The sequence below is a fragment of the Urocitellus parryii genome, chromosome 6, assembly GCF_045843805.1.
Source record: "Urocitellus parryii isolate mUroPar1 chromosome 6, mUroPar1.hap1, whole genome shotgun sequence".
In the NCBI taxonomy this organism is placed as follows: domain Eukaryota; kingdom Metazoa; phylum Chordata; class Mammalia; order Rodentia; family Sciuridae; genus Urocitellus; species Urocitellus parryii.
In genome coordinates, this window is record NC_135536.1 from 14,189,235 (window position 1) to 14,765,950 (window position 576,716).

The 576,716-nt window shown below is 45.1% G+C and overlaps 3 protein-coding genes across 9 annotated transcripts; 2 read left to right on the top strand and 1 right to left on the bottom strand.

The window, feature by feature from the left end:
- The first annotated feature begins 9,747 nt into the window (after positions 1-9,747).
- Rps6ka5 (ribosomal protein S6 kinase A5) lies at positions 9,748-183,893 on the top strand. The gene is made up of 17 exons (XM_026394225.2): positions 9,748-10,182; positions 70,088-70,159; positions 95,873-96,091; positions 126,525-126,640; positions 130,151-130,258; positions 143,976-144,059; positions 146,437-146,540; positions 159,617-159,767; positions 162,732-162,893; positions 164,024-164,149; positions 164,494-164,627; positions 165,314-165,407; positions 168,151-168,321; positions 173,337-173,528; positions 178,666-178,825; positions 180,436-180,599; positions 183,113-183,893. Exons 1-17 carry the CDS (start codon positions 9,780-9,782, stop codon positions 183,350-183,352), a joined length of 2,700 nt encoding a protein of 899 aa, XP_026250010.1. The 5' UTR covers positions 9,748-9,779; the 3' UTR covers positions 183,353-183,893.
- A 35,706-nt stretch (positions 183,894-219,599) lies between these two features.
- On the top strand, positions 219,600-451,764 carry Ttc7b (tetratricopeptide repeat domain 7B). Of its 7 annotated transcripts, XM_026394208.2 has the most exons (22): positions 219,600-219,782; positions 241,085-241,239; positions 245,921-246,089; positions 276,859-276,989; positions 293,204-293,325; positions 321,937-322,015; positions 327,120-327,292; positions 335,169-335,232; positions 338,895-339,032; positions 355,644-355,727; positions 356,654-356,758; positions 358,537-358,654; positions 360,715-360,772; positions 365,990-366,062; positions 368,752-368,912; positions 390,093-390,209; positions 396,915-397,012; positions 401,244-401,408; positions 403,570-403,620; positions 412,253-412,393; positions 421,682-421,884; positions 450,798-451,107. In XM_026394208.2, exons 1-22 carry the CDS (start codon positions 219,662-219,664, stop codon positions 451,017-451,019), a joined length of 2,748 nt encoding a protein of 915 aa, XP_026249993.1. In that variant the 5' UTR covers positions 219,600-219,661; the 3' UTR covers positions 451,020-451,107. The 7 variants fall into 7 exon arrangements, with proteins under 7 accessions (XP_026249993.1, XP_026249994.2, XP_026249996.1 ...); XM_026394209.2 differs by lacking the exon at positions 421,682-421,884 and having other exon boundaries at positions 450,798-451,764; XM_026394211.2 differs by lacking the exon at positions 403,570-403,620.
- Positions 451,765-537,609: 85,845 nt separating this feature from the next.
- Calm1 (calmodulin 1) lies at positions 537,610-548,534 on the bottom strand. The gene is made up of 6 exons (XM_026394204.2): positions 548,310-548,534; positions 545,601-545,631; positions 544,367-544,510; positions 541,863-541,969; positions 541,325-541,460; positions 537,610-541,152 (listed from the first exon to the last, which is right to left on the bottom strand). Exons 1-6 carry the CDS (start codon positions 548,310-548,312, stop codon positions 541,124-541,126), a joined length of 450 nt encoding a protein of 149 aa, XP_026249989.1. The 5' UTR covers positions 548,313-548,534; the 3' UTR covers positions 537,610-541,123.
- Between the last annotated feature and the right edge of the window lie 28,182 nt (positions 548,535-576,716).

Below are 576,716 nucleotides of genomic sequence, written 5' to 3' on the forward strand. Positions count from 1 at the left end.
TTTTTATTTATTTATTTTTATGTGGTGCTGAGGATCGAACCCAGGGCCTTGCACGTGCTAGGCGAGCGCTCTACCACTGAGCCACAACCCCAGCCCCTCATTTTGCATTTTCTATTGCTGTGTATCAAATGACCACAACTAAGTATCTTAAAACAACACTCATTTATTTTATTTTTCATTGTTTTTGGTACCAGGGGTTGAACCTAGGAGCATTCGGCCACTGAGCCCCGTCCTCAGCCCTATCTTATATTTTATTTAGAGATAGGGTCTCACTGAGTTGCTGAGTACCTCACCATTGCTGAGGCTGGCTTTGAACTCACAATCCTCCTGCCTCAGTGCCCCAAGCTGCTGAGATTACAGGTGTGTGCCACCGCACCTGGCACAACACTCATTTATGACTTCCCAGTTCTGTGAGTCAGGACTTCTCACAGCTCAGGCTCTGCTCACAATCTCACGAAGCTGACATCAAGGTGGTTGACAGGGCTCTTACCTGAAGGTTCTGGAGAAGAGCCTCCTCCAGACGCATTCAGGTGTTTGGGTATATTTGGGTGCTCACTGCTGAAGGGCCGAGGTCCTTGTTATCTTGCTGATCATTGGCAAGGGGTTGCTCCTGGCTCCTGGAGGCCGCTCTCAGGGCCTTTCTGTGTGGCCCCTCCCATCTTCTAAGCCAACAGCAGGCTCTGGAATTGAAGACTTTTTTGTGCTTCAGATCTCTGGGAATTCGTTTACTCTATCAATTGGAGACAACTCTTAACTGTTGTGATAAAGTTAGGCCTACTCAGAAAAATCTCCCAATCTTCAAGTCAAATAATTAGTAACTTAATCATATCTCCAAAATCCTTCTTGCCACTTAATGTAAGGATAACAACTGAGGACAAAGCTAATGAGGAGGGCCATCTCATCATTCTACCACATTACTCAAGAAAAGTGACTCTTATTGGGCTGGGGATGTGGCTCAAGCAGTAGCGCGCTCGCCTGGCATGCGTGCGGCCCGGGTTCGATCCTCAGCACCACATACCAACAAAGATGTTGTGTCTGCCGAGAACTAGAAAATAAATATTAAAAATTCTCTCTCTCTCTCCTCTTTAAAAAAAAGAAAAGTGACTCTTATTTTTATAGAGGATGCATTTTGATATAAAAGCACAGAAAAGTACAAAGAGGAACTTGTTTGAAGTGCACCAAATCTCACTTCCTGGTAGCAGTGGTCCACATTTGGAATATATCATCTGAATGGATCCCTGCGTGTAGAAACAGAGCAGGAAGATCAATCAATGATGGTGGGGTTTTACTCAATTATTTTTAAGTAAAATTAAGTTTAATGATACATAAAAAAAGAAACTAAAGGAGAATGAAAAAAAATCACTGTACCCCAGTTGAATGTCTCTATGCTACAAAAATTCTTAAAATATTTACTTTAAAGAAAAACTACTACAGATATCATCAAGAAGTTGGCATCACATTTGCTTAAAAATGTTGCAATTCATGCACTTCTTTCTTTCTTTTTGGCACTGGGGATTGAACCCAGGGGTGCTTAACCACTGAGCCACATCCCTAGCTGTTTTATATTTTGTTTAGAGACAGGGTCTAGCTAAGTTGCTTAGGGCCTCAGTAAGTTGCTGAGGCTGTCTTTGAACTTGCCATCCTCCTGCCTCAGCCTTCCAAGCTGCTGGGATCATAAGCATGTGCCACTGCACCGGCTTAGGCATTTCATTTTTAAGAGTGGGATTATTTCCCAGCCAGTAAAGATAGGTAAATGTATATGCTTAGAAGTCCTTCCACTGCCCTTTCTCCTCACTTCTCAATTTTTGTTTAGTATATAATTATTCTTACAGTCTAAGAGCTCTTAATGTGTACATTTTTAAAAACCATAAGTCCCACAGCTCTTTTGTCCTCGTTCTATATTTAAAACAAATCAAAACCCACCTTCAGTATTTTCTTGGAATCTTCCTCCCTCCTCATGATTTCTATATTCTGGTTTCTCTCTTGGTTGACTGGTTTCAGATAAAGAACTTTCCCCAAGCTTTTGAAACCCTGAGTTCATTCATGCTCAGGTAGGTCTGTCAACAGCCTTTACGCTTCAGGGACCCCTCGGCAGAGCAGTGGTGAACCACACCACAGCTTGCTTATGGGGCTGTGCTTTCACACTGCCTCCAGTCTCACTTAGGTCTCACTTAGGTCTCTCCTACTGATCTGTTCTGAGGCTTCTTCAGGAATCCCAATTCAGATGCATATTGGATCACGTTGTTTATCCTCCTTAACTACTGACTTTTGTAGTTGTTTTTATTTCTGTGTTCTATTGTGTTTTCACTTGTTTATTCTGGTTTCAGTAGAGTCTAAAATGGCTTCCTGCCACTTGGTTTCTTTCTTCTTAACATTGTTGTTCTAGAATTTCTTATTTGTACCCCTTCTCTTTGAGTTTTTTTTTTTAATTTCAGAAAGAGATAGCTTTGTAATTTCTCTGATGCAATGGAGAATTATTTGTTAAATAGCACAGGAAGTGCGACTCCTCCTTAGTATAGTGGTGAGTATCCCCGCCTGTCACACGGGAGACCGGGGTTCGATTGCCTGACAGGGAGGCACAAAAACACCTTTCTCAGCCTGACTTTCCCATAGCTGTGCAAGTGACTTCCCTGGTCACCAAGGCAGTGCATGCATATTGGGGTTACCTTTACCTTTTCTATAAGTTGTACCAAAACATCCACTTATGTTCTTTAATTTGTACCATTCCTTCAAATAAAGAAATTTGGTACCCCCCAAAAAATAATAATAAATAAATAAATAAATAAATAAATAAATAAATAAATAAATAGCAGAGGAAAAGGTAGAGGCAGCAACACCTTTACTTAGGTGTACTTCCAACTCTGTTTCTCTCCAGGAGAGAATGCCTCAGATTCTCAGGCACTGGTGCTGAGGGGTTACCCGGGTCCCTCACAAAGCCCAAGGCTCTCTGCGTTCTGGTCTAGCAATGGCCTCACCCTTACATCTGTAGAAGAGCTTGGGTTGGGGGCCAGGACCCAGACCACAGAAATAAATAACTGCCTGTCGGGTTTCTTCCTGATTTTGATCTTCCCTGTTATCATATGGATTCTTTTTTTTTTATTGTTGGTTGTTCAAAATATTACATAGTTCTTGATATATCATATTTCACACTTTGATTCAAGTGGGTTATGAACTCCCATTTTTACCCCGTATACAGATTGCAGAATCACATCAGTTACACTTCCATTGATTTACATATTGCCATACTAGTGTCTGTTGTATTCTGCTGCCTTTCCTATCCTCTACTATCCCCCCTCCCCTCCCTCATATGGATTCTTTACAGAAACACTACCTGTTTCTCTTGGGAAGCCCTTTGGAGCTAAACTAAGTCATCTGAGTATCATGTCCACAATTTTTGCCTTATCCACATATCACCCCTATTAAAACGAATATTCTTTATATCAACTTCCAATTTTCATTTATTTGAAAAGGAAGTATATCATGTCACAAATGGAAAATCAGTAACGCTTGCCATAAACAGAAAGTAACTGTTAAAATAAATGCAACTAACACAAAACAATAGAATGTTCTAGCTGGATACATTGTCTGCTGGGAGCTAAGTCTGAGGTCTTATTTTTCTTGCTAGAAATAAAGATCCTTACAAATTGGAGAAAAGCTAAAGGTTACTGGCATCAAACAGACTTTCCTCTTGATGTAATCAAATTAAAGGACAGCTAAACTAAAAAGAATCACTTTTTTTTAAAAAAATTGTTGCTTAATATAGCTGATCAACTGTCCAGGCACCACCTCGTCTTGTGGCATACAAGCCCCCTTGGGAAACACCACCCCAAACCAAGAATCAATGATTTGGTTCCTGATGACTGACAATAATAACATCTAAGGAAATACATTTCCTGCTCTCGGCTCTCGGCATTTTACCAGTTTTACAGTATCTGGTAGGCATATTTCATGCTTTGTGGTTTGAGGTTCTGAGAGTTTCCTTGTTTCATTAAAAAATGGGGCTTTTCTTTTTAAGCTTTGCTTTTTGTGTTGCTTCCAAAGATTTCAAAGGAGGTGAAAGGAAGAGCGAGATGTCTTTCCTGCCTTCCCGGGGGTATGCAGTATGAGTGATGTGTCCCGGTGCCCTGGGTGTCCCAGGTTCGAAGAGGTGGAGCCACTTTTCATACTGGAGTCTCCTGATGCAGCCTCGCGCTCAAGACCAGCCACCTTTGAAAGGTTTCCCCGGATTGCAGGTACTCTCTGAGGTGGCAGAAGGCAGAGTGAGAAAACTGCTTTCTGGACAGCTTTCCTTCACGTCTGCGAACTCAGGTGCGGTGCACCTTCCCAACATCCTGACATCAGCGCAGTGGGAGCCTGAAAACGTTCACAGTGGATAGATGTCTTCACCAAGGGTGAACTTGACACCCCTTAACTGTGTTGGTCTCCACATGCTGCAGCAAGTCCCTGAAACTTAATGAATCCATGTCACACGGCGAAGGTTTTCTGACAGCCTCAAAACAGTATCAAGATATGGATACGGCAGTGTTTGAGTTTTTGAAAGGTGTTCTTTCTTGTCTGAGTATACATTGAGTGTCTTATAGAGCTACTTAAAGGGGGAGGGAATGGTGTGCTGGGCCTCTGGCGTTTCCCAGGTCTTGTACATCCAAAGGTGAGGAGCTCACATTGCCTGAAAGATGAGATTTCTCAAGTCTGAGTGGCTCCCAGCCATCCAGGCCCCTCCCGCTCTGCTCAGCCCCAACCCCAAAGAAGGGGGTGCAGTCAAGGATCAGCAAGGCTACAGAGAAGGGGGTCACAGCCACAGACCACAGCCCGAGGGGCTGAGCAGAGACGCCTACTCTGACACGAGCTAGAGGAAGTCAGTTTCTGAGAGGAACAAACATATTTTCAGTTTTTTTTTTTCTTTTCCTCTGTTACTCTCCTCAGTCTTACCAGAAACCTGGTTTTCCCCTGGACAACCTCCTTTTCCCAGGCCTGTTGCCTCTACTTGTCCATCGCTCAGGGCTGGGGGGAAGTCATGACTTCCTCAGTTCCAGTTGTGACATCCAAACCTTGGTTCACTGTCTGATCCGCCATCATTTTCCTCCCTTGATGCCACACATCCCCTCTCACCACTCGTTGGCTAAATCGCCACCCATCTATTTTATTTGGTGTTTTGGTCTCAGGTCTATAATTTTTCTTTCTTACCTTATCTAGCACTGTCGCTGCCTCTGATAGGTTGCTGGTTTTTCAAAATTTCAACTGGCTCTTATTTACCATCCACTGCTCTAATGGCTGTACAACAGAGTTGGGCATTGTAAGCTTGGCTGTCCCTTACACTCATTTGGGAGCTTAAAAAAAAAAAAAACAAAGTCTACACCCCACCCCAGGTTAATTAAATTACACTTTCCCTTTCCCTTCTTTCCTTCTCTCTGCCTTCACCCCCTTTCACAGGCCAGGTGGGAATTCCATTGTGCAGCTGAAGTTGGAAACTTAGCTCTGCTAGCTCCAGCTTCTGGCCTCCATCTCTTCCCCCAGGCTAGCCTTTCCTTTTAGATTAAATGCCTGCTCAGCCCACTTGGGCCTCAGGGTCATTGGTTTCAACCAGGTGGTTGCCCAGCTGCTAATCTCCAGCCCCCAGGGGAAAACCTAAATTGCTAGAGAAAGGCACTTACCAATCCTGATTCCGCTTTCTAACTTCACTTGAGCCCCCAGAGGTAGTAGCAATTATCCAAGCTGGCTCACTGTATTTATTTCCCCAGTGGCTATTCCAAACTGTTTCCACTACCTTCCAATCTCTTTCCATCTCCCTATTGCTCAGCACAATGCTTGCATCTGTGAAGAAATTCCTCCTATATATGTGCACACTTGGTGCTCACAGGGCTTTTTTTTTTTAATCTGCTTTACTATGCTTATTAAGTTTTGTGACTCTTCTGTAATTTTAAAACTACTTGAAAATGAAAAGCAAAATAAAAATAGCAAAACCAGGAAACTTCCTGGATCCCTCCAGCCAGGACCTTCTTAACTTTACTTCTAGGCAAACTTCTTGAAACAAAGATGTCTACACACACCTATCACCCAGGGCACCATGTTGGCAAATCGTTTAGATCTTTCCAGACCCTATCTAAATTGACCTCTCAGGACATTTGACACAACTGACCACTCCCTACTTCCTGCAAAACTTTGGCTTCTGAAATTTGGGGAAAAAAAAAATCTCCAAGCTTTCCTGCTTCATCTCAGGCTCCACCTTCTCATTCCAATTTCTCAATGTTGAAATTCTTTAGGCTTCAGTCCTGGGCTCTTCTTCTCTTCCTGCTTCAGTTTCTCCCCAGGTAATCTCCTTCATAACTCTGGTCTCAAATGCCATCTACATGAAAGTGGATTCCTGAATTTATATCTCTATCCTAGGTCTTTCTTCAGAGCTCCAGATGCAGACCTCTATATAATTAATATTGGTCAAGGATGTCTCAAATTAAACTCCTGATATCACTCTGGATGCTCTTCCTTTAATCTGCCCTTCTCACGAAATTGTTCTATTATCTTCCTCCATTCTCCTAGTCACTCATGCTAGAAACTCTGGTATCATTTCAGACACCTTTTTTTCTCATCACCCATCAAATGCAATCTTTCATGAAGTCCAAAATATATACCCAGAAGTTCTGTTTCTGTTTTTCTCTCTCTGTACTGCAACCACATTCATCTTTTTCCCAGACTACATGGATGGTCTCCTAACTGGTCTCCTGGTATCATCTCTTGCTGCTCCTGTTCAGTCATCACACACTCACCACAGTGACCTTTTGGAAATACTACTCCAATTATGTTACTCCCCTGTTTAAACGCCTTCCATCGCTTTCCATACATATCAATAAGACTAACCATACACTCAAGTATTGATCTCCACCTATCTGTCTCATCTCATCCCTTGCTCACTGTATTAAGGCTCCATTGGCTTTCTTTAAATCTCTCAAATGCAAAATGCTCTTTGCCTATGTGAAGACATCTCCCTAAAATCTTCATTTCCCTTAACAATTCATCTGTGAAATCATCGGTGTAGGCTAGAGGATGCTTTGGTAGCAAACCATCCTAACATCTCAAAGTTTATACCTGAAAAGACTCAGGTCCCACAGTCTGAAGCGGGTCAGGTGGTTCTTCTTCAAGTGGAAACTCAGGAGTTTAGGGTTCTTCTAAACTGTGGCACCCTCAAACCCCAAATGTGGCCTTTTTGGTTGCTGTGTAAATAGAAGAGAGTGTGGGTGATCACGCATGGAGTTTTTTGGCTCCACCTGAAAGTGGCATACCTCACGTCTGCCCACAACCCACTGGACAGATCAGGGTCATATGATCATAACCCAACTGAAAAAGTAGGCAAAAAAGAAAAAGGGGGAAAAATAAAGCGGAGGGTCTTCCTGTCTGTGCAGGAAGAGGAAATGAGATCGGTGAGAATTCAGGCCCCTCTGTGCCACATTCTGGTTAATCCTCACATCTTTAAAGACTCAGCTGAAATAATAGTTCCTTACTAAGGTTTTCCAGTAACCCCAATCCTAAATTAGGCATTCCTGATATAGTCTTTGTAGTATGTTATAGTTTTCCTTTATGGCATGGTCATAATAGAAAATTTACTTTTCTTCATGTGATTATTTAATATTTATTTCTGTCCTTAGATTGTGGGCTTTATAAGTATAAAAATTGAGTCTGTTTTGCTCTCTTTGTGTCCCTAACACCTATCGCAGTATTTGGCATATGATTGGCGTAAAGTGGTTGAGTGAGCAAATAAATGAACAATTGCACAGTCATTGCCTGGCTCCAAATAGCACAAGTAGACAGTCATGGTGCATGAAGTGCGATGTGGTAAATGTCCCAGGAAAGTCAACTCAGGGAGCTGTGACACAATCTGAGGAGCCCAAGATCTCTCTGCTTTCTTTTCCCTGGCAATCTTCTGTAGGAGTCTGCCAACTATGGCCTATAGACCCCATTGCCTGTTTAATTTTTTTTAATGGCACATGAGCTAAGTATGATTTTAAAATTTTTAAGTGGTTAAAAATGAATTAAAAGACATGGGACAATTACATGAAGTTCAAATTTCAATGTCCATAAAAAAGTCTTATTGAAACACAGCCATAGGTTTATTAGTTTATTAATAATATGTTTATTACTAATTAATAGTACGTTTATTTAGTAAACATGCATATGGCTTTCCAGCTACAAGGCAGAATCAAGCAGTTATGAATGAAGACATATGACCCACAGAGTTTAAAATATTTGCTGTCTGGCCCTTAACAAAAGATGTGCTGGCTTCCGATCTAATCCACACTTAGTTTAAAAGGTGACTTTTATGTGAATTATGTTCAACTATACGTCTTTATGCCTCTCCTTTTTCAATTCTCATGTCTACTATCAGAAATTAGGCACCCCTTTTTAAATTAATTTTTAAAATTTGTATATGACAGCAGAATGCATTACAATTCTTATTACACATATAGAGCGCAATTTTTCATATCTCTGGTTGTATACAAAGTATATTCAAACCAATTCATACATGTACTTTGGATAATAATATCCACCACATTCCACCATCATTTCTAACCTCATGCCCCCTCCCTTCCCTAAGGCCCCTTTTAATTCTAACCTGGCAACAGTATCCTTTCTCTGCGGTCTCTCTCCTCTTTCCTTAAGTCCATCTATTTCACTAAAATCAAAGCTAGGTCTCATGAGAACAGTTTTGATATTATAACTGCTATTTGAGGTTTCCCATTGTGTACGAAACAAAACCTGCAGTTTGGCATAGAACTGAGGATTCTCCATTGCCTTATCTTCCCAGCTGTTTCTTTTACATCCTGCTTCCATCTAGCCTTATCAATCACTTCACCTACTCTCACTTTCTCTACTTCAGGCCTAGGCTCACAGTTACCCTTTCTGTGTGAAACGTCTGCTGCTGGCAGTTGGTTATCTTAAACACCAACTTGCCCTAAAAGTCTTTCCCAGCCCCTCCTCTGAGAATAATTACTGCCATCTGTGCGATTCTGTAACGTTTTGGACTGTACGATTGTTTTATTTCAAATTCTGCTTTATGGTTTCCTGTGTATATACAGAGATTGTCGGTTTCTCACGTTCTATTGAAAGCTGCTTAGGGAAAGGAATTGAATTCTATTTTATTAATCTCTGTGTCCTTTTGGCGTCCGGGAAGGGTCCGGTAAAATTATAAAAAAATTTTTTTCAAAATTTCTCAGGGGGAACTGGACTGTAAATGTTTGTACCAAGAACCACTTGCATTTAAGTATAAAATTTGCTTCACTTGTTTAGGGTTCACTAGAACGAGAAACACCTTGGTATACGCATTCGTCCAGGCAGTCACACACCTGCGGATCGCAGCCTGGGACCCTCTGGTTTGTCTGCAAACACGTGGGTGACAAGCGATTCTCTTCAGGTCCCTCCTCTGTCCATGGTGATTGGCGGACCATACGCTCCAATCATCCCTCCCCGCCTCTTTCAGCAGTAGCCAATCACAGACCCCGAGCGCCTCCTGACTACTAGACACTGTTTACTAACAGATCGAAGCTGGGGAATATGGGGTGTGACTGTTCTAGGAGGTCAGGGAAGGGAAGGTGTTGACTGCGCGTGCGCACCACAGGCAGTGGGCGGGGCAGAATCTAGGGTCTCACCAATCCGAGTGGCCGCGCTTCTCCCTCTCCTGCCTCCCCGCCAAGCAACAACAATTCGAGGAGCGGGGCGGGGCGTCTAGTGAAACGTCAGAGCAGGATGCCCAATGGAGGCCGGCGCTGGCAGACGCGCGCGCCTTGCGCCCAATGAGCGGTGACAGCTCGAATGGCTCCTCTACCTTGTTGGCTGTGGGCGGAGCGGCCTGGAGGAGGAGGCGGTGGAGCAGGGGGCGGCTTGGTTGCGCGGTACTAGCGGTGCCCGCCGTAGGGGGAGGAGGCGGAGGAGCCAGCCGTGCGGCCAGAGCGGGAAAGAGACTCGTCTTCGCGTCCGAGTTGTGGAGCCGCAGCACCCCGGCTCCTGGGGCTGCAGCAAGGGCTGTGCGGGGACGGGCGTCCGCTGTCTCCCGGGTTCCCCTCAGAGCGACCCGCGGGATCGGAAAAAGGGAGAAGATGGAGGAGGGCGGCAGCAGCGGCGCTGCCGCGGGCACCAGCGGGGACGGCAGCGACAGCGGCGAGCAGCTCCTAACTGTCAAGCACGAGCTGCGGACCGGTAAGCGACCCCGCCCTCTGCCGGCCGGGCCCGGCGCCGGGTCGCGCCCCGGGGGACTGGCGGGGGCCCGCGCGGGCCGGGGGCGGGACTCGCTGGCGGGGCGGGAGCCGGGGGTCTCGGGAGGTCCCGGGAGGTGGTCGCGCGCCCTGGGGAGGCGGCCGAAAGTTTTCCCGAGCCCCGGAGGCGGCGGCGGACGCGGGGCGGCGGGGCCCTGGAAGCTGTGGACCGCTGCCTGCGGCACTGGTCTCCGAGGATGCTTTCGCGCCCCCTTTCCCGCTCAGGTGACACATCTGTCACTGCATCCTGTCTAGGACGAAAGGTGCGCTTTCCTTTGCGCGAGGTGAGCGGCGCCTGGGTTTGGAGCGTGACTCACTTCTCCACGCCCCTTGAGGTGGTCCCGGCTGGGGGTTAGGAACCGTCCCGTGAGAACTGCGGTCCTGTGACACAGAAACCCAGGGGGTGTCTCCGCTTTAGCCAGTCTAGACTGGGGAGATAAAGAGGCTTCGCTGGCTCCTGGGATTGAGTGCTTTTATTTGCAATTGTCGTGAAATACTATACTTGGCCTTGAGTTTCTTTCAAAGGTCTCTTGAGATGCAGGCTCTGCAAAGCTCTGGGTGAAAGGGACTAAGGAGCAGGCTTTGATCCCACATTCTAATGTTTGTGATCACTAGAGTTGTTCTGAGTCTTATACTTAAATTACTTTTTCATTGTGTAAGTCCAGGTTTATGATTTTGGAAAATGCTTATCTGGACCAATCAGTACAGTTTGGGTACAATTGTGTTTGTAGAGCTCAATCTCCTATTGGAGATACGTTTTCATTTCTGAACAGATAATACATTTTAACAAAAAAAATCTGTGGTCTTTATTATTACATATTGTGAGCATTTAGGATTTTTTTGTCACTGCTTCTTTTCATATTGAAATATTCTTTTATTATGTAGACACAAAGCTTAAATGGCAGTCTTCAGGGGTACACCTAGTACACTTTATTTCTGTTTTGAACAGATCATAAAGATCACAGTTATTGTTATTTCTGATGATATTGCTGATTAGTATTCCATTGGATGCCATTGTGGTCACTTAACATAAGAGATGTCAAATTAATGCTTGCTTGCTTCTTTCTCCTCTTCCTCCTCCTCCTCCTCCTTCTTCTGGCTACCACTCAGGGGCACTCAACCACTATGCCACATGCCACATCCTCAGCCCTATTTTGTATTTTGTTAAGAGACACCGTCTCAACTGAGTTGCTTAGTGCCTGACTGTTGCTGAGGCTGGCTTTGAACTCATGATTTTCCTGCCTCAGCCTCCTGACTTGCTGGGATTACAGGTGTGGCCACTGGGCCTGGATCAATTTCATGCTTTCCTAATTCAACATTTTTAAACATTGTGGTTTTGGACATTGTCAATCTATTATATATCTTGAACCAGTCACTCTATAATATTTTTGAGTTCCTAACATAACCTTTGTAGTTTCTGTTGGCTTGGTTTTTCTCTTTTGATTTTTATGGACCACTGATGTTTTCAAAGGGCTATTAGATCATTTACTTAATACATATATGTTTGGTGTTAATATCTGATTTGCACCAGGCTCAGTGTCTAGAACTTTCTGTGTGATTTTTTTCCTTATCTTACATAATGATTCACTGCTTTATATGTACAGAATCATACCATACAGCAAAAAATACTTGAAGTCATGTGCTCCTCATCCATTGACCATGATGCAACAAGGAGCTTTTGCTCTATGACCGTCCAAGGATCAACTTGCTTGTTATTAGTAGTCAACCAACTGCTCAATTTCTGGATTTTGCAAACAATGCTAGTTTTGTAGAAAACAATGAGTACTGCTTTATTTCCCTTTCTCCACTAACTGTGTGAATCATCAGCAAGTTTGCATTTTAGAAATTTTTTCTGCTGGTTGATGAGGTTATACTGAATTCATTAGTGTTGTTAACTGTCAAAGGAAATGAGCAGTCATTTTGATTTATTGCTGAACACTGGAACAACTGACCGGACATAGTGGTCAAAACCACTGTTAAAATAAAACTTGAAAGAGTCACTCATCTTGAGCCAACTGTGCTCATTTTAGCGCAGGATGCTATAATAGTCACCAAAGTAATTTGATCTGATGTGGTCCCTTCTCAGATTGTGGACAAGTGCATAGTCATATCAGGTCGGTTGTTGATGATTGCCTTTTTTGTGCAAGACACTACCCTGTGTGCTTTAGGATGAATTAAAAATCAATAAAAGTCAGTGTAAAGACATGGGAATTGCTGCAGTTATGTAGATTAAATAGCATAGCACACCTGGGCATGGAATTGGAAGACATAATGATTCCCAGCTCTGCCACTTACTAGCTGTGTAGACTTGGGCAAGTCGCTTCATTTATTTCAGACTCACTTCTTTCATCTACAAAATAAGAGGATTGAATGAGACATAGTTGGAAAAATGCTAAGCACTTTGCTTAACTTACAATAAGTGGGCACTCAGGAAATGTTGGTTGAATGGAAACCCAGGAATCACTGCACAACAATATCTTATTGTAAGGTGTCCATATTAACTCTGTGTATACTGGAAAGAAAATCACTCATTTGATTAGCCTATGCCACATTGCCTGGCTGTTTTCTTTTTCTGTATTTCTTTTTCTCTAACAGAGCATAAGTGATCCTTATAATAATTCATTTACTTATATGCATTAGACTATAAGGTCCATGGGTAAGATACCATGTCTTTGATCTATTTGTAGCCCCTGGCATATAGTAGTTACTCATATTTGTAGCCCCTGGCATATAGTAGTTACTCATATTTGTTGAATGAATTCATCAAATGGATGAAAATAAGGAACACATCTAATAGTATATTATATTCCCAGTGCCTTGCAGATGTTAGGTGGCTGATAAATGATGATAGTGACAATAAAAGCTAAAGAATGCAGAGTATAGGATTGAGTTAAATGGCAATTTCTTGAGCACTTTCTGTCTTTTAGCCTAGATAGTATCAGTACCAAAAATGACTAAGAAAATGTTCTGCCCTTTGTCATAGTATAATAATAGTGGGATGTGCACAGTATAAAGTTGCCAAAGAGCAATTGAGACTTTTAAACAATCAGAGCGTTGGGTTATCTTACTCATTTATGCAGTAAGTATTTTATTGCTTACGTTCTGGATGCTGTTTTAGATACTAGAGTTACAAGACATATGTGGTCTCTCTACTAGAAGGACATCAGCTGCATCAGGCATTGATGGAAGCAGAGGTGTAGATTGTCTGTCGTCTCTTGAATCTCTGCTTTTGTATATGTGATAGTTTTGTCCTTCTCCTTTGCAGTCCAGCTTCTCCCACATGGAAAGATGCTGCTGACAGTTCCCAAGTTTTACATCTTAAATTTTTAGGTGCTAGAAAGACACTGGCCCTTTTCTAAGCTTATAAAAATGTCAGGGAAGGACAGTATTGTCTTGGCTTTGGTTAGGTGTCCACATTTGGTTCATTGAACTAAGGTCAGGGGAAGGGATCATGTTCTGCTAAGGTGATAGCAACTGTAGTAACTTGGATGGGGCAAACTAAACTCTCTGAAGAGAGAATGTTGCTAGGAAGACCTTTCCTTAGTTGCATGTCATTAGGAGAGACAGCCTTAACACTCAGGAGAGGGCTGACAGGAGGGTTGTCTATTGGGTTATAATGAATTACTGTAAATCCTAAAGGTTTAAAGCAACATGATTTCTTTGGGTCATGAATTTGAGAGTTCCTGAGCTTGGTGGTTCTGACTCAGCGATACTCATGAGGTGGTAATCACGATGTTGACCAGGACTGCCTTCAACTGAAGACTTGTCTGGGGCTGGTTGTTCCCTTCTAAGAGGGCTCACTCACATGTTTTTGTCAGGCTGTTTCAGCTCCTTGTCACATGGGCCTCTCCATTGGGTGGCTTGAGTGTCCTTATGACATGGCAGCTAGTTTCTCCCAGAACAAGCTATCCAGGAGGGAAAAAGCAAGGCGAAAGCCATGGTGTCTTTTTTGTTAAATGGTTCTGTTAGGATGTCGTCTGTATACTGTATGGTATACTTTCCTGTTTTAAGTGTACAATTCAGTGTATTTTAGTAATATAATGATTGCTACAATCTAATTTTAGAACACTTCCATTACCTAAAAAAGAAACCTCCTACCTGTCACCCTCCATTCCCACTACCCAGCCCCAGCCCTAGGCAACAACTAATGTATTTTCTGTTTCTGTATATTTGCCTATTATGAATTTTATTATAGTAGAATCATACAATTGTGGTCTTTTGTAACTATCTTTTTTTGTTAAACATTGTGTCTTCAAAATTCATCCCCATTATTTTATTGATAGATTGTATTTTTTTGTATTAGATGTATCATATTTTAAAATTCATTCCTCAGTTAATTGACATTTGGGTTGTTTCCCTTTTGGCTATGTGAATAATGTTGCTCTTCACATTTGTAGACAAATTTTTGTGTGGACCTGTGTCTTTATTTCTCTTGTGTATTACCTACAGTATAAAATTGCTGGGTCACCTGAGAACTATTTTACCAAGTGACTGTACCATTTTATGTTCCCTCCAGCAATGCATGAAGACCTCAATTTCTCCATAGCCCAGCCAATGTTTATTATTTCCTTTTTGATTTTTGTCTTTGTAGGAGGGGTGAAGCAGTATTTCCTTATGTTTTTTTTTAATATTCATTTTTTAGTTGTAGTTGGACACAATACCTTTATTTTATTTATTTATTTTTATGTGCTGCTAAGGATTGAATTCAGGGCCTCACATGTGCTAGGTGAGTGCTCCACCACTGAGCCACCCCCAGCCCCTCATTATGGTTTTGATGTTTCATTTTTCTAATGATGTTGAACATCCTTTCATGCACTTACTGACCATTTGTATATTTTTTGGAGAAATATTTATTCCAATCCTTTGCTCATTTTTTTTAAAATTGGCTAATTTGTCTTATTATTGAGATTTCTTTATTCTAGATGCAAGTACCTTGTCAGCTATATGAGTACAAATATTTTCTCTTATAAAGTAAGTTGACCTTTCATTTTTTTGATGGTGTCCTGAGAAGTGTGAAAGTCTGTTTTTTTTTTTTAAAGAGAGAGTGAGAGAGGAGAGAGAGAGAGAGAGAGAGAATTTTTTTTTAATATTTATTTTTTAGTTCTCTGCGGACACAACATCTTTGTTGGTATGTGGTGCTGAGGATCGAACCCGGGCCGCACGCATGCCAGGCGAGCGCGCTACTGCTTGAGCCACATCCCCAGCCCTGAAAGTCTTAATTTGATGAAATCTAATTTTTCTCTTTTTCCTCCATTTTTTTTCTTATGTGTGTTTAAAAAATCATTATCTAAAACAAGGTCATAAGAACTTGTGCTTCTGTTTTCCTCTAAGAGTTTTATAATTTAAGCTCTTTTATGATTTTAGATCTATGAATTGGAGCTATGATGAATTTTGAGTAAATTGCTGTACATGATGTGAGGTAATGTCCAGATCCATTGTTTTGCCTGTGGATATCCAGTTGTCACATCACCATTTGTTGAGAAGACTCTTCTTTCTCCCATTTGATTGTATGGCACCCTTGTTGAAAATCAATTAACCATAGATGTATGGTTTGTTTATTTTAGATTCTCAGTTCTGTTCTGTTGATCTGTTTGTTCTTTCTTAAGCAAGTACCACATTACTGTGTCTTACCAAGTATGTTTGAAATAAGAATGTATGTCTTCTAACTTTGTTGTTCTTTGTGTGTGTGTGTGTGTGTTGAGGGGTAGTACTTTCAATGGAACCTAGGGCTTCACACATGGCTAGACAAATGCTCTACCACTGAGCTACATCCCCAGCCACCACCACCCCTTCTTTCAGTTTGAAATTTTACTTTGAGACATGGTCTTGCTAAATTGCCAGCCTGACCTTAAACTTGCAATTCTTTTGCCTCTGCCTCCCAATAGCCAAAATTATACCATGCTTGGCAAAATTGGTCTTTCTTTTTCAAGATTGTTATTCTGGGTCCATTGATTTTCCATATGAATTTCAGAATCAGCTTTTCAGTTTCTGCAAAGAAGCTAGCTGGGTGAAGTTCTGACAGGGATTGAATTGAACTCATAGATCAATTTTGGGAGTGTTGCCGTTTTAGCAGTGTTAAGTTTCCTGATTGTTGCACAGGAATATCTTTTATTGAGGTCTTCTTTCATGTCTTTAAATGATGTTCTGTCATTTTCAGAGTTTGTACTATTTAGTTAAATTTATTCCCAAGTGATGCTATTGTAAAAGAAATTATTGTCTTTAATTCCTTTTTCGGATTATTCTTTGCAAATGTCTAGAGATCTTTGTGTCCTGCAACCTTTATTAGCTTAGTAGTTTTTTAGTGGATGCCTTAGGATTTTTTTTTATTTACAAGATCATATCTGAGAATAGAGGTGGTTTCACTTCTTCATTTCTAATCTGTATGCTTTTGTTTACTTTCTTTGTTTAATTGCCCTGACTAGCACCTTAAAAACAGTGTTCAGTAGCATTGTCAAGAATAGACATCCTTGTTTTATCCCTGACCCTGGGGCAGAGCACTAGTTTTCCATCACCAAGTGTAAGGATAGCTGTGGGATTTCCATAGATGCCCTTTATCAGATTGAGAGAATGTCTTTCTATTTCTAGTTTGTTTGGTGTTTTGTCATGAAAGGGTTTTGGACTTTGTCACATGCATCTGTTGAGATGATTGTGTGTTTTTATTTTTTTTGTTTTGTTGGTGTGATTTATTACATGGATTAATTTTTGAATGTTAAGCTAACCTTGAATTCCTGGGGTAAATCCTTTGTGGGCCTGGTATATAATCCTTTTTATATGTTTGTTAGCATATTGTTGAGGATTTCTGTGTCTGTATTCATAAAAGATACTTTTAGTTTTCTTTCCTTCCCCTTGCTTTTCCTTCCCCCACCCCTTCCTTTTCCTTCTTACCTGTTTGGTTTCTGGCATCCGTATTGAAGGTCTTTTAACAGAGGTCAGGGGGTGGGCTAAAACTACTGATTCTGCTGAGCCCAGGTTTTCTTATCCAGAAAGTAAAGGTGTTGGACCTAGTGAAAGCTGGTGTTCTGAGGATTTTTATGGACTAGAAGAAAGTCAGGAGCTATGATTTAATTTTAAAGACCATTCTGTTTTACTGAAGAGTTCATGTAGAAACCCACCGATAAACAATAGTTCCCTGCTGCTTTTTGAATATGGCTCTATTTATAAGGATTTAATTTGAGTTAGTTCTTTTTTCTTTTTAATTTTTTTGTAGTTGTAGATGGACAGCATATCTTTATTTTATTTGTTTATTTTTATGTGGTGCTGAGGGTCGAGCTCAGTGACACACATGTAAGGTAAGCACTCTGCCACTGAGCTACAGCCCCAGCCCTGTAGTTAGTTCTTTAGAAATACAACCATCATGTATAGTAAAAGATATTCCTATTTCAGTGACAGTCTCAGTTATCTGTGAGTATGATGCAGCTCTTCTTTTTACTCTAAACATACACAAATATATTTTTGTGGATGTATATGTTTTTATAGTACTTGTTTTTTTAATGATTTCTTTACTTTGAGGCAAGTAGACAGAACTTGTGCTCTGTCTTTAGTTTTATAGATACATTGAGAAAGTTAAAAATATGAATAGGTTATTGACAGTACCCTAGCTGATTCCCTAGACCCCCCAAAATTTCCTTTTAATTTTCTATCATGAATTTCAGAGATTGAGAAAGTGATTTATTTGGGCAAAGAATGGCATCTGAGCCTTTATGTCAAAGAGATTCAAATGAATAGAGGTTGTATTACTTCTTCCTTTCCATTCTGGATGTATTTGTGGAGGAAAGACCTCGGTAATGAGTCTAGTTGCAGGAACCCATCTGTTTATCATCTATTTATCAATCACATAAAATATATAAGATATTGCATTGAGATATCAGGGCAATAAACAGGATCAAGTAAGATTAATCTTGCACCCAAGAATTTCAACTCCCCCAGGACACACATGACCTAGGTAGAGTCCTGAGGGCCATTTGTTAGACCAATGCTTTCATGGAGAGAGGAGCCCAACCTTGCCCTCCAAAAGGTCCCACAAGGTTGGGGGAAGAAAACAAAGATCAATACAGTATGTTGAGTCTGCAGAAAGAGCTCAGTTGCTCTAATCACCAAAGAGAAAAAGAGAGTACCTTGGAATCCAAGCTTCTGGAGACCAAGGTAATTTGATTGGTGGGAGCAATTTTTCCCTTTAATAAGAAACTGACACTTGGGGACAGCTCTTCTAGGGAAAGTCTGATAACATCACACGTTGGTTGAAGCTTCACAGTTAAAAACACTGATACGAGATCCTGCAATCTGTACATGTGGAAAAATGAGAATTCATACCCTATTTGAATCAAATGTATGATATGTCAAGATCATTGTATTGTCTTGAACAACTAATAAAAAAAAAAGAGATGTTGATCCTCAAATGCAGGGGGAGAGGGGAGATTGTCCCAGTTACTGCCTTTGAGCTCTGTCATGACTTCCAGTCTGATATATCAAATGTATGAGCACTCCTGCATTTATCTTGTTTGAGTGACTAGGGTCCAAAGTAGATTCTTGTCTTCCTTGTGTTTGTTTTTAGCAGTGTCCCTTTTAGTTAGGTGTAGTTCCTTTCTCTGAAAGTCAATTGGATTCTCTGAACTTCACACATTCCTAGATTTGTGAGTGAATGATCTCACTTTAAAAAAAAAAAATTCTCTAAGACATTCTTCCAGGGGCTGGGGCTTGGGCTCAGTGGTAGCATACTTGCCTGGTATGTGTGAGGCACTGGGTTCGATTCTCAGCACCATGTATAAATAAATAAAAAAATAAAGATCTATCAACAACTAAAACAAATATATTAAAAAAAGACATTCTTCTGTACTGTAGGATAATTCGGAGATAGAGTTCCGAAGTTTTAGTGCAGTACTTAGTATTGCAGTTATTTCACACTCAAGTTTTGTTATATAATCAGTGTGTTCTTGACCAAAACAAAAACTAAACACAAAGCACAAGTTCTGTCTACTCTCCTCAAAGTAAAGAAAGCATAAAAAAGGAGCAAAATTATTTATTGTGTAAATAATATTTTTGTATATCAAATTATTTGGAATATAGAAAGTGAACTTAGTACTTAAAAGAATTCTGTTATTTGCGCTTATATTTTTTAAAAAAACTCTTGATTCTGTTTTCCATTTGTGCCTCTTACTGTTAAGAAGATTTTTCTGACACACCATTCTTATAATTTAAGTTGCTGCAAAGAGGTAAATGAAATTTTCTGAGGTAGGATGAATAATGACCCCTCTCCTCCTGCCAAAGATGCCCACATCCTAAACCTGGACCCCTGTGAATATGTTAAATATTCCATGGCAGAAGTGCATTTGCAGATGGGTAGAATAGCCTGGATTATCCAGGGGAGTCCAGTGTAATCACATAGGAAGGTAGAAGGGCGAGGGGAGAAGGGGAAAGAAGCAGGGGGAAGCGGGGGGAGTGTCACCATGAGGAAACAGATGAAGTAATGCCATTGCTGGAAGGGGCCATGAGCTGAGGAATGCAGGAAGCTTTTAGAAGCTGGGAACAGATTTTCCCCCCAGTCTCAAAGGAACACAGCTCTGCTGTCACCCTAATTTTAGCTCCATTAGACCCAGTTTCAGACTTCTGATTTCCAGAACTGTAAGAAACAAATTTGTGTTGTTAATAAATCATCAAGTTTATGTTCATCTTCTATAGCAGCAATAGGAAACGAGTACCTGTTGCTTAAGATTGAATGAGCCAAGGGATAATTTTGCTTCAGGCATGGATGACTAACATAATGGGAGGCAGTCAGTCATTTAAACAACTATTTTAATAGGGAAGGGCAATGAGTGTTCTTCTGGGGTAGGACTGTGCTGTTTCTCTAAGGAAGCATCCTTGCTGTGTTGCTGCTGACCACCTGTTTTATTTTTCATAGGAACACTCTGCAGTAGATCCCTGGGAACACGTACTTTATCAAGTTGGTGGCATGAAAGTATCCAGTCTCAGGCTCATAGCATGTAAACCTGTGATTGGGCATGTCTTATTTTTTTGTAATATTTCTAATTGTAGATGGACAAAATACCTTTTTTTTTTTTTTTACATGGTGCTAAGGATGGAACCCAGTGCCTCACACATGCTACGCAAGCACTGTGCCACTAAGCCACAATCCCAGCCCAGGGTATGTGTCTTGAATCTCCTCCTGTTCTTTTGTGTTCTTTTTCTTAATTTTCTGGTTTCTTAATTAATCTTAGAAATTTGCCTTCAATCTTTTCTAGACCAAGGCAAGGATTTATTAAATATGAAATTAAGTAAGTACATTTATATTTAAACATATGTGTACATAAAGTAATATAGAAAACATGAGAATGCTTTTTACTTTCTATTCAGTGTTTTGATTCTTAAGTAGAATCTTTATCATAATGTTCATGCTATTTTTACATTTCTTCTAAAGAGAGAAAAGTGAGTCCTCTAATTAATTAGTAGCACTTTTGGTGTTTGAAAAAAATATTATAAATCAATAAAATAGAGGCATACTTAAAATGATTCTAGAGGCAAAAAGGTGGAGATGGATAGAGGGCTCTCTTTGCACTATGCAGTTTCCTGCAAGGTGGAATATCCCATCTTTAGCTGGAAAGTTCAGTCAACTGAAGCCCTCTGTACTCTAACCAAATCAATAATCTAAAGTAGGAGTAGGTGTTTTTCCAAGGGGAAAAATTATTTAAAATAGGTAATAAGGATAAGGATGTACTTTGTTTCTAAATATGGTGCTGTGGCGGGGGGGGGGGCATGAACACTGAATTTTAACAGTGTATTTGAACAAACCCACTCTCATGATCTTATGCTTGCTTTTCCTTTATACTTATGTCATTTGGTTATAAGGAAACATCATAATTAGGGCCAGAATGGAATAAATCTAATGCGGCCACACACAAATGAAACTCATAACTTGGACTTAATTTTGCTATGTATAAATTGGGTACAATAGTCACAGTTTTATTTATCTGCCAGTTGTCATTGAATTCCTACTGTGTGTTTCACACTGTCCTAAATGCTATGTCTAGTAGGGAATACATTAAACCTGGCTTTTATCATCACTGAATAATACTTGAGAGAGACATTAAATACACAATCACATAACTAGCTCTACAGTTGCAGTTGTGATACTGAAGATGTACGGGTTCTGTGAGGGAGCCTAACTTGGGTGGCCTCACAGGGTGTAAGGGATGAGTGGAGCCTTCTGTGGAGCCATCAAAACCCTGTGTGGTGATTACTTTCTTCTTATTCTAATTTTATACATGGGGAAACTGAAAACTTCTACTTACCCAGAAAGTAAGTAGAAGAATTGGTTTTAAAACCCAAGCAGACTGTCCTGAGGTCCCACTCATACCAAGTGCTCATGCAGATGAAGATGGGCCAGGAGCTCCAAAAAGAGGTCTGGGCGGGATAAGAATCCTGGCATCGTTGGCATGTAAATGACATTTCAAGTCAAGGTAGTAGATGAGAACACCTTAGAAGAGATCAAAGAAAGGAAGAAGACTTAGACCTGAGCCCAGAAAACCCCCAAGATGTAGAGAATGGATACAAAAGGAGTGGCCAAGAAAGGACACAGAGAGGGAGGAGCCAGGAGAAAAGCTGGAGACCACCTGGGGAGTTGTGCTGTTGTGGGAGCCCAGGAGAGAGGTGCTAGGGCTGGAGGTGGGTACATAGTCCACGGACCCCTGTGCACAGGGGGAGAGGTGATGATGCTGAAGTCCTTGTGTCAGGGGTGTGCAGGATGAGAATACACAGGTGCATTTGGTGGCAGGAGGATGTGGAGTTTTGAAGGCATGATTTTTTTTTCTGGGAGTTATGAAGAAAAGGCAATTGTTTATTCAAGAAAAATAGCTTTACTGTTTTAAAGAATTGTTATTCTGATCTTTTAAAAAAATTCCTAGATACAGGAAAATCACCCAGAAAGTTGACACAAAGCTTACATAATATACAAGAAAAATTTGTCTAATGTTGTAGAACAGCTTCCAGAAAAAGGTTTTCAGGCCCAGCAATGGAAATGCTCCTGTGCTTTCTGCAGAGGTCATTTCCCTGAACATGTTCTCTGGATCATGCCAAAATTCTTAGTAAGCTTAATGTTCTGTTTCTTATTTTGAAGTGTTTTATATTTAGTTCAGTTCTTCTAAATTAAATTTATTTGGTGCATGTATTGGAAAAAAAGGCTGTTTGTAACCACTTTATAAGCATTTGTGTTCTTATTGACTCAGTTTTCATATTGGCTCAGTCATGTAATTCCAAAATCACTTGGAGAAGTAAACACTGCTGTTTTATACACCAGAAGTACAGTGTGTCTTCAAGGTAAGTGACTCCAGCAATGAAAGTGGGCAGCATTGTTTTAAAGTACACAGATAATAAATATAACTTTGTTCTGCCTCCAGCAGAATGCTGTCCAGAGGCATGGTTTTGAGGCCCAACCACAACTCTAAACAGCTTCAGAGCAGCTTACCACCTGGCAGTAAAAGGAACCTAATGTGCCAGCTCTTTAGCTTATTTTCCACTTCTCATGCCTTCACTAGAATTGGGCTAATTGGACCCTCTGGACAGGAATTAGGGTTTTTAGTTCAGAGTAATGTATGTGCTGTCAGCACTATACTGGATACCACCTAAGCTAAACTGCAGCTTATCTAATAATTTGCTTTATAAATAATTTTCCCCCTGACAAAAAGGAAGAAAAAAATAGCAGAAAAAGATTTTTTTTTCTCACTGCATACAATTGTCACCTTTTGACTGAAACTAAATTAGTCTGAGAAGCTTATGTTTTTTAGTGTGGAATAAGAAAAGGCAAGGTTGTATAAGAAAAGCTATTTTATAACCTTATTAGCTTGGTCCCAGGAAATGAGATGCTAAATACACGTTTTCTAGTTGGTATATTAAAAACAAATCTGAGCATATGAAATAAATAGATTCAAGTCAGGTTGTCAGGCTGTGTTCTGCACTGATTTTTAAATCTTCTACTTCCTCAGACTTCACTCATCTCTCTCCTTCCCCTGATCCCCAAACTCTCCTTCCCACAGACACATTTGAGTCCTCTGTAAAGAATGATGATAACACTAAGCCCTCTGTGGTGGTTGTCATCGTCTTTCCTCTGGGGGTTGAAGGCATGGTTGACACAGCTCTTTCTGCCTCTCCATCTCTGCCCAGTCTTTGATGTGCTTTGGCATCAGGCTTCTGTTGCAGCTACTGCCCCCAAATGGTTAGTAACTCACCAAAGTTCCTGTCTCTCTGTTTCTTAGTCTGGTGAAAAGTCTCAGTTGAATATAACTCTGCTTTTTTAGAGTCAGCAGCTGGTGCCCAGTGTGGTCTTGGCCTCCCTTTCCTAGTGACAGACTCTGCTCGGCTCCCTGGTTCTTCCCTCTTGCTGACTGCCCCTCTCTTTCCGCTGCCTGCTATCTCTCTGCTTCTCGTGGAAGGATCTGTCCTCCATTCCTGTGCTTCCTGAGAGGTCAGGGTGTTATCATGGCTTCATTTATCATCCAAGTCTCTGTCTTCAGCTTAGATCTCTTTTTTTGCATTCCTCATCAGACACTCCCAACAGCCCACTGGACACAAAACATCTGGCCATCCACAGGTAACCTTAGTCACTCAAGTTTTTCCTCCAGCTCTCCTGGTTTTATTTAGTGACATTGTCATTTCCCATCTTGCTAGGACCAGCTAGAAATATTCTAGACTTTTCCTCTCTCACGTTCCCCTGGCTTACTAACTGGCTTTGCCAGTTGTGTCAGCTGCAACTGTAAAATATCTCCTTTATTTGTTCCTTGCTCACTGTTGCCATTACCACAGTCTTTGTTCAGCATGGAACCTAATGATAATTGCTCTCATTTGTTGAGCCTTGTGTGTCTCTGCCAAGCAATTCACATGTCTTATTTAATTCTCACAACACATCTGTTTGATGTCTACTAGAGCTGATACCTCTGGTGTACAACCTTTTGTCCTGTCTGCCTGGAGTTCAGCTGAAGCGGCAACAAGAAGTTCTGTATTGGTGTCCAATCATTTCAGGTTGATGCATCTACCTTCAAGCACACAAGCTGCACATTTTCCACTTTCTGCCCTGGGACTTTGATTCCTGCTCCAAAGCTTAGGACCCTGTAGGGAGCAGGCTCAGTAAGTACAAATGTAACATCCCAGAAGCACTAGGGGTTAACGTCCCAGTGGGGCAACCATCAACTAATGGGGTATGGGAACTGGTAATAAACTCTTCTCTGTATTGATTCAAGGGTGGAAAATTCCATAAGTTCTTCAGAAGGTCCAGATTAGATTGGGTTGATAAGGCATTCCTGTTTTGGTTTTTCCTTATTCCCTATTTTTACACTCAATTTCTCCTCTATCCTTCTCACTGGGATTCCCTTCCACAAAAACCACTTGCACATGTGTCTGGCTGTGACAGGTAATGCTGAAAGTGGCTCTAGAAAGTGTATCCTTGGATGGGATATTGGAATGTACTACTCATTGGTGAAACTGTAGTATGGACCCCATTGTTGGTAGCAGTAGATGCTGATAAACCCTGACATGTGTGGCAGCCCAGGCACTAAGACTCATACCTTTAGGGGATTAGAATATTGAATGGAAGGTAAAGGGTTGGGTTATGCAAAATCCAGTAATAGAGTGGTGTGAAGACATTGGTGATTATTTGGCTCTGAGTTGACTGACCTCTTTTAGCTTTTGAAACCGTGAAAACAAGAAGTTAGCTAGTTATCAATGCATCCTGTGAAAAGAAGGCTTCCATGACAGCATTTGGAAAGAACCTGTGGCCATTAGTCAAATTAAGCTAATAAAAAATCAGGCCCAGGATTTAATCATAGGGTAGCACAGCTGTATGCCTTTTGTGATGGTTTGTATGGTGTCTGCTGAGCTCAACTGGAGTGTTTCCTAAAACTCTCTTCTAGACTTTAGGACTGGCTGCGAGAAGCATTTTGAGTGATATTGGAGGGCCGAAGCAAAGCAGCAGCCAGTTTCCTTTACGTCTCAAGCTTGGTGATGGCACTAGGCCCTGCTCCAGCTCCCACACGTCCTTGCCAGTCTGCTTTACAGTAGTGTGGGCGTGGAGCAGGGCCAGCTGCAGCTCCCCTGCCTTCTGTTGGATTACCTCCCTCAGCTTCTGGGAACCCTGGGGCAGTGGGGCCCCGCTTCTCTGCAGGCTACGGGCATCGCTGAGGCTGAAGATAGAGACAGACGTAGGCTCCTGTTGGTTCTCATTGATTCCGCTTGTCTTTGGGATTCCCGTACTGAGTTCATCTGAGCCAGACCCTGCTCTCTGCCTCCTTGACTTCACCTCCTCCCCACCTTGGCAGATGACATCAGGGGGCTTTAACTAGCTCGTCCTTCCGAGTCCTGGGTGATGTGGTGTTCCTGCCTGGGTGACCACAGTGCCCATGTGCCAGGCGAGCTCTCATGGCTCTTCCCTTTGCAGGTTGGTTCCTCTCCTTGCCCTTCCCTGTGGCGCTGCGACCGTGCGGAGTACGTCTGTGTGTACTTTTTCATCCGTTTCTCTTCTGAATTCCACCAACCCTTGTTTCATTTCTACCTTTTTTGTTTATTTGCTCATTTCTGTTTATTTTTGTATTTTTGGTTCAGGATTTATATATATATAAAATCTTAAATGCTTTTTGAAGGTTTTAAGTTCAATTTGGAGGACAGTAGTATTACTGTTTTCTTCAGCTTTGTGGTCTTTGTCATTTTTTTTTTTTTTTTTAGGGGGAGGATCTCATCAGCTGCTGGAAAGCTCGATGAGCATTTCCTAGTACATGTCTTCACAGCTTGTTTTGCGGTGGTCTGCTCTGTGGGCACGTGGTCCATTCTTCTTGGTGCTCTGTGTGGTCCACTCTTCTGGGCGCGGTGGGGCACCTTCCTCTGTGCAGATTCTTTCATGGATGGCACTGGGGAGGTTGGGGGAGGGTGTTTCTTGTTTCTCTTTTGTTGCTGTTGAATCCTCAGTTTTCCCCTCTTCCTTCCTTCTTTCTCTTCCCTGCCATGTTTTCAAGGGCACCCACTCTTCTCTGTTCACCCTTGGGCACTGCTTCTTCAGGCTAACTCTCTTTGCTGCTTGGTTGGTGCTTTAGAGCACCAAATTCTGACGTGTTTTTAAAAATTTTCTTTAAACTTTTTTTTGTAGTTGTACATGGTCAGCGGGCCTTTATCTTATTTGTTTATTTTTTTATGCAGTGCTAAGGATTGAACCCAGTGCCTCACACATGCTAGGCAAGTACTCTGACCCTGAGCTACAGCCCCAGCCCTGATCTGTTTTTTTTTTTTTTTCCCGCGTGAGGGGAGGACTGGAGATTGGATTCAGGGGCACTCAACCCCTGAGCCACATCCACAGCCCTATTTTGTATTTTATTTAGAAAAAACAGAGTCTCACTGAGTTGCTTAGCCTGCCATTGCTGAGACTGGCTTTGAACTCACGATCCTCCTGCTTCAGCCTCCTGAGCCGCTGGGATGCCTGACCTGTTTTTAATATTTTAGATTTTCTATTGGACTCTTTTAGGGAAAGGTGTTATGTTGCTTTGTCTCAGTGCTCTGTGCCCCTTTACTCATTTTCAGAGTCCTCTAAGGATCCCTTCCTGTCTCTCAACCTTCACACTTGTTGGGGTTGGGGGTGCTATGTTGGGATTTGTTCTGTTTTTCTATGACAGGTAATTTGAAGGTGTAGCATCCTCTGTCACCTAATACTGTTGAGGGCATAGTCATATGTGGTTTTATTTGCTCTCTTCATTGGTTTTATAGTGCTGGTGTTTTTAGTCTTAAGGGTGGGAGGGAGATTTGAAACGAGGTAACCTTCATTGTCCCTGAAACCCAGAAGCTTCTCTCTACTTTTAAGGCTCTGCTCAAACCATAACTTCTCTTCTTTGGAGACTTTTCTGATAATTTTCTAGTGTCCATGTTCAGATATTTGCTGCTCTGTCTTCTATTTTACCTTTTTCTAATTACTTATATCATATTATGTTGTATTTATTTGTCTCCCTTACCTATCAGATTGTGAATGTCTCTGAATGGCAACCATGGATTCTTCTTTTTTGTGATACACGGTAGCTAACCCACTAAGTGGATTAATTGACTTAAAGGAGAATAGAGATAGTTGATGAATGTCACCTCCATCAGCCACGAATAGTATGGATATTTTTGGATCAGATTGATCTTCAGTTTTAAGAGAAGTATAAATAGGTACAAATTTGCATAATGATCAGGTTTTTATTATAATAATACCAAAGTTTAAGGTAATAAGATTACCTCTTTCTCCTACATCATTTATAATATTAATTTTTGAAAATTAAGATGACCTTTACATATACCTTTTCTTTCCTCTAATATTGTTAAATAATTAAAACTCTGAAATCTTCTTTCCTTCCTTTTTTCCTTCTTTTGAAAAGGTTTCTGCAAAATTTCTGTTTTTAATAAATCATTTTAATGTATAAGTGACTTCCTATCCTTTTGTTATCTAAAATGTCTTTAATATGTCACATGACTAAAATTTCACATACTTACAGAAAAGACAAAAATTTTTTTTGTGTGTGTATGTGTGTGTGTGTGTTTCTGGGATTTGAACCTAGAACCTTGTACATGCTAGGTAAGTGTTTTCTGCTGAACTATAACCTCAGTCCCAAATTTTGGTTCTTAAATATACAATCTGAATTTACCTAATTGACGGATGTTGGATGTAGGTGTGCCAAAAATCCTGTAATCTGCTCAATTATTACTGCTTTTTAGCATCCTGAAAAGATCTGATCTGTGATTTTTCTGTAACTGGTTTTGAAATAAAAAATTTGAAAATATGATTGTATATCTTTAAGGAAACTGAATAAATGAAAAATCAGACTCTTTACATAATAATAATTATTTCTATTGCTAGAATTTTTTTCTATCCAGTTTTCATAATATAAACAGACATTTTAAAAAGGGAGGGTTATTTCTTAACCCATTTATTATTTATAATACTCCATTTTGTTTTGTTGGCCATGATTATTGGACACAAAAATCAGATAAGATTTTAGGAGATTAAATAAGAGATTAGTATGCAACTTCATTATACTTCACAGGACTTCAAAAATTGGCTTTCTTCAGAATTTCTTATAGAAAGGTATTATTATAAATAGCAGATGTTAGTGATGTATCCCATTGATTTTGCTCATATATAAATCAGAAGGTAAATTTGTCTCCATACATGATTCATTCAGAAAATAGAGTTCTTAGTTTCCTGTGTTCTGAAATGAAGGAAAAATAAAAGATATAGATATAGAATAGATAGGCAGCTGATATTTGTTTGCCATATGACACAGACATTCTTTTTAATAATTTTTTAATTGAAAGAGAATCTCCTTTAGTTTACTAATTTGATAATTGTTTAACTGTACTATTGTATATTCTAAGTTTTTTCTTCTTCAAAAGAAGTAAGCCATGTGAAACTAGAATTGTGAAGTAATTTCTTTGGAAACATTGTTCTTGCAGATGGACATCATCTCTGAGAAGATACTTGGACCCTAGTATTAAGCTATTCCAAAGATTGTGAACAAACCACTTGGATCTTTTAAACTAGGGCATGATACTATCCCTTGGTTACTATCACTTAGTAACAATCACTATTAATACTACTATATAATTCATTCAGGTGCTTTGCCTGTGGATTCTCATTAACAAGTGAACTACCTTGTGCTGTAAGTTCTCTTACTATATGTTTCAGAGGGCAAAACTAAGGTTGTGTTCAAATCCACTTATATTTCAGGTGACAGACTATGAATCTAGATGTTTTGACTCCAGAAACCAAGCTCTGACCTAACACTTTTTCCAGGAGTGATTTTTTTTTGCCCTGCCTGAGAGGACCATACCTTTATTTACTTATTATTTGCTTATCTGACATTCTGTCCATTTTCAGATAGTGATGGTATGAAGGGCAAAGGTGTGGGGAGTGAGGGAAGCATGCCAAGAAAGGAAACTAATTTTTTTTGTATTCTTATGAATTGTTATTTTATTTTTTGTTTTTCAGAGATCAATTTTTAGAGCATGGATCTTTTCTGATAGATGCAGAGAATATATACCCATAAATGTACCAACTAGCATTATATAAGCTTAGTATCATTAATTTAGTTGCAACCTACGTATCCTTTTATGTTAGCTTTTTGTCACTGTGATAAAATACCTGATATAATCAACTTATCAGGAGGAAAGGTTTATTTGGGCACATGGTTTCAGAGGTTTCAAAGCATGGTCATTTGGCCTTGTTGCCTTGGGCCTGTGGTGGGATAGTACATCATGGTGGGAGTGTGGTGAGGAGGCTTGTGTTCTTCATGGTAGTTAGGAAAAGAAAGAGAAAAGGCAGAAGGGGCTGGAGATGCAATGTCCCTTTCAAGGCTACACCCCCTATTATCTAATTTCCTTCCAGGAGGCTTTTCTCCTAGAGGGTCCTTTACCTTCCAGTAACATCTCAGGCTGGGGACGAAGCCTTTAACCCCTGGGCCTTTGGGGACCTTTAAGATCCAAACAATAGCATCCTCCCTGGACTCATTTTCCTTTCTGTTCTTTTCCAGCAGTAACCATTATCCTGAATTTAATTTTTTTAATATTTTTATACTTTGACAACATTATTATACAAATTATAGTACATCATAGCATTCTGCATGGTTTTCTCTTTACATAAATGGTATTATACTCATCAAGTACATATATATATTTATTATGCATATTATAAATGTCTTTCCTTGTTAACATTGTGAGAACTGTTAGTGTGTGCATCGGCAACTTAATTATTTATTAACTTTCACTGCTCTACAGTATTTCATTGCATGACTGCCCCATAATTTCTTTATCTGTTATCCTGCTGATGGACATTTAGGTTTTCACTTTTTCACTGTTGTGTGTTGATGGTGACTGTGGCCTGGGATGTATCTCCACATATGTATGTGTGAGCGTTTCCATATGGTATGAGCCTAGGACTACGTTCACTAAATTGTGGGTCTGCACACCTTTGACTCTAGTCAGTGTTGCCACATTGCTTTCCAGAGCAGTTGTAAGAGCTCCCATCCCCTCCAGCAAGACACAGGAGTTCATTTTACTTTATTTGCTAACTCTTGGGACTTTAAAATGTTAGTGATTTGATAGAATAATTTCTCTTTCTGAATTAGCATTTCCCTAAATACTACTAGTTTTAGTATCTTGACCATTTGGCCTTCTCCTTTTGTGAAACTGTCCATTCATGTAGTTTCTGCTTATTTTTTTTAAAAATGGATTTTCTGTTGAATTGTTTTTGATGAAAAGGAATTCTTTATGTTTCATGTAGCATAGTCTTATGTACTTGATTTATTCACTTAGTTTCATGTAGGTGTATTTTATAGTACTGATTTACAAAGTCATTACTATGCTTTCACTCTGTTTCATGTATGAAGACTATAATTCATTTCTTCTACTTCCAGTGGATATTTGAGTTGCTTTTTGTTACTTAAACAATATTTCTGTGAATATTTATATATTTTCTCCCTTCTGATGCATATATAAGAGTTTCTGTAAGACACATACTTAGAAATCAAATCCTCTAGTGGTCATGGGGGAATATACAACTTCAAAAGGACTGGACAGTACTGTTTTTTTTTTCTCAAAAAAGTTTTATTAACTTATACTGTTAAACACAGCATATAAGTAATCTAATTGTTCTTCATTTTTGTCCAATAGTTTTTATTGTCAGATTTAAACAAAATCTTTTCCAGGCTGGTAGATGTGAATCTTACTGTGATCTTGTGGGTTTTAAAAAAAATTATTTTTAGTTGTAGATGGACAAATACCTTTATTTTGTTTTATTTTATTTTTATGTGGTGCTGAGGAACCCAGGACCCTGCATGTGCTAGGCAAGCGCTCAGCCCAATCTTGTGATTTTTAAAATTACATTTCCCTGATTAGTAACGAGCTTGCATTTTTCATGTTTATTGGCCTTTTAGATTGTTTTACACATTGCTTATTTGTGTCTTTTCCCTGTTCTCCTCTGTGGATTTGTCTTCCTATGGGAGTTTTGTGTTGTGTGGTGTTGGTGAATTTTGGACGGTAATCCTTGGTCAACTCAGAAGTCCCTTGCTTTTGCTGGAATGCTCTGGGTTTCCCTTATGGTTGGCCTGTGCCGTTCCCTGGGTGGCATGTATGTTTCTGTGAAAGCTGGCTCCGCTCTGCAGGGCCATCCACGGCTGCGGACCACTGGCGCCTGCAGTGACGCTCCACTCAGCGCATCCCTCCCCTCTGGATTCCCCAGGCCTCGAGTGTGGCAGTAGTGCATTCTTTTTGGAGTATTACGGTTTTTCGTTTTTCATAATGATTTTATAATGAACTTTTGGAGGAGGAACCATTGCTTTATCTTTGTATCCTAGGGCCTATTTTAGTAACTGCTTTTGACTGCAAATAATAGAAAACTCAGTCAATATAGTAGCTCAAATAAATAGGATTTTAAAATGTCCACATCACTGGAAGGCTGGAGTCTAGCAGCTCATGCCCTGAAGAATCTAGGTGCACGTGTGCGCTCTCTCTTTGGTACTGGGGATTTAATCCAGGTGTGCTTTATTAATGAGCTCCATCCTCTAACCCTTTCTGTTTTTATTTTGAGGCAGGGTCTTGTTGACTTGGCTGAGACTAGCCTCAAATTTGGGACCTCGGGCCTCAGCCTCCCCGGTCCCTGGGAATACAGGTGTGTACCACCATACCTGGCTCACCCTCTTTTTGCCCTGGCAGTCTTGGTGTGTTGTGACCTTTTCCTCATTGTTCACTGTCTACACCAGATAGAAACACGGGAGCAAGGAAGACGCTTTCTGTTCATGAGGTGTTTCCTTTGTATTTAGGATTTGAAATCTTTAGCAGACTTTTCTCTGTATCTGGTTTTTGGTCACAAGGTATCATGTGCTCATCCTTAAAATTGAGTATGTAGTTTTCTAACCTCTCTAGACAAGGGAAAACATGGTTAAAATGGCATTAAGTGGATCGTCCTTAAGTATCTGCTACTTAGTTTCATTCTTTAAAAATTTACCAAAATAATACACAGAGACCTAGTCAAGTAGCACCATAGGGTTTATATCAAAACCGACCAGATGAAACCCGGAGTTCCTGACCCTTTCCTACTTTTCCATTCCCAGTTTCTACTTTCTTCTTATTCTGTCTTACTAATTTTAAGTGACATTTTAAACTTCTTGAGACCTCAGTTTTATACCTCTTTTATTTTCTTGCCTATCTACCTAATGAAGTTGTATTTAATATTGGTTGAATCCACATTAGATCTTAAATTCTATGTATATATTGATCGCTGAGCCAAGTATACTTTGCTTCTTTTTTCGTCCTTGTATAAACTTTTTCCTCTCTGAAGTTAAATTATCCCAATCTTTTTTTTTTTTTTTTTTTTTTTTTGCGGGGAGGAAGTACTAGAGGTTGAACCCAGGGGTGCTTAACCACTGAGCCATATCCCAACCCTTTTTATATTTTATTTAGAGAAAGGGTCTTTCTGAATTATTTAGGGCCTTGCTAAGAAGTTGAGGCTGGCTTTGAACTTGTGATCTTCCTGCCTCAGCCTCCTTAGAGACTGGGATTACAGGTGTGTATCACCATGCCCAGACATTAAGGTCAGAGGAGCCGTCAAGTGACCCCAAAGAAAAAGGTCTTTGTGTCTCTTGTGTGGTTATTTTGTGCAGCCCAGTTCACCTGGAGTGACCCTTGAGCCTTTTAGTCACGAGAACAGAAACCTAGCAGATGACTGAGAAAGTGTTCCTTTTTGAACACTGGAAAAATTTTTTCAAATATTAGAATATCTTCATTATTACTTATGAAAGCTCTGCTTGGTATAATTGGAGGCTTACACACCTGTAGCATTTTTCACTGTGAATCCCATGTCACCATCAGCAAGTCTTTGACCTGAAGATGTTCTGTTCCTGAGAGAAGGTCCTGCAGACTTCTCCTTGGGGAACATCAGTCTGGCTGTGTTTTTGGAGCCAGCAGGGATTGTGTGGATTTATACTTCCTTCTGTGTCCTCCTCCTTTCCCTCATCCTTGCCCCTCTGTAAGCCTGGTTACCACAACTCCAATTATTTTGCTTCTGAAGTTACTGATCCTTTGCATTAGGGCATCTGGGAAATAAAACTTCCTAAAGGGTTTCCAGATATTTCCCCCATTTCCACCCCTCCCTCCCTCCTCCTGGTCCCCTGGCTTCTGTGGTTACTCGTATCTTGAGCCTTGCTGGGCTTCCCGGGTGGCCGTTCAGCCTGCTCATTGGAACATTGTTTTCTCCGGGCACTTAGGTTGGCCCTCTCCCTCTCAGCTCAGTCCTTCACCATTCTTTAGATGTCTCCTGCCCTCGTGTATTGTGGAGTAGGATTGTTGATGTCTTCAGGGTTATTGAATGTGTTTCTGTTTCTTGTTTACTGTGTTGTTAGGAGGTATAGAAAAGTCTTACCTTCTTGAAGTTGAAAGCCAATAAATGACTCCTTTCCGCAAATTATAACAACAATTAACATATTGCACACTCACTAAGTATCTGGCTCCATTCTAAGTGGTGCAGATGCATTATTTTACTTGACCCTTACATCTGGTTTATGCGAGATGCTGAACTTCCTAAGAATTTCAACTCTTTTTGTCCCCACAACAAATCCTAAAGCGGTCATACTATTTTTTTGGTTTCATCTCATTACTTTTTAAAAATTTGTTCTAATGAGTTCTACATGACACAGAATGCATCTCAACTCACTGTATACAAATGGAGCACAGCTTCTTATTTATCTGGCTGTATACGGTGCAGAGTCTCACCATTCATGCAACCGAACATATACATAGGGTAATAGTGTTCATCTCATTCCACCATCTTTCCCACCCCCATGACCCCTCCCCTCACTCCCCTCTTCCCAATCCAAAATTCCTCCACCCTCCCTCATTATGGATCAGCATCCACATATCAGAGAAGACATTTGGCCTCTGTTTTTTGGGGGGGGAATTGGCTTATTTTACTTAGCATGATATTCTCCAGCACCATCAGTTTACCTGCAAATGCCATCATTTCATTCTTCTTTAAGGCTGAGTAATATTCCATTGTTTATATATACCACAGTTTCTTTTTTTTTATTGGTTGTTCAAAACATTACAAAGCTCTTGACATATCATATTTCATACATTTGATTCAAGTGGGTTATGAACTCCCATTTTTACCCTGTATACAGATTGCAGTATCACATCGGTTACACATCCACGTTTTTACATAGTGCCATACTAGTGACTGTTGTATTCTGCTACCTTTCCTATCCACTACTATCCCCCCTCCCCTCCCATCTTCTCTCTCTACCCCATCTACTGTAATTCATTTCTCTCCCTTGTTTTGTTTTTTTTCCTTTCCCCTCACATCCTCTTATATGTAATTTTGTATAACAATGAGGGTCTTCTTCCATTTCCATGCAATTTCCCTTCTCTCTCCCTTTCCCTCCCACCTCTCGTCCCTGTTTAATGTTAATCTTTTTTTCATGCTCTTCCTCTCTGCTCTGTTCTTAGTTGCTCTCCTTATATCAAAGATTACATTTGGCATTTGTTTTTTAGGGATTGGCTAGCTTCACTTAGCATAATATGCTCTAATGCCATCCATTTCCCTGCAAATGCCATGATTTTGTCATTTTTTAGTGCTGAGTAATACTCCATTGTGTATAAACGCCACATTTTTTTTTATCCATTTGTCTATTGAAGGGCATCTAGGTTGGTTCCACAGTCTAGCTATTGTGAATTTTGCTGCTATGAACATCGATGTAGCAGTGTCCCTGTAGTATGCTCTTTTTAGGTCTTTAGGGAATAGACCGAGAAGGGGAATAGCTGGGTCAAATGGTGATTCCATTCCCAGCTTTCCAAGAAATCTCCATACTGCTTTCTAAATTGGCCGCACCAATTTGCAGTCCCACCAGCAATGTACAAGTGTACCCTATTCCCCACATCCTCGCCAGCATTTGTTGTTGTTTGACTTCATAATGGCTGCCAATCTTACTGGAGTGAGATGGTATCTTAGGGTGGTTTTGATTTGCATTTCTCTGATTGCTAGAGATGGTGAGCATTTTTTCATGTACTTGTTGATTGATTGTATGTCCTCCTCTGAGAAGTGTCTGTTCAGGTCCTTGGCCCATTTGTTGATTGGGTTATTTGTTTTCTTATTGTTTAATTTTTTGAGTTCTTTGTATACTCTGGATATTAGGGCTCTCTCTGAAGTGTGAGGAGTAAAAATTTGTTCCCAGGATGTAGGCTCCCTATTTACCTCTCTTATTGTTTCTCTTGCTGAGAAAAAACTTTTTAGTTTGAGTAAGTCCTATTTGTTGATTATTGTTTTTAACTCTTGTGCTATGGGTGTCCTATTAAGGAATTTGGAGCCAGACCCCACAATATGTAGATTGGAGCCAACTTTTGTTTCTATCAGACGCAGAGACTCTGATTTGATATCAAGCTCCTTGATGCATTTTGAGTTAACTTTTGTGCATGGTGAGAGAAAGGGATTCAGTTTCATTTTGTTGCATAAGGATTTCCAGTTCTCCCAGCTCCATTTGTTGAAGATGCTATCCATTGCATGCTTTTAGCTCCTTTATCAAATATAAGATAGTTGTAATTTTGTGGATTGGTCTCTGTGTCCTCTATTCTGTACCATTGGTCCACCCGCCTGTTTTGGTACCAGTACCATGCTGTTTTTTGTTACTATTGCTCTGTAGTACAGTTTGAAATCTGGTATCGCTATACCTCCTGATTCACACTTCCTGCTTAGAATTGCTTTTGCTATTCTGGGTCTTTTATTTTTCCATATGAATTTCATGATTGCTTTATCTATTTCTACAAGAAATGCCATTAGGATTTTGATTGGCATTGCATTGAACCTATAGAGAACTTTTGGTAATATTGCCATTTTGATGATGTTAGTTCTGCCTATCCAAGAACAGGGTATATTTTTCCATCTTCTAAGATCTTCTTCTATTTCTCTCTTTAGGGTTCTGTAGTTTTCATTGTATAAATCTTTCACCTCTTTTGTTAGGTTGATTCCCAAGTATTTTATTTTTTTTGAGGATATTGTGAATGGGGTGGTTTTCCTCATTTCCATTTCAGAAGATTTGTCACTGATATACAGGAATGCCTTTGATTTATGTGTGTTGATTTTATATCCTGCCACTTTGCTGTATTCATTTATTAGCTCTAGTAGTTTCTTTAGACCCTTTTGGGTCTTCTAGGTATAAAATCATATCATCCACAAGTAAATTTAAGTTCTTCTTTTCCTATCTTAATGCCTTTAATTTCTTTTGTCTGTCTAATTGCTCAGGCTAGTATTTCGAGAACTATATTGAATAGAAGTGGTGAGAGAGGGCATCCCTGTCTTGTTCCAGATTTTAGAGGGAATGCCTTCAGTTTTTCTCCATTTAGAATGATGCTAGCCTTAGGCTTAGCATAGATAGATTTTACAATGTTGAGGTAAGTTCCTGTTATTCCTAGTTTTTCTAGTGTTTGAACATAAAGTAATGCTGTACTTTGTTGAATGCTTTTTCTGTGTCTATCGAGATTATCATATGTTTTTTTTTTCTTTTTTTTATTGGTTGTTCACAACTTTACAAAGCTCTTGACATATCATATTTCATACATTAGATTGAAGTGGGTTATGAACTCCCAATTTTACCCCAAATGCAGATTGCAGAATCACGTCGGTTACACATCCACAATTTTACATAATGCCCTATTAGTAATTGTTGTATTCTGCTACCTTTCCTATCCCCTACTATCCCCCCTCCCCTTCCCTCACATCTTCTCTCTCTACCCCATCTACTGTAATTCATTTCTCTCCTTGTTTATTTTCCCATTCCCCTCACAACCTCTTATATGTAATTTTGTATAGCAATGAGGGTCTCCCTTCATTTCCATGCAATTTCCCTTTTCTCTCCCTTTCCCTCCCATCTCATGTCTCTGTTTAATGTTAATCTTTTCTTCCTGCTCTTCCTCCCTGCTCTGTTCATAGTTGCTCTCATTATATCAAAGAAGACATTCGGTTCTTATCTATTGATATGGTGAATAACATTTATTGATTTCCGTATATTGAACCAGCCTTGCATCCCAGGGATGAATCCTACTTGATCATGGTGTACAATTTTTTTGATATGCTTTTGTATCCGATTCGCCAGAATTTTATTGAGGATTTTTACATCTAGATTCATTAGAGATATTGTTCTGTAGTTTTCTTTCTTTGAAGTGTCTTTGTCTGGTTTCGGGATCAGGGTGATGTTGGCCTCATAGAATAAATTTGGAAGAGCTCCTTCTTTTTCTATTTCCTGAAATAACTTGAAAAGTATTGGTATTAATTCTTCTTTAAAGGTTTTGTAAAACTCCGCTGTGTACCCATCTGGTCCCGGGCTTTTCTTGGTTGGAAGTCTTTTGATAGCTTCTTCTATTTCCTCCTTTCTTATTGGTCTGTTTAAATTGTGTGTATCTTCCTGACTCAATCTGGGCAAATCATATGACTTAAGAAATTTATCGATATCTTCACTATCTTCTATTTTATTGGAATATAGGTTTTCAAAATTTCTAATTATCTTCTGTATTTCTGTAGTATCTGTTGTGCTATTACCTTTTTCATCCCATAGGTTAGTAATTTGAGTTCTCTCTCTTCTTCTCTTAGCATGGCTAAGGGTCTGTGGATCTTATTTATTTTTTCGAAGAACCAACTTTTAGTTTTGTCAATTTTTTTCATGGTTTCTTTTGTTTCAATTTTGTTGATTTCCGCTCTAATTTTAATTATTTCTTACCTTCTGCTACCTTTGCTGTTGTTTAGATCTTCCTTTTCTAGGGTTTTGAGATGAAGTGTGAGCTCATTTATTTGTTGGTTTTTTCTTTTTTTGAGGAATGAACTCCAGGCAATGAATTTCCCTCTTAAAACTGCTTTCATTGTGTCCCATAGATTCCGATATGTTGTATCTGTATTTTCATTTATCTCTAAGAATTTTTTGATTTCCTCCTTTATGTCTTCTGTAACCCATTGATCATTCAGTAACATATTGTTCATTTTCCAGGTGATTTTTCCTTCCTTCTTTTATCATTGATTTCCAGTTTCATTCCATTATGATCAGATAAGATGCATGGTATTATCTCCACACCTTTATATTTACTAAGGGTTGCCCTATGGCATAATATATGGTCTATCTTTGAGAAGGATCCATGTGCTGCTGAGAAGAACGTATACCCTCTTGATGATGGTTGATATATTCTATATATGTCAGTTAAGTCTAGGTTATTGATTGTGTTATTGAGTTCTATAGTTTCTTTATTTAGCTTTTGTTTGGCGGATCTGTCCAATGGTGAGAGCAGTGTGTTGAAGTCACCCATAATTATTGTATTGTGGTCTGTTTGGTTCTTGAACTTGAGGAGAGTTTGTTTTATGAACATTGCAGCACCATTATTTGGTGCATACAAATTGATAATTGTTATGTCTTGTTGGTGAATGGTTCCTTTTAACAGTATATAGTGTCCTTCTTTATCCCTTTTGATTAACTTAGGTTTGAAGTTGATTTTATTTGATATGAGTATGGCTACTCCTGCTAGCTTCCAAGGACCATACGAATGGTATGATTTTTCCCAACCTTTCACCTTCAGCCTGTGTATGTCTTTTCCTGTCAGGTGAGTCTCCTGAAGGCAGCATATTGTTGGGTCTGTTTTTTAATCCAAGTTACTAGCTAGCCTATGTGGCTTGATTGGTGAGTTTAAGCCATTAACGTTTAGGGTTACTATTGATATATGGTTTGTACTTCCAGTCATATTTATTTATTTATTTATTTTAATTTGGCTTGTTTTTCCTCTTTGTTTATTGTTTCCCCCTGTACTGAGATACCTCCCACTGTTAGTTTTGGGTGCTGATTTTCGTTTCGTCTTCTTGTAGTGTTTTGCTCAAAATGCTTTGCAGTGCTGGTTTTCTGGCTGCGAATTCTTTTAACTTTTGTTTATCGTGAAATATTTTAATTTCATTGTCAAACCTGAAGCTTAATTTTGCTGGATACAGTATTCTTGGTTGGAATCCATTATTTTTCAGTGTTTGAAATATGTTGTTCCAGGATCTTATCGCTTTCAACGTCTGTGATGTAAAATCAGCTGTCAACCTAATTGATTTACCCCTGAATGTAATCTGCCTCCTTTCTCTTGTAGCTTTTAATATTCTCTCCTTGTTCTGTATGTTGGATATCTTCATAATAATATGTCTTGGAGTTGGTCTATTATGGTTTTGTATGTTTGGGGTCCTGTAGGCTTCCAGAATTTGGCAGTCCATTCCATCTTTCATTTCTGGAAAGTTTTCTAAGATTATTTCATTCAATAGGTTGTTCATTCCTTTGGTTTGGACCTCTATACCTTCTTCTATTCCAATGACTCTTAAGTTTGTTTGTTTTATGACATCCCATATCTCTTGGATGTTTTGTTCATGGTTTCTTACCAGCCTTTCTGCATTGGCTATAGTCATTTTGAGTTGATAAACTTTGTCTTCATTATCTGATGTTCTGACTTCTATTTAATCTAGTCTATTTGTAATATTCTCATTTGAGTTTTTGATTTGGTTTATGGTTTCCTGCATTTCTAGGATTACTGTTTGATTTTTTTTTTAAATCTCTATCTCCTGGTAGAGTTCATGTTTTGCTATTTGAATCTGCTTATGTAATTCATTTTCAAAGTATTCTTTCATTGTTTGGACTTGCTGACTAATGACTTCTTTAAGATTCCATTCCATCTGAGTTAGGTATGCCTTGAGTTCTTTCTCTGTCCATTTTTCTGATGCCTCTATGTTCTCCTGTAAATTTAAGTTATCCTGCATTGTTTGTAATCCTTTTTTCCCTTGTTTTTTCATGGTGCTCACGTTACTTTCCAACTCTGTTTGCTGTGTTTCTGTTTTCTCCTATAAATTTGTTTTGGTTTTTATAGCTCCTTTGTGTTGGGAGACAATGTTTAGAGATGTTGGATTTAATTGTGATTTAAGGTAAATTCATTAGTTTCATTAAAGGCCTACAGATTTTGATGGCATATAGAGAATTGAGGTTTGAACTTAGGATTTTATGTTAAGGTTGGGTGATTTGATGGTATGGAGGTTAGTATATGTTAGCTTCTTTGGGGGGTTGCTCAAATGCAGGCGGATATTAACAAGAGAATAGACAGGAGTACTTGGGGGTAGTTAAGGGCTTAGGTGGACTATAGACTGACTCGTAGTATTCATCTACTTGCATTTAGTAAATTATACGTAATCGGGATGGTCATGCTTAAGAGGAAAGATAGGGAAAAGATAGAAGCAAACCAAGAAAGAGAGAGGGAGAGAGGAAAGAAAGAGAAAAGAATAGAAAAGAAAAAGAAATGATAAAAAAATAAAATACAGTAAAATAAAAATTACAATTAAAAAAATTTTTTTTAAATTAAAAAAAAAAAGGCACTGTTATGCTGTGCCTTCCAGGCCAAGATTTTGCCCTCTGGCTGTAGGAACCAATCCGTGTGAGGCCACTCCCTCCTTTTTTTTTTTTTTTTTTTAATATTTATTTTTTAGTTCTCGGCAGACACAACATCTTTGTTGGTATGTGGTGCTGAGGATCGAACCCAGGCCGCACGCATGCCAGACGAGCGCGCTACCGCTGAGCCACATCCCCAGCCCAGGCCACTCTCTCCTTCCCCACCTGGTGTCTCTCCAAACCTGTTAACTTAGATTTATTCCTGGTCTCTAGTCTCCTCGCTTCTCCTGCCAGACAGGCCTTCCCCAGTGTGGTACCTCTCCACAGTTCAAGCTACACTCTGGGCCTGCAGTTTCCTGGATGTGGAGCGCTGGTATTGGGAACTGGCCCCCTATTCTTTCGATTCCCTCCAATAGCCACTCCTCCGAGAGCTGGCGAAACAGGTTTCGTTTTCGCCGCTGGTGGGAGGGGGGAGTTGGCGGTCAGGTGCCTTTACCTTTCCCCACGCCTCTATTCATGCTCACTCTGATAATCACGCCCCCGGAAAGCCGGGGAGAGATTTTATGCAATTTCCCCGCTGTATGTGAGAAGGGCTAAATGTCACACACCTGTTCTATCGCTGAACTTCCTGAGATCTGTCAGAAACTGGCGATGGTGAGGTCAGCTCTCCAAGATGGTGGCCGCTGGCTTCCTCGATGGGTTGTCCGGTGTGGAGGACAGATCTGGACTGTTTCTCTCCCCCGTCTCAAACCCAGAACTCAGCCTGGAGCACTGTGAGGGCACAGTTGGCAGGACCCCATAGAATCCGCAGCACCGTTTCTCTGTGTTGCTGGCATGCTGTTTCTCGGCATGCAGTCTCTGGCTGTAGGGCAGTCCTCCGATCAATCAGCCTGAATTGAACCTTGGGTGTTGGAAATCCTTCCTCTGGGTTTCCGTGCACCCCAATTTTGCTGGAAATTCCTAACAAGATAGCTTTTGGCCGTGCTAACTCGTTATTCACCTGCGCAGTGACACGGTACACGGGGGTGATGCACTCTATTCGCCTGATGCACTCTATTCGCCGCCATCTTCTATCTCTCACAGTTTCTTTATCCATTCATATATTGAAGGACATCCAGGTTGGTTCCACAGTTTAGTTGTTTTGAATTGAGCTGGTATAAACATTGATGTGGCTGCGTCACTGTAGTATGCTGATTTTAAGACCTTTGGATAGCTGGGTCAAATGATGGTTCCATTCCAAGTTTTCTAAGGAATCTCCTTACTGCTTTCCGGAGTGATTGAACCAATTTGCATTGCCACCAGCAATGTGTAAGTGTGCCTTTTCCCCCTCACCACATAAGAGGGTATACTGTTGTCTCATTTTACAGATGACAATACATATGTACAGAGGGGTTAAGTAACTCATCAGAGAATGCATGCCTCGTAAAAGGTATTTGGGTTCTCTCCTGTGCCTCGCATTGGGACTCTAAGTCCTTGCTGTTCTAGGTGGCTTACACAGTGCCTGCAGGTAATGGAGCTTGCTAAACATCTGTGGAATGAATATTTTAAAGTATACCCTGAGTTAAAATTAAGATGATATTTTTGTAGATATATTCTTTCCTTAACTGTTGCCTGCTTACAGTCCTTTCTTTGCAGCATCTTAATACCATTTGATTCTTCTATTATTTTTGATTAGTTTCAATATCATAAAGACACCTTAATACAGTGCAAATGTGTGGTTAAAAGCTTCTATTTTCATCTACATTTTTAAAGTCGTCAAAAATGGAAGGCAATAAAAAGCAAACAATGGAAAGCAAAATGGAATTTTTTAGGACATTTCCAATGACTACTCTATAGGGGCTCAATTTTTATTATAATATTTCTTTTTTAAAATATTTTTTATTTGTAGATGGACATGATATCTTAATTTTTTTTATTCATTTATTTTTATGTAGCTTTAAGGATCTAACCCAGTGGCTCATACATGCGAGGCAAGCGCTCTGCCCCTGAGCCACAACTCCAGCCCTATAATATTTCTTTAAAATTTCTTTTTATAAGAATACAACACAAAAAATAGATCTTTTTCTGTGGTTAGCTATTTTTATTATTATTATTTTTTTTTTCCATGGATGTCCTGGATTTTTTAAAAATATGTATGCCTATCAACATACTATTATCTGGCTATTATAGATATTTTAAAACTTGGCCTATTTATTTTCCAGATATATAGTTCAAATTAAGATCTATTTAAAATATAAAATTAAATAATTATCTTCCTTTGTGTTTAGTGCCGCTTCAGATATTACTTCTGTTGTATTTATGCTAAGTAAACAGACAATTAGTGGCTTCTAACCTACATATAGATAAACATCTCTGTATAAATATAAACCTATGTATGTTTGTGTTAGTGGTTCCCTTCATTAAACATCATGCACATTTACTTCATAAGTGTGTATGGTTACTGTCGTGTTCTGTAATTTAAAGTTGGCAATAGCTAACTTTGTTTTCTGGGAGCTGTAAAGCATTTTAGATTGCATTATTTGGCCAACTAAAATATTACATGTATTTTATAGGACTTGGACTGCAGATAATTTGCATTTCATTAGAATATGTTTTCTTTGCCTTTAATGTTAAGTCAGTGTAGCTTTCATATACTAAGCATTATATTTCCATATTGGTATTAAGAGAAATATTTAGGAATATTTTAGCTTTAAGCTAAATCTTCTATGGAAAGGGTTTTTGGTTTTTTAGATATAAGATAGGTCTATTTAGTTGAGTAGTCATGTGACTACTTCAGGTCAATGAAATTGAGTGGAGATGACACAGGGGGCTTCAGGGCTGGTACATTTGGTTGTCATTGACTCCATTAAAAGCTTTTATTTCTACTCGGTTCAATTACCCAGGACCAGATAAAAAAAAAAAAAAAAGCTTTTATTCCTATGTTTTAGCAACTGATAGTACTAGTACTGTGGGCGGTTGTTCTCTGTGCTCCTGTGTCCTACGAGGAGGACATGAACAGAGCCTGTAGATCAGCTGCAGTGGGCAAGGAGAAGTAGCCTGTGGTTTAAAGCCTCTGCGATCTTGGGTTCTGTTACTGCAGTGTAATTTAGATGATTCTTAGTGCTAAAATCTCTTGTGAGGAAAGTCTAATTTGAAATCTCCTGGAATTTCTTAACAGTGTGGAGCTGCAAAAGAGTCCACATTTTTTGGAGAAAAAAGGAAAGTATTCTGCTTGACGGAGATGGGATTGGAGGGTGTTAAACTTTTAGGTAACTTTTAAGAGACTCCTAGATCAACCTGCAACTTCTAATTTGTCTTGAGGATTTTTGATGGTTTTTTTTTTTTTGAGTATCATAAATGATACTTCAGCAGTGAGCAAGGACAGGTTTTCTAGGTCTGGACAGTTGCCTGATTCCAAATCTCCATGTGTACAATGCTTCACACCACAACATAATATCGACAAGAAAGTCAAATAAAACCCATAAAGTCCCTGCCTTATTACTGAGAGTCACGGAGTGCCACAGTCTTCACAGTAGATAACCTCACATAGTCTGGTGAGTAGATAAACAGCAGCACATTCCATAGGGCTGCAGCTGCAGCAGGCCTGCAGGGCATGAGTAGGGAAAGGGAGTCTTGAGAGATACCTTGAAAAACACAGAGAGAGAGGGAGAGAGAGAGAAAGACCCCAAAAGTATGAGTAGAACCCCCGCCCCCCACAAGAAGGAGAAAGTGTCAATAGTATATACCAAAGTACTGAATTCTCACCTGGGATTTGTTTAGTGGACAACTTCAGCTAAGGAAGAGAGCTTGAAAGTAAGGAGGACCCAGAGTGACAGCCCAAGGCATGAGGAAGTGCTGCTTCTAGCAGAGGGGTGGGCACCTTGCAGATGTGGTCAGTAAAGGGAAAGGAGTAAAAGGAAAAATTACAGATCTTGTAGAAACAGGAAGAATCACACACCAGTTCTTCCCCTTCGTCCCCTAAACCAAGGACGCCTCAGTAGCCTTTTATAGGGACAACGCTTTTATGCTTGAAACCTTGTACACTAAATGTTAGAAATAGAAAAACAATACAAAACTACTGTAAGAAGAAAACAAAATGAAAAATCAAAGTATTACCCCCCAATTAAATCATTATGCAGGAGAAAACCAGGAATACAATACTCCAAACTGAATACCCTCAGACAAGCATTAGGAGGGTGTGTGTGTGTGTGTGTGTGTGTGTGTGTAGAGAGTATGAATCAGATTTTAAAAACTAAGAAAGAAATAGGTGGAGGAGAATTAGATTCTGAAAAAAAGATGGAAAAGATAGAGTTATATCAGAAATGATGACTGTATTTATAAGTCCCCAAGGAAGAATAGATAAGAATAGATTCAAACAAAATGTTATGAGTGCATTTAAGAAAAGCAGGGAAACCATTTTTTTAAATTAGGTACAGAAAGAAAAATGATTTTTCAGAAAGAAAGTGTTTGAAATGGAAAAAGGCAAAGCAGATGTAACATTTGTATAGCAGGAGTCATTAAAGAAGAAAAATAAACTATATAAGAAACATAATTACAAGAATAAAGAAGACTTGAGTCTACACATTGAAGTAGTCTGTTGAGTTCTGGGGAAAATCAATAGTGATAATGAAGCCAGGACACACCTGTAATTCCAGTGACTCTGGAGGCTGAGGTAGGAGGATTGCAAATTCAAGGCCAGCCTCAGCAACTTAGGGAGACCCTTAGAAACATATTCAGAACTTGTCTCAAAATGATAAGGACCAAGAATGTAGCTTAGTGGTAAAGCACCCCTGGGTGCAATCCCCAGTACCCCCTCACCACCAAAAAAGTGATAATATTGTGATCAACTCTGAGACGTATCCAGTAATAGCCATTATTAGTACTACTTTAGTATTAGTAATATTATTATATCAAAGATTTTTAAAAATCTTTGGGACTTCAGGCAAAAAGATGTAAATAGATTGTCCATGGCAGGACAATTACTTGTTATCAGATTTCCCCAAAGCCACTGGAGCAGCATTTTTTTTAAGAAACTTTAGGAAAGAAAGTACAAACCCAGGATTATATGTAGCCAGTAGCTTGAGGATTACAGCCATAGGAAGAGTTTTGAGCATCTAAGAACTGAGAGAGTGCCCTACATGGGTGGTTTTCCTGAGGAATCTCCCAACAGTGAATTCTGCCGGGAAGCACTTGGTCGTGTTTATTTGTAGAGTTGAGACTAAAGTGAGGATGAGACACATAGAAGACCATATGTAAACCTTCAATTACATTGAATATTTCTAATTTATGTTGCATTCGTATGCATACAGCCTGAGGCTGAGTCCATGCTTGTTCCTAGTTTCAGTTTCAATTTCAGTTTTACTTGAGGTCACAGAAAAAATCTGGTTCCATGAGCTATGCCATACAGAAACAGAACTCAGAAGCCATGCAGACCACAAAACCATTTTCAAATTCAAGCATTTATTTCCAGTGTAAAAAAGTGATAGGAAAGCATTTAAGCCTGAATCCTCAAGTTCTCACTCTTTTTCTCTGCTTGAACAGCCAGCCACCAAGTGTCCTTCCTCCAGTTGCTGACATTCTTGTATTTCCTAGGAAGAGAGAGGGAGGTGGACAGATTGATGGCAAGTGGCCTGGTGATGGATGACAGGGTTGGTTTTTATACTAGCTGGAACATGGATGTTATTGGTATCCTTCACAGTGCATTGGTTTGATATAGTATTTGGGTCTCATCATTCACATAGATTGTTATTAGTCTTGTAATCTTCATGTTCTTATTTGTTCTGGTGAGTTGTCCGTATGCTTATTGGTTTGTTTGGGATGACTTGTTAAACCAGTAAACAGGTGTAAGGTCAAATAATTTTACATCCAATATTTTTTTTTACATGAAGAAATTGTAAGACAATGGTGTAGCCAACTGAATGAGGCAGTATCTTGAAATACATACACATATGCAGATACAGTGGAAATCCATGTGCAGCATAAATGTGTGTACAGCAGTTTAAATAAAAATAAAACAGCTCAAATATACACAAATACATAACCTAAATACACCTTTCCCAGCTCTGTTCATGAAATTGCCTCAAAGGCAAGGTACCCCAGTAGCCATGAACATACCCAGTAGCTAGGTTTTGGTTTCTAATATCATTTTCCAATAAAAAAGAATGAAGCCTACTTATACGAATAATAAAGTTAAGTGTTCAAGAAAACAAGAAAAGAAAAGAAAGGGTGCATTTCAGGATACACCAACCAGCTTGAAGATGCTTTCACTGACCAAATGTGGGAAAATTTATATATCAAAATAATTAAGTGCCAGACATGATGGCGCACACCTGTAGTCCCAGTGGCTCAGAAGGCTGAAGCAGGAGGATCACAAGTTCAAAGCCAGCCTCAGCAACAGTGAGGCGCTAAGCAATTCAGTGTGACCCTGTCTTTAAATAAAATATAAAAAAGGACTAGGGATGTGGCTCAGTGATTGAGAGCCCTTGAGTTTAACCCCCCCCCCCGCAAAAAAAGTAAGCATATAGATAAATTTTAAACTGTTGAAAACAAAAATAGTAATCTACGAGTAGTCTAATAGATAGGTGGATAGATAGGTGGGGATAGGGAAGACTCTTCTCCAAGTACAGTGTTGACTGATAAACTTGCAAAAAATTACTCTTTTGTAATAACCATTTGGTTTAGGTAAGGATCATCAAAGGAAGCTAATTTTTCTGGGAGATTTTGATGAAGAACAAGATATTTTAATAGCCCTATAGAGTGTCCCCTCAGGTGGCTTATTGCAAGGGGAAAATCAGTAGTATTCAGTGGAGAACCTGAAAAGCACCAGGACTGAGTGGTCAAGATTAACAGGCTCAGAGAGGGACAGACTGACATGGTACGCTGCTGGTTGTGACACCAGGAGAAGCGCATGCTACTTCCGTCCTGGCCGTGTACAACCTGAACCATGAGGAAATGTAAACGAGGAGATTTTATTTGAGCAATCAGAAACAATGGCTTCTATTCTGCAAAATGTCAATCATAAAAGACAAAAATTCAGAAACTCTCCCAGATGAAATGAGACTAAAGACATGACAAAATAAATGCAATATGTGTTTTGTACTCGAGGAAAAAGTGCCCTAGGATGTCCAGATGGTTCCTTCCTTGTGATGGTTTGACTTTGATTTTCTGACTTTATAATGATGTGAAAGTGATATGGAACTGTACTCAGATTTTGAGTTATAATCTTTCCCTGGGCTAGTGATAGGCAGGCCAGTCCTCTCTTTTGATATTGAACAGCAGCCAAGAGCCACAGCTTCCAGCCCCTGTCACAGGTGGATACCATCAACCCTGCAGTGTGCTCTGTTGCTAAGCTTAGATATTCAGTAGATATATTAAATGCCATATATATTGATTGACTGATTGATTGAGAGGGACTCTTGATATGTTGTCCAGGCTGGCTGTGAACTCTTGGGCCCAAGTGATCCTCCTGCCTCAGCCTCCTAAGTAGCTGGGAATTACAGACATGTGCCGCTGTGCCTGGGTTCTAATTTCATTTTTCTGTGTTCTTTACAGTCTTTCTTGTTGTATATGTACCCTAGTTGTTAGGAGGGACTTGTCTTATGATCTAGACTAAATGGACTCAAATCCCACAGTGCCTTGGTCTCTACAAGTCCAATGGTCTCTCCTTACTAATCTGTCAAGATTTCTTTTAACTACTAGGAGGACTAGCCTTCTCAGAACCTTTGCAGCTACTCCGCCACTGTCTCATTTCTGCACTCACTAATCCAGATACCATCCGGGTGCTTGATTGACTTCTGTGAAAGACAAATGCAAAAGTTACACATAGAGAAAGCCTTCTAAACTTCAGTGAAGACTCCAGAAGGCAGGGTGTTCACAGGGCAGCAGCGACCAGGCAGGAGGCCCTAGGTTTGATCTCCTCATCACAAAAGATAAAAAGGAGCTTCATAATCTCTATCATCCAGCCAAGGGGGGATGGGATCTTTATCTCACCTCTCTCCTAGCCTCGAATTCTTTTCCTGGGTCCTTTTTTTCTCCCCTTCCCTGTTAGAATTAAACCATCAAATCTGTCCTCATTTTCCCCTGCTGCCTCTGACCTCTTGGTTCAAGCCAGCTTCCACACTCTCAGGGACCTCAACCTTACTGGGAGCTTGAGATTGAGGCAGTGACCCTAGTACTTCTTGTTATATAAGGAATTCTGACGTCACGACTGTGCTAATGTGTTATGTAGTCATCATATTCTACAGTGACTACACAGTCTGCTAATTGAACAACCATCTTGTGTATTTACCTACATCTGATATTGTGCCAGGCAGTGGCAGGACTGGAGCAGACACATCCCTGATCCCAAACACCTCAGGGTCCTGGGGAGACACTTGGACAAGTGACCAAGTCCAAGGTGCAAGCCCTACTAGAGAGGTCTGAGGTCAGAGAGTACTGAAGAGTACAGAGAGTGACTGAAGGCTGGGGAAAGTCGGGCAGCTGGTGGACAGTGGGGTCTGCTGGAGGAGCATATGAAGCACCAACACCACGGACAAGGTGGCATGTCTGGGATGTGCACTGAGTGTGAACCTGCAGGTTGTGGGAAGGAGGGAAAAGGCAGGGGGCAGCTCAACGAGGAATTCGTGTTTGACTTGGAAAAGTACGCATGGGAGAGCCCATGAAAGATTTTAAGCAGAGGAAGGTAATCACTTCTATACCTTAGAAATACCCACAGCTTCAGTGTGGAAGATAAAACAGAAAAGAATTGACATGGTAGACAACAGAGCCTTCGCAGGTGGATATAATAGGTAAGGGCAGAATGATAATGGCCCACAAGGTCCTGAGAGTAGGGAAAGAAGAAAAAGTGAATTCTTTAATGTGTTATTCACTAAGGACAAAGAGAAATATTAGATATTGTTATTCTCAATAATTGCAGAGTAATCATTAAAGTTCACAATGAAAATCGATAAATAGCCATGAGATCATAAGACACTAGGGATAAAAGACAAGATCAACTTTCAAAATGTTGTGCAAGAAATATATGTATTACAGTGGAATACTATTCAGCATTAAAAGAGAATAAAGTCATGGCATTTGCAGGTAAATGGATGGAGTTGGAGAATAAAATGCTAAGTAAAGTAAACCAATCCCCAAAACCCAAATGCCAAATGTTTTCTCTGATATAAGGATGCTGATCCATAATGGGGATGTCAGGGGAGTATGGGAGGAATAAACGAACTTTAGATAGGGCAAGGGGAAGGAAATATGGGGTAAGAAAGATGGTGGGATGAGACAGATTTCATTACCCTAAGTACATGTATAAAAATACGAATGGTGTGACTCTACTTTGTTTACAACCAGAAACATGAAAATTGTGTTCTATTTGTGTAATATGAATTGAATTGCATTCTAGTGTCATATATAACAAATTAGAATAAATAAAATTTAAAAATTTAAAAAATACATTCTAAAAAAAGAGAAATGTATGTATTTGTCAAAATTAACAGAACTGTATCCCACAAGGAGTAAATTTTACTATATGTAAACTATACCTCAGTAGAAACACAGTAGAGCTACATAAAAACCTGAAAGTATTTTTAAAACATGAATATTAGAAAGAATAAAATTTCAGATTCAACAAGGATTTTCTTAATGTTTAGTTATTGTTTAATGTATGTTTAGTACATGTACTTGATATAACTTGTCAAAGCTAATGCTTCTAGAAAAACCTCATCTTTTAAAATATCAATATGAAACCAAGGCTAGTTTTCTTTTTTTTTAATAGTTGTAATTGTTGTTTTTTTAAAAAATTTTTTATGAGTTACACATGACAGTACAATGATCTTGACAATTCATACATTTGAATCAAATTTGTAATTATTGTATAATTTCTCATTTTTCTGATTGTACAGGTTGCAGAATCACATTGGTCATACAGTCACCTATATACATACAGCCATAATAATGTCTAATAGTTGTAATTGTTGATGGACATTTATTTATTTATTTATTTATTTATTTATAGTGCTGAGAATTGAACCCAGTGCCTCACACATGCTAGGCAAGTTCTCTACCACTGAATTACAACCCCAGCCCCCTAAGACTAGTTTTATAATATACACACATAAAAACGATACATCATACACATCGTCTAGAAAACAACTTGTTCTTTATTTTTGTAAAACATTATTTATTAATGTATTATTCTCAAATGTTGCAATTTTTTATGGCCTTTAATAGCATGTAACTTGATAATATGCTATTTTACGTGCAGCTGTGTGTGTGTGTGTGTGTGTGTGTGTGTGTGTGTAGATTTGGTAAATATAAATGTTATAAATTTTAAAAAGTATGAGAAATATATATAGGATTTCCAAATGAAAATGGCCAGTGGAAAATAAGCACTCTTATTATAGACAATTTATTTGGAACTTTGTAATTATTGTAAACTATGCAACTTTAAGAGAAAAATCTGTAGTCTACAATCTTCATTTCTTGGCCACTGGACTTAATATTTGCCAAAATGTAAAGAAATGATATTTTAGCAGCTGGGCAAGGTGGCGCATGCCTGTAATCCCAGGGGCTCAGGAGGCTGAGGCAGGAGGACCTCAAGTTCAAAGCCAGCCCCAGCAAAAGCGAGACACTAAGCAACTCAGTGAGACCCTGTCTCTAAATAGAAAACATAAAATAGGGCTGAGAATGTGGCTCAGTGGTGGAGTGCCCCTGAGCTCAATCCCCAGTAAACCGCCCCCCCCTGCAAAAAAAAAAAAGAGATTTTAGGGAACAAAACAGTAAATCCAAAAGGATAGTGTTAATATTTTTTAAAAGACTATTTTTAAAAGCAAGATTCTGTAGAGCTAGTTTATAAATCATTAACTGTCTGACACATAAGTTAAAGGCAGGTGTGCTTCAAGCCTGGATGGAGAAGGCACAGGCGGCCCTGCCCCCCGCAGCCTGCATCATTCCATACCCCCACTTCATTTGCAGTAGATATAGTGCATCAGTCTTTTGGCAAGGAAAAATTAGGTAACTTGGGAATGATAAAGAATGAAACAATTACAGCAAGGCGTATATCCCACCTTCCATACTGCTACTGATGTTATTTTTATGTTTGTTTATATATTTTGAACCACACTTTTCATGTAAGATATGAAGTACTTTTAAATTTAATAGTCCAAGATAATGTTTCCAAGATCAGATTTCAATTTGATGTAGGAAACTGTAGCAGCTATTTGTTCCTCCCAAGTTAAAGCCTCATTTTCCGCTGCAGTTCTGTTGTCAGAAAGTACTTCGTGAACACCCTTCCCTTTTTCTATTTTCCAGGCAACATGCTGCTAATAGTGCCAGTTTGATTTCTATTGGCAGTTAAAGGTAGCAGCCTTGAATCCCATATCAGTTTGTAATAATTTGTGCTTACAGCTCTAAATTTTCATAGGGCTACTGCCAATTCATTTTTCAAGAATAATTTTGCTTTTAAAAAATGTTACTTTTAACTCCCAGTGAGTTATGTAATCTAATGCTGAGAAAACTGGGGACCACAGAAACTGGATCTGCCTGCCTGCTTCTGTCCTTCCTCCCCTGTGTCAGCCTCAGCTGTTCTCTCAACCACCCAGTGCTCAGCCCCAATTCTGCAACTTACCAGATAAAAGCCAAGGAGTGCTGTTGGAGGGCTTAGAAGCACTGGAGCTACACAGCACGGACTGTCCCCTGTTCTCATTTCACGCACACCTGTGTGACCTGTCCCCCAACACTCGCTCAAACATTGCTTCTGATTTTATGACTAGGGGACCAGCACAATTATGTCGCCATAAAAAAAGCCACAGATCTTTTGTGCCTCTAAACGTAATCTCAGTGCACACTGGTCATTTATCTTTTTTCTTTTTGCCAATTAGTTTTTATTTTTTTATTTTTTTTTTGGAGGAGGAAAAGTTTATTTGGGGGCTCACGGTTTCAGAGGTCTCAGTCCATAGACAGCCAGCTCCATTCCTTGGGGCTTGAGGTGTGACAGAACATCATGGTGGAAGAGTATGGTGGAGGAGAGCAGGTCAAGAAGCAGAGAAACCAGTAAGCAGAGAGAGCTCTGCTCATCTAGGGGGAAAAAAAATGTATATATCCAGTGACCCACCTCTTGTAGCCATACCCTACCTGCCTTCAGTTACCAACCCCTACCAGAGGATTAACACACTGATTGGGTTAAGGCTCTCATAACCTAATCATTTCTCCTCTAAGCCTTCAAACATTGTTTCACACATAAGCTTTTAAAAACCCCAAATGGCAAAAATAATAGACAACTTGTATCCACATACCTTTTGATTAATTCATAATCTGAAGAATCTTTGTTCATAATTCCTGATTTTTAACATTCTCTCCATTTGTTTTTTCTCTTATTACTGCTCACACATACACACATGCACACATGCACATACATACACGTACACATGCATCTATTACAGTTTTACTTACTTTTCTGAAACTAGGGTGTCCACATATTTGGTTAAACGCTATTCTAGGTATTTCTGTGAGTCTTTTTGGATGAGATTAATATTTAAATTGGTCAACAGAAAGTAAATTTCCCTCCATAAAGTTAGGCACATGTACCTGCACTCTGTCATCAGATGGAAGCAGTATGTATGAGGTCAGGTCAAGCAGGTCCTGGAGACAAAGTTCCCTGAAGAAGTGGCCCAGATGCCCCTTGCCTCACTCCTGCCCACTGCTGTCTCTCCCAGCCTGAACCTAAGGTCTCATGGGAGTTCCTTATGATCTGTTGACAGAGGAGGAAGAAACCGGGGTCTAGTTCATACTGGTACTGTACGATATGCTGGCACCATGTGCAGGTGAACACCTACGGCATTCCAGCCCTCTCTGAGACCCCTGAAGGGTAGAGAAAGGATGTCCTCATGTGGGCAGGACCTGGAGTATTGCCCTTTATTGTTCACTTTGCTTAGATGGAGAAATGACCAGATGTGAGATTATATGCTGATTTATGGAGTACAGCCGATAGTTTGGCTGGATGGTCAGAGACCTGGAAGGAACACAGTTGGAAATTGGAAATCTGAGAAAAAAAATATGTGCAGGGCTCTCTAAACTTGGAAAAAACAGGAAGATATTTTTGTCCCATGTCATTGCTCACTGAAGGGTGACCTTGACAGAGAGGATATTGATAGTCAAGTGGATAGGATAACCTGTTCAATGGAGAGTGGTCAGCCTAGGCACCCTTCTCATGGTTCAATGGGGTCATGAACAGCATGGCCAAGGGTGGAGTTACACCAGTTCAACAGCATGGGCTCCCACTTGTCAATAGCCTGGGCCAGGTGCCCAGTCTGCCAATAGTGGAGACCAACTGAGTCTCGATATGGACCACTGCCTGGAGAGGGAAACAGCTGCCCACCCCTAACCTCACGGAAGGGGCAGTGTTTCCTTCTTGCTGTAATAGACACTCTGATAGCGTTAGCCTTCTGTCCAGCTGCCAACCGAGGACGAACCAAACGCCTCATCCACTGTTGTCTTCCACACATCACCCAGGGTCAGTGAACTTGCTTCACAGCAGCTTAAGTATGGTAGTGGGCCTGTGCCATGGACATTGCTAGGCCCACCATGCTTTCTCCCATCTTGAAGCTGTTGTCTTGATAGAATGCTGGAATAGCCTTTTGATAACTCATTTATAGCGCTATTTAGGTGCCGGTCCCTTCTAGGGATGAGTGGGGTTCTCCAGACGCCGGCATTTGTTCTGATTCAGCGTCTAGTTAATGATACTGTTTCTCCCTGAGCCAGGCAGGCCTCTCAAGTCCAGGAATCCAGTGGTGGAAGTTAGAGTGCCGCTGCTCACTGTTACTCCTAATATCCCATTTGCTTCCTGTTACAACTTTATACCCTGCTGGCTTAGCATAGTTCCAAAGGCTTTCACCAGGAGAAATAGCCATGACCCCATTCAACTGGAAGTTAAGTCTGCCTCCTGGCCACTTTGGGCTTACTACTACTTATATAGTTGTAGTACAATAAAGTAGTGCAGTAAAGGTAGGAAGCGCGTGTTTGGAGTCTGTGAGTATTCCTTTAATTGTCTCTTAACATTACTATAACCTGTGATTAAAGCCAATGGAAAATTACAACTCCCCAATTCAGGCAGGACTCCTCGTGGCCCAGACCTTTAGAGAGCAAAGATTTGAGTCACCTTGCCAGGAGATCACAACCATCGGCAGAGCCAGCTGAAGGCAAAAGGCATACAGAATGGGCAATGGAAGAAAGTTGTTTGTTTATAAGTACTAGTTAGCACCATGTAACCAGTTACAGCAATGAGTATCATGGATATTTCCTTATTTCATTATGAATGTATTTGTGTATATGTTAATACATATAAACAGGATTTTTGTGCTCTACCCTCTCTTATTTCCTTATCAAACTCAGATGTACTAAGTTTGTGTCATAGTATTTAAGTACTAGATATCAAGGAGAAGAGTGATCATAATCTAAGGACTCTGCCTCCTCTTCTGAAGAAAGGGTTCCTGCATTTTACACAGAAGAGTCGTATATTATATTATGACCTTGTTATTGTCTTTTTTGGGAGATTATATATCATTTAAAGGAAATATGCATGGTCAACAAGGGATGGCCTTGTGATGGTTGATTTTGTGTGTCAACTTTGCTGAATCAATGGATATTTGGTCAAACAAACATTTTGGATGTTTCTGTGAGGGTTGTTTTTTTGGGGGGGTGAGATTAACATTTAAGTCCATAGAGGTCAAATAAGGCAGATTGCCCTCCGACATGTGGGTGGGCCTCATGCAATCAGATGAAGGCCTCAAGAGAACAAAAAGACTGGTTACCCACAAGCAAAAAAGAATTCTGCAGCACTGTCCTCAGGCTTCATTTGCAACATCACCCTGCCTGGTTGTATAGCTGTCTGTCCTCTTGAACAAGAGCTTTCCTGGGTCTCTAGTTTGCCAGCCTCAGACTGGAAGCATTAAACATCATTCACCTTCATCCCACCAGCTCACCTTGCAGATTTTGGACCATAGGTCTCCATAATAATGTGTGTGTGTGTGTGTGTGTGTGTGTGTGTGTGTGTGTGTTACCCTGTTGGTTCCGTTTCTCTGGAAAACCTCCTACAGATGCTCCTCACTGATTATGGGGTGAGTCCTGCTGGACCCATGTTTAAGCTGACAATGTTGCTTAACCATTGCACTTTTGAAAGCACACTCTGCGCCTAACCTACTGAACTTCACAGCTCATCAGCACGGCGCGCTGCAGAGGTCATTTCCTCATGGTTGCAGGCTGACCAGGAACTGAGGCTGGCTGCCCCTGCCCTGGGCCAGGAGACAGTATCGTGCCCGGTGTCACCAGCCTGGGGAAAAGATCCAAACTCAAGATTCTTGGTGCCCTTTCTACTGAATCATCACTTTTAGACCATTGTAAAGTTGGCAAGTCTATGTCAGATGTTGGAAGTGGGACCATCTGTGGTGCCCTCATCTTTTTGTACCAGAACTCGGAAGTTAGAGACTAATACTGAGATTTCTTTAATACTGAAGCTGTTGGAAAGGGGAAGGTGAAACTAATGATTGAGGAATGGGGGAAAAAGGACCAGGACTGAAACTCCTTTCTTCACCAAAAACAGGAACTTTTTTTTATTAACATGTTTTTGGGCTTTGTTTCCCTTTTCTCCTTTTTTGATTTTTGTTTGTTGATGAACTGATATTACACAGAGAAAAGAAGTTTAATAGGATTTTGAATGAACAAAGTTTAAATTTTAGAGATTGACAGTGTTTTGTAGATCAGACATTTATAGGGAATTATGGCTTTTTAGTTCAGTTAGGCTGCAACAAGCAGTAGATTTTTGTACTTCCTATTGCATTCACAACTAAATTTCTTTCTCTTTTTATAATTCTTATCCCTTTTTCAAAATGAAAAACATCAGAAAATCATTGACACAGACACAGTATACTTACTGCAGTGTCATTTATACATTGCTGTTAATTAAATGTTCCTGGATACAGGCAAATAGGACTCATTCAGTATTGGGTCATGATACTGCTTGCATTTTCTCTTCATGCCCTGATTTTATGCCTAGAAGTTATCATTATAATCAAAAGAATGATAGACTCAAATGCTACATGGAATCAGAAAAAAAGGAGATGGGTGACTGTTCATATACCTAATGAATTGTGGCCTGAGAGCATGATACAGCCTTCTCTATCACAGGGGTGCTCCTTCCCAGGGGACCTGACTTTTCAGTTGACTGGTTAGGTTGTCCCCTTGGACACTGCTAGGAACACATTGACAATTTGGAGTGGTTTGTTGTTGTTTTACTGTTTCTCCAGTCTGTCTTTTGCTGTCCATTGTTTAGACATTTAATTTTTTTTTATTAAGATATCTCAGGTGCTTCTACTCTGCTTACAGTAGTTTGTATCTCCTAAGGTGAGTTTGTGTGATTTGGTTTCATCCTCTGTGGCATACTGTGGCCAAGCTGATGGTGAGGCATTCTCTTGCTTCAGTGCGCTGCTTCTGCAGTGCTTCCTTTAGAGGCTGTTCTGTCCTCCGGCAAGGCTGTGTTTAGTCATTCTGTCCCCTGCTTCTGACACCTTTGCATATCCTCATCTGTCTCTCTACCCTTTATTTCTCCTCTCCCACCCTTTCTGCCTTGGATCCCATTATTTATCACTACCAGGAGGACCTGCTCCCCTGTCCCCTCTACTCATGGGCATTCCATCCATCTGCTTTCTAAGTTGGAAAAAAAAGTTTCATCTGATTCTTTCCTACTGCCTCTTAGTTCCTCTTTTATGTCCCCATCCCTTGTCTATATTCTTTGAGGGTGGTGTTCTCTTTTTCCACCCCTACTCTCATATTCTGGCCTTCCTGTGTGGACTTGAGGCTCAAGCTTTGTTTATTGATAGGCTTTTAGGTTGAGTTTAACTTTTATTGTGAGCAGTTGGATGCCCGTTACACTGGCATTGACACAAAGAGGTTTCAGATTGTTTTTAAAAGGCTGGATGTGATTTGGGCTGTAGTGCTATTGAAGAGTTTGATGATTTTGAAGATACTATAGCTCCACGAGGTTGTATTTTCATGGAAAATCCAGTGGTTTTTCCAGCTAGTTTGTTGTTTTGATCCTGGGACAATTTTTCTTGCTCTCCAGAGTATGGCCATGAATACCTTGGTCCCACCCATGATATTTGACTTCAGAATTTAAAAGGGTTGCAGGAGGTTGTTTCTGTGGTCACTATCCTATTTGACAGTCATACCACTGTATGTTTAAAGATAAATCATCATAGAAATAATTCATTATTTTTTTAATGGCCCTCCACCTTTTAAACTTTAAAAATATAGATTATACTCTTAGAATCTGGCTTTTGCACCAGGTATGGTGGTGCACACCTTTAATCCCAGGGGATCAGGAGGCTGAGGCAGGAGGATCACAAGTTCAAAGCCAGCCTCAGCAAAAGCGAGGTGATAAGCAACTCAGATCCTATCTCTAAATTAAATACAGAATAGGTCTGGGGATGTGGCTCAGTGGTTGAGTGCTCCTGAGTTTGATCCCCAGTACCCAACCCTGTAAAAAAAGAATCTGGCTTTTGCTCTTATCCTTCCACTATTAATGGTTCTTAAAAAAAAAAAAAAATCACTGTTGACTGAACTGCCCTAGGGTGCTGCCGTCTTCATCCACTTCCATCCTTCTGTTACGTTTTACTCCATCAATACTTACGTTGTTTTTTGATATTCTGTCTTTGGTTGGATTTAGTGTACAGTGAGTTTTCTAATGACTGATTCTCTGACTCAGTTTTCTTCTTGCTTTTTTACTCCAGCTAGAAGTCAAGACTCACTTTTCTCTTTGTGCAGTCTCCTGAGGGGCTTCTTGAAGCTTTAGCCACTGCCTGTCTTATAATGTGGTGCATAAAGTCTCTGCAGAACTTCAGTTCCGCATCTAGCGCTGCCTGCACGCATCCAGCTGGGATGATTGGCCTTCACCTCATGGCAGTGTTGCAACCCCAAACTTCCCCTTTCCACTTCCTTGTTCTGACGATAGTGCTGTTCATTCACCAGACCTGCATTTCTTGTACTTTAAATATGGGACAGCCTTAGTCCGTTTGGTCTACCATAACAAAATACCTTAGGCTGGTTAATTTATAAACAACAGAAATTTAGTTTTCACAGTTCTGGAGGTTGGGAAGTGCAAGGTCAAGGCACCAGCAGATCTGGTGTCTGGTGAGAGCTGTCTCTTTCATAGATTGCCCCTTCTAGCTATGTCCTCACACAGTGGAAGGGCCTGAGGCTCCCGCAAGCTTGCCTATCTGTCCTGTCCTTCTTTCCTTCCTTTGTTCCTCCTCTCTCCCTCCCTCCCTCCCTTTCTTTCTATACTGGAAATTAAGATCAGGGCACTCAACCATTGAGCTACAGCTCTAGCACTTCTTATTTTTATTTTGAGACAAGGTCTGATTTAATTGGTGAGGTTGAGTTCAAACTTGCAACCTTCCTGCCTCACAGGAGTAGCTGGGATTTTAGGTGTGTGCCATTGTGTCCAGCCCTTAAACTCTTCTATAAGGCCACTAATTCCATCTGTGAGAGCTCTGCCCTCATGGCCAAGTCACCTCCCGAAGGCTCCACCATTTTTTAAAAATTCTTTTTCAATACACATGACAGTGGAGTGTACTTTGACATGTTATACATACATGGAGTATGACTCGTTCTAATTAGGATCCCAGACTTCTGGTTGTACATGATGTGGAGTTACATGGTCATGTATTCATAGATGAATGTTGAGAGCCACAGTCCGGATGGCGCATGGCATTGCCGGAAGGAGTGGTTGAGAGGTGACACCAGGGAGCCATTAAGATGATGATAATTAAGTTAAGCTGTGTATAATTACTGTGTCTGGATGATGCTGGATTGAAACAGGCTGTGTATTGAGTTGTATATAGTTGTATATAGACCCTGCTGTCTGGCAATAGGGCGGCTCCTGCTGCCTTGGGTGCCCGCTACTTTGGAGTTCCCGTGGAGTTCTCACGGGGTTCCCGTTGAGTTTTCGAGGAGCCCAGTGGAGGGTGAGAGAGTTCCCGGGAAGCGTGTGTGGAGTGCGTGTGAGAGTTTGGGCAATAAAGTAGTTCCTGTTTGAACCTACAAGTGCCTCATGGCGGCTCGGTTATTTTGTGCCCAGCCAGACTGCGGCAGATGAATATAGGAAAGTAATGTCCAATTCATTCTACTCTCTTTCCTATTCCCTTCCACCCTCCCTTCCCTTCATTCCTCTTTGTCTAATCTACTGAACTTCTCTTCTTCACCATGTTTGTTGTGTACTAACCTCCACATATAAGAGAGACCGTTTCACTTAGCATGACAGTCTCCAGGTCCATCCATTTACCTGCAAATGCCACAATTTCATTCTTATTTATGGCTGAGTAATATCCATTGTGTATGTGTACCACATTTTCTTTATCTGTTCATCTGTTGAAGGGCACCTAGGTGGTTCCATAACTTATTGTGAATTGAGCTGCTATATACATTAACATGACCATGTCACTATAGCATAGTGATTTTAAGTCCTTTGAGTATATGCCAAAGAGTGAGATAACTTGGTCAAATGGTGGTTCTGTTCCAAGTTTTCTGAGGAATCTCCATACTGCTTTCCAGAGTGGTTGTACCAATTTGTATTTCCATCAGTGATGTATGAGTGAACATTTTCGCCAACATTTATTGTTACTTGTATTCTTGCTAATTGCCATTCTGACTAGAGTGACATGAAATCTCAGTGTAGTTTTAATTTGCATTTCTCTATTTGCTGGAGGTATTGAACATTTTTTTCCAAATATTTTTTTTGACCATTGTATTTCTTCTTCAGTAGAGTGCCTGTTTAGTTCCTTTACCCATTTATTGATTGGGTTATTTGGTTTTTTAGTGTTAAGTTTTTTTGAGTTCTTTATATATCTGGGAGATTTAATGTTCTGAGATGCAGGTGGCAAAGATTTTCTCCCTTTCTGTAGGTGCTCTGCTCACATTCTTGATGGTTTCCTTTGCTGTGAAGAAGCTTTTTAGTTGGATACCATCCCATTTATTGATTTTTGATTTTACTTCTTGCACTTTTGGAGTCTTGTTGAGGAAGTTTGTTCCTAAGCTGACATGATGAAGAGTTGGGCCTACATTTTCTTCTAGCAGACACAAAGTCTCTGGTCTAATGTCCAGGTCCTTGATCCACTTTGAGTTGAGTTTTGTACAAGGTAGGATACAGAGATTAAATTTCATTCTACTACATAAGGATTTCCAGTTTTCCCAGCACTATTTGTTGAACAGGCTATCTTTTCTCCAGTGTATGTTTATGGCACCTTTGTCTGCAATAACATCATCATCATTTAGCATTAGTTTTTCTTTTCTTCTATCCTCCTAGCACACTACTGCCAGAGTAATTTTTCTAAAACATGCTTTTATCATGTCAAGATCTATTATTTCTTACAGATTCAGTTCAGAGTCATCAGTCTGGCATTGCAGGTTTTGAATCAGCTAGTTCCATGTATCTATTTTATATTATGCTTTTATTTTCCCCCACATTACATAATAGAGTGAATTAGAACAGTTTTCTTATTATTTTCTACTAAGAAAATAGTTATTCCCACCTATACATTTGCTCCAGATAGTCTTCTGGCCTAGAATTCTCCAGCCATCCTCTCATTTTTACCAGTATAGATGCTGCACTTCGAGCAAGACCTCACACCTAACCTAGGGCCTAGCCTTTATTAGGCATTCATAAATATTTGTTAAATGAGTGTACGAGGATGTGTATTCTCAGTGAACTTTTCTGACCAGCCTTAGATGATGATGATATTCATGCCCACAGGCTCCATAAACTTGTTTATTAAATTACATCTCTAACATAGTCAAGTTTGATAAAAGATTAATTTATTAAAGAAAATCTGGTTTAGGAGTACCTTAATTACATACTAAGAAGCAAATTTGAAATGGCTTAAAGCATCATTCTCTATTCAACTTTAATTATAAAAGTGCTTTTAAATTAAACCTTTTCTTAGCTTTAACATAAGTGAATCATTGGATCTAATCAAATGATTTCAGCACATGGTCTGTGCAATTACATTTATGCAGCTTAGCAGAAACTATGGCAACAGAATTGAAAAAATGTGTTTTCACTGATTGTTTTCCTCTCTAAGAGTGGGAAGTTCCAAGTTAAACATTTCACAACTTAAAAAAAAACATAGATAATATGCATTACAAATTACATTTGGCAATATAATTATCTAGAAAGCTGGATTAAGAAGTCATTTATCAGTCATAGGTTCATGGTTGAAATATGCCAAGAAGAATATGCCAAAGGCTAACAATAAGTTATCATCGAGTGTTGCGGTTATGAGGGATTTTCAAGGTCTACTTCAGGCCTGTCTGTAGTATCTTTTTGTTAGAAAAGAACCTGGATTATTTTATAATGAAAAAAAACTGTAACAAAGTTATTTAAATCTTGGACACATACCAATTATCCTTTTAGCTTAAATGTACTGTTTTTAAAGTTAGACTAATCGTACCTCATACCCATCAGGAGGGCTAACATAAAAAAAATAGAAAATAACAGGTGTTGGTAAGAATGTAAAAAACACATCTATGAAAACAGTATAGAATTTTCTCCAAAAATTAAAATTAGAATGACCATTTGATCCAACAATTCCACTTCCATAGGATTTCAGTTGCCATAAGAATGGAGGTATCTGTACACCCCATGCATAGCAGCATTATTCACAATGTTAAAGCATGGAAGCACCCCAGGTGTCCCTTGACAGATGAATGGATAAACAAAAGTGGCAGATAGAATGGAATATTATTCTGCTTTAAAAATGAAGAGGATTCTTACACGTGCTTCAGTTCGAATGAAACTTAAGGGCCATATGCCAAGTGGAGTAAGCCAGCTGGATTCCTCTTCAGTGAGATCCTTATCTGAGACAAAATCATGGAGACACAAAGTGGAATCGGTTGCCAGGGATTGGGAAGTGTTCAGTGGATAGAGTTTTAGTCTTACATGACAAGTTGCAGGGATAACTGGTAGAGATGGTTGCACATCATGAGTGTATTTAAAAAATTTTTTTTTTATTCGGGTGTAGTGGTTCAAGCCTGGAATCCCGGTGGCTTGGGTGGCTGAGGCAGGAGGATCATGAATTCAAAGCCATCCTCAGCAAAAGCAAGGTGCTAAGCAACTCAGTGAGACCCTGTCTCTAAATAAAATACAAAATAGGGCTGGGAATGTGGCTCAGTGTTCGAGTGCCCCTGAGTTCAATTCCCAGTATCCCCCTCCCCACAAAAGTTTTTTAATTGTAGATGGATACAATGCCATTATTAATTAATTAATTTATTTATATGTGGTGCTGAGAATTGATCCCAGGCACTTCATACATGCTAGGCAAGTGCTCTACCACTGAGCCACAAGGCCGGCCCCTGTGAGTGCATTTAATATCAGTGAATGATACACTTAAAATAGGTATTATGTTAAATTTTTAAATATATCTTGCTAGAGTAAAAATTGGAAAATTAGTCAAATTTTGTCACAGTACATATAGACAGATTATTATTTATTTATTAAATACAGGAGGGGTGGAAGTTCAATCACTGTGTAAGGAACCAATTATTTTATATCTATTTTATGATATTCTCCTTTAAAAGCTGTTAATATTCAGACTGTCTTTAAAGTGAATCATTTTAATATTGAAAATTCATTTGAGTTTTGACATGTAAAAAAAAAGTTGATTTCTTATGAAAGGATTAAATTCAGTTTTAAAAGTGATCACTTGGGACTGGGGTGTGGCTCAGTGGATGAGTGCTTAGCTAGCATGTGTGAGGCACTGGGTTCAATCCTCAGCACCACATTAAAAAAATGAAATAAATATATTGTGTCCACCTACAACTAAAAAATAAATATTAAAAAAGTGATCACCTAACCAAGGAATATGCATTATAGGAAAACAAGTCTCATCAATAAGTGGAAAGCTTTTTAGTGGGCTGATTCCAATGTTTTCCTTCTTTCCTTTTCTCCCTCCTCCCTCCCTCCCTCCTCCTCTACCCCCCCTCCTCCTCTACCCCCCCCTCAGGAAAGCACTCTACCACTGGGCCACAGGGCCACATCGCCAGCTCCTCATATTTTAATAAGAAGAAAAATTGATTATAATTGCTTTGTGAAAGCACGAAAACTTGTTTCTATCTTTCTTTTCTAAATGATTAAACTCAATAATTCATTAATGTAAAAAAAATGGAAGTTCATCATCCACTTGAATCAAATATATGAAATATGATATGTCAAGAGCTTTGTAATGTTTTGAACAACTAACAATAAAAAAAATTTTAAAAAAATGATAAAAGCTTTTGACAAGAGGTGACTAATCTGATTAATAAAAGAGCCAGGCTTAAAGTAGACCTTGAAAAGATCCAAGTATTGTGTTGGTCCAGGTTATTAATAGTTAACAACTCATGTGATGTGGCTCAGAGTCGAAGCCACCTGTAAACAACTGGTGTGGTCGTGCTATCTCGTGCCAGCTGACCAGCTCCAGGGTTAGGTTTTTTAAGTTTATTAATATTCTTTGGTTTTGTTTTGTGAAGGGTTTTTCTGTGGCATTGTTTCTGTGGGAAGGAATTAATCCTCTTGTTAGGTTTTAGAGGCTGATGGTGAGGTTTAGTGCCATTGTGTGTTATAGCCAGAAATGCAAAAACCCTGCTCTGTAGGCCAGCCTGCTGTGTCCCCTCAGGAGCCACAAGGGGTCTGTCTGCAATGACAGGAGCAAGTGGAATCAGAGTGCCACCCGGGAGGAGCAGAGTGTGTTCCCAGCACACCCGTGTGGGACTCCACTTTATGAAAGATATATTGATACAAGTTGTTTAGGCTGAGGTCTCAGTGAGGCTTCCTATGTCCCTCTCAACCCCATCTAATCCCAGTCTGGGGACCAGACCAGCATGTTCAAGCATGTGGCTTAGAGGGCTAGAAGGGAGAACAAAGTATTGAGTGAACCCCAGGTGTCTTAGTTCAGGCTTCTATAGCAAAAATACCCCAGACTGAGTGGTATAAACAACAATGTATTTCTCGCAGTTCTGGAAGCTGGCAGATACAAGTTCAAGGTGCTGGTAGCTACCATCACTGGTGAAGGTCTGCTTCCTGATTTGGAGATGGCTGTCTTCTCATTGTGTCCTTGTGTGGTGGAAGGCAGAGCAAAAAAGGAAGCTTGCTTTCTCCTGTCTCACAGTTTTCATTAGGGCACTAATCCTTGGTGAGGACTCCACCTTCTGACCCTGCTGCTTCCAAAGGCCCTTTTTCCCAATATCAGCACATTAGAGAATAGGATTTCAACATAATGAGTTTGAGGGAGGAGGTGATACAACATTAAAACCATAGCCCCAGGTCTCAAGGCAACCCTAAACCTGCTTAGCTAACTGCTGCATACCTGAAAGGGAGAAGTGCCAGAGAATGGCCAGTCTGCCTCAGCGATCAGACCACAACCGAAATTTGAGGCCAAAACCAAATACCTGTGTGGAGACTGATCTGTTTTTTTTAGTTGTCAGTGTACCTTTATTTTATTTATCTGTGGTGCTGAGAATTGAACCCAGTGCTTCACACATGCTAGGCAAGTGCTCTACCACTGAGCTACAGCATAGCCCGAGGCTGATCTTTTGACACAGTGGCTCACCTACTACTAGGTGGACCTTCAGAGTTTTAGACTTCTGAATGGTTAGATTTGTAACTGTCTCACCTTTGGGGAAAATTAGAAAGGGGGTCAAGCAGAGGCATGCCTAGCATAGGATCAGAAGCAAAGTTCTTTTTCTCCTACAGCCACAGTAAGGTACCTTCATGTCCTTCTGAGTATAAAGTAAAACAATGGCCATTCTTAATTCTCTCCCAAGAGTACAGGTTGTTTTGATAAAATGGTCCCAGGCATGAAGGTAGCAGCATGTCTTCTGATTAACCTACTTCAAACTTACTAAGGCATGTGAGTGACTCTCATCGCAGAAGATTTTTCTGCAATCAGTGATGTTTATATCACCTCTGGGGTGAAATAAAATGTGTAAATATTTTAAGACTTGTTCTAATAAATGTTAGTATTGTTGCTGGAAAGTTGGATCTCTTGTTCTTAGGTTAACAACTTAATTAAGAGAAATATAGTTTATTTTTAGACTTTCATGTTCAAAGGCTTTAATCATAATGACAAAATAATAGCATAGAAATGAGAACTGTTTAGACACTTACATTCACATGCTTGAATATGTGTTTTTCATTTGCTTTTTTGTGTGTGCTGAAGATGGAACCTAGGTAGGGCTTTTCACATGCTAATAAGCACAAGCTCTGCCACTGAGCCACAGCCTTGACCCATTTGCTTTCATGTATTTTGTCATTGATACAGTGAAAAAATATTTACAATTAAATACTCCTGTGCCTATATATGATTGAGCTTCCTACTGAATTGCTTCCATATGTATGGCCACTTACTTTGCCTAGTGGATATAATGCAAAAGAAAGAATCATATGGATATTAAATTCAAGATCTCTGAGATGGATCTATATCATATCACGGTTTTTATTTGATTTTATTCTTTTAAATTAACTTGTGCAGGTAGAGGTTGAAAGAGGAATTACTGTTATAATGTTGACTGCAAGAAGACTTTTGCTTCTTGTAATGTTAGAATAAAACCCACTACTGAAGGGTGCCTTTTGAGAAAAGCCTAATTCAAAAACAAATATCAGCACATTAGAGATTAGGATTTCAACATAATAAATTTGAGGGAGGAAGTGACACAAAGATAAAACCATAGCCCCAGGTCTCAAGGCAACCCTAAACCTGCTTAGCTAACTACTGCATACCTGGAAGGGAGAAGTGCAAGAGAATGGCCAGTCTGCCCATGGAAATCCTAATCTCTGATGTCCTGTTTATTCTCAAATGCTGATATCTGAAAGCATTTGAGAATAAACAGAAGCAAATAGCTCTGGTGCGGAGTCCACAGTTGGAGGAGGGAAGGAGTGGTGCTTTTAAGAAGTAGCTTTGCTTTTACACTGATCCGGTTATGTATGTTCCACGCTGTGGGGACTCCAGTGGAAAAATAGCAGTCTTCTGGTTAGGGAAACTAGAAAATGAAACTGGGGAACCCTAACAAGTGACGATAGTAGAATCCCAGAGGAAGAAGAGGGAGAGGAGGTCATCCTCAGATTTTGTGCACCACATCTCTGACTAACCTTTGAACTAAGCATGAATGTGTCAGACTCCGAGTAACTCAGCTAAAGGTAAGAAATCTCAGCTGGGACTGGAGCTGCTTCCATAGAAACAAGTTTAAAATTCAAGTCAAGCCACATCAAGGTATTTGTCTACTAAAACAAAAGAAGTGACACTCACTGGAGAAATTGGGCTCTTCACAAGTAACATTTACACTATTCAGGATACAATCCAAAATTACCCTACATGTTAATAGTCATGAAAATGGAACATATCCCAAGAGGAAAGAAAATCATTAAGGCTTCTCCCAGGGTGAATGTGATACTGGAAATAGTAGATAAGAATTTTTAAGATGTTTTTACAGTATTCTTAACAAAATAAAATGATACTCTCTCAGAAGGAAAAAATATAGGAAAATCAGACAAATAAAACCAATGAAAAAGAACTAAATGGAAGTTCTGGAAATGGAAAATAATGCATGAAATATAAAAGTTCACTGAATTGATTCAACAGTTGAATAAAAATGCAAAAGAAAAAGCAAGTGAACTTGAAGAAAGAATGTGGAAAGAGAATGGGATAGAAAAATATTTGAAAAATTAAGGCCAGAATTTCCCAGATTTGATCAAGAAGAGAAATTTACAAATTTCTAAGAGATACTCAAAGAATACCAGACAGAATGAACCCAAAGAAATCTGTGTTAAGATACATCATTGGGAGACTGTTGAAAGCTGAAGTAAAGAGCAATGAGAGAAGGATGCATTTCAAACTAAGGAGCGGGCTAATCACTGACTCCACCTCAGACTCCATGACGGCCGAGAGCAAATGAACACGGGTCAAGTACTAGAAGAAAAGAAAAAAGCCTGTTAAACCAGAATTGTCTACCAAAAAATACGCCTTCAAGAACAACAGTGATTCTGGAATTAGCAGTGATGATAGCACACCCTTGTGAATATATTAAACACCACTGAATTGTACACTTTAAAAGGGTGAATTTTACAGCATATGAATTACATATCAATAACATTTTAATGAAGATGAATAAAGATTTTTTCAGATAAAGAAATATCAGAGAATTTATCACCTATACCATAAGAAATGTCAAAGGAAGTTCTTCAAGGTTAAGGGGGAGTGATGACAGATGAAATTTTGGATCCCCGAAGAGTATGATCATCAAATATGGCAAATATGTGAACAATAGAAGAGACTCTCTCTTCCCCTTTCTTAATTTCTTTGCAAATCGTATCATACAAACAACTGTTGTAGACTTTATAAGCCCAGAACAATATATCACAACTAATAATACCATAAACAATGGTTGTACCTCTGACTCTCACCAGTTACAAATATCAACTCAAAATGGATCAAAGACTTAAATGTTAAGACTGAAAACCTTGGGGCTGGGGATGTGGCTCAAGCGGTAGCGCGCTCGCCTGGCATGCGTGCGGCCCAGGTTCGATCCTCAGCACCACTTACAAACAAAGATGCTGTGTCCGCCGAAAACTAAAAAATAAATATTAAAATTCTCTCTCTCTCTCTCTCTTTAAAAAACAAACAAACAAACAAACAAAAAACATGTCAAAAAAAATGACTGAAAACCTTGAAGCTACTAGAAGAAAACAGGAGAAGCTTTTCAGGACATTGGCCTGGGCAAAGAGTTTTTGGCTACATTCCCAGATGGGCAGGCAACAAAAGGAAAAGTTGACAAATGGAGTTGTATCAATTAAAACGTCAACCAAGTGATGAGACGACCTATAGAATGGGAGGAAATATTTGCAAACTACACATCTGACAAGAAATGAATTTCCATTGTGGATACAGAATTCACACAATTCAGCAGCTAAAACCATCATCATCATCTGCCTCCCCTAATATTTAATTCTAAAAGTTTGGGTTAAGTCTAATTCTCTTAAAGTTGCAGTCAGTTTCAAAGCAATAATTTGTGACACACTACTGCTTATGAACACGCATCAAGCACTGTGTGAGTTTAATTTATTTGATCCTCATCAAAACCCTGTGAGGTAGGTCTTATTTATTTTTTTGTCATTTTAATATAGACATTAAAAAATACACAGAGAATTTGAGAGAATTTTCTGTTGAATACTCTTATACTTATTATCTAGACTCAGCAATCAAATTTTTGTGATATTTACTTTATGACATGTCTATTCATATCTATATTTATCAGTCATTTTAATTTTTAAATGCTTTTCAAATTAAATTTCAAACATCAGTGCACTTTGGGAATAGATATTTTTATTATCCTCAACTGAGACACGGAGAAGTAACTTGTTTAAAGCCACACAACTTTTAAGTGGTAGAATTGGGATTTGGTTCACGTCTTTGTGTGTGTGTGTGTGTGTGTGTGTGTGTGTGTGTGTTTGTGGTGCAGAGGATTGAACCCAGGCCTTGCACATGCTATACAAGCATTCTGCCACTGAGCTACATCCCCAACCCTGGCTCCATTCTTCACCATTTCCATAGAATGCTAGTTCAGATAATATTTATAACATTGCCACAATAGGAATCTTGTACTCAAATAAGTTGACAAATGCATTATCTAAATCTTGAAGATGTGTGGTACAGAATCTGTGACATTTAGCACTTAGGTAAGTATTTAACTTTGTAAAAGCCAGCCATTTCCAAACTGACTCCCAGAGTACTCTACTCCCCTTGCCTCCCCAATCACAGCACCTTTTAACCTCTCATTGATAGGACCAGAATTCAGTGGAAAGTGCTTATTATAAAGTTTGTGGAGGATAGAATATGTTTTTGGAGAATTTATATTTTAAACATAGTCCTAGAATGTTAGAGGTAGAGGGATCTTAGTTTGCACCCAGCCAGTGCTTGCTCTTCAGAGGTGAGGTGGCTGAGACGCCATGTGTGCAGGTGACAGTGACATATTCTTAGTGGCAGAAATGGACCCAACCTAGAGCTAAGGATGGCATTTGATGCTCAGTAAATATTTACTGAATCAATAAATATATCTTCTAAATCTGTCAAATTTTCTTTTTAGTATATATGTTAGAATTTTTGTTTATTTTCAGATTATATTGGTCCATAGTGAGTCTTTTAATACTTTATGTTAACTTTTGGTACCATTATCTAGTTAAATTTTTAAAAAAGTTTTATTGTAATGTAAAACATAAAATTGTACAAAATGTAGCTATGCCACTTAACAAGTAAATTATAAAGTGCTCGGTGGTTTAATCACCCAGGCCAAGATATAGAACTTTACTGGTACATCAGAAGCCCCATGGGACCTGTCCTGTTGTGAGCCCCTTAATTATTTCTCTCTCTCTCTCTCTGTCTTTCTTTTTAGCTAATTTAACAGGACATGCAGAGAAGGTTGGAATTGAAAATTTTGAGCTCCTGAAGGTTCTAGGAACTGGAGGTAAGTTGTAAGTTTATTCCTTTTTTTCTTAAGTAAGGAAAAAGAACACTTGTTATCCCTATAACCAGAATTGATATCCCCAGTGCAGAAGTCAATGAAAATTTTAGAAGCTTGTGGAATCCAATAGGACGAGGATTACAAACAAATCATTCACAAAAGAAATAAAAAGGCAAAAATTCTAAGAATTAAAGAATATTTTCCCTTGCTGTTGTGAATATAAATTAATTCAACCTCAGAAAGAATACACTAACACTTTTAGACATCCAGCTATTCTGTGAAATGCTTTATATTGATTGACTCATTTAGTCTTCCCTCAGTGCTACTGATACTCAACATACATCATTTGTAGTAATGAAAAACCCAAATCCCTTCAGAAACCCAACAGTAAGGGTTTGGATAAATGGAACATGGACCTGTCAGCTATATAATAGGATTGAAATTGTCTGTATTTATTTACATTTTGGAAAGCTCTCCAAAAAGTCATAAGTTGAAAAATAGGCTACCAAAGAGAATACACAATATCCAATTTCCATAATTAAATAACTATGTGAATAAATGTCTGTGTATATTTATATATGTAGAAAAATCTTGGGATAAAAACCAAAATGGTAGCAGTGGTGATCTCTGGGTGGTAATGTGTTGATGAGTTTCTGCTTTACATGTGCCCATGCCTACCTCTGCTCTGCTACTTGGGAGTCAGGGCTGGCCTTGGAGCTAGCCAGTCTGTGTGGTTGAAGAGATCCCCATCTCTTTTTTTGATGTTGCAATATTTATTATAGAAAAATAGGGACTGCAAGTGTAAAAGTATGTTTATGGTACAATAAAAAGAGAGAGATACAATATCAAATCTAACAAAGAACTATAACAATTATATAATTATCAGAATATAGACATATATAGAAATAGGAGCCATGTGCTGCTGAGAAGAAAATGTATTCTCTCGTTGAAGGAATGTTCATCATCAATAGCAATTAGAGAAATGCAAATCAAAACCACTCTAAGATTTCATCTCACTCCAGTAAGAATGGCAGCTATTATGAAGATAGACAACAATAAGTGTTGGCGAGGATGTGGGGGAAAAGGTACACTCATACACTGCTTATGGGACTACAAATTGGTGCAGCCAATATGGAAAGCAGTATGGAGATTCCTTGGAAAATTGGCAATGGAACCTCCGTTTGACCCAGCTATCCCTCTCCTAGGTCTATACCCAAAGGACTTAAAAACAGCATACTACAGGGACACAGCCACATCAATGTTTATAGCAGCACAATTCACAATAGCTAAACTCTGGAACCAACCTAGATGCCCTTCAATAGATGAATGGATTAAAAAAATCTTGCATATATACACAATGGAATATTACTCAGCAATAAAAGAGAATAAAATCATGGCATTTGCAGGTAAATGGATGGAGTTACAGAAGATAATGCTAAGTGAAGTTAGTCAATCCCAAAAAACCAAATGCCAAATGTTTTCTTTGATATAAGGAGGCTGATTCATAGTGGGATAGGGAGAGGGAGCATGTGAGGAATAGACGAACTCTAGATAGGGCAGAGTGATTTGAGGGGAAGAGAGGGGGCATGGGGTTATTAATGGTGGTGGAATGTCAGGATCATTATTATCCAAAATACAGGTATGATGACATGAATTGGTATGAATATACTCTGTATACAACCTGAGATATGAAAAATTGTGCTGTATATGTGTAATGAGAATTGTAATGCATTCCACTGCTATATATAAATAAAAAAGTTTTGTTCATCAGAAAGACATAATATCCACTATGTATGGACTTATAATTAGTTGAAAGTCTTTAAATAAAGTATTCCATGAATAGATCATAAAAAAAAAATAAGATTAGCATCACTGCCCTGATAGGTGGACTGCAGTTGTCCTTTGAGGGTATGGTCTATACCTTCCAAAATGCCAAACCTTGCAGCAGGAAAAAAAGGCTTTTTCCTAGGCTTCCACTGTCAGTCCCAGCCATTGCTCTAGCCTCCCATGCACAGGTTTAAATTCACCTGTCTTTCGGTTACTTAATAATGAGCTTTCATGGCTAGGGTTTTGCCATCCTCAGTCTTCGTGAACCTCCTGAGTAGTTAGTATATTATGTAGAGTCAGCTTTACAGTTACCATGAATGAATCCTATAATAAGCACCTTGTTAGAAAGAGTTTAGCATAACTGTCAACTTGGAGATTTTTCTAGTGCATTCTGACCTTTGGATCATTCATAAAGGTGGATTTCAAAAACAAAATTAAACAAATGTAAAGCAACCATACAGCAGTGGTGGTGCACACCTATAATCCCAGCTATTTGAAAGGCTGGGCAGAGGATCCTAGGTTTGCAGCCTGCCTGGGCAACTTAGTGAGACCCTGACTCAAAATGAAACCTTTAAAAAGGCCTAGGACGTAGCTCAGTGTAGAGAGCTTGCCTAGTTGGGATAAAGCCTGGGTTCAAACCCTAGTACTGCAAAAAACAACAAAGCAACAATAACAACCAAAAAACCCAAGTAGCCCCACCATACCATAGACCTAAGAAGTAATGATTTCAAATAATGACAAAATAATGTCTTTCATCTCTACCTTTGTTTTCTATTTTCAAAGGCAGCATCTTCTCCCAGGGTAAAGAGAGTTACAGAATCATGGTTTCTTGTTTCCCTTAAGAATAATGTTTGTGATAACTTGTCAGAAGCTTTACCTGCCAATTTAAATGCACAGAATGTGTTTTATTTGCATGAGTTTTTGTTTTGTTTTTTAACAACTTTATTGAGGTTATATCCACATATTATATAGTTTATCCATTTAAAGTGTTTGATTCAGTGGTTTTCTATTCACAGAATTGCACAGCCATCACCAAAATCAATTTTAAAACAAAATCAATTTTTTGAACCCTTTGGCAGTTACTTCAAAGGTCACTATTACCCCTACTACTAAATAAGTATGAATCTACTGTCGGTATGTGGTATGTGTATTTTTGCCTCTTCTGGACATTTACTTTAAGTGGAATCATGCAGTATATGCTATTTCTGTTACATAACATGTTAGATTCATAGTGCTGTAGCAGGTATCGGTGCTGCATTCCTTTTATGGATAGATTTTTTTTATTGTCTGAATATATCATATTTTGTTTTTCCAGTCATCAGTTGTTGAACATTTGTGTATTTCCACTTTTTAGCTGTTATTTATAAATCTGCTATGAACATTCTTATGAAGTGTTTTGTGTGAACGTGTTTTCATTTTTGTGGATATATGACAATGAGTAAATTGCTGGCTCAAATGGTTACCAAAGGAGCTGCATCATTTTGCATTATTACCAGTAATATATAAGGATTCTAGTTTTTCCACATCCTTCTCAGTACTTACTGGATATGAGAAGGCTTAGGTGAAATCTTAAGAATACAATTCATGAATGCTACTTGTCCTGCTTAAATGTTAAACTGTCAGGTTAGCTTACTAACTTTCCATTTCCAGGGGTTTTACAAGGAGTTGTGCATATTTTAAATATTTTGAGTTCAAGATTATATAAATTCCCCCTCAAATTCATTCCAGTTTTAAGTAATTCATGATACGAGATGGTTCATCTCATCTTTTTACCATAGGTTTGTCTTAACAATTGGTGAGACAGTAAGAAACCTGTCACAAAAAAATTTTTGCTTATGTAATAAATTATGATCTATATTGCCTGGAGAGTTTGTGGTGTTTTGGTATTTTGGGAACCTCCCAGCTAAATTGGGATTCTAGTGAAGAGCAGTTAGCAACCCTAACGGGAAATAAAGAGAGCTGAGTGTGCCTTTCACAGGAGACTTCTTTTGCCTGGTACACAGTCTAATGCCTCGTTGTCCAACCCCTGATCAAGGATTCCCTTACATGAGAAACTTGTTTATACTGGCAGATGCCATGTGGACTTTGACCCATGTCTAGTTTATGCCTACCTAAGCATTTGCTAGTTTTCAGAGCCCAGTCTTGTGTTCTCCTGGGCATTCTTGGGAAAACCTTGCTTGGGATAGCTCCTAGTTCTTTAGATGGAAGGCACAATTGGCTACCAAGGCAACATAAAAATCCACTCATCTTGGCATACTTTTTCCAATGGAATTTTTCACTAATTGAGTAACATAAATCACCAGGAAAAAAGGATTTGTACAAACAGAAATTTTCTTAATGGGTAAATTTTCAAGAGTAATGCCTCATACATAGTAGTCACTCAGTGGATATTGAATGAATGAGTACTCTTATCCCATATAGGGACAAGATTTCTATAAAGATCCTTGAATTTTGAAAGCAAATTACTGTTTTTCTTTTCAGTGTTTACTTTGTCTTTGTATATTCTGGAAATTAGAACTTACATTATTTTCCATATTGAAGTGTTAGAAATGTTGTCAATTCTTATGGTATTTTACCAAAAGCAAAACTTAGTAAAAGCATCATCAAAATTAATCAAATGAAACTACTGTTTACACAGTTTTACTGCTGCTTTTGATTAATTATTTTATTTTAAAAGTAGATTTAAAGCAGTGTCTTAAAAATAAGTTTTAAAAACTCAGACTGAAGTCTTGTTTTATTCTAGATATGGTTAAAGCCACACGGCGTTTAGTCAATGGTAGTAGGTAACTTCTTTGTAGCAAAATAGGGTATCAAATTTTCTCAAATACACTGTGAAAATGTAATATTAACCAATTTTCAGAATTGAATTTTATAGCATGTATCAAGCACAATGAAACCAATTCTATTTCTTGATTTATTATTATGGCAGTATATTCCAAATTCAGAAGTAGAAATTTTAAAATGGTTTAGTTTCACTTTCTGATTAGATGACAGCTTAGATATCTTGGAAAACCCATTTGATTATCATACCCCTAAAGTGCTAGATAAAATACCTTTAAAGAAAGGAAAAAAAATTCGACTTACTGCATAGATCAACGCATAGATCAGCTGGCAGGAATAAGGAAAATTCTTAGACTCAAAAGAGAAAATGGAAGTAAGAATCTAGAAACGTTTACTAAAGGCAGGAATTGTGCTGGGGAAATATGCTGTTCATTTGTGAGTAGTTTTATAGATCTACCATTTTCATGCTTGGTACGGGAGATAGCATCTAAGGCTCCTAAGAAGTAGAGATAACTATTATTCATTAAAAAACTAAATGAAAGCCAAGTGTGGTGGCATATGCCGATAATTCCAGCTATTCAGAAGACTGAGGCAGGAGGATTGCAACTTTGAGGCTAGCCTGGGCAACTTAGCAAGATCCTGCCTCCAAATAAAAAGAACTGGAAATGTAGCTCAGTGGTAAAGCACTTGCTTAGAGTGTGCAAGGCCATGGGTTCAATCCCCAATACCAGGGGGAGAGAAAAGACTTAATGATGGGGGTGAGGGGAATCCCCAGTTGGCAATGTTGAAGAAACTTTTCTACCTCAACATTTGTTCTGGGTGAAGGAAAACAGATAAGTAAAAGCCCTTCCTGAGCATTTACAACTATAAGTCCCATACCATGCAGCTCGACAGCTTGTATATAAAAACAAAGCAAAACAAAAAACTCAAGAAAGTATGGATTTAGCTTAAGGTAGTAGTTCTGCATTGGTATTGTTCCCAGGTGTATAACAAAAGCAAATCTGAATTCTCTTTGGAGAAGTTATTCTTACCTAGACCTTAAAGAAGTATCAGAGTTTTATAGGTATTACCTTACTATCAAAAATTCGCTAACATTCAAAACCAAGGCATATGGTTAAAAGAGATATAAATAAACCAGAATTAGACCCAAAGAGATAATTGGACTTATTTGATATGAAATATGATGGAAATGTTTATATGTTTATTTTTATTAACTTTAAAAAAATTGACATAATTGTGTTTATTTCTGGACTATTGTATGTTTTCATTTATGTATATATTAAATAAAGATTTACTCAAACTAATTAACTAATGTATTCATTACCTCACCAACTTACCTTTTTTTAAATGGTAATAATGCAAATCTATTCTTTTAGAAAACTTGAATCATATACTAGATTATAATTGACCACCATTAGCATACAGTGCAGTAGATGACTAAAACTTCTTCCTTCCACGCTAATTGAGACTTTATATCCTTTAAGCAACATCTTGAAGAGATTTGATAGTACTATTAAGAATAAGACATGCTAAAACAAACTAGACAGATTTTAAAATAAGGTCTGTTTACTGCACAGATCAACCCAGTGCTACTTGAATAGCCAACACTGCTTCTGGAAGTGAACATAAAATAATTCAAATTATAAACACAAAGGATGGTTCACTAATACAGAAGTATAGCTAAAGAGAGAATTAGCAAATTGGAAGATAGACTTGAGGAAAATATGCAGAATATAGGATGAAAGATATATATAAAAGAGAAGTTAAAACATAGATGGTAGAGAAGACAACATTTGTCTAATCAGAGTTCCAAAAGGAGCTAAGAAAATGAAGAGAGGCACTATTCAAAGGGATAATAGCTGAGCATTCATTAATTAGTGTAATCAACATATGAATTCACTGATTTATGAAGCACACCAAATCCTGGGTAGACAAGTAAAAATAAATTCTTATGTAGATACATCAGAGAGAAACTTATGAGTGTGATAGATGTAGAAATACCTAAAAAGAAGCCAGAAAGGTAAAGATTTATTTGTAGAAGAATAGTAATTAGGGGGCTGGGGATGTGGCTCAAGCGGTAGTGTGCTTGCCTGGCATGCGTGCGGCCTGGGTTCGATCCTCAGCACCACATACCAACAAAGATGTTGTGTCCACCGAGAACTAAAAAATAAATATTAAAAAAAATTCTCTCTCTCTCTCTCTCTCTCTCTCTCCTCTCTCACTCTCTCTTAAAAAAAAAAGAATAGTAATTAGGTTGACAACAATTGTAACTGTTGACTTTTCAGTATAAGCCATGGAAGCTGTAGAATAGTGGAATAATATTTATAAAATACTCAGAGAAATAACTGTCAATCTGGAAATGTATACCCACCAAAACTACTCCCATAAGTGAGGACAAAGTAGACATTGTCAGATACACAAAAACTGAGTGTATTTTCCACCAGTAAGTCCACACTAGAAAACTTTCTAGAAGATGTACTTTCCGGGAGAAGAAAAGCGGTGCCAGGGAGGTTTCTGAGATACCAAAAGTTTTGATGAAGAGTAATGTAAATGGTATTAACAATGTGAAACCATAGTCATAACATCTAATTTGTGGGATTAAAAAAGGAAAACTGAAATATTGGATAAAATAACATAAAATTTGGGGGGAGTGATAGGAATTAGTGCTCTGAGAGCTTTAACATGTGGTATGGTTTGGATATGAGGTGTCCCCCAAAAGCTCCTGTGAATACAGGAATAGTCAGAAGTAAAACGATTAGATTATGAAAGCTATAGCCTGATCAGTCTAACCTAGTTTGAATGGATTGACTGGGCGATAATTGTTGGCAGGTGGGGTGTAGCTGTAAGAGGTGGGTCACTGGGGGTTGGGGTGTGCCCCAGAAGATTTGTTCTTCTTGTGTCCTCTTTCTTCCCACCTTCTCTCCTTCCTGACTCTGCCATGTGCTAAGCAGCTTTCTTCCACTGGCACCTTCCCCCATGTTGTGCTGCCGCACCTTGGGCCCAGAACAATGGAGTTGACCATCCATGGACTGAGACCGCTGAATCTGTGAGCCCCAGATAAACTTTTCCTCTTCTAAGTTGTTTTTGTCAGGAGTTTTGGTCACAGCAATAAAAATGCTAATAAACTACATGCACATGAATTTTAATATGTATAAACTTTCAAGCTACTTGAAAAAGGAACAAAAAGCCCAAATAGTACTATCACTGTGAAATAATTTGATCAGTTATTAAAGCTCTCCCCAATAGGAAACCATTGGTAGAGTTTAAGAATGAGTTCTACCAACATTAAAGTCATGGATAATTTTATTCTTCAAACTTTTCCAGAGAACAGAATAAGGGAAATTATTTCTTCCATCTCATTTTTAAGGCTAGTATAACCTAGATTCCAAAAACATGTAAGTACAAGGGAAGAAATTTTTATTATCAAATAAAATCAAACCTTGTGTGTATTTCTTTCAGCACATTTAATTGTCTGCTTTTCCTTTGAGTGGTTTGATTATAGGCCTTTAAGGCATTTTATCAAAGGTGAATGTGGTTTGTGGTTTGGATATGAGGTGTCTCCTAAAAGCTCATATGTGAGACAGTGTAGCATGTTGAGAGGTATTTAGATTATAAGGGCTGTACCCTAATTAATGGATCAATTCATTGAATGATTAATAGTTTGAAAGAGCTGCTGTAGGTGTGTTAACTTCAGGCAGGTGAAGCAAGGTTGGAGGAAGTGGGTCACTGGGGGCCTGCTCTTGGGGAGTATATCTTGGTTCCCTGGCTGCTACTCTTCTCTCTCAGCTTTCTGCCTCCCCTCAGCTGAGCCTCTGTCCTCTGTCACACCCTTAGGCCATGACATTCTGCCGCAATAATAGAGTGGGCTAATCGTGGACTGAACCTTTGAAACCACGAGTCCCAAATAAAATTTTCCTTCTCTAAGTTGTTCTTGTCAGGTTTTTTGGTCACAGCGATGACAAGCTGACTAACACAGTATGCCAACAGCTTAGTTGTGATGGTTCACCTTTGCATGTCCACTTAGCCATAGTGGGTCTGTCGTCAGCCATGGATGCCGCTTTTCCTTCACCTCAGCTGACAATGTGTAGCTTTTATGAGAAGATGGAATAACTAAGAAATGTCATTTATAGATATTCCTGAATTTTAAATCAGTTTTGATGACTAAATGGAGTAGGTGGAAACTTTTATTATGAATATAATAAAATATCAGTTTTATTCAAAAAATTCACCACTAATCTTTCAGTTTCATTACCTTTTTAAGATAATTTTTTTCCAGCGCTACTTAGAATAATAGAAAAGCCTCATCAGATGTCTTTATGTGTCATGCAAGGTTTTCTTTGGAAGTGAAACTAAAAACTTTTCTGATGAGTTAATTTTGTATATTCTGAACTAAGAAAAAAAATGCTGTTCATCAGATATTTTGAAGACTTTGTGGACTATTTGAATATGAGAGATGAAAGATTTTTTATTTAAGCCTTAAATGTCTATAATATCCGACAACATCTCATTTATTCAGACAGTGCTCTCTCTTTTCAGCTTTTTTCTTGTTTCCTTTAGTCCATTAATAATCTGTTGGTCTCTTTACTCAGCTTGGAACTTTGAAATAATTTTTGGCTTTTCTCTATTTTAATCGCTTTATGTCCAGTTTCTCATGAAGTTGTATAAGTTTTCTGTAAAAATGGCCCTTGGATTTATCTGTGCTCCTGTGTTCCTAGTGCATTGCTCACTTTACCTTATGCATGGGTTATTGAAAGGGGTATCTTAGCTGGTCTGTTTTTTGCTGTTCTCTCCTCTGTTTTGTACATTTTGAACTATGTTCTATTACAAACAATATGCAACTTACTAAATACATTACTATACAATTCCCCTAAGAACTTATAGTGTCTTTTTTCCAGTTACATATTCAAGTCCAAATTCTTGCTTAGCTTTTAGTTTCTATGTTTTCTCCTCAGCCCCCCTGCTAGCCCGCCTCCTTTCTAGTCAGTTTATTTTCTTGTACTCCTACCATTATCTGTACTCTGCTCTGATGCTGTGTCTTATCATTTTCCCCCATCTCAAGTATTCCTTCTTTTTCCAGCTGTCTAAATCCTTACCAGATTGCTTCATTCTTGGAATCGTTGCTCTAAGAGTCCTTTGTAGAGATTTCAGCACCTGAATTTCCCTTTAGCTTTCTTCCACATTGTAAACTCCTCAAGATGATCTGTGTGTTCCTGCAGCCCTCTTGCTCTGCCCGCTTCCCACAGCCCAGCACAGGATGTGGCCAAATAGTTTAACAAAGATATCACTTCTGATTCTGCCTCTCATATTATTTCTCAGATCGATACTCCAAAGTCCAAGAAATATCTTTGGTTCATCTTTTAGAATTCTTTCTTTCATGTGGAAGTATTTGTGGGAATAATGATTTCAATTTATTTCTTTTCCTGTCTGCCTTCCTTAGACCATTTGGTTTTCTTTTCGATGTCTGTCCAAGTATAGTCATGCCACTTGTTAGCAGGATTATGTTCTAAGAAATGTGTCCCTAGATGATTTAGTCATAATGTGAACATCATAGAGTGTACTTAGATAAACCTAGATGGGCTGGCCCACTCCACACTCAGGCTAAAGGTGTAGCTTAGCTCCCAGGCTACAAACTGGAACAACGTGTTGCTGTACCGAATACTGTGGGCAGAGGCAATGCAGTGGTATTTGCATATATAAGTGTGCCTAAACATAGAATATAAAAACCAGAGGGTACGAATGTTTCAGCTCCCTTATAACCTTACAGGACCACCATTATATTTGCAATCTGTCATTGATTGAAATATTCTTATACAGCTCTTTATTCCATAGGAAAGTTTTAAAATCTACCCATTGTATTATCAGTAATTCTGATAATGAAGCAGAGCTTGAGGATCTCAGCTAAAAGACTACTTTTCCTCTGAATTTTCTTTATTGATAATACATGATCATGTATTTTGGAGATTTGATGTGATCTTGACTTACCATAATAAAAATAAAAACATAAGTTTTGCCATGAGACTGTCGAGGATGCAGTCAGGTTGGCTTATACACCATTTTGATGCCTTCTGGTTGTGGAAGCCTTGAGGGTAGGGGGTGACTTAGAATACCATGTTTGTATCCTGACACTATCACTGCCTATCTGAGTTCCCTGAGGAAATCATATGAATGTTGTGAGCCCAGGTCCCTTTCAATGTAAGTTAATAATACCCATCTCTCAATGTAGTTACAAGATCAATGAGATAATGGATAGGAAATGCCAGTTGCTAGATAACCATCTATCTGGCTATTTATTCAATAGGGAACTCCATAGGAAAGGTGTAATATAAATTGGAAAAACACAATTGGAAAAACACAGTTATTTACAGCTTACTTCTAAGGAGAGATTGCTTGTCATTTCATATAGTCACTTACTTTGCTAGCATTTCTGGGAGTAATTTCAACTAATGTGATATTTCTAATAAAAACTGAAAAAAATCATTTAAATGAGGGATTGGTAGTTGAAATTTTATTAGCATTTTTAAGAAGTTGATTTGACTGTTACCTTAAAAGTAACATCAATTAAAAGATTATATTTCTTATTCTTTGTTTTTTTCTCTTAAGTACTCAACCATTTTAGGTTTGGAACAATCTTAGTGTATTGTAGGTAAATAGTCTTACTGTAAGGTTTGCATAAAATGAATAATAAAATGTTTAGATTTCTTGACACATAGCAAATACTATACTGTTGTGATTTAGATATGAGGTGTCCCCCAAAAGCTCTTATGTGAGACAGTGCAAGAAAGCTTAAAGGTGAAATGATTGGGTTATCAGAGCCTGAACCTAATCAGTGCATTCATCTCTGATGAGGATTAACTGGGTCTTAGCTTTAGGCAGGTAACATGTGGCTGGAGGAGGTGGGTCACTAGGGGCATGCCTTTGGGGTATGTATTTTGTCCTTGGTGAGAGAACTCTGTGCTTCCTGATTATCATGTCCTGAGCGACTTTCCTCCACCACACACTTCCACCATAAGGTTCTGCCTCATCTGGGCCCTGAGGAATGGAGTCAGCCATCTATGGACTGAGACCTCTGAAACTATGTGTTCCAAACTAAACTTTTCTTCCTTTAATTGTTCTTGTTAGGTCTTTTGGTCACATTGGCGGAAAAACTAAAATATACATTTTAGCTATTTTTATGGAAACTGAAAGGGAAAGTAACCCAGCTTCTAAAAGAGCTGATATAATACATTACTGAGCTCTCAGATTAGCTTACTGTAGAACTGAGTATCATTTCTTCATCAATGTTTAATTGTAAAGTCTAAAATAAGTCTAGCACTAGGAACAATGACCACCAGAGGTCTTCCTGCTTTCAGGCTGGACCTTGCTAACCATTATCTGCATCACAACTAGAGCAGTCTTTCTGAAGTTCAGATTTCATTATGTCACTTTTCTGTGTAAGACCTTTCAATTCATTCCCATTTCTCTCAGAATTCATTATTCACATGTGTTTATTGGGAGGCACTTGCTGTTTCGGGTGCTGGGGATAGACTAGTGAGTATTTTTAAAAAGACACATTACATATAAACTCACGAATTGAAAGTTGAGGTCTGGTCTTCATTAATGTAGAATTACTTCTGAGTTTATAAACCTTGGACTGAGGGCTGGCAGGTGTAGAACTCTAAACTGCTGCGCCTACAGGAGTGTCTAATAAGCAGTATCGTCTGTGCCTATCTTGGTCCCTGGGTCCTCTTAAGAAGCTCACTTTTTTCTTACCTGGATTTTTTTTCATCTAATCAACAACAGATCTTGCAAGTTTTTCTGTGGAAATGCTGATTTATCCAGTAGAGATTCTTCCTGGGCTGCTTGTTTCTGCCTTGAGTGTCCTCCTTGTAATGTAGTCTGTGGTGTGTCTTTACACATTGGTCTCAGACTTTGGTATATAAAAAAAAAAAAAAGCTCCCAGCAGGGTAGTCTTTTTTGTTTGTTTAATAAATCTTTTTTTTTTCAGCAGATTTTTATATTGGTGTATAAATATGCCATGTATAAATTTGCCATGATGAAACCCACAAAATAGTGGGTTTCATCATGGCATATTTATACATGCATATAACATAATTCAGTTTCCCTCCCAGTACCTCCCCTTGCCCTTGCCCTTCCTCTCTCTGATCTCTTTCCTCCACCCTAATAGTCTTCTTTTTGCTTTTATGATGTCCTTTTTTCCCCTTTAGCTTCCACATATGAGAGAAATCATTTGATAATTAACTTTGAGTCTGGCTTATTTGTCTAACATGATACTTTCCAGTTCCATCCATTTTCCTGAAAACAACATGATTTCATTCTTCTTTGTGGCCAAATAAGACTCCATTGTGTATGTGTATCATATTTTCTTTATCTAGTCATTTGTTGATGGATACCTAGGCTGATTCCATAACTTGGCCACTGTGAATTGTGATGTGATCAAAACGGGTATGCATAACTCTAAAGAATGCCAACTTTGGGTTTGCAATTGTAGCTCAGAGGTAGAGCTCTTGCCTTGTACTTGTGAGGCACTGGATTCGATCCTCAGCACCACGTTAAAAAAATAATAAAGGTATTTTGCTCACTTAGAACTAAAAAAAAAGTTAAAAAAAATGCCAACTTTAATTCTTAGATAAATACCAAGAAGTGTTATGGTCAGGTCATCTTATAGTTCTATTTTTAGCTTTTTGAGGAACCTCCATATTGTTTTCCTTAGTAGTTGTACTAATTTACATCATCACCAACAGTGTATAAGAGTTCCCTTTTCCCTCACATTCTTACCAGCATTTATTGTTATTTTTATTCTTGATGATTGCCATTCTAGCCAGAGATGGATTCTTAGAGTAGTTTAGATTTGGATTTCCCCGATGGCTAAAGATGTTGAACATTTTTTTCATATAATTGTCAGCCATTTGTTCTTCTTCTAAGAAGTGTGTATTCAGTTCATTAGCCCACTTATTGAATGGGTTATTTGTTTTTTTGGTGTTGAGTTTTTTTGAGTTCTTTATTTACTTTGGATACTAATCCTCTGTCAGAAGAGTAGTTGGCAAAGACTTCTGTTCTGCAGGCATCTTTTCATGCTGTTTCCTTTGCTGTGCAGAAGCTTTTTAATTGGATACCATCCCATTTATCAATTCTTGATATTATTTTCTATTGGAATCCTATCAATAGATGATTGCTTGTGCCTATATTGGCCATAGGGAAGGATGAAAGACTTAAAATAGCCAAAGCAATCCAGAATGCTGAGGAATGCTGCAAGTATCACAATGACCAGCTTCAGATTATAGTGTAGAGTCGTAGTAACCAAACCAGCATGGCACTGACATAAAAAACAACACACAGATCAATGGAATAGAAGACAGGCAGAATCCCATACAGCTAAAATCATCCAGTTCTTGACCTAGGTGCCAAAGACATACATTGAGAAGTCATCCTAATTAGTACATGGTGCTGGGAAAGCTGGATGTCTGTATGCTGAAGAATGCAAGTACATCCCTGCCTCTCACCCTGTACAAACATCAGCCTAAAATGGATCAAAGATCTAGGCATAAGACCAGAAACTACATAGTAGACTTTTCAGATTTGTTTCTTCTGAGTAATTTTCCACTAGAGGGTGCTAAGAATTGTCCTAGGCAATTTAAACACTGCCACTTTTTGGTGAGATGATGGGAAAAAACTTTGGCTGAGTCATGTAAAAGACTTTTAAATAGTATGAAGACTTAGTCATCATTTGTCATTTTACTCTTTTGTTTGGAAAGTATTCCTATTTAAAAAGTACGTTTGAAAGCATATGTTCATTAAATTGTCAAAATTGTCATTCAGAAAATTTATAATTTACCCACTTGCTCGTGCTTCAATGTAAACCTACAATGTTTCTATAAATTCTAGAAGTTAGATACTTGTGTTGTTTATGTCATATTCAAAAGATGATTCTGTATGAAGGTTTTGATATTGCCTCCCAAGTATAAATATAATTTTTATTTGTTATTGTTGTTGTATTAGGTCATATTTGCCAGAATCAGAGGGCAGGGATTTGGATTCATGTGACTGACTGCAGGAGAATGAGAGGAAGGGAGGTGGGATAGGTAGGGGAAGAGCCAAAGCCGGAGAGGTCTGAGCTGGGGTTAGCTTCAGCCTGAATCCATGGAAGTTTGGGGCAAGAGTCAGGAAGCAGGACTTTTGTGTCCAAAACAATATATTTTTTTGGATAAAATATTTAATAAAAATATTTGTTATATATTTATATAGTCATGGGCCACAGGCTGCTTGAGTGGAGGTGAGATAGGGAATGGTGGCATTTAACCTTAGTCACAGGCCACAGGCTGCTTGGGTGGAGGTGAGGTAGGGAATGGTGGCATCTAACCTTCCAGGGGAGGTGGATCCTGTCTACTTTAGGCCCTTTTCCAGGGAAGGAAGCCACCATGGGCCATTGGCCCTCCTGGCAGCTAGAGTGTAGGCGCACCAGTCTAGAGAAGGGCTCAGGCAGGGTACTAGCACTACCAGCATCCACTTAGGTGGTCACGGACTGCTGCAATGAAGACATGACCGTCTAGTTTGGCAAATAACTGGTTTGTTAAGATGTAGAATGATTTATGAATGTGCGTCTTGGTCTTCTTTGATTCCTTTTTTTTGTGTATTTTTTTAAAATAAGCATCTGTGGATAATTATCTCCTCAGTTTAGACCTCACAGTAAGACATGGTTTCTTTGCAACTTTTCTCTTCTTGGCTAAACCACAACTGTTTGTTTTTCAAGTCACTTGGGACCAAGGGTAAGAAACAGCCTGTGAATCTTACAGGTCCTCCATGTGGAGGTATTCGGGAGTCAGCCACAGCAGCATACACACACATAACTGCAAGCTGGTTTAATGTGTAGTCTCAGCTCTCTCTGAAACTTAAAAAGTACTAGAAGAAAGAGTACTGTGAAATTTGTCTTTAATTATTCTAGCTAATGCAGTATGTGTAAATGGAATTGATGGGTAGTTAGTTCCTTAACTGTTTTTGTTTTAACCTTCTTACATGTCAAGTCTTTGTTCAGAAGCTGTCACCATCCATGAGAAAATGTACTCATTTGTGTTCCTGATTCGACATATAATCATTTTTGACCATTAAAACGATTAAGCTAGTGAGTCAGGATGGTTCTGGTTAATTTAAAAACCAAAATTGAATTAAATCTAGAATAATGGCACTTTTATTATGCATCTCTTATCTAAAGAGGATATGAGTGTTTTTGTCTAAAACAAATGGACTACCTCAGCCTCCTTCAGAAAAATTATTGTCTGTAATTTCCTGTGCTTTTATGTGTCTTTACTTTTGGCATCAGTTTATTTAATCAAGCATCTTGTGAGTTCATAGTTTTTTCTAAAAACTATCTTTAATCATGCTTTTTACTTATTTATATTTTTATATATTTATATAGTTAAGTATCAATATATTTTGTTGTCTATGTTTATCTAGAAATATATATTTGTTTATATTTGTGTGTATGCATTTATGTAAACAATGTATTTGTGGCCTTATTTCCATAGGATGTGATGGATCACTCCAGACTGGTAGTGTATGTATACATATAATATGTATATATGTATGTGTATGTTTGAATAAATTACTATATATGTGTGCACACATATTTATGTTCACTTATATTTATGTATTATATAAATAGGTATGTTTGTACATGCATACCTATATAAATATTTATGAAATAAGTCTCTTTCTTTTTAAGAGGCTATAAAATCCTCAGTCTACCAGTGATGACCAAAAAGACATCTCCAAACTTTCAGGGATAAATAATTGAGACTTCTTTTTTTAAAAAACTTAGAAATTTTATTTTTATGATTTTACAAATCCTGACGATAACTTTAAATATATTAAATAGTATAAATTCTTCATTTTTACTTGAAAATTATTGAAATATTGTTAAAATATGAAAATACTTTTCATAGGTACAAGGGTGCAATTAAAGGTTTTTTGTTTTTGGTAGTGGTTTTAGGGATCAATCCAATGATGCAGGCTACGCAAATGCTCTACCACTGAGTTACACCCCTAGCCCTAGTGTGCAATTAATATTTCTTTTATAAGGTAATTTAGGAACACTGCCTCAGTTTGATAAATAGGTAAAATCATGTGCATTTTATTTTTAATGTGTTTTGAAGCTGACATATTTCAAAAACAGATTAAGGGAGTCTTCAAAGATGGCAAAAAAAAAAGAGAATTGGAAAGCAGAGAGGGAGGGAGGGAAAGGAAAGAGAAAGAGGGAGGTAAAGAAGGAAAGAAGGAAGGAATCCAGATTGAAGGGAGGTGCAGTAGGTCTTACAGACATCTGGGTGAGGTAGACATTGTAATTGAGTCTTGAATTTAACTCTAGGTAACCAAGAGTTTAGGCAAGAGAGAAAACTCTTTAGCCTGTATAATTTGTTTGTGAGGGCTGTATAAACTCATCTAGAATGGTGGCTTTCAAACGCTTTTGACTATTACCCATAGCAAGAATTAGGTTTTTTATTGCAACTCAGTGTAGGTATATTTATAAATACAAGTTTATTTTATTCATATGTGGTGTTGAGAATCGAACCCAATGTCTCACACATGGTTGGCAAGCGCTCTACCACTGAGCTACAGTCCCAGCCCACAAATGCACATTTTTTTCACTAATATTTAATTAGTGTTTGTCATTGGCCAAGCCCTATTCTAGATGCTTATGTTAACTTATTTGATTCTCAAACCATATCATGTAGAAACTATTACTATCCCCAATAAGAAAATTTAGATGTAGATATATTAAATATTTTGCCCAAGGTCACAGAGTTAGTAAATAACATATCTAGGATTTAAATCCATGCAATCTGATACCAGAGTTTGTTTGATTGTTTTGTAGAACTTTGAGGGTTGGACCCAAGCCATGTGTGTGCTAGGCAAAACCTCAACCACTGAGAAACAACCCAACTCTCTATTTTTCATCATTGTTCTGTACTGCCCCCTATTTCTTCCTCCCATGTGCTTAATTTGTTCACTCCCATGTGCTTAATTTGTTCACATTCATGTATACATATGTATGTATATGTGTGTAGAAAGAGGAAACAGAGGTTTAGTGAAAATGTTTAGTGCATTCAATTCTATTTAAATGTTTTTGAAAATGCTTGTTGGGTCCACTAAATCATCTACCAATGGATCTCATCCCATTGTTTGAAAAAAGCATGAGTTGTATAGAGACTTTTAATAAGCTTGGAAGTTCTTGAATAGCTTCTGTATCATGGGCATTAAATAATATCATGAGGATATTATCTTTGATCCAAAACCAGATATTCTTGAAAACACATAATTTTCTTTTTTATATAGTTTCTTTAAAAGGTGACACACAGAAAATTAAACTTCAGTTTCCTTAAAGTCTTTCTGAGTAGAACTTTGCTATTGCATTTGTCCAGGTGAGGTGCTTTGGTTAATCTGGCTTAACAGAGGGTAAATTTTAGAGAATTTCCCAGAATCACAATAAGTGTTCTTTTGGATTATGAAGTGTAGTCAGATGTTTCACTGAGTCTTCAGACGTATAATATTATGGTCAGTTTCACATGGAACTCTGTGTGTTTGTTTTTTTGTACAGACGGTGCTGCTATAATGCTAAAATAAACCTGCTCGGTGGCGGTTTTCTGGGCATTGATATGTACTACTCCAGTGTCACCTCCCTTGTAGGTGAGGCAGCTTGAAACTATCCAACAAGGATGCAATTTTTAACGACATAGCAAGTGAAATTTAGAGTACCCAGAGTATATTTCTTGCTTGGTTCCATATTTGGCATTTCTGTTGTGGGGTTAATGAGGTTCTGTGGGAGGCAGGTCAGTTGTCAGCTGGGAGCTAGGGCCCTTCACGAGTGGGGAAGATGAACATCCTTCCCCAAGTTAAATTACATGTGAGGAAGGGATGTGGCCAGGCATTATAAATAGTTCTTACACAGTTATGGCAGATTACAAAGCAGTGGCTGTATATAGATGTCACTATATTAAGATATTTTCCTGTTCTAAAATGGTGGTAGCTAGGTTTCCTAAGTTCACTTTAACCAGGGAAGATAGCCAAGACAGATTAAATACCAAACTTAGAAGGGATTTCTTCATGCCAGTCCATTGTTCCTCCCCAAAAGAGAACGAGCCACCTGTGGCTCAACACTGTGGATCTGAATTGCTAGATTCTTTTACTAAAGACCCAGCTTCGACCTTAGGTCAAAATCATGGGCTGAGAGGAGGGGATTACTGCTACAGCTCTTTCCCTAATCTTTACTTGTTTCTTAGCCTGCTTATTTATTTTTTCATGCCTTCAACATTGAGTTTTTACCAGGCTGCAGAATTACTTGCTAATGATACAAAATGAGTAAAATCAGACATAGTCAATGATTTTGTGAAATTCATAGCCTACTGTAAGTTAGATGATAAAACAATCCCACAAGTAAATATAAAATATCATTCCTGATTATTTCTATGATAGAGGAGTCCAGAAGTATAAGAGCCTAAAAGGGGGAGAATTATCCTAGTTGGGAAGTCAGGAAAGGATGTCAGAACAGAGGTCTGAAGGAGTTAGCTGAGGATATGGTGGGAACATGGAAAGAGAGGAAGAAGCCAGGTAATTGAGAAACTTAGGTTAAGGATGCTCTTTATCATGAGAACAATAGGAAAACAGTTTTTTTGAACTAGAAGGTGTGTATTTTTTTATCAAGTTAGATGACAGCACAAAAGACATGTTTATCAGATCGAAAATGAGAGCAAGCTGGGACTCATAGCTAGAAAGATGGATGAGTATGGTACTGTTTAATAAGATGCTGATCATCTGGAAGGTGGAGAAGGGTACATTCAGCTGTAGTTAGTAGAAATTCTCTCAAGTGACACAATAGATACTTGAGGTTAATCAAAGAAAGTGGATTCAAGTGAGAATCATTTCAAAAAGGATAGATATGTATTTTTAGAATGTTATTTTTTTTTACTTAATGTACAAATATACATTCCTTGCCAATCTTTGGATGTAGGCTTAAGACTTTGAGAATACATTCATTAACAATGGTTGTTTTACACAAACCACACTTGTAAGGCACCCTTTAAAATTAACAGTTTCAGATTCTTTTCAGTGGAGTGAGAACTAGACACATTTGAAGCAATCTGAGTAGAAAAAGATTTCCAAAATTTTCCCCCTTAGCCTTTTATAGTTGTTTCACCCACACCTAATTTTTCAACAGTTCCTTTCTTTTAAGTGTCTTGCTTTTATCTAATCCTTTCAAAGCATTCAACCTCATTATCTCTTTTCTTTCACATTCACATTTTATTGGCTTATGTAATATCTAATTACATTATGTAATAAGAATAACTCATACAAGAAGCATAAGCCTGGAGGACAATAAGTATCAGTGACTAGTGCAAAGCAAGAGGGCAGGAGCACGTGGTGCACTAGCTTACTGGAGGCCTTCCGTGTGCAGCCAGGGTGTTTCAGAGGGAAGGGGAGTGATTTCTGCTGGCTTTTTTTTTGCCCCCTTTAAAGCAGTAGTTTATGTCAAGTGAAATAGTTTATGTCATAAATTTGATATGAATCCAGAGTATGATGTGACTAGTAAGCAGTATACGTACTCACACCCCCCCACACATACACACAGTGCATACATTTTAAAGCAGCATTAATAAAAGTTTAAATGACAGAAAGCAGTGGTCTCAGGATGGATGTGCCATTTGGATCCTAGTGAGAGCACTGTATATAAGTTGAGCACTTTTTATTTTTTTGTGGGAGGTGAGGTACCGGGAATTGAACTCAGGGGCACTTGACCACTGAGCCCATCCCTAGCCCTACTCTGTATTTTTTTTTTTTTTTATTTAGAGACAGGATCTCACTGAGTTGCTTAGTGCCTCACTTTTTTTTTTTTTTTTTTTTTTTTGCTGAGGCTGGCTTTGAACTCACGATCCTCCTGTCTCAGCCTCCTGAGCCTCTGGGATTACAGGCATGCACCACTGCACCCAGCTTGAGCATTCTTAAGGATATAAACCAGGGCTTTCTGAACAATGTTTCTTTACCTTTTTGGACCACGACTGCTTGCTCCAGAATAATGAAGGTAAACATGTATAATTATGAAGTTTTACATGTGTTTAATTATCTTACACTGTAAATTGATTGCTTTTATAGGCAGTTTGTAAAAATAGTTTTTAACAAATTGACCTCATTATCATTTAATGCAAATGTTAAAGGCTACTTCCTAACATTTTTTATTTAAATTTTTGGAATAAAATGGAAGAGATTAGCTTAATTGTACTCAAAGTAAATTTTAGCAAAAGACTGTTTTTGCTTGGCTTAAAAAAGAAGTTGAAATTTGGTCTTGTTATTTGGCATGGCAGCACAAATGTCTTGCTTTATTTTAATTTGTTTTAGCTATTATAATGGCAAAAACTGCTAAAAAGTTAATTCATAATGATATTCGTGAAAAATGGAATAAGAGTCCCACATTTGAAAAAGCAAACCAAGAAGAGTACTACTCCAGGGAACCAGAAATCTCTTCACGTTACTCCAAACCACTAGGGTCATCAGCAAAGACTGTCAATATTGTACAATTTTCACCAAGAAGAACAGAATCACAAATCCACACTTCAGTTTGAACAGAGTAACTTGCATATCTACAGTGTCTGGGGAAATTTATATAGTTTCCTTGATATAATTATATATTCTGAAATGGCTACTTGGCTAAAAGGTTTTTGACAGCATCCAAAATGGTGTCTGTAAGGCCTTGAATTGAAAGATTTACCTTATTCAGGGTCACAGATGTCTTTTAAGCTAAGACAGGAAGTGATCCTTTCTGTTATTTTTTTCTTAGAATGTACTTTCTCTCAATCTCAAAATAAGTAGAACTCTACTCAAGTTCAGTTAAGAGCTGCAAGACTAGTGAATTCCATATCCTGTTTTGCTCTGGACCAAGTATCTTGAAAATGTCCCAGATCTAATGAAGTTGGTTGCCGTCACAGCAATAGACAAGACTTCTGTGAAGATTTCTTTTTTTTAAATATTTTTTTAGTTGTAAATGGACACAATAACCTTTTATGTTGTGCTGAGGATCAAACCCAGTGCCTTCCACATGGGAGGTGAGCACTCTACCACTGAGCTACAACCCCAGCCCTCTGTGAGGATTTCTAGTACAACATTTGATACCATTGCATGTGGATGCAGAAATTAGAGTCACACTAAGGGACGAAGACAGTCTCTTCACCCCAAGTAGCAAACCCAGATGTGCTTCCAGGTATCTCTGTTGGGGATCCATCCAAGCAGGAAATGCTGTTTATCTTATTCTTGGCCAAAAGAATTTTCACCATCAGTAGCCTTTGCAGTTTCTAAAACATGTTTTCAATATTGGATTATGTAATAACATCAGCATACATGTAATGAACAAAAGCTAGCAGTTGACTGCACTTAAAGCAGTCAGTCATCTAGGTGCAAACAAAAAGGAATTAAATGAAATAATATTACCATCAATTCCAGTTTTGGTGGTCTCTGTTTTAGGCAGTTCTGGAAAGGCTGGCATTGTTCAATAGGACTGTTTCACTTTCTCTCTCTACTCCAACCTGCAAACAAGCTTAAACAGATGAGGAATGTTCTTCAAGGCCTCTTCAATGATTGTGTGTTTTCTTCCCCTTGGCAGTATGATAAGCAGCCCAATGGGTGCTTCAGAAACAAGTCTGTTTGGAGGCCACTATGTTTTAGCTATGCAGCCTGCTCCCAAGTATCTGATTGTAGGGAATGTTTTAAGGCATCTGAATTTTATTGACATAAGCATTCACTCACAGTTGTGTTGTGACAGCAGTACTGTAGCTTTAGTGTTAATCATGGCAATTCTTAAAATAAAAACTGAGGAATTGGGAATTTCACTGTCCCTCCCCCACTCCTGAAATTTTCTGATAGATTAATATAATTGTGTTGAATGGAGATGTGGTCTTTAATTTGAATTATTGGGAAACTTCTGGACATCATCAAATGGCAAGGAGGATAACCATATATTGTTAGACTTTGTGGAGTGAAACATGGTGTTATAGTTTAGATTTGAATGTCCCCTAAAAGCTCAACTATGAGAAGTAAGGAAGTTTTAGAGGTCAAATGCTGGGGTTATGAAAACCTTAACCTAATCACTGCATTAATTGACTTGAATGGATTAACTAGGTAGTAACTGTAGGCATATGGGGTGTGGTTGGAGGAGGTAGGTTACTGTGAGCATACCTCTGGGATATATGTTTTGTCCCTGATGAACAGAGCTCTCTCTGCTTCCTGGTGGCCAAGTCTGGAGATGCTTTCCTTCACCACGCCCTTCTGCCCTGATGTTCTGCCTCACCTTGGGCCCAGAGCAATCTGTGGACTAAGACCATGAGCCTCAAATAAACTTTTCCTCCTCTACATTGTTCTTCTCAGGTCTTTTGGACAAAGCCATAGAAAAGCTTACTGAAACACATGGCAATAGGATGATTTTGTATTGTTTGAAAAATTGTCATTAACAATCTATACTACCTCATGCTTATTTGGAATAAAATAGAATTTTCAAAGGAGTAGGGAAGAATTCAAAAAAAAAAAAAGAAAATTAATGCACCCATAGAACACATCAGTGAACCTCCTAATGGCGAGAGGTTTCAAAATCTTATTACTTTGAGATTGGCATAAGGAGTAAGGAGATGACACGATAGTTTTTAAAAACACTTTTAAATGATCTTATGCAAGAAGGGTCAGTATTCTTTTTTTTTTGTAAGTTCAGAGTGTGGGGAAGGACAAACAGATGAGGATTTAAAATAGGCCTCAATATGAAGAACATTTTGTAACATTCAGAGCCCCCGTCAATAAGATGAGGCTACTTTGCAAAACTTTCTTGTCCTAAAAGTAGTCGCTAGTGTGTCCATCCCACTGCTAGAATACCTCACCTGGACTGTGGCTTTCCTGCAGTGTCTGGCTCCTTATTTATTGCTGATAAAGTCATTCACTTAAGGGAAGCAGTTGGAGCTCAGCCAAGAGAGACACTAAGGAGGCAGGCTCAATGGCAGGTGCCATCTTGGGCAAGTGGGCCCATCTTCCTCACTTTAGTTTCTTCATCTTTGAGATGGATGTCATTGTCCCACCACCTTTAGGTATGGTCTAAGAATGGAATGAGTTACTATATATCTAAACTGGCTGCTGAGTACTCTGTTGTTAGGTGCTGACACCCAGCAGTCAGTCAGTCACATGTCAACACCTGTGCTGAAGAACAAATATGAAGGGTGGAAGACGCAGAGCAGCCATGTTTGAGAGGGTGGATGGACTCTGTTAGTTCTGAGTACTGTAGCTCTGGAGACTGGATTCTGGGAGGTCCAGTGGTATCCCGCATAGCTCCACAGCTGCTTAGAGGACTTTGCTTTCTCTCTAGATTATGTAGTGGCTTCCTTTGTTGAGAAGTGTAGTACACATCATGAGAGTATTTTCCAGCTTTCTTTCTTTGCGTCTGGATAGAGATACTTTTTTCACTTTCATACTTAAATTGATTTGCTAGGTTCTAAAAGTTGTCATTTCCTATTTTGTTCACTTCCACCTTTCTGAAGTCTCAATCTACAATTATCATATATATTTACAATGAGAAAAGGCACAAGTCTTTGTCAACTTTCTCTCTGTCCTAAACTGTGTGCAGTATGTTTATGATACTGGTTTTATTAAAATCCAGGTTCCTGGCACTCACGAGGAATTATTTTTTATTCACTAGGGTTAGGAGGGTAGTCCCTGGAATCACACTGCTTGCTCTCAGTCAGCTCTGCCACTCCTTGCCCATGTCTTTTGGCCAGTTCGTTAGCTATTCTGAATCCATTTTCTCATCTGTGAATTAGAATTGTTAAAGGTACCAGCTTCACTGACTGTGGCGAGGATTAAGTCATTCAGTATGTGGAGAGGGTTTAGTGCAGAACTTGGCATAGTCACATCCCTAACAAGTCCTGGCTCTGCTTCTCCTTGGGATTAGTCCGTCTAGCACTTGATCCATGGTGTATCATGTGTCAGTGCTAATCTAGTTCCTGAAGCACTGAATTGCGTGGCATACAGAGGACCAGAGCACTTCTTGTAAAGTTCTCTTGTTCCAGTGGGTAGATGGCAATAGAGTTTTGGAAGTTTGGACCGAGAGGGTGTGGAAGCAGTGCTCTGGGTCACAACTGGGCTCACCCATTCCATTTTTCACAGTATTAACTGGGGAGGGGGGGGGGAATTGGGGATGTCCCTCTTCTCTCCCACAGGTTTGTTGTTGTTTACTTGTCCTTCCTCCTCCCTCTTCCTTCCCTGACTCCCTCCCCTCCCCCCATTGTCTAGGCAAATAAATGCAGAAACCTGCTCTGCCCAGCAAGGCCCTAGCCCCTGCACTGGAGGAGTGGCACCACACATTTACTGTGCCTGAAAGATCCCTTACTTAGGAAAGTGGCCTGGTTGACCCAGTAAGCCATGAATTTCTGCCCAGAGATATGAAGGGGCTTCTCTTTATATTGCTTGTAATTTAGGGCCTTTTATGTTTATTAGTTCTAGAGATCTTCTTTGTTTATAACATCAGATTATGTTCCTTTAGGTTGTTTTTTGGAGGGATTTTTTGTGGGGTTTTTTTGGTCAGTGAGCAGGAACATTTGAGGGCCTTTGATTTGTGTGTGTATAAGATTCTATTAAGAGCTGTCATCCTTTCTCTGCATCAGTAACAAATATATATATGTATATGTACATATAGAGAGTGTGTGTATACACACACACACACACACACATACACACACACATATATTACTTAGAGATTTTATCTTTTGTCTAAAATGCCCTAGTTGTTCCAGAATTGGATTGTGGTTAGCTGACCATAATAACAGTTAGTTTCCTACAGCTAAAAATATTGAGGAGAGAGAATAACATTTAAAGAATAAAAGCGTAACCTTGTCAGCTGTGGCTGGATATGTAATACTGAGTGCTAGACCTAGAAGTTTATTAGGTATGAAATTGAAGAATTCTAAAGATCTGTTTGAAACAGTAACAAGGATACTTTTCTTTTAAAGAGTATTTTTTGTGCATTAAATAAAAATTTTCATAAATTACCAGTCTGCCTATAATGCATTTTAATTCCTTTTTTTTTCTTTTCATTTTCAGCTTATGGAAAAGTATTTCTAGTGCGTAAAATAAGCGGCCACGATGCTGGAAAGCTGTATGCCATGAAAGTTTTGAAAAAGGCAACCATCGTTCAGAAGGCCAAAACCACAGAGCACACGAGGACAGAGCGGCAAGTCCTGGAGCACATCAGGCAGTCGCCATTCTTGGTGACTCTGCACTATGCTTTCCAGACAGAAACCAAGCTTCATCTCATTTTAGGTAAGTGTCAGCTGTCACACTTCTCATGAGAACGTTCTCCTCAGGCCTTGAGTTAGAACCTGCAGAAAGGGCAGCACTTCAGACTTAGAAGAAATGATGTGTGTTCACTGTCGCTCTTCTTTTGGGGGACATTTCTTGAACATCACAGATGACTCTGGATTTGAGACTTCCCAATGGGAAGAAGTTTAGATGCTTAAAGCCCACGTTGCGTTGTAATCTTAAGAAACAGTGGTGTTGTTAGGAGGAGCCATCCTGGCCAGTGTGCTTCTGTTCCCTTCAAGAAGCTGAGTTGCAAAGTGGGCCTTGATTTCAACCCTAGATTGGGGCTGTCAGGAGGACACTTAGGGAACAATAATAGGAAAGAAATTTTAAAAAGAAAGGGAAAACTTCTGTTCCTAGAGATGCTTTGCATTTCCTAGTGGAAAGCCTGCAGATAAAGGGAGCATCCACCCACCTGCCACGCCCACTTCCCACCGGCACGTTCTGAATCTTCCTTTCCCAACTGGACCTTTGTTGATGATCTTTGGAAAAGTCCTCAGCACACGTTGCCAGGCTGCTCTGCAGAAAAGCTGCATTGTTTTCTGTTCCTATGAAAAGCAAAAAGGAAATACGGTAGTGCTTCTAGCGTTGTGCTTTGCCATCATTGATTATTGCCACTTGGTCCTCTGATGTGTTCACATCCTCCTAGAACTGTGGTGAGGTTGGAATTTCACATAGTCTCTTTCTCTGGAAACTTTAGCTATTTCTTGAGTGTCTATTGGGTGTCCACTGTAACAGGAATTGTTCATGGTGCCAGTGACCCTCACAACACCACAGAATCCCCTCAGTATGCACATCAGAGTTCTAGAAGGTGCATTCCCTGAAGTTACATATTTTGTGTAAGGTTGAAAATTAAGGTTGGGACTCAGACCTGACTCCTTTCAAAGTCTGTCTTCTTGTGGCCAAACAGTACAGTCTCTGTTCTTCTATTATTAGTGGTTGCAAACAGGGTTTTATATAAATTTAGCAATTATATTAAATGTTCTCATTTTGGAAAGTAATACTTTTATTGATGATGCCTAAATTTGCATTCACTTTTTCAGCTATGAAGTTATACTTCAGGCTCCCTGTGGAATGCTTACCATCAACTAACAATCCTGAATCTTCTCTATGCACAGTCTCTCCTGTCCTGTCACAGTCCCTGTTAATGTTATACCTGCCTATTGTTCCAATGAGTCAACACACGGCCCTCGGCCTGCCTTGTGTGTGTATCTATACTGTATGTTATTGACTGATTTTTTTGTTATGTATTTTTTTAGTGTCAGTAACAGTGTTGTAAGGGATAGAACATTTTCATACAGTAGCTTTAAATATTTTTCACAGTGAAAAACACAGAATGAAAACAGATATTCACATGGAAAATAAATAGAAATAAATACCTGTGCTTGAATTTGGGCCTGAGTTTATTTGAGTTCTTCACCCAAGGAAGGCTTAGGAGGTCACTGAGGGCTGTTTAAGAAATGACTGTCTCATTTGAGCTTCCCTCTTTAAATCATGTGAAGGTTACACGAGCCAGGAGCTGTAAGCCCAGGAGCTGTGACCCTGCCCTGCGGCTGCACCCCAGTCTGCCTCTCGCCCTCCTCCTTCCTCTCTTTTGCCTTTCCTCTCTCCCTTCTTATTTTATTCTGGTATGGTAACTGTACTCAGCATGTTTTTTATTATGTATTCTGAATAGTGTCATTTTTGTAAATCATGTTTTTAATTTAAAAGGAGAGGAAATACTTTGTATCTGATTAAGAAGCAATAGTCCTTAATCATTTTGCTTTTTAGCTGTTAGCTTTTCATTATTTTTGCTCTTTGTCAGTGACCCATAAAGAAACAGATATAAAACAAAACAAGGAGACCTGTTTCTGTGCCGCTCAAGAGTGGAATATGGACTAGGTGATGTGTTTGTTCCCTAACCTGGCAGTGCATTAGAAAGCAGGCCCTGTCCTAATAGATTCACTTACCAGTTTCTTTTTGTACATGTTTAAAGTAGCTGTTAAATTTTAAAGATGAAAACCTTTCAGAAATTTAGAACAGAACTTTTAAAGACTATTTTTATGGTTTAGTAATTATTTGTAGTGCTCTGACACACATTAGGTCATTTTTTCAAATATTCAGCTATAACACTTAATCTCTGACATAACAGAATGTCACAGACTGGGTGGCTTAGACAGTAGAGATTTATTTGCTCACAGTTCTGGAGGCTGATGTCCAGGATGGAGGTGTCAGCAGAGTTGGTGTCCTCTGAGGCCTGTTCCTTGTTTTGTAGAGGGCTGCTCCCTGCCGTCTCTTTACATGGCCATCTCTCTTGGCATGCATACCCCGGTGTCTCATTTTGGGTCCCAGTTTTCTCTTCCTGTGATGATGCCTCCCTAGAGGCCTCTTTGTAACTTCATATCCAGTTACATCCTGAGGTACTGAGGATTTGGGGCTTCAGTAGAAGAACGTTGGGGAGATATGCGCAGCCTGTTGTCTATTGATAACTGATATTATTGATCACTGACTTCATCCAGCTTCTTTGTGAGGTGATAGTAGGAAATTAGTAGTCTCTTCAGGGACCCTGCTGACCTTTGTCTGATGACCAAATAAATATTATAGATCTTTTTTTAAAAAGAATGATATTTTAAAGAATATTCTGTTACTACAAAGATAATACATATACATCCGGAAGATATAGAAAAGAAAAAATAAGAATATAAAAATATATTTTCATTACCCAGAGTTTACCTTATTACAATAGTTCCTGACTTAAGATGGTTTGACTTGCCATTTTTCAACTTTAGGATGGTGCGAGAGCAGTATTCATCCAGTCAAATCTTATTCAGATTTTGAATTTTGATCTTTTCTTGGTCTAGTGATATGTGGTTCAATTCTCTCTCTTGATGCTAGGCAGTGGTCAATCTCATGATCACAGGGGTCACCAAGCCAGACTCTACAGCACACTGTGTTGCCAACTCAGGATGTTTCAAGCATTAGACATACTAATTGCATTTTCCACATAATGATAATTTTCCACATAATTTACTTTGGGTTTATTGGCACAGAACACTGTCATAACTTGAGCATCTAAAGTATATGCCTTTGTTACTACTTAATGTATATCCTGGATATTTTTGTCTGTGTACCTTTGTACATATATGGTTTATCAAAATGAGAATTTATAACTAGTTTTTTTTAAAATTTATAACTAGTTTTTTTCAGTTAATGATGTCTACCTTTTGCAGCAAATAAATTTTCATCTCTTCAATTCCCAGTTATAAAACATTATTTATGGTGGTATAACGAATCACCTAAAATTTAGTTGCTCAGTGATTTATTTCTCATGATTCTGTGGCTTGGCTGGACAGGGTAGCCCTGGCTGGTTTGGTCTGGGCCCACTCAGGTAGTGATCAGAGTTAGCTGGGCTGCACGGGCTACAATGCCTTTATGTTCATGCCTGGCCATTGGTGGTGGCTGTTGGCTGAGCCACCTCACCTCTCCTCATGGCCCCTCACCCTCCAGGACAGTAGAGCAGCTTCCTCACAGCCTGGCAGTCTGAGGGCAGCCATGAAGACTGCCAAGAGGGCAAAGGTGGAGGCTGCAAGACTTCCCGAGGCCAAGTCCTGGAGCTCACACAGCCTCCCTGCCAGCACCACCCGCCTAGGTCCACGTCTTGATGAGGGGAACTGCAAAGAATCTGTGGTCATCTGCCACCAAGTCCACATTCTTACTTCATTAATGGTCACAGAATTGCCCTTTACTATTGTTTTTTTTTTTTTTTGTTTGATTGGTTGGTTGGTTGGTTGGTTTGGTTTGGTTTTTTGAGATGGGGTCTCACTGATTTTGCCCAGACTGGCCTCAAACGTGTGGGCTCTCGTGACCCTCCCACCTCATCCTCTCAAGTGCTGGAGCTACAGGTGCATGTTTGTGTAATCCAAGGATATTTACTTGGTTGTGTCCTTGTAGTGTCTTCTAGCTTATTCTTGCTTCTGCTAAATTCTAATAATTGGGAAGTTATGTTTTGCATGGAGGCCTTTAATCCAGATGGATTTTTTTCTTTGTGCAACATGAATTAAGGATCCAATTAAATCTTTTAAAAATATAGCTGCTTAGTTTCCCTAACACTGTTGGGTAAAAAGCACCTCTGACTTCAGGGTGCTGCTGTTTTGATCTGTTTCTTGATTTTGAGTGCTATGTGGGTTGTTGAATTAAGTGTGGTACCATATACGGTATGCTTTAGTATCTGGTAAGGCTTGGCCTGTTCTTCATGTTGTCTTTCATTGTTATTTTTCAGAACATGATGGAGGGCTCTTCCTGTTGGTTGGTTGGTTGGTTGGTTTATTTATTTATTTATTTAGTTAGTTTTTTTATTTTGAGATAACATCTAACTAAATTGCTTAGGGCCTCCCAAAGTTCCTGCTGGCCTTGAACTTGCGATCTTTCAGCCTCAGCCTCCTGAGTTGTTGGGATTACAGACGTGTGCCATCGCACCCAGCCTGTTCAGCGTGAACTTTAGGATCCAATGTATGGTTCTGGGAGGGAAAAAAAAATTGTTAGGATGTTTTTATTGGGATTGCTTTAAGTTAAAAAATTAATTTAGCGAGAATCGATATTTTTATGATGTTGTTCATTCCTCCTCAAGTATGTAGTATGTCTTCTCTTATTTAAAACTACTTCTGAGATCTTGAGGGGTATTTTAATGTTTTTTTTTTCTATCCACATGTTTTGTTAAATTAATCTCAGAATTTCTTCTGTTGCTCTTGTAAATGGGATCTTTCACCGTATCTTCTGCTGACTTATTAAGTTTGTGCGTTAATTTTTTAATCCTGCTGCCTTCCTGGATTTTCTCATCTTCCCACTGTGCTCGTGTCCTGCCCTGTTCCCTCTCTGTCTGCCCCAAAGAGTACCATTTGGTGTATGTGGCCTTTTTTTTTTCTTTTTCTTTTTTCTTTTCCACTTGGTTTTGCTGAAGGAGTAGGTCAGTGAGGTTTATAGTCATTCTTGCTGTTTTTCAAGATGTTTTGGAGAGATGGAAATTTAGGCTAGGCTGTAGTCAACTCTACTGGCTCACTACAGACTGCTTTTCAGGGCCTGTTCCAGTGGGATAAATTTTGCTTAGGTGGCATAGGCTTCTAAAAAAGTATTATCTTGCCAGCTGTTTACCTGTAGCATCTGGCCTTAGTAATCAGTTATGGAAAAGACTAGCATTTGTATCAGGCAGAAGTGGGTATGCCTTATCCTGATTGCCTCCCATTCACTTATATTCTATCTTCCGTCCTCTACTTAGTGGACAGGACTTTTTCTGACCAGTAGAGGGCCAGGTGCTAAATATTTTAGGCTTTTTAGGCCTCAGGGTCTCTTTAACCATAGATAAGAGTAAACAACTAGTTTTGGCAGTTTCCAGTATAATGTTATTTACAAAAAGGCAGTGGGCTAGATTTGACCCCGACCTAAACCCCTCTGTTGTAAGTCACATTCATGATTTTTTAGTTCTATAGCATTAATATGTTTTAAGGCTCTGTCTTAATTTGTGTCTAATGGCATCTTATGGATTTGACAGAGTTTTCCTTTATATGTTTTTGTCTTCCCAAATCTTAAAGCATAAAGACCATATCTTCTTTACAAGGTTTTTGGTACTTGTGTATGGTCACAACAAGAGATGTAAAAATATTTTTATCTCTTTTGTCTCATGTGAAACTCATATTTATTTCAACAACAGTGGGAAGGAGTTGTATATGGAAAATAATCTGTAAAAAACCTTCTCTTCTGGTGTTCTCTAGTCTGTTGATTTGTCAAAACACTAGCTGATCTGTGACTGTATTAAACTGTCAGATTAATCAGGAGAATTCATAAGACATTAAAGAAGCAAGTCACAAAGTTATTTATAAAGGTGATGCCAAGGATTGTTCTCCATAATGAATGCCACCTCAGTCTTGCCGACAGTTCTATTATCATGAGTCATTCTTTCAGCAGGAATTAAGAGGTATGTAAAACATTAAAGTTTCACTTTTGAGTATTAGTTTCATTTCAGAAATTGCAAGTGACAATCTTGCTGAGATGGTAACAGAATGTTCATGCTCTATTGCAGTTGCTAGAATGACAGAACAGACAGTAACTGAAGGAACTTCCTGGCTTTTAAGTAAATATGAAAAATTCACAAGCTGGTAGATAGATACTCTCAGAGCTTTGAAAGGATTTCAATGAAGGAAGGTGTCACCACCATTAAGAACCGTGACAGAAGTTCTAAGTAAGGGAACTAGAAATGGAAAGGTTGGAAGATAGACAGACATCAGTGAAAGTTGGGACTGGAAACAGGTAGGTATTTGGAGAGTGAAAGTAGAATAGACACTCTTTCCTTGAAAGCAGTTCTTCTATCAGTTCTGCCACTTCCCCTCCCACGAGCGGGCTCGCATGAAAAGATTGCAAGAGCGAGACAGCCTGAGGAGCGCTCCCTGGCACTGGTTCTTCTTTTGCATCCTCAGTGGAAAATAGTGCAGCGGAGGCTGTTTCTCCAGTTTTGTAACATGTCAGGCCTTATGGAACGCACCATCACAGTGGAGGTCAGGCTCCTCATCTGCTTGTAGAAGCAAGTGGACTAAAGCACAGTGGAGAGATTTCTTGGTTTAATGTTAAATCAAGATGCGTGCAGAGGACGTGAGCTGAAACTCTGATGAAGTCACAGTGCCTTTCCTGTTCAGTAAGAGGGGTGTGTTTCCTGATTTTCTAATACAGGGCTTCTCACCAGCGATGTTAATAGTGCAGGTCCAGAAAGTTGTGCCTTTGAACACTTGATCTTTTTGTTTTGAAATGCACCAATCTAATAAATAGTCTCTGTTTAGGAAGTAGTAATTTTGACTGAAAGCAGGTATCCTTTTACCTGTAAGACATTGTCAGAATTCTACAAATAATTTTATCTGAGGGAACTGCTAGAATCTTCAGAAATTTTATGGAGACCTTCTATTTAAAATCTGAGCATTAATTCATTTTTAAACAAATTTACTAGTTTAAAGGCTTCTTCTTCCTCCTTCAGTCTCTACTGTACACACACACACACACACACACACACACACACACACACACACACACAATGCTATTCTGAATCCAAGGGAAGGTACCATACAACAAAAAATAAAATCTATTTGCTGTTGTTGAATATCTGTATACAATTAGTTACTATTAAAATGAGATATAAATTGTGTCTCTCATGTGGCAGAAACGTGGCCAGAATTAAAAGAACATCCTTATGGTGGCATAGAAAAAAATGTATACATACATACCTACTTATACACACACTTCTTTTAAAGGGCTGGGCATAGTGGCACATTCCTGTAATCCTAGCTACTCACCCTTCCTGGGCAACTTTAAAAAAAAAAGAAAGGAAGGAAGAAAAGGCTGCGAATGGAGTTCAGTGATAGAACACCCCTGGATTCAGTCCCCAGCACTGGAAATAAAATCAACTTGGCATAATAACATTACAATTTTGAATTACTTTCTAAAAGAACATATGACTGTGTCATAATACTAAAATTACTGCTCACTGGGGAGTCTTAAACATTCTAACTTGTTACTTCTTTAGACATAAGCTTCACTCAGACTTTTGATGAAGGCCTTTTTTCACAGTCTGTGGGCCTTACACTTAGAAAATCAACGAAACTCAACTATGGAGGAATAAATGATGGATCCCTCTGCACAACAATACCTGGCTTCAGATTCTTTATCATGTAGGTTTTCTCTTTGGGATATTGCCTCCTTTATTATAATATGTGAACTGTATCAAGGTATAGACAATTTTAAACTCTTTATTCCTTCCACAAATATTTGCCTGAGTACTGTGTGCCAGGTGTTTGCATCTAGTAGCAAACAACCTACACCAAATCCTTGTCCTTGGGGCCTCTGAGTTTAAAAGGGAAACAGACATTAATAAATTAGTACACCATTAAGTAATTACCATTGAAATAAGCACTTGAAAAGAAACACAAAGGGTACTAATGACAGTGTATAATGAAAAGTCCTAAATTTAATCTGGTTTATCAGAGAAGACCTTCTTGAAAAAAGTTTCACCTGTGACTAAGAGCAAGAATAATCCATAACTGAGCAAAAGGAGAAGATGAGGAAGAATATTAAGGCTCAGTGATGCATCCATCATGTGTGTCAGCCTGAAGACAGGAAGATGTGTGGAGCATTAGAAACCTAACTACCCACAAGGCCAAGGTGAATGCCACGGAGTCCTGGTAGTGAGGTCAGATCAGACGGGGCTTTAGTTTTTGTAATCAAATGGACTTGGATTTAAATTGTGGCTTTGTCACTTCCCATATGATCTTGAACAGGTCACTTAGTAGTTCTAAGAATGATCTATAAGTTACTACGATGTTAGTTAGCCTTTTCTGCAAACAGACTACCCCAAAATTCAGTGGTCTAATCCCAGCAATTTTGAGAGGCTCAGTGCTGATCCACCAGGGCAGTTCTTGTGTCAGTCTCTCTTTGTTCTTTTGGAAATATTCTTTCCATGATTTGCAAAGTGCAGCTGAAATGTTACATAGTATGAGTACTGAAAAGTATTCACAGATTTTAGAAACATGAGTTATTTTTAACCATAGGCTACAGTGGTGTAGTGAAGGTGAAGTTGTACTTAGTGTGTTAAGGAGTGAATGGAGGCAGTGGCAGGCAGAGTAATGGCCTTCCAAAGATGCCCACAGCCTCATCCCCAGAACCCGTGACTGTGTTGGATTACATGACAAAAGGTATAGATATTACTTGGCAAAAGGTATAGATGGAAGAGAGACTCTGTAAGATATGAGGATTACCCTGAATTACCTGAGCGGGCCCATTGTAACCGTCTCACAGGTAGAATCAGGAAGCAGGAGATGCCATGTGAGGAGGATTCGACTGCCATTGCTGGCTTTGAAGGTGGAGAAGGGGGCCCTGAGCCAAGGAATGTGGGCAGCCTCTGTCTAGAAGCTGGAAAAGGCAAGGACACAGATGCCCCCAGAGAGAGCCTTTAGACAAATGCAACCTACCAACAGTTTGATTTTAGCCCAGTGATGTCCATATTAGACTTCTAATGACCCAAATGGTAAAATAATAAATTTATGTTGTCTATGCCACTAGGTCTGAGGTAATTTGTTAAGCAGCATTCTGAAGTGAACATTGGGTAGGAAAGAAATGTCCTCCACATAGACCTCCCTTAATAGAAGTTGGGCACCAAAGAAAGAAGAGAGAGAAGATGTGACATGCAGGATTTAGGGAGGATGGTAGTGTGTTTTAAAATGGAAGAATTTTTGTGCTTTTGACTTTTTCACTATATTTGTATTATTTCTGTTATTTTTATGCCAAGACACAGTATTGGAATTCTTCATCTGACACCCCAAATACCAGAACACAAGGGTCTGTAAGAGCAAATTAATTGCCCTTGTATAAAAACAAATTTTTTGAAAATTTAAATTTTGCACCAAAAAAATCAATTACTTAAGAAAATTTCCCTTTAGCATTAACTAAAACTAATTAGACTCAAGTAATACTTTATAGAAATATATGTTAAGCATTTATAAGTCTTGAAATTCTGCTTATATTGACAGATAGGTCTGGGTATTATAAATCAGATTTTTATATTTAAGTCATAATAATTAAAGTTGAACAGTATTTTTCTATTCTATAAGTTATAATTGATGTGTATAAATAATAACAATAGCCATTAGTTACCTTGGAATAAGTGTCTATTGTATTTCTGCTCCAGCCTTTATCCTCGATAGCTCATTTAGTCCTCGTGACAATATCACATGGGAATTAAAATCATTTCTATTAATAATTTGCAGCTATAGAATGTGAATCATTCTATCTGTAAAATACAATTTAACAAATTCAAAATAATTGAGATTTAATCATATTCATATAACAAAGAAATTCCCTTTAGTTTAATCAAGGAACTGTCAATACCAGGATCATATGAGTTTTCCACTGTTATGGTTTGCAAATAAATCTCAGTATAATTATAAATTGGTCACTATTTTTTAGAAGTCACAATTGATGAAATTTGACAGCTTCACAGCCTGTATACAGGTTTATTCCCAATTTATTTCTAATTATTGTTTTTGGTGGTGCGGGGGTTGAACTCAGGGCCTGCCTGCTAGGCAAGCACTCTATCCCTATCTAATTATTGTCTAAAGGATGGACTGTTCATGGCACCCTTTTATTCTTCAGTTATAAACAGTCTAGTCTCAAGATTTATCCTGAACTTCCTTAGGAGAAGGGATCAGAATGCCAGTACCTGTCTGTTAAGGAAGATTTCTTACCACGTCACTACAGCTTCCCTTTTTCCTTTCCCTACTTTCTTTCTGCTCCCCATTGGCCCATTTCAGTTGCAGTTTTTAGCAGTTACAACATCTTATTTGTACTTTTTAATCAATGCTAAAACTTGAGATGAACTATCTACCCTAAGATTCCTTTGCAGCTATAGCAGCCAGTGATTGGGCTATTACATGTTTATTCATTTCTCGCATTGAACATGAGTGCCTTATATTTGCTACTGTTAGACTCTGTGTCTGCAAGTGGGAAAACTGCCCTGGGACTTTAAGGTCTGTCTCATCCGTGCCAAACTTCAACTTGACTTTCTGTCAAAATATATTTAAATCAGCTTTTAGAGTAAAATATAAAATATGTAATTAGACAGGTATGAATCTGACAGTGAACTCACTATAAAGCTTTGGATATTTTTTTTAATTTATTGATTTATTAGGATCTTTCCTACTTACACATCCCCTGCCCCTCGTTGTCTTCTAACCCTTTCCGTGAGCTCCATGAGTAACCCTGTGTGCGCGGGTCCTGAATCTTAACAAGCACACTTTATTGTCCTTTTGTCCTAAGTAAAACTTCTGTCCTTGAATGGTATTTCTTCCCCAGCAGTCCCTTTCATGGAAGACCACCCGTCTTCCCATTCTGCTCCTGGAACTCAGCAAAGTGATGGTGGCTAAATGTCATTTCAGTAGTTACTTGTCAATGGAGTGTTGGTTTTCCTGAGAACTTTTTTCTCTCCACTCCCCTTGGTCCTGTCATTTACTGACTCCTAGGATACACATGTACCTTTCCAATGACTTGCTCATCAGGCTTGGTTTCCTTTTCCTCCAGTTTCCCTCCATCACCTCCCTAGGAGCAGTATTGATAACCAGTTCAACTCCAAGTCAGACATCTTGACCTGTTACTTCACATTAGCCATTCCCAAATAAGAATAGCTACTTATTGGGCCATGGTCAAACCATCCACACGTGGAAGACCTTAACATCAGATGTCTTCTCTGGCCACGACCTTCCTTCTCCCCGTTTCTTGCATTCCTCAGGCAGTCTTTAATCCCCCTTGAACCCTGCCTTCCTGTTCCTCTCCCCACTGCCTTCTGGTTCCTATCATCCTTGCGAACCTGGAACCTGCCTTGCTGGTACCCTGGAATCGCTCACCCTCCAAATCTCCCTCCTCACCTGACACTGCTGTCACTTGGATCACCTCTGATCTCTATTTCCAATTCCAGGTTGCTAAAGCTTTCCTTATAGATCAATAAAATGTGTCTCTTGGGTCTGGCATGAAATTCGTGCTGACAATCTTAACAGAACCTCCTGGAAGGTTAGCAGATGTTTTACTTTTCTCTCATGAACCACATATGAACTTTCCTATCTTTCTTCCTTCTTGAACCCTGATTCCCATCACTCTCTTCCTGTCTGGCAGAGATGATTTGTCCTACTTCACTGAAAATATATCCAGTCGAGCTGCAGAAGACCCTCAGATTTTCTTCTGCTCTCCTTTCTTTTGAACCTTAAAATTCTCTATATCTTGGCATTGCCTGTTAGATTAACAAAAATTAAAGATATTATTAATAACAAGAGTTAGACCTTTTTAAAATGCATCCACTGTTGGTGTGGAATATAAATGGCCTCAACCTTTTTGAACACAGTGCTTATCAAAAATTGACAGCAAGCCAGGTGTGGTGGCACAAGCTTATAATCCTAGCAGCTCAGGAGGCTGAGGCAGGAGGATCACAGGTTCAAAGCCAGCCTCAGCAAAAGGGAGGCAGGCACTAAGCAATTCAGTGAGACCCTGTCTCTAAATAAAAATACAAAAAGGTCTGGGAATGTGGCTCAGTGGCCGAGTGCCCTTGAGTTTAATCCCTGGTATACCCTACCCCAAAATTGATAGCAGTTATAAAAATTTAATATACAAGGTATTTTGTGTCTCACTAATTCAGTTTTAGGAATGTGTCCTACCAATCTGTACCTGCCCAAGTAGACAAGATGTATATACCAGGGTATTTCTTGTGGCATTATTTTCTTATTCTAATTTTTTCTATAGGCCAGAAAATCCTATATTCCTGTATCTAGAACCATGGAGCTGTTTGAGATGAGAGCTGGCAAATATTTCTTAATGTGATTTTTCGATTCTTCAGTTTTTATTTGTTATCAGGCAGCACTCGTGGCATTTTTTCAAACCCATCTCATCCACTCCTTGTAAGCAGCACTTAAGGGGATAGATTGTCATCTCTGTGAAAGGTGCCACGGCCCCACAGTTGATATGAGGAAGAACCACGTGGTTTCACTTCAGCACACAGTTCAGGCCACAGGAATTGATTTCCTGTGTGTGTCAGGAGAAGCAGTTTTATTTTTAATAGCAGAAAATGATAAACAGTTGAAATGTCTTTTTGTTTCACCCCTCTCAGTCCTTTCCAGTCCATCCTTTAAAGATATTACTAATTAGTTTTCTTCCCACACAGCCATAATTGGGACACACCACTGCTTAAAATCTCCAGTGACTCCTATTTACTTGAAGAGATAGTCTCAACTCCATAGTCGGGCTTTTAGAACAGTCTGGCCCAGTCTCGGCCTGTCTTTCCCAGCCCCACTCCCATTATTGTGCTCTGATACGCAAGTTCCAGCCAAGCTAAATAATCTACTGCTCCTCTGCGAACCTGCCTTTTTATTTCCTCTTCTTTACTCGAGTGCTAACTGAGCTCACCCCTGGGTCTCGGTGTTTCCTGGCTGCAGCATCCTAGACACAGCACTTCATCTCCAGCCCTGTGCTGTCCCATTTCCCTGCGGTTGTCTGGTTATGTGGAGTGATCTATGTAAAGTGATAATGATCTATCCATGATGGCTGTATTAAAATAAAGCCTAGAAGAGTACAAGATGAAACTAGAACATCTTGTTGTGCTAGAAAGTAGGAAAGAACAATAAACGGGGCAAAGGGAAAGCTCTTCTCTTGTTGGAAGAAAGCCAATGAGAGACGGGGTGATGGAGTTCAACAACCATCACTCCTGTCAGAAAGAGGGAGGAATGCTTTGTTGAGGAGCAGGATATTTTTTTACATAGTCTTAATTGATCACCCCACAGTTTGCCAGTTAATTACAAAGGAAAACATAATAACTTTATGATGTGGAGAATCCTGGCAAACTCCACTCAATGACTTTGCACTAAGGAGGTGATCAGTAACACCATGTTGAGGAGAGGACCGTCCTGATTTGTTCTAAGAAGGGTAAAATTATTGCACTGGTGTTAGCCAGGAATCTGTGTCTAATCATGAGGAAACACCATATAAAATCCAAATTGAGGGTTGGTCCACAAAATAGCAAGCCTCTCCTCTTCAGAGTGTCAAGATCAAGAAAGAAGGAAAGAAAGTTTCAGACAGTCATTTCTAAGGCATTATATATGATCTTTAACTAGATCCTGGACTGAATAAAAGTAGCTGCAAAGAGTGTTATTAGGCATTTTTGAATATTTGAATAGGAATATATTAGGTAATAGTATTTTTATCATAGTTGAAGGTTCTGATATTAAATCACACCGTGGGAGTGTGAGAGCATGTCCTGGGAGACGCACATTGAGGTACGTAGGAGTACAGGAGCATGATATCTCCAATGTGGGTCAGGAAATTTTTGTGCCATGTATAAAAACAGACAGGAAGAGAATTCTAAAGCAAAAGAAGCAAAATGGAAACAATTGGTGAACTTTCCTAATGAGTATATGGAGATTCTTTACACTGAAATTTGCAATTTTCTCTGAATTTGATATCAAGATAAATTATTTTATTTTTAAAGTCCCCAAGTGAAGCATTGTGACCTAGGAGAAACGGTCTTAATAGGCTTCCTTTAGGAGCCACTGTATATGTGGTGGACAGCTTTCACCAAGCTTCCTATATAGAGCCCTTTCATATCACTTTTGAGGCTTCCTACTAGAAGCTTCTGGAACAAGATAACAGTGTATAGTTTTTTCCAAAACAGTGTTGTCCAAGTTTGTGGTATTCTTCTGCTCTGCCTCTGTTCAAAGCCACAATAGCATATTGAGAAGGGTGGATAGAGTACTGTATTGTCCTTCATATGTACCTTTTTTTACAACTGAACATTTGATGATATTGGTCTGTAGACAATTTGAGGTTCTAATTTTTGGCCAGAACCGCAATTGTAGCTTTTCGTTGACAAATTCAGATTCGTCTGCTTTAATGGCCAGGTAGGTTAAAATAACTTGGTAAAAATTAAGGAGATTTCTGCAAGGTTGCAGACATTTCTGCCAACAAGGACAAGTCCTTTTCTTAAAAAAACCAGCCGGGTTGCCCTGCTGCACAACCTAAATTGCTTAAGTTCCATGTTATAAAATCGGTCCACCATAATTTTAGTTTGGCACATTCTCAGAAAGATTTAAACTAATTGTTTACTCTAGCCATTAAAACAACAACTCAGTATGGATCCAATCAGACATCTGCTCTCAAGGTCTGCGGTAGTCTGATGAGCCTTCAAAACTTTAATTGGGAAAAACCCCTAAGATAATGAAATTATGTGACCAAATATATATTTAAAACATCTTCTAGGTTGGCTGTAAGTGGTTTAAAGAGTCAAAGGACATAATTATTGCTTTGAAGGCATGTTTTCTGACACTAATTAGCAAGACCAACTGCCTGACGAGGCTGTTCTGATAAGCAGCAGTGAAGTCACATCAGAAGGGACAAGAGCAGCTGGAAGAGGCCTGTGAAAGCACCGTCTGTGGAGCAGATGCTTCTAGTCATTGCCCTTACTTCTCCAGTTAATAAACCGTGCAACTCGGGATCATTTATTTAACTTCTCCAAGTTTTACTTTTATCTCTAGCAATTGTTATATTTCCTCTGAGGATTAAACTATTATGGTTTCTTTTTTCTTTTTGGTATTAGTAATTGAACCCGTGGACACTTTTTCATTGAGCTACATCCCCAACCCTTTTTAAAATTTTTTGAGACAGGGTCTTGCTAAGTTGCCCAGGCTGGTCTTAAACTTGTGGTTCTCTTTTCTGCCTCCAAAGTTGCTAGCATTATAGGCCTGCACCACCACACCCAGGTTACCATTAGCGTTCCTACTTCACAGCATTGTTTATGAGGGTCAAATTTATTATACCTAAATAGAACAGGCACAGAATAAGTGCCCAGTGTCTGTAGTTATTATTATCATTTGTCTAGTTTCAGAAGCAGAGGTCAATGTATGTTAAGATTCAGATTTTAAAGGAGGGCAGCCCAAACCCTTGATAATATTACTAGATTCTTCTCTTTCATTTGTCCTTTCCTACTTTCTTTGACTTTCTGGGGTTATTAAGATGTTACTTTTATTTTTCATTTTTTTAAGAGAGAGAGAGAGAGAGAGAGAGAAATTTTTTAATATTTATTTTTTAGTTTTTCGGCGGACACAACACTTGTTTGTATGTGGTGCTGAGGATCGAACCCAGGCCACATGCATGCCAGGCGAGCACGCTACCACTTGAGCCACATCCCCAGCCCCAAGATGCTACTTTTATATATATATATAAAAAATCAGTAAGCCAGGCACCGTGACACATGCCTGTAATAATCCCAGGGGCTCAGGAGGCTGAGGCAGGAGGATCGCCACTTCAAAGTCAGCTTCAACAATAGTGAAGCACTAAGCAACTCAGTGAGACCCTGTCTCTAAATAAAATTCAAAATAGGGCTGGGGATGTGGCTCAGTGGTTGAGTGCCCTTGAATTCAATCCCTGGTGCTAAAACCAAAAAACCATCAGTAGCCAGAGGGGTGATTGACAATGCTACTCAGTCCATTTTTGTTATATTCCCACAAAGGCAAAAAGCTGAAGAAATATCAATAAAAATGGAGCAAGCTCACCCTATTCCTGACAGTTTTTCTATAACCAGAAGAATAAAAACAGCATTGGCTTAAAAAAATTAAAAGAAATGAACAAGTTTACAACTTATGGGAAAATTGCCCAAAACTTGAGAAAGAATTTCCAGAAATGTAACTGGCCCCTAATTCTGTCAGATAAGTTTTTCAGGATATGTGAGCTGGCATGGGTCAAGAACCCACCAGGCAGGTTGTACCTTAAATACTCTAGCTGTAGGCAGTTTTCACTCAAATTATTCAGCCTGAGCTTTTTAATACATCTTTTATGTGAACAGGGTAATTTGGGCTCAGCTGGAAAGGGGCAGGAGTCATGGGGGGGGGCTTTCTTGAGTTACAAAGCAGAGAAGACTCATCCTCTTAATGTCAGTGAGGCTTAACCAGCTCAGGGTGTCACTAACCATTTTGAAGTCACTAGTGATTCTGGCCAAGAATTTGCCTGTATTTCTATTTCTGTAGCTTCTTTTGAGAGAATAAAACTTCAAAATTCAACTCAGATTTAATAATATTCAAGACAGTCTTTTCCATGTTTTGGCTTGGTTCGGTCGTTGCCTGATGAAGTTGTTCTGAGTTTCCAGGGTGAGCCCTGACCGTCCCCTAGAATTGCTTTGTCTCCTGATAAACAAATAGGTGTAAAGACTCCAGAGACACAGCTTCAGCGCATCCTCAGTTGTCAGAGCTTGTTGAAGATGAAAAGCCCTCGCTGCACCTCACTTTTTTTCAGCTTCAAACCTCCCCTGTCTAACTCCAGAGAAGCTCCAGGGAGCTGTGCCAAGCAGGGGTGAAAACAGGGAGAAGTGATCTCAACACTCATTAACGTTGGACCCTGGGTTTCAGTGCTGGGGACGATCCCATGTCTGTGTGACACTTAGGAAAGAGCCATGGTGCTCTGCTTACTCACAGATGTCCCCACGTGCCATTAGTCAACACTCGCTGATCTATAGTCAACTCACTAGGAGCTTTTCATTCAGAGTTCTGCTGTATTTAAGGTGCTCTTTGCACTTGGTTTGGCTAAAATTCCTTGGAGAATCTTATTTAAGAATTTTTTTTTATGTATGTTGATCTTGTATCCTGCTCCTTAGCTGAATTTGCTTATCAGCTCTAGAAATTTTAACAGAACTAGGAAAAAATCCTAAAATTCATTTGGAAGAATAAAAGACCCAGAATAGCAAAAGCAATCCTGAACAAGAAAAGTGATGCTGGATACCTGATCTCAAATTGTACTACAGAGCTACAGTAACAAAAACTGTGTGGTATTGGCATCAGAACAGACATGAAGACCTATGGAATAGAACAGAAGACATAGAGACAGGTCCACATAGTCATCTGATACACAACAAATATGCCAAAAACATATTAGAGAAAAGATAGCCTTTTTAACAAATGGTGCTAGGAAAACTGGATATCCCTATGTAGAAGATTGAAACCAGATCTCTGTCTTTAATCCTGCACAAAAGTCAAATTAAAGTGAGTCAGAGACCTAGGAATTAGACTAGAAACTTTGCAACTTCTAGAAGAAAATATAGACCCAACACACCTAATTTATTGGCACAAGTACCGTCTTTCTTAACCAGACCCCTAAAGCTCAAGAAATAAAACCAAAAATCAATAAGGAGTGGTATCAAGTTTAAAAACTTCTACACAGAGTGTGAAGAGAGAACTTACATTAATGGGAGAAAATCTTTGCGAGCAACTCCTCTGACAGGAGGATTAATATCCAGAATATATAAAGAACTCAAAACAATAAATACCAAATAAATAAATAGCCAACAAATATATGAAAAAATGTTCAACATCCTTAGCAATCAGGGAATTGCAAATCCAAACTACGTAGAGATTTCATCTCACTCCATTAGAATGGCAATCATTAAGAATACAGACAGTAATAATAATGCTGGCGAGGATGTCAGGGAAGGACATACTCATACATTGTTGATAGTACTGCAAATTAGAACACCCACTTTGGAAAACAATATGGGGTTTCTGCAAAAGACTAGGAACGGAACCACCATATGAGTCAGCTATCCCACTTTTTGGTATTTATTCAAAAGAATTAAGATGAGCATACTGTAGTAACACAGGCATATCAATGTTTATTGAAGTGCAAGCCACACCAACCGAGTTATAGAACCATCCCAGATGCCCATCACTGTATATACACAGTGGAATTTTATTCAACCATGAAGAAGAATGAAATTATGTCATTTTCTGATAGGTGGATAGAACTAGAGAACATCATGTTAAGCGAAATAAGCTGACTCAGAAAGTCAGAGGTTGGATGTTTTTTCTCATATGTGGAAGCTCGAGCAAAATAAGGAAAATGGTGGGAGCAGGGAATTCCTAGAAGGGAGATAGTGGGGTAAAGGAAGAGGATAGAGGCAGGAGGGAGGTGGGGTGGGAAAAGGGAAGAACAGTGGAATGAAATGGATCAAATTGTGCATGTACACATATGATTATGCCACCGTGAAGTTCACCTTTATGTGTATCTGTAAAGCACGGTTAAAAAGGAACTATCAATAAAAGAGAAGGAAGACTAGTAAAGTAGAGGAAGGGGAACAGCAGGAGGGAGGAGGAGAGGGAAAAGGAAGCTCTAGGAACTGAAGTGGAGCAATCATATTCTATGCATGTATAATTATGTCAAACCCCAGTAGTACATATAACTATAATACACTAATAAAAACACTAAGAGTTTTTAATTTAATGTTGTTATTTTTTATATGGTTCTAGGTATTGAACCTAGGGTCTCACACATGCTAAACAAATGCTCTAACTTAGCTGTGTCCCAGCCCATCCTTGGAGAATTTTATGAAACCTGTGAATGCTCTCAAAAGAATGCACATATGCTTGCATGTACTCAAAACAATTCCACATAATTTCAAGGAATTTACATGAATCTCTTTCAGGCTGGTTCATGGAACCTCCTCTTAATATTATGAAATTAGCCACAGAAATCTTTCCTCCTTCCTAGGAGGGTCCCTATAGAGCTGTCCTACCACTCTTAACATGGGTAACTCAAGATGATGATAATGACGACAATGACAACTATTGTGCTTTGAGCTGTTAATATTTGTCAGACACTGTGCATTCCTTATATCTAGCAGGGAACCCCCATCATGCCTTGCAGACCTTTCCCATCTTGGGTGAACCAGCTCCCCCTCCAGTTGCTCAGGCAGGGCTGCCCTTGCCTTCACCGCTGCTGTCACTTCCTCCTAGCCACTGCCCTCTCTCACCTTGCTTATTGCAGTGACTGCTTCCACCCTTATGGTTCTCAACCCAGAAGCCGCAGCCATTGATACGATTAAAATGAGTTATGTTTAAAAATTTTTTAAAAAAAGAGTCATGTCATATCAGCCTCCTCTCCAGGTTTCCATTTCAGAGTAGGTAATGAAATCCTGGCAGTGGCCAGGGCCTCTGTGTTGCATTGCCTGTGTTCACATAGACCACAGTAAGTTGTGCAGTGATGGCACATAGAACAGACCGAATAATGGCCTGTCAGGCCCTTTCCAACCCTCCCTTTGGCCCTAATTCAGTTATCTCGGTAACCTTGACTGCTGCTGTCCTTCCTTGTTCTGTCATAGCCATCTGGCTTCCCCTCTGATCCCTGAATATACCAACTCTACTCCTGCCTCAGGTCTCTGTACTAGTTGTTAACTTCTGCCTGGAACCTTCTTCCCCAAAATATCTGCTTAGCTCCTGTGTTTACCTAACGTATTTGCTCAGAAGTCACCTTGGTGCGACCTGTAGTGACCACTCTCATTTAGAATCCATCCTCATCTTCACCCTGGTGTTCTCTACCCACTTCTATTTGGGTTGTTTTTCCATAGTAATCATGACTTTCCAATGCTGTCGGGGTTTTATGATTCTGTCTTCTCCCAATAGCTTCACTAGTGAGATTTTTGCCTGTTTTGTTCACTGCTGTGCGCATGGTGCCTCGAAGAGTGACTTATTTAATAAGGACTCAAGATGGCTGTTGAATGGGATGAACAAACCCTAGGAAGATGCACTGTTCTTTAAGTATGGATTTAGATTCAGAGGGATTAAGTAACTCGCTCAGTCCTCCGTTGGTGAAGGGTATAGCGGGGACTGCCCTCTAGGTTTTCCGCTGTCGAGACCTGTGTTCTTAACCACTGCATTACCTTCCTTTCTAAAGATGAAAATATTTCTCTCCAAGAATAGGCAAAATAAGTAAAAAATGTAGTCCTGAAGTAGCAGTCCTACCGGATGAAGAGTCAGAAGTTGGAGTAAGGGGTGACAGAGTAGTTGCAGATTATGGAGAAGGGGGACCTCCAAGGAGGGAATTGATAAATGTGTGGAAGGACAGTCTCAGTAGACACACAAAGCAACAGCTGGAAGGTTCAGCAGCTCCTCACCTCCAGGGAGATGGAGGTTGGAGTTAGATTCCTCCCAGTGTACATGGACTCGGCAAATACCAAAAGATTTTTATCAGAATTACAGCAGGGCCATGCCTTAGCAGTAAAAGCACAGACCCAGGATAAAAATAAATGATGGTAGTACAGTTCAGCCAGTTGAATAAAATAGGAAACCATGAATTCATTTAGATACAAATAAATAAATTGAATGTTTGATGAGGCTTGGAACGGTTACATAATTTCAAACTGCCTCTCCCAAATTACTTTTTAATCACAAAGTGAAATATGTACTCTTGATGGTGGAAGAACCAAGGAGACACCACCTTTGTCAAATGGCCCAAGTCAATCATTGATAATAGGATGAAGTGAAGTCATATACTGCCTGAGAGAGTGCTGCACCAAGGTCACGGTGACACTTTCATAATTCTCCTCCCAGAGTTGCACACCTGAATACGATGGTGGCCATAAGAAGACACACTCAGATTGTGAGAAGTCTTCAAAAGTGTTAAGATCATGGAAGTCAAGGAAAGATGGAGAAATTTCACCATTTAAAGAAATATGTCAACTAATGTTAACATTTAGTTCTGAATTGGATCATTTTCTATAAGGAAATAAGTGAACAACTTGAGAGACTTGAATTTAGGACTGAGGATTAGATGATAATGCTGAATTTAAAAAAATATTTTTTAGTTGTAGATGGATACAAAAATTTTATTTTATTATTATATTTTTATGTGACGTGAAAGATTGAACCCAGCACCTCATACATGCTAGGCAGGCACTCTACCACTGAGCCTCAACCCCAGCCCCAGATGATAATGCTATTTTCATGTTCATTTCTTACTTTGTAATGATTGTATTGTGGTTTGAAATGCAACTGTAGGTGTATATGAATGATGGGTTGTCTACTGGTGACTTAAATGGTTTATGAAAAAAGTTCTATGTACTATACTTACAGTTTTTCTGTAAACTTACAATTGTTTCAAAATAAAAACCAAAAAGGTGCAATCATATTTTGATCTAACATCAGATAACTAGAAAGTCAACTTTTAAAGTATTCTTTACAGTATACTTTTTAAAAAAACATAGAATACTTAGGAATAAATTTACTCTGTATATTAGAATGCATTACTGAGAGAAATTAAAGAAAACCAGCTTATTGGAGAAAGACACTATATTCGTGGTTGACAAAACTCAATATTGTTAAAGTGTTAGTGCTATGGTGTGGTTCTTAAATATCTCCAAAGCCTGTGGGTTAAAGAATTAGTTCTCAGCTTATGGATAATAAATAATATGATATTCATATTAGTTATTAAAGCTGAAGGTGGTAAAAATAAGAAGTGAGACCTAGGGAAGGTTTTAGGTCACCAGGGCGTGTGCTTAAAGTGGGATATTGGGACCCCTTACCACATTCCACCACCATCCCCTCTTCTTCTCTTTCACTTTCTGACACCATTAAGTGAACAGCTTGCTCCATTGCATGTCCCCTGCCATGATATGCTGCCTCACTGTAGGCCCAAGGGCAACAGGGTCAAATGACCATGGGCCAAAATAAACCTTTACTCCTTATAAGTCAGTTATTTCAGAGATTTGTTCCAGTAACAGAAAGCTGCCTAAAGCAGTCAGTTCTCCCCCTAAGGAACTATAAAAGTAAAATTGTCCAAATCAAAATCCAAGTACTCTTTTTTAAATATAGAGATTGAAGAGCTGACTCTACAGTAAAACAATAAAGATGATGGAATGGGGAAGACTTAAACAATCTGATTTCAAAACCTACTACACGTTGCACAAATCAAGACAGTAGTACAGTATGGTATGACATGGATCAATAGAGTATAACAGAAACTCTAGGTAAAGCCTCACATTTATGTGATCAGTTGGTTTTTGGCATATAGGCCAAAGCAATTTCAGAGGTGAAACAAATTTCTTCATTAGATTGTTCTGGAACAACTAAATACGTAAACAACTGGGTAGTATGGAAAAAAAGTGAATCCCAGCCCTTACTGTACTCTGAACACAAAAAATAATTTGAAATGGAAAGACCTTATATATACAGGCTAACAGTATAAAGCTTTTAGAATAAATCAGGGGAAATCTTTGACTTTGGGATAAGCAGAAATTCCTCAAAACACTAACGGGTCAGGGATTAATTTTAATCAAAATTAAACAATTTCTGCTCATCAAGAGAAATGTTTAAGAAAATTAAAATGTAATTCACAGAGTCAGAGATAATATTTGCCATTTACATACCCAACAAAGGATTTGTATTTAAAATATATAAGAATGTCTTCAAATTAATAATGAAAAAAGGAAAACCAGAGGTTGTACTCCTAGATTGGCAGCATGGAGAGCTCTGTAGACACCTCTGCAGGAAACAACCTCAACTAATAAAAGCTGTTGGAACAGCCAACCATTAAGTGTTTCTAGAAGTGTAAGGGTAGGAATACAGCCAAAAAAGAAACATTTATTAAAAAATCTAATAAACTCTAAATTTGAGTAAGAGCATCCAGTAGATGGCACTTGAGGCATGAAGTGCCGTGGCCTGAAGTGGGACTCCTTCCCACAGGTCCCTGTCCAGGATCCAGGATCTCCCAGAAGAGACAGGCCACCAGCATTTCTTACCCACCAAGAGTCACACTGCCTACCTTTCTGATAAGTGAGGCTGGGAGGTTGGGGGAGCCTCTCCCTCCCCCATCCCGACCCCAGGGCAGGCTCTCTGTCTATGGCTTGGTGAGCTGAGGTGGTGGAGCGCTCCCCATCCCTGCCCACTCCACTTGCAGGATGGGGGCTCCATGGTGGTGGGGCAGGCTGGTAGAGATGGCCAAAAGCAACTGTCCTCACCCAGTAGTCTCTAATAAAACAGAACTGTCACTCCAAAAGAAGTGGGCCTCGGTCCTCACTCTTAACTCCAGAGCGGTGGCTTGTAGATTTTTTTTTTTTTTTTTTAATCCATAAGGGGAACAGCAGTTCAGAAGAACAGAGATCTGAAGCTCTCGCCAAAAGAACTAACTATATAAAATAGAGTTTCTGGAAAATCCAAACCTAAAAGTACTTTTGGGGGGAAAAAAAGATTCTGGCGGGAGAGCAACTGAGAGGACGCGTAGCTCTATTAAAGCACAAGGTAGGTTGTTAGAAGTGGACACCTAGGGAGAGCCCTCCGAGGGTCAGAACAAACCTCGAGCACTGGCCTCCGACTTTTCTTGTAAAGGGCCCTGAATTTATAGGATCAGAGTGTGGAGTAATTTATGCCTCCGAATGTTATTGGAAACAGCAGAGCAGTCAGCCAGCAGTCTGTGGGGCCTAGTAGCTGGCTGTGGTGTGGCAGAGGCAGAAGGCCTCACCAGTCAGAAAAGAGAGGGAAAGCCCAGGACTCTGCTTTCTGAGGAGCAGTATTGGAGGCACACCGCAGATAAAATAGACTTCACCAAAATAGCCGAAGTTATTAAATATGGAAAAAATAATAAAAACAGGCTGGGGTAGAAAGTTTAAATCAGATCATAACTGAATCTCCCCCAAAGAGAGGAGAATCAAAATGGTAACTAGGAAGACCCATATAGCAAACTATAAATATGTACTTGCTCTCTTTTTTCAACTTCTTTGACAGACAAAATTATGTAAAGTAATAATGATAGCAGTATGACCGGGCTTTCAACATATGCACCCTTGGTATCCATGGGTTGTTAATTCTATTACCTTCACAGACCAGAACAAAAAAATGTCCACATCCCTGTATAAAACGGTGTGATTTGGCTACTGGATTAAGGTCCCAGCTGCTCACCATTTAAAGGTCAGTATGTGGGAGAGGAGTTGAAAGAATCAGGTTTATTCAAAGACCAGCATCTTGGAAGATGGAGGCGCTGTCAACCTCAAAGCTTCACCTTGGGGAACTCAGAGGCAAAGGGGCTTTTATGGGAAGGGGGAGAAGATATATTGAGACAGTGGGTAGGAAGGCTGTGTGCTGAGTGGGGTATTCATCATTTATAGCTTGTGTCTCCTTTTTTCTTTTTTTCTGACTGGAACACAGAAACCTACCTTGACCTCAACCTCCTGGGGTAGTTCCTGTAATTTACAAATAAGTACATTTTTGCTTACTATTTTCAATATGCTGTTGGTTGAATTAGTGGATGTGGAAGCCACAGACACAGAAGGCTAACTCTTGAGATTTTCTGCAAGTTAAACTTCACAGCAGTTGATATGGTTTGTGTTAGTTGATGCACTAAACTCAAGGCGCAGAGAGGCATCGCCAAGGTCACCAGATGTTCTTGGTTCTTGGTTGTAGATTATTTAGCAGTTAACATCCTGGAGTTTAGAATGCAGGGCAAAAGAGAGGGACATAACAAAAGGAATGGGGAGGGCAACAATCTTGCAGAAAAGCAAAGGAAGGAGGAAAAAGTAATTTGCCAAGGACAACATGCAGAAGAGCAGCCTCTTACACTATATGCATGTAAACTATGCACACCCTACTATATACTTTTAATGGTCTCTAGATTGTACATGGCAAATGCTAGGAAAATAATTGTTACGCTGTATTGTTTAGGGAATGGTGACAAAAATAAAATCATTCATATTCAATGTAGACTTTTTTCTGAATATTTTCAGTTTGCAATTGGTTAAACCTATGGATATGGAATCCACAGATAAGAAGACCAACTGTAGCTGTACTGTGTCTAACATTAATAGATCAAAAAGGAGGAAGAGAGTAGAGCTACATAGGAGTAATTTCCCATATATTATTGGAATTAAGTTAGTATAAATGTTATACTGTTTCTAAGTTAATATTATATAGTAAGCTATAGAGCAACCGCTAAAAAATAACTCAAGAAAATGAAGTGAAAATTCACTATATGAGGGCAGGGGCTATAGCTCAGTGGCAGAGATCTTGCCTAGCATGGGTGAGGCACTAGGTTCGAGCCTTAGCATCACATAAAAATAAACAAAATAAAGACATGCTGTTCATCTACAACTACAAAAATGAATTAAAAAAAGAAAATTCGCTACTTGAATTAAAATGTTACATTAGAAAATAGTCACCAAAGTTTAAAAAGGGAAGAAAGGAAGAATAGAGGTACAAAAAGATATATAAAAAACAAAAAAAAAATAAAATGGTAGACATAAAATCAGCTATTGGATTAATAGTAACATAAAATGTGAATGGCTAACTATTCTAATCAAAAGTCAAATTGTCAGACTGGGGAGAATAAGATTAAACTGTGTACTATTTACAGGAGACAAACTATAGATTCAAATACCCAAATTATTTAGAGGGAAAAGGATGGCAAAACGTAAATCTTTAAACAGCAACTACAAGAAACATCAGACTTAACAGATATTTTTAAAAATGCCATTATACATTAAAAGGAGACATTTTATAATGATAAAAGGACAAATCAGGAAGATTGTAAATGTATGCTAACCTAACAACATAAACCCCAAAATATGAAAGGAATGGAGAAAGAAATGGATAATTTAACAATAATATCCCATTTTCAATAATGTTTAAGTACAATTAGGAGAAAGGTCAACAAGGAAAGAGAAGAGTTGATCAATACTAAAACCACCTAGACATAACAGACATCTATAGAACTTGGTAAACAACAACAGCAGAATAAATATTGTTCTCAAGTGCACATGGGATGTTCTCTAAGATGGGACATATGCCAGACCATTTTAAAAAGTCAATAAATGCAAGAAGACTAAAATCATAAAGAGTACATTCTCTGACCAAACATAATAGGATTAGAAATAAATAACAAAAGGAAATTTGGGATATCCACAATTATGTGCAACTTAAACAGCATACCCCTAAATAAGCAACATACCAAAGAAGAAGTAAATCATAAAATATTTTGATGAGAGAAAATGAAGACAGTAAATACCCAAACTTTTGGGATGCTGTTAAAGAAGTGCTTATTGGGAAATTTATATCTATAGTTGCCTCAATTTTTAAAAAGAAAGATCCCAAATCAGTAAACCAATATTTTACTTTAAAACACCTACAAAAAGAAGAGCAAACTAAGCCCACATCAAACAGAAGGAGGGAAATGATAAAAATTAGGAGAAAATAAGTCAAAGACTGTGAAACAATAGAGAAAATCAGTGAAACCAAAAGGTGATTTCTTCAGGGAGATCAGCAAATTCACAAACCTTTAGCCAGACTGACCAAGAAAATAAGGTTCAAGTTGGTAAAATCTTGAAAGAAGGGACATTCCTGCTGACCTTATAGAATTAAAAAGGATTGTAAGAGAATACCATGAACAACTCTAACAACATTCAGTTAAGTTGTTTTTATCATGGCATTTCTTTTTCTTTTTTTGTTTAATTGTTGATAAACCTTTATTGTATTTATTTATATGTGGTGCTGAGAACCAAGCCCAGTGCTTCACACATGCCAGGCAAGTGCGTTACAGCTGAGCCCCAGCCCCAGCCCCAGCCCAGTGGCATTTCATGTTAGATAAATTATGTGATATAAGGAAATTCCTATAAGGGTATGAACTACTTGAACTCAAGAATAAATATAAATTCTGAATAGGCCTATGACAAGATGTTGAACTGCTATTATTATCATTACTATTACTACTACGCTACTACTAATCCACTACTACTACTACTACTTATAATAAAAACTACATACAAAGAAAAGCCAGGGGGGCTGGAGTTGTGGCTTAGCGGTACTGCGCTCACCTGTACTTGCATTTGCGGGGTTTTGGGTTCGATTCTCAGTACCACATAAAAATAAAAAATAAAATAAAGGTATTGTGTCCAATTATATATATATATATATATATATATATATATATATATATATATATATATAAAGAAAAAAGCCAGGGCCCAAACAGCTTCACTGGTGAATGTTACCCAACATTTAAAGAACAATACCAGTTCTTCACAAACTCTTCCAAAAAAATAGAAAAGGAGAGAACACTTCCCAGGTTGTCCTATGAAGACAGTATTACCTCAATACCCAAACCAGACAAAATAAAACTTCACACCAAAATCTCTTAAGAATATAAATGGAAAAATCCTCAACAAAATTATGTCAAACTGAGTCTTACAACTTGTATAATAAAGATGATATATCATGGCCAAGTGAAATTTATCCCAGGAATGCAAGGTTGGTTTAATAAACAAAAATCAATCAGTTTAATATACGTATTAGTAGAATAAAGAACAAAACCATATAATTCTCTCAGTAGGCATAGAAAAAACACTTGACAAAATTCAACATTCCTTCATGATAAAAAACACTCAACAAAGTATGAATAGAAGTGAACTTCCTCAATCTGGTAAAGGCATCCATGAAAAATCCACAGCTTAATGCTTAATGATGAGAAACCAAATGCTTCCCTCCTAAAATCAGGAACAAAGATAGAATATTCACTTTTACCACTTCATTTGACATTGTAGGCTAGAAGAAGTCACAAAAGGGAAGGAAGAAAACTTACATTGCAGAATACATAAGAACAACATACAAAAATTGAATTTTGACAGTTAATTGATTTTTCATCAAGAGTGACAATGGGGAAAGAGCAGTCTTTTCAATTAATGATGCTGGAACAACTGGAAAGCTTCTTGCAAATGGAAAATTAGACCCAGACCTCCCAACATAAACAAGTTAACTCCAAATGATCAAAGACTAAAGCTAAAACTATAAAATTCTTAGAAGAAAACATTGCAGGAATTTTTTGTGACATTGGTTTTGACAATGATTTCTTAGACATAAAACCAAAATCACAAACAGGTAAAGAAGACATAGATGAATTGAAGTTTCTGTGGGTGATAAAAATGTTCTACCATTGATTATGGTGACGGTAGCACGACTCAATAAATTAAACACCATGGAGTTTTACAGTTAAAGTGGGTGAATTTCACGGTATGTGAACTATATCTCAAAGAGAAAAGAAAAACAAAATAGGCACAGAAGCATGCATGCAAACATGCATACACAAATACACACACACATATACACACACCCCAACAAACAAACAAACAAAACAGGCACTTCACAACAGAAGATATGGAAATGTTCAATAAGGCATATAAAAATGCTAAGTAATCTTTTTATTCAGGAAAGTGGCAAATTAAAACCATAATGAGATATACCACAGAATTATGAAGACAGTACCAATTGCTTACCTTAAAGAGGTTCCCACTAGCTTCTCACATTTCTGCCATTAATTATAGCACTTACCCCTGATGACCCTCCAGGTACCATAGCTTCTGCTGTTACACCTCTTTGGCAGCCTTGGCATCCACTTCACCACTGTTACAGCCTGGACCCCTGAGTAGAGTTTGCTAACAGCTTGTAAAAGTAAATATCACATACCTAGAAAACAGCATTACTTACCACAGGATTTTATTTTGGGCTCCAAGGTTAATCCTCCAAAGGTAAGAAGTCCGGTACTTGATGATGCTATCTATCGGTCTGTTTCCATTTATGGTTACTTTTTCTCAGTTTCCCCAGTAAATGGAATAGAAAGCACTTTCTGTGTCCCAGCAAGATAATTACGTGGTGAAAGTCTTTAATAAGTATGATGATAACTTATGAAGAAGTGATCAACTCTGCTGGAGTGGCCCTAAAAGATAAAATGATTGAACATTGGAGTTTGGTAGTGGGTAGATGGGTGCCATGACTGAGGAGGAAAACCATTTATGCATCGACACCAGTATCAGGTTTAAGTAAATAAGTACTTAAAAGGAAGCAAAATTCATTGTTAGTTTACAGGAATGTTATGTTCTTTTACACCTTTTTATTAATTAGCTTTGTGTTCAGATATAATTAAAACCCCTTGGCAAAATACAGACACCTTAGATGGAAAATGCTGACATGGGCTTTGAAAAAGTATTGCAAAACAATTAGCAGTTAGCATTCTGTAATTCTATTGCATCTGCTTTCTGGAATGGATAAGATTTTCAGAAATATGAGTTTATGAAGAATTTGCTTTGTCTTTTATCAAATTGTTGTAAACTTGATAGTGAATATACTGGGATACAAGCTTTTCAGATTTTTCAGGAGAAATGCTTAAGCTAATTAGTGACTTTTCTAAATGTTGTTTCTCACACACAAATGTATGTTAATGTAGCAATAGTTAGTCTCTAATGAAACTGTAGTTTAAAATTTTTTGCAGAAGGTTTTTTATCCTGTATGATTTTGAATTATTTCTAACATTAACCCATCGTTATTACCTAAAATAAAAAAAACATTTATTTATCAGTTTTTCAACAAATGTCTTATTACAACCAATTACCAACATAGTTTTTTTAATTAGTCCCCTTATTAATTTCTTAATGTAACCATTTTTCTTTTATTATTCCCCTTGGGATGAGTAGGGCAAACTGAAAGGGAAATGGAATCTTCTGGTTCTGGGTGCTTTGATTCAGCCACATTATGTTACTTTGACTATGGGGCTCAAAGGAGCAATAGGAAGGCTACCTTCTGCCTAATACACATTTTGAAAGTGTGCATTGGCAATTCTGGAAAGTAAGAATCTGTGCACAGCTGGCTGGCAACTATCACAGCTGACAAGCTAGGATTTTGTGTTTTGTTTTTTGCTTTGGTTGCCGTAGGGCTGGTGTTTGGCACTTCATAGTAAGTTATATATCCATTGTACAGTGATGGAATAGGTTTCTGATATGCTGTATTTGGGAAACGTATTGAAATATGTATGATTTTATGTAATAGTTTTAATGGCATTGCTTTTTTCAAGTTGATTTGAGTTATCATTATTTTATGAAATTGTATTACTATATGAATTTAGTAATAAATTCTAAATAAAACAGTATACTATACACTTAAGAGTTTTACAAAAACCAGTCTATTAAAATCAATGCCTTATGGTTAATCCGGAGTAATTAAAAGGAAATACTTCCTTTCATTTATGAATACAAGTGAAAGAAAGAAAAAATATATTTCATTTTTAGATTATATAAATGGTGGAGAACTTTTTACTCATCTTTCTCAAAGAGAGCGTTTCACAGAGCATGAGGTGCAGATCTATGTTGGAGAGATTGTACTTGCCCTCGAACATCTGCATAAGGTAAGATGCTTCATCTCCGGAGCTTCCCCTTGAACAACCTATTGATTGAAGTCCTGATGCAGCTAGTGTTTACACATGTCACTGTCATGGAGGTTGTTGAGAGCGTACTTCCAGAATGTTACCACTTTTCTCATAGTTCCCTTTTTTAAAAAAAAACCTCCTTTGCTATCGTAGTTGCTGGGAGTCAGATCAGGAAGGAAGAACCTGAACGATTTCTTTACTTTCCCCATGAATAAAACCTTAATGTTTTATTTATTACAAGTATCATTAGAAAAATGCTTTTAATTCTTAAAATGACCTATAAAATGAAGCCACAAGTCATAATCTGTACTCCCTCAGTTGTGACTTCCTCCATCACATCTCTGCTGTCCCTGTCAGGGTGTATTTCCTGCGGGGGTTGGAGAATAGCTCTTGCCCCCTTCATGCTGCTTTCTTTTCCATTTGTTTTGTCCCTGACACCCACTCTCCTGCCCTGCCCTGCTCTCCTCCTCCATTGCCTACATGTAGCATGAACTGTTACTAAATCCTTTAAATGGAATTTGTGTCCATGACCATGTTTGAACGTACACAAATCAACTTGAACTTTTTATATGTTACTACAGATGCCATTCATCTTGATCCATGAAGTTTTGACTTAATTTTTTTTTTGATAATGAGGAAGCATTATTGTAGAAGCAAATAGTCATTATGTAGCCGGGGCTTGTGTGTTTTTCCTCAGGTCTAGGAAGTAATTTTTCCTGAGGCTGTGGAGACCCCAGGACACAGTGTGACTCGAGCCACTGAATTATGGCAGTACAGGTACATCATGAAGCTGCTTTTCTTTGTCTTGTCATATTCAAGCCCTGCCCTAGCATAGGATGAGCAGAGACTGAAGTACTGATCATAGAGCGTGGAAGGAAGAGAGAACAGAAGGGAAAAGGCGAGGAGGAGGAGGAAGTTTAAAGGGATTGGCAGATCCAAGCAGCAAGACAGAGGCGGTGGATAGAGGAGAGGCTGAGAGAAGAGATTCTGGAAGGCCTAGGGTCAAGGAAGGGAGCACCCAGGCCAGAAGAGAACCGAGACCGGACAGGTGGAAGAAGGCAGTCCAGGCAGGAATCATGAGAAGAGTGGGGAACACATGGGGGAACTGGCAGGGGGAGGCCTGCAGAGCAGGGAAGTGGGGTCCACTGAGGTTGCAGACAGACATTGACGCTTTCTTTGGTAGGATTTTCAGTATGGTGACAAGCTTCATGCTTATTTTTTTGTGTGTGATTTAAAGTAGTTAACACATTTTTGCATAAGAAACAAATCAAATCCAGGAATAGGCTTCAAAGATCTTTGAGATTTATTTTTTAAATGTCATATTTAATAATGTAAAAGTGATGGCAGATTTATTATAAAAACCAGCATAAACATAGCACCAAGCCCCAATGAATAAGATAGGAAATTCAGTTTTTAATTTATGCAGAACTTTAATTCTATTCATTCTGTTTATTAAAAGGAAAATCCACAAACATTCATTTTACTATTTAACAGTGGCAAGAAACATGGAAATAGAAACATAATGAATATTGAATCTAAATAGAGTTGACATGGGATGAAGTAATATAGTAAATCAGAACTCAGCTCATTTTATCTTTATCTTAATATTTTAAGAAAACTCATATAACACAAAGCCAACAGTATTAATATTTTTAATATTTATTTTTTAGTTGTAGGTGGACATAATGTCTTTATTTCATTTTTGAGGTTTGAACCCAGTGCCTCACGTGTGCTAAGAAAGCGCTCTACCACTGAGCCACAACCCCAGCCCCTAATTAATTTTAATATAGATACTAACACTGGATTTCTTGGAAAGAGACAAAAATGGGAGTTTACTTGAAAGTGATGAAATAAAAAAGATAGTAAATTATTTGTTCCTAAAACTCTCTTCCAAAGAAGTTGCTAAAAAAAAAAAAAAACATACTACTGTTGTTAGATGTGAATAATGCTTAAGTTAAATATCTGCTCAGTATAGACATCAGATGTTTTCCTTCCTATCTTTCACGTAAAACACTGAAGATACTGGAGGAAAATTGCCTAGTATTCTTCTTTGTGTAATTTTGATTTCACTTTTGAGAGCTATTAAGGAAGAATCTGCTTTTTTAGATACTTAGTGTTGAGGAAAGCAGGATTTCTAAGTTTAAAAATATTTCATCCAGGCTGACTAACTAAAAACATGAAATACAACATTCATGTAGATCAAACACCTCTTTTCGTAACTTAGGTAGATATTTCTATGTAATACTTGAATTGTTTTACTATAAAACTTACATGCAAAACAGAAAAGAGAATGCGCTATGTAACAACATTTCAATAACAGACAATACATGCAAAGTGGTTCCATAAGATCCTAGTGGAGCTGAAAGTTCCTATTACTTGGTGATGTCATCACTGTCATAATGCACCTCGTTACTCAAGTGACTACAGTGGTGCTGGTGAAAACAAATGGCAGCATGCCAGCTGCATAAAAGTATGACATACAATTAAATATAGGCCAATAATACTTGGTAATAATAATAAATGACTGTTGAGAATGTACTCCTGCTTGTTTAAAAAAGGTTTTTCTGTAAGACAGTATGCTGTGTTATACTGGCATCAGCTTCATAACATCTTGTGTTTACCATATAATCATTTTCTCTTAAGCTCATTTTGATTTCGTGTTGTTTTGTGCATCGTGGCCCAGGAGCAGCAGGCTGTTCCTATAGTCTAGGTGTAGAGTAGGCTCTACTGTGTAGCCTCATGTAAGTACCCTACAATGTCTGCCCAATCCCAGGACCTCCTAATGAAACTCCCTGTCATTAAGCAATGCATGACTCTGTAAATGTTATTTAATTGATTTGTTTTCCACATTTAGAACTAAAGATAAACTAAAATTAATCTATGATCTTTAACCTTTATGTTTAAGAGTCTGTTGTTCAACAAGTCTTTATTAATTATCTATTTGACACATGGCATTGTTCTGGATACCGGAGAAATGCTCAAAAAAAGTGAAAAGTTGAGTTAGAGTATAAATTTATCAAGACAAACAGGAAATGCCTAGAAAATATTATTCCCCTATAGGTAAGTACAATATAAACATAGGTGGTATAGGATGAAAAAGAAGGGAATGACCAGTGACCAGTGAGGGACCTGGCTAGTGGGAAAGCTTTCTGAAGCCATTAGGAAATAATGGACAAGGATTGGCTAAGAAGGCCCCTGAAGATCATCTGCAGGGACAGGAAGAAGCAAGAGTCAGCAGGGAGATACTAAGAAGCTGGTCCAACAGGTGGAGGTCCTCTCTACAAAGATACTGGAGATGGGGTTGCAGAGTTCTGGGGAACTGAGCAGATGGCCCTGACAAGGAGACATTTACATTTGCCCTGATGGTCATTAGGAGCCACAGGATCTGAGGAGGGAAATGCTTTTTTTTTTTTTTTTTAATGTAGATAAGACTGTCCTAATTAATTTTTTGGAAATTATTTTAAAATGCATGTTTGTTTGTTTTTACAGTTGGGGATTATATACCGTGACATTAAGCTTGAGAATATTCTACTTGATTCTAATGGCCATGTGGTGCTGACAGATTTTGGTCTGAGTAAGGAGTTTGTGGCTGATGAAGTGAGTATTATATTTTAATTTGAAGTTAGTAATAGCAGAGTGTAAACAAGGATGAAAATTAGCTATAGAATAAACATTTAATAGGACAATACCCTATGGATTATGGGCTCCATGCAACTTTGTTTAAAGGAATGAGTGACTATAAAGATTTTTAGTTTAAAATTACTGTCAAACCATCCTGTTAGATTTGCTGTAAACCTTTGATGGATGCATCAGAATTCTTCAGTTTAAAGAAAAACAATTATACCTTTCCCCATAAAATCTGTAAACTAACTAAAATATTAGCCATTTGGCCTTTTGAAGAATTATGGCTTAGATGGTGACCAACAAATAATCACAAAACAAAGCACATACAACTTACATTATGATTACGAAGCGGGACATGCTGTGATGTCCCTTTGAATTCAATTGATAAGAATGACAAGGTTGTACTAGAATTCATTCTTTGATAATCTTGATGGGTTTTTGCTCAAAATGAACCAACATGTAGTAGCTAATATATACCTATTCATTGATATTAAATATTTGATGCAGTCATAATAAAAATTTTATTTTTACACTACTGATCACTTAGGATAACTAAGTGAATTTGAATGCTGATTGTGTTTCTATTCGGGAAATTATTTGTATAGAATGCAAAATCACAATAAAATTTTTGTAATGTAGGACTTTGTTTTATACAATATACCATTCTTGTCTCCTATATTAGGTTCAGGTTGAGCATCCCTAATCTGAAAATCCAAAATCCAAAACTTTCTGAGCACCCACTGATGCCAGATGGGAAGAAATTCATGACCTGGTGTGATAGGTCATAGTCAAAACACAGACACGCAGTGCAGTTTATTCAGTGCCCCCAAAGAACATGAGACCGTCTCAGCCTCCTTCAGGTGTGATATGTCTTTTCACACATATCCACCATCCACAAAGGATAACATAGCACATGTGTGGGCCCCATATGCTAAGGACAGGTGCCCCGCAATGCCCGCGTGGCATCCATACCTACCCTACATGCATTATCCAACTGTTTTTTTTTAATTTTTATTTTTTGTATTCTGTGCTCTGTGATATAAAGATATTGGTGAAAATGTCAAAAAGGTCTGTGGACACTTGTATGGGTAACAATGATAAGAAAAAGAGGAAGCCATTTGTTTATCTCTAGCAGAGAAAGTCAAGCTGTTAGAGAAACTGCAGAGCAATGCAGGAGCAAAATGTCTTACCAAAGAACACGGTGTTGCAGTGGCTGCTGCATACCACCTAAAGGGTTGGAGGGACAAACGGGTGAAGTTCTGTGTGAAAGTGACAAAAAGAAGTTGGTAAAAAATAGATAATCACTGCACAAAGGCAAATATGAAGGTCTCGATTGTGTATTGAGTGGGTCCATTAGCATCACAGTGATCATGTGCCCTTTAATGGAATGTTGGTCATGAAACAAAGATTCATCCCCACGGACTGAGAACTGAGGTTATCATGAACTTCAACAGACTAGTTGCAGAAATTTGAGATACGGCATTAAATTTTTAAAGATTTGTGGTGATGAAGCATCTTCTTATCACAAAGCAGCAGAGAAATTCACAGACAAGCTTGCCAAGGTCATCGCAGAGGAAAATCTGATGCCAGAACAAGTCTGAAATCCTGAGGAAACATCACTGTTTGGGTGTCACTGCCCAGAGAGTCACTGGCACAGCTGATGAGACAGCCCAAAGGAATTAAGGACCGAGAAGATAATAACTGTGCCAGGACCTTCTACTGAAGCAGGTACACATAGCATCAACGTGGTGTGGTGGACCAAGGTTTTAAAGAGGGAGTGTCTTGCTGGTCTGTTATTATGCTAACAGAAAGGCCTGGGCATGAGGGACCTCTTTGTGTTGGTTTCCTGTTTTGTGCCAGCTGTTCGTGCTCATTGCAGGGAAGCTGGACCCGGTGAAGACTGCAAGATCTTGTGTGCTCACCTTCTGCTGAACTGCTCACAAATAATGTTTATGCCAAGTACTTTCCTTAAATGTGGCTTGATTAATTTAGCCATGTGACCAGAGCTTCCTTAAGTGACTAAAGAATAAATATAAAACATTTTCGTAAACAGCATGCTGGCAGCAGGGAACAGCTGTGTGAGTGTGGAAGTTTTCAGCAGGAGCTGAGCATGAAGGCACTGTGTGTGCTGTTGCCAACACTTGGAACACGGTGATGGCAGACATAGATGGGCATGCCTGGCACAGCTCCTGGCCTGTGACTGGGTTCAGTGATGATGATGAACAAGGTGGCGACTTTGAGGATTCCATCTGTTAAGTGAGAAAAACAAGCTATCTGAATTCCTTACACTTGAAAAAAAAAAAGTATCTTTAGAGTCTGACAGTAAGCTGAAAGAAATATCAAATAAGTTTTTAACATCAGTAACGAAGCTCTAGTTGTTCATTGACAGATGTAAAATAGTTTAAATAGGTCTGAATCAAGATGATCATGGTCCCACAGCTCAGGAGGCTGAGGCAAGAGGATCACAAGTTCAAAGCCAGCCTCAGCAATGATGAGGCACTAAGCAACTCAGTGAGACCCTGTCTCCAAATAAAATACAAAACAGGGCTGGGGATGTGGCTCAGTGGTTGAGTGCCCCTGAGTTCAATCACAAGTACCCCAAAAAAAGATGATTATGGTAATAGTGACAATGGAGACGACATTAACATTGCAGCAAAAATGCCTTTGGACAGCATGGTGAGAGAGCACAGAGGTCTTACTGGGGGACGAGCAGCACGGATTCCCAGCAGAACACGAAAACCAGAGAGACCTGTAAGACAGATCGTTGCCAGTGAGGCAGAAGACCCTGCAGGAACATTTTAAAATGCTTCCTCTTCCCCCAACAACCTGCTTCCTGCTTCTGATGTTTCTTCTCACCAAGAAATAAAGTTCACAGTAATCCTTTAGCCAAACCCAGCATCATAGGTGGACACTGAAGCCCCCACTGCTTAGTGGACGACACAGGTTCTGGCGACAGTGCCATTGCTGCTTAGTAACTCTGAACTCGTGGTTTTCCACAGTATTAAGGCCATGTCATATTTTTTACTATTTAGTACTTATGTGTGAACAAGTATAAGAACATGATTGTTTGTTGGTCACATGAAAATTCCTAGGAGCAGTGATGGTGCCAGACAGTCACCGATGGTCTACATGCATGGATGGCCGCAAGAGAGACACCTTGGCTTTCTGAGCTTTGGTGCACATGAACTTTGTTTCATGCACAAAACTATTAAAACATTGTATGTAATATACACTTAGCTATACATGAAACAAATGAATTTCTCAAGGTATCATTAATACATATGTATGTGCATAAATATGTGGAAAAACGAAATCTGAAACCTGAAATACTTCTGGTCCTGAGCACTTTAGATGAAGGATAATTAATCTGTATATATATTTCTGATTGCTTTTTGAAATATTGCTATAGCAGCTCTGAGTAAGTGAGATAAGTGGTAAAATCATAAAAACTAAAGATCCCAATTTTTGTATCATATCTGTATTTATTCAGTTTACTTAATCAATTTATTGATCACCTCTACTGTATTAGACAATGTAGTGATACATAAAATGCAGATGATCTCTGCCTTCATGAAGCTGTGGTAATAACAATAAATTATCTTTGATAGAAAAATCATAGTTATAAATTAGGTAAATTTTGAGAAATTTACTTTCAAGTTTCATTTTTATAACATTTTTACTCTTATAAAAATTTTAGTTATAGCCTCATAAAATGTACCAGATTATGTTTGCTGTTGCTTCCTCAATAAACCCTACTAAAGCAAAATCAAAAGGGTAAGATAGGAATACACTCAAAAGGGAGAGAAGATATTAGCAACCACATTTTGGTACATCCACAGAACATCTGGATTAAGCCAGTAAGGTGAGAGGCCTAAGAGCAGGCTCCTTGGCACTTCTGACTCCCGAGAAATGCTTAGGAATTAGGGGCTCCAGACACCCCTCAAACTAGAAGTGCAGGTAAAGCAGGGCCCAGGAGGATGCGTCAGGAGTCTGCATGAAACAGAAGTAACCCCTGATTCCATCTCCACCCCATTTACTTCCTCACCTCAGAGAAGACTGAAGAGGTTAGACCGATAGACTCTGGGTTCAGCTGAGGTAAAGACACCTTAAGGAAAATAATGGAGAAAGTGAAAAGGGACACACCCAGAGCAGAGCCCAGGCCTCTTTCCACCTCTTGTCTCTGAGCACAGTGGCTTCCCAGATGGGGGTACAGAAGATTCCTGTCTGAGAACCCCAGAACAAAAAAATCACAGATTCTCTCAGATGGAAATTTCAAAAGTGAACCAGTCCCACCCGAACTCTGCAGGGAGGGCTGTGTGACTTGGCAAGCGGGGACTGTACCATAGCAGCATGTCTGTGATGATGTCACAATGTTTTCCTAGTTCACATTTGTATTTCAGAATAATTGGCTTTTTCTGTAGAGGTGTATGTTTCAGAACATTATTCCCAGAAGGAATCTGCAGCTCTAGCGCCTGTCAAAAGGGTCCTTGGCATGTAGCGTGTGATACTCCCTCTGCGCAGGGACACTGGGTGGTCACTTTTTTCTCTCCCTGGAACCTTCATTCACTTGCTCATTGACTCCATCGATATTTATTGAGGGTCTTCTATGTGCTATATGTTAGGCCAAGTACTGAGAATACAATCATGAAAGGCATCGATATTTATAGACCTGTGTGGCTAATCACTCAGAAATGTTCTAAAACATTAGAACCCAAAACAAGACTGAAAAAAGTAAAGCTGATCAGAGTTGTTAGGTCTTACTACAGTGATGCAGTTAGTCAGAAATGATAGTGACGATTGTGTTTTCTGCTGGTCATGTCAACAGCCACCTGTCAAAAGAATGAAGGAAGTTCCAATCAGATACCGTAATTTGAGACCTTAATTGTTTGGGGCTAACATGAACCATTGGGGTTCAAGCTGACACAGAGAAGTTATCGATAGGTTCATTTCGTCACTGAATACACTTAGCTCTGTTTTTTGTAACTATTAAGTTTTCCAGCTGCTGAAAGCTTCCAGCTCATACTTCTTCTGAGCCTAGAGGACACATTGTCATTCTAGGATTCAGCTTTAACTATCAGGGATCAGCAGGGATTTTCCTTTTCTGCATTCCCCAAACTTGATCTAATCACCCTTTGCTTCTGAATCCCCTAGCACCTGGTGGGCAGTTCTCCCTGCCTAGACCCTTTCTACCTTAAACCAATTCCCCATGAAACCATTTCTGTTTTGATTAGCTAACATTCCTTCTGGTTTCAAGTGTCAGCCCAACTCACTTTTATCAAAATACCATCTTTCTAGGAATGAGTTTCTCCCTCCCTTTATCCCTACTCTGCCTCATAGATTTCCAACTTGAATCTCTCTCTCAAAATGGCTTTTCTAACTCTTCCACTTAGGTTCTTTCTTTTGTGCTGCTTCCACAATCTTAAAAATTTTAAGTGTAGAGAGAGATGGATGAATGGAGTGATAGAAAAAGAAAAGATGAATCTCAGAATCCCTTGTAGCCATTGTCCTGTTGTTCTCTGTCGATATTTGTAACTGTTGTAACTGTCTCTGCTAACACATGTCACTCACTCCGTAATCTACCCCTCTTTGGCTTGCAGCCCCTGCTGGTTGACTGAAATTGTCCTGGCCAGCGCTGCTGTGACCTCCATTTTAGTATTTTTCTTTCTCATCTTTCTTGATTGCCTCATAGTGTCCAACTGGAGATTGTGTCTCGCCTCTGCCTGGCGAGCCAAGGTCCTGACTCTCGTCCCTCTTAGGTTAGCGTCCCCGTCGCTGTCTTCTCAGGCCCTTCCTCACATCTCAGTCCTAGCTACTCTCTCTGTTCAGCTGCGCTCTCTGCCTGGTGCTGCCGATTCCCAAGTACACAAGGCCACCCTGACCTCTGCTCTGGGCACAGGCCCCCCGCAGGCCTCTGGGGTGTGCAGGGACTCCTCACAGGCTCCTCACTCAGCACCCCTCCCCAGGCTGCCCTTCCCAGCCTGGTTCTCTTCTCTCCAGTACGTCACAGTTTCGGAGAGTATAAATCCTTGACTCATTTGTTCTGGAGAATATGTTTGTTTTTGTTTTTAGGAATTTACTTTTTGTGTGTCTCATATTTCTTCACATGGTACAATAATCCTCTCTATGTTCATTATCTTAATAATCTAAAGGATATTTAGGAGTATTGTTTTGTGCCAGGACTGTTCTAGACCCTGGAAGTACAATGGTAAACCTAATGAATTCCTTGTCCTTGTGAGCCTACATTCTAGAGGTATTTGTCAAATATTCTTATAATTATTTCTAGATAATACTTTGCTAACCTATTATATACAGGATATAGTAAATTTATTTTAGAAGCCTTAAACATCTTTAATATGATAATGATATACACTTTGTACAATTTGATACTGTTACTGGTATGTTCTTTTCTTGATCATAAAATTTGATAAATCCTTTGAAAATCTGAGAATAAAAAAAGACACTTTTAAATATTGGGAGGCTACGCATATGTCCTCTGTGAGATTATTTTTTAAGGTACTAGGTTTCGAACCCAGGGCCTTATGACTCCTAGGCAACCACTCTACCACGGTGCTACACCAAGCCATATATATGTATGTATGTATTTTTTGAAAGTACCGTTTAGCAAACATTGTTGAATTCTTACTGTCAGGCAGACAACTTGCATGGTGTTGGATATCTGTTTCTAACATTGAAGACTTAAAAGGCAGTTTAAAAAAGGATGAAGATGCTTTGGCAAAATTGTGTCATTTCTTATTTATAATAAAATAATGAAAAAAATGTCACAAATGAGGCATTTGTGTTTATTACTCTATATTTAAATATGATTTATACATTCTGCATTTTCATAATTTAGCATTGAATGTTTAAAAATTTTTATAACAGGTCATTAACACGAATCCCCAAGTCAATAAACAAAACTCCAGTTTTAGTCAAGAAACTAATGTTCCCTGCATTTAAAGCCATGGTAGCTAAGTCGTTGATAGCCCATTTCCCTAGAACCTACACTTATGGGGAAAAGGGCCTACGGATTTATGAATATTCTCTTTCCAGAAATAGAAGAAAATCTAATCTTGCTCAGTTTAGTTACTGTTACTTATTGATTAATTCTATGTAAGGGACATTTAATGGCAAGAACAACACAGTAATCTCAAAGGGTCTTTTTCCATTCTCCATTCCTAACAGCGTGACATTGGACAACTTGGTCATTAACCCCAGAGTTTTAATTTCTTCATCTGTAAAATAATACTGATCTAATTTATGAAATTGTTATACCATTATAATTAATTCTTATGGAAGTATTTTTTTAAATGTAAAATACCATATAAATATTAATTCTACTTGTAAGAAATACTAGTATGATTTCAGATTACTTTGAACAAAATCAAAATGTACCATGTAGAATCTTAAATTATTCTTCCTGTATTTTCCTGTTTATAGGAAAGTTTTAAATTAGTTTTCTCTGATAAGTGTCTGGTTAATAATGCTGTTGGCAGGCTTTCTGCTATCATGATGTACATGTCTCAGGATACCTAGGTTAGAGCCGGGATTCATAGAGAAAGTCTGCGCTGGAAACCAGGCGACCCTTCTCTGAGGCAGCCTGTGGTTCCCTCTCCTTTCCTAATTAACTTGAAGTGATATGTAGTCTTTCCCCCCCACCTTCTATCTCTCTTGTATTTCTGAAAACCTGTTAGGTCTCTGTCAGTAAGCCCTGTCAATCACTTGTCAAGGTCAGTGACTCCAGCATAATTTATTTTAAGGTGAACATTAGGTTGAAGGTGTTAGGAAAGTAGGAGACTTAGAAACCAAAATATTTTCCTATGCCCCTAATTTTTTTTCAGCTCAAAACAGTATCACAGAATATTCAGATACCTTCACATTATCCTCAGCCATTGTTTGTGAAGTTCTCCCCCTAGATATCAGCACACCTTTGTTCCCCTCCACAGGACTGGGGGAGGGGAGGTTTGAAGTGGCTTCACGGGTCTCTTTGTAACTTTCTTCTGGCAGAGACTTGGTTCTGGTAAGGTATATTCATATTACTATTTTTAGAGCACATTCAGTGTCCAACATCACAAACAGTGATAATTTGTGAATTGGGATTATTTTCACAGAAACTTCTCAGTATTATGTACCCCATTAGTTTAAATAATGTTAAATGTTTTATTTACTTGAAAACTATATTTAGTAGCATGGTTTCTTTCTATTTACTTTTTCTTTTTTTCTTTTTTTTGGTTTTTATCCTGATGAATACAAACCAAGCACCCCAGTGAGAGTACTGCCTGGTGACTGGTCAGCAGGGGGGGCCTGCCTGGGCCTGCCTGTGTGTTACTGCCAGTCTCCACTAGAGGGCCCATTGGTCCCTTGCATCAAGGGCAGGTGTGTGTCAGATTATTTGTTTTCTAAAAAAGAAAAATGATTTAAAACAGTGCTGAGGGTCAGGGACTTTCTGTAATAATATGATCATATGATTAATAAATGTTTATATTTTTATATTAAAATTAATTTTACATTTTTGTATTATAAAATATTTAAAGTATAATAAATACTTTAAATATTTTATAATACAAAATATTTATTTTGTATTATAAAATATTTACAATATTTTAAATATTATTGACCATGGTGACCTATGCCCAATAATCCCAGTGGCTCCAGAGGCTAAGGCAGAAGGATCACAAGTTTGAGGATAGCCTTGAAAACTTAACAAGACTCTGGTTAAAATAAAATTTAAAAAACAGAGTGAGTATGTAACTCAGTAATTCCTGGTTTAAATCCCAAGTACCACAAAAAAGAAAAGAATAAATAAAATATATTACTTAATCTGTATACTCATTATTTCCATTTTCAGTTATGAACTCTTGGAAGTAGTTTTTCCCACTTCTTAGGACATATTAAGTGGATGTCTGCCGTGATCCAGGCACTGTTCTGGGCGGTGTTGGGATCTAATAATGAGCCAAACTGACAAAAATTCCCCTTCTACACAGGAAAGCAGACAATAATGAGTAAGTAAGTAAAACATGTATGCAGTATGTTAGTAATAAGCTGTAAGGAGACAAGCACAGTAGGTTGTGCTTTGAAATCAGGTGGTTAGGAAGTGCCTTATCAAGAACGTGCCAGTTGAGTAAGGGTATGAAGGAAGTGAGGGGTGAGCCAGGTAGACACCTGAGGAAAGAGATTTCTAGGTAGGAGAATCAGCCCGTGTTAAGGCCCTCGGGTGGGATCTTGTCTGGAGTGTGTATGGAAAAATGAGGAAGCAGTGTGGGTGTGCAGGCTGAGTGAGGGTCAGAGTAGCAGGGAATAAGGACACAGAGGTGATTATATGAAACAAGGTTTGTGCAGAGCAGAGAGGGCATTGAAGACCATCGAAGGACTGCGGCTTCTCTGCAAAATGAGAAGCCAGTGGAGAGTTGTGAGTGAAGGCTGAGTGGTCAGGGAGCTAATGAAAAGTCTTTATTAGTGATTGCTTCTGTTATCCCATGGAGAGTAAGGAAGAGGTGGACACATTGGAAGTTTAACAAGAGAGAAGATGTAAAATAATGGAATCAGGAAATAAGTATTTTTGCTGCTCAGCATTGAAGACATGAGGTTGAGCATTAAAGACATGAGGTTGATGATCATGAATTTAAAGTGAGATTGGGCAACCTAATTATGTTTTTTGTCCAACTATGTTTAGCTGCAGAGGAACAGATGAAGAGTGAGTGGTAGATTGTACTTGATCTTGTTTTAGTACCCTTACCTCACAAGTATGGGTCCATAAATAATATATACTATTATATTGTTTGAAAAACACATGTGAATGGCATATCCTATTGCAAGTTGATTTTTTAACTCTTTTTTTAGTTATAAATGGACATAATATTTTTATTTTATTTATTTATTTTTATGTAGTGCTGAGGATGAAACCCAGTGCCTCACGTGTGCTAGGAAAGTGCTCTACCACTGAGCCACAACCCCAGCCCCACAAGTTGTTTTTTTAATTTGACTTATTTTTCAAATTTATCCAATTTGAAATAGTTTATTTATTTTGGTGCTGAATAATATTCTTTTATATAAGTTATCCAGTTTATTTATCCATTTTTCTACTGAGGTACACTTAAGGTTGTTTCTGTCCTTCTCTGTTACAGGTTTGTATTTTTTCTCATGTTAATGATTTGTTGGATTACTTTACATATTCTTGACACTCATCCTTCAAAATTATATATTTTGTAAATTTGTTTTTCAAATCTTTCACTTGTCTTTACCTTTGTTTAATGTTGCTTTTATTTGCCTGCATCAGATTTGACATTTTGACATAATAATCAAGTCTGTTGATCTTTTCTGTTAGAATTTACATTTTTTGGATCTTTTTAATTTTTAATTTTGGCAAAAGAGACAGCAAAGATTACCATCTTACTAGTGAACATGTTCAGTTCAGGAGTATTGATGCTGTCCATTTTGTGCAGCAAATCATAGAACTGTTTCATTGTGTACAACTGAAACTCCATGCCCAGAACACAACTCCGCATCTTCCTCCTACCCCAGCCTTTGGCAGCCACCATTCCACTTTCCGTTTCTGTGAGTCTGATTTGATTTGATTTTAGAGACCTCATGTAAGTGGAATCATGCGGTATTTATCTTTTTTGACTGATTTATGTCACTTAGGAAAATGACTTCAGAATTAATCCATGTTGTAGCATGTGAGAGGGCTTCCTTTAAATAGCCCATGGTATTTATATACCACATTTTGTTTATTCATTCTTCTGTTAATGGACATTGAGGTTGTTATAAATAATGCAGCAGCAAAAACAAACAAACAAACAAATAAACAATGCAGCAGCAAAGTCCTGCTTTGAATTCTTCTGGATAAATACCCCAAAGTGGAAATTGATGATCATATGGTAAATCTTTTTTTAATTTTTGAGGCACCTCCTGCTGCTTTCCATAGCTGTCACGCCATTTTGAATTTCCGTCAACAGTGCACAAGGTTTCCAGGTTTTCCATTTCCTTGCCAACACTTGTTATTTTGTCACAGTGGTCATCCTCATATCACATTGTATTTTGATTTGTGTATCTTTAATGATTAATGAAGTTGAGCATTTTTTCATATCCTGTTACCCATTTGTATAATTATATTTGGAGAAATGCCTAGTCAAGTCCTTTGCCCATTTTTTAAATCAGATTGTTTTTAGGAGTTCTTTATTTATCCTGGGTATTTCTTCTTGTTATATATCCATATATACATATAACGTGGAAATATTTTCTCCCGTTCTCTAGGTTGCCTTTTCATTCGCTTTCGTAACTTTGATTTTTTTGTCTCTTTTTGCTTTTGTTGACTGTGCTTTGGGTGTCATATCCAAGAAATCTTTGCCAAATTCAATGTCATGAAGTTTCTTCTAGCAGTTTTATACTTCTAGGTCTTATGTTTAGGGTATAACATAGGTGGAAATCTTATTTTTTACAGAGATAGCCCAGTCTCTTTTTAACTGTTCATTGAGGGTCAGTCAACCCTTTCTCTGACCGTGTGAAGTACGGTCTCGTCACCAAGTTCACAGGCACACCCGAAGTCTGTTTCTTGGCTCTTCCTTGAATTCCGTTTGTTTGCCTCCCTGAGTCAGCCACCAAAACAGTTTGTAACTTTATAGTAAGTCTTCAGTCTTAAAAAATTTAATTTTTGCTTTATAACAAGAAAGAAGTATGCATAATTTTTAAAATATTTTTTGAAGCTATCTATAAATGGAATTGAAAATTTACATTTGCTAAAAACATTAGTCTTCTATATAAATAAAATCTTGAAAAATAACACCTCAAAACTCATCTTTTAAAATTTATTCTAATTTGTTACATATGACAGCAGAATGCATTACAATTCATATAACATATGTAAAGCACAATCTTTCATCTATCTGCTTGTACACAAAGTACATTCACACCATTTGTGTCTTTTTCATACATGTACTTAGGGTAGTGATATCCATCTTATTCCACCATCTTTCTTTATCCCCTTGCTCCTTCCCTCCCCCTCCTTCCCCTTTGCCCTATCTACAGTTTGACAAATCTTCCCCTGCACCCCCTCCCAATCTCACTATGAATCACCCTCTTTATTATCAGAGAAAACATTCAGCATTTGGTTTTTGGGGATTGGCTAACTTCACTTAGCATTATATTCTCCAACTTCATCCATTTACCTGCAAATGCCATGATTTTATTCTTTTTCATTGCTGAGTAATATTCCATTGTGTATATATTCCACATTTTTTAAATCCTTTCATCTACTGAAGGGCATCTAGGTTGGTTCCACAGTTTAGCTATTGTGAATTGTGCTTCTATAAACATTGATGTGGCTGTGTCCCTGTAGTATGCTGTTTTTAAGTCCTTTGGGTATAGACCGAGGTGTGGGATAGCTGGGTCAAATGGTGGTTCCATTCCCAGTTTTCCAAGAAATCTTTATACTGCTTTCCATATTGGCTGCACCATTTTACAGTCCCACGAGCAGTGTATGAGTGTGCCTTTCCCCCCTCATCCTCGACAACACTTACTATTGTTTGTCTTCATAATAGCTGCCATTCTGACTGGAATGAGATGAAATCTTAGAGTAGTTTTGATTTGCATTTTTCTAATTGTTAGAGATGATGAACATTTTTCATATATTTGTTGATTAATTGCATATCACCTTCTGAGAAGTTCAAAACTCATCTTTTTATAAGCCAGTTTGAGGGGGGAGAATAATGTTATTGAATAGTTCATATAAATCACATAGCACACAGTATTATCCCTCGGCTTCATCACTTCAGGTTTGTGTGGCAAACCACTGAAAAGACTAAAGCTAAATAAAATTGATTTGACATAAATTTTTTGTTCATGGTGTGTGAATGCCTCAGTCATTGTCTATGTAAGCTTTGAAACCTTGCTGGTTGAAAAAGAGTAAAGCTTTTTAGATGTAGACATATGATTGTATGTTATTTCCTTTTATGCATGCATAACAACATTAATATTCAGTCTATTATTTTCAAAATTACTTAAGTTATTATAATTAACTTTCAGGCCTGATATAGTAGTTCTTTTGAATTTTTAAATTTCTATAAAAGTAAAACAACTACCTTTAAGAGACAATCTTTATTTTAGAGATGGTTTTGTTCGTCATCACTTAGAGATATATATTTATACTGTTCACAGTGCCAAACCTGTGCAAGAGGATCAGGTAGAAAAACAATTTTTTTCCCACTAATTTCATCTTTGGGTTTTCTCTTCCCCTTCCTGAGCATTTAGTCTTCTTTCCTCCTTCAGGTTTCCCAGTGTGTTTCTGGTCTTCCCTGTGTGGAGCTAGTCACTCTAGAAAAGAGCTCTCTACTTCCTGCTCCTCTACTGGGACTGTTTGCAGTACCAAAGAGAGGAGGGTTAAAGAAACCAAAGCCAAAACAGTCACTCAAAAAAAAACAAATGAAGCAGCATGAATGAATGTATTCATGGATGGATGGGTGGGTGGATGGGTGGGTGATGGTGGAGTTTCAGAAGAGAAGTCTGAGAAGACATTTATGCAGGTCTCACGCTGTATGGGAGATGGTTTGTCCTGAGAAGGGGGCCTGTCAGGCAGACACTACCCCTGCTTTGCTACCGCAGTGTATCTCAACATGATGCTATTATTATCTTTCTCCTTTGGATATTTATCATGCTGGCTTGAAATCACATCCCTTTTTTGTTTGTTTATTTGTTCAAGACTGAAAGAGCATATTCCTTTTGTGGAACTATTGAATACATGGCACCAGATATTGTCAGAGGGGGCGATTCCGGACACGACAAGGTATGTTCTGTTTTTGATACTTCTCTCTATATTTCCATAAAATGTGCAGTGAGAATCCCGGTTAATAACTTCAGTGCTGTCCTTTCAACAGAGCCCTTTTTCTGGTGTTATCTTACTTCCTCCTGTTTTTCTGATTTGCTTTGTATACCAAACACAATATAAATTCTAGTGTTTTAGAGGAAGAAGATAATAGAAAGGTTAAAACATTCTAGATTTTCCTTGTTAAAGGTTTTATTGGTGAAAATTCTTTGGTTTTTAGAGTAACACTCTTATTAAAAAGTTGAGACCTTGAAACTAATTCTTCATATTCCATTAAAAGAGCCTACAGCTTAACCAAAGCACCAATTATGATTCCTGTTTTTTTTTTTTTTAAAAAGATGATTCTTTTTCTGTTGCGTAGGATCTTGATCTTTTAGGACACATCTGAACCACAACACAATGCAGAAGTGTCATGGAATGCATAAACTGTGTCCATGCTTCCTAAGAGTCACGCTGCTTTATATGAGACAGTGCTTTATTGGCATGATTAATTTCTTCTAGAAAAACATACAGAAACTAGTTGTGTGTACCATCGCTAGTTAGTATTTGCTCTCTATAGGTTGTTGAGGTCATTAAAAAGGGATCACCATATTTTCCCAATTTCTGCCTTTAACTTTATAGAGAGATACTGATGACTTTGTTGATTCTCTCTCCAACAGCAATAAATATTTTGACAACTCTTGGAAGAAGGAAAAATCCTACATTCAATATAGCCTCTTTGTTTTCCTAACACTCTAAAAAGCTCAATTTTTTGGCCTCTTCACTTTACATACTTTTTTATATACAAAATGAAGATCATAGAAGAATCTTTCTAAGTAATTGTGTTAAAAGCCTAGGTCATTTTTCGTCCTTCCTGTATTAATGTGTAAAAATGTTGTTCAGTCTTTTTTAACACTTTTGCTTCATTAATAACTCTACCCAAATAAGAAATTCTGTCTTTTTTGTTCTCTATCTTCCCCACCCCCTCAGTCAGAGTGCCACATGTGCAATCCAAATAATCTAGTAGGAATCTTTGGTTTCTTTTCTAGAAAAATGACTGGTCACATATTCATAAAGCCACCTTCAGGTTTGAGTGGCATTGGTTTTAGGAACGTGGCTGGAAGTCGGATTGCCTTCTGTGTCAGCAGAAGAGTGTGGTTTTACATCCAGCAGCAGAATTTCGCAGGGCCCTGGCTCAGGTGGCTGGGGGGTGACTCGTATGGCTAGAGGAGCTCGTTGCTGCTGTGCCTTGCTCATGGTGTTCTTGGAAGCCATTGGGGAATTTAGTAGAAATTAAAAATGAAAATTATCACCTAAAACTAATGAAGCCAATTTTCACACAAGAAAAAACCTTGTATTACTTTTAGAATTTCTGCATACTTAAGGTCCAGAACACAGCAACTTAATAGATATTCTTCTTCAAACATAGAATATGCTGACATCTTAGAGTTAATTAAATGAGATGTTATATGCAAAATGCTCATCACCATGCCTGATATAGAAAAGGAACATTCAGGAAATACTTTTCCTCTCATGACTTCAGCCGCCCAGTCCTGTTTTATGTCAGTATTCTGTATTTTCTTTAAAAATAGCTCTAGGCTTATAATATTTGTGTCACTTCTCTGAAACTTTGACCTGGAATTTAGAAGCAGATAATTCAAAATTTTAACATCCAGTTAATATCTTTCGTTGGTGTGAGCTCATATATTCATCAGTTAGCTAAAATTTTGATCTGCCTAATTATAAAAGAACTGATTGAATATATCAAAATTCTTTAAGCCATGTATAATTCACTCTTCTCTCAATTCAGATAAATACATTCATTAATAGGTTTCCAATTTAGAATACATTTTATTTTTTATTATTTTAAATCTTTGTATCAGTGAAGACTGTCACATTTATGTGATAGATCCTAAGAGAATTTGATTTAGGAGGTCATGAAAAAATAACACCACTGGATGAGATTAAAACATTTTTTATCTTCTATTCTAAGGAATTTCATGAAACTCTTTGGAATAGAATTCTTAATAAAAATGTGGATTAGTGCTTTTTCCCCTATCATAAGCCCAAATATTTTACCTACTTAAAATTTTAAAAATTTACTTCACATTAGATTTTTTTAATTGTTAAAGTAAAGCTGTAACTAGTTAGGAAATAACTAAAATACTTTCTGCATTGGGGATACCTGGGTATTTGTTCTCTAAATGTATTTTTGCACATGCAAACTTAATATTTCTTGCCCAGAAAGTTATGTACTAAATCTTTTTGTTAAAAATATTTTTCAGATACATTGTTTTATTTGATTTTTCTTAGGAAATATATTGTAGTTGTTAATTCTATAAAATTTTTTGTTTTATAGGCAGTTGACTGGTGGAGTTTGGGTGTTCTAATGTATGAATTACTAACTGGAGCATCTCCTTTCACTGTGGATGGAGAAAAAAATTCCCAGGCTGAAATATCTAGGTAAGATTTCATATAGAACACATTTATTATTTTCTCAAAGGAGCTGATCAAATTTCTGTAGTTAGGCTAATGAAAAAACATTTTTTACTAGGGATAAACAAAATGATGTTTAAGTGCTAAATTTTCATTTATATTCAATATGAGGATATAGATATATAGCTTTCTTATTTCTTTATATCTAATATGCAGAGTTGGATCTTAAGTCTCATAAGGATAGTGTAATAATTTTTATGACCTCAAATCATATTTAGCATATTGTCTTATACCTCTAGGTACATCATGCTTTGAGAAATTTAGCCCATAATCTCAGATGTGGAACACCTGTAAAGATTTAAATATCATGTATAATATATAATATGATTATATGACATGTAGCATGTAATTATAATGTAATGTCATATAATATTAATGTAATATATAAGCTGTATATTATGTATATCAAATATAACCTATCTTAATGCTTCTTTGTCGATTTCTTTGCAATATTTGCAGAATTGAAAATTTATACTTAATGGTTGATGGGTCTATTTTCCACTATATAAATTTAATTTCTCTGTGACTTTAATGTAAAGAAACAATGATGATATTTTTTCAGCTGAGGGACATCTGCTCAGTAGAAAGAATACCATAGAACTGCCCTCTCATAGGTTCTGATAGCATCATTCTGCTCTGTTCATTCTCAGCCAATATTACGGTTGTATTTTTGTTTGTAATTGTTTGATTAGTGTCTGTCTGACCTACTACATAGAAAGTACAGTGAGAGCAAGTGGCATATCTGATTTTTATCCTCATTACTTATGTATAGAATTCAGTAAATATTTGTGGAATTAAACAGGATAATGAACAAATGAGTGAATAGTGATAAACATTATGCTAATTACTAGTTGTGGTTTTTTGTCCTGCTTTTCTTGAATTTTATAATATTGAGAACAGATTTGACATTAAAAATTAAAAGAGATTCCCCTTGAGATTCTACTTCCAACAAAGATGGAATGACAGAGAACAGTTTATATTCCTGCCTGAAACAATTTTAACAATGGGCAAAATATGTGGAACAACAGTTTTGAGGACATTGCACATCTGGCAATGAAGGACAGTGATCCCTGAGAGATGGAAAAAAAATGAGGTGATCCTAAGAGTGCCCTAGCTAATTGTCTTGAGAGAGTTCCCAGGCTGCAAGGCAGGCAGAGGAAACCCTCGGGAGAGTCGAGATGGAACTGAGAGTCCAGGGAGACCGACGCAGCTGAAGTTTACAGGCCATAGTGTCTGAGAAGAAAAAACTGCACATAGAGAAGTCCAGAGATTTACGAAGTATCCAGTCAAGCACTAATGAACACACACGAGGGAACTACTCAGTATAGGTTAAAATGTTATTTTTCTCCAAATGGACTTGTAAATTCAGTACAATTACAAAATTACAAGACCAGCAGTCCTTTTATATTTTTTGGTTGTCAATGGACCTTTATTTTTATTTATTTATATGTGGTACTGAGGATTGAACCCAGTGTTTCACACAAACTAGGCAAGTGCTCCACCACTGGGAGCTACAACCCCAGTGCTCCCCGACTTTTGGTAGAAATTGACAGCCTGATTCTAAATATTCACATTGAAACAGAGGACCTAAAATAGCTAAATCACCCTTGAAAAAAAAACAGATCAAGATAGATTTCAAGACTTAGCATAAATATAAGACACTATGATGTTGGTATCAGGATAGACAAATGGTAAATGGAACACAGTAGAGAGTCCAGGAAGAGAACCATCCACATACAGGCAACTGATTTTTGACAGAGGTGCCTAGTCACTTCGGCACAGGAAAAAAAAAAAAAAAAAGTTTTTTCAACAAATGGTGCTTTACATTGGTTACCCAGATGGAGAAGAATGAACTTCAATAAATACTCCAAATCATATTAAAAAAAAAACTTACTCCAAATAGATTGTAGATCTACATGTAAGACCAGCAACTATAAAACTTCTGGAAAAAAACATGGAGGAAAAAAAATCTCTGTGATTTGGGATTAAGTAAATATTTCTTTGATATGACACAAAAGAATGGTCCATAAAAGAAACATTGATTACTTCATCAAAATTAAATACTTTTCTTCAAAACTGTTAGGAGAATGAAAAGACAAGCCACTGAGTGGGATAAAATTTTAAGTCATACATCTGGTAAAGGACTGCTATCCAGAATACAGAAAGAAATATGAAAACTCAAGGAAGCAAACAACCGCTTTATTATATAAAATAGGCAAAGGCTGTGAACAGACATTTCACCAAGAAGATCTGTGGGTGGCAAATAAACACAGGAGAAACTAATCAACATTAGTCTCTAGGGAAATGTAAATTAAAAGTACAGTGAAACGCTACTGCACACTCCAGCCATTACAGATAGAGAGACTGACCACTCCTGGTGCTGGTAAAGAAATGGAGGAACTGAGACTGTCACACACTGCAAAAGATGTACAATGGTAGGACTTTGGAAAACAGGCAGTTTCTTAAAGTTGAACACAACCTACTAAGTGATCCATCCATTCTACTATTAAATAATTACCAAAGGAATTATCCTTTGCTATAAAATGTCTGTACAGAAACTTGTACATAGATGTTTACAGCAACTTTATTTGTAATAACCAAAAATTGGAAATAAGCCAAAGGTCTGTCAGCAAGTACACAGTTAATAGACAAGTTGTGGTTTATCCATATAAGTGGAGTATTACTTGGCAATAAAAATGTATGACCTGTTAACACACACAACATGGATGCATCTCAAAATAATTATGCTAATTGAAAGAAACTAGACAATATAGAATATAGCCTATAGTAACAGAGAGCAGATTAGAGGTTACCTGTGAACTGGGGTGAAGGAGAGCAGGAAAGATCACAGAGGAGCATGAGAAAACTTTGGAAGGTAATGGGCATGTTCATTATCCTGATTGTGATGATGGTTTCTCAGGTCTAGATAAAGGTCAGAGCTTTTCAAATGGTACACTGTGTGTGGGAAGTTTATTATTTATCAGTTGTACTTAAATGAAACTATTTTTCAAAATTAAGGTATACCTTTTCCAGAAAAGGCTAGGAGGTAAATAATTTCTCAGTATTTCAGATTACTTAACACCAAAGTTAAGTGAGCAGAAATACCTTTTTAAAAATTTTTTTAAATTTAAAAGAAATTTGGCAGTTTGAAAATACCTCAAAATGACAGAAAACCTTGGCCATTGACCTGAAGAATTTGTATGCCATTGCAAAGTCATACCACGGTGGCAGGTGCAAAGGGTGGCCTTAGCATGGGAACATTAGAGGCTCCTCTGACCAGTCCTGTCTTTCTGAATCCACATACAAGTACAGCTTCTTTTTATAATCTTCTTTTCCACTGTAGGCCTAGAGAGAAGTATATTTCTCATAATGACAGTAATATTCTGAACTAAGTGATGTTAGAATTTAGATGGCTTTTATTCCCTTTATATCAACTGATTGACATTCTGGTTTAGAGAAAAGAAAGAACACCTGAATCAGGTTGTTTAAAACCTTTAAGAGCAAATAGATTTTTCAAACATTGAAATAGAATTTCTTCCTTTTGATCAGTTAATTATCTGCTTTATCATGTTAATAATTTGTTTAAAGCTTGGTTGTTAACCTGTGATCCTATGGGGGACTTTTTTGTGACTGGAATATACAAACAATGTGGCAACTGAATTATACTACACTACCTTTTCCTTTCGAGATAATCATTCTGATTATCTTTCCTGGCATAAACTCTTTCATAGTCTTCTTAAAATATGAATCATTTGGATAAATGTATCATTATCTTGTCTTCAGATATCTTGATTAGCTAAGACTTTTTCATTATTGAATTCTTCCATTCTTTAATTATTATCATTTTCCTGAACACGGCATATTTACTGTGTTTTTTATTTGAGATGCTTCAAAATAATGTATTATCTATGTAAACTACTTGCCATTATTATCTACAGGTGGCCTAAAATCAGAATAAAAATGTTTTGCTGGTTTATAAAATTTCAAAATTTAATAAGAACTTCAAGAGAGTCCAGCCTTCTCCCTTCAGTTAGACCCTTTTCCTCCTCCGTGAGACTCCTTGGCTCGCACGGCCCTGCTCTGAGACGTTTTTAAGGAAACCTGTGTGCTGTGGAGCAGTCTAGCCAGTGGAGTTTTTCGCCTTTGCAATAAGCTGAAATTATCTTTCTCTAATCACTGCTTGTTAATCCTGATCCTGTCCTCTCAAAGATGTGAGGAATTCTCACATTGTTATAGGTGTTTGAAGATCATTTTATTCAGGATGGAACTCTTCAGTTCCTTTAAGTGTTCATTTGAAATCATTTCCAGTTCCTCGCGTTCTGGTACCCTTTTGGACAGATAGGAACTTGTTGATATTGGGGACTTGAATGGTTGCTCCTCAGCTTTTCTGTGCGTCTGTTTCGTGTTTTACGTGTGTGTAGCATGGGCTTTTCTTTCCTGGGTGTCTTCCGCTAGCTTTTCTTGCCTTTCTGGGTAGAAGTTCTAGGAACGGGCTACAGCTGCAGGGGAAGGACCCTCCTAGTCAGGGGAATTGGCTGCACATCAAGTGCTACACAAATGAAGTGATGTGTGGGCCTGCCCTGCTGTCACTTCCTGCCACTTCACAGTTCTCAGTCTGTCTCTGGCATTCCTTGTTTGAACATTGTCCATCTCACGTCTGGTCCTCTTACCACGCAGTTAGGCCTGCAGTCGTGCTGTCAATACAGATTGTATGCAGAATTTTTTTCTTGTCTTTCCCTAAACAGTATGACCACTGTCTTCACAGCGTTGACTTTGTATTAGATATTTTAAGTAACCTAGAGGTGATTTATAATGTGTGGGAGCATGGCATAGGTTATATGCAAATTCTATGATTTTATATAGGAGCTTGAACATCCTCAGATTTTGGTGTTCACGAGAGTCCTCGGACAATCCACTGCTGATACTGGTGGATGATCACAGTAGTATTAGAAGAGCTCTCGTTAGTACTGTCTGGGTGAATGTCAGCAGACTCCAGCCTGCAGGCCAGCTTCCTTCTATTGCCCATCTGGAGTTATTTTGTTTTGTTTGTGTCCTCTGAGCTAAGAATGATCTTTACATTCTTAAATGATAGAAAAAAATCAAAAGAAAAATAGTATTTTATGACATGTGAAATTCATTCAGCGTTCACCATCAATGAAGTTTTATTAGAACAGAGCCATGTTCGTTCATTTGTGTGTTTGCTCTGGCAGCTTTTGTGCTACAGTAGTAGTGTTGCCTACCTGCCATAGAAACCGTACAGCTTGCATCAAATAAAATATCTGCTGCATGGCTTCGTGTTAGTTTTCCATTATCCATTGCCAAGTAACCAGTTACTCTAAAACTTAGTGACTTAAAAATTATAACATATATTTCTTAGAGTGTCTGTGGCCAGAAATCTGAGCACGCCTGAGCTGGGTCCTCTACTTAAATGTCTCCCAGGCTGCAGAGTCTTGGCTGGGCTATGATTATCTCAAGGCTCACCTGAGAAATGATCTCCTTCCAAGTTCACGTGGGTGTTGGCAACATTCATTTCACTGAGAGTGTTTGGCCTGAGGGCCTCAGTTCTTTGCTGACTGTTGGCCGGAGAACACCCTCCGTTTTCTACCCTGTGGGCCTCTCTCCATGGCAACATCAAACCAGGCATGTTGGGAAGATAGAGACGAATCTGTTGAATGATGGAATGTTTTATAACCTGATCATGAACAAAACATTCTGTCCTCTTTACTGTATAATAAAGACCCTGAGGCCAGCACACACTGAGGGGGCTATGAATACAAGAACAAAGTGGTCATTAAGGCCATCTTTGAAGTCTTATCTACCATTGGCTCTTTTATGAAAAGGAGTGCCAAACCAGGTTAAGGTAATTTTATTATTGTTCTCCCAAGTAGTCTTTTTTTTTAGTTAATTAATATATTGATTTCGTGTGAATTTCTAACTTCTTTAGGACACAAAATTAAGACAGTAATTCTGTTGTTTTTTATATTTTATGCATGTTGATTTGTCAGTTATCACCTTAAATTTACTCATTTCCATTTTTATGTATTTTCCTGTTCATAGATATCTGGATTTGGAGTTACAGTATAGAATAATTACAGGTATCATTGTTTTCTGTCCTGTTTTAAGATGAGATCAAATTTATTTCCTTGGTCTTTTATTTTCTGAAGATTTATGATAAAATATTTTGTCAGCATTTTTAAAAATATTTTTTGAGTAGTAGATGGACACATTATCTTTATTTTTATTGATTTATTTTTATGTGGTACTGAGGATGGAACCCAGGGCCCCACACATGTGAGGCAAGTGCTCTACCACTGAGCTACAGCCAGAGCCATTTTATCAGGATTTTTTTAAGGTCACCTTGATTCTCAATAAGTTACCAATAACCTACCTGTGAGAGAATCTGAGAGGAACCCAGGCACACCAGCATGGCGTCCTAAGGAAGCCTTGGACACTGGGAGGAAGCGCAATTCTGGGTGGTATCTACCACTTCTAGGAAGAAGATGCTGTAAGATGAAAGGAAAAGGAAGCCTTTCAGTACAGTCTTCCAGATCATGCTTGTGTCTTTGGCCCTGTAGGAGCAGCAGTTTTCTCCTTGGGCAGTGGCAGGAGTGGATACCTGTCCCCTGGCTTCCTACATGGTGGGGGTAGGAGATCTGGGCAGTGTGCTGGGCAGGAGAGTGACGGGGAGCACAGCCATGCACACTTATGATGGCATCATGTTCTGAGAAGCGCATCTTTCAGCGGTCTCTCACTGCGTGAGCATCAGAGTGCTCAAGACAAACCAAGACGGCTCCCCGGCACTGGGCAGTGTAGTCTGCGGCATCACTGTTGTATGTGCATGGCCTGGCTGACAGAAACATCACCATGCAGTGTGTGACTGTATTTCTAGCTCATATAGACATGCCCTGGGCTCTCCCTGGAGTTGCTGGGCGAGACTTTTAAGCACAGTCACAAATTCCACAAAAGCACATAAGGGAACTGGCCACAGAATCTAATTTTACTGTTCTAATGACCCAGCTGGTGTGGCCAGGGGAAACAGGTTATGGGGACCAAGGAAGAACTCCTAACACCCCAAAAGAAGCGATGGCCTGGGACCCGGTCCCTTGGGGCAGGCCATCTGGTGGCTTGAGGAAGGCCCACTTCTGTGGAACTGCACCCATAGCACCATCACCAGATACCACTACGTGCCAGTCTCTGTACTGAGAGCCACCACATGAGAGCCTGGAGTCCTTACACCCGGATGAACAGGAGCAGCACCTGCTGTTGTACAGAGGCAGAAACGGGGGGCAGCTTGCCTCATACTCAGCTGCTGTGAGACTGGACCAGGGTCAAGTGCAAGGTGACTGGAAGGTTGCTTGGTGCTGTCCCACCAGGAACACTTGCTTCCTGCTGCTGTTTTTTCCCTAGTCCAGCAGATGTTATTTTAGGTAAAGGCTGTAAATAATGGCCCACACAAGGGGCGTGATTGCTCTAATCAGTGGAGTAATTAAGTAGATTTTTACTCCTAAGGAGGAAGAAAAATATAAGGACTTACTCCTTGTTCTAAGCAAACTTATATAGTATGTGGGAAGATATGAAAGAAATACATGAAAATTCATGATAGCAGGGAGCTTTGAAAGTGTGAGTGGTAAGGATGTCTCGAAGTTTGAAGGAGTGTGGTTCCTTGGGGACTGGGTTGTCAGGGAGGCATGATAATGGAGGAGTAGTGTGGGCTGAAGGTGCGGGGGGAACAGGATGGCTTTCAGATGGTGGCAGGAGCACACAGCGGTACTGGGGTGGGGGTGCTCCTGTAGAAGGTTCTAGACTCCCTTGTCTCCCTGCCTTGCTGTGTTCTGTTCTGGATCTGTGATCTTACAAATGAAGCTTTATTTTATTGTTCCTATTCTAAAAGTAATGTTCATAACAACTCAAAACATGAGTAAAGGGAAAACTGACAATAGTACCCAGAAACAACATACTGCTCATGTTTTGTAGAGTCCTTCTTTCACTGTTGTGATGTGTTCATACTGGAAACATGGTTTTGTGTTTCTCAGTTTTTGCTTGAATTCATCTCATAAGCCCTCTATGGTTATAGACTCTTTGTAAACATGAGTTTCCAGTGCCTGTGTAACATACTACTGAGTGAACACCCCACACGTATTTCTCTAGTTTTGGGCAAAAACTTTAAAGTAAGTAAAGTTTGCTGAAAGCTCTTTCTTACCCAGACTGGCGTATAAGTAATTCTGTAAATCTTGGACCACATGGGAACCAGAAAGGGAGAGCCAGCAGCATCAAGTTGTGCAATAGGAAGGTTGATAAATGGGCCTCACACATGTGCTCTCCACTGAGCTACCTCCCAGCCCACGCTGGCAAACTTCTAAATGGAGGACAGAGAAAGAACCCACCCCAAGAACCCATGCTCTCTGCTAACAAATGATAGAGTTGTTTGCAGGCATCTTATTGAACTGAGGAAGGAAGGGCCAGAGGGAACAAGGTGTAACAAATGGAAAACAGACGTGCTCTAGGCTAAGCTGCGTTCTAGGCCCTGTGAATGAATCAGGGAATAAACACCGGGAATCCTTACTCCCCGGGAGCTTGCATTTTAGTCGGGAGTGACAAGAGGCACCCAAGTAGATAATGTGCTATAAATGCCACGAAGAAAAAGAAAATGGAGCAGAAGAAGGTGGGGGGACAGTTAACTTTGGCAGAATGGCTAGGAGCGCCTCTCCAAAAGCGCAACCCTCGGTCGAAGAGCTTAGCAGGTGACAGCTGTGCCCACAGCCAGTGGTGCTGTCTTCCAGAGGCCGTTCTTTGTGGTCTATTTTAATGAAACCTACATACAGAGTTCCATAAGTTCTCTTTTTCTAAAACATTTATTATGAAAAGTTTTGGACTTTTGTTAACAGTGGAGGCCCACACACTCCCTGCGAGGTGGAACCATGAATATTTTACCATCCTGGCTCATTGTCCGTCTGCCTGTCTCTGTCTCTCTCCCATCACAGAGTTGATTTTTAACCTTGGTGTCCTTAACCCACATCTCATAAGTTCTTCTTGCTAGTCAGTTGTGAATTTCTTTTATCACAGCAGTTTTCAGATAAAAGAACTCTCACAAATAGGAAGGAATTATATTTTTATATTTTTATGGACTTTATAATTTTATTTAATTTTGAATTTTTCTTGTAATTTGTCAGTCTATTTGGAGTTTATTTGGGATCATGGTGCAAGGCAGGGGTCTTGCCCTGGTGTGTTTATTTCCCATGTAGCTCTATCCTCAAAGCGTTTGTTGAATCACGCAGCCTTTCCTATGGAGCTGGTCACTTTTTACGAACAATGCTGTCTTCATAAATGCCTCGGTGCTTTCAAGAAGTCTCTTCTGTTCACTTATTTGGCTGTTGACTTACTTTGCCACCTCACTTTCACAATTTTGCTTTACAATGCATTTTAATAAGTAGTTAGGCACATCAGCCCCAGTTTTCTTTTTCAGAATTTTCTTAACTGTGTCACATGCTTATTCCTGCAAATCAATATTAAAGTCATGCATGTTCTAAAATACCTTCCTGCAGTATTTATATTTACTGCTTTTTAGAAAGGAATATTTTCTCCTCTATAAACAGGAATAATAGTAGCAGCTTTTAATGAGATCGTTGTATTAAATGATAAGATAAAATGTTGAGTGTTATCCATCAACTCAGAGCCTGTTCTAATTTTACAGGAGGCTCTAAGATTTATTTAGGCCTACATAATTGCAGTTCATTTCTGGAGTTTCCCAGATTCATCTGGAAGCAAGAAAATGAATAATTTGGGGTTATTACCAAGTTGGAAATCAAGCCCCATTGAAGGAAGTGAAGTGGCAGCAATGGCCAAGAAACGCCTCCTTGCTGCAGATGCTCCAGTGTTGAGGGACACATGTCCCACAAGACCCTGCACGGTCAGCCCGCCCCTGCATGCCCACTCTGCACAGCCATCAGCAGCCTGGGGCTCAGATCAGCATGCTCAGTCGCATGTCACAATAGACTGGAATCTGACACCAGTATAGCTCAGCTTTATAGAAGGACACAGGGCAGGAATCAGTGTATGCCCTTCCAGAGACCTTGGCAATGCTTCCCAGACCACAGGACCCTCTAAGCCAGTAGGGACGGGACCATGTGGTGGCAAGGACCAACCCAGCATAGAAAGCTCGGCTCCGCAGCTCTTGTCTACTGGCTGCCCACATGCGTGGCTTCCAAGGCCCATTATGGATAGAAGAGCAACACACAGAAGCACATGTTTTTGTTACCAGGTAGCACCAATGTCAGCCCCATGTAGAGGCCAGACTACAACCCTTGGCACTCCAGAAATATTTGGAATCAAATTGCTAGTAAAATAGATTTTATTTGAAGCCAGTTTTGAAGGAAGATAGAAGGAACTTATTGTTTGCAAAAATTCTGTCTTCAACATCTCTGAGGGCAAGCAAGGGTTTTAAAGGAGAAGAGACAGCCAGTGAGGCTCAAAGTACATATGCAAATTGAGTTCACGTGTGCTGGACAGGCCGGGAGGGAGCGGCTCCACCTTACTTCCTGCCTTCTGGTAGGCCGAGGTGGACTGATGAGGCTACAGCTCATATCATACCATATCAGCCTCCTCTCTCATCAGAATCTAAAATGTTGGCCCCTGCACCCAGCACAGGCTGTCCACTTGCTACTACTGTTCCTGTGCCCAGAACAAGCTCCTGACCTGAGCCGTGGTCTCAGTATGCTCCTCTTTCCTGGCTTGGCATCTCAGCAGAGCCATCCCTGTTTTCAGGTGCACCTCCTCTTGAGAGAGGACCCACCAAGGTGGACATCTCTCTGTTGTATCTTCCTTCACAGGACTGGCTCTTGCTTTCCCTGGCGCCAGGTTCAGAATAGCCTCCCAGAGTGGAGTACAGCCTTCCTGAGGTTTAAGAGCAATAGATGCAGAAATAGCCAATATCACCAATGGAACATTTATCTATAGCTGCTCCTTTACACAAGGAATTCTGTCCTTCAAAAAGTACAGTGAAGGAGAAAATGGGAAAGGCTTTTTTTGTTCTTCCCTGTGAAAGAATTTCCAATTTCTTTCTCATATACACCCGAGCCTGATCTAAGGCGAGGACCATTTCTGCTACTGCTGAAAACCCTCCAGTGGGAGTGTATGAAAGAATTGGGGAGAGGAAATTATTTCTTTCTTGTTCTACCAGCATTTCCTTGTGTTCTCAGAATGGAGGGCTAGAAGTAGAATTAGCTTATTTTTTTTGTTGTTGTTGTTGATTTTTTAATTTTTTTTAAATACACAATAACAGTGGAAAGCATTACAATCCTTATCATACATATAAAGCACAATTTTTCATGTCTCTGTATTAAAGTATGTTTAGGTCAATTTATGCCATTATACATGTACTTTTTTGCATTATAATTCTTAATTCATGTATATACCACAATTTTTCGTATCTCTGTGTATTTTGACACCCAATTCAAGTCTTTATACATGTACTTTATATTGATGACCATCCCATTCCACCATCCTAGCTAATCCCCTTCCCCCTCCCTTTCCCTCCCACCCCTCTTCCCTATCTAGAATTAATTGATATTAACAACTCTGTTGTAAGTTTTTGTCAAAATTATAGCTCTGGCTTGGCATGGTGATGCACACTGTAATCCCAGCAGCATGGGAGGCTGAGGCAGGAGGATTGCAAGTTCAAGGCCAGTTTAGCAAGGCCCTAAGCAATTTAGCAAGATATATATAAGTATAAAAAGGACCAGGGATGTGGCTCAGTGGTAAAGTGCCCCTGCATCCAATCCTTAGTACCCACCCCCCCCCAAAGTTGTAGTTCTGTTATCATTTAATGATTCTCAGTAGCTACTCGATACAGCTTCTGTGTCTTTTTTCTTTATTGTTGCCTTAGAGTGGGGGAGTGGAACAGTTAGTAGCTCACGTGTTTCAAGCATTTGCTGTGTGCCTGGTGTGGTGTTAGGCATGTCAACTCATACTACCCATTTTAGGCAGGTACTGTTGTTTCTTCCCGTTTTACAGTTTAGAAAACTGAGTTGCACAGATAATTACCTTTCTCAAGGTCACACAACCAGTAAGGAACAGAGCCAGTGTGGATCTGTTTGGCCTCATAGTCGGTGTTCTTCCACACTCATGTGTTACCTGGTTTTGTCCCATGATATGTTAACATGCACAACAGGAGAATCCTGCGTGTGCAGATAATGGAGACTTCGTCTTCATGCATGCTCTGTGGAGGTTTTAATTTCAATCAAGCTCTTCCCTTATTTTTCTCATTAAATGATTAATCTTGCTTCTATGAGGGGAAAAGGTACACTTGGATTGGATTGATTTCTTTTGTGACCAGAATAAATTTCTCATCAAGAAACTTGGTTTCCTCTTTTTTTTTTTTTTTAATTTTCCATAATAGACTTCACTCTCCGAGCTCCTCCTTCCTAAAGGCCCTGTTTGCTTTACAGCAGCAAATATTGAAGCATGCACTCGCTCGTGCCCCATGAAAAGCTGCCACCCCAGGCCCATTTTCACATATCAGAACTGACCCTTGTCTGGGTGGCTCGGCCTCACCCATCTTGCTCAGCTGCCCTCTTGATTCCCAGTGGCCCTCACAATGACTGGCACTCAGGGAGGTGGGGACAATGACAGTTCTCTTTTTTCCTTTTGAATCTGGATGCTGCTGCGTTCACTTGCCTGACTTTGTTGAGTTCTTTCTGTTGTAAAGTCCTTATTCAGAGAGCCCGATATGTGTCTGTGTATGTGTGTGTCTTCTAGTCCACACCCTCTTTTTTATCTTCCCCAGTAATGTATTTGGATTTGTAGCCTTCCCTCAAGATTGACTTATATTGAAAAACATCTGTGAGTTTCACAAATTTGACTTTATGATATCTCAGTTTGAAATATTTCTTCAGCTTTACTGAGATACTATTGATTCATCTCAAAATGTCTTTCTCTCTCATGTAGTTGAGTTTCAAAGTGTGTTTCACCATACTTGTTTTTGCTAAAATATCATCACTGTGACTCCATCCTCTGGTTGTTTAACAGCAAGTTTCATTTGCCTACAGGAGGATATTGAAAAGTGAGCCTCCGTATCCACAGGAGATGAGCGCGTTAGCTAAAGACCTGATTCAGCGTCTTTTAACGAAAGATCCCAAGAAGAGATTGGGATGTGGTCCTCGGGATGCAGATGAAATCAAGGAACATCTCTTCTTTCAGGTGAAGTTTACTGAGCAGATGTATGAACTCACATCCCTACTATTTTCAGGGTGCTTGGCATTCTTGGTGGAAGGAGTGAACACAGTCCTCTTGGGGGGTCTTTCTACCTAATCTCACTACATTGTACCTTAAAAATAAAAAGATGACAAAGACCCTTTAGAAAGGACTAGAACACTACTTGAATAACTCTAAATGGTCTTTTCCTCCCCAGGGGCAATGGGAGTGGGACAGATTATAATAGCAATTAGTTTTCTCCATACTGATGGATTAGAATTTCTAAATAGTGGTTTCCATTTATGACCTTGGGATTCTGGCATATGTACTAAGGACACTTGTTATATTTCTTGTTTCTTTCTCAGTTCATGAGCTATTACTGCCACTGTGTTTTTTCACCTTTACGTGATGACTTTCTCTCTTCCTCTGTTCATAGGAAAAATCTTTAAAAATCCAAAACTTTACACATTTACAACATATAGAGTTACTCATTTATATTCTTTGTCCCTGTGACTTTCTTAAAAAAAAAAAAAAAACAGCTTAACAAGGCCATTCTACAGAGGACTGACACATCTGCTCAGTGTAGTTTGTTCACTTGATTACAGGAAAACATCAAAATATTAAGTAACTGGGGAAAAAAGTTAAATTGACTGGGCTGGCTAGTTATTTCAGTCTAAGTGGTCAAACCTGGATGACATGCCCTGATTTCTAAAACTCTGAGTTTATGGCTTTTAAGTAATTTCATCATATCAACAAGTATAACCTAAATATTTACAGTCTAAAAGGACCGGACCATTCAAGATATTTTTATTCTGTAAGCGCTTTTATATTATTATCATCAAAACAAATGAAAAGAGCATACCAAAGCAAGGAAAAGAACTATTCTGTCAAGTAAGCTTTCATATTGTTCTTCATTGCTTTTTAAATGGAGAAAAACAAATATTCACTGAAAATTACACTATCTCTGTACTTCTATGCTCAGAAAAGAGTATGATTACTTCAATCTCTTACTGTAATCATTTATTGTACATCTTACAGAAGTTCAGTAGCATAGTAAGAAATACATTTAGAATGAAGTGAACTTCTCATTATCTGCATTTCATAAGTTCACATGAATTCACAAGACTTGGAAAGATTACTCTTTGAAAAGCTATTTCAAATATCGTGTTCATAAATTTGGCTCAGAATTAACAATAAAATAAAATTCAAGAAACTACTCAAACAAAATATCCCTAATCATATTTTCCTAGGATCTTTTTAACCATTGTTTCTATATTTGTGAATATTGCAATTATCTTTCATATTAGAAGAATTTCTCCCTCTTTTTTTTTGATAGCTTGGAATAGTAATTTTAGATTACTTAATTGCTTTGACTTTTTAAATGGTAGGAATGCTTTTGGAAAGACCAGAACTCTACATGTAATCATCTAAATGGTCTTTTTTCCAGAAATGGAACAGGAGTGGCTCATGATAGCATTCAGTTTTATACATGTTAAGCATTGTCCTGCTAACAATGTATTTCTTTAAATTATACCTTTACTTTAGAAGTGTTTCTTAATGTATGTATAATAGCCAGCACAAATCGCATGCTTATAGTGGGAAACATTACAGCCATAGAAGAAAGAATACGAACCAGAAGGCCAAGAGGTTGCTTTCAGATCCTGACTCTTCCACCAACTGTTGTAATATGAAAGGGTTAGTTCTTATTTCTGGGCCTCGGTTTCCTTCCGGATTATATAAGAAGGATGAACTAATCAAGCTCTAAAACCTGTTCTAGCTGAACACCAGAAGATCTGTAATTTAATGATTTTATTTTCACTGCCTCTTTAGGGAGCATAACAAAAAGATATTTTATATGGTTGATTAAACTTAATGAGTTTTATTACCAGGAAGTGCAGGTTTCACATTTTATCACCATAAAGTCAGTATGCATCTTGTAGTAAACATCATCTTACTATTCTATAATGCTTTTTTCTTAATTACTTAAAATAATGGTTTACCTTAATATCAATAGTGACATCTGAGATTTGAAAAAATATGGTAAAAGAAGAATCTATAGAATTCAGTACATATTATCTGAGGTGTTTTAAGTGACAGAAGGAGCGTAAAGAAACAGAGCAGGGATTTGAATTTGAATAACATCATTTAGGGGCTAGGGTTGTGGCTCAGCGGTAGAGTGCTTGCCTTGCACGGGCTTGGGAGGCCCTGGGTTTGATCCTTAGCACCACATAAAAATAAGTAAATAAAATAAAGATATTGTGCCCACCTACAACTAAAAAAAAAAAGAATAAAAATATTTTTTAAAAAACCCACATCATTTAGCCAGTGTGTGACATGGGTAGAAAGGGAACTCAGATGAGAGGCAGTATCCAAAATGCTTGAATTCCAGTCAAAGGAGAACAGAGTGGTTCCACAAATATTATAGTATCACTTATAAGCACACGTTTGATATGTACTTCCTAAATAAACTTCTGTCCATGCCTTTAAAAAATAACTTATTTTTAATCTGGAGGAAAAGAAGCCTAGGGGACAGGAGTATTCCTTTAGAGTTAATATAAACAGACATTTTAAAGCCCTTTAATGCATTGTTTTCTGTTCATTTTTTTGTTTGTTTCTTGGGGCTTAATTCCTTTCTCAGAAGGCTCAAGACAAGTTATTTTTCTGGTATCTCCCAGGGCAAAGCAGGGTGTCCTGGTGCCCCACGAGGACACTGTGGGGCTCCTGATGAGGGCGGCATACTCACGCAGACACCGCCTTGCCCGGGACCACAAGCAGCAACAGTCAGAAAATGGCCTCTTCCTTGAAAAAAAAAAAAAAAACAATTTTTTTTTTTAAATTAGTGATTTGAAACCTCTTACTTTAAGCTTCTCCCTATTAATTAAAATCCTAATCTATTTTTATTATTCATAGAAAAATCTATTTTGACTTTGTTGATTTCTACTTTGTACCAATTTTTTTTCTCTTCTTTAGAAAATCAATTGGGATGACTTAGCTGCCAAAAAAGTGCCCGCACCATTTAAGCCAGTCATCCGAGATGAATTAGATGTGAGTAACTTTGCTGAAGAGTTCACAGAAATGGACCCAACCTATTCCCCGGCAGCCCTGCCCCAGAGCTCCGAGCGGCTGTTCCAGGTAATCTCACGGTGCGCACCTGTACGCTGGCCCTGGGTGATTTGGAGGAAAAGACCTGTTTCCCCATATTAAAGTGCTTTTGTTGGCATCTAAAATCAGGGTTCCCTAATCTAGTCATAATTATTAAGAACAGAGATATTTCACATTACTAACTGAATATTATGGTTTGCTCAAGAGCAGATATTGCTTATGTTTTTGTTTTTTATATAAGTAAAGGTTATTTTTTTTACCTGAAATGTGATTTTTATTCAGATTTTTTTTTATAAAAATCATAATACCTTATCTATTCCTCTTTTTGTATAAAATAGTCTTTGGTTCACAGTGTTGTTTGATTCTTCATTTTCAGTGAATGATCTGAACTACTTTCCAACTCTTAGAAAAGACTTTGTGTTTAGAAAATGTTCTGAATCAGACTTAGGATAAAATTCTCGGCCTGTTAATCGGCGCCATAGCTTCCTCCTCTGACTTCTGTTCATGCTTGTGGACATCCAGAATGTGTCCTGCTCATTCCCTGTCACTGTCCACCAGTTGACCGAGCCCTTAGTAGACATTTGTTGATGAACTAGTCAGTGTTACAGCAATTAACCTGAACAGAGCAGGTTAATTGCCCATCATTACATCACTTCTAACTCATCACATCATTCTGACATTGGATTTGGTCTCTTCCAAAATTCAATATTAAACTTAGTTATTCTGAGTAAACAGGAGTCAGATAATTGCTGAATTAGAAACCAATTTTAAGGAATCTCGTTATTTTTCTAGTTTGAAACACCATAGTACTGGTACTATTGTTTAATGCCTTGATGTATCTTTCTTGAGAAGTTAGTTGCGTTAGCAAACTTTTATCAGCAAATGCAAAAAAATTACAGATCTGAGTCAGATTTGGGGGTGGGATAGTGAGGAAGTCTTTTTCTACCTTTTTTGAATTGGCTTGATTCTACCAGAAGATGGCATTGTCTCCTTCTGAAAAGCATTTTCCTAGTGAATTGAAAAAACCCTGCATTTAGGATTGCAATAAAATTAGATACATCTCAATATTTGAGTATTTTTAAAGGAAAACATAGTGAGCTATTCTCCACTAACCTGCAAATTGTAAGTCCTTCTCCTTGACCTCCCCTTCCCTTTTCTAGGGCTATTCCTTTGTCGCTCCTTCTATCCTGTTCAAGCGCAATGCAGCTGTCATAGATCCTCTTCAGTTTCACCTGGGAGTCGAGCGTCCTGGCATGGCGAATGTCGCCAGGAGTGCCATGGTGAAGGTGCGTGTGGCTGCTCCAGGGTGCTTGCTTCTGTGACTGCTCAGATGTCAACATTGTTCAGTGTTCTCAAGTGCAGTCATTGTAATAGATTTACTAATCAACTGAGGACAATTGAGAAAATGAATGAGTCAATAGAAAACAATATTTGCCCTAGAAAATTATGGATATTAAGTAAATGCTATAGATAAAAGTAGAAACAAGATAAAGTAAAATGAATTTTAGATTATAAATGTGTTCCATTCAGATCTATGAATGTTAATGATTTTATATGGCTCTACGGTTTTACTTTTCCCTTGTGTATGTTTAACCTTTTCTTAAGTTAAATGATGTTGGTTTCTCATCAGGACTCTCCATTCTATCAACACTATGACCTAGATCTGAAAGACAAACCATTGGGAGAAGGAAGTTTTTCCATTTGTAGAAAGTGCGTGCACAAAAAAAGTAACCAAGCATTTGCAGTCAAAATAATCAGCAAAAGGTATGACCGTTTCTAGCTGTCTTTCATGTGTATTGATCCTCGTCAGGGGATTCTGAAAATGAAGAGGTTTTTATAGAAAAGGAATCAATGATATATTATCTTTCTATACCCACCGTCTTAACTATGTGGCTCATTGGTTGACCCATTATACTTATAGTTCTAATAGATATTTTCTGATAAATAATTCATTTTAAACATGAATCATTATCTGATATGCTTTTGAGATTCATATAGGGAAACTTTTCTGTGACAGTGATACATTTAATCAGTCTTGCTTAATGATCTCAGCAGCTATTGCTATTTCTATTAGTTGTATGTTTAAAGTACTTTTCTCTGAAATTGTATGGTACTGGTAGTTTCAACAGCCAGCTAGTTGTTTCAGTCACTGATTATTACCCTCAGGACTGTCTATTCTTATTACCAAATTGTTAGGCAAGTAGGGCATCCATTTATTTGTATGACTAGCTCTTTTCTGACTCAAAGAGCATAATTTTCTCCAGAAAAATGTCATACTTTTCTGGTGGGAGATATGATTCATTACTTTCATGGAAACTTTATTAAATATCATTCTTGGACATGTGTATTCTGAGTGCACTGTAAATAAAAACAAAAATTGGGGCTGGAGCAATACTGACATAAAAACTTTCTTGAAGAATCATATAGATGCTAACTATTTCATCTTGCAGAATGGAAGCCAACACTCAGAAAGAAATAACCGCTCTGAAGCTCTGTGAAGGACACCCCAATATTGTGAAGCTGCATGAGGTTTTTCATGATCAGGTATTTATGTGGCTTTTTTTTCCTCTGTGTCCTCGTTTATATACAGTGCTCCATTTCTCACCAGTTTTATTGGTGTGGAACATCACCTGGGCACTAGGAAGGGCAGAGAAACCACCCCACACATGCTCTTACCCACCCCAAAGCACTTCATCCTGCTGTATTGCTTTCCTCACTCTGCCAGCACCACCTGTGATGGGGAAGGAGGACAGGGCAGCAGCTCAGGGCACTGTTGCAGGCACACCATCGTGCACACTTCTCAGTACTCAGGAGTTTTGAGCCTTCAGCCCTCTTGTCACTTCTGTAGCACAGCATAGAGTCTTGAGCACACGTACTGCAAGCTAATGGGCACACGAGCAGAAGGGCAAAGCTGCTCCCCTCAGCTCGCTGCTCCAGGGGGCAAATTCTGCTCGCCCCAGCCTAGATCATGCTGCCCTCTTTTTCACTCCCAGTCTTGCTATCCAACAGGAAGCTGGGAAATGGGACCACTGAATTGGGTTCAAGTCACCTCTCAGCCTTCCCACTGCCAATTCATGACTGGAAATTGCCCCATTTCAGTATTCTTTCCCCCTGATACCAGGTGGAATGACACAGTTCTGCTCAGGACAACATGGAGGCACAGCAGCTGAAACCAGTTGCAAATGTGGTTTTCCCTGATTTTACAATGAAGGAACTGAGGTTCTAAAGTCATGAGACTTGTGCCAAAATCCTACAACAGGTCGGCAAAAATCTAGTAGGCAGAACCTGATCACCAGTTCTGGGCTCTCCTTGATGTGATTCTGTGACATCCATGACTAGAATAGCGGGAACCCAGGTTTCTACCACAGAAACCTGGGAAAGAATGATACCTCCCAGTGAGCTCGGGCAGCAGCAGCTATATTATCAAACTGTAATAATTGCTGCCATTTATAATCACATACTTCATGTGGTCCAGGTACCACACGAGGTGCTCTACGTATGTCACCTGAGTCAGTCATCATCATACTCCATGAGGTGAGCACACAGAGACTCCCAGTTCACTAACAGGCCTCACGGTCTGAAAGGGGCAAGGCTGGGTCTGAGGCCAGCAAGCCGCTGTTCTGCTCTGCTGCCGGAGGGAAGGCAGAAACAGGCTGTTATTTACATCAGGCAATGAGCACCCAAAGTTGGCATTATCCTCTACTCCTTTTTGTTACTCATAATCAGAAAAGGCAGCCCTTGGAAGCAAGGCCTCGGGGAACTGCTCTCCCTGCTTCTCCACTGCCTCCCACATCATTGAGCTATGCATTTCTAGTGGAGGTAGTGAGTCCCCTGTCCACTAGAGCTGTTCAAGAAGAGACTATGAGTCAGGTATGAGGGCACACCGTAATTCCAGCCACTGAGGATACTGAGTAGGAGGTCATAAGTTCAGGTTAGTGAGACCTGAGCAGGTTAGTGAGACCCTGTCTCAAAATAAAATTTGTAAAAGGGCTGGGAATGCAGCTCAGGGCTAGAGTGCCTGGGCAAGGACATAGCCTTGGGTTTAGTCCCCAGTACCACAAAGAGGAGAACCTACAGACTGGACAACCTGCTGATGTAGACATGTCAATCAACAGATATATGGATGACCTAGAAATCTCCCTCTGTGGTTTTGCTTCTGTGCCCAAACTGTATCCCAGTCATTTGCTCTCTGACTTCAGACTGATGTTGGATCTCAAGAACACCCCTAATTATTTATGTCAGAAGTTGATTATTTGCTGTTTTTATATTCAAGAATTATTAGAATATAAATCATTTCATAATCCTGTATGTACTAGCATAAATACATTATCATTCTAATGTGTAGTTGTAGAACTATACCTTGGATTTCCCCATGATGATGACATGAGTGCTTAGACCACCCCCATACCTACCCAGATGGTCTTCTTTTTAATTGATGGGTGGCAGTGAGGTTGGGTCTTCAACCTTTGACTGACAGTACAATTCATTTTATGATCTGTGCTTTACATACTCTAAGTTTTCTATTATGCTCAGGATAATATAACTTTTTATGGAGCAATTTTTATGAGTTTCTAATTCCAGCAGCATTAATTGAGTGATATTAATGCTATTATGCAAACCACCTGAATCTTAATTTTGACCTTTTTTTCTAAACCATTTGTGTTCATTTGAGAGCTGATATAAGTCCTTCCTCTCTTCTTATAGAAATATATGCAGAGCATAGTAAATGTATAACTTATAAAGTAGTTAATTAAGATGTTGCTATGGGGATCAAAAGCAATTACTTTAAAAAACATACACAATGGGGATGGATACTTGTAATACAAGTATAACTAGGAACCTTGAAACTAATCTTTTGTGTCCTAACATTATCAAACAATACCTTTTTTAAGAGGTAATTTGTCATTACATGGGCGTGCCAGGCTTCATGTGCACAGTTGCCCACACCTAGTTGATAATCTTCTAGATTATTTTTAACAGATCACTTCAGATTACTGTCATTACTTGGGTTGGAACGGAATTCAAATGAAAGAATTAGTCAAGGAGAGGATATATGAAGATTTCCCTGAAGTACTTGAAATTTTCCATTGCCAAAATAAAATTCTAAAAAAGCCACATTACCCCTCAGCTCTTTTCCCTAAAATTCAAAGATTGCTTGCTGGTGATTGTTTAAATAAGGGATTCTTTATACTTACTGATAATGGATAATAATCAATAAGTGTTTTATACAGTGATAGATTTCTCCTTTCCATTAAGTCACCCCACATTTTTCTGTTTTCTTTTGTAGCTTCATACTTTTCTGGTGATGGAACTTCTGAATGGGGGAGAACTGTTTGAACGCATAAAGAAGAAGAAGCACTTTAGTGAGACGGAAGCCAGCTACATCATGCGGAAGCTCGTGTCGGCTGTCAGCCACATGCACGACGTCGGGGTGGTGCACCGGGATCTGAAGCCGGAGGTATAAAACAGTGTGATCTCTTTTACAATCCACCTGACATCACTATTAAAACCCCCCAAGTGGTTGTGGAATTTGGGGGATTTATTTGTTTCCCCAGAGGTGTTAAATAGATACTTGAAAATATCACAGGGTGTGGGTGGCTCTTTTCTATGTCAGTCTAAAATAAATTTGTCTTTTTTGATGTTTTGGTTTTATGGGATTTTTTGGGTTGTTTGTTTCGTTTGGGGCCAGCTGATCATCTTGAGGTTATATTTGTAAGTGTGAGAACCTTTTATGGAAAAAATACTTTTTGCAACAGTTGTGGACTAAAAATAGCAGTGGAAAATTTTTGTAGCAGAAAATAATATCCCTTCATATATGTACTCCATTTTGGAGAGATTTTTAATGACATATTTTGAAAACTTATTTTTCATGTTTGTAATAAACTGATAAGTTCCTGAATAAGAATGTACATAATCTTATTCAACATACTTAAACATAAAGCATTATATTGGTTTAATAAGTTTTGCCATCTTTGTATGGGCTTTTTGTGCTCGGAGTATAATATTTATAGAACTGTGTAGCAATGCACAAGAAGCAGCTTTTAATATATTTCTTCTTTTGAAAGGTTAATAAACAAGGTTCTTACTCAGAGTAATCCCTTTTTAGTATATAAAACTCATTTTTGAAAATCAACAAAATAATAATGAAAATTGAAAAACAAAACCCAGTAATTTATAAAAAGATAACAGTGAATCATCCCTTGCCATGTGCACAATTATACATATTGCTTCTCTAAAATAGAACTTTATTTTTAGATCCCATGTGATTATAGTGCATTTTTAAGTATATTTAAGATATTAGTGTATTTGATGTTTCTTTTTTGTTAACAAAAGAATATTTCTCTAAAGACACAGTTTTTGCTTTTTATTTAAGTATCTTTCATCATTAGAGAAAGAGGATATTTTAAAAATGGGAATCTGTATATTCAAATATCCAGTCATCCTTCTGGTTCTGTGGAGGACTGGTCAGTCCCAGAACTCCCACGACCTCAGATTCCAGGGACGCTCAAGTCCCTTGTAAGAATGTCCCTTGTGTATTATCTACATATAACCTACACACATCCTCCCTGTACCTTAATTCCCCTCTAGAAGGTTTATAACACCAATGCAATGTAAGTACAATTTAAATAGTTATATGAAATTGTTTAGGGGATCATGACAAGAAAAGGCTGTGCATGCTCAGTACAGCTGCAGTTTTAAGTTTTTAATCCATGGATGATTGAGCCTGAAGTTATAAAACTCAGTAACCTGGAGGGATGACTATAATTGATCATGCCTGTAAAGTGTTTGACTTCTGTGTACTTCCTATTAGTTATCCCCATTACTAGTAATTAATCCAAAGTGCACTGTGTTTGATGAACTTGCCACTCTGCTCCCCTCTGCTTCCCTCCTCCTGGCTCGCTCTTTCCTTACACAACGCCCACAGAAAATATGGTGCTCTGTACATTGGAGATTAGCTGTCTATTTTTAAATGTGAAAGCACACCACTTAAATGTTTTCTTGATAGACAAGGAACAAGCATGTAGTTTTTTTAATGGAAAAGAAGATCTGTTCCATGACTGTATAGAATTCATTTTCACATGTTTTATTCTTTGATAACTGGCCATCTGTCATCTCATGAGTCTGAAATGAGGCAACTGTCCTCTGCAGCACAATTTAAAGTTGCCTTCCTACTCCTTTGATAAAAAGATACTTAATTTTCTTATTTGTGATAAGCCTTTTTTTTTCATTTGGAATGAAACAAAATTGTCAGATTATTGAGGACATTCTACAACAGTTATAGTCTTAAACCATAACTAGATTTTTAAGAAATGAAAATGTACCTTTGAACTAACATCTTCACAATCATATAGCTTTCACTTGGACTCTTAAATGGCAAAATATATTATTTCCAAACCAAAAGTGTAATCCCTTTCCAATGTGGCATTTGAAGTTCTGATTATATATCTTTTGGTCGATGGTGATGGAGCATCCGTTTCAGCCTAGGCAAAATCCTAAGTTCTGGGTGAGAGATAATCAGATAAATTTAGAAGCTGGCTGACATTCTTAGTAGGCTGCTTTGTGTTTTTCAAACTGGCCCTATCTTCTTAGAAGATTAAAAAAAGTTGTATCTATCACATAGTTTTAGGCAGAACTTGAAATGAGGCTGAAAGGGCATTGACGGCTTCCTGATCAAGCACACGCACGCACACACACACGCACACGCTCACCTGCACGCACCCCACGCAGAGCTGTCTCAAAGCCTCTGTTTTGTGCTGTGGGAGAGGTGAGCAGAGTGCTCCATTTCTACAAGCTCAGGAATAGGAGGAATGGTTCAGAGTCACCAAATTAAAGTGAACGCCACATGCCCTCATTTTCTCCACTTCTAAAACTAAAATGGAGGGGGTCCTTTGTCAGTCTTAATATGAAATAAACCTATGTCGTTTCCAAAGGCTTAGCAAGCAAGCACAGTTCAGAGGGCCAGTGCACTGACTGCTCTGGGCAGCACATGCCTGGCGCTACGAGGGGGCTCCAGTTTTGTTTACCCGGAGACTTCTCCAAGCAGACATTCACACACCCAGCTGTGGCTTCACTTGTCACAAACTAAAGGTCAAGCATTGTATGATAGAAAATTTAGGAGAACTTTTAATGTTTTTTTTTTCCTCACACTTGACTCATTTTCAGCTTCTAAGTGAAAGGCTTAAAAGGTTTTTCTTCTTTGTATCAATGAAACTTTCTGTCGTGTCTTTTATTTCAGCTGGAGTAGCATTAACAGAGCAAATGATATTCTAGCACTGGGAAGAATTGAACCAGTATAAAGGCATAGCAGATTTTGTTAGGATATCTAAAGACAGGATAGTCCGATTCACTCACTTAGCCTGAGGTGCTGATTTAAATGATTGTACATTAGAACAGCTAACGTTTATTAAGCATGTAGCAAGCCCCAAAGTAGTAAAGTAACAATCTAGATGTCCTTGGTAAATTAATGATCAAAATAACCATGTTTTCTGAATATTTGAGGCATATCTGAACATTCAAATATGTTTAAATATTAACAGTTTTGAATAAAATGTTTCTGAAGCATAATACCTACCTCTACCATGTTTTCTTTAATAGACTATACTAGATATTATATAACTGTTTTATTTATGCCTTTATTCAGTGAACAATATTGGCATACCTCAGAGATACTGCAGTTTTGGTTGCAGGCTACCCCAATAAAGTGAATATTGCAGTAAAGCATATCACAGGGTTTTTTTTCCCCCAGTGCATATTATTGTTATTCTACACTATAATCTATAAAGTGTACAATAGCACTGTGTCTGAAAAAACATGGTTCATACCTTGATTTTAAAATATTTTATTGCTAAAAGATTCTAACTACCTTCTAATCCTAAAGTTTTGCTGGTGGAGGGTCTTCCCTGGATGCTGATAACTGCTGCTGATCAGGTTGGGCTCACTGTGGCCGTTTCTTGAATAAGTCAACAATGAAGTTAGATGTCTTGATTAACTCTTCCTCTCATGAAATATTTCTTGGTAGTGTGGGATCTGCGTGGCAGCATTTTACCCACAATAGAACTAATTTTGAAATTGTAGTCAATCTTCTCAAACCTTTCCACTGCTTTATCAACTAAGTTTATTTCTCATTCTAAACCCTTTGTTGTCATTTCAGCAGTGTTCACAGTGTCTTTCCAGGAGTAAATTCCATCTCAAAAAAACCTTTTTCGCTCACCCATAGGAAACAATTCCTCATGTGTCCAAGTTGTGTCGTGAGAGGGCAGCGGTTTAATCACATCTGCAGGCTCCACTTCCTATTCTAGTTCCTTGACATTTCCACCGCATCTTCAGTTACTTCCCCCACATAAAGCCTTGAGCCCCTCAGAGTCCAAGTATTTGGAATCAACTTCTTCCAACTCCTGTTCTGTTCACATTTTGTCCTCCTCCCAGGAATCATGCATGCTCCTAGTGGCATCTGGAATGGTGAATCCTTTCCAGAAGGTTTTCAGTCTGCCTTGCCCAGGTCAATCATAAGAATCACACCTACGACAGCTGTAGCCTTATAAAATCTATTTCTTAAATAACAAGACTTGAAAGTCAAAATCTCCTCCTTGTCCCAACACAATGTGAGCACACATTGTTGGGAAAACAGTGCCGGGAGACTTGCTCAACCCAGGGCTGCCACAGATCTTTAATTTGTTTAAAATGCCTTATCTGAGTTAGGCACAGAAGTGCACACCTGTAATCCCACCTATTCAGGAGGCTGAGGTAGGAGGATTGCAAGTGCCAGGCGAACCTAGACACCTTGGTAAGATCCTGCCTCAAAATTTAATAATTTTTAAAGAGCCAGGGACATAGCTCTGTGGTAGAGGGCACCTGGGTTCAATCTCCAGTACTGTGCAAAAAAAAAAAAAAAAATCCCCAAAACTTAAACACACATATACACACACACAAATGTGTTATCTGCAAAGAGCAATAACATGATGCACAATCAAATGAGGAATGCCTGTACTTACCAAAGCACCTACACTAAAACTAGGGACACAGTCATAGAAGTGGACACAGAGTCCCCACCCTTATGAAAGTATGGTCTAGTATATCAGAATATTAAACTAAAAATGCAGAGATGGTAAGTGCCAGGAAGGGAAAGCAAGCCAGGCTGGGAGAAAACACGAAAAGCTCTAACTTCAGTTGGGTAGAGGGCTAGGGTGGTGTCTCTAGAGGAGGAGGAGGGGGTTGGTAGGTGGGCTGGAAGGGGGGTTGTAGAGGAAGTGGCAGGCAGACTCAAGCCAAAGGAAAAGAGACATGTACAGTCGAAAAATGCCTCACCCAACATTGTAAAATGGAAAAGTATAAAAAGTATAAAATATACATTGACATGCAGCCCCAAAACACTCCCTGTGAGCCCTCTCCCTGTGCATGATGTGCTCCATGAATGGGATCACAGATCCTCTGACATTTCAATAAGAAACCAACTGAAGTATTGGTATCTTGCAGAATTTATTGTTCACTGATGAAAATGATAATTTGGAAATTAAAGTTATCGATTTCGGGTTTGCTCGCCTCAAGCCGCCTGACAATCAGCCCCTGAAGACCCCGTGCTTCACCCTTCATTACGCAGCCCCAGAGCTCTTGAATCACAATGGCTACGATGAGTCCTGTGACCTGTGGAGCTTGGGTGTCATCTTGGTGAGTGTCATAGAAGAGCCACTAAACCTGGTCAGTTCTTAGGTGTCCTCTGTAATTTTCTCTCTCTGTTGTTTTTCTTGAATTCATAAAAAAAAAAAAATAGAAAAATGGCCAATTGGTTTCTTTTCTGTACAGCCAATTAGAAGGCCTATCAAAGAATATGTCCCTTTCTTAAAACTTACACTAGAGAAAATGTTGGAACTGGGTTTATTTTGAAATATTTAAGTTACCTATTTCATATGAATGAGTTATGTTATTTTTTAAAAGAAGCATGAATGTATTTTTATAAGACATATTGGATATAATGTGAAAGTAGTAGAGTGACTCTTTAATACAAAAACACTTCAAGAGCTTATGTGAGACTTCAGACTAAAAATGTAATTAAAGAAAATCATTTAGGATAAGTTAACAAATTAATAGATCAAACTAGAAATATTTGTGGTAATTTATAGCAATTGTGGTGAGCATGCTTTTCACCAAATGTGCCTAGATGATGTAATCAGAAAATAAACATTAAGCGGGGAAAAAAAAATCTCAGAATTTTTTTTGCCTCAAAATACCTTTACTTTTTCTGCATGTAGTGCATAGTACATGATCTTAGAGGGAAATTTTGAGATATTCCAGAAAGATGCAAGAAACAAAGTGAAAGTTGCTCATAACCTTTCCACTCAAAGATGATGTTGAGCAAGCTTCCCTTGCCCTCAGTCCCCCGCTGCACATGTCCCCCAGTTGCAGTGTATCTTGTATGTTTTTATATATGTGTATATGTATGGAATTTTTAAAATATTTTTTTTAGTTATTGTTAGACCCTTATTTTATTCATTTATTTTTATGTGGCACTGAGACTCAAACCCAGTGCCTCACACATGTCAAGCCAAGCACTCTACCCCTGAGCTACAATCCCTGTGTATGGAATTTTTAACAAATGGGATTATATTATACATGTAGTTCGAGTCTGTGAAATTTCTTTTAAATATTTCTTTGATAATTATCTGTTAGCATTTTCCATTTTTTCACTAATTATAAACTACACAAGTAAATATTTTGCACATTATGTTTGCATTTTTCTCATTATTTCCTTAGGACAGATTCCTAGGGGATGGTAGGTGCATCTTTATTTCAACATGGATGCCTAGATTCCCTGTTAGAAGATTCACCAGGTTATGTTCCCATCAACTGTATGAGAGAACATTGAATGCTGTCATTATCAATCTTAAATTAGTCCCTACTGTTCTTATAATTAGCAAGTATTTCTTTGATGAATATTCACTCTCAGCATATTTTCATGTTTTTGGACATTTGTATTTTCTCAGTTATAAATTGTTTCTTATGAGCTTTGCCCATTGGTCTATGGGGAGATTTTTTTCTACTTAATCTTAAAGGTCTGTTAAGGATTTTAATCCTTTGTCTGCCATCAATATTGGATATGTTTTTCTAGTTTACCCTTTGTTTGAAATCTTTGTTTATACGCTGGGGCTGCAGCTCAGTGGTAGAGCTCTTACCTAGCACATATGAGGCACCAGGTTTGATCCTCAGCACCACATAAAAATAAATAAATAAAGGTATTGTGTCCATCTACAACTAAAAATATTTTTTAAAAGAAAACTTTGTTTATAGTAATATGGAATTCTGATTTTGTTTTTAGAGAAGTTTATAAATAGAGGAGTTTTTTCCTGATGTGTCAGCCTTTCCCTATGTGTGGCTTTGATGTCAGGCTGTCACTCCATCCCTGCCCTCATCCCAAGATTTTAAAAGTAGTCTCCTAAATTTCCTCCAGCATTACTCTGTTTTATTTTTGTGCCTCAATCTGTCCTCCATCTGGGGTTTATTTTAGTGTCAGTTGTTCTCCCCCAATGGCAGCCACTTGTCCCTACAGGATGGTTCTTCTTTATTTTAAGCTTTATTTGGTTTTCATCTGAGCACTTTTAAATCATCATTTATCATTGTCAAATTAATGTACTTTTGAATAAGATTATTTTTAGTAAAAATAAATAACTCTAGGGCTGAGGTTATGGCTCAGTGGTAGAGCACTTGCCTGGCACGTGGGAGGCACTGGATTTGATCCTCAGCACCACATAAAAATAAATAAAGGTATTGTGTCCATCTACAACTAAAAAAGTTTTAAAATAAACAACTATAAACAATTGTAAAAACAAATCTACTATAGGTTTGAAGAGTTTTATGGACTTAAATTGATGGCATGTTCATTAGCAGCAATGTCTTTAAAAAAACTGATGAAAATAAAAAAGAGCCTTTGATTTCTAGTATCACTTTTCTTTTCCATTGGAAAAAGAGACTTCCATTAAATCTAGGCCAGTTGTGACCAGCAAACTCTTAAGGTTTAAGAGTCTTAGACGTGTAGAGAGGTATCTTAGAGCCCAAGTGTTATTTCTATGAAAGCAACTTTCCATAGGGCATGGATGGAAGCAGTGCTGCCCCCCTAGATGGGATTATCACATTTTGAGAAAAATGGGATATAAAACAGGGTAAGTGATAGCAGAGGACAGTCAAAATGTCCAGACTATGGGCAATTTAGAAACCACCTTTTTTTTGTAGTTTCCATTTCTTATAATATCCGTGTTTTTCAGTTATAAGAGTATAACTACAGTGTGTATCATGCCCACATCTAACATGATACTAAATTTGATCTTGATCTTTATTTTGCTGGGAAGGCTTACTGATGTTCCCATGAGGGAATATTGCTGGTACCGATTGACTCTGATGAGCTGTTATAAATAATCTTGAGTGGATATCTTTATTCATATAATTTTCATAGTCTTTGGATTGGGGATGTTAATGTCTCAGAAATGAGATTATAGGGTTGTACTTTTAGTCACATCCAACTTGCTTGATTTTTATTTATTAGTTTTGAGGGGTTACAATCTTTTTTAATTTGTTCTTTTTAGATATACATGACAGAGTATATTTTGACATACATACATGGAGTATAACCTAAAAAAAGTATTCTCAATACTTTTGTTTGTTAATTACTCAAATTCTAATCAGGATCCCATTCTGCAGTTGTACATGATGTGGAATTTCACTAGTAAAAATATGTATTCATATATGAGCATAGGAAAGTTATGTCAGACTCATTCTACTGACTTTCCTATTCCCATTCCCCCTCCATTCCCTTCATTCCCCTTTGTCTAATCCAATGAGCTTCTGTTGTTCCCTCCCCGCTTATTGTGTGTTAACATCTGCATATCAGAGAGAATTCAGCAGCCCACATCTCAAGCAAGTAAATTATAAGAAAAGATAACTTGGGAACCTACAGATTAAAAGACACTTGAGCAATAATGTTTACATTTTACTTGAATCCTGATTAAAGCAAGATCGAAATTCTGTGTATTGAATTCAAATTCTAAAAGTAATTCATACAGATGTTATATATATATATATATATATATATATATACACACCCACAATATGTATAACACAATGAGATTTTGAACATACAAAGAAATGACTGCTAATTTTTTAAGTGTGATAACGGCACTGTGGTTATAATTTTTAAAAGTCTTGCTTTTTAAAGATACAAGATGAAAGTGAAAAAAATTAACACCTTCTTTAAACTGTCAAAAAAAGAGAGAAAGCTTTGCATAAATGAATGAATATCTCCAGACATCTAGAATACAAAGCCTGAATTATCCCATAGCAAGCACAAAATTTATTTGAAGTCTCCTGATGTACCTTAGAAATGTATGGCCCTTTTGCATTTTCCATCTAATAGATGTAAATGTGGGTATTTTATTAAGAAAAGGAACTATTTTACCCTGAGTAAAATAAGTACTCCAAGAAAATATATCCTGTAGTATCATCTGGCTTTTTTTTTAAGTTATTTTTTAGGTGTGATTGGACACAATGCCTTTATTTTATTTATATTTACTTGTTTTTATGTGGTATTGAGGATCAAACCCAGGGCCTCACACATGCTAGGTGAGCGCTCTACCGCTGAGCCACACCCCAGCCCTCATCTGGCTTTGATTACAACCCAGTATATGCTGTGGAAGTATAATCCCAGTCTGAATGTGTAGGGCTTAATTAAAATAGAGGTTACACAGCATATTAATGTTTGTGCAATCACAGAATACCACAAACTGGATGACTTAAACAGCAGATTTATTTTCTATGATTCTAGAGCCTGGGTAATCTAAGATTGAGGTACCAGTAGAGTTGGCGTCTGGTAAGGACCCCCCTTTGGGTCACAAACAGCTACCTGCTCACCATGTGCTCATCAAAGCCTTTGGCTGGTACACGGTTCCACAGAGCTCTCTGTGGTATCTGTTCTTTTAAAGACACTAACCTGTTGGATCAGGACACTATTATATAATTTAATTTCACTTTAACTGCCTCCAAAAAACTCCCTCTCCATGTACAGTGGCATTGAGGGTTGGGACTTCAACATATGAATTTAGTTCTTTAACAAAGTATTTAGGAGATATAGGACAGGATATATAACATAACCAGTGATATAGCACATAATTCCATTTAAAATATATTTCCCCTAAATATTTTATTCTGGAGACATTAGTTTTTGTTTTTTGTTTTTTACTTTGTTCCCAAAAAATTTTATTTTGAAAATTTCAAAAGTAGAGGACGTGTGAGAAAAATACTACTAACATCTAGTATTTCACTGCATTTGCTTTTTTTTTTCTCTGATTCTTCCTTGTGTGTGTGCTCTTACAATGTATTTATGTGTATGCATATGTTTATGGACATACATAATACATGTACACAGACACAGAGATTATTTCTGCATACACATGCAATTCTTGATATGTATTTCTGTTTAGATGTGTCTCTGTTTTGCACCACGTCATTTGTAGACAGAAAATTAATCTTAACAGAAATCGATTACTGGATAATCAACTAAAATTATAAGTCTATGCCCCTTTGATAAAGGGGTACTTTGAAGTAGTAAAATGGTTTTATATTTGAATATCATAAAAATTCATGCCACTTTGTTTACAAGTCTTTGGAATGTAGGGTAACCTCAGTGATGGAAGTCATGTGGTCTTTTAAACCAAATAATGCTAGTTGTAAAAGCTGGTGAGTTCTGCTAATTAAGTTGGCAGTAGGATTACTGGAGGGGCTGCGACAGTCATTCTGCTTTGTTACTTTTCTTCCATGATAGTATACAATGTTGTCAGGGCAGGTTCCATTCCAGTCTCATGACAGAAGTTTGACGTGCACCAGCGCAGTCGAAATCATGAAGAAAATTAAAAAGGGAGATTTCTCCTTTGAAGGAGAAGCCTGGAAGAATGTATCCCAAGAGGCTAAAGATTTGATCCAAGGTAAGAATCTCATGACGCTTGGTGTTCTGCAGGATGCATAGTGACTAAAGCGGAGTCGTGCCCCTAACACACACGTAATGTGTTTGTTAATTACTCACGGAGCCCATGGGTGTTCTCTGGGGTTTACCAGGCTGCACCTTTCATCCTGTCATCCTCTTCCAGACACTGTCCCTCAGTGATCTCGACATTTCCAGCATGGACTAATATATGGCTCCCACTGCATCTCAGTCAAAGAACTTAGATGTACTTTTCTACTGTCCTTTCCCCAAACATATTTCTTCTCCCACTTTCCTCCTTCAGGACAGTGGCACTACCCAGGAGCCAAGTCACTGAAACAGAAACCTGTCACCTGGCTGCCTGCACCTTCCTTGCCTTCTGCAGCCTGTCCCCTGGTGCTCAGGTTCAGCCACCCCCGGGCTGCCCTCCTTCCCACTTCCACCCAGGTGTCTTGGAGTCCAGCAGCATCCCTTCATTTGGACTCACTTCCTCTCGTTTGACCTGTCCATCTGTTGACTGAGTGACAAATGTGATCAGGGACTCTCCATCAGCTGCAGGTCTCACTCCTTAGCCTGGCGTTGAGACCTCAAGGCCTCCGTCACCTGGCCCTGCTTCCCCTGCTTCCCGGTTTCCACAGCTCTGCCACTGTGGGAAACTCAGATTTCTCCATTTCTTTCCATATAGAGCACCCTCTTCCTCCTGCCCACTTCTCATTCCACAGGACTCAACTCCTGGGATCCTTCCAGGATACCTGCTCTCCAAGGATGAGCCCTTCTCCCGGGCCTGCCAGCCCTGTCCCTGTGTGTTTTGTTACTAGTGCCCTCCTGTTAGACTGGCTCCCTCCTGTCCCTGTCTTTAGTCACCCTTGAGTCTCCAGTCCATGTCTCAGGAGAGCCTCCCACCCTCCCTGACTTGTAGCAGATGCTGGTAAAGGTCTGGACATGAGTGAAGTAGATCTAGGTCGTCTGTTCTCATTGGAGCTTACCAAGTCACCAGTGAGAGTCTTTGTTTTGGGGGTTTATTTTCTGTTTGAAAAGCTCATTAGCCTACAGCCTCCTAGAAATAGGCGACTATGGCATTATCATCCAGTGTCCACTAGAAGATCTAAATATATTTGTATATATATATGTGTGTGTATATATATAATATATAATTATTTGCTGGGTACAGTGGTGAATGGTTGCAATCCCAGTGACTCGAATGGCTGAGGCAGGAGGATCACAAGTTCAAAGCCAGCCTCAGCAACTAAGCAAAGCCCTAGGTAACTTCATGAGACCTGTCTCAAAATAAATAAAAATGACTGCGGATGTGGTTGAGTGGTTAAGCACCCCTGGATTCAACCTTCAGTAAAAAAAAAAAAGTATGGGCTGTGGTTGTGGCTCAGAGGTAGAGCGCTCGCCTACCACATGTGAAGCCCTGGGTTCGATCCTCAGCACCACATATAAATAAAATAAAAATAAAGATATTTTTTTTAAAAAGTAATTATCTTTGTAGCAAGTTGAAACCTCATTGAAATCTTCATGTCATGAACATAATTGAAATTTATGTCTGAGTTAGATGTTTAAACCAGGTTTAAAATGGCAAACCTTAAAATATATTATTTATTCCCACAGGACTTCTCACTGTTGATCCAAATAAAAGACTTAAAATGTCTGGCTTGAGATACAATGAATGGCTTCAAGATGGCAGTCAGCTGTCCTCGAATCCTCTGATGACTCCAGACATTCTGGGATCTTCGGGAGCTGCCGTGCACACCTGTGTGAAAGCAACCTTCCATGTGAGGCTCTGCACTACGCACGTGGCAGGCGGTTTGAAAAGGGATTGTAACCACATTTCTTTTTTTAAACATTTTTAGTTGCAGATGGACACAATACCTTTATTTAATTTATTTATTTTTTATGTGATACTGAGGAGTGAGCCCAGTGCCTCACACATGCTAGGCAAGCGCTCTGCCACTGAGCCAAAACCCCTGACCCATAACCACATGTTCTTATTTGGTAGTCTCAGAGACATGCTGTCTTTTAACACATTTACAATATATTCACCTTTTAATTTTTATAAACTGCTTCATACTGCTTCATAAACTGCTTTAATTTTTATAAACTGCTTCACTCTCCTAGAATGTGTGAAGCACTGAGTTCAATTCTCAGCACCACATATAAATAAATTAATTAAATAAAGGTCCATTAACCTCTAAAAAATATTTTATTAAAAAAAGAATATACAAAGTACTTATTTGGTGTTTAGCATGAGTTTGTAAGAGGAGACAGTAATCTGATGTTTGAATAGTTGAAAGATTTTAATAAGTAATGAAAACAACTTAAACAAGCATACATAATAAAAAAGTTTTTCCCCCAAACAAAATCATGTTTTTAAACCATAACTAAATGTTAGGAACTAAGACATAAGAAAAGTCTATTCATTCAACAACCCACCCATTAGTGCATGTCATGGTCTAGGACTGAGGGATTTGAAGTGAGTTAATTGTATAAATATAGACTGTATCCTTAAAAAGCTGACACTACATGATGATAACCACATTATGTACCCTTGTGTCAAGCAAATACAATTATATCAAGATAATTAGCATAAGAAATAATGGAGTAGAGAGATTTAAAAATTTTCCCTAACAGACTTATGTTGAGCCATCAGCACCAGGATTTGATTTTAGAAGTCATAGCTGGACATGGTAGTGAACACCTGTAAGCCTAGCTATTTGAGAGTCTAAGGCAACAAAACCAAAAGTTCAAATCCAGCCTGCATAAATTAGCAAAACCCTATCTCAAAATAAAAAGGGCTGGGGATGTAGCTTAGTGATAGAGCACCTGCCTAGCTGTGAGAACCCTGGGTTCAATCCCTAGTACTACCCAAAAAAAGAAAAGAAAAATAGGGGCTGGGTATGTAGCTCAGTGTTAGAGCACTTGCTTAACATGTGTGAGGCCTTGGGTTCAATCCCTGGCACTGAAAATAATAATAATAATAATAAAATTTAAAAAGTAACAAACCAGAAAATGTTGGAAAGTAGCTGCAAGAATTTAAGCCATCTGGACTAGGACTGAGGCTCAACAGTAGAGCACTCACCTAGCATGCATGGGGCCTTGGGTTCCATCCTCAGCCCACATAAAAATAAATGAATGGAATAAAGGTATTGTGTCTGACTACAACTAAAAATAAATAATTTTTTTTTTTTAAAAAAAGGAATTTAGGCCATGTGATCCAGGTCTTCTCAGTGATGACCATGATGCAAGTTTGTCAAGGTGCCTGCACCACTGCCCACACTTGAGCTAAGAAGGATCAAGACAGGCTGCTGTGAGGAAGAAGCCGGGGTGGGATTTGCAGAGCTACGATTCTCTGTGTATATTAAGTGACCAAAATAAGCTCAAGTGACGTTGCACTGGGTGTACAGAGCAAGGACCTACAATGGATTGAATCTGCTCTGTGTTGGAATTTTGTGGCTGGAATTTTCAATCTTAGACATGAAACCAGCAAAAGTAACAGAAAGGATTGTTGCTTCAGATGACTGATGTTCTTCAAGACTTTCCAGTTAGTCAGTGGTTTCTCACTGAGATGTAACACTAACTTCTTAAAAAGATTTATTAAATGAGCAGAGGTGTAGCTCAGGGATAGAGTGCCTTGACTGGCATGCACAAGGTCCTGGGTTCGAACCCCAGCGCCACAAAATAAATAAACAAACGAAATCCTGACTCCTGGACAGCCTGGCTGGTGTGATGAAACTCAGAATTCTTTTCCCATGAGCTTCTCTTCCCTTCAGCAGGTTTGGGTATAAAAGTTTTGTTCCCAGAACAGCCTTAGAGCTTTGGTTGCCATAGGAAGTTGTCCTCTGCTATAAGTTGTATTTACTGCAAAAATGTCAATACTTTTTTCTTTTGTTCTTTTTAGTTATACATGACAGTAGAATGTATTCTGGCATATTTTACATACACAGAGTGTCACTTATTCTAATGAGGATCCTATCATGGCTGTCATGATATAGAGTTACCCTGGTCGTGTATTCAGATAGGAGGCTGGGAAAGTTATGTCCGATTCCTTCTACTGTCCTTCCTATTCTCCTCCCTCCTCCCTTACCTTCATCCCCTTTGTCTAATCCAAACGACTTCTATTCTTCCCCTTTCCCACCCTCCCTTGTTTGGGGCTAGCCTCCATTTATCAGAGAGGACAACTGGCCTTCGGTTTTGGGGGGATTGGTGTATTTCACTTAGTATGCTATGCTCCAGTTCCATCCATTTCAAAAATGTCAATATTTTTACCTTCCCTGTTTTTCTCCCCTAGGCCTTTAACAAATACAAGAGAGAAGGATTTTGCCTTCAGAATGTCGATAAGGCCCCATTGGCTAAGAGAAGGAAAATGAAAAAGACCAGCACCAGTACAGAGACCCGCAGCAGCTCCAGCGAGAGCTGCCATTCTTCCTCCTCCCATTCCCATGGCAAAACCACGCCCACCAAGACCCTGCAGCCCAGCAACCCTGCTGATAGCACTAACCCAGAGAGCCTCTTCCAGTTCTCGGACTGAGAGACCGACATGTGCATGGTAGGAATGTCCTCCGTGGCCGTGGCACCTTGCTCTCCCTCAGCATGATCCTGAGGTGGTGGTCTGTGCTTTAAAGAATGTGTTCCGTTGGTCTCATTGGGATCTGCTCCTAGTGAATTTTTTCAGGAAAACTGTTTGGTTATCCTTGAACAAGAGCACTGAACAGGGAATGTCACTGTGAATGGAGCATTTGTGATACCCTTAACAACCTAGCATGATACCAACAGGATGATTCTTGAAAGGGCAAAGGTTTCTGTACATTTACTAGGTCCTTGTTAGATGACGCTGCCTACAATGTCAGTCACAGGTTCTCCAATGTCTGCCAACAAGACTTGACGCCTTTCACTAGGCCTGATGGACAAGGTGGGTTTTTAAGAGATTTGTACCCTTTGGATAGTGATTTAGCAGAGCAAGAGGTCTGTTTTCAGAAAAAGATTCTGTAATGAATTTTGTGTGTGACATATACTTATTTCTTGAGAGAGAATTTTAACTTATTGTTTTTATTTTATGGTTATATATGATAATAACTTGCTATTCATCTTTTTCTAAAAAGTTAAAAAAAAAAAGAAGTTATTAGAACTCGAGGTCCCATGCCTTGTGTTTGGGAGCCACGTGAGATGCATGCTAAGTTGTGTATGTTTTTAATTTTGCACTGCCTTTTCCTGGTAATTAATTTTAAAGATCATTGCAAAATATTAAGGTACATGTCCCTTTGTTTTAAGTAATATTGCACTTTATAGAAGAGTGTGTGAATAAATCAATCTGTTTTATAAAGTGCACTGTTGAAAGCATATGTACTGTATGTTTGCTGGGTTTTTTTCCATCATCTACTTTAAATTTGTCCTCACATCCCTCTTCTGCTTTGTATGCAACAAGTAGAATGGGGTGCTTTGTATAATGTGTCATTAGCCACTTATGCACCAATCTGAGGGAAAACTAAAGGGAAATTTTACTCAACACTGTGCTTCGTATGGGTACACTGTGTTGTGCTACAGTGAGGTATTCCCTCCTGTAGTCAAATATTATGTACATAATATTTTAGAATCATACCTATGACTTGTTTTGAATTTTTTCTGTTGAATTTTAAATCCAGAAAGCATTTTATAAATTTATGCAGAGCACTTTTATTGCTCAAAAGTTCTGAATTCATACAGAAAACAAGTGCTATGCGATGAAGACATTTCATTAAGATTGCTGCATTTTAAAATAGAATTAATTCATTCCCTATGCAAAAAAAATTAAGTGACAGAATTTGTACATTATGTTTTCTTTTAAAGCCATCACATAAAATGCCAGGACTGAGAAAAGTGATCTTTGCTATGTTTACAGGAATCATGCTTAAAAAGATAATGCCCAACATGTTTATTTTATAGTTTTTGTTAATGATAACCTCTTGATCATGGGTTTGGAATTTGGGCATGATATTTATTTACCCCTTTCCTGAGGTAATAGCAGCATTAATTTCAACCAGTTATAAATACTAAAAATATTGCACTCTCTGTATTGGTAGCATATTTATTACTGAATCAATGTGTATACTAATGGCACAGGCAACAAAAATGGCAAATATTAAAATATTTTCAAAAAATTGTATTATCCTGTTCACATTTTTGTCCATGATGGTTTTGGGGAATAACTTTATACTTTTTACTGGCGCAAATGACTTCATAATTCTCAAGGAGTCAATGAAAGTTTTTGTACTTCTTTCAGTCATTCCTAGTAATGATGGGAAATTTTGTGTGAATTATAAACAAACTATAGCTAATTTATAAAATGTGATGCCATCAGGTACATATTTATAATTTTTAAAAATGTCTGTTTATTTTGACCTTGGGTATACTTATATTTGGAAATGTGTAAGTTAGCTCTTCGAGTCATCTTTTAAACTATGAATCCTGGTAGAAAATATGAGTTGAAACAGAAACTAAAGGGACTATGTTTACAAAAGAAAATGATCCAGAAAAATGGTTCAACAGCACACCCCAAGATTGATGATGGGTTGACTCCCTGCAAATGTTGGAATGGACACGTTTTGCTCTCATTTCTTCTCCCTACAACTTCTCCTGGAGGACTTGACCGACCCTGAGACCAGCAAAGGTGGGCAGAGTAAGAGGAGGGAGAAAGGATGTGGCTCTCCATTAGCTGAAGAGCTTGCCTCAGTCATCCAGAAGGGCTTTGGAAAAGACCTTGGAAAACACACAGCGTGTGCTCTCATCAGGTAGTGACATCCTCCCCTGGCTTATCAGTACCCAACATATGGCATTCCAAGAAGCACAAGTCACTAAGCTCTCCTTTGGTAACATCAAAATTCAATGGTAAAAAATATTTTATATAAAAGTATACAGTGAAGGACTCTTTTGTGATACTAGGAGTTAAGCAGAAGATCTAAAAAAAAAAAACCAAATATATATTAAATTTTCTTTATGACATTAACTTGGAGGATAGAACCAGTCATCCCTTCCCTTCTTCACTACTATTGTGTTGTATATGACTTAGGCCAGCATACATCCTAAGTCAGATATTTTGTAACTATACGTCTAATTCATTGGGAGGCAAGTAAGGAAAGGAAGGTAGGTAATGGAGGAAAGAAATTAAGATCAGTTCCTTGTAATTACCATGCCAGACCTGTGGCTAAATGAGTTAAATTGGCTATTTTGAAATTCACTAATTCTCCCAAGCCCTCTGATCTACTGGGATAGAACATATAATAAGAAACCCACTGATAAGAAATAAGAAACCCGCTGATCTACTGGGATAGAACATCAGTCTTCCAAATTAATTTCAACCTGATTGGGAATTGCAGTTCATTTATTTTTAAAAAACTGCCTTTTAATTTTTTCTTTTAGATTACTGCTAATTTCTTGAATAAGTATGTAAAGGACTATATTTTAATTATAAATTATTTTAAAGAATCCTACCAGGACAGATGATTGGTTTATTATTGTTATTTTCCTTTTCAAATGAGGAAATTCTCTTGGTTACTCACTCTATACTCACTTTGTTTTTGAAGTATGTACTCAGATACATTATAAAAAGTATACAATTTATTATTTACTTATTCACTAGGCCTCCAACTTGCTATTATCATACTTAATAAGAACAAGGTACCTTACAATATTGAAAATTGGTAAATTATTCCAAATTATTGGCTCTCTCTCTTAGACCACCTGATGACTTTACATGTTCTCTCAGTTACCCATAGCATGAGTAGACAGATGTATGTGGGAACACTTCTCATATTCCTTAAAATCTAAGCAAGTTAAATTTTTATGTACCACTTACATTATGTCAAAATAATTGTCTTATAGATGAATTATCACAACAATGAAATATCATTTTAACAACAGAGTTTTTAAAATATTTTTTAGTTGTCAATGGACCCTTATTTTTATTTATTTATATGAGGTGCTGAGGATCAAACCCAGAGCCTCACACATGCTAGGCAAGCACTACCACTGAGCCACAGCCCAGCCCAACAATGAAAGATCTTAAAATGATGATATTTGGTCTCTTACACATTCACACCCCATTTTTTCTGGCCTTTACTTAATTATACCCCATATGTACAAAGTAAAATGAATCATACTTTAAAACTCACAAACCTTTCACTAGAATATCCATTGTCACTTGATCTGGCACAAAAATGAATGTGGTAAGCTCTAATGAAATTTGGAATTTAAATGAGTCATTGTAAAACTCAAGAATGAAACGGAAAAGACAAGATGAACAGAGGAAGTATGTGTCAAGTAGTTTTAAGAATAATGGGCCCAAAGAAAATAGCAGCTATAGCATCATAAAGGTTTTATTCACTGTCTTGTGAAGTAACTTCTCTCTAAATCGAGACATTCTTTAGAGAGAATATTTTCCTTCTGATTTGTTCTTTAAATCTTGTTTCTTCAGGGAGAAAAGCGTGTTTTCGAGGGAGCATTGTCTTAAGAACTTCTGATGAGTCTCACTTCAGTCCTACCTTCAGATCACTTACCTTGGGGCTTTCTGGATAGTTCTTCTGAGCCCTCTTCTTTGTCTGCCCAGCTCTCCCTCCAAATGCTGCTTCTCCTACCTACCCAAGGCTGCTGTCATCCTGCTTCATGAATTTGTGAAGTAAGGTGCCAGTATTTTCATACTCTCCTGTGAGACTGAAAGAGTTAAGAAACTCCCAGATGCGTCAGGGTCTCTGCACTAAGGCACAATAGGTGCTGTTGATCGAGGCCATTTCCTGTCCTCCATCACTTCTGACCATGCGCACAAGCTAACACTTTGCATTCAGAAGGAGACTTAAGTTAAAAAACGAGATTCTTGGCAGTTCTTCATCCGGCTTAATTTTCTTAGTATATTTCTGCTGGGAGAGGGGGAAGAACATTTTGTAATATTTTCCTAGTTAGAATGCTGCTTGGCCAATTGTAAAGCATTAATTATTTCAAATGAGTAAAATTTGTATTTAATACAGCAGCTAGTCTCCACAGCACAGGAGTCTGGGGGATATCGACCATTATTCCATTATTCTTTCCCATTGTGTGACACTTTTGTTTCCATTGTTCTTTTCCTTATTTTGTCTGATTTTATAAAACGTCACTGCTTTAAAAAATCCGGTTATTCTTGTCCATTCGCACAGTAAGCAATTTTTATCTTTTTATTTGTTTTGAAGTCTTCCTATATTAAAAATGAGAGAGAAGATGATGATGATGATGATGATGATGATGAAAACAAAGAACAAAGAAAGAAATTCCATGACTCAGTAAGAAAACTGAAGTTGTATGAATGGAATACTGTGGCTTTATTTTCTGACACTTCTCCTTGTAGATAGATTGGAAAAATCAGTGTTCCTCTTGTTTGTTTTAAAATCCAGTTAGGTTGAGGCACTTGACATTTTAACTACAGTTTTATTTTTAACTTCATAAGGGGCTGGTGATGTAAAATGAGCCGTGCTGTACTGGAATGAATATGTGACAGTTATTCTCATTAAGGACCTTTGGCTGTAGTAGGTACTGGATTATTCATAATAGTTTATTGAAGGGACTCCACTACTATCTGACTTGCTAAGATTATAAGTGTGTGTAAAAGGAATAATCAAATGTACAGAAATGCGCAATCTTTTATTGAATAAGAAGGGAAATAAAAAAACACTGTGTCTCACAAAAAGTGCTTTAGTATTAAAGTTTTGAAAAATATCTCTAAAATTCATGCACCGGCATGAATTTTTATTTAAAGAGACTCAACTACATAAACATATAAGGAGAGGAATTTTTAAGATTGGCATTTAAATGTACAGCTGGTGTACTTCTGTCAAAAATTTTACGTGTCCATACAATATGAAATTGAAACTTGTTGAAAATAATCTAAACTTCAATGATCTATATAGCTCTTCTTCCACAGCTGTACATAAAGACAAGCATTTGCCTTACTAGAAGACCAGTGGAAGATAAGATGAAAACGTTGTTTTCCTTCTGTTCTGTGTGGGTGGTTATTAAAAATATAGCCCAGCCTCAGAGGAAGGAGCCCGTTCCTCCTCACAGCCTCCGGCTGACTTCTCTGCCTGTTGGTTCCTTGCTCGGTGTGTGTGCTGTTTCTCTCATTGTTTTTCTCTTTTCCAACTCTATGTCCATCTTCATTCCTGTATCCCTGCCCTGACATTTCACTCACTGCTTCTTACTGTGTCCATGTACTGCCTAAGATTTATAGGTTATAGTTAAGATCACTTAAATAAAGACCGGACTGAGACAGAGAAGGAAGTTATTTAACATGTCTCTTTAGGTTTTATAAGGTGGTCCTTTTCTTCCAAGTGGCCTACGGGCTAATTTCTCTTTTCTGTTTCTCTATTGACATGGTCAACAGGACCTGTCCAAGTGGAATATTAAGACTACATTAGGTAGTGATCATGCTTTTTAAGTTTTCAATGCACGTAACGTGAAGTTCACAGATCATAAGTGTCCGGCTCAATGAGTTTTCACATGTATATGCATTCATGTCACCATCATGCAGTTCTAGAGGAGGCTCCTGGTCGGTACTCAAACTCTTCTGATTCCAGCTATGTTTTTGACTTTCCTATAAGGTCTTCTGTTTCTGGTTTTATCAGATCCACATGATGTCCGTGAAATATATCTGTGTTGCACCTACTAGCAACTGTAGTCTATTCTTTTATTGCTGTGTAATACTCCATCAGATGAGTACATCACATTTACTTATCTAGTCTACTGTTGATGGACATAAATGGAAATTCTTAATTAGTAGTTCTTAAATATTTTTTCCAATCTGTTTTCTGTTCTCTTTCTTAAGATTACCCCAAACCTTTTCACCATGTTTCAGATTATCTTAGCATTTCCTGTGTTTTCCATCATTATTTCCCTCTATGCCTCAAAAAAAAAAAAAAAAAAGACAATAAATCTGACTGACCTGTCTTCTAACTCATTTGTTCTCTGTATTTATTGATACTTTCATACACTCCAAGTCTCTATTGAATTTGCAGTTTTTTCCTCTAGTTTCTTGAACATATTATAAAATATGATCAAATATGTTTTTCTGAAAAGCCCAAAGTCTGAACTACAGCCAGTGGCTCCTTTCTGTTCCCTCCAGTTTCTCTTGGTTTTAGTCTCTCCCTGATTCCTCAGCATGCTGGCCAAGTCTGGCTGCCCACCACGTGTCTTGCATTGAAGATGGCAGAGGCTGTGCATGGTGGTATCTTCCCTGGAAGGTCGTTTTCTCCATCAGACAGACAAAATTCAGGCCGATCACCACATTCTCTTGAAGACTCTGACTTTATCGGGGCTTTTGCATATTTTAGTTTCCTTGCTCCTAGCATGTGGCCTCTTTGGGTTCCCAACTGAAGATCTGCATTATTTTATCAGAGCCACTTCACCTTAGTGGCCTGAATTCTCCCCTTGGTCTCCTGAGTGCCAAGAGCTGCTAACCCCTCTGCCCAGCTCTTCAGCCTCCCAGCTGCTGTTTTTGCTAGGTTTCTCCGGGTCCCACCTTGGGCACATGGGTTGCGGATTGGATATCGGAACAGGGCTTTGAAGTTGACTTCCCTGAGGTCTTTTCCTCTGTGGGACTTGGCCTGTCACATCCTAGCTACTTTCACAGCCATGCTCCAGCTTTTCTCTCTTTGCCAAGCAGGGTTGCTGCTGTCTGCCAGGTGTCCTCCTCGTGCTGGGAGCTGGCAGTGCCTTCAGAGAGTAGAAGTCTGGGCTGGGCTGCCCTCGGGGAGTTTCCCAGTGTTTCTGCCTGCATTGGTTTGCTCCCTGGTGCCTGTGAAAGATGTTTTCTGTTTGATTTTGCTTTCAGTTGTTTCCAGGGGGAGGGCTGGCCCAGTCACGGGCTACTCTAATTGTACCAAAGCACAAAGCAATCTCTTTCGGTCATCATTTTCATTTCCCCAGGGTGGCTTCTGGCAGAGATAGCCTGGTTGTCACAAGTCATATCAGAGGCCCCCAAGCCCCTCTCCCATGCCATACATTTGTTCCTTCATTGAACAGTTTTGCACACCTGTTTCATGCCAGATTTTGTTCTAGAAACAGGCAATAAGGTAAGGTCAGATCTCTGTCTCCTTGGAACTTACGGCCAACTGTTTATAGAAAGACTAATAATTTCTGAGTTGTACCTGTAGTAACTAAACACAGACTTTTCCTGGGGGTTGTGAGAAGGACAGAAACCTTCTACATGATTCTGTCTTCTAACTTCGTATCAGCATTTTTATTCTTTTAAAAAATGTGATAGATTCACCCAGTTCACAGATTACCCACAATACATCTATCCTTGTCCGACCTTTTTTTTTTCTTTTTTCTTTCTTTTCTTTTTTTTTAGAGAGAGAGAGAGAGAGAGAGAGAGAGAGAGAGAGAGAGAGATTTTTTAATATTTATTTTTTTAGTTTTTGGCAGACACAACATCTTTATTTGTACGTGGTGCTGAGGATCGAACCCAGGGCCATGTGCATGCCAGGCAAGCACGCTACTGCTTGAGCCACATCCCCAGCCCCTTGTCCGACCTTTTGAAAGCTAAAACATGCTAATCCATATCTGTGAGTCACAGCATCATACAGACAAGAGAAACACATGAAAAACTCTCTTTGAAGCACAGTTATTGTACAATTTGAGTTAAAACTCTAGGAACTAAGTTATGGGAAACCAGGTCTTTCTGTGAGTGCTAATGTGAGATCTAGTGAAGAATCAGCATACTTCTGGTTTTCCATCAGTGTCCACAGTCTTCCAGAATAACATCACAGTTACCAAGAGAAAATACAACCTAGCTACACATCACTATGAAAACACATAGTCAAATCAAGAATTTTATTCCTCCTCTTTGATATTCTTTCCCACTTCAAAAACTTTGTCCAGTGGATCGTTTTTGTACTCCAAAGACAGATTCCAGAGAGTCTGTACTTCTAATTACAGTCTGTTTTCATATGATCAAAGACAGGGATAGAACTAGACAGCCATCATACCTGGAAACTGCATGATACTAGAATGCAGCAGATCAACCACCCGAGCACCTTTGTTTGGAGTCCTTGGAATTACAGCCCTTTGGGAAGGGCTCAAGAACTCTAGCTAAACTGAAAGAAGCCAGACACAGAAGGCATCATTCCATTCATATGAAATGTCCAGAACAAGTGAACCTATAGAGACAGAAAAGACCTGTGGTTTCTACAGACTGCTAGGAGAGGGAAATGGGGAGCGACTGCTTACTGAATACAGGTGATGGGGTTTGGGGGTGATTCAAATGTCTGGAATTACATATTGAAAAACCACTAGTACACTTAAAATGTGTGTTTGTTTGTTTGTTTGTTTGACATGGGGTGGGGCTGTGTTGCCCAGGCTGTCCTTGAGCTCCTGGGCCCAAGTGATCCTCCTGCCTCAGCCTCCCAAGTAGCTGGGACCACTGTGCTTTCCACCATACCTAGAGTGAGATGATAAACTTCATGGTACATGAATGTCATCTTAACTTTCTAAAAACCGTATGCACGAAAAAGAACCACTAGCTAGAAAGAATGCAGTTCTTCTGAGGAAGTCATTTCTGTCATCCTGCTGTTCCAGCCTCCATTCTTTGGCAGCAATTGCATGTGAAGCATGCTTGATATCATGATGGAAAGTCTGTTTCAAGCAGGAATGAAGTTCTTGGGTACAAAATAATTTTGTTTCTTGCAAATAACACCGAGGTTCCAGCTTCACAGAAGGAACCTCCGTTGGGCCATTTTTTTCCCCAATGTTGAGGGTGTGTTCTGATGGTGCCCACATCCAGCTTCTTTTTGTGGCTGAGATTTAAAGGTTAATCCCTTCCTTTTGGTTGCATTGTCCTAACAGGACCACTGGGGCTTGTTTTAGACACACTTTTCTTTGGTGAGTGCTTTTCTAAAATCTCTCTTATCCCACTTAGATTAACATCGTCTCAGGAGCAGGCCCCTCTGCTCAGCTAACTGAAATATTTTATTTATTCATGAAGTCGTTTATAGCAGTTATCTTTTAATCAAACAGTACCTTTGAAATACCATAGAATTAATCCTACTCATGATTTCTCCATTTTACTTAAGTCAGAGGCTATATTGTCTCTTCAAGATAGATTTAAAGTATCTTTTTTCCTGAATAGTTTTTATGCATATGCATTGAACGCATAAGTTTTATCAACACAAGAATAAATCTTTTTATTCAGTGATTGATGGATAGCTCTATCTCAAATAACTGCCTTTGTTCCTGGCAAAAGCAAAGAAGAATTATCCTGGAGAAATATAATTAGGCTTTGAAAACTTCAGACTGCTTTTAGAGCAAATGTAAATAGAATTGTAAATAGAATTGTTTCAAACTGCAAATTGCTCTACATAAAACCTTAATCTGGAGGATGTATACTACAGTACAATAAAATCAGTACTTTTTATAAATTTTGAATACCACGTTTTAAAGGCATTTTTTAATAGTAGCTAGTGGTTGAAATTTTTTCCTTAATATGTTTAAACAAAGTGCACCTAAAATTGTAGGAACTCAGATAAGTATTTTGTTGCACTGTTAGTCATAGATCTTTTGGGGGCTGGGAAGTTAAAGATGCATTGTAGTTAAGTCAGTATATGTATGTCTTTGATTTTGATATATCTTTTTGGTATTTGAGTAAAGTCTATACTGTGAAAATAGTCCAGATTTTTTTTTTTAATTTCATTATCCTTGCTTCTAAATCTGGTTTCAGGATAACCAAACCCTGCTCACCTAAAAACCCAGAAAGCATTTTTTCTAATGGTGAATACATTGAGCAAAAAAACTTTAATCATTAAAAGTTCTAATTAAATTTTAAATTGTCATTATTTGAGTCATATGTATATTATGAAACCTAAAAGGAACAAATATTGGGGACTATTGGAGTTAACATGTAATCTTTATTATTTAGGCATTTAAAAAATTAGTTTTTGTGCTGGTTTCACATTAAATATTTTGAATGTTTGGTTATAGCAGTTGTAGTAAGAGTTTATTTAGAAATGATTAAGTTATAAATTATAATGTCAAGTCTTCAAGCTTCAAATCAGGCTCCTTGCACTATAATTACTTAAAATTAAGTTACATTAATAGTCTATCTAAATACATAACCTTAATTTGGAGGAAAAATATTATTCTGATTCTAGTTACATAAGTAGTAGTTCAGTTTTGTGAAATGTGCATATCCATGAGCTGAAGTGTAGACACAAATTTGGGGCCTCACAACGTCTAATTAACAAAACCCATTCCTTAAATTTGCCATCTGCCCTCCCAGTGAGCCCCACCTGTGCTGAAGTGCTCTCTGATACAAATGAGTAGTCAACCAAACGGTTTGAGAAATTCACATTAGTTTCTTTTTAAACAAAAGAATGGGGTAGTCAGGCACGGTGACGCATGACTGTAATCCCAGTGACTGGGGAGGTGGGAACAGGAGAATCGAGTTTGTGAGGCTTTGTCTAAAAGAAAAAGAAAGAAAAAAAAAGAAAATAATTCAGTCTCATAACATCACCTTGGTTTCCTACAGACCTGGTCTAGCTGTAACAGGTGATGATGTTCCAGAGTTCCAGGATTACAGAATGACAAGCATATTTAGTCCTGTGCTGACATTCTGGGCTTCCTTTCATTGATTGGACTTGCTTTGCAGGCTTAATAATTTTCCTCCCAACAGAGGCTTACTGAAATGTACTTTTGTTTAAAGAGTAAATTTTTTTTAAATCTTTTTTTTTAATATTTATTTGTTTTTTTTTTTTTTTTTTTTAGTTATCGGCAGACACAACATCTTTGTTGGTATGTGGTGCTGAGGATCGAACCCGGGCCGCACGCATGCCAGGCGAGCGCGCTACCGCTTGAGCCACATCCCCAGCCCAAGAGTAAATATTTTTAAAATATTCTTTTAGTATTGCACATAATACCTTTATTTTATTTATTTATTTTTATGTGGTGCTGAGGATCAAACCCAGTGCCTCGCACATGCTAGGCAAGCACTCTACCACTGAGCCACAACCCCAGCCCTAAAGATAAATATTTTTAACAATGGAGAAAATAAAACTCTCATGTCTGCCTCTCACGTCACAAACTCTAAATGAACAGTACTCCATGCTGCATGAGACACCTACCATATTAGCAGTATGCAAATGTAATAGGCTGTTTTTCCATTAAATTTAGTACTCCACATTGAAAGTATTTTCACATCGTATCTTTTTTTTTGGTACCAGGGATTGAACCCAGGGGTGCTTTACAGCTGAGCCACATCCCCAGCACTTATTTCATATCTTTGAGACAGGGTATTGTTAAGTTGCTGAGGCTGACCTCAAGCATGCACTCCTCCTGCCTCTGCCTCCCATGTTTCTGGGATTACAGGCATGTGCCACCACACCTGGCTCAAACCATATCTTACATAGGTGGGTTTCACACAATAAGAGTAAGACATAGGTGTTCGCTAACATTATAGGTATTTAAACATTGGAAATTAGTGGTTTATTTATGAGCTATAGATTCCAGGAATCATTTTAAGTGAAATTTCCATTTTACAAAAACATGATATTGCAAAAAGGAGGTTGAAAGGCAGTTTACAGTGTAATTCTGGAATGACTGCAGATCTGCTGACTCAGCAAATCACTCAGCTTCTCTGTACCTCTCTTTTTTCATCTGCAAAATGGAGAGAATTATACCTGAGCTTCCCTACCTCACCAGCATACTGAAGGACCAATTAAAGAAGAGGAGGGGCTGGGGATGTGGCTAAAGCGGTAGTGTGCTTGCCTGGCATGCGTGCAGCCCGGGTTCGATCCTCAGCACCACATACCAACAAAGATGTTGTGTCCCCTGAAAACTAAAAAATAAATATTTTTTTAAAAAAATTCTCTCTGTCTCTCTCTCAAAGAAAAAAAAAAGGAAAAAACTCAATCATGTGCATTGATCTCAAGCATGAACAGAACAGAGTTGATACTTAAGGTTGCAGACTTTCTATTATATAGCAATTTAATTTAATAAGTATTTTTGCCTGGTTCTGTAAACAAATATTGGCTAGCATTTTAAAGTAGAAACTGATACTAAAGTAGGTCTAAAATGAGAGTGATCTTTCATATTTATTATAATCAAATGGTATTAGTAAAAATTAATAGTGTATATTGTAGGTCTAGGTGTGGGTTTGAAATACTCCATTGCACACAGCTTGTTATTTGAGTCAGATCCATTTATTTGGGGGGCTACACAGAAAGCCAGATTAAATCACAGCCAGCAGTGTTTTAGCACATCTGAGAGTCTTAGAGTTGAGGAGCCTCAGCACTGGCCTAGAGCCGTTTCCTGCGAAGGCAGGGCTCCTTCCTGGTGACCTCACCAGCAGGTGCTGTGCAGCCTCTTCCTGAAGACTTTTTGGGAAAGCCGGGGCTGCTGTCACCACTTTGAAGGGCACCATTTGTTCTAGAACTTCCTAAAACTTGGAATTAACCATGTGTTATTTTAGAAGACATAAACATTTTAAATTTTGTTTTCAATGTCAACTTTACTTAAAAAGGCTTCATAAATGTAACATTGTCTGGTTTGGTTTGGTTTGGTTTTTCTCATAGTTCTCCCCATTGCATAAGTTGTTTTTCCCATTGCCTTAATCTGAAAATATTTTCTTCTTTTTGTGTTTATGATGGCAAAGGGGGAGGGGCATTTGCTTTTTAAATGGAACAGTCATGACTTTGGCTCTCCCTTACTATGGCAACTAGATTGGTTACTGTCACTCACTTAATGGTCCTCCAACATGGGCAGAAGCATTTCATTCAGGTCAATGCCTGAGAAGCAATGCTAGCATCTGTGGGGAAGGAATCCGGGTTGGGAGCACCCTTGGAGAAGGGAGCAAATCCGTTCCCAGAGCACACGAAGGTGCCAGAATGACCAGCATGCATAGCTCCTCCTACAGCACTTAGTTCAGGGAGACTGGGGTTCTAGTGTACATCAAATGCTAGGTGAGAAGGCTGGGAAACAATGTGTCGATTGTCCTTTAGAGGAACAGGTATTAGGACATCACCTAGCATTGGTGTTCAAACTCCAACCATTGTTGGGAAATGATTGTACCTCGTTTTGCTAACTGACCCCAATCAGCATCAACAAGTAAATTACAGTAATGTAACACACTGTGATAACCCTGCCTCCCACTGAAGGGAAGCTGTGCTGACCTTGCTGCTGTCCAGTTTACCAGGTTACAGTACTGAGATGAGTCGCCAGAGCCCCTAAACCCTCAGCAGCAATTGCCCATGTGTACCCACCAAATTACCTACCTTAAACCATTTTCTGACCAGTTTCATCACCCTCATAGCGGTCCAAGGTGACTTGTCAGCTGAAGAATTCCACCCAGAATGAATGTATTTATAGAAAAAAGATCTGTACCCAGCGCCCTTTGTAAAATCTTCAAACATGTGGGTGCATGTTTATTTCTAACCAAAACTTTGTTTCTGATTTCCAAGGGCTAGAGCTGAAGGTGTTTTTATAGCCTTTTGGTTGCTGGTTCTGTTAGTTGCCTGATAAGCAGGAGCTAATTAAAGGTTCCCAAAATATGAAAGGAGCCTCTACGTACTGGGCCGCCTCTGGCGCAGGTTCTCCTCTGTTAGAATGTGCCTCTGCTCGTCAGCGGGGTAGATGCTCCTGTTGGCAGAAGTCGCTTGCATTGGCCTTTCATTGATGTCCCAGCTCTCTGCCTGGGTGGTGAGGTTCTTTACCCGCCTCCCCCCTTCCTCTCTCCACCCTCCCCCAGTTTTTATTTTTAAAAGCAGTGTTACAAAGTGCATTTCTGTGAGTCAATTGACAGGGCTCCATTATTTTAGATGGCAGTTAGAACAGGTCTTTGACCCCTTTGAAAGCCCTTCAGGGCCAACCTTGACAAAGTCACTCCATGGACATGAATCTTATTTTTATTTGCATGGGCTTTTTTCCAAGTCCTTTCTAGAAGAATATGAGACATTCTTACAATATAAGGAATAAAATTGTTCTCACATCAAGGATCGGTCTATTTTGTATCTTCCTCTTATGTGGAAGATACATTATCTCTATGAACTCCCCCCCTCCCCAAGCAATGACATGTTTTGCTTGATACCTCCAACATTTAGTAAGTAGTGGCTTTCCTTTACCTGCTTTCCTGAATTCCATATTTATATGCTTTATGGAAGATTTTTAAAGTAGATTGATTCTAACAGGGCTAGAATCTTGAAGTATTAAATCATAACGAACTTTTTCCCCTCTTCTGAAGTTATTTAGGAGAACTACATGTAATATGTTTCTTTTGTTGCTGTAGATAAGCACTTATTTTAATGTCCTTGAAATGCTTTATTATAATGGTAATTGATATGGCCTTTGATTAAAAGTAAACTATCCCTGATAAATAATAAATTTTTATATTCTATTTATTGAAAATGTCCAGAATTCCACAGCTACTTGGCTTCAACCGTTACAAAGAGGCATGTACTTTTTCCCTTTTTGGACTTGAAGTTAGTTTACTTCTGGATCAAGCAAGTCCACATGAGTTTTATGTGGGCTTTAAAACACCCATGAATGAAAAAGTAAATGTAGGGGGCTGGGATGTGGCTCAGCGGTAGAGCGCTCGCCTAGCACGGACGGGACCGGGGTTCGATCCTCAGCACCACATAAAATAAAGGCATTGTGTTGTGTCCATCTACACCAAAAAAATAAATATTAAAAAAAGTGAATATTATTTTAGAAATGTGATATTTTCTTCTTTGGAGAATTTGGCCAGAGAGCTTTTTATATGGGCTTTATTCTTAACAAGGCAGTAAGGGCTTACTTTTTACCAACTACTGTTTGAGCTTTAAGAAAAGAATAAACTTGTCCATGTACAAACACCTGATATCTGACCTGGATTTGTGGGGGGATTTCTTGGGAAAGTATGTTGTTGTTGTTGTTGTTGTTGTTGTTGTTGTTTTGGAATTAAGTTGGTTAAAATAAAAAAATACACATCAGTCATTTTACATCTTAGAAGACTGGAGTTCATTATGCGTGAATCAAGGTGGCGGTGGCTGACTGAAGGTGGGGCTCGAGGGGGACGCTGGTCTGCTGTGCTCTGGAGAGCCCCTCAGAGGAGAGGGAAGCCACCCCCTAGGGCTTGCTCTGATGGGCTGCTCTAGTTTTCCCCCATCACTCTCCCTGCACCCTGTGTTCAGGCTCCAGGAGAAAAGGTCCTGAGGGAGCAGAGGAGAGGGAACACTGGGCCTTCATTGCCACCGCTCTTGGTGGCCTGCTCCAGGGCTCTGTGATGAATCCCACCTACCTGACCTTCATTCCTCAGGCCACCCTCCTTCTTTCCCCCAATGGCCACGCATCCCTCACTCGTTGTCCTCTGAAGCTTGCCACAGATCCCTCGAGGCCAGCCTCCCTCAGGCTCCCTAAGAAACAGTCACCTAATTTATTCTGGAGACCTCATTAGTTGATGGAGTAGCACAGACTCAGGGACTGTGTTAGTAATGTATTGCTGCATAACCCCCCCAAAACTTGGTGACTTACAATGAGAGGCATTTATTATTTCACAATTCCTGTGGGTCATGGATTCGGGAGCAGCTTACCCAGGTGGTTCTGTTAGGTGGTAGCGAGCAATGAGCAGTGAGATGCGGGCCAGGTCACAAGTGTTCTTCAACCCAATTTAGGGTCCTTCTTTAAACTGCTTTCAAAATAGGCGAGAAAACAAAGGGTGGTAGTTAATTTAGAAAATAAACAGAAGCTAAAGGAGCTAAATGGGAAGTATGTCAAGAGAAAACGATTAATGGGGCTAGCTCTTGACAGGGTCCCTTGATGTTGACATAAAGCTACGAGTTATGGCTAGAAGTGTCTCCAATTGTCTAGGAAGGAAGGTTCCTTTAGTGGCGCGGGCGCACTAAGGTAACTTCTGACCAGCAATTGACCCCAGTGCCCCCATTTAGATGAGACTGACTTGAAGATGAAGCCCCCCTCCCCTAAATAGGACGGCCACCATGACAGTTCCAGAGAGGACCTACTAAGGTCAAAAACTCCACCGCCTGATGTGAAGGAAGAGTTGACCACCTGAATGGCAAAGAGTAGAGAAGGTGGTCCCCAGGTCTCCTGGTCAACATCAAACAGTAATAAACTTGGGGACAGTGTTTTCTCCTTTGTCATTCTCTGTTTGGAGACGACCCACTCTCTCCCTTGAGAGTGCTTTTTGCTTAAGCCTCACTTTATTTATTTTCACCTCACTTTCACTCCTAACAGAGTTCTCTTGCATGACTTTTGGTGTCAGACTTTAAATCTTCTTTCGTCAGAACACAAGAATTGAGGTTTGGAGTGTCAGCTCCCTGCTTTCCTGTGGCATTTCCAGCCCAGAGTCTCACGGGCTGCTGTCGAGATGGAGATGTTGGCCAGGGCTGCCATCCTTTGAATGCTCATCTGAATCTTAGGCCTCAGAGACCATAACCTGTACCTCCATTATCTAGAAGCCACCAACCAATTAAAACTACATTTCAGGGGAGGAAACTTAGGCTCTATCTTTTAACTATTTATTTTTTGGTACTGGGTATTAAACCCAGGAATGCTCTACCACTGAGCTGCATTCCCAGCCCTTTTCATTTTATTTTGAGACAGGGTTGGCTAGGTTGCTCAGGCTGGCCTCCAACTTTTGATTCTCCTGCCTCAGCCTCCTGAGTCTCTGGGATTATAGGTGTGCGCCACTGCACCTGGCAAGGTTCCATTTTTTGAAGAGAGGAGTATGAAAGAATTTATAGATATAGATCTTAAAAGCCCCACAGGTCCTTACTCCTCCAACTGTGTGATGTAGTTTCTTCATCTCTAAAATGCAAACACGATTCCTTGATGAGTGGTTACGTGGATTCCAGATGATGTGTGACCCTCCTAGCACAACCATATCTGCCAGTGTTGAATGAGCAATGGTTGTTTTTCCATTGGCTCAGGGAGAGGACCTGGGCCAGAGTCTGCTGGCAGTGCCATGAGGATGTGCTCAGGCAGGACGGCGGGGGCGTTGGGGAGGGACAGTCAGCTCAGGGAGCCTCACCTGTCACCACGTCCTGTGCTGCTCCTGGCTGAGCCTGGGAATGCGCAACAGGACGTCAGTTTGAAGTGCCCGCCTTTCAGCTAGATGCCACCACTGTCTCTGCTTCCTGTCCCAGATGGAATAATGTCCCCAAAGATGTCCACATTGAAATCCCAGAACCTGTGGACATTCCACTTTGTTTGGAGAGAGGACCCTGCAGCTGGGATTCTGGAAAGGCTGTCAAGGCAGAAGGCCATGCGCGATTTGATTATCCAGGTGGGCTGACGTAGGCACATGGGTCCTTACAAGAGGGAGGCAGGAGCTCAGAGCAGACACTCCTGGCTGTGAAGATGGTGGAAGGGACCCCAAGCCTAAGGACAATATGGTATCTGCAAGTTGGAAGGGGCAAGGAAATGAATCCTCCCCCAAGGACCCTCAGGAAGAACCAGCCCTAGGACCAGTGAGGCTGACTGGACTCTGACTCCCCAGTTCAGAAGACTCCACTCCAGATGACACAGCCTGGGTGGAACCTAGGCTCCCTCTGCCCGGCACGTAGTCAGAGGACTGTCCTCCAGGAGACGCGAGACACAGGTGTGGCTCATCCTACCTCCACCACCACCCTCAGGACCCGTACCTATTGCTGAAGCTTCTGGGCCAGTGCTGATAGGAGTTAGAAGCTCCCTTCTTACCCCCAGCGCCCCTCCAGGGATGGCACAGGGTGCTGAGAACACTGGGCCCTGATTGCCTCGCCCCGACCCCTAGGGCCAAGTTCCATGCGTGTGCCAGAGACAGGCCAAGGAGACCCAAGGTACTGCCCCTTCACCCCTCCAAGCACACAGCTCCTAGGGCAGGGTTGTCTGTCACTCAGAGGGAAGCATGCCACTGTCCTCAGTCCCCTCAGAAACCAGATTTCGTGGTTGCTTAGGATTGGGGGTTTGGGAGAATGGGGATGATAACTACAGAATACAGGGGGTTTTTTGTTGTTGTTGTTTTTTGGTGACAAAAACATTATACATTAGTTGTGATGATGATTGTACACGTCTGTGAATATACTAAGAAACAGTGAATTGTGGGTGAATTGAATGGTATATAAAAGATATCTCCAATAAATCTATTTTTATAATAGATTTTAAAATCAAAAGGCATAAATAAGGGCTGTTTTTAGCCACTAGGTTCATGGTAACTTGTTGCAGCAATTGCAGGGAAATGTATGCACCCCTGTCCCCATCTCTCTCCAGCCCTGACTTGGGCCGTGAGGGACCCTGACCCCATTGCTCGGTGTCCCCTCCGCCACACTTTCCTTGCTGTTTTTCTCCTTGGCAATGCATCGTATTTGTCAAAGATGTATTTTTTACTTCTCTTGGGGACACAGCTTTACATCACATGCAAATGAATGCAACACAGGGTCAGCTCTCAACAGCCAGGGACAATACAGGGCCATCTCCCAGTTCACCCCGGGGCAGCTGCTTCTCCTTCCCACCTGAGTGGCACACTCAGGGCCAGTGCCGAGAGGGTTTTCTAGAGACATTTCATCCTGAGCTCCATCAACTAAAAGAAGATTTGGGAAATGAAAGAAATGCGTCCTGCCGCAAAAGTGGAGGCCCCAGGTGGCCAGGGGTAAGGCTCTGCCGTCTGGGCTCCCTGCAGTGGGGCCTGTACTTATTTGTTTATGTTTTGCATCAGGTTTGAAACTGCAGGACGTTTCTCCAGAGCTCTGTTTAAACTGCATGAATAGAAAAGAGCAAGGGCATTTTTTCTCAGTAGCATCCAAGGGGCTCACTCTCAACTTCCTGCCCTCCTGCTGGCACTCAGCTCTGGGTTTATTTTCTCAGTGGGGATGGAGCACCACTGAGCTATATCCCCAGCCCTTTCTATTTTTTTATTTTGAAACAGGGTCTCACTATGTGGCAGAGGCTGGCCTTGAACTTGTGATCCTCCTGCCTCAGCCTCCCGAGTAGCTGGGGTCACCGGTGTGCATCACCTCACCAGGCTCTGACTTCTTATAGATCATAGCCGCCCTCCTGCCTCCGGAGTCCTTGCTCTGCACTCTGTTCACGTTCTCCTGTCTCTTTGTGGGCCCACAAATCTGCTGCCCCAGGTGAAGTTTCTTTCACCACAAAGGATTGCCAGGGAACTGTGGGCTCTTGCACAACTCAAGGGGCCATGGCCCAGAGGAAGGGGCAATTGTCACACCCAGGATGACGTGGCAAGGACTCCCAAGTGTGTGTCGGCTCTGACTGAGGCAGACGTGATTCGGAAGTCTCAGAGCCAGCCCCACAGGTTAACAGCTAACCCAGACATGTGCTTGGCTATTTATAAAGAAGTAATCCGCAGGGTTAAACCGGGCGATACCCCAGGCCAGGGACCGAGAGGCCGAGTAGAGGTGTGGAGAGAAGAAACTGACCTCAGGCCACTGGTCACCACAGAGGGGTGGCTCGGACTTGCTGCTGCCCTCATTACCCATCTACTTTAAAATGTTAGGTCACAAAAGACGCTGAGCCACGTACTCAGATTGAGTCAATATATGCCGAGCATCCATGGATGTTTCTAGAAAATACTGACATTCATCCTCTCAAACGTTCATAGTCACAGGTGATAAAGCTGAGCAAAACCACCAATCGGTACTTTCCAAATTGTGCCCAGTGATATTCTGAGGCTGCAGCTGGCACTGATGTGAACATCAAGAAATCACACAGGACACAGCCTGGGGCCACCCCCAGTCCCTCCATTGGGGCAGTTTGGCTTAACCACGAGTGACTAAGAAACAGTGTCTGGGCCAGCCTGGCAAGAAACAGCAATCAGCCTGCGGAGGAAGGTCCGGGGGAAAGTCTGTCTTAAAATTTCACCTTTTCAGCAAGTTCAATTCCCGCCCCCCACCCCGCCCCACCCAATATTACATGAGTTCAGGCCATTGGAAGTCAAACCTTCGGGCCCATTTCCTTATCTGTAAAGTAGGGATGATAATATGGCTGCCCTTTGGTCACTTTCTGCAGGCCCTCAGACTGCAGGAGACTGGAGAATCTCTCGGGGTAAGTCTCTACGGTGTGAAGTTTACATAATATATTTGAGTACTCTAAAATTATAGTAGCTATGAATAGATTGTGATAATTGAGGGACAGTCTGAGGTCACTAATAGAAGCAGCTTAGAGGCAGGGCCTGAGCTGGAAGAACCAGCGTGACATGCAAAAAGGATGCAGTTGACCTCAGCCAACCTCACAGCTGGGCTGCACCTCCTTCCCGCTCCAGTGTGGTACATGGGGATGAGGAAGGGGTGCGGGGCCTCAGCTCAGCCTGGAGCATGGCACACACCTGTGATCCCAGCTTCTCCAGAGGCTGTGGCAAGAGGATCACAAGTTCAAGGCCAGTCTGGGTGACTTAGCAAGACCCTGACTCAAAGTAAAAAATGAAAAGGACTGGGGATGTAGCTCAGTGGTAGACCACCCCTGGATTTAATCCCTGGCACCAAAAATAAAAAGGGAAAAAAAGTAGTCCTCAGCTCAATATGCAGGGCTTCCCAAATTACACGTGGTGACCCATTTTGGGTGCAAAAAAAAATATGGTCAGAATGATAATAATTATTAGTGATGCCATAACAACTCTCCAATATCTTACCAGATCAGACACAGAAGTCTGTGTTTAATTTTGCATCACCTTGAATTGCCAGTGATTCACAGGAGCAAATTGCAAAACTCTGATTTAGAGTTTGGGTCTCTTTAAAGAGGGATTTACACTGGAAGCCCCAACTATTTTCCTGGTGTCTTATTTCTTGAGCTTAGTGAAAACACACAGGTGTTTATCACAGTATTCCTAATACCTTTCCACATGACTGGAATATTTCCTAATGACTTTTTGAAAGACATCGTGAGCCGAGTCCCACCAGCAAATAGCAGCCAGTTCTTGGTTACACAACCTGGAGACCACGATGCCCCAATACCCCAGGCCATGGACCGAGATGCCATGAGAACAGATCTGCACATCAATTTTTTCATTAAACGAATGTAGAACATTCCTGAACAACTGGTATTGGAGTCAGTCCACACTGAGCACACTAAATGGTTAGACAAGGCGACCCAGGATTAGCATTTTAACCTAGATGACCCACAGGGTACCTTGGTGGACTGTGCCAAGTTCAGCTCTCAGGCCTTTAGAGGCACACAGGCCTTGTGGAACAGAATGCATCCACAGGTGCTCCTGAGCGGGTCCCCCTGTGCCCTATTCTAAATATGAAGAGAAGGAGATTCTAAGATCTCTGTTAATCTGACCCAGAAAGCAGAGAGAGGTCTCCCCGCTGTGGGTGTTCACGGCACCCTTGCTTCTGTTCACAGTACACGCAGCCCCAAGGCCAGCATCTCTCTCCTGGCCTGGGTTCTGGAAAGTTTCCTCAGTATCCCTGAATGCTGGTAAATGTTCCAACTCTAATGGACATAAAAATCATTTGCTACAATCCCACTCACATAGTGACTTCAAGTTATCTTCAGACATTTTGTCATGTTAAAAGGCACTTTGCCCAGTCTTTAAGGATGAAGGGGATGTTTGGGGGAAGGAAGGGTGAGGCTCTGGAATGGGCGCCTGTAAGTGTAAAAGCAGACCCGAAATGTGGTAAAGTGTTTGAGCCCTCCACTGGGAGCAGTTTCTGGTCAAGTCTTGCAGGGTGGTGCTGGGAAATTGGAGCCAGACTGGGGTCCAGGAATTCTGTCTCATGCAGGAGATGATCCTGCAGGAAGCTGAGCCCCAATTCCCAAGAGTCTCTGAGAGAACAATCAAAGATCTTCTCTGATTGCGGAAACCAAATGCCTCAGAAGCCTCTGGGACCCAATAAATCTGGCTTCTGGCCTCTTTCAAACATGGCTCTGCAGCTAAGGAACAAAGAGAAGCAGGTAGAATGAGACCTAATATTCCTAAAATGGCAACAGTTCTCAAACTGATTGACAGACTCATCTCAGTCCCAATCAAAATTACAGCTTCCAGGGTTTGCAAAAATTAAAACACCAATCCAAAGTTTTATACGGAAATGTAAGGGACCTCAAATAGTCAAAATAATCATATAAAAGAAGAAAAATATGGTATGCTCCTGTAATCCCCAAAACTCAGGAGGCTGGGGCAGGAGGATTGCCAGTTCAAAGCCAGCCTCAGCAACTTAGCAAGACCCTAAGAAACTTAGGGAAACCCTTTCCATGCCCCGCCCCACCCCCATTTTTTTTTTTAATTAAAAGGGCTAGAGATGTGACTCAGTGGTTAAGCACCCCTGGGTTCAATCCCTAGTACCAAAAAAAAAAAAAAAAAGTCAAAGAAGGAGGAGGAGGAGGAGGAGAAAAACTATATTAAGAACTCACATTTCCCAACTTCAAAAGTTTTTTCAAAGCTACAACCATCACAACAATGTGATACTGACATAAGCATAGCTATACAGATCCAGAGTTTAGAAATAATCCAAAAGTTATAATCAACTGTCATGAACAAGCTCTGTTATTAACAGACAAAGCATGTTGTGTCTTTTCACAATGTCAGAATTTATTGAATAACAATAAATTTATGGGCTATAGATGCCACTTTCATGGGTGGCAGTTCACTAAATACTTGTGGGTCACCTGGTAGTCATAAGCCAGGCAATCACAGTTCTTTTATTCCAATCTTAATTTCTAATATTTAAAATGCTGAAGTCACACATCACATTTGACACAATTATTTATCGTGTCAATGATAGGCTAAGAAAGAGTTAAGGGGGCTGGGGATGTGGCTCAAGCGGTAGCGCGCTCGCCTGGCATGCGTGCGGCCCGGGTTCGATCCTCAGCACCACATAAAAACAAAGATGTTGTGTCCGCCGAGAACTAAAAAATAAATATTAAAAAAAAATTCTCTCTCTCTCTCTCCTCTCTCACTCTCTCTTTAAAAAAAAAAAAAAAAAGAAAGAGTTAAGGCAGCCACAGGGGTTGAGAGACTAGGCTGAGAGCAGACGCCTAAGCAGAGGGTCCCTAAAGGTGGTCAGATAAGATTAGAACAGGCCCAGGAATTTGTTCAGGGCTCAGAGCTGTCGAAGTGCAGCAGCTTATTCTAGGCCAAAGTCCAGAAGGCACAGTGTCAGCTTGAGATGTCAGCTTGGAGTGGGACTTGCACGGTTTCACAGTCAGGAAAAACTGCAGTCTGCTGAAGTCTAAGGCTGGAGATCCAGAGGTTCATCACTGGGCTGATTTTCCCAGGCAAGGCTCATGAGGAGTGACCAGGTGTTAGGGTTGGGGTGCCACCATATCCAGTCTCTGGGTGCCACTCCTTTTATGGATCTCGAGTGAGGGGGTTGCATCACTGGGTAGTCTGGTGTGTTTGATAAGCTTGTCAACTCTGATATGAGTTTGATACACCTCTGCATCCAGGTGCTTCTGATTAAGTCTCATAAATTCACACATAGCCAGTGGCCATTCTCATTTGCAACATTGGTTTATCAGTTTGTGCCTTATGGTTATGCCAGGAAGGTGGTAGTTGCTTACTTATGCAAAACAAGGTATGGAGTCATTCCACCTCAGCTCTTAAACTCAAAATGGATTAGCTTATGGCAAACTACTCTTTACAAAACGGGAGAAACTGCCGTTCTACACATCGTGGAGAAACTCAGAGAAGAGCACATCTGTTGACTTTTGACAAAGACATTGAGATTATGCAATAAGGGAATGAGTAATCTTTTTAATAAATGTGCTGGAAGAACTGGATATCCACATGCAAAAAAAAAAAAAAGAGAGAGAGAGAGAATTTGGATCCTTACCTCACACCAATCACAGAAAATTATTTCCAAATGCACCACAGACCTAATCATAAAAATCCAGACTACAGATTTCTTAGAGCACATAGGCATGAATTGACCTTGGACTAGGTAATGGTTTCTTAAGTCTGACACCAAAAGCATAGGTGACATAAGAAAAATATTAGATAAATTAAACTCCATTAAAATTAACATCTGGGGCTGGGGATGTGGCTCAAGCAGTAGCGTGCTCACCTGGCATGAGCGGGGCGCTGGGTTCTATCCTCAGCACCACATACAAGTAAAATAAAGATGTTGTGTCCACTGAAAACTAAAAAATAAATATTAAAAAAATCCCCCCCTCTCTCTTTTAAAAGAAAAATTAACATATGCACTTCAAAGGACACTATCAAAAAGGTAAAAAGATATTCCACAGAATGGGGAGGGGATATTTGCAAATAACATATCCAATAAGGGATTTGTATTTAGAAAATACAAAGAACTCTTATAACTCAATAATAATAATAATAACAAATAACCCAATTTTAAAATGTGCAGAGAGCAGGGTGTGGTGGTGCACATCTGTAATCCCATCAGCTCAGAAGCCTAAGGCAGGAGGATCATGAGTTCAAAGCCAGCCTTAGCAATTTAGCAAGGCTCCAACAACTCAGTGAGACCCTGTCTCTAAATAAAATATAAAAAAGGGCTGGGGATGTGGCTCAGTGGTAAAGCGCCCCTGGGTTTAATCTCTGGTACAAATAAATAAAAATAAAAAATGAGCAAAAGAGTCAGAATTATCCAAAGACAGGCAAATGGCCAACAGACACATGAAAAAATTGCTCCAAATCATTAGTCATCAAGAAAATGAAAATCAAGCCTAGCTCAGTTAAAAAGTTTTTTTCAAGAGAATTTGAATACTCCAACAATGTGTACAACTACAATAATAGCATGTGGTAACAACTCTAACCATATTTTAATAAAGCTTAATAAGAAAGCTTAAAAAAAAAAAAGAAAATGACAACCAAACCCACAATGAAACACCACTTCACATAGCGAACATGGAAGATGGGAGTGTGATATTACGGAATATATATTTGATCTTCATCCCAGTTTCCTGGCAAACAACACCGAAAATTCTTGAACTCCTTCAAGTGTGAAGTGTCTTTTGTGTGCTGATGAGTGGATTGATGGCTGAAGTGCCAAAAAGATGTTCTTCCTGGAGCTTGGGGACAGCTGAACTTGGAGCTTCCTCATGGAGGCTGTGACATACCTGGTCCCGTGCACCTCTTCATCTAAGTCCTTGGTCATACCCCTAAAATGAACGAGTAAATGTGTTTCCCCGAGTTCTAAGAGCCAGTCTACAAATTAATGGAATCTGAGGCAGCCTTGTGGAACCCTGATTTGTAGCTGGTTGTTTGAAACACAGGTCAAATTACCAGGGGCTCGCACTGGTGTCTGGGTGGGAGGCAGTCTTTGGGACTGAGCCCACAACCTGTGGGATCTGATACTATGTCCAGGTGAGTAGTGTCCAAACTGAACTGTAATAGAGGAGACCCGGCTGGAGGCCACCTCAGAATTAATCCTGTGCTTTTTGCTGGGGGGAAATCCCACCCACTCTGAGGTCCCAGAGTGGGCTATTGTGCTGTGACAGCCGAGGAGGAAGAACTGCTTTTCCTACAGAGCGGGGAACGGGAAGCCTCTCTCATATAGTGTTGGGCAGAATGTGAAATGGTGCTGCTCTTTGGGAAGACTGTGTGCTAAGTCCTCCAAAGGTTAAAGGTAGAGTCACCGTGAGACCCTGCTAGCCTACTCCTGAGTATGTGCCTAACCAACATGATGCTGCACGTTTACACAAAAGCTTGTATACAATTGTACAGGGCAACGTGGAGACAGGGGCTGCGTAGGGACAGAGGGCAGTGTACCTGTGTGCCTGGACTCTTGCCTGAGAGTAGCCACCAGGAGACTTGGTGTGTGCCACCCTCAGCCCGTGTGGGATTTGCATCAGTGAGGTCAGGGTGCCCTGTATGTGTTCCCCCTGAACAGCTGCAGGAGCTTGTCTTTAGCACAGGTCGAAATGCTGGAGGCGACCCTAAAGCCGACCGACAGTCCCACTCCTGCAAGTCACCAATCCAACGAGCTTCTGTATTTAACCCGGGAACCAGCCTGAGACTGGTCAGAGCTGTCCCTCCCTTCCTAAATGCAAGCCCTGGCAAAAGTCTTCCCTGATTCAATTGCCTTTCCATTGTCATCAGGTCAAAAGCCTGATGCCCAGCATCAGTATCACCAAAAAAAAAAAAAATGGAAACAACCCAGTATCTGAGGAATGGAGGAGCCCATGCGGTATCCATACAATGGGATATTTTATTATTTGGCCATAAAATAGAATCAAGTTCTGATGCATGCTACAACATGGAGGAACCTTGGAAACATTAAGTCAAAGAAGCCGGTGGGAAAAAATCCATTTTATACGTTTGGAATATGCAAATCCATAGTAACAAAAAATCCTAGGCCTAGGGGGTTGGGGGGAAGAGAGCAACTGTTAATGACTATGGGATTTTCTCTGGGGGTTGACTGAATGCTCTAACTTTGATGTTGTGGTGATGGTTGCACAACTCTGTGAACATACTGACAACTTTTTGGTTTGTTTTTTGGTCCTGGGGACTGTATACTGACAACTTTTGAATTGTCCACTTCACATGGAGAACTGTACGCTATGTGATTTATATCTCAATAAACTTTTCTCAGTCACACAATTCAAGCCTAGTACCCAAAAGTTGGAGGAGGCGGGTGACCTCTCAGCAAGACCATTCCATTCAGTAAATCCTCCTTCATTCAAAAGCTGGATGGCGTGCCAACCACGTGCCTGTGACAGGAGGAAGTTAAAGGGACCGAGACCCAGTCTGTCTGCAGAAGTAAACATATCCCCAAAGCCTCCAGCAGGGGAGAGATCGTGGGCACTTGTTCCAGGAAAAACACAAAGGATAAGAAAAATGACTAAAGGAAAAAGCTAGAAACCTCACCTTGCTCCTTCCCTGGGGGCTCTCAGAAGACAAACCCACTGAGCAGCTCTAGGGACTGGAGCTAAGGCCTCACTAGCGTCCAGGGGTGGCAGGGAGATGAAGCAAGCCCATGGGTCCCGGGCCCACAGCTGGGGTGATTGAGGGGGTCATGGACAGAGGGGATGCCCTGTAGGATGTTCGAGGGACAGCCCTGGTCTGTGCACCCGGGATGGAAAGTGCTGTAGGAGAGCTTCGTCCTGCTTCCCTATCTTTCCAGATGGTGCTCTCAGGCTCTGTGTGCGGGCAGATGCCTCCTGGGCCTGTCCACATGCACAGGTGTCCACACAGCCCTGTGTGAGGTCGATGGCTAAAGAGGAGGTGACAGAGCTGCAGCCCAGTCTCCCCAGCTGGCTTTCTCCTGTCCTCAGGTTCACACGAGACAGGCCTGACAAGGCTGAGGTGGAGGAGCTTGGACGACCCCTGGTAGAAAGGTGGCCATCCCTGGGCTACTGGCACTTTGTGGGGGACAGTGGACTGTTGGGCCCGCCCTGCCCCAACTTGCTTCCCACCACCTCGAGGCCTCTTCCTCTGTCCCCAGGGCTCCCAGGAATCCTGATCCCCAGGCAGAGCTTCCCCCCACGGGAAAACAGCAGCTTCCGGAGAGTCCATTCTAAGGTCGCAGAGATGGGAGGGCCAGTCCCTCTGGAGTTCCTCATGGCCACTGGAGGCCTGAATGTAAGAGCTATGTTGGGGCGGGGTACTTTAAGCTCCATCTTTCAATTGAAAGAAGGTTTTTAGCCCTAGTTAAAACACTGAGAGATGAAGGACAGTTTTAAGTGAGAGAAGCACCCCGAGGCTTTGTAATCAAACCTGAAAAACCTGACTTCTGTCTTCCCTAAAGTAACCTCCCTTTCCACTACAGGATAGAAAACCCCGAGTTTCTTGAGTAAAATGCTCAGAAAGTAGCAAAAGGAAAGAAGTCTGACTTGCAAGGAAGCCTGCAGCTGTTCATGTTCCCATGACCCTCTAACTCCTGCAAGCAGCTAAGCTGCAGGATGCCCCCGCCTGACCCGGTGGTGTGACTCACTTCCCACTGCCAACTTGTGACTTGTTCTGAAGGAAAACCTTGCTGCAGTGGCTGAACCTCACCTGCTCTTCTCCACCCTGGGCCCATGCCTTAGCCTGATACCATCCCTCTATAGGGGCTCCTGTACCCTCTTCTGCCCAATTGGTCCTTGTTTCTACTATAGGAATCCTCCTCCATCAGTCCAGTCTGCTACAAGCCACAAAACTTTACCCCCAGCTGATTCAGGTGAAAAGATGTAATCACAGGGGCTCACAGTCTCTGGGAGGAGGGGGCCCATACTGAGAGGCTCAGTAGCAGGCAACAGAAAAGCAGGACTTGCCTTCAGGACTGGCAAGGAGACAAAGTGCTGCCACCCCAGCTGGGCAGGAACACGCAGGTGCACTGCCTGCCCCCCATGCAGCTTCCAAAACAACTGTGACCTGGGACATCTCTAGAGTAGAATGGCTGCCCCACTCCTACACCTGTTCTCTGAGGGCGTGGGCCTGGCCACACTGAGGCTATGTGTTCTCAGGGGAGTTGGACACAGCAAGCACCTGGCACTTTCAGCTTCTGCAGGAGGAGGCTTCTGTCTCATGAGGTGGGGGACTCTCACACGCAGGAAAGATGGAGATCCCAGGAGGCTATAAAGCATAACAAATGGCCACTCAGCTTCCTGTAATAGGGCCACCTCACCCTGCGCCTTCCACTACCTGCTTTCCCTGGCCAGCCAGTCACCCAGTCTGCACACAGTACTTAGGACTGTATTTCCTCTGGGCCTTGGACTGCAGCAAAAGAGAGGCTGTCGCAGGTAGACACGCCTTTCAAAAGACATTTGGGTCGGGTGAGGGCCAATGTCATGCCCTCAGCAAGAAACATTCAAACCAACTCCTTCCCCTGGAGCTCATCAGAAAATAATGTCCCAGAATAGACAGTGCTGTCAGCTTCTTTCTGCTGACCACAGACTATTCTGGGCAGTTTTTGAAAATGAAACTGATTTATTAAAAGCCCATCACAGGAGGCAACAGGGCCCCATGTTGACTACTGCTATGCGGTGGGGAGTCTGGGGCTGTGATCCAAAGTCATGAGTGTGAGTCCCCAGAGGTTGCAGAGAGGCCTGAGCTCAGTTCTGTTGTTCCCCTTGCCCCCACCTCCTGGCCACACAACCCGGTCAAGTCACTTGGGTCTTGGGCCTCTGTAAAACAAAGCTGGGGTTTTGTTTTGTCCCCAACATGGGGGCGGGGGTGTCTCCGTGGGGAAGTCAAAGGTGATTGATCAACCGGTAGAGGTTGACTCAGGGTCCTTAATCAATGTTTGGATTAAAACAAAGCAAAATAAACCTATCCTCCGCTTTCACCCAATGAGAGCTGCCCCAGATACATCCACCCTGCCTCTCGGGTGGGTGAGAGCTCCTTGTTCTGGACATTTTCATTTCTCTCTGATTCATTGCGTCGCTCGCTGTTCCCAGGGTGAAAAGAAAAAAAAAAAAAAAAAACGCTGGGAGAAAGCGAAGACCCGCTCCCAGCCCCGGGCTGGCCTCCCGGGCCGCCACCAGCCGCCACTCCGCCCCGGCGCCGACCCGCGGAGGATTCGCCAATGGTGTGCCGAGGAACTCCATGACCTCATCAGCAGGCTCTCCCATTGGCTGTGCGCTGGGTCCGCCCACTCCATTGAAGCTGGGAAGCTGCGGAGCGGGCACCGGGGCTGGAGGCAGATGGGCACCTGGAGCAGGTCTGCAGGTCTTGAAGGCGTCTCTTCATCAACGGACCCCGTAGGGGGAATTTTGCTTTCTGACAAAGAATGGAGACTGCCTTTCAGCCAGCTAAAGTGCTGGTTTCCTGCGCTGACCTGTGACTGTTGTGCTGCTGGGAAACAGCCGGCGCCTTCATCCCCCCCCCCCTTTCCTTTCTTTAATATCTGGCAGATCACACTTAACTACCCGCTTATTTTAATGTTGTATTTCAACGACTTTTCTCCTGCTTCTCAGTGGGCAAGTTTTTCACCCTGGACCTTACTGTGGGCTGATAATCACCAACTCCTCACTTTAACCTGGGAACTAATTGACTCCAGAGAAGGATTATGACTTTCACAAGGTCACACAGCAAGCAAGTTGGTTACAGAGACAAAAATCAAATCCAGGTCTCAGACACACGTACACACAGTGTGCTGCCCAGAGGGCAGACGAGGAATGGTGCTTGGTGGGAGAACCCACATAACAATAATGGATAACCTCAGTCTCCTCACATCCTATCAGCTCTCACCCTGATAGGAGAGAAACTAGGGCAGGAGCCCAGGGCAATCTAGACTAGCACCCTCATTGTACCAATGAGGAGACTGGCAGATACCTCATTGGTGAGCAGTGCTTGACCTAAACTTCCTTATCAAATGATGACCCCCCCAAAACACACACACACACACACACACACACACACACACACACACGGAATGAGACACCTTCCTAGTCTCCAGGAAAAGGTCTGCGTAATCAGCATTGTTTTTTAGTGTTTCAAGCATTTGATGTGTGTGTGTATGTGTGTGGGGTAATTAAACAATCCAAAGCTCTGTGCTTTGAGGGGTCATATATATCTCCATTGCAACTGTTTTGAACAACAGTTTGCAGGAAAAGTGACCAAGCTGTGGGGTTATTCTCATCTGATAGTCAGGGTGATCTGGGGCTGGATGTGTCTGAACAGTGAGACTCTATTTTAAGTCCAGGGTTTTTTGTTTTGTTTTGTTTTGTTTTTTAAGAACTCAGGACCACTCTATTAAATGGTGAGAACTGGTGAGACCAGACCTGAATCCTTTTTCAAGGCTTAGGGGTTGCCTCTTCTAGGAAGACTTCTGTCTTAGTGATCCTCTTGGGTAACTGCAGAGCTGTTGCTCACTTTGTCCCTTTCCCCTACAGGCAGGGAGTGGCTTAAGGGATGGAGGCATACTCCATACAGTCTTGGTCTACAGAGCCTGAATCTGCACATAGTAGATGATCAAGATGAACTGTGGAAACCTTGCATGCTAGTGGCCATGTGCAGGGGGAGATCTTGAAATTCCTAACAGAAGCAGCTTCCGGATCAGTGAGACTCCCAAGGGACAACCTGGCCCCTGTGGTTCCCTGGTTCCTGAGTTCGCTTTAAAACTCCTGATGTGTGAACCAACATCATTGGTGTGTGTGTGCACACTCATACTGGGGATCAAACCCAGGGCTTTGTGCGTGCCAAGCACACACTCCACCACTAAGCCATACCCCCAGCCCAGCTGAGTCATTTCAATCAAACACTCCATGTATTTTCTTCCATGTCTGGGCTGCTAGGAAACTCAGAGATCAGTCTGGGGTCCCTCTCAGGAGCAGTCTCCTCCTTTTTGGCAGTACAACCTTCTTCCCCACATCTGAATATTTTTGACCTCTACTTTGATGTTCCTTTACACACATGGGTAGGTGTTTTGTCATAAGCTCACTCTGTGCTTTCTGGGAGAAGGTAGACCAGGAAAGTGTCCTCAGAATGCTGAGTATGAGAGAAACACTCACAAAGCTTCCAGAATCAATTTGATTGCTATGGAATCCAAAGCCAAAGGAAGATTGGCCTGAATGGAGAAGAGAGAGAAAACCTCACAGAGCTGGTCCAGCCTCATCCTGGGAGGGGACACAGACTGCAACACTTGGACACTCTCCCCACTGGAGAGCTGGGCTTAGCAAGGGACAGGATGGCAACCTTCTGATGCTTTCTCCTCTCTGGTTACAAGTTCGTACCCACTAAGCACAAATGATTTGGGCTTTGCATGTATCATGATGCTGGAAGCAGGGTCTCCTGGATCTGAAAACTGAGGGTGGTTTTCAGTGTAAATGGGGGTTGGTGTGGGCTTCAAGCGGTGTAGACATAGTACGCTGGAGCACCAACACACTTCTAGACTTTCAAAGCTAAAGACCACCCTCCAATCAGGGTTCCCACATGTGGGTCATGCCATGCTGGGGTCCTTTCTGAGTGGCCACAGCTTTCTGCATCTAGCTACCCCTGGCAGTTGACAATAGGTGGTAAATTCAGAATACCAGCTCTGGTGCCTGCAGTGACGTCACCCTACAAGTTCCCCACTGGTTTGTCCCAGCTTTCGGTGGCCCTTGTGAAGAAAGTCAGGCCCACAGCACCAGCTGCTGAGGGGTCACACTTCTCAGGGCAACAAAGCGTCTCTCTGGCTTCAGCAGTCAGAGGACAGGGCTGTGGCCCCAGTAGGGCACCGTGGAGGGTGAAAAGTAGCTGCTTTCTCTGCCAGTACACCGAAGCCCCTCGTCTCTTCCCATTTCCAGGTTTTCAACTCCCCCGTAAGCCCAAAGCAGTGAGTGGATTCCCACTTCCCTGTGGGGTATCCCCTGGGATGCTCAGACCTGAGCGCCTGTTCTGCTGGCCCACTGCCTGCCTCTACTCATTCACTCTCCAGATGTTTACTGAGCACTTACTATGTGCCAGGCGCTGTCCCCCAGGCTGGGGATGCAGCAGTGAACAAGACCACACAAAAAGCCCTGCCCTCAGGGAGTGTGTGTGTGTGTGTGTGTGTGTGTGTGTGAATCCATACAGCACAGGTGGTAACAAGAAACCCATGACAGAGCAGAGGCATGTTGTCAGGATACAGTGTGGAAGGAGTTTAGATAGGATGGTCAGGGGAGGTCTGAGGACATGACTTTGGGGCAGCGACCTCAAGAAGGGAGGAGGGACCGTGTGGGTATCTGGGGGAAGAGTCTTCCAGACCCAGAGAAGGGCAGAGGCCGTGTCTCCTCCCATGAGCTCCCTCTACTCCACCCCAGCCACAGTCTTCCTCTTTCTCTCTAGCCCTCTGCCCTCTGCTTACTTCCTATTCTCGCTGTGTCCAGGCTCTGGAAAGATGAGGCTTAGGGGGTTGGGAGGTTTCTAGACCACGTCAACTAGCCATTAGCACTGACCTTTGGCCTGGACCTATAGCCCATCTCCACTGCTGCTGGCAACCCATCCTTCCCCACGGATCTCTCCTGAAGTCTCCTCTATTTGGCCTCTTTCCTGCCAGGTGCAGCTGGGCCTCAGCAGTGGATTTGGCCTCTAGGTTGGGATTTTTGCTTCCTGGTCAAACCTGTAATACCTGAATTCCTGGAGAATAAGATGCTGGCTTAATTACTATTATTAATATGAATGGCTTCCTACTCCTGAATTTACCTGAGTGCCACCTGCAGGAAATTATTACCTGAAAAACCATTCTGAGGTTTCTCTTCACAGATCACTAGTCTCTCTCAAAGGTTGTTGTGGCAGCTGTCAGAGTAGCACTGGTGGTGGGCAAGGACCAAAACATTGCGGAGGTGGAAATCAACCCAGAGATCACAGGGTCCACCTCTTAGGCTCCACATAGCAAAGGTCCAGAAGGTTCTTTTTCTATGTTGGGTCAGACTGACAATGTTTGTCAGCTTCTGCTCCCAAGCCTATACCCAACAACCTGGGCACTTAAGTAAATGTGTAGAAGTGAGATGGAAGCCTGGAATGTGGTCATATCTTAGTGCATTTTTCATAACTATAATGAAAAACCAGAGGCAGGCTACCTTTATAAAGAAAAGAGGTTTATTTAGCTTACAGTTCTGAAGATTCAAAAGCATGACACCCACATCAGCCTGGCTGTGGTGAGAACCTCGTGGTGTACGACATGAGCATGTGTGAGAGGGAAAGATGGCTAGACAGGAAGCCAGAGAGCTTCAGGAGTGGGATAGTTCTGAAAACAATTTTCTCACACTCACAAAAGCTCAGGGTCCCAGAGAACTACCTTAATCCCTGCAGGAGGCCACCGAGCAATGACCTAAGGACTCCCACCACTCTCCACCTCTTAAAGGCCTCCTCCCCTCTCAGCATGCCACACCAGGGACCAAGTTCCCGACACATGAACCTGAGGCAGGTACATTAAAACCACATCAAGTCGCATGTATTTGTTGTCTTAAATACTAAAGAGAGGCACCTGGAGGCTGAGTCTAGACCTTGGCACTCTTGGCCTCATTCACTCATCATGCCAGGCTCTACACCAGGTGCAGGGGACACAGCTGCAGAATGGCCACTCACATTTATTGCACTCTGTCAGTGTCTTAGCACGCTTCTGCTGCTGTAGCTGAGAGACAGAGGAATGAGGAGTCACTGCCCAGGCAGCACGTGCCCTCATGGGGACAACTTAGCGACGGAGGAGAGGGGGACACTGATGATCTACCTTGCACTGTGGCAACTGAGGCAGTGTAGGCCTTGGCCCCTGCTGCCTGTCCTTAGGAGTGCCACCACAGAGGGAAACAGGCAGTGCTGTGGGTTAACAGCAGATGTCAGATGGTGAGCAAGGCCTCTCGGTGACCTCTGACCCGAGAAGACTGCACAGGAACTTCTCTCCTGGGCCAGAGACGGAGAACATTCCAGGCCAACATCTGGTGAGATGCACTTCTAAGCTGGAGTCAGGAGGGGAGTGCTTCCCATGGAGATGCCCTGCCCTTCCCTTCCTTCCGGTGCTCTCTTGGTGGAAGCAAAGGGAGAGGGCACCAAACGGTCTCCTGCGGAAACTCAGCCATTCTATTTCCCTGAACCCTGGGCTGTCCTTAGTGTCTGATGCCATCAGGTCAACTTTCATCATCTCAGAGGAACTGAAAGTTGTGCTGGTCACATCAGAAAACATCTTCTGATCCTCCCTCCTCCCATCCCTTTTCTAACAAGGTTCCTCATTGGAAAAACATGGTCCCCAGAATCTGTTCTTCATGAGCCCCCGGGTCTATGGAGGGCCTGAGAAAGGAACCCATAGGTGGAGGGGATAGTGATGATGACCTCAGGGCTCCTCAGGCATGGAGGTGACAGCTTCATCCCCAGATACAGTGTTTAGAGTCCAATACCTTCACTTCCTCGGTCCAACCAGCACCATCTGTCTCCTGACCTGCTGGCAGTATTCTCAATACTGCAACCACAGTACTGCTCCTGTAAGGCAGGTCACGAAAAAAATCACAGCTCCCACCCACTCCCTCTGTATCCTCTGCTGATACCATTTATTAACCTTTTGCTTATTTCCATTTACTTATGGTAGGTGCTGGGGCTAGAACCCAGGGCCCTTCACTTGCTAGGCAGGCGCTCTGCCACTAAGCTGCAGCCTCAACTCTCCATTTTGACCTTCTAATTTACTACTTTGTTCTGCTCAGTTCTTCATGCCTCTGACTGACATGGAAGTTCCACCCTGGCAGGCTGTGACTCCCTCACCTAAAACACTGGATGACCACCCTGTAATTGTGGAATGAATGCACTGCGGAGCCGGCTGCCCCTGGCTCTCGGACTACAGGGGCCACGACAAGGAAAGCCCACTGGTGGCCGTGGTCTCCTCGCAGGGCAGGGGAGCTGGCTCCTGGCTGGGTTGGGACACGATGGAACCTCTGGCAGGTGCAGATGGAGGAGCCTCCGCCCACCTCTGGCCGGATGGCGGCTCGGGCAGCCAGGGCAGCGGGGAGCCTAATAAAGGGCACTGGCCAGCGCGGGCGCAGAGGGGCTCCCAGGTAACCCGAGATGGCCGCACAGGCTCGGGCAGGCCTCCTCTCGCACCCACTGGGGCCGGGCCCCGGGCGCCCCAGGGCTGCCGGGCTGTGACCTTCCCGGGTCGCCGCCCGCGCGCGGCCCTGTCCGGGGCCGCCGGCCTCTCCGTGCGGCTCGCGACCCTCTCCTTGCCCGGTGTCCGGCCCCGGGCGCCCAACCCGCGCCTCCCGCCCCCGGGCCCGCTGCTCCGCGCGGCCCCGCACGCGCTCGCCGGCCGCCGGGCCTCGGGCCCACTCCCGCCCTTCCTCACGCCCCGGCCCGCGCGACCCCGGCCCGCGCTGCGGCTCCGGCCCTGGCCGGCAGGGGCCGCTCCTCGCGGCGCCCGGGGCCCCGCCGCGCCCGCCGCCGCCGCCCGCCTCCCCGCCCCTTCCCCGGCCGGCGCTCCCGTTACGCCGCGGAGCCGGGAGCCGGAGCCCGAGCCCGCGGCGGCAGCGGGCGGCGGCGAGGGGGCGCCCGGCGGCGGCGGGCCTGCGGGGCCTGCGGGGCCTGCGGGCGGCGGGGCCCGGCCAGGCCGCGATGGCGACCAAGAAGGCGGGCTCGCGGCTGGAGACGGAGATCGAGCGCTGCCGCTCCGAGTGCCAGTGGGAGCGGATCCCCGAGCTCGTCAAGCAGCTGTCGGCCAAGCTCATCGCCAACGGTACGCGCGGGTGCGCCGCTGGGGCTGCGGGGGGTGCCGCGGCCTCCGCCCGGCCGGGCCGGGCCCCCGGGCGCGCCGGGCGCGGGGCGCGGCCGAGCCGCCGGCGCAGGCCCGGGGGACGTGCGCGGGGCCGGGCCCCCGGGGAGCCGGGGTCCCGGGGTCGCGCGGGGTGGGGCGGGGGGTTGTGCCGGCGCCCGGAGTTGGGCGCGCTGGGCTGGCGTCCGCGCAGTCAGGGCGCAGCGGCCCCGGAGTCGGCGGGTGTCGGGACCCGGGGGGCCACGCCGGCCTCGGCTTTTAGAAGTTGGAGGTGATGCGGGGGCGCAGCCTCAGGACACAGAGTGAGCGGATGGCGGGCGACCAGAGTGTGTGTATGGTGTGTGTTTGGTGTCCCGAGAACCCGGGGTTGTAAACATATGGTGTTCCAGGGCCCCAGGTGGAAGCTCGGACTTGGAGCATATGGGGGTGGTGGTGACAGGTTGGGGTGTGTGTCCTGGGGTTCAGAGGAGCCTGTCAAGGATGCAGACCTGGAGAGGTCAGGTTGGGTTGTAGTATAGGAATAAGGGGGAAGTAGAGTCCCAGGAGTCTGGAGGGAGAACATTATCAAGAGAGGTGAGAACGTTGGGATATGGAGTTGGGTGGGTGAGGGGCTTGGTACCTAGAAGAGCAGGGGACTTCAGTAGAAGCCTGGTGCCTGGAGTTGGTCCATGACCCGGTTGACTGAATTGGTTCTTCCAACTAATCAAATCAAAATTGCAGCCAAAATCCCATTCCAGAGCACAGCTCCACGTGGCCTTATTTGTTTTGGAAGCAAGTATGGTTAATATTTGCTTGTCTTTTAGTACCCGCCAAAACCACAGGCACCAGTAGACTGACGAGAGGGCAGAGGTTCTGTCCTACTTCATCTCTGGCTTCCCAAAGCTGCTGGATGCATGTGGCTGAACAAAAGCATGAAAGTGAATGAATGAATGATGGTCATCCAGGAAAGGATATCAGCACCATTTTCAACCTTCTACCCTCAAACTACCCAGAAATGGACAGTGATGTCACATTTCCTCTTCAAGAATGGGTTGTGTTGGTCATTTATGGTATTAGTGCCTCGAAATCAGAACTTGGGTTTGGACACTCTCAACGTTGGCACCTTGCTTTGGGCAGGTGTGTTCAGAGTAGATGAAGGGGATGTGATGGCGCTAGGTGTGGAAGAAGCCCAGATCCCACCTGGACTCTGCTTGGTGAGAAACGACTCTTCTCAGTGATGTGAGCATGCTAGGGAACTCTTCCTCCAGCGTTCAGTCCCCAGAGCCTCAAAGGCAGTTTGACCTTGCCTTCCTTGTTAGGTTCACTGGCTTGTCCTCCCCGGTCTCCTCTCCTGTTTTTTCCTCCCAATCCACTTGTTTCCTGGTCTTTTTGCTCATTCATTCAACCAATACACGCATGCCCAACCTGTGCCAGTCACAGACCGTGGGGAACAGTGCTGACCAAGCCCTGCCTCCATATGCTGAGTGTCCTTGGGGAGTCAGCTCATATGGGAGTAAATAAGTGAAGTAGCTTCAGGTAGTGAGAGGTGACTTAACGAAACAGGCAAGTTAACATGATTGAGAGCGAGGAGTGGGAGCAGAGAAGGGCACTCAAACCATGGTGGGCCCTGGAATGACAGTGGAGTGGTTTTTGGTGGCAGGAGCTTGTTTTACTCACCTTCATGTCCCCTGCTGGGCTGGGCTCCCTCTCCAGAGCCTGGTTCATGAGTAGCGCTTGGGGTGGGGTAGGATGAGCAGCAGGTGGTTCAGGGGTCTTGTGCAGGTTCAGTTGTGGGAAACTCAATGGGAGACAGATTTTTGTCACGGAGACTCACATAGTGAGCAGTAGCCATTGATGATAAAAGGTCCTCAAGACTTAGGGAGGTCAAAGAGATTGCTCAGGAAGATTAAAATAATAATAATAATAATAAAGCAACAAAAAAGATGAATTGCAAACAGGGATATTGTGGTCTCCTTTAGACTTCAGGTATCTGAGGGTGGCTGACACACCTTCCTTTGGCTCTGGGGTTCCCTTGGGCTGGTGTTGGCATTACTCCCAGCCCCAGGCCTCCTGGCTTTTCCTTAGACCCCTTTAGGTGTGGTGGCACAAGTTCTGAGCAAACTTGTCAGAATCCTTAAGTTAAAGCAATTGCTACTCAGAATGAGGAAAGCAAGTTAATGACCTGTTTCTTGAACTAAGACAGTTACCTTGAGGACAGCCACAGGCAGAAAGGAGCTCAGTCTTTGGACCCAGCCAGCCTGGGCCTGAGCCCTGGCCCTGTTGCTACTTGACACTGTGACCTTGCTCAAATCACCACCTACTGGAGCCTCAGTTTTCACATTTTAGAATGGGGATTAACAGATTTACCTTGTGGGATTACGAAGATTAAAGCCAGTGTTTCTCCCAGGCTAGTGAGGCCTGGCAGGCAGGACATTCGTCCATTCATGCATTTGTTCCACCAATATTGCGCACCTACTGAGGGCTTGCCACCGTTTAGGCACTGGAGACACACCAGGGAGCAAAACAGACAAAGAAGACAGAACCCATCCCTCAGGAGGCCCATTTCTCGGAGGGAAGGGCAGGGGTTCAGATAAGGAATAGGGTGCTTTTGTGTGTAGGGTGCCTGGTGTGGTGAATGCAGTCAGAAGAATACAGCGGGGACAGGAAAAGGTGCTTTGGGAGTAGGGTAGGGTGGGGCACAGGGACAACTAGTTAAATAGTAAACTAGGGTTCACCAGGGTGGCCCCGAACTAAGGGCCCCAAGGAGAAGGCAGCACCCAGGCAAGACCAGAGGAGCTGTGCATTCCAGGGAGGGGCCTGTGGCCATGGTCAAGGCTCTGGCTCCTCTGAGGGTGGTGGGCACCGCAGGAGCACCAGCTCATTCCTGGGCGCCTCCTGACTCCACAGCTCTAGCTCCTCTGGGGAGGCGCTCGGCAGCCCCTTTGCATCAGGGACTCCAAGCAGTGGACACTTGCAGACTGAGCTGCTCCAGCCCAGCTGACTCTCGAGATAAACTGGTTCAGACATTTTGCCAAGAGGTGAATAAGGGAGAAAAGGGCAAATGCCAAGTTGGAAACAGAACCCAGAAAATCTGTTTTCGGCCTCATTCCCCACCCTAGTCGCCATTTATTCCTTCTATTTTAGAAACCCAACATGTCATGGGAGCTGGCTCTGAGCCAGGCCCTGGTGAGTCCCTGTGAGACAGTGGGGGTGGGGGTGAGGTGGCAGGAGCTTCTACCAGGTCTAGGCTCTGGCTACTTGAAGTGTGGACCCGCCACGTGGGCGTCACCTGGAACATGTGAGGAATGCAGACTCTCAGCCCTTCCCCCTGACTGGACGTCAGAATCCACCCCGTGGCCAGGTGTCCAGGGGCTCTGTGGGCACAGAGAAGCCTGGCTGTGGCTGGAGACGAGGGAGCAGCCCAGGGGTCCAGGGGTGAAGATGGAGAACCATTCTCGGCTTCTGTTTGACTAACAGGAAGTCCTGGTTTCTGGAAGGACAGTCTAGCTGCCCTCTCTCCCCAGAATGTCATCTCCAGCCCCAATGGTGAATTCACTGCTGTGCATGAAGTATGGTGATATGACATCTGAGCTAATATCTGGACTCTCCTGTAGCTGACTGGGTGACCTCAGGCCAGTTGCTTCACCTCTCTGAGCCTGCCTTTCCCATCAGTAAAATAGGGTTAATAATACCTGCTCCACTGGGTGGCTGTGAGGATTCAGCGGGTTGATCCCTGGAAACCTTGGGATGTGGTAAATTGTTGTTCATTCTCTCAGCAGCTCCACGTAACCCTGGGCAAGGCAGGCCAACTCCTGATCCTTACCTGGCTGGGAAAAAGAGCAGGGGATCTAGAAATGAGACACCTGAGCTGCGGCCTGCTCAGGACTCCCAGGTGGTTCAGGGGTGGAAACCTGTGTGGAGGCCCGGCCAGGCCCCCTGACAGCCCTTCCTTTCCTGCCCCCTTGGTGGCTTCTCTGTTTGCCAGCCTGGTAATCTTCTTGAGCAAGCTGTTACTCAGCTCACTTAGAACACTCAGGCCCCAAATAGTGGTTCTTCCTTGAAGGGATCATTGCTGTCTGATTCCTTGAGATTTTGAAACATTTTAATTACTTTCTTGGTGATAGGTAGGCAAGGAAACGGTGCTTCTTCTGGGCCAAAGTTTGGCTACAAAATGTCTTTAGGATGAAGTGGGGTGAAGCTCTTTGTCTGTGATGGGATTCCTGCTGTTTGGAGGCAGGGCGGGGAGGGCGTCTGGCCCCCTTCTGGACAGGGTCCCCCTCCTGCCTTCTCAGCCTTCTCAAAGAGGGCAAGGGTTCTGTGTGCCCAAGGGGCTTCTTTGGAAAGATTTAACTAAGTCTCTGAGGTGGCCTTGATGTTTAGGAGTGGCTTCTTGGGACACTTCTGGGGCACAACAAAGCCCTGGGAGTCAGACTGCCCTCAGAAGGGGCAGAGGGACAACAGTGAGACCTCTGGTGATTCTTCATCCGAGCCTTCTCAGGCCAGCGTCCTGCTTTCAAATACTCTGACCTGTTGTCCTTTGAAGGACACATCTTTGTGGCAACCATATATCCTTATTTTGGGATTGATGGCCCTGATCTAGGCCGAGGAGCCCATGGTCACAGTAATCAGGGCAGAAGGACCTTGACTTCTGGGGCCTGGACACTGGGGCTGGGACTGCCCAGCTCTTCCCTGGCCTTGTGCTTGGAGGAGGAGGGTGCCTGGCATTCCCGTGCTTGGCCCCTCACCTTGGTGCACTGCCCCTCTCATCCCTTGGCCAGTGTGGCCTTCTGGGCCCTCCTGCACCCCTTGCTTGTCTTTATGCCCTTGCTCACACTGTTTGGCTCTGAAATTCTCTCTGTCAATGAAAACCTACCCATCTGTCAAGTTATTCTTCCTTCACAGAAAAGGCAGTTTGCTTCAGGGAAGACCACCGTACCGTGCTAGGACCAGGCAAGACCTGAGCCATCACGGCGTGCAGCAGTTCTGAAGCTGTGCTGTCGGGGCCCGTCTGGGAACAGCATTAGCAGCCATCAGGCCTCACCCACTGGAGCAGCTGCACTTCTCTCTCCCCCTCCTCTCCTCTCTTTCTTTCCCTCCCTTCCTTTCATCTTGCTGTGTTGCCCAGGCTGGTGTTGAACTCCTGGGCTCAAGGGATCCTGTCATCTCAGCCTCCTGAGTGGATGGACACAGGCCTGCGCCACCATACCTGCTTGCAGTTATGCTTTCCTCTAAGGTTTCCTTTGAAGAAATGGAATACAAACAAAAAACCCTTTAAATCCACTCATCTAGCCCATCTTCCTACAGATGAGAAAACAGGCCCAGAGAGGGAGACAGCTTCCTTAAAGCCACTGTCCAGCGAGTGGCAGAAGCAGGCAGAATGGGTGAGAGCGCCAGCTCCTGAGTCAAGGTGTTCTGCTGCTGGGATAAAGACACTATAAACAGCCTCATGCCAGTTCAGTTGAGGTTTTGGTATCCAGTAAGTGAATAACAACAAAATCACCTTTTGGCTTTTAGAGTTCTGAAATTTCAGAAACTATTGGTCAGGTATTGTGAACCAGTCATGATAGTGACAGATTGTATGGTGGTCATAAGAACCAAATGAAGGAAAACCCAAAATATCTGGGAGTACTTAGCACAGCGTCTTGGGTGCCCGAGGGTCTTCTTTGGAAACAAGGCTAAGATTTAACTGAGAGTCTATAGTGTGGGAGTAAGAGTTAGCCTTTCTGGGAACTGGCTGTTATCTGCTGGAGGTGGTGAATAGGTACTGTCATCTCCTGTCCCCCAATTCAGGGTTCTTTTCCCTGAACCCCTCTCTTGGTGTGTGTCTTTTCTCCTTACCAGACAGCCAGCCTCAAGAGGCCTGAGGGCCGCAGTTCTACTTTATGGTCCTAAATCATGGTGTTGGGCCATCGCACATTCCTGGTGTGCTTGTTGACTTAGTCACAGCCTTTCATGAGCCAGGGCCTCTGAGCAAATGGAACAGGCCTAAGGAAAAAAGGTCAAGGGTCTTTTTCAATGGGAGTGAAGGCTGCATCACAAGTGATCATATGTCCCAGAAGAGTAGCACCCTGCTGGGACTGGGGTTTGCCTGGGGCTGGTGGGATCATGAGTTGTGGCCATCAGAGGCTCCCTGGTTGCCAGTTTAGCATTCTCCACGTCCACCCATTTTCTTCCTTCCTGAATGAGCCCCATATTTGTTTAATGTACCATGTTTTTAACTGGGTGGGCTCTGGCCCCAGTAATTCTACTTGCTTATCTGTGATTGATTGAGGTATGAGCATGTGAATTGGTTCTGGCCAATGGGACATCACCAGGCATTTGCTTGATGGAGACACTTCAGGAAAAGTTTTTTTTTTTTTTTTTTTTTTCCTGCTAAAGAGCCACATATGTGTTTAAAACAGAGCAAATGGCTCTCATCTTGACCTGGATATTATTGTTTGTGTCTTTGAGACCTGGGGTTGCCACTGTCTTTGCCCCTGAGCCTGCTTGGGCCAAGAATGAGGTGACCCACAGAGGGTGGCAGCACAGAGAGACAAGAGGAACATGGTCCCCCTGCCTGGAGCAGCCCTTCTCTGGTCTTCTGCTATGGGAGATAATGCATTCCTTCACCAAGAGTGCCTGGAAGTGGCGTGTGGTGCTCACATGCTGTAGGCCCACCCCCTCCCTTCCCTGGAACCTCTACTGCCTGACCAGCTTGGCCTTGGGTGCTTGGGAATGGCCGTTGCTCCTGATTCCCACTGGCCTCACATGGGTGGCTTTATGCCCCTGTGGGTGACCTCATGCTTGGCAGATGGTGGAGGGCTGCTGGCCTTTGACATGTGTGAGAGCCACTGTTCCCATCTGAGAAGGCCAGGAAGAGAGGATTGTTTTTCTGAGACTTCTCAATCGTCCCCATCAGTCACCAACACAAGGATGTTTGGCAGGTAGGCTAAGTGGCTGCCACATAAAATATGAAGGACAGCCACAAGCTGCAGGAAACCTAATGGAGTGGCAGCAGCCCCTGCCACCCTTGGGATTTTTTGCTGCTCATCCAACTTGTGACGGTGGAAATGCCAGAACTATGCAGAGTGGACCCTATTTGGTTCTCTCAGAGGCCAGGATCCTCATCCATTTGCCCTCCAAGTGACCTTGTGGGCACCACTTGATCCTCTGAAGCTTTAGTTCTCCCAACTTCCCGGTGTGAAACAGTGCCAGTAGGGGAGAAGAATGCAATCATTCTTCTCTCATGTACCAGATTTTGGGCATTGACTTTTACATAGACCCCAGGTAATTGAGGTCAGGGATTGCAATTCTCATTCAGGGGTAAGTAGACTGAGGCCTGGCGATGTCAATTAAGCTGAGTTCTATCCCACTTCTGAAAGTTGCATTATTCTATTGCATTAATGTTTTCTAAAACTGGTCATGTCAAAACATCACTGAGAGAATCCATATTGCAAAGCCCCACTCCCAGAGATCTTGACCTAGCAGGCCAGAGGGCTGTGTTCTTAAAAAGCCCACAGGTGATCTGAAGGCTGCTAGGCTGTGACACTCTGAGAAGTACTGGACTGAGGGAATCTGGGCATTATAGAGTTCTAGACATCTGCTCTGGGTGGGGTGATCCTCTTGGCCCAACATGGGTCTGGAGTCTGAATATTCAGACTGGGCCTCACTCAGGAGGTTTGAGTGGGCAGTGTGGAGCCCCTGCTCTGAATCACAGGGTTAGTGTTTAATGAGTACCACTACATTCTGTGTGTGGGCATAGACCAGGTGTCAGGAGGCATCAGGAGAAAAAGAGTGAGTGGGTCCCTAGCCAGGGAGGGCTTGCCGGTCAGGACGGTCATGCGACCTTCTGGCAGCAGCTCCAATTGCCAGGCCCAACCCCAGCTTCTACTTCAGGAGGTGTTGGTGGGTTGGTCAGGAAGCAGGAGTGTCAGCCAGCACTCCAGGTCGTTGTGGTGTGGGGTATCCCAGGACCAGACCTTAGAGATGACTGTCCAAGTGCTGAGACAGCACGTGACCCTGCAGTCTGAGAAGGACAATGACAGTGTCACAAGACACACAGGATGCAGCTGGGTTCCTGAAGGGCTGAGACCAGGGTGGGCTTGTGCAGCAGTGGGTAAGGCCTGGTAGAGTGCCAGGGAGGGCCTTGGGCAGGGTGATAGTGTTGGGGTTTAGCACTGAAAGTCTTTTTTTTTTTTTTAAAGTAATTTTTAGTTGTAGTTGGACACAATGCCTTTTATTTATATATTTATTTTTATGTGGTGCTGAGGATGGAACCCAGGGCCTCGCAAGTGCTGGGCGAGCGCTCTACCGCTGAGCCACAACCCCAGCCCCAGCACTGAAAGTCTTGAGTCCCAGGAACCCCCTCAGTCTGGGCAAGTGGGATGGCAGATCATCCCATCAGTGGATGGAGGTATTTAGCAAGGGGGCCAGAACCTGGTGCCAGAGAAAGCAGTGGTATGCCCTGCCGGTCCTGGGTTCGGATCCCGTCCTGGGTGAGTTCCTCAGCCGCTGAGCCCCACTCTTCCTGCGCAGGCTGCTGGAGGAGTGAATGAGACACTGTAGTTTCTGGCACTGGCAGCATCTGGAAGCTGCTTGGCCAAGTCAGGAGTGTCGTATGTGGAAGGAGGGTGGAAGGACCCAGATGCTCAGTCCATGCAGGGGATCAAGGGTGCAGAAGGAGAGTGACGGGGATAGCAATGACAGTGAATGCAACAAGACGTGCAGCAGGGGCTTCCTGTGCCCGACTGTGACTGAGGCCCGAAGCTGAAGGTAGACCTGCTAACCGGGTCACAGAACTAGGGCTTCAACCCACATGTGACAGACTCCACAGCCCTCCTCTTCCATGCATTTGCTCAGTGCTTTGGTGGGTCTGGTGTAGGGTGCTGGGGTGCTGTTTGTTGTTGGAGTCAGGGGCGAGTGTGACTGCCTTTGGCCCCATGAGGGCCAGGCCTTTTTGCCACTTTTGCTCATTGCTGTGTCCCGAGCACCAATGACAGTGTCTGGCACATGGCCAGTGCACAATTGATCATTAAGGGAACAACTTGGCCTCTGCCCTGGAGGAGTTTACTTGGATTCATTTATTCACCAAAAACTTGCTGAACATCTACTGTGTGCCAGCCACCATCCTGAGGAGCCGGAATGACCCCAAGACTCACTTTTCTGCTGTGCTAGTACTAGAGGCTTAGCAGAAGGTTGATCAGGTCTGGAGTGGGAGAGGAACGAGGGCCATGGAGGCCCAGAGTAGGCAGAGGCCACGTGAGACCTGGCAAGGCTGTTGGTGTCATCTTTAGGGTGGCCCTCCTGCCTGGGGCTCTGGGTGAGTCCTGGCTCATGGGTTTCTAATAGAGCTGACTGAGTGCTGTTACCTACCTGCCCTTGCTAAGGCTCTCCTGGAACTGAGGTGGACACGGCTGGGCAGCCTTTCCCAGGATGTGGTCGGCTTGGGTCCCCTCCACTGCCCTGCTGACCCCCTTTGCACACAGACTGCTCACCTGTGCTTGAGGCCTGACTCCCTTGAGGACCTACCCCTCTGGTCCTCACAGGTCAGAAGCCCAATGAGAAGCACTGTTTTCTCTCAAGCTAGTCACCCCCAGGGCAGCCAGTCGGCAAGGTGACCCTGTTGGGGGAGCCAGGCCCAGGACCTGCAGCAAGTGCCACTTCCCTTGCTGGCCTGCTGGGTCAAGGGAATTGAGTTTCCACTGAGTCTTGGACCCAGAAAAAGTCTTTGGAAGGTGGGTCTCTGAAACCCTCTGCAGCTGGCCCCACACCCTGTGGAGCCTGCCCCCTGCCTCTTCCCGCCACCTCCCAGCTGGGCCACTTCCTGCCTGGAGTCATACTTGGAGAAGTCCTACCTCACTTGGAGGGTTCCTCAGGCCCAGCCCCAATGTCATGTGCTCCTGACCCTCGTCTGACTGTCTGTGGTCTTCCTACCACCTGCAGGACTGGTGTCCCCACCCCCCGTAGACGGTGTCCTTGAGTGCAGGTCGACACCAGTGGGCGTGTGTGCCTTGTCGCAGGAGCTGGCTTCCTGAGAAGAAGCCACTTTCCAGCCTCTGGGCTGCCTGACTGCATCCCCTGGCCCTGGAGTCACTTCCTGCCCTCAGAGCTCAGAGGACAGGCCACACCACTCCAGACATGTAACAGGGACTTCATGTGACCTTCCAGCAGAAGAAAAGTGACCTTTTCTTCTCGTGGGGCAGGTTTCTCCAGGAGTGTGTGAGTGTGAGCAGGTGTGTGGTGGCTGTGCTGCGGGAGAGAGAACGTGTGCGGCAGGAGGGTGTGTAAGAGTGTGGCCAGCAGGCGCGTCTGTTCTGCCAGCGCAGAGAGGCACTATCTTCTGTCCCCACATTGTGCTCTCCCATCCTGTCCTTCCAGCTTCCGTGTGGACGTGGGGAGGAGGTTTGGCAAGACGCCCGGGCTCTCCCTACCAAGATTTTCTCAGAATCGTTTCTGCCAGCTTCTTCTGGGCTCTTAATCTGTGACTTTTGCCATCTTTGCTTTTCAGTCAAGACTTCCAAGTGCCCAGGCCTCTGAACTGGGTCACGGTTTAAACCCAGAGGGTTGGGGTGGAGGCAGGTGGGCCTGCTGGAGCCCTGAGGTAGGAACTGGAAGGCTCCGGTCACGGCCACCCTGTGTGTCAGACGCCCCAGGGGGCTGAGCCTCCTGAGAGCAGGCACTTGGCTGGAGGGGCTCTGTCCATGAAAGGGGAATGTGTATATTGATGGAGTCATTTTGGAAATGCTTATTGAGGACCTACTGCGTGCCCAGCGCTGGCCATAGAGCCCAAATGTGAGAGTGACAGGATGGACGTGAGAACAAAGGAGACAAGTTACAGGGCTTTCGGCCTTCACTTTGGGGAGGGGCAGCCATTGGAAGGCTTGCGTGCACTCTAAGAACTGGCAGGGGGATGACTACTCCGTGTCTTGTAGTAGTGATGTGTGCCCTTCCCTTCTAATGTACCAGTTGCTGTCCCTGCCCTGGTTTGGCCCACGTGGGCCTGTGCATGCCCGCCCTTGCACCTGCTGACCGTGTGCAGATGATGGCCAAAGCTCGGGGAGAGAGCGCTGCTACTCCTCACCGGCTTAAAGTCGAACTTTCCAAAACTTGCTCTCTCTTCTCCTCCTGAAGGCCACCCTCTGGCTCCTAGCTTGTGACCTTGCCTCATACTTTATTGAGGAAGTAAGAGCAATTAGGAAACTCCTTCACCCCTACTGCTGGTCTGCCAGCTTCCCCTGTCACTGCTTCCGGGCTTCCCTCAGAGGCCACCAGCGCTTCAGCTTACTCAGAGCTTGGGTCCTCTCAGGCCCGTACCATGTGGTATCCCGCCTCTCCCTGGCCCTGCCCTTGGGCCGCACTGCTCCCTGGTCTGTCCTGATAAAAGCTTCCTTAGTCCCCACTGCAGTGCTCTGAGCCCCGCCTCAGCTCTCTGTTCCCTGTCATGGCACCTCCCCAGCCCACTGTGGGGCTCCCGTCCCTGCGCCCCACAGAGACACCAGTCAAGGTCACCGTCTGGTGTTGCCTCCACATTGCCAAATCTAACGTGGCCTCCTCTTATCTCACCCGGAGTTCCAGCCGCTTTTAGCCCACTTGACCACTCCCTCCTTCCGGACTCGCCTGATCTTGGCTTCTGTAAGAGACGTGCTCTGCTTTCCGTTCCTGCGTCTTCCTGCTCAGTCTCTTCCAGATTCCGTGTGGCTTGAGTTCTCTCTCTGGAAACCGGTGTCATTGCACAGTGAACTTGGCCAAATAGAGCTCTTGGCTGCCTTCCCCGCCTCTAGTATACGGCGAGCGGTTCCACTGTCCACAGGATTTGTCTTCATCTGTTAGTTTCCTGTGGCTGCTGTAACAAATTATCCCACATTTACTGGTTTAAAGCAATGCAAATGGATTCTTTTAGAGTTCTGGCAGCCAGAAGTCAGAATGGGCCTCATTGGGCAAAATCAAGTGTCATCAGAGCTGCATTGCTTCTGGAGGCTCCAGAGATGAACCCGTGTCCCTGCCTAGTCCAGGTTCAAGAGAGGGCTGTATGTGTCATGGGGCTCCTGACCCCTCCCTCCATATTCCCCAGTCTCTCTTCTGTCTCTGTTGTCACATCCATGCCCTCCCTGATGTGGACCCTCCGCTGCCCTCTTCTAAGGACCCAAGGCCCACAGGACTATTCAGGAGACTCTACTTCAGGATGCTCAGCACTTCTGCAGGTCAAGTGCATATTCACAGGTTCCGGAGGTTGGCACGTGGACTTCCTTGGGGCCATTATTCTGCCTCCCACATCTCCAGTCCAGGCCATTAGTAAGCCTTGCTTATTTTTCCTCCAAACTGTGTCCTGACTCAAGTTTCTCTCTCCCTTCCTGCACTATTTCTTTCCGTACCCCTGTCCAAGTTGCTGTCACCTCTCACCTGGCTACTGCTGTAACCTTTTCTGTCCTTGCCTCTGTTCCTTCCACGGCTGTCAAGAGGGAGCATTCAGCAACTTAAATCAGAGCCTTTCATCTCCCCGCTGTAAGCCCTCAAAGGCCTCCCATGGCGCTCAGTGCATGCTGGACCTTCCGCACCGCCCCCTGACCCCCACCCCACCGGCAGCGCTGTCCCTCCACTTCAGCTGCTTGGCCTTCTTACTGTTCCCAGACCACACCAGCTGGGTCCAGCTTGAGGGTCTTTTAATGACCCTTCACCCTCCTGGAACCCTCTACCCTCAGGTCTTTGAGTGCCTGACTTTACCTCCTTGTTGCTTAGGTGCCCTCTCCTTGAATAGTCTCTTCCTGACCTGACCACCGAGTCTGAAGTAGCCACCAAGCACTTGCTCCTGCAGTGCCTGTTTTAATTCCCTGCAGTCTCGTCCCACTCTGGTCCTTTTCAAGTTTCTCTGTCTTCCCTGTCTGGAGGGTGAGCTGCTGAATGCAGAGATTTGCCCTGTTCCTTCACAGCTCCAAGTCCTGGTGCCGGCAGTGCTGCTGGTGATGTGTGACCTGTAGGATGCTGTGGGACCCTGGCTAGCCCAGGCCATGAGCTGGGGAAGCTGCTCCAGGTGGACCTGGAGTAGGTCATAGAGGAGGCTGAGATTTGGGCAGAGAGGGAGCGAGGCACAGTGTGTCCAGGTTCTCTATGTGACACAGATGACCATGGCCTCAGGAATATGCTGAGGACCCAGCATATGTGCATGTGAGAGACTGGTGGCCCAGGAAGAGTGGGAGATGGCTCTCAGGAGTCACTGTGGATGTAACACTCTTCACTTGACTCTGAGTGATGGTTCAGGTTGGGTGAACCCCTCTGTGGGTAGCCAGTCCAGCTGCTTGAGATTCAGGGCACATTGTGTTATAGCTCTTCTCTCTTTTTTAAGTTAACTGATTATTGTTTTGTGTAGATATTGAATGTTCATGAAAATCCAATAATTAAAAAGAGCATAGGGTGTTCCTTATGATGGGGCCACATCCCGATGAACCCATTTTAAGTTGAAAATATCCTAAGTTAAAAGTGGATTTAACACACCTGACCTACTGAGCATCAGCGCTCAGCCTGCACCTTTAGTATGCTCAGAGCACTTCATCAGCTTACGGTGGGCAAAATCATCTACACAGCTTTTTACGAATATATACATGTGATCATGATGTCATGGCTCATGCTGACAGCCTCTCCAGGGAGCCTGGCACTGCATATGGCTAGCCTGGGAAAAGACACAATTCAAAACCCAAAGTGTGGTGGTTCTCACTAAATGTGTCTCACTTTTGCACCATCGTAAAGTTGGAAAATCATAAATCGAGCCATTGTAAATCTACCTTCTGTAGTGTGAAAACTGACCTCCTTCTGCACTGTCTCAGCCACCGATGCAGCCCCTCTTGAGACTTTCAAGGGGTTCTTTTCAGAAGTGTTCTGTACTTTCATAAGAAAGTATGTTATTTATTTGTCTTTGTGTATACACAGTAATGACCTAGTGTATACCCTCCTTTGTATCTTGCTTTTCCCCCTCTGTCTTTGAGATTGTTAGGGTTGTGGCTGTCTGACAAGTCAGCCCCAAACTTAGTGCCCTACAACAACCACCCTGGCCATCTTTCATGATTCTGGGCTCACCAGGGCTCACTCAGGCATTGGTGGCCCTCTGGAGGTCAGCATGGTGACCTTGCTGCTCTGGACTGGGTGCTCTCATGTATCTGGAACCTTGGCTGAGACAATTTCATTCTGCTTCATGTGGCCTTCCATCCTCCAGTGACTCATCCTCAGCTGAGTACAAGCGTGTGCTAGCCCAAGTGTGTGCTCATGGTGGCCATAGGTAGCCAGGGGGAAGAGGAAGCCAGCAAGCCCTTTCTCTAAGCTGGGAGTGTGTGTATCAGAGGCCTATTGGTTCTTCTGGTCAGGGCAGCCAGGCCCAGGGTCGGTGCATGAGGCCACATAGCATGTGGACTCAGGATGTGAGAGGACACAGGCCATTTGTGTGGTCAGGCTACTATGGCTTTGTGTTTAGTCTGCTGCTTTTGTTTCATGGATGCACTAGTTCAGGGCACATCTGAATTTATTGAACAGGTCCTTGTCGAAGAACTTGTAAGTGGCTTTCTATTTTTACTGTTATCAGTCAGGTTGCACAAAAATCAGTGTCCCTCTACCTGTGAATTTGTGCTCAAGGGTGCATCTATTTATAAGTTCCTATAATGGGAATTTCTGCTTAGGTGATACAGATGTATGATTTATCATGTAGAAACTGCTAAATTGCCCCTGGAGTCACTCTTGTTGATTAATACTCCTACCAGCACCACACGATCATGCCTGCTTTCCAATCAGCGCTCTTTGGGGGGATGAGGAATCCCTGAAAATGCTGTTAGCTGTGACTTACAAGAAGCCCAATAAGTGAGAAGGTCGAATCCCCGTGAGACTTGAGAACTGGAGACCTGGATGTCTTTGGCATGTGTCCAAGGGGATGCTGGAGAATCATTCTGCTTGAATAGGGCTTTGCTTTGTCCTCTGGGATGACAGCCACAGCAGGAGCGGTTTGAGTAGACTTAAAGGTGTCTCTGTTGACATACGAACCCCAGGTGGTTGATATGAAGAACCCCAGGAATAGCCCTCCTGCCCCATCTGATCAAAAGTTGGCACATCAGCTGCTATCCTGCAGGGGAGACTCTGAGAGGAAGGGGCAGTCACTTCAAGGTCACAGGCCATAGCCCCCCTTCCCTGGGGGACCAGGGAATCCAGGCATCCCCATGCATCTAGCTGCGCCATCACAAGGCTCCTGGGGTTGTCTCTTTGGAGCAAAACCAGAGAACCAGTCCCCTGAGGCTAATGCCTCTCCTTGCTGAGGATTTATATTGAATTCATGTCCATCATGGGGAGGCTGGTTCCTGCCGCCTGGCCTAAACTCCCAAGAAATGCAGTGGGAAATGTAAAATCAGTCCCAGGCTTCCCAGAGCCTGTCCTCACTGTGGTTCCCCAAGAATCCTAGCAGGTAGAGCAGGAAGGGGCTCCAGAACTGCCTGACCAGCCCTTGCAGCAAATGGGCCAAGCGGTGTGGCCAGGGTCGCACAGCTGGTTAGGAGGGAAGCTGGCCACTGCTGAATGCCGATGTCCAGGTGGTTTGTGCTGGGCCTGCTAGAGAGACAAGTGGGACCTGCCTGAGTTCACATCCCAGCTCCAGGATGAGCTGCTCTGGGATCTGGCTGCTTTCCCGCTGTGCCTGGCTCCCTGTCTGTAAGGGGGCGATAAGAAGAGTGTCATCATCCTGGTGTTTTCAGGGCCGTCGGGATCACATAAACAGCTTAGTACACTGCATGGCACCTAGTAAGAGCTTTGTGTGGCTGGGCCGTTAATGAAGGTTGCCAGCGTTCATATCCTCCGACCACGCATGGGCCCGCTGAGCACAGGGACTGTGCCTCAGAGCTGTCTGCCCCATAGTGTCTAACATGACCATCCTGGGAAACTGCATGTCCTAAATGAAACAAGGTGTCAGTAATGGTAGTGAATGTCTACTGAGCACCTGCTTCATACTGTAGGTATTGCATATATAACCTTTACTCCAGCCAGATGAGGACACTAAGGCTAGGGATGTCAGGTGTCTTGCCCTGTGCGACATAGCCAGTAAGGGGGTGGGGTGGTGGAATTCAGGCCCCAAGCAGCCTGAGGCCAAAGCTCTTTTGCTGTATGTCATGCTGCCTGGGCTTCTCCATTCTGGAAGTCACGCGCCCAGCCTACTTTGCAGGGTGGCAGCTCCACGTGCAGCTGTGGAAGCCCAGCCCGCGCTCCTCTGGACCTGCTGTGTATGTGTAGGTGAGAGGCCAGAAAAGGCAGATGCCTGGAGTCTGTGTGCACAGAGTTGTGCAAGGTCCCTGATTCTGTGTTGCTTGTGGAAGCTCCTAGGGCTTAACTTGAGTGTCACCTGGCCCTCAGGGGCCTCTTCTGTGTCACCCAGTCCCAATGTTCTGAGACATTATTTTTGAGGTTGTTTCAGGGGAGGGTGGCACAGGAGGGAGAATTTGGTCCCTGTTACTCCATGTTGGTGGGAAACAAAAGTGTCTTTTACCATTTTGATCCTCTTCTATAGTACCTCTAATTTTTTAGTCCACTGGAATTAATTTTCTCACGTATCCCAGATGCCTCTTCGCCTGCTCAGGGTCCTAGTGTGCAGCGGGTCGTGCTGGCAGAGGCAGCTGCCTAGCGATGCCGGCTCCTTGTTGCCCGTGGATTCTGAACTGGGAGTCCCTGAAGCCCAGCCCATCAGAGCTCACTGCATGCTGTCCAGCCACCCAGCACTCTCTGTTTAGAACTGAGTCTTGCAGCCCCTGAATGACTTCTTTGGCGTGAGCTCATACTGTTTTTAATATCTGCCCTCCTGGTTGGGAGTCTGAGTGGAAGGGAATTCACCTTTTTTGAAGGGGAACAAATAAAACGTAATTTGCTTGGGAGATTACATCGGAGCCTAGATATTTTTAAAAATTTTAAACTGTTTTATAGCCAGTCTGCTGGATTTCAAGCTCAAATGTAAACTCAGAAGGTGCAGCTCCTTCTGGACCCTCACCCACCTGTCAAGGGCTCCCGACTGTCTCCCCCCCCACCCCCAGCACTCTAGGGTTTGGCTCTGACAGAGTACTTGGAGTTCCCCAAATGAGGAGGCTGTGGCATGCCTCCTAGTTCAGTTGTGTGCCTGGAAGGCCTTTCCCCCACTTTCCACCTTGCAGAGGTGTATCTGGCACGTTCCTGGTGAGAGCTTTGCCTCCTTCTCCCCGTCCAGGATCACACTCAGCTTCCTTAGGCCCCACATCCTATTGAGTGGTCCTGAGAGACGGGGACTGTATGGGACTGTGTCCTAATTCTGAGGAAAACCCCCTTCTCTCAGTGCAAACCCCTCCCTCCCGCCAGGTGTTCCTGCTCCAGCTGGGCTCCCTCCACATCTTGGCATCGAGACTGGTGCCTTCCTCAGGAGATCAGAGAAGTTATGGGGGGTGAATCCTGCAGAGCACTCGGGTAGCAGTCTTTTACTTCTTTGTAACTATGAGATTTTTTGTTTAGGTAAAAAAAAATTGCACATGTATAACGAAAAAGCAAGGAATAGTACCTGAAGGGTGCGGTTGGGAGCTGCAGGATTCTGTGTGGGAGCCAGGGGAGTTGGGGCGGTACTGGCAGACCATCTCACCTGGAAGCCCGTTTCTTCTTCAGGAGATCACTTTACATCAGCTTGGCCTCTTGTAAGGAAAGTCCGAGTAGCAGTGGCTTCCGCAAGACCAGGTAGAAGTAACGTTTCGCACATGTGATAATTGACCATTAGCAGACGGGGGCTTGGTGGCAGCTCCTGGGTGTTGGGGACCAAGGCTCCCTGTATCACAGTTTTTTGCCCTCCTCAGTAGCTTCCATCCTGTGGGCTAGGATGGAGTGTCATCGTCCATTAGCCCAGACTCATTGCCAAGGCACAAACCAGAGGAACAACCCAGAGGTTGCATGGCTGTGGTCCCCTCTGCTGTGACTCTGTTGCCTGCAGCATCTGTTACCAGGGGCCTGGGAAGCGTGATCTGTAGCCTCTGTACTAGAGGAAGAGGGGATAGCTGTTCAGGGGTAGCTAGTAGCTGCCACACATGCAGCAGGCCTAACCCTGTCATCAGATTAATCCACTGGTTATCGGCACTGACTGGGCCAGACATTGTGCTCAGCCCGGCTTCAGAAAGAAACCGCACACGGGTTCTTCCTTCAGCCTCTTCTTCCAGTGTAGAAGCGCAAACAGATCAGCAACACCCAGGCCAGGGTACTCGTGGTTCCCGGGGCAGGGGGAGGCCACCAACGCCTCAGTGGGTGTTCCTTCGGTAGTGGCCAATGGCTCCCAGGATGCTGAGCGTGTGAAGCTGGAGGAGCGGCTGGCTGGTACCTGTTTTTTATACTGAGGGCCCTGGACATCATCCTGAGTTGCAGCTGAGGGGAGGACTGGCCTGTCTCCCCATCCTCACTCCAGCTCCACACTGTAGCCTCGTCCTGGGCTCTTGTTTCTGTCCTGCCCGGGCCTCTGCACCACTGCTTAGGTCGTGCTCTTCCCTGAGCCTGGTGTGCCCTTTCCTCCTGCTGGCCAGTCCAGGTCCTCCTACCCATAATGGCCCGGCTGAGGGCGAAGCTCCACCCTAGCTGTAGCCCTGCCTCTGATAACCCCTCAACTCCAGGCTCAGTCTGGATGGCGTGGCTCTCATTTTGTGATGGAAATTGATGCTCTGAGGGGTGAGAAACGCCATCCTGTTCCAGCACTAGAGCAGGGGTCCCGGCCTGCTGTTATTTTTTTCTGGGGCAGGGATTCTGCCCCAGTACCCCCATCAGATGTGATGTCAGGGGGTCCTGGAGCAGGAAGGCAGGTGGAGGGACTGGATCGTGGGGGGTCATGGGGAGAGAGAAATCCTGTGCTCAGATGGGCAGAATTGTCCTCTAAACCGAGGTGATGCCATTGGTCACAAGCTGGGATTCTAGTACTTGGAATCTCATGTTCCATTTTGTTTTACTTTATTTTATTTTTTGGAAATTTAAAATGTATAGAAAAGAAGTTCAACATAGATTGATAATCTTACATCGGAGAAATAGCCATGATTAATACCCACGCATAAACTCCCAACTTTTAAGGAACAGTTACAATTTTAAAGTGATATAAAATGATTCTGCTCAATATAAATAATTAAAACTACAAAGATGAAAAGTTTAAAAATCTCCAACTCTATTGTTCAGAAATTCCTGTTTTTTTTAAATTATTTTTTTTTCTTACAGAGAGAGTGAGAGAGGAGAGAGAGAGAGAGAGAGAATTTTTAATATTTATTTTTTTAGTTCTCGGCAGACACAACATCTTTGTTGGTATGTGGTGCTGAGGATTGAACCCGGGCTGCATGCATGCCAGGCGAGTGCGCTACCGCTTGAGCCACATCCCCAGCCCCTCCTGTTGTTTTGATTAGATTATTTTAGATATCTTTATAGGGTCATGACAGAGAGATAAATATTTAGATGTACTCTCTAAGCAATGATCATACTCTCACCTGATGTGATGGTCATTGGCTACTGGTAGCTACTGACCACTTGAAATGTGGCAGATTTGTAGAGAGCCTGTCAGTGTAAGACACATCCTGGCTTTGGACATTGTCATAGGAGGAGATTTCCTTTTTCAAGAAAGGCTCTTGTTTCCGGGGGATGCTGCCTATTGCTTTCCTAGCCGGCTGGTGTCTGGGCTGGTTCCATCTGGAGAGACCACACCGTGTCTCTGTTCCTTCTGTGGGCATTACTTCATTGTCCTCTGGTTGGATGCTACTGCTGACCATCAGATCTTCTCTCCTCCTTATGGGAAACTTGCTTTGTATTCTTGACTGTCTTAAGAATTCCTGTGCCCAATAACTTACCCCAGCCCTATCCTGCTGCTCGGGGGCTCCTCCCGGAATCTAGGTCTTGTGTCTAAATATGATTTCAGCTTCTCAGTACACAGACAGGGCTCTCTATGGCGTGTGGACTACAGTTTGGGTTGACTAACATGGATGTGTAGGAGGCTTTTCTGGCCCTGGGCCTTTGATGGGCTGAGCACTGGACTCATAGTGGGTCCTCAGGGATTGTTGTGTGAATTAATTTTAAATTGTATTTAATAGTCAAATCTTTCTCCTTTCTAGGACCAGGGTGTTAAATAAAAGTGATGCTAAAGTCCATTTTGGCTGCCACCCCATCAAAGTTTCCCTGTACCCCAGGGGTAACTGCTATTGTGGATTTGAGACTTATTCTTCTAGACTTTTTAAAAACTGATTTTATATTTTGTTACAATTATTTTTTGTCCACCACAGAAAAATAGACCATGCTCAGCTGGGTGTCCGAGCTGCTGTGGGTGCATTCAGAGCATTCTGATGTGGGAATTCCAAAGGGCTAAGCCTGGGGGGAGCTTTTTATTCTAATCAACCAGCCAGTGTAGACGCTACAAAGTGGTAACTAATCTTAGGAGTGAAAACTTCTGTGAATATGCCTAGACATCAGTGTCTATGTAGTTTTGACTTTGAGACAGAGAGACCTTAAATCTAGGTTTTTTTATCCAAACTCATTTTAAGAACCTGACTTTTATCCAGGTGTGGTGGAAAAACCTGTAATCCCAGCTCTCAGGAGGCTGAGGGGAGGATCGGAAGCTCCAGGCCAGCCTGGGTGACTCAGAGACCCTGTCTCAAAATAAAAAAAAAATAAAAATAAAAAAGAGCCAGGGGTGGAGTGCCTGGCCAGCATGTGTGAGGCCCTGGGTTTAATTCCCGGTATTGCAAAAAAAAAAAAAAATGAAGAAGCTGTACAGATAGATAGAGCTCTCCCACCAGCTCATGTCCATGTTCGCAGAAGAGCCAGACCTCACTGCCCACTCTTGGAAATGCGTCACATTGTTTTTTGTGTGTTGTAAGATCATACTGTATCTTCTTTTTTTTTTTTAATTTTTAGATGAACCTTTATTTTATTCATTTATTTATTTGTGGTGCTGAGAATTGAACCAATGCCTTACACATGCTAGGCAAGTGCTCTACCACGGAGCTACAACCCAGCCCCTATCAAAAGACAGCCTTGTTTTCTCCCTCCTGAACTTGACTCTCTCCATGTTAATGTGTAGCCATCCCTCTGGAGTCAGCAGATGTGAGACAGCAGATGACGGAGTGCTTGGCCAACGCGGCTGGACATTCCTTGCTAGTGAACAGGGCTCAGTACATTCCTTGCTAATGAACAGTGCCCACTAGACCCATCTAAACTTCTGAGGCCTCAGGAGGACCTTGCTGGGCTAGAGCCATGGGGAGCAGGGTCCTCAGGTCCTTCCCAGCCCACCCGTCCCTTGCTCCCACTAAGTGACTCCCTTTGTTTTGTAGATGACATGGCAGAACTCCTCCTGGGGGAGTCGAAGCTGGAGCAGTACCTGAAGGAACATCCGCTGAGGCAGGGGGCCAGTCCCCGAGGCCCCAAGCCCCAGCTGACCGAGGTCCGCAAGCATCTGACCGCCGCCCTAGACCGAGGGAACCTCAAGGTACTATGGGCCGGGATGAAGCAGAGACAGCAAGGGATGCTGGCATCATCTCCTCTGGGAGGTGTCGGCTGGGAAGGGTGGCCAGGGACGAACGGGGCCATGTTGGAGTGCTTCTGCACACAGCACGGCTCGTCTTTTGGAAGCAGGCCAGCTTCCTGGGCCATTAAGATGAACCCCTGGGGGGCTCTCTCTGAGAGTGCTCAGTGACCTACCATCCTGACAGAAGGCACCAGTCTCCCTCAGTGCTTAAAGTAAAGCCTCAACAGAGTGACCTCAGCGTTACTCTGAGGCTTAGAGAACAGCCTGACGCTTTGCTCCACTCTAGAAGAGAGAGAAGTTGGTTATGAGCGTCATCAGTGCACAATTTCCTAACCAAATCATGTGGCTTGTGAATGCAATGGGCCACTCTGGCCCAGAGCCAGGGGTTTCATACTGACTCCCACAGGCCTGGCACTGCCTCTGAGTGGGGGGCACCAGGAGCTTCGCTGCCTGAGCCTGGACCCTTGTCTCCTCGCATGGGACACTGCAGCTCCCCATTGGTCTGCCTTCCAGTCACACTCTGCTCCTCACCTGCTTTCCCCCCTTGCTCCTCGGGAACCCCTCCCACCCCTCGCCTTCCACAGGGGCATCTCTCCTTGTTCGCCCTGCCCCTCCTCCCATCCCTTTAGCTGTGGACCCTGCCCTCACTGCTTTCTGAGGCCACTCTGTTGAAATGATTAACTGCATCTCAGCCCCATCCTCCAGGTCCCCTCATCTCCCTTAGGGCCCCCTTCCCCCCAGAATATATTTCCACTGAGGACAGAGTTATATGTGAACTCTTGAAGCTCTGATTTCTTTTTTCCTTTGATGATGAGAGTTCTCTTTCACTTTCTTTCTCTTTCTGTCTCAGAATCTTCTGGGGCTACTTCTTTGGTCTTCACTCTTGTCCAATTGTATGCACTCACCTACCTGCTGTCAGAAGCCAGATTTTTTTGCTTTACCTTTTGCATCTGTATTGGAAACGTAAGTTTGCTTCCAACTTGCTGTGTGACTCTGGGGAGGTCACGCTCCTCTCTGGGGCAAGGTTCTGTGGTTTTAATGGGCTCTTGCAAGCCTGAGCTTGGATCCTCTCAGTTCCCACATGCTTTGAGACGATGAGCCTTCATTCATGTTCTTCCTCCTGGCCATCTGGCCACCTCCCTGCCTCTGTCCCAGGGAGGCCTGGGAAGCCCTGGAAAGATGGTGTTACTGTCTGCTGGCTGTGCCTCATGCCTTCTGGAAGTGCTGACAGAGGCCACCTTTCAGAAGGTCTCTGTGTCTCTGAGTGCACTGGACCACCTTAGCCCCTGGGAGGCCGGCTCAAGGGCACTGCTGTCACTGGGAAGCCCAGGCTCATGGGGACCTGCCATTGACTTGGGCCTTACACTAGGCCTTCCTCACCCCTCCTTTTGTCCTCAGGGCCAGGTCACCTAGGATGAAGTTAGGGAGTGTTTGTCTGCATGTCCACTGTTCTTAACCAAAAGACACTGGGGTGAGTCTTGCTCAGCAGGAGAGAGTGGAGGGACAGTGGGCCTGTGGGCCACAGCTCACAGGATAGTCATTCAGACCCAAGTGTCCTGCCAGGTATGAGCCTGTGACTGTGTGTTAAGGGAGACATCCTGCTCAATTCTTTCCTATCCTTAACCTTCATCTTGAAACATTAGCCATTTATCTCTCTGGCCTTTATTCTCTGTCCTCTTCAAACCAATGTGGTAGTAAGAACGTTAAATTTCAAGTTGAAATTCCACAGTTTGAGTCCCTGTTCTGAGCTTATAAGCTGTGCCATCTTGGGAAGTTATTTAACTTCTCTGAACTCCATGTTTCTCAGCTAAGGCTGACATGGGTCAGGATTGTTTTAAGGCTGAAATATGGAAGGGCTTTCAAAGCTCTACCCCACTGGACACCTGCCTTTTACTGTTGTTTTATTGCTTCTACCAAGGGGTTTCCCTCTTGTTGCTGTTTTTAGCTTCCTTCACCTGATAAAGCATGTTCTAGAGTCGAGCAGCTTCTGCACAGGTATGTTGCCACACTCACACTGGCTAATGTGGAACTTCTAAAGTCCAATGTGTCTCAAGTGACTGAGGCTGGGAGGAGCAGTCAGCCTGCAGTGAGGGCTGATGGAGCCTTGGATGAGGAGGTTGCCTCTGGTTTAGGGCAAGAAGATTGTGCTTGTTACACACAAGGCAGCACCTGGCCCCCTGCTGGGGCTCTGCCTCCACTCTGGAGCTGGGTGGCTTGGACCGAGTTACTTTCTTGCTGTCACTGCTGTGGGCAAGCTCTCCTGGCAAGACCCTCCTGGGGTGTCCATCCTGTGCCTCTGGACTATGAGTTTCTCCAAGCAGATTTTCCATTGGGCTCTACAGTTTCCTTTTTTTTAGACTTACTTTTACTTAACGTAAAATGGACCGTTTGAACCACCGTTAGTGCACAGCTCAGGGGTGTTATGTGCATCATCACGACCACTCACCCCCAGGACTCTGTCACCTTTCTGGATGAACCTCTGACCCCATTTGGCACCAGCTCCTATTCTCCCTTCAATTGGCTAAAGTGAGGTTCCAGAGTCTCCTAGGAAACTCTCTGAAGTACCCAGCCCTGGAGCTGCTTTGCCCTGCCGTGGGTGCTTTCTTCAAAGCTTTTCACCTTCTCAAGTCTGTCTCCAGGTGACGCTCTGACTTCCTGCACGGGACCCTCTTCCTGGGCCCCTCTGACACCCTCTCGGTGGCCTTGGTTCTCTGCTGTCCTCCCATGCTCGGTGCTGCTGTTACTGGTATCCTAGGCCTGAGGCCCAACTCCAGTTCTGGCCACTCGGCCCAAAAACCAAGTGGACAAGGTCATGGCGAGAGCAGAAGAGGAAACGAATCACGTGGCCACCTTGGGAAGGCAGATGACACTTGGTGTCCTGGCCCTGTCTTTGGGGCACTGACAGGAACTTTGGATTTAAAGGAGGAGGAATCAGGGTGGAGGGCGGGAGGGTGCCTAACTAAGCAGCGTTGATCAGACTGTGGTCTGCTGGGCCGTGCTCTCAGGCCCGGGTCTGCCAGGAGGCTCTGCCAGGTGGCTCTGCGGCAGTCCTTCTGACTGGCGGGGGCAACTTCCACCTGCTTTCAGTGTGTTCGCCTGTCAGACCTGTGATTCTGGGAGGGGTGATGTGTGGGGACTTGTAGGCACCATTCAGGGGGACAGAACGGGAGGCTGCCGCTCTTGCCTCAGTCTCCCAGGAGGACGAGGTAGGCTAAGCCCGTGTGTTACTGGGTTGAGAGGAAGGCTCCTTGGTGATCACAGGCCTCCGCGTAGGAGTGAGGCGCCTGACCCGGAGTTGAAGGTAGTCAGGGAGGCAGACAGAAGAGGAAGCAGGGGTGCTGGGGCTGACCCTGCTTTTAGCCCCCCACAGGGCCTCACAGGCCTCAGTAAAGAGTCGCTGCTCTCAGCACAGTGGCCTTCCTAAGGCCCGTTACACTGTCTGGTGTCCCTGCTCCCTTCAAAGAAGTGTCGACCCCTTTGGCAGACAGGGCTGCTTCTCCATGCTCTGCCTGCTCTCCTGTGTTTTGTCACCTACCTGTCAGAGCCGCAGGTGACAGAGGAGTGCGGGTGTGCCTCTCTGAGCAGAGCCACCAAGTGTGACAACTTAGCTGTGAGGAGAAGGCCCAGGAGAGGTGATGGATGTGTTTCCTACTCTAGATGGCTGGGTCACCTCTTGTCTCCAGCCAGTGAGGCTGGGGAGGGCAAGGCAGAGGAGGTGGCACTTGGGGTCGAGAGGGGACAGGAAGGAAGGTGACCCCTCAGATCTGCCACAGCCCTCAGCCGTAGGAAGGAGGACTCTTGTCAGCAACAGCTTCACAGGCTTGATCACTCAGTGGGAAACATTGCCCCTGATGGGAAAGTAAGTTCTGCCTTGTAGCCACTTTGGCAAGCCCCATGTGGGTGATTTGGGCTCTGGTCTGTGCATGTCCAGTGCCAGGGACAGGACCCCAGGACACCAGGCAGTGGCCTCTCTTGTTTGGGGAAGGTGCTCACATCGTTGTAGTGCTTACTAGGGAAGTGTTCCTTCCTTCTGGGGCCCAGTGCAGCTCAGGGCCCGAGGGGAGCCACAGGGGTCTGGGTTATTTGTTTTCACAACGACCTTGAGATATGATTCCCATGCTGTTTAGTTCACCCACTTAAAGTGTACAGTGCAATGGTTTTTAGCATCTTCCTGAAGTTATGCACTCTGTCACCATGATACCCTGGAACATTTCAGCACGCCCCAAAGGAACTATGCATGCAACCATCGGTCGATATTCCTAGTTCCCAGACCCCAGCCCTTGGCACACCGACTTACTTCCTGACTGCAGATTTGCCTCTTCTAGATGTTTCCTATAATGGAGGCATACAATATGTGGCCTTTTATGGCTGATCTTTGACTTGGAATAATGTTTGGGGGTTTCCTCTGTATTGTGGTACTTAATTTTTGATCATGACCAATATTCTATTTTATGGCTAGACCACATTTTTATGGATACTTGGGTTGTTCGTGCTTTGGGCTGTTGTGGGTAATATGCTGTGAACATTGATGGGCCAGTATTCATGTGGGGGCGGGGGGCTTTATGGCAGTAGATGGCTGGGCCCTGAGGGAGCATCCCACAAAATACTGTAGGAAAATGCCTTTCTCTCCTTTTCCTTCTAGTCAGAATTCCTACAAGAGTCCAATCTGATCATGGCCAAGCTGAATTATGTGGAAGGAGATTATAAAGAAGCTCTGAACATTTACGCCCGGGCGGGCCTTGATGACCTGCCACTGACAGCTGTCCCTCCGTACAGGCTGCGGATGATTGCAGAATCCTACGCCACCAAAGGTGAGACCTGGGTCTTTTTCCCTCCGTGTCATGTTGCTGGGGGTAGCAGAGCCTCCTAGGAGTCCCCTGTGAGAATCCCAGCTAGGCCCCTGTGATGCCCCACTGAGTACTTGGGATGGTTTTAAGCTCAGCAACACTCTGTTTCCTCAGAGCTTGAGTTCTTTGATTATTGCTCAAGGGAACGAAGGAGAAGCATTTCAGTAGAGTTTCTTGATTATTAATGTGCAACTTCACTGGGGACTTTTCTTGGTAATTGAGTAACTGGACAGTGTATGTCATGTGGTCAACTTCCCACATGCTCTACCATGTTTTTTATTCATTAATGTCACCCCTGGCTAGTTAAGGTCAATCCACAGCAGTTCCTTTGATGATTAACAGGGTCCCTATTCAAGGGTCAGAGGGAGCTTGTAGTCTAGCATGGTAGGATGCAATCTCACAGAAAGAAAAGGCAGGACACAGGTATTATTGTTGCTAAGCTGCCGATTCTGTCTCTGTCACTTCATAGAATTAGTGTCAGGATGAAGTGAAATACTGTACGTAAAGCTCTTTATGGTGCCCGGCACATGCTCAGTGCTCAGTGAATATCTTTAGATGCCAGCCCCAAACAAGGCAGCTAATGGTAATAGCCAGGGGTGGGTGATACCTTTGCAGGTAGCCTTCAGCAGGGACACTTGGATCTGGACTTCCCAATACTAAGAAGTCACTCTCTGAAGGACCCCCTCTGCCTCCTGCTCCTGCAGTCCTGACTGTGCATTGTGACTGACTGTGGCTTACACAGGGGCCTGGGCTCTGGGCCCGACCCTCTAGAACAGCAGCAAGCTGGCCACTTGAGTACTGCCAGCACATTCTGTCCAAGATGTTGGGGCTCCAGGGGGTCCAGCCTGTGGGACTCAGGTGTTCTGTGCAGTGTTGGCTTTGTGACCTAGCAGCTGGGTCATTGGTGGAGGATGGAGGTGGCTTGGAGGCCTGAGCTAAGGTCTTCGCATTGGCCTAGACATAGGAGGCTGGAGGCAGGCTGTCTGCTGGTGACAGTGCCAGCTCAGTCTTTTGGCTGCCATGCAAGGTGGGAAAGGAGATTGGTCCCCAAGTCTGCCCTGGTGACATTGGTTAACAGTGGCCCTCCAGCTATGAGTATGACAGTTGGCTCTTGGAACACTGGCTGGCTCAAGAGGTTGTCCAAGTCTGGCTAGTTTCTGAGCTCTGGAGATGTGAGTAGAGTCACATGTGTGCAGGAAGAAGGGATGGCCACTCGTTTAGAGAAAGTGGACAGCAGCCTTGGAAGCTCCAGGCCCCCGAGAGCCTGGTTGGCAGCTAGGGCAGTGTAGAGTGGAGGGAGACCAGCTGAACTGCCAGCCTGGGTCCAGCTCCCACCTCGGGCACGCGCTGGTCTGGTGTCCTTGTGCAAATTCTTTTGTTCCTCAGTCTCTCCACATAGAGGTCTCACCAGGTCATCAGGACCGTGTGAGAGAGTACACATGCAGTGCTGAAAGGCACCTGGCACACAGCAGGCATGATGAGACGGTAGCTTAATAGATGAGTGTGCTGTGGGAGGGGGCCATAGGAGTGACTCATAACAACCCGGGACTTGCCAGCCCAGTTGACGGAGATGCCCAAAGACAGGTGAACTCTCTGAGGGCTTAAGAGACCTTCAGTCTTGGCTGTTTCTTCACCAAGGTTCCAGAGAATTTTCAAGGAGAGACAGTTGGCAAGAGAGCCCATGACTGCTGATGTACAAAGCACCTTAAAGCAGAAGGATGCCGTGGCCGGTGGCTGCCCAGGCAGGCTGTTCATTATTAGCTCAGGTTCCCCACACTTGTAAATTAGCATTTCAACATCGAGCCCCTTCATTCTGCTTAAATATTTGTTTTTTCTAGTTTCTTTGGAAAGAAGGGAGAGCTATCCTGTCCACCCCCATGGCCAGACCATTGGGGTTGCGGGGCAGCTGCCCCTTGAGTGGGATATCCCCAGCTCTGGCCCTCCCCATGCTGCCTTGCAGTGCTCCAAGCAGCAGGACTGACCTGCAGGCTTTCTAGGTCCACCTGGACCTGTTCATGGTGATCCAAAGGCTGACATGAAACATGATCATGACCAAGGTTTTAGCCAGAGCCTAGTCTCCACCATGACCCGCGCAGATGGGACAAACTGGGTTTAAACAGGCTGGCTGCAACATTAAGCTAAGAAGGTGGTTGTGGAAAATCACATGGCACAGAAAGCAGCATCCAGAAAGCAGGCAGGACGGCTCTTTGACTTTCAGGGTCAAGCTTGTAGGCTGGAGCATGAGCCTGTGTTTGATTTATTTTATAACCCGGATAGGGATTCAAGGGCGAGGTCTTGCTTCATGGTGTCTTGTGGTCAGCAGATTGATTGGTATCTTTGCAGGTCACTCCCATCTCAGGTGCTGTGTGGGATCTTAGGCAGAGCTTGAGGGGAAGGTTTACCTGCATCAAGTGATCAATCCCCGAGGGGGTGCTACAGGGCTTTGGCAATGCCAGACCTATCCCCTCACTTGGCTACTATGCGCAACAGTCCACACAGCCCATGGATGGCTCGTGACAGCCTGGAAATGCCATGGCTCCCACACATCTGCTCTTCTGAGTGGAAGGGAGTTGGCCATTGCTTGCTGGGAGTCAGAAGCCAGTACCCTTCAGTTACTGAGGCCTTCTGTGGGCCAGCACCAGGTGGGACTTTACTGTCTTTTACTTCTCCAAACTCCAAGCTTACAGATGAAAGAAGGAGACCCGGTAAAGTTACCAGTGACCTCAGTGACCAAGTGCACTGAGATTCCTGTGCCCTGCACTGCGTCCTCTTTGGGTTTCCCGTTCAGGCCTCACAGCTGCCCTACAGTGTGAACACCATTATGCTTTCTGTTTTGCAGACAAGGAAACTGAGGCAAGTTAGAGGGAAGTTAGAGAACCTTGGCGGGGGTCTAGAGCAAGAAGAGGTCAAACCAGAACTTGTCCTGGGAAACTAGTTGAGAGCCTGTGCCACTCTGTGAGTGGCAGGGAGGACTCAGCTGAATGGAGCGTGCTCAGCAGTGAGCCCAGATCTCAGTCACTCTGTCCTGTTGGCATGTGGGCTGGTCTCCCTCAGCCATGCACAGCTTTCTCAGGCAAAATGCATCCAGGTCTCCGGAGAATGCCCTGGATTTGTACCTGCTCCCCTTCTCAGGCCACCCCCTGATGCCTTCACCTCAATTCCACACTCTTGCCTGATTTTCTTCCTGGAAGTTCTGTTTTTTTAAGTTCTGTGTCCTGTCCTCTCTGAAGCCACCTGGGACTCACCCATTCACAGATGCCCGTATCTGGTGCCATCTTGGCATAGTGGATTAGGATCGTTTGAGAAACGTAGAGAATTGGTTGTAGTATCACCAGATGCGCCTGCCTGTCTGTGAGCTCCTGTAAAGGAAGACTTTCCTCTCGCTCGTTTGCTGTCCTTGGGACCCAACACAGTGTCTGTCACATAGTTGGTGCTTAGTTAATGATGACATTTTACAGGTTCCCCTGCTTGGATTTCTGCCCAGATGCCTGTCTTGTGGGTGGGGCGATCTGGGAGCCATGGCTCCTGGCTGGTCACGGTTGGACGTGCTTTCTGTACCTTTCTGTGTGTGAGATGCTGAGCACCTATGGGCCACTCAGTCGCCCCCTGACAGCCGTGGGGCGCACCTGCACAGACCCACGTGCCCACTCTCCCGGAGCTGAGGCCACCTCCTCCCCTTCTCTCCCTCGCACCATCTCTTAGACCTGAGTAGAGAAATGAGGACAGGCGGAAGAGTGAGAAGCTCCTCGGTGTCTGGCAGGTTGGGTTAACCTGGCGAGTGGAGGGCTGACTCTGGGATAAGGCTCAGGGAATCTCTGGGATACCAAGTGACCACAGATGTTGTTCCCCCAAGACAGGAGGCTGGGAGCAGTAGAAAGAAAGAGGGCCACCGTTTGTGCTGGGACATAAGGTGAATTGTGCTGTCAGGACAGTGAGAGCTGGAAATGGCGTGGCCTCTGGAGATGGCCTTTCTAAGTAGCTCTGCTGTGATAAAGGGACCAAACACACCTCAGCCCACCTGGTCAGGGCTGGTGGGGCTGCTCTGCTCCCTGGGAGATGAGACTCTGGTGTCAGGTAACCTGCTGTTCCATTCTGATTTTATTCTGTGATTTCTAGGTACCTTCTCTAGGTTCTCACTCTAAGTCTCATGTTTTAAATTTACAAGACGGGGCTCTAACAATACCTTACAAGAGTAAACAGGAAGGTGCTTTGAAATATGTAAATGGAGGCCAATGAAAGGGGCTTTGTAGAGTGTGACCCCACTACAGCGGAGGTTGGGAGCAGCAGGAGGCTACAGCCTTACCCCCCACAGTCCCCGCATCCCCACACCCCGCATCCCCCTCCTGAAGGCCCCGCCTGTCATGCTCTTTTGCTTGGGTAGCCACTGGTGCTTCCAGTTGTCCCTGGGATTGATCTCTTGTCCTTTCTCCCATGTGATATTTAATTATTCTGAATGTAGACCAAACACATGTGTGTTATAAAATCCAGATGCTCAGACAAGACAGAGCAAGACCTATTCCCCATCTCCCCCGAGGTGGGCTCTTAGCACCTTCCTGCCTCTCCTCCCAGAGGTCCCTACGCTTCTCAGATGTGTGATTTTTTTTTTTTTTAATCAGAAGGGGATTTTACAATGTTCTCTGCTTTGTGACTTGCTTTTCCCACTTCACCAGCGATCATAAACACTTTCCATGGACATCTCTGCAGTTTGGGGGACTGTGGAACTTCTCATTGTGTGCACGAGGTAAAACTTACTTAGCTAAGCAGCCTCTGTGCTGCACAGAGCTTTTCAGGGCCACACATGAAGCTGGGAGGAGACGTAGCCTGGTCTCTGTGCGTTTCCATGTGATTTCCACAGGAGAGCTGCCAGAAGTGGAGCCTGCCCTGTGGGATGGCCAGACCTGTGTGTCTTCCTTCCTGCAGTGAGGGTCCAGCTCCTCTCGCTCTGGCCAACATGCAACAGAATCCTTTTCATTTAAAAATGAACATTTATTGGTTAGTTGTGTGCTCAATATAGGGTATTTGGAAAATAAACAAATATAAAAATTTATATTAAAAATGAAATAGTCACCAAAAAATTCACATATATTTCTATTAAATATACTTATATATTGATAGTTATTTAAAATCATTTCTATATTGTCAGTTACCATACTGCCACTTTGAGTAGTTAACCACTGTTGAGTGTATATTTAAAAATATGTAGTGTATATACAATTTTATATTTAATTGGGATTATGCTCCATGTACTCTTTTATATTTTTTTTACTACATGAGTGTACAATTATTTTTCCATATCATGAAATACTTTCAAAAATGTAGATTTTGACATCTGCACAGTGGCGTGCCTTATGGTTGATTTTAAGCCAGTTGCCTGGGGAGAGTCTAAGTGACCAGCGTACTTCACTTAGTATAAAGTCCTCATGGCCTGCCTGTGTTGAGCTGGTGTCAGAATCCTTCCTTCTAGAAAGTGAATGATGTTCCATTCTGTGAATATACACCACGTGTTGACTTAGTTTGTGGCCTAATATGTGGTCCATCCTGGAAAAGCTCCCATGGGCACCTCAGAAGAAGGTGCGTGCTGCTGTTGGCAGGCAGGGTGCCTGAGCATGTCCACTGGGTCTGGCCGGCTGATGTGACAGGTTCTGTTTTCTTACCTTCTGTCTGTCCATTCCTTACTAAGTGTGGAACAGTTGTTACAGAATTCTCGACTTCTCCCTTAAATTCTGTCTGGATTTGGTTCACATATTTTGATGGTCTGTTATCAGGTGTGTAAATGTTTTCACCTGTCACATCTTGCTAAACCTTTTATTAATATAGAAAATCCTTAGTCTGTTGCACTCTTTTTTGATTTAAAGTGTATTTTCTCAGATATTAGTGTAGCCACCCCTTTCTCTTTTGGTCACTATTTATGTGAAATATCTTTTTTCATCCTTTCACTTTGATTTACTGAATGGTCTCTCACAGACAGCATGTAGTTGGACCGTGTTTTTCACACTCCTCTGCCAGTCCCTGTCCTTTCACTGGGGAGGGCATCCATCTTTGTTGAGATCCTTGGTTCGCCCTTCAGCTTCGAGCGACTGTCTGGTGTCACTTTGTTCCACCTGCAGGACTTCCTTGAGCGTTTCTAGCAGTGCAGACACAGTGGCAGTGCGCTCCCCCAGCCCTTGTTTACCTAGGAGTCTCTCAGGTGCTCCTCTCTTGGGAAGGACAGCTTTGCCAGACACAGGTTCTTGGCCAACAGAGTGTTTCTTCCAGTACTCTGGATATATTGGCCCACTCACTCGCTGCTTTTTGGGCCATGGATGTTTCCGATGAGCAATCTCCTGATCACCCACCGAGGATTCCTTCTATGTGATCGCTTCTCTCTTGCTTTTTGAGCATCCTCTGTCTTTGCTAAGTTGGTTATAATGTAGGTCTCTTCAGTGCATCTTACTTGGAGTTTGTTGAGCTTCTTGGATGTTTGTGTCCATCTCTTTCATCACATTGGGGACTTTTTCAGTCACTGGAGGGAATGCTTAGCTGCCTGGCTTCTGTAGGCCGCACGCTGGTGGCTCTGGGAACACTCGCATGGCTGCTGACCATGACTCTAAGTTACCATCAAGCCTTCCTCTGGACATTGCCAGCTTTTAACAGACTCCAGGTTCCAAAAATGTTACATGGGACAGACTGTGCCTATGTCATTGTTGCCTAAGCAGGAAGATACTCCTGGGACTTCCCACCATCTTCTCGGAATCCTGTTTATAGCTTTTATTTGATTATTTATTTTTGGGCACTGGGGATGGAACCCAGGAATTCCCTGCTACTGAGCTACATCCCCAGCCCGTTTTATTTTTATTGAGACAGGGTCTCACTAAATTGCAGAGGCTAGTCCCACACTTATGATGCTCCTGCCTTAACCTCCCTAGTAGCTTAGAGGTGTGTGCCACAGCACCTGACAATGTTTCCAGCTTTTTAAAATAACATTTATTGGTATATAATTTACTTAGTGTACCATGTTATATAACCACCACCATCAATTTCTGAAAAATTCTATCACCCAGGCCTAAAAAGAAACCTATATTCATTAGCAGTCACTTCCTGTTTTCCAAACCCCATCCCCAACCTGCAGCCCTAGTCAACTGCTAATTATTTATCTGTATATTTGTTTATCCTAGGCATTTTATGCAAATGAATCATATTCTATTAGAATTTTTACATCTGTCCTCTTTCCCCTTGTCTGCTCTTTTAAGGTTCCTGCACGTGAGAGCAGGTGTCAGTCCTGGTGACATTGAGCGCTGTGCTGTCCTGTGAAGATCACATTTGCACATTGTTAACCTTGCGTTCAGTTGGTGAACCCTGGGTCGGTTCCACTTTTTGGCGATTCTGAATAATGCTGCTATAAACACTGCATAGAGATTTTGGGTAGACATTCTCATTTCCCTTGGCCACCAGGTCACTGGGCAGCTCTGAGGAGCTGGTCATGGCTGTTTTCCAAGGCAGCCTCACCAGCACAGAGGTTCCCTGCATCCTCATCAGCGATGCCAGTGTCTGTCCCTTGATGATAGCTGTCCTACAGCAGGTGAAGCCAGCCTCACTTATTCGCAGTTGCCTAACGACGAGTGATATTGGGCAGTTTTTCATGTGCTTATTGCTTTTTGTATATCTTGTTTAGAGAGATATCTATTCAAACCCTTTGCCTAGTTTAAAATTGGAATATTTGTCTTTTTACTCTTTGAGTTGTAATAGTTCTTTGTGTGTTCCAGTCTTGTACAGATACATGGTTTGTAAGTATTTTATTCGAGTCTGGTTGTCTTTTCACTTTCTTTCTTTCTTTCTTTCTTTCTTTTTAGTTGTAGTTGGATATAACTTTATTTTATTTATTATTTTACGTGGTGCTGAGGATCGAACCCAGGGCCTCCCATGTGCTATGCGAGTGCTCTACCACTGAGCCACAACTCCCACCCCCTCTTTTCACTTTCTAATGTTAACCTTTGAAATGCAAAAATTTCTTAGTTTTGATTAAATCCAGGTTATCTATTTTTTCTTCTGTTGTTTTCATGCTTTTGATTTTGTATCTAATAAACATTGCTTAATCAATGCTATGAAGATTTTCTCCTATTGTTTATTCTAAGAGTTTTTTGTTGTTGTTTTTTGTACTAGGGTTGAACTCAGGGGTGATTACCGCTGAACCACATCCCCAGTCTCTTTTATTTTTTATTTTAAACAAGGTCTTGTTAAATTGCTGAGGCTGGCCTTGAACTTGCAATCCTCTTGCTTCAGTCTCCTGTGTCACTGGGATTACAGGTGTGTGCCACTGTGCCCAGCATAGTTTTATATTTTAAACTCTTAAATTTAGGTCTCTGATCCATTTTGGCCTCTCATCAAAATGTTTCAGGCACATACTTGTAATCCCAGCTCCTGGGGAGGCTGAGGCAGAAGGATTACAAATTTGAAGCCAGGCTGAGCAACTGAGTGAGTTTTGATGCTGTCTCAAAATATATTTGGTCTCTCATCCAAATATATGTTTGTGAGGACAGGGGAAGAATTCTTTTCTTTGGGGATGGGTACTGGGAATTGAACTCAGGGGCACTCCACCACTGAGCCACATCCCCAGACCTATTTTGTATTTTATTTAGACACAGGGTCTCATTGAGTTGTTTAGCACCTTGCTTTTGCTGAGGCTGGCTTTGAACTCGCAATCCTCCTGCTTCAGCCTCCTGAGCCACGGGATTATAGGCATGTACCACCACGCCTGGCTGGGAAAAATTCTTTTGTATGTGAATTTCTAGTTGTGCCAGCACCGTTTGTTGAAAAGACTATTCTTTCCCTAATGAATTGTCCTGTTATTCTTGTTTAATCAATTAAACATCAATGTAATTGTTCATTTCTGGACTCTCAGTTCTGTTCTCTTGGTCTATATGCCTATCCTTATGCCAGTACCACAGTGTATTACTGTAATGTTGTGGTTTGGATCTTTAATGTCTGCCCCCAAACTCATGTGCTATGCAATGCAGGAATGTTCAGAGGGCTGAAACGAGGAAGCTGTCACCTTATTGGTGGCCTAATCCACCTGATAGATTAATAATTTGAATGGACAACTGGGTGGTAGCTGTAGGCAGAGAGGGTGTAGCTGGAGGAAGTAGGTCACTGGGGATTGTCCTGGTCTATACCTATCCCTGGCCCCTTCCTCTTTCTCTCTCTCTGCCTCCTGGCTGCCATGAGCTGAGCAGCTTTCCTCTGCTACAGCCTTCCTCCATGATATTCCGCCTCATCTGGGTCCTAGGGCAGTGAAGTCATCCTGTTATCTACTGAACCTCTGAAACATGAGCTCAAAATAACCTTTTTCTCTTTTAAGCTGTTCTTGTCAGCTATTTTGGTCATAGTGACAAAAAGCTCACTAACATGTAGCTCTATAGTAAGTTTTGAATTTGGGAAGTGTAAGCCCCTCCAACTTTTTTTTTTCCAAGATTATTTTGGCTCTTGTGGACCTGTTACATTTCCACATGAATTTTAGGATATATTATAAATTAGTGCAGGAAAAATTTTGATAGAGATTGTATTGAATCTGTATGTCAATTTGGGGAATAGTATCATCTTAACAGTGTTAGGTCTTATAATCTGTGAATATGGGCTGTCTTCTTTCATTAATTTAAAAAATGTTTTGTAGATTTTTGGTGACAAGGCTTACATTCCTTTTGTTAACTTTTATTCTAAGTATTTTACTCTTTTTGATGTTATTATGTATAGAATTCTTTCTGATTTCATCTTGAGATTGCTCATTGCTATAGAAATACAACCAGTTTTTAGATAGTGATCTAAACTTATTAATTAGTTCTAATAGCTTTTTTATTAGAGCATTATAATTATACATAGTATTTGGGTTCATTTTGACAAAATCATACATTCAAGGACTTTGATGTTGATCCCCACTATCCCCCTCCCTCCCCCATCCCTATTCTCCCTACTTTACTAAACGCCCTTTCTTTCAAACATATGTAAAGGTGAAGTTCCCTCTGGTACCTTTATATATGAATATAACATGATTTTGTTAAATTCATTCCATATTTCGTCCCCCTTCCCATCCCTCCTCCCTCCTTCTTCATCTCCTCTTATTCTTGTGATCTTCCCTGAATTTTTATGGTATCTGATCCCCTCCCCAACTGCCTCCTTTCCCTTATTTTGCTATCTTCCACATATGAGAGAAAATGTTCAATCCTTGATTTTCTTCATCTGGCTTATTTCACTTAGTATGATCTTCTCCATTTCCATCCATTGACTAGCAAATGCCATTATTTCATTCTTTTATATGGCTGAGAAAAACTCCATTGAGTACATACATCACATTTTTTTTTTGAGAGAGAGAGAGAGAGAGAGAGAGAGAGAGAGAGAGAGAGAGAGAGAGAGAATTTTAATATTTATCTTTTAGTTTTCGGTGGACACAACATCTTTGGTGGTGCTGAGGATCAAACCTGGGCTGCACGCATGCCAGGCGAGTGCGCTATCGCTTGAGCCACATCCCCAGCCCTCTATTCATTTTTTGATGGGCATCTGGGTTGATTTAATAATTTGGTTATTGTGAGTTGTGCTGCTATAAACACTGAGGTGGCTATATCATTATAGTATGCTGATTTTAGATCTTTTGAATATATATCAAGGAGTGGATCATATGGTGGTCCTATTTCTAGTTTTTTGAGGACTCTCCACACTGCTTTCTAGAGTAGTTTACTAATTTGCTGTCCCACCAACAATGTATGAGTGTACCTCTTTCCCCACATCCTCACCAACATTTATTATTATTGATATTCTTGATAATTGCCATTCTGACTGGAGTAAGATGAAATCCTAGTGTAGTTTTGATTTGCATTTCCCTAATTGCTAGAGACGTTGAACATTTTTTTTTCATATTTTCCTGACCATTTGTGTTTCTTCTTTTGAGAAGCTTCTGTTTTATTTTTTGACCATTTATTGATTGGGCTATTTGTTTTTTTGGCATTGAGTTTTTTGAGTTCTTTGTATATTCTGGATATTAATCCTCATCAGACGAGTAGCTAGCAAAGATATTCTCCCATTCCACAGGCTCTCTCTTCACCCTCTTAATAATTTCCTTTGCTGTGCGAAAGCTTTTTTAATTTGATGGCATCCCTCTTATTGATTCTTGGTTTTATTTCTTGAGTTTCTGGGTCTTGTTTTGGAAGTTGGTGCCAGCATTTCTATAATGGAGTGTTGACCCTGTTTTTTTCTAGCAGTTGCAAGGTTTCTGGTCTAATTTCTAAGGCTTTGATCCATTTTGATTTGACTTTTGTGCCAGGTGAAAGATAGAAATCTAAATCTAATAGTTTTTTTTTTTTTAAGGACTCTCTAGAATTTTCTACATAAGATCATCTGAAAGTAAATGTAGTTTTCCTTCTTCACTTCCAATATGGGTAACTTTTTTTCTTCATTGCCTGATTGCCTTGGCTTGTACCCCCACTGCCATGTTGGACAGAAGTGACCAGAGTAGACATCCTTATTTCAGGGGGAAAGCATTCAGTCCATTAAGTATGATTTTTCAACCTGAAGAAGTTCTTTCCTATTTCTAGTATGTGGAGAGTTTTTGTCATTAAAACATGTAAGATGTTGAGGGCCACAGCCGAGTCGGGATGACGCATGGCATTTTTGCCAGAAGTAATGGTTGAGAGGTGACGCCAGCAAGCCATTAAGATGATGACTTTTGACTTCTCGCAGAGTTCCCGTTGAGTTCTGGTTTAGCTCTCGAGGGGATTCCTGAAAAGTTCTCATTGGTTGGGGAAGTGCGGGAGGGGGGATTTCCGGAAGAGGGATTTCCGGTTGTTGGTTCCTGGAGGAGCCGCGAGGGGTTCGGGAGAGTTCCCGGGGAGCAAGCATGTGTGGAGTGTGCTGGTGGAGTTCAGAAATAAAGTTTGTTCCTGCTTCAGTGGCTCGTGATTTGTGCCCAGCCAGACTATGGCAGTAAGAGACTGTCAAAAGTTTTTTTTTTCCCTCATTGAGATGTTCATGCATTTTTTTTGGTGCTTTATTCTTTATAATATTTTACCTTTGTAGATTTTCACATGTTAAACCAACCTTGCATTCCTGGGATAAATCACATTTGGCCATGTTATGCAGTCCTTTATAGCTGTGGGTTTTATGTGCAATTCTGTGTTGAGGACTTTTACATCTCTGTTCATAATGGATGTAGGTTGTTTTCTTGTGACATTTTTGGGTTTGTATTATTGGCATACTGCTGTCATAGGATGAGTTGTGAAATGTTCCCTCCTATTCTACCTCTTGGAAGAGTTTGTGAAGGATTGGTGTTAATTCTTATTTAGACATTTAATAGAATTCACCAGTGACACCATTTGAGCCTGGGTTTTCTTTGTAGAAGTTTCTTGATGTCTGATTCAGTCTCATTACTGTACTGGTTTAGTTGGTTTGAATGGCCTTCACTTGCTCTCCGTGTCCTCTATGGCATTTGTTCATTGAGTCCTGAGCCGGTCAATCATGGCAAACAACCCTGGTCAGAAAAGTGGACACTTTTAGCTAGTTCCCAGTTTCAGAGTCAATGACTTTAGGAGTATTCTCTATTCTGTTTTTTAAGTAAATGAGCTGCTACTCAAAATATTACTTAAAAAACAGAATAGAGAATACTCAGCAAAGCTGATACATATCATGGTCAAAGGAAGCAGTACTTCCCATAAGTGCAGTTGATGGACAAAATCATCCTGGTGAACAAATCCTGTTTTTTTTTCTCCTGCCAAGAAACTGTCAACCACTGCCAGATTTTAAGCAGGAAGGATGACTTAATTAAATTTATAAGTAAGAAGGCTCTTTCTGGCACAAAGCAGAGAAAAATGAGAAGGAATTAAAGACTATAAGGAAGGGGGATGTGAGCTGGCCTTGGCCCTTTCTCCATGCTCTTCTGCATTTCAGGGGTCCTATCTTCTGCAGATAGTTCCCCAGGTGTCCAGGTCAGTAGTAGGCTTGTGCATGGGCGAGGCCGACAGGAGGCACTGGCAGGAAACTGGAGGGGGGGGGGCAGGAGAGAAACCCAAGGATTCCTCTTCCTTTGCTTCAGGCAGCACCTTTGGCAGCAATGGAGTCTCTTTGGTTCAGCTTTCGATGAAACCTCCCCCTGTGATTTGTCACCCAAGGCTCCCAAAGCTCCGTCTTCTCCTGTCCTTCATGACAGTGGTGTCTTCCTGCTGTTGCTGGATTCTAGGATGTAAAGCCATCTTGTGTTTCCCCTTGTCTCTTTTAACTCCCATGTGGACATTCTAGGTGTTGCATCCCCTGTATTGGAAGGGCTAGAATGCTTCCGCTGTCCTCACTGGATCCTAATGGATATCAGTAAGAGAGCAAAAACCTAGATTCCATGCAGAAAGCGTTGAACCAGCCTGGACCGGGAGGTCAGAATCAAGAGGCATTTGAAAGAAACAGGCTATGCTTGTTGGAGTTGGTGTGGGAAGGTGGTTGAGAGAGGAAAGATGGTTGTGGGGTTTTTAGCTTAGGATACTGGGCAGGTAATGATGTTGTTAAACCAGGCAAGGATCATGGGAGGAAACACTTATTTTCCTTGGAGGGTGGAAGGACGAAACTGGATTGCAGTTGAATATGGTGAAACCTGTGTCCACCAGGGGGTGCTGTCCATGTGACCATTGGAAGTCTGGTGTGCTGGTCAGACTACAATTTCTAGGTTCCTAGAAATTGTAGCTCATGCAGAGGACCTTAGAGAGTGAGGCTGGCAAGGGCTGAGCCTTGGGCCTGCCAGCCCCCAGCAAGTAACAGGGCCTGCTGTCTGTAGGCAGAGTGCCTGCCCGGGCTCTGGGCTGGGGAAGGGAGGAGGCATGCAGGTGACACATGGCTTTCCCCTGGGATTCACAGCACCTGAAACATGAGCATTTGTACGTTGAGGCAGGTGTATGTTTATAGTGAGGGTGATATTAAAACGTGGTAAAGGCAGTACGTAGGTGGTGGCCTGGGTGTCAGGACAAGTCAAAATGAGGTTTAAACGTACTATGGAGAAAATCCACATTTTTTCCCTTATTGCTTGAAGCTCGGGTTCCTAGTAAGTGTCCCTGCTTACTGTAACAAGTTGAGGCATGGCCACATGTTTCTCCAGATTTCTGGACAATATGTCCCAATTTCGTCATGCTGGCCACATGTCCTGCTGTGTCCTGCCCACACTCTATGTCAGGCTGCCTGCCCACCACCCGCCTGTCCTCACCCCACCAGGTGCACCCTGCCCCTGGTCGTCTGCTCCCTTCTCCTTAGAGTCTCCCCTTTCCCTGTGCCGAATCCATCTAGTGACACCTGTTTTGCATGAAGGCCCCACTGGTCCTCCTTCTCTAGTCTCTCCTTCCTCTGAGTCCACCTCTGTGTGTAGTTACTCACCTAGTTTGGCACTCAGTTTTTGTTTAATTACTTCACATCTGCCACTTGCCTCTCCCAGACTAGATTGTATAATTAATTCATTAGATCATCGACCGTGTGGGCGCCTGCTGTGGGGTGGGCACTGAGGCTGTCATGTCGGGGCTGCTGGCTTTGTTTCCCTGCATTAACACCAGGGACAGTGCCTGCCACACGGGGGTGCTTGCACAGGGACTGTTCTTTAAACATTTTGCCCTCCTGAAGATAAGTTCTACTTGAGTAATACAAGTAAAAAGCGAAAGTGAAGAGTTTCCGGAGTATTCTGAAATCCAGTTTTAGTTGAAAGCGGGTTTGGGGTCAGTCCTGGTAGAAAGCACAGCCTCCTGTTGCCAGCTTCTCTCCAGGCACGCTCACTCCCAGGGCGGGTCAGTTCACAGACTGCCTCAGAGAGCCTGCCTCCCCGCTGGCTGGCTGAGAGCAGCGGCTCTCTAAATGTCTTCCTCAGTGCAGTTTTCTGCCCTGTCTTGTGTGCTAGCTGCCACACTTTTTTTTTTTTTTTTTTTTTTTAGGATTCGGGTTCTTGTTTTTAGGATCTCCTGGGGCCCAGACACACGGAGCTGGCTGTGGTGTGGAAGATCACCCAGACCCGGCTCCTGGGTCTTATTTTAGATCCAGGGCGCCTGACTCCTCCTGCAGTGCTTGTTCTGTCACCACCCATCTCTTGGCTTCCACGGTTTCCAAACCGTGTCTGGTGTTCATTTTCTTCCCCCAAATGTTCGTGACGCTTTGGGAATGAAAAAAGCATCCATATTTGGAAAGCTCTGAGTGCTCTCGGGGGTGGGAGCAGAGCACAGACTGTTCTGTGGAGAAGGAGGGCGTCTGAGTGTGGCTCTCTCAGTGGGCCGGGAAGGGCGCCCGAGAGCAGGGAGCTGTGCAGCAGCCTTGGCGGGGCCACCGTGAGCAGTGTCCTGACCCTTGAACCAGGCAGAAGCCGGCAAGGGTGGGCACACCACCTCTCAAGACAGAGGACTCAAGTTCATGGAGTGACTCCTGGGTGCCAGGTTCTGGGGTAGTAGTAGTAAATTTCTAATGATGATCATGGCATTTAAACATTCCTGGGGAAGGGGGAGTGAAGGGAGAGGAGATACGGGGGACAGGGGTGATATTGGCCAAATTATTTTGTAAACAAAACACAACACCATCTAAGCACTTGCGGTTCCCTCTTAATCTCAACCCTAGAGAGGCATGGGTGTGGCTTTGAAATTGGATTGAAAGAGACCAATTTGATCCTGGTGTGCTGCTAGGTGCCTTAGTTTGCAAGTAGCGGCTCTCAGTGCCAGTTGGACCTTGCAGCAGGGTTTGGAAAAAACACTTCTTCCCTGAACAGTGTAGACAGCCCTCAGGCTTCTTTTTCTTTTTTAACGTTGGGGCACTTTGGAGCTAGTTCTACAGAAGGCCTCCAGGTGTGTGGACTTTGGGCCACCTTAGTACTCAGTGCAGCCGCCCAAGGTCATCCCGCCTGGTTCAGGCTGCCACTAGGGGTCGCGGGAGCAGCGTCCTCGCTGAGGCGCTCGCCCTCGCCACGCATGCGCAGAGTCCACCAGCGGCGTCCCGGGCCGCGCCCCCGCCCGGCGTCTAACGCCTGTACCCCAGGGCGGGGCTGGCGGTGGTCTCCGCAAGTCCCCTTGACGCTGGCAGTCACTAAGTTTGGTTCATTCTGTGATTCAGCTGGAGTTCAGGGAGAGGGAAGGAACTCGCCCGCCTCCTTCATTAGCCTCGAATTAGTGAGTCTCCCTGGGGACGCCCGGCCCTTTGCAGGAGGCATCGCCGGGAGGCAGGAAAAGCCTGGCTTGCAGGAGCGGTCACACTCGCAGGCCTTTCTGAGTCCCCACCTATGAGCCAGGTTCTGCCTCTGGGACATTTGTAGACTTTCCAGGAGTTGACAGCGTTTAACATAGAAACATTGAGTGCGAGGATCGTTTACAGAGAGGAAGACAGGAGAGCACACAGGCTGCTAGTGGAGCTTTCGCAGGAGGTGAGCTGTGCCCTCCTGGCGCATGGATAGAAGATCCTTGGTAGGTAGGACCGCAGGAGGCCTAGGAGGAAGATGTTTTGATGGTCATTGTTCACGTCTTAAAGTGACAGAATCTCATCCCCATCTTGATAAATTGGATGTTAATGACATGACCTTCTAGGTGTCATCCTGAAGTTGCAGGGTAGCCACTGACAGTGCTTCTTCACTGGTGGAGAATTCCTCCAATCTCTTGGGGGCTGTGTCCCAGCTGCTGGGGAGGACCTTCCCTGGTAGAAATCTCCTTGGATCAGGAATTTGGGTGGCCTCTGCCAATACCCGCAGTGGGACCATGGGTGAATCATGAACCCTCTGGAAACTTAAATTTCCCCATCTACAGGAGAGATGACATGGATTCTGGGCTGATTTTTTTTATTTTTTTGAGAAGCTGCTTTTCATTATTTGAGGCTTTGAAATCCCTTTGGGTGGGGTGAAAAAGTAGTTCTATTAAAAAAAAAAGTCCATGTGTGGAGGGAATGGAGTGGGGGAAGGTGGCCACAGGAGTCCTTGCTGAGTGCTGGATTTTCTCATGTATGAAACCCAGCACTGTGGAAGCAGGGGCCAGGAGCTGCACTGTGGGGCCCTGGGGTGCGCTGTGGGGCCGTCGGGTGAGATCTGCTGTGAGCCTTCTAGCTCTTTGCCTCTGACTCTGATCTCTTGGGCTCCTTCCCATTCTAGATCCAGTGGTTCTGGGAATGGTGGGAGGCTCCTCTCAGGTTGCTCTCAGGGCTTCCTGTTATATTTAGACTGTGTAAGAAGAGCAAGAGTCCTTTCCCAGCCACTGACCCATGTTCATATTTAATGTTATTTGTTTTGATAGGCTTCTCGTTGGTTCTCTTTTTGGAAGTGGCAGAGACTCATAGGGTCTAGAGAAAATTTGGGGAATGGAAGCTTTATTCAGATGAAGGTCTGCTGAGTCCCCTGCTCTTACCTCTTTGGTGACACCTTGTCTGCTGCAGTCATTGCATGCTTTACGTTGTTTTGAGAATATCTTGTTTTTCATTTTTGCTAGAAGTGGCACTTCTCAAGGGTGAAAACTGTGTCCTGTTCTGTGCAGTCCAGGACACTGAGGGTTGGTGTTCAGTGAGAGCTTGGGGGTGAAGAGGGATAGGCACTCCCGTTGGCTGGCTGCCCTTACCTGGGCTGTAGTGGGAGTGCAGGGGCTAAACGTGGCCCACAGGGATCCTTAGTGTGAAGACTCCTCTCTTCTTAGGAAGGAGACTAGTGCCAAGATCAGAGTGCTGTGGCATCATGTACTAGGGGTGCCAACATGGTAGCTGTGCTGAGCTCCAAGTGGAAAGAACATGGGTGATTTTTAGCTTCTCCCTGATGCTTTCCTGCATTTTTCAGATATACCTCAAAAAAAAAAAAAAAAAAGAAAAATAGGGAGGAGGATTGTCATTGCCCCAGGAAAGGCACATATTGCTAGGAGTAGTTACTATTTATTGAGTATGTTCTGTATTCCAGGCACAGGCTAAGCCTCGCAGCAGTCAGTCAAAGCAAGTGCTGTCATGTACCTTTGCTCACCGAGGACAAGTGTCAAGTCACAGAGCAGGTACATGGAGAAGCAGGGTTCCAGTTCAGTTGTCTAGGTGGAAGCCTGTGCAGTTTCGATTCTTGGTATTTCACCTAGCAGTTTGGCAGTTAGGTAGAAGATGGGATTTTTCAAAAAAACAAAAATAATTTAACACAGGCTGGGGCTGTAGCTCTGTGATAGAATGCCAGCCTCACATGTGTAAGGCACTGGGTTCGATCCTCAGTACCACATAAAATAAGTAAATAGATATTGAAAAAATAATAACAAAAAATATAGGGTTACCACATGATCCACCAATTCCATTCATAAAAACATAGCCAAGAGAATTGAAAATGTATGCCCACACAAGAACCAATACCTGGGCTCGGGTGGGGTGTTACTACTCAGGAGGCTGGGGCAGGAGGATTGTAAGTTTGAGGCCAGCCTGGGCAACTTAGTGAAACCCTCTTTCAAAATAGAATAAAAGGGCTGAGATGTAGCTCGGTGGAAGCAGACACTAGCCTTGCCAGAGGGAAGTTGGTGGGGAGGCCTCTGGGTTTAATTCCTAGTGCTCAAAATAAAACAAAACCAGTACATGAACACTGATAGCAGTATTCTGTAGACATCTAGGAAGTGGAAGTGGCCTGAATGTTTACCCGCTGATGACTGGATAGAGAATATGTGGTGTTTCGCAGAATGAAATATTATTTGGCAATAAAAAAGAATGATGTTTGGAGCTAGATAATGGTGGTGGTACACTACAGTAAATGTGCTAAATGCCACTACATTGTTAACAGTAAAATGATTGATTTTTGTGTTTTGTGAATTTCATTTCATTTTATAAATATATATTTTAGTTGTAGGTAGACACAGTTCCTTTATTTTATGTACTTATTTTTTAAAAATATTTATCTTTTAGGTGTAGTTGGACATAATATTTATTATTTTTTTTATTTTTATGTGGTTCTGAGGATTGAACCCAGGGCCTCAGACATGCTAGCGAGTACTCTACTGCTGAGTCCCAGCCCCAGCCCCTTATGTACGTATTTTTAACGTGGTGCTGAGAATAGGACCCAGTGCCTCACATGTGCCAGGCAAGTGTTCTACCATTGAGCTACAGCCCCAGTCCCAAGTTTCATTTTTAAAAAAGGAATGATATTTGGATATTTGGTATATAGCTGTAAAGCTTGAAAACATGATGAGTCCCAGAAGCCAGACACAAAAGATCATATTCTGTGTGATTTCATTCATATGAAATATCCAGAACAGGCAAATCCATAGAGACGGAAAGTCAGTAGATTAGTGGTTGTCAGGGTCTGAAAGGAATATGGAGTAGGAAGTACCTGCTTACGGGGAAGGGTTTTTCTTGGAGCTAGGTAAATGTTCTGGAATTAGCTAGTGGTGATGGTTCCACAACTGGACACACACATCAAAACCACTGGATTGGTATACAATTGGTACCATATACCAATCCAGTGGTTTTAGTGTATGAATAATATCTGGTTTATATTTTTGGTATATGAATAATATCTCAATACTATTTAAGTATAAATAAAAATAACATAGCCAAAAATAACATAATGAATGAATAAAATTCTCCCTCTTGGAGACTTTCCAGCCTACTATTACCTCCAGATAATAATAATGTGATGAATGGTCCTCAGCATTTGTGCTTCTGAGCTCTTCCTGTGTGCCAGGCGCTGTTCTAAGCACTCAGCACCTTTGCATATGAAGTCAGCTGTGGATTGGAGCCTAAGTCTGGCCTCTTGGTTGCTGAGCTGTCCTGCTTTACCTATAGAGACAAATGCAGCAGAGATTCAAGAGTGTGGCAGAGAGCCTAGGTGCAGGACTCAGTGCTAGACCTGCTGGGACGCATCCCAGCTCTGCCATTTTGATGTGATCTTGGGTGAGTTACTTTACAGAGCTACGCTCTCCTCATCTCCAGTCTGGAGAGTGAATTTTCTATCCCAGGGCTCTCTGGAGAGTCAGGTAAATTATGTCAGACTCAGAACAGAATCTGGATGCAGTGACTCCTCAGTACACATTACTATTATTACTATTATGTGGGGTTACTAAAGGAAGACTTAAAGAATAGATTAAAATTGCAAACTTTTATTTAGTGAGCATTTCAGGTTGACTTAGCATCTTACTTGCGGCAGAATCATAGAGCTAGAAGGGACATTTATTGAAAACTGATCTGCTCTAGTGGGTAAATGTGTAAAGCAGGGCCTGGCATCCCCTTCCTGTGTGAGGAGTGTGTATGTGGGGGTGTGTATGCATGTGTGTGTATATGTGTGTGTGGTATGTGCATGTGTGTATGTGAATGCTTATGTGTGTACGTGTATACGTACCTCCTAAGAAGGATGTGCTGAGTCCAGAAGGAAAACAATTCGTGAAAGCAACAGAGGGACCAACCGTGGCTCCCAGCCCAGAGACCACTAAAAATCTCTGAAACTGGGATTGACACAAACCTCACAGGATGTCTGGGCAGCCATCCCTACTCTCTCCACCCTGCACTGGGGCTTTTCCTCCCACTGAACTGAGAACACCTGACACCTGTGGGAACCCGACCATCCTAGAGGCAAGAACACAGAACCACAGGCTGGGCTGCCCTTGCCAGGGCTTGGCTTTGTGCATCTTAAGTCTGTTTTCCTAAGTTTCTTTTCAGACTTGGAAATTGAGATCCCTGGAAATTGTCTTCCTGCCTTTGAAGCCCACGCCCCAGGGTGAGGTATCAAAGACATGATATTAAAGTTTTTCTGGTACTTCTAGTTATAAACTTCCCTGTGGGTCATGTGACAACAAAGCATCAGGCTTGTCCTGGGCCTGACTTCCAGAGGTGTGGTCAAGGTAAATTGGCAACAGTAGCTGGTGTTAGAAAACACAGTTCAAGTCCTTACATTTTATAGGCTTTTATTGCATTGCATAACTTTATAAGAAATTAATTTCCTATTCATTGCAGTGTGATTTTAAAAAATCAAAATATTTGTTTTGGCTGTTAGTCTTTCAGAGTTATATAGCTCAAGGTGGCATCTCAGTAGTTCAGCCCTTCATGGCAGACAATGAAAAGGAGGCCCAGCGTCTAGGACTTGCCTGGGTGCTGCAGCTCTTGATAGGAGGGGAGCAGCACCCTAAGACTCCAGACTTTGATCTATATGGCTTTGCAACTTAGGACTCATTGTGATGGCATTGTTTTTATCAGACACTGAGTGCTGCTGTCAGCAGCTCAGTGAGAAAGGACTTTGGGAGCAGGGCTTTGCACTCAGTCAGACTAGGGGTCAAAACTGGCTTTATCAGCTGTTAGCCTGGCGCCCTGAGTTCAGTCTTATGTAGAAGATTCTGTTAACACCTTCCTTGCAGGACGGCTGTGGAGATTAGGAATGCATGTTCAGTCCCAGGCATGGCGCCAGGGGCTGAGGAGGGATTTGCTAAATGAACCTTTATTATTATTGAAACTGTTCAGTTTTAATGTCCAGAGAGGGCGCCTACCTGAGTGATCTCAAATTTAACTTAACTCCTCTGATCTCAGGCAATGAGATGTGTAATTTTCTACTTTCTCACAGAACTCCAGGGAACCTGTAGGCCATGGGGAAATAAAATGGCACTCCCTGGCAGAGGATTTGAAACCGTGATGTTAAATGAAACGCAGAGGGAGAATATAGTTTGTCACATGATGTTCTGCAAGTCACACCTAGATGGAACAGCTCAGAGGCTGGGCAGGTTTGAGCTGTTAAAAGTGTAGAAGTCCTCAGCAGTGACCCAACCGTCCTGCACCCCCTCCACTTGCTGCCCACTGGTCTTCTGGCCTCTGTAGGCCACTTTTGCTTTCCACATCATCCTGCAAGGTCTCAACGGTCAGTGTGGCCTCTCAGGACATGACCAGGGAAAATCATTGGCCCCAATCCAGGGGGTCCCTTATAATTTCAACTTCTGACTCCCGCACTGACCTTGGGCAATTGCTGAACTTCTGAGACTGTATTTTTCCACAAGTTTGAGAGGAGGATGATACCTACTGAATGGACCAAACAGACCAATGGAAACGGAAGAGCTTTGAAAGCTATTAAATGTAATCAAATGATATTATTGTCATTAATTTATTTAAAATATGTTATCATTCCTAGAAAGGATCTCTTAGAAATGAGTCGATATGTGGAAATTCTTTCCTGTGGCAGAGAGAAAAATAATTTTTGTGGATACTCTGTTCTTCAAACCACAACAACATGGTTACCTGCTTCGATCACCTGCTTTAAAGCTGGCCTTGATTGTCAAGATCACTCGCTGTGGTGAGAGTCTCCTCCAGATGTCCGTGTGCTGGAAGCTTGCTCTCCGGCAGCGATATTGAGAGAGCATGAAACGTTTCAGAGGTGTGGCCAGTGGAAAGTGATTAGGTCATTGGGGACATTGCTCTTGAAAGGGATTAATGTAGTTCTCGAGGGACCCTAGTTAGTTTCTGTGAGAGTGGGTGGTTATAAAGAGAATGAGTCTGCCCCTGAATTTCTTTTGTCTCCTGTGCCACCATATGCTTTGTCCCTCTTATACATGTGCCCTTCATGATGCCATCTACCATGCTGTTATGTAGCCAGAAATTTCTCATCAGAGGTGAGCATGTGCTGGTGCCATACTGTTAAACCTTCAGATAAAAAAAAAAAAACAAAACCCCAAAACTCTTTAAAAAACCAACCTCTTTTATTTACAAAGTACCCAGCCTCAGGTATTTCATTACAACAACAAAAAACAGACTGACAAACACTTAATTTCTCCCTTTTTTGTACACAACTTTAATTTTGGAGATGCAGACCTATTGAGGCATTGCTGTTACACCAGCTTTTTTTTTTTTTTTTTTTTTAATCAAGTCTTCTTTTCAGTTTATTTTCGGTCATATATTTCTCTAGGAAAAAGAAAGTAACTAAAAACATTATTGAGATAGTTTTCCAAACTGACAAGGCATTATTTGAGATTTTAATGGGAGCCAATCTAGGCCATGACCTCAGGACTCTGCTTCTCAGACAGTGCTGATATGATCCCAGACACTTGAAAATTTATAGAGCAGTCCAAAGGGCCTGTAAGCAGCTTTGACAGAGGACTAAATATTCTGGAACTCAGCTGCTCAGGCATGAAGTCATTGCAATAAATCAAGACACTGCCATTGCTCTGATGTGTGCCCAGTGGCACATGGAATGAACACCATAACATTGGGGAGAGGAAAAGCAACAATAGCTAATTAATTTAATACCATAAAAAGCCTCCTGCCCAAGAGTGGACTCTTTCCTGAGAATGCATTTGCCAGCCCAGACCTCGAGTGTCCACAAGTGTTCTGCCTAAGAACGTGAACCCGTAGAAAACACTAGTCTCTCCTACCAGTGGAGGGTTAGTTGTGTAGGTGGTTTGAATATTCTTACTAACCACACATGACCATGGACTGCAGCCCTAGATGACAGGTTTTCAAATATTTCAGAACCTAGTAAAATACAGCTGATAGTCAAATTACATTTAGTGTATTTGGCCTTTATTTTATTTTTTTTTTATCTTGGTCATCTTCATAAGCATTGGTGTCAGAGTCCAGCTTGCAAAGAAGCACAGTGCCAGAGAGTAGAGCCATCTTTTCTGACCTTTTAACATGCTTTGGGGAATTACTTTTCCTTATTCTGAATCCCTGATATCAACTTGCACATTATTTAGTTACTTCTCATGTAAGTGGACGGCAGATTGTGAAACAGTTCATTAACATTTATATTCATTCTCTCTGTCTCTTTCTCCTGGTGGTTTTAATTTTGTACTAAGTACTTAAAGTGCATTTAGGAAACTCTAATCAAGTATATATTCTTTTAAGTAGTTCTGCAGTTGTTATGCTAAATGGTGCACTTGTTCAGTTTATCTCATATTCTCCTCCAAAGAAAATGTTAAGAAGTTAGAATAGAGTTTACACTGGAGAGAACTACTTTTTTTTTTTTTTTTGCAATGGCATAAACAATTTTGGCTCTAAGCAGGAACAGAATGAATATCGAGGACGTAAGACTCGATGAACATTAACAGTTATTATCACTACATTCCTTTTGTTTTAAAAGTCCAGTTGAGACACAGAAGATAAAAGTAGACCCAAAACAAATTTCTAAAGATGAAAACTACAGAGGCTGGGGATGTGGCTCAAGTGGTAGTGTGCTCGCCTGGCATGCGTGCGGCCCAGGTTCGATCCTCAGCACCACATACCAACAAAGATGTTGTGTCCACCGAGAACTAGAAAATAAATATTAAAAATTCTCTCTCTCTCTCTCTCTCTCTCTCTCTCTCTCTCTCTCTCTCACTCCCCTCTCTCACTCTCTCTTAAAAAAAAAAATTGTGCCTGCACAATTCCCAAATTACTGGTGCAGTGCCCCTTTAGGAAAAAAAAAAAGATGAAAACTACAATGGCTGAAATGTAAAAAATGCAATTGCATATGATTGTGGCAGAGTAGACATTGCAGAAGAAAAAGTTAGTGAATTTGAAGACATGGCAATAGAAATTATCCAAAATGAAACTGAGAAAAAATATTTCTTAAAAAGTGGGAAAAGTACAAATGAGCTGTATGACAACTTCAGGTGTCTTAAAGTGTACTAGAGTCACCTAAGAGGGGAAGAGGATGACATTAAACATTTTGTCATAAACCACACAAGTGAGAATTCAGTGAAGCAACACTGTTAGAGTAAGGGATGGTAAATAGCAAACTGTCAACCCCCAGTTCCTACTCAATGAAAGCATCTCTTTAAAATGAAGACCAGAGACAAGACAACATATTCAGGCATAGTAACTGAAAAAACTCAGCAGTAGCAGAACTAAACTACAAGAAATGTTGAAGGAATTACTTTCAGCAGAAGGAAGAAGATGCTGGAAGAAAACATGAACAGAAAGGAACAAAGAGCACAAGAAATTATCACTGTAATTGGTACATATGTGAGAGTTTTTCCTTATGATATAAATGTCTTTGAAAGGTAATTGACTACTTAAACTAAAACAATAACTATATAGGGTGGGGCTTATAAAGTGTGTAAAAAATGAAATATATATAATAAATGAATAAGGGCTAGAAGGGTAGAAATGGATGTGTGCAATTGTAGAGGTGATGGACTATATATGAACTAGTCTAACGTCTTTTGAAGTAGACTGGCAGTTTAAACTCTAAATCAACCATTGACATAACACAGTTTTAACGAAAGTATTTAGCTAGTCAAATAGAAGAAAGAAAAAGGGAAAAAAAACAGAACACATGGGATAAATTAAAAACAATTAGCAAAGTAGTAGATTTAATCTTAACTGTATAGAAAACTACATTAAATGTAAGTAGTTAAAACATTCTAATTAAAAGGGCTGAGATGTGACTCAGTAGTAGAGTGTCTGTCTGGCACGTGCAAAGCCCTGGGTTCAAGCACTGCAAAAAAAAAAAAAAATAGAGATCATCACATTGGAAAATAAGCAAGGCTCAACAGTGTGTTGCCCACAAGAAACACTGTAACTAGAAACACATGACCTATGAAAAGTAAAAAGAATGGAAAAATATATGGTGCTAACAATCATTTCTTTCTAAGAAATGAAAGCTGGAGTAGCTATGTTAATCTTGGACAAAGCCAGTTTCAGTACAAAGAAGTCTGTTAAGAGGTTCTGTAAAATGATCTAAAAGTTTACACAGTAAGAGCTTTAAAATACATGAAGCATAAACTGAGAATTTAAAGGAGAAACAGACCAAATGCACATTTATGTGCAGAGACTACAATACCCCTGTTTCAACAGGTAGAATAAGTAGGCAGATTATTTGTGAGGATATAGAAGCCTTGGAAAAATACAATGTACCAACTTGACCTAACTGAGAAAAGCCCACCTTTATTCTCATTCCTGATGTTGCAGTTTGTGTCTTCCCTTTTTCTTGACCAATCTGGCGAAAGGTTATCAATTTTTTAAAAAAATTCTCAATAAAGATTTTCTGGTTTCATTATTCTCTATTGCTTTTCTGTTTTCTATTTCATTTACTTCCACTTTGGTCTTTATTATTTCCTTTTCTTCTGAACACACTGCTATAGAAGGGACCGTCCTCAATCTAACAGAGGGCATCTATGAAGAGCTTAACAGTCATTACAGTTAGTATTGAACTTAATGGTAAAGGCTGAAAGCTTTCTCCTTAAGACCAGGATTAACGTAAGCATCTCTGCTCTCTCTACTTCCACTCAGCCTTGCACTGGGGATTCTTGACAGTGCAGTAAGGCAACGAATAGGAATAAAGGCATCTAGACTGTGGAGGAGGAAGTAAACTATTTGCTATCAACATGAGAGTTGATGTGGATCTTCTGATGGAATCTACAAAAATTGTAGTGGAGCTAAAAGGGGAATTCCAGCAAGGTTACAAAATACAAGATCACTATTCAAGAATCATTTCTATATACTAGCAATAAACAACAAGTGAACCAAAATAATACCATTTACAATAGCATAATAGATATGAAATACTTAAGGGCAAACTGGAAAAGGTTTGCAAGGCCTATATGCTGAACTCTAAAAACCATTGCTGAGAGATGTGAAAGATCCATACATAAAAGTTCCATACTACGCTCAAGAGTTGAAAAACTAAGGAGGGGTAAGTCAAGAGAATACAAATGGAAGACATGATTTACAGTAGAAGGGGTAGAGAGAGAAAAGGGGAGGGGAGGGGAGGGGAGGGGAGGGGGGATAGTAGACAATAGGACAGACAGCAGAATACATCAGACACTAGAAAGGCAATATGTCAATCAATGGAAGGGTAACTGATGTGATACAGCAATTTGTATACGGGGTAAAAGCGGGAGTTCATAATCCACTTGAATCAAACCGTGTAATATGATGTATTAAGAACTATGTAATGTTATGAACGACCAATAAAAAAAAAAAAAAAAGAGTTGAAAAACTTAGCATACCAGTTCTCTCCAAATTAATCTCTAAATTCAGTGTAATCTCAGGAAACATTTTGTGGTAAAAGTTGACAAACTTGATTTTATATGGGAATGGAAATATTTGCAGAAATATTTGCGAACCACGTGTTTGAGCACTTGTATTCAGAATATAAAGAACGCTCAAAACTCCATAAGAAAATAAGCAACCCTATAAAATGGATAAAATATTTTAATGGGCACTTCACCAAAGAAGATGTGTAGATAGCAAATAAGCACAATGAAAAGGTGGTCAGTATTGTTAGTTGTCTTGGAAATGCAGCTCAAAACCACAACAAAGTGTCACTTATAGTCACTGGGACTGCTGTAGTTAAGGAGTCAGACAATAACAAGTACTGCTGAGCAGATGAATGCCCTGGAGTCCACATACATTGCTGGTGGGAATGAAGATGGCGCTGCTTCTGTGGAAACAGCTTGGCAATTTCTTTAAAAAATTAAAAAGAAATTTGATCCAACATTTGCATTCCTGGGTCTCCACTCAAGAGAATTAAAAAATCTGCACAACCCACAAAAAACCTGTCCATTAATGTTCATAGCTTTATTGTTCAAATAGCCAAAGAGTGGAAACAGCCCAACTGGCAAATGGGTAGATAAAATGTAGCCTCTCTATATGGCAGTAAGATGAATGGGGTCCTGATATTTGCTATAACATGGATGAGCCCTGAAGATATTAGGCAGGTGAAGAAAACCAAAAAGACCACATATATGATTCTGTTTATATAAAATGTCCAAAAAAGGTAAATCTACAGAGATAGAAAGCAGATTAGTGGTTGCCTGAGGGTGGGAATAGAGACTGACTTCATTTGTGCCAAATCATTTGGGTATGATGGAAAGTTCTAAAATTGAATTACAGTGATAGTTGCATAACTCTGTGAATTTATTAAAAATTTTTTGAATTGCACACTTTATATCATATATATTATACCTCATTAGAGCTACTAAAAATGCTATACAGTGATTTGGGCTGCATAGTATTGGAAAAATAACAGACAAGTAGATCAATGCAGCAGAGTAGAGAGCTCAGAAACAGATCTACTCAGCTATACTCAGCTTTGATCAACGGGACCAAAGGCAAGTCAATGAGCAAAGGGTAGTTTTCAACAAATAATACTGGAACAATTGGACATCTAGATACAAAAAATAAAAAATAAAATTCTAGACACTGACCTTTGACAAGTATTAAGTTGAAATGGATCATAGATCTAAATGTGAAGTACAAAACTTTAAAACTTCTAGGAGATAACAGAAAATCTATGTGACCTTGTGTTTTAGTCATCTTTGCGTCACTATTACCAAAAGACCTGATAAGAACAATTGAGAGGAGGAACATTTTATTTTGGCTCATAGTTTCAGAGGTTCAGTCCCTGGTCAGCTGACTCCATAGCTCTGGGCTGGGGTGAGGCAGAACATCATGGCGGAAGGGCATGGTGGAGGAAAGCAGCTCAGGACATGACAGCCAGGAAGCAGAGAGAGAGCTTCGGTTCATCAGGGACAAAATATAACCCCAAGGAATGTCCCCGTGACTTCTCTTTTTCAGTCACACCCTACATGCCTATAGTCACCATCCATTAATCCAAATCAGTGGATTAATTTACCATTTAGGTTAAAGCTCTAAATCTCATCATTTCGCTCCTAAACATTCTTGCATTGTCTCACACATGAGCTTTTGGGGGGCCATCACATAGTGCAACCATGACACCTTGTGTCTGGAATGAGATCTTTATAAACCAAAAGCACAATCCATGAAAGGAAAAATTAGTGATTTAGAATTTATTAAAGTTAAAATGTTCTGTGAAAGATGTGGTTAAAGGAGTGAAAAGAGAAGTCGCAGGCTTGGAGAACATATTTGCAAAGTAGATGTGATAAAGGACTTGCATTGAGAGATACAAAGAACTCTGAAAACTCAACACTAAAAAAACCCACAAACAAACCCCAAACCCAATGCAGTTAAAAAAGGAGCAAAAGATCTGATCTGTTTATATTATTTGAGCAATAATATAAAAATATAGTATTTATTATAAATAATAAAATGTATTTATTTAGTGATTTCATATAAAACCAAACATACTCTTACTGTATGATCCAGCAGTTGCACTTTTTGGCATTTACCAAATTGAGTTGTAAACATGTCCACACAAAAAACCCACAATGTGAAGGTTTATAGCAGTTTTATTCATAACTGCTAGGACTTGTAAGTAATCAAGATACTCTCTAAGTGGTAAGTAGAACATTATTTAGCAACAAAAATAAATGAGCCATCAAGCTAACACAAGACATGGAGGGACTGTAGGTTCTCAGTGCTACGTTCCAGCACCAGGCTGAGAAGTGTATGCACTGTGTGACTTCAACTGTGTGGTATTCTGGGAATTTTGCTGTTTGCTGAGAGCAACTTGGGTAACACCATTATCCAAAATGGTGCATGTTAGGCCGTGGGTTCTTTCCTGACCTTTAGCGTCTGGTCCACTCCTCAGAGTGGTGTCCATCGTGAAAATCAGCAACTGACACAATGAGTGTTGGTTGGAGGCCAAAGACCTGGGTTTGGCCCTGTTGTGCCTTTGATGGTCAGTTCCCCCCTTTACTGTGGCAGTTCTCGTGTCTTCATCTCAGACCCCGAGGGCTCCTAGTTGTCCGTGTTCAGGAGGTCAGGTGGGCATTTTAGGGAAGTGTTTGGGTAGTGTTGTGCTCAAACCAGTGGGTGAGTCTGCTCCCTGTTCCTCTAGCAAAATGTCTGAGATGATCAACTTATAAAGAGAAAAGTTTTATTTTGGCTCAGAGCTTTGGAGCTTTCAGATAATAATCAAATGACCCTGTTTCTTCTGGTGGCAGGAGCGCATGACAGAACGAGCCGCTCACCAATGGCCAGGAAGCAAGAGAGGGCAGGAATGGGCTGGGTCCCACGGTCCCCTTCCAGGGCAAGCCCCCAGTGACATGAGTACCTCTCCTCTGTATCCCCCTTTAAAGGTGCCATGTGTCCCATAGCAACACTCTGGGGGTCACCCTTTGACACGTGTGTCTTTGGGGTACACTTAAGATCCAAGCTATAGCAATCAGCTTTATTTATATAAAAAAAAATGTAGGGGCTTGTGCTGTCTGAGTGAGCTCTCTCAGTTTTCCAGAGAGACAGAACCAGCAGTGGGTGAGGTTCTGTCTCACTGGGGTAACTTGCAGTCAGCAAGCTGGAGCCCCAGGACTGCTGATGGTGTAGTTTCAGTATGAGTCTGAGAGCTTGAAGACTCAGGTTCATTTCAGAAGATGGAAGGCTCAAGGCCCAAGAACAGACAGCATTTCCATGCAAATCCAAAGGCCGGAGGAGACCAGATCCCAGCTGTGTGTATTCACAAGTGTGGGGGTATTCCCACTCCCTCAGCGTTTTTGTTCTATTCAGGCCTTTAACTAATTGAGTGAGACCCACCCATGTTATTGAGGGCAATGTGCACACTCAGTCCTCCAAGTCAAATGTTAAGCTAACCTAGAAACACCCTCAGACACACCCAGAATAATGTTTGCCCTAAAGTCTGGGCACCCTGTAGCCCAGTCAAATTGACACATAAAGTTAACCACCATGCTTTCAGGTCTGGATGAGGTCCTGGTGAGGTGCTGGGTCAGGTTCTCGACCTCAAATGAACAGGTTGTTCTAGATTTCAGGGCCTCTTTCTTCTTTGCTGGATGCTATGGGTGTTCCTTTTGGTGATCCATTTTAATGTTTTATTTTGTCCTTAATAAAGACAGAGGGAGGAGAATCTGCTTCTCTGATAGGCTGTGAGATTCTAGGACCATATTATGGCTCTGAAACACAACATTTAAAAATCAAGCCCCATGAAGAACCCTCACCAGATTTTTTGTTTGCTTTTCAGGACTCTGTTTAGAGAAGCTGCCTATTTCGTCTTCCACCAGTAATCTGCACATGGACCGGGAGCAGGATGTCATCACCTGTTACGAGAAAGCCGGGGACATCGCCCTCTTGTACCTCCAGGAGATAGAAAAGGTATGGGGACCGAGCACTCGCCCAGCGGTGACGTTTATTCTAAATCAGATTGTGCCCTGTGGTCGACCCTGGCAAGCTCCCACCTGCCTTCAGCTTGTGCGCCAGGCCTTCCCCGCCCTCCTGGCTGGCAAGGAGGAGACGCAGTGATTGTGCTGCCTTGTTTGGGGACAGATGGTTCCATGTGGGAGCCACTTCTGGGTTCTCTGAGCAGAAGTACAGCTGGTTGTCCCTTGGCACCCTGAGGCCAACAAACACCCTGTTTTCTCTCCTAAGCAAAGTGGGTTAAGCTTCGTTCATCCTTGTGTGTCCGGAAGCCGGCATCTGTTCATCTGGGTCTGGAGGCTTTACCCCATGGCTATGGTGAAGGTCTGCTGGGGACTGGGACCAGCCTGTGTGGAGCAAGTTCTGTGTCCCTGAAGGTCATCTGGGATGGTCTTCTCCAGCGGCCATGTCTGCCCAAGTGTGCGTAAATCAATCCCAGCTGGCAGAAGCCACCAGAGCAGAGGCCAAGGGAGCAAGAGCCCTGAGCTCGCATCCTGGGCAGGGAGGCAGGGAGGCTGGAGGCTGGAGGCTGGCTGGGCCAGGGAGGGTAGGCGGCCAGTTTGGAAGGACCCTTGCTCTGTGGCTCTGCTCTCTTCTGGTTCTGTCACCTTGTGCCTCTGCGTTTCCATCTGTTAGAAGAGCGTTGATGACAGTTCTGGCACTCTCGTGGCACTCTTGTGGGGTCACGTAGGTCATGTGGAGAAAGACCCTCTGCCAGGCTTGGGAGCATGTTCAGTTCTGGTGAATGTCCCTTAGTTTTAATCACAGTAGCTCTCAGGTCTGCTGCTGGCCGCGACCTCGAGCCCTCAGGCCCAGAGGCGCCCTGTGGGGCTGCCCACAGTGGTCAGGAGCCCGGTGCGCTGGGCCTCGCCTTCCCTCCTCGATGGGGCGCTCTCTCCTCATGAGAGGTAGAACAGAGAGGGACTCCCTAAGTCTGCGAGCTCTGTCATTTTAGACTTGTGTGGACTGGGAGTCATTTTTGAAATCACTTTGCTGTATGTTGGTGACTCCTGAGGCTCAGAATTGCCTGTGGGGAGTCGGGAGGCCCGCAGAAGATGAGCGGCTGGGGAGAAGGGTGGGAGCAGCGCTGACCTGGCCAGGATGGGTTGAGGGCCCTGTCCTGGGAACTCGGGGTCTCTGGCTATCTTGCCAAGATGTTGTTCTGTCAGAGGTTCTCTGGGGAGGGAATTTTGTTGTTTCTGTTATTCCGATTTCCCACTATGACGGGGGAGAAACGCCATGCAGGCTCCTTTGAACGCTCATCCATCTTGCCTGCCAGGCTCGGCACTGGGCCCAGACCTCTGCTCATCCAGCTGCGTTGCTCACAGAGCCAAGACCGCTGTGGGGCCCTTATTTTGCAGCTTATTCTACCACTGCTGTCCACGCTACCACCTTGAGCGGCCTTTTCCTGAGGGGGAAAGGAGGCGCGTCTGCTCAGTGGTCTGCAGCCATGCGGCAGACACCCCGTCGCCCCTGGTGCTCATTCCCACCTCCCGCTCACACTGGGCTCTTCAGCTGGGCCGTCAGGAGGCTCCTGCAGTCAGAGTGTAAAGACAGATTCTTCTGTTGTTTGTTCATTTTGGTTCTGGGGATGTGGTGACCACAGGAGTTAGATTTTGAGGAGGAAATCGAGGCCCGAGGACACAGGGGGGAAGCTAGAGCTAGCAGGAGGTCGCGGCTCTCCTCCCATGCCATGCTCCCTCGTTTTTCCAGTGTGGACAAACACGATGGTGCCGTCCCCAGGGTCTTCCTTATGAAAGTGCTCAGTCAGCAGGGACCAGGCGAGCCCTGGCTTTTAGTCACAGGAGGAGGCAGCTTTTTCAAATTTGGTCTAAATTGTAGCACATCTAGGTGACGGTCACCTCTTTTCTGGCTGTGCTGCAGTTTTTGGTGTGACTTTTCCTTTGTGAAACCCTCCTGGGCCTCCCCAGATTTCAGCAAGCTGGGTTATTGGCAGTGAGAGAGATCAAACGAACCAAACACCTGCTGTGACTGTCGTAGGTGCCAGGAAATTACGTGATGGCCAATCTGAAGTCTGGGGAAGGTGACCTTCCTTCAGAGACCAGTGGGCTTGGTAGAAGCTGCAGGGTCGCTGGTGGGTGGTTGTGCTGTGTGAAGATACCTGATAGAGCTTTCAATTATTTTAAACTTAATTGATTTAATTTTGAACTTAATAAGAATGATGCTGAATTGAAAATGGAAACCTTAGTGAAACAGAATCTGAAAGAAAGAAAACCCTTGAGCAAGCCGGGGGACAGTAGCTGCTGTGGAGCAGCCCTGTGAGCAGAGGTCCTGCTGCTGTCCTCCTGTGCAGCGGCCCGCCCACCATTCTGTACTGCCGCTCGCTCTATTGTTGGCTCTTAACTTCATTCATTAAAGATAATAAGATTTGGGGACTAATGTTTTTTCTATCCGTAAAAGCCAAAAAAATGGTGAGTCAGAGGCTGCACCATTCTGTGAGTTTCCCCACAGTGGGTTTGTTCAGCCATGTTGGAGTTGTTCACTTCGTGAAGGGCAGCGACCCTTCAGAAAGAGGGCTGACCTTGGCTTCCCCTTGAGGCAGCTAACTTAAGTGCTTAAGAAACAGCAGAGCTGCTGTCAGGTGAGTTGGTGCTGGAGCCCCAGCCTTGCCACCTCTTAGCTGTGGAACTTTGGACAAGTGACTTAATCTCTCTGTGCCTCAGGATCCTTATCTATAAATAGCAATAATCATCACCAGATGCCATGTGAGGGCAAAAGGGGTCTGCAATGTGCTGTGAGCACGCAGTGAGGTGCTGGCTTTATTGTCTGTTCCTGGGTCACCTGGCTGTGGAGTCTTTCCTAACATTTGACAAATTTCTCAGATAAAAATCTGGAATATCCCTGACATTCAGTTTTACTGGAAATGTAAAGAATTTTTAGGGGAATGTTCCTGAAGAGCTAGGTTGCCCCATCTGTGCTGAAGCTCCTGGAGCCGTATTTTTGCCTGGTGTCCCTCTTTCTGGGTTCTGGGTTTCTATCGCTCTGGCTGACCTTGGCCTGCTCCTTTGTTTCCATGTGGTGGAGCCCATCCTGCCTGACGAGGCCTCAGGGCTGGAGACCAGCGCTTGCTGAGGACCAGAGTGCACCAGAGGATGCTGGGAGCTCCCCGTTCCCACTGTGGGGGCAGGGCCCGAGGGGGCGTGCATAAATGAGGGTGTGTGCATCAAATAATTGTTTATCATGTTAGGGTCACGGAGACACCGACTAATGATCTCTGTGATAGTTTGTTGTTGTTTGTTGTTTTGAAGAGGAATAAAATAAAACTCCAATATTGTCCATATAAAATAATTTACTCAAATAAATCAAATCAGTGCAGATCAAATGAGCAATGACATAGGACGGCCTTGCTCAGATGGTGGCATTATGCCAAGAATAGATCGTTCCCTGTCCTCCCGAGGTGCAGTGGTGGGAGTGAAGATGACTCCGGCCTGGAGCTCACGATTCGAGCCCTGCATTTGGCACATGCAGTCATCCTGTCCCTGTTCTGCAGCACCAGCCAACCAACTGGTCACGGCTTTTTTTGGCAGAAGCAGTGCCAGGTGGGATTTGGCCCTCTGTTGACAGTTCATTTCTTTATATCCTATTTTAGAAAGGAAATCAGTGCTAAATTAACTTTTTTATTGACTGTTTTAATGCTAAAGTTCCAAGAAACACCAGGCCCCTGGATCTTGCATCACATGGCCCACATTTCCTGTGTCCATCAGGAAGCTGTTTGCGGGCAGCGTCTTGGGCCTTGGGTTCATGATGTCCTCCCTGTGGAGGAACTTGCCTGTGGCGTTGGGTCCAGAACCAGATTAGTTCACACCAGGTGTCTTCACAGTTGGTGCTGCTGTTGAGAGGCGGGAGTGAGTCTAGAGTACCCAGGGCTGTACTGTGGCTTTAACACCTGGCCCAGGGAGCAAATGCCACTGCTTGTCCTCCTTTCCATGGCGACCTTTCATTCTCACCGAAGCACAGATTGTAGCTCAGGGCTTACCAAGGTGGAGCTGAAGGCAAGCTTCCTAGCAGACGCCTCCAGAAAGCCACCAGCCGGGCTGCTGCCTCTGCCCTGGTACCGCCCGCCGACTTTGAGCCTGTCATCTTGACTGATTGGACTAGGAGGCCACCGCGCTCCTAAGAATGAGTTAGAAAAGTCTAAAACCAGAAAAGAGCAGTCACTTATTTTCATTTTTTAATTCTTGCTGCCAGTCTTTGCTCTTATAACTGAAGGGCTTTCATATACCATTAGACTCCACATTGTTTTCCTGGTAATATACTATTTCAAGTGATATGTTTAACTAGTTATGGGTCCACCTTGTTTAAAAGGGTCAGGGTCAGGCCTTCCTCAGTTCACCTCTCCCCTTACTTTGTTATTTCCTAACAAATTCACGGAAGTGGAGCTAGTTTTGCCATCTTCCTTACCACCTGTTGTGTCCAGTTGATTTTGACAAATCATACATCCCGTGATGTTGGCAGCATAGGAGATGGAGCCGTTGCTTTGTAGTCTTGGAAACTTAATGAAAAGTTGTTTGCAAGGTGAAACTAGTACCTTGCTGGCTGGTTCTTTTTCTTTTTTCTTTCTTAAAATAATAGCATTATTGAGATATAATTCACATATTGTACAATTTGGCTTAATATTTAAGTTGTATGCTGTACAATTTTTTTTTTTCTTCAGATAGAGTCTCATTTTGTTTAACAGACTGGCCTCAAATCTTGGGCTCAAGTAATCCTGCGTCAGCCTTCTGAGTGGCTGGGACTAGAGGTGCACACCACTGTGCCCAGCTCTCTGTGGTTTTTAATATGTCTTCAGGGTTGTGTAACCATCACCAGTAATGAATTCCAGAGCATTTTCATCATCCCCAAAAGAAAACCTGTGCCATGACAGTCACTCCCCATTTCCACCCTTTCTCCTCAGCCCTAAACAAATACTAAGCTGCTTTCTGCTTCTATCGATTTGCGGATTCTGGACATTTCATACCAATAGAGGAATCATATAGTATGTGATCTTTTGTGACTGGCTTCTTTGGCTCAGCATAATATTCTCAAGTTTCACCCATGTGGTGGCACATATCAGTACTTCCTTTTATTGCTACCTCGTGTTTATTCATTTGCCACTGAATAGGCATTTGAATTATTTTTACTTTTTGGCTATTATGAATAATGTCATTGCAAATATTCACATGCAAGTTGTTATATAGACACATGTTCTCATTTTTCTTGGGTCTATTCCCAGGAGTGAAATTGCTGGCTCATGTGGTAACTTATCTTTAACCTTGATATAGTCTTTTTTGTCTCTTATACTTGGTGTCCAGTTTCTTTCTTTTTGTGGGGAGGGGTACTGGGGATTGAACCCAGGTGTGCTATACTGAGCTGTCTCCCCAGCTCTTATTTTATTTTTTATTTTGAGGCAGGGTCTCACTAAGTTACTGAGGCTGCCTCAAACTTGAGATCTTCCTGCCTCATCCTCCCGAGTTGCTGGGATTACAAGAGTGTACCACCACGCCTGGCTGTGTCCGAGTTTTAGAAGCAGTGTTTCCTTACAATTTGAATCCACTAGATCATCAATGTGTTAGCCCTTATCATGTTTGTTCTACATATTTTTCCAAACAGTAATTTTTTAAAATTGCTCATAAATTTTGAATGTATAGTTGAATCTGATTATCTTTTTATTACATTTTATGTTGTTATTTTGAAAGCTTGAATGTTGGGATAACCCCCCTCAAGGATTTGAAAATTTTCAATCATTTTCTATATTGATTTTTAGTCCTAAATCTGGGCTTTATTTTAGTATATGATATTAAATGTGACTCTAAATTATTTGCTTCCAAATTATAATGCCATCTTCTCTTTCCTTTTCATATTTTGTCCAAGTTTAGATATGGCAGTAATTTCTGATCTCCGTGTGTTGTCCTATTAATCTTACTTAATGAGCATTTTTTTTTTAAAGAGAGAGTGAGAGAGGAGAGAGAGAGAGAGATAGAGAGAGAGAATTTTTAATATTTATTTTTTTTTTTAGTTCTCGGCAGACACAACATCTTTGTTGGTATGTGGTGCTGAGGATCGAACCCGGGCCGCACGCATGCCAGGCGAGCGCACTACCGCTGAGCCACATCTCCAGCCCCTTAATGAGCATTTTTTGAGGGTGGGTTCAACACCTGAAGGATTAGTAATTACAACTTTTAGGTTTTTTTAAGTTTTTTTCTCTTTATACTTCATGATGAATTTTGTTGAGTTCAAAAAAAATCCTGTTGGTTGGGCGTGGTGGCAGGAGAATCACAAGTTCAAAGCCAGCCTCAGCAAAAGTGAGGTGCTAAGCAACTCAGTGAGACTCTGTCTCAAAATAAAATACAAAATAGGACTGGGAATGTGGCTCAGTGGTTGTGTGCCCTGAGTTCAATCCCTGGTACCAAAACAAAGAAAAAAGAAAACTCCTGCTGGGATTGGGTTGGATTTTCGTTAACTCCATACACTAATCTGAAGCTGCATTTAGTCTTCTCCCTCCTTCAACCCTCTGTCATTTTGTCAAGACTTTTCGTTTTGCAGATGTCAGTGGGTCTGCTCTGTTCCTAGAGCTGTCCTGTTTCCCTTGCTGTGTGAGTAGGGTCATTTTCACTATTCACACAGACAAGAAAGCCTGTGGTATTTAATTCACTCACACAATCATTCGAGTGCATTCCGTGTTCTGGGGGCTGCTGGAGCCTGCGGCCCTGGTGTGATAAGCCAGAGCACTTGCCCAAGGGAACCTGCCACCCCAGGACGTAGGCCACAGCCTGCGTGGGAGTGGGGACTTCAGTGAAGAACTCCTGGGGCACTCTAAAGCCAGAGAAGAGACTTGGGCCAGTGTGGAAGTCCAGGGACGCTCCTGGAAGAGGTGACAGCTGAGCAGAATCTCAAAGGTGGACAAGGACAGCAATATGGGAGTATTGGCTATGCTACTGAAGCCTTCCATAGCAACGAGCTGATTCTTTTCATTTTTCTAAGACTATGAGCGTGGGGCAGAGGAATGATTTTTGTTGTTGCTGTTTTCTTTCTTTCTAATATATTCTTACATCTCTCTCATGCCTTTTTGCCAGAATCTCTAAAGCAGTGTTAAGAGAGAAAGGTGATGGCAGATTTCCTAATCTTGGTTCTATCTGAAGGTGCTTCTGCTGTGACTCCACAAAGGATGGTAATGTTTATACACTTGCTAAGTTTCTTTTTGGAATTCAGAACAACCACGGGAGGTACAGGTCTTATCCCCACTGTCCATCTGTCCATCCATATGAAGGCAGCCATGAGAAGGGGCAGCTGGACAGCTCGGCAAATGGTGAGGAGCCTCAGAGCAGACCTAGCGCCCCAGCCTGTTGGTCTGAGTCTTTGGCGCTGTCGGCTTCCTCATTCCTGGCCCGTGGGCTTTTGCCAAAGGAGAATGTGCCTGTTAAGGACACTTGTCGGCAGCCCTCTCCCAGCAAGTGTTTATCCACAGGACAAGTGTGGCTTCACAGTGCCAAACGGTGCACCTGTCCAGGACCCCGTGTTGTGGGCTCTTTGTGAGGAAGAGATTCAATTCAAGGTGCAGGGGCTTTAGGCTAGATAGACCTGGAGCTAAGCTGTTCCCTCTGTCCCCGCAAGACTCTCCCATTCTGCCCATGCAAAACCTAATGTCATCCTGGCTGCCCTGACCTCTGACATTTTGGATTTTGCTCTATGAGAAAAGAGAAGACTCATGGGGTGGAGGGGAAGGAACTGGGCTGTGGAGTCAAGGGGATCTGGGATTTGGCACCAGCTCCAACACTCAACTGCCCATGTGCTCAGTAGACAAGAGACTCAGTTTCCCCCTGAGCGAGGGTGGATGGGGTGTGCGCTCAGCGGGTTTGAGTGGAGAGCTGTGTGCCTAATACACAGCAGTTACTTTCCTATTGCCTTTTTCCTGCATTTAGGATTAGCCTTGAAAATTCCTTCATTCATTCATTTACTACCTATATGTAGTGCTCACCCTGCATGAGACACTGTGGCCGACCCGGGGTGTATACATTAGTAAACTAAATAGGCATGGCCCCTGACTGGGGGATTTGTAGCTTGGTGAAGGGAGCGAGCCAATGATCTGGTAAAACAAAACAACACAGAACAGGATGCTGGGGGAGGGGCAGGCCAACTTGACATTGGTTGGTTAGGAAAAGCCCTTGAGGAAGAGTGGAGCCAATAGCTGAGAGAGAAGAAAGACCTTGCTAAGAATAGCATGATCCAGGTAGTGTCATAAATGTCATTCAGGCTGTCCCTGGATAGCAGAGGAGCACTAGAGAATCAAGAGATTAGCTGCGGTGATGTCAGTAGAAATGGACAGACACAGACACGTTTGAGAAAGAACTAGGAGGGACATGGTAATGGATGAGACGCGAAGGTGAGTGGGTGTAAAGCTTGGGGCTCAGTGTCTGCCTTGAGCAGCTGGTTGGATGGCAGTGCCCTTTCTTAAGATGGGAAGGCGATGGAGCCTGAACTCCTAGGAGTCTCATCATGCCCAGAGGTTTCCTGGGGGTAGATATTTGGTGGTTTCTGTCCTAGGAGGGGACTCCAGCAGCTAGGAGGGAGATATCCAATGAGAGGCCTTTGAAGATGAGCCCCGTCCCTGAGGTCCAGGTGTGCAGGCCCAGCCTGAGACCAAGTCTTGACCAAAAGAACCAAGAAACCTTCCCTCCCCACACCAGACACAGAACAAAAGCAGCACCAAGCGATAGCTGATGGCGAGTACTGTGGGAAAGGGGTGTGAGCATGGAGAGAGGCAGCCTCTGCAGCACACTCAGGGGCGCGGAAAACCGGGGGTGGAGCAGAACCACCCAGAAAAACCTCTGGCGCCAGCGGTTTTAGGCAGCATTGTCACTGTTGTGAACCAAGACCTGACAAGAACAATTCAAGGAGGAAAAGTTTATCTGGAGGCTCCTTGAAAGGCGAGTGACTCACCCAAGATGGAGATTCAACCAAGAGATTTTATTGGGGGCTGCCCAAAGGGGAGGCAGAGAGAAGAGAAAGGAGAGGAAGAGGGCAGAGAGGAAGATGGCGAGAGCTTGCAAGCTTGGGCTTAAGAAGGGTGGCGTAGGTGACAGGTCGGGTGCTGATTGGCAGGATGGCTCAGGAACAGCGAGCGAACACTGTGTGTCCAGCGGGGATTGGTCTAGAAAACTTTTGAATTTGGCGCTCTTCAGAGAGGAGGGGGAGGGTAAGGATGTCTGTGGTGTTCTCGCGAGACGGAAACTTCACTTTGGCAGGGACTCTCCCACACACCGTCATTACTCCTTTTAGTTTTTGTGTTGGGAGCGGGGCGATGAGATGTCTGGCTGCTTCCTGCTGGAGAGGGACACGTGTGTGAAGGAGGGGAGGGATGGCCAGGGTGCCGGGACAAGGAAGCATGGCTGTGAAGGCCAGGGCGCTGGAGATGTGAGTTTCCTTGGGGCCGAAATCGATGAAAGCTCCTGGAAGCCATAGGTCACGGGTAGTCTCGGCCCAATCCTTGTCCTTGCAAGAGGGGGAGTCAGCCAGCTGTCCTGTGGGAGGGCCTCCAGGAGCTCCACGGGCCAGGTGCGCCCATGTGAGCCTAAAAACACCAAAGGCACCCCAAGGCCAGGAGAAGAGGAGGGAGGAGGAGACGCCACATGAGCTCCTGGCCGGAGGTCCAGTGAGAGGACTGGCTGAGAAAAGGCCAGCGAGAGCCAGTGGGCCTGGCCCCGGGTGACAGGCCAGTGACGTTCGCAGTCGTGTTTCCGAAGTTCCCTCAGCCCTTGGTGGGGCCTTCACTAGTGTGAAACCCTGGGGAGGGCTGGTGAAGGTCTGGTTAGTCGTGTTGCCTGTGCTTCCACAGGGGCTTGTGACACACAGAGAGTCCAGGGAGAGGGCCACCGTGTCTGAGAAGCAGACGGGGTGGGCGTGGCGAGGTGGGCCGGCAGGGCCGCCAGGAGTGGGGGGGAGCTAGAGTGGGGCCTGAGGTTGGGAGGGTTTGTCGGGATGAGGAAGGTCCTCCTCAGGCAGGGGGAAGGACCCTGGGGTGAGAGGTGGAGCTTTAGGGGACTCTCGGGCGGTGCAGCGGACGTGTCTGTAGGAGGAGGACGGTGGGCGTCAGCCTGGGCTCCTGTGGTCGGAGGCCGCCCGGTTTCAGCCTGGAAATGTGAATCCATGAAGTCAGTTTGCCTGGGGATCCTGAAGGCGGGCAGCGGTGGGAGTACACAAGATGACCCTTAGGGGCCCTTCCAGTTAGGTGTCAGGGTAGGCATGTCACCAGGAGGAAGAGAGAAATATTCCCAGTCACCCAGGGTTAAGGGGAAAGAGACTCCTGGCCTAGAGGGATCAGGTCATCGAGTTTCCAAATCTGTCTTAGACGAATCTAAGAAGGGGATGACTGAGATGTTCTGGAAGGATGCAGGGTGAAGGGGTCACCCCAGGTGGCAGGGGTGGGCGTTCATACATCACCTCAAAAGGGGACGTTTGAGTTGGCCTTTGGGGAGCACCGGAAGGCGAGACAGGGTGACTGGGAGAAGTTTGACCCAGTGGAGATGTGGTTCGAGGGGGAGCTTGGTGGGGGTGTCCTTTAGGGTGCAGTTGCCGCGTTCTACCTTCCTGAAGAGGTGGGGTGATAGGGGGTGTAGACCCAGGGAATGTGGAGAGCCCCAGAAATGTGTTGTGTGATTTGTGAGGTAAACTTGGGGCCATTATCTGATTGCAAGGAAGTAAGGACCCTAAATCTCAGGATGATATCTGAGAGCAAAACAGAGACGACCGTGGATGCCCCTTTGTTGGTGGTTGGAAAGCTTCCCCCCATCCTGAGAAGGTGTCTACAAGGACAAGGAGATAGAGATACCTCTTGACCCTGGGCACGTGTGTGAAATCCAACTGCCAGTCGGCTCGGGGAAGTTGTCCTGGAGCCTGGTGGGCAGGAAAGGAGCCTGGCTTGAGGGGGTATTTGGACTGGTTCTTTACGGCCCAAACTGGAGTGCTATAAGGGGAGTGGGTAGGTCTTATTAAGCCCTTGCGCCATAGGTCCTTAATAGTGGGCTGTAGGCCCTGAAGACTGCTAGTTGGAAGAGGGTATTGAGGTTGACAAGGAAAACGCTGAGGTCCTTAAGATGAATTCTGACAGGGACACAGTGAACCACAGAAGGGGTGGAAATGTCCCAAACTCGAGGGTTTACCTCTGGAGGGAGAGAAGGAGGGGAGCCTATGGACATGTGGGTTGATTCTGCAAGGGCGAGGATAAGAGAAAGGCTGGGATGGAGTGTGATGGAGGCATGGAATTTGGCTGAGATGTCCCTTCCCAATAGGGGAATGGGGCATTGGGGCCATACCAAAAACTGGTGGGAGAAAGGATGGCAGTGAGACCTACAGGAGAGAGTGAGGGTTTTAAGGCAAAGGATTGTTTGTCCCCCTATCCCAACAATGGGGGAATAGGGTGGAACAGTGGTCCCCAAAACTCCCTCAAGACTGAGTAAGTGTCCCCTGTGTCTAAAAGGAAGTTTATTGGGTGTCCGTCCACCATAATAGTGACCCTGGGCTCCTGAAAGTTGATGGTGGTCATCAGGGAGGGAGTCCCAAGGCCCCTTCAGTTGTCCGTTGTCAGTCCCCAAAGATCCAGGTCTGGGCTTGGGGTGGATCCAGCTCCCCTTCGGGGGCCGGGGCAGTCCATGGTCCAGTGACCCCTTAATTGGCATTTAGGGCATGGATTTGTAGGTGGCCTGGGATTCGGGCCCTCTTGTGTCCAGTGTTCCTCTGTCCCACACTTAAAACAGGGCCCAGGGGCCATCTTGGGTGGTGGACATTTGGCCAGAAACGAAGGAGCCTGTGGGGTAGGTTCCCTGTGCCAACATCTGGGTTTTTTGCTCTCTGGCCTTCTCATCCCGGTTATGGTACCCCTTAAAGGCTGTGGCCAGGACTTCACTCTGAGGGGTCAGGGTACCTCTGGGAGACACTTCATATGCAACTATAACACCTTTAAAGGACTGGAAGAGAAAAATTAAAATGTTTTTCTAAAATGAGACAAAATAAGTTTTAAATGTAAATGGCCTAAGCATTCCAGTTAAAGGCATAGATTTTCAGATTGAACAGAAAAGCAAGATGTGACTATACACTATGTCTGAGAAAACCACTTTAAATATTGACATATAAGAAGACAATAATAAAACTATGTTCCATGCAAATGATAATCAAGAGAATGCTAAAATGTCTGTCTTAAAATGTTTACTTAGGAATAAAATGTTTACTTAGGATTTTCAGATTGAACAGAAAAGCAAGATGTGACTATACACTATGTCTGAGAAAACCACTTTAAATATTGACATATAAGAAGACAAATAATAAAACTATGTTCCATGCAAATGATAATCAAGAGAATGCTAAAATGTCTGTCTTAAAATGTTTACTTAGGAATAAAGACTATTACAAGAGGCAAAGGGTGACATTACCTAATAAAAGGGGGCAATTTGTCAATAAGACATTATAATCCTCAAAATGTGTGTAGTTGATCTAAGCCTCTAACTCAAGAAAGTAGAAAACGAAGAATAAATTAAAACCAAAGCAAGCAGAAGGAAGGAAATATTAAAAGATTAAGACCAGAAATCAGCAAAATTAGTCTTTCAAAAGACCAAACTGGTCTTTTGAAAAGATCAATAAAACTGATAAATCTCTAGCAAGACTGAATAAGAATAAAAGAAAGAAAACAATATTACTAAGGCCCAAAGTGATGAGACACTTATATAGATTGTTACAGACATCAAAAGGCTGTAGGGGAAAATTAGGAACAGTGTTATGCCAATAAATAAGCAAATTCCCTGAATGATTCAAACTACCAAAGCTCACCCAAGCAGGAATAGATAGCCCTAAATATCCCTCTATTCATTGTAAAAATTGAATTTGTAGCTAAAAACCTCCCCATAAAGATAACTATAGGTCTTCTTGGCTCCATTGATGAATTCCACTAGTGTTTAAGGAAGAAGTGATACCAATACCACACAGATTTCCAGAACATAAGAAGAAAACACTTCCTAACTCATTTTATGAAACCAGTATCTCTGAATATAGATGCAAAAACTTTCTTTGTTGTGTATTTATTTTTTCTGGTTATATAGGAAGTATATTCACACCACTCATGTCTCCATACATGTACTTAAGGTAATGGTGTCCATCTCATTCCACTGTCTTTCAGCAAAACACAAGTAAATTGAATCATGTGATGTACACAAATGGTGTCAACTATAACATTTAGACTTTCAACATTACAGTGGTGGGAAAGCAATACATGCTCATTGAATATTGAATTTTGATCTTTTCCTGAACTAATAATAAGCAGCCTGATACTTTGCCCCCATGCGGGGCAGCTGTGGTGAGTGGTGTTCTGATCTAGACGTACAGCTCTGCACAGCGTACTGTTTCTGACACAAGCATTCAATGAATTGCATGAGTCATTCAACATTTTATCATAAAATAGGCTTATATTACATGAGTTTGCCCAGCTGTTGGTTCTTCTGTGCTCTGATCATCTTTACAGTCGACCAGGCCATGATGTTCAACAGGTCAGTTGTATAAAATGCATTTCCAACCTATGATGTTTTCAACTTAGTATGTGTTTATTGGAATTAAATATAGGAGCATCTGTAAAAAGATTATATATCATAACCCAGAGAGATTTAGGAAGGAAAGGTGGTTTAACATCCAATAATTAATGTGATTCAGCACATCAATATGTAAAGAAAGAAATCACATGATCAACTTGACAGATCCAGAGAAAGCATTTGATAAAATCTAAAACCCTTTCATGATTTAAAAACAAAAAATACCCAACAAACTAGAAATAGGAGGGAACTTACTCAACCTGATATGGGGCATTTATTAAAAAAAAAAAGCCCACATCTAATAATGTATTTAATGGTGAAAGACTGGTTGCTTTCCATGTACAGGATAGGATTTCTGCTAGTCACTTCTGCTAAATATTGAAATAGGCATTCTAAACAGTGCTGTTAGGCAAAAAAAAAAAAATAATAATAATAATAAAGGGCATCCTGACTGGAAAGGAAGATGACATGATTTTGTATATAGAAAATCCGAAGACCCCCCCTCCCACACACACACAAAAAGCTACTAGAACTAATCAGCAAATTTAGCAAGGTTAGGATTCAGCATCAAATATCAAAATAATGTGTTTCTGTGCACTAGCAATGAACAATCCAAAAAGAAAATTAAGAAAACAATTCCACTTTTAATGGCATCAAAATGATAAAATTCATGGGAATAAATTTTACATATTAAAATATACACTAGAAAGTAAAAGACATTGTTTAAAGAAATTAAGGAAGACCTAGGTAAATGTGCATGCATTGAAATATCTTATTTATTAAAATAGTTGCACTGTCCAAATTGATCTACAAATTCAACCCAATCCCTCTGAAAATATGAGTTGCCCTTTTGCAAAAACTGACAAGCTCGTTCAAAAATTTGAATGGAAATTCAAGTGACCCAGAACAGCCCAAATAGTCTTGAAACAGAAGAATGACTCCTACTTCCTGGCCTTTAACTACCCCAGTTATCAAGACAGTGCACAGGACTTGGGGAGGCTCAGTGGGTACAGTGCTTGCTGGGCACAAGCAAGATCCTGATTTAGTCTCAAAACTGCAAAAAACAACAACAAAAAATACCCCCCAATTAGTATTCTTTGAAAAGAAAACAACACCCCCACATATTATGGCATGCATATTTTTATGGCAATATAAAAATAGTAATATAACCAATATGGGAGGCTGAAATATAAAACTGGTAATGTGATAAAAATGTAGGACTACAGGAAAAGGCAAAGTAGAAAATATGAATATATTAATTTCTCCATCAGTATCATGTGCAGATAGACACTGTATAAAGTTGAAACATGTAGGTAAAAATAGTGTTCTACTCTGTGTGTGTGTACATATACATACACATAATAAACAGAATATATATTTTTAACTGTAGAGAGACTTTTAATTAACTACAGGAATAAAAACATTTTTCTGAAGTTGAATGATTATGGTTACACTTCAGTTTCTTCTCTCAAATTTAACTAAATTAAATGTAATGTTAAATTTAGAGCTGGTGTATATATAACATGATCTCTTTTTTTACAAAATTATTTTCATTTTGAAAGTTTCAGTGTTGGATTTCCAAGTGATATAGTCAGCTACTATCTGAGTTTGAAATGCAGAGAGATCTGGACTAGAGGTTAAATTTGGGACTTGGCAGCATACTGCTGATTTTTGAAGCTCTTAGGCATGGTAGAGGTCACTTCAAGAGGTTCTTAAGAGAGAAAGGAAAAGATGATGCCCTGCCCATCTCCAACACTGTGCGCATGTATGGAGGAGAACCCTGCAGTGGAGTGGAGATGTGAGTCCTAGAGGGGAGGAACACGGGTCAGCAATGCTGAGTCAAGCACCAAGGCCGAAGGAGCAGGGCCTTTGATAAGATGTTGCAATGTGGTGTGGTTGCAAGGGTAGACCACCTGGATTTACTCCTCAGTGCTGCATCCACTGTTGCCTTCTACTTTTCTTTCCCCAAAGCTTGCAGGTTAGAGAACCAGCAAATTGCTTCAGCTCCATTTGGAGAATAATTTTAAGACCTCTTTCATATTTGGGGTCTGGCTAACAACTGGGTCTTTTAAAGTCCTGCTGACTCCCAGCAAATGCAGGCAGTATGTTTGCAGAACCCTTATGTGGTTTTTATATGGCCACAAGTAGGTTTTTCTTTGAGAAATGCTTTATTAGACTGTTTGCTGGAGCTCCTTGGGCTCATGCAGTGCTGGAGCTGCGTGGTGACCTTAGCCATTGGTGGACGATGACTTTGTGCCCTTTGCTGGGACCTGCGTCCGTGTCACTCAGTCGACCGGTTAGCATGCTGGCATTCAGCAGTGTTCCATCTCTGATGCTTTTCCCAGCACTGTCCACTCAGCAGTGCCCCTCCTGCCTCAGCTCTCAGTGCCAGGAGGGCTGTGAGGGCCACTGGGTTGCCAGTTGCTCCCTATCCCGTGGAAGCCATTCTCTACTCTCCTGATGCTTGCACTTTTGCACCGCACCCCTATGCTGATCCCAGGGAAGGAGGTTGGGTTTGTAAGCCAAGCCGTGCACTGGACCGGGGTGTGTAGGACACAGGTGTGGATGTGCATCTGATTAGTTTCCCATTTTCTCCCCTTCTAGGTAATACTTACTAATATCCAAAACAGAAGTCCTAAGCCCGGCCCTGCTCCCCACGATCAAGAACTAGGTTTTTTCCTAGAAACAGGACTTCAGAGAGCCCATGTCCTCTATTTCAAAAATGGGTAAGCGTTCTTCATTTTTTCAATCCACATCCTAAAGAAGGAAAATAGACTTTTACTGCTGTCTTCAGTTTAGTTACTATAATGAAGTAATTTTAAATATGAACTACAATTGGAATATTTTTTTCAAAAGAACGAGCTCTGGCTCTTCTTGTTGTCTCCTCTCTACCTGGCCCTCTTGCTTTCCCATGAAATTTGAAGGAGGGGTAAGAGAAGAAGGAGGGCATTTATTGACTGAGCCACAGGTTGGGAAACCAAGCCCAGGCGGGTGGGTCTCATGGGGCCAAGTTTTGGTGCCCTTCCTCCCTGCGAGAGGCACTGCACAGGCCTCCCCATGTTGTCAAGGAAAAACTTAACAAACTGGAAACCCAGGCACACAGAAGCATCCCCTTTCAATGACTGATGAGCTCAGAGGATCGTATTTGCCACATCCTAGGCAGGGTTTGTGCAGGTGGGTGTGTCTGTAAGAACTCACGTTCTCCATTCTACTTGAGCTACTTTTGGAATGGGTTGAGGAGCACGTGTGGGAGGGGGCTCTCTAATGCATTCATGTCTGTTTTCCTGGTGTGTTGCTGTTGTGAGAAACGTGCTGATGCTGTTCCACATCTCTTCAGTTGTCCCTTGTTTTGACATTGTGCTGCAGGATAGATGTGCATGGAGACCAACAGTAGGTATCTGTTCCTCTGCAGCTCCTCCAGCTTTGCATGGGAGGCCCCTGGGGGCTGGACCCCTTCCTCTAGGAGCAGTAGTCCAGTAGTGCTTTAATTAGCAGAGGGGACACAAGTCCCAGCTTGTGGAAAAATGAACAGCAGAGCTGCTCTGTCTTCATTTTTAGAGCTTCAAACCTTGGGGTGTAGCTCACAGCAGTTGGATTCCATCTGCCTGGAAGCCAGCGCTGCGACCATCCATTTGCATCTGTTGAGAATAAATGCCTGTTTTCTAAATCCTATTTAACTGTCTGGGAGGAAAGGCCTGCTTTGCTCCAAAGGCCACGGATTCAGCTCAGCAAGGACCACAAAAGGTCAGGATCAACACCCCGAGGTTTGCAGTGACTTGATGGCTTTCAGGTTTGATCTCATCTGCTGCTGCCTGAGATCTCTGAGTAATGGCACATGCCCTCTAGACTAAGATGCTGTTGTCTGTTGTAAAGAGAGCGGGAAGGGAGGGAACATGGAATATCATTCTAATGATCTGTTTCTTCTCCCATTTTACAAAAAAATGGTGGTTGTCACAGAGGAACCCCCAACCCTTGCTCCCCTCTAAACCTGTGTGGATGTATTGATACGGAAACCCACAGGAATCAGTCCCCTGTGGGCTCTCAGTGAGGCTGAACCAATACCTTCTACTGAAAATGCTTTCTGTGAGATTGATCAGTTTGGTCCAGATAAGTTATTTTTTATCTTTGAAGCCTGTTCCTTGGAGAGGAAGAAGCAGGACTGATGGGCTCTGACCTCAGTCCCTGAAAGGTTGGCTGCCCCCAGAAATCCAACTACAATATAATCATGAGAGGTTTGCACTAGAGGACAGGTTACATGCTGGGGATTGCTTCATGACTGATTTCTCATCTTATTTAACTTTGCTCAAGTTCATTGATGCAGCTGTCAGGGTCTGTTCCCCTTGTAAGTCTTTTCTTATCCTCTTGCTCTTGTCACTGTGTTCCAAGAACCAAGTACTCTAAAAGGTCCCTGCCAGCAGCAGGGTTCTAGAGGCTGGGGTTGGTGGCAGTAGTGGGAGATTACTCTTGGTAGGTGGAGGTGGGGGCCAGTGTTGAGACCATGAAATGTGAACAGAAGAGACCAGTGGGAGGGTTTGGACATGCCAAGGGGCCATCAGATGCCTCTTACCAGTGGGTTATTCAGGGTGCAAGAGCCACATGGTGGGTCATTGGTCAGTGGATGCCACAGGAGAATGGAGCTGCTGTCCCTCAGCCCCAGGGCTTCCCACAGTTCCATCTTCTGATGTATTTGCTCCTTGTATCTCACTCCATTTTTGTTTTTCTGGACTTTTCCTCTATGTGTCTGGAAGGATGGTGGACAGGATGGACTATCAGTGTAGGAAAATACAGGATAGAAGAGTTTGGCGGTAAGAGGTGGAAATAGGAAAACTACATCTTATTTCTTTAGTGATATAATTAAATATATGCTCAGCTTTGGGATTACCGTTCCCGAGGACTCACTGGGTTATGGAGTGAATCTTACTCTTCTAACTCTCCCATCTTTTCCAGGAGTGACCACCAAACTGGTGACCTTGAGCATCCTCCTGAAAACCCCATGCCAGGAAGTTCCTGGCCCTCCAGCGCCTTTGCTCTTAGGGGCACTGTTAGGTCTGCAGGTGCCTTCTCTCCATCCTCACTGCTGCTCCAGTTCTCTCTTCCCGCTCCACTGCCACCTTGCATCTCCACGATTTCACAGGAGTCCAAATCAGGCATGTGATTTGCTGCAGGGCACACAGTACCCTGGGTTCCAGGTTTCTGACCTCAGTCCTTTTACCACTGAGCCTTGAGGGGGGCTGGTGAGGAGCACTTGACCCCCAGGTCTGGCCCTGCAGCAGCCTTTGCTGGGGCAGTTTCTGCTCAGGCTTTTCTGGTAGCACACAGAAGTTCCTTTGTTATTCTCTTCCTCCCTTGTTCCCCCATTGTGCCCCCACTTCCTCCTTCTCCCTCTCTTCCTTCCTTTCCCTCCCTCTCCTCCTCCATGGCTGCCATCTGGGCCTGTACCATGCTCCATCTCTGGCCCCAAGAGACACTGGTATGGTCCAATTTGGAATGCACCCACCTCTATTTCACATCTGTTTCTCTTATCCCTCTGGGTGGCAGCAAAAGCCTGTTAAGGGTGAAAAGAATCTTGTCGAGTCTCTACAGAGGGTAGAACCAGGGAGCTCTGGCCCCAGGCCAGGACTCTGCCTCCAGGTTCTCAGAATTTCCTCACCCCAGCACACTTTTGTATGAGGGGCAGAAAGGGGCTCAGGCTAGACCTGGACTTGGAACAGCCTGTTTACTTGTGGGACCTCAGTTTCTTTATCTGTAAATTGGGGCTAATGCCACCTACCACAGGAGCTGTGGGAAGGAGCAAGAAAGTAAAGGCTCACGGGCCATGTGGTGAACCAGGGGCAGATGACAGTCAGCAAACTGTGACTTCCAGTACTGATGGTGCCCTGCCAGTTCCCTGGCTGAAAGTGGGACCAGAGTAACGCCAAAGTCCAGCTGAAGTAGAAGGTCACAGGAGCAGGCATTGTGCACTTGATTGCTGGGCCTCATGCTGCCAGGGCTTGGAGGAGGGGCGCTATCCACAGTGACTGCTGGTGTCAGCTTGGTTAACGCCTGGTTGCTGATGGCCTAATGGTCCAACTGTGGCAGGACGGGGGTCTTCAGTGGTAACTCACCAGTGCCTGGGAGTTGGCCTCATTCCCATTCTCTTCAGCCTTCTAGGGAGAAGAAAATTGTGACTCCCCACTTGACTTGCTGGGGAGGCTTGGATTTGGGGTGCCACTCATTTGCTGCATTTATCTTAGGACTAGCTAACCATCCTTTGTAAACAAAGGGTAGTGAAGGACATCTCAAGTAATGTGGCTTATGTTCTGGGTGAGCAGAACAGTGCGTGTCCCCGGCTCTGGATGGGTTTTGATCAGGGCTGGTAGGGATAAATTGAAGCCAGGAGGAGATGTGGCCATTGGTTGCTAGGGTGCAGCACTGAGTTCTGACTCAGAGAAAGTAGCAAGTCAGGCAGGAGCTATTGCAGGTTCCCCGAGGGGCTTATGGCCAGGCCAGGGGACAGAGTGTGTGGAAAGGCTTTGGATTCTGTTCTTAAGGTCAAACACAGACCACGAATCACCTCTGTGCATTGGCTGCCAAAAGTTTTTAACCTTCCCAAATAATCTTATAAAACTTTGTCACCATTTACCCTGCTCAGTGTAGCCTACCCTTGGCAGAAAAATGGGCCTCAAGGCCCTGCTGTGTCCCACAGGCTGCTGAGGAGGGGTGCCTCTGGGGTTTATCACCTCAGGGACTGCAGTGGCGGCAGACAGGCTCCAGAGTCTGTGTGATTGTGGGAGACATCACGGGGAGGTGCGGCCAGGAAGCGAAGCTCAGGGCTCCGTGCATTGGTGTCTCAGGCACTCATGCTTTACAATCTGGCTCCAGGCCTTCTCCCTCTTGCAGCAGGAAGAAGTACCCACTTCTTAAGCCGCACATGACTTTTGACATTCTGAGTCCATTGCAGAGAAGGTGAGCAGTTAATACACAGCAGTTGTTGAACATGACAGACTTCAAGAGAGACAGAGATGAAAAAGAAATGGGCTTTGCCCTGCGGGAGGTGGTAGGAGAAGAAAAGGGGTGAGACATGAGCATTAGTAACTTTAAAGGTCGTATCATGGTTTTTAAAATATTCAGCAGTGAAAGAGCACCAATGACTCTAAATGAGCTGAGGTTCCAGCCACCCCCCCTTACCGTCCAGGCATTCAGCATGGCCTCTTGCTCTTCCATTCAGTGAGGGTTAATTGTGTGCCACTCCAGGCCAGGCCCTATTTTAGGTAGTCAGGATAGAGTGGTGAGGAAGAAAGACTGAGTCCCTGCCCTGGAGTTCATGGAATAAAGAATCATGGAGAATTAAGAATTAAAACAAGCAGTTTCATATTGTGACAGGGCAAATCCAGGTGGTCCCAGGAGCAAATAGGAAGGCTGCTGTGCTGGAATGGCCACATGATTTGGAAAAGGGAGTAAGGATTTGGAGAAATGGGCTTGAAATTGTGTAGATGCAGATAAACTCGGGAGGCTGTTGGGGGTCGGCATTCTAAGTGACTGGGAGGAAGATGGAGTCCTAACTGTACTTGGCCTTTGTGTATCCTGGAGGGAATTTATACAGAAATCTGGGGAGTTTCGTGCGAACCTCTCAGCACAGGACCTGGCCTGTGGTGAATTTGGGCTTCGTTCAGTAACTATTTATCGGGTTCTGCTATGTGCAAAGTGCTGTGCTCCGTTCCAGCACCTGTTGGTGAATATGAGAGTCTAGGCACAGGGCGGGTGCTTGTCTAGGGAGGCAAGGTAAAAGCAGGTAAATCCAGGTGCGTGATCATAAGTGGTCATAGTGCTGAGAAGTGAATCAGTGCAGTGAAAACAAGTGGCTGAGCACTTTTGCTCAGATCACATGGCCAGGCCAGGCGACACTGGGATGAGACTAAGACTGAGGAATGTGGGGGCCGCTCAGGCAGGGGAGGAGTATTCCAGGAAGAGGGCCCAGAGAGGGCCCAGGTCCTGAACCAGGAGAGAACTTGATGTGTTCAATAAGCTGGAAGGAAGCTGAGCATGGGGCACACAGCTATGATCCCAGTTCCTCAGGACGCTGAGGCAGGAGGATGACAAATTCAAGACCAACCTGGGCAACTTAGCAAGACCCTGCCTCAAAGTGAAATAAAAAGGGCCAAGGAGGCAGCTCAGTGGTAGATCATTTGCCTAGCATGTATAAGGGCCTAGAGTCGGTTCCCAGTACAGCAGGAAAAAGAAGAAGAAGAAGGAGGAGGAGGAAGAGGAGGAGGAGGAGAAAAAAAGGAGTGGGAAGGTAGTCCAATAGCTGAAGCATAGTTAGAAGAGGCACTTAGATATGGACCCTGAAAAGCCAGGTCTACTATGGCAGCATACAGTCGGAGCATGACAGTTATTCAAAGAAAGATCCCCAAGGCTCTAGTACAAAGGGGAGGTGATAACTGATGGGCAAGACACTAGATGCCCACCTCCGAGGTGGCAGCTGTAGTGGAGACCGGGTAGACCTGAGGTGTGTGTGAGGAGCAGCTGGTGGTCAGTCTGTGCTGGCAGCAGGTCATGGGAAGGGAGAGGCCAGTGATGACTCCCGGGTTAATCTAGAGCAGTCGGTTGGATGGGTGGGGACAATGAAAGGATCAGATTTGGGAAATGAAAGTCAGATATTTGCCTTTGGACAGGTTATGTTTGAGATGCCTGTGCCAAGTCCAAGTGGAAGCGTCAGCTGGAGGATACGGGAGCCTGGGGGTGGGGCTGAACTTGAGTCATGAAAGAAGAGGTTTCAATTACTGATTACCTGTAAAGCCTGGGGACCAGATGGGCTCTGTGAGGGGCAGAGGATAGAGCAGAAGAGAAATCTGGGGCTGCCTGGAGACCTGCAGGAGGTGGACGCTGGCGAAGGGAGAAGGCAGAGAGCCAAGTGGGACGTGTGCAGGAAGGAGGACGTGGCCACTGTGCAGAATGTCTCAGAGAGGCTCCAAGTGTGAACACTAATGTAGAGAACACAAGATGCCGTGACCCGAGGAGGCGGTGGGGGCAGAAGCTGCTAGGGGACAGTGCAGAGCAGGTTGCAGGAAGGGTGACAGCAGTGTGTGGCGGCCACTCTCCCCAAGTGCTCTTTCTCTCTGGTTTTCTTTTCCAAGGTGAAGTTCATGCTGGAAGGACAGCAGGTTAAACACCAGGCTAAGAAACAGAGAATCCATTCTTCAGGTGTGGAGGAGCCGTTAGCTCATGAGGGTAGAGAGTGGGAAGGCCAAGGACAGAGTGGTGCATTTGGCAAGAGTGTAGTGCCACCGGCTCATGTCCCCGTAGCAGGGGAGCCTGGGCCATTTTACATGGCTTCACGGCCACAGGCTGCATTCTGACCTCCATAGGAACCAGGTGGGAGAGTGAAAGATGGAAGGAGAGGCGGAGTGTGTGGGAGGGGGCCGCAGAAGGGGGGTTCTGTGGCGTTCCCGCTGCCTGTGAGCCAGGGCCACCTGGGGATGCCCCATGTCACTCAGGCATTCACAGGTTTACGAGACTCCATTATTCTTGCTCACTGTTCTCAGCATTTCATGTGAGTCATTTCCTACAGGGGCCCCTTTCATCATAGTGGACCTGACAGTAGGTACCGATTCTGAAAACCCTGGGGCCTTTGTTTAGAGAGCACTTGTTTCAGCCACTACTCTTTATAGATGGGATCCAGAAAAGTCACCTGCAGTAACCAACCCATGAACATTTACTGAGGCCCTCACATGTAGGTCAGGCCCAAACACTGCCTTCACGGAGTCTGGATGTTTATTCAGGCTCACACACCTGGGTGGCTGCAGAGCTGGGACCGCAGATCACTGCCCTTGCCACTCAGACCATAATGAGTGTGCCCAACAAGTCCCTTCCCCATACGTATGGAGTCAGAGTAGTGCAGCTTGAAGGCATAGCTTACACTAGGAAATAAGGACTTTTAAAAGAAGGTCTAGATACAGTCATTTATATCATAAAAACAGTCAGCTAAATCCATTTTGCTTATATGGGACTGGGTCTGGCTCACCCCTTCAAGCCATCATGAAGGCAGGAAACAAGAGAACCCTCATCTATTTTAATTATGAAACTCCAAGACCACTGTTCTCTGTAATGAATTGTGGGGGACAGGTCACTGCTTCAGGACTTCATGAGCCAGCACTCAACAGCACAGTAGAATCCTGTGCCTCTGGAAGGTCTGTCAGCATTTGCCCAAATGGGTGCAGCCCTGCTGGTGTGTCTTTGACTTCAAGATAGGGCAGGTACTTTAGGCTCCACAGTGCGGAGGAGCTGGGTGAACTAACTGCAATGCCATTGCATCTCATTAGGCCCAGCTGTCTGCTGCCTCTAGGAAGGCAGGCTGTAATTCCTTCACCCACCATTGAGAACTAGAATTCCCTGAAAGATGAACTGGTGTAGGATAGTGATTTTCAATTTTAATGGGGTTTGAGGAGAGAGAGATTCTTTACTTGTTTGCTTATTTATTCATTTATTTGTCTGTCAAATATCTATGTGGTATGAACTAGGATGGGGATGGACAATGAGCCCTGTGGAATTTTTAGGTTAGCAGGAAAATAATCACAAATGATCTAGGCCTTTCAGGAAAGGGGAAAGGGACAGTCCTACTTTTTTTTTTCCTTACCTATATAATATAGTATCTAAAAACAAGATAACCTTTAGTGTTTTCTTGATATAACTGGAGATTGACTCTCCGTGGTGCTAGTGTGAGATCTGTTCGGTGGCAGTTCTCACAGGCCTGCTCCCGGACGTGCTCTGGCTGGGAGTGGCATGCGTAACAGCCTGCAGGAGCATGTATGCTGTCCAAGGATGCTGCCCACTGCCGTATGGCTCCCAATGATGCTTTTGACATCCACTTGTCCTGAGGTTGCTTTCCAGCTCCTCTTTGGTGCCAGGCATTCTTGAGGTGCTGGGAATAGATGGTGACAGCCCCAGAGAGGAGTCAGATCGTAGTATCTGATGTGGCAGCACATCCTAGGAGGGTGCAGTGATGGGGAGGGAGGTATCACTTCCAAGAGTCCATTTTTTAATGAAATTGAATAGATTTGGTGATCTTGAGGAGGTGATGGAGCAGACCCTGAAGATACTCCCTGACTGGCAGCTAGCTAGCTGAGGGGAGAGAGGCCAGGGGCGTGGGACAATCCAGGACCCTCACAGGCGTCTTGTCTAGCCACACCATCCTTTTTTCTATGCTTTATTTTTCTTCTTGACATTTAATCAGTAACAGACATTCTAGGGACAGTGCTTCCCATGGTCTTTTCAGGTCCTGTTCACAGAATTTCACAGGCCATACTTGACGCCTGTCCATCTAGAAGGACACAGAATTCACTGTAAGGGCAGTATCAGAGTAGTGTCATATATTCACATGAGCATGCTCTTAGCACTCCATTAAGCTCAGGACTCTTCTCTGTCCCTCTTACCTCAGGTGACAGCTCAGGTGCCCGGAAGGAGGCTCATCTTGAGAAGGTATGGCTCTGCCCTGTCCCAGGCTTTTGGTCTTCCAAGGGCTGTGCTTGGTCTTGAGTCACCACACTCAGTGGAGCCCAGAGCTGCTGTCCCCAGCAGGTTTCCATAGTTCCTACAAGTCCAGATGCAGGTTATCAGTCAGTTGCCCAGTGACATACTAGGTTAGGGGGACAGACCTGGAAAGTTAACCTAAGGTCAAGTTCTCTAACAGAAGAAGAAGGGATTTGTTAAAACTTTGCCCACATTGTATTTTTTTCCTCTTAAATTTGCTTATGTCTTACTTCACTAGAACATAAATTCTTCTTGGGTAGAAATTTTTATGTTTTGTTTGGGGACCTATTTATATCCTTTTTTTTTTTTTTTAGTGCCAGATATTGAGCTCAGGGTTTTGAACATGCTTGGCAAGTACTCTACCCCTGAGCTACGTTCCCAGCCCTTTTCAGTTTTTGAAATTTTAATACAGGGTCTTGCTACATTGTCCAGGCTGGCCTCAAACTTACAATCCTCCCGGCCTCAGGCTCCCAGCCAGGATTACTGGTCACCACTGCACCCTGCTCAGACCTGTCCCTTTAACAGTGTCTGGTGTGTGGTTGTGCATGAATGGCCTCATGAGTCATGTACTTTTCATTTTTGGCTGAGATGGCTGTGGCTCATAGATGCCTACCTGACACTGTAGTTTGACTGTGTTGAGAGCTGGGGTGCTGAGCACTGTGCTGAGTGCCAGGGGCATGACATAGACAGATGGCCTGGACTGGCTTTGTGGAACTCACTGCTTCTTCTGTTGCTCCTTGGAAGGGGACAGGGAGATGTGAAAAGAGCATCTGGTTCTTCCTGAGCACAGTCTCACTCTGTTCAAGGAGGGTGTACAGTGCCTGGTATCAAAAAGTTTCCTTGGGGGGGGCTGAGGGTGTGGCTCAGTGGTAGAGCACTTACCTAGGTAGCATGTGTGAGACTGGGTTTGATTCTCAGCTCCGCAGATAAATAAAATAGAGGTCCATTGACAACTAAAAAACATTTTTTTAAAAAAGTCACCTGATTCCACACTCTAATTTATTAGAGGTCGGGCCTCTGCTTTCTGCCTGCCTCTGAGATTAGGGGTGCTTGCAGTAGTGTGGCTTTCTTATCATTCTTCAAGCAGGTCCTGAGAGAGCCTTTTCTTCTGGGAAGTTCCCAGCATGGTGGAATTTTGGTGCTTGTTGGCCTCCTTACTTAAGTCTAGGTCCACATCTGGATGGGATTCCAGAGTTCCCACAGCAGGAAAGGGTTTCCAGGGCTTTATTGCTGAGAACATTTATTCCCCCAGCCTGCAGACCTGAGTGTGTTTTAGACAGCAAGCATGTGTCTCCTGCAGTCGGAGCCTCACAGGGTGAAGCTGGATACAGAAGCTTGTGAGAATATTTTGTGTGGCCTTTGTGTGCCCGGCTTGGATAGACCGTTAAAATGACATGTGTGCTGGGAAAGAGGAATTCACACCTTGTCTGGGCAAGAAGGAACAGGTCCCGGAACCTGTCAGTCTGGTGACTCATTACCACCTGTGCAGAGCAGGTCTCCACATCCCCACGCAGGTGGCGTGGGGGGAAGGAGGGTGCAGCCTGCAGCACCCCTATCCTGCTGCTTAGCAGAGCTCACTGACCTGCTTTTCCCCTTCCCTGGCTTAGGCGCCAAGTGCATTAATATTTAGTAAGAAGGTGGGATCAGAGTGAGGTCCCACTTTTTTAAAGGAATATTCCATACCTATTTTTAAAAAATCATGATTTTCTTTCCATTCTTGTATAGCAGAGATATTTTTAGTGAATGCTTACAGAGAATTTCTGAGACAGATTAAGCTAAAGCCCAGAAAATGAGATGTTGGAAGATTTCTGACTCTTCTTAGGCATTACTAGAACCTTCTATTGAAAAGGAGAAGGGCTGACTATGTTTTCTTACATGTGCCTGCCTTTATTTTAACATGATGCTATCTACCATAGATCTGCCCACCAGGAGGAAGCCTGTAGTATAACTGTTCTCAGAGCAATCTCCTGTATTACACTACAGTTTTTCAAAATTAATGAATTAGTTTTTTCAATTGACATTTGGTTGTTTCATCTTCTTCTGTATTTTAGGTTTAAATTTTTACTTTGCATTCACAAGTGCCTCTGGCAGCAATTCTCTAGGTTGGTGCAGACACCCTGTACCTTTCTTCTGCTAGCTCTCCTTCCTTCTGCTCCCTTTGGCATGATGTGCATCTTCTCTGCTTGTGCTGGGTGGCTGACGGTCCTGGTAGCTGGTTCTCCTTTGAATCTTCCTGGCCAATTAGCATCAGAAGGAGCAGATCCCTGTGAGTGGGAAACAAGCAGTTAAAATGCCAGGAAGAGACTAAGCTGGGTTTCTTCTGAAGAATACCCAGAAGAAAGCATTAGCTTGACCTAGTGAAACCTGAATGGCAGATTTTTTTTTAAAAGATGTGATTGTTTTTTGTTTGGATAGGAGGTGTCCCCCACAAATCCTGTGTTCAGGCAGGAATATTCAGAGGTGAACTGATTGGATTGCGAGAGCTGTAACTTAATCAGTCTATCCTAGTTTGAATGGACTGACTGGGTGGTAACTGTAGGCAGATGGGACATGGCAGGAGGACATGGGTCACTGGGGGTGTGCCTGGAAAGATCCACCTTCTCTGAGGCCCCTTCCCCTTCTCCCTGCTTCCTGGCCACCATGGATGGAACAATGCTTCTCTACCATGATGTTCTGCTCACCTTGGGCCCAGAGTAATAAATTGGCCAACCATGGACCAAATCTCTGAAACCATGAGCCAAAATAAACTTTCCCTTCTTTAAGTTGTTCTTGTTAGGTATTTTCATCACAGCAATGAAAAGCTGACTAACACATATTGCTTTCAAGCACATTCTGGGCTAGAAACCAAAAACAAACAAACAAATAAAAACCAGAAAACCCAAATTATCATCTACTCAGTTCCATGAATGTTGATTGGAAACCCACTAGGTAAGCTCTGGGAAGATAAGATGAATAGAAAGTGTTCTTTGAGCATATGGGAAGATTAGGATGTTAATGAAAAACTCCATCACCCCCAGGAAAGTACTATGGCCAAGGGAGGTGCTGGGGGAGAAGGAAGAGTGGCTCACTGCATAGTGAGAGCAGCAGGTTTACCAGAAGAACTGGTCTTTGAAGGAGGGATGAGGCTTACCCTCTGATGGTGGCCTTATGGGAGGTGGAGGAGGACAGAGGTCATGGCTAAGGGTGAGTCTGCCAAGCAGATCTTCCTGTGCTTGGGAGAGGCAGCGCTGTCCAGCACTGACTCTGGATCCACCTGCCCAGGTCTGAATGCTTGCTCTTCTGTTACTAGCAGTGGGTCACAGGTAAGTCACCTTACCCTCTCTCCATTTTAGTTTCTTCATCTGCAGCTGGTGATAATAATACTAGTACCCACTGCATAGGGCGGCTGGGTAGACTGAGATAGTGATGACAATGTGTTTAAACAATGTCTGGCGCATACTCAACACTGAAAAGGTTTTATAGATGAATAACTAAAACACTGCAGAGTGAAGGATTTGTCAGCACCTATAGAGGAAAAGGCAAGAATTGGCAGCTGAGAAATCTGGGCAGATGGTTGTGACAGTGGCAGCACAGTTTGGGGTCCTCTCATAGAAAAGACACAGTAAATCAACTGCAAAACCCAAAACCCACAAACAACATTTACAGCAAAACTAGATGACAGCCGGGCATGGTAGCGCATGCCTGTAATCCCCAAGACTTGGGAGGCTGGGGCAGGAGGATCACAAGTTCAAGGCCAGCTTCAGCAACTTTCTGATGTCCTAAGCCATTTATTGAAACCCTGTCTCAACATAAAAATTAAAAGGGCTGGGGATGTGGAGATGTACTCAGTGGTTAAGTGCCCCTGAGTTCCATCCTCAGTACTCCTCTCCCTGCAAAAAAAAAAAAAAAAAAACCTATCACATAGATGAAAGGCATCCTCATGAGCCTCGGAATCAAGCCGGTGTTTGATTGCATTTGTGTGGAAGAGAGCAGAGGAAGCAGTGAGACATCCCCAAAGAACAAGTGTTCACTGGAAAGCTGCTCTGGCCTACAGCTTGGGCTTAGGAGCTAAAAGTAAGAAGGGTTTTGCTCAGTGAGGTGTAGGAGGCTGAAGCAGCCTGGCCCCTCTGAAGACTTGAAACTACCCCACTGGAGCCCTTTTGGGGGACTGGGTCCCACCATGAGGAGAAACTGCTGAAAATAGAACGAAAATTGACCAAGAGGTGACATAAGAGACAAAAGAACAAGAAGGTAGAGATCAGAGTCAGGAGAGGGAGGGATGGTTGTAAAGCAAGCTGCTTATGTATTAGCATCTTCATTGAGGTGTAATTTGTAACTCCTATTACCACTATTCAAAAATCTACTTGTCATAGTGCAGTTCAGGTGTTTTAAATAAACCATACGGCTGTGCGGCCATCTCCACAGTGCTTGTTTAGAACGTCGCCATCACTCCTTCACACCTGTTTCCAATCAATCTCCACCCCACGCCTAGCCCTCGTGCGCTACCCGTCTCTGTAGACTTGCCTTTTCTAGAAATTTTGCATACAAATATCCAAGAATAAGTCAGTGAGTCTCACTTCCTTCACTTAACATAGTGACCCTGAGGTTCCCTGTGTGACTTGTGTCAGTAGGTCGTCCTTTTTGTGGCTGAGCAGCTCCTCATTGTGGATAGACTTCATCGCCCTCCCCAGGCACGTCACCCCCTGGCTCCAGTGAAGAACGCCCTGTGAACATGCCGTCCAAATCCTCCTGTAGACATGCTTTCATTCCCTTGCACAGGTTCACGGGGGTTGAACTGGTGGGTCATGTGGTATTTAGCTTTTTAAGGAATTGCCCACCTGTGTTCCAAAGTGGCTCTACCATTGAACATTTCCAACTGGTAGCTATGACGAGGCTCCAGGTTCTTTCCATTCTCTTCAACACTTGTATTGTCAGGTTTTTTAATTAGAGCCATTCTAGTAAGTTTGTAGTTGCCCGCTGTGATTTTAATTCATATTTTCCGAATGATTAATGATGCTGGTAACTGGTGTCATTAGCTAATGGGCACTGTCCCTTCATCTTCTGAGGTGAAACCTCTCTTCAGACCGTGGGGCCCTCTTTTCATTTGGTTTGTCTTCCTATTGAGCAGGAAGAGTTCCTCATATATTCCAGATACAATTCTTCTGTCAGATTTATGTTTTATGAATATTTTCACCAGTCTGAGGCTCATGTTTTCATTTTTTAAGTGGTGTCATTTAAAGAGGAAAAGTTTTTTCACTTCAGTGAAGTTCAGTTTGTCAGTTTTTGCTATGATAAGAGAATTTTGTCTGAAACCAAAATATTTTTTTCCTTTGTCTTATTCCTGAAGTTTTATAGATATAGTTTTTATATTTATGTATCTAACCTGTTTTGAGATAATTGCCTACAGTGTAAAGTAAGAATCTAAGTGAACATTTTGGCTTTTAGATGTCTAATAGTCCAAATACTGTTTGTTGAGATGCCTGCTCTTTTCCCATTGAATTGCCTTGACACTTTAATAGAAAATAAATCAATCGAATGAACATAAATGGATGGTTTCTGGAGTCCATTCTTCTCATTGATGTGCATGTTCAGTCCTGAGCCAGTAGTTCCACAGTGTCTGGACACTAGAGTTTTGAGATTAAATGGTGTAAGTCCTCCAACTTTTTTCTCTTTCAAAATTATTTTGGCTATTTTCAGTTTTTTACATTTCCAAACAAATTTTAGAAGCAGCTTGTCAGTTTCTACCCAGAAAGGTCTGCCAGGATCTTGATAAGGCCAATGGTGAATCTAGATCAATTTGGGACTTGACTGTCATGTTAATAGCAGCAAATCTTCAATCTAATGTCTCTCTGTTTAGATGGCCTGTGATTTCCCTCAAAATGTTTTATGGTTTCAGTGTACAGGTTTTGTGTTTTTGATTTGTAAATATGTTATTCATTTTATGCTTTTGCAAATAGAATGGCTTAATTTCGTTTTCAGATGATTATATAGAAATACTGTTGGCTTTTGCATGTGGAACCTACTATCATCCTCAACATTGCTAATCTCATTAGTGCTTATGATTTTTAAAAGCTCATTTAGGATTTTTACATATGAGGTCATTTTATTTGTGAAGGTCAAGAGTTTTCCTTCCTCCTCCCAAGTCTGGGTGCCTTTTCTCTTATTGCCTGGTGGCACTGTCAGGAACCCCCAGGCAAAGTGGATGGCAGTGCTGGGGCAGCGTGCTTGCCTGTTCCTGATCTTGGGGGAGCCCTCAGTCTCCCGCCATTGCATGTGGTGTCGGCTGGAGGTTTTTGATGGGCGCCTCTTTGTCTCAATGACTTTTCTAGATTTGAAGTCCAACTGACCTTGGTATGGTCACCTTGCTTCTGTCCCAGGTACTGTTTAATAGTATTGTAGCTCATCCAGCCTCTTTCAACCTATTTGGGTCTTTGAATTAAAGTATTTCTCTATATATCTTACATTATGTGGTTGGATGTTGTTTTATCTCATATATAATTTTTGTCTTTGAATAAAGTATTTGGTCATGCATGTTTAATGTAGCTGTTGATGTGACTGAATTTATATTTACACTTTTTCTCTTTGTTTCTATATATGTCATATCTTTTTGGATTCTTCAGGCCTCACCTACTATCATCTATTGAGTTAGAAAATGCTTTTTATTATATGCCACTTTTATTCCTCCACTTTTCTTTTCTTGCAGTCCTGGGGATTGAACCCAGTAGTGCTCTACCACTGAGATACACCCTCAGTCCCTTTTGTTTTTATTTTGAGAAAGGGTCTTGTTAAGTTGCTAAGGTTGGCCTCAAACTCAAAATCCTCCTGCCTCAACCTCCTAAATATATGGGATTGCAGGCATGCACCTCGGCTACAATATATGTACACCTTAAATCATCACAGTCTACTTCAGGTCAAGAGTAACCTGATTCAGTAAGATACCGAAACTTTATTTCAGTATAGCTCCATTTGCTCCCTTCTTCTGTGTGCTGTTAATGTCTTTATTTTATAAACACAACAGTACAGTACACTATTTTTTCCTTTGTGTAATCTTTTTTTATAGAAAGTTTTAAAAGATTAAAAAATCATATGATGTAGTCTTCTATGTTTATCCACATCATTGACATTTTGGGTACTCTCATTAATTTACTCCGGTGGAGTCACGTTACCATCTAGTTTTCCCTGTGGTCTGAAGGACTCTTAGAACTTTGATTTGGCCAGGTGTTTAAACTATGAATTCTCACTTGTGTGTGTAGGGTGGGAGGGGAGCTGCTTTCATTTTCCTATTTTCATTTCTTTTTTTTCTTTTTGTCCTTGTGGTGCTGCTGGGCAAGAACTCCCCGCTGAGCTGCACCCCACACCTGGAATCTGTCTCTGAAGCCTGGTTTTGCTGGATGCATAATTCTCAGTCCCCAGGGTTCTTCCTTTCAGCACTCTGAGTGTTCCCTTCCTGGGTCTGGTGACTAGGCACTGTTTTCTCATTGTTGCTCCTGGTGTGTAACTGATTGCTTTGGAGTCGTTGCTTTCAGGATTTTGTTTTGCCTTTATTTTTTAGAAGTTCATTAGTATGTGTCTCTGTTCATTTTCCTTCCATCTCTTTTCTGTAGAATGGATCAAAGCCGCTATTGAGCCTATTTAGGGAATTTTTCATTTTAGTTGTGATGCCTTTCAACTTCATTTAGTGACTTTTTATACTTTCTGTTGATCTATTAAGAATCCCTATTTATCATTGTTATCTTTATTTTCTTTAAGTCTTCAAAGATAGTTTCCATTAATTCTTTGATCATGCTTATAATTAATTACATCTTTGAAGTACTGTTGTACTGTTGGGCCTCTTTGGAGTGAGTTTACATGGATCACTTTTTCTGAGCAGGATCGTATTCCCTTGTTCCTTTGCACATCTCATGACAGATATAATACAAAATGGAAATACACATAGTACATTTTAAAATGGAAGGCTGATAACATGCAGAAAACAAGTTTAACTTTTCCATAGTGGTATTATTAGTATTGTTAATCTGAAACTATTTTGTATATATGTAATAAAGCAGCTGAATAGTTATGGGATGTCTAATCCTATCATTCTCTATCCTTGAGAACTGGGATTCTTAGTATAGGAGAAAGACAAACAAGTTTAAATTAGAAGTAACCAAGGAAACCCTGGAATCCTGAATTTGAATGATTGCATTGGAAATGTTAGTATGAAGTCATGAGGTATTTGTGGGAGGGTATGACTGTGACTGACCCATTAACAATGACCATTCTTATGGCCTACATTGTGATCTTCAAGTATCATATTCTAATAAAGGAAGCCTTACTCCAGTCCTGTGGCAGGGATGTATACAGTGAGCTTGGGATATCTTTACATGCATGCATCCAGATAGCAAGGAAACTATCAGAGGTCATGGTAAAGGGACTCAGGTCAAATATGGAGCAGTTTGAACTTCAAGAAGGATAAAAGTTAGCTGGGTATGGTGGCACAAGACTAATCCTAGCTACTGATGCTGAGGCAGGAGGATCACAAGTTTGAGGCCAGCTGGGGCAGCTTAACAATAATAAAAAGGCTGGGAGTTAGTGCCATGGTGAAGTGCTACTCTCTAGTTCCACAAAAAAAAAAAAAAAAAAAAAAAAAAAGAAAAAGAAAAAGAAAAAAAAGAAAAGAAAAGAAAGAAAGATAAAAATTGCAATTGCAATGGAGTTATCAAATACATTTAAATTCATGAATTCTAATTCAGTATCTTGAAAACTAAATAAATCAACGGAAAGAATCAAACATTTTACTGTGTGCCCTGAGCTATTTACTAGAAAGCCAAATAGTTGAAGGAATATATCTGCTTATGAAGTTATTCCAGGTAAGAAATGAAAATGCAGTGGAGAATTAGCATCTCACCATTTTGTAACTGCCAGTGGATTGGTGCATCTACGTTGTGCATGTCAAGGGCTGCTACCATCAGAACAAGAGCATGAGCATGCCACGCCCACGTCCTGCCAAAGAGATGGAACCTGAATTGATCAAGCCTCAGGAATGACAGAGAAGAGAGGAATATATTGAACTGAACCAGGAGTGTGCAGTTTTCTAGCCTGTGGGAGACTATAGGCCGAGCAGCTTAGATGATGTAAGGACAAGAGAGAGGCAGAGGGGAACATTTAAAATAAGAGAGGTTTTTAAGGGATCGTCAAACACATCAAAGTGGGCAAACCTAACCTATGATGGAAGGAAGAATACTTGAGTGGCTGAAGCACTAAGAAATGTAGTGAAGCAGTTATAAAAGTCTGGATAGTTGTCACTTTCAGGTGGAGAGGCCTGTTCACTTTTTTTTTTTTTTTTTAACTTGGAAGGTGATTACAAGGGTAATAATTCCCTAAGTGATGTGTTTGTTTTATGTAGCTTTCTGTGTCTGTATTTTACACAATAAAAAGATTAAAAAAGAATTGAGTATTGCCTGTATTTCTACCTCTAGTAATGGGCTTTATGTGCTAGATTTTAATATCCTTGAGCCTGGGCAAGTACACAAGTCTTTTTAAAAGAAACATGGTTTACTTGCACAAAGCTGATCAGTTTTGAGAGATCGTTAATGCCCTTGAAGTGGTTTTTGTGGGTGTGAAACAAATGGTGAGAATATGAATTGGTCCCTCTTATTATAGTATTGAAATTAAGTCTACTTAATTTATCACGTAATCTCATGCCCTCATTTTATATACTTGTATCTATCAATAAACATTGTGATACTTGAAAAAAAAAAAAAGAATAGAGGGGCCAATAAAAGATAGAACAGTGTCCAGCTTAGGGCAGGGGTGGAGTCCCTGAGGCCATATTCAAGTCCAGGCTCAGGCACCAATGGCAGAGCTAGGAGGCTGGCCTCTCCCTTCCCGCCAGACTCATTTCTCCTCTCAGGTGTTAAGGACAGTGAATCCCTACCTGCCACAGCAGGTTGGCAGGAATTATCTAGAAGAGTGGTTGGGGCATGTGGTGAGTTGGCTGAGGGCTAATAGTTACTGAGCAGCCACTATTGCCTCTTGGTGTCCTCTTGGTGGCCTGTGGGCAGGGGCGAAGCTGGCTGCTTATGTCACAGCACATGGGGACCTGTTCTCCCTCCTGGAGAAGCCAAAATCCTAGTGAATGGCGGCTCTTCTGGGGCTTGAAAACAGCTTGTTCCCTTGAGCAAGGTGTGCCCTGGGATTGCATCTGCCCTGCCCTGCCCTGCCCTGCACTCACTTAAGACTTTTTCTATAGATGAGTACTGTTTTTTGTTACTGTGACTAAAAGACCAGTCCAGAATAATTTTAGGGGAGGAAAAGTTTATCTGGGGGCTCTTGGTTTCAGAGGGGTCTCAGTCCACAGACAGCAGGCTCCATTCCTCAGGGCCTGAGGTGACGCAGAACATCTTGGTGGAGGAGTGTGGTGGAGGGAAGCAGCACACTTGATGATGAGAGAGCAGAGAGAGAGAGAGAGACTCCACTTGCCAGATACAAATATATACCCCAAAGCCACGCCCCCAATGCCCCCTTCCTCCAGCCACACCCCACCTGCCTCCAGTTACCACTCGGTTAATTCATCAGGGAATAATTCACTGATTGGGTTAAGACTCTCACAACCCAATCATTTCCCCTCTGAACCCTCTAACATTGTCTCACATGTGAGCTTTTGAAGGACACCTCACATTCAGACCATAACAGGCACAAAGAAGCCTGAGCTCACTGTTTGAAGGGGTGGTCATGAATCTGACCAGGAGGAGCTGGGCAAACGAGTCATTGTATGCTATGTTGTCACCCTCTTATCAGTGCCAGCCTCACCATCTGACACCATCTTTCCTGAGTTCTGCTTCTGTTGTAAAGCTCAGGCCTTGCAAAGAGGTCTTCTGCTCTCCTTTGGCCACCCACCCCTGGACTCCCTTTCTGTGGACCAACTGTGTCCAGGCACAGAAATGGCCATGGTGCAGCCCTGAGCTGTTCCTTGTTGCTCTCGAGGCTCTGTGGGACACTTGATTTTGGATCGTGGAGCTAGCCATGTTTTCTAGCTTGTTTTCAGGCTTCTGCACAACAGGGATTATCTTCAGCTCACTGGGACTGTACTGGGGTTGAAATCCCAACTCTCCTGTTTATGGACTGAATACCTGAGGGCATGTGGCCCAGTCTTTCCAAGTGTCTGTTTCCTCCTGTGTAAAACTCAAATCAGAAGAAAATGTTGACGTAGTATAGAATAGAAGCCATTTGTGATTTTAAAGTGTTCTCTGTGAAAGCAGAGATTTTCCAGTGTACCAGTGATTGCTTTGGCTTTTACCCAGTAAATGTTTACATGGGCAGTGAAGGGCCGGACGGCATGTGGTGGGAAGCATCGAATGGCTGGACAAGGTGGGATTGACGTGTTTTGAGCAGCAGGCCAGGAGCGCTCCAGGAGCCAGCCCACTCAGGCACCAGAGGAGGCGTCCCATTTCCCAGCTGAGGAGAAAGCCGTTGCAGCTGACTGAGTGGTCCCATCCTGCCCAGGGTGTCTGCCTGACCGTGTTTCCAGATGTCTCACATTCCATTCTCTTCTCTGGATCACCCTTAATCTTTGCCCCTTTCTTCTTCTCTATCTCCAAATTATTAGCCTTTCTCAGGCCCAGCAAGTGTGGTGGGGCTCACAGGAATGTGTGAGAGTCCCTCTGGGCACCGTGCTGCCTCAGGCTAGAGGAGAACATTGGAGGTTATTACTGAACACTTTAATGGCAAAGATTTTCCCTCCCCTGCTGGATTTGAAATGGGAAACTGGACAGGCCTGGCTGAGCCCATCATCCAGAGTTGCTGCCTTGCTTGACCTCTGGCACCTTTCTCTTCACCCTCCTCTGCTACCTGCTTCCTTCAATGTCCTTTTTGCCTTTCTCATCTGCACAGCCCAGGGGACAACTGGTTGAGCAGGATAGACCACATTCCTTTCTCTGTGTGATTTGCTGCTGGGGATGGATGAGCATTTGAAGTCACCTTGCTAGAAGACTCCTTCTACCCTGGACTGACAGTCTCCTAAGCTGTCATTGCCTTTGAGGATGAGCAGTACATTGGCCTGGTGATGTCATTGTCCTGTGTCTGTGGGGAGCCCCACCTCATGCAGCAGGCCTCTGGGGCTCCTGCCTCCTTCTGTCCTCCAGCTCAGGCTGGGCTGCAGGCTCTGCCCACAGATGGAGTAAGTTGTGCTGCGCTCAGCTCTTCTCTTTTCAGCTGTGTGCCACAAGCTCATGAAGCTTCAAGGGGTTGCCACCCAGATTCCCGTTGCATAGTTTGCTCTGGCCCTCCTTGATGACCTCAGAACACATCCAGATGTCATCTGTGCACAGTGAGGACTCACTTGCCAAACACCCTTGGTTTCCTCTACTGCAGAATCGCAGTCGTCCATGGCCTTTGGTGGAGGAGACACTGTATCCATCCCGCTGCATCTCAGGAGGGGTCACCATCATCTCACTGGACAAAGACATTTGTACTGTCCTCATCTGACATCAGTTGTTGCATTTTGTCATTGTGAGCCAAACCTGTGAATTAGATAGGAGAGTTCCTGGGATGTGGTCGGCTTTCAACAAAGAGTTAAGTGAATGAGTGAATCAGACTGCAGAATACCAATTTTTTTGGCGGTGGTGTGGGATACCGGAGATTGAACTCGGGGCACTCAACCATTGAGCCACATCCCCAACCTTATTTTGTATTTTAATTTAGAGACAGGGTCTCATCTGAGTTGCTTAGCACCTCACTTTTGCTGAGGCTGGTTTTGAACTCGTGATCCTCCTGCCTCAGGATTATAGCTGGGATTACAGGATGCTGGGATTATAGGCATGTGCTACCATGCCTGGCTGGAATACCATTTCTTTCTTCAAAATTAAAAATGACTCTAAAGAAGTCAAGGAGGTTTTTATGTGCTATAAATTGGCTGAAAGGTAAACTCAGGTATATATATCTTTATTTTATTTATTTGTCTTTATGTGGTGCTGAGGATGGAACCCAGGGCCTCGCACACACTAGGCGAGCACTCTACCGCTGAGCCATAACCCCAGACCAACTCAGGTTTTTTTTAAAGTGCTATAAATTGTCTGGAAAGTAAATTCCTGAATTCTAAAAGTTTTGTGAGCAGTGGCAGATTTTGAGGATCACAGGAGTAACAACAGTAAATACTGAAAAACACTTTCTACACATATTAACTTGTTTAATGCTTACAACAAATCAGCAAAGTGGGTATGGTTGTTCTTTCCACTTTATAGATAATTTACTCCACTTTTTCATGAGGAAGACTCACTTGCTGAAATAGTCAGGCACTAGTCCAAAGCCGACGATTAGTAAATGATGTGGCCCGGATTTGAACCCGTGCGGTCTGGCCTCAGGGCCCCTGTACCCATTAATTTTGTTTCTCAGAGTTTAAGTTCACAGACAAGTGTGTGGCTGCCCAGGTGAACACCTTGAAGGACGGTGTGATAGGATAGAGACATTCTGTTTGGTTTGCTTAAGGTATTGTTAGATGGAGGAATCCGAGTGTGTGGTGGACGCTTCTGGAGGAGGCTGAACCTCATCAGGACGTGGGTCGGTGGGCTGTGTGCTGCTGGCCTTCCTGCGCCCTCTTTCCTGGTGCCCTCTTTTTGGGCACCCTCATTTCCTGTGGTAGTCGTTCTCCCCTGCCCCCTATGGAATGAAGGTCGTTATCTTTTGCTGATTGACAAAGGTTGGAAAGGAAGAAGGACCTGAGATGGGACCAGTCTTCCCATATTTCGCGTTTGACCTCAGAATCCGAGTTGTGAGGGGAGAGCAGGGAGCAGCCCGAGTTGCTCTCTTCTTTCTGGCTCTGCTAGCCACTTGCCCACCTTTCAATGACAGCCTCCTGCATCTCACACTGGAGCACCAGCTTTTGTGTCCCTGTCCTGGCCCATCCAGTGTGAGCTCCTAGGGCCTCTTTGCCTTGTTGGGTTCTCTGTCTCTGGTGCCTGAGAGGCTACCTAATAATGTGGCGCCACTCAGCCTGCTGCTTGCTGTCCAGCTGCTGACCACATGTATAATTTAACTCCACTTTTGTCCCGAGGAAGCCTGAGTTGCTGAAGTAGTCCAAAAAATGTTGTTAAGCCTAGTACAACCCTCATTAGGTTTGCAATGAGACATCCGGAAGCTTCGCTTCTTGTTCACATCCCAGTGTGGATGGTTGTCACCCTCCATCACTACATCAAGGCTGCAGCTGGCTTGCTTTGTTGATCAGAGTCCTTTGCTAACGAGGCCAAGGTTGTGGGTTTGATCCCTGGCCCCTGACAGCAGCAAGCCATCTGTCTTCACAAATACACGTCACTGGATACCAGGCAAAGAGCCCGTACAGAGGGGGAAGCTGGAATCCATTCTGGGAAAAGGCTCCCTGACAGACAGAGGCGTGGCCTTCTGGACTGTGAAGGGTGTCGCGTCTTCTTTCTCTCTCCAGCTCTGGAGATCTGGTTTTGATTTCAAACTTATTCAAAATAGATGGTACTAAGGGCTACATAAATGAAGGAGAAATAATTCTCAAGCTTGTAAATAAGAGCAACTGACCTAGACATACGTGGTCTATTCCAATTTCTCTAGTGTTGTGAGTGTTGACAGTGTCCACAGCAGTGATAGGGTGTGTCTTGTGATGTAGGGAAGAAGAAATCTGCTTTAGTTGTCCCCTGGTAGTCACTAAAACTCTCCGCAGCAAGGAGGTTGGGAAAGAGATTTTTAAATACAAGCTGTGTTTGCTTTTTTCTTTCTTTTGGGCCAACCTGGCTTATTAATGTCACTGGATACCTGACTGGCTCTGTGAGGCAGTTGGGACCAGGAGAGGTGGGTTCAAAGAGGGTCTTGGCTCTCAAGACAGCTTGGTGGATGGACATAAATGTCAGTGAAAATTCAGTGTGGTCATTGCTGGTGAGGCTCATGCTGGGCAGCAGCCAGGAGTTGGTGTCTTGTCTCTTCCTGAGGCAGCCCCGGGTTTTGAAGGATGACTCAGAGTCCCTGGAACCCTGCAGGTAGAGAGAGGAGCATGAGGAGGCACAAGGGTTGGGGAAAGGGTTCCTGAAATGCCTTGGGTGGATGGGGGTAAAAAAAACCCTTGAAATCCTCATTATCCATTATCTGCACAGCTCTCTGGTTATTAGGCCCTCCTGCCCATGTGTGTCTTTTGATGCAAAAGGAGGGCCCTGCTCAGCCCCCAGACTACCAGGAACACCACTGAGGGCACTGGAGGCACTTTATAGATAGGAGGACCATTGCTGTGCTACCTGTCAGTCCTGCCAGTGAGAAAGAGGGGACAAGGACAGATAGAAGATGCACCCCCGTGGTCAGATCGCTCTGACTCATCCTTCAGCAGGTACTTACTGAGCCGCTCTGTCTGCCTTGGGGTATGGTAATGAGCAAAACAGAGATGTGTTATGGAGACACTTCCATTCCACTGGGGGTGAAACCTTCTTGGCTCCCTGAGCAGGAATGGAACCCTGTGCAGCGTGTGTCCTCAGAGACCCGCCTGGAACCTGATAGAAACATTGCTCAATCACTGTTGAAATAACCTACTGCTTAAGCAATTCGGAAGTGCCAGGTGGTAAGAAAGAACCTGGAAAAAGCCAAATAATTTTTTTGCTCTGAGAGACCTATTGTATTGACTTGTTCTGTAATTGATTTTTAGTTACAAAATTCTCAGCCAGGGGAGGAATTGAATTTACTCTGGCAGAGCTACCTTTTTCATATCACCCAGGGATTCTATATCTGTTAAGAAAAGTCTTTTATTCATAGCACAACTTTGAGTTTGCATGAAAATGGCAGGTATTGTTGAATTTAAGTGTATTGATGGCCTGGGTCAAACATTGAAGTCAGCAGATAATTTAGAGGGAACTGCTAAAGGGAATGGTTGTCTTTTCTCACCCTAGTCTCAAGAAACAAAGGAGAAAACAAAAGAAAAATGTGCTCATCTTGGCTTTGAACAAGCTGAAGAGTCCTCAAGGCCCCAGTTTCTCCTGGCCTTGGTTTTCCATTGCAATTTTGATGTTGGAGCTCTGGCTTCCTCCTGAATACCTTTCTCCCACAATTTGATAGTACAGACGACAGGAGATAATATTAAGAGCTGAGACTGTTCAGAGTCATAAAACACAACAGGGCAAAACTTGGTACAGCTACCAGCTTGCAGTAAGAATGTGAACTTTGGAATCCAACCTTGGAAAATGCTGCTGCAGGGCCTGGCACAGGACTGAAGCCTATTGCAAGCATGGAGGGTCAAGAGGGAGGGCCATATGCTGCAGAGTCAGTATCCTTCCAGGGTGCCCTGATGGCCTATGAGGGCCAGCACTGACCCTCAGGAAGTCATGCTTTTGGCGTGATCTGCGGGCCAGCAAGAAAACCCTGGAAGGAGGAGATTCAGAAGGAAGATGAAACCAGAAAAAGGAGAGGAGAAGAAAAAATGAAATTAGGTCAAGGGTGAAACAAGAGGTGTCCCCAGAGAAAGTGGTAGATTTTCTATCCCAAGGGAAAACAAGGGTTTGACCAGGAACAAGGCCGAGGGACACTCTACGGGCTGGGCCCAGCGCTGATGTCGGTGATGGTGATGTCTTTGGAGTGGAAACTGGGTGAGCCTGCCCGTATGGCTGAACCACAGCAGGCACTCAAGGGACTTGCAGCCCCTCCCACCTTGGTATTAGCCAAGGTGTCTGGAACTGTCCACCTGGAGGGAAGCACACCCAGCTCAGGAACCTTGCCAGAGCAAAGTGCAGACAATGAGACCTGAGCTCTGACAGCATGCCCAAGTGCCTGCCTGCTGCTGGAATGCTGGCAAGCACATTCCTTCTGAGAATAGTTCACCACAGTGAATTCTGACCTCATTGCACCACCCCGGTCAAGGGTGTTGAAATGGAATAAATGATCTCATGTCAAGGGTCTGTGGAAACCCTCAAAACCAGGGGAATTCCTTGGCTCCCCATCTTCATTTCAGAGTGGAAAGTTTAAGCGATAGTTCATTCTAGATGTTTAATGGATCTCAGCATTTAAGGACAAATTAATAGGTTAGAGATGTGGAGTCAATCATGTGGACTTGATTTCCCTTAAATTGGGTGATTTTGTAGGACTTAGAATGTAATTATTGCAGGCTCATTTCTTTCTTTTTTTCTTTGTTTCTATCATGATTATCTAACTTAAATTTTTTAAAAATTTTCTATTCCCAATGGCAACAGAAATGATTGAGTAACCTTATATGATTTTTAAAAAATATTTGAAGGGATCGGGCATGTAGCTCAGTGGCAGGGTGCTTGCCTAGCATGTGTGAGGCCCTGGGTTCAATCCTCAGCACTGACGGGGATGGGAGACTATCAAAATGTTTAAATGGTATATAAGGATTTTCTGAGAATTTTATGCCACATATTTGTGGCCTTTTCTAATACATAAGATGTTCCATCTTCTTCCTGCAGCCCTGCCTCTCCCCAGGTGGTGGTCATCCTCAGGGTTGTCCTCCTAGGGTGCCACATCATTTGAATGGGCCACAGCCTCAGGCCTTCTCCACTTTCTGGGGCTTGTTTTTTATAGCAGGACATCCCAGCTTGGGGAAGAATTTGATTCTGAATCCTAAATTCTCTCTAGGAATAAGCTGGAAAGAGTTTGAGAAAAGATTGCATTTGCTTTAAGGCTTCCTTAGGAATCCGCACCCAGTTGTTGGCTTTGCATCATCCTAGTCAGCACCTGCAGGTGTGGAGCCTTCCTTGGTTCGTCCACCAGAGGGCCTCCGTCCTGCATGGGAAAAACCATCCTGAGCTTTAAAGGGGGTTGAATTTCTCTGTTCATCATTTATCTCCCTTAGGCTGCCCAGGGGATTATTGTCAGCACCCATTTCAATGGATTGTCTTTAGAATTTTGAGCCAGTACCTAGGAGTGTCTAGTGAGCTGTTGTCACTGGTAGTCATAGAATTCATTATATATATATATATATATATATATATATATATATATATATATATATATAATAAATAAATTTGCACGCTAGTGGATCAGAATAAAGACCTGGGCGCTCTGGTTCACGCTTGCTCTGTCCTGAAGAGTCACATTTCTGGCATTGAGCTTAAGTTTCTTTTACCAGGAAGGTAACAGAGTATGATGGAAGCTCCCAGCATGTGCTCTCACCAGCCGCTGAACCTGAGCATCCCCTTTCTCTTTTGTGCAAGTTAGACTGCGTTGGGTTGTTTAGAGCTAGAAGATTCTGTGCTCCTGTAGCTGTACGAATGGCTTGTTCTGCAGGGAGGGCATAGGAGACATTCCGAATGGCCAAGGCCGTGAGCAGCCTTCCCTGTGTTCTAATGTCCAGCTTATCTCCTGTTCATTCAAGGCCTAATTTCCACCCTGCTAATGCAGTGCTTTTCCAGGGTCTTTAGTGATGCTGCCCCAGGCACATTCTACCTTTCAAAGCGCTGCTCCTTCTATACAGTGTGATCCGTGATTCTGGAATGAAGTTAGATTTCCAGAGCCTCACCCGTCCTCCTTAGCTATGGCTCTTTCCTCCCCCACTGTGTTACTTAAGAGAACCAAGCTCAAGTCCAAAGCAAATGTACGTTGTTGACTGTGAACACAGATCCCATAAAAACAAATGAAGGGGAAAGCAGAGTAGATTGTGCGTCCCAGGGCCTGTTGCCTAATTTTTATTCATGTCCCTGTTAGATTTCCTTATTGCTGCTTAGAGTCCTAAGCACAGCCTTTTCTTTTTATGCCACCATAAAGCTTCTGATCGGATATCATCTGATATGCGTGGGTGAGAGGACTCTGGGAGTGTTTACGTACCTATGCCAGTAAGCCATTATCTTCAAGTTCTGGCTGTTCTTGTGAATGAGAGCCCTGGGAAGTCATGTAGGTATAAGATATGAATTAATAACCCTCATGAGTGCTTGTAACTTACAGACCACATTTTGATTTAATACCTCTGCATGATTTAAAATGTCATCTGAGAAGAGAGCCAAATACTTAGGCATCTGCCACAGCCAGCAGAGGCTGGCTGACAGGTCTGCACCGGCTGACCCGTTCTCTGCCTCTTTGGAAAGATGAGATATGTTCTAATGAGCAGGTTATAAATATCACCGAGTTATGTCATAGGAGTGGTGGCACTCAATGTAAAGGGAGCAAGCTGGGAAGTGTTCCCAGCTACACAGACCAGGCTCAGCTTGCAGGGAGGACAAGTGGGGCCTGGACTTACCGACCAGGATGTTACTAAAGAATGATTTGTCTCTGAATGAAATGTGTCACCAAATGCATCTGTGGGGGTGTGGGGGGCAGTGAGATGAGACATGTCTGAGAGCAGGAAGGCACAGTCGACACACACTTGTTCTCAGAAGCAGCCTTCGACCCTTGGCATCTTTTTGTCGGTGGATTGGGCAAGTGGGTTTGATGGGTTTTCTAGGCAGTGACTACGTTCTGGAAAGTCAGCATGGTTGCTTGGGGGAACCCCTCAGTTTTCATCTCTTTGCCCACATTGCATACAGCAGCTTGCTGGTGCTCCTACCCCCGGGCCCAGCGTTGCCACCTGCCCTTCCAATGGAAGTACAGAGTTCAGTACCACTCTGTCAAAGCCACTGGAAATTTGAAGATAGACCCTTATAAGATATCTTGCTGTGTTTTGTTTGTTTGCATTTTTTGGCCTCAGAACTGATTTTCAGATTTTTCTTGAGGAAGTTTGATTGGAGTTAGGAAGCATAAAAGACCATCAATCTCAGGTCAGACTTTTCAGAGTTGGCCAAAGATGAATAGACACGTGCAGAATAATTGTTTCCTTAAAATCTAGCCAACAGCTTTCATGTAGACAAAATGCATCAAAATATGTGTATAAAATATTTAATACTAAGCCATGCCAGATGGAAATCCTGTCAAATTCTGTGTGCATGCAGGAACTTGACAAGAGGAGTCGGGAGATTTAGAGAGCTTCTCAGAGCGGTGGAAACGAGAACAACACAAAACCTGCGAATGGTAAGTGTGACTAATGACTTGGCTGGGGACAGTCACTAGGGCCCTCGTCTCACAGATATGTTCACTTTTACACATTGTTACATATCATATATATGTATATACATATATATAGCAATTCACTTATTTAAAATGTACAATTTGATGGTTTTTAGTATATTCACAGAATTGTTCAACTGTCACTAATATTTAATTTCAAATTGCTCCCAAAGGAAACTTATGCTTGGCTGGATGTGGTGGTACACACAGTAATTGTAGCTACTCCGGGGTCAGATGAGAAGGCTCACAAGTTCTAGGCCAGCCTGGGCAACTTAGCAAGACCCTATCTCAAAATCAAATGTGGAAGGGGCTGGGGATGTAGCTCAGTGGTAGAGCACCCCTGAGTCTAATTCCCAGTACCAAAAAGAAAAAAAACGAAAAAGAAAAGAAGGAAGCGTATACTCATTAGAACTCAGTTCCTACTCTCCCCTTCCATGAGACTTGACAACTGTTTATTTACTTTCCATTTCTATGAATTGGCCTACTTTGGACATATCATACAATTGGAATTATATAATGTTTGGTCTTTTGTGATTGGCTCCCTTTATTTAGCATAATATGTTCAGAGTTCTTCCTTGTTGCAGCTTTTATTAGTATTTCTTGTTATTGCTACGTAATATTCTGTGGTATGGACTGACCACGTTTTATGTACCCAGGCATCAGTTGGTAGACATTGTGAATAATGCTACTGTGAATGTTTATGTCCATGTTTTCGAGGGGACATGTGTGCCCTTTTTCCTTGGGCATATGCCCGGAAGCATTACTGGGTCACGTGGTAACTGGGCGTTTGACTGTTAAGGGTCTCCCAGACTGTTTCCCACTATTTTACATTCCCGCCAGCAGTTACGAGGGTTCCAGTTTCTGCACGTCCTCCCCTTCCCTTGTTACTGTCTTTTCAGTTGTGGCCATCTTAGTGAGTGTGTGGTGCTCTCTCCCGGGGGTTTTGACTTACGTGTCCCTGATGGCCACTGATGTGGAGCATCTTTCTTGAGCCTGCTGGCAGTCCTCTCCAGCTGTAAGAGCTGCATCCTGTGAAGCATGGGATGCAGGCCTCCTGGAGGCCATTGTGGGATGGGGTTGGCTGTACGCTTATGATTCCACCAAACCCCGGGGACAGAACCATGCAATTTGGATCCCAAGGGTTGCTTAGCTAATTATGTTGACCACAAAAATTAGAAGAGAAATATAAAAGGTATTTAAATATCTGCAGCTTGGCTTGATCAGCAGCTTGACTTTCCTGTTGACTTGAATTCTGTGTTTCCTCCTGAGGAGGTTCATTAATTATGCCCCTGTGGCTTGTCCCGTGGAGCTATAGTTCTTGAGTGTCTGAGCAAAGTTCTGGTGCTCACTAGAAGCTAAGTGAATGCCACATGTTACAATTAATGTAGCAGTTTCTTTTTGTCTTTTGCAATTTCTTTTGTCTTTTGTCATGGTGTTATTGTCCTATGAATTCATTAAATGTTGTGGGGAGCATTCAGTTGGGCAAGGCTAAGAGAGTCATGTCACAGGAAATGAAGCTTTATTCAGGCCCTCCGGGGTTTTAGGATGTGGACATACTGGTGGGGTCAGGTGGCTAAGCTGGAGGCTTTAATCAGGGGGTTGAGATAAGATGAGCAACTTTGCATGCACGCATGCACGCGTGCACGCGCACACACACACACACACACACACACACACATATACATCACACCCCCCTCCCAAGAACTCACTTGGTCTTTGGGATTTATATACCAGTGTACTTGATATATGCCTTGAATTCAGATGAAGAAGTTTGAGATCTGGGTTTCTTTAAAGCAAAAGAAGCAGCAAGAACATGAATAAAAAATTTTTCCAGATTATATTTTTTCTCAAATCGACCTTCTCCCAGCATTCCACAAAACTCTTCAGCCCATCAGTATGAAAATCTTCTTCCAAAATCTCAAAGCACAATGAAAGTAACTGATTAAAATGGCAAGTGTTTTCATAATTACTTTAAAAGCACGTTGAAAAATCCAGTCTTTCAAAATTGCTTAAATATGGAGCATTTGTTCATATTGTTGACTTTCAAATATATATAATTTATGGAATGAGCTGTTTTTCTCCATTTAAAAGTGCAAGTATCCTGAATTCTCTGTGGGAACCTGTCTGCTGTTCAGTGAATTAGAGAATATATTCCACTACTAAGATTTATGATTTTCAAATCAAAGTATTTTCACTTTTAAAAATCCTGTGAAGGGTGGGGATGTGGCTCAGGAATAGAGCACTTGCCTGACATGTGTGAGACCTGGTTTGACCCCAAGCACCACAGAAACTGAACAAAAATTCTCTAAGCTCGGGTTCTGAGTAGACATGGTTGGAGCGTGGTGGTGAGGGGTCCTTTCCATTTTTGTTTTTCTGAGAAGACAAGGAAGAGACCCTGAAGAGCTTGTGGTGGCCTAGGCTGCCCCTGGACATTGCAGCTTCTAGCTATCTGTGCTGGCATGAGGGGAGGTGCTTCTCCTTCGTGTCACGCTGAAGTGCCTATGCACATTTGGTCTCAGTTGAAGATCTTCACATGACCTAAGTTTAAAACTCTTTTCAATTCCGTGAGTACTTGACCAAAGTCGTGCATCAGGATTATTGGGGGAACTTTGGGTTTTCTTGCTTGTTTGTTTTGCAGTGCAGGGTATGGAACCCAGGACCTCACACATGGTAGGCAAGGCGCTTTACCACCGAGCCACAACCCCAGCCCTACTGAGGAACTTCAAACAAGTACATGTCCCCAAACCATGACCACAGAAATTCCAGAGGACTGAGTCTAGGACAGAGCCTGAGAATCTGTGTTATTTGAAGTTTCCACAAGCAGGCCTCACTCACCCTAATAGAGAAGCACCCCAAGCCTTGTTTACACGGAACATCAGAAAACTTCTCCAGCTAGTGCTATTCATAAGACAGGTTCTATCAGCCTTAACTAATAACTCTTATGATTCTTTTTAGATTATCTGGCTGCAAATTTATGATATTCTTATGAGATGGAAAAGTTGTTTTGTAAACTCAATTTGGTGTGAGACCATGACAAAGAGGGATTTAAGATTATATTCACAGCAACTCTACGCCTAGGTATATATGCCCAAGAATTGAAAACAGGCACAAACTGGACAAGAACGTTCATATTGACACTATTCTAACAGCCAAAAGGTGGAAACCTGTCTATCAGCTAGAGAATAGATACGCCAGATGTGCTACAGGCAGACAATGGAGTGCCACTCAGCCACGGAGAGGGCTGAAGTGCTGGTCCACACACAGCCGAGAGAGTCTTAAAAACATTACACTGCATGAAGGAAGCTGGTCACAGAAAGATCCATGCTGTGCAGTTCCACTGTGGTGAAACAGTCTAAGTAGGCCAGTCCTTGGAAACAGAGAGCATATCAGTTGTCCCCATGGCCTAGGAGGAAGAGAGGGTGAGGAATGATTGCTTAAAGGGTGTAAGGTTTCCTTGGGGGTGATGAAAATGTTCTGGAACTAGATAGCGGTGGTGGTTGCACAATATTGTGAATGTACTAAGTGCTGTTGGGTTGGACACTTCAAGATGGCCTCAGCATGGACCAGCACCCCCCTCCCAAAGTTATATGTTTAGAATCCCAATTTAGCGAATGAAGTTTTCATTTTTAAATTTTTAACATTTATTTTTTAGTGATAATGAATGGAGGTATTTCTGTCGGTAGAATTTTCCAGCAAAAGTCATTAGATTATATGACTGCAATGAGATCAAAATGAAACTATAATGGAAGGTTTAAAAAAACAGCTCAGGAGCTGTTTAGTTCCTGAAAATTGTGTTCTTATGAGGTCTTTACAGATGGCTCAGTTGGGGATGATCAGAGTGCATTTAATTTCACATTTTTATAGCCATTTAAAGGCAGTGGGTTTTACTTGGGAATAATCAAGAAAATTTGCCTTTACCCAGTGGTTATCAGAAACCACTAAGCTAGTGATTTGGCTGTACTTAAGTTTCCTTGGGGAATTTTTAGAGATTTCACATGGATGAGAGCCTAGCAAAGTTCTCTTCCAGAACATATTTCTTTAAAAAGGCGCATTTTCAGGGAAGATCAGCTTCTTTGTCTGTATCTTCCAAAAATATTAAAACCAAGCAGAGAACCCTGCTGGCTAAAGTTTTGCTGTACCATCTCTGGCTGCTTATGGGTGGCCTGGACTACCCTGCGATGCGGTGCTTCTGTTTTCAAAAGGATTTTTTTTAAAACATCTTTGTCATTTGGAAGATTATGAACTGATCTACATCAGTCAACAAAGTACTTCTAGGTACACGCCACCTGTCACCTTCCCATCAACCACCGTGGTGCTGTTCTAGGCAGTGGGGTTCCAGAGGGTCTGGAAGCTGTCAACCTGCACCAGCTTAGGAAGGCAACATCCGGATGCTCCTGGGTTTTAACAGTAGAGAGAGAGGCCGTCCAGCTTTGAAGAAGGTCTTTCTTGATAGAAGCCACACAGCCCTCACTTTTCTTCTCTATAGCACAGGCTAGTGGGAGCTCTGGGCCATGAGGCCCAGGACGCACTGAGAAGAGGACTCTCGGGTGCTGGGTCCTGGGGTGGGGCTGCACAAGACTGGCCCTCACCCTTGTGAGAAGCAAGGCACTCTGGAATCACACAGCGCACGTCCTGTGGTCAACAAGAGATGTTTTTCAGGGACAGCATCATCTAAAATGAGCCTGACTTTTTGCCAGCTGGAGCTTTGGGGGCATCTGCTGGAAGGGGGTGAAAATCCCTGCAGTTCACCTGTTATTTACAGGAGCTCTTGGGAAAGGGCGTCGCTGAAAGCTAGGTTGTTTCAGATATAGAATGTGCTTAGTGTTCCAGGGTGTGACAGACCAGGGTGGCCGCGCAAATGCATGAGCCATCTTCACAAAGTTTTCAAATATCATAATGTGTCATGTTTTCTTTTCTTTTTGCCATAAACTGATATCATTTTCATCATGGAAGTAAAAAATCTTTAGTTATGAGTTTCTTGGAATAGTGCCTAGCACAAAGTGGTGCCTGATGAATATTCAGTGAGAGAACAGACTCATGGCTGCCTCTTCCCTCCTTGTGTTCCCAGACCATAGCCAGGCAGCTGGCGGAGATCTTGTTGCGGGGTATGTGTGAGCAGAGCTACTGGAACCCCCTGGAGGACCCTCCGTGCCAGTCACCCCTGGATGATCCTCTCCGGAAAGGAGCAAACACCAAGACCTACACCCTCACTCGCCGGGCTCGTGTCTACTCAGGAGAGAAGTACGCAAGCCTATGTCCTCTGCTGGGGGCTGGGGCAAAGGAGATGGGCAGTCTAAGGGCTAGTGGAAGTCCAAGGGCAAGCTGTTCTCCCCTAAAAGAAAAGCCAATGAGCAAGGCCACTCCACAGTTTAATAGCAGCCCTTGTCACTGCTCACAGCTTGAGCAGACCCCTTACCACCAGGACAGGTCAGGAGGAAGCCTGCTCTTTTTTCCACACCTGGCTGCCGCCATGGCTCTGGGTCTTTGGACTGCGACTTCCTGTCCTCGGAGCCCAGCACTGCACAGCTGTCTGTAGGCCAGAACTGACATTTCCCTTCTTTTCTTCAGCAATCCTTGGCCCTTTTGTTTAAATGTTGTCCTAAGCTGAATCAGATGTAAGGATAGCTGAGTGATTTGCTAGTGACCAGAAGGTGATATCTCTTTAGAACCTCTGTTTTTTTTTTTTTTTTTTGTGTGTGTGTGTGTGTGTGTGTGTGGATGTGTGTGTGTGTTTCCAGTTTAAATTCAGGACTTCATCCCCTTGGAGGAGAGTGGGTCAGGGAGTCCTCGCCAGGTTGGGGCAGGAGGGCAGAGAAGGCAGAGACCACAAGAAGGGCTGGGAGACAAGTAATCGCCATTCTTTGCTCGTGCCTCCTGTGAGAGCCTTTAATGCCCTGCGTACAGGGCGAGGCGAGGTGGCCTTTCTGGGTCTTGGGTGAGTGAACTGCAGAACCTCTTTGGCGTTCCCAGGCCGGGAGTGGCTGAGAGCCTGCGTGAGCTGCTGCTGAGCTCACTCCAGTGACACCTGGAAGTGACAGGGCTTCCCAAGGGAACAGCACTCCTCCAGGCCACTGCTCCTCATCCTCTTCAGTTGACCCTGGCATACCTCTCCCTCGTCACCTTCGCCTTTGCCTCCGGCTTGTGTTTGTGTGGATTCAGGCGCAGAAGCTTCCCCAGGCCTTGCTCTCATTCCCATCCCCGCCCCTACCCCAGCCTGTTGAGCGAGGAGTAGGCCCAATCCACAGCCTGTGTCTACTCCTCAGTCCTTCTCTGGATCCACAGAACTCTGTTCTGGCGCTTCCCAAACTCTCACACAAAAAATGCTGATCCCCATGATGAGCTGTTGAGAAACAGATTTGAGGTCCGTGTTTTAAGTGCTGTTTATATCTTCAAAACAGATCCTGGTTTATTTTACTGCTCGAGATGCTTCTTATTAGCCGGTGTACCAGGTTTCTATCCTCTCCCCACCAGGCCTGGCACCAGTGGGAGCTCTGTTCCCATGTGGCCTCCCTCAGAGGCAAGGAGGCTCTGCCACCCTGTAGTTCTTGAGCCACTCAGACATTGCCACTCTTCTAACACCATGCCCACGTCAGCTTATACCTGTGTAAAGGAACCTGGGGGCAAAACATAGATTTAGAAACTGCAGTCTCTGAAGGGATCTCACCGTTTTTTAGATTCCTTAGGATTTCTGTATAAGCTACAGTGTCATCTGCAGATACAGGTTACTTCTCCCTTTCTAACGTGGATGCTGGGTATTCCATACCTGCCCCTGCCCTCGCAATTGTCTGGCTAGAACCTTCGGTGCAATGTTGAGAAGAAGTGGCAACAGCAGACACTGTCTGTTTCCTGATCTTGGAGGGAAAAGCATCCAGTCCTCCACCTTTACTTATGGTGTTCACCACCGGCTCTTGTAAACACCCTTCATCAGGTTAAGAATGGTCCCTCCCATTCCTAGTTTGCTGTGTATTTTTATCATGGAACTATCCCCACAGTTTGACAAATGCTTTTTCTGCACCCATTCAGCTTATTCTGTAGTTTTTGTCCTTGATTCTATTAATGCTGTACATGCCTTTAATTGATTCTGATATATTGAGCCAATCTTGAATTTCTGGGGTGAGTCCCACTCTATCATGGTGTATAATATGTTTCTTATTTGTTGCTGGGGTCTATTGGCTAGTATTTTACTCAAATTTTTTATGTCTATATTCATAAAAGATATTGTTCTGCAGTTTTCTTATGATACCTTTGTCTGCTTTTGGTATCAGAATAATACTGGCCTCATGAAACAAGTTGGACAGTATTTGTATTTCTTTACCCTCTTTTTTTTTTTTTAAGTTTTTGGTGAATTGGTGTTAATTGTCCTTTAAATGGTTGGTAAAATTTATCAGTAAAGCCATCTGGTCCTAGACTGTTCTTCACAGGAAGTTTCTGGATACTAATTCAGGTCTTGATTGTTCATATTCTTTGTTTCTTCCTGGTTCAGTTCTGGTAGTTTGTGTCCTTCTAGAAATGCTTCTGTTTAAGTTATCTAACTTGCTAACATAGGTCTTCAGAGTGGTCTTACTATTTTTTTTTTTTTTTCTGCAAGGTTCACTGTCATGTCCTTTCTCTTCTCGTTTTGGTAATTTGGGTCTTTCCTCTCTCTGATGGGGTCAGTGTAGTTAAAAGTGTGTTGATTCATTGACCTTGTTGAAGACCCATCCTTGTTGGTTTTGTTCGCTGTCTCTAATGTGGGTCTCTTCCCTTTGTCATTAATTTCCACACTAATCCTTAGGCCCTCAGGTTTGGACTTTTCTAATTTTGTATGCTCACAGCCTACTTTTTTTTTTTTTTTTTTTTTTTTTTTTTAGTTTTTAAAACGTATTTTATTTCTCAGTTGTGTAAAAGTCCGGGTAGGTGGTCTGTACAGGTTGACGTGGTGGCTCCATCCTCATCAGGAATGCAGTACTGGCTCTAATTTTTATGTTTCCCTACATAGACCTTTTCCTAACTCCCAACACACTGCCTTTCTGCTGGTGGGAAGAAGATGAAAGTACAATAGTTAAGAATGTTCCCACACTTTTCCTGTTCCATTGGCCAACACTTGGTCAATAACACAACTAACTGGAAGAAATAATAAAAATGTATTTTGGATCTCAGATGGCACATGTGCCAGTATTATATTAATATGAGCAAAGGGGGAAAACTTCTATCTGTTCCACACTACCCTAGAGCTAGTTTTGTCTAACTTAATCTAGGAGTCAAGATTCAGTCACAGCCTACTTTTTCCTTGAAATATTAGTAAGGAGGGAAATCCAGTTGGGTGATACTTGTTTTGAGCTCCCTTGTTACCAAGGCAGCACCATCTAAGGACACCACCACCAGCTCAGTTATGCTGACTGGGAGGTGAAGTGGGAATCCGTGGATAATGCTCAGACTTTATTTTGGCCAGTAGCCCCAAACCCTCCTGTTTTAGTCAGCTTTTTCCCTGGTGCCACTAAAAGACCCGACCAGAACAATTGTAGAGGAGGAAAGGTTTATTTTAGGGCTCACAGTTTAGAGGTCTTAGTCCATAGAAGGCCAGCTCCATTCCTCAGGGCTTGTTGCACATCATGGTGGGAGAGTGTGGCAGAGGGAAGCAGCTCACCTGGTGATCAGAAAGCAGAGAGAGACTCGACTCTCCAAATACAAAACATATACCCACAGTCATGCCACCACTGAACCACGTCCTCCAGCCACACCCCACCCACCTTCAGGTACCACTCAGTTAATCCCATGGCTGATTGATTAGTTTCAGGCTGTGACCCGCTCATTTCTCCTCTAAACCTTCTTGCACTGTCTCACACGTGAGCTCTTGGGGACACCACATTTAAACCATAACGCCTCCCCTTCCACTCAGTCTCTTATAAGAAATGTAAGTACAAAGCAGAATTTAGGTGGCGCAGATCCTTCCAGCCCGGGAAACCACAGGACCATTCTGAAGTCTGGTCCTGAAGGGAGATAATTGAACAGCCAGCTCTGCCAGAGAGCCGTGCTCCCCTGTGCTCCCCGCCCTGTGGCTGGCTCGGGCCGAGGCACAGTGCTCCTGCTCTGATGGTCCTGGGCTTTGAAGGGAATTAAGGTGTTGAAAATACTGGGTAGAAAGGGGGAGGGAATCAGCCTTCACAGGCTTCCTTATTTCCTTTCTTCAGAGTCTGTTTGGGAAGAATTGTTTCTGCTTGGTTTACTTATTTTTAGGATAAACTTTTTGATACATAACAAAGAAAAGTAAAATCATAAAACTTGATGAATTTTTGTTAAGTAAACACATCCTGTATAAGAAGTAGACATTGCCAAAGACCCAGAATTCCTCTTTGTGACCTCTTACAATTGCCACCCCTGCCCAAGTGTGCCCAGTACTGGGCTTCTGTGGGACTTACAGAGGCACGTGATTAATCTAATTCATTTTAAAACTTTACATAAGCTGGGCGTGGTGGTCCACATCTATAGTCCCAGCACTTGAGAGGCTAAGGTAGGGAGAATCACTTGAGCCCAGGAGTTGGAGACCAGGCTGGGCAACATAGCAAGGCCTTGGTTCAAAAATTAATTGACTAATTAATTAAAAACTCACTTTCTGTTATTTTTAACATCGTGAAAACAAAATTAATTTCTAAAATAGAATTGTATAATAGGCATTCACTTATCTTCTTTTCATTGTATTTGGAAGATTTCTTCCATATTTTTGCATATAGCTATTTTTGTTTTCAGTGCTGCATAGTATTCAGTTTTGTGAAGTATCCTCTAGTACCTTGGTCTTTTTCGTTTACGATGTCATTTGAGTTGTTTCCTATTCCTTTTGGGTCTAACAGGAACAGTGCTGCTATGAATGCTCTTGTACATGTTTCCTAGTGTATGGATGTGTGTGTGTTTCGGTTGAGGGCCTTTTTCCTTTCATTGTTTTTTTTCTTTTTTCCTTTTAAAAAACATTTGAGGTGGCTTAGGTAATTAAACACATATTAGACTAAATAATTAGTACAAGTAAAGCAGGAGATCGAAAACCACTAGTTCCAGAAAGGAGATGACAAAAATGTATCACATGCAGTGTGTGCCTTGTGGGCCTGGGGGAGGGGAGAGTGGTCATGGGAGGCTCAGTGTGGGCCTGGACCTGCTGGTAGCCAGCAGAGGCTTGGTAAACATGGGCACTGAGGACAGTGGGAAGACGTGGGTGGTTAGGGGGTCGGGATGACTTCTTGGTGGCAGGACTGAAGCCACGTACATGGCCAGCTGCGTCCAGTTGGTCTGTCCACCTCTAGGGAGCCTGGCCCACCTTTGGGTTGTCATGTGGCGGCTTGTCCTCTTAACAGGGGCATGTCATGTGGAGGCTTGTCCTCTTAACATTGAGCCTCTGGGCAAGGCAATTTGCGTGGGGCTCATCTGCTCCTCCAAGAGCAAGTTTTGCTCCTCTTTTTTGTCACAAGGAGATTATTGGCCTTGTTGAGGAGAGTTGAAGGAGGACAGGATGTCCTCGGATGGGGCTGGCTGCTTCCTGACCATCTTCACTCAGGCAAGGGCCCAGGGAAGGTTCTGCCTTGGTGTGTTGACAATGGACGTGGGTGGGTGGGCTACGGGCAGTGAATCCTGGGCTCTCCTCAGCTGGCAGGCTGCAGCCCAGAGGCCGGGCTTCTCCAGGGTTCTCTAGTGGAGTCGTGGCCAGGCGTGCTAGGGCCTGCAAGGCCGTGTCCCTAGACCTTGAGTGGACATTGCTCTTTCCAAGTCAACTTCCCATGGGCAGGGAGCTCATGGCCCTCCCTGCATCTAGCCCTGGCTCCTAGAGGTGCAGGTGGCCTTTAGACACCCCTCCTTATTTGTCATGAAGTAGCTCCAGATGACCGAGGGGACAGGCGCAGTTGGTGAGATGGGGTTGGTAGAGTAAGGCCCTTCCCCTGTCTGGGGAAGGTTGAGAGTTCCCTGGGAGCACTGGCAAGACATGGCTGCTGTTTTCACCTGAGGCTCCCTCGCCCTCATTCCCATGTCTTCTGTAGATTCTAGAATCAGCACAGATTCACCCCTATCGAGCCGTGGGTAGTTTGCCTGCAGGCCACCTGGGACTTGACTCCACCTTGTGTCTGGGATGGGGACGCCCCACTCTGCCCCGCTGGGACACAGCACTGCCCCCACCCGCTGCCAGCTCTGAAAGCTTGTCCTCCTGTCCCCTCTGGTGGCCCACCCTGCTCTTCATGCTGCTTCCCTTGGGCCAGTTTTCCACTCTCCAAGGCAGCAGCCCGGGCACTTCAAGGTCTCCCAAAGAGGAGACTGTCACAAATGGAAGGCCTGACAATTGTGGCCATCCATCCTGGGCCCCACACTTGCCTGAGCAAGGAAGAGGGTGGGAATGGCCAGAAATGAGTCTCAAGAATTCAGGATTACTGAGCAGGAGCCTTTGGTGAGCAGTGGTGTAGACTTGTCTCTTGAAACCACTCTTCCTTCCTTCTCTGGCTCTGCCTGCCAGCCCCACTCCGTGAGCCTCCTGAGCCCATCCTGACTGCCACAATGGGGAGTCCAAGGGAGAGGAATTAGCATCAGTTAATGCGTTACTTGTTAGCAACTCTGGTAAAAATAACACAACCTCACATTTAAGCTGGCTGGATGGCCCAGATGGAATTTGGAGATTATCCATGAACTGAATTGGCTGGTGTTAAGTCACAATTAGCATGGGCTCACTCTCTTTTCAATTAGTCTGAACAATGCAGAACTGGCTAGCCTGAAAACATGGTCAAGGTTCTATTTCTGAGGTCTGGCACAGACGGGGAGATCTGAGGATAGCCACTGGGGGCACACATACTCTCATGGGTCCAGGACACTCTCAATTCAGAACCTTTAGAGTCTATTTCTGAATTTGAGGGGAAAGAAGTGTTCCATCTTCCAAAACCCCAGATCCCTGTAAGCTGACTTCGAAGGAAGAGGTGACAAGCCCCCATGTCCTGCTTCTCGTTCCCAGGCCAGCCTTGCCGTGGCCTGAAGAGCGATGGGCATAGCCCACAGGGCTTTTCTTCCAGAAACCTCAGCGTAGTCACCAGAGGACTGAGCATGGCATTTTTTCCTCTTGCTCCTCAGTGTCCTCGGAGGCAGTACAAAAATTGCCAACATTTCAAAGAGAACAAGTATATATAATTATTTGGAAAACAGGGGGGAGGGGTTCCCTTTTTTAGGGGGAAATCTCATAAATGATTGTGAGGTTATTTCTGGGAAGGTGTAAATCTAGTCTTTATTTAGTCATTTTCAAAATATCCAGGAGTTTTTTTAACTAAGCACATTTTTATTTATTGCAAACCCTTTTTCCATTCTCTGAAAAAAAGTTGAGTTTGGCCCAATTGGTGATAACATTCACAATTCCACTTAGAGGATTCTGGAGCTTTAGAACAGGAAGAAAAAACAAATGCCACGAGTCTTTTTAAAAGTGCTCACAGTACAAAAAAAATAGGATCTAGAGAGTGCAGATTGGGGTTATGTTTGGGTTTTTATTGTTTTCTAATCCGCAGCAAAATTGAGCTTAGAAGCTTTTTCCTTTAATCCAAGACTTTAGAGTTTATCCAAATTCCACAAAATAGATTAACAAGACAGCTCTTGACTATTACCCCATAATAAAACATGCATGTTGAAGTAAGACAGCTCACTGTGTTCTTATAGTATCAGGGAAATTATTCAAACTCAAAAATTGCTTCCAATCTCACACTGCATCTGAATGACAGTAGAAGACATGGCAGTTAGCAGGGACAGCCAGGAAGAGTGCTGCTCGGTGAAGCCTCTGCAGTTCATGCCTCATAAGGGGCTTGGCAAAAGCTTGGGTTATTTACCTCATATCAGTTCATAGCCCCCACACTACTGCCTCTGTATTAGGTACATATGTTATTTGGGCTTTTAACTTGGTTTTTTTATAACTTCACTTCACCCTCTGCCTGCCGTCAAAATGCATAGCTAAAATGTGTTAATTCCATGGATCACCATAGGAATAAGCAAGTTAATTCAAGTGTCCAAATTACACAGTATTTTCATAGATTCTATATAAAAACTGAGACACTTTTAGCATTCCATTCTGTTCATGGTTGTGTTTGTGTTATTTTAAAACTGCCACATATCAAAGTTGGTTTTCTTTATGCAGCATTTTTTGTCCTCAAGAAAACACTGAAGAGGCCCTGTTGCTGCTGCTGATTAGTGAATCAATGGTAAGTGGAATGTGGCTTCATTGTTCTTTCCCCTGTCCCCACCCTCAGGATGGTGTCTAGGATGATGACTAGAGAGAGTTCTCGGGAGGGAAAGGGAAAGGAAGCAGTAGAGGTTTAAAGAGAGGATGTTTCTTAGTTACTGGAGGAGCTAGTAGTGTCTCTTGGTCACCTGGAACTTGGGGCTTCTCCTCCCATAGCAATTAGCAGGTATCTTAATTCATCCATCCATCAATCCATCCACTAGTCCTGGTGAATGCTGGCCCTGTTGTATGTATGTAAATAATGCTAACATGACCACCACCTAAAATGTCCACCAAGGGGAGAAAAGCCTTCTCAGGAGCCTCCAGGAGCCTTCTCAGTTTGCTTTGGCTTGAGGAAGAATGTCAGGATCGGAGCCACCGAGACTGCTCTGACCTTTCGCCATGTTCCCACCCGTTCCCGGGCACTGCAGAATTCCACTACCCAGCTCTACTGCTCTGAAGGATTGTCACCAGACCATCGGATTCCTTATGCTTACTTAGTGTTTGACCAGGATCTTGAATTATAGGCCTAAGACTGCATCACTCATTGTTCAGTGGACTTCTGTCCTGTGTAGCACTAGACACTACAGCCTGGTTCAAAACCCTGGGGATGCTGTGTCATAGTAGTTACTGTCACTGCAGGTAAACCAGGTGTTCCGAGCACCTGAGCAGAATATCAGCCTTCTAGAACTCAAAAGGACCTCATGTCCATTCATCTGCTTTGGCAGATGTGGAACCTGAGGGCCAGAGCAAGCTGAATGCACATGTGTGCAGGGACTGCTGCTCCTGTTAGATTGCGCTGCCCCCCTCCGTGACTTCTACCCACCAGGTGGGCAGAGGGAAGCTTAAGGAAGGGAGAAAGGCTGTTCCCCTTCTCCTTGCCCCTCAGATGTGCTATTTAACTGGAAGTGTGAAATACTCCCAGATGGAAGAGTCACGGACGTGGAGCACACACGCACACATGCCAGAGCAGCAGGGTCAGCAGAGCCAGAACAGTCAGAGAGGGGAGCATCCTGGCCACAGTTTAAAACGCTGGGTTTTCTTGTTCTGCAAAAAGGCCCTGAGGTGTTTACAAGAGCCAGGTTCCTTGAGTCACCGCTGCTTTTGACTTAGACACTCTTGACGTCTTTGGCTTTCTTTCCCTCCAGGAAGCAGGTTGCCCTTGGCTCATCTTTCCTTGACTGTCAGCTGCTAACGGAGGACAGTGTCACTTATATTCTGTGCTCTGCCTTGGCACAGTCAGGGAAGGCACATAGATTCCCAGGTTTGCACTTTGGTGGCATTCAGTGGCTGTTGTGCAAGTGAGAGGCCTCACCTGCTTTGCCACCAGTGTGACAAAGGGTCAGCTCCTGTTGGCATCCTACACTCTTCATTCCATGTGGGGCTCTTCACAGCTGGGCAGTTAGTTTCCTTTGGCAAACTTGGTTGGTTAGGGCACGAACGCCCTGAACACATGGAGAGTGTGCATTTAGAGCGCTTGGGCGGTTCTCATTGGAAATGTTGCCGTTCATCGTCAGGTCGTGTGTCCTGTTCTGGGATTTGGAGAACATGGCCACCTCTCCACAAGGCTTGCTCTGGCTGAGTGTGGATGCCGGGGATTGATGTCTGTAAATTTCCTGCTCCTCAATGGAGTGAGAGAAAGTCAAAGTCCCTGTGGACAGTGAGATTTGACTATGTGGTATTTAATTTCTGGAAAAATCTCTTCTGGGAATGGTGAAATCAAGTGACATCATCAGTAAATATGAAGGACCAAGTTTCCAAACAAGATGGTCCTTTAAATCGCTCCTAGATTTAAGTTGCCCGTGGGATCTTTTCTTCATGTCCTTTGACTCCTTAATTTTTCAGTTGTTAGGTTTAATTTTTCAATTGTTAGGCAGAAAAACTGTGTGCTCAATTTCAGAACCTAAATGAGAATGCCAGGTTTTTTGGATGTCTGAGAAAATAATTTTCTTCGTTGGTTCTGATTTTAACTTAGAAACATAAATTTGTCCATAGTCTCTCCACCTACAAGAAATCATTTGGAATTGTACTGCTTTCTCACTGCATAGCAAATTAGTTTTTCCCAGAGAAAAAGATGATCAGAACTCTATTTGTATGACTACTGCTGTGGCAATATTCTGGGCTACTTACTATTTGTGGATCTGCTTAAGGTCCTGTATTGTACCTTTTTAGTCAAAAGGTATTGATACCGTCTCCAAAAATGGAAAAAAGAAGAAAGGGTACTGTGGTATGACTTGAAAATCTCTCCTAAGTAGTAGTATATGTTGTGCTTTGTTTTATTCCAGGCTTTGGTCTGGTATGGAACATACATAGCAAATAAATAAAATGAGACAGCAGGTCCCACTTCCTTCAGGGCATCTTTTATTGGGCTCAAAAGGCACTCTGTATAGAAAACCATAGAATGAAATCCTCAAAAGCAGGCTCAATTCCATGAGAGAGGACTCACTTTATAGGAAGTGGCCTGTCTTACATAGCCTCATTTGTCTTTGACATTTAAGAGCCAGGAATTTTAAAGTGAGTAAGTTGGATGGGCGGCTAAAAGCAAATGTCTTAAACTCACAAGAAATAAAATGTTTTACCTCATTAGCGAAAGGGAAGGCGTGTGCCTGGCCTTTCCGAATGTCAGCAGGAAGATGAGCATCAGCTGGGGGACAAGTGGCCCTGGAACCTCATGTCTGCTTTACTGGGGAAGACTGAGGGCTCTTTCTCTCCTTGTAGGGCCAGACAGCTCTGGAGACTTTTGCTCATTAGCAGGGGGGAAAGGCAGGTGAAATTCAGCCTTACTGTCTCAGAGCTCCCTATTAGGGGAAAAGGAAAATGAACTGGCTGTCGAGCCTCCCGTGCGTGTGGTTTATCTGGAGGGATCTGTGGAGAAATTAAATTTCAAAGCAATGGAAACAAGTTGCTATAAAGAGCATTTGATTTCTGGATAGATGTGATGAGTGGGCTGGGATGTGCCCCGTGTGCTTCCGCACCAGGCAGTGGAGACTTGGAATTGGCAAGGTGTTCTCTTGAGTCCCTTGTGGTAATGCCATTTGAAGTAAAACTCAGCTTGCTTCTTGCCTTCTCTTCCACATCTGTTTTGTGCTTCCCTTTACAAGGTGAATTAGTCTTCAAGGTTCGTTCCAGTGAAGATGTCATTTAGGGATTTGAATGCTGTTCAGTGATAGAAGAAAAGCGTGATATATCTCCATGGGACCAGTGGAACTCGATGACACCATTTGGTGATGGGAAATGCAGGGCTGGGAACGTTTTCTACTCTTTAGAGCAAAAGCAGGATCACAAGTGAGACACGACAGGGTCCCTTGGTGGCTGCTGCTGCTAGCCAGGACCAGCTGTGTCTGCCATGAGGCCAGCTGTGAACCCAAGCCCAGGGAAGCTCTGCCTGCTTTGCCTGTCTCCAGACACTACTGATGGCTCACGCCTCGGGCCTTCAGCATTGGGTCATACTCTATGCCATGTGCCAGGGTGCTCTGGGGACTTGGAAAGTATGACTAGAGGTGACAGGCCCCTTATTGCTGCCTTTGTCCTAGGCTCTCAGCAAACTGTGAGAGGCCAGAGTGCCTGGGTGGCTTCTCTACCATAATGGTGGCTGCGAGCATGGGCTGGCTCACCATCTGCCTCTCTCTTCCATGTTTTCAGGCCAACCGGGATGCTGTGCTGAGCAGGACACCTGAGCACAGGAGTGACCGCCTCATCAGTTTGCAGAGCGCGTCTGTGGTCTATGACTTGCTGACCATTGCCCTTGGAAGAAGAGGCCAGTATGAGATGCTGTCAGAGGTACAGCTGCTGAGTGGTTGACTCCCAAGTGGGGGTGGGGTGGCTGGGTGACCTCAGGGAGGAGCTGAGACCTGGTCCTGAGCTTCTGACCACTGACTGCCATGTGACCTGGGGCCAGTCATGAACTTTGGTTTCCTCCCCTGAAAAGGGGTGATTGGGCTGAATGATTATATTGTGGCATTGACCCATGGCCTCTTACCACTAGTGGACCTCACCCAGCAGGTTCTGATTGTGGGAACGGAAGGCCAGTGTTGCCCAAGCACTTTTTCAGCCCATGTACTCTCCTTCATAACCAAAACAGGTTATTAATTCCCATCTGGGGTATTAATTTCCTTACAAAATGGTTTCATTTAAACTCTCAGTGCATAACTCCTGGTGACATGGCAGCTTCCGGCACATGTGTCATCAGGTTAGCTGATACAAACTTTCATGCCAGGTAAGTGCTGTCTTCCTTCACAGTGTATTGCTGGACAGAAGGGACCCAGTGGGTTCCAGGTCTTGTGACAGTGCTGTCTTCCTCTCAGGCCCTCAACCTGGAGGAACTGCTTGGGTGGAAGCTTGTCTGGCAGGCTCAGAAGGAGCCAGTTGATCTGGAATATGGTTACAATGCATTGAGTTCCTGTCCAGAATACCAGATTCCCCCTTGGTGAGGCTGAATAAGTAAGGAGACCACTTTATCTTTCTTTTACCGAAATAGAAAGAAAGAAAGGGGAAAGAAGCAACCTTATTTTGTTAAAATAAACTTTTCTGTGTTATTTATCTTTCTCTTTCTAAATTTATACCCATTGCAACAGCCTCTGGGCATGAGGACAGGGAATGAAATACAGTAACAGATTGGCTGAAATCAGATAAGCGCTCACTCACCCTCTAGCCTGCCGTGATGGCCACATTAGGCAGGAACCTTGGGGAACAGATGAGCCTGCGTGGCTGGAAGCTTTTTTTAGTCTTTGATTTGGTGACTATACAGGGAAGTGGTTACTTCAAACACACAAACCCCTCATGATGTAGATAATGCAGTGTCCAGATGCCCCAGCACACATGGCCCACCCTGCCATGACTTGGTCCAGGCTCAGGGTTGGTCCAGACTGTTTGTCCCCAAGAAGTCCTAGCCCCCATGGGGTGCCTAGGGTTCCCAGGCCCCTGCTCCCAACCAGCTTAGTTCCTGCTCAGCATGGCCAGGCGTGGCCCACCCGTGGCTTGGTACACCCACTCACAGTTGAGTTCTTTCAAGGTGAACTTCTCTCCACCAGACAAACCACTTGACACCTCTCTGGATCCAAGTGGAGTGTGTTTGCAAGTCAGCTTCTGTCCCCTGGTGTGGCAACACAGCCTTTCCCCAGTTTGAAATCTACCCACATCTGAAACAATTGGGAGTAGCCCAAGGTGGCTGGCTCCACTCCGTGGATAGGCTCTGGCCCCTGCCTGCGGTTGGCTCTTCGCTCCATGAACAGCCTTGGGGGCGGCTCCACTGGAGATCGTTCCCCCCCAGGTGGGCAGCTCCGAGGCACCTGCTGCCACCCCCACCCATGGAATCCCAAGACCGCATTTTCACTCAGATGACTTTGATCTTTGTGCCACCCGAAGCTTCCATCTTGTAGTGATTACCTGACACCTGAGTCACAGGGTGGTCAGGTTGTGGGAGCCTCTGTGGTTCACAAAGTGACCACTGATCACATTTAAAATGGTGGAGGTAGCACCAAAGGCTGGAATGGAAGGCTGGAAGAGAGGGAATTGTATCAGTGTGTGTCCCCTGGGGCCTTGTGGATTTTGTGTCATATCTGTTTCTCTATTAGAAATGTAAGCTAATTGATAAAATATATAAAATAGAGGACATTTATTTTTTCAACATGAACATATGCTGTGACTAAGGTTGGGGATATAGCCTTGAGTAAGGCATGGCCCCTGCCCATGGCAGCTCCCAATCTAGACTGAAGTGGCAGTGCTACCTTCCAGGTGGCCACCCCTGGGGCTGAGAAAGACCCCCAACACCCAGCCTCTGCCTTTCCTGCCCTTTCTACTCTGGGAGGAGAAGCCCCCCCCCACCCTTCCCCCGCCAAGCACGTGGTCGCCGCGCTCTCTGGTCTTCTAACTGAGATGGTGGGTGTCTTAGGAGAAAGAGAGCTCACAGCACCTTGAGGCAGCCTGTCCTCCCACAGATGGCTCTGCCACTGCAGAGGGGCCAGGCCCACTGCTGCTAAGCAAGGACCCTCCCTGCCTCCGTCCCAGGCCACATCTCGCAGTAGCCTGCTTTCCGCTTCTCCTCATTTACAAGGGTTTTCTTGAATCCATTTGGTGCTTTTCTTCCTCTCCTATTTGCTCTTCTATTTTCTGTGAACTTTAAGTTGAAAAGATAACTGGCTTTTAAAAAATTGGGGTAAAATTCACCTAGCAAATTGAGCCATTTTAAAGAGTAGAGTTCAATGGCATTCAGTGCGTTCACACTGCTGGGCAGCTGTGACAGTCACCTCCGCCTCACCAGCGCAGAAGTCCTGACGAGGCTGCTCATGAAGAGGAGCATCAACTAAGCTCACAGGTTTGAGGTTCAGAGTCCAGAAGCTTACTGTAGGCTCCATGAAAAGGGCGGCCACCTTGCTTCATCTTCTGATATAGGTGTCCGGGGGCAGCATGTAACCACATCTCGGACCGGGAGCAGAGAGGATGGGTAACAGCCCTCTAGTGAGAACTCGAGGTGCTCCACTCCCACGACCTAAGGACACTGTTGCTAGGGGGCAAAACTGCGGGAGAAATAAAGAATATCTACACGCTTCTGCCCCTTTCAATGCTTTATTCCCTCAAATTACTCAATACAATTTCACTCTGTAGGTTCTTAAGAAAATGACAATCCTTAATGCTAGGCACTGCAGTAGACATAATCAATTCACAGCAAATAATTCTAGATTAATTCTTAGCACTGCAAAACACACTTAATCATGACAGGCTAGTGACAGACATTCCCTCTGCGTGCTAAGTTCAAAAGTCTGAAGCCTTAGGCTTTATGTCCAGCGGATGCATACTCACTCAGACCGCAGTGACCAGGTCCAGAACCAAGGCAGGCTTTTCCTGGTGTGGAGTGGACGACCAATTGAGGAGAGGGTCATAGGGAGAAGTTGTGGCTCTCACCAAGGCCCAGATGAGGCTGTAGAGTTTGTTATGCAGAGGATCAGGAAATGATGACAAGTGATGAGATGTCAGATCCTCATCAGGCTTGTTTTGGCTGACTGAATCCCTGTTCATCAGCTCTGTTATTTATACTAAATTTTGGGGCTTTTGACCCCCCTTTCAATCCTTATCAGCTACCACCAGATTTCTCCATGACATCATTTACCCTGGGGTCAGATGATCTGGTCTGGTGATCTCCACCCTGATCTCCTTATCAGGCGTGGTCAGCCTGCCAGGGGCTTCACTCTGTTTATCAGGGTGAGGGGAAGTGACTTGTCTGAGGCCGTACTGGAGGGATCTGTTGGATGTGCCTTATGAGGCTGCAGGTTTCAAACTGGAGTTTTTAAAATGGAGTTGCTTAGGCTTAAGCCTAAGGCCATCCTCACAGACTCCCACTGGGCCCTGCCTTCCAAGAGTTCTACCACCTCCCAGAAGCACCATCCTGGGGACCAACCTGTCAATCACAGTGGGCCTTTGGGGACACCACTAAAACCACACTTACCATGGGGCTCTAATCCAATGTTCTAATCCAACATTTTCATCTGCCTTGCAAAAGGAAACCTCAAACCCAGTAAGCATTCCCCTCTGTTCCCCTCACCCCCCAGCCCCTAGCCACTGCTAATCTCTTTCTGTCTCTATGAATTTACCATTTTGGGTGTTTGGTGTAAATAGAATTAGCTAATCTGAGACCTCTGGTGACTAGCTTCTTTCACTTAGCACAATGCTTTCAAGGTTAGCCACATTGTAGCATGTGTCCAAGATTTGATTCCTTTTATGGCTAAATAACATTCCATTGTGTGGTTACACCACAATTTGTGTATTTGTTCATCAGTGTTGGACACTTGGGTTTTCTTCAACTTTTAGTTAGTGTGACTAGTGTTGATGTGAGGGTGACTGGTTTTAAACTCCCAGTTGTGATTATCACTATTGTCGCATATTCCATTTCCTTGTCTTTAGCGCCTGCTCCATTGCCAGGGTGACAGTTCTCAAACAGGACAGGACCAGCACCCTTCTGTTCAGAAGCACACAGCTCTTCCCTCCCCTTCTTTTTTTTTTTTTCTTTTCTTTTGTTTAATTTATTTTCCTTCCATAATGAAATTTACTTCATTGTTTATCTTTCTGCCATATGTAATAGCCCTGCATGTTTGAAATGAAGCAATAGATACCAATACAACAAAGGAAATAAAAGTTCCTCAGGACCCAACCATCCTAAGGTAGTTGACTATCCATTGACATTTTAGAGGCCTTTTTTTTTTTTTTTTTTTTTTTTTGGTACTAGGGATTGAACTCAGGAGCACTTGACCACTGAGCTACATCCCCAGCCCTATTTTGTATTTTATTTAGAGACAGGGTCTCACTGAGTTGTGTTGCTTAGTACTTCACTTTTGCTGAGGCTGGCTTTGAACTCACCATCCTCCTGCCTCAGCCTCCCAAGCTGCTGGGATTACAGGTGTGTGCCACTGTGCCCGGCTGAGACCATCTTTTTATATATTTTTATGCATAAATGCATGTACATTGTGTATGATTTAAGGAATGGGATGATGTTATGTGCATTTTTTGTGGATATTTCCTATTCTTTTATCCCCCACCCATTGACATGCCACCAACCTAGTTGTCCTGGGGTACAATTCCTAGGGTTAGAGGGCTTTGATGTGAGTTTTGGATCTGCCACTAAATGATGGTGTGGTCCTAGGTGTCATCAGCCTCCTCTGTTTCTCTTTCTTCTCCTATAAAATAGAACAATACTCATGTGTATCTCTGACAGTGGTGAAGGGTATGCTTATTAATCCATATCAAGCCCAGCACAGAGAACTCACTGAATAGCAGCTGAGTGCCGCTGCTGCTACAGTTACAGCCACTGTATACATAGGAGTTACTAGGCACAGAGCATTTTAAAAACAAACATCTTTTGTCTTCAAGAAGTTTCCTGTCTAGTTACGGGGACAACTAGTAACACATGAAAAGAGACTACTGAATAGTGCAAGGTACATTAACTATATTAGAGAAGACTGGAGGTGCACAGCCTATTAATTCCCAGGGGAATAGAGTAGGCCAGTTGCAGCTAAGTTTCTCAGATTGAGAGTGCCAGTCAAAGACTTGCAGAGCATGTAGATGGAGTGGATCTAAAAGACCTGATAGGAATTAAATACAGTAGTTCCCACTATCTGCATTTTTGTTCTCTGTTGTCTTAGTTATTTTTGATTGACCTTAGTCTAAAATATTAAATGGAAAATCCCAATATAAACAATTTGTATGTTTTAAATTGCATGCCGTTGTGAGTAGTGTGATGAATTATCCCACCTGTAAGGGTGAGGAACATCATCCCTCTTTCCAACATATCTATGCTGTATGCACTACTTGCTAGTCACTTATTACTTGTCTTGCTTATCAGATCAATTATCATGGTATTGTGGTGTTTGTGTTCACATAGCACTATTTTACCTAATAATGGCCTAAAAATAGTGCTGAAAAGAAGCACCAGGGCCTAAAATGAGGAAGGACCGTAACTCTCATATGTTGTAACTCTGCCATGCTACATATGATCTAAGAGCAGGAGATACCCTTTATCATCATATTGCAGAGGGGTGAAGAGATTAGGCCCAGAGGGCTGGGAACTGAGGGCCTCCTCTCCTTTTTGGTAGGAGAGAATGTTAGAAAGAGTCTGGGACTAGACTGACTATATTGGCTAACCTTGCTTGTGCCCCTCATTGATGGGATCCAGCCACATCTCCCTATAGCTGATCTTCGAACAGGTTCTCTTTGTCTCAGGAATGATGCATAAACCCTCCTTTTTGTGAGGGGAGACTTTGGTAAACAGGCCACAGATAAGAGGTTCTGTCCTACAATTTTCCTTCCTTCTCTTGTCCCCAGCCACATCAACTCTTCCACAAGACAGGACAGGACACATTTTCCTTCTTGGCTCCTCTCCTCTCCCTACACGCCAAAAAGGTGCTCCTGATGTGATTGCTGGCAGTCCCCATTCCTCCAGTCCCCGCACCCTCAGTAGCAGCTCTGTTGTGTGCACTGTGCAGACCCAGCTTTGAAGAGCCACGCTTACATCCGGGGAGCTGAGCTGCTCCTACAGGGCCTCTTCTCTTCCCATACCTTTTTTCGCCCTGCTTATTGCAGATGGAAGTCTCTTGCAGCTCAAGACCTACTGCCTCTGTTTGTGCCCACATCAAGCCTTCCTTTTCTTCAGGGCACTGTTCAGCCAGAACTGGGCATGGAGCATGGAACAGGGGAAACACAAACCTGAGTTTTATCACAGCCTTGGTCCAACAGGTTTAAATAGAAACACAATGTTTACCATCTTGCCAGTGCTATGAGTTTTCATGTTTTTTTCAAGACTAATTGTGAGCCCTGCTGAAAGGTTTGTGTAGGAAGGAACACTTCTTCTTCCCCTTCAGTTTAAACAGCAGCACTAGTTGGCATGACAACCCGCACTATTAAAAGCAAAGCAAGGAGCTCTGCTTCCTCTGTGTTTCAGAATGAGCCCACGCTGCTGGGGAGGTTGCTTTCTGGAATTTGACTATTGATGGCTCCATTTTGGCAGAATATTATGGGGTCCTTTTGGAAGGTTGTGTGTATTCTCCCTACATCGATGTGGCAACTTTGTAAAGACAGAAGTGGTGTTTTTATCTTTCCCCTTGAACTCCTGTTCATTTGTTTATGATAAATCTTAACAGCACTGTAGTTCTGTGGGGAGAGCCATCTGCATGGTGATTGTCCCAAAGGGACTGTCAGGGACTGTCGTGGGGAGCCATGGGCCTCTTGTGCAGCCCCACTGGCTCCCATTAATCAATAACTGGACCTGGACCTGGGAGCCAAGGTCCCCGGAAGGAAAGGCATCAGTGAGTCTGAGTGCCACAGACTTGAGCAACCAAAGCAGAATCCCGCTCCCAGTGGACGCTCAATAAAACCTTGCCGAGCATCAGTGCTTCTCAGTGGCTGTTTAAGCTGCTCTGCTCTGCTGTCCCTTGATATGCAATGAGTATATCTTCCCCAGTCAGGGACAAAGGTTAGAGATTGAGTGGGAGTCAGGCAGCAGAGGGGGAGATGGGCCCAGCTTGGAGCAGAGCCCCTGGACTGATCTCAACTCTCAGCAATCTTTGTGGACCAACTCAGCAATCTTTGTGGACCAACTCAGTAGAGACTTCCAGTATCATTTTGTATGATGGCTTTCCCCAAAGAATCTAAGCCCCTGACATGGCCACTAGTGTTTCCATAGCCCTATTATGGAAGCATTTTTTTTTTTTTAATGAAGTGTTGGTTTCTTTTTCTGATCCTGTTTAAGCTGCTCCTGTTGCTCCTAGGAATATTGGCATTTTCATTGAGGGTCACAAGGTATATACCTCATGTTTTGTTTGAGCGTTTAACATAAAAATTTCTTTAAATATGCTGTTTTAATCTTTTTAAAGGGTGCAATTCAGTGGTGGTCAGTTACATTCCCGTTGTTGTGCAACTATCATCACTAATTACAATTTTTTTCCCATCAGTTCAACAGAAACCATACCCGTTAATCAATAACTACCCCTCTTCCCTCCCCCTTGCCCTGGCAACCTCTAATCCACTCTCTAGCTCTTGAGTCTACCTGTCTTGGGTGTCTGTAGGATGGAGTAATGGGGTGCTTGCTTTTTTGTGTCTGGCTTGTTCTTTAGCTGGTATTTTGAAGGTTCAGCCATGTTGTGGTGATTCATCTGATGGTGTGTATCAACCTGTGTTGAACTTTTCTGCCCCAGTCCTGGGATTGAGCTGCCCCCCTGCCCCCCCCCCCCCGCACAGGCTGGGCAACGCTCTGCCACCAGCTACCTACCTCCCTGCCCTGGTTAACTCTTCGAGAACTGCCACATTCACTTTTCATAGCAGCTGCACCGTTTTACACTTCACTGCGGTGCGCAGGATTCTGCATTCCCACAGCCTCACCAGCATGTGCTACTTTGGTCACAGTCATCCTAATATGTGTTAAGTGGTATTTGCTGTGGGTTTGATTTGTGCTTAGTTCCGTCATGACTAATGATATTGAGCATCTTTTCATGTGCTTATGGGCCATTTGTTTGTGTTCTTGGCAGAAGACTGTTCAAGCTCTGTACCCATTTTTAAATTGGGTTTTTCCATTTTATTGTTGAGTTGCAGAGTTCTTTATTTATTAAACATAACAAACTCTTGTCATATATTTAATTCACCAGGATCTTCTCCCATTCTGTATGTTGTCTACTTACTTTCTTGATAAAGTCCTTCAGTGCATAAAAGTTTTAAATTTTGGTTAAACCTACTGTTGTATATATTTTATCTTTTGTTTCTTATGCTCTTGGTGTCATGTCGAAGAATCTAAGGTTATGAAGATTTACCCCTGTTTTTTCCCCTAAGAGTTTTATAGATTTTGCTGTTATATTTAGGTTGTTGGTCTGTTTTGGGTTAATTTTGCATATGGAGTGAGGTAAGGATCCAATACTCTTTTCCATGTGGAAATCCAGTTACTTCAGCACTATTTGCTCTTCTATCCCCTGTTGAATGGAGTTGACACCCTTGCAAAAACCAATTGACCATAGACATATGGGGTTTTCCCCTATGATTTTAATTCCATCTCCTTGGTCTTGATGTTTATCTGTATTGCGAACAGGCAGCAGGTCACACTGGGCCTGTGGTTAGCAACCCCTGCTTCAGTCCCTTCTAAGATGTCGCCAGCTCTAGATTCTCTGCAGTTCATTGCTCTTCATCATGCATGGTCTGGGATCCTCTTTGTAGGTTAGCTGACGGGCTACATTCTAGATATTCATGTTGGTTCCTTCATTTAAGCATTTAGTACATACTGTTTTGTACATGAGGTACCACTGGTCTGCCACTCTCTGATTCCTTCCTTCCTTTGTCCTATCAAGAATGATGCAACCCAGGTGGAGGACTAAAGTCTGGTGCCCTAAGCCAGGGAGGTAGACCGAGAACAAAACCCAAAGGGAGAGGCCTTTGAGGAGGGGGAGTAGAGGAATGGGATGCCCATTTCCAGACTGTAGTGCACTTGGCAAAGATAAGAAAGAGCAGCAGATCCACAGATGGAGTTGTTTATGTGGTCCTTAGAGACGCTTCACTTTTGTGCAGACGTGGCCATGTTCCCTTGTGGAGTCAAGAAGAGGACGTACCAGAGGGTGGCGTCCAGCACTCAAACCCTGTAATAAAGTCTGGGACTTTGAAAACACAACCAACTCCCCACTCCTCCCACAGTGACCAGAGGCAATGATATCATTTCATTTAAGTGTTTGCCAAAGTAATAAAACTTCATAACTCCTCTGCTTGGAGCAGTCTTACTGTTTTAAAGCAAAAAAGAGAAATCAAAGGACTGTGGTGGGGATATGGAGTTTGCTCTGTTTTATTTCCAACATAAAGGAGAAAACTTGAGCAAGCTTTGATTCAGGAAGGGAGAGGGGAGGGTTTTGTTTTGTTTTGTTTTTGTAGTGTGGATTTAATCCAGAGGTGCTTTACCATTGAGCCGTATCCTCAGCCCTGTATTTTTAAATTTTTTAGATTTTTTTAAATTTTTATTTCTTACATAAATGACAATAGTAGAATTCATTACAATCATAATTATCCATTCACAGCACAATTTTTCATATCTCTTTTGAGACAAGGTCTTGCTGAGTTGCTAAGAGCCTCACTATGTTGCCGAGGCTGGCCTCAAACTTGAGCTTCTTCTGTCTTAGCCTCCCAAGTCTCTGAGATTACAGGTGTGTGCTGATGTGCCTATGCTGTACCACTGAGCCTAGAGAGAGGTCTTTTATTTGGAGTTGAGGTCCTGAAAGTGTGCCTTTTAGAAACTTTTCCTGGGCCCAGAATCCTGTGGAGCAGATCTCAAACTCCATTTTGATTTGTGCTTTTATTTTTAGTTAGTTTAGAAATAAGAGCCCTGGATTGAGTATCATGAGACCTAGATTTTGACTTTAGGTCTGCCACCAGGTGACCCTGGGTAGGTGCTGTCTCCTCTCTGGATCTTATTTACACATCTATAAAGTTAAGAAAGGGACCGAATAATCTCAAAGGTCTCTACTTGCTCTATGACTATGTCATTCTGTGAGTCTAAAATAATGGCCCAGGATGTCTAAAGGCTGAGGTGGTTTTTCATTGTTAAAAGTAGAAAGTGAAATAGTGACCACACATAGGTTAAATGCCTCTGTGACAAGCATTGTGACACTGCTGCAAGGCACTCCACTTAATGCTGACTCACTAAGTACATATGATGCAGAGAAGGAAATGGTCCTGATGTGGGGTTCCATGCGATGAGAACTGCCTGGATCCAGCCCATCTGGCTGCTGGGCGCAGACGAGGACAGTTCCCTGTGTTACTCTTCTCTTTTGAGGGTGATGGACTTCAGACTGGGCGTCAGGCTAAGTGGAAGAGGTGCCTAATGATTTCTGCCCCTTCCCATGTGGGTTTTGGTTGCTGACTTTCAGTCTTGAATTCCCAAAATAGACACTGGCTTCTCCTTGCTGTGGCATTGTGCAGCTGTCACTGCCAGGCACCCTGTTGGTGTCATTGGTCTGTGCGCACAAGGAAGGTAATTGACTAATGCCTTCCTCTGACAGAGGAGCTTCTTGTTCCCAGAGCCCATCAAGGTGGATGCACGTGAAAAGCCAAGAGACTGGACAAGCACAAGCCCTAGCTTCAGAGGGAGAGATTCTTGAAGTGACATTTGGATGACCACTCAAATGATTAGGATGCCCTGTAGGGTCTTAAGACTATATCCACGGCATCATGCGAGTGCTACCTGAGCTTCAGAGAGGTGGCAAGTGTGAATGTACCTGTCTTTCCCGGTAGGACATAACACTGTTGCCATGTCCACTTCTTTTCTTGCAAGGAAGATGATTTGGAGATATCACCTCCAGCTTTGTGTGGGTGACTCGGATCTGTAGTTCTGGATTCGACCCTGTATTCCCTCTCCCTAGGCCTTGCCACCCTATCCACCTGATACCAGGAGTGGAAAGGGGCCAGAATCTCACTCTCGTCCCTCCTGTCCACTCTCCTTGTGCCCTCTTCTGGCACCCCACACCACTTCTCAGGGGTTCCCACAGCCCACCCTTGCCCTCTTTATACTACCCTGTTTCACAAAAGCAGCATCCACAGCTGTCACATTACAGCATTCGCTCAGGCAGACGCCCTCTGGGGTATTTGCCATGCATCACTTCACTCAACCCTGAAACAGCCCGAGGCTGGGGAGGGAGGGACCTGGACCAAGCCTGGGCAGCCTGGCCCGAGAGCCAGCACTTTCACCACACCACAGGGCTGCTCTCCTCCTCCCCAGCTTTACCACACCAGGCCCTCCTCCTCCAGCAGCCTCTGACACGTCCCACCGGGCACAGACCCCTGCCATCTGTGAAGTATATTTTTATCAGGGATTCTTTCCCATGAAACCATCACTAAAAGGTTTTTTTGTTTTATTTTTGTGGTGCTGGGGATTGAACTCAGCGCCTTGCACACATGCTCGCAAGCGCTCCACTACAGGGCTATGTCCCCAGCCCCCTCTAATGCTTTTTATTTTATTTTATTTTATTAGCATATATTCTGTCCCCACCTCCCTTCAACATTAAAACTGGACATTTTTACTGTCACAGATATAAATGAGTATCCTTAAAAGGGCCAGTTAAACAATGGGGTGAGCACCTACCCCATCTCAAGGGAGGTCGTGAATGGCAATTTACCCTGTGACAACCCAGGTTCCTTTCTACATAGATGCATTCCATGAGCGGGGGCTTGTATCACTTGATGTTTATGGCAACAGAAGAGACAGTGTGTCAGATGTCCGCATGGTGTGCAAGGTGTCGGGATATGGGGAGTGTCTGGAGCTTCTGATGCTATCTGGGCTGGTATGCTGTCACCACGCATCCTGAGGATGCCAAGAGCCAGTTCATAATTGTTGATTTGCATTTCCTTTCTTTACGGCACCCCTTTGGCTTATCATGAGATGTAGGTTGCTATAGTTATGAGAAGTCTGAGCTGGGAAGGACTGTGGAAGATGCTATGTGTAGAGGAAACGTGTGGCCCGCTACTCCCTTGTCCAGTTGAGCCTTTGAGATGGCTGGAGGCGATCACCAGCTGCCGCAGTGCTGGTGGGTGGTACAGGATCAGTCGTGCATCTTTACCATTCCGCAAGCTGGGGAGGTTTCCCTCAGTAGCCTTGGGGATCCCCAAGAGGCCATGGGAACAGAACCCCCATTAGCAGGAAAGGTATCACTGCATCTCTGAAGCAGGCTGGGGAACATGTGGCCTTTTGAGGGGCCTTTTACTTAGCTACACTTAGCTTTATGCAGCAGGAGAGAGCCTGCTAAGTGGAGTGTGAGTGGCATGTCTGCAGCTGAAGTCTCAGAGGAGCAGAGTGCCGTGGTTATAAGCCCAGGCTCTAGAATTAGATAGCCTGCTTCACACCCAAGTTCACCACCAGCTTTCCGAGACCTTGTGTGGTCACTCAGCACCCCTGTGCATCAGGATCCTTACCTGTGACAAGGTGATACTCACACCTGCCTAGAGCCTGTAGGGTGGTTAGGACGACCTAGGGAGGCAAATCTTGAAAGGCAGTGGGAGCAGTGCCTGGCTGCATCGCAGGCGTCACCAGGAGAGAAGAGAGTAACAGGCTCACATTCTGTCCAGCTCTGTAGCACTGCGCCATGTTTTCTTTTTTTTTTTAATTTTTATTTATTTTTTTAGTCATACATGACAGTAGAATGCATTTTGATATATAATACATACATCTGCCCATGTTTTCAAGGGTCTCACATTGAATACTTTTCTAAAAGGAAGAAAGTCAGTACTATAAATTTGAGTGTTCATATATTGAGTGGAATAAAATGACCGGTATTATGCAGTTTGTTGCATCTTCTTTCGTAACATAAGAATGTTAAAAAGAAATTTAAAGGGGTAAGAGCTGGTTTTTCTGTAGCACTTGCTAGCCTGTATCTGAGGTGCTGTTTCTTGGGCTTTTCAAGTATTAACTACTTGACTCTCCCTGATTGCTGTTATAGCTCCCAGTTTACAGTGAGGATCGAGGTGCAAGAGGTTAATTGGCTACTCAAATGCACACACCTAGTGCATGATGATGCTTAGATTACTTATTTTGTGGATTCCCTATCCAGAGGGTTCCCAGGCAAAGGCTGTACAAACAACTACCTGCTGGGGCTGCAGGTAGGGCTTGTTGCCAGGGGAGCCTGAGGCATTTGCCTCCGGCCTTGGTTGTAGATGATAAAACTTGACTTGCTAACTCAAGCAGGAAAAGCACCTGTCAGTCTGCTCTGCTTAGCTTGCAAGATCCAGAGGAGGCTGAAGAACAGACCTGAGCAGACAACAAGAGGCCACAGTGCATTCAGAAGGCCTCTACCTGCCTGTTGCCTCTGAGACCCCCCAGTGGGAGGGGCCTCTAGGATTAGGAACTGTGGTCCCTCCCTGCACCTCTAGCTCCAGATTCATGCCCAGCCCCTGATTGGCTCTGCCTAGGTCATGTGATAGCTTCCCATTGCATCCCTTCTCTCTGGGTTGTCCTGACTTCTCCCCCCCCCCAAATCAGAAGAGTTTTGAAGTGACAGGCAGTCAAAATGACAAACGTCCTCTACCCTAGGGCTTCACCCAGATGCTGTGCATGGTCCCCCTAGCCTCAGGACTCTGACCCCTCTCTGCCAGGGCCAGGGCTGTCTTCTGCTGTTTTCCTGCAGCACCTGGAATGGAGCGTGACACCAATTAGGCTTCCAGTAACTGTTCTGCGCCAACTGTAATGAGTGTGTTAGCCTTTGGCACAAAGGAAACGAAGGATGCACACTTATTTATAGATCTAGCTTTTGATTCAGAACAGTCTGTTTCTTGACTGAGCTCCTTTTGTTTATCAGGAAAACAGTTGATGTTTATCATTCCTCTTAGGAAAGGAAGAAGAAAAGGCATTTCAACATTTAAATGTTTCTGTGTATATATTTAAGTACTTAGTGCTTATATTGCAGTGAATTAGCAGAGTAGGGCTGTTAGAACAAGCTTCAGTTTTAATTTCCATCTATGCTTCGCTCTCCATATCCTGGCTCCTCTGCCTAATTCAGCCACTGCGATTATCATCCTCGCTTCCTCTTCCTCCATCACCTCTCATCCCCCAGCCCCACTCAGTTTCTAAGACTTTTCATTGTTCACAGCGCCCCCTCACTCCTGCCTTGCCCGCCCATCCAGCCATGCCACCCTCCATCCTGCCCACTTGCTCTCCAGCAGGCTGCTCTGGTTTCCCCACAGTGCTTCTTAAAGGCACAACAGCTGCTGGTTGCAATTGGAAAGGCTCAGGGGTCAGGTTTAGATGTGGCTCTGTCACTCATCTGTGCTGGTGCAGGATGAGTCCTGATGGAACCAGCAGAGCCAAGGGTACAGTGGCTTGGCCAAATTGCCCCTACCCACAATAGCCTGGAGGGAGGCAGTAGTCCATGATCTTTGCCTCCTTCTCCACCAGGGGCCAGGCACTTCCTTTTTCTACTCTTCTAGCAGATGGCTTGTCCTGCTGGCCACCTCCTGGCTGCCCTACCTCCAGCTTTGAAGGGGCAGGGCTGGGGCATAGTGTGTGCTACCTGAGGACACCCTCCTCTTAATGGGCTTCCGGGCCACCCCAGGCAGCAGCTCCTGCTGACCTCATGCTATCTGAGTGGTGTTTGTGGCTGCCCTCAAGTTGTTGACCAAGCACGTTGCCAGGGTCCCTCTTGCTCGGGACCACCCATCTCGTACCATCACTCATCCCATGGTAGGTGCCTCCAGCTGCTCGTGACTTGCTTTTTAATACAGTACGCTTTAGTTAGGGAAGGTTTTCATGGTAACCAAGGTGCATGGTGTTCACATGATCTTCTCTGCAAGGAACATTTAGGATCCTGGAATTCTTTTTTCTCCTCTCCGACCACTTCACTCTGCCTTTATCATGACCTCCAGCTTTTCACTTACTCTTGATTCTTGTCTTTTGGCCCCTGGCCACTAACCCTCTTTGCATTCATTAATCTGAGAGTATCACCCTCATTCTCTTTTCCTGGGCCAGCTCCAGAGCATCATAGAGAAAAATGGCAGCAGGGACCCGTGGGTGCCATGACATGGCCAAACCACAGTTTAAGGCAGTCCTCATGTGAGCAGTGTGAGGTTTTCCTTGTTGCTCAAAACGTTTTTTCTTTCCTTCCTCTTTCTAAATTCTTAGCCCCACTTCCTTTTCCTCCCAGCAGCTACCTCATCCCCCTTGACAGAGCAGTGGTAGGTTGTCAGGGCCACCTTAGTTCTCTCGCCCTCCTCCGAGAGCCTGGCCTCCTCTCAGCAGGCCTGTTGGACAGAGACCTGGTGTCTTTCGCCTTCCGGGGCCTCTCACTCCTGGGTGTCTTCTCCTTGCCTGTTCCTTCCTCCACGTTGGGGACTTAATCCAGCTGCCTCCATGAAGAACAAGGACATAGAGGAGTGGCCCTTCTTCACCCCCGGGCCTGTGCCCTGTCTTCCACTCGCAATCTGGAGTCTTCCTCCATCTTGCCTTCAGCTGCCCCTTGGAGCTGGGCCCACTGGTAGGTCCAGCAGCTGCTTGGCCCCCACTGCGTCCACCCCATTGCTCCCCTCCCTGAGGCCATTCGGTGTCCTAACACACCCTTTCCTCACCCCAGGAGCCCCACTTCAGTTTCCTTCCCTGGCTCCTCTCTCCTCCTCCTTCAGGAGAGATGCTTCCCGCCCTGCCACTGTGGCCTGTCCTTGCTGATTCTGAAGCCCTTGGCCGTTTCATGCCCCTTCTTCCTGGCCAGCTTCATGGTGGTCCCTCCTCCCCTCAGCCCCCCACATCTTCCTGCAGCTCTGGTGTGATTGCGTCACTCTCTGCAAGGACCTGACTCCTCACTTGGCTCTTTGTGGGCTGTGGCAGAGGGTGAAGGCAGTCACTCTATCATGCAGTTATGGCGGCAAGAGGGCAAAAGATTTAGGGGCATGGGGGGCAGTGGGGGGCAGCTTTGGGAAGAGCTATCATCTCAGGCTCCGCAGCCGCCCTAGCCTGACCCCATTCCTGCCACATGCGGGGCTGGGTGTGCACTGGACATGCCATGGCCAAGTGGAAGCTCAGCCTCTTCCTGGAGTGCCTCCCCCACCTGGTCTCCCTCCTCTCCTCGTTGTCACTGTCCACTCAGCGGCCTGGCGGCCTGGCTACTGTGCCTGAGGCCTGTGAGCACTTCACAGGACCGCGGCTCCCCCGGGACACGTGTGAGTTTGGGCCTTGTGTGGGGGTTGTTCGTGTGCCTGCCTCTTCCCTGTCCTCCATCAGAGCTACTTGAGATCAGGGATTATCAGGGATTGTGCTCCATCAACCACAGGACGCCCGCCTTTGGCTCTGTGCGCCAGGCCGCGGGCTCCTCGGGAGGCCTTTGCTGAAGGGAAGCTCAGCGTGTGCAGGCTCCCGTGGTCCAGTGCCGATTCTCAGATGTCTGTCTGTTTATCTTTCTAAACCAGTGCTTAGAAAGAGCCATGAAGTTTGCCTTCGAGGAATTCCACCTCTGGTACCAGTTTGCTCTGTCCCTGATGGCTGCTGGAAAGGTGAGTTGCCCTGTGTGACCAGCCCCGTGTCAATACTGCCACTGACGCCGTGGGCTGAGGAGCTCCATTTCAGTTTGTCCTGTGGTCCTTTCATAAGGGCAATCAACTCGAATAATTTGGAGGCCAAGATGGAGGGATATAGCACTGAAAAGAAAAATTCTGAAGTGTTTGCCTTTTTCTAGCTCTTGTCACTTATGTGAAAGGGACATGGCTTAAACTAAGGCTCGTTCTGACCCTTGCTCTGCTTTGAGAGTGTAAACGTACTTCTGGAGGGGGTCTTGGTTAACTTTAGTAATGTGTGTGTGCCATCAGGCTGTGTGATTCTGCACTGGGTGGCAGCCTAGGCTGATCCACAGCACAGGGCCCCAGGGCAGTCCCCTAGTGCCTCAGTTTGCTCTTCAGTAAAATGGAGCAATAATAGTATCTGCTTTGTAGAATAATTATCAGGCAAATTAGCTCAAGTGCAGAAGAGCTTATGGTGGTAGCCCCACTATGTGCACGCTTAATAAAGGAGGTAGCCGTTGCTTTCCTCGTTAATTTGTGCAGTTTAGTGAATTTGACACTTAATGAATTGTTAAGTTTGAGGTATAAAATTCTCTGGGCCAAGTGGACTCAGCAATTTAATATGGTATGGTTTAAATTGGATGGTTAATATTTACCATAACATAGATTTCCACTGTCTACTACTTTCCTGTTTTTACAGTGGCGATAGTAGGGTGAGGCTCGGGAGCATTCCCCACTTGTCTTTAGCCATGGTTTACTCCCAGCCACGCAGCAGGCCCAGCTCTGGTTATCTCTGTACCTGGGACCCACTGGGTTAGAAAACTTCAATAAGAGGGAGCCCAACCAAAATTCTCTGAAGGCATTATTAGTATTTGGTCCCATCCAAAATTTTGAGTTTCACAGAAGTCATCTCCCCTCATAAGTCTGCTCGGGCCGTGAAGGTGCTGAAAGAGTGTATCCGCCTGAAGCCCGACGACGCCACCATCCCGCTGCTCGCCGCCAAGCTGTGCATGGGCTCCCTGCACTGGGTGAGTAGGGCCGCCCACTCCACGGCAGGAGACTCAGGACAGACACCACCTTTTCCATGCCAAGGCACAGGGAGAAACTGATAGCAATTCACAGGGACACCAGGATGAGGCCCTTTAGTGCCCCAGGCCTGGGCCCCTGACCTCTGTGGGCCCTGCCCACACACCCCAAGGACAGAGAGGAATAGGATATTCGGGGATACTTCACATTTTCTTTTTTGTGGAAATATGATTCAGAAGTAGCAGGGATGCGGTAGTTTGGAATCCGTGCCCAGGTACATCTTAACTGTACACAAGCACCCCAGGACTTGTGAGGAGTATGCCCCTGAATTATTCACCCTTAGCTCAGCCTCGGGATCTCTGAGAAGCAGCGTCACCCTCTGCCTCATTCCTCTTCCTTCACGTTTGCTTTCTTCAAATATTTTGTTGAGATTTGCATTTGGCAATAGTCTGATTATTGTTATAGTTTTAGTATCTCAAAAATGTATCGCTACAGTAGAAAATAGAAAACAGACTAATTGCTGAGATGTGGTATAGATAACTGTTACATAAATGTAGTTTCATTTTTTTCTAACTTCATATCAAGGTCAGTGGTAAGCAGGTGCTGGAGAGTCAGGCTGCCGGCTAACTTTGACTCTGCTCCTCCACCATGGTCCTTGCTGCCTGGCTCTTCCCGGGTGTTCCCCAGCAGGAGGGAGAGAGGCCTTATGAAGACAGTGACCACTCGTTTTCATTTTGCTTGAGAAAATGGAGAAAAAAAGAAAGCATGCTCTCACCTGAAGCAGCTGTGGCATGGCACGGGGTGGTCATGTAGATTCTGGCAGTTCAGAGGCTGCAGGTGGAGGAGCAGTGTGGGCAGGGGGTGAGCAGAGGAGTGGACCAACCCTGGGGCGTGGAGCATGCCAGCCTCCAACAGTGATTCTGCTGCCCTCTGGATTCTAGCTGAAGCTCTAATTATTACTGTAACATATACATCTCTAAACACCTCAGATAAACCCCTTTTTAAAAAATAGGAGTTACAAATCTCATCTGTATATTTTTTTCTTACATTTTTGTTAAATTTTTTAAACACCACAGTAGCTTGACCACAGCAGTCAAGAGTATAATGAACTCCATGAACCATCACCAGCTTCAATAATAATCAACATTTGCCACACTTTCAAAGGAACAGATCTTATTATTCTTGCCTCTAATGAATTGTGCCAGAGGTCTTTGCATGTGGTTTTCAGGTGCACATTTCTCCTTGGAATCTGCTGGAGAGACATCCATGTGTTGTGTTCTGTCAAAAAAAGATAAGAGTTTTGAAAATTTTAATAGTTTGTGGCAAAAAATATCCGAGCCTAAGTGGGTTCTTTATATCATAGGAAAAAAAAAGGTAAAGACCCAAACACAAAACATTCCAAGAACTTTATTCTTTATTCTTTACAAATATGTTTAATTGAACTTCTGAACACCTAGCACGACCTCATTACAAGACCATCCATAAAAAATAAAGATGAAAAAGATATAACCCTGCCAAATATGAAAGTGACTTTGGAAAAGAAGGAAAATAAGCAAAAAAGGAAAATGAAGGGAAAAAAGGGGGCTGGATAGGAGAGTTAAGGACTCTTAGAGGCTCTAAGGAGGAAGCAGAATCACCAGAGTGGAACTGGAAGATTCAGGAGCTATTTTCAAAATGACTCATCAGAATTCCATTTTGGGCAGCAAGTGCTTATGGGAACTTATGTTAGAAATTCTGCAGGTGGTTGTTGTTGTTGTTTTTCACTTGTCTCATTTTTCAGTTAGAAGAGGCTGAGAAGTTTGCCAAAACAGTCGTTGATGTAGGAGAGAAAACGTCAGAGTTCAAGGCCAAAGGCTACTTAGCTCTGGGGCTCACGTACAGTCTGCAGGCCACTGACGGTGAGAAGTTCCTCATGTGGAGCCTGGGTCTGCGCTGCAGGGCCCCACGGTCCCCTTCTGTCTGGGGAGGGTGCAGAAGTGGGGTCATTCTGACATAGCTGTGGGGACCCTAGTGCTCTGTCCTCTGCTGGTGTCACCACAGGCTCCTTGCTGATGGATGCAGAGCATCCGCTGTGAGGTGGAGAGATGATTCCTGTACCTGGCCTTATACTTGCTTCAGCCCCAGCCCATGACCTGGGCCATTCCCTAGTGAAAGGATGTTGGCTCTTAGGTGCAGGGTGGTAGAAGAGTTCAGGGGCAGACACTGCCAGGAAGCATCCCTTGACTGAGCAGGAGCTCTCCACTCACACATTTTAATTCATGGCTACACACACATGCAGTGCAACACTCACCAAATAACAATGGCTCTTTGAGGCAGTGATTTTATACGGTTTAGATATGCTTAAAGTTTTGGTGGATGGACTTCTGGCTATTTTTTTCATTTTATTTTATTTATTTATTTTTGGTACTGGGGATTGAATCCAGGGGAACTTAATCATTGAGTCACATCCCTAGCCCTTTTTATTTTTTATTTAGAGACAGGGTCTCACTAAGTTATTTAGGGCCTTACTCAGTTGCTGCGGCTGGTTTTGAACTCATGATCTTTCTGCCTCAGCCTCCCGAGCTGCTGGGATTATAAGCATGTGCTACTGCACCTGGCCTAATTGTGTTTTATATATTAATGAAGTTTTTAATGATATGTTTATGGAAAGTATAAGTCAATAGTTGTTTTTCTGATCTCATCCTTTTAACATGTTATTAAATATAATGTGACTACAAAGACATCCCCTCACATAGAACTTAATGAATTAGTGTAAGGCATATGCCCTTGTAACCACCAGCCTGCTCAGCTGTTAAGGAGATAGAATCTTGCTGGCCACCTGGGGAGCCCCCTAGATCACCCTACCAGTCAGAAACCCCATTCACCATTAGGAGAAAATACTATCCTAAGTTTTTGGTATATACTTTCATATATTTTATATATATGAAATTTACAAATTATCCCCAATTCTTTCCTCTGCCCTAAAATATTGACCCTGGGGAAGTTTCACATATCAGTTACTTTTCAATAATGGATCTGGGGCTAATTTTCCATGTACACATGATCCATTGACCATACTCAGCACATTACCTCATAGATAGTAGACTTGCAGGGAGGAGTAAGTTTCAAGCCACAGCTTTACCATGTGAATTCTCAGTGGAGATTCTACCCTAATTAGCCCTGAAGCTTTGGGAGTCACTGGACCCTGCCTTTATGTTCAGTGGGTCGATCCAAGGTTCTCTCCAGCTCCGTTGCTGTTGTTCTAAGTCTGTGAGGGCCACAGCCACACCCAGCCCTCTGTCAAGTCAGACTGGGAGCTGCCCTCACCTTAGCTACAGTTCCCCCCACAGAGGTGGTACTTCTCTCCTTGGCAGGCAGGCTTTGGGGAGCCATTTCTCATGCACTCTACATAGCAGAAGTGTCAGCTTACAGCTGGGTGGCCTCCCACACCCTGGAGCTGATATGCCAGCATGTTGGGTTGGAGCTCCGTCCCCTTTTCCCACATCGAGGTTTCACGCTGGCCTTTCATGGCATCATGCTCGTGCTCGTGGTCCTGGATACCAGCTTCTCAGTGCCAGAAGATCTCTGAGGGCCCTCTGATCCACTGGGCTTGAATCCCATCCACACCATTCCAGTAGAACCAGCGTTTATTGCCTGGCTGCATGCCCACCCTTGGGATGAGCAGTGTGCTCCTTCCAGAGTTCCCTGCTGGTCTTTAGAAAATGTCCTCCATATACAATTGCTGTCAAGAATGACCATCCAGTACACACCATCCCTTGGCATTGTCTACAGTTTCGTCCTCTGAGCACGAGTGTCTCGGGAGTGGGACTGGCCTTCGTGTCCCAGTAGGGCCCGCCATATTAGGCACTCAGGAATAGTTGCTTTGAATCCAGGTGAATGTGTCATTCTGGTGATGGGTTTGGTATTGTCAAAAACTCCCTGATCTCCATGCCACTGACTAATTGAACCCTTTTCTTAGCTTCTTTGCGAGGGATGCAGGAGGTCCTACAGAGAAAGGCGCTTCTTGCATTTCAGAGGTGAGTAGGAGTTCATCTTTTTGCTCAGTTTACATAATGACTCCAAAGTATGATAAGTATAAAAAGAAAGGTATTTATAAAGATTATGTAAACAGTGCTTTACCCCCAGGAGCCTTCCGTCTGGAGCAGAGAACGTGCAGCATCAAAACTCGCCGCATGGCTTGCTGTCATGTCCCTCTGCATTGTGGCCATTTATCCTGATGAAGGGAGCTCAGCTTGAAAAAGAGACACTTGGTCTAGGGAGATGGCTCCTTTATTAGAGACTTTTGTCATATCTAGATAGGGGATCATTCTTTCCTGGATTTTTTTTTTTTTTTTACATATTAAGATATGAGGTTTTTATATTAAGAAATGAAAAGGCTAGGTTTTAGAGAGTCCCTGGAATACTGTGTTGGGAGTCAGCCCAGCCAGCCCCGGGCCCCACCCCCATTTGTCCCCTCACTGTGCGGGTGTGGACTCAGTGAGTGTCACGGTGCTCTTTTACATCCCTTACACACCCACAGGGCAGACAGGACAGCAGTAATGCCCCTGCAGCCAGCAGCTGAGGCATGGGCTTTGGAGGAGTCGTCAGTCCCAACGATGGAGGTCGAGTAGACCAAGGTCTCCTAGCTCCAGCCCAGGTTTTCTAGCACCTACTGTACTACACTGCCCCGATCTTACTCTCATTAGATATAATAAATCACTAGAATGAAATTACTGCTTGAAAATTGTGGCCTCATGACATAAAATTTAGAAGCGGAATAGATTTCTGTCACCTTAGATATATATCTGAGTTTCATTTAATTCCTTGGAATTGTATTAGAAGCTTAGTTATTTATTTGAAAATGTCACAAGCCCCTCTCGTACCAGCCACCATGTTGGGTCTCCCCTGAGGGAGGCCTTACCTCCAGCTGTCATGGTGTCCACATGCTGTTTTTCACCAAGTCCTTGTTACTCGGCTTTTCGGTTAGTCTGAAGCACTTCCATCTCACTCCTTCCTGTTTCCTGGCAGGACTGTCGCTAGCTTCCTCGTTTGCCAGTCCCAAGCTGGTTCATGACAAAAAGTACCAGTTGACATCTGCAGACACACCTCCTGTCTCTGCTCATGTTTTGTTGGTGTTCTTCAGCACGGAGCGTGGAAAGCATTTCCATTTCAAATGATTTCAGGTTTTAAATTCTCCAGCCCCAGTTTGTAGAGCCCACACCTGGCTGCCTCGGAGAGGGGCCGCTGCGTCTGCTTCACTCTTCTTAAATCAGCACATCTTACTGCTTCTCCAAAAACAGCCTCAGTGGTGGTCTGCCTGGAGCTGCCAGGGCGACTCTGAGTTATGTAACAGCTGCTCCATTGGCCTAAATTCTTTTATGTTCCTTCAAAGGGATTTTAAAATATTAGTTCATATGGGAATAAAGAGTAATAAAATCCCAGTAACATAACTGACTATATTGCAGAAGCCTAACCTAAATTAGGATTTGTGTGAAATATAAAATGTTTTCCAGAGGAGTAAGTTTGAGGGGAGTTCTTGTACACACATTAAATGAATTGTAAACTTTTTTTAAAAAATAGTTTTTAAATTGTTGAGAACTTTATTTTATTCATATATCTATTCACAGTGCTGAGAATCAAATCCATACGTGCTAGACATAGAGCTCTACCACTAAGCCACAATCTCAGCATTTTTTTAGTTGTTGATGGACCTTTATTTTATTAATTTATTTATATGCAGTTGAGAGTTGAATCTAGTGCCTCACACACGTGAGGCAAGTGCTCTACCACTGAGCCACAACCCCAGCCCCATATTACTTCTTAATGTAAATAGATAATTTAAACCCATGTGTATGATACTTTTTCTGCCATATATTTACATATTCTCCCTCACAGTTCTGTTAATATTATTATTTTGTGTTTTTCATTTAAAAAGAAAATGGGATTCATAAAGGGGCAGGGTTACAGATTCAGCAGGTGAAAAAATAAGTCTTAATTATGACTAGAGCTACAATTTAGAAAGTTTTGCTATCCAGGGGATTCAAGGACTTGGTGATTCTTGAAGACATTCAAGTGGTGTGGCATCAAGTGTCCTGTTTGTATACTCGTGAGCTTGACCCAAGCAGCTCAACCTGTTCATTTGCCCCATACACAAGCACAGTGAAGAAAACAGAATTGTTTGCAGGGTGATAAGTTGCCACTTCATGGCCTCTCATGTCCTGCTGAGAAAAGCAGTCCTGAACACAGCTGAGAGCATGCTGGGGTGCCTTGAACCACACATGCAGAAAGCAAGAGCTGCTCCTGAGAAAGGGCATGTTGTCCTTTGTGTTTCTCAGTGTGGCGTGAGGTACACACCCTCACTTTGTTCCCCTCTTCCTCCTAGCGTGAGTTCAGCGTGGTCTGCTGTGTGTGTGTGTGTGTGTGTGTGTAGGGTGACCAGCCATCCTGATTTGTTGGAAACTAAGCCAAAACATCTCAGAATGTGGGATTTTCAGTGCTCAAGCCTTGGAGTCCTGGGTAAACCTGTGTATGTAACTAGTGGAAGATACCTCAGCAATAGATATGACCAGGTGTGCCCATTTTTGTTAACTTAGTACACTAATCCCATGTCCCTGGAATGAGGACTGAAGGGGACTTGAGAGGCAGCAGGGCGATTGTATACAGATGGACCTCGGGACCAGGGTCGTCCTTTCCACACCTGGTTTACTTCTTTAGCTGGGTATTCTTGGGCAAGATACTTAATAGTAGATACTTCATAAATTGAAGTTGTTATTATTTCAAAGTACGTGTCTTATGGATCAGGGTCAAAATTGATTTGCCTTCTCTGTATTTTTGGCTCAGTTCCGAGGATGTTGGAGCTGGAATCTAGGAGAGCACTGGGTGGACCTGGGGCCAGCTAGAATCTAGCTGGGCGGTCTGGGCAGCCCGACAGCAGCCCAGCAGGTCTCTCTCTGGTGGAGCAGGCTTGATAGCTCCTCAAGGAAAGGCACTTGAATGATTCATTTGCAGGCTCCCCAGAGGGTGGCGTAGGCCTGGCACCACAGTTGGCATGTCCAGTGGGAATGGATGTGTAGGCAGTTGGATGGACAGATGGGTGGATGAATGGCAGTCTCTTCCTCGTGGAAGAGAAACTGATTGAATGAATGTGGAGGTGCTTCATGGGGATGTTTGTAGTTCTCTGGATTTCTCTTGGCAACCTGGTGTGGGAAGGGGCTGGTAGGGTGTTTTGGATCACATGCAGAGGGCAGCAGGCTGGCACCTGCGTTTTGGTGGCCTCTGTTGGGAGGGCTTTGCCCAGGAAGTTCAGCTGCTGAAGCTGTTCTGAATTGAAGTAAGGTTTTAGAGTCAGCCTGTGCACTTCTTCTTGCTTTGTTTGGCATTCTCCTGTTTCCTTTCCTCTTTAGTAGGCTAAAATAGTCAGTTTAATTCATTATCAAAATTTCCAAAATAAGGTATTTAGGATGTGTGTGCTGCCTCTTTAGCAATCTGGCAGTTAGGTGTTCATTATCAGCGAGGTCAGGGATTCTCCAGGTGTTGTGTTAATGCACCTCAGAAGTGCTAAGGCCGCCAGCACTCCTGCTTCTTCCTTTCCTGGTGGGGCCTTTGACCAGAGCTATCTTATCCAGACTCACTCACCAGTCCACTGATGGCCTTTCACTCAGTCTTGTGTAGGGGCGACAGTGATTCAGCTTCATTTGAGAAGATAGTGAGCTGTACCAGGAAAATTATAGCTCTCAGAGATTCTTTTTGAGGGCTGTTAGAAACCTGGCTTTATTATTTTGAAAGATGAGATAAAATAAATAACTCTAAATAATGCAGTCTCTTCCTAATCGATTTTGTAATCCTTTTCCCTGAATAATTGGGAGAGGCAGAAGCCATGACATTCCAGTCTCATAAACCATCAAAGAAAAAAAAATCTTTTGCACAGAAATACATGGAAAACCAATACTGGTGAAATAATAAAACCAGAGCACAGGAGCAGCCTCTGGTGTAAGTCATCCCAAACATAACAGGCAGGTTCTTGGCCTGGGCCTCCTCAGCTCAGGTGAGGCATCGGGAGGCCACATCCAGGGACCCGGCTGCTAGGGACAGCCAAAATGGAAGTTTGCCTCACTTTTAAGATGAATAAAAGGACAGACACCGGTCTTGCACGAGCCTCTGCATTTGCCCAAACAGTGCCCAAAACTAGTGGACTAGCGTGTTTTCTGACCAGGCTCATGTAGGAGTCATTTTACTCCACCCCTCCCCACCTCCACAGTTGCAGTTGATTTAAAAGTCTTGTTTTTGTAGAACACCATCCTTGGCTGGTTTACCACAGTTGAATCCTTAACGACTTGGTCTTTTTGTTTTATCTTGATTTTGCTTTCTGCTGGTAGAAGATTCTCCTTTAATCACAGAGTGTAGGCAGAACAGCGTGATGGTTTGTTTGCTATCTGGGTCCCACCTTTTGTAATTAGTCTGTTCCAAGTTCTCTTCTAAGGAAAGTAAAAGTTTGTTTTTCTCTTCTCGCCAGACTGTTGAGTGTTGTACATGGTCCCATTTTGAGTTGTTCTTGGTGAAATACATTTGACTTCCATGTAAAAGCAAAAGACTTTTGTGGTCAGTCAGGCGGCTAGCACAGCCTCCTCACATCCAGCATCAAAGGCCAGTTAGTGAAGCCGGGCCCGCGCCCACCCCGCAGTCTTCCATAGCAGTTACGTGAAGACAGTTAGTAAACTGCATGAAATTAGTAGGAGCTGCAAAAGACTGAATGGGTGTCTTTGCTCCATCTGGTTCATGAAAAACGAAAGCCTCATTTTGTAAGCAAAGCTGGGTCTTTGATTTTCATATGATTTCTCTGAAATTCAGAAATTTGGATGAAGGGCGTTAAGGCCAAGCCAAACTTAACCAAAGCAACCATCGCCTTCCCAAGTGCACACGTGGCTTTTCTGTGATGCAGCCTCTGGGCCTCTCCTGCCCAGCTTGAAGGAAGCGTCTATAGGGGAGGCCAGACCTAGGGCCTGTGGGTTCTCCACTCATGGTCCCTCTGCAAGGCCTGGAGCAAGACAAGAGGGAGAAACGTGCTCCTTGTCATTCCTCTACACCACGGTCAGAGGGAAACGCTTTGCGTTGGTTAAGGGACAGGGAGGAGAGCGTCATCACAGAAACTACCTCCGTGGCAGTGGCATGATGATGAGGTGTAGAGGAACTTGCTTCTTTGATCGGAAGTAAAGTGGCCTCTCCCAGTGTACTAATGGCCATGAATGCTCTTTCAGGGCCCACAGCCTGTCACCTACTGATCACCAAGCAGCTTTCTACCTGGCTCTGCAGCTTGCCATCTCCAGACAGGTCAGTCTCCATGATGTTCCCTAACCCTGACGATGCTTCTAGTCTGCACAGTTCCCTCGGCTCCACAGCTTAAGGTGGCAGGTGACCTTCCCTCATTCTCTTGAGGCTGACTTGGAGCCAGGGGCTCCTCCCAGAGGACACTGACTCCTCCCAGAGGAGATTATGGAGTTTTGGTCAGTGTGAGCATGAGCCGTGAAAACACAGGTGTTCCAGGGTCTACTTTTGGAGATTGAATTTACAAATCTGTTGAGTTTTACAAATCTGGCAGGTTCTTGGCCTGGGCCTCAGTTGACAACATGGGGTGCAGAACATGGCATTTACGCTGGTCCCTGAAATCATCAAAGAGCCTTTGTCCCTTGCTAGGGTAGCAGAGCCCAGTGCTGGGCTGCATGGCAGGGATTCAGTCACTGGGTGGGGCCTGGTTGTCATGAGGGCATCCTTCATTGACAGGAAGATGCCAACAGATACAAAGATACCAGGTCCATTAGAATGCATGGAAGACATGCGCAGTTGCACCCCGTGGCTACTTGCAGCAGTGTTTTCCATGCTAGAGGGCAAGCCTTGCTGGCCTTCACCCTTCCCAAGGCTGTGAGTGCTACCCTGGTGTCCCCTCCCAGCTGTTCTGGAAACTAGCCACATGCCTGCCTACCCACCAGGTGCAAGACACTGGTGGTGACCCCAGCACATTCCAGAGTGCTGCCTGGGAGGGTGAATCAAAGGTCAGCTCCCCAGACATGCCGTTCTCGTTCTCGGGAAGGCCGGGCTGAAGCGTGTGTCTCACTTCCCCATTGCCTGGGAGTGATGTGGAGAAGTGACTCCCATTGGCCACCCGGGGATGGAGGAAACCAAGACACCCCCTTTGTAAAGGTCCTCTCCCCTGGCAGGGTGTGGCTCACAGCTGAATTGATCAGGAGCTACTGCTGTGACAGATGTGAGCCGAGCACTGACTTGGTCTCTTCTTCACCAAGAGCCTCCCTCACCTCCTCTGTGAAGCCTCTAGCAGCCTGCCCTCCCTCCTTTTGCACGGCCGTCTTTTTCATTATTAGTCTTTCCCATTGAGCTTGAGATGCCAGGAGGGCAGGAGCCCAGGTCTGTCATCATCATTGCTTTTGGGGCTGGCTGATGGCTTGGCACTTGGCACACTGCCTGATAAGTGATCAGCACCCACTGTGATGCATCAAACAAAGGAGCCAGCCTTAAATTCCCTCAGGTCAGCCGGCCTGATTTTTGAACCCAGTTTGTCCCTATTGCTCTGGTCATCCCTTCAAATCGACACTATGAGTACAGCCTGCCTTCTGCCCCTTCCCATGGAACTATGTTGAGTGTTGTTCCAATGGTGGGTTGTCATGCAGGGAGTAGATAGCAGATGGAGGCCAAGAGTACAGCCACACATGGTATCCAAACCCCATAGCTCTCAGGGAGTGTTTCCTTGCTGACCAGGGACACTGAGGTCGTGACCCTCCTGCCTTCGAAGCCAATGCCATTTGACCAGGGGGAGAGCATGGAGAGGAATCAGAAGATCTAGAGTCATCTCATCTCACTCAACAGCTGGGTGACGTGCTCAAGTCCTTTCACCTCTGGATTTCAGTTCCTCCCTGTACATGAAGGATGGCGCCAGCTGATCTCCCTTCCATCTTGGCCGCTATGATGCTGGGTTCCAAAGCAGAAAGCATTCATCATCTCCGTCCACACAGAGTGGAGGCTCGAGGAGGAAAAGGAATAGGTTCAGAAAGCAGAAGTCATGGTTTCTAGTAAAGGGCTAGGTTCCTAGGGCTTGGGGAGAAGTGGGGGAGCTGGATGAATCTGAGTGGAGGCCCCATCCGGTGCTGGATTCCAGGTGGGAAGGAGTCCATGGGGTGGCTGCAAAAGAATACTTCTGTCCCCAGCTCTGTTTTGAAATCCAGCTTCAGATTCTCATTCCCCCTAGTTCCTGTTCGGCCTGCCCAGACTCTGGGGTATTCAGGTATCCACCATGTTTACACAGTGCCAGCCCAGTGCTTGAGTGGTTGTGAAGAATATCTTGGACAGCTGTTGCATTTAAAGGTTAAGGTTGTATCTTGTCCCACCTGAATTTGGGTACATCTGCTTTGTATGTGGCATTGCAATTTGTTTCTTGTATCCAGTTATTTTGGGTTCTAGTTTGGAAAGGTGTGGGATTTTGTTTTGTTTTTCTCATATTTCCTTGATGGCAAATGGAGATCTGGACATCTTATCATTTGGAAAGTTTTGTTAAATTTTTATGACAAATATTAAGTACTTCAATGTCATAAATACTATAAAAAATGAGAATGATTCAGCCGCAGCAGTTTAATTCCACTAAAAACCCCTGGCAGTTTGTCCGTGTTTCCATTTACAGTGGAATCATCTTGGACATAATCAAAAGTAGTTCCATTTTCTGGGGGAGAAAAAAAACAAGAAATGCTTATTTAGGGAGAAATAGAGATTTGGTATGGTGGTGGTATAGAAAAGCAGGACTCTTGCTTCCCTTCACAGCCCATCCCACTCCCTCCGTCTATTTTCCTGTTCGTGGTTTGTATCCAGGGCCTGCCAGGAAGACTTAGCTTAAAGTGCGAACATGGCACAGTGAGACACAGGTCCTGACGTTCAGCGCCAGATATTGCACGATGACCTCTTTCTTGTGTGACTGCATGTGTGTTAAAAAATTCTTTTTGGTTTTGTTTTAAACCAGATACCAGAGGCTCTAGGGTACGTCCGCCAAGCTCTTCAACTTCAAGGCGATGATGCCAACTCCCTGCACCTCCTAGCCCTCTTACTGTCAGCACAAAAGCATTACCATGACGCACTCAACATCATTGACATGGCCCTGAGTGAATACCCCGAAAATTTTATGTAAGTGATGATGGGTTTTGATTTTCCCTTCCTCAGAGGTTACTAAATGGACTCCTTCCCCCTCCTCCTTCCAGTTTGTCCAGTGAGCTCCTCATGGACATCCTGGGAGTAAATAATATAAATCTCCTTTACTCTTTTTTAAAAATTTTTTAAATTCTAATTTGTCATGTATGACAGCAGAATGCATTACAATTCATATTACACATCTAGAGAAATCTCCTTTATTTATTTATTTTTCCTAATAATGAAAAACAATCTTAGTCCGCTAGGTCGTTCTAATGTGGCGTGTGGTCGTCCCTGTTTAGGTGAACTACTTTAGCCATTCTGTCCCCACGTGTACTCTTGGAGCATACAGGATGATTTTATATGGATTGTAGATGAATATTTTAATAGTTATACATTTTTAGTTTTTCATTAAAAATATATTGTGTATCAAAGCATGATTTCATGAAAATTATTGCTCAGGGGGAGACTAAAAATGTTTAGCCCGTTTAAAGAAAAGTATTAAGAAAATACAATGCACATGGATGTGGTGAAATGTCTGTTGAACTCTAGTGACTGGAATTTGGCCAGCTTTGCTTTGTGGCTAGCTTGTCTTGTTTCACCAGGGCTGCCAGGAGCTCTGGCTGGTTAAGCTACTGCAGCAGCTTTGATTAAGATCTCTTACCTCCTTGAGCCTTAGTTTTATTCTCTAGGAACTGGAATAACTTAAAAAAGTCAATCAACATTTGTATACATTCTAAGAATTGTAACCTGTCATATGCTTGAATTGCCCATTTACTTCACATCTCTTTTCTGAATCACATTTTTAATGAGCTCATGAATCTGGAATTCATGGAATCCATACAGTGGGGTCGGCTTTGTGGAGAACATTGCCTTTGGGCTACTGGGTTACCATTTCATCCTCAGTGGTGGTAACTTGGTAGTCCGTACATAGTGGCCAGACACAGTCCACAAGCCTGCAGGCTGGAAAGTCTAATAGTCTACATGGTGGCAGAGCCAGTGACGGGGAGGAGGGAAAGAAGGCTGCCCAGGGTGGCCCTACAGGCTTTTTCACTTTCAGAAGTAAGTGCGGTGGCAAACTTTTAAGTGGGTCAGCTTTGCCTTATTTCTCTGCCTCTTCACCTCAGTGGGTTTTTTAATCAGTGTGTTTCAGCAGCTCTCCTTGGAAATTGGTTCACACATTTCCATTACAAACATTTCTTTGTCTTCAGTGAAAGGGCGTTTCTCTTCTCACCATCCAGAGAACTCTTGTTTTAATCCAGGAAACCTCTGACCAGAGGTTGCTTTTGTAGCTTCAGCTATTTGTGCAGAGTGAGTGTGTTCTGCTTCTGGTAGATTTCAGCCTTGCTCTTTTGCACAACCATACGTTTCTGGATTTTCTCCCAAGATGTTTAGCCCAGGGAACCTTAAAATGGTTAAAATACTTTTAAAAATATTTGGTCTTTTACCCATCCAGATACAGTAAAGTACAACCTGATACAATTGAACTCAGTTTCTCCCCTCAGTGTTTATAAGGTGCCATTCCCCCCTGCCCACCCAAGCACGCACATGCGCACGCCCACCCCGTCTTCACTAGATGTTAGACTCTGGCATGTGATTCCTGCTCCCACAGCCCAAGGTGTCCTCCAAGAGGAGGTTTATTAAACTAATAAGCCACACTACACAGTAAGCAGTCAACAGTGGCAGCTAGTATGGTGGTGCCTCCAAGTGACAGCAGCTGACAGCCTTTTCAAGTAGTAGAAATAAGGAACAGCAGAGGAGATATTTCAGGAATGCAAGCCTGTTATTTTAATGTTAAGCCTTAAGCTGGAGCCGCAAAGCGCATGGCTGCAGGACTGAGAGCAGCCCAAGACTTGTTTGCCTTTAGAATACTTGTACTTCTTCCTTTGGGAAGGAATTTCTTCCCATGAATACTTATTAAAAGTTGAGGCCAGGTGTAGTCAGTGGATCCCACGGTTTCTTCCCAACCTGGGTAAAACATTTCAACACCAACCTAAACAATAGTGAGTGAGCACTTGTCCCAGCCACTGTGTGATGTTATTTGTTTGTGACAAGCTTGTCCCCAGAAGAACTGTAGAATCTCTGGAGCCTGGAATTGCTTTGAGTCTTGGCGCTACCAGCCACACCTAGCAGATGGGGTATATGGTAGTTGTTTTGTCAGGTCTTGCTACAGGGAAGTGAAAAGTCCCAGTTAGGGTCACTCTGGTCCACCTGTTGAACAGTTGCCATATCAGACAGCTGGAAGCTTCACAGGAGCAGCTGATCTCACCAGTGATACCTGTCTGTATTAGTCTGTTTTCCGTTGCTATAACAAAACATCTGAGGTTATATTAGCATCTGTAGGGAAAAGAGATTTATTTAGCACACATTTGGAGGTTCAAGAGAGCATAGCTTCAGCTTGTCTCCGGTGAGGGCCCCCTTGAGTATATGACATCACAGCAGATGGCATCCTGGGGGGAGCACTGTGAGAGAGAGCGAGAGAGAGATCACACAGTGAGACAGGAACCCAGAGAATTTTTAAACACATATGCAGTCACACAAGGGGAGGGCTGGCCTTGTTCTTTTATAACAACCCATGCATGAGAACTAACTGGAGTCTCATAAGAATTCCATCACTTACTCCAGGGCCTGCTCCAGTGACTCAGTTATTACAAGATATGCCACCTCCCGGCATTGCCGTGCTGCTGACCAGGCTCCAGCATGTGAAATCCTGAGGACACTCAGACCATATTCAAACCATGCATCATCTTCTGTGGTTTAGATGAGTGTCCTCCAGTTGTCCACGTGTTATAGGCTTGGTGTCCAGGGTGGTGACTCTGGGAGGTGGTGTAGACTTTTAGGAGATAGGGTCTCATGGGAGCTCCTTAGGCCACTTGAGAGTGTGTCTCAGGAGGGATTATGGGACCCTAGCTCATCCCCTTGCACCCTGCCTTTTTTTGCTTCATGATGTGAGAAGTTTGCTCCACCCTGCTCTCCTGTGATGATGGGAGAAGCCCAAAGCAATGGGGCAGGCACGCAATCTTGGACTAAAGAACCTCCAGAACTATTAGCCAAAATAAACCTTTTCTCTTTTTTTATTTTTTAAAATTATTTTTTAGGTGTAGTTGGACACAATGCCTTTATTTTATTTATTTATTTTATGTGGTGCTGAGGATCGAACCCAGGGCCCCGCACCTGCCAGATGAGCACTCTACCATTGAGCTACAACCCCAGCCCCAAACCTTTTCTTTTTGTAAGTTAATTGCTTCAAGTATTTCATTACAATGATGAAAGCTGATGAATACATCATCCTTATTGTCACCATGAAATGGTAAAAGTTGGTGTTTAAGTACTTTGAATAAGCTTAACAGAACCAACTTGCTGTATGCTGAGAGGCATCATCTCAGCCATTTTATCACTCCAAGCAGAACTGAGACTGAACAACAGATTTCAACAATTGGGAAGAATTTCCTACATGTAGGGATTGTGAGAACCAGGAATTCTTTTCTAGAGGAATTGCAGAGGTAAATTCACTGCTCTGGAGAAGCAGCCATTTTTCTGGGTATTATAGGGTTCTCCATAGAAGGAAAGGAATGTGGAAGGATCTTCTGTAGTATTTAAGAGGCAAAAAAAAAACCTGGCTTAGGACTTCCGTTCCTCCACTTTTGAGTAAGTCACCAAATCTGTCTATCTCATTTCCTCATTTATAAAATGTGGTAATATTACATAATAACATATAATAAATATTATTTGTAAAAATAACACATCTCAGAAGGTTATTGCAAGAATTGATTTTGTTTGTTCATTGAAGGCATTTGAACACACTAATCACTCAGTAATCAGTAGGGATTCATATTATTACCACCAACAGTACTACAGTGTCTTCAAATTTGATATTTCAGAATCCTTTAAAATTGTTGTTAGTAAGGCTGGGCCCTGGATGAGGTGGTGCCTGCCTATAATCCCAGCACCTCAAGAGACTGAGGCAAGAGGATCACAAGTTCAAAGCCAGCTTCAGCAATTAGTGAGACCCCAAGCAACTCAGTAAGACCCAGTCTCAAATTTAGAAAACTAAATAAAAAGAGTTGGGGATGTAGCTCAGTGGTAAGTGCCCCTGGGTCAATTCATGGTACCAAAAAAAAGCTCTTGTTACTAAATATTGAATGGAAGCAAAAGAATACTTGTTCAACATTTAAAATAATGATAAAGTAACTATTATACCCATTTCTTTTTTAAAATTTTTTTTTTATTTTTTAGTTTTCGGTGGACACAACATCTCTATTTGTATGTGGTGCTGAGGATCGAACCCAGCGCCGCGCACATGCCAGGCGAGCGCACTACCGCTTGAGCCACATCCCCAGCCCTATTATACCCATTTATTAAGAAAAAGAACATTAATGCTGCCTATGAATTTCCCAGGTGTATTATTTGTATGTAAATATGTGCTTCCTGTGAGTATGTATTTCCTGTTATTACACGAGTGTTCTCCCTAGCCACTTCTCACACCCTACCTGGCAGGTTAATCAATGTTCTGAATTCTGTATTGAGCATTCTCTTAATAAGTCTCCATACCACTGTGTCTGTACTCTAAAATAATGAAATATTTTAGTTTTGCATGTTTTATATTTTTTTAAAATGGAGTCATACTCAGTGTATCCTTCCTTATGCTACCTGCTTTCATTGCTTAGAATTCTGATCCTGAGGTTCCTCCTTGATGCATGCAGGAATCATTCCTTTATTTGCACTTAGTAATTGTGTTTTATTGTATGAACTAGATTTACTTATCCAGTCACTGTCAGTGCTCTCTTGGGTTCTCCTGGTGCACCATTTCAAGGGCCTCCCCAAGTGTGTCCCCGGGAGTGAAGTTGTTAGGTCAGAGGATATGTGTATCTTTAACTTTACCAAAGAATTCCCAACTGCTTCTCAAAGCAGTCATGCTGTCACACTCGCACCAATACCCAAGAGCCCCTGTGGCTCTGCACACTCCTGCTGGGTGTTGCCTGGACTGTATGTTGGCAGTCTGAGCGTAGGTGAATGGCATCACATTGTGAGTTTAGATACGTGATCCTCATTACTGACGAGAGTGCGCATTTGTTATTTATTAGTCATTTAGCTTTTCTAAACTTTTGTGACATATATACGAGCTTCTCCATAGAAGCCTTTCTTCTTTTCTACTTGGATGGGCCTTTTGTTGACCAACTTGTAAAATATTGTGTCCTTCTGCTGGCTGTGTGTTGCAGAAGTCTTCTCCCAAGTTGCCTTGTTTGCCTTTGCTTTCTCTTATCCTTGTTTTCTGCTGAGCAGAAGTTCTTAATTTTAAAGTAGTTGAATCGTCGATCATTTCCTGGATGGTCAGTGCTTCATGTATCCAGCATAAGAAGCCTTGCCTTTCTCCAAGAGCGAGGTGGCCTCCTGAGCTACCTCCTCAGAGCTTTCTTGTTTTGTTCCTCACCTCTGGAGCTGATCCAGAGCCTGTGTATGTGGGGACCAGTGTGACCTTCCCGAGTGGATGTCTGGTTGTCCAGCAGCTCGTGGTGACATTCTCTCCCTGTGTCCACCCTTCTGGCTCTCACGTGAGGCTGGGCAGTGTGCAGGCTGTCTGGCTCCCTGGTCCCGCTGCCACCCTGGCAGCCCCTCACAGGTGGCAGGATCTGGTAGCTTCCATTCCTCAGGCCTCTCACACGAGTTCCCATTCAGCTTGTCAAGTCCCACAAAATATCTGTGAGATTTTAATTGGGATTACATTTAATTTAATCACTCCATTTAGGGAGAATTGTGGATCTATGACAGTGGGTTTCCTAATTCCTGGCCATTATATTTCTCTAATTATTTAGACCTTTAAAATTTCTTTTATGAAGTAAATTTTCTTCATAAAGGTTCTGCCGACATTTTACTGGATGATTTTGAAGTTGCCTGAAAAAGTTTTCACACTTCTGTTGTCGGCACACGGGTGAGGCTATGTTTAATCAAATTGCTTCTTGGAACGGCCAACTGATTTTTGTACATTCTTCTTGGTTCGGCTAAATTCTTAGAAATTCAAATAATTTATTTATCAATTAGTTTAGAATGTTTACAAAGATAATAACTTTAACTTGCCTGACTGTGTAGCCAGGACCTTCAGCACAGTCACAGTTCTTTCAGTGTTTTGCCATTAGGTCGTGTTTGTTTATGAATATTGTTTACGAGATTAAGGAGCTTTCCTTGATCCTGGTTTGCTAAGGGTTGTTTAATTAACCATGAATTGATAATCAATTTTAGCAGATACTTCTTCTGTGTCTTTGAGATATTTGATTTTACTCCTTTCATCTGTGAATATATATTATTTGATATTTTATAGGATTAAGCTAACCTTATTTTTATGAAATAAGCCCTATATGGCCATGATAAATTAGCTTCTTTATGGACTTACTTTACCAATTTTTTTGGTACCAGGGATTGAACTCAGGGGCACTAACCACTGAGCCACATCCCCAGCCCTTTCTTGTATTTTATTTAGAGACAGGGTCTCACTGAGTTGCTTAGTGCCTCACCATTGCTGAGGCTAGCTTTGAACTTACGATCCTCCCGCCTCAGCCTCCTGAGCCCCTGGGATTACAGGCATGTGCCACCACTCCTGGCTGCTTTACTAATTTTTAGAAGAACTTTGCATTTATGTTCACTTGCAAAATAGGTTTCTAATTTTTCTTTTTTATTCTTGTCAGGTTTTGGCAACTAATGGGTTAAGCCAGCCTCATAAGAATGATCTGGAGTAGTTCTTTTTTTGAGTGTGTCGGGATAATTTGTGTAATGTTAGTTAGAATTATTTTACCTAGAATGTTAGGTTTTGGTGGAATTCACCCAAAAAAGCATATGGAGCTGGTCTTTTTTTCTATGGAAATATTTATTATGCTGCTTTTTAAAAGTGATTATAGGATGCTCAGATTTCTGCTTCTTCATTGATTGTGTGTGATATAGAAGCTGTGATATAAAATGTCTGTGTGAGGGTTTTGCACTTCATCTGAGTTTGACTTTGACCAGCATAAAGCTGTTGACGTGGGTTTTATTCCCCTGTTGTCTGCAGTGCCTGTGGTTAAGGTTTTCATCCCTAATATTATTAATGCACCTTTTCTTTCTTTTTTTTTTTTTTTTGGACAGTCCTATCAGATATTTGTCTGTTACATTGATCTCTTCAAAAGAACCAGAGGCTTTTTTTTCTTTGTCTAATTGTATGTTTAGTTTCTCTTTCATGAATTTCTGTTCTTATTTTCACTATTTCCTGCCTGTTTTCTTCTTTCTGGAAGGTTTTTGTTTGTTTGTTTTTGACCTAAGCATTTAAGACTAAAAATTTCCCTCTAAATAGTAAATTAGCTGTAAACCACAAGTTTCAATATGTGAAATTTTTATTATGGCTTAGTTCTAAATATTTTTTAGATTTTCTGTTATTCTTTTTCAGCCCATTGTTTTAGAAGTATGTTTTATGATTGTTGAATATGTGAGTTTTTCAACTTATCTTTTGCTATGGGCTTTTAACTTCGCTGAATTATGTTCAGAATCTATAATCTATCTGAATTTGAAATTAGTTGAGTTTGCTTTATGGCCCATATGTGATCACTTCATGTAACTATTCCATGTGTGCTTGAAAAGAATATTTTCTGCATTTGTTGTGTGATTTTTACATATTTTATTAGGCTAAGCTACTAACTCTACTATTCAGATCTTCTTTATTCTCACTGGGCTTTTTTGTCTACTTTATCAATTATTAAGAGGAATTATGCTGAAATCTTCTGCTAAGATGGCAGTTTGGCCTATTTCACTGCACATGTATACCAGTTTTTACTTTATGTATTTTTTAAGTTGTGCAATTAAGGTACATATGACTTTAGAATTGCTGTCTTCCTAGAATACTCAACCGTTTGTTTGGGGTTTTTTTGTTGTTGTTGTTTTGTTGTTTTTTTTTTTTTTAGTTGTAGTTGGACACAATACTTTTGTTTATTTATTTTTATGTGGTGCTGAGGATCGAACCTAGTGCCTCAAACGTCCAGTGAGTGCTCTATCACTGAGTCACAACCCCAGCCCTCTAACCCTTTGTTATTGTGTTGTAAGACTCATATTTTGCCTCAAATTCTATTTTCTATGATATACACACATATATACATATTTTATCGATATATATATCTTCATAAATGTGTACATATACATAGATACAAATATGTGCATGTATACCTGCATGTATGTGTGTGTACACAGTACTCAAACATACACTTATATCTTTATAGGTTAGGGATATTTTTTATATTTTCTTTGAATTTTTCATGTCTTGGGTGTACTCTTTTTTAAAATTTTTTTTTTAGTTGTTCATGAACCTTAATTTTATTTGTATTTATATGCAGTGCTAAGAATCAAACCCAGTGTTTCACCCATGTGAGGCAAGTGTTCTACCGCTGAGCCCACATCCTGGCCCTTGGATGTACTCTTGTACTCTTCATGTAATTGATTGTTTTTTGTTTTGTTTTTTAACTTAGGCTGACAGTCTTGTTCATTTCCATGTGTTACTGAACCATTTGTGTTATATAGATCTACCATCTCATTTGTGCTTTCAATTTGACCTGCATTGTTAAGGTATGGATTACTCTCCTTTCCTACTTTCTTTTAGATTGATTATGTTTTTATTACATATTTTCCTTTACAAATGGAAAATAAATATTCTGTTTTGGTAGTGGTTGTTTAGTGATTACCCTAGAAGTTTTAGTGAGCTCTTGCTGTCAAACTTTGTGTTTGTGTTTTAAAATGTATGGGCTTTAGTTTCAAAAGAGGTTTTCAAAGTGGATATACTGCCCTTGGCTTAAACATCTCATAGCACAAGTGACCCTGCTCCTTTTGTAATTATTGAGTTCAGCTGTAGTTCATTTTATTGTTGTCTGTGTTTTCTCTCTGATTGCTTTTAATTGCCTTTGAAATGTGCTTTTACACTTACACATCTAAGTGTGGATCCTGTTCTGAATTCACTGTACTTTAAAAAGTGAGATTGGTATTGTTTGTGTTGTTTATCATTTCTAGAAAGCTCTCATCCATAGTCTTTAAATGTTCTCTGCTTGCAGATAACATATAGTTGAGTCTTCCCTTTATGGTTAGTGTTGGTAATCTCTGCCTCCTGTCTCAAGTGTTTGGTTCATACACATGTAATAGAATTAATGACACGGTTGGACTTCTGCCATTTCTGTAGGTACTTTGATTTTTTGTTTGTTTTTGTTTCTTTTTTTAAAATTCCTCCTGAACTGGATTTTTACTATTGAAATTTTGTTTTTTAAGCCCTTCAAATATTAAATACCTAAACAAAAGGATGAGAAGTTAATATTAACTGATTATATATTGTCTCTACACACTCTAAGTTTTTCCCAAAATAAAATTTAATAGCATACTCATTTTTTATATTAAGTATTCACTAATTTTGGAATATTCACAATAGACTGTACTTGGTTTAAGAGCTTGGTCTTCCTTCTTTTGGAATGTTGCAGAAATTTCCCTTGATTAAGACGTTTTACTTAGTAATTTTCTTTACTGGCCTCAAAAGGTAGAAGCAGGTGCCAAGTGACGTTTAGAATAATCGTCTCTCTAAAAACAGTGAGGTGCTCTGTCGGGCCAGGGCTTTGATCAAGCCATTAGACTTTGTTTCTGCTGTTAAAATTTATTTTTAGAAAAATATTGAGATGAGAACTGACAGTTTGGGTTTTGTTTTTGTTGTTTGCTCTTTGTCTTTGGAAGCTAGATTGTCTAGTCCCGCAGTCCTGGTGGCATTTGAGGACTGCAGTCTTACCAAGACATTAGCATTTTGAGTCAGAAGCCACTGCCAGGGCAGAGTTTCTTGCCCTCAGACAAAATGGGGATGCAACTCTCCAGCAGATTTTTAATTGATTCAAATTTTTATTTTTTCCTATTTGCCCCATTCATGTGTTCTCAGGAGGTCATTAGATCATAGCATACTTTAAGAAACCATCAGATGTTATCACAAAGCACAAGAAGGATACAGATACAAATTTGGATCATTATGGTGTATGGACAGCTCTTTTAAGTGTTTTGGTCCATAACTGTGATACATGGGAAGATTTTGGAACAAATCTCCATCACCTGGCTGGAGGAACACAGTGCTTCTTAAATATTGTTCTTCTCCACGTGGCCTTCAGCTCTCATACATGTAGAAACAGATTTTGTCAGATGACTATGTTTGTTTGTTTTTTACACCAGTGAAAACTTACTATAAGGAAAGCAGTAGACATATGTAACATTAATTTAGTTGGTCATTTATTTAGCACTAATAACCACCAACGTTATGTACTGCTTTGTGACAGGCACTTTTTTAACTGATTTAGTTCTCAAGAGAACCATCTGGGGTAGGTATTATTATCTCCATTGTGTAGATAAGAAAAACGAGACAGAGAGTTTGAGTAATCGTTCAAGATCCTATACCTAGAAGGCAGCAGAGCTGTGACAAGAACCCAGGCAGTCTGGCCTGGACATTGTGCTCTAGAGCACAAGCTGCCTTGAAAACATGAGATTCCTGCCACACACCGGGCACCATTCTAGGTAGAGGGGACACTGCTGTGGCCAAACAAAGTTTCTGTGCTCTTTGAGCTTACCATCCACATGAGCAGAATTGTTATGCCATCTCCTCTGTCCAGCTCATCAGTAAACTAGAAACAAGGTTAGGGTCTCCTTCTCTTAAGTGGATGTAAATGTGATTTTTTAAAAAATCACTACTTGGCAAGTGAGACTGTCTCTTGCACTCTGTCTCATTCACTCACACTCTCAGAGAAACTCAGTTAAATTGAAGCAGCATCCTAAGCAATGTTTTTATTTAGTGATGACTGAGAAAACTGGTGCTATGGATTTTTTCTTGCCTGCACTGAGTGATGAAGTAATGAACATGCTCATTAAATTTGCATTTGATAAAATGCTGGACCACAAGGAAAGAGGATGTTCTTCCTATCAACCTAGAAGAAACAGTCCCCTGATACCTGAAGGATGTCTGTGTGAAGGATGTCACAGTAGCCAACCCAGGGATGCCGATCCCACGATCCCTTGATCCCTCGGATGCAAGCTGGAAGGGGAAGAAAGATGGGCTGCTGATCAACATGGAATGTCATTTAGTGGGACAGTAGTTTATTTAAAATCAGCTTTCTAAACGATGGAAGAAACAGCCTGATTTAGAGTTGAACATTTATTTCTCCAGAGAAGGTAAACAGGTAGCCAGTAAACACATGAAAATATTCTCAGTGTTGCTAATCGTTAAGGAAATATAAATCAAAACCTCAATGAGATGCTTCCTTCTACCCATTAGGTTGGCTGTTATTAAAAAAAAAAAGACCAGAATATCCTAGCATTGGCTAGGATGTAGAAGAGCTGGACTCCTGCTGTGGGAATATGAAATAGCACTGCCTCCATGGAAACAGGATGGTGGTTCTTCAAAAAACCAAAAACAGAGCTCCTGCATGATCCATGAGTGCCACTTCTGGGTCTGTACCCAAAAGAATTGAGAGCAGGGGTGTGAACAGATGTTAAAAGCCCAGGCTCCCAGGAGTATTCTTCATAGTTGCCCAAAAGGCAGGAGCAATCCAAGTGTCCAAGTGTCAGCAAATAAAGGGATAAACAAAATATGGCGTATACATACACAAATATGATCCAGCCTTAAAAAAGGAGGAAGATTCTAACATAGACCAACGTAAATGAAAACTGAGGCTATTGTACTAAGTGAAGTAAGCCACTCACAAACAGGCAAACACCGTGTGATTCCATTTATGTGAGATTTCTAGAGTCATCAAAGTCATGGAGGAGGAGAATGGTAGCTCCAGGGCTGGAAGTGAGGGTTGGGAGTTGTTTTATGGGCACAGAGTTTCTGTGTTGCAGGATGAAAGAGTCCTGGAGATGGCTGGGGGCAACAGCTGCACAGTGATGAGAATATATTCAATGCCACTGAGCTGTACACTTAAAATGGCCAAAATAGCAAATTTTATAATAAGTATGTTTTACTACATTTTAAAAAACACAACTTTTTACCTCTCATTATTGACAATTTGGTTGTAGAAGAGTTTCCAGCAATCTGGAATTAAATTAGATTATTGGGGACTCTTCTGCCCTTGTGATGCTCTGGCTTGGATAATTAAGCCAGCATTCTTCCGAGATGGACTTGCTAACCCAGGGAGCAGCTTCCTGGCACTCCACACCCATTTCTGCAATTGGTGTGAGGCTTAGGTCTGTGGTGATGTCTTCAGTCAATGTGGATGCCTTTCAAAAGAGACAGGAGCCTGAGATGCAATGAAAAGGGGGCCCAGAAGCTGAAAACCAAGTAGAAGAACTGGAAGAAAACTAGAGGATAAACACATTTGAATTTGTTAATGAGAGAGGTCTCTTTTCTGGAGGGTCACGAGCAGGCAGGACCAGGGGGCTTGGGGTTGTTTTAAACAATGTTATTGTATTCTTTGTATTTTTATTTTATTTATTTACTTTTATGTGGTGCTGAGGATCAAACCCAGTGCCTCACATGTGCTAGGCAAGCGCTCTACCACTGAGCTCAGCCCCAGCCTTAGGACCTGGTTTTGAACCAGACTGGTCCGCCTGACCGCATTTCCACCTGACCGTACCAGGCAGGCCGTTTGTCCCCAGTTTAAAATCTTCATGGAATATCCTGCATCTTTTCCAGAAAAGTCTGCCCTTTTTAGTTTTTTTCCAAGTGTGCTGGCAAGAAAGTCTTCAGGACATGCCAGTCTTCCTGTTGGCCAGAGAGCACAGCTCAGGCCGGTGGCCCTGGGTGCAGAAGGGTGAAGGGCCGCGAGAGGCAGGGAGGGAACCATGGCAGTGCTCCCACCAGAGCCACCCCCTTAGTGCAGGGATCCAGAGTAGAGTTATTTAAATGCTGTCCTTTCCAAGTCTTCCTAGCTGTCTCATTGCACAGTTCAAAGTAGAGATTCATTCAGGGGGGTTCCTGGAAACTCCCAGTACCTAGCCTGGTGCTTGGCACACTGCAGATTTGAATATGTTTGTGTAGCGAGTGGGTGAAAGCCACAGCCCCACTGACTGGCCTGGTGCCTTGGATGTGGCTCAGCATGCCTGCCTGTGTGGCTTCTGCTGCCCCTTTGGGGTTTACTCTGCGCTTGCTATACTTGCTGTGCCACGTGCACTTGCCACCAACTCGTTTACCAAACCTGGGGGCAGCTGCTCTCTGCCTCAGGTAGCCCTCAGGACGTGGTCCCTTCTCTGAATAGAGTCTGTGGCTTTGAGGATAGCACAAGATGCGGTGGCTCCTTTGGGGACTGGAGGAGCCTTTGAAACATGGGCAGCAGAGTTCCAGGGGGATTCACAATTCAGCCCAAGCAGGTCCTTCCCAGCATAGACGCCAGTTCCAAGTGCTAGTCAGAGTTGAGATCGTTGGTTGAAGCAGGAGTAAAAATGAGCCAAACTGGGGTATCTTGAGGTGATTTATTCCAGCTAAATATGTCAGTTGTTTGTTTGTTCTAAAAATACTGCTAGGAGGATGGGGGTGTACTCCAGATTGTTGACACTTTGACTCAAATGAGAAGCAAAATGTAACTGATATGGGATCCTGCAGGAGTCCCTGCCAGTCAGAAAGCGGGGGCCAGGATAGGAGGCAGGGCCGCAGCCAAATCATCAGAGACGGGCTGTGGGTCGTCCCCAGCTCTGCCCTTCACACCCAGCCTCAAAGCCTCCCAGCTGAGGATGAGGGGCTGCTGAGCCCCAAAGAGCGAGGCGTCGCCTCCCAATACCTCCTAATACCTTGGCTTCAAGAAACTCTGTTTTACTAAATAAATATGGTTTTGATTTTCCAGGACAGAGCGCAGCATCTGGGGCAGGGCCCCACGTTCCCCTCGCTCACTGACCAGATGGGAGAAAGGCCAGAGGAGCCACCCACTGTGTGCTGGCGCGTTGGGCCACGTCTCCTGGAGCAACCAGGATGTTGAAAGTAGCCAAGTTTCTAGAACTTCTTTGTTGGTTAAATTACTCTCAGCAGTTTCCCTGTAGTCCCTGGGCCAGCCACTCGTGTGTGGGGGGGTGCTCCATTATGAGAGAAGGTCATTGCTTCTGTTATGTACTGAGAAGCAGCTGGCTTGGAATGTGGGTTTTAACAGGGACTAAGTATTCAGATTTGACCCTGGAAAGCTTAGAGGCTGGGGGTTTCTGACAGTGGCCTGTGAGCTCAGTTGTTCTAGCAGAGTCTTTAGGCCAGTGCACATTTCAAAGTCATGTGGATTTGATGACAGTTTTGACGGCAGGCATAAGGTCAAACTCTCCCAGCTCCTGTTTACCTCCTATTCTGGCAGGCCCATGGGTCTCCAGGACCCACAGTGGCAGCATGGGGGGCCTTGATGTGGGTGCCATGGTGAAGGGTGTCCCTCAGTTTGTACGCTCTAGCCACCTGGCAGACCTTCACTGGAGTCGTGGACACCCTGGGCAGGGTTACAGCCCAGCCCAGGTGATCTGGGGAAGAGGCGTGTGCTGTTCAGACCACAGCGGTTCCCTTCAAACAGGAGCCTAAAGGGCTGTTCAGAACTCCCGCTGCGCCTAAGATCACAGCGCCCCCTGTCTGCTCCTGTGGCTCTCACTGCAGCCAGGCATGGTGCACAGCTGTATTCCCAGCGCCCAGGAGGCTGACAAAGAGTCACATGACGCGGGCATTCAGAGCCAGCCTGGGTAAAATAGCAAGACCTGTCTCAAAAAAAAAAAAAAAAAAAAAAATCTCATTGGAGTGAAATAAACAGGTCGATTTTCCCAAGTGAAGAGGCTAAGGGAACTCTTCCTCTGAGAGCTTTTTTCTTCTTTTTGTAGAATTAGACCACTGAAAGTTAGGATGGAGAGTTATGAGCTGCAGTGGTGCCTCTTGAATGTGACTTTGCATGTGAATTCCCTGGGAACCTAGCTACACTCAGATTTGGGTTCATGGGATCTAGGCTAAGTGGAGAACATGAGGTTCTATTTCTCACGAGCTCCAGGAGATTCTGCCTGTCCTGGACCATACTCTAAATGGCAAAGTATTCTAGGACCTCACATGGACTTTTCCAGCTTTGGATTAATTGGGAAAAATCTATATTTTTTTTCTAATGAGCCCATGAATAGCATGTCAATAACAGCAATTAGGTAAGCCGGAGGATCTAAGAAATTATGTATTTTTTGTGTAACTCTTGAGTAATTAGATCATTCATTCAAATGACATTTATTGAATGTTTGCAATTAGTGAGGCCCTAGGCAGTGTTTGACATCCAGTGGCACAGTCATGTGAACTGGTTCTGCTCCTCGACCCTTCTACCCGTTGTCAGAGGGGCTTCGGGTGCTTTGTGGTCTATCAATTCTGGTATGTGCACAAAGGTAAGACCAGCATTGTGAGCTCACCTGGCATGAACCAGACCCCATTGAACTATGCCAGGCCAGTCACAGTACTGATTTTCAGGGACAGTGACTCAGCCCAGAACCACTGGGTGCTTTTTTGCAGAGATACACTATCTTCCAAGATCAGCCTGCTTGGGAAACCCCCAGGAGAGTCAGAGCTCCAAACTGCATGCAGTAGGCCATCAGAAATGTTGGTGATGAAAGTAGATTTCCTTAAAGCCACACTGGAACCTGAAAGAACCCCTTGTCCCCTTCTGAGGGGTTGGCTAGATGGATTTGGTGCCCTCCTCCCCCAGTGGGGGCTGCATGGGGCCTGCTTCACCCTCCCCTTCATCCTGTTCACAGCTGACTCACTTGGCTTCCAGTCTCCATCTCTCTTCTCTCACCACATGCTTTGGCATATCACTTTTGAGTTCTTACCATTTTAATCCATTGTCTGCCAAACCACCTTCTCAGTTTAAAATTTTATATGAACATACCTGCCCCCACCCACCTGGGCTGATATGCTCTGCTACCTGGGGACAGATGCACACTTCTCTTCAGGTGATTGGAAGCCTATTCTAGCTCTCCATGCAGGCTCCCCGGCCTTGGGAGAGAGCTGGGAAGGCACTTGGGGCCCCACCGCCAGGGCCCCACCTGAGCAGGCTTTTCCACCCAGCTGTCTGCATCCCTGCCTGCGTTCAGTAGGTAAGCAAGGACCCTGGCATGCTGGGCCTAGGAGCTCACCCACACAGGTCAGCACAGAATGCCAAATGTTCAGATTCCTGTGGTGTCCTTCTAAATGGGCTGCCGTGAGTGCAGCGTTCACAGGTCGGCTGCTTGGAGGGTTGGGTGTACTAGTCTGCATGGTTCCTCCGGCCACACTTCACAAGGGCATTTTTTACATTGCCAAATAAGATGGAGGGAGTTACTACTTTAGTTTTACTCTAGACTGTTCTGATTTATTTTCATTGAGAGTTCTTCATCAGAAGGTTTTGTAAGGCATATTGCATTTCCACATTTAGACATATCTATCTTTCAACTTTAGTTTAACAGGTACCTGGTTCCCTACCCAGGTCTGGAGTCTAGGACTCAGGGGGATGGGTCCAGGATAAAGCCATAGAACAGTCAGGGACCAATATAGATCTGTGAAGGGGCACTTTTCAGGGGTTCAGAAAGTCTTCTTGGGCAGGGCACTAGATGGTCAGCTTGGCCCTGATAAATGAAAGTTTGATTCATGTCCTATAGTAAACAGTATAAAGTCACAGTGCTGCAGCTCCAGACCCTTACTAGGGGTGGGATGAGGGTGGGGTGTGAGTCCTTCTGAGCTCAGCACTAAGTCAAACATAGTTGGTATTTCAAGAATTACCTCAGGATTGTTTTTAAAATTCCCCAAATCAGGTTAGATATTATACTATTATTTTTGTTTGTTTTAAGTAATAAAGTAAAACTTTGATTAACTGGGTCCTTCAAATAAGTAGAATTTTATATGCAGCAGACTTTGTTGTGGAAGGCAAGTCAGAAACACACACACACACACACACACACACACACACACACACATACACACACACATGCAGACTATCATTTTTTTTAAAGAACTCAAGATAGCCAAGGAGCAATAATCGGCTGCCCAACTTCCCCTCAAGGCCACAGTGGGCCCTGACTAAGCCATACATTCTCTGGGGACTGTACTTTGTACCACTCTGCATTCCCTTCTGGTTCTGACCCAGAGCCTTATGCATTTTAGGGTGTTGGCTATTTGGCAATGGGTTAGATGCTGGATGTGTCTGCTGGTGTTGGTGGTGTGGTTAGGTTTGAAATCATCCTCCTGTTCCTTGTTGAGTGCTTTGGAGTCACACAGAATTGGGTTTAAAAACTTGTTCTAACAATCACCAGTGGTATCAACTAGGGCAAATGGCTCAACCCTCCACTTAATTTGTGGGTTGTAAGAATCAGCAATTAAATATTTAGGGTCTGGCAGCTGCTGTTACTGTTGTTATTTTCTGGTCTTGAAAGTAGAAGTTTCCTGGCTGGCCGGTCAACTTTCCTTGGTCGTGAGCTCTCCTGCGAGTTGTAATTGCATCTCTGTTAGAGGCGTGGCTCCTATTCTGTGAGTGGCCTCCGGTGAGGAGGTGCTGTTTGAGCTGGATCACGAGGGTGGAATAGGTGCTTCAAGGCAGAGAGGCTGGATGGAAAAGTCCTTCCAAGCACAGGGAACAGAGTATGCGAAGACTCGAGCGTGAGGGCAGAGGGCATGGGAAGAAAGTTGGGCATGGCCCAAGTTGGGGGTATACGTGATGGCTATGAACAGACCTGTGGGAGGCCAGCATGTGGGCAGGAGCCAGAGCACAGAAGACGTTGCAGATGAGGCTAAACTTGGGTTATCAGTAATGGAGTCCAGTTGATATTTTAGCGCAGTTCTTCTTTTCTTCATTAATTTTATGTAAGTTTTCAATGAGTCTTTGAACAAAATAGTTCCCTTTTAAAAATTAGGTTATTGCTCCTGGAGCCAGCTGTAGGGTATGAGGAGAACACCTGCTGGCACGAGACTGCTGACCCAAGTCATGGTAGCATTTGGTATCTTGGCCAGCAGGAGGACTCACCTGGCCAACCCCTCTGCCCTCCGCATCAGGTCAACGATTAGACGGATTGAAATGTAGCCAATGCTGGTTTGTCCACGCTTTTTCATCACTGTTTTTGCCTCTGGATGTCTCCTGTCCAGTGAGTCTGTAATAACTCTGGCCATGGACTGTGGCAACTCGTGAGTGAAGCGTGTTCGTGAACTCAGCTCTGTGCTGGAGCAGCCTGGAGATGCGCAGGCAGCGTTCGGCAGCATAGGGACGCTCGTCCCGGGGCTGTTTCCGGCACTGCTTCCCACCTCTGAGCCAGCTGAGGTTTGGGGAAAGGGTGAGAAGGCAGCACCGCCTTGCCAGGCCCTCTCCCCAAGCTATGTGTTGAGCATCCCTCCCCCCCACCCCCGTGTGCCGGAGAAGTTTGGCAGGTGTATCGCAGCGCACAGACCTGCTGGTGGCTGGAGGGTTGGAATCCCTGCCTGTGCTCTGGGCTTTCCTGCTTCTCTCCTCTGCAGACATCTCTCATGCTGTCCCTCTTGCCTCACTCCCAGGTGTCCTTTCCATCCTTGGAGCTCAGCAGTTCTACTATTGTTCTTCCTGTCTGGTTCCCTTAAATCCAGCCCACACCTTTTCAACTCCATATCCTGAGTCAAGTGTTTGAAAGCTGTTATTTCATGTTAATTAGAAGTTCTTTTTCCAGCCAAAAAGCCTTGCACAGAACTGTTCCCCCAAGCTGAAGCTTAGATGCATGCTTTGGTGTTTTATACTTTGGGTGCAGTGAAAGGGCTCGTGGTAATTGCCGTGAGAGCTGCACTGCCGCCCACCGAGCAGGAGAACCTTTCCACCCGCTCTGTGGCCCTCCTCTGAGCCTGGCCGAGCCAGAGGGGTTCCGCATGCCTGTAAGATCCTCCTTCCGGGCAGTGCCAGCGGCATGGCCTTCTGCCTCACCACTGTCCTGGGGTGTCTCCCCTGGGTACAATTGCCTAACAGTCACCCCTCATCCAGAGGAGTTTCTGGGCCTCTGGGTAGAGTCCACCAAGGTGGGTAGGTGACCACTGGCAGGTATCACTGCCTTTAACAAGCCTCCCATGGGACCTGAGTTTGGTGGAGATTCTGGGGGGGAAGGGACTCCTGCCACATTCTGGACTCTGCAGAACCAGCTTCCAGTTCTTTTAAAAACCCCTGGGGGGCTGGGGATGTGGCTCAAGCAGTAGCGCGCTCGCCTGGCATGCGTGCGGCCCGGGTTCGATCCTCAGCACCACATACCAACAAAGATGTTGTGTCCGCCGAGAATTTAAAAATAAATATTAAAAATTCTCTCTCTCTCTCTCTCTCTCTCTCTCTCTCTCTCTCTCTCTCATTCACTCTCTCTTTAAAAAAAAAAATAAAAATAAAAATAAATAAATAAATAAAAACCCCTTGGGACACCCAGAGTGGCTGCCATTCCCCGTAAGTGGCCCCAGTAAGTCTTCAGGGGAATTTCAGGCTGTGAAGCACAGGCCAAACCCCTTCTCACATCTGGCCGTGCTGCTCTCTGCCCTTCTGCTTCTAGGCCAGAGACTGTGTCCTTCCCACCATCAGGGCCATCGTCCCATCAGCCCAGGTTCTGCAAACCCTGGTTGAGGTGGTTGCTGCCTATAACCCCCTAGGAGCCACCAGAACCCCTTAGGCTCCCTTTGTTCCATGCAGAGAAAGTGGTTGGTGCTGACCCAGTCCTGAGCTTGGGTGGTGACAGCAGGACCATTCTCATTCATCACTTGCAGTGGGAAGAGACCTGGCCCCTCAGGGACCTCCGGAGAAGGCTGTCTCACCTGCAAGGTCAAGGAACTCTCCTGTGTATTTGAGATTGCTGGCAACACATCTCCATCTCCTGTGGTTTACAGAGAAGTTGTCCATGAGCAGATGTTGAGGAAAGGCCTGTAGACCTCAGCACAGTGCAAGGCTGTGAGGGGAGGACAGGGAGAGGGGTCCAGGCTCTGGCCGTCATGAGGAAAATCACTTCCAGAAAACACATGGCCAGAGGGCAGCTACACAGCCTTGGCATATAGGACACACCTGCCAAGAGAGGCCTGGCACACAGCAGACCTTCAGTGACTGCAGCAGTCGGTACCTCCCTTTAACCACAAACACCAGCCGCTCTGGGCCTCACTGGGTAGAAGGTACAGGTGTGGCAGTGGCATCACCAGGAGACTTAGTCACTGACGCTGGGCTTTAGCTGCGCCAAAGAGGAGCTGGAGAGAGGTGGACTGGTAGAGACTGCTCTCGAGATGCAGCGTACATAGCAATGGGGCTCAAGAAGCATGGTGTCTGGCCAGTGGCTTGTATTGGCAGAACTAAAGAATCCCATAGGATGCTAGGCGTGGGAGGGGATACGTGGCACCGTGAGAGGAGAATGGCCAGGGGTGGGCTAGAGAATTGGGACATGTTGCTGCAGGCAGTAAGAATCATTGCTGGGACTAAAAAGATTGGGTTTCTGAGAGCTGGACAGGAAGACCACTGGGAGGGAACCTGGCCCCATGCTGGGGCTTCCCCCAGGACAGTGAGTGGTGATGAGTCCAGGGACCAAAACACTGAGGTCTGCAGCCACACAGGCTGATGTCCACAGAGAGACAGGAGACTGGAGCTGGGTATGGCTGCTGGGCCAAGAAAGCGAAGGTTCCGAGCTGAGCACTCAGGTCTGGAGGGAGGCTGAAGCCAGTTGTGGGGACAAAACTAGGGAAAAGACGCCTTGGAGACTCTGGGGTGTGTTACTGGGTAGCCCCCGAATAGCAGGCTGGGCCGACCAAGCAGGGAGCGCCTGCTCAGCACCCCTTTGTGTGCCTTCAGGCCAGGCTTTCCAAGCTTCCCAGATGATAAGCAGCGCAGAGGGTTTTCTGTAGATATTTATATCAATGGAGTCACATCCCTTGTGTAATATTGTAAATAAATCAACACTCACTTTTAATGATGTTTCATAGATAAGTTGGTTTTGTTCTAAAAGACATGCTCTTTAATAAAATTCCAGTGTTCAAAGTAAAAGTGGCCGCTCTGATGCGCTAACCCCACCACAGTTAGTTGCCCTGCACTTGCATTTGCCTCCCTGGTGAGACTTACCAAAGGCAGACATGGAGCTGGGGTTCTAGAATGCTTGGCGCTGTAGCCACTGCCCCTACAACACTCAGGCATGTCCCCATTCTGAGTGCAGCTGCCCCTGGCTGAGCCCACCTCTCTGTGTGTTCAAGTGGCAGCCCCCTGGCATGACCTGTGTTGTTCTCCCTGTCTTCCCCTGTAGACTACTGTTTTCCAAAGTGAAGTTGGAGTCCCTCTGCCGGGGCCCAGATGAGGCACTGCTCACCTGTAAGCACATGTTACAGATATGGAAATCCTGCTACAACCTGACCAATCCCAGGTAAGAGGCCAGTGGCGCCTGTTTTGTGTGGCTTTTGCATGGGTCTCCACCTATCAGTACCATCTCTGATAGACCTTTAGTGGGCATCAAATAGTAGGGATGGAGCTTCATGTCACTTTAAGGAACTTCTCTCCCAGAGGCTGATGGGGCCTTCAAGCTATGGGCCATGGTGACCTCTAGGTGCATCTGGTAATGGTGCTTTCTCCAGTGTCTCTCTACCAGTTTCTCTCTACCAGCCATTTACTTAACTTCTGTGACAAGTCTGACCATCTGCCTGGTAATGAGAGTCTATCCTAGTCAGTGATATATATTCCAGGTGGGGATCTTGCAATAGAGCTGAACCTGCACAGTCCTACTAAGGACAGAGGAAATTGTTCTCAGCATGATAAAATATAATTTCAAAAAAATTAAAATTACTTTTCATACAAATATAAACTAAACACATGTCAAAGTTTCTACTTACCACACTAACTAAGTACAGTGTTAAGACTGGATCAAAGAATAATTTGAAAAACATTTGTATAGGCAGAAATGCTGAAATGAATTTGCAAATAGATGCAAAAAACAGTATCCTATGAGACAATGAAATGCATTGTTTGGGGTTATGTTCTCGACAGGGTAGAGATCAACTGTAGCTCTACCAGACAAAACCCATTTGTCTTATTATCAGTTTTCTGTGGTTAGTTTTTGCCCTTTAAAGCCGTAAAGTACCCCAGTTAACTTTGGCTTCCTGTTGAAGCCAAAGGTGCCACCCTTTAGAGGCAGCCGCCCTGGGGAATGGGGACCAGTCACCCCCAGAAGCCCACTGCAGACACCTGGGAACCCATTTGCCCATTTCTAAGCCTTGGGCACTTTTTCCTGACATGTTTGGGTGACTGAGTGTCCCCTGCCCTGGGGAGGAAGTAATCTAATGCAGAGGGACCCAATGAGTCAGGCGAATTCACAAAACTGCTCCTGCACTTGAACTTTCCAAGTTCATGGCAAGGTGTATGGACAACCCCTGTTATGCTCTGAAGAATCTGGAGCCTGAAAATGGTAAATGAGCACCAATGGTGTGGGTTGGTGGCCATGGTCTGCAAAGAACTGTGGAAAGGCAAAGTGGGGGTGTAGTTAGGCACCACAGAACAAAGGCAGGGCTCCCTGTGAGATTTTGTTTTACAAAAGCTTCTGCAGTTAAAAACAAAAAACAAAACAAACAAACAACAAAAAAAAAAAGTAGTGTTCAAAATCAGGGCTCTGTGAAGGGGCTGGCCACTGTGAACTGACCCTAGCTAGAACTGTGACCAGCCTGTGGTGGAGCAGCTGAAGGAGAGGCTCAGCCTGGAAAGCCAGCCACAGGGGCTGATGGTCTCCTGTGACTGTGGGTCCTTCTTCTTGGTGAAGTATAATAATGAGGCTGGTCTCTTCCCTCTCATGCAGTTGATCTGACAGTCTTAGGTCTGTAAGCAAAATGGGAAAGCCTATATTTGTCTCCCCCAGGCCCCCACCCGTGGCCTATCAGTAGCATCAGGATTTGGGGAGCCTTTACCTCGTCACGGAGCTAAGAGCAGATACTGCCCCAGCTGGTTGCCTCCGTGCTGGAGCACATCCTTCGCCAGTACCCCCTTTAAAAAGGAGAAAATAAACCCATCAGCTTTCATGTTGCCAATTTTCCCTCAGCTCTCCACACCTCTCCCACCTCCCCACATTTCCTCCCACTTAGCAACCAAGAATATTGAATGTGAGGAGAAAGAAATAGCAGAATTGGAAAGCTTTTTAAAAATACTTAACCAAATGTTGGGCTCTGACCATACTTCCTCCGTTTCCTGCAGGATCTCTCGGGGCAGAGCAGAAAGGACTCGGCTTTGGGCACAGAGCCTGGGTGGGGTTGGGATGGTGGAGGAGGCTCCTGCAGTTACTCAGAGCTGCTTTTTCCAAAGCATGGGGCGGGGGACAGTGGGGTGGGGGGTAGTACTGAGCAGCTTCTTATTAAGAAGCTTCCTGTTTTGTTTTATTTTTTAACTTTATTTTCTCTGGGATATAAATATATACTTCTCCAGCAGTCCTTACCATTGGGCAAATTTAGCTGTACTCCCAGTCTGCTTGGGTAAGCAGTGACCCTGGCCATAGAGGAAATCATAAAGAGGGAGGGCAGTGTGTTGTGGGGTGAGCACACATCCTAGCCTCCAGATGAGGCAAGCTGGGACCAGCAGCCTAGAGGCTGTCTTTGGGTCACACCAGGCTTTAGAAAAGGGTAGAATCACATGAACAAGTGCACGGGAAGCATCCCTTCCTAAAAATAAAACAAACTGAAAGCTAAGCAGAAAGATTTTGGTAGGAAGCAGTTGGTTTCTGTCTGGAGTAGGTTCATGCTAACTCCCTGGCTCCTGGCCCCCTGACTTCTGCACATGCGTAGTTGCAGCAGGGCCCTTTGCTCCACCTGCCAGGAAGCTTCCAGCCCGCCCTCCTTCCCCCCCCCCCCTGAGTCCATCCAGAGGCTCAGCACAGGCCCCCAGGGCTGCAAGCAGCCTAGGAGGTGGTGGGCAGTCACTGGGAGGGAGTGTCCACACTGAAAACAGACGCTGACTCCGTGGTCCCTGCAGCTCCTGCCCTCTTTATTTTTGCTCCTGGCCGAGCTGAGCTTGGGAAGCCTTGTTTAGCAGGTCCCCTGTACTTGCAGAATGCAGCTCTGGCTGCAGACTCAGTGGTGGTGGCATCTGCAGCTCACGGTACCTATGACAGGGTGTTTGGAGCTTCAGAAGCCTTTGTTTTCTTTCCTATGGTCTGCAGTTTTGCTTGCATTTAGGATAGAAATCTGTCTAGTATTTTGTCTTCCCTTCCTTAGTAAAATGCAAAGCTCCCTGAGTTCTTGTGAATATTGACTTGGCCACTCAGGACAGTGCCAATCTGACCAGAATCTCACCAGAAGGCCCCAGCAGGCTGCCTGCCTGGATAGCACAGCACTTCAGCAAGGCTCGCTAATGACCACGGTTATTTAAATTCACAGTGCCAGCACTGTACCGGCGTTAATGTGCTAGCTAAAGGAGGGTAAATGACTTGCCTCAGTTTGCCCAATTAAATGAACAGTAGAGCTGTGATTCACAGCCAGGTCTGCCTGACACCAGAGCTCGCTCCATGGCAGGGGGCCGCCTCTCCCAAGGCAATGGCCAGCTTCCTTCCTTCCTTCCTTCCTTCCTTCCTTCCTTCCTTCCTTCCTTCCTTTCTTTCTTTTTTTTTAATTGCTAACTACGTCTTTCCCTCTTCATGCCACTTTGATTCCTAAGTCCTATTTCAGTCACTTACCAACAAATAGCATTTAAAGTTAGCGTGCGCATGCGCACACACACACACGCATGCACACACACACACACACACACACACACACACACTTACATACTTTCTTTGCTCTGATCTCAGTTGGAAGCTGGAGACCCCATGTCATGCTCACAGCTATCAGCATTTGGGCAGAGCTTTTCTTTACAGGGACCATTCTTTCATTTCATCTCCAAAGAAGACAGATAAAACGGGCAGATGTCATGTTATAGCATTCCCATTTTACTGAAGGTAAGGTTGAGGCTTGGCTATTTTAGGAATAGGCCCTTGATTCTATAGGCCCAGGACGCCTAGGGAAAAAAAAAAAAAGTAAAAGTTCCTCTCTGTCTGCCTGTGCTCTGCCCTCCACCCCTTTGTCCTTGTATTTGTTGTGTGCCACAGATTTCCCAGGAGTTGAGAAGTGGCAAGAAGTCCAGGGTTCTGACTCCTGGTCCACCACCACCTCTTCCCTCTGGGTGGCTGTGGACCGTAAAGATTTCCAGGAGAGGCTTTCAATTTTCTGTGTCACGTTAATTGGCATTACAATATACAATATATCTGAATCTTCATTCGTGATGAGGAAGAGAAATTCACTGCATGTGTGCATCTAGGCAAGTGGATACCTCAGCTTGTGTGCCACGGCTCAGGGGTCCTTCTGCTTTCCTCACCTAGACCACTTCCCAGCACTGCTGAGCAGGAACGGCTTCTCTCTCTTCCAGCCCACCTCATTTTTTTAATATGTGTAATTTTTTAGTTATGGATGGACACAATACCTTTATTTTATTTTAGGATCAAACCCAGGGCCTCACACATGCTAGGCAAGCACTCCACACTGAACCACAGCCTCAGCCCTAGCCCTCACTGGGAATTGCTCCCATCAGCCTCAGGGCCAGACATAGGAGAGGAGAGGTGAGGTGCTGGGGGGTCCATGGGAACTGCCCATGAAGGCAGTGTCCAGAGGGAGAAAGGAAGGTAACTTTCAGTCTGTGTGAGAGAGACTGGCCAGGGAGAACTCGGGAGTCTCCAGAGTTGACCAAGACATTCATTCCCTAGCTCTTTTCCCCATGATCTGTGGGCTTTCGCAAAGGCAAGTCTTGATTGGATAGAACTCTACACCATGTAAATGAAGAACTAAAAATTGGTTAAAGCAACAAGCAAAATGTTTAATCAGTCACAAATACCTAATTATTTTTTAGACAGAAAACATTCAGTATGGAACAAAACAGCTCCATTTTGAATGGTCAATTGTTGCTTATATACTCTCTTCGGGGGGAACTATGGAAGGCAAACTGAGGAAATAACTACTCAAAACTTCCCCACTGGTGGAGGGACAAGGGACATGGGCCCTGTGTTGTTGTCAGAGAGCAAGGTTCACAAATTAGTATTATGGGCTCATTTGGGGTTTCTGTGTTTGGAGTAGGAGGCCCTTGGCCCGGCCTCCCACACCTCCCACGGCTGCCCCAGAAGGCAGGGCAGATGTCTCCAGGAAGCAGCCAGCCATGTCAACCCCAGATGCATATTTGGAGAGGGAGTATTCATAATGACACCTGCCATGTGTCACGAAGTCACACCCCTTCAGAATGTTCTGTCTACATCTACAGCTTATTCCCTCCTTACCCAGTTCTGTGTAGAAAGATAATCCTTATCCTCCAACCTGGCCAGGGAAGTCACCGAGGCACAGGGAACTGGCTTTGCTCAAAATGATTACTCCTGAGTGACAGATGTGGGATGGGAACCAAGACCTCCAGCTGGGTTCCAGGACCCACTTTCCAGGTCCTTTCAAAGCAGCACACATGGCAGCCAAACCCATGCTCTGAAGCTTGGCAAAGCAGCACTGCGGCTGAGCCACGTCCCAGGTCTGGCCACCACGTGGCCAGGCAGCCCTTCCCCTGCCATGCCCCCTCCTCATTACGCATCCTGGAATCTCCACAGTGGTGAAAAGTGTCTCTATATTTCGGGACAGTCTCCCATGTGGGGGGCTATTGCCATATTCAGATAATTAACCCTTTGTAATATTTATATCAAAAATGCTACCTGAGCAGACTGGGTGCTGGATACATTTAGCCAGATTTGTGATTATTGAAAATGCACATGTTCTTTTATGTCTTCTCCTTAGAGACACTGATTGTTTCTCAGTTGTGGAAATAATTAATAGAGCATTTCCAGCGTGCCTATAGGGATGATGTAATAAGTGTCGGCTGACACAGTCCCACCAAGGACGTTTCCTCCACTTCCTGCGGACGGACCCCTCGGACTGCATCACTGGGCGGGGACACTGCAGCCTGTGAACTGCACTGACTTTCATACCAAACCTTGTTTGTACTGATTTTAGCAGCAGCTGCACAGAGGAAGGAAATTGTGTCCCTTTATTGTAGAATTTGAACTTCTTAACAATTACCAAAAAAACACTTAGAGCCCCCAGATAGATATCGTGACAGAGGCAGGGACAGTGTTTACTTAAAAACTTCCCAGAATTGCAAAAAAACAAAGTCTTTGGGAGCTAAGTTCCCTTAACTGTTTGATCCCCACAGGCCTGGGTGGTGTCCATGCGACTTTGCTGGATGGATGGTGCCAGGAGGGAGGGGGGATTCAGCAGAGGGGGACGGCATTGGGAGCGGCAAGTGATTGTCAAGACCCTGCATGTTCTTCCCAAGTCCCTTCAAGTCTCCTCAGCCAGCCTTCTCAGAACCTCAGCTGGACAGGGCCCCAGCTCCAGCTCTGCTGTGACCAGCTCCTCATGTCTCCTCACGGCACTTGTCCCTCAGTATTAAATAGCCTGTCACCCATGCAGTGCATCTCAAGGCTTGTCTTTGGGTCATGTTCAAGCCCATGCTTGCTTTGCACTCACCCTCTGAGAAGCAGGCCAGGGGTCCTCAATTCTAGCAGCTGCAACATAGAACCATCTGAGGAGCTTTGAAATTTGCCCCAGAAATTCCCATTTGTTTGTCTGGAGTGGCCTGGGCATCAGGGGTCTTTAGAAATGTGCTGGCTGTTTTCTCAGGACTCGAGGTTCAGGAATGCCTGTGTGGACTGTTGGCTCATGAAGTCATCTTGGAGGGTGGGTCGTGTCAGGGCTTCCACAGGTCCTCAGTCGTCATAGCACAGAATAACAACCAGTTTCCCCATCTGGTGGCTGGAGAACCTGGCTTGCAGTTCTCATCTTCATATCTTTTATAATGACACAAGAGACTAAAGTGAATTAGGGTCCCATGGGGTGGCTTAAGCACATTTGTGGTACTGAGTGCGCAAAGAAATCCCAGCCCAGCCTGAGCCAGGAAGCGGGAAGATGCGGAGGCGCATCCAAAGCCCATCCAAAGGTGTCCACTGCACCTTACTGGCCCAGTGGTACTGGTTGAGTCTCTGTCCCTCCCCTCCCACTTCTCAGGTGACTGACATTCACAGTGTATTTTGCAGTGACTCTGGACGCGGGAGCAGCCTCTTAGACAGAACTATCGCCGACAGACGACAGCTTAACACAATCACTTTGCCAGACTTCAGTGATCCCGAGACAGGTGAGAATCCAAAGTCAGAGGGGACAAAATGGTGTCCAAGAGGACGTGGGGCCAGCCACTGAGTGGAGTGGCCAGGCTGCGGGGCCAGGGTGGGGAAAGCTCTGCTCACAGGTGATGCATAGCTGACGCATGCCCCCCCCTGGGCTCCTCAAGCGTTGGGTCATGGTGGGGAAAGGAAGGTTATTTGCTCAGCACAACCCTTTGAAATCTGTTTTCCCTGGCTCTGAAGCTTGAAATGTGAAACTAAAATTAGGTGGTTTCCATGCTATCCCGTTTCCCCTGTTTTTCTGCCTCCCTTTAGGGCTTCGGACATTGCCGACATCCATCATTCTGATTTCTAGTCAGTTGCACACGCAAACACACGTATACCCAGAAGGGCCTGTGGGGCAGCAAGTGGATTCTGAGCTGTTTCATTCCACTGTCCCCACCCCCAATGGCCCGTTACACTTACTGCCTCTGAGCAGAGATTTGTACTTTTGTTTGTGTGCACCACATACGCTACAGTACAGGGAGAATGCCCCCCTAATTTCCACAGCTCCAAATGACTATTCCAGCAGTAACACTGACTATTCAGTGACAATTTTAGGGGCTCAGTAGACTCACAAAACAAAATGAAATTCACTCAGCTTTGAGCCTCAAAGGTAGTTCTAGAACATCATTTAGAACCCACTTCTCTCTCTTCTCCCCCACCCACAAGGGACCCACTAAGGCTTAATTCCTATCTGGATATGCCTGGTCTTTAATGGGCTGTCTTCATGAAAGGAACCTCAAAATCCCTTTTCTGTCCTTGTGCCATGTCCCAGTTCCTGACAGAGCCCATCCCCTGGAAAATCCAACCCCAGGCAGGGTAGGGGGAATAAGGCCTCTGGGAGGCCCCTGTGGTGCTGGGTCCAAGGGGTACTCAGGGCTGCCGCAGACCGCACTCCCGCCAGGCTCCCTCCACCCAACTGGAAGTCAGCCTGAGAAGTCAGACCAAGGCTCTCAGCTTCTGTTCAGACTGCAAACTAACCAAACCACAGGAAGTCCTCCACCCCGGGAGAGGCCTGTCCCCTGGATTGGTCAGTCATAGGTGGGCAGCACAGCAGAGCTCTGCCTCATGGGTGTGCTCCTTCCCTGCAGCTGATGGACTCCTCACTCTTGTAAATGGAGGGTCAGGCTTTAGCAAGGCTGGGACATAGGGAGGGTAGAGAAGCCAGCTGCGTTCACTCTGGCCCCCTGCAGCGACTTGGGCTGATTTACAACAGCTTCTGTGGATGCCCTGGGCTGAGTGCCCCTCTGGCTCCCTCTTCAGTGTCCTGTAGGACAGTCATTCTAAATCTAGACCCCATTTCCTTCCAGCTTGCTTGGGCCTTAATTTCCCAAGACTTGAATGCCACATCACATTGAAAACAGATAGTGATGGAAAATACATGAGGCCCTTGTCCATCCTCCCGTTTGCTCCCTGGGATGGTTTCCCCAGAACTCCCAGGAGGCTCCTCTTCAGGGTGGACCTTCTCAGATGCCATGTTGTCCAGGGGGCTGGGGCCTGCTGCCCCAGGGTGGGCCTAGCCCATTCCTTCTCCTTACCCTTGGCCTTAGTAGTGGCTGTGCAGCTGCTCTCCCAGGAGGGTCCCCTGGTCACTCCCCAGGAGCACAGGTGTTGGATTCTGGATTACTGGTTCCCATGCCCTTTCTGAACAATGAGGAGGAACTGCAGCCCCAGGACTCAGGCCAGCAACCATTTTGTTGTCACAGTTGTTATGCAGAAAGGAATCCCTCCCTTTGGTCAGTCTCCAGTGCCCCAAAATGTTGTTTGAACACCATTGATTGACCTGAGACACCAGGGAAGCAGAGGTGGAAGGCCATGTGAGGGGGCCTAGTCAGTCACAGGCTGTTTTATTACAGAGTCAAATATTCTGAAGTGACAGTGTAAGTCAGGGAAACTGAAAGATTGGAAAGGAAGTAAAAGGACACTAGTCTGGAGTAATAAAGCCCCGTTTTGCTTAGCTGGGCTCTGGGCGTGGTCTCAGGAGAGGCCACCCTCTTACTCACACACCTGTGCAGAAAGCCTGCCTGTGGAGCGCCCTCTCATCTTGACTTTGTTTCAAGAGGAAATCCATTTCATAACTCGAAAGCCAAACTCTAACTCTGAATATACCACAGAGAAGTGTTGCTGCCCTCCCTTACCTTTCCCTAGAGGGGCCATTTTTGTTAGCTTCTATTTACCCTCCACTGCTCTTTTGTGCACATAAGCACAGGTGTGCTTTCCCACACTCCTTACGTAAGCAGCCACATGTGGTGTGTGCAGCTCAGCGCCTGACCTTCTTCCCTTCCCAGCAGATCCTGCAGATGCCTCCATAGCTGTCCACAGAGAATTTCCCATCCTGTTTCATAGCTGTGAAACATGACCCCCACCTGTCACAGTCGGGACTCCTAGCCACCCGGCCTGACCTCGGGCATTTTCCTTCCCTCAGTCTTCAGCTCAGTGGTGCTCAGAGAGCTGGCTAATTTTGAACATCCACTGGAGCCCTACTTATTTAGGAAAGCAACTGAGCTAAAGAACAAAAGGGAAAAGGAACCCATCCAAGGTCAGAATGGTCCCAAAGTGACAGAAAAGACCCTGAGATATGGTCTGGGAGAACCAAGCTCTAGAGGTAGCAGTGTATCTTTAGCATTGGAGCAGGCTGGGTCCACGCCTGACCGCTTTCCCAAATTCCCTTTAAAGGGCACCAGCACCCAGCATGAGCACAGTCACTCAGTGCTGGCGTTCAGAAGAGTACATGGTCAGTGCCATGGTGAACTTCCACCATCATGATCCATCAAATGTTGTTTGGCATTGGCAGGATCATGACCCAGGACTCCACACTATGCAAATGATCCCAAGAGGCCACAGGCCCTCTTGGAGCGGTTTTCTTTTCTTTTTTTTTCCAGAACTAAATTTATTCATTATTTTATTTTTTAATATTTATGATGGAGAATAGTCAGATATACCAGAAGAGAGATGCTAATATGAGTGAACTCCCATCTCCTACTCCATCTGCAGCAATTAGTGCTCTGTTCCATCTCTTTCTCTCTAATATAAAGGAACTTTAAAATATATATCACAATACCATTATCACACACCTGGGTCTTGAAGCCTGCAGACTCACTGCTCTTGATTCCAGAAGTGTTCAATTAACTGGAATATCATTTCCCACTGTGTGCAGATCTGTGGGAAAATACAGGGAACTCACATCTGTGAGCTTTGGATGGGCCTAGTCCATGGTAGCTAACAGAGCAGGACAGTGTTCAGATGGATGTGGCCACCAAGAAAGCCCCCTTCCAGAACATGCTTCCCCCCACATCTCTGTCATCTAATTCACCCCAGCCAGTGAAAAAGGGGAGTCAAATGGAGTGACAGTCTTTACTTTGAAGCTATGAGTCATTGTCTTTTCTTTGGAATAGGTTGGTAGTTCCTTAAATAGAGGATGAAAAAAATTATTTTTCTTCCTCTTGCCTTCAAAACAGGATGTGGGGTAAGGGGATTTATCTTTAATCATTGGTAGATATTACCGGATACCTCTCCCAAGCCAAATAATTTTTTTTAGCTTGAAAGTTTGATCCATTTTGTTTGGGAAAGTTTCTTCTTACAGCTGTGGGGGTCTCAACATTGCCACATCTCTCTCCAGCTGTAAGATGTGAAGGCAGCAGGGCAGGCTTCCTTTTCCGAGTGCCCGACTAGTGCACCCCGCCACTGTAGACCACTTCAGAAAGCTTTCCTACCACTCCATCATCACCATGCTGAGCCCGTGACGTCATTGCACCCAGCACACTGCACCTTGGGAAACTGTAGTTTTGAAGTGGACCTTATATAAGTGCTTCTCATGAAAAACAAATCTATGGAAAGTCAAATTCTAACCCTTTCCAGTTGAAAAGCCACTAGTGTCCTAGAGAATACCCTAGACATTGTAGGTTAAACGTGTATTATTTTCGGTGGCTCACACTGCTGACTCTGCCCAGGTATATCTGCGTTACATTTGTTCCATAATATCATTGCAAAACAATTAAATAACCAGTGGAAAAACAAATTTGTTTTCTTCGAAAAGCACTTGTATTGTATTCTCAAATAGAGGAATGATTGTGTATTACATGACTTCATTTTCTTTGCAGCTTATGTGAGTATATTTAAAGCTAGTTTATTTTTTCTTTGTGTTTTAAAGTTTGTTTTGTTTTGCCTTTATCCTTTTTTTTTTCCTCTCTTTTACTTTTTTAGTGTCAGAGTGCTCCTCCTCCTCCTCCTCTCCTTCAAGAACCGAATCTCCTCTCCACCTGTTTGTATCTTCTCGTCTCCATTCTCATCCCAAACCTGATACCTTTGTGTGGCCCCCTGCGCCTCATTCATTCAGTGACTCAGGTCCCCGCCGGGAACCCTCTCTCTGTAAACATGGCTTTTCCTTTCTTGTCAGACCTGCTTCATTTGCCTGATGTTCTAGTTTCTGATAATCTTCCTAACTGATAAGCTGGATAGGAAACTCCCATCAAATTTGTCACAGAGAAGACCTTGCTTGTTTGAAAATTCAAAGCTGGTGGGGCAGGAGGAATCCTGGGGTTGTAGACATTAGTGTCCAGGTTCCAATCTGTTCTGGAAGGAAGGAGACTGGTCCTCAACAGAACTTACTGGATTTTCCTAGAACATTACTCTTTACTCTTGGGTCCTTCTCTGGATTTGATAAAAATACATAAAAAGTAATCCTGTTAAAGAAAAGGCAAATTACAATATTTTGCAAATAATAATTTAATCCTAAAAACTTCTGGGTTTCAACTTAGAAATGAATTTAGTTCAACTACCATATACTAATCAAGGCCATACTCTAAAGATAATGGGCATATGCTGTTAAGTATGTGGTTCTCACAAGGGACTTTAAGGTCTGCCAGTCTCCTGGGCTCCACCCACAAGGTAAATGGGCCTGAGGCGGGGCCCAGGAATCTGGATTTGTAAACCACCCCTATGGTTCCAATGCCAGTGGGTGTGGACCACATTTTTGAGAAATGGTGCTATAAATTGTTTTCCATTTTGCAAGGAAAGAAAACGTTGGGTTTGTGTCATTAAACCACATAGGGAAATTGAACAGCATTTTAGTCTAATCTTGCTTTTAAATAATACAGAAATTCTGAAAGTCTACTTTAGGGAGTTCTAGAATCTGTCAATTTAAAAAAAAATCCCTTTATTAAAAGGGATGCAACACTGATTGGTAAAGTCCTTAAAAAGGACCTAAATACGGATTTCCCCGGAGAGCCTATCCTTGTTTTCTTTCACTCATTTATTTAATGTGCACTTTGCTGCCAGCACTGCCAGAAAATTTAATCTCTGTATCTGTGATTTATAAGGGCTCATCTTTGTCCCAAAGGCTCAGTTATGTGCTAAAGCAAAGCTCCTAAGTGGGATGGCTGCCAGAAGGAGCTGCCTTCTTTCCTGGGCTCTTCTCTAGGATGGCTCGGAGCTGCTGACCCACAGAAAGCCAGCACAGGAGCGCAGGGCTCGCCTGAAGTAAACCATCCACACTGAGCAACACCCTGGCCTGCTCCTCTGCATGTGGAGTGTCCCGAACTTGGCTGTAATGGCAACCCAGGGTTTATGAAATAGAAGATGAAGATAACATTTACAAACTATCAAAATAAGACACTTTCCCTTAATACAACGGCCAGCTTTGATTTTTCAAAAAAAAAAAAAAAATTGTTTTTAACATTGACTTCTGCTGAGTTTGGGATCTCACTGTCCTAGCACAAAATTATAGGTTTGCACTGCCTGTCCCTTCTGCACAGCTGGCCCAGCCACCTCTGCAACCTGCGGGTTCCTACATTTCAGGGAGCTCTGTGTTCCTCTAGGCCTTTGAAGCCTGGGGTTCTGGCTCTTCCAGTGGGGCACATCAGGTGAACTGGCTAATTGTGGGATGATGAGCACCCACTCACCTTTCTGCTGAACGTAGTGCATCCCAAGCCACACTTAGCATTTATTCTTGGTGAAGCCAGCGTCCTTGTTTCAGCTAAGCTTGAAGCACCCAAGGGACACCTAGTCAAGGGGGGACCTACTGATAAATGTAGAATTTCTTGACTATAGTTGTAAGAATTTTGATCCCAATTCTTTCCTAGGAAAAGCAGGTAGCCAAGGCCTGAGGTTTTATGAATTTCTACCTCTTGCCCTTTGACATCCTAGGAATAAAAATTAGCCCAGCCCTGCACATTGTTGGACTCAGGATTAGGGTTACTATGTGGAAAGATCCAAACCCTGCTCGTTTCATTATTTTTCCTTCCTTTTGGAATTTCCTGCTCTGGAAGCAAAGCACATTACATGAATTGGTCAACTTGTGTGCCGGGTGCACGTGGAGAGGGAATGTCCACTGGCCTTTGTGTGGTTAAAAAAATATGTGTGTGTGTAGGTGTGTGTGGTGTGTGTGACTCCTGAACTGAAATCTAATTCCAGACAGCCAGACTTACAGTTGGAAGATTATTAGAACTCTTTGTGTTTTTAGCCTTAATTTTGGATTTTTCAACTATTTTGTTTCTTGGTTTTAATTTTTGGTTTGATCTGTTGTTCCAAGGCAACTCTCCAGAAGCATACTTTCATGGTTTTCCTTCCCTTTTTTCAGTTAGTAAGTAGTTTACCAATCTATTAACCCTTCCGAGGGGCTCCAGAGTCACACCTTCCTCCACTGTGGTGTGTGTGCTGTGGTTGTCCAGTGTTGGGATGTTGGGGTGCTGTGGCCCTCTCGCTGCCGCCTGCCTGCCTGCTCTGCCACTTGGGACCAGCTCCCCTATGATGCCAGGGCACCAGCACAGCCTGGTTCAAACACTGTGAGGCAGTATTGGTCTGAGAAGGACTACAGAGGAAGGAGTGTCTGGGAAATGGCCCAGGTTAGGGCAGGCAGTGGACAGATGGCACTTATTGAAAGTGTGGCCCTGGCCCCATGGTGGATCTCCTGTGAGTGATAGGTAGAGAGAACCGGTTGAATCTCGACATCCTTTCCGGTGTAGCCACTGTTGAAAAGCCACTGTAGAAAAGCCATCCTTGTTGTTAATTTTTCTAAAGGCAGATATCATAAAACTTAAAAGCGCATCTACCACTACCAAAAGTCAAAGGAGCCTAAGCAATTCCCCAGAAGTAGGATTCGTGCTTTTAAGTCATTGGTGAGTGATCACATTCCCTAAAAGATGTTTCCTATGCCCTTTATTTATTCTATCTGGTCAAATTTTGGGAAATGGTCTGTCTCCTGCCTAGAGATTCCTAGCTCACATGAGTACATCACAGGCTCCGCAGAATCTTGCAGTTTAAAAAAGTCAAGATTCTTGACTTTGACCTAGTCTTCCCAAGCTAATTTCATCATTTTTACATCCCACGGTGTCTGTGTTCCTTGGGTCACACTTGGGAAGCTGCAGATAAATGTTTCTGTTCGTCTCAATGATCTGAGCCCCACTCATGGCAGTCGCGCCCCCCCACATACCCCAGAAGATGACTTCCCTCTCTGAAATCCAGCCCGAGCTAGCTGTGGTGTCCCTAATAATAAAGAGGCATGTTTTGATATTGGCATCACATTAGAGTTCTTCATAAAAAGATTTCACTGCCAAATCCCCTTCCCTATCGAGCTCCTAGGGATACTAAAAGTCCTTCATTTTCAGAAAGTCAGGCTACATTAAAACCTTCAGGCAGCCCTGACCGGTGAAGGTGAAGTTTGATATATTTATGCTAAAACATTTTCCATAGAAATAGCTTCAAGTCCCTCAAAGGAAGCCAGAGTTCAAGGGCTGGTTCAGCAGTGGAGCCTCTGCAATTCATCTGATCTCTGGGCCTTAGTTTCCTCATCTGTTAAAAAATGTAAATTTAATCCTTATTTTATATGCCTTTATGGTTTGACAGTAATGGATCCTAATTTTAAGACCCAGCCAGGTGCCTTTCTTCCTGAGACACACCTGGGCAGCTGTGGCTCCCATAGGCCTCACTGACTCCCCAGAATGAAAAGAGAAGAAAGGGCTGGGCAGGGCTGTCTCCACACTGCTGTGCTCTGTTCCCAACCCCAGGACCCCAGAATGTGTGCAGAAGTTCTGCTCCTCTCCAAGAACATGACGAAAAATCAAGGTGCCGACTTGGGTTCTGACTCAGTTTTTCATAACACTGATAATAGTGAGACTGTTGCACTCTTTGGTAGTGAGTCACTGGGAGAGGAGAATAAACAGATTAATGAAAGAACACACCACTAAAGTGAAATAAGATGGAGAAATGAATTTAAGATAGAAGTGGGTGGTTTCTCTTCCTTTATGGCCAGCATTTTATCGTTGGGTTTGTATTTTCTAACATTCAAGATTGTGTATCATGGCTGGCCAGGTGGCATATCTTACCTCTGCTCCTGCTTAATTAAGTAGTGTTTTGAAAATGTATGTATCTATGAAAACATTACTCTAGCAATTACCCTACCATTTTTGAGGAGTTGTGATTTTTAAAATTCATCCCTGCTATATATAATCTTTTCAAATAGAACCTTTTCTTACTGTTTAGATTAAATTAATATTAATTTTAATGTAATTCTCCTTAACTAGTTCTGTGTAAGATTGAATGGAATTATTAAGAGATTGACAATTCAATAAAAAAAATGGCACTCAGATAGAATCAGGTGTCCAGATTTAGAATAGCACCTGGCAGACCTTCCCCAGGGCGCAGCAGAGAGAAACACTTCGAGGCTCACAGGGCAGCAGCCTCCCCAGCAGAAGGGCACCTGGGCCCAGAGCTGCAGCCTCATGAATATGCAAAGGGAGGGTTTGGGTGACCAGGAAGCCTCTGCCCACAGTAGTCCTCCAGAAGGTACTGTCTCCAGCCCAGAGCCACCTCCTTGCACTTGGACAGCTGGTACCCTCCGCTTGTTTGTGAGCAGCTTCGCACCATGCTTTTTCCTGTGTGACCACCTGGCCCTGCCAACTCCTGCCAGCAGCATGCTGTGCTGGCCTCGCATGCCCACCCGTGACAACACGTCCCTGCCTTGGTGGGTCCTTCCCTGAAGCTTTCCCTGGAAAGAGCTTCTCCCTCTCAGGATTAGACACACCCTGTCAGGGTTAAACTGTGGTTGATCCTCTGTTCAAGTTGTTGGGAAACTGTGATCTCGTCTTGGGGCCAGGTCTGGCTGTCCTATCTGTTTTGCACTCAGAAAAAGGGAAGTTCTGCTTGGAACCATGACCAGAGCTGCTTGTCCAAGGAGCTGCAGCAGGAGGCAGCAATGACAGAGGGGTTCAGGTGGGGGCAGTCGTTGCCCAGGGAGCTCTGCAGCCCTGGTCACTCTGGCACAGAAAAGAAGCCACTATGGAAAGGAGACCTGGGACAGCACAGGGAGGAGTCACCACCCCTAGTCAGCCTTCCCAGAAAAGCAGGTCTACCGTCTAGCAAAGATGGGGATGTCCCTAGCTCCCCAAGAGAGGGAGGCCACCAAAACTTTCATGGAGAAAAAAGGAGTGGGCTGTCATGTATCTTAGTGGTAGAGCACTTGCCTAGCAAAAGGACCTGGGTTTCATCCCAGCACCACAAAATAAAAATTTGTAAAGGATCCAGAGCCAGGCACTGTGGAAAATGCCTGTTATCCCAGCAGCTCGGGAGGCTGAGGCAGGAGGATCACAAGTTCAAAGCCAGCCTCAGCAAAAGCCAGGCACTAAGCAACTCGGTGAGACCCTGTCTCTAAATAAAATACAAAATAGAGCTGGGGATGTGGCTCAGTGGTCAAGTGCCCCTGAGTTCAATCCCTGGTACACGCCCTCCCCCCCCCCCATATTTAATATGTTTAAGTTAGGGAATGAAGTTAGAGTGGCTCTCCTGTCTCTTCCCAGACCTTGGCCTTCCCTCTTTCAGCCCAGATCATTCTAATTCCCGGAGCACCAGGGCAGCTGTGGAGACAGAAGGTCGAGGCTGCCAGCCGTCTGCAGTGCTGGGCTGGTGTGTGTCCTAGCCCTGTCTCAGAAACACTCTTCATTTCCTTTGAAAAATGAAAATGCTCAGCAGGCCAGCCAGCAGAATGCTTAGTCACCAGGGTGGCTGATGAGTGCCCAGGGTCTTCAGACAGCCAGGCTGCTTTGTCTTGTGTAGCAGTTTTGGTGGCACGGTGTCTAAGCACTAGAAGCTGAATCCTGTATCCACAGACAATACGGAATGATTTTGAGACTGAAGGGAGACAGACAGAGATTCATCAGTACTGGGTGATTCTGCGTGGCTGATGCTGGAGTGGCACAGTTTCTTTTCAGAAAAATGTGGAGAGGGGAGGTATTGGCTGTGGCAGCAGGAGGTAGAATGCGGGTGACGCCGGAGATGGGACGCAGGGCGCCACCACGTGCTCCATCATCCTCCCATGTCTATACACGTGAGCCAGCCCTCCAAGGCTGGGAGGCGGAGGGCCGTCCGGGCCCTGAACGTCCATGTGCCAGATATGTCTACCTATGTCTCTTTTGTAGGGGACTTTTTTATGTTCCACATAATGGAACAGTTGCCCATTGTTCCTGACACTGGGACATGCAGCGAGGCCCAAGCTGGGCAGCATTTCACCCGAGATCTAGTTCATCCTCTCCTCGCTGTGAGGACACGAGGGGAGAGGGCAGGCACAGGGTCCTTCAGACTGAAGCCACTTGTCTAATCCAGCAGGAAGCCAAAGGGACAGCTGGAATAGAAACATGCCAGGCAGTTGGGGACCCTGCTGTGAAAACAGGGTGATCTGAATAACCGGAGCCACTTAATTTTTTTCTAGCTTTTGCTTAAAATTATCAGCTCTGAGATCCCTTTGATGAACTTTGATGGTAAAATAGGGCTCATACCCAGCTGCTGCATTTGAAGCAGACCAGAGGCTTCTGTTTCCTTCAGCGGAAAAGGCACATTGGGAAGATTTCACTGCCGAGCAATTGGCTGTTGGCGTGTCCTACTTGTCGCAGGGTTTCTCAGAGAGCCTTAGCACTTGGCGGGGAGGCTTGCACAGGTTCAGAGCGTGGGCTCGCAGTGTCTGGAGATCAGTGGCCTAGGTTCCTGCCCCTCTCAACTCTGAGAAAGGTCTTTCCAACACAGTTCCTGGTACCCCCTGTAGCACGTCCACCCGGTCATCAGAGGATACCTAGAAGAAAGCACCAGATTAGGAAGCAGAATAGTTCCTCAGGTGGCACTTTGCTTTGTATCAGCGTCTGAGATGGTCCAGGCTCGAAAACCACTGGCCTGAGGAAATCCCCTAGCCTCTGCTCCAGCATCCTGTGTCCTGGACTGTTCTGGCAATTAGGTCACAGAGCTTGGGCCAGGTTTGAGGATGTACTCTTCCCTGCCTGCATTGCTGCTCAGCATAGTGGCTTCTCCAAGCCACTGTGTCCTGAGGGGAAGGGGCGCATCACTGTGGCAGAGCCCAGCAGCTGCTTTACAGCACACAGGCCCCAGGCGTGGCTGTGATGAGACCTTCTCCAATTAGTGTGGCTAATAAGACAGGAGGAGCCAGGCACCGGCCTGCTCACTCGTGGAACCAGGTGATTTGGAAACATTTCTCTAGACTTGGATTTTATATTGGATCCATGTCCTCAATTCTTCTGATTCCCTTTGCAAGCCTCAATTTGTCCATTTCCACCAGAGGTTGTACAAATGTAGGGATGCAGCTTCTTTGAGAAGAAAGAAGAGTTCCTTGAAATGTGTGGGTTAGAGCCAGCATTTTTGTGGTTTACCTGCCTGAATCAAAGTCCAGGGTCTGTCCTGGCACCTCCTCAGTCCTATGGAACAGTAAGACACAGGTTGTCTTGGTTTTTTTTTCTTTTTTTTTAATCATTCCCCAAATTCTAATCCCATGGAAGACATTTATTTATCGTGTTATTGCCAGGAATAGTAGATGCTAACTATTCTATACTTTTACCATCGTCATTAGTCATCTGCTATTATTAACAAATCTCTGAACGATTTAATATCCTGGTTCAGAATGTGAGGGCTGTGGCCTTGTGAAGTATGGGTGACAAGGAGTCGACTGAGGAGGGAAGAAGTGCTTATGGAAAACCTGCCACCATTCTCTGTTTTAATGGGCTAGTTACATTGGCGGGGAGTCACTCACAGACACCTGATGTTTAACTATCTGCCACCAACACTTTCAGTCCAGGTTGGTAGAAGTGGTGACAGCAGCACTAAAAAGCCCTCGGGAACAGTGATGGTTCTGGCCTTGATCCTGTATCAGGGAGGAAGGTGGACACGGCAGGCACACATCCAAAAGTGGGATGCTCTTCCGAATGTCGCATGGTGACATTTTCTGTTTCTGCTGCCCGTCCACTCACCCCAAGGGTGGGCCTGGCACTATTGTTCTCTGCAGAGTCCTAAACAGAGGAGATACCCTTCCTTCTACAGCAAGACAGTGACAGTGACAGCCACAGGGAAGCAGCAAGGACGCAAGGAAGCCTCACTGCAGGGAGGAGCAAAAGATCGCAGCCACCTCCCCAGAGGAGGTAGCCTCGGAGCTGGGCTTAGAGGCTGGACTTAGAGTCAGGCCAGTTCAGTCCTGGTTTTGCCACCGCTTGGCTATGTGACTTTGGATAGTTACATAACCTCATCAAGTCTCAATTCTGTCACCTAAACAATGCAAAAAACATTATTATTCCCTGCCTCCCAGCGTTGTCGAAAGTGCTAGTCACACATCCTGAAGTGGTCTGTCCCCCATGGTTGATGACCACCAACACTGCCGAGGTCAACTCCTCATCTTCCAGACTCCATTCACAGTGGACTCGATTGCAAGGCTAAGAATTAATTAATTTAGTCACATGTAGATCTCACAAAGAGAAGGAACTTTGGCAATAGTTTTTGATTAGTTCATTTGTGGACCAAATAAATAGTTCATCCAAAAAACAAAATTAACCCCTCCAAAAGCCACAAGTCCTGGTGGCAAAGGAGTCATAGAACCTGGTAGGAATTTTATGAATTCTTCTACTGCCCATTGTGCATTATTATCTTTAAATGAATCAATAACTGAATATTATAAACCTCAGTTTCAGTTTTCTAATATGGTAACTAAATATCAACAGATAAAACCCACATAAATCCCTTTAGTGTCTTTAATAATTTTCTGAGTCCAAAGGGATTCTCAGGCTGAGTCCGAGACCCTGTGTTCTGGAAACAAGTTCTTAGGAGTTTTGCCCAGGTGACCATGGGCTACAGGGAAGTCACAGCACTCCAGCTGCCAGCCTGGGTCCAGTCTCTTCCTGACCATGTGTTAGTCACAGCTGCTCCTGTCCCTGCAGGCAAGCAGTTCTGGGCTTGACTGCATGTTAGAAGTATGGGAGGTGGTCACCAAATAGATGCCTGGCCATGCCCCGAGAGTTAGTGACTCCTCTGTGTAGGCTGTCCTTGCAGCGCCATGATTTCTAACCCTCAATGACTGTGATGTGAAGTCAGTGTTGAGAATCCCTGTTCCAGACAAACTAGCATGATAATGGCAGAATAGAGCAGCAGCAGCAGCAGCTACATCCGGGATAATCATCTGTTTAACCCATCATTGCTACTGAAAGTCTCAGGGAAGCTATATCAAGTCATTCTTATCAAAGTTAAAATATTGTTTTGTATCAAACAAAATAAGACTAAAAATATCCATGGCAGTTTAATCATTTTGCTCTTTAGGTTGCCAAAAGATAGTTAGACATATTTGTCCAAGTTCATAGCCAGACTTTGTTCGTTAGCCCATTCATGAATGCCATCAGTTAGACTCTCTCGTCTTGGCCTCAGTTGCCTTTCCTGAATGGCCACTTTCCCTCTGGCACACTTCTGAGGCCTTTCCTCCAGGTGATTATCCTCTCAGGCATCCTTGGGGCCTGTCTGCAGATTATCTGCCTGGGGAAGGTGGAATGCCTTCCCTTTAGTAGATTTGATTTACATCCACCAAACCCATCAAAGGATTTGAGTGTAGTTAGAAGAATTCACACTACTGTCATGTTGCAGTCAAACCACATGGATGGCCAATTATTACTGCAGATCCTCTTAAAGTCAATAAATGATGTGCATTCCAAATCCCAACTGAAAATATGTTTATGCCTATGACTTTGTATTATCCAGAGTAGAATAAACTTGCTTTGTTTGCATAGTCAGCATTTTAAAATTTTGAGACCATGTCTCTTTATGTTGCCTACGCTCGTCTCAAACTTGTGGGTTAAAATGATCCTCCTACCTCAGCCCCCACCCCACCCCCCACAAGCTGCTGGGGCTATAGGCACATGCTACCCCCAGCTTCGTCATCAGCATTTATATTTACATATCTTCACTGTTTGGAACTTCATGATGAGCTGATAGTTACGAATAACAGTGTTGAAATGTGTATCTCTGTAAATTATAAATAAAGAATGTCACAGGTGAATATAAACATTAACAGTTTTAAATTTGAAATAAGTGCTCTCAGTTCCAAAATCATACCTCCAGGAGTGTTGGACAGGTGGGGAGCGAGCCCTGTTTATGGAGGTCTGTCTCCTAATGTCAGGTCCTCTGCAAGGCACCCTGCATTTTGCCTCACTCTCCACACTGTGCCTTTGCCTGGCACTGTGCTCGGTGGTGTCTTTCTTAGCCTTTCAGGACAGCAGGTTTTACAGAAGAGTTAGGCAGGTATTGTGACCCCAGGTGTCTTAGCCATCCTCCACAAGTCAGGGATTAGCCTTAAGACTAGATGCTGGCTTACCCTGGGACAAAGGGTCCTTTTTCTGCAGTATGTAGGCCATGCCATGGGATACAACTCCCAGTCCAGGGGTGTTGCCCACCTCAAAGGCCCAGCTCCATTAATGACATGGGAAATTGTTGGACTGTCCTGAGAATGGCCATCAGTCTACTCTAGTTGCTGCCTTGGAGGCAAGCACGGTGCTCCCTGCCCTCTCCTGTAGAGTTACCAAGTTTAGGCCCTTACAGGGTGCTTTGTAATGTCCCTTTGTAGCCCTTCATTCACGCCATTTGTTAACACTGTATCACTGCTGTGTGTCTAGCTGTTTCCCTTCCTGCTCCCAACACTCACTGTGCCGTGCTAAGCTCCTGGAGGGAGCCCTTGGCCTAGCATGCGCTCTGCGTGTTGACTGCAGGATCAGCCAAAGCAAAAGGAGGAGACTGAGGTTCCAAGCCTTAACGGTCCTGATTTCTTTATGGGCAGAAACTCAGAAACATCCTGGAAAGGCTGTGTGAATGTTGTGCACTGTGTCTGTGTCTGGGAGGGGGTCGTCTGCCTGGTGTGTGGCGGTTGATCTGCCTTTTCGCTCCTGATACAGTATTCTCGAAACCTCTCATAGGCTCTGTCCACGCCACATCAGTAGCAGCCTCGAGAGTGGAGCAGGCACTGTCAGAAGTGGCCTCATCTCTGCAGAGCAGTGCCCCCAAGCAGGGCCCACTACATCCCTGGATGACGTTGGCACAGATCTGGCTCCACGCAGGTACAGCTCTGCTCCTTTCTTCCTTGAGGGCTCCTCCACCCGCCCACTACCCACAAGCCACTCCTGGGCCAGAGGCTGCAGGGTCCTGCCAGCGCTCAGCTGTGGTACTAGGACCCCTCATGAGGAGAAATCAGAGCCTCTGCGGTCGAGCACCAAACTGCTCCTTCTGTTCCAGGGCATGAGTTACTCTCTCCCTGTCCCACCATGCTCACAGCTGACCCTGAGCCTCGCCTAGAGCGGCAGCCACCAGGAGAGGTTTTCTGAATGGGACTCAAGATTCCTGGGGGGTCCGCCGTGTGGGGTGCAGGGTTTGTGCTGAAGATGGACCAAAGCTATACCCTGCACTGTCTTTGTGGGTGACTTGGAATCCCAGGTGTGCTCCTTATTGGCTGAGTAGACTTGAGTTCTGCGTAGTAGAACAGTAGCTTGACCTCTGCCTCATCTACAGGGTGGGGTTAGAGTAGTACATGATGAGCAACGTACATGACACGTCCCAGCAGCCAAGAAATCTCCAGGAGAGAAACAAGGGCTGTTAGTTTCACAGATGTCTTTATCAAGGCCAGGGCAGGGGCAGTGTTCCTATTCCCCTCTGATGGCACCATGGATGACCCACAGAGAGGGAGGCAGTAGCAGTAGCCACTGGTCTGGAAGCTGGCCGGGAAGCCAGTTTGGTCACCTGCCCTAGCTCCATGTGGCAGCCAGCTGGCTCAGGGTTTTTCTGTGCACCCAGAAATCTCAGAAGTAAGTCCAACACACGGGCACTTTGGCAATGAGAATACCACCACACAGGGCTCCCCAGGAAATGATGGCCATTGATTTACTAGCATATTTTTACTTGTACATAAAAGTTTTATCACTTGATCTGCATGACCCTGATGAGGACTTCTGAGTCTTCACCTACAGGGTGGCACCAAAGGTAGCCAAGAGGGCGGGTGTTGCCCTCCAGTTGTGCATCTGTTTACTGCTTTTTTGTCAGGGCTGATTGCACCGTGTTCAGCCTTGTGTGTCACCTTGGTGGAGCTGTGTGTGCCGGCGTGGCTGGATTTACCTGGCCTTGGCAGTCTCGGAGCCCAGCAGTCAGCACTCTGTGATGGCATCTTTAATTGAGCCATAACAAATGCTGTAAATTAGCAAATTATATTCCTCTGAGCAGAATGCAAGAGAGGTTGATTCATGAGTGTCTGATTGTTCTTGTCCCAGCATTGGGCTTTTTGCCCAGAGAGATGGCAGCAGGCTGCCTCTGAGGGCCAGGCACAGCAGGGATGCACACTTCCTTCCAGGTCTGACAGAAGAGCCAGGCCCAGATGAGGATTCTGGTGCCATCCTGTCCAGTCCTCTCTACAAGCAGAGACCATGGAGAAGAGAACAAGGAACTTGGTCTAGTGCCCAGGTCAGGGGAACCTGGGTGAGCCTCAAGGCTGTCTTTTAAATAGGGCTTGAAATGGAGGTTTTGGAGGGCCGAAGTCTAGAGCCCAGAGGCTGCTTCTCTTGCTTGTTTCCATGACAGAGAGCTTTGCATGGTATTTGCTGCCCCTCACTCGGTCACCCAGGACTTTCCTCTCTGTGTGGCCTGCCATGATGCTGGGAGGAGGTACTACAGCTGCTTATGACAACACTGAAGAACTTGGTGACTAAGACTATAGTTTGGAACTATCCTTAAATTTTTATATCATTCCATAATCTCCGTTTATCATTGTTGTGGCCTATAGGACAGAATAAAGGTCTCATTACTAGTTAATGAGCATGTTTTTAATGTTCTACAGGCTGGCATTGAACTACAGAAAGTACTTGCCGTGCTTTCCTTATAGATCCGTGCATATTGTACACATGGAGTGAACGCTGAGTACAGAATGAATGAATGGAACCAATTAGGGTCTTAGGATCTGCACTGTATTGACTCTTCAAAGAGAAGAATTATATAATATGTCCACATAGTCTTCAAAGAGGCAAATTCAGGGAAAAACAGTTTCCGCTGAACTCAGGATGTACCACATACAGTTTGAGCTCCACTGCTCTGAAAGGCAAAATAAAGATGTCCTCAATTGTTGACAGTTAATCAAAACCAGGTAACATCTGCTTCCCGTGTCCATCATCAGCTCCAGTGATACTTCCAGATTTCATAAATTTTGCATGCTTTCCAGAAATTAAATCAAGTCCCAACACCTGGGGCCTTGGTGCTCCTTGGTAGGTGTGGGCCTCTTCTCTCTTGGTTGTTTTTTTGGTGAACTGAGGGTAGAGGGGAGCTGACGATGGGAGCTCTTGCTGGAGCTGGGGATTTGGGCAGGCTGGGGATAGAACCTAGGCTGTGCATGCTAGACAAATGCTCTACTACTGAGCTGCTTCCCCAACCCTTTTTATTTATTTTTTTTATTTTGAGACAGAGACTGGCTAAGTTGCCCAGGATGGCCTAGAACTTACAACCCCACCTGCCTCAGCCTCCCATGTAGCTGGAATTAGAGGTGTGCACCTCCATACTGGGCTTGTGGCCCTAGATTTGATCTTGCCGGAAGGTGACTCTGAGATGATGCACACTGTATCAGAGGGTTTCTGGGACACTTACATGTGCATCTGATGGCAAGTGATCACAAGCAGGACACCAGAGCCTCTCACCACTCTGTGAGGGAACAGGCCAAAGACCCAGCCTATAATACAAACCCAGGAAACAGGGGATGCTTGTCCATGAACCGTCCCTCCCTTCCTGTGTGGTGGGCACCCCTTCCCTCAACACTTTCTCTTCTGTCCTGGCCTTCAACTCTGCAGGGCTGTGCAGGTTTGTTCCTTGGCTTGTTCTGGACCTGTTTCCATGGTTTATCTATCTGAATTGTTCTTAAATAGCACACTCACGTGGAACATGATCAAAAAGTAGGAAGGATGTAAAGTGAAAGGCTTCCCTTATCCCTCAGCTCCAGTTACCTGTCACAGGTGGGTGGTAGTTCTGTGCACCTTCCAAAGACCTGGCCCACCCTGTACAGTGTCCACGCTGCCCTCTTAACAGGGTGTCCGGGAGACCATTACATCGGTATGGACAAGACTAGCTGTATTTTTTACAGCTGCATAGTGTAAATCATCGCTGTGGAAATCCTCTAACCAGTGCTCTGATGAAGGTTTGGACCATTTCTAGTACTTTGCCATTACAGACAATGTTTCAACCAATATCCTTACATATATTGTTCTGTATTTCTAAGATAAACTCCAAAAAATTGCACTGCTGGGTCAAAGGCCACACCTTAATCTTGACAAAGTTTGTCACGTTGCCTCCCGAGGAGTCGTATCAACACCCATTCCAGTCAACAGCGTGTGCTTTGCTTTCTCCCGTCTGTGCCAACACCATAGAATCTCAGAATCCTAGGTCTTTGCCAGCCTAGTACATGAAAAATGGCGTTTCCATTGGCTGCTCAGTCTTCCTAGACACTGGGCTTTTCTTTTTTACTCATAAGTATTTATTGTATTTTACGTCTGTGGTAGGTGCTCATATTTTTGTATCTTTTTTTTGTCTTTTTTTTTTTTTTTTTTCCCTGACCACATTTATCGATCTTTTCCTATAGCATCTGGTCTTCCCATGATATTTAGAAAGCAACTACCCATTCTGGTCTCTGAAAGTTCCATTCATATATATAATCTCTTATACAGAAGGTCAGAGAGAGGGTCTTCCCTGTACTCTGCAGCAGGGGGACCCAGGTAGACAGATGGGAGCATCCATGCCGTGTCCCTGGGGCAGAAGTCAGGAGAGCTGGAGCAGACGTGGGGTGTGACTCTCGTACAGAGTTCCTCAGAACCATGCTCCTTCCTTCTGCGGCTGCAAGCCTCACTGGTGGGCATCAGAAGCTCATGCAGTCATGGTAATTCCAAGTTGGACCAGATACTTTCCATGCCACACAGCTTCCCGGTCCCCATCTTTCAAGTCCCATGTTGGGTTGGCAGCTAAAAATGACTTGGCGGTAGGTGGTTAATTTTTACTTGTTACTTACTAATAATTATAGCTTTCACTTTGGCACCTCTCACAGCCGAAACCAGTGGCTATTCTTAGATGTGCAATTTCAGATTTTCTGATTTCTGCTGGAAATCTAAAGCTCTGATACTCACAAGTTCCTTGGCTCTGGTGTGACCTGTGGCCTTCATCCTGCCCACTCTCAGGTGCCAGGAGATTGCCTGGTCAATGTCAAGTGGTGGTACATCCTCCATGATGAGACCAGGATGGCTCCCAGACCCACCATATATGCACATATGGGTACAGGGAGCACCTATAAGGGAGAACCTGAAGTCCCCGGGGCCAGGCCTGGCAGGCCTGGTGCTGGTCTAGATGGGTCAGCTCTGCCCCACCCACCCCTCCTTCCTTGGGGCTTGGCTAATGGTCTACAGTTTGTGGTGCATTACCAAGCACAGTGCCTGTTCAGGTGTTATTCCGAGGCCTTTCGGTGGCTTAGATTGTTTGGTCCTCATCACAGCCTGGCATGGGATGGTACACTGTGCACTCCACTCACCCCACATGAAGAAGCTGAGACCCAGCCATCAAGTCACCCGTCTGAGGTTGCATGGTTCACATGTTGGGAAGCCTGCATTCCAAGGCCACCAGTGTGGCCCAGAACCCTCACCGTAGCCCTCACTAGGCCCTTGTTTGTTCAACTCAGTACTCTGAGCATGTGCTATGTGCCGTGCTCTGCAATTCAGTGGTCATGAAGACAGGCGCAGTCCCTGCCTTCCTGGAGTTCACAGATGGGGACAAATCAGCTGCCGAAGCACCCAAGCCCCAAGGTACCAAGTGCCAGGAAGCAGCAGTCCAGGCGGCTCTGACCTCCTGGAGAAAAGGCCTCGCCCCAGCCAGACAGAGGAGGCTGTACACTTTCCAACAGCACTGACCAGGGGAGGCCCAGGTAGCCCTTGGGAAGGCCTGGAGGCAGCACAGGCTCTGAGAAATGAAGGGCCCTGGGATGGAAGGGGCCCAAGGGAGGCAGCAAGGCAGGGGTCTGATGGGCTGTGCCCCCAGGAGCCATGTCAAGACCTTTGAACCCAATTCTAAAAGCACTGACAAGCTCGTGGAGGACTTGAAGCAGGAGGAGAGTGGGGAGCACTGGTCCCAGGTGGTTGCCGTGGGTGGGAGCTGGGTCTTCCTGCAATGCACGTTCAGGGTGAGCCCATGGGGCCGGCTGGTGGATAAGATGAGGGGTGACGGAGAAGGAGGAATCCCCAGCCCTGGGTTTCAGTGAGTGGTGGTGGACAGTGCCGTCTCCCGCAGTGGGCAGCCGGGGGAAGACCTGATGTCCCAGGGTGGCAGGGAGTCGGGGGATTCTGGAGTCCTGTCTGAACTTGGAAGTGTCCAGTGCCCAAGGCCATGCAAGTGACAGTGCCACGGAGGCGGCTGTGTGTTTGCCTCACATTTCAGATTCAGGCTGGAAACACGCATTTGGGAGTTTGGATTTAAAGCCAACAGATGCGACCAAAGGCCTCAGAAGAGAATGGAGGTGGAGAAGGGAGAGGACCCGGCTGCAGGAGCACGAGGAGGGCAGCCAGCCCCAGGCAAGGGGTGAGGAATGGACACTCACGGCACCCTCTTCTGGGGAGACCTTGGGCCTCATCTGATCTGTGGATGCCCAGGCCAGGCTTTCCGAGCAGCATGCACTCACAGTGAATGCTGTGGCCTTGTAGTATTCTGAGACCAGCTGTGTGTCCCAGCAGAGAAACCGTGTGCTGTGGTGACACCAGGAATGTCGGAAAGCCTCAGTGAACCTTCCTTCTTCTTCCCTAGTCCTTGACTGACGCTGGAAATCCCTCCACCAGAGCTTCCTTCCTAATGTCAGAGACTTTGTGCCCTCACATTGTGTTTCCTCCTGCAGAGGCAGGGGCTGTCTTAAAGAAGCCCTGGGAACATGGACCAGCTGGGCCTGGATCCCTAGGTGTCCTGACTCAGCATAACAGCTGCAGGGTTCCTTAGTAACCACCTGCAGACTCCAGGAGGGGTGAGGCTTGCCCTGGCGCTGTCCCCACCGCTGTCCCCGCCATCTCCCACTCTGGGCTTCCGGCTCCCAGCACCTTGTTAGATGCTGACCACTGTTCTAGGGAACAGGCCTAGGAAACCAACTGCCTTGCCGAGGGTGGCACACGTCTCCCAGCAGCAAGCACCAGATACTCCAGGGACTCGAGACACTGTGCGTGGCAGGGAACCCCAGTGGTGCCTCAGAAGCAAGATGTGGGGACAAACCAAGGGGGAAGCCAAGTCACCTGCTCTTCGGGGTCCTTTTGTGTGGTGGCCTAAGAGCTCTTTGGAGAAAAGAGGTGCCGTTGGTGAAGAGAGTTCCTAAACCACTGCAGGACCTGTGCCCGCTTGAGCTCACATGGGATTCGGAGCAACCCAGGCTGGGCGTTCTTTGCTTCATCCGCCTCTAGCCTTGTTGACTTTGTAGGTCCCCCCAGACCCTTCTTTGGCACTGGAAAGAAGTCAGATGTGGCCCTATTCTCTGTCCTCTTTCCTCATGGGAAGCAATAGCATCAGGCCTGAGGCCTATGAAAAAATGGGATAAATAAGATATTGGTGTCATATGGGGTTCTCAGAGGACCCTCGGGGAACAGGACTTACATGTGTTCTGTCACATGGGTGTTGAAGGCTCCTCCCACCTGATTCTTATGCAAACCCTGGAAGCCCTCAGTCCCTGCTCCCAGGCTGGCCAGCAATCTGCACCTCACCAACCTGCCAGGCCCGGGATCCTCGAAGTGTGTGAACATAGCCACAGGGAAGCAGGTCGGGAGCCCAGTGTACAGTGAGAAGAACACTCCACGCCGCTCTCCAGGCCTTCGGGTAACCCAAAACCACACTGTCACAGCCACCTGGCCTGGCGAACACTTGGAGAGAGTCTGCTCCCGAAAGACATCAGACAGCCTGGTGGCGTCATCAAGGGCATTCATCTCCCAGAATGCACAGGGCTCCGCCTGAATCCCCCTGTCGCCTTCGAGTGTGGTGTGGCACCTGTTGAGTCTCCCAGAAAGACGAGGCAGGCACAGCCAGGGCACTGCCACCTCAGTGCTCAGGACTTTGTACCTAAACTGCCTCAGTCTCTGGGACTGTCCTCTACACGACCCTGGGCTAATCCGTCACCTCTCTGTGCTGCTGTTAAGAGGGGTTGGCAGATGAAGGGCACAGTGCCAGGGTGATGCCCATTCTGTCTAGGCCTTCCCTTGGCCTGGGGAGACTGTCGGTGGCGTGAGTAGGGTCACCAGTGCAGTGGGAGTTCTTGAGGAGAGGGACTGGCCGGGTGACAAAGGTGAAACCGGGGGATTTAGAAGGACAGGGCTGTAGCAGAGCCTGCCCTGGGGGTCTGCAGTCCACTGTATACACCAGACTCTCTGAAAATGCTGGCGAGGACACATGGGGGCAGAGAGCTACAGGGGCAGGAGGGGCAGAACAGATGGCTTCCAGGGATGGTGGCCACTGAGCTGGGCTTTAAAGGAGCCTGGGGTTGACCTCACAGAGGCAGAGGCCACAGAGCAGACAAAAGCACAGAGGCAGACAGACCTGCTCTCGTATGGAACAGCACTTGCCGTGCCAGAGCCTGGTGGCGCATGGAAGAGGCCAGAAGTTCACAGGGTCAGAAGGCGTGGGCCGGTCACTGCCAGGCACAGGAGTCTGGAGGTTATTTTGGGCCAGAGGAGACTGTTGAAGGCCAAGAGCCCAGGCCCACACCTGACTGCCCAGGGTCTGGGACTGCCTTTGCCTCTGACCTGCCCTGGGACCTTGGGCAAGCACACAGTCTCTCTATGCCTGTTTCCTCATCCGTGCAATGGGGACAAATGGCAGTGCCTTCTGGGTCACCGTGCAGATGCAGTGAGGAATGGGCAGGCCCCTGAGCCTGCAAGTTTCAGGAGCACGAGCTGCTGTCAGTCACTATCACTCTCTCTCACCCTGCCAAGCTCTGGGCTCCACTATCTGGTCCCTGGGGTAACAGTCATTGTCAGCACAGACACATCCTGCCCTTGTGTAGCTCACAGCTTACCCTCTAGGGACACACAGGAAGTAGAATTGAGCAGGGAAAGGAAGTGGGGTGCCACGTGGCTGAGGCAGAGTAGGTGGCTGTCGGTGGCTGGAGACCTGGCAGGAGATGCCGAAGGGGAGCAGAAGCTCAAGGCCTCGGCAAGGGGGATTTGAGCAGGCTCTGCCTCTGGAGTTTGGTGGACAGTGTCTGTGGAGGACAGGCTGGCCGTGAGGCAGGAGAAGTGACCAGGAGGCCCTGTAGCAGTGGAAGAAGTTCCCGTGCAACTCTCTGAGGACTTGAGGAAAGGGGCAAAGCATTCCCGTTTTTTCTCACCCTGTTTTTTGAGCACCTGTGTGTTGTACACTCCACATTGACAGCCTGGAGGGGCAGGAGGGGACATCAGTCAGGGTGAGGCCTAGCGTCCTTCGCTGCCCTGCAGGCAGGAAAAGGGTCACATTGCTCAGTGCAGAGCAGAGTGGCCACGGAGGAGGACTCTGGCAGGAGACCTGACAGATGTGACCCTGGTGGCCCTGGAGAGACAAGAGGACTCCAGCGTTCCCAAAGCCTCAGGCCCGGCCTGGGGAAAGACGGTGGTGCTGTGCTCAGACAGGGCTTGGGAGAAGAGCCCAAGGGCAGATGCAGTGTTCCCACATGGACACCTGCGTGGCACACCTGTGTGGCAAGACAGAGATGGCACTGGCACGAGTGGTGTGCTCTTTGAGGAAGCCAGGGAGGCAGAGGTGAGAGGACCGAGGCCTGGGCTTGGCAGAAAGATTCTTCCTCACTTGTTCTGAAAGTGGCAGCCTGGTTTCTCAAAGGCTTCGGTGACCTTAACAGCAAAGAATCCCCAGGGTGCAGTCACTTTTCCCAGAAGGGGGCCAGGTCTGGAGGGCGGCCATTTTATTTTGTGCCTTTAAATATGTGAGCCTCCGCCTGTCACCTTGTCACACTCATGGCATCAGGAGAAGAGGCTGGCGGGCAGAGTCGTCACCCTATGAAAGGCTGTGTGCCCGTTCAGCCCTTTCTCTGTGGTGGTTAAAGTCAAGGGCAGGGCCAGGCCAGGTGCTGCAGTGGCCTAGATGGACCTTGAGGACAGGCATCCTCTGAGGTGGGCAGGGCCCTGCCAGGCTCACAGCACAAGTGACCGGAATCCCTGGCAGGAATGGGCATGAGGGATGTTGGCCTGTAGCCTGTCCTCAGGGGTAGGGGACCCGCTGGCTCTGCCCTGCCAGACTCCCATGGGGGAACACAGAGGTTCCAAGCAGAGTGACAGCTGCCCACAGGCTGTGAACTGGGACAGCATCTGCTTTCTGCTCTCCTCCCACAGCTGAAGTCTACATTGGTCTTGGGAAGCCTGCGGAAGCCACAGCCTGTACCCAGGAAGCTGCCAACCTCTTCCCAATGTCCCACAACGTCCTGTACATGCGGGGCCAGGTCGCTGAGCTCCGCGGGAACGTGGATGAAGCGCAGCGGTGGTATGAGGAAGCCTTGTCCATCAGCCCCACCCACGTGAAGAGCATGCAGCGGCTGGTGAGTGAGAGCTGCGTGAGGCCCCGCCGCTAGGTCGGATTGTCCTAGGAGCCGCCAGAGGCTCATGTCCACAAACACTGGTTCCGAAGGTCAGATGCAGTCAGCTTGTCAGACTGTCCTGTTGCACTAAGCCACAGGCCATTCCTGAGGTTGTTTATGCCAGTGGCACCTGGGAGTTGACAGTGTATAACTGTAGCTACCCTACCTGGATCCTGTTTAGGTGCCATGGGCCAGCTTAGGTCACTGGCCTTCTGGTCAGCAGTCCAAGCCACCCTGTGGCTCTGGGTGTGATAGAGACATTCCTATGGTCCTGGGCACTGATTGTCCTCTTGGTCTCTCTTGTAGCAGCCACTTTAAGGGAATGTCCATGCCTCAGGGGATTTCAGAACAAAGGTCTTCACTTGGGGACTGCCTTCCTTCAGAGGTCCAAGATTCCAGCTTGTCTCTGAGGGTACTGGCCAGCAGGTGCTTCCTGTCAAGGGCTGGAAGGGGCTGGCCATATTGCACTGAGAGGTGGGATGCTCAGTCAGGGAGTCATCCCAGTTTCCATACTGTGCACAGGTGTGCCAGCACCCCAAGATGCACAAGCCCCTCTTCTAGGGACCTGCTGCTCCCCTACCCCTTGCCATGGACAATCCTCGAGAGAGGTCCTGGAGTTGGCCTGTCGGTCGGTCAGGTGGGAAGCAGGCTGGTCACTCTGGAGGGCTCTGTCTGTTGCTGATGTGTATGTGGGACCACACCATTCGGAGCCCTCGGTCTGCTGTCACCTCCCTGTGGGAGTCTGAGCTGAAACGTGACATAACGGGTCTTTAGAGCTGGCGAGGAGCTGCACTGCCCTTCCCTGGGCTGCATGCCAGGCTCAGATTCTGAGATTTGGTCTTGTTCTTGGTGGTGGGACCTCCCTGACTTAATGAACCAAGGAAAGAAAAGCCTCGTAATGAGGTTGCGGTGCCCTCCAGTCACCAGCCTCCTGGAGCTGAGCACCGCCATCAGACAGTGGTGTGCCATGCACGAGATCGAGCGCTGGACCAGGGTGCAGGGCTCTGGTCCCAGATCATCACTCACTCACTCTGGAACCTCAGGGAAGGCCCAAGGCTCTGTGTCCTTCTTGCAAAAGGCAGGTGTTCACTGGACAGGCTGTGAAAGCAGGGCCAGCACTGAGGAGGCATTGTTTACTAATTAGAAAAATCTTCTCCAGATGATCAAAAAATCTTCATTCTCTTGCCATTTCTTACAAGTGTTGTAAATGTAGAAGGGGCTGAGCCGTGGCTACTGGTTTTCAGCAGAATCATGCTGACCTACTGAGAATTGGGCACGGCAGAAGAGTGCTCCGAAGAGTTGGAGCTGGACATGAGCTTGGGCTTGTCCCTGACCCACAGGAGCCTGGGTGTCTCTGCAAGTTGGGCTGGTACTTAACCTGGTAGGCTGTGTGAGAACCAAACAAAGTGATTCACATGATAAGAACCTAGTAGATGCTTATTAAATAGAAAGCCAAAGACAGTCATTTTCAGCTTTAAAAATAAATCAAATCTTACATGTATAATAGCTACTTAATTCTTTCCAACTTCCTTTATGAGTGTGCTGTCGCTTGGTGCAGCTTTATAAATAATTTTACATATTATCTAAACATTAGTCTGTTTGATTAAAAATATTGCATTGGCTTTCAATTTTTGTCTTGTGTTGTAAGAGGAGTTTGTTGGGAAGCTAGCTTCTCACATCCTCGAGCTTTTGCTGGAGCATTGCAGGAAAGGTATATCATCACCATGTACCCAGTCTTTTCATTAAAAGGAGGTAGCATGTTTCCACCTCGGGGCCTATGAATTATTCAGAGAAGTATTTCTCATTTTCTCCAAGGGGAACACATGAGACAAAAGATCAGATAGGAAAATCGCACCAGGAGAGTTTTCTGTTTCCCTGTTGGAGCTTTTCAAGACACCTGAGCCCCTGACAAACACAAGGTGCACAGCACAGGGGCCTGGCAAGCCAGGACCAGGGGGACAATGGGCCTGGCCTGCCACACCCATGTGGCAGCCACTGACCCATAGAATATCACCCATAGTGATAATAACAAATGAGTAAGTAGGTACATCCTGATATATTAGAAGAGTCACCAGATCAGAGGCAGGTTGAGCACATCAGGCCTACAGATTTTGAGGAGTTGAGATTCTTAAGTCATTAACTGCTCAGGGGGATTCCAAAGGATGGCTTGGCACACTCCTTGCCGACCTCAGGAATGATACACCTGGCCTGCATTCTCCCCGGCCTGCTCCCAGAGCCCACCCACTGCTGCAGGGACCCCTGCTACAGCCCAGGACAGATTCTGACACTATTGGACCTGCTGGTGCCCGTGGAGGGGCAATCCCTGGTGTCCCCAGACTCTTCAGCCCTGGGACACCCTACCCAGCTACACGGAAAAGACGTTTTCTGTGGCTGTGGATGGAGGAAGGGAGAGAAATGGCCCTGGCCATAGACCCCAGGGGCAAGGGTTAAGGCCCCAGACTGGCCTGGGCTGTAGTCCCAGCACTGTCACTTACTGGCTTTGGGGTCATGAGCAAGTTACTCCCCCTCCATTTCCTCAGCCTCACAAATGGGCCAAGTCAGTACAAGAACCACATTTACTTGTTAGGTCCCAGAGGTCCTGTCTTTGCCTTCACAGGAACCAGACTGGTTTGCAAACCCCTGAGTTCAGTGGAAGCAGGGACATCAGAGCCGCCCTTCAAGGCCTGAGTCTGGGGAAGAGAAGGGCCCCAGGCTGAGGTGGAGAGGGAGGTGGAATCAGACACGGTGTGGACCGTCACCTGATAGCAGGGAGAAGACCATATGAGCAGGCGAGGGGTAGCAGGGAGGCTGTGCAGGTCAGGCTAGGTCCAGAAAGCCCAGACTAGCAGGAGTTGGAAGACAGTGCCTCAGAAACCATCCTAGAAGCCACCAAGGTGGTCCCAAGGGAAGGAACAGATAGCAAAATAGATCACAGCCATGGAAAAAGCCCAGGATGGAAGGTGTGCCTGTCACAGCCCTGACACTCCAAGGCCACACTGGAGGAACAGTTAGAGGGAGCTGTCCAGGAGGCAGGAAGCCACCTGTCTGTCACAGGTGGAGACCAGGGGCTGATGGTGGCCCAGAGAAATGCAGAGAACAGACAGGAGCTTGGGCTGGCCGTGAGAACAGTTACCGACAGACTTCTGCGGGTATGAGTGGCAGCACGTGCCAGGTCGCCAGCTCGTCAGGGAGCTTTGGTTCATGCACAGGCGAATGTGTTGACGTTGTTAAGAAGCAGCGCTGACTGGGGGCAGGTAGACCTCCTGGAAGAAAGCTGGAGGTCAGGCTTGACAAGAGAGATGGCGATTAAACCCTAGGGGAAGCTGGCAATTTTCTGATGGCTTTAGCCCTCATAGCTTCATTTAAATTCACACAGTGAGAGGGAGAGGAGAGCAAGGTGTGCGGCAGCCTTGGTAATGAGTAGCACTGACAAGAGGGAAGGGAGCCGAGGGTGGGCAGGCCTTAAGGGAGCAGCAGCTGAAGGGCCCAGAAATCACAAAGGAACATGTTGACGGGAGGAATCAGAGTGATCAGGCTTCTCCCAGAAAATCTAAAGCCATGTTTTCGTATTAGTTTTGAACAAATGTATAAATTTACATTTATTTGCCTACCATGTTGAAAAGCCTTTCGCTCACAGGTCCCAAAATGAATTAATGAAGCAAAGAGCAGCTTCTTCCAAGCCAGTCAGTCTATGTTCTGAATGGAGGGAAGGAGGGAGAGGGGGGCAGTGGGACTGGGGAGCAGAAGACCGGCTGCCTGGCCAGACTTCCCAGGCCAAGGACAGAACTACCAGGACGGGGACAGACTCTGCAAACAGGGACATCTGGTTGCCCTCTGATAAGCCTCATTCTGGGCTTCTGAGGGCATTGTGTGAGATTGGAAGGTAAGAAAGGAACAAGGGTTTTCAGGAGAGAGATGATCGTGGAAGGGAGCCAGGAGGGTTGCGTGGCTGGAAGGGGAGGCTATGGCTGGGCTATGAGCATGACTCCTGGATGTTAGCGGGGGCACAGTCTGCCTTCGGCACATCTGACAGGTTGCAAAAGGTGCAGAACAGAAGCAGATGTCGGGATCAGCCAGGGCCTGGCAGAGGGGACTCCATGGAGTCAGGGGCAGAAGTAACCAAGGCAGTGTTGGAGAGGACCAGAGAACCATGGGAAGGGGACAGTGGAGGCACTGGTGACACAGCTGTGTTTCCACCCATATCAGGAAGGAGGAGGACCCATGTGTCCACCTGAGGATGGGCAGTCCCTACAATGAGTCTGCTGGGACAGTAAAAATGCGCTCTCAGCTGCTGCCAAGAGGTGAAGGGACCTAAGTTGGAAGCACAAAGGGGTCGTCCCCTTGAATGTGAGGTCCCCATGGCCTGGAAGGACAGAAAGCCATTGTGAGAGTAGAGAGGTGGTAAGCTGCGGGAAGGGGAAGACTGTGATGGAGCCATCCTGGGACAAGGGAGGGGCACTGGGAAGAGAGGGGTGAGGGATTTGGCGATGTGGACGGAGGGGCAGGCGCCTGCGCGAGGGCTGTGGCAGGAGTGCTGTTCGCCTCAGCTGGGTCTCGGGTTGGGGGTGCTGCAGCTGCTGGAAGGGGAACTGGGCTCAGTGGGAACCTGTGTGTTTCCAGTCCACATAGGAGCCCGACCTGTCTCCTGGGGCAGGACCGTGAGACAAGAAAGCCTCTGGGTTGGCTGGGTGGCTTTGGGCTAAGGCGTCACGCACAGCTCTGAGATTCCTGCCTGATCTCATGCACTCTGTCGCATCAGAAGTCTGGAGGGGCATCAAGTGAAACTGCTCCTGAGGTGGCTGCAGCCCTGTTCCCAGGCACCCCAGGAGTGGTGGACAGCTGAAGTCATGGTGCAGTGCTAGACGACGCCCTTCCTTCATGGTTCCTTCCCACACCCGAAGGCGGCCATGCTGACTGCAGACTGGGAAAGGGGCGCACCCCACAGGCTGCACTGGCGGGTCGTTTGGTAGACAGCAGAATGCTGGTCCATCAAACAAATCTGACTTAGGACCCTGCTCTGAGGAGCAAGCAGCTCTTCTGAAGCTCAAAGAGCCCTGAAGACAGAGCCTCCTTTAAGCTGCCTTCAGGCCGCAGGCTTGTTTATTACATGCCAGGCTCCATCCCGTCCTGCGTGGCTGGCGGGAGCTGCCGAGGGCCTGAGTGGGGAGAGGGAGCCTGGGCACGAGGCAGCTGGCTCTGCTAAATCGTGAAACTTTGCTGCTTTGCTCTCGCCGGTCTTTGAAAGCGTCCATCTGTTCGTTGAGATCTGGGAAATTGCTGTGGCTCGTATTTTACTAGTTGGCAGCCTCGTTCCCAATATGTGCCCCTGCCGGAGGAGAGAGGAGCAAGAAGATGCAGTAACTGCAGGGACTGGCGGGCTTGTCACTGCCTCTGGCTGATTGATACGTAGCTGAGTGAGGGGACCCAGCACAGAGACAGGCAGCCCAGGGCTGCACGCCCGCACCTCCCTGGTTTTCCCTTGAAGAGATGCCTCTGGTCCGTCTTGTAACTCTGGGTAAAACCTGGGTACAGGTAGATTAATTCTGGCTGGGTACTGTGGCTCACCCCTGTAATCCCAGCAGCTTGGGAAGCTGAGGCAGGAGGATGGCAAGTTCAAAGCCAGCCTCAGCAATTTAGCGAGGCCCTAAGCAACCCAGTGACCCCCTGTGTCTATATAAAATATAAAAATGGCTGGGGATATGGCACAGTGGTTAAGCACCCCTGGGTTTAATCCCAAAAAAACAAACAACAACAACAAAAAAAAAGGATTCAAATATCCTTCCCTTTCCCTTTCACAGCTGATCTTTAGAAACAGGTCTTTTTCATCCAAGGTTTCAGCTTTTTCTTTCCATACATAGAAAGAATGATTGACAGAAAGCAAAACTTGACCATAGTCTATTAATTGTATCTTATTTTCTTTCAGAATTTAAAGAAAAAAATGCTTTCAAGATTAAGAGCAACTTTCTTTCTCTGAAGAAAAGCTTATCAAATGTCTAGATGTCCTCCCTTGTGCTGTGGCGGGCTTCCCAGTAGCACTCTTTGACAGGCACCAGGTCCTGATTCCTGTACCGTCACGGCTCAGTCTAACCAGGGTCAACACTCGCAGGGAAGAGGCTCCATGGGAGGTAGAGGTCTTTGCTCTTCGGTCCACCCTCCCTTTTTGGAACCGAGCACTGCATGGTGACTCCTTTGACACCTAGCAGGCTTTTCCAGGGTTAATACGTGGCCTGTATGTAATTTTTTTTCTCTCTAATGAAATGTGAAGCTCCTGTATCAATATTTGGTGAAATGGGGAATTTTAAATTCACTAATGGGGAAAACTGCTTTTAGTGACCTGCCCTAGGTCACATGATAGGTTAGAAGGAAACCAGGCAAGAAGATGGTAGTCACTTAGGAGTGGAGATCCTCCGTGACAGGAAGGCAGAGGCTGAGAGTGTGGTGCTGTGGGTTCAAGTCCAGCCTCCACTTCCTAACTCAAGACCTGAGGTGAATCCCTTAACCCCTCTGTGCTTCTGTTTCTCACAGTAAGATGGGGATCACAACTGTGCCCCCCACAGTGCTATTGTGTGGATTCAGTGAGCTAATACAGGGTGTGTACACTCCATAGATATCAGCTATGGACCTTCCTGTCATTCTCTGTAATTTGGGTCACGCCCTGGTGGAAGCTCCTCTGTATCTGTTTGACAGTGAGGAAGGCATCTCCTTTCTGATCCTGTCCCTGTCCCTGCTCCCCTGACCACACTTCACTGGTGGGAGGGGCTGACATGAGAGCCTGTCTTGGCTGGTGGTTGGCCAGAGCATTTGCCTGTTAAGTGTTGCTTGCTGTCTGTCTGTCCAGCCTGTGACCCAGCCTATTGAGGGTCTGGACAGAGGCCTGGCTGGTGTGACTGGTTCTCGGGTAGGGACTTTTCTGGCTGGTCTGAGGGAAGCTAAGCTGGGCCTTCAGCCTTCTGCCTGCCAGACCCAGCTGCTGAAGAAGGGAGGACTCTCCCCATGGCCAATGTGGGGGTCTTTCCTTGATCTGGAGGGCCCCCGCTCAACTGTCACCTCCTCTGAGAAGCCCTCTGGACCCTCAGCGTTTGACTCTGTCTCTTGAAGGCCTTCTTGAGCCCCCGTGGATGTCCCTGTTCATGGATGTGTCTTTCTGGACAGGAAGGCCCCTGAGAGGAGGGCCCTGTCCTGAGGAGCACAGTGGCCCATGAGACAGGTGTGGGGGCAACAGGGCGTGACAACTTGGGAGTGACGACTTGACAGGCATCATTCCCCTATCACAGATGAGGCCCAGAGCCTTGGGTGCTGTTGCCCTTCAGTAGGTTTTGCTCAGATGCCACTAGAATGTGCTATTTTTAAACAACCAGGTTTATAATTTCTTTGTGCAGAGGGCCCTGGGTGTTTGCTGGTTTGGCCTGGGCACAATCCTTTCTGACCACGATCACAGGAAATGACTTTGAGGCAAGACTGGAGAATGTAGCCGCCTGGTTTCACATGAGACCACAGAGGCTAAGTCAGGGCTAATTGATAGAACCTTCTGGTACAGCAGGATGTCGGTGCTTTGCAGCTGGATCTAGAGAGGAGCTGCTGGGCTGTAAGGCAGCTCCGACCAGGTGTACTTGGATAGCTAGATCCCCAGGCTGATCTGTAGCACCTGCTCCAGGAGCCAAGTGGGGGACAAGGTTGGGGGGGACAGCCCTCTGCTAGAGGTTACAGGATGGGGGCAGCCACCACCCTCCCAAGGCCACCAGGTCAGACATGGTAAGGTGGCAGAGGCTGAGGGAATCAGGACTGAGCATTCACAGCAGCAGGCTTTCTTCTGCCCAGAGAGCCCTATAGACCAGTGCTCTTTGCCCGTGTCCTATGAGTTCAGATAACCAAGGAAGGGACAGTCTCAGCCCTTGATGTGCCAGGGAATGGAAGAGGGAGCTTGTCATCTAGCCCAGGACTGATGGTCCTTTACCCCACTTGTCATACAGAGATCATTAAATATCATTTTATGTTTGAAAATAAAAAGCCAGTCCAAGCCCTGCGCCCTTGGGTCAGCTGACTTGTGTAGTAGTAGAGTTCTGTCATATCCTGGGTCTTGTCTTGCCCCTGGATGGTGTCTCAGGACACAGCCTCAGCTGTGGTTCCCCCCATGGATTGTGAGTGTGGCGTCCAGGGCAGAGTCCTCTGCTTTTCTGGAGGCAAGCAGCCCCACCTTGGCTAGTGGTACCTTCTGGCTTAGCAGGTGCTTCTCTGGGGAAGATGGGGACACCCACACTGTGTTAACTGGGATTACAGGGTGCTACCAACCTGTCTTTGGGGGCAGATGGCAGCAGAAGCAGTAACTCACCCAAAAGCAAGCCTGCCAATGCCAAGGTCAGAGGTGTGAAGCCAGTGGGAGGTCCAGAGAGGGAGGAGTCAGAATAATGGGGGGCTGGTAATTGAGTTTCTGATGACAGACGCCATGTCTTAAGGTCCTCTTGAAACCGTATTTCGGGTGTGTAACATTTTCTGGCTCTTGGGCATATGCGTCCTCTTTGAAGCAAAAGGAATGTCCTCTGGGCCAGGAGAGCTTCTGCTCTATGTCATGTGGCCCCTGTGTGCCCCCCCACCTACACCCTCCCCCAGATTGTCACCGGGCACAGGCACACTCCCGCAGATGCGCTAGCTGTGTGGTCTTCGAATCCCTCCTACCGCTGCAGCGGCTGTTGCGGTGCTGGCATTGGGGTCCCCGCTCTCACCGAGGAGAAGTCACATGCTCAGAAGTGACACAGGCCCAGCGGAGGCTCTGAAATGGAAGCTCACCAGGAATCCCTTCCCTTCACCTTAAGGAAAACATCTACTCTGTGTTTATTTCTACTTTCTGTTTGGAGACCTGGATGATGAGCCGCGGGCAGCTTCTCGTTAGTCATCATGAGCTAATTTTTTTTTCAAATCTGACATTTTCTGTCCAAGGCATTTATTCTTAGAAATTCTGTGCCATTATTCCAGTGTGATTTGACATCCAGGCTTCTCTGCCTTCCTGCTTTGCACAGTTATTGCCCCTGGCCTGGGTCTGGTGATTAGTTTCGCTTCTCTGGGTTTTTTCTTAGTAGATAATGGTCCTGAACTCCCCCTCCTCACCCTTGGCCCCCTGGATTTTAGCCCTGCTGCTGTGATTCTTCCCCCACACGCCTGCCTCTGAACTCAAAAGGAGGCTGTCCCCAGGAGAAGGTGGCACTCTGGGCCTGCTGGGCTTCCAGGGTCCAGCTCACTCATGCCTGGGTTACTTTCCCGTTGCTGGGCTGGCCCCAGAGGCTCCCCGCTGAGTGCTCACAGGCTCTTTGAGCCTTGTCTAGCCTCCCCGTTGTCTGGACCTTCATGCCAAGTTTAAAACTCTTAGTCCCAAAGCTTTAAGAAGGACATCTGCCTGGAGAAGTCTCTCCCCATAGCACAGATGAGGGCCTAAAATGGCAGGTGGAGATGGAAACCTCCAGACCTGACTCTCACCAGACAGTTGAAGGTATTGCAGATCTAGAATCGCATTCACATCTCCTATGGCAGGGTCAGGGGCACCAGGGATTGAGCTCAGGGGCACTCGACCACTGAGCCACATCCCCAGCCCTATTTTGTATTTTTATTTAGAGACAGGGTCTCACTGAGTTGCTTAGCGCCTCACAGTTGCTGAGGCTGGCTTTGAGCTCAGGATCCTTCTGCCTCAGCCTCCTGAGCCGCTGGGATTAGAGGTGTGTGCCACTGCACCTTCTATTCTGAGGGCCCCTTTTACAGATGGAGAAGGCCAGACAAGGAAAGGGCCAAAGCAGTTAGTGGCAGCCACACCTGGAGTCCTGACCTATCACTCTTACAGGCTTCAGGCCCCCTTTCTCCATCTGTGGAATGGGGTGGCGCCTGTCTCCTGGACTGGGATTGGGGTTGGGTAAGAGATCAGCTCTCTGAACTGCTTGGGCAGATCCTGGCCCCAGGAAGCCTGGCCTCCTGCTCTGAAGGGGGAAACAGGCTTCCTCCCCGCCCTGGGGGTCAGGATCTCAAGCAGTGGCTCTGGGCCCTTTCTCTGGCTCACTGCTGGAATGAAGCCACTGTCCTGCGCCTGCCTCTTCCTCTCCCTGCTGCCCAGAGCTGGAATGTGTCTGAACCACCAGCTTCAGGGATTTATGAGCCCACTCACAAGCCAGAAGGTGGGGCTGAGGGGTGGCTTTGGAGGAAGGAATGACAAATGCACCAGGAATTGCCAAATCTCAACCCTCAGACTCGGGGAGGTCCTGTCCTGGAGCCAAGGCAGCCCCTCTCCCTGCACAAACTCTGAATGTGCTCCAGCCCTGGGCACAGAGCCCCACCCGCACTCCTCTTACCACCTGGCAAGTACCCTCGTGGGCGCTGCTGACCCGTGTGGAGTTAGATGACAGTGTCCTCCTCCTAGAGCAGCTGGTGGAGAGGGTGCCAGGACTAGAGGAGACCCTGCCCCTCATCTGGCTCCCTGAGGCCTTGACACCGGCCCCTCCAACCCCTAGGAAAGGAGAAAATAGAGCAAACCAACACCTGAGAGCTTCCCCAGAGCCCAAAAAGCCCCAGTCTCCAGGAGCCTTGAGAAGGCCTTTGAGAGCTGCCAGCCAAGGAGAGCCTCTGTGGGTGCTGTGCACTGCCCACCAAGTTCTCCCGTGGATGGACACGTGATCCCTCCCTCCCTCCACCAGTGCCCGTCCTTCCTTTTTTAAAAATCTGGTTGGTGTTTATATAACACCCATCTCTTAAAATACCTTTGCAGGTATTATTTCTTTGGGAGCCTTTCAGAACATCAACTAGTTAGTCACCCAAAAGCCTTGTGAAGAGGACAGGGCTCAGCCCAGCACCTGGCCTGCCAGCCGCCATCCAGCCCATGTCAGTCACTTCCTCGCATTGATTCAGCATGCCAGTCCCTTGGCAGGTTTTGTGCCAGTTAAATGAGATGATAGTGATAAGATGTGTGCAGGAGCTCCCCAGCCACTCCACCTGGAGGGAGAGACGTAAACACCAACAAGGGAGTACAAGGCAAATCAGAAGGCAGACAGGCAGCTGTGCAGGCACACGGGGCCCTGTGCTTGTGGGGCTGGGGACCCGTTTCACAGGAATGACCCGTGGGCTAAGTTTTGGCAGCTGAGTAGAGGTGAGACTCTTCCACAAGTCAGGGACAGATGGAGTTTAAATGGATAGCAAGCCAGCTGCTGGGGATGTGTGGGACACCCAGGGAGACCTACATGCAGAGCAGGGAGCCGAGGCCGGTGAGGCTTCTGCTGGGTGAGGTGTGTTGGGGTGGTTATAAGAGAATCTCATTATTTTTAGAGAGAATTTAGGGGTGAAATGTCACAATGCCTTAGTTCACCATAAAAATACTACTCTTTCCCCCAAAATAGATGAAACCAATGCAAAGAAGGTTAACTGTTGTTAAACTCAGATGATTTGTAAGTAGATGTTCTTTATATTAGCCTTTCTACTTTTCTACGGGTTTGAGATTTTTAAGATCAAATTTAAACAACTAAGGTCAATGTGACCAGGTTTGTGTTTTGGAGAGATTGCTGTGGAGGGCAGGTTACTGGGAACTAAGAGTCACTAAGGACAGTCACTAAGGCTCAGGCTGGCTCTCAGGCCTTCCTCAACGTAAGGGGACACAGGAGGAGGAGCAGGTAGAAGAAAGAGGCTGGTGGCAGATCTCACTGGCCACCTTGAGGTAGGTGACCTGATCAGTTACATAGAGATGCCCCAGTGCATGTGCCTGGACAGGTCTGTAAGTTGCATGTGACTAGGCTGATGCAGTGGCTTTGGGGAGGGACTGTGGCCTGTAAATGACAGCTGAAGCTGGCCTGGGATGTAAACCCCAGAGAGGAAGAAAGATGGTCTAGGACAGCCCTTAAGGAACACCAGCATTTAAGAAGCAGGAGGAAATTTGACTCATTTGGAAATTGAGCTGCTGATGGTGTAGACAGAGTCTCCTCCCTCCCTCCCCATCCCTTTGTGGCCAGGATTTGGACCAGGCTCTGCCAGACTCACAAGCCCTACTTCCCACAGCCCTACCCTGCCACCAGTTTAGGGTTGTGGCCCATATGAGGCCCTGTTCCCATGCAGTGGTTATGCCACTGTGCAGAGGAGGGTCTCGGTCAGCAAAGTCACCCTTGGCTAAGTGTCAGGAGCAGAAATGGCTTCAATTAGAGCAACAGCCTCCACACAAAGAGCCTGGGCTCTTGGCAAGCAGCATGGCTTCTCTGGGCCTCCCGTTCCTTCCTCAGTGCATGGAGACAGTGGCACCATCTCACTGGGCTGAGGGAGAACTAGGTGTGGTCACGTGCATGAGTCAGGACTTCAGTGGTGTCTAATGACCACTGTCATGGCTTAGATCTTGGGAGAAATATGAACCAGCCCCTCTAAGAGTCTGTTTGAAACTCAGCTCTTTGCCAGTTGCCAGTCCCCCAGGGGTTTGTGGTGACCCCAAGTTTGTAACAACAGTGACTTTTACTGGCAGGGATCCTGGATGTGCGCACGCACCCACACACATACCCTCAGCCTGGAACCCAGCCTTGCCCAAGGTCAGCCTCGATTAGATTCATAATAGAAATGCTGGCCAGTGTCCTTCCAAATGCTGCAGAAACTGCTGGCCCAGGCCCGCAGGGGAGCCTCTGGTGCATGATGCTCTGTCTTTCTTCATAAATGAAGAAGCAAAGCAGGCCCACTGCAGAAAGCAGCCCCTCCCCACAGGGCCCCGCGTCCCTGCAGCGTGTCTCTCATCCTCTGTGTTAGGCCAAGGGATCCAGACAGATGCGTGGGGCTGGAACCACAGCCTGAGCCAGCAATCCCTGCGGGGATCTCCCAGAACAAACCAGAAGCAAAATCTGCTTCTTCCTAAGGATAATATGCATTTTTCCAGGCCTTTCAAAGCAAGGCAGGTCAATCGAGTTATAATTGGCTCCCTAATTAGAACTCCCACAAGCTGTTAAACTCTTTTACCTGCTGCCTGGCATCTTCCACAAACGTGGCAGATCCACTTCTGCCTGTGGAATGATTAGAGAAAGCCAGTTTTTTTGCCGACAGCAGCCCCCTCCAGCCACCCCCTGCCACCACTCTTAACATCCAGGTACCCACCAACAAGAATGACAGGGACATGGCCCCATTTACCAGGAAATGGCTGCAGGGAAGTGAGGCTCTGAAGGCTTCCTTGCTGGAGCTCTGTGGAGGCTGAAGAAGACCCATCCTGTCCCCATTTCCCAGGGAGCCTTGCACGAAGCCCCAAACCTCTGCTAGTTGAGTTGCCCCGTGGTAAAGAAAATGTACCCCCCATGTCCTCAGCACTCAAGAAAACAGTATTTTTGTGTGGCCCCTCTCGACTGGCAAAATGACAAAGATGACAGTGTGCTTTAGGTGCTGGAATCAGTGCCCTTTATGGCCCAGAATCACCTGTGTGTCCTTCGTGGGCCCTCTACTCCAGTGCCAGGGCCTCTTCAGCCCCTGCCAGCTCCGAGGCACGTGCAGTGCCTGCTGGGGCCAGCTCATCTGGCTTGTCTCGCCCCAGCTCCACTGCAGCGAACTCACATGGGCAGCCAAGCCAGCCACGGTGGGAGGATTACACCACGGAAATCAGCAGGCACCACGGAGCAGGGCCACTTTTCTGGCACACGTTCCTCTGGACTGGTCTAGGTAGAAGTGTTATTCTGAAGGAGGGAGGCAAAGGAGAGCCGGGGACAGCAGAGGCCATGGGCAGAGAGGAACACCCAGTGGCCCTGACTCAGGACCCTGGCAGAGGGTGTTGTGGCACAGATTTCATGGGGCTCGCCTGCCCTCCACCTGAGACAGGCTGGAGGAGACCCAGGAGAGAGGGGCTGTGTCAGAATTGTCCAGGCAGTGACAGAATGGGCAGTGTGGTGGGGAAGGGCACGATTTGGAGCAGAGCAGGAAATATTCTCATTGGAAGTCTAGCTCCATCATACAGTGATGACTTGTGGGACCTCAGCATGCCACTCAGCCTCTGTAATGCAGAAGTAAACATTCCATGGGTCACTTGAGTCCTGAGCACTTGCCTTGCCCAGGAACCTCACCTCGCGGCTGGCAGTCTGACGGGCCTTTCCGTTGGCATCACCTAGGAAGTGAAGAGATCCCCAGAGCCCCTAGATTTGATATGATGTACCCCTTCCAGTTCTCTAGGAATAAAAGGGCTCCCTTTTCAGCAAAGTGTCCCAGTGGGAGAATGGGCTGCCCAGGGGGGTTACAGGGGACAGATCCTGGGGCAGCCAGTGCCATAGCAGGGCACTCTGGCCCAGAGAACCACACTCACCTTGCCCAAGTCCACCACAGCCTGAGCAGTAACCACAGGAGCCGCATTTGTGGCCACTTGCATTTATTTTTCCAGTTTCCAGCACAGCCCCCTCATTGTCTGAGCTCCCCAAGGCCCTGGGTTGGAGCTTCCTGCAGGGCCATTTGACTTCTGAGAAGGCTGGGCTGCTCCCTGTCACTGTAGCCATTAAAGGGTAGGGGCTAGTGCCTATTAGCTCAGCAACCCTTCACCTCTGCAGATGGGGGCAGCTTGCTGCTCCTCCCCTCAGAGCTAACTGGGGGTGTTTGAGAAAATGACTTCAGTCTCCATGGTGGATTGTTCCACACTGAAGTGGTAGTGATAGGAGCTCAGCTGCACAGGAGAAGACAGTGTAGGGCTGTTCTCTGCTCTGGCCCCCCAACCACGCAGTTCACCAGGTGTCACCCACTCCCCACTGGGACCCCACGGACCACAGCCTATTCGTCTTGTCCTTGCTCCAGCCCTGGGCCTGATTTCAGGTGCTCTAGAGAGGAAGCTTATGAAATCTCCAGGAGTGACAGTCCCTATTGCTGCTGGTTGCCTATAGTCCCAGTGACGTGAGAGACTGGGGCAGAAGGAGGCATGTTCAAGGCCAGCCTCAGCAATTAGCCAGGCCCGATCTCAAAAATTAAAAAGACTGGAGATGTAGCCCAGTGGCAGAATGCCCCTGGGTTCAAGGCTCAGTAATGGGGGGTGGGGGAGGAAACCAGAAATATCCCATTTCCAAGAAAACTTCCAGGGTGTCTTTTTGGTTTTGGTCTTGGTCTTTTTATTCTTTGGTTTTTTTCCCCTTTCTCCGGTGCTATTGCGTCAGAAATGCATGCGTTGTGATGAGCAGCAGCCAGGGAAGATGGGGCGCTGTCAGCGAGCCCCCCTGCCCCTCTTGCCCAGACTTGGGTTGTGAGTTCTCTGGTTATTGAAATGTTTCTGAGGGAGAAAACTTTCTCTGAGGCTTATCAATTACTGTCCTCCCTTCTTGGGAAAGTATCTTCCCAGGCCTGTTTGTTCTTGTGTAAAAATGGAAAGATAGTTTATGCTAGATCCTGGCAGATGGCAAAGGTGCCCCCAGTGTGACCGCACGCATAGCAGGTGGGGAGTTACCCCAGGATCCGGGTTCCAGCGGGCTGTTGGGACTGTCCCTCCACAGTCCAATGCAGCAGAGCATTGCCCAGAGGCTGCTTGAGGGGCCCAGCAGGGCCTGGGGGGCGGGGGGCAGTTGCCTTCAGGCTGGGCCTGGAGGCACATAGAGGACCGTGGGCTGAACAGGAGGGTTGGCTGGAGTCTAGCTGGGGGTGACGCCCACCCTCTTGGTTACCTATTATGTGCCTACAGTATACCAAGAATGGGCCAGGGGCTGGAAAGACTTTCAACCAACAAGGACATATTGTGACCTGAGTCTCCTGGGCTCTGTTTTCTGAGTCCAGCCAGCAGACTTCCTTCCTGGCCCTGCTGCCTGTTGCAGCCTCCCAGCATTCCCAGCGAGTCCACCAGTTCTCACTGCCACCCTGAAGGAGTTGTCCTGACCTGCTTGGTGACCCTGCAGGGTGGCTGCACTCCAGGCAGATGGGAGCAGAGCTGCCTGCTCCCCCTGTGCAGAGGTCGGGGCCAGGGCTGCTTTCTGTTTGCACTCAGTTTTGCTGGGAGTCATTTACCCACCTTCTGCTCCGCCTTGGGGAGTTGCTCCAGACTCTCTCCTCTCAGAAGCTCCCCCTCACCTCAACTGTGCTCAAGTCCTGGGGGAACAGACAGGTGCTCCAAAAACACTCCACTGAGAGAAAGAGCCCATCAGCCCTAGAGTTCTCAGCTGGAGGCCATTAACTCTGCCCCTTCACTTTCTAGATTAGGAGAATGGAGGCTGAGGAGGAGGAGGCTGCCAGCTGATGGTGGATCACTGAGCGGTCCCAGGGTGCACCTCAGGGGATGGCTCCTGCCCTCCTGCCCCAGGAAAGGCACAACTTCTGGCTTCTCTGTGAGGTTACTAGGGACAGCTTTTGCTCTCAGTGTTGGTGACAAATGGTCACCCCTCCCTCCCCACCTCACTGAAGGACAGGTTGAAGCAGAGGCTGTCAATGTCATTGGAAAGGGACTCCAGCCTTGGACCACAGGCATGGGGCTGGGGTCCTGGGACTCCAGGAAGCTCCACAGGACCCTCCGCACAGCTCCACAGTGGTGAGGTGTGAACTATTCTCTGACCATGGAGAACCTCCTGTGGGAGCCCACCCAGCACTCCCCCTCCAGAGCCCGTGGCCATGCCCTCTGCCTGGGCCTGCTGGTCTCACTGCAGCAACAGGGGTCCTAGAGTCCCAGGGGCGTAATTAGCACCAAACTTTCCACTCTGTGCATGGCTTGGGCCGTGGGGAGGTGCTTGACTTGCAGGCCTCCCTGCCTGTTCTCCAACTTGTTGGGGAAGGTAGATAAAAATAAATAAATAAGTCAACCAGGGAGACGTATAAATAAGTCAGCAGGAGTCTATTGCCGATGGAAAAGTACCAGCAGGAGCTGCCGTGCCAGCACCCACAGAGCACGCTGCGGTGTGCAGGTCCCACAGCGCTAGGGCCAAAGCACACTCTCTCCCGGGAGCTGGCAGCCGACTTCCACACTCAGGCCCAGCCTCTGAGCTCACAGTCATTGCAGCAAAGCACATGACTGAAATGGCAGGGGGACAGGGAGGCTGCAGGCTCAGCCTGGAATATCTCCAAGAACCACGTCAGGATGGGGAGGGTGCCCACCATCCCCACACCTTGCTGGGATCCCACACCCTTCTCCAGCCCCACCAGGGCCCACCCAGCCTGGGCTGTTCTTTGGACCTGGTATCCCTTTGCTACTGTCCTTTGCTACTGCATGGGACTTGCTGACCCGACACTCTCAGGTCAGCACATCAATCAGTGCCTCTGTGAGTGTGTTCCTTAAATTTTTGAGTGTCGCATCTCAGGCTGCACCAGGATTCCCCAGGGCCCTCCCTGCCTGGTCCCCATGGACCCCACTGCAGCAGCACCTGGCACCCAAGTGCTCAACTGAGGGCAGCCACGTGATTCCACTCCAGGGCCAGCACAGGGCAGCCTGGGCCACCTGTGTGGGACATTCCAAGAAGAAAGCAGAGGCCTCACTGGTCTGCAACACCCAAGTCAGAGAGGAGCCCAATGGCTGTTGAGGTAAAGTCAGCCTGCACCACTGAAGTCATTGCTGCCCGTCTCCCCTGACCAGCAATGTCACCACACCATTGATCACCAAGGGCGAGTAAAGGGCCGCCGAGTTCCAGATGCACACAGGGTGCCTGGTCTCTGGGGCCCCAGGTTGGAGTAATACATGCAGTCCCACCTCGTTACCTGTTATTTGGAGTTTGACTGTCACCAGACCTCCTGTCTGGGAGGTGGCCTCAGACCACTCAGGTGTGACACCAAGGGGCAGCTGCTCCACAACAAATTAGGTCTAGGGAACAATGGCTGCTCCCAGAGCGCTGGCAGAGGACTTGCTCCAGAGCTCTGGCCGAGAACCGGCTGCCCTGGCCCTGAGCCCCTGCCTTCCCGTTTGTTTAGAGAAGGTAGGAATGTCCTCTTATCCTCCTGCCAACAGGCAGATGCTGGCACTGCACACAACAGAGAAGGCCCTGGCCAGCTCAGGGTGCCTCTGTGGGGGAGATCCACAGCAAACACACCCTCCGGTGCCCAACCTGTGTCCTCTGAAAGGGCAGGGAGCCTGGCCCCTGCGGCAGTGTGAGCCACTGAGGCCCCAGCACACATCAGTGCTGAGATACCCCCGGCACCCAGTGCCTGTTGGTAGAAAGGAGGGGCAGCTAGAAACCGTGGCCATAGCAGAGTGAGCTGGGCCCCACCCTGAGAGCACAGGCACCCAGATGCTCTTCCACAGCTCACTTCTGTGATCTTGGCAGGGTACGGTCAGCCCTCAGTAGCCACAGCTTCCCCAGCCAGAGACACAGCCATCCACAGGTCAATATCTGGGGAAAAATTGCATTTATTCTAAACGTGCAGTTTTTCTTGTCATTATTTCCTAACTAATGCAGTGTGATGACTACTTACAGACACTCGCATTGTATCAGGCATCATGAGTGGCCTGGAGAAATCTGAAGTATCCAGAAGGGTGTGCACAGGTGACGGGCCAGCACTGCCCATCGTATTCGTGTATGGAACTTGAAGTATCCCAGACCAGGCTCCCCACAGATACTGAAAGATGGCCGTCCCTGCCCCCCTCAGGGCCTCTCTTTGCCCCTATAAAATAAGGATGCTGGCCCTTTTGGGAAAGCGCTCATGCCCCACCCCACCACCTGGACACCTGCTGCAGGAGGTAGGCAGTGAGGCTGTAGGACTTGGAAGCTGCTGGCAGGCTGGCTGTGGTCCCTCTGCTGAATGTCCCTCTGACCCCCAGGGACTGCTCTGTGACAGCCACCACCACAGCCTATGGATATTTCAGCACTAGTGCTGAGCACCCAGTTTCAAAGAAATTAGGCCAGAGGAAGCGCAGGGCACGTCTGTGCAAGATGCACTGGGGCTGGACGGGCCCTTGGGCTCATGGCCAACTGACGCATCCTCACTGCTGGTGTTCACGTCCCAACCGCCTGTCACTCCGGCGTGCTGCTCATTGCAGAATAAGCTCTTCTAGAATATTCCAATCCTTCCTGGAAGAAAGCAGCTTTAAAAGATTCTGCAGGTCAGATGCTAAAAAAAAGAAAAGAAAAGAAAAAAGGAGTGAAAGCCATACATTTTCCTGGGGCTTGATGATGCCTTTGTCTGAACCCACAGTGAGTCTCCCTTGAAGGGCCTGTTAAGTAGCAGAATTCAGTGAGGTTGAGAGAGTGGGTGGAAACCCTGGGGAGGGAGAGAGGGAGGGAGGGAGGGAGAGCTGTTCTAGAAGATTCCTTTAAGGGGGGCTATCCAGTAGAAAGGGATGGGGGCTTCACCACATGACTCCAGGAGACCCCGAGAACGTCAGAGTGGGGCTTAGGTGACGAGGTCCACTGGGCGTGGGCTGCAGGGGAAGCCGTGAGCTCCCCGCACTGGCGGGTGGAGCAAGAGGCCTCCTGTCGGGAACCGAGGCAGAGCCCCCAGCACCTGTCCCATCCCTGGGGACTTCTGCTTCCACAACTGGTTGGCTGTTGCCTGAGAAAGAGGAGAATCCTTTGAAAACTTCAGTTGTTTCCCTCTGAGGTCTTCCTTCAGAGCTGATGCTGGAAAGGTCTGCTCCCCACAAAGCCCATTTCTTCAAATAAAACATGTGATTGGAAAAGGCCCTGCAAGAGTGTGGCTCCTGCAGCCCTTGGATGTCCCCGGTGAGCAACGCCCATCCTCCCCTGGGACCCTCTGGGGTCCTCTACAGCAGTGGATGGGGTGGGAGGACCTTTTCCAAAACTCTGTGAGTACACATTCACCCTGGTGGGTAGAGCTTGGGGTCCGAGGGCCGTGCCCCTGCCCCCCTGGCCCAGGCCAGAAGCCTCATACCCCCTGGTTTGGTTCCTTAGGCTCGTGCCAGGTCTGACTGGCAGCCCAGCCTTGGGGACTTGTTTCAATGACTTGTAGCAGCTTGAGCTCATGTTTGGGTTCTGACATTCAAGCAGGGAGACCTGGGCAGTGGAGGCAGAGGCCACAGCGGTTCCGGAGATTTGGTTTTCATGAGTCCCATCCCCCTCCGTGGGAAAGGGTGTAGCCTGGGGCCCTCGCTTCTGCAGAGGCTCCTGCATCCAAGCTGACCTTGGGCAGTAGGACCCCGCCACCACGTCAGCTGGCATTCTCCTGTCCTTTGTCCCGGAAGCCTCCTCCTAACCGCCCTTCAGCCCAGGCTCCCCTGAGCAGCACAGAAGCTGCCTTTGTCCCTCTGAAGGTTAAGTGGCTTCATGAACACTCTGTCCCCATCCAGGGCCTCGAGCAGGGCGGAGGGTCTGGAGGCTCCCGGGTGACGGCCGCAGCAGGTGCGTGTGCCTAAGGAGGAGCCGAGAGCGAGCACACCGGGTGCCACTGCCCCTGCAGCTTGGGCAGCACAAGGTGGTCGTGAAGGCTGGTGTTGGCCTCTGGGGGAGCTGCATCAAAACTGTAAAGTGACCCAAAGGAAAAACTCAGCCCTGTCCAGACAGAATGAGGCCCCTGCGCTCGTGTCTGTTGGGCAGAGATGTGAGCCGTGTGGGGTAGGTCAGGACGTGCTCGCCTTTGCGCACACCTGGGACCTGGGCCCCGGGAGCTCCTGGCCTGGAGGGAGGCTTTCTAGGCTGGCACTGTTGGCCCAGACATGCACTTGTCCCCCTAGCAAACTCTCAGAACAAACAAAACCCAAAACAGAGCCCAGTTATAGAGCAGGGCTCATGGGGCTGCTGGAATCCAGGTGGAGAAGCCAGCAGCCCCTTCCCGTACACCCCCAGGTGGTGCTCCCTGTTCCCTCTTGAGGCCCTGGTGGAAAGCAGGTGGGTTTGCAGCTGCAGCCACAAAACGCTTATGCCCCAAACTGATGGCCTCTCTTTTGCTTTTGAGAGAAGAAAGGCCACTGGGGAGGGCGGAAGGCCGGGGCAGCCCCAGGCTGTGTTAGCTGCTCCACAGAAGGCCTTTCAAAGCCCTGTTCCCTGTGGTCTCTCAGAGTGGCACTGGTTTGCTATTTATGTTCGGATTTGAAAGAAACATTTTTGAAAACACACCCTCCCTTCCCTCTGATCTATGGAGTCCTCAGAAAAGAAAATGCAAATACCCAAAAGCCATGGCATGGTGGGCCCTCTCAGCTGAGGCTTGTGTTCTGAGAATGCCAGACCAGGCCTCAGGGCGGGGAGGAGCTCCTGGGGGGACAGGCAGCAGACGGCTGGGGTCCAGGCAGTGCCAGAGCTGCGGGAGCCCTGATGCAGAGACAACCTCGTGCTTGCCCCTGGCTCCACCAACCCTGGGGCTCTGCCCTCTGGCCCCACTGGGGACCAGTGGGAACAAGGCCCTGAGCACACTCTTATCCTCTTTGGCCCTCTGTTTCCTCATCAGCAAAAAAACTAGATGACCACCAGTGGGTTCTGGGGTTTTCTTGGGGAGCAGAGGCTGTGTGATGTGAGAGCTGCCGAAGGGAGGCCGTAGCAGCCCTCTGGGCTCCGCGGGAACAGCACCTTGCCCAGGCACCACGCCACACTGCCTTCCCTGGGAGTAGAGGAGGCTCTGAGTGTCCTGGCCTGACTCGGGGGCATGGACAGGGTGACCTGAGGCCAGAACTGCTGGGGCTTGCCAGTGGGCAGTACGAGGAGCAGGCCACATCACTCCCCCTGTTACCTCTACCCACGGCATCCCAGGCACCCACTCGTCTTTCCCTCCATCTGTCCAGCAAGTGTTCCCAAGAGCCCCCTCTGCCAGGCCTGCTCCTGGTGCCGCATGTGCTAAGACAGTCCCTGCTCTTAGGGAGCAGAGAAGGCAGCAGAGAGTCGGCCAGTTGCTGGCATCACAGGAGGGCCCCCTTTCCCCTAGCAGGAACGAGAAGGACAATGGTCCCAGTACTAAGGACAGCTGTTGGGAGCTTCACATACCGCCTCATGTGGTCCTGTCGCTTGCCCATGAGCCATTGTCCTCCTCCTGCAGATGAAGCATCTGAAATGCAGAGCACGGGCCCCCGAAGGCCCAGCGCCCCTCTGCTCTCGGACAACACCGAGTCTTTCCTCTGGGGCGCAGAGGGTTCCTCTGACACATGTCACCCACAGCAGCCAGGACTCACAGAGCCCCTTTAGCCCCAGCCTAGAAGGTGAAAGCTGGAAGGCAGGCTTTCCTTTAGCTGCTACGTCATCACCTTTGTCCAAAGGTCTTGGGAATCCTGGTGGGGCTCCAGTGGCCCCAGCGGTGCCCCAGGTCCTGCCCTGGGAAGGCTCTGGGTGCCTAGGCCTCCTCACCCTCCCCAAGGCCCCCCTTACCCTTCCCAAGGCCAGTCGTGCCAGCCAGAGCACAGGCCCAGGGCTGGCGCCTGCACACAGGCAACGTGGATTTAAATGGTATTATTGTCGCTTGCGTTTTCAGGGCCTGCTCATTTATTCTTTCTGCCCTGATTACCAGCCACCTGCTCAGTGTCAGGCCCAGAGGTACAGAGATGACCAGGCTCCCTCAGCCCTGCCTCCGGGCGCTCACAGCAAAGCCGGAGATGAGGCATTGTCATTAGCCTAGCACCTGTCACACAGGATAGTTGGGAGGACGCCTTGCAGCCAGTAAAACCCTCCACGCGTGGATGAGAACCCTGTGCGTTCTGGAGGCTAATGTGAGTGGCGGGTCCATGCCTTTGTCCCCCGGTCTATTTGTGTGTTTGGAGAAGCCACCTGCCCACACCACCTTAACACTGCACCCCCCCACCCTGCAGTGGTGTCACGGAGGAGTTTCTGACCTAAATCTGAGACAAAAGTTGTCTAAGTCCCACCCTGACATCAGCCTTCCTCCCCATCCTTGGCCTTGCCGTGGCCTCCCAGCCTCTGCATAAGCAAGGCAGCTGCCGAGGCGGGCGGCTCACTGCTGCTCGGCGACGCGATGCGGGTGTGTGGCCCACAGCTGCACCCAGGCCCTGGCACAGAGAGCACTGGCGAGTGGGTTGCCTCCATCCTTGCACCAGAGGCTTGATTTCCACAACGCCATGCGTGGGAAAAAGCAGAAGCCACCCAGAGAGGTGCAGCTGACTCCCACCGGCGCTAAGCCCCAGGACTTCTCTTCCCCAGTGGCTTCTTTTTCAGGGACATCATCTCCCTGTGCCCCTCAAGGTACACCAGTGGGTCGTGACAAAGCCAGCACTCAGCTGGCCAGGGGGAGGTCCAAGATCTCCCAAAGGGGCTTTGGCCCTGTGGGTCTCTGACTCAGAAAATGGCCAGGCGCCTGCTGCTCCCTCTGACATCCCGGGGCTCCAGGGCTCCTGCCGGCTCCCTGGGCACTTGGCCAGGTGTTTAGTCCTGGCGCAGCAATTACCCAGGCCTGAGGAAGATGCTAGCTGCCGTCATGCTAGCCAAATCCAAGTCCATTCTGTCTGATTTGAAATAACAGGTTTAATTTAATCCCTTATTTCCAATTTGGTGTATCACCAAGATTTTATTTGTACAAAACACCTGATTAGAATAATTACAAGCTTGGGGAGCTGTCTCCACTGTGTCTACAAGAGGGACTAGCACGTGAGCCCTGAGCTTCCCCTTCTCCTGGGGCAGCCCCAGCTGGCGCAGACACCAGGACTGGGAAGGTGGGAGCTGGGCTCCGCACCCTCTGCAGGAGGTGCAGAGGCCACACGCATGCGCGTCACGGGTTCAAGTCTCACTTCACAGAGGCCTTACCCAGGTCGTCTTGTCTGTGAGATGTGGTCTGCAGTAGCAGCCTCTCCGGACCTGGGTGAGAGTGTCTGGGCCATCTCCTGGTGGTTTTTGTCAATTCCGATGCAGGTGCCATGAGAGGCAGGTCATGTGGTCATGAAATACGTCATCAGAATCTCTTCCTGCCAGGTGGCGGCTGGGAGCAGGAGCCAAGTGCCCCAGGGTAGGGCTGCCCAAGGCAGGAGCAGTGTCTTGGGCTCTTGGAGGAATGGGGAGTCCTGGGGCTTTGCGCAGAGGACTGGGGCTCCAGCAGGGACAGCCAGGCTGGCAGTGCACAGAGCTCAAGGGACTCAGCAGTGTGTCACTGGCAGCCAGCCTGGCAGAACCCGGAGGAGGTGGGGTCGCACTGGCAAAGAGAGGAGTTCAGTGCAGCCTCAGAGGGAGGCCCCTGGTCTCTGGAGACGAGAGGAGCCGGGGCGGGTGAGTTCAGCAAGGATATCCGTGCTCCAGTGGAGGAGTCGGGCTAGGGCAGGGCAGGAAGGCCTGCTGGCTGCATGGGGATGTGGGTGGCATGTCACTTCTGACACATCTAGGTCCCAGTCCTCCTCTGGCCAATTTTCTTACAACACTGGCCCCGAGCAACAGCTCAGACCCCAGCTGGCATCTGCCCTGCTTGATCCCGCGGAGTGGCTGATCTCCACGCTGCTCCTGCGGCACTGGGGAGAGGCCTGTTTTTCGTTCCTGTGCCAAGCTGCCCCAGCAGGTCTGTGCTGCCTCCCTGAGCGGCTCCAGCTTTGGGGATTAATCCTGCTAAACAGATTGCTTGGAAAACCTCCAGGCATCAGGAATGGCAGCCTGCTCCTCCCTGAGGAACACAGTCAGGTCTCTGGAGGCTGAAGAGCCGCAGAGGTTCAGTGGCCCAGTGCCAAGGCTGATGGTCAAATGAGTCCACTGGGCTGGTTCTCAGTGGGAATTTGGGGGGTGGGTAAACATGCCCCTGCCCTGTACCCTGGAGCACCCACAGTCAGGGGCTGCTAGACTCTGCCCCACCCCAGCAGGGTAGAGACAGTCACAGCTGCCGAGAGCAGCACCCTCGAGCCTCCACACCTGGCTGGTCCACTTTCTGCCTAACAGGACACCCCAGTCCTGTGGCACCTGCAGCCACTCCAAACCTTAAGATCCCAGCCAACCTTTGAGCCACCAGAGAGAGGCAAGGAGCCCTCCTGGTCAGGAGTGAACATCAGGATGCAGGCCTAAGCCAGAGAAAAGCGGTGCCTCCAGAGGAGTCATTTCCCAGTGGTGGGAAGCAATCAAATGGACCATTAGTGGTCAGAGAAATGAAAGGGGAGAGCTCTGCTGCCCTTGGCTGTTGTCCGGACGCAACAGGGTTATTGCCTGAGGGCACCAGGGTGTTGCTAGGGTTTGGATAGACGTGTCCCCCCAAAGCCCCTGTGTTAGTGCGGGAGATGAAAGGATCAGACCATGAGAGCCTCGACCTAAGGAGAGGGTTGGTCCATTGGGTGGATTAATCACTGAATGGATCACTGGGTGGTAACTGTGGGCAGGGGGGCCTGGCTGGAGGAAGTGGGTCACTGGACGCCTGCCTTGGGGGATTATACATTCCGTCCCTGGCTCCTCCCCCTCTGTCTCTGCTTCCTGGTTGCCAGGAGCTGATCATCCCTTCTCCTCCCACCCCTTTCTGCCATGTTTGGCCCCTCCTCGGGGCCCAGAATAATGAAGTCAGCCCCGACCTCTGACACTGAGCTCAAGCTCTTCTGCTCTAAGTTGTTCTGTTCAGGTATTTTGGTCTCAGCGAGGAAAACCTGACTAGTGACGCAGATGTGGCCTGAGAGCCTGCACAGACCTTAGCCTCTCTTCACAAGGCCCCAGGGCAGCACGGTCTGGTGGGCAGCACAGTCTGGTGGCCTTGGCAGCCTACAAATTGTGTCCATTGGCCCAGGGACCTTGGGCAAGAACATGGCCTCTGAATGCTGCCTCCTTGCACTTAAGGCAATAGGAGAGGAGCCAAGTCAGGTGCCCACATGGTTCCCGACATCGAGGGGTTTCCCACAGAGGGAGACGGCAGCAGGGGCTGGCCACACCGAGTGCAGCCAAGTGAGCAAGGACACCTCTGTCTGACACCATGCCGAGGTCCCCGTCACTCTTGCCAGAAGCTTACAGGGGGCCTCCTGGCAGGAGAGCCCATGGAACCCCTATCTCAACCCTCACTCCGCTGCTCAGCCCCACTGTACGAGTCCCCGCCTGCTCCTATCTCCTTGGGCTACACTGGAATGTTCGAGGCGAGGCGAGGCTGAGGCCCTCCCCTAGCAGGAAGCAGCAGGAGCAGGAGTCTTGCTGACTGCATCCTGGGCAGTGATCTCCTGTCATGTCCGGCTGCCCCTCAGGGTGGGAGACCCCCCATCTTGGACAATGGCAGGATTATTTGCCACTCCGCACAGAGGACCCAGGCAGGCCCTAGGAGTTTGGAGAAGCAGGTTCTGCAGGAGCCTACCTGCAAAGTAGGGGTTGGGGCACTGGGGGCCCAGGCCAGGGGCTACCACCGGGCTCTCGAGGCAGTGGGAGCAGCCCTCGCATCCTGCTGCACACCAGTCCTAGCCGTGCCCATGTGAAATGGCTTTGGGTCCCCTGGGAATCAAATGCACTTAGGATAGTGCTCAATGTGTCACCAACACTGGGGAAACATCTGCTGTCAAGACTGTGGCCGTGTGGGTTCTCGTCCTGTTACCAAGCCCAGCCCAAGCTGAGCATCTGCCTATTCTTGCGCCAGCTCCCTTGTCCTCTAAGATGGATGGAGAGGGCTGGAGGAAGCCCTGTGCAGACTGGGACGCGTCCTCTGCAGGGTCTGGCTCCTGCTCCTCCTTCTCCTTCTGCGTCTTCCTCCTCCACTTTCCCTCGAGCAGCTTTCTGAACTCTCTTCTTCTTAGACCTGTGGCTCCCACTCCTCCACCTCTGAGTAGAGGACCACCCTCGGGCTCACACTGCCCTGGGGATGTGTGTCCCCTTGGCTGGCCTCCCACTGGCCACCAGCTCGCAGTTGGTCTTAGGTCTGGGTGACTCTTGGAAGTCAGGTGGCTTTTCTTGGCTCTGGTGGGAAGTCAGCCCAAGGAGCCCTCTGGGCCTGGATGCTGCCCACTGGAGGTGCCCTACTACCGCACAGAGCTTGTCTCAGACATGTGTTTCCAGGGCGAGCCCGCCTGCCCCCTGCACACATGCCACGCAGCCTGTGGCTCGGGCGTAGCCTGGGGCTGGCAGGCACCTTGTTCATGTCAGTGTACCGGCCATCCTGCTTCCAAGAGACCGATGGTGAAGCCCAGGCTGGAGAGCAGTCTGGACTGGCCTTGTGGGGACTTGCACCCCCCACCTAAGAGAAGGGCCATGTCACATTCCTGGTGGAAAGACTAGCCTGGAAGGTGTCGGGTGTCCACACACCCAAATGCCAGGCAAGACCAGTGTGATCCCAAAGGAAGGAACAAAGGGGTTTCAGCATTCACCTGGAATGGTACAGGACAAGGCAGTCAGGAAATACATAAATAACAGCAAAGGCAAGAGGATTGTCTCAGATCCTCCGAGAACATGGTTCAGAGTGACGGGAGCATGGCCCCATTTCCTGTCTCAACTCACTGGGTGGCAGAGGCAATACTGCCAGTGTGACGGGTGGGCAGAAGGGCCTGGTGGAGCTCAGTCCAGGGGCAGAAATGCTTCTCTTCTGCCAGAGCATTTCAGAATCAAGGCTGGGTTGTGGCTCAGCAGTACAGCACTCACCTAGCATGTGTGAGGCACTGGGTTCGAACCTCAGCACCACATAAAAATAAAATAAAGGTATTATGTCCAACTACAACTAAAAAATAAATGTTTAAAAAAAAAGTCTAATCACGTGTCAGATCTTTCAAAGGAGAACTTACTAAGCTTTGAAGTAACCCTAAAAAGTCATCAATCATCAATATTTAATTTAAAATACCTTGGATTCTAGAAAGCGCAAAATCAAAGGAAAGGCATGTAATGATACCCTCCTGAATCTCAGCTCCTCGGGAAGCTGAGGCCACAGGATGCCAAGTTTTAAAAGGACCGGGAATAAAACTCAGTAGTACAGTGCTTGCCTGGCAGGCATGAGGCCCTGGGTTCCATCCCCGGGGCTGCGGGACATCAAAGGCTAGAAAGTTACGGTAGTGAGTGAAGGTGAGTCTTATAGAAGACTCTTATAGGAGGCCTGGGAAAGCAAACCTCGATGGTTGTTAAAGAAACGTAGATTTCCACAGGAGCAGGTGTTGCATTGGTGACGTTAGTACAAAGAAGAGCCACACTGAAAGGAGCAGGCCACCACAGAGTCTGGCCGGGAGGCGAGCCTTCCCACAGAGCCACGCGTATTTGGAGAACCCTAGAAAGAGTCTGACCTTTCACCCAGTAATGGCCACTTTGGAGAAATTTGGCCCAAAGGGAGAATCTTCAAATGGCCATCAAGGGCCACTGTGGGAGCCCTGGGGGACACTGGGCTCCCTGCCCTTTGCCCTTCACCTGGAACAGTTCAGTTGTGACTGTTTATACATAAAACTCTGTGTTTTCTCAGTGAGATTTCATTTTGCCAAATTTTCCCAGAACTATTGCAAAGACGTGAAATCCACTGATCCAAAAGAAGACAGAGCGCGTTCCGGGCAGTGTTGGTGGCCATGAGAGGTCTAACAGCGAAAAGGCTGCTCTGACCCCAGCTCCCTCCCCACAGCGGAGCCCTGGGGTGGAAGTGTACGAAGGCACTGCTCTGGACAGGCCGAGGGGGGACGGTGTGGCCAGATGCTCTGGGGCCCATACAGACACACCCTGACTGGAACTGTGCAGGGCCACAGCTGTGCAGGGCCCAGATGGGGCAAGCTGGGGACGTGGAGCCCAAGGGCTGGGCTAGAGGCCGTGAGCAGCTTTAAGAAGTGTGTCATCACCACCATGACAGCAGTGGCCCCAGTGACATTTCTTTAGGTCAAAGCCCAAAAGGTGACGATAGCCTTCCATCAGGCTGGTGGGTGCTGGGACGTGGCCCGCAGGCACCCTGAGGCGGCACAGAGAGTGCCTTTGCATTTGGTGCCTTCCTGGTTGTAGTTTGCAGATGAACCACAGGAAGCTGCCTCTTGGGTCAAAGATGGCTAAACTCCAGCAGCTCCATGGGGTCCAGGCCACTGCTTTGACTAGTGCCCTGAGACAGGGATCTCTTGAGAAGTTACTGTGTTCACAGCCGACTGGAGTGACATTCCCACCTCCGTGAACTACTGAAAACGGAAGGAACAAATAGGTGCCCAGAGCTCTCTGACCTGTCTGACTGTCTGTCTGTCTCTCTGCCTCCGGCAGGCGCTGATCCTTCACCAGCTGGGCCGCTACAGCCTGGCAGAGAAGATCCTCCGGGACGCGGTGCAGGTGAACTCGACGGCCCACGAGGTGTGGAACGGGCTGGGCGAGGTCCTCCAAGCTCAGGGCAACGACGCTGCGGCCACCGAGTGCTTCCTGACGGCCCTGGAGCTGGAGGCCAGCAGCCCGGCCGTGCCCTTCACCATCATCCCCCGCGTGCTCTGAGCAGGCCCTGCCTCACCTGCCTCGCACGCCAAGGACGCCCTGCCTGGGCCCGGGGAGCACCCTGTGGCCTGGGGGTGGCTCTGCCGCTCCAAGGCCCCCGAGGATGTTCCACTGACCGCAGCGAGCTCACCAACCACCCCATCGCCGCTCGCTCCTCGCGCGTTCCTCTGCTGTTGGGCCAGCTTGGTGACAGTCTCTGAACCTTCTGGCGGGGTTCCCAGGGATTATGTGCCATATCTGGTTAGCTGACATCTGAGTTTTAAGTGAAATGATTATGGAGTTAATCAGCCAATGTCCAAGAGTAGATTCAAAGGTGAAACTCAGTGGCAGAACAGATTATTTTTATCAGAGCTGTAAAGAAAACAACTGTCTGTCCTCTGCTCGGCCACCACAGCCCAGAAACCAAATGTGAATCCTCTGTTCCCACCTCAGCACCCGTCCACGCCAGGACACCAGCTGGCGGTTTCTCGGTTTATTGTCAATAATTGTACCCTGTGAAGAATTACTGTTCTCCTCACTTAGAACAAAGCCTGAGTCCAAGAATATTTATATTTTACCAATATATGCCTGTTACAAGAGAAGGAAATATGAGTTATTTAAGTTTAACTTTTTTATGTGAATTCAGAGTTTATTTATCGATGGAAATATGTACAAAGAAGCTTCAAATGGAATATTTACCGACATTCCTTATACATGGCAGACACTTGGCTAAATGGGAAGATGATGTTAATAAAAAAATGATTTTTAAATGGACCCAGGGCTCATGTCTTTCATAAAAGCTGTTAGACTGGAGGTTGGGTTGTGACCTAGTTCCTGGGGTGGAGAGTCGTCTGTGCCTGAGGCCTGCTTTGGGCATGTCCCCCTCCCCCGGGCATCAGGCGGCTCAGGCAGCAGGGGAGGCTGCTACCTGGGGGTGGTCCTGAGACAGCAGCCTCTGAGACACACCCCGAGTCCGGCCTGGGCCTGGTTCTGTGGCTCCCTGCCAGAGGCCAGCCAAGCCTCTCTCCTCACTTATAGTCGGAGGATCCTCTCAGTACACGTCTGCCTGTCCTCAGAATGCAGACCTCCTCTTGGAACAGCTGCTTTGGGTTTGGAATTCACCCTTCCCAACTCGCCCCATGTTGCCTGGAAGCGGGTTGAGACTGGAGCCAGGCTTGGCCAGGCAGCATCTGGGCGCAACAAGGAAAGCTCTCACTCTTCCCCCCTGGACCTCAACCTCAGAGGTCAGGCTGGGCCTGAGCAGCCTTCCTGCCTCCTGCAGGCCAGGCCTTTGCCTTGGCATCTGTGCCCATCAGCTTGCCTGGCGCCCCTTCCCTCCAACATGCCCGACTCCCGCAGAAGAACCACCCGCAGGGCTCAGGGATGCACAGGGCCTGGCTTGGATGGCCTCCAGTTCCAGTGACAGCGGCAGGTTTGGGCAAGGTCAGTAAACGACCCCCCGGACTTTAGTCATGGGACTGTTATGGGGGAAAGGCCTCTCTCTGCTAGATGTGGTGTTCTAAGAGATACCATCAGGGGGCTGCGGGGGGCCATTTGGCATGGGGGGCAGGGTGCTGCCTGAGAATAGTGCCAACTCAGAAAAAGAGAAGATGAGATGGACCCTGGGCCCAGGGTCACCACTGCGGCCCTGGAGCCCAAGATCTTTCCGGGCACCTGGGCTCGCTCTTTCGCTCACCTGTACAAGGTGTCTGAGAAATGCCGGCAAGTACTGTCCCCGAACTCCCCGTCCGCGACGCTCCCAAACCCCTGTGTCCTGCCTTAATCCACCCTGAGCTCCGCTTCTCGGGAGGTCCTCCGTTCTACCCACACCACATCTCAAAGCTCCGTTCGCCACCCTCACGCCCACCAGCACCTCGGCCCAGCGTCTCAGGGAACAGCCCATGTTCCTCAAGAGGGTCACACATCAGCCTAGGTGGTCCCGTGCATCTGCCCACAGGACACCCTGTCCTTGCCAAGCACCAATCATGCTGTAGGCTGTAAACGGCTCCCTGGGCACCGCACCTGAGTGGCCGCCCTGCGGCTGCTGGTGCCACTCCCTGCACCCCTCCCTCGCCCCCTCCCGGCCTCTCTCTGGCTCCTCTCCCTGTCCCTCTTCCTACCTCAAAAGCACCCACACTCTCCAGGCAAACCCTCAGACCTGGCCTAGGTCCTGTCAGAGGAGGGACAGGTGGTGGACAGGCTGCAGTGGCCCCAGGACCCTCCACACACACCCACTTGCACAGCAGCTAGGCCCGGCCCCGGAGGTCACTCTTCTGAGCTGCCTCTTTGGCCACCAACCTTCCTCCTACCCTGGCCACTCATCCTGCTGCCCCCACCTGGGTCTCACTAGACGGGACCAGGAAAAGGACACCCTGAAAACACCTCACAAAGCAATGGGCTCCCCCACAAGGTCTTTGGGGATCAGACTGGGGTCCCCTCCTCAAGGACATGACCTGGGGGACCCGCTCCAGCTCTGGGCCTCCCTGGGGGCTGTCCTGAGTCACTGTCCTTCTTGGGCCTCATGGTTAGATGGGGATGGTCACCTGCTTCTAGGCTGGGACATGAGCCAGCAGGTGGCCAGCAGGGTTGTGGAGTGCCAGGCAGGGGACAATACCCCCAGGACCACCACAGGGGGCTCAGGGCCAGGCCTGTCACTCAGCTCCTGAGTGAGCTGGCTGCAGGGAGGTGGCCAGGAGTCCCAGCCTCACGAACCCCCTCCCCCATCTTCTGCCATCTGGCCCCTGACCCCCTGAGGACAGTAATGTTTCTGGTGACCACTGGGCTGTGGGTCGCACAGATCTGGCTGGAATCCAGTTCTACCTGGTCACATCACCTCCAAGGGACAAGGGCCTCTCAGGGCCGCTGGACATTTTAACAGAGCCCAGTCCAGACCCAGCGTCGTACTGGCCAGGGCTGTGCCATCAGGGATCTCCTCTTCCCTCCTGCCTGGCCCAGGCTGCTGTCCCCTCCTCCTCCCACAGTGGTTTGGAGATGTGGACGGGAGTCCACGCCCTCCTTGGTGTGGGGGAGAAGGTGGGGGCTGTGGGGGGCTGGGTGTGCTGGGCTGAGGCTCCCCCCTCCCTGCCCACCACGCCAGCTCAACCGAGGCCGGCCCAGGGGCCCCTGACCACGGCCTCCTCTCACCTTGTCCTCCACAGCCACAGAGGACATCCTTGGGCTCGGGGTCCAGCTGAGGCCTGAGCAGGGCAAGAGGCCCACCCTGAGAGGCCCAGTGTGTGGCCCATGCCAACGGCTCCTGGGGGCCAGGGGCTCGGGCCCTGGGGCCAGCTGGGCTGCAGCTGAACCTGGGCCTGGCCTCCTGCGTCTGAGGTAACTCAGGTGGCCACTGGTTCTCTCTGAGCCTCAGTTGGCTCATATGCCAAGTGGGGAGAACAAGGTCTTGCAAAGCTTCCAACTGTACGTGAGGTGCGGCTGGGCACGTGCGTACTCAGCCAGGGTACCTGTCACACCGCTGCACCGCCCACGCCTTCGCTATCGTCCCCAGGCCAAGCCAGGACTGCTCTCCCACACGGCACCCCCAGGCCACAGCAGGACAAGGGAAGTCAAACCTGGGCCTCAGCCTCAGGCCCCAGCCCTGCTGCCCCAGAGCTGCATCTGGGAACAGGGGGCACCCAGAAGAACCACCCTGAGGTTCACCAGGCACCGCTGGCCAGGGTGACAGTCCCGTCTCAGCCTCCTCGTCCCACGACTGCACCTGCAGCAGACCCAGGGACCTGGCCTGGGGAGCTGGGGACTGGAGAGACAGAGAGCAAATGAATAATAGGAATACATAAAGGAGACAACCACCGACAGGGGGAACCTCGGGAGCCTCTTCAGGGAGGAGTGGAGGCCAGTTTACACCAAGAGGAGACACCTCTGTGAGGCGGTGACACTGAGTGACAAGAAGGGGCCCACCCTGAGGGAGTCCCGGGTTCTCTGTCTTTAAGGGGGACGGTGAGCACAGGCCCGAGGCTCAGGGTCCCCTGAGTCATCTGCTCCATGACGAGGCCCAGCCGGTTGGCCGCGGGGCCAGCCCGTCCTGGAATCGGCCATAAGGAGCCGGCCCTGCGGGAAGGAAGGCGCCCTGACCCAGACATCAAGTCAACTTTACGTCCCCTCCAGGGCTTGTCTTAAAACATGGCTGTCCAGATGTAACTAATTTAATTTTTTACAACTGTTTTTATGTGACTGGCAGTTTTTTAAAACAATAAAATCAAATAAGAAAGGTGTAGAAGTCTCAAACACAACGAGAGTTCTCAGTTCAGGGTCTTTAAACTCTCCGGCTGTCGACTTAGTAGATGTTTTATAAATTCCACTCCTGGGTTTCCAAGATCCTGGGCCAGGCTCTTCCTTGGATCCGGGCTGCTCCTGTCTGCACTGGCAGCCGGCAGAGCTCCAGGGAGGGATGAGGCTAACTGGCCGGTGTGTCCTTCAGACGTCCTTGGTGGCTGAAGTCCTGATCTCTCTCTGCAGGACGGTGCTACTAGAAGCTGGTGAAAACCTTGGAGGTGGCACCCTGGTCAGAGGTCCTCAGGTCCCGGGGAGCATGCCCAAGTAAGGCCCTTCTCATAAGACTCCTTGGAAGTTCTCACGGGAGGCTAGTTATACAAGGTGGAGCTCCCTGCGTGCAGCCTCTCTGCTTCCTGTTAGAGAGGTGACCCGTTATCTTGACATTGCCATCCACCAATCACCATGAGGTCCCCACCACAACTGAGCGGATTCAGACACTGTGCCCTTGCAGCGCCAAAACTGAACTAAATAATCCTCCTTTCTTACTAAGTTAGCTGCCTCGGGTGTTTTGTTATAGTAACACGTCACTAACTAATACAATTACCTACAGCTCTTTTTTTTTCTTTCTAGCAAACAGCTTTTTCTTTTATGATTATAAAATACACACCGTTTTAACTTCCTCTTGCTGCTGTAAAAAAATGCCAAGAAACACAGCACACATTTATTACCTAGCAGTTCTGGAAGTCAGAAGTCTGAAATGGGTCTCAAGGGGCAAAACTCAAGGTGACTGCAGGGCTGTGTTCCTTCTGAGTTTTCAAGGGGAGAAGCTGTCCCTTGCCTTTCCAGCTTCTCCGCAGCTTCTTTCCATCTCCAAAGCCAGGGTGACATCATCCAGCCAGAGTGACCTTAGTCACACCTCCTTCTCTGACCACCCTCCTGCTTCCCATCTCACTGTCAGAAACCTAAAACCCCAGGAGGCCTCCCTGGTGCATCTAGAATCATATCCCCGTCTCAAGATCCTTGATGGGGTTGGGTGCAGTGGTGCCCCTGTCATCTCAGCAGTCTGGGAGCCTGAGGCAGGGGGATGACGGGGATGGTCTGAATGTCCTTCAGACGTCCATTGTGACTGAAGTCCTGAAATCCGCAGGGCGGTGCTATTGGAAGCTGGTGAAAACTTTGAGGCCAGCCTCAGCAACTTAGAGAGGCCCTAAGCACCTTAGTGAGACCCTGTCTCAAAACAAAAACTAGAAAGATCAGGGGATGTGGCTCGGTGGTAAGGGGCCCTGGTTTCAACCCTGGTACCAAAAAAAAAAAAGATTCTTGATTTGGTCACCTCTTCAAAGTCCCTTTTGCCACATAGGCTAACACATTACCAGGTTCTAGAAGTAGGACGTGGACATCTTTGGAGACCCTTTTTTCCACTGCCAAGCTTGCCACGGGCAATTTTTTAAACTGACTAATTAATTTATTTTAATGAGGTGCATATGACAGCAGAATGCATTTGATTCTTGGTACACAATTGCAGCACAGCTTCTGATTTCTCCCGTGGTACATGATGTAGCGTCACACCACACGTGCAGTCATACATGTACCCAGGACCATCATGTCCATCTCATTCCACATCTTTCCAGCCCCCATCCCCCTCCCTGCCCCTCCCTCCCCTTTCCTAAAGTTCCACCATTTTTCCCATGCCCCCCCCATTACGGATCACCATTCACTTTTCAGAGAGAACATTCAGCCTTTGGTTTTTTGGGGGATTGGCTCACTTCACTTAGCATGATCTTCTCCAGCTCCGTCCATATACTTGAAAAAGCCATGATTTCATTCTCTTTTAAGGCTGAGTAATGTTCCATTGTGTATCTACACCACAGTTTCCTTGTCCATTCATCCACTGAAGGGCATCTAGGTTGGTTCCACAGTTTGGCTCTTGTTGATTGAGCTGCTATAAACATTGATGTGGCTGTGTCCCTGGAGTATGCTGAGTTTCAGTCCTTAGCTGGGTCAAACAGTGGTTCCATTCCAAGTTTTCCAAGGAATCTCCATACTGCTTTCCAGATTGGGGGCACCATTTTGCAGTCCCCCCAGCAGTGTACGAGTGTGCCTTTCCCCCACATCCTCGCCAACACGGATTGTCGTCTGTATTCTTGAGAGCTGCCATCCGACGGGCCCCAACTTCCTTAGCAAGACTCCTAAAGTAAGAAATAAAATCAAGAATTAATAAATAGGATGGACTGAAACTAAAAAGCTTCTTCTCGGAAAAAGAAACAATCCATGAGGTGAAAGAGAGCCTACATTTGGGGAGCAAATTTTTGTCACACACATGTCAGAGAGAGCACTCATCTCCAGGATCTATAAAGAACTCAAAAAACTTAACACACACACAAAAAAACAAACAACCCGATCAATAAATGGGCCAAGGAGCTGAACAGATACTTCTCAGAAGAAGATATACATTCGATCAAAAAATACAGGGAAAAATGTCCATCATCTCTGGCGATCAGAGAAATGCAAATCAAAACCACTCCAAGATTCCGCCTCCCCCAGCCAGAAGGGCAGCTATCAAGACACTGAAACTCTTCTGGCCCATCTGAAGACAGCCCGACCCCCATCACACAGCGCTGCTGATCACTTAACCCAAACAGCCGCCAGCCCCCCAAGTTGCCTCACCTCATCACACCGCGTGCACAGGGGTGATCTGTGCTAGCTCGCATTTTATTGAGCATTTATTATGCACCAGGCAGTTTTTGCGCAGTGTTCTACACACCCTGACTTCTCTGGTCCTCATGGCAACAAGTCCTTGCAGATGCAGGTGCAGGTGAGAAACCCAGGATTCTTCAAAGGTGAAGGTGCCTGCCCAGGGCTGGGCTGGGCTCTAGCAGGATTCGCCCCCAGGTGACCTGACCCCAGGATCCACGCTCTGAGCTGCCCTCCCGGCACCTCCCATCACCCGTCTCAGGGTGGACTTCCAGGAGGAATGCGAGTTCACTGGCTCATGTCTGTGCCTTTGTCATCTGACCCCCACGGCTCTGTGAGGTCACCTGCTGGCTGAGGTCACCTCCAGCGCCAGGCTGGAGGGAGGAAGTGCTAGAACCCGCCCTGTGCTCTGTGCCCCGAAGTGGGGGCCGCGCCCCCAGAGAAGCCCACCTGCCCCACGGCGCCCGGTGCCAGGAGCCCCGACGGGTCGACCCTCAGCCAGCGGGTGCAGGGGCAGCCCCGCGCTCGGGCCGGCCAGGGTCTCAGCTCTCGGGCATCCAGGCACATAGAGCCCTGGGCATCGCTGCCATCTGCCATTTTGCGCTGCCCCGACAGCACCCCAGGGTGGTCTGTGACGTCAGACAGACCCGTGGGGCTCACAGAGCTGGGGCTGGGATGGCGGGAGGGGCACTGCGCCTGGAGACGGCCACGTCACTCCACGGTGGGAAGCAGGAGAGGGCAGAGGACCAGGGACCCGAGGGAGCCGCCCCTGACAACGGCACCACGCAGGGCCATCTCCTGAAGGTCCCTCCTCTCACCGAGGCCAGGTCCTTGCTGAAGTGTATCAAAGAAATTGAAGATGGCACCAAAGGGAGATGAGACGACTACCCCCACTTTACAGTCGGGAAAACCGAGGCTCCATGATGAGGTCACTCACCGGAGTCCACTCTGCTTCCACCAGGACCCATCGGGTTCCTCGGCCGTCCCCGGCCACCCTGCAGAGACAGCGAGATCTGCTGGCCCTTCTCCTGGCCTTGTTAGGAGTCAGACTGTCCTGCCCCTCTGGGCTCTGACCTGCAGGGGGTGGCGTGTTCCCTGCCTGGGGGTGCGGGGAGGACAATGAAGTGTCTGGAGCAGAAGGTTCTTGAAGAAAGGGAGGCTCCGAGAGCCTCCTCTCCGGGGCTCGGCTGGATCTAGTGACTCGCAGCCAAAGAGAAGGGAGTGGATAGGGGACCTGGGACCCTCCAGGGGAACCCAGGCTGCAGGTCAGCGCTGGGGACATGGGCCCTGATGAGCAGCCACGACCGCAGGGCGTTTGGCCACAGTGACAGCCCCTGTCAACCAGAGAGAGGAGCGGACCACCCAGATCCAGGAACGGACTGAGTTGGGTGCAGCGGCTCACGCCTCTGATCCCAGCTACTTGGGAGGCTGAGGCAGGAGGATCGCAAGTTCAAGGCCAGCCTCAGCAACTTAGCAAGACTCTGTTGCAAAATAAAATGATAAAATAAAACATGTGACCAGTACTCCCCAAAACAGGGGAAGTCGAAGAACTGGCACTGACCAGGGGACTCTGAGGACTCAAGGCAGCGTGCAGCGGGGCGGTGGTCACCTCAGTCCACCCCCTGGAGACCCCAGAGGGACACCTGGAGTCTAGCTAATACTAATGAACATTGTGGGTTCCTTAGTGGTGACAAATGTCCTCTGTGATAAAGGGGCTAAGAGCAGGGGGACTGAAGGAGGGGTTTGTGGGAACTAGAATCTCTACAACTTTCTAGAAAGTTTGAAATTATTCCAAAATTCCAAGTTCAGTTTAAAATGTGACATCTGGGTCACCGAGTCCATGACAGAAGGTCCAACATCACCGGTCACCAGGGAAATGCATTCAGACCACAGAGCGATGCCCCTCACGGCCCTGGTCCACCCAGGCAGAATGACCAGCACGGGCGGGGCCCCCGGAGTCCGCACACCTGTCCTGGGCACTGACCCCAGTGCGGCCACCCTGGGGGAGCTCGGGAGAAGGAATCTGTCCCCACAGGGCGGGTGCAGACGGCACAGCAGCTTTGTCTGTGGCCACCCCGACTAGGAGCAAAGGACCAGACAGAGGGGTGTCCCTCACCCGGGAAGGGTGGACCTCTGGTGCAGCACGGAGGTGGGCGGACCTCAGACAAGGGTGACGGTCACAGACGCCACCCCAGGGAGATGGAGCAACTCAGGAGCTGTGACCTTGTCCCCAGCGACAGCAGAGCGGGGTCGCCAGGGGCTGGGGGACAGAGGAGCCATTGAGGGGTGACAGAGGAAAACCACGAGGACAGCGAGCCTCATGGTGTCCCCTGTGCTTTGGGGCTTTCAGCACAATTGTCTAAAAATAGCCGGGGCCACCACAGCCCACTCCTTTTTAGGAAGGGCTTGGGCGGCTGGCCCTGTCCTGGCCGCGGGCTCAGGAAGGGGACGCTCTGCTAGGCAGGGCTTGGGGCAGGGCCAAGGGCTGGGGCCACCGGACGCCTCCTCTGCCCTGGCCAGGCCCCCCCCACCTGACTGAAAGCCGGAGCCCAGGGGGACCCAGCAGCGGCCTCCTCGCCCGGCCGCTCCCTGGGCCAGGTCCCCAGCCTGCTGCAGGGTGCCCCGTGGGGCTTCCCCCTTTCCCCACCTGGGGATCGGCGTCCGTCACTCCCTCCGCCAGGCCCGGCCAGCTGCTGGAGCCGGTGGACAGCCTGGAAAACCGTAAAGGGTGGCGGGCGGGGTGACGCACACCTGTGGTCCCAGTGGCTGGGAGGCTGAGGCAGGAGGATCTCGAGTTCAAAGTCAGCCTCAGCGACTTAGTGAGGCCCTAAGCATAGAGACCCTGTCTGGGGATGTGGCTCAGGGGTGAAGCACCCCGGGTTCAATCCCCATATTAAAAAGAAACCCGTAAAGGGGTAGAGCCCTGCGAGGATTGTGGAAATCATTGACCACATTAGCAGGGCTCCCCAGGGACCAGAAAGGACCCTCTGGAGGACCCAGAGGCACCCACCTCCTCCCACCCTCCTCTGCACCCCGCCCCCGGGAGCTGGCTTCTGCCTAGGGTCAGATGGAGCCCGAGTGTCCTGGACAGCTCGCCCCTCCCTGGGGCCAGGCAGAGAGGCCTAGAGCAGGGTGCTCCGTTCCCACCCTCTGCCCACCCTCTGTCCCTGCAGATGGGCTGCAGATGGTGGGGGGCACTTACACACGGGCCTCCTTTTCTCCTAGGGCCAGTGGCATGTTCCATACTGAGCAGAGCCCCAGGCCAGCCCATGAGTGAAGGCCTCTGCTACTCTCCAGCAACCGCCGAGGGTCACCAAGGTGAGACCCTTGGTGCTGTGCCTCTGCTCACAGGAAGCCCATCACACCTCAGTGTCTCTCTGATGTGTTCGACTGAAAATAATAGAATACAACTAAGCCATAAAGACAGTCATTATTTACCTGCTAGGACCCTGGGCATAGGCAGTCTCAAGATGATTTGGAAGCTTGGTGTGGTCACCGAGGACCCAAGTTATTTCACTCTCTCTGCCCATCATCTTTAGTATTAACTAAGGTTCGCATGGTTGCAAGATGGCTGCTGCAGCACCAGACATCATGTCTGCCTTCCAGCATGTAAAAAAGGGAAGAGCAACCTAAGAAAAGTTCCCTGTCACACCCATTCCTTTTATGAAGATGCTCTCCCAGAAGGCTCCCCACAGATTTCCCCTTACATTTCATTGCCCCTAACTGGATGAATGGCTGACCCTAGCTGCAGAGGAGGCTGGGAAAGAAAGGATCTAGCAGAGGGGCACAGCGTGGTAATAGAAAGAAGCAATTGCCAGTTAGGCAAGGTTTGTCCCTTGTCGCCTTGAACGGAAACTGGACGGCTGGCCAGGGGAAGAGCCAAACTGTCTATCACTGTGCCCCTGAGCTGCGTCCCCAGTCCCTCCTCCAGGGGGCAGTGTGAGGACAGGGTGCACAAAAGGCACAGGGTCTGACCTCTGTGGGGAGGGGAGAGGGACCCAGATTCCAGGGCAGCTGTGCCTCTAGAGGCAGCCAACCCACCCGAGAGGGGCCTGGTGCCTCCGCTCCCCCTGTGGAGGGCGGCTTTCCTGGCTGTGCCCCCCGTACAGCCCCCAGGCCCCAGGACCCTGTTCACTGCTGTGAAGGCAGCCCCCCACCCCCCACCAGCTTCTGTGCACCGTGGGGAGAGCAGCGTGTTGGCAAGGCCACCGAGGGCGGGTCTTCGCCACGGCCACCTGGAGCTGAGAGCTGGGAGGGGTGGGCCCCGGGGCTTCCCCTCGTCTCCTTGGCTCTGGGCGGCTGTCACGGGGGCAGGCCCGGTGTCCCCCTCCCTGCGGGCAGGCCCAGCCCCGCCCCCTGCAGCTGCTGATTGACAGCTCAGGGTGCCCCGCCTGCTGGGCTGGTGCTGGGTGCAGGGGCTCAGGGACCTCGCCCTGGAAAGGGGCTGAGGGCCACGCAGGTCACCGTGGAGCGGAGGTTTCAAAGTGGGGAAGACCTTGTCCCTCAGGGGTCCTTTAGCCATGTCTGGGGCATTTCTGGCTGTCACCCTGGCAGGGCCCACTCCTGGCATCGGGTGGGTAGAGGCCAGGGGCGTGGGGACATCCTCAGCCCCCCGTGTGCCATGGTGCAGCTCTAGACCACCGCCTGCTCCTGGGAGCTGGCTTCTGCCCCTCGGGTCACTGCTCAGTCCCTGGCAGTGACCGGGGTGGCCGGAGCTCAGGGATGGGAGCAGAGAGCCCCCTTCCTGACGTGATGCCGTCTGCTTAGGACCCGGGATGGTGAATTGGGCAGCTCTGGGGACTGGCTGCAGCTGGCCCTGGGGTGGCCACGGCCAGCTAGTCACCCACTGAGAAGCCCCAGAAGGCCCAGGGGACCAGCCCAGCCCCCGCCCCTGGCCTTCTAACCGCGTGCCCTGGCTTCAGCCTGTCCCCGCCCATGCCCCAAGCCCAGGACCTTTCCTGTGTCCTGCGCCTGCTGATGTCCCTCGGGGGAGACCCGCAGCTCCTTCCTGCTCCCGCCGTCCTGTTCCCAGACCCAGACACCTGGACCCCGTGCGGCCCGCCAGCATTCATTGTGTTTGAACTTTAAACAAAAGAAAATGCTTTAAAAAGTCTTTCTGCTGTTTTATTCTCAGTTTCGCAGCTTAGAGTTGAGGGGACGGGAGGGAAGGGAGGCCGCCCTCAGGTCCCCGCTGAGGGGAAGCGCTGGGGACAGGGACGTCCTCACCGCGTCTCAGCACAGACGCCACTAGCGGATCTGGGCCTCCCATGCCACAGAAATGGGTCCCCTGGGCCTGGCGGCTGTCCACCCAACCCAGGGGCAGGCCAACTGTCCTCGACGGGCGAAATCTCCACCTGCCTGGCTGAGTCCCTGGGAGGCACCACGCAGCGGGGACAGCCCCGATCTCGTCACTGCTGCCTCCCTAGTGGGGATCCAGAACATTCCCACTTTTTGTCTGAGCGAAGGACAAGATGCCCCTGTGTCGGGCTCGTGGCCCCTCGTCCTACCTCCTCAGGTCTGGAGTTTCTGGGCTGAAACCGAGATGGGAGTCTCCAAATGGCCTTAGGAAGACGAGGCCAGTTCTGTCTGAACCAGCCGGTGGGTGTTGGGCTGCTGTGCGCCCAGGCTCCCCCAGCCCTTTAGACCTGGGAGAGCCCCCCCACACACCAGGGGCCCGTCTACAGATGCGGAGCCTGGCGAGGAGCTTATGCTGGGGCCACTGAGCCAGGGGCAGAGTGTCCCGACGGCTCCTGGCCACCCCTGGGAGGAGGTCTGACCTTGGCTCATCCAATGGGGGACACACAGTCCTCCCTGCTGCCTTTACTGTATTTGCTAATTGGTCCCCATGGTGCTGGGATTGAAGCAGGGCTCCAGGCCGGGCCAGCTGCTGGCCCCTGAGCCACACCCCCAGTCCTCTGCCTCGTCTTGAATTGGACACTCTGCATTTTCTGGCGTAGAATGGCACTTTCCGCACAGTGTGAGGTGGCCCAGAGGACAGGGCCTGTGTGTCCCCTCCTTCCGGTGCCTGCCCCAGGGAAGGCGCAGTAGCTGGGGCTCAGGGAGGTGCCACCCCAGGCTCCAATGTGGCTCTGCGAGCTGCCCGTGCTGGACGGGGCAGGCCTCGTTGGCCCCGGACTCTCACCTTCTGGTCTGTCCCCTAGGCCCCAGATAACACTCCCCTCCGTCTGCTCAGGGCTTCTAGAATGAAGGCCTTCGTCTGTTCTAGAACACTGGAGGCCCAGCGGAGCCTGGCGGGAGCATTAGCGCCTACGACAGATGAAGAATCCAGGACTCAGCCTTGACGCGGCCCCCAGCCAGGGCTGACCAGGGCCCCACCGCCAGCCAGGCGCACCTCTGTCTCTGGTTGACAAGCTGAATCAGGGCCCTCTCTGAGCCTCAGTTTACCGATCTGAAGAATGGGGACATTTCCTGCCTGTCGGGGGCCAGGCTCCCCAAGACAACCTGCAGCCAGCTCAGCAGCCTCTCGAGCCACCCTCCCAGGGGCCAGGGCCAGGCGCCCTGCGCCTCTGGGAGCTCCCAGCTGGGGCTGCGCTGGGGTGGGAGCCCAGGGAGCCGGGCACAAGGGCCCCTTTGTGCCGGTTGCTAGGGGCCCGGCTGTATTTACTCAGCCTCGGTAAACAGGAGGAGCTCGGAGCCGCTCTGTTATGACAACTCAGGAGCATGAGCTTCCCCTCCCGGGCTGCCCGCGGCCACCCCAGGTGATTCCCCACACCAGAGGCTTCCCCAGGGCCTGGCCGGGCATCCTCACCACGAAGGGTCAGGGCAGGGCAGCATCAGCTCAGCCGTCGAGGCTCAGATGAGGAAACTGAGGCTGGAGGTGTTGCCAGCCGAGGTCACGAAGAAGAGGCAGGCGGAGCTGACCTGGGAGGCAGCCACCTGTCCGTCCCTGGCTAGCTGGCCCCGTCAGTGTTTGGCTGAGCTCCTGGGCGGTTCCCCAGGCGGGGGACAGCGGAGGCCGCCCAGCCCACCTCCACCCAGCGGTGCCCGGCCAGGCCCAGGTGCAGAAGAACACGGCCAGGGGCCACTCTTGAGATTCTGAATGTCTTACCAAAGTCCCAGGGAGACGGGGCTGGAGGCCCAGCTGCTGACTTTAAAACTTTCAATAGCAAACGGCGCCTCCGAGCCCCCTCGGCCAGAGGATCTAGGGGTGGCAGGAAGTATGTCCGATGAGGGGCCCTCCCTGGTAGCTGTCAGATGAACTTCCCTCTGTCCTTGAAGTCACTGGGTGTGCCTGAGGCTGTGGCCTCCTTTGGAGAGAATGGCAGGCGGCCAGAGCTCCTGTGTGACCTTCAGCCAGCGCCCACCCTCTCTGGCTGCCTTCCTCCTAGAGCAGGGCCAGCTGTGCCCCGCCTTTGCCTTGCCCTCCACTGGGGACCCAGGAGGGCTGGGGTGGGGTTTTCTGGCTCAGAAGGTGATTCTGGAGAAGGCCTGTGACCCCCTGGCCCGGCCGCCTGCCCCGCCTGCCCCCGCCTGCCGCACACCACAAACACACCTGTGTACCTTGGCCCAGCGGCCTCCACTGCCAGGGAACCCTCTGCATTTCCTCAAAGGTGGGGCAGGGCATCGTGGAGGCCTCCTGACCTAGGGCCACCCGACCCTGGACAGCAGCCCGCAGCTCAGGCCCAGCCCTGGGGGCTGGGGTGCTGGCCCTGCTGCTCCTGAAGGGAGCTGCCTGTGGGGACGGTCCTCCCTCCTGAAGGCAGGCCAAGGGCCCCCAGTGGGGCCAGCCAGAGTCCTGCCCAGCCTGCTCTTGTCCCTGCCCCCAACCGGCCTGCCATTGCAGCAGAATCCGGTTGACAAGGACAGTCGGCCTCTCCTGGTGGCGGGCTGGGGGAGGGGAGGGCCGGAGGGCGTCGAGCCCCCACCCTGTGCCCAGCCCTGCGCACCCCAGAGTTACTGCTGTTGTCCCCGTTACAGATGAAGACCCTGGGGCTCAGGAGGCTCAGGTGGCCTGGGAGGGAGCTCAGGGGACAATGCCTTGTCTGAACCCGGCCTGTCCCTCAACCTCTCTGTCCTCAAGGCGAGCAGTAGCACCACCCTCTAGAGACGCTGCACTAAGTGGTCCATTTGGAAAGGTGCCTGGGGCTCAAGGTCACGGTGTCAGATGAACAAATGAAACCAAGGTCAGAATGGGACCATGACAAAGAGAATAAGGAAAGTTGCAGGGAGAGACGCTCAGGCCTGTGGATTCTAGAAAATTCCTGGATGAGGTCCCTCCAGGGCTTCTGGGCTCAGGGAAGGGGTTAGTCACCCGGTCACACTACTTAAGGTGGGGAAGGGGTAGTCACCTGAGCCACGCCACCTGACGTGGCCGGCCACCCTCTGGTAGTCAGGTGCGCTCAGGGTTCCTCTCCCACCGCCCCCTCTGCCTGGTGGCTCCCCCGGGTGCTGGGTGGGGACGTTTTCTCCCGGGTACTCCGTTCCACAGGCCCCAGGTCACAATCCCGTCAGGTTGGTTCCCCGCGTCCCTGCAAGGAGCACAGACCACTCACAGTGGCACCCTCGAGGTGCTCAAGGTGCAGGGCGGACAGGCCTGTGCACACATCCCCACCTGGGACTTCAGGGGACAGGGCTGCGGGCCCAGGGAAGGGAGACACCACGTTGCCTCAGAGGGGCATCTGATTTTGGCTCTGGAGCCCAGAGGGAGCACCTGCTGTCCCAAGGCTGGTACCACTGACCCCTAATAGAGATGACAAAGCAAAGCTCCAGGAGATTAAAGAGCCTTGTCCAGGGTCACAGCTAGGAAGGGACATGTGGCTCCTACAGCTAAAACTTGGTCCATTTTGACCTGGACTCAAAAGCCAGATTGCGATACCCTCTCCTTTTGGGGACCCGGTTTTCTGTTTTGCTAGTGGGACAGGCGGGATGGGGGGTCTGCAGGATGGAGAGGAAGAGCTCCACTGGATCTGCCCAGTTAGGAGCCACAGCGGGCGCCGGCTCCGCCTGGATCCCCGGGCTCCTCCAGGTGATGGGGGCTGGGAGGGGAGGCAGGGACACCATGCTTAGTGAGACCACCCCGCCACGGGCCACCCAAGACAGGCAGGGGTGCAGGGAGGGGAGGGCCGTCAGAGCTGGGCGGGTACAGGGACGCAGGGCCACTTCTGCCTCACCTGGCTTTGTGACCTCGGCAGGTCATGTAGCAAAGGTGACAGCTACTGCTGTCACACCTACCATGGGCGGCGCAAAGCACCTGAGACCCTCTACATCCTCCATCCTGGACAGTCCCAGAGAGGCTGCCGCCATCCCCCCCTTCTGAGATCAGAAACTGACACTCAGAAGCCAGGTTGGTGGCACATGCCTGTAATCCTGTTGACTTTGGAGGCTGAGGAAGCAGGAGGATTGCAAGCTCAAGGCCAGCCTCTGCAACTTAGCGAGACCCTGTCTCAAAATAAAAAATAAGAAAGAATTGGAGATGTAACTCAGTGGTAAAGTGGCACTGGGCTCAATCCCCAAAAAAGAAAAGAAAGAAAGAGACTGAGGTTCAAAGAGGTTAAGTGCTGGGCCAGGGTCACAAAGCTGGGAGGGGAACCCGGCGTGGTTTCCTCTGGAGCCAGATGTGGAGCCCAAGAGAACACGCAGAAACCGTGTGGCCTTGCAGGACCCAGGCTCGAAAGTCTCTGCATCTGACCTCTGACAGCCCCAGGTCTGCCAAGGCCACAGAGTCCCCTCCTCCCAAGAGAGGAGCATCAGCATCATGGTAGAAGAGGGGCGAGTGGAAGGGGAAGGGCTTGGGGACCGTCTTTGGAAATGCCACCACCATGCTGGCACCTACGTCCGCCAGGCGCTAAACACCAGGAGGCAGCAGTAACCAAGTCCCTGCGTCCTGGGTCCGACATTCTAGGAGGGGAGGGGCCCGCGGCTCAAGGCGCAGAAGCAGGCACTGAGGAGGAGACAGGGTCAAGTGGAGGACTGGCACCCAGGCAGAAGGAGGTCTGGGGACAAGACTGTCAAGGGATCAGCCAGAACAGGGCAGCCCAGAGGCCCCGGGGCTGCAGCTGAGAGTGGGAGAGGCTGCGGGGACAGGAAGGCAGGCGGGAGGAGGCATGAGCAGGGGTCAGTTTGTGGGGTCCTGGGCCTCTGCTCTAAGAAACAAGGGGACCTGGAGGAGCTCAGCAGAGACAGCTTCTCCCTCAAAGGCGGAACGGGGAGCCAAGGAGAACTCAGTCCAGTCTCCCCGCTGCCCTCCACGTGCACGCCTCTGAGGATGAGGACCTCACCTGTCACTGTTCGGGGACTTTCACGCCATAAATGAAAATGAGCCTCCTTCTAACTCCCCGCCCCCATTATGGGGGACCAGTGTGTCCCTCCCAATCCTGTGATGTTCTAAGTGGGGTGCCTAATTCTCAAGTCTTCACCCCGAGCCCACCTGCTTCTCTCACCAAGCCCCCTGTACCTCCGTCTCTGAATACCCCCTGTGCTGGTCCTCTATGTCTGTCCTTTTTCTAAAACAGAGGGTGACAAACAGCAGCACCAAGGCCAGATCTGGCCCACCCTCTGTTTTTATAAATAAAGTTTTATTGGAACACCACCACGCCCACTCATTGTGGTCCATGTGGCTGCTTCTGTGCTACAACAGTAAGTTGAGTAGCTTCCAGGAAGTCCCAGAAAAGTTTGAGATATGACCATCTGCCCCTTTAGAGAAAGTTTTCTGACCCCTGTCCTAAATACATGTGCCCCAAATTTCCCCACCATTGCTCTGGCTGCCATGCTGAAATCAGGCAAGGGAGGCCGAAGGGAGGCAGAGGCCCATGGGGAGGCTGAACTCCTAAAGACAGCCAGTCGAAGAACCAAATTCAGCATTTTCATGCTTTTACCATATTTTGCACAACTCCAGTACTAACTTCTACACCCTCATTTCAAAATCAGATCCTATACTTTAGTTCTCTGTAAAGATCTCTAAGGCCCCTCTCTAATCAATAGACCCCCGTGTGTTTTCCTGAATCACCAGCACCCTGCGGGGCCTCGAGTCTAACCTCCATCCCTTCACGCTGCCTGTCAGTGGGACCCGGATGGAGGCCGGCCAGGGTGGGACCCTGAGTTGCAGTTAAAAACCGCAGAGTCTTAACTCAGAAAAGTAACAACACTGAGAAGCACAGCGGGCACGAGGCCCAGGAGGGGCTGCGTGAGTCCAGCGGAGGGGACAGGCCAGCGACCTCTGCACCAAAGGCAGGACAGAGCCCACGCCCAGCCGCCCAGGCTGCCTCCCTTGGAAACTTGGACTCTCCCCTGACTTTCCAGAGCAGAGATTTTTTTTCAGTCCCTGTGGAAACACACACACACACACACACACACACACACACACACACACACCCTCGCGCATGCAAAAGCCCTGAATTGTTTTCAAAGGAGAAAGAGAAAAAAAAGAGAAATCACTCAAAGCTTTGATCCTGGGCTGCCTTGAAGAGAGTGCGGCTCTGCTCACGGGCCTGGAGGAAGAGGCTGAGAATCGAGTCTCTGTTTCTCCTTCTGCATCTCCCAGAGCCTGCACCTCTCAGTAGCTAAGCTGCGTGACCTCTTCTGCCCTGGTGCTGGGCCTGTATCTGTGTCATGGAAGCCTTAGCCCCGCCCCCCAGCTGCTAGAAGGCTCCAGGAGAGGGGGAGTCGGGAGCTCAGGGGCGGTACCTCTCAGGCTCCCCTGTGCGGGGAGATGCTGGGGAGGGAGCTGTCCTGGGACGCCGCTGCCCACAGCAGGATGCAGGCTGCAGGGTGGCACGCAGGTACCACAACGTGAGCATCTCTGTGAGCTTCCCTCATGAGGTCTGCGGGGAGAGCTATGGAAGAGCAGCAGGTGCCACCAGGGGAAGATAAGGCTGGGGACAAAGGCAGAGGGTCAGGGGCAAAGGGCCACAGGGCCGTCCAAGCCTGGTCCTGCTCTGGGTCCCCCCCACTCACCTCCCCCAAGGCTCTCTGCCCAAACCTTTCTGTGTCACAGGCCTGGCAGGGTGCCTAGATGCCAGCACTGGGCCATATGCTCTTCCTCCTGGGCCCAGGGTCATGTTTGGTGTGGACAGTAGCAGCTGCCCCTGCCCAGGCCTCCCCAGCTGCCACCTCAGGTTGAGGTCATTTCCTTTTCTCATTTGTTCCATGAAAAAAAAAAAAAAAATCTCCCTGAGTTAGCGGACAGGCAGGCTCTGCTCAGAACGAGTCCCCAGGGAGCGGCCAGCAAGCCCCAGGACAGCACAGAGCTCTAGGAGGGGTGTGGAAAGCAGAGCTCAAGGAAGACGGCGGGGAACCAGAGGTCACCCACCCGGCGGCTGACACCCCGGAGCCCCATTTCCCCTAAAGCCCCCTTGACTCTGTTGATATAACTGATCTCCAGCACTCTCTTCGTCTTTCTTAATAACCACAAATAGACGACTAGTTTGCTGCCTATGGTCAAAATATGGAAAGTGTCTTATCTTATTTCCTTCATCCTCCATTCATTCACCCATCCAGCTATTCTTTATCCACTCGTCCTTTCTCCCTTCCTTCCTCAAGCATTTTTCATCCTTCCTTCTGTCCACCTGCACTTCTGTCTTTCCATCCATCCATCATCCATTCATCTATCCATTCACCCATCTATCCATTAACCCATCCATCATCCATCCATCGTCCATCCATTTATGCTTCCTTCCATTTTCCATTCAATATCTGGCCTTTCATTTCATTCAACTGTCTTCCTTTCTTTCGTCCTCATTCTCTCAACGTGTCCTTCCATTTTTTCCTTTTTCCTTACCCCCATCCACCATCCTCCTCCTGTCTAATCAGTCTTTCAACTGTCCCTACATCCTTCCTATCCATCAACACATCCATTGGTCACATTTTCATGAACGCCTTCCTTCTTAGGCTGGACACTGCTTAGATTCAAACACTCACGTCTAAGTTCGTGTCCACATTTTCAATCTGAATAAACCATAGCCTGTTCTAGATATATCTCAGAGGAAGACAGACTTCAAAAGCAAAAGGAACAACTTGAGACACGCAATACAGTAGGGGTGTCCACAGGAGGTGATGCGATTTGGGGTGGTGCCACCCCATGGCTGGTTGGAATGGATTCCCTGGATGTCCTTATGGGACTCACGCTGCCCAGGAGGGCATCCCAGACTGAAGGGACAGAGACGCATGGAGACATCAGAAGCAGGGAGACTCCCACACGTGGAGCAGGGCGTTGGGAGTGGAGAGGAAGAGGAGGCTGGGGGAACCCAGGCTCCAAGGCCATGCAGACCCCTGACAAACTTGGACTTTATCAAGAGGACAGTAAGAGTCCTAGGAGAAAGATGCACGCCATGGCACAAGGAGGGATAGAATGTGGGGAGCCGGAGCGTGTCACCGGAGAAAAAAGATGATTTCGAAGGTCCCTCTGGTAAGCGGCATGGGAGAGAGGCTGTGGTCGGCCAAGATGGGGGTCAAGTGGCGTTGAGTGTTATCCAGGGTGCAAAGGGAGCAGGTGGTGGATGGCAATGAGGGTGGACCCTCAGGAACTCCCACTGGGTGTTCAGGTGACAATGTGGGAGCTGGGAGTGTGAGGGCTGGGGGTGTCTGTGTTAGTTATGTGGGGTCTGAGGTCTTGAGGCTCCTGCAAGGTGCCAGTTGCCAGTGGGCACACAGACCCAGAGCATGGGGCAGAGCCGGCCTTCACGCCTATTAGCTCGACTGCCCAGGACTGTCCTCAAAACGAAACTGGGCACTACTCACTCACTTTCAGAGTTCTCTCTGAGTGTCATGTGCCTGCCTTATTGTAGGCCAGGGGACCACAGCGAACAAACAGGTCATCCATGTCCCTGGCTTCCTGGGACCTGCATTCCAAGGACAACCAGACCCACTGGACAGTTGAGGAGTCTGAGTCCTAGAGAGGTGAAGCAACCTGCCCATGGATGCACCGGAGCTGGTGGCCAGGGGGGAGCAGAAGCCGAGGGGCTGAGGAGCTGCAGACGGGGAATGGAGCTGAGCGGGGGCTTCCGGAGACCGAGGAGCCTCTGGCACTGTGCCAGCTGCCGGGTGATTCAGCAAATGTCATTTCTGCTCAGACCAGGGCTGAGAGCCAGGTGGAGGGCGGGGGCTGCAAGGTCCCGGGTGGGATGCCAGGTGTGGGGCACAGCTTCCGCGGCCTTCCTTCCGGAGGCTGCTTGGTTTCCTCTCCCTCTTCCTGCGGGAACCTGCCTCCCCTCACACCCACCCCCTCCGTCCCGCCGTCTCCTCCGCTTCCTGCTCCAGCAGGGTCCCACCGCCTCTTCATGTGGTCTCTTAACAAGGCCTCTCCCCTCCGCCAGACCCGGGCCTCTAGCCGATCGCACACAGGGCTGACCGAGGGGGCCGAGGCGTGTCTTCTAGCCCCTCCAAGATGCCTCCATCTGCTGCCCTGTGAAGCAGTGCTGTTTGAGCTCAGGGACGGTGCGAGGCTTTGCAAACCACACAGGACCCTTGGGTTTGCTGGGCTGAACAGAAGCTTGAGGCCTAACTGACAGCCCCAACTGAGGTGATAAATGCTCAAATTATGCCACTTAATCTTTACAACAAATCTATGAAGTCGGGAGCACAGAGGGGTTCAGTAACCTGCCCAAAGTCACACAGCTAGCAAGTGTTGGGCTTAAGTTTGAATCCAGACTATCCAGTCTCCACTGCCTTAATGCTGGACCATTGTAGGCACTACTTTTTCAAAAAGTGGAAGGACCACATTGGCTACAGGAGAAGAGGAGCTGGCAGGCTCAGTATGGAGAAGAGATGGCTTGGGTACATGGGGACCAGTGGGGAATTTGGGGGACCCCTTCCCCTCTCTTCATCTATCTAGCTCCTGCCTACCCCTTCTGACTTAACTCCAGGGTCAGCACCCAATCAGCACCCTCCTGGATGCTTGTGGAGTACAGGTGGTTATTTTGTTGCATCGAGCGCATTCTCTGCACCAGGCACTGGGCTAAGCACCTAGGGGGGTTCTTCCATTGAATCCTCGTGGCGCCTCTGTCAGTGCCCGACTTGGCCAGGCAGACGTCTCTGGTGGCAGGTGCCGAAGCCCACTGGAGTCAGCTTCAGAGAAAGGGAGCTTGGTTGGCAAGCCCCGGAGCCTTGGGGACACCTGGTCTCAGGGAAGGACACCAGGAACCCACACTCTCACGTCCTCCTACAGTCTGAGGCCACGGAGTCTCTTACTGCATCTCTTACCCTGAGACCCCTGGGACAGGAGTCTGCTCGGTATAGAAGGAACTTCTCCAAGTCAGAGTTGTTCAGACACAGAGGGGTGGCCTTGGGAGAGCGCCAACTCACCAGGACACATGCCAGCAAGGACAGAAAGGCTTGGGGAGAATGTCCTGGCTCTGAGGAGGCGCGGGCCCAGCAGCCTTCTGAGGACCCCACCCCACGGGAGCCACTCGGGGCTGGGAGATCGGAATTGCATTTCCCATGCCTCCTTGGTGTCTTCCCAGGGTGTCTAGTGGGCATCTCCCCTGCGCCAGCCTGTCTCACAGATTTCCCCGTCTCCGTCCATAGCACCTCCAGCCTTCCAGATGCCCAGGACAGAACTGATGTCGCTGTCTTTGTCTTCCATTTCACATCTGATCTTCCTTGGACTCTGCTGTTCCTACCTTCAGGATCTACCAAGTCGGACTTGCTCCTACCAGCCTGGGCCAAGCCACCGGCCTCTCTCATCAGGTAACTGCTGATCTCCATTGAGTCCACTCCCAGCGCAGGGGGGTTCTGTGGTTTGGATAAGTGTCCCACAAAGCCCCATGTGTTAAAGGCTGGTGCCCAGGCTGGGGTGCTGTTGGAAGGTGGTATAACCTTTAAGAAGAGGGGCCTGGTGAAAGGTCTTCCCATCCCGGGGGGACATGTCCTTGAAGCAGATATTGGGACCCCAGCCCCCTCCTCCTCCTGTCTTTTCCACATGGTCATGAGAGTTAAACAGGCTTCCTCTCTACACACACCCACCATGATGTGCTGCGCTGCCACAGGCCCAAGACCAGGGCCAATCAGTCATGAACGGAAACCTCTGACACTGTGAGCTTTGCTTTCCAAGTTGATTGATCTCAGCTACTTGTTATGGTAACAGAAAGCTGATTAACACAGGAGCTTTCCAAATAAAGTGGGACCATGTCTGAGTGCCCCCACCTACGCAGCAGAAGCCAGTCACACAGTGGCTCCCACGATCTGGCCCCGCCTCACTTCCTCCCACCGCTCACCCCTTTCTCCCTCTCTGCAGTCTCTCTGCCCTCCTTGCTGTTCCTCCAAAGAACCAGCTGCAGTCCCCTCCTCACAGCCTGGGAGGGCAACCCCTTGGCTGAGCCCTGTCTGCCCACCTGCCTGTTTGGCCAAGTCTCTCCCTCCCTCCCGCTCTTTGCTCAATGGTCACTTTCTCGGTGAGACCATTCTGACCTCTGCATTTAAAATTGCGAGTTCCCCATGTCACCCACCACCCCAGCCCAACCCTGGTGCCCCAGGCCCTTGCACACACTAGGCTTTTTCTTTACTTCTGTTTTCCTTTCCCACCGCATTTGCAAGCTTCATATTCTGTACAATTTCAAATTTATTATTTTTTCATTACAATCTGTCTCAATCCACTGAAACATAACCCATCAATAAACTCTCGGGGCACTGACTTGACTTTTTCTGCTCACTGATGTGTCCAAAATGTCTACGAGAAGATTCACACAACATAGGTGTTGTCAATCAATACCCGGGGACCTGGGTAGACTCCGCTTGGCTTTCCTCCACCCCACCCCACCCCGGCCCTCATGCAGCGTGGGTGAGCCCCTAGGGGAGACTGGACCTCAGCTGTCTCTGTGGAGAGCTCAGGGGTACTAAAAACCTCTGTAATTGTACAAAATCTTTGGGGCCACTTGTTTCCTAGGGGAAGGAGACAGTTCTTTTCCCCACAATGTCTGTCACCTCCTGTGGTACTGTATAACTTACTGATTTATAATGTTGCTTCTAAATTTACTAGTCCCTCGTCCCTAGTCTCCTGGGGCTTCTGGTTTTAACAGTGAGAACCCTCGTCTCCATCATCCTGTTGTTCAGGGCCTTGCCCACCAGGCTCCCCTTGGGCCCGTGACTGCGGCCCAGCTGGAGAGGTGAGCCAGTCCCCCAGGCCTCCACAGACCCTCTCCTTCCCTGGTGGTTTTCCTACCCACACGGCCTGCCCACCATATCTCCTCGGGCCTTAGCCCGAGCTCTGCCCCTCGGAGTCAGCAGGATCGCGGTGGTGGCTGGGAGGCCACTGTGGAGCTCTCCGTGGTCCTGAACCGCCTCCCTGGTCCCCGCCTTGAGTGACGTGGAGGTGGTCTCTTTGGGAAGTAGATGTTTGGGGAGGAATCTTGTGGCCCCAGAGAACCTTCTCCTGCTCCTGCTCTCCTTCCATGTTCCACTCTCTGTCTCTTCCTCCCAGAACCCTAACCCTGCTTCTGTAGCTTAAATTAAACCTTATCCCTGAGAAACCTTCACAGGAAGCTTTCTTGATTTCTGCAAACTGAGGAAGGACCCCTCCATTGTGTTTGGGGGATCCTCTACTTCCTGTGTTCCAGTGTGTGGTGCTGCCCATCTTCTGGTCCCACTGGTCAGTTGTAGGTTGTGTCTCCCTCACTGTTGTGTCCCCTGCATATAGATGATAATAAATTTTGGCTGAACAAATGAATGAATTCATGGGTGAAGTGAGGCATGGTGGGTGGCCTGGGGAAGAAATGCCCTCAGGTTTGCTTCTCCCCTTGTCTAATCCGGGACCACTCTGCCAGGCTCTGTCAGGGGCAGTGAGGAGAAACAGGAGCTTGGTGTAGTGCTTCCCCCAGTGGGTACATGACTTGGTGGAGGAACTAACAGCAACTAGGGACCTGAGCCCTGTGCTACAGATGGGAAAGCCATGCCATTGCTCTGTGGCTCCATAGTTCTGGAGTGAGAGAGAAAAACTTGAAGATCCCACCTTTGGCTCTGGATCTGTCTCTGCACCCTGCCAGCCATCACTTTCCTTCTGAAGATGCTGGGTAAAAATCTCTCTAGGGAAATGTCTCGACTCCAAGATGCTATGGAAAATTAGGACCCGTGGGCTAAGTCACATTCTTTGGGTGACAGCTCATGGGGTCATGGAGACTGCATTGGCACCCCATGAGTGGTTCTGCTGTCCAAGTTTTCTCATTGGAAACTGGGCAAGAGGCCCCTTCTTAACAAAGGTTGCACTTTTGCAAGAACATTTTCATACTCCCAAAGTTTCTGGGCAGTTGAGTCCCTTGGAAGATTTGTGGTAAGTGCAATGTGGCCCAATCTGGCCTCGGTCTTTCCATAGCCAGAGCTCTCAGGATAGCCCAAGGCCCAGCCACTGTTTGATCTGTGGGGCCTTGGGGAAATCCCACTGGTGTCCAACTTGAGGATCTTCCCCTGAAGGGTTCTGAGGAACTGTCCCAGATATCCACCACATAATCCTCTAGGGGCTGGAAATCCCAAGAAGCTGCCACAGCCTGGATTCTATAAGCCTTTGACGCTCACAAATGGCGCATTGTGTATGTAGTTATTCAATAAACACTATCTGCTCAAGGGACAATGGTTTTAGAAACATGGTGTCTTATTTCTTTTGGATATGACAAAATACCATACTCTGGGCAGCTAATAACCCAGGGAAGTTTATTTCTCACAGTTTAGAGACCGAGAAGTCCAAGATCAAGGTGCTGGCAGATATGGTGTCTGGCGAGGGCTTGCTTTCTGGTTCTCAGGTGGCACCTTCCCACAGTGTCCTCACAGGTTAGAAGGGGCAAGGTCTCTGTGGGGTCATTTGACAAGGGCACTAACCCCATCACAAGGTCTCACCCTCATGACATGGGGTGATGACTTCCCAATACCATCACTTGGTGATTAGATTTGAACATATCAATTTTAGAAGGACACAGACATTCATACCATAGTATGTGGAGCTGATGACAGAAAAATAATCCAAAAGGAGCTGGGGGGTTCTTGGTGGAGTTTGACATAGGGGCCATTGGCCTCCTGCTGGGAGCCTGGGCCTCAAGGCTCAGTCTGATGGGCAAAGAAAGGAAAGAAAGAAGGAGTAAATGTAAGGCTCTGGGGCCCTGATTGGAGCTTACTACAGAATGATTTTGTGATCTTTCAACTCTGGCTGAAAACTGGAGCTGTTAGAAGGGAAGAAACCCAGCAGCCCAGCAAACCCCACCATCTTGTCAGCTTGGTCAGCCCTAGGCAGGGTGGCTTGGATAGCATTTATCTCTCACAGTTATGGAAGCTGCTAAGCCCAAGATCAGGGCTGGTTTCCAGAGAGGTCCTCTTCCTGGCTTGCAGATGTCACCTTCTTGCTGTGTCCTCTCATAGTGGAGAAAGAAATCATCTCTCTCATGTCTCTCCTTATAAGGGCACTAATGCCATCATCACACCCACCCCATGACCTACTCATCTCCCAAAGTCCACAGCTCCAAATTTCAGCCTATGAATTTTGGGGGGGGGGGCACATTCAGTAGTGGTAGCCTCCCCAAGCTCCTACTATTTTTCTGCATCCCTCTGGCTCTCAACAGCTGGCCTGTTCTCTGATTAAGATGTCCTCAGGCATCCCACGTCCCCAGAAGATTCCGCACTGACCCAGGAGAGACTCCAGGGCAGTCAAGAGCCTTTGCAGTCTTGGGCAAGTCAGGGGTCCTCTCCGGCCCAGGTTCCCCCTTATAAAATGTGACAGGTTAGATATTCGCTGAGGGTTCCTGGCACCAGGGCTCCCACCCTAGATCTTGTGGGGGGCAGGGCTGGGCCTCTGCAGAGAGCAGAGCTGGCCCTGAATCCTGGCAGCAGCTGCAGAGAGCCGCCCACGCACAGGCAGGCAGGCAGGAGGCAGGGTGCTGCAGCCTCGTTGCCAAGAGCAGAGAGAACTTTCCACTGGGTCCAGATTTTTCATCACCATGGCAACCAGTGGGGGTGGAAGCAGAATTCTTCAGAATTCTGGGGAGATTATATGGGGGAAGGAAGAACAAGAAGGTGAGCCCTGCTGCCAGCCCTGAGAGATCAAGGCCAGCACCCATATTCCCTCTGCCCTCTATACTCCTTTTCTCCCTCTTGGAATGTTTCTATCTCCTTTTCTCCTCTCTGCATCCCTCTTTCCCATTCCCTTTCCTGAGCCCAGATCTCAGGAATAGTAGCTGATACTATTATTCCTCGCATGTGCTATGCACCAGGCCCCCTTTCCATTCCCAGGGTCAGAACTCATTTCACCCTTACAGTCCTGGGTGGCAGGTACTATGGTCATCCCATTTTACAGATGAGGAAGTAGGGGCCCAGGAGGTTCCGTGACTGGCCCCAGTGTACACAGTGAATTGTGGACTCCAATGATTGCACCCCCTACTAGTATGGTGTTTGGAGGGTCTTCCTTGTAAGAGAAATTCAGGAGTTGTTAATGAACAGGGGTGCGGTGGGAGCAGAGAGGGAGGGCAAGTGGCATATAACTATTCTCTGGAGACCCCACAGGGCCCCTTCTTCCCCCTTCCCTTTGTCTGCACCGCACGCCAACCTTCCAGTTTTAAAGAAGGGCAAAGGGCAATGCCTGGGAAGCCTCTTGGCTTAGGGATGGCCTTGGGAAGCCCAGGAGGCCAGAGACCTGAACGCCATTCCCAGCATCCTCCCCATCTTCCAGGGGTACCCGGGGGAGAGAGACCCTGACTGATGCCACACCACGATCTTGCAAGAGAATTTCTCAGAATTCCAGGGGTTCGCTGCTCTCCTTGAGGCCTCTCGGGTGCTGACAGGAGCTCATGGATAAAGATATTGCGGGAGCAGCAAAGAAACAATTCAGTCACGCCAGTCACTTGGCGAGGCCTAAACACCAGAACAAACCAGGCCTGGGAAAGCTCCGCTTCTTTGGGGACTGGGGCTCTCTATTCCTGATTTTAAAGATGGCCGGCTCCTCTCCAGGCTGACTGCACCTGCTCCTCACTCCCTCCTGGCTTCCTGGGGCTCAGGCTCCTCCTGCCCGCTGCCTTCAGGGTGACTTTTGTCTTCAGGTCCCTCTATAGATTGTCGCAAACTCCAAAATCTCTGACTCAGATTGCCAAGAGAGACCCAGCCGGGCCCTCCTAATAACGAGCGAAATGATTGGTCAGAACTCCTCCTCCGGACCCTCTCATTGGCTGCTTGCCCGGCTACTGATTGGCTGTCCTGGGCCTAGGGTGCCCCACCCCCGGGCCCTATCCAATCGGCTGTGGCAAGGGAGGTGGGGCCTCGCGTTCCTGAATCCTGTTGTTCAGCGGATGGCCGCGTTTTCTCCCTGGGTAAGTGATTTTCAGTGGGGGATTCCTTTACTTGAGCACCACCTTGGTAACTTGGAGTTGTGCCTCGTGTTCCTGCCGAGGAGTCGCGTGCTTCGGTTGGTCACATTCCTTCGAAGTTTCTGTTACTTGCAAACCGAAGCCTCGTGGACGGCACCTGTTTCATAGGCTTATTGCACAGGTGTAGGGGTGAGAACCTGTCTGGGTTTATTTTGTTGTCTTTTAGTTGTAGATGGACACAGTACCTTTATTTTTTAATTTTTTTAATGTATTTATTTATTTATTTTAAATATATATTTTTTAGTTTTAGGTGGATACAATCTTTATTTTATTTTTATGTGGTGCTGAGGATCAAACCCAGTGCCTCACATGGGCTAGGCAAGCTCTCTGCCACTGAGCCACAACTCCAGCCCCGGGTGGAACCTGTTTTGAGCTTAGTTGTGCCCTTGTAGAGCTTTGAGGGGATCCAGAGTGTCACCCCAAGAAAACTGTTTACGAGGTTCCTTTGAGTGGCTGGTAGAGAGCACCTAGGGAAGCTCCTGCTCCCACCTGCAGGCATTGGGGCTGCTCCCTGGCTTCAGGATGCCTACACTGGAAAAGGACCAGAGACGTGAACTCACCCAACACCCCTACAGCCATTTTGGTCAAGCCACAAAGTAGGCTTGGAGAGCCTCGCCCTGGACCAAGCCCCCACTGGAGGATGCAGCTTTCTGTAGCCCATGTGAGGGGTCAGAGTATCTGCAGCTACAGGCTTTCCCGGTCCCAGCAGATCTCGGCAGTCTCCAATGGAGCCAGACCAACACACGCCTGCCTGGCTCCTGGAGCTCATGATCAGAGGGCCTGCAGCTGGCATCCCGATGTATTATTCATGCCTCAGTGTGGGCAGGGTGGGAAAGGGCAGTCGTGGGAGGCAGAGGGCCTCTCACCCCAGAGCAGGACTGGGCATTGAGGGATACGCCACCCAATTTCCCCAGGCCCCAGCCCCTGACAATGCAGAATCACCCCTTTGGTGTTTTGTGGGGTCTTCCTTGATGTGAATAGAAATAAGCCTCCTGGTAACTCCCCCTCCCCCCAGATATTTCCCTCTGAGACCACCGAGTGGGCACGCTTAACCACCCAGAGCCCCACCCAGGTCCCTCACCCATCCATCCACGCCTCAGTCTCCAGGGCCCTCAGAAATCTGCCTTTTCTGTCTGTCCTATTTCTGAAGGAGGTGGACAAACTACAACCCAAGAGCCAAATCTGGCCCCCACCGGTTTCTGTCAATAAGGTTTCTGGGAACATAGCCATGCCCATTTGTTTATTATTGCCTAAGCCCCTTTGGGGCTACAAAAGTGAAGTTGAATGGCTGGAACAGTCCCCACGGCCCACAGAGCTTCAACACTACTGGCACTTTATAGAACGAGTTTGCTGACCTGGTGCCAAAGCATCAGCGGTCCCCTATATGACACAGGAGATCCCAGGCATGACTGGTCGTGGGCCCTATGTGTAACTGGGTGTGACCCTCAGCGCAGCCTTCGATGCTATGCCATTTCAGCACCCTGGGGTCCTATATTGGTTCCCAGAATATGGGTGCTCCACAGAAATGGCCAGGCCAGGCTGCTACACCCCATTGCCAAGAGGAGCGCCGAGTCCTTGAATTTTGCAGGACTTGCATTTCTCTTGGTTCAGTTTGTCACAATCTCTTGCCTCATTGGCGACTTGAACCCCGAGTCTCTCTTCCATCTACGAGCCGGCCCTCCCAGTTTGTGTTTTGCACACTGTCCTTCAGAGACCCAGGCTTCTTCCGTCTTGTGGCTCAGCCATCCTCTAGGTCCTCATCACCATCTGCCTCCAGTGACAGAAGACAGAGCCCTGGACCAGCAGGAAAACCTACTTCTGTTTTGCTGGACTCCCCCATGAGTCTTTGCTGGCTTTCTCTGCTGCCCTCATCCTGCCCCCCACCCTCCTCCAGAACCCTGCCTTCTCTTGGCCCAGGGTGACATGCTCAGCCTCCCTGTCTGGGAAGAGCCTGATCGGGGGTCCAGGCTGGCCAGGTGGGCAAGGCTGCTGTCCAAGTCACCAAGCAGAGGGAGGCTGGAGTCACTGAGCAGCTGGTGTGTGCCCGACAGTCCTCTAGTCTGCAAGGAGGAGGGGCTGCTCCCCCATCCTGTGTCAGGAGAGAACAGGAAGCCGCAGCTGGGAGCTCTCAGTTGCAGTCTGCCCACACAGAGACACAGATCCCGCTCCTGAATTTCAATGTGACTGGTGCCACGGGGAAGGGAGCAGCTCCCGTCTCTGAGGAGAGGCACTCACACGCAGGGGGCTGCAGACCTTGTGATGGCTGCCATAGTGGGTGGATAACCACCCTGGGGTCTCTGCTGGGCAAGCAGAGCCTTCCCCTTCTGCCCCACCCCTTCTCATTTTCCCCAAATGTCTCAGAACATGCTTTCCTGAGGCTGTGTGGCTTTGGGAGTCTTGGGAATCCTTCTGTTCCTTGTTCAGCCACTTAGCAGTGTGTCTTGGGCAAGATCTCTGTGTCTGTAAAATAGGCTGCTGATCGTTAGCAGGGACAGTGTGTGGGTGAAGGCTCCATAACTGCTCTTTCTCGGATTTCCCTTCTCTCACCTGGATTCCTCTTCCTGGCTGCCAGTCCCTGTCACTTCCAGCTCATGCTGTACATCCGACAGTCTTCCGGTGGCCGCTGGAGGAAGAGCCCATTCCCAGTGCTCTCTCGGTCATCATTCTCATCGATGGGGAGAGATAGACATTTATAACCTGAATAAAAGTCAGGGCTCCGTGTCAATCAGTCTTTGCATGAAGATGCACTCGGAGACTCTCAGCCCAGCGACTGAAAGTAATCTGAAGGCATTTCAATCCCTATTTTTGATTCTTGACAGATGATCAAATTCATAAGCCACAGCAGACTTCCCAGAAGCTCCTTTGGCTTCATCAGCGTTCTCACACCCCAAAGCTGCAGCTCTCCCCAGCGCACCCCACTCTCTCCACCCACCCCTCTGGTTCCTCTTCCCTTGCCCTGTGTGCGGCTGGGGTAGATGGGGAACATGAACCCCCACAGGTTCATAAGTTCCATCCCTTTTATGCTCAGATGTATTTGAAGTTCCTTCCCTAGCAGTAAACTTCAAGAAAAAGAGACTGTGAATCTGGGGGTTGATTTTTTTATTTTATATAATTTTAAATGAACATAAAATTGGCAAGAATAGTACAAGGAGCTCCCTTATATCTTTAGCTCAGATTCACCAATTGCTAACTTTTGTCCCATTTTCTCTCTCTATTGCTGTCTGTCTCTCCTTATATACATAAATGTTTGCATTATATATGCATTTTATATATATACTCACACACATCATACATAGAACTTTTTTCCAAAATCATTTGCAAGTAAGTTGAAGATATCATTCCCCCTTTGTCCCTAAACACTGTGGGAGTTTCCTAAGAAAAAGAAAATTCTCTTATATAACCACAGTACAGTTATCAAAATCAGGAAATTGAACATTTCAGCAATATACTATTATCTATTCCACAGTCTATACTAAAATGTCATCAGTTGTTGCAATGATGTACTTTCTTATTTTCCCACTCCAACATCCAATCCACAGTCTCAAATTACATTTAGATGTCATATTTTTTAAGGAAGAAATATTTTTCTGAATCCTTATACTCAGAGGTGCTTAAAGCAATATTGTGAAATTAATAGTAATTCAGTAAACACGTTGACTTGAACTGGAAACAAAAAGTTTAAAGCATTCGTGGCAGATTCTAGTACCCTATGGCAAACACTATTGGTCATGTATCTAAGCGCCCTAGAGTCCTCTCCCCGGGGCTGACGGGGCGGTGGTGGTTGGATGGAGGAATAGGTGGGATGATGGATAGGATGGTAGGTAACTGGGTGGATAAGGAACCACTGCACAGAGGAGGGAGAAAGGGAGGGGTGATTGACAGCTGGAGTGGACTGTATGAATGGATAACTTTGTGGCCCATAGGTGGATGGCTGTGGGGATGAATGGTTAACTAGGGGAACTTGGTGGTGGCTGTTTCTACCCGACATTCACAATGATGTCCTGGGTGAAGGGTTCAGATGGGAGTTGGATTCTCCAGTTCAGGCTCCAGCTCTGCCTCCTACCAGCGGGATTGTTGGAAGTCCCTTTCCCACATCTCTGTAAATGAGGCTGTTGGGCTAGTTGGTCTTGTGGATCCCTCTGGCTTGGACAAAGTCTGGATCATGGAATAGCTCATGTCATGATAGAGTCCATATTTGGATCTGGGCAATCTGGCTCCAAAGTGCATGCTTTTGAACTATTTGCTGCCACTACAGAGACGTCAGAAGAAAAGCTGCAAGTCCACTCCGGGTTCCTTTTTTCCAGTGCCAAGCCTCCCATCCTGTCCTCCCAAGCCACCACCCCCGCCAGCCGTCCTGGGACCCCTGCGCCAGGAAGCACCTGAGCTCAGGCCACATTTTTCTGCCTCACCCAGAGCCAAGGGATGACGCAAGTGGAGTTTTCCACAAGCCCCTCCCTGCGGCCTTCCTCCCAGCTCAGCCTTTCCACTCCTCCCATCCCCATCCCCAGTGCTCTTTGTCACTCCCCAAGGAGCTTGCAAGACTTCCAGCCTCCACATGCACCACAGGAGCCTGCTAAAGGTGCTGCGGCTCCCAGCCCTGGCTCCCTGCCAGCTTCATGTGAGCGTCAGCCTCTCATGATGGGGCTCCCAGAAGAGCAGCGAGCAAGATCTGAGGGTGCGTGGAGATGGGTATCGCTGACTTCCCACATCCACAGCAGGAGGTTGAGCAGGTGCTGAAGAGGGTGGGGGGGCCCAAAGCAACGAGGAAACACTATTTTAGAAAGCTTTTGATATGCAATGATGCAAAATCACTACCAAAGTAATAATTGTGGGAAAAAAATCAGAACTGAATGGGACTGTGGTATTTCCAGTAGAAAGGGTTTAAATTGTGTATGACTTGGTAGGGGGAGGGAGACAGAATCCCTCTGGAATACAGGGCCTGGGGAGGTCTGGGAGTATGGGCCTTGCCTTTGGGGAATTTGGAACAGCTTGGCTTGCTGGGCTGAGCTGCCCTGGGCAGGAAGAGCTGAGGCCTGGGCCCACGATTTGGGCATTTGATGTGAACTCCACCTAGATTCTCCTAGAAGCCCAGGGTTCCCTCCCCAACCTCAGTTGCTGCAGCTCAACTTCCGTAAGTGCACGGTCGGGTCGCCCTTGCCCCAAGATCCCTTTCTCCTCTCTGGCGGAGGACCACACAGCCAGCTCCAGTCAGAGCCAGGATTTGAACTTGGTGTAGTAGGAAGTGAAGAGTCCAGGAAACATGACCTGTGTCATCTAATCCAGTGCAAAAACAGGAGCTTTTACTAAGAGCCGTTCCTGACAGTGGCCCAAGAATATAACTAGGCCCACAGTCTGCTTTGAAATGTCACGTTAGAAGAGGTGGTGAGTGTGTCGTTGCACACCCTTTCACGGGCATTTCAACCTCAGTCTTTATCCAGAGCAGCTGTGCCACCCCCCACTCAACCCGCTACTCTTGCTGAGCCCCAGCTGCAGGCTGGACGTCTTGCTGACGGTGGGAAGAGGATAAGCAAATAACTCACACCCCACTGCGAGACCTGGGAAGGACTGGTCCTAAGTGCGGGGAGCCCAGAAGACAGAATGACTGATGAACCTCACCCGCAGAGACTGAAGAAGGTCTCACCAAGGAGCTGGCATTTTGGGCTGGGTCATGAGGGATAAGAGAGAAGATGGGAGGGAAAGGCCGTGTTTCTTGAGCTTCATGTTTTCTGTGGTATTCATTTGGATAATTCTAGTCACTGTCATGGACCACGGGTCGGATGTGATAGAAGTTTATCATCCATTCATGGAAATTCCAAAGCCATAATCCTGATTGGCAGTTGACTGTCCTCCCAGTGGTCACTCAGGGACCCAGCTCCCCTCCACATTGTGGCTCCCTCATCTTCTCCTTGCTTGTCGGCACCAAACTAGCAGAAGGTAAAGTGTGTGGAAAATTCCATGTGGGAGGTTTTTTTATGGAACAGACTTGGCAGTCGTACACATCATTTGGATCCCATTGCACTGGCTGGTGCCCAGCTAGAAAGATCTTAAAGTACTAGCAGCCAAACAAAATACCAGCTACAAAGTAATAGCACCCTAATAAATAAGCACATCATGACTACTTAACATGATGTTGAAGGTATTAGCCAAAACACTAGGCAAGGGAAAGCAAGTTGAGACATAAGAATTGGAAAGGGAGATGTAACATACATCTGTATTTGCAGATGATATGACAATATCTATTGGGAAAAGCTAAAAGAATATGAGCAAAAAGGAAAAAAACTGCCATTAGAATGAGAACTTAGTAAATTAGTAAGACATAAAATTAACATGAAAACACCAACCATCTTCAGAAACATAAAAGATTAGCAGTTAGAAAAAATAACAGAAGAGCAGACTCCATTTATAGTAGCAAAAATTAAAAGAATGCAGACATAAACTTAAAATTTAAGATCTTTGGAAGGCAAACTTTAAAAGTCTCTCAAAGATATGAATGCATACTTAAACAAATTGAAGTCTACACCATGATTGTGGGTGGAAAAAATCAACATCATAAAAAAGTGAATACCCCATAAATTAATGGAGACTTAATAAGAAATCCCCCTCAAAAATGCCATTCCCCGCTCTTAAAATGTCAAGAGGTTGATTATAAAATTCATATGGAAGAAAATTAATGAGTAGCCAGGAAAAAAAATTAAAAAGAAGAGCAATAGGTCCATAGCCTTTTAGGATATTAAACATATTTTAAGCCTCTATAATTATAGCAGTGTATAAATACAAATGATCCTATTTATGTTGCATGGATCAAAGATCTGAAAATAGGCCCCAGAGCATGTGGACATTTAATATAAGGTAGCATTTCACGTCAGTGGGAGAAAAGACAATTTCAATGTCATGTCGGGACAACTGGATAGTCATACAGAAAAAGAAAAAATTGCCTCCAATCCTCACACTCAATTTCACATGAATCAGATCTAATTATAAAAACTAGAATAACGCTGCCATGACTCGGATGAAGCTTCTCCAGGGTCCACGTGTTGGAGGCTTGAGCTCCTGGTAAAGGAATCAGGAGGTGGTGTGGAACCTTTAAGAGGTGGGGCCTAGCGGGAGGTCTTCAGGTCAATTGGGGCACTGCCCACTCTCAGAAGGGATTAAGGTGTTTCTGGTGGAACCCCGTTTAGTTCTCATAAGAACTAACCTGAGCCTGACCCCACTCAGCCTCTTTCTGACTTCCTGTTTTGCAACATGGTCTCTTCCCACATATACTTCTGCCATGCTGTGATGCAGCCCAAGGTGCCCTCACCAGAGTTAAGCTGATGCCAGCACCATGCCATTGAACATTAAACCTATGAGCTGAAAATATCTTTTTTGTTTGTACATTAGCCTGCCTCCAGCATTTTGTTATAGCAATGCAAAACTAATACAAATATTAGGAAGAAACCATTGGTGGATTCTTTCAAAACCTGGGTTTGTAAAATCCCTTCGTAACTATGACTACACATCCAGAAGCAATAAGGGAAAAGAACAGTCATTTTTCTATACATACTTTGGTACTGGGGATTGAATCCAGGGGCACTTAACCACTGAGCTATATCCCCAGCCCTTTTTATTTTATTTTATTTTTTTTATTTTGAGACAGGGTCTTGCTAAATTGCTTAGGGCCTCACTAAGTTGCTGAGGTTTGTCCCAAACTTGAAATACTCCTATCTCAGCCTCCCAAGTCACTGGGATTACAGGAGTGTGTCAACACATCCTGCTTAATTTACTATATATTTTTAAAGTTTTATTAAGCACAGTGAAACAATTTTAACCCCTATCACAAAGAGTTAATATTCCCAAGAACAGCTCAGTAGAAAATGGACAAAAGATATGAATAGGCAGTTCACAGGGGAAAATGCAAATGGCCCCAAAACATAAGGAAAATGGTGAAATGCAAATTAAAACCAAAACAAGGTTCCCATTCTCACCTCCTCACGATGGCAAGACTCCAGAAGCTGACAACAGTTCCTGTTGGAGAAGCCTGAAAGAAACAGGCACTCTGCCACAGCACCGCTAGGAAAGCAGAAATGGACAACTAGTGACATCCAGCAAAACCACAAGGTGACCTTTTGATCCAGGAATCTGATTTCCAGAAATGTATCCCAAAAGTACAATGGAAGAAATACAGAAGTATGTAGGAAAAATCCTACATGCAAAAGTATGTAGGATCATTTGTTAAAGCATTACTTGTGATAGAAAAGATTGGAAATAACCCTATTATTTATCAATGAATAAACTATAGATTAGAAAGGGAATACTATGCAGCTACATAAAAGAATGAGAACTGGCTTTAAATAAGACTATAAAACAATTTCCAAAACACATAAGGGGGATAATAGGGTGCAGAATAGAGAACACAGTCTGCCTTATTTGTGTGTGTGTGTCTATGACTGTGTGTGTGTGTGTGTACAGCCAGAGAAATTCGTATACACATTTATATTTTCAAAAAGACATAATTGAAAAAATGCCAAAATTCATAAAATAAAGGAGGTTAACAAAGCTGGATTCAGACTTTCCAGAATGTATCTTGGTTGATAAGTTTGACTTGAGATCAAGTAAAGAAAAAAAAAAAGAAGAAAAAAATCAAAGAATCTCTAAATATTCTTTAAAATCACATACTAAACTGAAGGAAATGAACCTAATTCTACATGATATGGTTACATCAAATTGTTAGTGTGAACATATGGTGAAAAAGGTTTCAATTGACTTTATGCATACTATTTTGAGTATATATCTATACACAAAACAACCTTTAATTGCATTACATTGGATGTGGTTAGTGACAATATTGATCTGGTTATTTTGAAACTATTCTTATGTGTGTGAGTGGATGGATGAATGGATGGATGATGGATGGATGAAATACGAGAGAGAGGGGGGGGGAGGATGGAGGGGGAGAGGGAAAGGGGGAGAGAAAGTATGGAGTTAGAGAAATAAATATAAATAAGAAGTCAAAGTATTGCCCTATACTCTATAATTGATTTTGAATGTTGGCATTAACTCAGATCTCCTTTTGCTAAGAAAATAGCTAGACTGTGGAACCAACCTAGATGCCCTTCAATAGATGAATGGATAAAAAAAATGTGGCATTTATACACAATGGAGTATTACTCTGCACTAAAAAATGACAAAATCATGGAATTTGCAGGGAAATGGATGGCACTAGAGCAGATTATGCTAAGTGAAGCTAGCCAATCCCTAAAAAACAAATGCCAAATGTCTTCTTTGATATAAGGAGAGCAACTAAGAACAGAATAGGGAGGAAGAGCATGAGAAGAAGATCACCACTAAACAGGGACGAGAGGTGGGAGGGAAAGGGAGAGAGAAGGGAAATTGCATGGTAAAGGAAGGAGACCCTCATTGTTATACAAAATTACATACAAGAGGAATTGAGGGGAAAGGGGAAAAAAACAAGAGAAATGAATTACAGTAGATGGGGTAGGGAGAGAAGATGGGAGGGAAGGGGAGGGGAGGGGAGGGAAGGGGGATAGTAGAGGATAGGAAGGGCAGCAGAATACAACATACACTAGTATGGCAGTAGGTAAAAAAGTGGATGTGTAACCGATGTGAATCTGCAATATGTACATAGGGTAAAAATGGGAGTTCATAATCCGTTTGAATCAAATGTATGAAATATGATATGTCAAGAACTTTGTAATGTTTTGAACAACCAATAATAAAAAAATAAAAATAAAAAAAGAAAAAAGAAAGGTTTCCTGTACTATTTAACAAAAAAATAAATAAAAATAAAAAAAATAAAAAGGCTTTGGTTCATATAAAAAAAAATAATAATAATTTTTTTGGGGCTGGGGATGTGGCTCAAGCGGTAGTGTGCTGGCCTGGCATGCGTGCCGCCCGGGTACGATTCTCAGCACCACATACAAAGATGTTGTGTTCGCCAAAAACTGAAAAATAAATATCAAAAATTCTCTCTCTCTCTCTCTCTCTCTAAAAAAAAATAAAATAAAATAAAATAATGTTTTCCTTAGCTTTCTTCACTGAAGAGCCTTGGAAGCAGTAATAACCCAAGCAATAAACACATTTAGCCTCTAGACTGTGATCTCTAAGTACCATTTCCCATCACAAAAACCAGAGTTGGCCAGACACAGTGAGGGGCGCACATTTATAATCCCAGCAACTTGGGAGACTGAGGCAGAAGGATCACAAGTTCATGTTCAGCCTCAACAAATTAGAGAGGCTCTGCCTCAAAATAAATAAATAAAAAGGGCTGGGGATGTGGCTCAGTGGTAAGGCCCCGGGGGTTCAATCCCCAGTAACAAAACAAAATCAAAACCAGGATTCCTTGGAGAAGGGCTGATGCCAGGGCTGGAGCAGAAAATGTACAGCCTGAGCCTGGATCATCTGCTTGTGCTTAAAAGCAAGAAAGTGATGGAGGTTTTCCAGGAGCAGGTCCGTGGGACACAAGAAACAACCTGAATGAGCTCCCGCTGGAACGTGGATCATGGAGAGTAAGACGACTTCAGGGAATCGGAACACTCGTGATATGTTTTTAAAAATCTACTAGTCATGATGACACTTAAAAAAAATCCCTACTGACCACCTTTGGAGGGGCAAGGACAACGCATCTGTCACGATTCCTGTGCGAGTCCTCTACCAGATAGTGGATGTGAGAAAGCTCCCTTCAGAGAAGAGCGCAGCCCATGAAAGCAGGAAAAGTGGCAGAATGTCGTCACTGCGACACCTGGAGGGTCTGTCTTCTCACAGGCCACCAGAAATGGCCAGAGAAGCCGTCACGGAGGACGGCGACCAGGCCGGCTGACCCCACCACCACCTGGGGACCAGCCTCGTCCCTAACGTCAAGGAGACCTGGTGTTCACTGGCATTACTCAGCATCCCGGGGGTCCCCAGGGTCCCCAGTCCCCTGGGTCAGAGCCTCCTCCAGACCCAGTGCACTCACAGGAAAACAGCCCAAGGACCCAACCAGCCAGTCCAGGGGGAGAGAAGAGTGTCTCTGACAAATAACTGGCCCTTTTCCAAGGAGGGGCAGGCACCATTGGTGGGAAGAGTCTTAGGAGATGTGCTGACCAGAGGCAATGGTGGACCTGATTTGAACCTCAGTCCAGCCAACAGCCATGAAAGGGCTTCTTGGAGATGAGGAGGGAGTTCAGGCCGCAGCTGTGCAGCATTCAGCGTGAGCTGGGGAGTGATGACACTGTTGTGGTCATTAGTTACAAATGGGTGGAACAAACACCGAGGAAGTTTCAGTCTGGGTTTGTGGCGGTTCCTGTGCCACTCTCCCAACTACTCCGGATATTTGGAAATCTTCATGATAAAAGGGACTTCACGGGCCTCAGTGGACAGAGCTTCAGTTTTTCACAGACCCAGTCCTGTCCTCTGGGCAGGGGCAGCCACAGATCCAGGAAGCTGCAGGTCTGGCCCCTGTGGACTAAGGCCACGGCTTTAGTGGCTTGGTCCCATTCTCACCTGGGCCTCATGGTGGCTGGGGCATGCATCCCCACCCAGTGACTTTGTGGAACTTGCCCAAGTGACACCGGAATATTGTCTGAGCCCTAGGTTGAGACAGGTGGAGCAGGCCACGTGGCTTAGGTGGCCGCTTGAAGATGAGCGATGTGGAGACAGGAATTCAACCAACAGCCTGGGGCCTGAATGCTGGAATCCAGCCCAGCCTTACTGAGGTGTGCTTGGCCTGCAGAGTGTGAATGTGATTGTAAATGATTATTGTTTTAAGGGCTTGGGGGCTATTTGTTACTCAGCACTATGTGGCAATGGCTACCTAATACACCAAAGAATAAAGAGCTCATTCAGTAGGTTGCACCAGCTATCAAAAGTCCAGATTCTTTTAAAAAAATATTTTTAATTGTAGATAAACACAATACCTTTATTTTATTTTTTCATTTCTATGTGGTGCTGAGGATCAAATTCAGTGCCTCACGCATGCTGGGCAAGTGTTCTACCATTGAGCCACAACCCCACCCCAAAAGTCCCAATTTTTAGATCCAGCTCCACTGCTAACTATTTGTGAAGGCTGTGATCTCTCTGAGACCCAGTGCTTCCCCTATTAAATTTCTCTGCTTACAATGCTTATTTGGGGGATATACATCCCCCTGGGTCTACCCACCCTGCAATCAAGCCATCCAAGGATCACTCAAGCCGCCAGGCCCACCCTGTTACTCGGTCAATGGCCAACCAGCAAGGGCAGCGGGACTGCTGGAAGGAGCTGTGAGCCCTTCAGAGTTTATTGGATCCATTAAAACCAACCTTGGGCTTGTCCCCCTGGGTAAACCTAAACACAGCTCACCTTTCTGAACTTAATACCACACATAAAAGTGTATTTGAGAACTGTTTGTGCTCCTGAGCATGTATTTATGTAATCAAATAATTTTCTGTGGGTGTTTTTGGAGGTTTGTCTGAATACCAAAGGTTTCGTCTGCGTGAACATGACTGGCTCACGGTAAGAGCTCCTGGATCCCACAGACACCGGGGGAGGGTGTACCCTGGAGCCAGGGGGCTGACTCATTTGGGTGCAGGAATACTCTCTTAGACCCTTGAGTCATGTCCTTATGTAATAACTAGGAGAGAAATGAAGATTTGCTCATTATTTAACGATTGGCCTTGAGGTCGTCCTGGGTCAAGGGACCTCAGTGTGAAGGGCTAACAGCAGCCCCTCTTCCCCTGGGTGTATGGCACTTACACCGTGGTGCAACTGGGCCTGCCAACTCGCTGCTTTTCATGAGGTGGACTGCGGCTTAAGAATCCACAGGCTGAAGACCATACTCTACGCAAGTTAAGAGGAGAAAAATGAACGACGGAGCTGACCCTCCTCTCCCAGGGACGGCCCAGGTTTTCTGCCACACTACAGAGAAAACAGGACAAGTCTGCATCCAGTTCCCTGCCCCACCCCACCGTGAAATTCTCACCATGACTGTGAGAGGTGGATTTATTTCCTGCAGGACACTACATGTGCACCAAGAGGTGGGACGTTGATTCCTGATACCTGTGCTTATCAATAACTCGGAGGCACTTAAACAGACCCAGCTCAGGGGCAGCATGCTCAGAGAGGGGTTCTGCTGGGCGCAGGATCAGCACGTGCAGAGGCTAATTCAAGATGTGATGGAGGCAGCGGCCAAGAAGGAGAAGACCCGCTGCCTGGCCTGGGCTCCCAGCTCCTTCCTTCCCCAGGCTGCACAGGCTCACAGAACCTCTCTGTAAGGACGGCTAAGATGGCATCTGCTTCCTGGGGCCATCGTGAGGACCATTCGCATCAACAGCTAAAACGGGACCCAGCTCATGGTAAATGGCCCCTAAGAGTTTGTGATATAAATTGCAACACCCCACCAGATCTCGGCAGATGGAAACCCTGACTATGAATAAACACAAGCCGGGCACAGGCTGCACGGGAAACGCGCTCACCAACGTGTCCCCTGGGAGCAAGGGTCAACGCATGGCGCTAACGCAGAAGAATATGGATGCCGGCTTCTGGAACTGTGATCCCTGGGCTCTCTCCTCCCAAGGACACATGCCATAATCCTCTCCTTCAAGCCCTCCCCTGGCTCCTGGGGTGACAGAGATGAATGAAACTCAGACGGTGGCAGTGATACCAATGATACCAATCGACATGGTGGCCCACTGGGCCGGGACAGGGCTGCATTGGTGAGGCCAGGTTGTCCGCTTCCCTCTGGCTTGGAGAACAGCTCCCTCCCAATCTCCCCTTCCCAGCACTACAGTCTGGGCTCAGGGGATCAGCCCCATAGCAACCGGGGTCCCCAGAGAGGAGCTTTGACCCCAGCGGTAGAGTCTACCTGGCAGGGCAGCTACTCCGGAGAGCCCACTTGAAATAAGTGACAGGGTCAGTACCCAGCAGCAAGGGACACAAGGAACAAGATGTCCCAGTACACAGGCCCGGGGTTCCCAAGGTGAAGCTCCGCTGTTTACCGAGCGGCGAGGCTGAAAGTCAATTTGTTTTACAGGAACCCAGAGGCCTGGGTGCCCTGTTCCATCCATCAAAACAATAACTAAGCAATTAGTAAATAATGGAGTGGGATTGATTTTGTGAAAGACACAAGCAGTTTTGTGGTCCGTGGGCTGCAACAATGAGATTCCAAGGCTGGGGAGGGCATGGGGACTGATGGGGACTGACTCCTGGAGGCTGGGATGGGAGAGGAAGGAGCCGAGTGGATGGGGGCAGGGGCCACTGCTCGGCTGCCTCCTGCTCAGAGCCTTGGGGTGGCTGGATGCCATCCCCCCACTCGGCAGGCACATGTTCAGCCTGGGGCCAATGTTAGGGTCTGCATCTGCTGGGGGTGGGTGCTGGAGTTCCATGTGGGACAGCCAGACAAGCCCTGGGTCCTCCAGGTCCATCTCCAGGGCTCCGTCATGGGCAGTGACATCCTTGTATTTCCAGTGCCCAAGCCCAAGTCTGGCTCAGGACAGAAGCTCATTAAATATTTGGTGGAATGGACAAATACATGCATGTGCATTGACTCAGAGAGGGATATGACCAGGGGTGAATCACACAGCATCTGGAGCCAGCCTGCCTGGGCCTACATTCTGGCCCATGACCATGGGTGAATTATTCAATCTTTCTGTGCTTGTATTTCCTCATCTATAAAATGGGAGAGGGGACTAAATAAGTTACTAAAAGAAAAGTCTAGAATAGTGCCTGGCACATGGCAAGCACCAGCCATTAGGATCGACAGGACCAGGAGACCCTGGGGCACTGCAAACCTAAGAGCACCTCCACCAGCTGCCCCTGCTGTGCCAGGAATTGCTGCACCCGCCCAAGTGTCCATGACAACTCCCAGGGCAGCCCCACCCCCAAGGCCCCACCACGGCCCCTCGGCCCCCTCACCTCCCATCTGGCCTGCAGGCCTCCAGCCTGCCCCTCCCAGCTGGGGGCATCAAATGCCAGGCCAGAGGCAAGAGGTCATCCAAGTCCTTTCTGCTCAGCCAGGGCCCCATGGCCAGCAGCGCTGCCATCACCCAGGAGCTGGGAGGGACGCGGCACTCCAGTCCCACCCCACTGACTGGGGACAGGCACTTAGAAAAGATCCCAGGGGACACGCACCCTAAAACCCAGGGCTTTCCGCGTGGTCCTCAGCCCTGACCGCATTAGAATTGAGGCAGCAATTGAGTCAGAGTCACGAGGTGGCACTTGGCTATTGGTATTGTTTACGAGGCTCCCAGGGGTCGAAACCAAAGACTAGGCAAGTGCCGCCCACCTTCACAGAGAGGCCAGGTCTCTGACAGGTCAACCGAGGGAAACGGGCATAGAAGCGGGCATAGAAGCCAAGCCCCCAGGCCAGGGGAGGGCCCAGCCCCTGGGTGAGGAGATGCCATGCTGATACGAGCTCACGCCTGGTCCAGGGAGGGGGACGCCCAAGGGAAGAGGGGGCCGCAAGGCGGTGTAGGAGGGGCAGGTCTGGCGGCAACCTCCGGGGGCACAGAGGCTGAATGGTGGACGTGCCTGGCCTCCTGGAATCCAGGAGGGAGGAAGGGGGCGGTGGCTTCTGAGCCTCACCTGGAGGAACTAGGAAGTTGACAAATGCAAGAAGGAAAGAACATTCCAGAAAGAAGAAAAGGCACAGCAAAGTCCTCAATGTGCAGCGAGGACTAGGGAGAGGCTCAGAGGGCTGAAGCCAGAGTGTGTGGGGCACTCCGGTCAGTGAGGGATGAGGGTGGAGACGTGACCGGGCCAAACGGAGTCCACCCCAGTGCCAGGGAGGGGAGTCTGGCCTTTGTCCCCAGGGCAGCACATGAGGGTGCAGGGGCACTGCCTGGTCTTCCATTAGCATCACTGGCAGAGCAGGGAGCTTGGGAGGAGGGGACAGGCTGGGGGAAGCAGGGACCTGGAAGACCCAAAAGGGGCGTGGCCAGATGGAGAGGAGGGCGGGGCAGAAATCCAGGAGCAACGTGGGGGATGGGGGACGACACAGCCGAGCTCCGGGGTCACTTGGTCACTAAAGTGGACGCAGTCACTTGGTCCCTAAGATGGGACTGTCAGTCCATCCGTGCTGCGATAACAAGACCACAGACTGGGGCGGGGGGATGGGTTCACAGCGGACAGAAACGGCTCCCAGAGCTGGAGGCTGGGAAGATGCAGGGCGCCCCTGGCAGGGCCTCTTCCTGCAGCATCACGGGCGGAGAGCATCGCAGGTGGAAGGGCAAGAAATGGAGGAAGAGGAGGAAGAAGTGGGGGGGTCCTTATGACCCAAATATTTCTAAGCACCACCCCCTCCCCTGCTAATACAGTGACACTTACATGTCCGCATGGGTGTGGAAGGAGATGAACACTCCGACCCCAGCAGCGTCTCTAGCAGAACCTCCTGGGGTCTGTGGTGAGGCCCAAAGGCACTCCTACAGCGCTCCCGGGTAGATCAGAAGTGGTCCTAAGTGCTGGCTTGCGGGGAGACACAAACCTTTGGACACCCCTTTCCTTGTGTAAATGGTTGCTAGGAAGCCCCTGGCTACTCGGGACTCGATCCCAGACCCCTGACCTGGAGGCAAAGCCATGTGACTGAGCTGCGGCCTGCAGAACCTGGGCAGATGTATGTATTTCGTGTCCCCAGCTGGCCAGGAAACCTCCCTGGGGGTGCCCTGCAGTATCTGTTCCTCCTTCACCAGCTGATGTCAAAGCCCAGAGTGACCTCAGTGCTAAATGATACCAGATCACTGATCCCTCCCCTCTGATCCAGATTTGTCACCTGTCACTTATCTGACATCATGTAGATTCAGCTTTTCTATAGAAATTAATTATCTAGTTAAGAGCATCTAGCTAGGGTGGAGTCCCCTCTCTAATGTTGATGGCATGCCCTTGAGCAAGCCACTAACTCTTCTGAGCCTTATCAAGATAATAAGGATAAATACTCTTGCAGAGCTGTCCAGTTAGGCCCAAGGGTATGTGTCAAAGTGCTGTGTGAATTTATGTAAGGATGGTAGATGTTCCTTTAAGATCCCAAACACTGTTTAAAATGTGATCATCTGGCATGCTTCCTTTAAACAGAACCCAAGAGGTAATTTAAATCGTGGATGGCCCAGAATCGCCCAAAATATAATTGGACAACCGCCTCTGGGCTTGTGGAGATTGGGGGGCTGCTGGCCCCTGCCCTGAATGGCCCCATATTGCTGTATAACTGGCATCTGTGGATTCAACCAACCATGGATTGAAAATTTTTTGGGGAAAAATTGCATCTGGACTGAATGTTACAGACTGATTTTTTTGTTTTGTTTTGTTTTTTGGTCCTTACTCCCTAAGCAATACAGAATGACAACTTTTTACACTGCACATACCTTGTATTAGGTATTCTCAGTCATCTAGAGATGATTTGAAGGACACAGGAGGAAGTCTGTAGGTTGTTTTATATAAACATTTTAAGAATCCACAGATTTGGGGACCCATGGAGGGGGCTCCCGGCACCAATCCCCCACAGATACTAAGGGACCAATGTAATTGCATGGGTGCCTAGCCTTTGGGCCCACGTGACAGACCACGTGTCAGCCGAGGTAGAAGGATCCAGCCTCAGGAAGCTGCCAAGGCTCTGTGGAAGGGCCCTGCCCTCCTCAGAACTCGGCTCCAGGGCCGACCCTCCTGGGTTCCTTATGCTCCTGCCTTCCTCCCCAGAGCACCGAGCCCCTTGGAGCCCATCTTTTTCCATTACCTCCTGTACTTGGTGCAAGTAGCCTGCAGGTAGCAATGGGTCGACTTCACCTTCAACCTGGACCGAGCAGGAGCTTGGCACCCGGGGGGCACTCGCTAAATGCATGACTCAGAGAGCCAGTCATTAGGATAGTGATGGGGATTATGTCACCTCCCACTGAAAAATCCATTTCTCCTCATTTTTTTTTTTGAGTCACATTTAAAGAGTCTGAACTCTTCCCTTCATTTCAATTACATTAGCTAATTACTTCAGTGCTTAAGCTTTTTCTTGGACATCTTCCACCAAAGAGTTAGTTGCTTTCCATAAATAATTTAGGTGCCACCGCAGATCCCATTAGAAGTGAGGGCCTCCTGACACTTCAGAGCAGGCTGGGTCTGCGAGAAAGAGGAGGCGCCCACCCTGGTGGCTTCTGGGCAGCACGACACTGAGAAGGAAAGGCACCTGCCCCAGGCTGGAGTCTCCAAAGATGACAGCAATGGTGTCCCCCACTCCACCTGCTTCCTACAACGTGACCTTGACCTTCTTCTCCTTGAGAGATGACACACAGGCCTGCTCACCTTGGAATCCGAGTGCTGACTTCCTTGACCTCTAGGCATGGCTTACAAGGTCACCATAGTGGCAACACGGCCTGGCTCTGCAAGGCCAGGATTCCTCACTTCTGGGGTCACCTGATTTCTCACTCACCCCAAAATGACCGATGATGCTCTTTATAACCTCAAATCCAAGGGCACAGAATCTGCCTCTCGCCGACTTTGGCTTCTGTAAGCTGATTCATTGGATGTCTTTGACATTATTCCCAGTGATGGTTTCCAGGCCCTCTTAATGCTCCCCCACCCATCCAGTCAAGTGGTCCACAGTTCTCAGGGGTCATCAAGTCCCTGTGCTTCTTTCACCTTCTAAACCTTTATTCAAGCTGCATCCAGGGTCTGAAAGAGCTTCCCCTGTCTTTTTAGCTATTCCCAAATATCACTCATTGGTTGGTTGTTAGAGGGTTCTCAACTGTGTGCCTGGAGGTGAAGGAGTGGATTGTTAAAACATGAAAATACTTCTGCACTGGCAGGAATATCTGTAGCTCAAAGCAACCCCTGCCACTCCAATCCCTTCCTCTGCCACTTCAGCACTATGACCAGAATCTGTTCTGACTCATCAGTGTCCATACCATATCTGGTTGTTATACTTTCAATATCACCTCTGGGATTAGGTTCAGCTGCATATAACATACAAAAAGAGGGACTTCAACAAGATAGATATTTGCTTCTCTCATACACAAAAGAACCAGAGAAGCAGTCCAGGGACCTTATAGCAGCTCCACGGTGTCATCAGAAAAGCAGGCTCCTACCTAGCTCCTTCAACCTCAGTCCCCATTTTCTATTCCCCAGGTCAATTCACATCTCCATATGGATGCCAGAGCTCAGACCATCACATCAATATTCCAAACCAACAATAGAAAGAAATAAGGAGGAAGGGACTCTCCTCTCTGCTGAATGAGTTCCCTTTAAATACCCTTTCCAGAAGCCCTAAATAACACTTGTGCTTTTATTTCATTGCCAGAACTTTGTCACGAAGTCATATCCAGCAGAAAAGGAGATTGGAAAATTCAGTCTCAGCTTTGTTATTAAAGGAAAAGGGAACAATCAATACTAGGGGGCATCTAGCATTTTCTGACACTCTTATCTTTCAGAGTTTAGCCTAAGATATCCCTGTGATGCCAGTCCCCAAAGATATCTCACATTACATTCTGAACCACAGTTATTTTCATTGTTAAACACTGCTGGGTTTGTGTCATAATAAAAATCATAGTTGCAATTTATTGAGCCTCATAACGTGCCAGACACTATTAAATAGTGTACGCATCTTATCTTATTTAATCCTCACAAAAATCCCTGTGAAGGTATTAACTGTCATTATCCCAGGTTTGCAGACAAAGACACTGAAGCCCAAATGGCTAGAACTTGCCTACAGCCACGAAGCGGTACCAGGTGGAGCGGAGAATTGATGCATGAGCTGGTTAAGACAAAACCCCGTGACATCCACCCAATAGACATTAACGACAAACAAATAAGATGTTGGTGGCTGATTGAATGATTAACTCAGTTTCCAGATAAAAACGAAATTAGCAAGAGACTAGAATGACCTCAGCCTCCTCCACAAGGCTGGAACCTGGAACCACGGCTCGGAGAACAGGCAGGCTGCCGCTGTGGCTCTGGGAGCTGTCAGAGGTGACAGAACCAAGTAGGGCTGAGGTCCAGGACTGTCACCACTGAGATCCTAGGCCTTGCTGGCTCAGCACCCACTACAGGTCCTCTGATCAAGGTTCTCCAGGGGGACTTTTGGTTCCAGAAATGACCCTGGACACTGTCCTCAAAAACAAGAATTTCTATTCCATGCCTGGTCTACTGCTTGTATTGATTGTATTGCTCCTTTTTTCTTGGGTGGGTGGGTACCAGGAATTGAATTCAAGGGCATTTGACCACTGAACCACATCTCCAGCCCTATTTTGTATTTTTTTAGAGACAGGGTCTCACTGAGTTGCTTAGCATCTCACTACGTTGCTGAGGCTGGGTTTTAACTCACGATCCTCCTGCCTCAGCCTCCCCAATTGCTGGGCTCATAGACCTGGGCCACTGTGCCCAGCTTGTATTGCTCCTTCTTGAAGAGCTCCGACACTTGGGAAGTCACCCTCCACAGCTTAAACACCCATCGCTGAGGGGTCCCTGCCAGGGACCAGGAAATTGTTACTATATCATCATCTCTAGTATTCCTGTTACGGTCACTGCAACAAAAATAGCCCACTCAGGTTGCAGCTGCCTCTGAGGGTTGTTTTCGGCTTGTTAAAGGACAGTCCCACAGGTTTTAGTGCCAGCCTTGGGTACCACTGTTTGGGGGCAGAGGCTCCTGGAAAAGCAGGTTTGACTTTCCCTTTTACTCTAAGAAAACTGTAATACATCTTACTCTTGACACAAAGTAACTGTACACATATACCAAACTATATATACCAAAGGATTCATTTTCGCCACATGAAGTTGTCATTTTGAAGGTCAAATATCAACAATTTCAAATGACTCAAATGAATGGCCCCCACGGGCCTGTCATCCCCGAGTCACGACCGCTGCCAGCTCAGAACCAATGTCACTTCCTCTAACTCCATACTCCCTCCTTCTCTCCACCATGGATTATTTTAAAGCACATCCCGGAAATCTCATTCCCCCCATAAATAATTCAGGATGAATCCCTCAACAAATAGCATAATCCCAATACCATTTCATGCAGTTTGAAAATTTAAGATAATTCCTTAATAATATTAAAAGTAGCCAGTCCATGTTCGAATTTCCCCAATTGTCTCATGAATATCTCAGCTGTTACTGTCACGGTTGTGTTTTGGTTTGTTATTAAGAATCAGGATCCACATAAAGTCCATGTGTTATAATTGGTTAATATTTCTTGCCTAGCACAGTGGTGAATGTCTGTAATCCCAGCTACTCAGCAGGCTGAGGCAGGATCCCAAATTCAAGGTCAGCCTCAGCAACTTCGGACAACCCTGTTTCAAAATAAAAGGGTTTGAGGATAGGACTCAGTGGTAGAGCTCTGTGTTCTGTCTCTATCCAAAAAAAAAGAAAATTTATACACACACACACACACATTTCTCTTAAATTTCTGTTAATCTATGAATCCCTTTTATTTTTCCCTCTTTTTTTTGGGGGGGGGACCAGGGACTGAACTCAGGGGTGCTTAACCACAGAGCCACATCCCCAGCCCTTTTTTAGATTTTATAGAGAGACAGGGTCTCACTGAGTTGCTCAGAGCCTCACTGAAATGCTGAGGCTGGCTTGGAACTCATGCTCGTCCTGCCTGGGCCTCCTGAGCCACTGGGATTACAGGCACGGCCACTACGCACGGCTCTTTCATTCTTTTCGTTTGGATCTTTTGGGGGATAAAACCTGTAGTTTTTGTTGTTTTTCTCCTATAGACAAAATCTACCCACAGCTCTGCAGTGCGGTTTAGACACAGTAACACTTTCACACATATCCTCCTGCCCCGGCTCCACTCCCCCACCCCGCCCCCTGCAGTTCTTGTAACTGGGAGTTTCGGCCTTGATTTTTTTGGCAGGTCCCGTTAGGACCTCTTATTGGAAGGAACATAATGTCCAACGGTCTATCTTTTTATGATGTTAGCTGTCACTGACGATTGCTGCCTAGATTTGTTGTATTCTAAATGACTATAAATTGGCCTTGGTGACAGGCAGCAGCAAATTCACTTAAGAGACATGGTCCTCTGCTCCAAGCACTGTCCCCACCCCATCCCTGGCAGTGTTCCTTGGAGACGCTTGACCTAGGCTCTGGTGGGGTTAGAGGCCACACTTCTTGCCCACCTCTCCCCTCTCCCCCGCCCCTCCACCCCTGTGGGAAGGCTGGCCATGAAGGGAAGGCTGGGCAATAGGAAGAGCCTTGAGTCTGGGCCTCGACCTGACCACAAGCCCAGCCTCTGAGGTTGCTAGGAAACGCAGCTCCCAGAGCCTCTTCAGAGCTGCATCCTTCTGGAGCAGCCCACTGACAAGGAGGGGCTGGCTGAGCAGGGGGAGGGGAAGGAGGGGTGATGCCGCCCACGGACAGGCTGCCAAGGAGTGGGAGGTCCAGGGCCCTCCTAGGATTCAGGAGCTGGGGAATGTGCCCCCAGAAGCCTCTCTACCCAGAGACCAATTCTGGCCATGGTGAGGGCTACTCTGCACATTTTTAAAGCCCCCCAGTCCTACTCCACTGCCTCTCCCAGTTCTTCTGCAACAGCCCCTTCTCTATATAATCCAGAGATCGTAACCTGAATGAAGGAGTGAGTCTTCTCCCCAGTTCTGTCTGCACGGCAGACTTCTGGGCCATCTTAAGGTTCAGCAAAGGACTTTGTGCTCATCCTCACAGCTGCCTTCAGGACTCCTGGCACGTGCTCCCAGATGCCCCATCCTGACCTCCTGCTCCACTCACCCAGCGGCAGCACCGTGGTTATCTGCTAAAGTGTCTGGTTTCCCACTGGCTCCTGTTCCCTCGGTGCCACCAGCACTCAGCACATCATCTTGCACAGGTCAGCTTGAATGTCTGGGTAAACACACTCTGCTTGCCTGTCTCCAGAGACAGGGAGCTCACCATCAGGGGACGGCTCATTCTGAGCAGCTTCAAAGTTCCTCCTTACACACAGTTGAAATCTGTCCACCAGAACTTCCACCTGTGGCCCTTGGTGAGCCTGCCAGTGCTATACTGAAAAAGCCAGCTGCCTCTTCCACAAGACTGCCCTTTGGGGAATCTGTCTCCATTGCCCTCCACAGCACACACCAAAAAGTAATGGGGAAGTGGCTCAGACATGTATGTTCTAAGACACCTAGCTTGGCTCCCAGGAAGCCCCCTAAGATTCAAGGTGCCCATCATGCTGATCTCTCAGGCACCTGCACCCTCCCCCTATCCCATAGTCAGCACCCCCGTGGCCCCAAACTGTAGGGCACAGACCTTATGCCACCAAGCTCAGCTGGAGAGCTCAGGTTGGACCTCACAGGTTTCCTGGGTGGGAGAGTTCCCATCCCCACGTTTTCCTGGTGCTGGATACGGGACACCAAGGCCTAAGGAGGAGGTACGGATTTCACAAGATCACCTAGAAATCTATGCAGAGCTCAAACTGAGAGAAAGAGAGCCGGGGAGGGAGAGGAGGCAGAGGGAAGAAGGGGATCGACTGACTGACAAGAGCCAGCCCCTTGTCTTAGGCGCCTTGGGGTGGCTGAAACTCTGACATCTCAGGACCGAACTTATCAAATCCTGGTAACAGCTCTTCCTCACCAGGCTCCCTGAAGACTGCTCCTGGGAAAAGCCTGAGTGGACAAGCAAGCTCCGGAGGGCTCCCACGGGAGACTGCCCATCAGGCTGGAACTCCACCCCCGCACAGGGTGAGGGGCGGCCGCCCCCTTCATTGCATCTGGTTGCGGGCTCTGCACCAGCCTGCGGGGTGCCAATCCTGGCCGTCCTCCTACCCCATTCTGTGGCCTTGGCCATCCTGGCTCCTCCTCATGGCCCCAATGTCATTGCTTTCCACCAACAATGAGGTCTGCGCGGGGAGCTAGTACGTATGCTAGGAATGGAATCGTCTATGAGGCTCAGCCCAGGTCTGCCCCTCGGGAAGCACTCAGTTAATATTGACCGTTATTTCAATTCCCACTCCCCGCCAGGCTCTGCGGATGAAAAGGAGCACACCACAGACCGGGCTCCAGCCTGCAGGGCTTTGCAGCAGGAGAGCGCGCGCGGGGCGTGCGAACTGCGCGGCACCGGAGCCTGGGGCCTAGGCCCGGGCGGATTCTGCAAAACGGAGGCCGTCGGGGAGGAAGGCAGAGCCGAGGAAGCCGACGCCTGGGGACACGGTGCTTCACCTTCCCCCACCCGCAGCTCAGGCCCGACCCAGGTTTCTGCCCAGCGCGGGCCTTTGTTGGAAATCTGGTGCCAGAACCTCAGAAGCTTGTGCCGCGGGAGGCGGGCCCAAGGCTCCAACCAATGGGAGGCCACAGAGATGATGTAATGGTCTGCCTCCACCGCCATTGGCTGCCCGTCCTGCCACTCGAGACCCGCTCTGGGACGGTGCGGGCTCCGCAGGAGGTTTTTCCGCAGAGAATGCGGGGGTGGTGCGGGAATTCGCGGGGGCTGAGGACAAGCCCGGAGCCCTGGACTCTCCCTGCACAGACCAGGGAACTGGCAAGTGCGGGCTGCTGCCTTTACCAAACTCGGTGCTAGTGGAGGAGCCCCCCCTCCATCACCTCCTGAGGCCCCGCCGCGCCTCAAGTCTAGAGAGAAGCAAATCCGAGGGGAGTCGGGAGGGGACAGGCGGCCGCCCAGCCCGCCCGGGAGACAGCCCGGTGCCCGGGAGGAAGGAGGGCGGGGCTTGGGTTCAGCAGAAATAAAGCTTGAATCCCAATACCCCGTCCTGCTCCGCACAGCCGGGATGGGTGCAGGCCCCCAAAATACGGGACTCGCGGCCCGGAGCTGCACAGACTTGGACTTTTGCCTTGGACACCACTGGCTTTTAAGAAAAACGTTCATAAGGCCGGGTCAGGGAGAGGGGCGTTGAGGACGGGGACCAAAGTAGTTTTTTTCTTCTCCCAGGAAAAGGGCGAGGCACCGAACTCAAGGGCCCTTCCCCTCCCTCCCCCCCATGAGGTGGCGCAAATCTGTTTCCAGGATAAAGAAACTGAGGCACAGAGAGGTGAAGTGGCAGAAAGTCAGGACCTGGCTCCTGCTCTTTAGCTTGTGACAGATGGAAAGTCCTGTGGGTGACAGAGACTGGGAAAGTTTCTGATCTGCGCAGGGGAAGCAGCAGCTGGAGGCTTTGGGTGAGGTTCCTGGGTGCGGAAGCCCAGGATGGGGGACCTAACTGGGTGGGGGAAGAAAAGGCCTATTTGCAAAGTGGAGCCCCAGAACCCCAAGTGCTGGGAGACTGTCCACCTGGAACCCAGGGAGCATTTCCTCACTTTCCCCAGCAACAGGGCAAGGGCCAAGGACCAGTCCTCACCCCCAGTGCCCCAGTGCCCTGCTTGGTGCAGGGAGGCTGGGGGTCCCCCTCCCAGCCTCTCAGAACCCTGGTCCTTTAGGCTGGGTTGGACCTAGCAGATCCCCACCCAGCTCTTAACTGTGCTTTTTCCAGAGGAGGGTGTACCACCCAGCTGGGGCCCCAATCTGTCCCACAGGAGACCTCACAGTGCCTGAAGCACGGCACAAGCTTCAAGAATTCCAGCCTTGGCCACATTCCATCTCTGGCACCTAGGTATGGTCTCTGAGCCCCTCTGGGTCCTCCAATTCCTGGGTATCACCCTCCTATGCAGGTTGACAGGCACTTCTGGCATACAATAGACACCCCAAAAGGTAGCATCCTTCCCTTTGAGATGCAAATCTTTAGAGAATAACAGGCCAGGGACTAGGATGGAATCTGAGTCCCTCCCAGCCTCCTGCCTCCTACCTGGCAGGGGAGGTCACTGAACCCAGGGGAAGGTCTAGGCCACCTGCCTAGTTGCCAGGGCAGAGCTGGAATCCGGGTTGCCCTTCCAGACTCCCAGCTTGGCCTCATGCCCCAGGTCTCTTCAGGCACTGCACCTGGGAGGAGCTGGCAGAGCAGGGACCCCACGGTGCACTGGTCCTAGCTCTCTCCTTCTTCCTTCTCTGTGGTTGGTTAGGGCCTCCTAGATCTTCAGAACAGCCTGGAGACAGAGTGGGGTGGGGGCAGGAAGTCATTATAGATATCAGGAAGGGAACCAGGGGTCTTGGACAAACTGAAGGCGCTCACCTCTCAGCTGCCAGGACACCAGGCTCTGCCCTCTTAGCACTTCCATTTTCCTCACCCCCAGAGACGGGCGGAAGAGGTAGGAGCTCAGCGTCAGAGGTGGAGGGAAGGCCTAGCAGAGAGGCAAAGCAAGAATGGGACCTCTGGGAGCCCTGCTGTGGATTAGCTGTGTGCCAAGAACAAGATCTTGGCCCTCTGGGTCTCAGCCCCCATTCCCTCAAGAAGTTTCAGATTAGAGGGTTTCAAAGAGCCTGTCTCAGCTCCAGCCTGGTGGCCTCCACAGAGCAGAGGGCACCTCTGAGACACCCAAACTCAGTTGGCCTGATTCTACCTTCACATGTCATCAGTTTCCCATAAGCCCTTGCTGACAACTAGAACAGAAGCCATGCCCAACCCCATATGGCCACCAATGCATTGGGGCACAGAGGGCTCCGAAGTCACACAGGGGGCACCAGCGCACAGGGCTGAGCTGCAGGTCTCAGGAATTCTGGAATTTCTTCCAGAGTTTCCAGTGTTCAAGAAAACACTATCCTATGAGAGGAACTTACACCAGATCCAACCAGGACCAAGGAAGCAGGTTTTAGGGGAGTCCCGAAGGCCCAGCCACTGGCAAACAGAAATAAAAAGAGAAGCAGGCTGAGGAACCGTGCCACCAGGCCAACCTGGCAGGCATCAATCTGCAGTCTGGTGGCCAGTCAGCCAGGCTATCAGACCCTCATTTAATATCACTCAACAGCCGGACAGGAGAGTGGAGGCTTCAGGACTCCTGGCTTGAGGATACTTGGGGGTTGCCTTCAGTCCCTCCATTTTGAGCCAGAAATTCTGGGCTGCTTACCCCTTCCCAGTGCCCCCACACTTTCTGTCCTCGGAGTGACTGCCTTTCCTTTCTCTCTGCCTTCCTTGAGCTCTGCATCAGTTATCTACTGTCACAGTAATGCTGCGCAATCAACTACAAAATCCAGCAGAGATGTGTTTTCCTGTGTCTGCCCCTGTGGTCACCTGGCAGACTGGGTGTGAGCTGGGTTCTCTCACTTGTTCAGAGCCTCTGCTGTGACTACTGGGCGGACTTGGCTCTGCCCCATGTGGTCCCTCATCCTCCAAAAGGCTAGCCCGGGCTTGTTCACTCCGAGGAGGCAGCAGAGCGCCAGCTGCAGAGTGCAAGTCCTCTTAGGGCTTAGACTCGGGGCTGGCACACCATCACTTCTGGGCCACTCTGCTGGCTGGAGCAAGTAACAAGGCCATTCTGTGGCTTGAAACAACAAGCATGCATTATTTTTCACTTGCCTGTGGATTGACTGGGGGTCAGCTAGTTAAGGCTCAGTTGGCTGGATGGTTCTGGCAGGTCAATGGACTGACAACTAAGTCTGGCTCCACCACACATGTCCTTGCTCCTTCTCCATGGGTCACTAGGCTAACCCGAGCACATCCTCATCCTTCTGCTGGCCAAAGAATTGGGTCCATTAATGCCATTAATCTTCCACACTCCAAGCTTGTGACTCCAATTATCCAAGTCCTTCCCACATGCAAAATTTATTCATCCCCTGGGCTGGGGATGTGGCTCAAGCGGTAGCACGCTCGCCTGGCATGTGTTCGGCCCGGGTTCGATCCTCAGCACCACATACAAACAAAGATGTTGTGTCTGCCAAAAACAAAAAATAAATATTAAAATTCTCTCTCTCTCTCTCTCTCTCTCTCTCTCTCTCTCTCTCTTCTCACTCTCTCTTAAAAAAAAAAAGATTTTTTTAAAAAATTTATTCATCCCCATCAAAGACACAAAAACAAGACTGAGTTTTGAGTCAACTTGCCTAATATATCTGAGGCCCTGGGTTTGATCTCCAGCACCACAAAAACAAAAAAAACAAAACAAACCCCCCAAAATCTCCAACACAACCCATGTCTTTAGACTTGGTCTACTTTTCCAGTTCCATGTCAGATCCAGACGTAGTCCTCTTGATCCAGAACCCTGCAGGCAAGTTATTCATCTCTTGTGGCTCCAGCGTAGATGGGAAAGACAGGGACAGGATGTCTGCAATAAACATTGCCACTCAGATGGAAAGAAAGGGACGCTCCTGAAGTTATGGTCCATAGCCATTCTGAAATCCAGCTGGGAAAAGTTTCCAGTGTCCTCCACCTTGGAGGGTATGTGAAGTTCCTTGGTCAGGCCCAAGATCTGCTCCCTGGATCCTGATCCTGCCTCTGAGGTGTCCTGCCTTTTCTGTCACCCTCCTTGCCACTTCTGAAGGCCTTGTGAAATATGGCCTTTAAGCAATCCTTTCAGACTGCTGCCCACCCAGAGGCCATTTTATATCGTGAACATCTCAGTACCTTTTGCCAACAGAGCCCTCTAAGACTGTGCGTTCCCTCTGTCTCTGATTCTGTGCCAAAACAGACCAGTTTCCAACTTTTCTATCTTCTCATACTGTAGCAAACTGGGCAGTTATTTTCTGAGCTCATATTTTTATAGTACCTGTCAAACACAGCCTTAAAAGTCAACTGATAATTGAATATTCTTGTGCAGATCTCTTTGCACAAGACCAGGAGTTCATTAGACACACTTATTTCCTCAGTTACTATAGACAAGAGTCTTACCAAATGACTCACCACTACATAAGTGGACTGCCAATTTTTTTTGCCTCCGATAACCATTTCTTGCTATTTTTCCTGTATCCTCTAATAGTTTACTTGTTCTTACAACCCACTCCTCAAAATCAGTGTTACTATATATTTTACAATGAGTTATGATACCACCCCATTTCTGGGTACTAGTTAGCTATTGCTACATGATAAAACACCCCAAATTTCAGTGGCTTAGAATAACAATTATTAATTATTTCTCACATATCTATGGGTCAACTGGGGGTTGGCTGACCCAGCCTGATCTTGACTGGTCCTGCTGGTCTCAGTTGGGTTAATTTCTGATCTAAGGGATTAGTCCCTGGTCTAGGTTGGGCTCAATGGGACTCAGCGTTCTATGTGTCTATCACTTCCTGCAGGGTCCAGGGGGCTGGCTATCTTAGGTATGTCCACTGTTTTGTCAGCTTTCTCACTGCTGCAACTAAAAGACCCAACCACACCAGTTGTAGAAGAGAAAAAGTTTATTTGAGGGCTCACAGTTTCAGAGGTCTTAGTCCAGCTCCATTCCTCAGGACTCAAGGTGAGGCAGATATCATGGTGGAAGGGTGCGGCAGATGGAAGAAGCTCAGATAATGGTCAGGAAGCAGAGATAAAGATTCCACTTGCCAGATACAAATATGTACCCCAAAGCCACACCCCAATGCGCCACCTCCTCCAGCCACACCCCACGGGCCTCCAGTTCCCATCTAGTTAATCTCATCAGAGATTAATCCCCTGATTAGGTTAAGGCTATAACCCAATCATTTCTCCTCCAAACCTTCTTGCAGTGTCTCACTTGTGAGCTTTTGGAGGACACCACACCTAAACCATAACATCCACTTGAAGGTCATAGTGGTGGCATAAGAGAACAAATTCAACCCTGCAAGCCCTTTTAAAGTCTTTGCTTGAACAAAATCTGCTATCATCTCATGGGCAAATCACACGTTTCCTCCCACACACAAAGCTACTGGGCAGAGAACGAGGGCCATTCCTGCAAGCTGCCACTGCGGACACTGTGGACACTTGCCCACTTCTTGGCATCTGCTCTCTTCCTCTTCCTGGGACATTAGCCTTGTCATTGTCCAACAAGGCAATGCCCTCATTTTCCAAGGAGAAACCCGAGGCTCAGAGAGGCGAGGTCGCTTCTTCAAGGTCACAACAGCTGATGAGAGACAGAGCCTATATTTGAATCTAGGCCTGTTTGGCTCCATGACTGGGAATTCTCCAGCTCAGCAGAGTTGGCTGCCCTTTATCTGCAGGCTCCACAGCCACCGAGTCTAACCACGGATGGAAAATACTGTAGGGGAAAAACTTCATCTGTACTGAATACATACAGACTTGGAGTCCTTATTCCCTAAACCCTAAGCTGTAACAATCATTCACATAGATTTACATTGTATCAGTATGGTAAATCACCTAGAGGTGCTAAAGTATGCAGGAGGATTACGTAAATTATGTGCAAACTCTCTGCCATTGTACAGAAGGGACTCCAGCAGCCACAGATTTGGTATCCGTGTGGGGTGGGATTCCAGGAGTCAATCCCCACCAAGCTGTGACTTTATATAAAATGACAAACAGATCATTTCCGTGGTGGTGGTGTCCCTGGGGCTGTGGAGTCTGGCTAACAAGCAGGGGAAAGACTGTTTATCAGGAGGAAACCTGGAGCTCACGGAGGCGGAGGAAAAGCTGCAGAAGCAAGGAATTTAGTCAGAACTGGGCTTTTCGGGGGGCACCACGGTGAGGGTGACTCAAAGCCTCATTGTCACTCAACCTAAGATTCGAGCATCCGGAGAGTCTGATTGGCCCAGCGTGGGCATTGTGCAGGGCGGGCGTGGTCCACTGGGCAGGGCGTGGTGATTGACAGGTCAACCCAGACCTCAGGGCTGCAGGAGGGAGCGCCTAAGAACTGCTGAGTGACTTTGACAGAGAAAGGGGATGGGAGGAGGTAACCGGCTGGGAAAAGTTCTTTTCCTTCCAGGAGGCTGAGGTGGGGTGGTGGGGCGGGAGCGATGGACTCGGTTTCCGCTTGTTCCCACAGGCAAGCAAGGTATTAGCCTTTCCGTGCCTCAGTGTCCCCATTGATTAAGTCTCGTCGTGCAGTGACATGTCCACCTCACTGGGTGACTGCGCAGCGGGGATGGACACCCGGAGGGAAGGATCATCGCAGCGCTAGGTGATGAGCTTTCTGTTCAGATCGCTGTGTCGAGAGATTGGGACAGAGCTCCGGATAAACCCACTCCCTAGGGACACAGCACAGCTGCCAAGGGGGACCCTGATGGCTGAGGCAGCTGAGTCCCATGCTGGCTGTGTCCCTCCTGGCCTAGAGAGGCAGGGCCTGCCAGGCCGACCTGCTCCTGGGCTGGAAACTTAGGGAGTGAGGGGCTGCCCGGGGCCCTCATCCTAGGCTCCCCTAGAGGACAGAACCGTCACGGTTCTGTGCCTCATATTTGTTGGCAATGCAGTGGGGACTTTCTGGGTTCTGGGCCCTTATTTTCGTGGCCCCCTAAGCTGGGGAGGTGAGCAGGCAGTGGGTAGGAGACACGTGTGGCACTAGACTTGAAGGGCTCCACCACTGCCCAGGCTCCTGGCACGGGGCCAGCTGCCCAAGACCTAGGTGTCCTCTTCTCTCCTGAAGGGCTGGCAGCAGGGCTCATCCAGGTGCCATCGCCGCTCCCTGACAGCGCCACTCAAGGCTCAGCCCAGCGTTGGGGCCAACTTTTCCCATCTCTGATCCAAGGTCCTGTTTCTTGGCCGTGATGACCAGGAGACTTAAGGGCCACCCTCTGGCTTTGCTTTTCTGCTTCAGCAAGCAAGAGGTCAAAGTCAGATCCACCAAAGCTCTGGGCACCCAGCGCCATGTGGGTGAACCCGCTGTATGACCACCCAGGGTGACCCACCAGGAAAGGACGGGAGGAGCTGGCCTTCAAGCCCTCCCCTGGAGCCCCTGTGAGTACAAGTGGGTCACCCCGTGGATGGTGGCGAGTGGTTCCGGAGGCAGCCACCAGCAGGAAGGGCACAGCCAGGTCAGAGTGGGCGTGGTCCCGAGAGGCAGGGAAGCACAGGTGAGCTCGGCTCCTGGCCCTCTCCACGAACCCACCAGGCAGAATGTGCCTCCAGCCTGGCTGTTCTCCTAATCTCCCCATCTGGAGGAAGGAAATCGGGTTAGCCTGACAGGCTCCTTTTTTTTTTTTAACAAAGCTGCTTGTTTTTTATAAGATTTGTTCTGTTGCCCTGGGTGACCCCAGACTGCAATAAAATTACAAGATGGTGGAATGGGAAAGGATCCCAGATCTCACCCAATTCCCTACTCTTGATTTCTTAGTCTTTAAAAGAGGGGGATAAAAAGTCCATCATCCGGGATTCAAATCCTGGCTCTACCACCCAATGGCTTCACTGTGTCTCAGTTTCCCTCTATCAAAAGGAGACATCAGTATTCCTTATTGAGGTAAAGTCACGGTGCCAATAAATTTAGGTAGGATTGTTGAGAGTCTCAAATGAATTTGCACAGGGGGGTGCACAGAGCAAGACCCTGAACATCACTGGGGCTCCCAGATGCCAGCCTGGACTGGCTTCTCTGCCTGAGGCTCAGGTTCCCGGGGAGAGCCAGGAAAGGTGCCAACAGAGTCAGCAAGGAGAATCCTGAGGCTCTGCCCCAGGCCAGGGGCTGTGCCAGGCTCTTGTTCCCTGCACCCAGTTCCCTGCCCAAGTACTTTGACCCCTGAGCTGTTTCCTAGCAGCTCCAAAGGGCCCTGTCCTCACTCCCACCAGCAGACTGCCAGCTGCATTTCCCGGATGACCAGGTCCCTTCCCTCACCGCCTCCTTCTCCAGGACAGAAGCTCCCCTCGCCCAAGTGCCCCTTCCCCAGCTGCTCTTTGGACGTGATCCTGGGGACTCTGCACTCAGGACCTGAGGACGCCCTTTCCTGCCTTGCTGGAAACGGCCTGAGAGCATTTTTCAAGGTGTTTTTTTTCAAGACTTGAGATGTGTCTGCCTGAAGTTGAGAGCTGAGCAAAGACTCAGCTCCCAAGAATGGTCTCCAGGCAGGAGCTGGGGGAATTAGCCCTACGAGCGTCCAGTTGCCATAAAATGCCATGGTTTTGTTATGTCTGTGTCAGCCTCATGAACCTGGGAGGAGAGAACTCACAGCTTTCTTTCTTTCTTCTTTTTTTTTTTATAAAGTTTTCTTTTTTTTTTAATTTTATTTTTTAGTTTTCGGCGGACACAACATCTTTCTTTGTATGTGGTACTGAGGATCAAACCCGGGCCACACGCATGCCAGGCGAGCGCGCTACCGCTTGAGCCACATCCCCAGCCCTTCACAGCTTTCTGGAGGAAGAAATTCAGAGAGATCCATGTTTCCATCATCTTCCTTTGTAAACTGCTGAGCTGAGCGATGCGGATGCTTCCCTTGTCGTGGGGCTGCTGTGACACCGTGTCCTGACTTGTACACAGCCACGCGTGGCAGAGTGAGCTTCCCACCAGCAGCGGAACTCATCTATGAGGGTGCTGGTCATCATGAGCTGAAACAGCCGTGTGGCCTGGTGACACCGCAGCAGCAGGGACATCGTCACAGGCTCACGTGTTTGTCTGTCTGTTTGGGTGGTGCAGGGGGTTGAATCCAGAGGCACTCAGCCACTGAGCCACATCCCCAGTCCTTATTTTTTATTTGAACATAGGGCCTCACGAAGTTGCTCGGGGTCTCGATAAATTGCAGAGGCTGGCTTTGAACTTGTGATCCTCCTGCCTCAGCTGCTGGGATTACAGGCCTGTGCCCCCGCGCCCTGCTGCTCTCGTGTTCAAGGTGACGCTGGTACCAACCAGCGGGCTGTGCTACCATCATATGTGATCAGGTGCAACGCGATGCATAATGCTGGGTGGCGAGGGGAGCCTCTGGGCTGTTGGTTTATGCACTTACTCCACCTCACTTTCTATCATCTTAGAGAGTTCTCCTTCTACTTATAAAAAAAAAAAAAATGCTTACCGTGAAGCAGCGTGCCGGTGACAGCCTGGGACGTCCGGTGTTCACGACATCCACAGTCGCACCGTTTTCTCTTGGGCTTGATTGAGTCTCATCTTGTTTTGTTCATGTGGCCCTGGAAGCAGGCTGTACTGTACTAATGTGTAGAATAGACCACGTGATCACACACACACACACACACACACACACACTGCAGCCTGGGTGTGGCGTCGGCTATACTGTCTAGGTTATTGTGAGTCCACTCCATGTTGTCCACACAGTGACAAAATCACCTAGAATCCAATTTCTCAGAACGTGTCCCATTGTTGAGCCGCACGTGGCTGTCTGGGATGAAGCAGGAGGAATTTAAAACAGCTGGCCTATTGCCACAGTCTGGGTCTAGAATGTCCCCAAAGGCCCGCGTGAAGGCTCCTTTGCCAGCTGCGGTGCTGCTGGAGGATGGTGAGACCTTAAGGTGGGGGATGGGGGGGTAACAGAAGGAACTTAGGTCTTGGGGAACGTGACCTTGAAGGAGATGTTGGGGTCCCGGCCCCTTCCTACTTTTCTCTTTTGCTTCCTGAGTCTCATCAGGAGAGCAGTTTTCAGAGAGCACTCCACCAGGATGTCCTGCCTCACCACGGACCCCAGAGCCGTGGGCTAACCCACCATGGGCGTCCCTCTTTTCCGGTAGGTTATCTCAGGTATTTTGTCATAGTATCAAAAGCCGCCTAGCAGGGGGAAAGACTAAGGAGAGTCTCGTTGTTCTGGGCTGTTGAGCCTGGGCCTCCTGTCCAGCAACATCCAGTTTCAGTGCACGAAGGGCCCAGGCGCAGCCCTCCTCCACAGAGCACGTGGGACAGAGGCTCCTCGTCCCGGGCCTGTGGCCGCAGCTCAGTCAGGGACCATCTTTCCCGTCCTCGGGTCACCTACGCTGCCACAGCTGGTCACTGGATACCAGCTGCTGGTCACTGGATAGCAGAGTGAGCAGGAGGTGGCTTCATGCCCCAGAGGTGACCTTGACAGGTCCCTCCATTTCTCTGGGCTCCGTGTTTTTCATCTTGAAAAAAAAGCCAAATGTTACAACCATGGTTCTGAGTAGGAGAAGTGGACACAAAAAGCCCAGATTACAGGAGCCCGTTATATACAGTTCAGAAACAGTAACTTCGTGACTTAGGAATACATACATAGTGACAAACTTTTTTTTTTTTTGGAGGGGGTGGTGGTAAGGAAATGGCACTGGGCTGGTGTCACGGGTCTGTGATCCCAGCTGCTCAGAAGGCTGAAGCCGGAGAATCACAGATCTTGAGTCCAGCCTGGCCACACAGCCATACCTCATCTCTTAAAAAACAATAAAATGATGCGGCAGCCCAGGCACAGCGGTGCACATCGGTGATCCCAGCGGCTCGGGAGGCTGAGACAGGAGGATGGAGAGTTCAAAGCCAGCCTCAGCAATTTAGCAAGGCTCTAAGGAGCTTAGTGAGACCCTGTTTCTAATAAAATACAAAATAGAGCTGGGATGTGGCTCAGGGGTTCAATCCCGACTACCCCCTCAAAACAAAAACAAAAACAAATGTGAGGCAAGAGGATTGCAAACTGGAGGCCAATCTCAGCAACTTAGCTAGACCCCAAGCCACTGAGTGAGAACCTGACTCAAAATAAAAGACATTAAAACAGGGCTGGGATGTAGCTCAGTGGTAGAACGTCTCTGGGTGTTCAATCCCCACAACAAAATAATAATAATAATAATAATGATTAATAATAATAATAATAATATTGTTTTACAACTTAGCCTTTGTTTTATGTCTTTGTTTTTATGGGGTGCTGAGGAGGGAACCCAGTGCCTCACCCATGCTAGGCAGGTGCTCTAGCCCTGAGCGACAGCCCCAGCCCTAATGATAATATTAAATTCAGAAGGAAACAAGGTTCATAAGAGCAAAGCAACGGTGGCCTAGAGGGGTGGAGAGGTGTGCCGAGGGGACCGGTCGCTGGGACACCGGTGTCGTTCCTTCTTCAGCCCCAGCTTGTTGGCTGTGGAATTGCTGCCGTGACAGAGGTGACAAAGAGCAGGCTCCCCGTGGCCCATGGATTTACAGAGACTGACAAAGTGCCGCCCACAGCCTGGGGCTGGTGAGATGACCTTCACGTCCTGCCTGGCCTTTCTCTCTAGAGTGAGGGGGGCCATTCTAGCCCAGCCTCCCAGGTCCCCTTTTACAGAACGGCAAACTGAGACCCAAGAAGACAGAGGCGTGGTCTCCTCTCTCTTCTCTTCCCTTCACCCTCGCAGGGGTGGGGCCCTGGATGGCCGACCTCCTGCTACCCTCCTCACTTCCAGCTGAAGGCCGAGTGGAACTAAGAGCCCACAGACCGTTTCCTCTCCCTTTGGAGTCGGTTCCAACACCCTCCATCTTGGATTGAAAAAATAGATCTTTGCAGCTTCCTTCCTCCCGCCCACACCTCCTTTCAGATGCGCTGAGCCTCGGGAATAGTAGAGGGCCTCATTATTTTTTAAAGAAGGCGCAACACCCACCCCGGCTCGCTTCAACCCTCTGAGCCTCCTCTGCAGACTTCTCTGCAGGGGAGGGCCCCAGGCCTCTGCAGGACGGTCTGAGGCTGGGTTCCCACCCTGCGAGGAGCCCCTCTGTCTCCGCGTCACCTCTGCGACGTGGCCTTGTTTCTCTCTGGAGCTGCCAAGGACGTATCAGCCGTCCAACCCCAAAGACCAGTGATCTGCCAGAAACCAGCAGTGACTCAGGCACACCCGCCTCCCTTTGTCCTAGGCGGAGGGGACCAGCCTGTCCTGCCTCGCAGCTTGCCGCAGTGGTCAGACAACAGTGGACATCAGGCTTCCAGGGCTCAGGCCTGGGGTCTAGGATCCTTTCTGCCATTGGTCTGTGTCCTCTTGGCCTCACCCAGACTGAGGAGGGGGTGCCCCTGATTTGCCGTGACATTTGTTCCTGGTCCTTTTCCCTTTCCCCCTCACTCGTCTTCCAGAACAAGAAGGAAATACCGTGGGTAGACGGAGGCCATGGTCACCGCTCTGTTAAAACCACAAGTTTCCCCAAAGATTGGTGAGATCCTCCAAGTCCCTGGCCTTGCAGAGCTGGAGGGAAAGGCCACTGGAGCTTGTGGACCCAAAGCTTCCCCAGGTCCCCCTCCGCCCAGGCCTAGGGCACAGCAACAGGACCGCCACCCCGGTGAAGTGGACTCCATCTGTGGGCCTTCTCCAAAGTCGAGAGGCCGCTGACCTGGGGCAGGGGGCAGCTGCGGAACTGATCAACTGCACAGGGCACGGGAAGGGCAGGACCTCTCCAGAACCACGGGGCCCAGTGCTTGGTGTGGACGTGAAGCATTAAAGATCTCAAGATGGTAGTGACAGGGTATGAACCAAGTGCAGGTCCTTCTGATAAGATGGCAGAGATCATATCCATGAAAACAACCCTGGAGGAGAAATTTACTCATTCAGGAATGAGTGAAGACCACTCTGTGACAGGTACAAGTCATACAAGCTACCAAAAGCCAAGTGCTCACCGACCTGGTAAACAGTGGGCACTCAATAAATGGTGCCCTTTATTTCATGAAAATCTCATAGCATAGACAGCATGAATTGTCATCTCCCTTTCACATATAAGAAAACAGACTGTTAAAAATCTACCCAAGGTCCACAGCTAATGAACCAGAAAGGAAAGGGTTGGAGACGGTTCTGATACCAAAGGACCAAGTCCCTTCCAGCTTTATAGGCAACTCCTCATTGTGCAGTGCACAACCTACACTCCTGTGTGTGGCAACCTAGACTGAGAAGGAAAGGTATCTGATTTCAAGGCAAAAACAGTCCTATAGGTCAGGCACAAGCAGGCAGGAACAGTGAGGAGGAGTGTCTCAAATCAGCTGAAGTCCTCAGGGCCACACGAAAGGGGCGGGGATGGAAGGTTGAAAAGTTGCTTGGAAGGCGGTGGGTCACCAAGGAGAGAAGGGACATCAGTAGGCCTCAGAAGCTCCTGGGCACCAATCCAAGTGTCCCGGGCATTCTGCCCCCTCACCCCAGGCATCCTCAAAGGGACTAAGGCAGGTTACCTTGCCAACTGTATTGACAGCAAACTGACTTGAATTTTGGAAATGAGTATCTGCCCCTGAGAATACGATCGTGGTTATCCCCTTGGTAAAGCCATGGGTTTCTTTCCAGCTCAAATGTAGCAGGAATATCACTGGGAGGTGGGAGGAGAGACTTCCATGAGAAAGATCACCCATCGTGAGCCTGGCACCTCTTAGGAGCTCGGTGTGCTAGCACAGTCTGAAGTTAGGTTGTTCAATAACGTGCACCAGGACCAGCCTTTAGGTTCCCAGCGCCAAGAACCATGGGGCTTTTTTGCCTTCACATCACAGGTGACTCCTTCCCAGTCCTGGCTGCCCCATACAGGAGTGTAGGTTGTGTACTGCACAATAAGAATGATGAGACTTGAGTTGGGCAGTGCACAGCCCTAAAGGAAGGGTGATGAAGTTGACCTGCTCCCCTAGACCCCTGGCAGGTCCCAGAATGGACAGCAAAGGACCAGCAACTCCACCCCCACCCGGGAAATCCAGAGCCCGCGGTGGGACAGACGCTCCCTCCTGCCCCCGCCCCCTGTGACTGCTGGCTCTGTGGCTGATTCCTCGTCTGTCCATGAAGAGGGGTGACACATGGCATGAGTTCTGTCATCCTCGGGTCACGGTGAGCAGAACGGTGCCTCCCCAGGTCACAGGCTGCAGTGCTGAGGCTCCGTCCTGGGATGTGACTGTGGTGGAGACGGGGCCTTTAGGGAGGTGGTCACCCCAAGACGAGGGCAGTGGTGGCCCTGGTGTACTCGTCACCCTCTGAAGACCCACCTCCCGATATGGCCACATGGGGGTCAGCGTTGAACTCGGGGACACAGAAGGAGGGCGGTTTGGGGCTGCTGGTCTCTGCTGTTGGAACGGAGCTGGGCTCAGTAAGTGACCACCACTGGGAGGGCTGGAGTTGGAACCGCGACACTGAGAGAGGGCGTCTCGGTTCATTTCAAGTAAACACCAGACCACTCAAAGAGCCACCTGTCACCCAGGGTGATTCTGACCACGACCTCAAGAGGTAGGACTTCTCAGGCCCATCGTCCAGGCAAGGAAATGGGCTCAGAGAAGCTCAGAACTTGCCCAAGATCACACAGCCATCCTCTCTCCCAAGAGGAGATCTTGAACGAGGGAAAGCACCGCGGCAGGCTCCTGAGGGGGCTCAGTGTCCTCCTTTGTCACATGGGTCCTGCCCCCCGCCCCAGGTTCATCCCGAGGACTGACTGAGACCACGCAAGCACCGGCTCATGGCACTGCTGGATGGGCGGCAGGACTTCTGGACCCGACCTTTCCTCCTGAGAAGCTGCCCCTGACCCCCCACCCCATGACCCTCTGCTGATGCGGAAACCCAGGTCCCGGGCCTGACGCCTGCTCAGGTGGAAAGGCCACTGCAGGACAAAACGGCATCGCATCACAAAGGGACACCAAGACCCGCTGCTGGCATTGCTAGGAACGGAGCAGCGGCTGGAAGGCCGGGTTACACCACCCACCCCGGCCACCCCCTCCCCCTGCCCCCTTGGGTGACCTCAAGAGGGAAAGTAGGACATTTTCCTCTTCCCAAGCAGGGGCCTGGGTGCTAGCATCTCTGAAATGGAAATGTTGCAGGGGACAGACGAGACAAGACACCAAATAGGGACAGGAAGCAGGTTTATTTGGCTGCAGCCAGGTGCAGAGGGCACAGCTTTTCCTGTAATCAATCAATCCCCTGAACCCCGAGTAGTTTCAGGATTACCCAGCATGTAAGGGAGGGGCTCAGAAGTTCACAGTCTGCAGAAGTTCACATAAAAGCAGCTTTTTCTTTCACTGTTCTGGGCAAGTTAACCCTCAAGGACAGCACCTGAGAAGGGGAGAGCTTCTTCTCCCCTTTCTCTCCTCCCCTGCCAGCTGTTACCCTGAAGAACACTTGGTAACTTCTCTTATCTTAGGAATGTAGACATCTCTGTGAAGCCCTGCTCCAGGCCAGAGGCCTTGTTAAAGGATCTGTTTTTCAATCACACTTTGCATTTGCAAACATACTTCTCCAAACTACTAGACTGGATAAATGTTTGTGAAAAATAAGTAAAGGGGCATCCAGCACCTGGAGTGCTGATTTCTTCCCGGCCAGTGGCCAAGTAAAATGGAGGAACAGGAAAATAGGAAGTTTACCTTCCTGAACTCTTATAATAAGAGACTCTATTGCTGACAGTCCTAAAATCGATCATGGTGAAGATTCCTGGAGAAGCTTAGTTAAGACTTTCTGTGGAGAAGGGGGGCCATCACAGAGGGACCTAGAGACACCCACCACGACTCCGGCCACCATACAGGTGCAGAGACAGGGCCAGCCGGGCCAGGGCCAGACCCCAGGTCCCATGCTGGGGAAGAGGCGGGCTCAGGACCCCTGGGTTGAGCCTTTTAGGAAAGCAGGCTCTCCTGGGCCTCCGTGGACTTCCTGCCGTGTTCACCCTCGTGAACCTGGTCCCAGGTTGTGACCCCACTGTCCCCTGACTTCCTACAGCCTTCGACCCAAAGGCTCTGCCTGCAGAGGGGAGCGGGCGGGTTCCCCTGTCTGAATGGCCAGTCGGCCTTCTGCAGCCGCGCTCAGAGCTGAGTCCTGGACAGTAATGGGGGTCGGCCCGGCACAGGTGTGCACCCGGGTCTGCCACAGGCGTGTCCTTAGCCAGACTGTGATGTTCCCGAGGAGCTGGGCTTTGCAGCCACTCCACCTGGAGCAGGACGTTCGACTCCCAGAGCCGCGGTCTCCTGGGGTTCTTCATAGGAATGTTGGGAGCACACGTCTCCAGAAATCTTCACCATGAGATGACGTGTGAGGTGCAGAGCACGGTTCCCGGAGCCTCGAGAGTGCTTGCCCAACGTCAGGTGTTACCATTGGGTTATGGGTTTTCCCCTCTGTTTTTTTTTTTTTTTTAAGAATGTCATCGAATATTTTTTACGACTTTCTTTCTTTCTTTCTTTCTTTCTTTCTTTCTTTCTTTCCTTTCTTTCTTTCTTTCTTTCTTTCTTTCTTTCTTTCTTTCTTTCTTTCTTTCTTTCCTTTCTTTCTTTCTTTCTTTCTTTCTTTCTTTCTTTCTTTCTTTCTTTCTTTCTTTCTTTCTTTCTTTCTTTCTTTCTTTGTGGTGCTGAGGATCGAACCCAGAGCCTCTCACGTGCGAGGCCAGCGCTCTACACCGCTGAGCCCCAGCCCCAGTCCCCTTTCCATCTTTTTTGGATGGTGCATTGTAATCATGCATCATGGTGGGACTCGTTGTTACATGTTCACACAGGCACTTGACCTAACGGTAGAATGGGGTAAACGGTTTCCCAGCATTTCCCCATTCCCTTCCCTCCTCCCTTTCCTCTACTACATGGATCTCCCTTTGACTTTCCTTTTCCTCTCTAACTGCCACCTGGGAGAGAAAACACGTGACCCTTGACCTTCTGAGGCTAGTTTATTTCTCTTAAATAATGCTGTCAAGTTCCATCCATTTTTCTGCAAATAACAGTTTTGTTCTTCATTATGGCTGAATAAACCTCATCTCACACACCACACACACACCCCACATTTTCTTTATTCATTCACTGATGGACATCTTGGCTGGTGCTATAGTTTGGCTATGGTGAATTGTGCTGCTATCAATGTGGGTTTGCCTGTGTCACTGTCGTAAGATGACCTTAATTCTTCAGGGTAAATACTGGGAGTGGTACAGCTGGCTCATAGGGTGGGTCAGGCCTAGTCTTTTGAGGACCTTCCATACTGATTCCTTTAGTAGTTGTACCAATTTACAATCCCCCCAACAGTACAAAAGGGTTCCTTTTTCTCCACATTCCTTCCAGCATCTTTGTTTCCTTTATGACTGCCATTTTGACTAAAAGGAGATGAAATCTCCAAGTAGTTTTGATTGGCATTTCCTTAGTTGCTAAAGATGTTGAACATTTTTCATATATTCATTAGCTAATTCTATTTCTTCTTTTGAGAAGCATCTGCTTGGTTCATTGGCCCATTTATTAATTGGGTTATTTGAGATTTTTTCAATGCAAAGTTTTTTGAGGGCTGGGGATGTGGCTCAAGCGGTAGCGCGCTCGCCTGGCATGTGTGCGGCCCGGGTTCGATCCTCAGCACCACATACCAACAAAGATGTTGTGTCCACCGAGAACTAAAAGATAAATATTAAAAAAAAATTCTCTCTCTCTCTCTCTCTCTCTCTCTCTCTTTAAAAAAAAAAGTTTTTTGAGTTCTTTATATATTCCGTATATTAATCCTCTGTCAGAAGAGTAGCTAGCAAAGACTTTCTATTGTTTTTTTGTATAGGTCCTCTCTTCACATTCTTAATTGTTTCCTTTGCTGTGTCAAAGTTTTGTTTTGTTTTGTTTCTGGGGATCAAACCCAGGGGTGCTTAACCAGGAGCCACATCCCCAGCCCTTTTTTATTTTTATTTGCAGACAGGGTCTCCTAAGTTGCTCAGGGCCTGGCGAAGGTGTGAGGCTGCTTTCAACTCCCAGTCCTCCCGGCTGAGCTTCAGGAGTCCTGATGAGAAAGTCGTTGCCTTTGCCTTTGTGCTGGGCTGTTGACCTACCTTTTCTTCTACAAGTTGCATAGTTTTTAATTCCTAGGCCTTTGGTCCATTTTGAGTGGATTTTTGTGCAGGATGAGAAATAAGCATCTGGTCTCATTCTTGCACATATGGGTGACCAGTTTTCCCAGCACCATTTGTTTAAACGGCTGTCTTTTCTCCAATGTATGTTTTTGGCATCTTTGTTAAGGATCAGGTGACTATAGATGTGGGTGTGTGTTTGTCTCTGTGTCTTCTGTTCTGTCCCTTTGGCCTGTGTATCTCTTTTTAGGCCAGTAATATGCAGTTTTTGTTACTATAGCTCTGCGGTATCATTTGAAATCAGGCTATTGTGAAGCCTCCAACGTTTTATTTGGCTTAGAATTGTTTTGACTAGTCCACATCTTTTATTCTTCCAAATGAATAAGACTGTTTTTTTTTTCCTAGTTACGTAAAAAATACCATTTGTATTTTGATGGGTATTGCTTTAAAACTGCATATTGCTTTGGGTAACATGGCCATTTTAACCATTCACTCTGCCTATCCCTGAACATGATCTTTCATTTGAACATGATCTTTCATTTCTTTTTTTTCAGTGTTCTATAGTGTTCCTTGAGAAGGTCTTTTACCTCCTTGCTTGGATATTTTCCTAGTTTTTTTATTTTGTTTGTTTTTTGAGACATGGTGAAAGGATTATTTTCCTGATTTGCTTCTCAGCAGATTCATTATTGATGAATAGGAATATAGGAAAGCTATTGGTTTTTGTAGGTTGATTTTGTGACCTGATACATTGCTGAATTTGGCTTCTGGTGGAGCTTTTTGATCTTCTGAGTATAAGATCACATCATCTGCAAACACGGATATTTGACTTCTTTCTTTTCATTTTTATCCTTTTTATTTCCTTTCTTGCTTAATTGCTCTGGCTAGAATGTCTGGCTTGGATTGAATAGGAGGGGTGAGAGTGGACACACTTGTCTTGTTCTGGATTTTAAAGGAAATGTTTTCAGTTTTCCCCATTCACTGTGATGTTGACTTTGGGTTTGTTGTACATAGTCCTTATGATGTTGAGGTAGATTCCTTCCTAGTTTCTTTAGTGTTGTCATTATGAATGGGTGCTGAATTTTGTTGAAGGCTTTCTCTGAACCTGTTGAGATGACAATGTGATTTTTTTGTCCTTAATTCCATTCATGTTGTGAATTGCATCTATTGATTTGCATCTGTTAAACCATCTTTGTACCCCTGGATAAAACCAACTTGGTCATGATGTACAATCTTCTCAATATGTTGTTGAATGTGATTTGCTAATATTTTACTAAATTTTTTTGGGGGGGAAGGTATCATGGATTGAATTCAGGGGCACTCGGTCACTGAGCCCCATCCCCAACCCTATTTTGTATTTTATTCAGAGACAGGGTCTCACGGAGTTGCTTAGGACCTCACGGTGGCTGAAGCTGGCCTTGAGCTCACAATCCTCCTGTCTTAGCCTCCTGAGCCACTAGGATTTCAGGCATGAGCCACCATGCCTGGCATTTTACTAAATATTTTGCATCCAAGTTTTTTTCAGGGATATTGGTCTGTAGTTTTCTTTCCTTGATGTATCCTTATCTGGTTTTGGTATGAGGGTGATACTGGCTTCATAGAATGAATTTGGAAGCGTCCCATCTCTTTCTATTTCATGGAATCATTTGAGAAAGCATTGGCATTAGTTCTTCTTTGAATGTCTAGTAGAATTCGGCTGAGAATCCATCTCATTCTGGGATATTTTTGTTGAAAGGCTTTCATTACTGCTTCTAGTTCCATTGCTAGTTATTGGTCTGTTCAAGTTTTCCATGCCCTTTTGATTCAATTTTGGCAGGTTGTAGGCATCTAGAAATGTATCTATTTCTTTTAGGTTTCCCAATTTATTAAAGTATAAGTTTTCAAAATAGTGCCTAATGATCCGCTGGATTTCTGTGATGTTTCTGATGTTTTTGATAATTTCCCCTTTGCATCTCTTATTTTATCAATCATGTTACTGATTGTTGTCATTGTTTGTATCCCCAGCACCTAACATAGTGAGTGCCTGGTCACAAACATAAAAATCACATATTAAAATATAATATATGTCATACATCACACACATATAATAAATAGTACATATAAATATATTCTTCTGAACTTCGACTAAGTACTTGCATTAGTCAGCTATTGACACAATATGCACTTGGCATTGATCAAAGTAAGTCCTGTGGTCAGCTTCACTGTCAGTGGGCTGGGGAGCCCTCCTCTGCCTCCAGGAGGCTAGGCAAGAGTGCAGGTGTGTAATGCAAACACAAGGGACTGAAGATGCACCGCCACTAATCCCAGCTGCCCAGGTGCCCACCCACCAAGCCAGTCACTCAAGTAGGTGACCGAGCATGTGTCACTCCACGACTGGTTTCTTCCAATCTATACCCCAAATTACCAGAGGGGTGCATCCCTGCCAGGATCTGGGGGTGGGGATGGGGGGATCTCAGACACAAAATGAAATACATTTCAAAGCATTTTTCAAGTATAAGCCGTGAAGTGTAAATAAACACGCAGCAATCCCTCCTGTTGTGCCCTCTGCAGCTAGAGATGTTTGCACAAACCCTTCCTAATGGAGTGTTTAATTTCAAGAAGCTGAAAATTGAGCTGACAATGTGTTGTTTACCAGCAAATTCAGAACCTGGGAGTGAAAAGAAAGCATTGTGCAAGCCCACGGATTATTTTTCCCATTAGGATCGAGTCTGTGGTATCCTTACCAAACCCCCTCCTATCAGCAAAGTCCCCCAGATTGGGCTTCTCCAGGGCATCAGGCCCCATCTGATGGGAGTGGGGGTGACAATCAGATGTACTTGGGGACATTGCTGGTGATATGGAGCTTCTGCGACTCCAGGAGTCCCTGGGGCTTGTCTCTGTGGGACATCCTCCATCCTCAGAGTGTGGTCCTCTCCCCAGGGACACTGAGGTGCTGGAAGGAAGGGGCAGAGGAAGCGGAGCTGTCAGGGCAGGGAGGTGCAAGGAAGTCTTTATTTGCTCCCTCGCCCAGCAGCAGCAGCGACTGTTTACCTCCAAGCCTGTTTTTCAAGGAAATGGAGACCAGCAGAGGAACAACGCCCTGGTGAACCATTTCCATGAATTTATGTTGTGCATCTGGAGAGCACAGCCCGACGGGAGGCTTCAGGGCTTTGACATGGTCAGGATAAGGTTGGCCTGCCTCAGGCTGTGACGATCCACAGCCACCCAGTAAGTGGCCTGCCAGGTCCCCAGTGGGAAAACACCAGCCAAGCCAGGAGGTGACAGGTGCCACCCTGGGCTCTGCAGGGCCAAGGAGAGGTGCACACACTCACCACATTCAGTTCATCTCCCACAGAGGAAGGGAAAGAGAACACAGTGGGCGGAGTCAGAGGACCCGGGTTGGAGGTCCCAGGTCAGCTAGTGCAGGGCCAGGGGACCCTGGACAAGTCACAGAGCAGCCCCAAGCCTCGAGGTCCTGTTCTCACAGTGGGATGAAAATCTTGTATCTCACAGGACAGTTGTGGGGACCAAATGAGAAGATGAGGATAAAAGGGTCATTTCATCCCTTTTCAGAACGGAACAGAGCTGAGGTCGAAGGGTTCTAATGTTCTGTAGAATAGGGAGAGGTGTAGGAAGCTCCTGAACTAAGCCAGGGATGACCATCAGGGTTCAAGGACACCTGGAGAGCCAGGCAGGAAGATGAGAAAATACTTAGCACTAAGTAGTAGAGTTGTCCTTCAGCACCGGTGGGCAATGGCCCAGGACTCCCTTTGGATACCAAAGTCCAGAGATGCTCAAGTTCTTTGTGTAAAATGGTGCATATCTGCCTGTAGTCCTTGCCCATTCAATGCTCTCGAAACCACCTCTGGATTACTTATAAATTCCTCAGGCAATGTAAATGTTATATAAATAGTTGATATACTCTAGTGTTTAGGAAATAATGACAACCAATAAAAGCCTGTACATGTTTATACAGATGCAATTGGTTTTCAAACTGGAGCTTGGTTGAATCTGTGGGTGGGAAACCTGGGGACCAGAGAAGAAGAGCCAAGTCTCTGCAGAACTCCATGTCACTTGTGCTCACGGGTTTTCTTGTCACTCTCTGTCACCCATCAGTCTTCATCTCCTGGGATTGGGGATGAGATTGATCCTAGACAAACCATGTGACTGAGGTGGATAATGCAATGTCTTGTGGTCCTTCAAGGCAAAGAGTCTCAGAAGAAGAGGGCAAGGCCCACAGACTCCTCCCACCAGCAGTGGGCAGTGGCAACGAGGTGTGCCCAGGATTCGCCTGACACAGGAGAAGGCCGACCTGGACCCACAGGAGTGGGCCCACTGCAACCCCAGACAATACGGGGGACACCTTACTTCCGGTCCGTATCTCAGGCCTTGCAGACAGAGAGGACAAGAGGACAGAGTAGGGCTGAGGGGGTGGCTAAGCCCAAGAGAGGAGCAATGGCTCCATCCTCCCGGGTGCCCCTCCTCCAGCCTCCAGCAAAGAAGTCTTTTCCCCCTTAATCTGCGGTGGCCCAGAGGACTTGGATCTTCTGCATTTCAAATGTTTATTCAAATGTTTATTCACACGCAGCATCCCTAGAGCCCTGAACCCTTTTCTCAAACCTGCCAATGTCTCGTCAGACGGATGGGGTACGAGGGGGTTTGCACGTGAGGGTATTTTAAAAGAAAAAAACATCCAAGAGGGTTTTTGCGAGATTAAACCATGGCTTTAGTCTTTTAGATTCTGGAGGGTTTCCATGGTAACTGGTAAGTTGGCTTGTTCCTTCTCTCTAGTTTTCTGGAGAAGCCAAGACAGCTCTTATAGCTTCTCGAGTCCATTTGGATCAAAATCCCAAAGTTCAGGAGTGGGAAGCGGTAATCAGCCCCAGTGGGGACGAGCTCCCCCAGGGATTCCACCCCTCATCGGGAGGAAGCTGAGCCCCTGGTTCCCCCCACCCACCCTCCCACATCTCCCCAAGGCTCAGGACAATCCCGCAGGCAGCCAGGCGGCTCCCCTCCCTGCAGGCTGCAGGAGGCACGGGGCTGGTGCCCACTGGAGGCCATCCTGGCTCTACCTGCTTGTGCTGTGACTTCTCAGAGGCTCTTCACCTGATGTTTTCCCAGTGGCGTCCCCAGATTCCCAGGCAGGGAACTTTCTGTTTTAGGCATGAATGCACCTTAGGTGTCTCGGCCACCCTGGCAGGCTCGGAGGGCACACTCACCCAGGGGGACGGGGACAGCTGAGAGCTGTGGGCAGAGAGGAGGTAACCAGTACACCCCAGGACTCAGCAAGTACCAGCCTCTGGGCGGGAGGGGTCAAGGGCAGTCCTGAGTCAGAGCTGCAGGAAGGGCTGCCCCCCTGAGGCCGCAGCCCTCGAAGGGACACGGCCACTGCCCATTCATGGTCCAGAAGGGACTGGGCAATAAACACTCGGCCTTGCTCTGCTCTGCGCTCTGTCCTCCACGGTGCCTCCCTGTGTCCAGCCCCACCCCACTGAAGCCAGCAGGCAGGAGCCCATTGGCACCGCGGAGACAGGGCAGGCTGCGGGCACTGCCCAGGGCAGAAAAGAACCCAGAATAAGTTGGGGTGGTGATTGGAAAGCAACCAGCCCCGCGGCTCCTGGGGTCTCTGCTGCCCACTGGAGTGGAGGGACCCTCTCAGACACCTGCCCCCACCCCGGCCTTGGCCTCCAGAAGACGCTTGGCCTGGTGTGTTGGGATGTGGGTGGGAGGGTGGGAAGTGGGCACAGAAGGTCTGGGCCCTGCAAATGGCCCAGGAGCCTGTGTCCCCACCCAGCCAATGCCATGAAGCCACATGACAAGCCTGCGGCCCAAGGTGGAGTGAGTCTAGGGCAGTTTGGACCTGGTGTTAGGAACAAGCCTAGAGAAGGAGTGTTTTCAGGAATGAATTTGGATTAAATATAAAGATCAGGTCTGGGGCTGGGGCTCAGTGGCAGAATGCTTGCCTAGCACGTGTGAGACACTGGGTTCGATTCTTAGCACCACATACAAGAAATAAAGCAAATGAAATAAAGGAATGCTGTCCATCTACAACTACAAAAAAAAATTATATATATGTCAACTGTTGAAAGGTCTAAGCAGAATACAACAGTTACTATTATGGCATTATGTAAAAATGTGGATGTGTAACCTGCAATCTTTGTAATGTTTTGAATAACCAATAAAAAAAAAAAAAGACCTAAAAAAAAAAAAAAGAAAGGTCTAAGCAGCCGTCAGCAGGAAAGACACCTCCCGTTCTCTGGAGGTGTTGCAGGGTGCTGGTGTAGACAGGAGGCCACTTTCTAAGCGTGAGCAGAGACCCAAGGACATGGAGAGGAGAGCCTGGCTGTCTGTAGAGAACAGCCTTCAAGATGGGGGAAGGGCATCTCAGTGAGTGTGCGATGCACAGCAGGGAGTATGTGACCTGCACGCTGGCTGGGACGGAGGACAGGAAGGAGGCCAGGCCTGTGCCTGCAGGTCCTCTGGGGGGACAATGGGAAGGGGAGCCACTGGAGGACAGCTTCTGGTTTCACTGTGTTTCCCAAAGAGTGGGCAGGGGAGTGGGCGGGGAGGTGAGTGCCCTCAAGGTCAAGTCTTAAAGGCCACAGTCCCAAGGAGGGAGGAGGGCTGGGGCAGGAGGTGGGGTAAGAGAGCCTGGAGTCCTGGGCCTTGGAAGGACTGGGAGCTGAGCTCCAGGTCTTAAGCACATCTCCGGGCAGCCCCACAGCCAAGGCTTGGTCCATCTGTCCCAGTGTGCACCTTCTCTCACTGTTTTGTCCCCACTGCCATGACAACACTGAGTCTCCAAAATTGCCACTGTCAGCTATACGCCATTCTGTGCTGTCCCCTCCTGGAAGATTCTGCTAAATGAAAGTGGTCCTGGTGGATCATTGGTCCCAGGGTCAGGGACTTGTGGGCAGTCAACTTTACCAGGGTCTGGAGGCCATCATTCTCCAGGCAGGCCCCATGTGGGGACACAATGCCATGGAGACTAAGCAATTGACACCACAGGTCTACAGAGCAGATGTTGAATGATGCTTGAGTAGATGGGGTGACCCTGGGGGCTCTTTTCTCCCCCACAGTGGGTCACAGTCCAGGGACACCTACACCCCCAGCTACCCGCCATTGGGTTCAGACAGGATCTCCAGCCACGCCTCTGCAGGACGAGACTACCCCGGTGTGCATCTCCAGAAATGGAGACTGGCTCCTTAGACAAGACAGTCACCTTGGGCCCAGAAGGACAGTGTGTTGGCAGTGAGCCCCCAGATTTAGCCAATTGACATCTCCAGGGCAGGGGTCATGATTGACCTTTGTGACCAGCATCCTGGATAATGAAAAGGGGACTCTGCAGGCGGAAGGTGCAGCTGGAGCCGAGCCCAGCAGTAGGTTTGGGGGACAGTGAGGGGAGTGCGGGGTTGACAGGTGGCATCAAGAAGAACTTTCCAATGAATGAATGAATGAACCATCAGACTAACCACGCGACCTGCCCAAGGGCTATGGCTGCTCCTCAGTGGGCCAGGAGCATGACTCCCAGCAGCCCTTCCTGTCCTGAGCCTTTGGATTTTAACTGGGCTGGAGACCTCCAGGCACCAGGAGAGGGAGTGGAAGAGCATTCTGCAGTCATCAACTGGTCAGATGGACCCTCTCCACGCCTGACCCCAGGAGACTGGGCCCCCTGGTGGGTCTGTTCTGATGGGAACTGAGAGAGGCAGTCCTCCCGCAGGGCCAGGGACACTGTTGGAAGAGAAATCCTGGCCAGTTGGGCCATTTTGTCCAGGAGGCACCACCCAGGAGGTGACCAGAATGCAAGTGGGGGAGTGGCTTAGGGCTTGCCAGGGACAGAGATACCACCAGGACCTCAGGGGCCTGGATTCGGCCCTGGTCTCAGCACTTTCTCTGTGTGTGACTTTGGTTGCTTTGTTCCCGTTTGGGGACCTCCTCTTCACCCAGACGGTGCCCCTGGAAGGAACTTCCCCGTTGTACAGGCGAAGCCTACGGGCCTCAGCCCACCTCTTCCCAAGGAAGACTCTGGAGAAGACTGTGGGGTGGGGGTTCCTCCTGGAGAGCATGGGACCCGGGGGCGCCTGCTGCTGCTCCCAGGGCCTCCGGAGCAGGTGAGGGCTCAGGATGTGAGTGGGTTTTTCCCTGAAGCCTTCCAGGCCAGAGCTGAGGGAAATAACAGCAAGCTGGCTGCTGGCCACCAGGGTCAGCCCAGCTCTGACCTCATTCGAGGAAAAAGTTGGCCAGGAAGTCTGGTGTTGGGCAGGATGTGTGTGTGTGCCCGCATGTGTGTGTGCACCTATATATGCACATATGGGTGGGTGAGAGCCCCTGCATGAGCCTTCACACAAAGTGTGTCCAAGTGTGCTAGGTCGGCATCCATCTGATATGCACATGGCAAAACAGCCTTGCAATATTCTAAGACTTCCTCGTCAAAATCCATTGGCCCCAACACCCCTTGAGTGCCTCACCCCTGCTGTCCCAGCCCTCCCAGGACCCAGGGGACCTCCCCCTAAGCTTCCTACCAAAGGGTTAACTCCCAGCCCTGCTCCAGCAAAGCCAGAGAGCAGAAGCCGGTCACAAAAGCACATACTGAATGATTCCCTGGATATAAAATATCTGGAGTCGGGGGATCCTCAGAGGCAGAAGGCAGACTGACAGTTGCCAGGGCCTGGGAAGTTGGGGGAAGGGGGAGTGACTGCTAAACGGTATTTGAAACTTAATAGAGCTGGGGGTCACACCACCTTGTGACTGAGCTAAATGCCCCCGAAGTGCATACTTTTAAATGACTAGTTTTTGTCCTGTGAATCTCACCAAAATTTAAAAACGAATAAGGGTGAAGACAGGCGGTGGCATAGTTTTTCTTGTTAAAAAGGCCATGATGTATTAAACCTGTCATATGTGCTGGTGAATGCAGCCAGGACAATGGAATTTTTTTTTTTCCAGTAATGCCTCATCTATCCTCACTTCAAAACAGATGACCCTAAGTATTAGTGTCTTCAAACAGTCACAATTTTATTTTAGCTCATGATTTTATAAGTGAGAAATTCAAGCGATTCAGGCAAAGTTCAGCTGGCCGGATCTTCTGCTCCATTCGGGGTCCCCTGAAGTGACACAGTGGTTGGCAAACGACCTAGTCTGGGGGTTCCAAGGTGACCTCACTCACATGTCTGACAACTTGGAGGGGCTGCCAGGAAGGCTAGACCCAGCTGAGACTGTCCACCGCAGCCTCCACACGTGGCCTTTCCAGCGTAGATGTATATGTATCAGGGCTTCCGGGAAGTTTTAAGGGCAGCAGTAGGAAATGCTAGAGTCTTAAGACTTGATCCCATGAGCATCGCTACAACCATCTCCAGTCACATGGCCACTTAGATGCAGGGGGATAGGACAAAGACCCCGCCACTCAATGGGAAAACAACAGTTTTACAGTCATCCACCATAAGTATGGATATTTTTGACCATCAATTTCATTCCTTGATTAGTTTGTTTTAAACTTTCTATTTCTGGGGCTGGGTTGGTGGCTCAGTGGAAGGCCCTGGGTTCGATCCTCAGCACCACATATAAAATAAATAAAATAAAGTTATCATGTCCAACTACAACTACTAAAAATAAATATTTAAAAAATAATTCAAAGGTTTCTTTAAAAAAAATTTTTTCTATTTCTTCTTGAGTCAATTTTCTAGAAAATTGTCCATTTTTATCTGTTTTCATATTTACTTGTGTCAACTTTTTAGAGTATACCTTAAGAAGTATTTCTGGTTTATTTGTGATATTGTCCCCCCCCCCCCGGGCCCTTTTTACTTTTTATTTTGAGACAAGATCTCATTAAGTTGCGCTGCCTGGCCTCAAACTTGGCATCCTTCTGTCTCAGCCTCCCAGGTAGATGGGATTATGGGTGTTACAGGCTACACCCAGCCCCCTTTTGATTCTTAACATATTTTTTTTAATCAGCACTGCCTGAGGTTCATCTAACAATCTTTTTTTTTTTTAATTTAAAACACCACAAATTATATTTTACTATAAAGTCATAATTAAGCAATATGGAAATGGTATAATAAATAAGGGGGAAATCAATGAAACATAAGAGAAAACATGATGTGTTTCATAAGCAACTTCAGGATGACATTATCTTTCCATAATGTTCTCTCTGCTTCCTTGAATTAAAAAAAAAAATTGTGGTACAACATACATAAAATTTGGGGGCTCGGACTGTGGCTTAGTGGTAGAGCCTAGCACATATGAGGCCCTGGGTTCGATCCTCAGCACCACATAAAAATAAATAAACAGAATGAAGGTATTGTAAAAAAAATTACCATTTTGATTATTTTAAGTGTACAACTCAACAACATAAAGTTATTATCACATTGTTGTCCACCACTACCATCCACCTCCAGAAGTTTTTCCATCTTGCAAAATTAAACTGTGTACCCATTAGTCAACAATCCTCCATGACCCCTCTGTGGCAACCACCAGGTCTCCTTTCTGAGTCTATGAATTTGACTATCCAGGTACTTCATGGAAGTGGAATTGTAGAGTGCCTGTCCTTTTGTAACTGGCATCTTTCACTTAGCATAATATCTTCCAGATTCATCTGTGTTGTAGCATGTGTCAAACTTTCTTTTCTTTTAAAGGCTACGTGATATTCCATTGTACATACACACCGTATTTTGTTTATCCTCTCATCCATTGAGGGACATCTGGGTTGCTTCCACCTTTTGGCTATTTTGAATAATGTTGCTGTGAACGTAGGTGTGCAAATACCACTTGAAAAACTTTCTGGTTTTAATGTTTTTGGGTATAGGATTTCTTTCTTTCTTTCTCTCTCTCTCTCTCTCTCTCTCTCTCTCTCTCTCTCTCTCTCTCTCTCTCTCTCTCTTGCCAGAAATGTAATTGCCAGGTTCCATCGTAATTCCATTTTTAATTTTATAACAAAACAGCATGCTGTTTCTAATAGTCTTTTCAAGAAATACAAGTATCTCTGCATTTCATTAACTTCAATTGTCTGCTTGATTTCTCAATTACTCAGAGAAATATATTAAAATCTATTTTTTGTCTTTATCGATTGTCTTTGTTGATTGAAATGAGAGTATTTTTGTTTTGTATTTCATTAATTTCTGTGGTTATCTCTGATGCCTCCCTCTGCTTTCACGGGGCTCACTCTGTTCTTTGCTAGCTTAAGTTGGATGTTTAGCTTACTTATTTTTAGCCTTTTTTCTTTCCCATGATAAGAATTTTAAGGTTATAAATTTCTAAGTACTACTTGAGCCATATCCAAGCTTGGTTTATTTTATTTTATTTTTTTGCCTTTTTTTCCCCCCGGTCCTGGGGATTGAACCCGGGGTACTCTATCACCAGCCCTATTTTTAGTTTGTATTTTTGAGACATGGTCTCACTGAGTTGCTGATGTTGACCCTGAACTTGTGATCCTCCTGCCTGAACCTCCCGAGGAGTTACTGGCATTTCAGGCATGCACAACCACACCCAGCTCAAGTTTGGAAATGTAGAATTTTTTCATTTGGCTCTGACCATTTTCTTGATTTTCATTATTTCTTCGTAGATCCATATGCTGTTAAGAGTGGACCTTTGAGCTGAGGTGGTGGCTCAGGGGCAGAGCGCTTACCTAGCACATGTGTGGTGCTGGGTTCCATCCTCAGCACCATGTAAAAAAAAATGAAGTTATATCCATCTACAACTAAAGAAATATTTTTTAAAAAGTGGATCTTAAAAATATTTGTTTTGAAGTTTAAAGTTGTATTTTTGAAATTATTTTCTATCCATTTTTTTGTTGTCAAATAATATCATTATTATGATAGAATTTTAAAAAATATTTGTTGAGGTTTATTATGATTTAATATTTAGTCAACCTTGATTCTCTAATATTAATATTTATTAATGTATTTATATAAGTATAATAACAATTTATTTATATAAGTATATATTATAACTATATAGTTATTAATTTATGGTTAATGATATAATATCTAATATCTTTCATGTGACTTCTCTAATTGCTGGATGTAGTGTTCTACATACACATAATAAGACTGAACTTGCTAATTGTGTGATTCAAACTTCAATTGTCTGATTTCTCAATTACTCAGAGGAATATATTAAAATCTCTATGATGGTTTGGTTTTCTTTATCCTGGTTGATTCCTACCTTGTACATTTTCATGCTATGTCAGGTCTTATGTATTTCAGTTGGTTTATGTTATTTGTTGGCATGCTGTTATTTGATTGACAGTTATATTTACAGTTGTTTCTACCAAAAACCTGGAAAAGCTCCTCAAAAGGTGAAGACTGTGCCTTCCAAGATTTTGAAACCCTCTAATCCAGAGCCCTGAAAATTGTAGACCTCCAACCTACGAGCAAATCAGGAAAATGCAACCCTCTCGCTCCCCTTCAATCAGCAGGCTCTCCCAATAGAGCACGAGAAGTACGTGGGGAATCGCTGGCTGGTGCCAGGTGGCAGCCGAGGGACAGCCGGGCAGTCATTTGCAAGGCTGAGCTACAGGATTTACCCTGTTTGAACAGCTGCCTCCAGACCCTGAGTTCTTTCCAGAACCCTTCAAAGCGGAAGAGCTCACTAAAAATTTAGCCAGCCCTTGGGTCATTGCCCACCTCTGGGGTTTGAGGCTGTGTCTTTGACCTTGAGTTGGAATCAGAAGGTCTTGGCAGTTGAGGGGTGTTGTGTCATTCATGGCTAACTGCTGAAGATCAAGACTTTGGCGGGGAAGAGAGGAAGGGAGATGGGACCAGATGGCTTCACTCCCCACAGTGCTAGAAGCTTGGCTGAGTCCAGCCTACAGAGGAGGCACCTGGCTGGGGGCAGGAGCATCCCTCAAGAGTTAGGCACACTCTGATTTAGAGCCACAGGGCTCTAGAAGAGAAGGAACGGGAGACAGGACTCTGACAGGGATCGAAGGTAGAGGAATGTCCACAAAGAATAAGAGAGGGTCCAACTATTGACTTCTCCTGACCTTGGACAAGAACAGAGCCTCCATTGTGCTCCAGAGGTTGCTGAGCCTGCAGGTGCCCCCGATGCTCCAGGCAGTGCCTTGTGGACGCACCAAGGAAACACACTAGAAGCTCTGAGGCCTGGCTTTGGAGGGTCTGGCAGCCCTGTCCATAAGCTCTAGAGAGCAAGCACTGGAAGACGGGACTCGGCGACCATCACTGTGCTTCCCAAGGGATAAGAAGTGGGTGCTTAAACAGGGTGTGCGCTTCACAAGGAAAGGGAGTGGCAGTTCCCAAGAACCAACTTGAGCTGTGTCAAACAAACCAGAGCAACTGTCACCCTAGCTCGTCTTCTGTGGCAACAGAGTCCATGTTGTGTGGATGGAGCAGGCACCTGCCGTGTGCCAGCCACTATGCTAGAGGATCCCACCCTCCCGTCTACTCTTACGGCCGCCTGGTGAGGAAAGTGTTTTCCCATTTTGTGGACACTGATGTGCAGAGTTGGCACCTGCACTGCACTTAGGAAGGCAGGATTTGAACACAGACCTGTTTGAATCCAGAAAGTAGACTAGTGCTCGCCAGGGTGTTGGAGGGAAAGAGAATGGGGAGTGACTGGTTACTGGGTCTCTTTTAGGGATGATGAAAATGTCCTCAAGTTAGGGACAAGGGATAGGGCTCAGTTGGACCGCACTGGCCTAGCATGTGCAAGATCCTGGGTTCCATCTCCAGCCCTGCAAGAAAATGTCCTAAGATTAGTGGTAATGGTTGCAAATATACTAAAAGGGTGAACTTTATGACACATGAATTACATCTTAAATAAAGATATAAGGAGTAAAAAAGTTGCGATATAGATGTATCTATGGGACATATAATCATGACTACTAGAGTATTATGCTTCATTTTTTTAAAATCTATATAAAGACCCAAATGTTTTAAGTTATGTCTCTGTATCCATATGATGAGAAAAAATTCTGAAAGGAAATAAAAAATGATGACTAGAGTTTGTAAGATAGTGGGTGAATTGATATCACAAATTTTATACAATAAAAGCATTTCTTTTAGAATCAGAAAAATACTTTTGTGAAAATAAGAATGGATTGCCTGTTAACAAGCTTCTTGTCATTGCAAGCACCCAGAACATTTGAGAATCATCAGATATGGATACTTGCAATTTGCATCATGGGGAGTTTGGTCTACCACATTATCACCTAGTTCTTTTAAATAAGATATTACCATTTTATAGTACTTTACCTATTTCTTTTTTTTTTTTCTGGGATTGAACCCAGGACTTCTTACATGTTATGCACATACTCTACACTTTAAAAAAATAAAAAGAAAAAATAATAGACCCATCCCAATCTTTATTTTGATATTAGTCTGTTGTGGGGGGGGGAGAATTTACATTTTATTATAAGATGCAGTAACAAAAAAAAAAAAACCCACACAATTTAAAAGGTATACAAAGACTCAAAATGGGAAAGAGGAATCCAAATACTATGTGTAGTTATAATGCTCTAATTAAAAAAAAAAAGAATTCATCTAAATGCAAACTCTACATGCTTCTGTGCAGCCAGAACAAAAAGATCATGTTGTGACAAAATGTTCAAGAAATTATCTTACCAAGGGAGACTCCAGATTTTCCCTTTGGTTTTTGTAAAAATGAAAATAAAACTCAAGACTTGACATTTGAAATACTATCTGACAATGTCGACTCATACTCACTTTGAAGGTTGCTGACGCATGAGACAAACATAAATAATTCTTAGAAGGGAAACTGCCCGTTTTTCTTTAAACCCAAGCTCAGGGACACACATGGAGGTGGGAAGCTGGCCAGGCCCGCCCAGTGGGCTGTGCAGCCTGAGCTGGCTCCTCCCACTCCCTGGCAGAGGGCAAGGGCAGTGGGAGACTGAAGAACCGGGCTATAAAAAGCTTTGTTTTATTTCCTTCTAAGGCATCGTGAGTCACTGGGTGTTCCAGCCCCCCAGTGCCCCGGAAAGTTCAGCTCCAATCGGAAATGTGCATGTCTTTTCCTAAACCAGAGCTATTGACAAATCAGATGACGCTGTCAGCTGGACCGAATCCCTGACTGGCCCAGTGGTAACTTCTTAATCCCGTTCTGGACGACTGGGTCACTTAATTATCAGTTTTTCTGACCCAGGTACCACTATTACATCACTGCCTTGATAGCAAATGTAGCCTCCAGTCCACCCCCAATACGGAGGTGCTCAGAATTTTAAAGTCCCACTTGTCAGCTCGAAGGACTCAGGACTCCTATGCGATTTCTCTCCCACTTTAGGTTGCAATTTTCATCAAACACCAAGAGGAGCCAAACCAGGTGGGTCAGAATCCTGGAAAGCCACAGGCAGAAGGTACCAGTCCAGCGGTCTTATTTTAACCATCAGGAAACAGAGACCCAGAGATGGTAAGGAAACTGCCCAAGGTCACAGAGGGACAGAACTCAGACTTGAAGCCAGGCTCCAAGTCTTGGAGGAGAGAGGGCTTTGTTCCTAGGGTGGAATCCCAGCTCCTGCATACAGGAGGGGCTGTTTAAATGCTCCCTGGAGATGGGCCTCAAGCCTTCTGGCTAAAGCAAGGCTTATCCTGTGAGAACCAGGGTAGAAAAGATTCTTCTGGAAACAGAGGTCTAGGAATGAGAGTTGGGGATGGAGCTGGGAGGTTTCCACACCACTGGAAACTGCATGCCCTTCCCACTTTCCTCGGCTGTCTCCTCTGGAGGCCAGTGGAGGTGCTTCTGTCATTTAAAGTCCCCATATGAAAAATGTATTTCTTGCCAGGTGCAGTGGCACAGGCCTGTAATCCCAGCAATTTGGGAGACTGAGGCAGGAGGATCACAAGTTCAAAGCCATCCTCCACAACTTAGCAAGACCTTGTCTCAAGGTAAAAAAAAATAAAAAGGGCTGGGGATGTAGCTCAGTGGCTAAGCACCCTGGGTTCAATCCCTAGTACTAAAACAACAATTCCCAGGAAATTGGATTGATGTTAAGGTCAAAGAGAAATTAATCTGTGGTATGAATTTTTTTTTTTACATAAAGGAAGCATGGATGTACTAACGGGCCAAGAGACAGGGTTAAAATGTCAGCTATCAACACCCAAAGTACTTCATGCTAGAGTAAGGCTGCCACGGGATGGACCCATGGCACTTCTGGCCTCTCACCCTCAGGGCTACAATGGAGCCCAGGCGGACTTCCCTCTGAAGGCAGGTTCCCCTTCTTCATAGAGCAAAAGGGATTGAAAGCTGTTCAAGCTAAAAACCTACACAGTTCGCAGTTAGAGATGAAAGGCTGCAGAAATGTTTATTGAATACAGTGCCAGGTTTATAAATAAAACTTATTTACAATTTCCATAGAGTTGGTCCCCCATCCGAGAGGTGGTTGAATCTCCAAACAGTTTGAGATTTACAGAAACGTTCAAGTACATCTCCTTTCCAAATAGCCATGGTGAAGGGCAACTTCAGTAACAAAAGAACCACCGCCATCTTTGCTACAGAAGTGTTTAATGAACATCATAATAGATTTGGAGAAAGAACACACTCTACCCATGCCACTACCTTCTACTCCAAGGGACAGACAGTTTCTGTCTCCTACAGGACAACTTCAAGGGATTAAAAAGGAAAACCATTAACTGCCATCTGAAGGGACAGATTAAGACACATCAGTGGAAATCTAGTCACTCTCAAAAGGATAAATATATTTAGGATATACAATAAATAATTCAAATGGTTAAAATAATTGAAGAGTAGACTTGACCAAATTTACATTCTTTGTTCAGGAAGAGGTTTCCAGGATGCTGAGGGGCTAATATATATGCTATTCCTCTGATGTGACAGCAGCACTAGGCCTACTGGACAGCCATTCATTCCAATATTGGTACAAGTACAGTCTGACATGCATTTATAAAGAGAATATAAAAATATGTACAATAGCTCATCTTCAATGTGTTTTAAGTTGCCAAAAGACACCAATTAAAGTGTGCAAAAATTTGTCAAAAAATCAGAAAAAGCCTTCCCTGGCAACAGTGCATCAAAGACCCTCTGAAGTATTGAGACCCACTTGCCTTGCTCAACACCTACCCCAAACAGATGGAGAACGAAACTATGAAAGGCTTTGCCAAGTACTCAGCAGTTTCTTATGGCAAGTCTCAGGCTGAAGCAGGATGCCAGTTAAACTAGTCATTTTATATATATAAATATATGTATATATTTATAGAGTAGTTAGAAGTAGGGGCGAGTTTACAGGAAGGTGCTACCCAACTTCAAGGGTACTGCCATGACACCAGGCTCTTTCCTCAAACTCAAGCAGACTGCCGACACCCACCCCTGGGCTGGTCCTGTCCCCAGACGCCAGGGGCGAAGGCTACAGTAGACTCTGCCTCACCTCTGTTCCAGGCCCCAAAGTTATTCCCTGGGGAGGGAGGGTGAGCTTCTGGTTCCCATACAGGATCCTGGCCCCCCAAGAATCCTGTTTCAAAAGTAGTCTTTTAGGATAGGCTGCAGGACTATGAAAATAGAGTCCACCCACTTCTAGAAAGACTCAGTAAAAGGGTGAGAGAGGTTAAGTTTTTAAAAACGATTTGCCATCCCCACCCCACTTTGAAACTACCAGTCATGACCAAAGGCCTGAGACTGGGTCAGCAACTGGGCCATTTGACCTCCCTACCAGAAACATCCATGTCATTCACTTGTTCAAAGCAGAAGCCCTCAGTCACTCAACAGAAGAGGAACCCCAGGTACTCGGGTGTTCCCGCAGACTCAGGGAATTAAGAAAGCCAGCCCTTAGTTCACGGCCAACTACCCGTCCAAGGACTCACAGCAGAGGCCACAGGCAATGTGTCCTCTCCACTGCTCTGACCCACCCCTCTGGCAGAAAACTAACAAGCTACAAAATGCCAGAAAGACAGGGAGTAGGAGAGGAAGGAGAAGCCAAGGGGCTCTAAATCAGCCCTGAACGCACCCATTTGGCTGCCAAGAGCTCCTCACACTGCCTTGCTAGCAGCCTGCCACCATCCCCTGGCAAATTAAAACCACCCATGCCTCCACTCAAGAACCCATCCCCCTGCTAAGACACAACCAGTGAACACCCTGAAAAATACAAACCCAGCCTGCATTTCCAGAGCACTGCATTAAAGGCAATATGCTTTTAAGGGGGCTTTTTAAAATGGACCAATTCCATTACAAAACCGGTATCAGCATGTCTTGAGTTTTGGTTACAGGTTTATAATTAGACATGAAATTCACTCTGGGCTGGAGTTTTACTTTCAAGCCAGAGGCTTAGCATTAGTTCTACCTGGAGGGGGTGGGGAAGGGGGGGTGGGGCAAAGCCAAGTCAACTTAAAGAAAAAAAGTAAAAGGGGGATGTTAAATAGAATCATAAATTAAAAACGGAATCAAAGGTGACTGGTAGTGTCTTTTAGGCATGAAGAGACTGGCTTAGAAAAGGACTACTGCTTCTACCACACACAGCGAAGATTGAATTACAGACACACTAAACCATGTCTCTTGCACAGATGGTCTCAAGTAGTTACATAAAACAGGTAATCAGCAGCACAATTGAGAAGAACCCCTAAATACATGCTTGAGAAAGTGGTTTTTTCCTTCCTTAAGAGCTCCATAGCCTGAATAGGTCATTAAGTTACCATGATTTGCCTCCCCCCTCCCCCCAGAGAAAAATGCAACTAGACTTACACATCCTCACGGATGATAAAAGCCATCGGTGGCAGCTGCCCATGTTTAGGCAAGGTCTTGGGCTCGGAGGTGGTGCTGGAATCTTGGAGGGAGGGAAAACCCAACACTGGGCTGTGGGTATTTAATGTACATTGGTCTCCCCTTCAACTGCCTCATCCCCCTTTAGATCTCAGCTTTACAAAGCATTTAACACCACTTTAAGTTAATGGTCTTTTATTGGAAAAAAAAAAAAAAAAAGACTAGCATTTACAACTTGGAATGGACGTAAATTGTAATTTCTTGAACAGCAACGTTGATGGTTGTGCTGAAGTCCACAGCCACAGCCTACCCTGCCGGCTCCAAGTCATGGTTCAGAAGGTTTTAAAAACAGAGAGTCCAAAGATGCTCCCTTGATAAAGAATTCTTATTAAAAATTGTGTGAGAGGTGACAGCCTGACACCCATTTCACTCTAACACAATGCAGACAATGCTAAACCAACATATGCAGGCATACCACCAGGGTGTCATTGTCACCATGGGTCAGAGCACATGAAGTACAAGAGGACCATCTGACTACTGGGGCTACCGTCTCAGCAGTTTAACCTTCACCCATTTTCTGCACATCATCCTGAGGTAAACCAATTTTAAATGTGTTTTCGGTAAACCAGCTATGACAATTTATGCTAACAAACTGCACTAGGACCCATCTGATAGTCTTGAATTTGTTTTTTCATTTTTTGATTTTAATACAAATGCCTGACTGTGCTCAATCATCAAGCTGCATGCATGAAAAACTGGCCAGCCCAAACAGTGTATTAATCATTAGCAAATGGAACTTTAAGGAGTCCACTAAGTGCTTCCTTATCATTAAGGTAGTACAGTATTTATATTGTAAAACTGGTGTGGAGCTTGATCTTTAGGGGACAGGACCACCAACCAATACATGCAGATTTTGTGTGTGTGGACAGAAGGTACTTTTGACATTCAGTTTTGCTATATAGAAACAGAATGAATAAATGAACTTTTTTCTTTTCTTTTTTTTCTTTTTTTTTTTGCAAGAGGTAAGTAAAAGATTCAATTTGATTCTTCTAGAGGGGGGAAAAAGTAGTTGAAAGTAGGTCTTCATTTTGCAGTCATCATCTGTACGAATTCTGAAAAGACAAATAATCATAACTTTTGGTTATCTTCAAAAGCAGCTTTAGTAAAAACATCTCTACTCTGCGTACAACAAAATCAGTAGATGTCTAGAGAAACAGCTGATTTGTTTTCAGATCCAAAAGAAGACTACTGAAGACTAAGCCAAAGCAGTTTTTAGGGCTTTACCTTCATAGTTGACTTGTCCGTCTCCATCAATATCTGCTTCTCTGATCATTTCATCTACTTCTTCATCTGTTAGTTTTTCTCCTAAGTTTGTCATGACGTGACGTAGTTCTGCTGCACTGATGTAACCATTTCCATCCTGGGAATATTCAGCATTATTATGGATGGTGGTTTGGTGAGCAAGTAGGTCTTTAACTTAATTATGCCCCTCTCAAGTTACTGCCAATTTTGCTGACATCAACACTGCTCCCATCTCCAGCTCCCACCTCTACCTACTAACCACAGGCCAACTAACACCACGGCGAATTTTGGGATTTTTTTCCATTAACAAGTACTGAAAGTAATAATCAGAGGTGGTTTAAAGACCCTCTCTATTATGCCTCCCTCCCCTCAACCAGCAAGATTACTAAAGAAATCAGGATACCTGGAAGCAAGACCAGAGGCTCAGGCAGTGAGGCTGTGTCTCACTGACTGACCGCTGCAGCCATCAGATGTGATGGCCAAAAAAGTCAGAGCGCCTGCAACACAGATGCAGAATTACCTTGTCAAAGACTCGGAATGCCTCGCGGATTTCTTCTTCACTATCGGTATCTTTCATTTTTCTAGCCATCATAGTCAAAAATTCTGGGAAGTCAATGGTGCCATTACCTCAAAATAAGAAACAAAAAGCTCATGTAAGATAAGCACTGCTTAACCCAGCTCTGCAGTAATAATTTTGGTGCCATTATATGGAATGGCAAGCACTTGCTGTAACAAAGTGACTATTTTATTAGGATCAATCTTTTATAGGTCTAAAATGTTCAAATACTTCACAGGGCAAATTTCACATGATTCAAATTAATCATCGGTGCCCAGGGCAGCACTGAAAGATACAAAGGAAACCATATGCCTGGCATTTGTGACCACAGAAGTTAGCTGGACAGTTCAAGGGGAAAGCAGCACATCGCAGGAACAATCTTCCCACTTTTGAAACAAGCACTCTCGACTGCCCACCCTGAACTAAGGAGATCACTCAGGCTTAACTCATACCTTAGCTACTGAAGCCAGTGATATATGAACTGCTTTAGGGACAAAAGGAGAATAAGAGTGGGAAAAATTGTTATGCACAGGCCATAGTCTTCTCCAGGAGCATTTTTCAGCCACACTATGAGTCACCTAATCATTTTTCTCCCAAGTCTTTTTTTTCTTTTGGTGCAAGGGACTGAATCCAGGGCTCCTCAGATGCTAGCATGCACTCCACCACTAAGCTACATCATTAGCCCCAAAGTGACTCTCTACTTCACACTAAGGGAAATGATCAGAAGCATTTCCAGCTCAGACTATTAATATTAGGACACTGTCACAAGCATTCACTTTATGGGCAGTATTCCAAATAATTCCCCTAAAACTAACAAATGGATACCCCCAAAACAAGCCTCCATTGTTACTTGAATTAAATGAAAATAAAATTAGAAAAAAATCATCAGGTTAAGTTACTCGTTTTCACCAGTACCTCTAAAACAGAGTAATTCCGGCACTGAGGATATAGTTCACTTGCACAAGGCCCTGGGTTTCATACCAGATCTACAAAAAAATTAACTAATTTTTCAAAAATTCAGAAATTTCTTAAAGTCTTTTAGGCCTCTAAAATTTTACAGCAAAACTGATATTCATGCAAGACAAAATGAAGTGCTATCTCACAATCATGCAAAGATGTTTAGGTACCACCATATTTACTCAGAGCAAATACACAATTCAGTAGCTTGATGCAACTTCCCCCATATAGTTTGAGAGCCAAATATACCTCCTTCCATCCCCTAGTTTCCCAGAGTTCACACAAAACTGGAGGGAGCCACTCATGTTCCTAGATGTCTAATCACCTTAGCCATAAAACTAGACCTAGTGGGGCATGGTGGCGCACGCCTGTAATCCCAGTGGCTCAGGAGGCTGTGTCAGGAGGATCGCAAGTTCAAAGCCAGCCTCAGCAATGGCAAGGTTCCTTGTCAGTGAGACCCTTTCTCTAAATAAAATACAAAATAGGGCTGGGGATGTGGCTCAGTGGTTGAGTGCCTCTGAGTTCAATCTCCTGTACCAAAAAAAAAAAAAAAAAAAAAAAAAAAACTAGACCTAACTATGGAAAGTTCACTTTTCTAAAACAGTCTTTGAAAGTAACTCTAATGGTCCCAGAAATCCTTGTCAAAGAGCTTAACTAAAAACTCTGCTTCTAAATGTTTTTGACAAGTATAATTCTATTACATCCCCTTACAGTACCATATTTTTCTAAATGGCTACTATCAGGTCAATTACCTAGAAAGTAAAGTCTAGATCCAAACTGTTTATTCTTAGCTCATCTTTTAAAAATATATTGTGTTCTACAATCTTATGTGGCACATTAGTGAGTTTATATGATTTGCAAAAATTCACAGGTTGTGAGGTGTGTCTGTTTACTGATGGAAGTAAGCCATGAAAGCTGCTGTGCCCTGGAGGAGTGGCGGGGGGAATGAGGATGAACTGCTACAGGGTTGACTGCCGCTTCCTTCTTGGGGTACACCTTGTGCAACTTCCCCTTCTCTTGGTTCTGCACAACTATCCCTACAGTCATCAGACACCCTTCCCCCAGCCTCCTGTGGTGCTCCTTAGCAAACACCCACCACTTACACTGTCTTAAGCTGTAATGTTGATTTCTAAGAGTGATCTTCACCTGCTGCGCTTGAGGGATTCTCCTCTTCTTAGGGATTTTTTAAGAGCATATTCTATGGCTATTTATTTTTACTCCCCCCATAGAGCTCATTGCAGACTAGTGGGACAGTTGGTAAGATTTGAGCTATAGGTCACAGCAAGCAGAAAGGGAACAATGCAGCTATCTTATCCAGGCAACGTTCTAGACAGTGAGCAGGGTCAATGGCAGGCCCATAATCTTCTATTTAATGTCAATGGCTATAAAGTCAACCACAGAAACAAACTCTGCTCATCTGCTTTGCTCTGGGACCTAAAAGACAATCTTATAAGGTGTCTGAACTTGAATTACACTAGACTGTCACTTATTCACAGGTCTAAAACCCTTACCATCAGCATCTACTTCGTTGATCATATCCTGCAATTCGGCTTCTGTTGGGTTTTGACCCAGTGACCTCATGACGGTTCCAAGTTCTTTTGTTGTGATGGTGCCATCGCCATCTTTATCAAATAAGGAGAAAGCTTCCTTGAATTCTGAAAACAAAAATTTACCTTTTAGAATGAATGCCTTTACCCAATCTAGTCATAACACACACTTTCTGGGGGCTTGCCAAAGCAAGTCATCCAAGTTGTGCAAGTTATCAGAAACCACCTGGTCTTCATCTTCTAAAATAAAGACCACGACAGTCATGTTGGTCTAGCCGTCAGAGCAGCCTATAAAACAAATACTGCTCCTGGTAACCAATACCATAAAACCACAATAACCTCATATTTTTAAAGAAAGTTAAGCTTGAACAAGCCTAAAATTAGTCCTAACTGCATCCGGCATAAGACGATTGGTCCACATATTCTCTTAAAATCCCTTTATGTTAAATTTCTATAGTCATAAGAACCTCTCGCTTCATAGTGACATGAAAGCTACTAGAAATGTCCATTCCCATATTCTCTCTACAGTGCGTTCAGAGTGTTTCAGAGCATTCCTGGTTTCCCGAAAAGAAGCAATCTCAAAACAAGTGCTCCATGGAATATTAAAGAGCTAAAATTGAAAAAGGAGGACCACCTAGTGAAAATGGAAAATCAATGAAGGAAAGGGGCCAGGAGGAGGGGAAAGGGAAGGTTCCACACAAGGAAATAGACCAAACTGTTACATGCATGTATGAATATGCAACAACGAATCCCACTGATGTATAATTATAATGTCTCAATAAAAATAGAAAAAAGACTAAAATCCAAACTAATGTAACTCACTTCCCAATTAACATATTGATTCCAACTCTCATTTCTACCCATTCCCATTTATTTTAGGATACCAAGCAAAAGCTAAAAGACCTTTGGCATAGAACTGTAAATCCAACTCTGGAAGAGCAAGCTTGGTGCTGCATGGCAAAGCACAGACAGCCTGGGGTGTAACCAGTGGGCATTCCCAGTTCCACTTCCTTCCCTTCAATCACTAAAAGACTGGCCAGGAATAACACCTGGCCTAAATATTTTTTTCCTTACTCTTTTGATTTAAATTCTTCGAAAACTGCTCAGACTGTAGGGAGAAAGGGACAGAAGAGTCACCAAAACTGAGTCAGAACCTAGTTCCAGCCTTTCTAGGGACTCCCCGGAGTCATCAACTTACCAGCAATCTGTTCTTCAGTCAGCTGGTCAGCCTACATGGAGAAAGAAAAGGTTATAATTAAATGAATTTAGCTGACATCAAAAATTTTAATATTATAATCTTTCAAAAATCAATCTTAAAATCATTTGATATCATTAGCACTATCATTTAATGAAGGCGATTAGAATAGAGGAAACCACTTATGTTAGTTTAACAAAGAATGGCAACGAAGCGACAACATCCGCTCCCTTCAGGTTTCTCTTCTGGCCTACAGATTGCAGCTTGCTCTGAGGTCTGGGCTAGGTAGGGTCAGTTCATAACATGAAAAATGGCACCTCTAGTGGCAAAAAGCCCAACCGCGCCAGTAGCTGCTGCTGCAGCAGGCTGAGAAAGAAGAGCGCCACCTACTGCGCCATGGACACTGCAGCTTCTGCTCCTATCCAACCGATACAACCCAATGCTGCGGCCACCGCAGCCCAGGATCAGGATCTTGTCCAGGGGCCGACTTTTAGCGCACTTCGCGCATTGCTTTGGGCTCTCAAAATCTCCAAACTGGTGTTACATAATAGCATTGGGTTGGATTAACAGGCTTTTATGCCCTTTTATGAGAAACAATTAAGTAGAAATATAAATATACATCAATGGCTTACCCCACTTAGCTTCATTCCCATGTAATAAATGCTTTCCATTCATTTAAATTAGGCATTTATTTGTTAAAAAGCCTACCATTTACAAAGGCTAATGCCTTCAGTCAAATTAGCCTACAATTCAGAAGCCAGGGGAAAGAGTCGTGTTACAAGACTGCAAAAACACAGAACACTACAAATTATAAGACTATACCCCCCACCCCTTTTTTGATGAAAAGCAGTAAACTATTAAATTTCCTGTATTTACCCTAAGAATGCCATAAGTTGCTCATAATAAACACTTTATTCAATGTGATAATGACCACGAAGTTAATTCTCACTTGCATTATGTGGTCTCTGCAACACCGAATCTGTGCTCACAATAGGGGGAATTCAAAAACAAGGAAAACTAATATATATTTTAATTTTCATGAAGGATGCCTAACGAAGCTAGTTACAAAATAGGAACTAATAGAAAGCAGATGGTGTTAAAGTAAAAACTTTCACAGGAAGAAAGGTGTTCCAATATATTGACAGGCGTGGGGGAAGACTTGTTTTTTTGTTGTTGTTTGTTTTTTACAACTTATAAGTACATTTTCCGTCTGTTACCCCAATCACTGAAAATTACTTTTACTTAAATCAAATGAAGGAGGCTGGATGCTTTACGTAACTCCGGGCAACATATAATACAACAGGAAGCATGAAGAAACTGTCACCTTACTGGGGAGTACATTCCCACTTCCCCGCAAAACTCAAGAGTATCCATCTTCCAGACATCGAAATCCACTTCCCCCAAATTCTGTTAGCCTTGGGGCAAAGGCGTTCCAGAACCCTGTCGGGAACCACCACGCCACCAAACCAGAAAACGCTGCCGATGATGTCAGCCCTGCCCGCTGAGGGAGGAAAGGGGCAGTGGAAAAACGCACCCAGCGAGGCGCACAGTTGCACCTGGCAATCTAGAGGCTGCAGAGAAAGCAGAAACGTGGAGGGCATCTCTCTGCGGACTGAGGCCAGCGGTGGGACAGAGGCGCGCTCCCAAGAGCAGGAGGGGCGAGAAGACCCCAAGGCGGGGTGCCACCCCTCTTCAGCCAGGGCGATCCCCACTTCTCGGCCACAGCAGCCCCGCACCTTCCCACCCGATTCTGTTCCCCCAGGCGGCGAGCCCTCCGCGCCGCCGCCGCCTCCTGGCGGAGCAGAAACTTTGCGTCTCTAATGGAAACGAGTCGCGCGCCAGCTCCCTCCTCCCCCGCCCCTCCGCCCCAATTAGTGCGACCGAGCGCCTCCCGCGGGAGGGGGCCTCCTGGTGAAACCAGGCGCTCGCACGCCTCTGCCACTGCGCGGGGTGGGGGGCCGCAGGGGTGCGGAACAAGGAGACACGCGCCCGAGCCACACCGCAGGGCCCCGCCCGGGCGCAGGGCGGCCGGCCCGACGCTTCCGCCCTCTCCGCCCCCCACCCCTCGCCTTCCTGCCCCCACCCCACCCTTCCCCGGCTCCTTCCTTCCCAGCCCACACCCGCGCCGCGCCCCCCTGGAGGAAGGAGGGGACAGTGGCCGTAGGAGAGCGCCCAACAGGGTCGACTGGGGAGTCGGCAGCTGACTGCACCTTAGACCCCGCGGCCGAAGGAATATGCGCCACGGGTTCGCTTGGGTCCATTCATTCTCCGCTGCCCGCCGGACCCGCCACCTTCAAGCCTCGGCCAAAACGAGGGGGGGCGTCAGTGCCCGGCCCCGCCCGGCTCCCCCGCCCCCCGGGGCCCAGGCTGAGGCGCAGCGCTGCAGGCAGCCCGGGTGCGGCGCGCTGGGTGCAGTGGGTGCGGGGCTGAGGGAGGGAGTGGATGCGGAAGGCCCCGGTGCAGCTGTGGCCACAGCACAAACCGGCGGACAGCCCAAGGCCAAGTTCCAAGGGGTCCGAAATTAAAGGATCCCTGGCAGAGAAAACTGAGATGCATATCCGAAATGCACCTTTTCATCCTCATCTGCTGCGTAACACCAGGCAAAGAGAGAAAAACCACAACCGGAAAAAAAAAGGGTGGGGGGGAAGACTTAACTAAAAATCTGCTAATCTTAGGCAGTTGCTACGCGGACGTTTGCCGCTCCCGACCTACCATAGTGCAGTGAAGGGAGGAAGAGCAGAGGGAGCGAAGAGTAGCTGCACCAGCGCAGTAGCTGTGACGGCAGAGGTGCCTGTGCTGCTGCTGCTGCTGCTGCTGCTAAGGCGAAGTGAGCGCTGCGAGAAGTACTGGCTCCGTCGCTGCCTGCGCCGCCGCCGCCGCCGCCGCCGCCGCCCGAGTGCGAGTAACGGCGCCGCGTCCACGAGACTCCCAGCACCACTGCCGGAGCGCGATCCTGCGCGCTGCTGTATATATATGTGGCGCGCCGTATCCCTCCGCCGCGGCTGGGTCTCCTCGCGCAGGGCGGCGCTGCGACGGCCGGACCTTTCCGCTTGGCCCCGCCCCCCAGCCCCGCCGGCCTCCCGCCGCCCCCTGCGCTCCCACCGCGGCCGGCCCAGCCCCGGGGACCGGGACCACAGGGGTCGGGGAGGGACGCGCAGTCGTGGGGCAGGTGTGGTTGGGAGTGTTCTTGAGACGCGCAGCCTGGGCTGGGGCGAGACGGAACACTTGCTTAGCCAGACCTGGGGACATCCCCGGGCTGCCCGCCGACACCCCGCACCTGCTCATCCCTTCCGAGGGGACCCCTCCCCCCTGCACCTCTCCAACCGCTCCACGGTTGGAGCACGCTGGTCCCTACCTCCAGGGTCCCCACCTCCAGGGTCCCCACCTCCAGGATCCCCAGCCACTGCTTCCAGTTCCTGGAGCGGTCCAGTGGGAGCTTCTGGGCCGGGAGCAGCCACGGGAAGGTGGCGGCAAAGGTGGACTACTGCTGAGAAGAGGGCTCTGCGGGGCACCAGGTAGTCCACCTCGCGGAAGACATTGGTCGGATGTTTTGCTTTTCACATTTTGAAGAACCATCTGAGGCACATTATATAGGCTCAGTTGCTAAATCTATGTTTACTACCCCAGTCTTAATGTTTTTATGTTTCCAGTAATGTTTTAGCATTACGAATAGCCTGAATATTTCTCCCACACTGTTTTGTTCTCTTTTGCTATGCAAATACTATTCAATATTTGTTTCCAGTCTTGCTAAAAAATTATTTAGTTTCTGTCGATCTTAAAACCCATACTTTAAATTTTTCATATTTTTCCTGATCCTGAAATGAACCAGAATCTATTCATAAAGCCGCAGAAACAAAGAATATAGATACTTAGAATCCCCTAGGTTACAGCTGGAACACATAGCCATTTGCCTCTTGTATGGAGGTAGACTGTACTTTAACCTACTATCTTGATTATATTCCTTTAAAAATAATATTTTAATCTTTAAATTACTACTATTATCCTTTCTTCTGTAAACCAGAGAAAGAACAATTTCATTTCTTAATTTTAAGCCCAGGAGTTGTAGAAATCTGGACAAAATGCTGCAGTTTCTTTTCTTGCCAAGGCAGAACACAGAATTTCATCTTTTGTTTACAGAGCAAGTTGCAGGTTATCATTTGCTTATTCTTTCAGAGAATACAGCAAAATATATGATTAACATGCTCCTCTTGAAAAGGCTTTGCTTGGTTATGTTTGTTTTCTGGCTTTGACAAGAAAGATGTTTTAAAAGAGTAAAAACTGTTTGGGCATATTGCAACCACCACAGACTTCTTGGGATAACCTCAGACAAGATGTCAGCATCTGCGGAACTGTGCTTACTGATGTTCTTTCTGGAATGCCACAGGCAGGGTGAGCCTGCTGTTTTAATTTAAAGAGAAGCTGCAGCAGCAAGCCAGGGAAGGATACTGCCTTCTCTCTGCAGAACAGACAAGACATTCTTCACAAATCAACCCCCAGAAGAATATCCTCACACAGGGGGGAAAAGTAACGAATACAAAGACTGTTTTAAAAATATTCAATAATCCAATAGGTTACAAGTCCAACTAGCCAAAGTCATTGTTAAAACTGCTTTGTTCCTAAATGAGTTATTTGTGGTTAATATTGAGGATCCACTAGTTTCTAGTGGTCTTCCATTTCAAGCAGTTTTGGTGAAGTTGCTATAATCTGTTTCTCAAATAATAATTTTTCTCATATCATTTAACCTTATTTCACCCAAATAAAATCTGTTGAAACTTTTGCATGAGGTTACGTGCTTAAAAACTGCATCTCAGAATTATTTTAATTATAACAGTAAAATTTCTTTTTCTGATCTTCATATTATACAAATGAGTTCTCTTTGGGTAATTCTTTAATGTATCAAAGCATACCCTAGCTTTCAAGTCTAGTGGGTTGGTAATGAGGTCATGCTTTACAGAGTTTTATGGCTTGTTTGACACACTGAAACATAAGAAGGTCAAGTGACTTGCCCAAGATCTTACCGTGAGTCAGTGATGGGGTGTAAAGAGAGCTTGAGCCCTTGCTCAGGGGCTCTAATATTAGATTGTATATGAGTGAAATCAGTATCAGTTTTTAAAGGTGTAATGCTAAGGATTTGTCTAGTTCATAGAGCAGATTCTTCTGACAGAGCTTATTTGGCTTTTCATTATTAAATAGACTCCTTTAAATGACCGAGCTTCCCAATGTGTGAAGAAATCAGCCATCAGGAAAACAAGCTACCTTACATTAATATCCTAATTTACTGAGAATCAAAAAGCCTATAGAAGGAACATTCTGTGATGTTTAAAGGAAATGGTTCTATATAAAATCATTTAAGTCAAATAATGTTAGATGGAAAAAAAAGAGCGAATGCAACCCCTCGCCAAGTCTCTCAGGATTGAATATCGTTTCTCTCACTGGCTCCATCACACCACCTGAGACTGACAGAAAGAACACAAGTGTAATAAATGTACATAACCATGGTTAAAATAAGAGGTTTGAGCTTGATATATAAATTCCTTCTGGCTGTGAAACCCTGTGTCTGTATATATATATATATATGTGTCTTACATATGTGTTATATACATGTGTCATATATGCACACAAAATATACATATTGAAGATGAAGAGGGCAAATGGAGAAATGGAAATAGTTTAAAATAATATTTACTAAATGTTGATTGTGTCCAGGCCCTGTTCTAAATGTATTACTTCATGCTACGGTGGGGCAGGTGCCATTTTTATCCATTATGGGGAAACTGAGGCACTGAGTAATTCAGTGGCTTGCCTAGTCTAAGTGGTAGAATCCAGAAGTCTAGCTGGAAACCTAAGCACTCAAGTCTCATACCATAACTACCACTTGTAATTTAACAGCATTTACTTTCATTTAATTGAGGGGGGAAGGGAAGTTCAGGTTAAAATTAAAATTTGGTTTTTACAGAGTTACTTCTTACCCAAGGAACATAGTAATGGCTCTGTCTCCCACACAAGGCACACAATGTCAAAGAAAGCCAAAGCAAAACATTTGCTTTGTGATGCCTTCTAGCTAAGGAACGAGCCTGGTTTTGCCTCAGAGGCCTATAGAGTTGGTAAGGGGATTTGCTCACTGTCACACACCCAGGTGACACCCGATGACTGATGGCTCTTTAATCCCAGTCCTGCTCTTTAGACCAGGCTGTCTCTCCAGGTATTTTAAATTTGTTTTTCACAAAACTGCCCCTGAAGTAAAACCCAATTTTAAGATATCAATTCATACAAAACGGGTGTAGTCCAGACTTTTACTAGCCTATATTCAGAGAATATAATTAAATCTACGTCAGAACAACTCCCTATTTGAATATTATTTATTGAGCCTCACACTTTTCTAGGCACCATAAACATAACATGGCATATATAATCTCTTTTCATGGAGTACACAATCTTTTGAGAAAGAGGCTGGGGGAGGGAGGGTGGTGGTGGTGGTGGTGGTGCAGGAGAGAGGGGAGAGGTTGATTTCTTTGATGGTAAATAACCAATTTAAACCCACTCATTGTGTTGCGGCTGAATTATCAGAGGCCTCAAGAAAATTATAATGCCAAACTGGCACCCATCTCTGGAGCCCTTTCTCTGAAAAAAAAAAAAAATCTTGTCTCCTACCTCTCCACCATCCCCAGTTTCCTCCTTCTCCTCGCTGTAGTGCAGAAGTACTTTGATAGATTCCCACTCTTTGGGAATTCATCTAACTATTCCCAATCTCCAGAGCAGTTTCTTTCTGTTTGTGTGTGGATTTACCTCTCATTAAATTTTACAAAAGACTATTATAGAAGATTTATTGTCTTTATCAACAAACAAAATACTCATTATTTTTCCATTTTAAGTTTTGCTATTATCTTGTTGTTTCATGATCTTTATGGATCAGTCTTCCAGGTAAGGAGTCCAGGGAGGGAGCATTCTTACATTGCTTTTCAATTAAAAAATGTGTTACCATCAGAACATAAAAAGCAAGTGTTAGCAGTGAATATTTACTCTGAGAGAACCACACCAATTTGAGCAGGTAGAGTAGCTCTTTAGTGTTCCATGATTTTCAGAGTAACTGGCCTGCTGTATGTTCAGCTTGCAACAGTTGTCATATATTCAGTTAATGGCCTAATGCAATATTTCCAAACAGTACCATTCAAGTTGCAGTGTGTGCCTCATTCTTGTTTTTTAAACAACACTTTCCTTTGTATAATAGAGACACGTCTTGCTCTGTATTCACAGGGTTTGTGCTTGTTTTGCTAGTAGCTGTGGTGATGGATTTACACTCATCTATTCCCTCTCTGGCCAGGCCACCCTTGTGACCAAGGTCATGAATATGCAACACAGCAAGTTGGGATCAGGGAGAGAGAACCAGCACAGAGCAAAATAATTGGCCATTAATAAGACTGGACCCATGACTTGGATTTCATTAGCTGTGTGTTGGAACCAACTGAGCCCTTAAATCACCAGCAGCCAATGATTATGCAGACTTAGACACTGAGGATGTGAATTCAGATAGTAAAATGCCCAATGGGTAAGATCATAGTTTTGTGCTTTTGTTGTTTACACTAAATTCAAATTGATTAAATAAATGCAGCTGACCAATCAAGCAATGTATTCTTTTAAGTCATATTATGTTGGAAGAACTTAAGCTACCATTTTTCCTAATTATTTCAAAAACGAAGTTCAAAAGTAACTTTAATGAGCACTTAAATAATGACCAGCAACTTCTTATTTCTACTATGTGTGCTAGGTAGAGCCGGGATCAAACCGTGCGACATGCGACAATAGGCATTTAGCAGCTTACAAATGACTTAACAACTCTTCAGGTGAGGGCTCTGTGGCCACTGTGGTAGGCTGGAACGGTAGGCTTTGGAGTAACTCAGTTTGCCTGTAGAGCAGAATCAATGATTGGCACGAATTGGTACTTTCACTAAGGTCCCGATCCACAGAAAACTGGGCTGTAAGGATAAATCGGATAATTGAAGCTGATTGTGGATTTTATCAAAGAAGTAGCCTTACCAATTACAACAGTTAAGATCAAGTTAATAACTGTGCGGTTTGATTTTCCATCTTAATGAATAGACTTTGTCCTGCCTGCTAGAGTTGTGCCATCCATTACAGTAGCCACCAAGCATGTGTAGCTATTTAGATCAAAATTAATAATTGAGTTTCCCATTTAGCTACCCACATTTTAAGTGCTCAATAGGCCCATGTAACTAGTAGTTACACATTGGACGGCATAGCACATTTCCATCATTGCAGAAAGTTCTATTGGACAGCACTGTTCTAATTTTGTTTGTTTTTGCAGTACTGAGCTTCAGGCATCTGAGGCAAGCACTCTACCACTGAGCAATATCCTCAGCCCTAGAGATTTTTAAAAAGGAAATATACATGTTTCCCCAGATCTGTAATGTTGAGGAGCCTAAAATTTTAAATACCACTTCCATGATTCCTTTTCTATCCCAGTGAACTGTGTCCCTTTTGATCCATAGAATACATGCCACCAGGTCAGTTTTAATATGTCACTGCCCTACTCAAACACCTTTAGTGGCTCCCTAGTGCCTGTGGCAGATACAAACAAAAGTCCTTGTGCCTAGCATTCAAAGCCCTTCAACAGCTTGTTACTATCCTTTGTTATTCTACAAATATAAATGCATTGCTTCACACACATCGGTTCATTCCGTTCCCTGAATAAACCCAACTCATTGGCTTTTCTGTGCAGTTCGCAGGGTCCAAAGGCCTTTCCACATCCTCATCACCTACCTAAGTCTTTCATACTCAGTTTAAGTCCCACATCTTTCAATTGCCACAGCTTCACATAAACTTTCTCTCTTCTGAATTCCTATATCTTTTATCCATTTCTACCTGATATTTTTCATGGATCTTACCCTCAGCTAGATAGTAGCAGGAGTAACCATCTTATATCCTTTGAACTTAGCATAGTACTGACCCAGTAAATATCAATAGATTACTTACTTGATTAGTGTTGAACTCAGTTCATTCACTTTTGGAACTGGAGAGGATATTAGAAGCAAATTTTCCAAAAGAGGAAAGGGAAAGGAAGTCCTTTGCTTTAATGGACTACCAAGGTCAGCCTTCCTGGATTCGGTGGCAGGCCTGCACCTTCCTCAGGAATATTCTGGGCTGTCCCTGCTTTGATCCCAACCAGTACCCTCTCCAGCCCTGAGCAAGTGTGTACCTGGACCGATCCATCCTTCTTTGACAATTGTCTTTACACTTCTGCATAACTGGATCCATCCCCTGCTTCTTGTGATGGAGAAAATATAGCCAACGGGAAGTTGTGCTTGAGCTGAAAACCTATCTCTGTTTAAATTCAGTGATGATGCTTCTTGAATTTTACTCATTCTAACTAGAGACTCTGAGTCATTGGCTAATAAACCAAGTCTAGGCATCACAACAAGATGATTGAATCATTTGGTCACTTTAAAGATTTACCCTCCAGAAGATTTTCAAGTTGTCCAAGTCACCTGGATATGCCCCTTCCCTTCTCATGTTCTCTGAAAACCAAGTGGATAGAAGAAATTTTGTCCTATTTCAATGAAAGGTTACTCAAAATTTTGGTATTCTTAGCTCCGACAAAGAAAACATTTCCCAAGGAGAGGAAAGTATTGGAGAATGGCATTGGCTAGGTTAAATGACTGTTTTCTTGGTCACTTAGCCATGTAGACTCCACACCCTCATCTGTAAAATTGGTATAATCTCAGGGGCTTGGTGTGAAGGTTACGTGAGAGAGAAAAAAAAAAATGTGTTGAATTGGTTTGTATAGGGCAAAGCCACAGGCAAACCTAAGGTGTGATCATGTATAATGCTCAACGCATCAATCTGCTAAATATGGCGGAGCAGAAATCCACTCAGAAGGCAGGGAGTCGGAGCGAGTCTCAGGCCCGCTTTGGGAAGATCCCAGGAGGTGTCCCATCACCAACAGGCCGATGCCACCAACAGGCCGATGCCAGGGGCAACAAGCCCTCCGCAGCCTGGCTCCCTCCACCACTCCTACGGGCTGCTGCTGAGTCATCACCGTCTTCCAGAGCAGCCTGAGAGATTTGTGACTCAGAACTGATTTATAGTTTCATGTTTCACTGCTCCAACTCTTTCCTGCCACACAAAGTTTCAGAGTTGCACCTGTCTCACCCAAAGTTTGAAACTTAGGAAATGACCACAACACTTAGTTGCAACAAAACACACCAACCTTTTAAAGTTTTGTTTTGTTTCGTTTGGCTTTTTTTTTTTTTTTTCCTCTAGTGCTGAGGGTAGAACCCAGTGCCTCCCTTGTGGGTGCCAGGCAAGGACCCTTCCACTAAACTACCTTCAGTTGTTTTGTTTTGTTTTGTTTTTTGAGACAGGGTCTTGCTAAATTGCCCAGGCTGACTTTGAACTTGTGATCCTCAAAGGTTCCCAGGAGCTAGGGTGACAGATGTGGGTCACAAACCCTATTTTAAAACTATTGACACAGTGATTCAAATAGAGGCATTTCCAATTTTTAAATCCTAAAGAAAGTGGGAAACTAATAAAAGGTATTCAGCAGTTTTTACCTACAGGAACTTTGTATTTGGGGATTCTTTGTGATTTGCACACACATTTCTGTGTGGTAATACCATTGGCTTCCACCAAGCCAATCTTACTTTCTAAACTTTTGCTTGCAAACATCTGTTAGGCAGCCAGCTAGGTTAAGGAGTCCGGGTGCCACACAACAAGACTTTCTTTCTGTAAAAGAGTACTATATGCTAAACAAGTCCTGTCATACCTGTTTGAACCATCTGAAGAAAACCAAAATTTAAGAAACAGCCTAAAGGTTGCATAATGACAAATGAAGATATAACTGGGATTAATCTTTAGGAGCACTTTGCAAAACCCTAAAAAATACTCCAGAATTTCATGCAAGAACAATAATTGTATACAGCTGGGTTCCTCTTCATTTGTTTGTTACTCCTATCAAAAAGTAAGCTTCTCTGAGCTCTTGTGAGAATAAGAAAAGGAAGCCCTGTCAGAAGAGAGCATAAAGAAGCTATGATAAGGCTTAACAACAGGAAAGCGTCAGCAACTTAAATGAAGGTCAAAGATTTTCAACAAGCAGGATAGATAAGTTCTAGCCCCAGAACAATTCCGCACAGCCAATCCCTAAATGGAATACCAAAGTCCAAAAAAGAGTCACCTCAGGATTTTTCCAGTCCACGCAGAGGCCCTGCGGATGACAACATTCCTCTGCTTTCCTTATTACAATTGCTCTGGCACTAAAATGCTTTCAAAGGTCAAAGGAAACATCAGCTAGTAGGATCCTAAAGCCTGCTCTGTTCCTACCTCGTCACTTCTCAGGGCTCAGTTTTCTTATCTAGAAAATGGGAAAGTTGTACCGGATGGACTTTCTCTGGTTTCTCCGAGATTTAGGATTTCATGATTCTAAATATTTTGTTTGTGAGTTTTGTAGATGTATGTAGAGCTAAATTCACACTGGACTCGACTCAGAGTTACATCTTCTTTTGAACATAGACAAGTTTGAACATTATAGAATTCCTACTTTGTTGAATGACTTGTATAAAATATTTACACTAAGCCAAGTCTATTCAAACTAACCAGCTGATCCTGACAGTTATTCCCCCAAATTAAGAAGATCAAAAGATGATCAGAAGACATCATCTCTTTACAAAGACCAGAAAAGCAACAATTGGAGAAATGATCGATTTTTGTTTGAGTGGCTCAGATGGGGATTTTTTAAAAGTCATTTCTTCTAAATCTTTGTATTCTTCAAAGAATGTAACAGGATTCAAAGAAGAGCTTGGATATCAGCCCTGAAGTTGAAGAAGATTTATTAATGTTCAATGAAGATGATACTTACTTACTTTATTTATTTATTTTAAAGAGTGAGAGAGGAGAGAGAGAGAGAGAGAGAGAGAATTTTTAATATTCATTTTTCAGTTCTCGGCGGACACAACATCTTTGTTGGTATGTGGTGCTGAGGATCGAACCCGGGCCGCACGCATGCCAGGCGAGCACCCTACCGCTTGAGCCACATCCCCAGCCCCTTATTTTTTAATATTTATTTTTTAGTTGTAATTGGACACAAACCTTCATTTAATTAATTAATTAATTAATTATTTTTATGTGGTGCTGAGGATCAAACCCAGGGTCGCACACGTGTGAGGCGAGTGCTCTACTGCTGAGCCACAACCCCAACCCCTTCCTTAATTTAAAAATAAAAAGTGGAGATGGTCATAGTGGCACATGCCTTTAATCCCAGTGACTTGGGAGGATGAGGCAGGAGGATCACAAGTTCAAGGCCAGCCTCAGAAAAACAGTGAGTTCCTAAGCAACTCATGAGACCCTGTCTCAAAATAAAAAAATAAAAGGACTGGGGATGCAGCTCAATAGTAAAGTGTCCCTGAGTTCAATCCCCAGTTAAAAAAAAAGTAGAGACAAATGGAGAAAAAAAATTATTATGTTGAATAAAGAGACTCTCTCTATCTTCTACACTATGGATTCTCCGAAAGTATTGGTTGTTTTTGTCGGAAATCAGCAGACCCTTTCCAATCTGGATTCTTCTACATTAATCTAAAGGTGAATAAAATTGTTCATTCATTCCTTCAGCAAACCTTTACAGAACTCCCAGAATGTAAATGAAATTCACTGAACACAGAGAATATAAGGATGTATGGAAAAGGGCCTGTCATTAAGGAACTTACAATTTAGGACACTAATTAAAAACAAACAAACAGATTTCATATGTGCTAGGATTGACGTAATATGTCCTAAAGAATATTTCATGTTTAGATAAACCTGGAACAGGCTTTATAGAAAACCTGTCTTTTATATAGATGGGGACCTTCCCTCTGTAAGTATTGTAAGGATGCTAATAATAAACAGAAATGTGGCTTGAAAAGCTTAGAGGGTAAAAAGAATCAGATAATTCTAAATATGACATAATTAAGGTCCAACTTTTTCACAGCAGAAATCTCATAGAGGAAATCTGGAATTCATCTAATCCAATCCTCTTGTTCTACATTCTAGAAAACCGAGGTCTCAAGAACAAAGAAACTTACTCAAGAATTCCTAACATGGGGCTGGGGATGTGGCTCAAGCTGAGGCGTGCTCGCCTGGCATGCGTGCGACCCGGTTCGATCCTCAGCACCACATACAAAAACAAAGATGTTGTGTCCCCGAAAACTAAAAAATAAAATTAAAAAAAAAAGAATTCCTAATATGTTAGCGGCATAGTCATACCTCTTTTTTTCCACAGGATGATCTGACCTGTTACAAAGAAGTCACAGTACATATTTCCTATTCCATGTACATTGCAAAAGAAGTATGGTTTGTTGTTTCTTTGGGCAGATATTTTTTATGGTGAGATGCATATTTGAAAGTTCCAGTAAATTTTTTGAAGATGACTACTAACTGCCTTCAGAAAGAAAAATCACAGTTTTTCTCCTTTCTTAACAAGACTTTGAGTAAGAGTTTAAGAAAGGGCAATAAACAGAAATTTGGCAACAATAGTCTTAGATCAAAGATCCACCTCCTGGGTACAGGGCAGACATGAGAAGTTTCAAACCTTTGGGAAAGACCACTCATAATCTTTGAGACAGGATGTGCATCTAGAAGAGTTAGCAAATAGCAAAAATCAGAGCATCCAACCTCTGGTCAAAATCACAGATAGATGTTTGAAGGTTAACAGAAATGGCGATGTTAAGAAATCTACAAGGCTTAATTTTCTTATAGCATTGACTATAAGCAAGTAACACTTCTTTTCGGCTATTTTCTCTGTAGGCCACTGAATGAAAATTGTATTCAGAGGAAAAGATTCCTCTGGTTCTTCGAGCTTCCTTCGATTACACAATAAAGTCCCCCCCCCCCCCAAAGCTTGAGCCACCGCACAACTGCAGTTCAGCTCTAGAAAACGAGGCGTTCCCGGAGTGGAGACACCTCCTCAGGAGACCGCCCCTATCCTGTGTTCTGCTTCTAAATTGCTAAGTGACTTCACCGTTATCAATCGACCTTCCTGGTGTCCGATTTTTCCACAGACTGAGGGTTTAGAGGTACCCTGCACACTAGACCGAGTAAGGTAACAGATTTGGACATTTGATAAGTTTTCACCAAACCCTCACACCTCTCTAGGAGGGGCTTTCCTTCGGGCGGGGGACCTGCCAGTCAGAGCCCAGCAGGGGCTCTCCGCCACTGCCTGCCAATCAAGCTCCAACCCGCTCTCGGCCGCGTCCCCTGGGGTCCCCTCCTGTTTCGACTGTTCTAAAAACCCGAGCCCAGCACGCCCCTCCCGCGGCCGGAGATAAGGAAACCACCAGGGGGAACTGGAAACGGGCCCTTTGGGAAACGAGAGTGCCCACAAGGGTTCTTCTCCGGGGGCTGGGCCTGCGCTCCGACAAGGGTGACAATTCGAGTTCGGGTTTCAAGGTGAGGGGAGGTGTTTTTATGTCTCCGGTGGCAACGGTGGGTCACACCACGAGCCCGACCAGCGGCCAAGGGCGCTGCTTTTTGGAACACGGGGGGGGGGGGGGTAGGCGAGGTTGGCTCCAGATCGCCCCGCGGAGAGCCACGGGCCACGGCACAGAAACGCAGCATGATTTCTAAGCCTTGCACAGGCTTCGGAGCGAGCAAAGCCTGTCCCGCGGGGGCAGGAAGAGCCAGCCTTGTCCCGACGCCCTCGAGCGCTGGCGGGGCGCGGCGCGGCGCGGCGCGGCGCGGGCACTACATTTCCCGGCGGAGGAGCACACAGTGGCGTCACACGCCCCAAGACACGCCCCGAGACGCGCTCCGCAGCCGTTGGCTTAGTTGGCGCTGCTGCGGCTTCTTTCCGCGCACACTTCGGCAAGGACGCTCTGATAGGCCAGCGCGACCCTGCAGTGGTTGGCCGGAAAGAGTCGAGCCGCCTGATTGGCCGCGCCGCACCTGCAATGCGTCAAGCCGCGGCGGGCGTGGAGGGCTCCGCGTGAATGGCCGTGACCGGCGGGGCAGCCCGTGGCCTTCCGGAGGGAGAGGCCCCGCCCGGGCCGCCATCTTTACTAGGGGCAACGCGGACGGCCCCGGACGCGCAGGGGCTGCACTGCGCTCTTTGACCAGTAGAAAAAGGCTCTGCGGCAGAAGTTTTATTTGGGGGTTCTTTTTCCTTTCTGGTGGGTTGTTTTTGCCCAGGTTCGGGGGATTGTTTGGAGAGGGTAGAAGGCGACGACTCGGGGCTTGGCGCTGAGGGTAGAATGGACACTGGATGGAAAGGGACTGAGAAGGGTTTTAGCTTTGGCTTTAATAAAACTGCTTGGTTTGCGTTCTCTCGGCGTGCACGGCCGGGCGGGGGTGCGATCTGATTGAATTTCTGCAGACAGAAGTGAGACTTGCTGCCTGGGCATCTTGCTCGAGTCGGAGAGCCGTTCTGGAAAGCTCTCCCGAATACGTCATTGGTTCTTGCTCGCGCTGTGCGCGGACCCGCCAGCCCGGAATGAGTTTTTGTTTTTTTAGAACTGTAAATCAAACAGCCGGCCTGGAGATTACTTCTCGGCTCCGGAGGCAGTGGCCTGCAGGGGCAAAACTGACCTTGCCTGACTGCTACAGAAAATGATTTTGATCATGTTAGCTTATTTGCCTTTTTTGGGCAGATGTTGTTTATGATGTTTGTGCATTTGTCCTCGATTGCCCTCCCCACTTCAAAAAAAAAAAAAAAAAACCCTAATTGTTAGACGTGATAGTTATTCAGGACTCACTCTCCCCTTTTGTGGAACTAAAGAACATGTTCCCTGGATGATTTAGAGATTGGGGAAACAGAAGAGGTCTTGGATGTCATCGTTTCGCCAGTGGTGTTAGCTTTGTTTTATTTGAGCTGCGGAGGTGCAGATTCAGTGGATTGTGGCTATCCAAAGGTGAATTCTGGAGCTGCCTCCGTGTGGGTGTTGCCGTGGATACAGGGCAAGGGAGTGAATTGTGGGGCCAATAAACCTGGCAGGGCCAGGCCTCTGGTGTATTAAACCTTAGTAGTAATTGACTGCCCTGGTTTGTGTATCCAGGCTTTCTCCATCCCCATCCCCATCTAGGATTTGTGGATTGATCAATGCAGGCACACATGGGCGTGTAGATTCCTGTTAATGACTAATACAAGTGGCACTCATTACCATGTGTAGATTTCCTGATTAGATGGTGCATCTAGGAGTATAGTTTTTGTACCCTTTGCCATACATTCTGATTTGCAAGTTATTGCTGCTTTTACATAATCTTAGCATTTTTTAACAATTACTTATGACTCATATTACTTTTTTCCCTCCTTAATCTAGGTAAACCATCATTGGCTTCTGCCTGGAATGAACACTCCCATTTTATTGGGTTTAAATATAATGTCAGAGCACTGAGTTCATGGACATTGCAAAAGAAAGAAATTTGCAGCTTTGCATAATCTCTATATAGCAACAACCCCTCCTGCCTGTAGAGCACACAGTACCTCAGTGTTTGGCAGCTGCAGTGCTAGGAGTTGGCCCTTAGCTTGCTGCGAGCACAAGAAGTCTTCCAGAGCCTGGATTGCTTCTGTGTTGGGAAGAGAATCAAATCTCAGAGTTGTGAGGATTGTATGCTGTGCAAATGTGGCAGCACTGTGTAAACTGCAGAACTATTGACATATTGATAGGCAATTGCTAATGCAATAATTGAGTGCCCATACTGTCTGGCCTTTTGAGAGGAAGATTTTCCTTCAGGATTTTCTATCTCTGGAAAGAGCAAGTGAATAAATTCATATCCAAAATAAACCTTACGTAGCATTGTTTTCTTCTTAATGAAAATAGTATTAATATAACCTTGTTAGCATTCAGTGCCAGATTTGGGGGGGCTCTTAGAGTGATTAGTCTTTAGTGAATGTGCCTGGTTTTAACATCAAATGTGTTCAGAAAGTTCCTTTTAGCTCCACAAACCAGGACAACTGGTCACCTTTGGACTGTTTTCAGTGTCAAAGATGGGAGGATGAACAGAATGGAAAATGAAAGACTTTTACTATATGGAGGTTCCTTATATCTGGGGGTTACCAGGCCCAAGAAAAAGGATGTCCTTGTGTAAAATAAGTGTGGTGTGGGCTGACACCTAAAACTCAAAGCTCCAAAGTCAAACTGATAACTTTATCCTTTTTGGGGGGTGGGGGTATTGGGGATTGAACTCAGGGGCACTCAACCACATCCCCAGCCCTATTTTGAATTTTATTTAGAGAAAGGGTCTCCCTGAGTTGTTTCGCACCTCGCTTTGCTGAGGCTAGCTTTGAACTTGCAATCACCTGCTTCAGCTTACCCAAGCTGAGGTGTGTGCTACAGGTGTGTGCTACTCTGCCCAGCTAACTTTATCCATCTTTACTGTTCAGTTCTCACACATGGCTTGTTTTCAATATCTTAAATTTTTCCTATTAAATTGTCACCTCTATTTTTAGTAAAGACTTTACAAAACTGTTTGTCACTGTAGAATACAGAAATACTTCCTCATGCCCTAGGTCCTTTGTCACCAATCAGCCTAGGGTTCTTTTGTTAAGGGAGAGATCATGAAAGGGCAGCCAAGTATTAGCTTTTTTGGTGTTGTGGCTTCTTAGCTCTTAGCCGTGAATGTTACAGCTAAGACTTGGGCTCTCTGCAGTCTTGGATGTGCATCTTGAAGAGGCAAGCAGCAGCACCATTTAAACAAGGCTTTATTGGGACTGATGCCCTACTACAGGGAGGCAGTACACAGGGCTGAGCTCCTGGACTGGCTCCTTGAAGAGTTAAGGAGTGAAGCTTATATCTGCAAAAGGCGCAGTCAGCTGTCAACCAGGAACTACTGTTTCCTCACGTGGGTTCTTTGCTCTTGATGATCTGCGTGGTTTGTTGGGTCCATCTGCACTTGGCTGTTGGGATGGGTGAGGTGCTCCCACCAGCCCAGGTGGCTTCAGCTGTTTGCAAAAGCAACCTATATTCATACCCTTTGGGAAGGTTCAGGCTCTTCCTGTGCAGTTAGATAAAGCCTAATGCTCCTGGGATCTGTTGCCCGTGTTCATAGTTGACATCATGCTCTGTTTCACTTAGAGGTTAGTGAAAACAAAGGTGTTCTGTTTTTCATCCAAGTACAGGGATCCCCGAATTCCCTCCAAGAAGTCCACCCTGAGAACCCCTCCCCCTCTCCATTGCCTCATTTTAGTTTTCTTGCAACTTCGACGACTTTCACAGTTTTTGCCTTTACATTCTCACTGCCACCACCTTGGTTCAACACGCTGCTGCTGTTTTCCTCACTTTTACAAAAGAGACCATTTCTCCATTGGTCTGTTTTAGTCCGCTCCTGCTGCTATAACAAATACCGCAGACTGGGTAATTCACAAACAACAGAAATTTACTTCTCAGTTCCCGTGGCTGGGAAGTGCCAGGTCAGGGCACCAGCAGATTTGGAGTCTGATGAAGGCTTACTCTGCTTCCAAGAAGACACCCTGTGGCTTCCTCGTGTTGTGGAGGTGGAAGGGCAAAAGGGGGTGAATGCTGTGTCCTCATATGACAGAAGAGATGAAAGAGCCAGGTAGCTCTCTGAAGCCTCTTTCATAAGGTCATTAATCCCAATCATGAGGGCAGAACTCTCCTGAGTAATCGCTTCCCAAGAGGCCCCATCAGTTTGGGGTTTAAGTTCCAAAATTTCAATTTTCCAGGGACACATACCTTCAAATCACAGCAGTTTCCCATCTTTTGCTCAGTCGATGGAGGACTTTATCTAAAACACATCTAAATGCCCTGAGTTTAATCCCCAGCACTGCAAATCAATAAGTGAGTCAACCACATCTGACAATATCGTTTCCCTGTTAAAAACTTCAGTAGTTTCTCATGGCCTTCAGGATTAAGTCCAGGTTCCTTTAAGAATTCCTTCAGGGATCTCCATAATCTGGCCTTTTCAGTCTTAATACCTTCTCTCCTTTGCATCTCTTAAATTTCATTTGGATGAATTGTTCTTTATACTTGTGCTCCTGCCAGGCGTTGCGGCACACGCCTGCAATCCCAGAAACTCAGGCAGCTGAGGCAGAAGGACTGCAAGTTTGAGGCCAGCCTCTGCAATTTAGGCCCTAAACATCTTAGCGAGACCCTTGTCAAAATAAAAAGGGCTGGGGATGTGGCTCAGTGGCTGAGCACCCTGGGTTCAATCCCCAGTGCCAAAAAGAAACATAAGATAATTTGTGCTCCATCTTTTATTGGTGTTGCTGCTTTGGTCCACACTTTCGGTCTCCATCGTCTGCTAACAAAGGTCTGATATCCTTAAAGGTTCACTTCAAAAGCGAAGTCAGCTGAAATGAACTCTTCCTCCCTTGGGCTCCCTTAGCATTTACTTCACTCTCTTGTGTTACCACACTCAACTTTTATTATGGGCATTTGATTACTCATTCAATAAATATTTGTCAAGTAGCCACTGTGATGCTGAACAGTAGGGGGATATAAAGTGAAATAAATTTGGACTTTGATTTTTTAAAGGATATACATTTTAGGTTGGGAGAGAATGTGAACCCAAGTACTCATTTCCCAGGTAGGAGAAAATGACAAGTATTTCAGGAGTCCGGAGGGAGAATTCAGTCTGCTGGAATGATCAGAGAAAGCTTTGTGGAGGAGGTGGCATCTGAGCCAGCGTGGAGGATCAGCACCCTATATGGATGTACCCAGGGAAGGCATGCCACATGGGGGAACACTGGGAGCGCAGGCAGAGAGACTGAAAAGAGCAGAGATCGGGGAAGGGCAAGAACTTTAGTTTATTATTCAGGAGCCTGGTGAACAATTAGGCCCGAGGCAGGCTTGTTAAGTCTAGAGAATGAATGGCCGTGTGCTCCAGCAAGGAGACTAGACCATCCTGTGTGCCTGGAATCCACTGAAGAGCTAGGAGAAGAGGCTGACTAACCAAAGGTGTTAAGAATAATGTAGCAAAGTAAGAGGTGAGTTTTATAGAGACAGACTAGAGTGGGAGGCCAATGAAGGCAATAAAAATAGGAATAACATCCAATATTTATTTATTTTTAATACCTTTATTTTATTTATTTTTTATGTGGTTCCAGGGAATAAACCCAGTGCCTCACGCATGCTCAGCAAGAGCTCTACCACTGAGCCACAACCCCAGCCCCAACATCCAATATTTATTGAGCACTTAGGATGCGCTATGCACCATCTTGATTTGCAGTATCTCGAATATTGGTCACTAAAATCCTGCTTGCTCCTTTCCACAAATAAGGAAATTTAGGCTTAGAGAGGATAAGTAACTTGTCCAGGTTCACCCACGGGGACCGTTAGCCGCCAAACGAATGTTAATAGCTGTAGTGGTCCATGAATTGGCTAGAAGGTATAAGAGATGACACTCTATAAATGATAGTGTTTTTGTAGTCTGTGTTTGAGACAAAAAGCAACAAATGTCACCACAATGGGACTAAATTCCTGGGCTTTTTTGTCCAATATTGGTCTCATCATATGCATCCTCGACCCTTTTCTGAACAGTGTACAGATACCAATGGGCTGGGCCCTTTCAGGACTTCTCAAAAACCTTGTAGGAGAGAGTGTTCCCTTACAGTTGCAAATATTCCCACCAGGGACCTTTCCTGAATGAGATCTGGAAATTTTCAAGATATTTCCTCCAGAGTGAAAGACCTTTCTTGAGCTAGTACCTATTTAAAGATGCGTAATGATTTCAGTACACTGGAGGAGTGATTTTCCTATTCTCTGTTGATGGAAATTTTCACATTGTAGATGGAAAAATTAAACCCTATATAGGGTAGAAACTCCTTCAAATCTAGGAAGGCTTTTTGCCCAGAGGCTATCACCTTCACAAGTTCTATGCACATTTCATGATAATTGACTACCTTTTCTGCCTTACTAATATTTTACATCATATTGTGTATGTGTTTATCATTCTAATTAGATCATAAGTCCCTTAGAAACAAATTACCTTCAAAAAAGTCCTCCCACTTACTACATGTCCTGGATGTAATTGTCTCTCAATCTTGTTTTATTGTTTTGCTATTATTTATCTTTCCTATTCAGCATTTCTTTCTTTTCCCTTCAGTACTGGGGATGGATCCTGGGGCTTCGCACATGCCAGACAAGTGCTCTACCACTGTGCCACATCCCTAGCCCCACAACGTGTCTCTGATGGCAGCACTAAAAGTTTATTGAAAAGGGTATTCATTCAGATTTAGTACCAATGTTTATTCATTCTATGTACCCAGGCCCCTCAGAATGTGAGTGCCATTTATTTTCTTTAGGGGCCATAAATCTTTGGAATTTGGGGGATCATAGACTCTTGAGAATCTGTGAAAGCCGTAGAAACCTCCCAGAAAAATATGTTCCTTTAACTAATTCTGCAGTTCTGGTATTAGATCCTTAGTTTTCTGCTTCCATTAAAACCAAGCCCAAAAAAGCATCCAAAACAACAACGAAGGACCAGCCCCGCTGTGATGTGTTCAGTGTTCACCACTCTGATTGTGTGTGCTTTCCCTGTACTATACAGGTAGCTAGGTGGCATTCACATGTGGCAGGTCATCATGGAAACTAGGTCAATACTTGACATTTTTGTTTGTTTGTTTAAATCTTAAGTCCCTAAAGCAAAAATGGTCACCTTTCTGCTACAAGAATTAGAAAGGCAAAATGTATTATGGTATTGGCTTTCCAATAAGGTGAGAGTTCTCATTCTTTATGGATACAATCATTTTTCAAATTATAACATGCCATATCAATTAACATAGTCTTTGATATTTTAAGTTCTACTCTCTCTTTTAAATTTTGTGAATCATCTATAACTAAATTAACCAAGATACAAAATGAAAATTTTTTTACAAAATAGTTTCCCATGAGATTTATTATTATTGATGTTTCAACAATGTTTGTTTGATTTCTTCTTTCTTTTTTTTTTAGTTGTTGATGGACCTTTATTTTATTCACTTGTTTATATGTGGTGCTGAGGATTGAACCCAGTGCCTCACACAAGCTAGGCCCCTAGGCAAGCGCTCTACCACGGAGCCACAACCCCAGCTGCTTTCTTTTTCTTTTTGATACTATCACTGAACCCAGGGGCACTTTACCAATTGAGCTATATTCCAGTCCTTTTTTTATTTTGATACAGGGTCTTGCTAAGTTGCCCAGATGACCTAGAATTTACCATTCTCCTACCTTCTGAGTTGCTGGAATTACAGGCCTGCACCACCACACCCAGATCAATATTTATTTATTATCTTGAAAAAATTTTATTTTCATTGAAGAGAATGAATAATGAGTATTTTCAAAACAGTTTACTAGTGGATTGGGTTTCTTCACTTATGCGACTGTTCTAACATCAGCATTTGCTAAATTTCAGTGCTAAAGGACTGAAAGCAATGTAATATTGTCCATTTTAAAAGCTTACATTGTGTTATGTTACATTGTGTTATTCAACTGGCCTTTCCCTAAATGTTTCAATGCATAATTTCAGAACTAAGATTATTCTATTACATAACCTTAGTGCAATTATCAAAATCGGAAATGGATACACCATCATTAATGTTGTCTAATCTATAATCCTCATCAAATTATTCTACTTATCTCAATATTGTTTTTTTCCGCATTTTTTGGTGCACTATAGTTGTGCATAGGGATGGGATTTAAATGTTTTTTCTTTCATAGCAAAACAAAACTCCTAAGTCACGCATTGTATCCAGATGTCCTCCCTAGTCTCGTGTAATCTAGAATTGTTTCTCAGTCTTTTTTTTTCCCTATGACATTGACTAATTTACTGATATCGCACCAATTGAAATGCTGAGCATTTTTATGGAAGTGAGTATATTCTAAGCAACTGAATTAATCACTATCAAAATGCACAGAAAAGGTATAATTATCAATTATCTTATGCTATAACCATTAAAAAAATAATTCCCAAAGAAATGGTAGAGTGAAGGGTGAGAGAAAGACAATTTAGAATTCTAGATTCATTCTGTGCCCCCATACTAACCCAGTCCAGTCTCTTTCAGAGTTGAGAAAATAAACCCAGACAGGTTTGATCAAACGTTCTCTAGGTCTCCTGCTTTTCATAGCTTAATGAAAAAAAAAAAAGTCATAAAGTCTAAAAGTAGTACCTTGCATTTAAAAAAATTTCCCCCAAGTTAATTTCATCCACTATGTTTGGTTTTAGCATAAGAATTCTGCCTGGCAGTGATCTGTTACATATTTATTGTGTACAATATTTGATACTTGAATTATATTATATTTATAATATAGTATCTATATTACATTGTAATACAGTATATCTTAGCTCCATCTACATAGTATTTGGATAGAAGTGTGACTATTTTTCTAGGACATACATATAAGGCGACCATGTTAAAGATATCATGGAAGACTATGTCCTGAAGGAGAGGAGTATGTGTGTGTGTGTGTGTGTGTGTGTGTGTGTGTGTGTTAGGGATCAAACCTAGGGCCTTGTGCATGCTAAGCAAATGCTGTACCACTGAGCTATGTTCCAAGCCCAGAAGAAGCCTTCTCACCAGGTCCTGCTAGGCTTTCCAGGAGAGTATCCTGTGCAGCCCAGGGCACTGGTGGGAATCACTGCTGCAGGTTTGCTGCGAGGCTGATCTCACCTACACCATGTACACATTTCTTATAAACTGTATTTCCTGTTTGACCTTCATACACATTCTATGTTACTTCTAATTAAAAAGATCTTGTTGCCCAGAAGTCACCTAAGGAGATGGCCCTTCGTTATCCAGTGGCTTCTAGTTAGCCTGGGCATCCCCACACCCCAGCCTGACAAGCACACAAACTAATTATGGAGAGATTTGTGGAATTCCGTGCCTCCAGCCCAGAAAGGGCACGTGTGGTAACTCAGGAGTGACTCAGGCCAGTAGAAGGCAGTTAGGGGGCAGTGCAATTATGGGCTGCAGAGCAGGGAGGGAGAGCAGTAGCTGGACTTTGATGCCATCTTGAGGAGTTGGAGAAATATTGTGAATGAGAGGGCTGATTCAGACCGGGAGAAGGGAGGCCAGGTTCTTTCACTCTGGGAAAAGCACTGAAATCTGGACCCTGGTTTTCTTGTATAGAGAAAAGCAGGACCACAACATAGATGACCTTAAATTTCCTTCTGGCCATAACATTTTAGGATTCAATAGGAATGAATAGGAGGCATTAGCTCAGTATTAGTTCTTTGGTTTCACAATTGACAGGTTTCATTCACTGGTGGATGCCCCCAAGGTTCTTACTAGCCACCTGCTGCTGAAAATATGCCATATCTATTTCAAGGCATTCAGAATGTTTACACTTTTAAACCTCACTGAGAAATCTAGGCCTGTCATCTTATGGATCCTAAATGGTACTACCAAAACACGGAGTAGTATATTGTCAGTGTCAGGAGATCATTTCTATACAAATTGCCAGAATAATACCTGCTTATGTACATCTGGCTTCTTTTTTTTTTCTTTCTTTATATTTTATTTAGAGACAGGGTCTCACTGAGTCACTTGGGGTCTCACTAAGTTGCTGAGGCTGACTTTGAACTCGAAATCCTCCTGCCTCAGACTCCTGAGCCGCTGGGATCACAGGTCTGCGCTACCATGCCCAGCTGCTCGGTTGTTTCTTTTTTCTTTTTTTCTTTTTTTATTGTTGGTCGTTCAAAACATTACATAGTTCTTGATATATCATATTTCACAGTTTGATTCAAGTGGGTTATGAACTCCCATTTTTACCCCAAATACAGATTGCTGAATCACATCAGTTACACTTCCATTGATTTACATATTGCCATTCTAGTGTCTGATGTATTCTGCTGTCTATCCTGTCCTCTACTATCCCCCCTCCCCTCCCCTCCCCTCTTCTCTCTCTACCCCCTCTACTGTAAATCATTTCTTCCACTTGTATTATTCTTCCCTTACCCCTCACTTCCTCTTGTATGTAATTTTGTATAACCCTGAGGATCACCTTCCATTTCCATGCAATTTCCCTTCTCTCTCCCTTTCCCTCCCACCTCTCATCCCTGTTTAATGTTAATCTTCTTCTCATGCTCTTCGTCCCTACTCTGTCCTTAGTTACTCCCCTTATATCAAAGAAGTCATTTGGCATTTGTTTTTTTAAGGATTGGCTAGCTTCACTTAGCATAATCTGCTCTAATGCCATCCATTTCCCTCCAAATTCTATGATTTTGTCATTTTTTAATGCAGAGTAATACTCCATTGTGTATAAATGCCACATTTTTTTTATCCATTCATCTATTGAAGGGCATCTAGGTTGGTTCCACAGTCTTGCTATCGTGAATTGTGCTGCTATGAACATCGATGTAGCAGTGTCCCTGTAGCATGCTCTTATTAGGTCTTTAGGGAATAGACCGAGAAGGGGAATAGCTGGGTCAAATGGTGGTTCCATTCCCAGCTTTCCAAGAAATCTCCATACTGCTTTCCAAATTGGCTGCACCAATTTGCAGTCCCACCAGCAATGTACAAGAGTACCCTTTCCCCCACATCCTCGCTAGCACTTGTTGTTGTTTGACTTCATAATGGCTGCCAGTCTTACTGGAGTGAGATGGTATCTTAGGGTGGTTTTGATTTGCATTTCTCTGATTGCTAGAGATGGTGAGCATTTTTTCATGTACTTATTGATTGATTGTATGTCCTCCTCTGAGAAGTGTCTGTTCAGGTCCTTGGCCCATTTGTTGATTGGGTTATTTGTTATCTTATTGTCTAATTTTTTGAGTTCTTTGTATACTCTGGATATTAGGGCTCTAGCTGAGGTGTGAGGAGTAAAGATTTGTTCCCAGGATGTAGGCTCCCTATTTACCTCTCTTATTGTTTCTTTTGCTGAGAAAAAACTTTTTAGTTGAGTAAGTCCCATTTGTTGATTCTAGTTGTTAACTCTTGCGCTATGGGTGTCCTATTGAGGAATTTGGAGCCCGACCCCACAGTATGTAGATCATAGCCCACTTTTTCTTCTATCAGATGCCGTGTCTCTGATTTGATATCAAGCTCCTTGATCCATTTTGAGTTAACTTTTGTGCATGGCGAGAGAAAGGGATTCAGTTTCATTTTGATGCAAATGGATTTCCAGTTTTCCCAGCACCATTTGTTGAAGATCATCTGGCTTGTTTCTAAAGGAGTTTTTACAGCATTTTGAAATTTACTTTATTTGATAATTCCCTATAGGGAGATGTATGCTAGAGATTGAATCCAAGGCCTTGAGCATGCTTGTGTTCCACCACTAAGCTAAACCCCGGCTCTTACAATTCTTAATTTTAAATCTCCAGAAAGAATAGAGTAATTGAAGAACTCCACCGCTCCTAATTTTAATTGTCAATGATTATTTATGAGAGGTAACCTACTTACCTTCCTTTCTCTCTCTCTCTTTCTTTCATTCTTTCTTTTTGTTTGTATTTCACTTAGAGACGGGGTCTCACTGAGTTGCTTAGTGCCTCACCATTGATGAGTCTGGCTTTGAACTGGGGATCCTCCTTCCTCAGCCTCCCCACCCACTGGGGTTACAGGCTTGCACCACTGCACCCGGCCAACATTTCATTTTTAAATGGCTGTGAAACAAATGGTTTTGGGAATGTTTGAAACACCAGCAAGTAGTTTGTGAGAGCTGAAAGCAGACTTGGATGTGATTGGGAAATGTAAATCCCGTCTTTGTTTCTTCCTTCCTCCCTTCTTCCTCCTCCTCCTCCTCCTTCCTCTTCTTCCTCCCCCTCCTTCCCTTCCTTCCTCTCCTTCCCCCTCCCCTCCTTCTTCTCTTTTTTGGTATCTGGGGTGGAACCATGGGGTGCCCTACCACTGAGATACATCTCCAGCCCTTTTTTATTATTTATTTTGAGATGGGGACTCACTAAGTTGCTGAGACTATCTTTGAACGTGAGATCCTCCTCCTTCAGTCTCCCAAGTGGCTGGGATTACAGATGTGTGTCACTGTGCCCAGCCCTTTTTTGTTTCTATATAGCTGAAAACCGATAAGCGTAGGTGGCTGGCAGTTACAGCACACATATATTTGTGGAATCTTCTCCTATCTCCTGCTCATGCACCTAAGCATTATCTTTTGTCTCACAGAAGATCCAAATCACAGAGTTTTTGCTCACCATGAGCACAGATGGAATTGTGGGGGCAGGCAGCACCCCCGCCAGGGTAGTTTCCTGCTCAGAAGTTGTGAGTTGCCTAAGAAATAGAAAGTCTGAAATAATTAGTAAGAAATAAGAGACAGAGCCAAAAATCAGATTTAAAGGGAGCATCTGATTGGTCTTCCTGTCCTGATAGGAGCTGGAACTGAATAACTAAAAAATGGCTCCAATCTTTTATTTAAGGGGGACTACATCAAAGGCAGGGATAAGGTTTCAGCGAGAGGAGTCATCTTGGCAAGCCACACCCATCTCCAAGATGTTCTGTGGCTCCAGCGGGTCACCCCTGTGCTGTGCTGAACTTGTTGATGGAGCTGGGTAGGAAGTCACAGGAACCTGGCGCTCTCAAACCAGCAGGGTTGCGGCTGGGAGTTCCATAGCAGGCTGTCCTGCCCAATGGCTTCCACAGTTCACGGATGGCTTCCAACAGGTGCAACTAGGCAATGGGGAACATTTTCAACTCTTTCAAAACTACATCTTCAAAATATTGATCAAGGAATAAAAAGGCTATGATTCCCACATGAATTTTAGAATTGATCTTCAATTAAACTTAGGTCCCAAACAGATCCAAATATAATTATTTTGCTTCCTTCCCACTAATACAATTAGAGACACTGAAATATCTACAGGATTGCTTTTGATGGACATCCTGACATTTTATCTGGGGGCAAAAAATGGTAATTCCGTTTAAAATTGCTAATTTCATGATGCTTTTTAAAGCCTACTTCTATTCTCACTGATTTTTGATTTACCTTCAATACCTTTCAGCATTTGTGGATATTTTGATATTACAGTATTGTAGAAGGTGATATTTGGACTGGTTGACAATGTAAGCCCTTATTATAACATGTGTAGCGCTTATTATAATTTTCATTTATATGGATCCTTCCACCTGCATTAGAAATCAGCCACCAATGTCAACCATGGGAACTACAGCGGAGTGCTGTCAAACCCTGTTAGTTTCTCCCAGCTCCCATTTTTGCTGAATAGAGATGTTGGCTGAGATTTATCTCCTCCTTGCTCTCTCTTGAAAGGTTAGTGCTTTTCCTTATCATCTCATGATTTAATTATGCGACTCCCTTTTCTTTAGAATTTTCTCTCTTCTCGGGTTGACCAAGTCTTTTACCAACTTGCAGGAAACGGTGTAAAGTGTTATTTCCGTGTCAAGGCCCATCCCAAGACTGTGTCCTCCATATTTTCCCGTGTATTTTGATTATATATTTAGAATTTTTATAAATATTTTAAATGTTAAAAATTTCTGGTCAAAGTTAAAAGTATTCTTTTGTAGGCCGATCTGAGCATTTACTTAAAACATACTCAGGAAAGCTTTTGGGTTTTATTTTCAGTTGCTCAAAACAGGCTTTGGATTTTCTAAGCAATGTACATTTGCTTTTATTCTTTTTTCTTCCTTTATTTGGCAGCAGGAGATCTCTGTGGGATTCTCTGGAGTCCTAACTACTTTGCATTTCCCTACAGCAGTGACTTTAGTTCTACTGCTGATTATATGTCAATACAATTCTGTGTGGATTCTTTTTCTCTTAAATTATGCTGTCATAAATCTAAATGAGTATACCAAGTGCCAAGAATACATTTAATAGAAATGAAGTTGCTCACTAATATAAGTAGCTATAGGAAAGCTACCTCATAAATAATGTTTCGTGAGATTCAAGTTTTAAGAAAAAAAGTTAGAATTTTTTTTGACCTTTTTATTTTTATTTTTTTATTAGTTGCTCAAAACATTACAATGATCTTGACATATCATATATCATACATTTGATTCAAATGGGGTATGAAATCTTATTTTTCCACGTGTACAGATTGCAGGATCACATTGGTTATACAGCCATGTTTTACACATACTGCCATACTAGAGTCTGTTGTATTCTGCTGCCTTTCCTATCCCCCCTCCCCTCCCCTCCCCTCAAAAAGTTAGAATTTTGAAATGATTCTGAAACTGAACTTTGGGGAAGGACTGCAAATGTGTAATTTACTTGTATAGATATTTAATTATATAGCTCTCTGTTTAATTTCAAAGTTTCATTTATGTTCTCTCATGCCATAAGAATATTCTAGTGGCCATAAATTCAAAAATAAAAATCATCGTCAATTTTGTGCCTTTTATGTAAATAGGCAATTAAAATATCTATCTTTGGACAATTAACTTTGGAAAAATAAGGTACCAGTGTAAAAGTTTCTTCTTCTTGGCAGTGCTGGGAAGAGAACGTAGAACTGCGTACATGCTAGGCAAGAGCTCTACCACTCATCTCCACCACCAGCCCTAGTGTAAAATTTAAATTAAACCATTTGTCTATATAGGATCTCATGTAATGAGATATTTTAAAAATCTTTAAAGCACAATTGCTCAATGGTGGAATAAATTGACCAGAAAAGAAGCAAATCAGATCCTTGTTTCTGTGGAGACTCAAGCATAAATTCGGGCCTGTACTTGGGGGTTTTATAGAATATACTTTTTCACTGGCAGGAAGATTGAAGTTTCTGTACTCAAATTCTAAAAGTCAAAAATTTTAATAAATCTCAGACTATTTTTTTTTTTGTACTGGTGATTTAACCCAGGGCACTGAGCCACTGAGCCACATCCCTAGACCTTTTTGTTTTTTATTTTGAGAGAGGGTCTTACTAAGTTGCTGAAATTGGCTTTGAACTTGTGATCCTCCTGCCTCATCCTCCTGGGCTGCTGGGATTTACAGGAATGCACTACCATTCATGGCTCAGACTAATTCCTTATGAAATTAGCCTTAAAAATATCAGAGGGCATGAATGGGAGGAATTTTGGGATGTTTAGTCATTGTTATAGAAATGTATCCTGAGTTGGGGCAATGAAGGAAAAACTCTGTTTCCCCTGTTGGTGCCATTAAAGGTACACTGACAGTAGAGAAAAAAGTGAACTCCTGTAGCTTTAAAAAGTGCTATATAAAAGCAGTCATCTAGGTCTTTCTGTAGATCTTCAGCAAGTCCTTTTTAATAGAATTTGAGAATCATTTCTTCATTGGGTTCTAGAATTTGTTCTCCCTAAACAGATGTCTGTCCTTTGATAACTGGCCATGTGTGGTGGCGTGTCCCTAGTGGGATCGAGGTGTTGATGGCAATATGTACAATTATAATGCACCAATAAAAAAAAAAGTGGAAAAAAAAGATGCTGGTGGAAGTTGGTCAGTTTTAATTACAGTGAAAGAGCCTTGTGACCTTAAGTCAGGGGTGTGACTCCTCCCTGGGGGTGGGCACCTGCAGTACAGCTCTGCTGCCCGTTCACATGCATCTAGTTGGAAAGGGGAATGGCTGCCCAGCTGCCAGTGCACGCCAAGCATTGCCAAGCACTGTGTTAGAAAGCCCTGGGAGAAGGTCTCACTGGCCCAGGCTGAGGAATAGGGTGAGAGTCTGTTTGGGATCAACAGTAAGCTGAGCCTTAGCAAGAAAGGGACATCAGGACGTTTGACACCATCCTAGTCCCCACTTTCTCCTGCCTGGTCATCAAGTCACAGTTTCCACCTTTAGACCTCAGGGTCTTGACTGAGCTTTCTGCACAGTTACCCCTCTTCAAGCTTGCTTTCTGGGAAGAATATGTGGTTACCATGCTAATGCACATCTAGATTAATGTCCTGTGTCTCTGGGGGCGTGTTTATTTCAAACTCCTGTAGTTATAGAAAGAAGGAATCAGCTGATGGTAGAAGTGTTTTATGGCCACACCTCCAGACCTTTTTGGGTTTTAAAATTTATTTATTTTTATTTTTTAGGGTACCGGGGATTGAACTCAAGGGCACTCAACCCCTTAGTCACATCCCCAGCCCTATTTTTGTATTTTATTTAGAGACAAGGTCTCACTGAGTTGCTGAGTACTTTGCTAAGTTGCTGAAGCTGGCTTTGAACTTGTGATCCTCCTGTCTCAGCCTCCTGAGCTGCTGGGATTACAGGTGTGCAGAATACTTCTTTATGAAATTAACCTTAACAACCTCAGAGGGCATAAATGGGAGGCATCTGGGGCTCTTCTGAAAATTATATCAGGCCAAACTA

Excerpts from the sequence above, each read along its gene's own strand:
- Rps6ka5 (XM_026394225.2), top strand. The coding sequence starts at position 9,780 with ATGAGCGGTGACAGCTCGAATGGCTCCTCTACCTTGTTGGCTGTGGGC. Across the intron at positions 146,541-159,616 it reads TCCCAGGCTGAAATATCTAG|GAGGATATTGAAAAGTGAGC; the intron begins GTAAGATTTCAT and ends ATTTGCCTACAG. Across the intron at positions 168,322-173,336 it reads ACCGGGATCTGAAGCCGGAG|AATTTATTGTTCACTGATGA; the intron begins GTATAAAACAGT and ends GGTATCTTGCAG.
- Ttc7b (XM_026394208.2), top strand. The coding sequence starts at position 219,662 with ATGGCGACCAAGAAGGCGGGCTCGCGGCTGGAGACGGAGATCGAGCGC. Across the intron at positions 366,063-368,751 it reads AGCTTGCCATCTCCAGACAG|ATACCAGAGGCTCTAGGGTA; the intron begins GTCAGTCTCCAT and ends GTTTTAAACCAG. Across the intron at positions 403,621-412,252 it reads TCCTTCCCTTTTTTCAGTTA|GCTCTGTCCACGCCACATCA; the intron begins GTAAGTAGTTTA and ends AACCTCTCATAG.
- Calm1 (XM_026394204.2), bottom strand. Across the intron at positions 544,511-545,600 it reads GACTGAAGAACAGATTGCTG|AATTCAAGGAAGCTTTCTCC; the intron begins GTAAGTTGATGA and ends TTTTGTTTTCAG. Across the intron at positions 541,970-544,366 it reads CAACGAAGTAGATGCTGATG|GTAATGGCACCATTGACTTC; the intron begins GTAAGGGTTTTA and ends TCTTATTTTGAG.